This window comes from Homo sapiens, chromosome 13 (assembly GCF_000001405.40).
Source record: "Homo sapiens chromosome 13, GRCh38.p14 Primary Assembly".
Taxonomy (NCBI): Eukaryota; Metazoa; Chordata; class Mammalia; order Primates; family Hominidae; genus Homo; species Homo sapiens.
In genome coordinates, this window is record NC_000013.11 from 19,813,414 (window position 1) to 20,379,449 (window position 566,036).

A 566,036-nucleotide genomic window follows, 5' to 3' on the forward strand; every position below is an offset into this window, starting at 1 on the left:
AGTAAAGACGGGGTTTCACCATATTGGCCAGGCTGATCTCGAACTCCTGACCTTGTGATCCGCCCGCCTCGGCTTCCTGAAGTGCTGGGATTACAGGCATGAGTCACCACGCCCGGCTATTATTTTTGTATTTTTACTAGAGACGGGGTTTCATCATGTTGGTCAGGCTGGTCTCAAACTTCTGACCTCAGGTAATCCACCCACCTCGGCCTCCCAAAGTGCTGGGATTACAGGTGTGAGTCACCGCAGCCAGCCCCAGTTTTCTACTTGTTTATAGGGGGAGGAAAGCCCAATACCAGTTACTCTGACATAGCTGGTACATGTGTCTATTTTTTTTGTGTGTGTTTTAATTTTTATCCCAATCTTATGAAAATTTCAAACATTCAAAAAAGCTATATCAGAGATAAAGCCAGATACTAAAGAGGTAAGGGCAGATTTTAATCAGTAACATACTATTGCAATATGCAAAAGAGTCCAGTGAAAATTGAACTCAACTTCAATGTGGGCCTGGTGCAGTGGCTCACGCCTGTAATCCCAATACTTTTGGAGGCTGATGCGGGAAGATCACTTGAGACCAGGAATTCAACACCAGCCTGAGCAACATAAGGAAGTCCCATTGCTACAAAAAAAAAATTGCTGGGCATGTAGTAGTAGTCTCAGATACACAGGGAACTGAGAGATGGGAAGGAACCCTTGAGCCCAGGAGTTCAGGCTGCAGTGAGTTATAATCACACCACTGCACTCCAGCCTGGGTGACAGAGCAAGACTCTGTCTCAGAACAGATAAACAGTCCGGCTGCGGTGGCTCACGCCTGTAATCCCAGCACTCTAGGAGGCTGAGGCGGGCAGATCACCTGAGGTCAGGAGTTCGAGACCAGCCTGGCCAACATGGCAAAACCCCGTCTCCACTAAAAATGCAAAAATTAGGGCCTGGCACAGTGGCTCACACCAGGAATCTCAGCACTTTGGGAGGCTGGGCTGGGTGGATCACCTGAGGTTGGGAGTTCAAGACCAGCCTGACGAGCATGGAGAAACCCTGTCTCTACTAAAAATACAAAATTAGCCGGGTGTGGTAATGCATGCCTGTAATCCCAGCTACTCGGGAAGCTGAGGCAGGAGAATCGCTTGAACCCGGGAGGCGGAGGTTGCGGTGAACTGAGATCATGCCATTGCACTCCAGCCTGGACAACAAGAGTGACAGTCCGTCTCAAAAAAGAAAAAAAGAAAAAAAGAAAAAATTAGCCGGGCATGGTGGCACATGCCTGCAGTCCCAGTTACACAGGAGGCTGAGGCAAGAGAATCACTTGAACCCGGGAGGCAGAGGTTGCAGGGAGCCAAGATCATGCCACTGAACTCTAGCCTGGGCAACAGTGGAGACTCAGTCTCAAAAATAGCCAGGCGCGGTGGCTCACCCCTGTAATCCCAGCACTTTGGGAGGCCGAGGCGAGTGAATCACAAGGTCAGGAGTTCGAGACTAGCCTGGCCAACATGGTGAAACCCCGTCTCTACTAAAAATAAAAAAAATTAGGTGGGCGTGGTGGCGCGTGGCTATAATCCCAGCTACTTGGGAGGCTGAGACAGGAGAATTGTTTGAACCCAGGAGGCAGAGGTTGCAGTGAGCGAGATTGCACCACTGCACTCTAGCCTGGGAGCCCGGGTGACAGTGCAAGACTCCATCTCAAAAAAAATAAATAAATAAAATAAAAATAAACAAATGAAAACTTCGATGGGAATTAACTGGTTGTTTTAAAGGGAGAATGAGGGAGTAAGGAGGGGGTGAGCAGGGGCTCATTAGAGTCAGGGAAGTAAAAAACTCCAAAAAGTGGAAACTGGGGGAGTTGGTCCATGTGAAACCCAGTTGGGTTTGCCAACTGGTGCTTATTAAAATTAGGCTCCTACCCTCTTTCCCACAGAGGCTGGAAGATGGGGGTCCTAAGCCTGAGGTGTTTGCTGGAACAAACAGTAAATTCTTTAGGTGATCTTGAGTTTTCTCAGGCAAGCGTCTAGGGGTCATCCTATGGATGTGACCTTGAGCTGTTAAAAGTCATGTTGGGGTCGGGCCCGGTGGCTCATGCCTATAATCCCAGCACTTTGGGAGGCCAAGGTGGGTGGATCGCCTGAGGTCAGGAGATTGAGACCAGCCTGGCCAACATGGCAAAACTCTGTCTCTACTAAAACCACAAAAATTAGATGGGCATGGTGGTGGGCACCTGTAATCCCAGCTACTCGAGAGGCTGAGGCAGGAGAATCACTTGAACCTGGGAGGCGGAGGTTACAGTGAGCCAAGATCACGCCACTGCACTCCAGCCTGCGCGACACAGCATGATTGTCTCAAAAAATAAATAATTTAAATAAATAAATAAAATACAAAAATTAGGCAGGCATGGTGGTGTGCACCTATAATCCCAGCTATTAGGAAGGCTGAGACAGGAGAATTGCTTGAACCTATGAGGTGGAGGATGCAGTGAGCTGAGATTGTGCCACGGCACTCCAGTCTGGGTGACAGAGCAAGACTCTGTCTCAAAAAAAAAGTCAGGTTGGTGGCCAGGCACAGTGGCTCATGCTTGTAATCCCAGCACTTTGGGAGGCTGAGGCAGGAGGATCACTGGAGCCCTGGAGTTCAAAGCCAAACTGGGCAATATAGCAAGACCCCATCTCTACCAAAATAAAACAAAAAATTAGCCAGGCGTGGTGGTGCTCATCTGTAGTCCTAGCTACTCAGGAGGCTGAGGTGGGAGGATTGCTACAGCTCAGGAAGTTGAGGCTACAGTGAGCCATAATCATGCTACTGCACTCCAGCCTGGGTGACAGAGCAAGACCCTGTCTCTAAGAAAATAATAAAAATTAAAAAAAAATTAGAGTCAACATCCTTATAACCACTACTTACATCTACCATTAACATATTTCTTTTTTTATTTTATTTTATTTTTTTTTGAGACCTCGACTCACTGCAACCTCCGCTTCCTGGGTTCAAGCGATTCTCTTGCCTCAGCCTCCTGAGTAGCTGGGATTACAGGCATGCGCCACCATGCCAAGCTAATTTTTGTATTTTTAGTAGAGACGAGGTTTCACCATATTGGTCAGGCTGGTCTCAAACTCCTGACCTTGTGATCCACCCGCCTTGGCCTCCCAAAGTGCTGGGATTATAGGCGTGAACCACCGCGCCCGGCCTTGCTGTGCTTTTTAAATTGTCTTTTTGAGGGATTTGTCCATCAAATTTCTCAAATCCTTTTTCTTTTTCTTCTTTTGAGACAGAATTTCGCTGTTGCTGCCCAGGCTGGAGTGCAATGGTGCGATCTCGGCTCACCACAACCTCTGCCTCCTGGGTTCAAGCGATTCTCCTGCCTCAGCATCCCAAGTAGCTGGAACTACAGGCATGCGCCACCACGCCTGGCTAATTTTGTATTTTCAGTAGAGATGGGGTTTCTCCACGTAGGTCAGGCTGGTCTTGAACTCCCAACCTCAGGTGATCCACTCGCCTTGGCCTCCCAATGTGCTGGGATTAAGGCGTGAACCACCACGCCCAGCCTCTTTTTTTTTTTTTTTTTTTTGAGACTGAGTCTCGCTCTGTCGCCCAGGCTGGAGTGCAGTGGCCCGATCTCGGCTCACTGCAACCTCTGTCTCCCGGATGCAAGCAATTTTCTTGCCTCAGCCTCCTGAGTAGCTGGGATTACAGGCATGTGCCACCATGTCTGGCTATCTTAAATTCTTTGACCTAAATTGTTTATAATACCTTCTCAAGTCTCTTTGTTTTGTTTTGTTTCATTTTTGTCTCCCCCCGCCCCCACTCCAGAAATATCCATAAGTTCCTAATATGGCACTGACAGTCACAGCTCAATGGCGCCTTCACCCAACAAACCCTAGACTCTCTGCTGCCCCAACCACGGTGACCGACCTGAGAAGTGTGGCACCAAAGGGCGGTAGGGTGTGAGAGACTGCCACAGTTACTACTTGAGAGCGTCATTATGACAGTTACTACTGTTACTACTTGAGACCGTCATTACGAGACTGAACGGAGGACGAATGTAGAAATGAAAAATTAAAAGAAACTGTTTTAAAGAAAGGGCCAGGGGAAGAAGACAGGTCCCTGCTTCTAGTGAGCAAAGGCAGCTGCCTGAGCCTCTACAGCCCTTCCTATTTATTGGGTAGAAAGAGCAGGGAGCAGGAGGTAACGACTGGTCAAGCTGCTTAATTGATCACAGATTAACATTATTGCTAACAAGCTTCAGATGTGCCTAATTACAAGAAACACTTGTGTCTGGGGCGTCACGCCCTCAGCATTCCTTCTGGGTGGCAGACACAGTTTGTCAGTTTGCCAACATCCAGCTTTCATGAAGTTTGCTGTTTACTTATGTAGCCTCCAGTAGTATACTGAGTTGATCACGACCCTCACTCTTTTGGCCTTCAACAGTAGGGAGCCAGGGGAGGAAGCACCAGGAATGGCACACGGTCATAATGCTGGTGAGTAGGAAGGGCCATCAGCCCCAGGGGCAAAGGCCACTTGACAGACCTGGAGGTGGGGTGAATGCCAAAATGCTGTGGATTACTCAGAGAGTGGAGGTGGAGACAGGGCACCCCCTCCGCTCCCCTTCAAGTCTTGAGGACTGAGACGGCTCCAAGTGTCCTCAGAGTGGGGCAGAAAGGAATCTTAGGTCCACCTGGCATGTGGCAGAGGCAGGATCCATAGATTAAATGTTTTTGGTGGAGTGTGGTGAAGGAGGCTACTTGCCCCTCCAGGACAGGCTTCCTCTTGGTCCAGTGGGAGAAGATGCCTCCTTGGTGATGAAACGGTGGGTGATTTGGGGTAGATGACATTCATGACGCCAGCTCTTCTGGAAGTCATAGTAAGGCACCGAGGGGTGGCTCCTCTCCCTGCAGCGGCTGTCGCTTACCATCCTGTAGACCGTGACCTCCTCACACAGCGCCAGGACGAGGATCGCGGTGAGCCAGCAGGTGACTGCGATCCTGGAGCTGGTCGCAGCAGGCCATCCTGCACGCGGTGGAGGCGCCCCCTGCAGGCCGCAGCGCATCCCCAGCTTCTGGACGCACTGTGAGCGGTTATGCAGCAGCACGCTCATATGAGATGCCCCGCAGGGTGCTATGCAGGCCCACGTCCCCACAAAGCCCATGGCAGGCGCCCGGGTGCCGGAGCACGCACTTGGCCCCATGGATCTCTGTGCCCAGGGCTCAGCCAGGCATCTGGCCGCTAAAGGTTTACAATTTTATTAATTTGTAGGCACATATTATGAAAGGCTTTTTAATACCAACAGGAGTGAGGTGTTAAGTCTTATTTTCCAGGGGTTTCTCTGGCTTTATTTATCCTTAGAAGCAAACTGGATTAATATGCTCTTCACTCTAAATGTGATTTCCAGGATATTAGTTCAAAATAATCTACTGTCCACATTTAAAATTAACACCACTATATTCCCGAACTAATTTCACACCCTCTTAAAAACAAAGATTCTATTAATTGGCTCAAAATTTGCTTTCAAGTCTAGTTAAATTCTCTTTTTTTTTTTTTTTTTTTTGAGACAGAGTCTCATTCTGTCTGTCACCCAGGCTGGAGTGCAAGGTGTGATCTCGGCTCACTGCAACCTCCACCTCCCAGGTTCAAGCAATTCTCCTGCCTCAGCCTCCCGAGTAGCTGGGATTATAGGCTGCCCACCACCACGCCTGGCTAATTTTTGTATTTTTAGTAGAGACGGGGTTTCACCATGTTGGTCAGGCTGGTCTTGAACTCCTGACCTCAAGCAATCCACCCGCCTTGGCCTCCCAAAGTCCTGGGATTACAGGCGTGAGTCACTGAGCCCAGCACTTTTTTTTTTTTTTTTTTCAAAGTGAAGTAGTGAGAGGAGGGAGAGTTCAATTTGTAACTGACTGTGAACAATTGAGATAACTGACTTACTTTACTGGCTCACCTTGGACCAGCTTTTTTTTTTTTTTTTGACACTCTGTCCAGCCCAGGCTGGAGTGCAGTGGCTCGATCATGACTCACTGTAGCCTCAACCTCCAGGACTCAAGTGATCCTCCCACCTCAGCCTCCCAAGTACTTAGGATCACAGATGTGTGCCACCACACCTAGCTAATTTTTGTATATTTTGTAGAGACGGGATTTCACCATGTTGCTTAGGCTGATCTCAAACTCCTGGGCTCAAGGGATCCACCTGCCTTGGCCTCCCAAAGTGCTGGGATTACAGGCATGAGCCACCACACCCAGCCCAGCCTCAAATTCTTAATTTCAGCCTTAACATGGTCACACACTGTAAGTCAACCTTATAGAGCAGTGGTCCCCAACCTTTTTGACACCAGGGAAGACAGTTTCATGGAAGACAATTTTTCCATGGATGAAGGGGGTAGGGGTGGTTTCAGGATGAAACTGCTCCACCTCAGATCATCAGGCATTAGATTCTCACAGGGAGCCTGCAACCTCCATTCACAATAGGGTTCCCAGTCCTATGAAAATCGAATGCTAACCCTGATCTGACAGGAGGCGGAGCTCAGCAGTAATGCTCCTTCGCCAGTTGCTCACCTCCTGCTGTGTAGCTCAGTTCCTAACAGGCCACAGCCAGGGGTTTGGGGACCCCTGTTATACAGCACTATTCCAGCTCTAAAATTTTGTGCCTTCATATTGTCTTTGTCTATGCCTTTCCCTATTCATCTGCCACTGATGATTGCAGCTGCCTATGTTAAGATCTTATGTTGTGTCAACGAGTTGAGGAATTTTAAACTCCAAGTAATGGGGAACGTCAGAGCTTTGGAGACAAAAAGAGTGATGAGACCTAAAAAGATATAGTATTATTCTTTCCACTGAACTTGACTGAGATCTTCCATTCAATTATATTCATTTTTACTTTTTCTTTTTTTTCTGAGACAGTCTTGCTCTGTCACCCAAGCTGAAGTGCAGCAGCACAATCTTGGCTCACTGCAACCTTTGCCTCCCAGGTTCAAGCAATTCTCCCACCTCAGCCTCCTGAGTAGCTGGGATTTACAGACACATGCCACCATACCCGGCTTATTTTATTTTTTTATTATTATTATTATTTTTGAGATGGCGTTTCGCTCTTTTAGCCCGGGCTGGAGTGCAATGGCATGATCTTGGCTCACTGCAACCTCTGCCTCCAGGGCTTAAGCGATTCTCATGCCTCAGCCTCCAGAGTAACTAGGACTACAGGCTTGCACCACCACACCCAGCTAATTTTTTGTATTTTTAGTAGAGACAGGGTTTCACCACGTTGGCCAGGCTGGTCTTGAACTCCTCAGGTGATCCACCCGCCTCAGCCTCCCAAAGCGCTGGGATTACAGGCGTGAGCCACCACGCCCGGAATTTTTCTTGTATTTTTAGTAGAGATGGCTTTTCACCATGTTGACCAGGCTGGTCTCAAACTCCTGACCTCAAGTGATCTGCCTGCCTTGGCTTCCCAAAGTGCTGGGATTACAGCTGTGAGCCACTGAGCCTGGCCTCACTTTTACATTCTATGTAGCAAATTGTACATAGTATATATATAAAGTGGCTATTAGCAACTCTTACTGGCTCATGACACTAAGAGAGGACCAAAGAAATCACAAGAGGAAAATAGGTCAATGTAAGAATTTTAAAGATAGCAATTTTGAAAATCAGAAGTTTATGAGAACCATCTCACTTGTCCTCAGTGAGATGAGAAAACCAGTAAGTCAATATTAATTGGCATTGCCATTCTCTCCAAGACTATTTAGATTATCCTTTCTAATTTTTGATATAAAATTAGTAGTAGGAGATAATTTTTTTCTAATGACTTTTCCCAGTGAAGTAGTTAAAAAGATGAAAAGAAACCCTGGGTACAGTCCAGATCAGTGATGACAGTTCCTGCAGCTGGGGAGGTGAAGGATGGTAAATAGGACTTTCACATCTATGTTTTCTCCCTTCCTTCCTTATAGTGAGCACACAATAATTTTTTTTTTTGGAGACGGAGCCTTGCTCTGTCACCAGGCTGGAGTGTGATAGTGCAATCTCAGCTCATGCAACCTCCAACACCCTGGTTCAAGTGATTCTCCTGCCTCAGCCTCCCGAGTAGCTGGGACTACAGGCGTGCACTACCACACCCAGCTAATTTTTGTATTTTTAGTAGAGACGGGATTTCACCACGTTGGCCAGGATGGTCTTGATCTCCTGACCTCGTGATCTGCCCGCCTCGGCCTCCCAAAGTGCTAGCATTACAGGCGTGAGTCACTGTGGCCGACCACATTAATTTTACAATGTTAAAAAAATAAAAATTAGGCCGGGCATGGTGGCTCACGCCTGTAATCCCAGCACTCTGGGAGGCCGAGGCGGGCGGATCACCTGAGGTCAGGAGTTCGAGACCAGCCTGGCCAATATGGTGAAACCCCATCTCTACTAAAAATACAAAAAATTAGCCAGGCACGGTGGTGGGCACCTATAATCCCAGCTACTCGGGAGGCTAAGGCAGGAGAATTGCTTGAACCAGGGAGGCAAGATCGTGCCACTGCATTCCAGCCTGGGCAACAAGAGCAAAACTCTGCCTCAAAATAAATAAATAAATAAATATTAAAAATTAAAAACTAGAAAAGGAAAAAAATTTAATTATTCCCATATAGAGATACTTGCATTTTTATCTTCTCTTCTTAATTTAGTTGATTTTTTTTTTCTAAGGGTTGGGGTTTTATTACGTTGCCTCGTCTGGACTCCAACTCCTGGGCTCCAGGGATCCTCCCTCAGCCTACCAAGTAGTAGGGACTATGGGTATATGTCACTGAGCCCGGATCATCTAACACTGTATTATGAAAGATGTCAAACATAATGAAAATTTGAAAGCTATTTACAATGAACACAGGTCAATGAAACACCTATATCTTTTGAATTTTTTACCTTTAATTGCTATGTGTGGAATTGATGGTGCCTTCTAGGTGTGCAGTATGCTGATGAAATAAATGAATTTAAGGTGAGGATCTAATTTTATTTTTTAAATTGATAAATCTGATGGTTATGCCAAATTATCTTAAACAGCCACTGATTGATTTCAGTAGTTTGCTCAAATACAAAAGGGTCTAATTATACTATGAATCTGTGATTCAGTTGATTGGCAAGCTTTAATGAAATAATGAGTATATTTGTTTACTTATTTTAGAGACAGCGTCTCGCTCTGTCACCCAGGCTCTAGTGCAGTAGCATGTTCTCGGCTCACTGCAACCTCTGCCTCCTGGGTTTAAGCAATTCTCATGCCTCAGCCTCCCAAGCAGCTGGGATTACAGGCATGTGCCACCACGCCCTGCTAATTTTTGTACTTTAATAGAGATGGGGTTTCACTATGTTGGCCAGGCTGGTCTTGAATCCCTGACCTCAAGTGATCCACCCCACTCGGCCTCCCAAAGTGCTGGGATTACAAGCATGAGCCACTGTGCCCAGCCTGAAATAATAAGTACGCTGATAATTTGCAAACAAATTTCAAAACTTGTTCTACAGTCTCTAGAGTATTCTCTGGGCTTCTAGAGCAAACTGGATTTTTGGAAATGTCCCAAAGCCACATTCAGATCCATGTCTGAAAATACTAAATGATCTAGTTGTCAAAAACCAAAATGGTGGCTGGGCATAGTAGCTCAAGTCTGTAATTCCAGCACTTTGAGAGGCTGAGGTGGGAGAATCGCTTGAGACCAGGAGTTGAAGATCAGCTTGGACAACATAGTAGACCCCATCTTTATTTAAAACAAACAAACAAACAAACACTCAAAATGGTTAGAAGTTAATGAGGATTACTTTCACGGGTATTCCAAAAATATATACACTGGTATCATTGAGAGTCTGCAAGTATTCCTAGTGTCATCCCACAAGAACGCACCTTCTGTCCTAGTCACTGCTCATATGCCATTTTGTTTCACAGGAATAGTATATAAAAATTTAATATATTACAAAATTGACATCAGAAATCAGAAACAGAAGGGAGATTTACTAAATACACAGTGATGGGGCTGCTGACCATCTAAAATAACTTAAATCCTTAATTTTCATTGGTGTATCTCAAATTTCAAGCATGCCATCTCTTTTCACAGGGAGAAAAAAGCCCATAACACTTGAAGGTTAACTTAATATATACTTATTTTAATATTTTTTATATTTTTATCAACATAAAATAGGTAAATATAGTTCACATACAATAATAAATGCTAAAACATTTACAAATTAAAATAAACATAAAACCAATAAAATGGAAATTAACCATCATTAACATAACAAATAATGCTGTTTTGCTCAAACAAAGTAGATCACAAGTATTTGGTTTAATAGCAAAAAGCTGTAGTTTCAGATCCCATTCTGTAAACTGAGTAGTTTTACTTTAATAATAATGTTGAGAATGCTTGTTCACATAAGTATCTTATTCAAACTGGTATTGATCAATTCAAGCCTTTCTTTCCTCTTTCAAGGTAATTAGAACATAATATTTTTCTTTCTTTTGAGACTGACTCTCGCTCTGTTGCTCAGGCTGGACTGCAGTGGTGCAATCTCAGCTCACTGCAACCTCTGCCTCCTGGGTTCAAGCGATTCTCCTGCCTCAGCCTCCTGAGTAGCTGGGACTACAGGTGTGTGCCACCACACCTGGCTAATTTTTGTATTTTTAGTAAAGACGAGGTTTTGCCACGTTGGCCAGGCTGGTCTTGAACTTCTGACCTCAATTGATCTACCCGCCTGAGCCTCCCAAAGTTCTTGGATTACAGGCGTGAGCCATTGCGCCCGGCCAAGAACAGAATATTAACCAAACCCATCAAATGGCAGTCATTAAATGCCAATTTTTAAATAGGTGTAAATTGATAGATTTTGAAGATTAACAATTACCTATTGTTAATCTTCATTGCCTAATGAAGTCATTGCCTAATGATGATTGAATCTAATTAGTTTTAGATTTAGAATGGAAACATTCTTTGCTATTTATTTGCTATCATACTTATTGCTAAGGAACTGCTGCAAGTTACTCTGTAGAGGAGACTTACAACACAATAGTACTGACTATTGCAGGACAGATGTTTTCTGAGTAATGTAAGATTCTGATCATCATGCCAAAAAACAACTCAGGTATATTACGTGTACAACAACAGCACACCATCATTTTTCTCATTTTCATATAATCTGTGTTCTGCAGCATCAATAGCTTTATTTTTTTTCAGATCAGATTTTAATTTTGAGTACTTAACACTATTGTTGACGTGCATTTCACTTTCTTCATGTTTACTAAGAATATGTGATAAATGTTGCCAATCTTTGCACCCATTTTCATTTTTCAGTTGATTTTTTCCTTCCCCAAAGAGTTTGCAATATAGACAAAACACAGAATCTTTTGAGGTTGAATAAAGTAACCAGGATCTAGTGGTTTTTTCACCATTTGGAAGAATCCGTGTATAATAAGTTTCTGAAAACTTCCTCCCTGTATTATCTTTTGGAAAGTTAAAATTTCTTACTTGAGGCGGAACATTTTCAACAAGAGTGTCCCGTTGTTTAATATTCAAAATTCGGGGCCACGTACCTGGATCTGCGGAAAGCACAACTGGTACAATGGAGTCTTCAAAATTTTTCTCTTCCAGTTGCTCTTGAAATGTATCAGCTATGGTTGACGTGGAAGAAGGAGGTAAATTCACATTCTCTTGGATCAGTAATGTATCCGTGCCACATTCTACTGAAAGCTGTAGCTGTGAAGTCTTTTCCTTTTTTTCTGGGATTCCCTCTATTTTTTTCAAAAGTGTATTTGACGATCCATATAATTGTTTCTCATTTTCTTCTCTAAAAGCATTCCTTTTTCTATTTTCTGATGCTGTTAATTTTTTTGATTTTGTTTCCATCATCTGAGGACAAAGAGGATTATAATTTTATTTTAGGTTAAACTTTTAAAAATTAATGTATATTCAAATGCTCAATAAGCACATGCTCATCATTAGGCATCAAAGAAATGCCAATCAAAAAGACGACGACGGTCGGGTGCGGTGGTTCATGCCTGTAATCCCAGCACTTTGGGAGGCCAAGGTGGATGGATCATTTGAGGTCAGGAGTTCGAGAACAAGTCTGGCCAATATGGTGAAACCCTGTCTCTACTAAAAATACAAAAATTAGCCGGGCCACAGTGGCATGCGCCTGTAATCCCAGCTCCTCTGGAGGCTGAGGCAGGAGAATCGCCTGAACCCAGGAGGCAGAGGTTGAGCTGAGCTGAGATCGCGCCACTGCACTCCAGTCTGGGCGAAAGAGTGAGACCCTGTCCCAAAAGAAGAAGAAGAAGAAAAAAAAAAAGGTGACAAGTCCCAAAAGAAGAAGAAAAAAAAAGGTGACAACATACCACTTCATATCCAAGAGGATGACTATAATAGAGAATGAGGCTGGGTGTGGTGACACATGCCTATAATCCCAGCACTTTGGGAGGCCAAGGCGGGTGGATCAGTTGAGGTCAGGGGTTTGAAACCAGCGTGGCAAATATGGCGAAACCCCGTCTCTGCTAAAAATACAAAATTTAGCTGGGAGTGGTGGGGCAGGTACTGGTAATCCCAGCTACTCTGGAGATTGAGACACAAGAGACCTCACTTGAACCCTGGAGTCGGAGGTGGCAGTGAGCTGAGATCATGCCATTGTACTCCAGCCTGGGCAACAGAGCAAGACTCCATGCTTAAAAAAAAAAAAAAAAAAAGAGAGAACAAAAGTCTTGGCAAAGATGTGGAGAAACTGGAACCTCTCTAAGATCCTGGTGGGAAATGTAAAGTGGTGTAGCCACTTTTGAAAACTGTCTGGCTCAAAAAAACAAAAAACAAGAAACAAAAAAATAAATTAGATGGGTATGGTGGCAGGCGCCTGTAATTCAAACTACTCGGGAGGCTGAGGCAGGAGAATTGCTTGAACCTGGGAGGCGGAGGTTGCAGCCAGCTGAGATCATGCTACTGCACACCAGCCTGGGCAACAGTGCGAGACTCCGTCTCAAAAAACAAAAAACAAAAAAATGAAACTGGAAGTTTGTCAAAATTTAAACAGAGTTACCCTATGACCCAGCAATTCCACTCCAAGGTATATACCCAAAAGAAATAAAAATATATGGACACACAGGCCAGGCATGGTGGCGCACGCCTGTAATCTCAGCACTTTGGGAGGCCGAGGTGGGGGGATCACGAGGTCAGGAGTTCGAGACCGGCCTAACCAAGATGGTGAAAACCTGATTCTACTAAAAATACAAAAATTAGCTGGGCATGGTGGCGGGCACCTGTAATCCCAGCTACTCGGGAGGCTGAGGCAGAACACTGCTTGAACACGGGAGACAGAGGTTGCAGTGAGCCAAGATCTCGCCACTGCACTCCAGCCTGGGCGACAGGAGGGAGACTCCGTCTCGTTAAAAAAAAAAAAAAAAAACTGTGTCCACACAAAAACTTAGACCCAAATGTTCATGGTAATATTACTCATAATAGCCAAAAAGTAGAAACAACTCAAATGTCCCATCACAGATGAAAGAATAGATAAAAATACAGTATTATCCATGCAATGGATAAAAACAAATGAAGTTCTGATGTATGCTACAACATGGGAAAAAATTGAAAATAGTATGACACATGAATAAACTAGTTGCGAAGTACTTGTGTGATTCTATTTATGTGAAATGTTACAGAAGAGGCAAATTTATAGGCAGAAGATAGACTAACAGTTGCCTAGAACTTTGGAGGAGTTGGAGTTGAAAGGGGAACTGTTAATAAATAGGGGGTTTATTTTGGGGATGATGAAAATGTTCTAAGATTGGTGAATTTTAGGGCATGTTAATTACATCTCAATAAAGTGTTTATAAAAATTAATGTGAAAGTCACTAAAATTTAACAGCAATTAACTTTAATGGTGAAATTTTCATAAATAATTCCTTCAATACATGGGCCCAAACACACACAAATATGAAGAGAGAGCTCTAATTCAGGTATACATAATACTTTGTTCATCAATTATTAATGACAAGTGATTACTTTTTAAATAGGTCATAAATACTTAGGGATTTAAAGTGAGAACTAAGCATACTATTTTAATCCACTAATACAAAGAACATTTTTAAAATTTGATTTTAATTGAAACAATGTGCTTAAAAAGCAGCTCCTTGCTCAAAAACAGACCATTTAGATGTTGCTAGATTAACACTGTAAATTCAAAGTAGTATGTATGTTTATTAACATTGTTAGATGAGGTCACCATATCTGTCAGAAATTTAATTTTTATTTTGTTTTTGAACATTTTACTACCATTTACTGAAATATGTTGTAATAAAGACACATTACCTATTTTGGTGTCAATAAAATTATAATAAAAAAACTAAAAAGATTTAACATAATAAAGATGTATAAAATGTGGGCTGGGCACGGTGGCTCACGCCTGTAATCCCAGCACTTTGGGAGGCTGAGGCGGGCGGATCACGAGGTCAGGAGATCGAGACCATGGTGAAACCCCGTCTCTACTAAAAATACAGAAAGTTAGCCAGGCGTAGTGGTGGGCGCCTGTAGTCCCAGCTACTCGGGAGGCTGAGGCAAGAGAATGGCATGAACCCGGGAGGCGGAGATTGCAGTGAGCCGAGATTGCGCCACTGCACTCCAGCCTGGGCGACAGAGCGAGACTCCATCTCAAAAAAAAAAAAAAAAAAAAAAAGATGTATAAAATGTGAATGGCATCCTATTAGCTATACACAACACAACTTGAGTACCATATGCAATGCAGTGAAAGAAAATAAAAATGGACTTGTTCTGTTTCATTCTGAAAGTAATGTGGCAGCTTTAAAGTAAAAAATGCAGAGGTGTGGGCCAGGTGCGGTGGCTCACGCCTGTAATCCCAGGACTTTGAGAGGCCAAGGCGGGTGGATCACCTGAGGTCAGGAGTTCAAGACCAGCCTGGCCAACATGGTGAAACCCTGTTTCTACTAAAAATACAAAAATTAGCCAGGAGTGGTGGCGCGCACCTGTAATCCCAGCTACTCAGGAGGCTGAGGCAGGAGAATCGCTTGAACCTGGGAGGTGGAGGTTGCAGTGAGCTGAGATCGTGCCATTGCACTCCAGCCTGGGAGACAGAGTGAGACTCTGTCTCCAATCAATCAATCAATGCAGAGATGTGATATGATCCAATAAATAAATGCAGAGATGTGACATGATCAAATTTGTACTTTGGAAAGATTGCTCTAATTGTATTATGAATTCCCAACCTTATGTAAGGAAGGAAGAGGCACAGAGATCAGTCAAGAAACTATAGTAGTAATTCTGGCAAAAGATGATGTTAGCTATGTCTAGGATTATAGCAGTAGAGATAGGAGTTGAGAAGTGCTCAGGAAGTAGAATTTGGATTAGTTGGTAATTGATTGGCTCTAGGGGCTAAGGAAGAAAGAAGAGTAAACAATGACCCTAAGTTTCTGAATGGGCATTTGGGTGGATGGTGGCTTCATTTACTGATATGGGAAACAAAGGAAACCAGGTTTGGAGGTTCAGTTTTCAACACAATGAGTTTGACTTTCAATGATGGATGGCATATAAGGCGGTGGTCCCCTAAGAGTATAATGGAGCTGAAAAATTCCTATCACCTAGCCGAGTGTGGTGGCACATGCCTGCAGTCCCAGCTACTCAGGAGGCTAAGGTGGGAGGATCACTTGAGCTGGAAGTTGCAGTGAGCAGAGCTCAAGCCACTGCACAGCAGCCTGGGTGACAGAGGGAGAGACCCTGTCTCCAACAAACAAAACAAAACAAAAAAAACCAGATACATTTAGTATAAAACACCAACTAGTCATGCCAGGTTAATTAAAACAAATAGGAGTCCCTTACCACCTCTACCCATTTCCCCTTTACCAGAAGCTAACCACTTACAACCTTTTAAAATAAAAATAAAACAATTTTTTAAATATATACCATTAAAAAAAATAAATATATTTTGAGATAGTCTCGCTCTGTCATTCAGGCCGGAGTGCAGTGATGAAATCATGGTTCACTCACTCGCAGCCGTGACCTCCCAGGCTCAAGTGATCCTCCGAGCTCAGCCTCCCAAGTAGCTGGGACCACAGGGGCATGCCACGCCAGCTAATTTTTAAGTTTTTTTTGTAGAGACAGGGGTCTCACCATGTTGCTGAGGTTGGTCTTGAACTCCTGGGCTCAAGCAATCCTCTTGCCTCAGCTTCCCAAAGTGCTGGGATTACAGACATAAGCCATTACGCCTGGCAAACAATTTTTTTGAGACAAGGCCTTGCTTTGTTGCCCAGGAGGAGTACAGTGGCTATTCACAGGTATGATCCTAGTGCACTGTAGCCTCAAACGCCTGGGCTCAATTGACCCTCTCGCCTCAGTCTTTCTAGTAGCTAGTATTGTAGGTGCACACCACCATGCCCAGCACTTACATAACTTTTCTAGCTGATTCTTCGGTTATTTCCAAATCTCAAAGTTACTTGTTTGTATCACTATTTACTGACTTTTTTTTCCTCCCAGCTTTAGGTATCATCAATTGACTTCTCAATGAGGAAGATGAAAATTTTGCTTTCCTTCCTCTTACCATGCTCACCATACACACTCAACACCCATCCACTTATCTTTAGTTGCAGGATTTCTTGGACAAGATGATTATTTGTTGTGAGAACTGTGCTGTGCACTGCAGATGTTTAGCAGCACCTCTGGACTCTATCCACTAGAGTCCAGCAGCACCCCTCAGGTGTGAGTCACAGATGTTTCTAGACATTGCCAAATGTCCCCATGGGGACAAAAATCATCCCTGATTGAGAAGCACTGGCTTAGATCAAGATTCTGTCTACATTTTATGACGTGTATGTTATTCAGCAATAAGCTACTAAGTGCAAGATTTCAGTTTTTTTCTTATGTGTTGGCCTTTTCAGAAGGCTGTCACTTATCACTTGAAAATACTCATGTGTTTGGGGTGGAGTGGGGAAGCACATTTATAAAATGTAAAACATTCTGATTATACAGAAATATCATGCCTATATTTGGCAACTATTAATTAATTTATTATTTTTTGAGACAGGGTCTTACTCCGTTGCTCAGGTTGAAGTGCAGTGACGTGATCTCGGCTCACTGCAACCTCTGCCTCCTGGGCTCAAGTGATCCTCCCACCTCAGCTTTCCAAGTACCTGGGACTACTGGTATGAACCACCATGCCTGGCTAACATATAATTTTTGAGACAGTCTCACACTGTCACCCAGGCTGGAGTGCAGTGGCACCATCTTGGCTCACTGCAACCTCCGCCTCCCAGGTTCAAGCGATTCTCCTGCCTCAGCCGCCCAAGCAGCTGGGACTACAGGTATGTGTCACCACACCTGGCTAATTTTTTGTAGAGACAGGGGCTCACCATGTTGCCCAGGCTGGTCTCAAACTCCTGAGCTCAAGCGATCCACTCGCCTCAGCCTCCACAGGCATGAGACACCTCGCCCGGCCTTTGCCAACTGTTTATGAGTTACTTTTTCTTTTTTTTTTTTTTTTTTGAGACAGAGTCTCGCACTGTCCCCCAGGCTGGAGTGCAGTGGCATGATCTCGGCTCACTGCAAGCTCCGCCTCCCAAGTTCTCGCCATTCTCCTGTCTCAGCCTCCAGGGTAGTTGGGACTACAGGTGCCTGCCACCACGCCCGGCTAATTTTTTGTATGTTTAGTAGAGACAGGGTTTCACCGTGTTAGCCAGGATGGTCTTGATCTCCTGACCCGCCTTGGCCTTCCAAAGTGCTGGGATTACAGGCGTGAGCCACCACACCCAGCCTATTTTTTTTTTTTTTTTGAGACAAGGTCTTGCTCTGTCACCCAGGCTGGAGTGCAATGTCATAATCACAGCTCACTGCAGTCTTGACCTCCCAAGCTCAGGCCATCCTTTCACCTCAGGCTCCCAAACAGCTGGGACTACAGCCATGTGTCACCATGCCTGCTAATTTTTAATTTTTTGTAGAGATGGGGTCTCACTATGTTGCCCAGGCTGCTCTCCAACTCCTGGGCTCAAGCAATCCTCTTGCCTCTGCCTCCCAAAGTACTGGGGTTACAGGTGTGAGCCACTGTGCCCCACTGAGTTACTCTGTATTACTGAAATACACATGGTAGAATGAGCACTTTATTCTAGGGATCAGAATAGCAAGCAAGTTATTTAAGAAAATCTAGGCCAGGCGTGGTAGCTCACACCTGTATTCCCAACACTTTGGGAGCCGAGGCAGGCAGATTACCTGAAGTCAGGAGTTCAAGACCAGTCTGGCCAACATGGTGAAACCCCGTCCGTCTCTACCAAAAATACAAAAATTAGCAGGGCATGGTGATGCGCACCTGTAATCCCAGCTACTTGGGAGGCTGAGGCAGGAGAATCGCTTGAAGCGGGAGGTGGAGGTTATAGTGAGCTGAGATCGTCCAGCCTGGGTGACAGAGAGAGACTCTGTCTCAAAAAAAAAAAAAAAAAAAAAAAAAAACCATATGTATAGGTGTATGTCTGCCTAGTTTGACTATGCATATTTCTTCTTTTGTTTTTGAGATGGAGTCTTGCTCTGTCACCCAGGCTGGAGTACAGTGGCGTGATCTCGGCTCACTGCAACCTCCGCCTCCCAGGTTCAAGCGATTCTCTTGCCTCAGCCTCCTGAGTAGCTGGGATTACAGGTGTTCACCACCACGGCCTGGCTAACTTTTTGTATTTTTTGTAGAAACGGAGTTTCACCATGTTGGCCAGGCTGGTCTCGAACTTCTGACCTCAGGTGATCTGCCACCCTTGGCCTCCTAAAGTGCTGGGATTACAGGCGTGAGGCACCCTGCCTGGCTTATTTCTTCATTTTTACCTCCTCTTTTGGTGCCTATTTAGTAGTAAAAAATTTATAATCTACGTGTAATTCTTACGCTTTTTGGAGGATAAGCATTATGGTATTTCTCTGAAGCTTATGAGCTCACAACCTTTAACTTAGCAAGAACTCAGACACAGGTAAATCATCCTTTTTTTGTTGTTGTTGTTGAGACAGAGTCTTGCTCTGTTGCCCAGGCTGGAGTGCAGTGGCATGATCTCGGCCCACTGCAACCTCCACCTCCCAGGTTCAAGTGATTCTCTTTCCTCAGCCTCCCGAGTAGTTGGGATTACAGGCACACAACACCACGCCTGCCTAATTTTTGCCTTTTTAGTAGAGACAGGGTTTCACTATGTTGGCCAGGCTGGTCTCGAACTCCTGAACTCAAGTGATCCGCCCGCCTTGGCCTCCCAATGTCATGGATTACAGACATGAGCCACCACACCCAGCCTAAATCATCCATTTAAGAAATAAAAAAGGCTTGGAAAATATTAAGACTTAATATAGTTTTTATTTCCAAATTAGAAGGTCAGTAGGTTACTTTTGTCATGTAACTGTCTTTGAAAAGACAATTTAACAATATTAAGTCTTTTTAAATTTCGTTTTGTTAAAGATAGTCTCATTCTGTTGCCCAGGGTGGAGTGTAATGGTGCAATCATAGCTCACTCACCTCAGTCTCCTGAGGAGCTAGAACTACGAGTGTACAACCACCATATCTGGCTAATTAAAAAAATTGTTTTGTAGAGATGGGGTCTTACTATGTTGCCCACGTTGGTCTCCAACTCCTGGACTAGTGCCATCCTCCCATCTTGGCCTCCCAAAGTGCTAGGATTACAGGCACGTACCACCGTGCCTGGACCTTTCTATTTGTTAATGTTCATTGTGTTCTTCTATAAACCAAAAGCTTTCTTAAATATTAGGTGCAATATATGTAAAGAAAAAATAATTTAACATAAATAAGGTTTTCTTGCAAAAATAAACAGAAAAGTCAACTATGGGTATCCACTGTTTCTCCTGTTCGATAAAAGCCTAGCAATTCAGGGTTACTTTCCCTTGAAGCTAACCAATTAAATTCTCATCCAGTGAAATGGGGGTTAAGAATATTTCCAGTTTTACATTATGATCTATCTTAATTTTTGTGTATGCAATGAAAAGGGGTCAAGGCTCATTTATTTCCACACAAACAAAAAATTATTTCAGCATAATTTGTTAAAAAATCTTGTTTTTCCCATCAGAATAATTTGGTACCTTCTTGAAAAATCTACTATGTGGTTCTATTTCTGGACTATCTTCTATTTCACTGATCTCTGTTAGCCCATTTGTTTATATACCAAACCATACTGCCTTGATTATTGCAGCATTTTAATGTCTTAAAGTCAGGAAGTTGATAATTCTTTAACCCACATCTAACACCATATACAAAATTAATTCAAAATGAATCACAGGCCTAAAAAATAAAAGCTAAAACTGAAAAGATTCTAGAAGGAAATGTAGGAAAATATCTTTGTAATTTTGGTGGGCAAAGATTCCTTAAATACACAAAAACTATTAATCACAAGAGAAGCAAATAATAAATAGGACTTATAAAAATTAAAATCTTGTACTTTTCAAAAGTAATATTAGGAAAACAAAACAAAACATTAAGAAAATGAAAAGACAAATCAGTCTGAAAGAAAATCTTCCGGCCAGGCACAATGGCTCATGCCTATAATCCCAGTACTTTGGGAAGCTGAGGTGGGAGTACTGCTTGAACCCAGGAGTTCGAGACCAGCCTGGGCAACATATTGAGACCCACCTGTATTTCCTTTTTCTTTTTTTTGAGACAGAGCGTTGCTCTTGCTGCCCAGGCTGGAGCGCAATGGCGCAATCTCCGCTCACTGCAACCTCCACCTCCCAGGTTCAAGCGATTCTCCTGCCTCAGCCTCCAGAGTAGCTGGGATTACAGGTGCCAGCCACCATGCCCGGCTTATTTTTTTTGTATTTAGTAGAGACGGGGTTTCGCCACGTTGGTCAGGCTGGTCTCCAACTCCTGACCTTAGGTGATCCATCCGCCTTGGCCTCCCAAAGTGCTGGGATTACAGGCGTGAGCCACCACGTCCAGCCTATTTTTTCTTTTAAAAAAAAAACAGAAGAAAAAAAATTTTTTTCCAAATATATTTATTTTATAAAATACATGTATCCAGAATAATACCAAGGACTCCTACAACTCAGTAACAAAAAGAATTCAATAAAAAATGGGCTGAAGACCTGATAGACAAAACAGACAACTACCACATTTTAATTTTTTTTTTTTTGTAGAGACAGGGTCTGGCTATGTTGACCAGGCCGGTCTTGAACTCCTGGCCTCAGCTGATTCTCCCACCTGGGCCTCCCAAAGTGCAGGGATTACAGGCGTGAAGCACCTCACCTGGCTCCAAATTTTGGTCAGAATGTAGAGCAACTAGAATTATCAAGTGCTTAGTGGGAGTGCTAAATGGTACAGAAGAAAAATTAGTCTTTTAAATTCATCCAGGAGTAACCTTTTTCTTTTTTTTGAGACAGAGTCTTGCTCTGTCACCCCGGCTGGAATGCAGTGGCATGATCTCGGGTTTGCAACCTCTGCCTACCAGGTTCAAGTGATTCCTATGCCTCAGCTTCCCAAGTAGCTGGGATTACAGGCACACACCAACTCGCCTGGCTAATTTTTGTATTTTTAGTAGACAGGGGGTTTTGTCATGTTGCCCAGTCTGGTTTCAAAATCCTGGCCCCAAGTGATCTGCCTGCCTTGGCCAAAGTGCTGGGATTACAAGTGTTAGCCACTGTGCCTGATCATTTTCTTTCTTTTTTTTTTTTTTTGAGACAGGCTTTCGCTCTGTTGCCTAGTTGGAGTGCAGTGGTACAATCATAGTTCACTGTAGCCTCAATCTCCCAGGTTCAAGCAATACTTACACCTCAGCTTCCAAAGTAGCTGAGACTACAGGCACATGCCATCATGCCTGCGGCTAATTCTAAAAAATTTTTAGTAGAGATTACGTCTCACTATGCTGCCCAGGATGGTCTCAAGCTCCTGAGCTCAAGCAATCCTCCCACCTCAGCCTCCCAAAATGATGGAATTACACAAGTGAGTCACTGCACCCAGCCCAAAGAAAATTTTTAAAACAAGCTTACAACAATCTTAGACTTGAATATTTGAGATGGGACAAACCAATGACAGAATGGCAAAATGGAATTAAATGAGATTCTAAGATAAATCCGGTTCATGTAAGATGTAAGGGTGAAGCTACTATATATTTGATCATTTAAAGCTCATGAAAAAGAATTACCTGTTTATATTCGTTAATACAACTTTGGCAGCAAAATCTCTTCTGCTGACCTCCAATCACCAGGATGTTGTTTCCAGTACTCTTACTAGGCATGTACTCTCCACAGTGTTCACAGCAGTTCATTATTAGACCATTGGCCAATCTGTACTTATTAAAGCAATGGTTACTGCACAGTTTATGTGTTACATTATTTACGCTGACTTCATGGCGAATCTAAAAGAAAAACCAGAATTCATTAACTAAGATATATGAACCAGATTAGCATAGCAAGCAATGAGATAACTAGTTTCTGCAATAGAAGCAAAGAATCCCTAATCATATCTCAGAGGAAGATATACCCAGGGAAAAGATTTTTTTTTTTTTCTGAGATAGAGTCTCACTCTGTCACTCAGGCTGGAGTGCAGTGGCACAATCTCGGCTCACTGCAACCTCTGCCTCCCATGTTCAAGCGATTCTCCTGCCTCAGCCTCCCAAGTAGCTGGGATTACAGGCGCCCGCCACCACGCCCAGCTAATTTTTTTATTTTTAGTAGAGACGGGGTTTCACCACGTTGGCCAGGCTGGTATCGAACTCCTGACCTCAAGTGATCTGCCCGCCTTGGCCTCCCAACATGCTGGGATTACAGGCATGAGCCACCATGCCTAGCTGGGAAAAGATTTTTAAAAAGCATATTTTATTTTTTCCTTTATTTGTAAGATCACTTTGATTTCACAAAAGAGGACAAGATTCATAGGAAAGCAATAAAATCAATAATAACTTCCCTAAAGACATTTAATAACAACAGATAATGAACTTTTTTTTTTTTTTTGAGACAAGTTTTTGCTATGTTGCCCTGGGCTCGAATTCCTGGTCTCAAGCAAGCCCTCTACTCATGCCTCCTGAATAGCCCAGATTACAGGCTTGCAGCACCACACCTGACTTTGGTTTAGAAGATTTTGACATGACCCGCTTAAAGGAAATGGGTCAACAATCTTTTTTTTTCTTTTGATAGTGTCTCTTGCTTTATCACCCTGGCTGGAAAGCAGTGGTACAATCATAGCTCACTCCACCTCAAACTCCTGGACTCCAGTGATTGTCCTGTCTCAGCCTCCTAAGCAGTTGGGATTATATGTATGAGTCACTCATCAACAAGGATCAACAATTTTTAGATGGTATTGTAAGTAAAGTTCACTGCCCTAGAACATTTGTGGAGGGAGCTAAGGGAATCAATATTATCTGTATTCAGGATCGTGTCTGTATAACCAGAAGCAGGGTAGTTCTCACTGTGGTAACTGAGATAAAATCATGTTCTTGATATGCATGACTCAGGGGTAACCAACACCAAATTTAGTTACCAAAGACTTTTATAAAGTGAGGACTGCCTGCATGCATGTTTCTTCTCTTCTAGGAAATGGGAAGATTGCAATATCACTGAATGTTAAGCAAACAGCATACATTCACTCCACTTGTTCCATGTGTTCTTGTACCGGGATCTGCTGCTTTCTAATTTTAACTTTTAGATTCAGGGAATACATGTGCAGGTTTGTTAGATGGGTATGTTGTTTTTTGTTTTTTTTTTTTTCTTTCTTTTTTTGAGACAGAGTCTTGCTCTATCACCCAGGCTGGAGTACAGTGGCGCAATCTCAGCTCACTGCAGCCTCCGCCTCCCTGGTTCAAGCGATTCTCCTGCCTCAGCCTCCCAAGTAGCTTGCGCCACCACACCCAGCTAATTTTTGTATTTTTAGTAGAGATTGGGTTTCACCCTGTTGGCCAGGTTGGTCTCGAACTCCTGACTTCAAGATATCCACCTGCCTCGGCCTCCCAAAGTGCTGGGATTACAGATGTGAGCCACCACGTCCGGCCCCAAGGGGTAGTTTTCCAGCCCTTGACCCCCAACTCTTGAGACTACATTTTTATTTAATGTCATCAGTAATAACAAAATCCACCATAAAACAATTGCCTTGTTTATGAGCACAACAATTCCATAGAAACAGATGTGTACTTTCCATGCTATGCAAATGGAATTTTATTTATAAAATATCCCATAAGATAGTTCTAACATATCCTTATTCTTCCTTTCAGCTTCATGTTATACATCCAGAACACGTGCATTATGTAGATGAAAGAGTACATAATAGCACTTAAAAGTTAAAATTATCACTGTTAGCCTAAACAACAACTTAGGTATAAAAATCCAGACCTCTGCTAATTTACTACAAATTGTACATCTTGACTTATTAAAAACTCCTTTTTTAAGATTCCAGTTGTTTTCACAGGGAGACAAACAAGATGTACTATAAAATTCTTGGAAGGATTTGCTTGATTCTACTGGAAGAATGACATTAGCCTTCTTTGTAGATGCATCTCTGAAACAGAAGGGATAGACACATAATTTAAGAACACTGAATTTTAATACAAGTCAAATATATTAATAATAATTGCCATTTTTCATTTTCTTATGATTTAATACTAGAAATCAAGTATAACTTTTAGATGCAGCAAATCCACTTTTGGCTTTATTGCCAAGAGTTCTTAAATGATACAGAAAGAGAAGAGTCAGAGATAAAAATCTTTCGTAGCACAAGAACCTTGCCACAAGTTTTTAAGATTTTTAGATGCATTCAAAAATGCTGGTAATAGGCTGGGCACAGTAGCTCACACCTGTAATTCCAGCACTTTGGGAGGCTGAAGTGGGCAGATCACTTGAGGTCAGGAGTTCGAGACCAGCCTGGCCAAAATGATGAAACCCTGTCTCTACTAAAAATACAAAAAATTAGCTGGGCGTGGTGGCGCGCACCTGTAATCCCAGCTACTCGGGAGGCTGAGGCAGGAGAATCGCTTGAACCTGGGAGGTGGAAGTTGCAGTGAGTGGAAATCGTGCCACTGCACTCCAGCCTGGGCAACAGAGTGAGACTCCGTCTCAAAAACAAACCAACAAACCAAAATGCTGGTAATAAATTCATAGAACTAAGGTGTTAAGATGGGGGAGCAGGGGAGGCAAATGTAGTAGCAGGGAGAGGGGCAATTGATTTCCAAACCTATGTTCCATTTTTCTGCCGAGAGTAAATACAGCACATACGAGTCCACAGCTTGGATATATTCTAGGAGCTCAAGCTCAATAAACTTGAAGACACTCCTGCAACAATTCTACCCATAAATCTATCCAGCTCTGCAGTTATATTGAGTACTTATTTATACCATTAGTATTCAACTATGTGGAGAAATGTTGAAAGGTACTGCTTACTTTTTACATATTATGCTTCGTGTGTTTTGAGTACGTTTATGAGAGAAGGAAGAAAGGCAGGTGGTAGAGCAAAAGAGGTGAGCTGATCCTTTTCGTTGATAAGCTGTCTGTCCCTTCTGTAAAGGCTTTTTGCAATTTGCACAAGTGATTTTAGCTGGTTTAGTAAGTTGTTGTTGGGCTGTAGGCTGGAAATTCTGCTTACGAAGTAAGGCCACTGGTGATAAAGAATCCACCCCTGGCTGTTTCTGATTACTGGGAAATGAAGCTGACTGGGAGATCCAAGAATCTTAAAAATGAAACAAGAAAAAAATCATGGAACAAATCAAAATGTACATCAGAAAAATAACTTGCATTTTCATTTAAGAGTTTAAGAGACAAGTGGGGCAGGCGTATAAACATGTGGTTAAGGCCAAACACTCTTGATGCACAATCCCAGGGGGACTATCCACTTTGTATCTCAAGTGAATGATACTCCACTGTGCCAACAATAATAATAAAGTAAATGTTGGCGTCTGGAATTGTGTAATGTGGTAGCCATCGGCTCTTAAGTCAGACTCCAGGTTCAAAGATCTCCTGAATGTAATATTATACAAATATACTAATTGATGATACCTAACTCATCAGAGTGCTATGAAGAACACATGACATAAAAGTAATGCCTGGCACACAGGCACACTCAAAAAATATTAGCTACTTTTTTTTTTTTTGAGACAGAATCTCGCTCTTTCTCCCAGACCGGAGTGCAATGGCACAATCTCGGTTCACTGCTACCTCTGCCCCCCAGGTTCAAGCGATTTTCCTGCCTCAGCCTCCCGAGTAGCTGGGATTACCCAGCTAAATTTTTTTTTCTATTTTTAGTAGAGAGGGTGTTTCACTATGTTGGCCAGGCTGGTCACGGACTCCTGGCCTCAAGTAATCCACCTGCCTCAGCCTCCCAAAGTGCTGGCATTACAGGCGTGAGCCACCACTCCCAGCCTAATCACATCTTTCTGTCTACTCATACCACTAAACAATCAATCCATCTCTTTCTATGTATTTCAAGTAAATTGTAGACATTAGTACACTTACTTTCAAAATACTTTAGACGCAGTAGTTTAATATAAATCTATTATTATTTCCCAGCCTTCTAAAATATTACTTATCAGGCATTAATATAGATTGTGGATTACTCAGGAAAAACTCAGCTTTCCTAACCTTACATAGCAACTGCAGTATCATAAATTACTGTTAGCTTCAAAAGGTACAGTATTACTTATAGGCGAGATCCTTCTCAAACTTTATTGTGCATATTAAATCACTTGGGAATCTTGTTTAAATGGAGATTCTAAATTAGTAGGTCTGAGAAGAAATCTGATACTCTGCATTTCTAACCAACTCTCAGATGATGGTGAAGCTTTGAGAAACAAGGTTCTATGATAAAGAATTATTTTGTAATCTATCTTCAAAAACAGCTTTTGGACAGGTGAGGTGGCTCATGCCTATAATCCCAGCACTTTGGGAGGCTAAGGCGGGAGGATCACTTGAGGCCAGAGGTTTAAGACTCAGCCTAGGCAGGGTGCAATGGCTCATGCCTGTAATTCCAGCACTTTGGGACACTGGAAGCCAGTGAGTTTGAAACCAGCCTAGGTAACAAGGCAAAACCCCATCTCTACAAAAAATAAAATTAGCTGGGTGTGGTGGCGCTCGCTTGCAGTCCCAGCTTCTCACTCTGTTGCCCAGTCTGAAGTGCAGTGGCATGATCACAGCTTACTGCAGCCTTGAACTCCTGGGCTCAAGCGATCCTCCCATCTCAGCTTCTTGAGTAGCTGGGACAACAGGCACATGCCATCACACCTGGCTAATTTTTTTATTTTTTGTAGAGGCAAGGTCTCACTATGTTGCCCAGGCTGATCTTGAACTCCTGGACTCAAGCGATCTTCCTGCCTCGCTCTCCCAAAGTGCTAAAATTATAGGCATGAACCACCACACCTGGCCACTTTTTTTTTTTAATTTTTTGAGACGGAGTCTCGCTCTGTCGCCCAGGCTGGAGTGCAGTGGTGCGATCTCGGCTCACTGCAAGCTCCACCTCCTGGGTTCATGCCATTCTCCTACCTCAAGCCTCCTGAGTAGCTGGGACTACAAGCACCCGCCACCATGCCCGGCTAATTTTTTGTATTTTTAGTAGAGACGGGGTTTCACCGTATTAGCCAGGATGGTCTTGATCTCCTGACCTCATGATCCACCCGCCTTGGCCCCCCAAAGTGCTGGGATTACAGGCCTGAGCCACCGCGCCCGGCCCACCTGGCCACTTTTTACTTTTTTTTTTTTTTTTGAGACAGAGTCTTGCACTGGCACGCTCACTGCAACCTCCGCCTCCCAGGTTCAAGGGATTCTCCTTGCCTCAGGCTCCCAAGTAGCTGGGATTACAGGAGCACGCCACCACACCTGGCTAATTTTTGTATTTTTAGTAGAGATGGGGTTTCACCATGTTGGTCAGGCTGGTCTTGAACTCCTGACCTCGTGATCTGCCCGCCTCAGCCTCCAAAGTGCTGGGATTACAGGCGTGAGCCACTGGGCCTGACCTATTTTTATATGAAAAATTACAACAATCTGTGAGGCTCTGGATGATGTTAGCATTTTAATCCATAGGTTGGAAGGGGGTTTTTATCAGTACTCCTCTTTGCAGGTCCTCAGTGTCTACTGAAAACTCCATTTAGCTTCTCTGCAGCCTTTTCTGGAATTGAACACATATTCAATAGGGAAAAACAGCCCCAATTCTTCTCTCAGATCTTGGAACCTTAGTTTTTCCATTTGTTATTTGTAGCTCTTGATGTCTGATACTTTATACATTTTGTCATTTTTTCCCTAATTATTCTCAGCAAGAGGGATAGGAGTTACCTAGGTATCAGAAATGAAACTCCCTAGAGTCAGTATCATGGTCAGAAATGTTTATAATGCAACAAAAATACAAAAGATGTAAGAGCAAATTCTAAATTTAGGTATTTTCTCTCATGAGCTTTTTTTTTTTTGTACTGTTTATACAAAAGTATGTGGGAACTGGAGAACTTTCACTGAAACATAGTGTACCCTAAAAGTTAAAGAAAGAATTAAATGGTCCTTTCTAACAAATATAATCCTATTTTTTTTTTCTTTTTTGAGACAGAGTCTTGCTCTGCTGCCCAGGCTGGAGTGCAGGGGCGTGATCTCAGCTCACTGCAAGCTCTGCCTCCTGGGTTTGCACCATTCTCCTGCGTCAGCCTCCTGAGTAGCTGGGAATACAGGCGCCCACCACCACGCCCAGCTAATTTTTGTATTTTTAGTAGAGATGGGGTTTCACCATGTTAGCCAGGATGGTCTCGATCTCCTGACCTCGTGATCTGCTCGCCTTGGCCTTCCAAAGTGCTGGGATTACAGGCATGAGCCACTGCGCCTGGCCAATCCTATTTTCATAAAACGGAATGCAGTTTTACGTGTACTTTATGAAGAGCCAGTTGTATTGGTTTTCCTTTTGGTGCTGCCAGCTTCCTTCCACCAACCCACCTACCCCATGGGCTGGCCAGACCCTTTCCCGCAGGGGGCTGTCAAGAGCCAGTTTTATATGATGAAATTTAAACCCATAAGACCTAAATTTAAATACAATTCAACTCCAGAAATCCTTGCCCGTTTTTTCTCTTGTACTACAAAACCTTCAATTTATCTACATGGGAAATACACAGCAACTAAAGTAACACATTCTGGAGGAACTTTGACTTCAAACAACAACATAATAATATAATCAATGTCATCTTATTCTTAAAGCTTCCTGGTAAAACCTAATTTGTTGTACTAATGCTGACAGCAAGTAAAAAGAAAATTTAAGGTTAATACTAAAAACGGACTTCTTTTATCTATGCTATGTCAAGTTAAAGAGTAAAAATAGCAACAACTACAAAAAGACTATCCTTTTGACAGATGACTTAAGCTTTTTTTTTTTAATTAAAAAAAAAAAAAAGGTTTCTTGGCTGGGCGCAGTGGCTCACACCTGTAATCCCAACACTTTGGGAGGCCAAGGCAGGCAGATCACCTGAGGTCAGGAGTTCGAGGCCAGCCTGGCCAACATGGCGAAACCCCATCTCTACTAAAAGTACAAAAATTAGCTGGGCATGGTGGCAGGTGCCTGTAATCCCAGCTACTCGGGAGGCTGAGGCAGCAGAATCGCTTGAATCTGGGAGGCAGAGGTTGCAGTGAGCCAACATCATGCCACTGCACTCCGGCCTGGGAGACAAGAGCCAAACTCCATCTCAAAAAAAAAAAAAAAAAAAAAAAAAAGTTTTTTTACATGGACATGGAGTTTCGCTATGTTGCCCAGTCTGGTCTCAAATTTCTGGGATCAAGCAATCCTCCTGCATCGGCCTCCCAAAGTGCTGCAATTACAGGCGTGAGCCACTGCATCCAGCAGATTTAACAGTTTTTTTTTTTCTTTTTTGAGATAGAGTCTCACTCCGTCACCGAGGCTGGAGTGTGATCTTGGCTCACTGCAACCTCCACCTCCCAGGTTGAAGTGATTCTCGTGCCTCAGTCTCCCAAGTAGCTGGGATTACAGGCATGCGCCACCATGCCCAGCTAATTTTTGTATTTTTAGCAGAGACGGGGTAGAGGTAGAGCAGAGGTAGAGGTTGCAGTGAGCCGAGATTGCGCCACTGCACTCCAGCAAAAAAAAAAAAAAAAAAAAAAAAAAAGAATATATAGCAAGGCTTCTAGTTTCCATGAAAGAGCTTTTATTTATATAAGATGGAATTCATGCTTATATAAACATGAATGACATCTAAAACAAGCAATAAATATCTAAAATGTAAGAAAGTATTATAAAACAAATAAAGAGTGAAAGAAATAAACAGGCACAGTGTGGTGGCTCATGCCTATAATCCCAGCACTTGGGAGGCCAAAGCAGGTGGATGGCTTGAGCTCACAAGTTCGAGACCAGTCCGGGCAACATGGAGAAACCCTGTCTCTACAAAAAATACAAAAATTAGCTGGGCACAGTGGCACACGCCTGTAATCCCAGCTACTAGGGAGGCTGAGGTGGGAGAACGGCTTGAACCTGGGAGGCGGAGGTTGTAGTGAGCTGAGATTGCGCTATTGCACTCCGTCCTGGGTGACAGAGTGAGACTCTGTCTCAAAAAAAAAAAAAAGGGGGCCAGGTGCGGTGGCTCACGCCTGTAATCCCAGCACTTTGGGAGGCTGAGGCAGGTGGATCACAAGGTCAGGGGATCGGACCATCCTGGCTATAACATGGTGAAACCCTGTCTCTTCCAAAAAATACTTAAAAATTTAGGTGGACGTGGTGGCAGGCGCCTGTAGTCCCAGCTATTCGGGAGGCTGAGGCAGGAGAATGGCATGAACCCGGGAGGCAGAGCTTTCAGTGAGCCGAGATCGCCCCACTGCACTCCAGCCTGGGTGACAGAGTGAGACTCCGTCTCAAAAAAAAAAAAAAAAAAAAATTAGCTAGGTGTGGTGGTATGCATACCTGTAATCCTAGCTACTTGGGAGGCTAAGGTGGGTGGATGGCTTGAGCCCGGGAGGTGGAGGTTGCAGTGAGCCGAGAATGTGCCACTGCACTCCAGCCTGAGCGAAAGAGCCAGACCTTGTTTCAAAAAATAAATAAGTAAAAGTAGACTCAAAAGGATGATTTTCAATGGACATTATTTCAAAGTCTTTGACACCTTCATTGCTTTTAACACAACCTAGAGATTGCAAGAGTTCTATGTTGTCTCAGGTTTAACTATTAATAAGACATGTACATAGTAATAAATGGGTGACAGATGTGAATTTGAGAAAATTCATTAAAAATTTCAAATATATTTGTCAATGGTCAATGACATGCAAATTATGATGATACCACCTTTCAGTTTAGCAAGCTTTAAGTAATAACACCTACTGTTAAGGAGTGTTTACAGTACAGAAAAAGAACTCTTTCTTTTTGAGATGGAGTTTCGCTCTTGTTGCCAGGCTGGAGTGCAGTGGCGCAATATCGGCTCACTGCAATCTCTGCCTCCAGGGTTCAAGCAACCCTCCTGCTTCAGTCTCCTGAGCAGCTGGGATTACAGGTGGCCGTCACCACGCCAAGCAAATTTTTTATATTTTTAGCAGAGACGGGGTTTCATCATGTTGGCCAGGCTGGTCTGAAACTCCTGACCTCAAGTGATCCACCCGCTTCGGCCTCCCAAAGTGCTGGGATTATAGGCGTCAGCCATCGCACCCCGCTGAAACTCTTATGCTGCAAGAAAAGTAACACAATTTGGTGGTGGGGGAATTTTGTATTAACCATCACATGCTTTAAAAATATGTTGACATCTTGAATGCAAATCTACTTCTAAAAACTTTTCAAGAAAATAAGGGTGCCAAACTTAGAGATGTTTATGAGAAACAGTTTGTAATTGCAAACAGTAGAAACTACCCCAAATAACAAACTACTAAATGACATATAAACATTAACAGATAATTATATTTAATATGATCTAATAATATAATGATATGTCCAATGCTTCCCTGAGGTCAAGAACAAAATAAGGTTTTATAGTCTACTTGTATTCAGCCTTGTATTAGAAAAAGAAACAAAAGGGAATGTGTGAAGTCAACTATTTCCATAGTAATACCAAGATTTATTGCTTTTTGTATTATGTGGCATTTGCATTAATGATGGAAATGCAAAACCTCTGGCAATGGCACTAAACCGTACTAGCAGTTTTCACTAGTATGCATTTGGTCACCTTCACTTATGAATGTTATCCTAACACCAACTGGTATATATGGAAAACAATTCTGATGCTAATGTACTCAGAGTTAGCATGAGACCCCACAAGTTTAAAGGCCTGGTTCTCAGCAAGACTGCCCTCACTTCAGATACCAGCTGCACTTCTAATCAACTGGCCACAAATCTGGGAGGGGCTCCCAAGGTTGGATAATTTGTTAGAAAGACTCACAGAACTCTGGAAAAGCTCTATATTTACATTTAGTTGTTTGTTGTTTTTTTAAACAAAGGATACAAATCAGAAACAGCCAAATGAAGAAGCTCATAAGGCAAGGTCTGGGAGGGTCCCAAATGCAGAATTTCTGGGCCAGCTTTCAGTGGAAGCAGTAGCATCACCTGCCTGGCACACTGATGTGTTCACCAACCAAAAGGCTGCACTGAGCTTCAAAATCTAGAGTAGTTTTATTTGGGTTTCATTACGTAGGCATGACTCATTGGTCATATGACTGAACTCAGCTCCAGATCCCCTCCTCTCCCAGACTTTGGGCTGGCTCAAAGACCCAAGTTTCAATCCTATAGTTCATCTTTCTGGTGTTTAGACTCCACTGTGAGTCATCTCATCTCTTGGCGTAAATTCAGGTATGATCCAAGGAGCTTATGAATATAACAAAGATACTTGGAAATTTTAAGGATTTAGAGTCTCTCTTCCAGGAACCAGGGACAAAAATAATTTTTACTACAGATGTCTTTGGTGAAACAGTAAAAGTTATTAATAATTTCATTAAAGTTTAGCCTTTGACATCTTAATTTTCTGTATGACAAACTGGGTAGTATGCATAAAGTATTTGTTTCATACCAAAGTACAAAGGTTATCTTACTGAAAAGCAGAAAAGTGCTTGCACAGTTGCTGGACTATAAGCTGAACTAGCCATTTTTCATGGAATACCATTTTTACTTGAAAAAAATGACAAACTATGACTATTGGAGACATTTTCTTAAAAATAACTCAAAAGAGTTCATCACTTCAAGAAAACAGAGTATTTGTTGCTGATGAGAAAATATGAGCTTTCAAGTGAAAAATCAGAATTTTTGAAAACTTGGGGCACATGTTCTCAGGACCTCCTGAGGGCTGTGTCACTAGCCAAAAAAAAAAGGCGAATTTTTGGAAGCCTGTATCCACCACCATGAACTTGACAGCTTCCTAAAGTGTCAACATTTAGGATCTGAGTGAACCAATATTTTCCAAATAACCAATGCACAATGTTATTAATACAAAGGTTAAAAATCCATTCAAAATCAATAGATTTTAAACTAATAGACCAGTCTGTACCAAATACAGTCCCCCCCTTTTTTTTAAGGAAAAAAAAAACTAGCAGGGTGTTATGGCATGCACTTGTAGTCTCAGCTACTTAGGAGGCTGAGGTGGGAGGATAACTTGAGCCCAGAAGTTTGAGGCTGCAGTGAGCTATGATCATGGCACTGCACTCTAGTCTGGGAAACAGAGTGGGATGCTGACACATAAAAAAATTAAAAATAAACAGTATGAAAAAAATTTTTTTGAGACAGTCTCGCTCTGCTGCCCAGGCTGGAGTGCAATGGCATGATCTCAACTCACTGCAACCTAGGCCTCCCAGGTTCAAGTGATTCTTGTGTCTCAGCCTCCCCAGTAGCTAGGACTACAGGCATGCACAACCACACCCAGCTAATTTTTTGCATTTTTAATAGAGATGGGGTTTTGTCATGTTGGCCAGGCTGGTCTCGAACTCCCAGCCTCAAGTGATCCGCCTGCCTTGGCCTCAAAAAGTGCTGGGATTATAGGCATGAGCCACTGCGCCTGGTGATGAAAACTTAATTATACGGTTACAAATCCCACATTGTAACAACCTCGAAAACTACTAATTGTCAAGTTTTGGTGCTGCATCAAAAGAAAACTATCCACATCTAAAAAGACGTGGAAAATAGTCCTCCCTTCTCCAACCACCTATCTATGTGAGGCCAGATTTTCTTCTTATACTTCAAGCAAAACAAAATACTACAACAGACTCAATACAGAAATACATATGAGAAGCCAGATATACCTGTCTTCTATTAAGCCAGATTTTAAAGAGATTTGCAAAAATGTAAGACAATGTTACTTTTCACTAAATTTCTTTGAAAATAGTTATTTTTCATTACAAATGTTATTTATGTTATATAATGGGTAATTATTGTGAAATGAATAGTTTTAATTTTTCTTTTTTTTTTTTTTCTGTGAGATGGAGTCTCACTCTGTCGCCCATGCTGGAGTGCAGTGGCGTGATCTTGGCTCACTGCAACCTCCCGGGTTCAGGTCATTCTCCTGCCTCAGCCTCCCGAGTAGCTGGGACTACAGGCACCTGCCACCATGCCCGGCTAATTTTTTTTTTTTTTTTTTTTTTTTGTATTTTTAGTAGAGACGGGTTTCACTGTGTTAGCCAGAATGGTCTCGATCTCCTGACCTCGTGATCCGCCCACCTCGGCCTCCCAAAGTGCTGGGATTACAGGCGTGAGCCACTGCGCCCGGACTAGTTTTAATTTTTCTTAAGATTTTATCTTATTTTTTGAAACAAAAAAATTTCTGTCGCCCAGGCTGGAGTGCAGTGGCATGATCTCAGCTCACTGCAACCTCAGCATCCTGAGATCAAGCAATTCTCATGCCTCAGCCTCCCAAGTAGCTGTGACTGCAGGAGCATGCCACCATACCCAGCTAATTTTTTTTTGTTGTTTTTTGTATTTTTGTAAGAGACGGGGTTTCACCATGTTGGCCAGGCTGGTCTTGAACTCCTGACCTCAGGTGATCCGACAGCCTTGGCCTCTGAAAATGCTAGGATTACAGGTGAGAGCCACCACACCCAGGTAATTATTATTTTTTGAGACCGGGTCTCACTCTATTACCCAGGATGGAGTGTAGTGTTGTGATCATGGCTCACTGTAGCCTCAAACTCCTCGGCTCAAGTGATCCTCCTGCCTCAGCCTACGAAAAGTGCTGCAATTACAGATGTGAGCTACTACGTCCATCCATTATTATTATTTTTTAAAGACATTAGGTCTTGCTATGTTGCCCAGACTGGACTCAAACTCCTGGGCTCAGGTGACCCTCCCACCTCAGCCTCTTTGTTTTTTTTTGAGACAAGTCTCACTTTGTCGCCCAGGCTGGAGTGCAGTGGAGTGATCTGGGCTCACTGCAACCTCTGCCTCCCAGGTTCAAGTGATTTTCCTGCCTCAGCCTCCTGAGTAACTGGGGCTACAGGTACATGCCACCATGCCTGGCTACTTTTTAATTTTTTTAGTAGAGATGGGGTTTCACCACGTTGGCCAGGGTGGTCTCAAAATCCTGACTTCAAGTGATCCACCTGCCTTGGCCTCCCAAAGTGCTGGGATTACAGGTGTAAGCCACCATGCCCAGCCCCACCTCAGCCTCTTGAATAGCTGGGACTACAGGTGCACGCCACTATACCTGGCTAAAGCTTTAATTTTTAATATATCTAATAATAGAAATAAAAGAAACCTTTGGGGTCTTCATTTTAAGAGTGAATCTGAGACCAAAAAAATTGAGAATAAGTACCCTATGGAAAAAATAAAAAATGTAAACATACGTATTTATTGTAGCTTCAAAACAATGAAAAAGCATGTAAATGATGAAAAAAATACATAGGGGAATGAGTACTTCAGACAAATATTTTGTGGTTACTAAAACTTATATATACATATTTTTAGAGACAGAGTCCCACTCTGTTGCCTAGGCTGGAGTGCAGCGGTAGGATTAAAGCGCAATGTGACCCCAAACTCCAGGTCTCAACTGACCCATCGCAGCTTCCTTAAGTGCTGAGTTTACAGGTGCACATCATGGCGCCTGGCTAATTTTTTTTTACTTTTTATAGAGATGAGGTCTTCGCTACGTTACTGAGGCTGGGTTCAAACTCCTGGCCTCAAGTGATCCTTCTTCCTTGGCCTCACAAAGCGATGACATTACAGGGGTGTGCCACTGCACCCAGCCTATATTTTTATGATGACATAAAATATTAGCATTTAGATTAAGTAAATCAGCAGGATACAAAACAATATAAAAAGTGCTCTAAATTATATTTTTAAAAACCAAAGATTGAAAGCAAACAAACCAAATTCTTCACAGTGGTCACATTATTTCTAGTTACTGGGGTAAGGAGACATATTTTCTGATTTCTATGATTTTTTTCTAAATATTCTATAATAATCACATAGTATTTCGTAACCAGAAGATAAAATTAATTTTAAAAATAAGGAAAAAAGTTGGCCGGGCGCGGTGGCTCAGGCCTGTAATCCCAGCACTTTGGGAGGCTGAGGCGGGTGAATCACTTGAGGTCAGGAGTTTGAGACCAGCCTGGCCAACATAGTGAAACCCCATCTCTACTAAGAATACAAAAAATTAGCTAGGCGTGATGGCACACGCCTGCAATCCCAGCTACTCGGAAGGCTGAGGCCCGGGGATCACTTGAACCCAGGAGGCAGAGGTTGCAGTGAGCCGAGATCGTGCCACTGCATTCCAGCCTGGGTGACAGAGACTCTGTCTCAAAAAAAAAAAAGGGAAAAAGCACTATTTTCCTGAAGGCAACAACATGATTAGGTTCTCAGGTTCTCGTTACTTTTCAGTACTTTCCTAAAATTCAACAGGCTATAAACACTAAAATGGTCAAAAAAACAATACCAACTCTCCCCCAAACCCCTCACAAGTCACATAAAAGCAACAAAAAGGCATTGCTATTTAAAAAATCACTTGTTATGTTTTAATTATATCAGAATAGGACTATCTATATAAGTTCTAAAAATACAGTTCCTTGATTTAAAGGCAAGAAAGTTTTCCAACTTTCAGAATTAAGCGACTAATAAAACGCCGATTTAAAAACTAAAATCAGGCCAGTCGCAGTGGCTCACACCTGTAATCCCAGCACTTGGGGAGGCTGAGGTGGGCAGATCACCTGAGGTTAGGAGTTTGAGACCAGCCTGGCCAACATGGAGAAACCCTGTCTCTACTAAAAAGACAAAATTAGCCAGGCATGGAGACGGGCGTGCTTGTAATCCCAGCTACCTGGGAGGCTGAGGCAGGAGAATCAGTTGAACCCGGGAGGGAGGGGCTGCAGTGAGCCGAGATGACGCCATTGCACTCCAGCCTGGGCAAAAAGAGCAAAACTCTGTCTCAAATAAATAAATAAATAAATAAATAAAAACTAAAATCAGGGATAAAAACAGCCTAAAATTAAAAGCTTAAGCAAAAATTGAAATTTTAAATAATTATAAATAAAATAAAATCCAATCATTATATATTACTTTGTTCTTTCATTACACTGTATCTTTATCCTTTGATTTTTATATAAAGAAAGTAAAGAAGGTAAAGTATTTCAATTAAAATATTTTAGATGTAAATCTTACTGGATAAAATAGATTAAAATCCCAAAATTTCAGAGACCAAGTAGACCGTACAGTTTTATTAAGTAAAATATTCTATCTTAATATGAAAGTCAAAGGCCGGGAGTGGTGGCTCACGCCTGTAATTCCAACACTTTGGGAAGCCAAGACAGGTGGATCACTTGAGGTTAGGAGTTCGAGATCAGCTTGGTCAACATGGTGAAACCCTATCTCTACTAAAAACACAAAAACTAGCCGAGTGTGGTGGCAGGCGCCTGTAATCCCATCTACTCAGGAGGCTCAGGCAGGAAAAAAAAAATCGCTTGAACCTGGGAGGCGGAGGTTGCAATGAGCTGAGATTGCGCCATTGTACTCCAGCCAGCCTGGGTGAGAAGAGCGAAACTCGGTCTCCAAAAACAAACAAACAAACAAGCAAACAAAAAAAGCAAAGCCACAGAATGTGAATAAAATAGATATGAGCTTTACTAAAAAGAACAGCCAAAGGCTTATTTACTTGAGGTAGAAACAGTATCACTTACTGCTTACCAGGACTATGATGAGTTGCAAATTCTCCATTCTGAAATAAGTCTCCTGCCACATTCATTCTACCAGGGTTAAAAGGTCTTACTCCAGTCTTGGTCTGTGGAGTTAAAGATGGGGTGTACGTTTGTATATTAACACCAAAATTACTTGACTGAAGTCCTTTAGCGACATCTCCCAAGTTGGTATTCTATAGTGATGTTTTATATGTAATAATTATGTTCACATCTTGCCCAGCATTCACAGAGCTTATACCTGTTTCTAAGGTTGTAACATTAGTAATAATGTATTTCAGAGTCAATTCTGTAGTGATACCACTATTACCCATTCCTGCATTTACCTTACTTCTTGAAAGACTGGAAGTGGAGAAATCCAAATCGTTGGTTTTGTTTTTAGTTCCAGGAAGTCCCCATTCGATAAAACAGGAAGACTTTTTCTCTGCTCCTCCATTTGTTTCTATGTCCTCTTCATCATCAATAACAATTGTCTCACTTATATTTCCTTTCTGAGATGCCAAATCTCTTGAAGAAGGAGGAATTACAGAATAATTTCCTTGAGGCTTTTCATTTTTTGATGATGCAAATATGAAGTTTCTTTGATCAGCTATTGCTGGAGCAGAAATTGAAGGAGGTTGTATAGATTCAATAAACACAACATCATCATCATCATCATCATCTTCCACTGGTGAGTTCCTAGATCTACTGACTAAAGGACAAGCTGGATGACCAAATGAATCCCCTATGTCCATGAGACTAGTTGCCATGGCCATATTCCCTAATAAAGCAGGAGTCTGTTCAGTCAACTCTAATCCTCCCACTGAACATTTTTCCATGCCAATGAACCTGTAGAGACAGAAAAGAAAAAAAAAAGTTCTAGTATGTTATGGTTTTTGCATTTTACTACAATAAAATAGCACAAGCAAATTTTTCAAATTATTTTTTGTGATACCTGATATCCATTTTGTTTTTCCTCTACTGTTAACTAATGTTTACTTCAGAGCTTGATGGAAATTAATTATATAATTTTGGTAGTCCTTTAAAAAATTCTAATCAATTTATAGTACTCACTTTATTCACTCTTTATAGTGAAAAAATGCCTGCCTTCCTTTGAATTAGAAAATAGTAACAAAATAATTAAATTAAATACCAATAACTTAGGGTCCTAATATAATCACTTATATTCCATATGCTTTTACCTACTACAGCATTTATGATATGGCCCTATTTCCCAAGTGTCTCCTGCCATTGTTTTCTTTCCAAAATCACTTCTTCCAAAATAATTATGTAATTATCTTTATGCATCTTTTTTGTCCTTGTACAGAAAGCATTAAGTCCATTTATGCCAGATATTATGCAATGGGCTTTTTACAGAAAATAAAATTATCAAAACTCCATGATAGTAGCTATAATTTACTCTTATAGTTCAAGAAACTGAGGCCTAGGGAAGCTAACTAAATTGTTCCACATAACACTGGGAGTAAGACTTAAACTCAGGGCTCTAAAAATTCGTTTTCTTTTGAGAGAGGGTCTGGCTCTGTTGTCCAGGCTGGAGTGCAGTTGTGCCATCCTGGCTCACTGCAGCCTTAAATGCCTGGGTTCAAGCAATCCTCCCACCTCAGCCTCCCAAGTAGGTAGGACTACAGGCTCTTGCCATCACAGCCCAGCTAATGTTCCATAAAGTTCTTGGAGAGAGGAGGTCTCACTACATTGCCCAGGCTCATCTCAAACTCCTGGCCTCAAGCAATCCTCCTGCCTTGGCTCCCCAAAATGCTGGGATTACAGGCATGAGCCATGGTACTTGGCCTAGCCCCAAATTCTTAACTTGTTAACACTCAACCTTTTGTATACTTACTATGCACTAAGCTATGATGACAGAAATAATCTAGCAGAGACAATAGTTGAAAAATCTGGAAGTGAATAACTGATGAAACATGGGGGGCTCTTAAGCAGATGAGAGATAAGGACATGTGCACAGGTGGTAATGAAATTGATCACGTATAAGGATCACCTCTATCTCAACTGAAAGAAGGCAAAAGTAAGTATAATTGGAATGTTATGTAGGTATGCAGAAACAATACATGGGATTATACATGCTGGCCTCAATTTTCAATTTTTTTTTTCTTTTAGTAGATGTGAGGTCTCACTATGTTGCCCAGGCTGGTCTCGAACCCCTGAGCTCAAGTGATTCTCCCACCTGGACCTTTCAAAGTGCTGGGATTACAGGAATGAGCCACCACAACAGGCGTGGCCTCAGTTTTTTTTTTCTTTCTTTTTTTTTTTTGTCCTGTCTCACTCTGTCACTCAGGTACAGTGGCGCCATTTCAGCTCACTGCAACCCCCACCTCCCAGGCTCAAGTGATCCCCCGGCTTTAACTTCCTGAGTAGCATGCCTGGCTACTATTTTTTGTATTTTTGCTAGCGACAGGGTTTCGCCATGTTGCCCAGGGTGGTCTCGAACTTCTGAGCTCAGATGATCCGCCTGCCTCAGCCTCCCAAAGTGTTGGGATTATAGGTGTGAGCTACCAGGCCTGGCCTCTGGCCTCAATTTTCTGAGTAGAAACTTGAGAGTGAAAGGGGTGGGAATTTTACAGGTGTTGAATGATTAAGAAAACACACTTCATAAGGCAGTCATCACTCCATTTTATTTTAAACATCTCATATTGAAACATGCTTTTTTATTGGAGACAGAGTCTCACTCTATCGCCAGGCCAGAGTGCAGTGGTGCAACCTCGGCTCACTGCAACCTCCGCCTCCTGGGTTCCAGTGATTCTTCTGCCTCAGCCTCCCAAGTAGCTGGGAGTACAGGCGTGCGCCACCATGCCCAGCTAATTTTTGTATTTTTAGTAGATACGGGGTTTCACCAAGTTGGCCAGCATGGTCTTGATCTCTTGACCTCGTGATCCACCCACCTCGGCCTCCCAAAGTGCTGGGATAAGAGGTGTAAGCCACTGCGCCCGGCCAAAATATGCTAACATTTTTACTCTAAAAATTTCCCTGCTGGGCGTGGTGGCTCACACCTGTAATCCCAGTACTTTGAGAGGCTGAGGTGGGCAGATCACTTGAGGTCAGGAGTTTGAGATCAGCCTGGTCAACGTGGTGAAACCCCATCTCTACTAAAAATACAAAAATTAGTCAGTCGTGGTGGCAGGCGCCTGTAATCCCAGCTACTCAGGAGTCTGAGGCAAGAGAATCGCTTGAACCCGGGAGGCAGAGGAGGTTACAGTGAGCTGAGATTGTGCCACTGCACTCTAGCCTGGGCAACACAATAAGACTTCGTCTCAAAAAAAAAAAAAAAAAACCTCAATGTAATCTATAATCCATATAGTCATGAAATAGGTAACATTTATTCTTAATATGTATTATGCTATTATATATATTAACTCAGTTAATGATTACTTAAGTGAGGAAGGAACTATTACTTTTCCCATTTTGCCAATTAGGAAATTAAGAGCCAGGAGATAAGTAACCTGCCTAACTCACCATTGCTGAAAAAGGTAGTCAGGATTCAAATCCAAGAAATCTGACTCTAAAACCTATTTCTTAGCCAGTATATTATATGCAATGCATGTGGAAAACAATTGTTAAAAATTACTTATCTTTTATTAAGATGAGCCAATTCATTACAATAACAAAATTAACATTTACATAAGGCTGTTTCAAAGATAAATAACAAATTTAAGGAACCAGTTTAAAATAAGGTTTGTAAAGAAATGAAAAAGATTGGGGGCCAGGAATGTTGGCTCATGCCTGCTAATCCCAGCACTTTTGGGGGCCAAGTGGGAGAATTGCTTGAGCCCAGGAGTTTGAGACCAGCCTGGGCAACATGGTGAGATTCCATCTCTACTAAAAATGTTTAAAAATAATGATAAAAAAGGAAAATAATTTCTGGAAAAGAGTTATAACTGACTCCACAGTATCTTCTTTTTTTTTTTTAAGATGGAGTCTCGCTCTGTCGCCCAGGCTGGAGTGCAGTGGCACAATCTAGGCTTACTGCAAGCTCCGCCTGCCAGGTTCACGCCATTCTCCTTCCTCAGCCTCCCAAGTAGCTGGGACTACAGGTGCCTGTCACCACACCTGGCTAATTTTTTGTATTTTTAGTAGAGACGGGGTTTCACCGTGTTAGCCAGGATGGTCTCAATCTCCTGACTTTGTGATCCACCCGCCTGGGCCTCTCAAAGTGCTGGGATTACAGGCATGAGCCACCGCGCCCGGCCCACAGTATCTTCTTATGTCTGCTAGGTTCTATTTTACTTTTCTCACAGAAAATAATACACAGCATACTCTTTATACTCAGTTCACTGCAGTCATCTACCTTTAAAAAAAGATTAAGTATTCACTGATGCTTAAATCCCAGATTATAAATAAGTTAAAACACTACTAAAGGCCAGGTGCAGTGGCTCATGCCTGTAATCCCAGCACTTTGGGGGGCCAAGGTGGGTGGATCATGAGGTCAGGAGATTGAGACCATCCTGGCTAACACGGTGAAAACCCATCTCTACTAAAAAAATACAAAAAAAAATTAGCCGGGCATGGTGGCAGGAACCTGTAATCCCAGCTACTCGGGAGGCTGAGGCAGGAGAATGGTGTGAACCCAGGAGGCGGAGCTTGCAATGAGCAGAGATGGCGCCACTGCACACTCCAGCCTGGGAGACAGAGCGAGATTCCATCTCAAAAACAAAAAAAAAACAAAAAACAAACAAACAACAACAACAACAAAACTACTAAAAGCCATTGTGTTTATAACTTAACCATGAAAAACTTTAATTCTAAAAACACAAGACCATAAGAAAATTTTGAATATTTCTAAAATATTGTCTAAAAACAGAGAAAAAGATGCTGTATAGCCAATTAGCTATGTGGCAGTGGGCAAATTATGTCACCTGAGTTTTAGTTTCCTAAACTGTGAACAGGGATAACATATAGCTTTAAGCTTTTTAATGAGGTGAGTGGACATGCAAATCCCTGGCATATGGCCTGGTCCATATCAGAGAGTGCAAAAAACATCAAATTATGACCGGCCAGATGGCTCATGTCTGTAATCCCAGCACTTTGGGAGGCTGAGGCAGGTGGATCACCTGAGGTTGGGAGTTCGAGACCAGCCTGACCAACATGGAGAAACCCCACCTCTACTAAAAATACAAAATTAGCCAAGCGTGGTGATGCATGCCCGTAATCCCAGCTACTCAGGAGGCTGAGACAGGAGAATCGCCTGAACCCGGGAGGCAGAGGTTGAGGTGACCTGAGATCATGCCATTAAACTCCAGCCTGGGCAACAAGGGCGAAACTCTGTCTCAGAAGAAAAAAAAAAAAAATTGATTCACGCGTGGTGGCATGCACCTGGAGTCCCAGCCACTCAGGAGACTGAGGCAAGAGAATCGCTTGAACCCGGGAGGTAGAAGTTGCAGTGAGTTGAGACCATGCCACTGCACTCCAACCTGGGTAACAAAATGAGACTCTGTCTCGAAAACAAACAAAAAGGCCGGGCGCAGTGGCTCACGCCTGTAATCCCAGCACTTTGGGAGGCAGAGGCGGGCAGATCATGAGGTCAGGAGATCGAGACCAGCCTGGCTAACACAGTGAAACCCCGCCTCTACTAAAAATACAAAAAATTAGCCGGGTGTGGTGGTGGGCGCCTGTAGTCCCAGCTACTCGGGAGGCTGAGGCAGGAGAATGGCGTGAACCCGGGAGGCGGAGCTTGCAGTGAGCCGAGATCCCGCCACTGCACTCCAGCCTGGGCGACAGAGCGAGACTCCGTCTCAAAACGAAAACAAAAACAAAAACAAAAACAAAAAATCCCTTACCATAAAAAGGTATTTAGGCAAATACTATGCTACATTGCTACATGCTGGGATTTCAGCAACTGTCTAATTTTAAACATTTAACTAGTCTTCTTGTGGTATCTTATTCATACACAAATTATAACACTAGCAAAATGCTTACATGTAAACTATCTCTAGAGAATGGGAAACAACGTAAATTTAACGGGATATTTAGGTGTAAAGATAAGGGTTAACATAAAACAAAGAAATGAATAAATGTACTTTGACCTATTTAGCTCTTCTTGTAGACTACTTTCAGAGACACTTCACAGTTGAGTATATAAGCACACCTATTTAAAATCAGATATAAAGGTGTACCATGACTCTGAAGGTACTCACAAAAGTAATGAGATCAGAAAAAAGAAGAGTCAACTGAACTACTACCACAAATAGCAAGAGAATTACTGCAGGAACTAGGTACAAAATTACTATCTAAATTGGGCCTGGTGCCTCACACCTATAATCCTAACACTTAGGGAGGCCAAGGCAGGAGGATCACTTGAGGCCAGGAGTTCAAGACCAACTTGGGCAACAAACTGAGAACTCATCTCTACAAAAAAATAAAGGCCAGGTACAGTGGCTCATGCCTATAATCTGAGCACTTTGGGAGGCTGAATAAGATGGGAGGATAGCTTGAGCCCAGGAGTTCAAGACCAGCCTGGGCAATGCAGAGAGACCCCTCTCTACAAAAATTTAAAAAGTCCAACATGGTGGCATACGCCTGTAGTCGCTGCTACTTGGGAGGCTGAGGTGGAAGGATGGCTTGAGCCCAGGGGGTCAAAGTTGCAGTGAGCCATGATCACACCACTGCACTCCAGCCTGGGCAACAGAGCAAGACCCTGTCTCAAAAATAAAAAATAAATATAATAAAATAAAATAATTAGCTGGGCATGGTGGTGCACGCCTGTAATCCCCAGCTACTTGGGAGACTGAGGCAGGAGAATCACTTGAGCCCAGGAGTTCAGGGCTGCAGTGAGCTATGACCACACCACAGCACTAAAGTCTGGGCAACAGAGTTAGACCTGTCTCTAAAAATTAAAAAAAAAAAACAAAAAAACCACAAAGACAAAAAACAAACAGAAAAAACAACTCTGCCTAGAAATCACTAGCCCAGCAGGGATTAAGACAGTAAAGTGGGCCAGGTGCAGTATAATGCCCCTGTAATCCCAGCGCTTTGGGAGGCCTAGGCAGGTGGATCGCTTGAGTCCAGGAGTTCAAGACCAGCCTAGGCAACATGGCGAAACCTTGTCTCTACAAAAAATACAAAAATTAGCCAGGCATAGTGGCACATGGTTGTGGTCCCAGCTACTTGGGAAACTGAGGCAGGCAGCTTGTTTGAGCCTGGGAGATAGAGGCTGCAGTGAGCCGAGATGGGCCACTGCACTCCAGCCTGGGTGACAGACTGAGAGACGCTGTTTCAAAAAAAAAAAAAAAAAAAAAAAGATGGCCGATTGATCACATACAACTAACTTCGTTCCCTTCCAAAACTCCCCTAAACAGGACTACCACAAGGAAAGGAAGAATAAGAAACAAAAGCAATATGATTTTATAAGCCAAAGAACAGATGGATGAATGGTTAACTGCCAACCTGAGATAGCCAGAGTCTAAAACAGTGAATAAAAAGCCAAGAAACATTCTGATTTCCACTGTAGGCTCAGAAATCTGTAGCACCACATATCCCTGGAACAGAATGGGCAGATGCTAAGAAAAGAGGTTGAGAGATATCTTCCCTCCCATCAAGTTGATGGTGACAGGCCTTTCCCCATCCTAGCACAGATTCTAAAAATTTTTTCTTTGATAAGATAGAACATAAGATCTAAGTCTTGGGTTCACCAAGCACTGGGGAATGTTTCAATACCATGAAATATCTCCTCTCCATTGCTTGAACCCAGGAGGCAGAGGTTGCAGTGAGCCGAGATCACGCCACTGCATTCCAGCCTGGGCAACAAGAGCAAAACTCCATCTCAAAAAAAAAAATGTCCCCTCTCCTACTTGATTCCCAGAGAGCTGGCATCCAGACTTCTATTTTCCAGGCAGCAAACTCTTTTCTGGAGGCTTTCTTTCTGAGCAAGACTCTTCCCTGCGGAACTAAGAATCAGCAAAAAAGGAAAGTCCTAAAAATATTAACCTATGGGGTTCCCCATCAATTGGCCAGAAGATCACCCGCAAGCTTCAAGTTGGAAACCCCACTCTCACTCTTCCAATTTGCTTTTTAGTTCCCGTTTTTTGTTTGTTTGTTTGTTTGTTTGTTTTTGAGACGGAGTCTCGCTCTGTCACCCAGGCTGGAGTGCAGTGGCGCGATCTTGGCTCACTGCAAGCTCCACCTCCCAGGTTCACGCCATCCTCCTGCCTCAGCCTCCTGAGTAGCTGGGACTACAGGCACCTGCCACCATGCCCAGCTGATTTTTTTTTTTGTATTTTTTGTAAAGATGGGGTTTCACCGTGTTAGCCAGGATGGTCTCAATCTCCTGACCTCATGATCTGCCCACCTTGGCCTCCCAAAGTGCTGGGATTACAGGTGTGAGCTACTGTGCCCGGCCTTTAGTTCCCAATTCTTAATCATAAATAAAACAGTCAAGAATTATGCAATATATGTAACACCTACTATGTACCCACAAAAATTTTAAATAAAAATTTTTAAAAAACTAATTACACAGGCCGGGTGTGGTAGTGGGTGCCTATCATCCCAGCACTTTGGGAGGCCAAGGCGGGCGGATCACTTAGGTCAGGAGTTCGAGACCAGCCTGGCCAACATGGTCAGTCCCTTGTCTCTACTAAAAATACAACAATTAGCCAACGTGGTGGCATGTACCTATAGTCTCAGCTACTCAGGAGGCTGAGGCACAAGAATCGCTTGAGCCCAGGAGGCAGAGGTTGCAGTGAGCCTAGATCACGCCATTGCACTCCAGCCTGGGTGACAGGGCAAGACTGTCTCAAAAAAAAAAAAAAAAAAAAAAAGAGGAAAAAAAAAGAATTATAGATGGAGTCTCACTCTGTCGCCCAGGCTGGAGTGCAGTGGTGTGATCTTGGCTCACTGCAACCTCCGCCTCCTGGGTTCAAGTGATTCTCCTGGCTCAGCCTCCTGAGTAGTTGGAATGACAGGCACCCACCAGCACACCCGTTTAATTTTTTTTTTTTTTTTTGAGACAGAGTTTTGCTCTTGTTGCCCAGACTGGAGTGCAATGGCACAATCTCGGCTCACCATAACCTCTGCCTCTCAAGTAGCTGGTATTACAGGCATGTGCCACCAGGCCCGGCTAATTTTGTGTGTGTGTGTGTGTATGTGTGTGTGTGTGTGTGTGTGTATTTTTTTTTTTGTAGTGACAGGGTTTCTCCATGTTGGTCAGGCTGGTCTTGAACTCTCGACCTCAGGTGATCTGCCTGCCTTGGCCTCCCAAAGTACTGAGATTCCAGGTGTGAGTCACCATGCCCAGCCCATTTTTGTATTTTTAGTAGAGACGGGGTTTCACCATGTTGACCAGGCTAGTCTCGAACTTCTGACCTCAGGTGATCCACCCACCTCGGCCTCCCAAAGTGCTGGGATTACAGGTGTGAGCCACCATGCCCAGCCAACACTTCTAATATAAAAAGAACTGCTGGAAATTAAAAGCTTAGTGGCAAAAAGGAAAAATTCAGCAATAAGAATTGAAAGATAAAGCTGAGAAAAATCTCAAGAAATAAAGGAAAAAATAAAGAGGATAAGGATTATATCTCAGGTGGGGGGGGGGGAATTGTATCTCCCACTAACTATATGCATGTATATGCGCACGTGTGTGTGTGTGTGTGTGTGTGTGTGTCTCAAACCTTATGGACCAGGCTTTTTTTTTTTTCTTAAGACAGGGTATGGCTCTGTCGCCCAGCCTGGAATGCTATGGCACAAACACAGTTCACTGCAGACTCAACCCCCTGGGCTCAAACAATCCTCCCAGCTTGGCCTCTCAGAGTGCTGGGATTACAGGAGTGAGTCACAGTGCCCAGAGCCACTTTACCCATTTTTTTTGAGACAGACTCTCTCTTTGTTGCCCAGGCTGGAGTATAGTGGTGTGATCACTGCTCACTGCAGCTTCAACCTCCTGAACTCAAGCGATCCTCCCACCTCAGCTTTCTGAGTAGCTGGGACTACAGGCATGTGCCACCATGCTCAGCTAATTTTTGTATTTTTTGTAGAGAAAGAGTTTTGCCATGTTGTCCACACTGGAACTCCTGGGCTCAAGCTCTCAAGCTATCCACCCACCTCAGCCTCCCAAAGTGGTTGGATGACAGGCATGAGCCACTGTGCCCAGCCACTTTACCTACCTACCACATCCTGCCACAGTCCTAAGTTTAACTAATTAAAGAGATATGCTGTGAAATGTAAGAAAATAAGAGCAAATAAGTTAGTAGAAAGCAACTAGGGTAAAAGGAAGGCAGGAATACTACTATGGGAGATAAGCTAATCACAAGTTTGTTTTTGATGAGCAATGGAAAACTGTTTGATCAGGGTTGAAAGGACAAAATTGGCAAGAACTGAATCCCAGATAATAAAAATAGAAGTAAAGCTTGTTAAAGAAAAAAAAATCATTTTGTCACTCCTAATGAAATTATTCACACAAGGATTGGTGTTAAAAGCATTAAGTGAATAGCTGACAGAGAAAGGGCATTTGTACTGTACCAAAATGAACACATAGATCACTGTCTAGTAGCAAAAAAAAAAAACCCGAAAAAACAAAAACAAACATTAACTTCCTAACAGAGAGAGATCAGGCCACTCAGATTCGGTGGTCAATCTTAGAATTAGGAATAGTTTGACAACTAGTTTATGTTATCTCCTCGTGTGATGCTAGCTGGAGGACTGTCAGGGTACATAAATAACAGTCTTCCTCAAATACAAGGCAAATATCAACGTCAAAACAACAGATTATTCAGTAGTGTTTCTTTTTAATCCAACAGTAAAAAAGTTTTTCCAATCTACTGGAAAAGAAAAAATTGTTAAATTCAAGGCACTTAAAAGAGAGCTAACTTTAAATCTTGTTCTGGAACTTGAGAGAGTTCCAGTGGTATAAATGTCAGCACTCCCCGTGCCTTCCCAGGGACTACCATGGCTTGGCTCTGGGGACAGGGGCACCCAAGCAATTAGCTTGAAGGCCAAGGCCTTCAAGATAACACAAAGGCAAATCCCTCAGGAAGAACACCCTACTACTGCACTAATTATATTAGACAGCAAAGCGGGGTAAAAAAAAAAAAACAACTCACAATGGAGATATTTCCTTCTTAATTTCTGCCAAAGCCTCACGACATAGGCTTGAAGGTGATTCCTGGTCCTAGAATGAGAATTGAAAACCAATTTCGGTACAACCAATCTGGATGCACAACCAACTCAACACCGTGAGGTGGCAAAGGGGTAAGAGGCCAAGGAGTTCCTGGGCTCTGCTACCCTCCCCCACCCTAATGTTACCGAGAAACTAAGTTGAAAAAAAAGAACTATAGGAACCGCAACGACGAGACAAAGCTAAAAGTGCTTCGTCCAACTGCAGTACTGGGGATGCAGTGGGCTCGGGGATCCGAGGCCTGCTCCCAGGACGGGAGAGGGAAGGGTAAACGTCGTCTCGACGCCAGCAAGGGATTTGTATTCCCTCCTAAATTTGCCCACCCAGCGTCATCTCTGTCACTCCAAGCACCATTTCAGAGGTAACGGGCGGCGCGCATCACCTCTGGGCCCACAGTTGCCTCAAGAAGTTGCCCTGGGGCCCCAGCAGTCGACGACAGGGCCCCAGATCCGCCATTAAACTCGCCCAGATCAGCAGCAAAGAGTAAAAGCCGCGCAGCGCCTGGGAAAAGATGAGCGAAGGAGGGGACCCAGCGGGGCAGAGGCAGAAGCCCTCGCCCGAAAAACCTGGGGACCTCGGCTCCGGCGGCAGGGTGGCAGCGCGGTCCTGACAGCGAAGACCCGGCCGGGGCGCCCCTCCCTCGCCCAACCCGCCCCCCGCCACTATGCGGCAGGAGAGAAAGAAAAATGCCCCGCGACCTCCCCGGGCGGCCGGCAACCCGCCCCGCCACCCCGCCTCCCCGCCGGCCCCGCGACCTCCGCCGCTGGCGACCGCCTCACCCAACCCTCCCGGCCTCGCTCGCACTCTCCCAGCCCCTCAGGCCGGACGCAAAAGCGCCGGTGACAGGAGGGCAGCCCCGAGCTGCCCTCGAGGCCCCGAAGCGGCAACGGCGACGGCGGCCGCGCCGCGGGGTATTAATCCCGGGTCGGTGGGAGCCTCCGGAGGCTGCTCTCACCCATCTCCGCCTCCCCACTCACCTCGGCCTCCGCCTCCTCCTCCGGAGGCTGCGCTGCTCCCAGCCACCCCCACTCTCAGCGGCCCTGGACTGGAAAGACAGCGGGGATAAGCGTCACCCGGTTCTGGCTGCGGCTGCGCGGAACGAACAAGCCCACCCCGCTTCGGCGACAAGCACAACTCCGCGAGGTCCAGTCCCGGCTTTTCGCGCTGGTGAGGAGGCGGAGAAGCAGGGGACGGCGCAGCAGAGCCCGAGGAGGCCCCACCCTCCGTGCGCTCGTTGGCTGGCGAGGGAGACGAGCCTGGGCGCCTTGGGCACGCCCATTGGCTCCGACGGCCGTCCTTCAGGGCGCCCCCTCGGTGGGGTGGCCGAAGAGCTGTCCGTCAGGTGCGGGCCACACCCGCGGCCCTGCAGTTCCACTCCCGCCTGCCAGCCCTCAACTCCCGGTCGGGTTGTCTCCCCGCCGGTCTCCCGCCCCCAGCTACCGGGTCCGCCAGGGTCAGGAGCCCGAGATTCGCCGCCCGTCGTAGCGGCCCGCTTCGGCCCCTCGGGGCCCGGGGCTCTCCGGGACCTACACAGCCCGGGAGACTCCGGCGGGGCTGCCTGCCCTCGCCCGAGCCCGGGGGCCCAAGCTGCGGCAGCGGCTCCCAACGCCTCTGCTCGAGGAGAGCGGCGGCCTGGATGCCCCAGCGCCCTCCCTGTCCAGTTCCTTGAAGGCCCCCAAGAGGGGCGAGGCCGGGGAGGTGCTGGAGCGGGGCCAAGTGAGCTTTCGGGGCCGCGGTTGAACTGGAGTCTTGAGTGCGCTGCGGTCAGTGGAGGCCCTTCCACCCTCGCCGCGCCCCGTGGGGAATAGTCCCCCACCTCCCGCCATGGCTGCAGCAGGAGGAGACGACGTCCTCCATTTTGTCGGGACAACTGTGGGAACTTGGGACCCCTCAAAACCAAACCCCGTGGGGCCAGGACTTGTCCCGGAAGCCCCGACTGGGCTCTGCCATTCGGACAAGGGAACAGCCCCAGCTGCCGGCGTCTGCGTCCGCGGGGCAGTACTGGTCGGGCGCGACGGTGGAGACACCCAGACGCAGCTCCCCGCCTCCATCAACCAAGATGGAGGGAGCTGCAGGCTCCCTTGGAGCTGGGCTCTCGCGGGTTGGAGGGGCTGAGGCCTGCCCTGGGGCGTCCCTGGGCGCCGCCGTCCTGTGCTAGCAGCCCGGGGCGCTGGCCCTGCCTAGGCCTTTTTACTGCCTGCCACCGTCTCCTGGTCCGGAATGGTTGATGGAGACTCCATGGAGGCTCCCTCCACAGCCCGCTCTATCGCGGGGCGCACCCGCTGCGGCCCCTGCGGGGAGCAGAATCAGGGACAGATGGCGCCCGGTGAGGGCGGGCCCCACAGGCCACCTCCACGAGGGGTCTTCTCTTTTGTTCCTCGTCTACACCTACGTCTTCGGCGGATGTCATGGTGCTGAACCATTTCCCGGACTCCACGTAAAGATGGAAGCGATTCCGCTTTCGTCTCGCCCTGGCGGTTCTTAGTGGGATTACAATTGAGGATGTTAGTTTGGATGAAAGTTGGTGAAATACTTACCTTATGTCTGGAAATACAGATAATGTGATTTTTAAAAAACACATTGAGCCCCGTTTTACTTCTGTGGTATGGTAAAGGCACAGGTTTATTCAATGAAAATCAGACGTTAACCATCTAATGCAGGGGTGGCCAATCTTTTGGCTTCCCGGGGCCACATTGGAAGAATTGGCTTGGGCCACACATAAAATACGCTAACAGTAACAATAGCTGATGAGCTAAAACAAACGAAAAAACCAAAACGCCAAAAAAATCTCATAACGTTTTAAGAAAATTTACAAATATGTGTTGGGCTGCATTCAAAGCCGTCCTGGGCCGCATGCAACCCCCAAGGGCTGCAGGTTGGACAAGCTTGATCTAAGACAAAAGCATGTTCACGGATTGATGAGAGTTCTGTGTAAGCCTTTGCATATTGCATAGTGCTGTATGTCATGGATATGCCTAATATCACCTACATTTTTTAGGTCCTCAGTTACTCTTTGGAAATAAGTGAATTACATGTAATGTCATCATTTTAATGACTGCTGTAAATTACAAGCACTGACTACCCTGAGTTCGTGGAGAAGGGCTCCATAGAGAAAATTTGAAGGTCTGACAGAAACTTTAAATGGTAAGCTCAGTAGCCACTTGTCATCTATTTTCTGATTATCTTTTTCACAATTTTTTGGCATTGATACTGTTCAAAGATTAAAATTGGGTAACATTTCTTTTTCCTGATAGTGGCAGGAATGACAGGTTCATGTCCCAATGAAAACGCTCACCTCAGTATGCTGCCATGATTTCGAGGGTTGTCGAAAATTTAGGAAAAAAAAGTCTTCATTGTTCAACAAGATAGTGTCATTTATTGTAAATCTTTTGATAATTCAGGACTCCCGGCTAATACAAAGTCACAGCATTATGACCAAGTCTACACAAAGGGGCCAGATAGCCTGCCTTTGAATCGTACTTTATTACTAGTAGCTGTGTGATCATCTTAACAGATAAGTTACTTAAACTCAGCCTCACTTTTATCATTTAAAAAATGTAACAAATACTTAAGATTTTTTTTTTTTGAGAATTAAATGAATTGGCCGGGCACAATGGCCCACGCCTGTAATCCCAGCTATTTGGGAGGCTGAGGCAGGAGAATCACTTGAACCCAGGAGGTGGAGGTTGCAGTGAGCCGAGACTGCATCACTGCACTCCAGTCTGGGCAACACAGCAAGACTGTATCTCAAAAAAAGAAAAACAAAAAACAAGCAAAAAAAGAATTAAATAAATTATCACACATATGACACTTAGAATTGCACCTGGCACATTAATTAATAAAAGCTTGTAAATTTTGCCTGTCATTGTTAATTCCCAATCAGCACAGTGGTACACTAAAAAAAAAATTCTGGCCCGGTGCGGTGGCTCACACTTGTAATCCCAGCACTTTGGAAGGCCGAGACGGGCAGATCACCTGAGGTCAGGAGTTTGAGACCAGCTTGACCAACATGGCGAAACCCCGTCCCTACTAAAAGTACAAAAGTAGCCGGGCGTGGTGGCGCATGCCTGTAATTCCAGATACTCGGGAGGCTGAGGCAGGAGAATCACTTGTACCTGGGAGGTGGGGTTGCGGTGAGCCGAGATTGCACCATTGCACCCCAGACTGGGCAACAAGGGCGAAACTCCGTCTCAAAAACTAACTAAATAAATAGGAAAAAATTCTTCCAGCCTAGGTAACATAGTGGGACCCAGTCTCTACAAAAAATTTTAAAAATTAGCCAGAAGTGGTGCATGCCTGTAGTCCCAGCTACTCAGGAGGCCGAGGTGGGAGGATCACTTGAGCCCAGGAGGTCAAAGCTGCAGTGAGCCATGATTGTGCCACTGCACTCCAGCATCTGGGTGCAGAGTGAGACCCTGTCTCAAAAACAAAAAAAAAAGTTGTTTATAATAATTTAATGACTTATTAAAGTAACATCAGCACTTTCTTACTATTGTAATATGAAAATATTTAATTCTTGGAGTTAATATGTAAAATAAACCGTAGAGGAAATGTAATTGGAACCAAAATTTATTTATTCTTTGAAAGTGGCTTAGTACAGCCAGGCGCGGTGGCTCACGCCTGTAATCCCAGCACTTTGGGAAGCTGAGGCGGGTGGATCACCTGAGGTCGGGAGTTCGAGACCAGCCTGACCAACATGGAGAAACCCCGTCTCTGCTAAAAATACAAAAATTAGCCAGGCGTGGTGGCACATGCCTGTAATCCCAGCTACTTGGGAGGCTGAGGCAGAATTGCTTGAACTTGGGAGGCGGAGGTTGCCGTGAGCAGAGATCGCGCCATCGCACTCCAGCCTGGGCGACAAGAGCGAAACTCCATCTCAAAAAAAAAAAAAAAAGTGTTGTCTTACAATATTCTTAAATTGTCATCCCAAGTAATTCATAGGGATATTAGAAACATAGATCAAAAACAACTGGGGTGGGGAAGAGAGAAAAGAGACTGAGGGAATTAATGCTTATCTTGGACAAACCAGTGAAAAGCTATTTTAAGCAATAAATAATGAAAATTTATTAGAAGAGAAGGAACAGAATCTAAGATTGAAAAAGCATGAGATGACTGGTTGCTATATTTTTAAAAAGATCTCTAGAATCAGTAGGATGCTTTTTTTTTTCTTTGAGATGGAGTCTTGCTCTGTTGCCCAGGCTGGAGTGCAGTGGCGCAGTCTTGGATCACTGCAACCTCCGCCTCCCGGGTTCGAATGATTCTCCTGCCTCAGACTCTAGAGTAGCTGGCATTACAGGCATGCGCCACCACGTCCAGCTAATTTTTGTATTTTTAGTAGAGATGTGGTTTCACCATGTTGGCCAGGCTGGTCTCGAACTCCTGACCTCAAGTGATCTGCCCACCTCAGCCTCCCAGAGTACTGGGATTACAGGCGTAAGCCACTGCACCCAGCCTGAAACCAGTTTTATCTAAGACTGCTGAGATGGCTTGCTGCAACTTTAGGATTAATTTTGGCCACTGCCGTTGCTCACCATTTGGAGCTTGCCAGCTCCCCAGAACCTTACTAGTGCCAGAGAGCTTTCTCAACAAGCAATAGGTAACATTTCTCTTTTTCATAAAACCCCCAACCTTCTCTTTGTTCCTCAGACATGAAGAAAACCACCTGATCTGTGTATATGCCCCCAGCTGCAATTCTTTCTCTCCAAATAAAATGTTAGAGTTTCATCTCTACATTTTTATTTTTATATCAACAGTTGTTTTACAAATACCTTTCAAAGGGATCAATTATTTTACTATGATGAGCACAGTCAGAGATTAAAGCTTATGTAGTAGCTTTTGCTTTTAATCTATCCTAGGTATTCTATTGATAGTCATAGTGTTTCAACTTCGGTCATTTCAACTTTGCTTCTGAGCCCTTTTGATATGATCTGAGTCATCTTTCATATTTCCTTGCTTTCTGTTATAATGAGATGTTCCATCGTTGCCTACATTTCTTGACCCACACCTGAATCTGTCATTTTTTCAAACCATTGTTTTCTTTTAGTGGGACATAGTAGTTAAGGAGCAAAATCTAGAAGCTAGGAGTATTTATTGCTCTACGTGGTCATTGTTTATAGGCTTTTCAGGGAACAGAGCTAGGAATGAATATGTTATATTAGCATTATAACATGAATTCATACTGAAACACACGGTTTTTTCTGAAACTCACTGATCTTACATTTGCATTTCTTTTGTCTCATGCCAAATAGTCCAGTTCTCAAAAATAGAACCAAATTATTATTATTATTATTATTTTTGAGACAGAATCTTATTCTGTTGCCCAGGCTGGAGTGCAGTGGCACAATATCGGCTCACTGCAACTTCCACCTCCTGGGTTTCAGCTATTCTCAGGCCTCAGCCTCTGGAGTAGCTGGGATTACAGGCGCCTGCCACCATGCCTGGCTAATTTTTGTATTTTTAGTAGAGACGGGGTTTCACCACATTGCCCAGGCTGGTCTTGAACTCCTGACCTCAAGTGATCCACCCTCCTCAGCCTCCCTAAGTGCTGGGATTACAGGCGTGAGCCACCGCACCCGGCCCATAAATCTTATTTGCTTTATCCTACACAGATGCCACTATCACAGAATAAAAATACATACAAATACCACCCACAATACAATTAATAAAAATAATTTAAACTTAGTTTACAGTTACTTTTTTCCTTAGAGAAATTCCAACTTACTATGCACAGTAATTTGAAGTGTGTAAAGTCAGATGGTGTTTCTTGCTAGATGGTTATGCTGCCAACTGGATACACAAGTTTTACTTGTTTCATTTTACTTTCTATTTTTATTGATTTCTTTTTTTAACTTAAATTATGTTCTATAAGTATATGAAATATTAACATGGAGTATGGGAAAAAGAAATCAGTGTTAAGATATTCTGACGTTCTTATATTTTGTAAGAGAAGGGCATGTATGTAAATAGGTATTTTAAAATCAAATATATATTAGCTATATAAGCATAGCTACTAAAAGAATAAAAAATTAGTACTGGCTGGGCGTGGTGGCTCATGCCTATAATCCTAGCACTTTGGGAGGCCGAGGCAGGTGGATCACTTGAGCCCAAGAGTTTCAGACCAGCCTGGGCAACATGGCAAAATCCTGTCTCTACAAAAAAACAACAAAATTACCTGGGCTTGGTGGTACATGTCTGTATTCCCAGCTATTCAGGAGTGAGGGGCTGAGGATCGCTTGAGCCCGGAAGGTTGAGGCTGCAGTGGGCTGTCATTGTGCCACTGCATTCCAGCCTAGGCAACAAAGGGAGATGCTGTCTCAAACCAAAAAAATAAATAAATAAATAAAAAAGAATAATTAGTAGTGATGGGAAAAAGAAAACTTGAACAATCACACAGGAGGCAGGATAATAGTCTATTACTGCCTAACAAATTACCTAAAAACTTAGTGGGTTAAAATAACAAATACTTATCGTGTCTGTTATTGTAGGTCAAGAACTGGGAAGAAGCTCACCTGGGTGGCCCTGACTCAGGGTCTCTCATGAGGTTGCAGTCCACACGTAGGCCAGGGCTGCAGTCGTATGAAGGCCTGACAGGGGCTGATGGATCTGCTTATAAGCCCACTCATGTGGCTATTAGCACGAGGCTTCAGCTCTTCTCTAGTTGTCTCCAAAGTGGTACACTGCCTTTTTTATTTATTTATTTTCAAGACAGGGTCTTTCTCTGTCTCCCAGGCTGGAGTGCAGCAGTGCAGTCACAGCTCACTGCAACTTCCGCCTCCTGGGCTCCAGCAATCCTCTTGCCTCAGCCTCCCAAGTAGCTGAGACTACAGGTATGTACCACCATACCCAGCTAATTTTTGTATTTTTTGTAGTTGCCCAGGCTGGTCTCAAACTCCTGAGCTCAAGCAATCCACCTGCCTTGGCTTCCCAAAGTGCTGGGATTACAGGTGTGCACCACTGCGCCTGACCATACACTGTCATTTCTCTTTCTCTCTTCTTTCCTTCCTTCCTTCCCCTCCTTTCCCTTCCCTTCCCTCCCTCCCTCCCTCTTTCTCTCTTTCTTTCTTTCTCTTTCTTTCTTTCTTCCTTCCTTCCTTCCTTCCTTCTTTCCTTTCCTTCCTTCCTTCCTTTCTTTCTTTCTTTCCTTCTTTTTTGAGACAGAGTCTCGCTCTATTGCCCAGGCTGGTGTGCAGTGGCACAGTGCACAGATCACAGTAGTGCGATCTCGGCTCACTGCAGCCTCTGCCACCCGGGTTCAAGCGATTCTTGTGCCTCAGCCTCCCTAGTAGCTGGGATTACAGGCATGAGCCACCACACCTGGCTAATTTTTGTATTTTTAGTAGAGACGGGGTTTCACCATGTTGGCCAGGCTGGTCTCCGACTCCCGACCTCAGGTGATCCACCCACTTCGGCCTCCCAAAGCGCTGGGATTACAGGCTTGAACCACTGCGCCTGGCCTTACACTGTCATTTCTATTGAAGTCATTAGAAGCAAGTCACTAAGTGCTTCCCACAGTCAAGCAGAGGGGAATTGGGCAGTAAAAATTAAATGGAAAAGTACCAGAGAATATGTGGACATATGTTAAAACTGTCACAGGCAGAAAGGAGAAAAAAAATAAGCAAAACAAAAATAGAAAACAAAATAAAATGCTAAAAACGAATATGAATAGACATTATGCTTGCCTATTGAAAGAGAAATACTTGAAGATTGGATTTTTTAAAATGGTAGCAATGTATGGTTTATGATATGCTGCAAATTATAATAACACAGAAAGTAAAGAGATAAAAAATGTATACTAGAGAAATATTAAGCAAAAGAAAGTGAAACAACAATAATGTATAAAATAGACATTTTTGCAAAGTGCATTACTAGGCAAAAGAACGATTACTTATTGATAAAAAAAGAACAATTAACTAGAGAATTCTAAGGGTTTTGTTTTTATTTTATTTTTATTTTTATTTTCATTGATAGAGCATGGGGTCATGCTCTATCGCCCAGGCTGGAGTACAGTAGCCAACTCCTGTGCTCAAGCAGTCTTCCCACCTCAGCCTCCTGAGTAGCTGGGACTACAAGCACGTGCCACCATGCCCAGCTCAGTTTAGAAACTGCATGCACCTTACATATGGAATCATTCATAACTATATGGTGAAACTGAAAAATCCATAATTATGCTACACTTTCATAAAGTCATGCAGAAAAAAAATCTCTTTAGCACATATATGGCTCTAATTTATACTAAATGTAAAAAATTGATCTGCACCCAATAATGAGGAAATGACTAATTTTTCAATATGTGAAACATTTACACAAACTGAATACTAACTGGATCATAAGGGATTTCTCAACAAATATTAAAGAATGGATCATGTACACATGGCATTCCCTGACTGCAATGCACAAAGGAAAGTTAATAATAAAAAATCGGAAAGTAATATTTGGAGAAATTTTAAAATGCACATGTGTAGAAAATTTTAAGCAGACTCATGTATTTATTATTATTATTATTTTATTTTTATTTTTTGAGATGGTCTCACTCTGTTACCCTGGCTGGGGTGCAATGGTATAATCACAGCTCATTGCATCCTTGACCTCCTGGGTTCAGGTGATCCTCCCACCTCAGCTTCTAGAGTAGCTGGGATTACAGGTGTAAGCCACCATGTCTGGCTAAGTTCTTTTTTTTTTTTTTTAAATAAAAACGAGGTTTTGCCATGTTGCCCAGGCTGGCTGTGAACTCCTGAACTCAAGTGATCCACAGTGCCCATCCTCTGATTTGTTTATTAATTTTAAAAGTGGACTCTATGGCTAGGCACGGTGGCTCATGCCTGTAATCCCAGCACTTGGGAAGCTGAGGCGGGCAGATCAGTTGAGGCCAGGAGTTCAAGACCAGCCTGACCAACATGGTGAAACTCTGTCTCTACTGAAAATACAAAAATTAGCCAGGCATGGTGGTGGGTGCCTGTAATCCTAGGTACTTGGGAGGCTGAGGCAAGAGAATTCCTTGAACCCAGGAGGTGGAGGTTGCAGTGAGCCAAGATCGGGCCACTGCACTCCAGGCTGGGCAACAGAGTGAGACCCCATCTCAAAAATAAAAAATAAAAAAGTGGACTTCAAAACAATTCAAGGTCAAAGGAGAAATTTCAAACTTACAGAGTTGTATTTAAGACAATATGAATAATTATGTCTACGCTTTCATTCAGATTCTCTGATTGCTAACGTTTTGTTACATCTGCTTTAAAATCCCTTTTATAGACCAGGCGCGGTTGCTCATGACTGTAATCCCAGCACTTTGGGAGGCTGAGTCGGGTAGATCACTTGAGGCCAGGAGTTTGAGACCAGCCTGGGTAATATGACGAAACACCCCGTCTGCCTAAAATACAAAAATTAGCTGGGCATGGTGGTGCATGCCTGGAATCACAGTTATTTGGGAGGCTGAGGCATAAGAATCACTTGAACCCAGGAGGCCAGAGGTTGCAGTGAGCCAAGATCACGCCACTGCACTCCAGCCAGGGTGACAGAGTGAGACTCTACCCCAAAAAAAAATAAATAAATAAAATCCCTTTTATAGGCACATACTTAATTTTGGAGATAGTTTCAGGCATAATGTCTCTTTATCTTTAAATCCTCAGCATGTGTTAAAGAACAAGAGCATTGCAGCCATAATGACAGAGCAAGTATCACTCATACTGATAGAATAATATTATCTAGTACTCAGATTGTATCAATGGTCCCAATATTTTCCATTGTGGACGATCCTCCTCCCCTGACCAGGATCTGGTCCAGGAACAGGTGTTGCATTTACTTGCCGTGTCTCTTAGGTCTCCTTCAATCTGGAATGGCCCCTCGGCCTTTCCCTCTCTCATGACACTGACAGTTTTGAAGAGCCCAGGCCAGTGGTTTCCAGACAGAGTCAATTTTATTTATTTATTTATTTATTTATTTATTTATTTATTTATTTATTGAGGCAGAGTCTTGCTCTGTCGCCCAGGCTGGAGTGCAGTGGCGCGATCTTGGCTCACTGCAACCTCCGCCTCCCAGGTTCAAGTGATTCTCCTGCCTCAGCCTCCTGAATAGCTGTGATTACAGGCATGTGTCACCACGCCCAGCTAATTTTTGTATTTTTAGTAGAGACGGGGTTTTGCCATGTTGGTCAGGCTAGTCTCGAACTCCTGACCTTGTGATCCACCCACCTTGGCCTCCCAAAGTGTTGGGATTACAGGCGTGAGCCACCACGCCCAGCCCAGAGTCGATTTTAAACATGTTCCTCTGGTGATGCTGTTATTCTCTCCAGTTTGAGAACCACCACGTCAGAGGCGTCTTCCTGTCTGAACCATTCTTTCCTGCTGCTCTCAGGAAGGCAGAAAGGTACAGCTGGGCTCACCCCATACTCATCTGGGCCTCCCACACCCAACCCCATGCCTGGCACCCAATAGATACTCAATAAAAACTTGACTTGGTTGTTATATAGACCAGGTTTCCAGCCCATCTGTGCCACAGAGTGCGTTGGGCAAGGACTTCACCTTTCCAGGATCACTTCTCCCATCTGTGAATCTTGGTTTTTGGGTGGAGAGTGGGTGGAACTAGGTGATCTTTAAAGGCTCTTGCAGCTTTGGTTGTTGCCTCTCAAAAGGACCTCTTTCCTCCCACTCCAGGAGCTGGATTAACTGTCTTAGGTCTCCCAAGTCAGTGCCTCATTCATCAAATACTTATGAATCACCTATGAGGCGGAACCTGGGACTTGATTTTCTTTATTTCTTTTTCTTTTTCTTTTTGAGACAGAGTCTTGCTCTGTCGCCAAGGCTGGAGTGCAGTAGCGTGATCACAGCTCACTGCAACCTCAAACTCCTGAACTCAAGGGATCCTCCCACCTCAGTCTTCTAAGTGGCTGGGACTTCAGGTGTGCACCACCACACCCAGCTAATATTTATTTATGTATTTATTTATTTTTAGAGATGGAGGGTCTCGCTATGTTGCCCAGGCTGGTCTCTAACTCCTGGGCTCAGGAGATCCTCCCACTTCAGCTTTTCAAGTAGCTGGGATTAGAGATGTGATCCACATTGCCCGGCTCATTCCAATCTTCACTTCCATGGTCACATTGCTTTCTCCTCTTCTGGATGTCAAATCTCTCTTGGCATCCCTCTTGTAGGAATATATGTGATTGCTTTTAGAGCACATGCTGATTATTCCACACTTTCCCTAACTCATAATCCTTAATTTAATCATATTTGCCAATGTTTGCCATGTAAGAAAAGATATACAGATTTTAGGGAGTAGGACCTGATAGCTTTGGGGTCCATTATTAAGCCTACTACAGCTAGTGAGAGCTATTAAAGTTGGCTCCAAATAAACATATGAAAAAATACTCATCATCACTAATAATCAGAGAAACACAAATTAACATCATGATGAGATACCAGTCAGAATGGCTATTATTAAAAAGTCAAAATATAACAGATGTGGGTGAGGCTATGGAAAAAAGGGAACACTCATACACTGTTGGTGGGAATGTAAATTAGTTCAGCCCCTGTGGAAAGTAGTTTGGAGATTTCTCAAAGAACTAAAAATAGAATTGCCACCTGAGCCAGCAGTCCCATTACTGGGTATATACCCAAAGGAAAATAAATTGTTCTACCAAAAAGACGTCTGCACTAGTATGCTCATCACAGCAAAGTTATCAGCCTAGGTGCCCTCTACCAGCAGATTGGATAGAGACAATCTGGGATCCTTTTGGAGTTCATGAGTGTGAGAACTGGGTGTTCACCCGCATGTGTGAGATGTGCCACCCGCAAACCTTGTTATGACATCAGCACATTACTGAAAAAAAAAATCTGGTACATATGTACCATGGAATATTATGCAGCCATAAAAAATAATGACACTATTGCTGGGCGCAGCGGCTCACACCTGTAATCCCAGCACTTAGGGAGGCTGAGGCAGGCAGATCACGAGGTCAAGAGATGGAGACCATCCTGGCCAACATGGTGAAACCCTGTGTCTACTAAAAATACAAAAATTAGCTGGGTGTGGAGGTGCGCGCCTATAGTGCCAGCTATTCGGGAAGCTGAGGCAGGAGAATCGCTTGAACCCGGGAGGCGGAGCTTGCAGTGAGCCAAGATCACACCACTGCACTCCAGCCTGGCAACAGAGCAAGACTCCATCGCAAAAAAAAAAAAAAAAAAAAAAAAAATTATGTTATTGTTTCCTTTGCAGCAACATGGAAGCAGCTGGAGGCCATTATCCTAGGTGAATTAACACCAAAACAGAAAACCAAATACTGCGTGTTCTCCCTTATGAGAGCTAAACATTGAGTACACATGGATATAAAGATAGGAACAATAGACTCTGGGGACTCTAAAAAGCGGGGAGGAAAAGAGGGGAAAAGGGTTGAAAAACTACCTATTGAGTACTATGTTCACTATTTGGGTGACGTGAAGGTTCAATAGAAGCTCAAAACTTCAGCATCACACAAAATATCCTAAATGAAACAAACCTAAACATGTACCCACTGAATCTGAAATTAAAAATAAATAAATAAAATTGGCTCCAGTGTCCTTTGTTCTTAAATTTTTTTTTTTTTTGAGTCGGAGTCTTGCTCTTGTCACCCAGGCTGGAGTGCAATGGTGTGATCTTGGCTCACTGCAATCTCCACCTCCCGGGTTCACGCCATTCTCCTGCCTCAGCCTCCCGAGTAGCTGGGATTACAGGCACCCACCACCATGCCCCACTAATTTTTGTATTTTTAGTGGAGACGAGGTTTCACCATGTTGGCCAGGCTGGTCTCAAACTCCTGACCTCCGGTGATCCGCCCGCCTTTGGCCTCCCAAAGTGCTGGGATTACATGCGTGAGCCACTACGCCTGGCTCTTTTACTTTTTTGAGATGGAGTCTCCCTCTGTCACCCAGGCCGGAATGCAGTGGCACGATCTCGGCTCACTGCAACCTCCGCCTCCCAGGTTCAAGTGATTCTCCTGCCTCAACCTCCTGAGTAGCTGCGACTACAGGCACGTGCCACTACACTGGCTAAGTTTTTATATTTTTGGTAGAGACGGGGTTTCACCATTTTGGTCAGGCTGGTCCCAGACTCCTGACCTCAAGTGATCTGCCTGCCCTGACCTCCCAAAGTGCTAGGATTACAGGCGTGAGCCACCTCGCCTGGCCTAAAATTTTTCAAAAAGTATGATAAAATACATATAAAATTTACCCTATTAACTATTTTTAAGTGTACAGTTCGATGGTACTAACTTCATTCATATTGTTGTGTAACCATCACCATCACCCATTTTCAGAACTTTTCTTATCTTGCAAAAAGTGAAGCTCTGTACCTATTAGACAATAACTCCCCATTTCCCCTGACAACCAGCATTCTACTTTCTGTATGTATGAATTTGACTGCTCAAGGTACCTTATGTGTCTTAGTCTATTTTGTGTTGCTAAACAGAATACCTGAGACTGGATAATTTCTTTTAAAAAGAAGTTTATTGGCCAGGCGGTGGCTCACGCCTGTAATCCCAGCACTTTGGGAGGCCGAGGCGGGCGGATCACGAGGTCAGGAGATCGAGACCATGGTGAAACCCCGTCTCTACTAAAAATACAAAAAATTAGCTGGGCGCAGTGGCGGGCGCCTGTAATCCCAGCTACTCAGGAGGGTGAGTCAGGAGAATGGCGTGAACCCGGGAGGCGGAGCTTGCAGTAAGCCGAGATTGTGCCACTGCACTCCAGCCTGGGCGACAGAGCGAGACTCCGTCTCAAAAAAAAAAAAAAAAACAAAGAAGTTTATTTAGCTTATGGTTCTGCAAGCTGAGAAGTTGAAGGGGCATGGTGCCTGCATCTGCTTCACTTCTGGTGAGAACCTCATGCTGCACTCATGTCAGAAAGTGGAAAGGGAGTAGACATGTGTAAAGAGATCACAAAGAAAGAGAGAAAGCAAGAGAGAGAAAAACCCAATGAAGCCAGACTCCTTTTACCTACCTACTCTCATGGGAACCAACCCATTCCTGTGAGAGTAAGAACCTGCCTCCTTGGGAAGGCATTCAGCTATTCATGAGGGATCCATCCCCAAGCCCAGATACTTCCCACTAGGCTCTGTCTTTCAACACTACTACATTGGGGAACAGATTTCAACATGAGTTTTGGTGGAGACAATATCCAAACCATAGCATTATGTAAGTGGAATATTATGTATTTTTCATTTTGTGACTGCCTTATTTCACTTAATGTAATATCCTTAAGGTTCATCCATGTGGCAGCATATGTCCAAATTTCCTTCCTTTTTAAGACTAAACAATATTCCACTGTATGTATGTACCACATCTTGCTTATCCACTTCTGCCGATGGACACTAAGGTTGCTTCCACATTTTAGCTACTGTGAATGATGCTGCTATAAATGTGGGTATACAAAGATATCTTGAAGACCCTGTTTTCATTTTTTTGACTATATACACCGAAGTGAAATCACTGGATTATATAGTAATTACATTTTAAATTTTTGGCTGTTTTCCACAGCATCTGTACCATTTTACATTCCCACCAACAGTGCACAAGGGTTCCAATTTCTTCACATTCTTGCCAACACTGATTACTTTTTGATTACTTTTTTTTTTTTTTGAGATGGAGTCTTGCTCTGTTGCCCAGGCTGGAGTGCAATGGCATGATCTCAGCTCACTGCAACCTCAGCCTCCTGGGTTCAATCGATTCTCCTGCGTCAGCTGCCCGAGTAGCTGGGACTACAGGCGTGCACCACCACACCCAGCTAATTTTTGTATTTTTAGTAGATACAGGGTTTCACCATGTTGGCCAGGCTGGTCTCGAACTCCTGACCTCAAGTGATCTGCCTGCCTCAGCCTCCCAAGGTACTGGGATTACAGGCGCAAGCCACTACACCTGGCCGGTAGTAGCTTTTTGATAGTAGTTATTCTAATTGATGTAAGGTGGTATCCAATTGTGGTTCTGATTTGCATTTCTCTGATTATTAGAGATGTCGAGCATCTTTTCATGTGCTTACTGGCATTCATGTATCTTGTTTGGAGAAATGTCTATTCAATTCCTTTGCCCTTTTTTTTTTTTTTTTTTTTTGAGATGGAGTTTCGCTCTTGTCACTCAGGCTGGAGTACAGTGGCACCATCTCGGCTCACTGCAACCTCTGCCTCCCGGGTTCAAGTGATTCTCCTGCCTCAGCCTCCCAAGTAGCTGGGATTACAGGCACTCACCACCATGCCTGGCTAATTTTTATATTTTTAGTAGAGACGGGGTTTCACCATGTTGGTCAGGCTGGTCTTGAACTCCTGACATCGGGTGATCCACCTACCTCGGACTCCCAAAGTGCAGGCATGAGGCACTGTGCCCAGCCCTTTGCCCATTTTTGAATCAGGTTATTTGTTTCTTTGCTGTTGAATTTTAGGAGTTATATATATAGACTGGAAATCAATCTCTTATCAGATATGTGTTTTACAAATATTTTCTCCTATTCTGTGGGTTGCCTTTTTACTCTGCTGACAGCATCTTTCCATGCAAAAAAATTTTTAATTTTTGCAAAGTCCAATTTGTCAATTTTTTCTCCTGTTGACTGTACCTTTACTGTCAGAACTAAGAGATCATTACCAAATCCAATGTAATGAATGTTTTCTTTTGTTTTCTTCTAAGAGTTTTATAGCTTAGCACTTACATTTAAGTCTTTGATTCATTTTGAGTTAATTTTTGTGTGTATTATAAGGTAAGAGTCCCAACTTCATTCTTCTGCATGTGAATATCCAATTTTCCCAGTATCATTCGTTGAAAAGACTGTCCTTTCCTCTTTGAATGGTATAGTACTCTTGTTGAAAATCATTTGAGGGTGGGCATGGTGGCTCATGCTTGTAATCCCAACACTTTTGGAGGCTGAGGTGGGCAAATTGCTTGAACTCAGGAATTTGAGGCCAGTGTGGGCAACATGGCAAAACCATTTTGTATTTTTCTACAAAAAATACAGAATTTAAGAAAAAAGAAAATAATTTGACCATAGCCACAAACGTTTACTTGTGGGCTCTCTATTCTGTTCCATTGATCTATGTGTCTGTTATGTCAGTACCATACTTCTTTGATTATTGTAGCTCTATAGTAAGTTTGAAAGCAGGAAGCGAGTCTTTCCATTTTGTTCCTTTTAAAGATTGTTTTGGCTATTCAGCATCCCTTGAGATTTCATATAAATTTTAGAGTGGGCTTTTCTATTTCTACAAAAGACGTAATTGGGATTTTGAGAGACATTGCATAAAATCTGCAGATTCCTTTGGGTAGTATTGATATTGTGATGGCCAACTTTTTGTGCCACTTTGACTGGGCTGAAGGATGCCCAGATAGCTGGTAAAACATTATTTCCAGATGGGTCTTTGAGGGTCTTTCCAGAAGAGATTAGCATTTGAGTCAGGAGATTGAGTAAAGATTATCGGCCCTCACTAATGTGCGTAAGCATTCTGCAATCTGTTGGAGGCCTTAATAAAACAAAATGATTAAGGAAAGGCATATTTCCTCTCTTTCTTTTCCCTCCTGGGTCTGGGACAACCATCATCTCCTGCCCTTAGAAATTGGAGCTCTTGGTCTTGCGCCTTTAGACTCTAGGACCAGCAGGGTACCCTCTCCACCACCTCCAGTTCACAGGACTTCCTACCATGACTGAATTACACCATCAGCTTTCCTAGTTCCCCAGCTTTCAGACAGCATACTGTGGGACTTCTTGGCCCCCATAAGCAGGTGAGCTAATTCCTATAATAAAGACACTCATATATCCATGTATATCCTATTGGCTCTATTTCTCTGGCTAATACGGACATCTTGCAATATTAAGTCTTTCAGTTCATGAACACGGAATGTCTTTCCATTCGTGTTTTATTTCTTTCAGCAAGGTTTTTGTAGTTTTGATTGTACAAATATTCCACCTTCTTCGTTAATTTAATTCCTATATATTTATTCTTTTTGATTTTCTTGTAACTGAATTTTTTTTCTTTTTTTGAGATGGAGTCTCACTCTGTCACCCAGGCAGAAGTGCAGTGCCGCGATCTCGGCTCACCACAACCTCCGCCTCCTGGGTTCAAGCAATTCTTCTGCCTCAGCCTCCCAAGTAGCTGGGGTTACAGGTGCATGCCGCCACGCCCGGCTAATTTTTTGTATTTTAATAGAGATGGGGTTTCACCATGTTGCCCAGGCTGGTCTTGAACTCCTGAGCTCAGGCGATCCACCCGCCTTGGACTCCCAAAGTCCTGGGATTGCAGGCATGAGCCCCGCACCCAGCTGTTGGAATTGTTTTCTTAATTTTCTTTTTGGATTGTTCACTGTTAGTGTGTAGAAATGCAACTGACTTTTGCATGTTGACTTTTCGTCCGGCTTCTTTGCTGAATTTACTTATTAGTTCTAACAGTTTTTCAAGGAATCTTAAAGTTTTTTTGTTTTTGTTTTGTTTTTTGTTTTTTTTTTGAGACAGTCTCGCTTCATTACCCAGGCTGGAGTGCCATGGCATGATCTCTGCTCACTGCAACGTCCACCTCCCAGGTTCAAGCAATTCTCCTGCCTCAGCCTCCCTAGTAGCTGGGATTACAGGCACGTGCCACCACGCCCAGCTAATTTTTGTATTTTTAGTAGAGAGGGCATTTCACCATGTTGGTCAGGCTGGTCTCGAACTCCTGACCTCGTGATCTGCCCTCCTCAGCCTCCCAAAGTGCTGGGATTAAAGGCGTGAGCCACTGTGCCTGGCCAGGAATCTTAAAGTTTTGTACATATAAATTTTCATCTATGGAAAACGATAATTTATTTGTATCTTTACAACTTGAATGCCCTTTATTACTTTTTCTTGCTTAATTGCTCTGGCAAATTGGGGAAAAAAAATATCTTCAACAAATGGGGGAGGGGGCCTGGTGCGGTGGCTCACATCTGTAATCCCAGCACTCTGGGAGGCTGAGGTGGGCGGATCACTTGAGGTCAGGAGTTTGAGAACAGCCTAGCCAACATGGCAAAAACCCATCTCTATCAAAAATAAAAAAATTAGCTGGGTGTGGTGGCATGCGCCTGTAATCCCAGCTACTCGAGAGACTGAGGTGGCAGAATTCCTTGAACCCAGGAGGAGGAGGTTGCAGTGAGCTGAGATGTTGCCACTGCACTCCAGCCTGGGCAACAGAGTGAGACTCAGTCTCAATAAAAAATAAAAAATAAAAAATAAAATAAAACAAATGAGAGTAGGACAATGAATATCCAAGTAGAAAAAAATGAAATTTGGTCAGGCGCTGTGGCTCATGCCTGTAACCCCAGCACTTTGATGGCCGAGGCAGGTGGATCACTTTGAGATCAGGAGTTCAAGACCACACTGGCCACCACGGTGAAACCCCGTCTCTATTCTAAATAAAAAATCAGCTGGGTGTGGTTGCACGCCTGTAATCCCAGCTACTTGGGAGGCCGAGGCAAGAGAATCGCTTGAACTTGGGAGGCAGCAGCTGCAGTGAGCCAAGATTGCACCACTGCACCCCAGTCTGGGCAAGAGTGAGACTCTGTATCCAAAAAAAAAAAAAAAAAAAAAATTTGTATATTTTTACCAAAATTATATATACAAAAATGAACTCAAAGTCGATTAAGGACTTAGATATAAGAGCTAAAATCAATTCTTAGATGAAAACACAGAAGCAAATCTTCATGACCTTGGATGTGCCTATGTTTTCTTAGATACAAAAGCCGAGCAGTGAAATAATAAATCAGACTTCATCAATATTAAAAACTTTTGTGCATCCCAGGGAATTACTAAGAAAGTGAAAAGACAACCTTCATAATGGGAGAATATATTTGCAAATAATGTATCTGATAAAGTTTAGTATCCAGAATGTATAAAGAACTCTTACAACTCAATGACAAAAAGGCAAACAACTCAATTAAAAATGGATTAAGGACTTGAATAGACATGTCTCCAAAACATGGCCAACTAGCACATGAAAAGATGTTCAACTTCATTAGTCATTAGAAAAATGAGTATTAAAACCACAATTGGCTGGGCGTGGTGGTAGCTCACACCTGTAATCCTAGCATTTTGGGAGACTAAGGTGGGTGGATCACTTGAGCCCAGGAGTTTGAGACCAGCCTGGGCAACAAGGTGAGACCCAGTCTCTACCAAAAATACAAAAATTCGCAGGGCATGGTGTCATGCGCCTGTCATCCCAACTACTCAGGAGCCTGAGGTGGGAGGATCACCTGAGCCCAGTAGGTCAAAACTGTAGTGAGCTGTGATTGTACCACTGCATTCCAGCCTAAGCGACAGGGTAAGACCCTGTCTCAAAAACAAAAAAGAACACGAAAACCACAATGACGTGCGCCACTTCACATCCAAATTGCCAGTGGGAATATAAAATGGAGCAACTACTGTGGAAAACTAGTGGTTCTTCAAAAGATAAACATTAATTATCTTTTGACCCAGCAATTCATTCCTGGGTTTATGCTCAAAATAATTGAAAACAGATGTTCAAATAAATACTTATACATCAATTTTTATACAGTACTATTCACAGTAGACAAAAGATGGAAACAACCTGCATATCCATTAATGGACGAAAGGATAAACAAAATGTGGTCTATACATACAATGGAATATTATTGTTAAAAAGTAATGAAGTATTTATGTATGCTACAACATGAATGAACCTCAAAAATATGGTGAGTGAAAGAAGCCAGACACAATAGATCTTATACTGTATGGCTTCATTTATAGAAAGTATCTCAAATAAGTAAACCTATAGAGACAGGAACCAGATAGGTGGTTTCCAGGGGGTGGAAAAGTGAAGAATGGGTATTGACTATTTAATGGGTACTGGATTTTCTTTTGGGATGATGAAAATGTTTTATAACTTGATAAAGGTGGTGGTTGCACAAAATTGTGAATATACTAAATGTCACTGAATTGTACAACTTAGAAATGTCTAATTTTATGTGAATTTCACCTTAATTTTTTTAAAAAAGAATGAAGCACATCTTTGACGCGAAAACTTCGGGATATCTGACAGAGAATTAGACAACGTGTAAAATAAAAGGCTGAGCTTAGCACATTCATAGTTGTGAGATGATTATTTAATTGCCCCAGTAGTGAATTTTGGGCATTCTTAACAAATTCTAAGCCCAGGCTATGTTTATTTAGTTTGGGTTAAAACCAGCTTTAAAAATCTTTCCTTTTTGTCTTTTCAATTTCTGAGTGCTTTACTATGTGCTGAAGCAGTATATTAGGCCCTATGAATTAAACATGTGTAAGACAGACTCTTACTTCAAGATGTTTGTAATATTCTCATGGTATATATATATATATTTTTTTGAGCTGGAATCTTTTAATTCTGTTGCCCAGGCTGGAGCGCACGGGCACGATCTCGCCTCACGGCAACCCCCACCTCCCAAGTTTGAGTAACTCTCCTGCCTCCGCCTCCCGCGTAGCTGGGATTACAAGGGCCCACCCCCACATCTGGCTAATTTCTGTATTTTTAGTACAGACGGGGTTTCACCATGTTGCGCAGAATGGTCTCAAACTCTTCACCTCCAAGTGATCCGCCCGGTTTGACCTCCAAAAGCGCTGGGATCACAGGCATGAGCCCCCGGGCGTGGCCTATATATAAAATTCTTTAAAAGTTAAGTTTCTGCAGGGTAAACTGGCACAAGCCTGTAATCCTAGCACCTTGGAAGGCTGAGGCAGGATTGCTTGAGCTTATGAGTTTTACAACAGCCAGGAAACCATACCGAGATCCCCAGCTCTCAAAAAAATTTAAAAATTAGCCAAGCACAGTAGGGTTGTGTCCAGTATTTATCCCTTCTGGTAGGTTCTCGGTCTCGCTGACGCCAGTGGCGGGGTGCTGTGGCTGCCGCTTGTTATACCCCCGCACTTTGAAAGGCCCTGGCAGAAAAAGCACGACGTCAGTAGATCGAGACGGCCCGGGCTAACACAGTATAACCCCCATCTATGACTAACGATACAAAAAAATAAGCCAGACGTGGCGGCGGGCGGCCGTGGTCCCAGCTACTCGGGAGGCCGAGGCAGGAAAATAGCGTGAACCCGAAAGGCTTGCAGTGAGCCAAGATCGCGCCACTGCACTCCAGCCCGGGCAACAGAGAAGGAAACCTGTATCAAAAAGAAAAAAAAAGCCGTGGTCCTCACGGTGAGTATTACAGCTGTTAAAGGTGACACGTACTTAGTTTGGTCCTTCCGGTGTGCCATAGTTCTTAAAAGTAGCACGTCCGGACTTCGTTCCTTGCGGCGGATTCCTGGTCCAGAAAAAAAGACACAAACTCTCGCGATAAATGTTACAGCTCTTCAACATAGTGCCGACGCCCCCAAGACAGAAAAACAAAATCTTCAACAAGCCATACAACAAACATTCCAGCAGTAAAAGAAAACCTGAGCACATCACAATTGCGGGTGCGGGTGGCCGGCTTTTATTCCCTTATTTGGCCCGGCCCATGTCCTGCCGATTGGTCCATTTTACAGAGTGCTGATTGGCCCATTTTACAGAGTGCTGATTGGTATATTTTACAGAGTGCTGATTGGTCCATTTTTACAGAATGCTGATTGGTATATTTATAATCCTTTAGCTAGACACAGAGTGCTGATTGGTGCATATACAATCCTCTAGCTAGACGGAAAAGTTCTCCAAGTCCCCACCCGACCCAGAGGGCCCAGCTGGCTTCACCTGTCAGTGTGTATCTGTAGTCCCAGAAACTCAGAAGGCTGACGTGGGAGAATCGCTGCAGCCCAGGAGGTCCAGGCTGTAGTGAGCCATGATTGTGCCACTGCATTCCATCCTGGGCCACGGAGTGAGACCCTGTCTTAAAAAAAAGTTTAAAGAAACAAGTCTTTATTTGATGCCTGAAAAGTGCTTAAGCAGTGTTGCTTGTTTGGGTTTCTTAAGCTAGGATAAGAGGATCCATGCCATAGGATTGTGCACTGTCCCATCTTTCTTTACTGAAGATTGGTTCTAGTGTGCATTATTTTTCTCTCCATTACTGAGATAAGGAACTTAGCTGCTTAATTGCCATTCAGGATTACAACAGTGTTTACAGAAAGTGGGCTTTGAGTACTGTTTTATTTATTTGTCTTAAAAATATGTATTTTAGGCTGGGTGCAGTGGCTCACGCCTATAATCCCAGCACTTTGGGAGGCCGAGGCGGGTGGATCAATTGAGGTCAGGAGTTCGAAAGAGTCCTGGTCAACATGGTGAAACCCCTCTCTACTAAAAATACAAAATTTACAAAATTTAGCTGGACATGTTTTCGCTTGCTTTAATCCCAGCTACTCAGGAGGCTGAGGCAGGAGAATCTCTTGAACCCAGGAGGCAGAGGTTGCAGTGAGAAGAGATAGCAATACTGCACTCCAGCCTGGGCAACAAGAGTGAAACTCTGTCTCAAAAAAAAAAAAAAAATATATATATGTATATACACATATATATGTGTATACACATATATATGTATATACACATATATATGTGTATACACATATATATGTATATACACATATATATGTGTATACACATATATATGTATATACACATATATATGTGTATATATATAGTTTAGATTTAAAATACCGGCCTGGTATTTTTAATCTATAGGAATCTCTAGGTTCTATATCCATCTTTTATCTACCTTTGCAAAAGAAGCTGCATAATTTATGACCCTGTTCAAAAACTGCTAATACCTTCTTTTTTCTTTTCTTTCTTTCTTTTTTTTTTTTTTTTTTTGAGACAGAGTTTCACTCTTGTTGCCCAAGCTGGAGTGCGATGGCGCAATCTCGGCTCATCGCAACTTCCGCCTCCTGGGTTCAAGCGATTCTCCTGCCTCAGCCTCCCAAGTAGCTGGGATTACAGGCGTACACCACCACACCCGGCTAAGTTTGTATTTTTAGTAGAGGTGGGGTTTCTCCATGTTGGTCAGGCTGGTCTCAAACTCCCGACCTCGGTGATCTGCCTGCCTCGGCCTCCCAAAGTGCTGGGTTTACAGGTGTGAGCCACTGCGCCCAGCGAAAACGATTAATATTTTCAAGATAGTGACAGCAGAGCATTAAACATAGTACAGGTCTTCTAAGCGTGGAGCCCTGTACCACTGCCCTGTCATACACCCATGAAGCCAGCCTTGTTTTTCACGATTTATTGAAGAAGCTGGACAATTTGTCTATAGAATTTCACTCAGGTTTTTTTGTTGTTGTTGTTTTGTTTTGTTTGTTTTTGAGACAGGGTCTCATTCTGTCACCCAGGCTGGAGTTGCCCAGGTGAGATCTCAGCTCACTGCAACCTCTCCCTCCCAGGTTCAAGTGATTCTCCTGCCTCAGCCTCTTGAGTAGCTGGGATTACAGACATTCACCACCATGCCCGGTTAATTTTTTTTTTAATTTTTAATTTTTAATAGAGACGGGGTTTCACTGTGTTGACCATGGCTGGTCTCGGACTCTTGGCCTCATGTGATGTGCCCGCCTTCGCCTCCCAAAGTGATGGGATTACAGACATGAGCCACCATGCCCGGCCAAAATTTCACTCAGTTTTAATTTTGCTGACTGCATTCCCCTGGTGTAAATTAACATTTTCCTCTGTCCTCTGAATTTCCTGCAAATTGGTAATTGCATCTAGAGGTTTAATCATATTACGATGTAATTTAGGGGGAAGACTACTTAAAGAGTGGTGGCTTGTTTTTTCATTAAGTGGCATATAACATCAGATTGTCTTTCTTTTCTCATTATTAGTAGCCATTGCTAATGCTTAGATTCTTTATTCATTAGAGGCTGCAAAATGGTAATATTCAAATTATATCATAGCTGGGAGTGGTGGCTCACGTATGTAATCCCAGCACTTTGGGAGGCGGAGGCGGGTGGATCACCCAAGGTCAGGAGTTCCAGACCAGCCTGGCCAACATGGTGAAACCTCATCTCTATTAAAAATATAAAAATTAGCTGGGCGTGGTGGCGGGCGCCTGTAATCCCAGCTACATGGGAGGCTGAGGCAGGAGAATCATTCGAACCCAGGAGGCGGAGGTTGCAGTGAGCCGAGATAGTGCCACTGCACTCCAGCCTGGGAGACAGAATGAGACTTGGTATAAAAAAAAAAAAATACAATATAATATATATATCATTATTTTCTTCATTTATTTGTTGGAATACTTATTTAATAAGAAACCTCGTGATTTTTGATCTGGTTACTCAGTGGTAGAGTTGTTAGGAAAGGCAAGATAAATACACACATTTTTCTCTTTATTTAAGTTATTGAAATGAAGAGATTATTTTCTTGTTTTCACCAAAGGTGACCAATTCTTTTTGCAAGCAACATCATTTATTAGCTCATCGTTTTAAACATCTCTGATGTGTTTTAGTCTAATGCAATTATTTTCTTTATTTCTTGCTCGAACTGCCTCATCTTTATTTAGTGGGAAACTCTTCAATTGGCCTTCAAGTAATTTTTTTTTTTTTTTGAGATGGAGTCTCACTTTGTCACCCAGGCTGGAGAGCAGTGCTATGATCTCTAGCTCACTGCAACCTCCGCCTTCCGGGTTCAAGCGATTCTCCTGCCTCAGCCTCCCGAGTAGCTGGGACTACAGGTGTGCCACCGTGCTTGGCTAATTGTTGTCTTTTATGTAGAGACGGAATTTCTCCATGTTCCCAGCTTGGTCCCAAACTCCTGGGCTCAAGTGATCCTCCTAGCTTGACCTCCCAAAGTGCTGGGATTACAGGCATGCTCCATCGCGCCTGGCTAAATTATAGTTTTGGTTTTGTTTTTTTTGAGACAGTGTCTCACTCTGTTGCCCAAGCTGGAGTGCAGTGATGTGATCACAACTCACCGCAGTCTCGACCTCCTGGGCTCACGCAGTTCTCCCATGTCAGCCCCCAAGTAGCTAGGACTACAGGTATGCACCACCATGGCGGGCTAATTTTTAAAATTTCTGATAGAGACTGGGTCTTGCCATGTTGCCCAGGCTGGTCTCAAACTCCTAGGCTCAAATGATCCTCCTGCCTTGGCATCCCAAAGTGCTGGCAATACAGGCATGAGCCACCTTGCTCAGCTGTGCTTTTATTTTATATAGGAAACTGATCTGTTATTTTATTTTATTTTTCCTTTTAAAAACTATTAACTTTGTATGAGATTTAATGTGGATCCTCTTCATTTATTTATTTGTTTATTTATTTATTTTTGGGACAGAGTTTGCCTCTTGTTCCCCAGGCTGCAGTGTAATGGTGTGATTTCAGCTCATTGCAACCTCTGTCTCCTGATTTCAAGAGATTCTCCTGCCTTGGCCTCCTGAGTCGCTGGGATTACAGGTGCATGCCACCACACTCAGCTAATTTTGTGTTTTTAGTAGAGATGGGGTTTCAGCATTTTGGCCAGGCTGGTCTCAAACTCCTGACCTGGAGTGATCCACCCGCCACGGCCTCCCAAAGGCTGGGATTACAGGCGTGAGCCACTGTGCCTGGCCTATTATTTATTTTGACTTTAAATTAGGTTCTCAAACTTTTAAGAAGGAAGGAGTAATTTAATATTGTCCTTCTAATTTTACAGATCTATAGTGCCACCTTCTGTTGTTTTTATGAGGAGTTTAAATATAGGGCATCCTACTTTCTGAGATCCGACTGCATCTCTGTTGGCCCCTCTGTTTTATTGGAACCCTTATCTTTCCTTTGTGCCCTTTGTTCAAAAACTACTTAAATCCTCAACACTCCTGGGAAGAGATTTAGCTGGTTAGTTTTGAGAGCTTATGGGGAGATCTCTCCCAGCCTATTCATATCTTACTGGAGATACCTTGCGCCAAAACCCTTGGGGTTTCCGATATCATTTTCAAATTGGCCATCTGAGTGTCCCAGTGAGTGCCTATTGGTTGTTTTGGAATTTATTTTATTTTATTTTATTTTACTTTTAGACAGAGTTTCGTTCTTGTCGCCCAGGCTGGAGCCCAATGGCGCAATCTTGGCTCACTGCAACCTCTGCCTCCCGGGTTCAAGCGAATTCTCCTGCCTCAGCCTCCCAAGTAGCTGGGGTTACAGGCTCCCGCCACCACACCTGGCTAATTTTTGTATTTTTAGTAGAGACAGGGTTTCACCATGTTGGCCAGGTTGGTCTCAAACTCCTGACCTCAGGAGATCCGCCCGCCTCAGCCTCCCAAAGTGAGCCACTGTGCCCGGCCTCTTTTGGAATTTTTACGTCTGGTGCCCTGTTTCTTCCTTCTGCTTCCTCCTGCACAGATGCTGATACCATTTATCTCTTGTGCCTTTTAGTGCTTTGGTGGTACCTGCTGGTGTTTTGGAGTTCCAGGGATTGCTGTACCATCTAGTTTGGTTGTAGATATCATTCAAGGATTTTTGTTTTTTCCATCCTAGCTGTTCTGTATCAGTTTTGTTTTTTAACTGAAAAATAACATTTTTGAACCAATAAGTATTTTTTTTTTGTATTTAGCTATTGAGCAGTCATTGTCATTAAGTTTCTGGCATAAAATAACACTTCTCATCTTCTTATGGGATGCTGATAGCTCAAGCGTATTAGTATTTTCAATCTTGGTAGGATTGTTTTGACCTAACTAGATTGGAAATACACACAGGACTACACCTCAAACTGCCAAAACTCATAAAAGGGCATGTTAGATTAGAATATCTATTCCTTTGATTTAGATATCCCTGTTTTTGAGACTCCATCTTATAGGAATAGAAGCATTTGTATCGAGAAACGTATATCCAAAGAGTTGTTTCGTTTTGTTTTGTTCGTTTGTTTTTGAGACAGAGTCTTGCTCTGTTACCCAGGCTGGAATGCAGTGGTGTGAGCTCAGCTCATGCAGTCTCCACCTCCCAGGCTCAAGTGATCCTCCCACCTCAAGCTCTTGAGTAGCTGGGACTACTTGAGACCACCACGCCTGGCTAACTTTTTAAAAATTTTTTTATAGAGACAGGGTCTCACTTTTTTGCCCAGGCTGGTCTTGAACTCCTGGGCTCAAGCAATCCTCCTGCCTCGGCCTCCTAAAGTGTTAGGATTAAGGGCATGAGCCATAGTTCACTGCCCTAAGATATTAAAGCAACATTGTTTGTAGTGCTTTTGTAAAAAAAAAAAAAAAAAGTTGGGAAAAAACCCTGTCTGTTCGTAATTGGGGAACGATTAGATTATTTGTAGAACACGTATCTCTGGGTTGATTATGTAGTTACTAAAATGAATTAGACACTTTGGGAGGCTGAGGCGGGCAGATCACGAGGTCAGGAGATCAAGACCATCCTGGCTAATATGGTAAAACCCTGTCTCTACTAAAAATTAAAAAAAAATTAGCCAGGCATGGTGGCAGGTGCCTGTAGTCCCAGCTACTTGGGAGGCTGAGGCAGGAGAATGTCGTGAACCCGAGAGGCGGAGCTTGCGGTGAGCCGAGATTGTGCCATTGCACTCCAGCCTGGGCAACAGAGCAAGACTCCATTTCAAAAAAAAAAAAAAATTCAGCTACAGCATTTTTTAGTAAATTAGGCTGAAGGTCTTCTGGTTCTCTTGGGATTATAACTTGATTTACTGTTTATAAGTGGTTAGAGCCTAGGCATTTTACTACTTTGTAAAATTGGAGATTGAATTGTAGAAAACATGATGTAAGGTGTGCATTTATGGATTGTATCTCCCCCAAAATGTTTACGTTGAAGCCCTGACACCCAATGTGACTTTATACAGGGATGGGGCCTGCATAAGGAGGTAATTAAGGTTAAGTGAAGTCATAAGGGTGGTCTTCACTCTAATAGGACTAGACTAGGACTGGTGTCCTACTAAGAAGAGGAAGAGATATAAGAGAGCTTTCCCTTTCTTTGCATGCACATGGAGAAGAGGCCGCGTGAGGACACAGTGAGAGTGTGACCATCTGTAAACCACGAAGAATGGCCTCACCAGATATCAACCTTGATGGCACCTTGACCTTAAACTTCCCAGCTTCCAGAGCTATGAGAAAACGAATTTCTATTGTTAAAGCCACCCAGTCTGTGGTATTCTAATATGGCACCCAGAGCTAATACCGTGTGACAGTTTTTTTTTTTTTCCTCTTTAGAAAAGGATATAACCCTAACCAGGTATAGTGATGCATGCCTGTAATCCCAGCAGTTTGAGAGGCCAAGGGAGGAGGATCACTTGAGCCCAGGAGTTTGAGACCAGCCCGGGCAACAAAGCAAGATCACCTTTACAAAAAAAAAAAAAAAAAATTAGCTAGGCATGGTGGCATGTACCTGTACTCCTACCTGCTGGAGAGGCTGAGGTGGAGGTTCACTTGAGCCCAGGAGTTTGAGGCTGCAATGAGCTGTGATTGCACCACTGTACTCCAGCCTGGGCAACAGCTCAAGATCCTCCCTCTAAAAAAAATAAATAAATCAATAATATAACCCTAAGGTTATGATTTTATTTCCCTGTAGGACACTGACTGATTTTATATTTAAAATAGCAGGCTTATTACCATATTTATTTTATCACTTTGTATAAATCCAGGTTTCTCATATCCTATTGAATCACTGTTGTCATTCTGCTGGTTTCCTCATTAAGGCAGGGTCTCACTGTATCACTCAGGCTGGAGTGCAGTGGCATGATCATGGCTCACTGCAGCCTTGACCTCCCAGGCTCAAGCATCCTCCCACCTTAGCCTCCTGAGTTGCTGGGACCACAGGCGTGAGCTAGCACACCCAGCTAATTTTTAAATTTTTTTTGTAGAAATGAAGTCTCCCTGTGTTTCCCAGGCGGGTCTCAAACTCCTGGGCTCAAGTGATCCTCCCACCTCGGTTTCCCAAAGTGCTGGGATTACGAGTGTGAGCCACCACTCTCAGACTTCATTAATGATTTATTTATTTTTATTTATTTATTTATTTATTTTTTGAGACGGAGTCTCACTCTGTCGCCCAGGCTGGAGTGCAGTGGCGCAATCTCGGCTCACTGCAAGCTCCGCCTCCTGGGTTCACGCCATTCTCCTGCCTCAGCCTCCCAAGTAGCCGGGACTACAGGCGCCCACCGCCACGCCCAGCTAATTTTTTTTTTGTATTTTTAGTAGAGATGGGATTTCACCATGTTAGATAGGATGGTCTCCATCTCCTGACCTTGTGATCCGCCTGCCTTGGCCTTCCAAAATGCTGGGATTACAGGCATGAGCCACCGCGCCTGTCCCACTAATGATTTAAATAAAATTTTGACATGTGTTCTGGACTGTTTTTGTGGGAATTACATTTTTACCAATTTGAGAAGTAGAGGGATTTTTTGTCCTTTAAGAAATCATAGTAAAATATATTTAACATAAAAATTTTTTATTTTAACCTTTTTTTTTTTTGTCAGAATTTCGCTGTGTCACCCGGGCTGGGTTGCAGTGGTGTAATGTCAGCTCACTGCAACCTCCGTGTCCTGGGTTCAAGCGATTCTCCTGCCTCAGCCTCCTGAGTAGCTGGGACTACAGGCACGCGCCACCGCGCCCAGCTAATTTTTGTATTTTTAGTAGAGACGGGGTTTCACCATGTTGGCCAGGCTGGTCTTGAACTCATGACCTCGTGTTCCGCCCACCTCAGCCTCCCAAAGTGCTGGGATTACAGGTGTGAGCCACCATGCCTGGCCGGGAGTTATTTTTAAATGAGAATGAAGTTTCTGTTTGGGATAATAAAAATATTTATAGTTGTATAGTGTTTGTTTCTACATAATAATGTAGATGTAATTAATGCCACTGAACTGTACACTTAAAAATGGTTAAAATAGGGCTGCACATGGTGGCTCACGCCTGTAATCCCAGCACTTTGGGAGGCCGAGGTGGGCCGATCATGAGGTCAGGAGCTCTTGGTAACTTCTGCCTCTGAATTTGCCTGTTCTTGATAGCTTGTATCAGTAGACTAAGAAGAAACATAAACTAATTAAAAAAAAGAAAAGAGTGTTAGTAATTTGAAGACATGAAAATACAAAGTTCTCTGGTAGAGTTAAATATATGGACAAACATAAAAACTTGTATTACTGTCATTTGGGTTTATAACTTTAAATTCTTTTATAACATTTAACACACAAATATAGTCCAGGCACGGTGGCTCACGCCTGTAATCCTAACACTTTGGGAGGCCAAGGCGGGTGGATCACTTGAGGTCAGGAGTTAGAAATCAGCCGGGCCAGCATAGTGAAGCCCCATCTCTGCTAAAAATACAAAAACATTAGCCAGGCGTGGTGGCGGGTGCCTGTAATCCCAGCTACTTGGGAGGCTGAGGCAGGAGAATTGCTTGAACCTGGGAGACGGAGGTTGCAGTGAGTCAAGATGACACGACTGCAGTCTAGCCTGGGCGACAGAGTGAGACTCTGTCTCAAAAACTAAATAAGTAAAAAATAAATAAATAAATAAAACACAAAAGTATAAACATAATATAAATCTATGCTAATGGATACACAATAAAAATATATCTTTTTTAAAGAGATGAGGTCTTGCTATGCTGCCTACACTGGACTCCTGGGCTCAAGCTCTCCCAAGCAGCTGGTCCTACAGGCACACACCACCACGTTTGGCTTCAAGACATAATTTCTGAATTCAATAATATAATGTAGGGAGTGGTGGAGCTGTAGTGGAGTAGAGTTTCTATATGTGAGTAAAGTTAAATTGTTTCAGATTAAAATAAATTGTTGTAAATCAAAACCACAATAAGGTATAACCTCATGCCCATTAGGATGGAACACACATACACACACACACACTCAGATGCTTCTCAACTTACGATGGGGTTACGTCTTGATAAACCCATCATAAGATAAAAATATTGTAAGCTGAAAATGCATTTACTACACCAGTACACTTAACCTACTTAACATCATAGCTTTACCTAGCCTACTTTAAATATGCTCAGATTGTTTACATTAGCCTGAAGTTGGGCAAAATCATCTACTGCAAGGCCTATTTTATAATAAAATACTGGATATCTTGTTTTTTTTTTTTTTGAGACAGAGTTTCACTCTTGTTGCCAAGGCTGGAATGCAATGGCACAATCTCAGCTCACTGCAACTTCTGCCTCCCGGGTTCGAATGATTCTTCTGCCTCAACCTCCCAAGTAGCTGGAATTACAGGTGCCTGCCACCACGCCCAGCTAATTTTGTATTTTCAGTAGAGATGGGTTTTCACCATGTTAGTCAGGCTGGTCTTGAATTCCTGACCTCAAGTGATCCACCTGCCTTGGCCTCCCAAATCGTTGGACAGGCGTGAGCCACCTTGGCCCAGCCAAAGTACTGGATATATAATATAATTTATTAACTACTGTACTGAAAGTGAAAGACAGAATGGTTGTATGGGTATTCAAAAATATGGTTTCTATTGAATGTGTATTGCCTTTGCAGCATGATAAAGTTGACAAATTATAGTGTAATTTTTAATTGTATTAAAAATTTTAGGACGGACGCAGTGGCTCACGCCTGTAATCCTAGCACTTCGGGAGGCTGAGGTGGGTAGATCACTTGAGGTTAGGAGTTTTAGATCAGCCTGGCCAACATGGCAAAACCCTGTCTCTATAAAAATAAAAAATTAGCCAGGCATGGTCATGGGCGCCTACTCGGGAGGCTGAGGCAGGAGAATCACTTGATACCAAGGGGCGGAGGTTGCAGTGAGCCGAGATCTTGCCACTTCACTCCAGACTGGGCGAAAGAGCGAAACTCCATCTCAAAAAAAAAAAAAAAAAAAAAGAAAATTAACATATTCTAAAAATAGGGGACTGTCTGTATATATAAAACAGAAAATAACAAATGTTGATGTGCATGTGGAGAAACTGGAACTGTTGTGCCTTGATTGTAGGAATGTGAAATGATGCAGCAGCTATGGAAAACAGTATGTTAGTTCCTCCAAAAATTACAAATAAAATTACCATATCATCATATCATCCAGTAATTCCAGTTCTGGATATATTCCCTGTCTTAATCTGTTTTCTGTTGCTTATAACAGAATATCTTAAACTGGGTGATTTATAAAGAAAAGGAATTTACGGTAATTCATAAAGAAAAGAAATTTATTTATCATAATTATGGAGGTTGAGAAGTCCAAGGTAGAGGTAGGGGCATCTCATGAGGGCCTTCCCGCTGTGGGGACTCTCTGAAGTGTCTCAAGGTGATGCAGGGCATCACATGGTGAGGGAGCTAGCTCTGGTCTCTTTCTCTTCTTATAAAGCTGCCAGTTCCCTTCCCATGATAACCCGTTAATCCACTAACCCCTTATTCCAGTAATCCATGGATAGATGAATCCATTCATGAGGGCAGAGCCTACGTGATGCAATTACCCCTTAAAGGCCCCACCTCTCAATACTATCACATTAGGGATTAAATTTCAACCTGAATTTTGGAGGGTACATTCAAACCTCAGCATACCCAAAAGAATTAAAAGCAAGGACACAAAGGTATTTTTATAGTCATGTTTATTGCACATTACTATTCACAATAGCTAAAATGTGGGAACAATCCAAGTGTAAATTGATTAATTAATAAATATTGTAAATTAATGGACAATGAAACATTTTATTCAGCCTTAAAAGGAAGGAAATTCTAACTGATCTACAACATTAATGAACCTTGAAGATGTTATACTGAGTGAAATAAGCCAGTCACAAAAGGAAAAATATTCTGATTCCATTTTTTTTTTTGAGAGAGTCTTGCTTGGGTTGTTCCCACATTTTAGCTATTGTGAATAATAATGTGCAATCAACATGACTATAAAAATACCTTTGTGTCCTTGCTTTTAATTCTTTCGGGTATGTTGAAGTTTGAATGTCCCCTCTGTTGCCCAGGCTGGAGTGCAGTGGCACGATCTTGGCTCACTGCAAGCTCCGACCCCTGGGTTCAAGCAATTCTCCTGTCTCAGCCTCCTGAGTAGCTGGGACTACAATTGCATGCCATCACGCCTGGCTAATTTTTGTATTTTTAGTAGAGACGGGGTTTCACTATGTTGACCAGGCTGGTCTCGAACTCCTGACCTCAGGTGATCCGCCCGCCTCAGCCTCACAAAGTGTTGGGATTACAGGCGTGAGCCACTGCACCCAGCCTCTAAGTACTCCTTATAAGAATGGAATCCTTGGCTGAGCGTGGTGGCTCACGCCTGTAATCCCAGCACTTTGGGAGGCTGAGGTGGGCAGATCACAAGGTCAGGAGATCGAGACCATCCTGGCTAACACTGTGAAACCCCGTCTCTACTAAAAAATAGAAAAAATTAGCTGGGCGTGGTGGAGGGCGCCTGTAGTCCCAGCTACTCAGGAGGCTGAGGCAGGAGGATGGCGAGAACCTGGGAGGCAGAGCTTGCAGTGAGCCAAGATTGTGCCACTGCACTCCAGCCTGACAGAGTGACAGAGCAAGACTCCATCTCAAAAAAAAAAAAAAGAAAAAAAAAGAATGGAATCCACTGGGTGTTGTCTCATGCATATAATCCCAGCACTTGGGGAGGCCGAGGCGGGTGGATCACCTCATCAGGAGTTCGAGACCAGCCTGACCAACATGGTGAAACCACGTCTCTACTAAAAATACAAAAATTAGCTGGGCGTGGTGGCAGGCGCCTGTAATCCCAGCTACTCAGGAGGCTGAGGCAGGAGAATTGCTTGAACCTGGGAGGTGGAGGTTGCAGTGATCGGAGATCACACCATTGCACTCCAGCCTGGGCAACAGAGAGAGACTCTGCCTCAAAAAAAAAAAAAAAGTGCTTAGCATATTCATATTCATAGAGATAGGAAGTAGAATGATGATTGCTAGGGATTGGGGATAGGAGTAAATATGGAAAAATCAACTAAACACAGAAGTAGGAATGGGAAGAAATTAGAGACAAAAAAAGTTATAAAACACACAGAAAACAACAAAAGGCAATAGTACGTCCTTCTCTATTAGTAATTGCTTTAAATATAAATAGATTAAAGTCCCTAGTCTTTAATTTACACCCACTTCTAAAAAGAGATAGATTGGCAGAATTTACAAAAAATAAAGAGGATCCAAATATATCCTGATTACAGGAGACTCACTTTTGATATAAGGACATGCAGAGGATAAACGTGAAAGCATGTCCCTCGTGCCTGCTGGGCCCCTGGGCAGGCCAGGAGCAGGCAGCAACAGGCGGGTAAGTGGGCAGGCGCCGTGGCCTATGGTCAGGGCAGAAGCCCAGGTCGCACAATATTAAAAAAAAAAAGAAAAAGAAAAAGAAAGTAAAAGGATGGATGAAAAAATATATTTCATGCAAACAAGAATAAAAAGAGAGCAAGGGTGACTATACTAATACCGGACAAAATAGAGTTTAAGTCAAAAACTGTTACAAGAGACAAAAAAGAACATTATATATAAATATATAAAATGACCATATTTATGATATGTGTATATATTATATATGTAATTGACCATATAAAATCATCAACTTACCAACAAAATTATACCAATTATAAATATATATGCATCGAACATCAGACCTTATATGAAGTAAACTTAACAGAATTGAGGTGAGAAAAAGCTCAACAGTAATTGTAGGAAACTTCAATACTCCCCTTTCAACAATTGATAGAACAACGAATGAAAATCATTAGGGAAACAGAAGACTGAAACAACACTATGGAACAATCAGACCTAACAGATATTTACAGAACACTCTGCTCAACAACAGCAGAATACCCATTTTTCTCAGGTACACATGGGAAATTCTCCAAGGATAGGCAACATGTTAGTTCACAAAACATGTCTTGCTACATTTTAAAAGATAGAAATCATACAAAGTATTTTTTTCCAATCACAAAGAAATGGAAACAGAACTAGAAGAAAGAAAAGTAGAAAAGTAAAAAAATATATATATGGAATTAAAGAACACACTCTTTTTTTTTTTTTGAGACAGAGTCTCACTGTGTCGCCCAGGCTGGAGTGCAGTGGCACGATCTTGGCTCACTGCAAGCTCTGCCTCCTGGGTTCACACCATTCTCCTGCCTCAGCCTCCCGAGTAGCTGGGACTACAGGCGCCCGCCACCATGCCCAGCTAATTTTTTTGTATTTTTAGTAGAGACGGGGTTTCACTGTGTTAGCCAGGATGGTCTCGATCTCCTGACCTCGTGATCCACCCACCTCAGCCTCCCAAAGTGCTGGGATTACAGGCGTGAGCCACCGCACCCAGCCAAGAACACACCTTAAACAATCTGTGGGTCAAGGAAGAAAACACAGAGATATTATAAAATATATTGTAACAAATTAAACAAAAGCACACAGTACCAAAATTTATGGGATTCAGGCCAGGTGTGGTGGTTCAAGCTTGTAATCCCAGGACTTTGGGAGGCCAGCATGGGAGGATTATTTGAGCCCAGGAGTTTGAGACCAGTCTGGGCAACAAGGCAAGACCCTGTCTCTACAAAAATAAAAAAAAATTAGCCAGATGCAATGGTGTGTAACTGTAGTCCCAGCTATTCAGGATGCTGAGGCATCAGATTGCTTGATCCCAGGAATTTGAGGCTAGAGACTATAGTGAGCCATGATCACGCCACTGCTCTTTAGACTAGGTGACAGAGCAAGACCCCACTTCTTTTTTTTTTTTTTTTTTCCTTTTTAGACAGAGTCTCACTCTGTCGCCCAGGCTGGAGTGCAGTCCAGGCACAATCCTCGCTTGATCTCAGCTCACTGCAGCCTCCGCCTCCCGGGTTTAAGCAATTCTCTTGCCTCAGCCTCCCCAAGAGCTGGGATTACAGGCGCGTGCCACCACACGGGGGTAATTTTTGTATTTTTAGTAGAGACGGGTTTCATCATGTTGGCCAGGCTGGTCTCGAACTTCTGACCTTGTGATCTGCCTGCCTCTGCCTCCCAAAGTGCTGGGGATTACAAGCGTGAGCCACCACGCCTGGTGCAAGACCCCACTTCTGAAATAAATAAATAAATAAATAGATAAATAGATAAACAATTTTGTAAAACTTATGAAATTCAGTAAAAGCAGTGCTAAAAGAGAAATTTACAGCTGTAAAAGCTCCTTTTTTACAGTTAAAGAGAAGAAAGATCTCAAACCAATAATTAAACTTTACACATTAAGGAACTAGAAAAAGAACAACTAAAACCAAAGCTAGCAAAAGGAAGGAAATAATAAGGATTAGGATAGAGATAAACAAAATAAAGAATAGAAAAGCAGTAGAGGAAAGGCTGGGCTCGGTGACTCATGCCTATAATCCCAGCACTTTGGGAGGCTGAGGTGGGTGGATCACTAGGTCAGGAGTTTGTGACCAGCCTGGCCAACATGGGGAAACTCTGTCTCTACTAAAAATACAAAAAATTATCGGGGCATGGTGGCAGGCACCTGTAATCCCAGCTACTCGGGAGGCTGAGGCAGGAGAATCACTTGAACCCGGGAGGGAGAGGTTGCAGTGAGCCAAGATTGTGCCACTGCACTTCAGCCTGGGCGACAGACCAGGACTCTGACTCAAAAAAAAAAAAAAAAAAAAAAGGAAAACAGTAGAGGAAATCAATAAAACCAAGAATGAGTTCTTTGAAAAGATCAACAAAATTGATTAATCTTTAAGTACATTGACTCTGAAAAAAAAAGAAGACTCAAATAACTAAACTTAGAAATAAAGGAGAGGACATTACAGCCAAAAATAATTATAAGAGAGTATTATTAACAATTGTACAGGCCAGGTGAGATGGCTCACACCTGTAATGCCAGCACTTTGGGAGGCTGAGGTGGGCACATTGCTTGAGGCCAGGAGTTCGAGACCAGCCAACATGGCGAAACCCCATCTCTACTAAAAATACAAAAATTAGCCGGGTGTGGTGGTGTGAGTGTAATCCCAGCTACTCAGGAGGCTGAGGCATGAGAATCACTTGAACCCAGGAGGCGGAGGTTGCAGTGAGCCAAGATTGTGCCACTGCACTCCAGCCTGAGTGACAGAGCCAGTGAGACTGTCTCAAAAACAAAAACAGTTGTACAACAACAAAATAGATAACCGATATAAAATGGATAAATTACTAGAAACACTTAACCTACCAAGAATGAATCATAACAAAATAGCGTATCTGAACAGGCCTATTACTAGGAAGGAGATTGAATCAGTAATTTAAAACTTCAAAAAGCCTAGTACTAGATGGGTTCACGGGTAAATTCTACCAAACATTATATTTATCGAAGAATTAACAAATACCAATACTTGATAAACTCTTCCAAGGAATTAAAGAGGAGGGAGCACTTCTGAATTGATTTTATGGGGCCACCATTACTCTGATATCAGACAAAGGCAATGCAAGAAAACTATAGCTCAATATGCCTGATGAATATTGATACAAAAATCCTCAACTTGATGTAGTGTCACTGTGCTTGGTAAATAATAATAATAATAATAAAATCCCAACAAAGTACTACAAAACAGAATTCAACAACACATTAAAAGGACTATACGCTTTGGGAGGCCGAGGCGGGCAGATCACGAGGTCAGGAGATTGAGATCATCCTGGCTAACACGGTAAAACCCCGTCTCCACTAAAAATACAAAAAATTGTCAGGCGTGGTGGCGGGCGCCTGTAGTCCCAGCTACTCGTGAGGCTGAGGCATGGATTTCTTGAATGTGATATCAAAAGCACAGGCAATAAAACAAAACAGATAAATTGGTCTTGGTTTGCAGACAGCTATTCTCTTCTCAAAATGTCTTCATGTAGCCTTTCCTTGGTGCATTCATACAGAGAGACAGAAAGCAGGTGGCAGGGAGAGAGAGAGAGAAATTTCTTTCTCTCACTCTTATAAGGGCATCAATGCCACAAGAGGATTCCACCTCCCAAAGTTCCCACTTCAAATACCATTACATTGGGGACTAGAGCTTCAACATATGAACTTTGGGTAGACACAAACATTCAACCCATAACACCATATGACCCAGCAGTCCCACTTCTGGGTATATACCCAAAGGAATTGAAAGCAGTAACTCAAAGAGATATTAGTGCATTCATGTTCATAGCAGATTTTTCACAATAGTCAAAAGGTAGAAGCAACCCAAGCGTCCACTGATAGATGAATTGATAAGCAAAATGTGGTATATACATGCTGGAATCTAATTTAGCCAGAAAAGGAAGGAAGCACTGATGTGTGTATATGGATGACCTCTCCCCCACTAACTTTTCTTTTTTTTTTTTGAGATGGAGTCTGGCTCTGTCGCCCAGTGGCGCCATCTCAGCTCACTGCAACCTCCGCCTCCCAGGTTCAAGCAGTTCTCTGTCTCAGCCTCCCGAGTAGCGGGGATTACAGGCGTGGTGCCTGGCTAATTTTTGTATTTTTAGTAGAGACGGGGTTTCACCATCTTGGCCAGGCTGGTCTTGAACTCCTGACCTCGTGATCCACCCACCTCGGCCTCCCAAAGTGCTGGGATTACAGGCATGAGCTACCGCGCCTGGCCCAACTTTTTTTAAAAAAGGAGCTGGGGTCTCAATCTGCTCACTGTGCTCATTCTGTTACCCAGGCTGCAGTGCAGTGGTGTGATCATGGCTCACTGCAACCTCAAACTCCTAGCTCAAGTGATCCTCCCATCCTACCTCTCAAGTAGCTAGCACTATAGGCATGCACCATTATGCCTGGCTAACTTTAAAATTTTTTAGATAGAGGGTCTTGTTGTGTTGCCCAGGCTGGTCTCAAATGCCTTGCCTCAAGCGATCTTCCTGCCTCAGCCTCCCAAAGGTATTGGGATTACAGCCATGAGTCCTGGCACTGGCCTGAATGAACCTTAACAATAATATGCTAAGCGAAAGAAGCCAGTCACAAAAAGACAAATACTGTATGACTCCATGACTCCACCTATCCAAGGTATCTATAGGAGTGAAATTCATAGAGATAGAAAATAGAATGATGATTGCCAGTGATTAAGTAAAATGGGGAATGGGGAGTTTTGGTTTAATGGGCATAGCTTCCGTTTTTTGAAATGAAAACATTCTAGAGATCTGTTACAAAACAATGTGAATATGCTGGGCGCGGTGGCTCACGCCTGTAATCCCAGCACTTTGGGAGGCCAAGGTGGGCGGATCACCTGAAGTCGGGAGTTCGAGACCAGCCTGACCAACATGGAGAAACCCCATCTCTACTAAAAATACAAAATTAGTTGGGTGTGGTGACCCATGCCTGTAATCCCAGCTACTCGGGAGGCTGAGGCAGGAGAATTGCTTGAACCCGGGAGGCAGAGCTTGCAGTGAGCCGAGATCGTGCCATTGCACTCCAGCCTGGGCAACAAGAGGAAAACTCTGTCTCAAAAAAACAAACAAACAAACAATGTGAATATAGTTAACACTACTGAATTATACACTTAAAATGGTTAAAATATGAAGTTTTATATTATGTGTTTTTTTGCCACAATTAAAAATTAGCCAAATACGATGGGTGACACCCATAATCCCAGCACTTTGGGAGGCTGAGGTGTGAGGATCCCTTGAATCCATGAGTTTGAGACCAGCCTGGACAACAATAGGGAGACATCGTCTCTACAGAAAATAAAAATAAATTAGTCCAAGCCAGGCACGGTGGCTCACGCCTGTAATCCCAACACTTTGGGAGGCTGAGGTGGGTGGATCACTTGAGGTCAGGAGTTTGAGACCAGCCTGACCAACATGGTGAAACCCCATCTCTACTGAAAATACAAAATTAGCCAGGCATGGTGGTGCACGCCTGTAATTCCAGCTACTTGGGAGGCCGAGGCAGGATAATTGATTGAACCCAGGAGGTGGAGGTTGCAGTGAGCTGAGATGGTGTCATTGCACTCTAGCCTGGGCAACAAGAGTGAAACTCGGTCTCAACAATAATAATAAACAAATAAATAAATTAGCTGGGCATGGTGGCATGCACCTGTGTTCCCAACTGCTCAGGAGGCTGAGGTGGGAGGATTGAGCCCAGGAGGTCAAGGCTGCAGTGAGCCATGATTGCAACACTGCACTCCAGCCTAGGTGACAGAATGATACCTTGTCTCTAAATAAATAAATAAAAATAAAAAAATTTGGCTGGGCGCAGTGGCTCACGCCTGTAATTTCAGAACTTTGGGAGGCTGAGGCGGGCGGATCACGAGGTTAGGAGTTCGAGACCAGCCTGGCCAACATGGTGAAACCCCATCTCCACTAAAAATACAAAAAAAAAAAAAAAAAAAAAGAAAATTTAAGAACAATGAAAAACTTCCAATGGTAAATTTTATGTTATGTATATTTTAGCCCAATTAAAAACAAAAAAGAGGCCGAAGTGTGATGGCTCATACCTATAATCCTAGCACTTTGGGAGGCTGAGGCCAGTGTGGATCACTTGAGCTCAGGAGTTCAAGACTAGCCGGGCAACATGGGGAAACCATGTTAGCCAGGCATGATGGCTTGCTCCTGTGGTTCCCAGCTACTTGGGAGGCTGAGATGGGAGGATCACTTGAGCCCAGAAAGTCAAGGCTGCAGTGAGCCATGATCATGCCACTGCACTTCAGCCTGGGTGAGAGTGAGACCCTGTCTCAAAAAAAAAAATTAAGAAAATTAAATAATAATATTAATAAAAGAACAGTGTTTAGGGAGGTTTTTTGGGGGTGGTGTTGAACTTTCTGGGCTCTAGGAACTTTTTGTCTCTTTGTATGTGAGTCTTACCTACTGGTAGAATCATTCCTTAGGTTCTGGAAGCCTAGAGAAGACCTAGAGGACCCAAGAGAAGAACATATGTTTAACAGATCCCTGAACCCTTTGCCTTCCCATTAAAAAGGCTGATCCATACATTGAGGCCTAAAACTCATATCTGAGGATAAGAGATTGGAATTTATAGAATCATGGAATTTATCTCAGAGGTGGATTTATGTAGTTCAACACATTTTTTTTTTAATCATCTTTATGATATTACTGCCAAGTGAATATCAAACCTATGTCACTGGTTTTTTAAAAAATAATACTGTTGGCCGGGCGTGGTGGCTCATGCCTGTAATCCCAGCACTTTGGGAGGCCGAGGCGGGTGGATCACATGAGGTCCGGAGTTCGCGACCAGCCTGGCTAACATGGTGAAACTCCGTCTCTACTAAAAATACAAAACGTTAGCCGGGCGTGGTGGCAGGCACCTGTAATTCCAGCTACTTGGGGGGCTGAGGCAGGAGAATTGCTTGAATGCAGGAGGCGGAGGTTGCTGTGAGCTGAGATGGCGCCATTGCACTCCAGCCTGGGCAACAAGAGTGAAACTCCATCTCAAAAAAAATTTTTTTTAATAATAATAATATTGTTCTGTTAACAAATTGAGCAAACCAAAAGGTATAGCAACATTTGTAAAAATTACCTGTCATTCAACTAATCATATATGAGCATTGTCAACATTTTGGCAAACAAACATCTGGATATCTCTCTTTTCCTGGATATCTCTTTATATACACTCTTCCACATAAATTAGCTCAAATTATGCAAAGTGATATCATAAAATATTTGTCCTTTTGTGACTGGCTTATTTCACTAAACATAATGTTTTCAAGTCTCACCCATGTTGTATCATGTACAGAATTTAATTCCTTTTTAAGCAGAATAATATCCACCACAATTTGTTTATCCATTCATCTGTCAGTGGACGCTTGTGTTGGGTCCTACTTTTGGCCATAGTGAATAATGCTGTTATGAACAAATATCCATTTGAGTTCTTGCTTTCAATTTTTTTTTTTTTTTTTTTTGGTGAGACTGAGACTCACTCTGTCTCCCAGGCTGGAGTGCAGTGGCACGATCTCGGCTCACTGCAACCTTCGCCTCCCAGGTTCAGGTGATTCTCCTGTCTCAGCCTCCCAAGTAGCTGAGACTACAGTCATGCACCACCACGCTCCAGTTAATTTTTGTATTTTTAGTAGAGATGGGGTTTCACCAAGTTGCTGAGGCTGGTCTGGAACTCCTGACCTCAAGTGATCTGCCCAACTCGGCCTCCCAAAATATTGGGATTACAGGCGTGAGCCACTGCGCCTGGCCTATTTTTTTCTATTTCTGATGCTTTGCCATTGGGAGCCTTCCTGATCCTGGAGGCACAACCATCCAGGCACAACCATCCAGGTTAGGCAACGCCTAGAGATAGTGAAGAACTCACCTGGAAGTGTGCCTTGTATGTGGAAACCAACCAATCCAGAGCCCACACCCCAACCAACTTAATTATCAGGCTGTCACACTTCTCACTGCTCTTCCCCTGTCTTAACTCACTCCAGGGCCAGATACCGGAGCAGGAGAGACAGCCCTTGTGCCCCAGAGAGCCTGCTGAAATTATTCTCACTAGCCAACCCTAAACCTGCTTACCCTGCCTTGCCTGTTCCTTCCCTTGGAAACCACAGTGGAGGTTCTCACCCATGTTTTCCCCTCCTTCCCTCTGCCTTCTGACCTACCTTGCTGTTTCCCTGCGTGGCCTCTGTGTGGTGTGGCATTGTGTGCTCTGTCCTTTTGGGACTGTGAGTAACAAACTATCTTTTTTATTGCAATTGCCTCTTGATCCATTGGCCTCATGTACCTGAACAAGAATAAAACTTGGGCTGGGCATGGCGGCTCATGCCTGTAATCCCAGCACTTTGGGAGGCCACAGTGGGAGGATTGCCTCCCAGGAGTTTGAGACCAGCCTGGGCAACATGGCAAGACCCCATCTCTATTTTTTAATATAAAATAAATGGGCCGGGCGTGGTGGTGACACCTGTAATCCCAGCACTTTGGGAGGCTGAGGCAGTCGGATCACCTGAGGTCAGGAGTTGGAGACCAGCCTGACTAACATGGTGAAACCCTGTCTCTACTAAATACAAAAAATTAGCCGGGCGTGGTGGCACATGCCTGTAATACCAGCTATTTGGGAGGCTGAGGCAGGAGAATCGCTTGAACCTGGGAGGTGGAGGTTACAGGGAACAGAAATCGCACCATTGCACTCCAGTCTGGGCAACAAGTGTGAAACTCTGTCTCAAAAAAAAGTATATATATATATATATATATATATATATATATATATATGTTGTATGTATGTGTATATATATGTGTGTGTATATATATATGTATATATATATGTGTATATATATGTATGTGTGTATATATATATGCCGTTTGCTAGCTGTCTTTTAATTGGAGAATTTAAACTATTTACATTTGAAATAATTACTGATAATGAAGAACTAACGTCTACCATTTTGCTATTTGTTTTCTATATATCACACATATATATATATATATTTTTTTTGTTTTCTTTTTCTTTTTCTTAGACAGGGATTAAGATCTGTCTAAGAAATCATGCCACTCAACTGTGTTGCCCAGACTGTGGTGCAGTGGCATGATCACAGCTCACTGCAGCCTTGGCCTCCTGGGCTTAAGCGAGCCTTCTGCTTCAGCCTTCCAAGGCTGAACCATCATACCTAGCTAATTTTTAAATTTTTTTGTAGAGATGGGGTCTCACTATGTTGCCAAGGCTGGTCTTGAACTTGCAGGCTCAAGCAATCCTCCCACCTTCCCCTCCTAGTTTTGGGATTACAGGCTTGAGCTACTGTGAACAGCCCTAACTCTAGTTTTTATCTGTTTCTCTGCAATTTTGTATGTATGTTTTTAAGGGATGGGGTCTCATTATGTTGCCCAGGCTGGTCTCAAACTCCTGGCCTTAAACAATCTGACTGCCTTGGCATCCCAAAATGCTGGGATTACAGGCATGAGCCACCACACCTGGACTGCAATTTTGTTTCTTTTACCTCTTGTTCATAATGGCTTCTTCTTACTAATTTTAAATACCCACTTATTCATTTTAAGTAGGTAGAAACATCTATCTATTATCTCCCGAAGTAGTATTCCTTGATTACTTACATATTGAGTTGCATTTAAAAACTTATAAATTACTTTATTTTAATTTTGTCTTTTTATTCTAGTCATGGAATTATATTGCCTGTTTTTTAAAACTATGATTCTGGATCAATCATATATTCTATGAATCTTTTATCCGGACAATAAAAGAAATGTCAAAATGTTTGTATGAGATGATATGGCAGTATGGGTTCATCAGTTATAACAAATGTGCTGCTTTGATGTGTGATGTTGATACCAGAGAAGGCTGTGTCAGGGCAGGGAGTATATGGGAACTATCTGTACTTTCCACTCAAATTTACTGTGAACCAAAAACTGCTCTAAAAAGTAAAGTCTAGGCTAGGCCTGTAATCCTAGCACTTTGGGAGGCCAAGATAGGCAGATCACTTGAGGTCAGGAGTTTGAAACCAGCCTGGCCAACATGGTGAAACCCTGTCTCTACTAAAAATACAAAAAAATTAGCCAGGTGTGGTGGCAGGTGCCTGTAATCCCAGTTACTCGGGAGGCTGAGGCAGGAGAATTGCTTGAACCCGGGAATCGGAGGTTGCAGTGAGCCGAGATTGTGCCACTGCACTCCAGCCTGGGCAATGGAATGAGACTCTGTCTCAAAAAAAAAAAAAAAAAAAAAAAGGTAAAGTCTATTTTTAAGACTTTATACGAAAAGAGAACGAAAAAAAGGTAAAGTCTATTTTTAAGACTTTATACGAAAAGAGAACATTAGGTCTAATAGGGCTGAGAAGTTTACACATTGCATTTGCTTGTTTCATGGGTAAACTCCCTCTCTTTCTTCACACTTGATTTGTTACAGAAAACAGGACATTTTGCAGTATACTTTCTCTTAAGAATTTTGCAGCCAGCCGTGGTGGCTCACGCCAGTAATCCCAGCACTATGTGAGGCCAAGGCAGGTGGATCACTTGAGCTCAGGAGTTTGAGAGTAGCCTGGGCAACATGGCAAAACCCTGTCTCTGCAAAAAATACAAAAATTAGCCAGGTATGGTGGTGCATGCCTGTATTCCCAGCTACTCAAGAGGCTGAGGCAGGAGAATCTCTTGAACCCAGGAAGCGGAGGTTGCAGTGAGCCGAGATTGGACCACTGCACTCCAGCCTGGGTGACAAAGTGAGATTCTGTCTCAAACAAACAAACAAACAAAAACCATTATTTGATGGTTTCACGGTGAGCCAGGTGCAGTGGAGTCCCTCTTACTAGGGAGGCTGAAGCATTAGGAACTCAGGAGTTTGAGACCAGCCTGGGCAACATAAAGATACCCTGTCTCTAAAATAAATGAAGATTGCTTGGATGGTGGTATTTTGTACAAGAGGCACATCATGTTCAGTTGTTGCTCTGGCTGTGAAATTAAGATTGATCACTGCATTTAGGTATAGTCAGCCTGCTTCATCCATTGTAAAGTTCCCCGTCTGCTTTCCATCTAATGGCTTAGTATTACCTAATAGTTGCTGATCATTGCCTTTTATTATTTCACTAAGTGTTTATTGCCTGGATTTATTATTTCACTAAGTGCTATATTTCCCCAAACAAAAACAATTAGTGAGAAGAGTGGCATTAATTTACATTTTTGCAAGTCTCTTTAGGTCTGGCTCAATATAAGAAAGCTACATTTCATGGCTATTTCTGCATTAAATAGTTTGTGATACCACATGTCATGTAGCCTCTGAGTAACTGTGGCACTGACTACCCAGAGAGAATGTCAGTGAAAAGGCAAATAAAGTCTTACTGTTATTACAGAAAGCTTTGACCTTGAGGATCCCCAATGGAAGGGGATTCTCAAGGATTCTAGAACACATTGTGAGAACTATAAAGGCACAGGGTCTCAATTCATAAAGTATACTTTACTATTATCCCAGACAGCAGTATCTGATGTAAAGACTCAGTCAATGTTTACTGGTAATGATGATGGATTTTAACGTTCGTTTTTAATATGGAAAACTTCAGTGATCAATGTTGTCATTTCTGGATTTTATGTTTATATAATTTTTTTCCTAACATTTTAATTGCTTAATGTTTCTGTCTGAAAATTTACTCTATCCTTGTTTTATATGCATGAAAATATATGCATTAGGAGATGCTCAATCTATGTTAATTACTTAAAAATCTTTCCAATTGTTGGAAAAGACCTGCCACTGGAATTCAGTGATGACTTTCTCATGATTTTGTTTAATTGGAGGTATTACAAATAAAGAAAACCAGTAACTTTCCTTCTGGCTGTTGTCTGGTTGCCTACCCCTCCTCATTTTTTCTTCTTTCTCTGCCTTTTTCGTTTTTTTTTTTTTTTTTGAGACAAGAGTTTCACTCTTGTCGTGCAGGCTGGAGTGCAATGGAGCAGTCTTGGCTCACTGCAACCTCCACCTCCCAGTTTCAAGCGATTCTCCCGCCTCAGCCTCCTGAGTAGCCAGGATTACAGGCACGTGACACCACACCTGGCTAATTTTTGTAATTTTAGTAGAGACAAGGTTTCACCACTTTTCCCAGGCTGGTCTGGAACTCCTGACCTCAGGTGATCCGCCTGCCTTGGCCTCCCAAAGTGCTGGGATTACAGGCATGAGCCACCGTGCTCAGCTATTTCTCTGCCTTTTTCAGAACTTGCTGTTTCCAGTTTCCACAGACCTCTAAAGTGCAACCCAGGAGGAGGTGCACTACACTTCAAAATAACTTCTCGTGTTTCTAATTTATACAGACAAAAATCTGGGGAACATGTGTAGGAATGAATATGAAGGGCCTGAGAGAAGAGTGGAAGAAAACATAAAGTTGTACTAGGCCAAGGCCGGGCATGGTGGCTCACGCCTGTAATCCCAGCACTTTGGAAGGCCGAGGCGGGCGGATCACGAGGTCAGGAGATCGAGACCATCCTGGCCAACATGGTGAAACCCCCATCTCTAGTAAAAAAAAAAAAAAAATACAAAAAATTAGCTGAGCGTGGTGGCGGGTGCCTGTAGTCCCAGCTACTCGGGAGGCTGAGGCAGGAGAATGGCGTGAACCCGGGAGGCGGAGCTTGCAGTGAGCCGAGATTGCGCCACTGCACTCCAGCCTGGGCAATGGAGCGAAACTCTGTCTTAAAAAAAAAAAAGTTGTATTAGGCCAAATTTATTGTTATGAACCCATTAAGCAGAGATTCTGCATTTAGTGTTGCAGCTTTGGGAATTAGAAAGGGTTCTAACAGTTAGTTAGGTTGGTTGGCTGACACATGGACTATAAAGTGGCCCACAGTAAATGAACTTGAAATGCCAGACCTATCTCGGTTTACTGAAGGGAAAGGATTCAAAAGCTTAGAAAGATTGGAATGTTAGAGTGGATTTGTCATTCAAGACTTACTCATCCATCCTGGGAGGGCCCTGTGGACACACCTTTCTTTCTCTCTCTCTCTTTTTTTTTTTTTTGAGACAGTCTCGCTGTCACCCAGGCTGAGTGCAGTGGTGTGATCTTGGCTCACTGGAACTTCCTCCTCCCGGGCGTGAACCACCGTGCCCAGCCTAGGACACACCTTTCATCATGACTCTGAGAAAACAAATATCTGAGGGGAGCCCCAACCCTGCGATCACTCTTCTCTTTAGGCCAGAAATTATACTGGGAAATTACTGCCACTAAATTGGGAAACCTAAATACAATGAGAATAGTTGAACCCCAGGGTGGCAGGTGCAAGGTGGATGTGGTTACTGTAATGGACAGCAGAGTCAAAGTGGCAATCCAAGTAGTCTAACTCTGGGAGACCTGTGGTGTCGGCAAGTTAACCACAGTGTTCTAGGAGTGACATAGATAGGATGGTTACCAAATTTTGACTTGGTCTGTAGACGCAGAAAAGCTCTAAGTCAGATGAACACATGCCTAACCTGAATCATAAAAACAGAATCGTAGCCCTTTAGTCAGTTCCCAGTCTTTTTTTTTTTTTTTTTTTTTGAGACAGAGTCTCACTCTGTTGTCCAGCTAATTTTGGCTGGAGTGCAGTGGTGGGATCTCGGCTCACTGCAAACTCCACCTCCCAGGTTCAAGCAATTCTTGTGCCTCAGCCTCCCAAGTAGCTGAAAATATAGGCATGCACCACCATGCTTGGCTAATTTTTTTGTATTTTTAGTAGAGATGAGATTTCACCATGTTGGCCAGGTTGGTCTGGAACTCCTGACCTCAAGTGATCCACTGGCCTCAGCCTCCCAAAGTGCTGGGATTACAGGTGTGAGCCACCATCTTCGGCCCCAGTTCTCAGTCTTGACACAATTTACAAACCTAGAACCCTAGGAATGAAAGAAAGGTTGGGTCACCTTGAGGAAGAAACTTGGTACACTGTCAAACATTTATACAATTGTTACGCTTTCTTTTAGCCTTTCCCGAAGGGACCTTTAGCTTTTTATCGGGGTGACTATGTATTGGGGAAAAGGAAATAATCAGCCTTTTGGGGTTTACTGGACACTGACTGTCAAATCTCAGAAGACCCAAAAGGTCACTGTGGCCTGCCAGTCAAATTGTGGGCATTTGGTCAATAGAGTTTTAGCTGAAGTCCATCATCTCACAGTGGGCATAGGTTGTACCCAAACCCATTTGATGGTTCTTCCCCTAGTTCCAGCATGCATATTTGCAATAGACATACTCAGCATACTGGCAGAAGGCCCACATTGGTTCCCTGACCTGCGGAGTTAGGGCTATTCTGTGGGAAAGGCCAAGTAGAAGCCACTAGACCTGTCTCAATCTAGAAAAATCATAAAGCAAAAGCAAAAACACATTCCTGGAGTGACTGCAGGGATTAATATCACTGTCGAGACCTTGAAAGATGCAGGGGTGGTGATTCCCACCACACCTCCATTCAACTCATCTATTTGGCCCCTGTGCCAGAAGACAGAGGATCTTGGAGAATGACCATGGGTTGTCATTAGCTTAACCAGGTGATGACTCCAATTGCAACGTTGTACCAGATGTGGTTTCATTGCTTGAGCAAATTGACACATCTCCTGGTAACTGGTATGCAGCTATTGAGTTGGCAAATGCTTTCTTCTCCACACTGTCCGTAAGGTCCACCAGAAGTAGTTTGCTTCTAGCTGGCAAGGCCAGTAATACACTCTCACTGTGCTACATCAGAGATACATCAACCCTCCAGTCCTATGTTATAATTTTCACAGGGATCTGTTTTTTGGGTTTTTTTTTTTTTTTTTTTTTTGCTTTTGTTTTTGTTTTTTTTGTTTTTTGTTTTTTTGAGACAGGGTCTCACTCTGTCACCCAGGCTGGAGTGCAGTGGCCCAATCACAGCTCACTGCAGCCTCAACATCCTGGGCTCAGGTGATCCTCCCACCTCAGCCTCAAGAGTAGCTGGGACTACAGGTGTTCACCACCACATCCAGCTACTTTTTTGTATTTCTTGTAGACATGGAGTCTCACTAAGTTGTCCAGGCTGGTATTGAACTCCTGGGCTTAAGTGATCCACCCACCTTGACCTCCCAAAGGGCTGGGATTACAGGCATGAGCCACTGAGCCTGGCCCATCACAGGAATCTTGATCATCTTTCCCTTACAACAGGATATTACATTGGTCCATTACATTGATGGTACCATGTTGATTGGAACTAGAGAGCAAGAAGTTGAAACTACTTTAGAGTTACTGGTAAGCCACTTACATATTAGAGAATGGAAATAAATATGACAAAAACTCAGGGGGCTTCTATCTCAGTGTAATTTCTAGTTGTGTGGGGTATGTGGAGATATCTCTTCTAAGGTGAAGGATAAGTGTTACACCTGCCCCCAACTATAACCAAAATAGAGGCATAACACCTAGTGGATCTGTTTGGATTTTGGAGGCAATATCTTTTGCATTTGGGTGTACTACTCCAGACCATTAGTCAAGTGAACAAAAAAGTTGCTAGTATTGAGTGGCACCTAGAGCAAGAGACGGGTCTGTAACAGGTCAAAGCTGCCACTGGGCTGTGTGATCTAGCAGATCCAATGCTGCCTGAAGTGTCAGTGGAAGACAGGGATGTTATCTGGAGCCTTTGGCGGGCCCCTATAGGTGAATCGCAGAGCAAGCTCATAGGATTTTGAAGGAAAGCTCTGCCATGCTCAGCAGATAACTACTCTCTTTCTGAGAAAGACCTTCTGGGCTGCTACTGGGCCTTTCTTGAGACTGAATCCTTAACCACGGGCCACCAAGTTATCATTTGACTTGAGCTATCCATTATGAATTAGGTGTTCTCTGACCCACCAAGCCATAAAGTTGGGCGTGTACAGCAGCATTCCATCATCAAATGGAAATGGTGCTTACTAGATTAGGCCCTGAAACACAAGTAACTTACATTGGCCAGGCACAGTGGCTCACACGTGTAATCCCAGCACTTTGGGAGGCCAAGGTGGGCGGATCACTTGAGGCCAGAAGTTCAAGACCATCCTGGTCAACATGGTGAGACCCCGTCTCTACTAAAAATACAAAACCTAGCCAGGCATGGTGGTGGATGTCTGTAATCCCAGCTACTCAGGAGGCTGAGGCATGAGAATCACTTGAACCTGGGAGGCGGAGGCTGCAGTAAGCCAAGATCTCGCCACTGCATGCCAGCCTGGGCCTGGCCAACAGAATAAGACTCTGTCTCAAAAACAAAAACAAAAGCAACCACAACAAAAACCAAAAAACAAACAAACAAAAACACCAAGTAACTTACATGAAGCATTCGCCTGAATGCCCATGATAGCCATTCCTACTACATCGCCTTCTCTTTCCCTGCCTGCATCTATGTTGATAGAGGAAGGGAAGACTCAGGTCCATGATATGCAGACACCGCCTGGAAGTGAACAGTTGCAGTACTGCAGCCCTTTCTAGGACAGCCCTGAAGGACAGCAGTAAAGAACTTCCAGTGGGCAGAATTACCAGTAGGCAAAACTTGGGACAAGGAATAGGTTGTTCATTTTGTTAGAAGGAGAAATGGCCAGATGTATAATTATGTACCAATTCCTGGGCCGTGGCCAGTGGTTTGGCTGGATGGTAAGGGACTTGGAAGGAACATGATTGGAAAATTGGTGACAAGGAAGTCTGGGGAAGAGGCATGTGAATAGATCTCTGAATGGGCAAAAAATGTGAAGATATTTGTGTCTCATGTGAATGCTCACTAAAGAGTGACCTCCCAGCAGAGGAGTATTTTAATAATCAAGTGGATAAGATTACTCATTCTGTGGACACCAGTTTGCTTCTTTCTCAAGCTACTGCTGTTGTTGTCCATTGGGCTCATGAACTTAGTGGTCATGGTGGCAGGGATGGAGTTTAGGCATGAGCTCAGCAACATGAACTTCCACTCTCCAAGGCTGACTTGGCTAAGGCCACCACTGAGTGCCCAATCTGCCAGCAGCAGAGACCAACACTGAGTCCCTGATATGGCACCATTCCCCAGGGTGATCAGCCAACTACCTGAATGGATTCCTTTCACCATGGAAGCAGCATTGCTTTGTTCTTACTGGAATAGACACTTACTCTGGGTACAAATTGGTCTTCCTTGCAAGAAATGCTTCTGCCAAAACTACCATCTGTGCATTTACGTAGTGTCTTATCCACCACCATGGTATTCCACAAAGCATTGCTTCTGATCAAGGAACTCAATTTACAGCAGATGAAGAGTGGTGATGGGTCCCTAATCATGGAATTCACTGGTCTTATGGTGTTCTCTACCATCCTGAAGCAGGTGGCTTGATAGAACTGTGGAATGGCCTTTTGCAGACTCAGTTACAGTGTCATCTAAGTGGCGATACTTTCCAGCTGGGGCAAGGTTCCCCAAGAGGCTGTATATACTCTGAATCAGTGTCCAAATATAGGGTGCTATTTCTCCCATAGCCAGGATTTTTGGGTCCAAGTATCAAAGGGTGGAAATGGGAATGGCACCACTCACTATTACCCCTTGTGATCTACTACCAAAACTTTAGCCTCCCGGGTTCAAGTGATTCTTCTGCTTCAGCCTCCCGAGTAGCTGAGACTACAGGCATGTGCCACCATACCTGGCTAATTTTGTATTTTCAGTAGAGATGGGGTTTCTCCATGTTGGTCAGGCTGGTGTCGAACTCCCGACCTCAGGTGGTCCACCTGCCTCAGCCTCCCAAAGTGCTGGGATTACAGGCATGAGCCACCATGCCCAGGCTTTTAAAAAAATTTTAAAAGAGATAGATCTCACTATGTTGGCCAGGTTGGTCTTGAACACCTGGTCTCAAGCGATCTTTGCACCTCAGCCTCCCAAAGTGCTAGAATGACAGGCATGAGCCACCATGCCTGCATGCTTGGCTTGCTTGCTTGCTTTTTCTTTCTTTCTTTCTTTCTTTCTTCCTTTCTTTCTTTCTCTTACTTTCATGATGTTGGTATTCTTGCTTTTTTGCTCCAGTTCTACTTTCTTTTTTCTTTTTTTGAGATGGAGTTTTGTTCTTTCTCCGAGGCTGGAGTCAAATGGCATAATCTCAGCTCAAAGCAACATCCGCCCCCCGGGTTCAAGCAATTCTCCCTCCTCAACCTCCCTAGTAGCTGGGATTATAGGTGCCCACCACCACGCCCAGCTAATTTTTGTATTTTTAGTAGAGACAGAGTTTTGCCATGTTGGCCAGGCTGGTTTCGAACTCCTGACCTTAAGTGATCCAACCGCCTCGCCCTCCCAAAGTGCTAGGATTACAGGCATGAGCCACTGCACCTGGTCTGCTCCAGTTCTATTTTCTAATAGTATTTTATTATTGTCATATTATATTATGAAATGACACTTTTTTTTTTTTTGAGGTGGAGTCTCACTCTGTTGCCCAGGCTGGAGTACAGTGGCACGATCTCGGCTCACTGCAAGCTCCGCCTCCCGGGTTCACGCCATTCTCCTGCCTCAGCCTCCCGAGTAGCTGGGACTACAGGGGCCCGCCACCACACCCGGCTAATTTTTTCTATTTTTTTAGCAGAGATGAGGTTTCACCGTGTTAGCCAGGTTGGTCTCTATCTCCTGACCTCATGATGCGCCCACCTCAGCCTCCCAAATTGCTGGGATTACAGGTGTAAGCCACCGCACCCACCCGAGATAACACTTTTACGCCAGTTAGAATGGCGATCATTAAAAAGTCAGGAAACAGATGCTGGAGAGGATGTGGAGAAATAGGAACGCTTTTACACTGTTGGTGGGAGTGTAAATTAGTTCAACCATTGTGGAAGACAGTGTGGCGATTCCTCAAGGATCTAGAACTAGAAATACCATTTGACCCAGTGATCCCATTACTGGGTATATGCCCAAAGGATTATAAATCATGCTGCTATAAAGACACATGCACACGTATGTTTATTGCGGCATTATTCACAATAGCAAAGACTTGGAACCAACCCAAATGCCCATCAATGGTAGACTGGATTAAGAAAATGTGGCACATATACACAATGAAATACTATGCAACCATAGAAAAGGATGAGTTCATGTCCTTTGCAGGGACATGGATGAAGCTGGAAACCATCATTCTCAGCAAACTATCACAAGGACAGAAAACAAAACACTGCATGTTCTCACTCATAGGTGGGAATTAAACAATGAGACCACTTGGACACAGGGCAGGGAACATCACACACCGGGGCTTGTCGGGGGGTGGGGGGCTGGGGGAGGGATAGCATTCGGAGAAATACCTAATGTAAATGACGAGTTGATGGGTGCGGCAAACCAACAGGGCGCATGTATACATATGTAACAAACCTGCACGTTGTGCACATGTACCCTAGAACTTAAAGTATCATTAAAAAATATATAAAAATAACACTTTTAAAATTACCTTCATATTATTTGCTTGAATGCTTTACAAACATGCATTTTGCGATTTGAAGCCTAGAGTTTTATTTATTTATTTATTTATTTTGAGACGGAGTCTCGCTCTGTCGCCCAGGTTGGAGTCCAGTGGAGCGATCTCCGCTCGCTGCAAACTCTGCCTCCCGGGTTCACGCCATTCTCTTGCTTCAGTCTCCGGAGTAGCTGGGACTACAGGCGCCCGCCACGACGCCCGGCTAATTTTTTGTATTTTTAGTAGAGACAGGGTTTCACTGTGTTAGCCAGGATGGTCTCAATCTCCTGACCTCGTGATCCGCCCGCCTTGGCCTCCCAAAGTGCTGGGATTACAGGCATGAGCCACCACGCCCGGCTTGAAGGCTAGAATTAATAACAGGTGTCATAGAAGTTAGCTATCACGGCCGGGTGCAGTGGCTCACGCCTGTAATCCCTGCACTTTGAGGGGCAGAGGTGGGTGGATCACCTGAGGTCAGGAGTTCGAGACCAGCCTGGCCGATATGATGAAGCCCCATCTCTACCAAAAATACAAAAAATTAGCTGGGTGTGGTGGTGCACGCCTGTAATCCCAGCTACTTGGGAGGCTGAGGCAGGAGAATTGCTTGAACCCAGGAGGCAGAGGTTGCAGTGAGCCGAGATTGCACCACTGCACTCCAGCCTGAGCAACAAGAGCGAAACTCCATCTCAAATTTAAAAAAAAAAAAAAAAAAGAAGTTAGTTATCACAAAGTGATTGCTTATTACGTCAACTTTCCAATGTTATTTTTCAGCAGGATTAATGTGGTATTTAACTTAATACATATGGACCAGATAGTTGTCTCCACTGTGCTCTCCTAAGTCACTATTCATGAATATAGTATGAAAAATAACATTCTAGGCCAGATGTCTTGGCTCATGCCTGCCCTAGCACTTTTAGAGGCCGAGGCAGGTGGATAGCTTGAGTCTAGGAGTTTGAGACCAGCCTGGCCAATATAGTGAAATCCCATCTCCACAAAAAATACAAAGATTAGCTGGGCATGGTGGCTTGCCTGTAGTCCCAGCTACTCAGGAGGCTGAGGTGGGAGGATCACTTGAGTCCGGGAGATGGAAGTTGCAGTGAGTCAAGATCGTGCCACTGCACTCCAGCCTGGGCGTCAGAGGGAGACCCTGTCTCAAAAAACAAAAGAAAAAGAAAAAGAACATTCTAAATATAAAGGTGATAATATCTCCACACCCTGGAAATTTATATTTTCATTAATAAATTTTAAAACCTTTTTATTGGCCGCATGTAGTGGCTCACGCCTGTAATCCCAGCACTTTGGGAGGCCAAGGTGGGTGGATTACCTGAGGTCAGGAGTTCGAGACCAGCCGGGCCAACATGGTGAAACCCTGTCTCTACTAAAAATTCAAAAATTAGCTGGGCGTGATGGCAGGCGCCTATAGTCCCAGATACTTGGGAAGCTGAGGCAGGAGAATCGCTTGAGCCTGGGAGGTGGAGGCTCCAGTGAGCCGAGATCGCACCACTGCATTCCAGCCTGGGCAACAGAGCAAAACTCTGCCTCAAAAAACAAACAACCAAAAAAAAAATCCTTTCTTTTCTTTTTCTTTCTTTCTTTTTTTTTTTTTTTTTTTTTTGAGACGGAGCTTTTGCTCTTGTACATGCTGGAGTGCAGTGGCATGATCTTGGCTCACTGCAACCTCTGCCACCCGGGTTCAAGCGATTCTCCTGCCCCAGCCTCCTGAGTAGCTGGGATTACAGGCGCCTGCCACCACGCCCAGCTAATTTTTTGTATTTTTAGTAGAGACAGGTTTCATCATATAGGTCAGGCTGGTCTCGAACTCCTGACCTTGGGTGATACACCCACCTCGGCCTCCCAAAGTGCAGGGATTAGAGGCGTGAGCCACCACACCTGGCCAAAAACCTCTTATTTTCAAATAGTCATAGAACTAAAGGAGGCATTTTTTTCAAGTTTACTGCTGACCAGAAAATTGGTATCGGTACATTGTGCCTGCTTAGTTCTGTGTTATTTTGTCATATCTGCAGATTAATGTAACCAGTGCAGCAGCTGAAACATTGAACTGTTCTATCACCTCAAAGATGTCCCATGTGTTCCCTCTTTATAGTCACACTCACTCCTCTCTACCGCCTTTCCCTAATTCTTGGCAAATCTGTTTTCCACCTCTATAATTTTGTCATTTTGAGAATTCTATATAAATGGAATAATACAGTCTGTAACCTTTTGAGACTGGCTTTTTTTTTTTTTCACTTAGCATATGCCTTTGCGATCCATCCAAGTCGTGCATATGAAGAGTTTGTTCCTTTCTATTGCTGAGTTTCATTTCTGGATGCACCAGTTTAACCCTATTGAAGAAAATTTTTTTGTTTCCAGCTTTTGGCTTTTACAAATAAAGATATTACAATGGACCACTTGTACAGGTTTTTTGTAGACATAAGTTTTCATTTCTCTGGGATAAATGCCTGGGGTGCCATTGTTAAGTTGTATGGTAAGTGTATATTTAGTGTTTTAAGAAGCTGCCAAACTATTTTCCAGAGTGGCTGCACCCTTTTACATTCCCACCAGCAATAAATGAGAGATCTATTTTCTCTGCCTTCTCACCATCATAGGGTATTTTTACCATTTTTTTTAGTGGTTCTAATGCATGTGTATTGATATCTCATTGTGGTTTTAGTCTGCATTACTCTGATGGCTAGTGATGTTGAACACTTTTCATGTGCTTATTGCCATCCATGTATTTTCTTTGGTGAAATGTCTCTTTATATGTTTTTTTTCTTTTTCTTTTTTTTTTTTTTGAAATGGAGTTTTGCTCTTGTTGCCCAGGCTGAAGTGCAATGGTGCGATCTCAGCTCACTGCAACCTTCACCTCCCAGGTTCAAGCAGTTCTCCTGCCTCAGCCTCCTGAGTAGCTGGGATTACAGGCATGCACCACACCTGGCCGATTTTTGTATTTTTAGTAGAGACGGAGTTTCACCATGTTGGCCAGTCTGGTTTTGAACTCCTGACCTCGTGATCTGCCTGCCTCAGCCTCCCAAAGTGCTGGGAGTACAGGTGAGAGCCACTGCACCTGGCCAAATTATTTAATTCTTTGTAGGGACTGGATCCTGCTATGTTGTCCAGTCTGGTCTCGAACTCCTGGGCTCAAGCAATCCTCTAGCCTTGGTCTCCCAATGTGCTGGGATTACCATTGTGAGCCAGTGAAGCTGGCCAACGTATATTTTTAAAGTTATGTATCTATGTAGGCATCATGTATTTATGATCCCTAAATTAACCTTTTCAAGTACTAATCCTCTAGGACAGAGATGGACAAACTTTCTCTGTAAAGGGCCAGATAGTAAATATTGTAGGCTTGCAGGCCACATATGGTGTCTGTCAAAAAAAACATTTTTTTTTAAACAGCCTCTCTAAAAATGTAAAAACCATTTTTAGCTCTAAGGCAGTACAGAAACAAGTCTCAGACCCGATTTGGCTTGTGAGCGTTAGTTTGTCATCTCTTGCTCTGTGGAAAGATTGGTGCTATTTCTTCAAGGGAAGGCAGGTGTAAGCAGGCAGAGTTTTGTATCACTCAATTCAGAGTGAGGGTAAAAGGGAGGAAGGGAGAAGATGAGGGAAGGGGAGGGGAAAAAGAGAGACGGGAAGGAGAGGATGGGGAGGGGAGACTGTGAAGGAGGAGGTGATTAAGGGGAAAGAGGAGGAGAAGAACACTGAGGGGAGAGAAGGAGAGTCGGGAGGGGAGCAAAGAGAAAGGAAAAAGACCACATGCCTAGGGAAAGAGGAAGGGGCTGAGGAGGGGAGTTCATTAAAAAACTAGTGTATACATGTCCCTTCATTTATGTGTGTATGTATGTATGTATGTATGTATGTATGTATGTATGTATTTTTGAGACTGTGTCTCGCTCTGTCTCCAGGCTGGAGTGCAATGACATGATCTTGGCTCACTGCAGCCTCTACCTCCTGGATTCAAGCAATTCTCCTGCCTCAGCCTCCCGAGTAGCTGGGATTACAGGTGCATGCCACCATGCCCAGCTAATTTTTGTATTTTTTTTTTTTTAGGAGATATGGAGTTTCTCTGTGTTGGCCAGGATGGTCTCCATCCCTTGACCTCATGTTCCGCCCACTTTGGCCTCCCAAAGTGCTGGGATTACAGGCGTGAGCCACTGCACTCAGCCTTTCCCTTCCTTTAGTAAAAATACTGTGAACCATCTGAGATGTGTTCTTAGGTTAGATATTTATTTATTTATTTATTTAATTTTATTTTGAGACGGAGTCTTGCTCTATTGCCCAGGCTGGAGTGCAATGGCATAATCTCTGATCACTGCAACCTCCACCTCCCAGGTTCAAGCGATTCTCCTGCCTTGGCCACTGGAGTAGCTGGGGTTACAGACATGAGCCACCACACCCGGCTAATTTTTGTATTTTTGGTAGAAACAGGGTTTCACCATGTTGGTCAGGCTGGTCTTGAACTCCTGACCTCAAGTGATCTGCCTGCTTGGGCCTCCTAAAATGCTAGGATTATAGGCGTGAACCACGGCGCCCAAACTTGTTTTTCTTTTTGTTTTGTTTTGCTTTGCTTTTTCATTGGCTAGCCATTCCAGTACAATATTGATTAGAAACATTATTGGTGAGTCTTGTCTTGCTTATGAATATACTTAATATGCTTTTTAAATTTTGTCGTTAAGCTGTGATATTCGCTATTGATTAAAAAAATATGTATACACTTATTTTTTAAAAAAATTGTTCCCACCTCAAAATTATAAACATATTCTTCAATATCTCACTATGGTTCTTCAAATAACTTTAATGTTTTTCTTTTCAAATTTAGGTCTTTAACACAACTTGACCAAATTTTGTATGTGGTGTGAAATAGTTAATCTTGTTGACCTACAAGAAAGAAGCTGAGGCAAAATTAATATAAGTGGAGAGTTTATTTGGGCCAAGCTTGAGGACTGCAACCTGGAAGTATAAATTCAAGTTGCTTTCGACACACACGCTGATGAGCAGCAGTTACAAGTATTTTTTTTTTCCTTTTTTTGAGATGGAATCTCACTTTGTCGCCCAGGCTGGAGTGCAGTGGTGCGATCTCGGCTTACTGCAACCTCTGCCTCCCGGGTTCAAGTGTTTCTCCTGCCTCAGCCTCCTGAGTAACTGGGATCACAGGCACGCACCACCACGCTCACCTTATTTTTTGTATTTTTAGTAGAGACGAGGTTTCACTACGTTGGTCAGGCTGGTCTCAAACTCCTGACCTCAGGTGATCCGCCTGCCTCGGCCTCCCAAAGTGCTAGGATTATAGGCGTGAGCCACCAGGCCTGGCCACAGGTGGATTTTTAAAGGGGGAAAAAGGGGCAGGGAGTGGGCGGATACAAAGTTGCTTGTCAGGAATTCTCATTGGTTTACAAAAATAACATTGATTAATGATTGGCTCTACATGGTTAAGCTATAGGGTGAGAGTTATAGTGTCCTGCGCGGCATTATTTGGTTAATTTATAACTACTTGTGGCAATAGCAAGCAGTTTCAAAAGACGTCATACATGCTTCTAGGGGGAAGTGGAATGTGATTGCTGTCTCATTTTAACGTCTCTCTGGGATTCACATTCCTCAGATAAGAGCTCTTTTCTCAATCACTTTTGAATTTTTTTTCTCCATATGAAAAGCCAGTGGTTGGCCGGATGTCGTGGCTCACGCCTGTAATCCCAGCACTTTGGGAGGCCGAGGCGGGTGGATCACGAGGTCAGGAGATCGAGACCATCCTGGCTAACACGGTGAAACCCCGTCTCTACTAAAAATACAAAAAATTAGCCAGGCGTGGTGGTGGGCGCCTGTAGTCCCAGCTATTCGGGAGGCTGAGGCAGGAGAATGGCGAGAACCCGGGAGGCAGAGCTTACAGTGAGCCGAGATCCCACCACTGCACTCCAGCCTGGGAGACAGAGCGAGACTCCGTCTCAAAAAACAAAACAAAACAAAAATACAAAATTAGCTGAGCGAGGTGGCGCATGCCTGTAATCCTAGTTACTCGGGAGGCTGAAGCAGGAGAATCTCTGGAACCTGGGAGGTGGAGGTTGCAGTGAGCCAAGACTGTACCACTGCACTCCAGCCTAGGCAACAAGAGCGAGACTCCATCTCAAAAAAAAAAAAAAAAAGAAACAAAGAAAAGTCAGGGCCGGATGTGATGGCTCACGCCTGTAATCCCAGCACTTTGGGAGGCCGAGGCGGGGGGATCGCCTGAGGTCAGGAGTTCGAGAACAACTTGAACATGGCCAACATGGTGAAACCCCGTCTCTACTAAATATACAAAAAAAAAAAAAAAATTAACCAGGCCTGATGGCGGGCGCCTGTAGTCCCAGCTATTCGGGAGGCTGAGGCAGGAGAATCCCTTGAACCCAGGAGGTGGAGGTTGCAGTGAGCCGAGATCGCGCCACTGCACTCCAGCCTGGGCGACACAGCGAGACTCCGTCGCAAAAAAAAAAAAAAAAAAAAAAAAAAAGGAGAAAAAAAGTCAGTGGTCTCAGTGCTTTCCAGTGAATTGCTTATCCTTTATTCATTGATTTGTAATTCCTTTTCTACAATGTATCAAAGCTGCATATCTATATCTATATATATCTATATCTATTTGTATCTGTTTGGGGTCTTTTTTTTTTTATAAGAGACGGGGTTTCCCTATATCACCCAGCCTGGTCTCAAATTCCTGGGCTTAAGCGATCCTTACACCCCAACTTCCTAAGTAGTCAGGATTACAAGTGTGAACCACAATACCCTGTAGGGACTTTTTTTTTTTTTTTTTTTTTTTTTTTGATGGAGTCTCGCTCTGTTGCCCAGGCTGGAGTGCAGTGGCATGATCTTGGCTCACTTCAACCTCTGCCTCCCGGGTTTAAGCGATTCTCCTGCCTCAGCCTCCTGAGTAGCTGGGATTACAGGTAGGAGTCACCATGCCCAGCTAATTTTTGTATTTTTGGTATAGACAGGGTTTCGCCATGTTGGCCAGGCTGGTCTCAAACTCCTGACCTCAGGTGATCCACCCACCTCGGCCTCACAAAGTGATGGGATTACAGGAGTAAGCTACCGTGCCTGGCCATGGGACATTTTTATGGTGTGCCATTGACCTATCCCTGTGCCCGACCATGGGACCTTAATCATCTCTCTCTCTCTCACTTTGTAACTATCATAACATTTTCAGGTGTTCCATAAGGTTAACTATATTTATATTGTCGTATAGCAGATCTTTAGAACTTTTTAATCTTGCAAAACTGAAATTCTATGTTCATTGAACAACCCACATTTTCCCCTCCCTTCAGCTCCTGGTTATCACCACTCCACTTTCTCTTTCTATGAATTTGACTACATTAAATACTTCATATAAGTGGAATCATAGTAGTTGTCTTTTCCGGCCAGGCACGGTGGCTCACGCCTGTAATCCCAGCACGTTGGGAGCTGAAGCAGGTGGATCGCTTGAGCCCAGGAGTTCGACACCACTGTGGGGCAACATAGTGAGACCTCATCTTTACAAAAAAAAATCTAAAAATTAGCTGGGTGTGGTAGTGTGTGCCTGTAGTCTCAGCTACTTGGGAGGCTGAGGTGAAAGGATCGCTTGAGTGCAGGAGGCGGAGGCTGCAGTGAGCTCAGATAGCACCACTGCACTCCAGCCACTCCTCTCCAAAAAAAGGGTTTGTCTTTTTGTGACTGCTTTATTTCACTTAGCAGAATGTCCTCAAGGCTGCTCTATGTTGTAGCATATGTCAGAATTTCCTTCCCTTTCAAGGCTGAATACCATTCCATTGTACATATATCCTACATTTTATTTATCTGTTCGTCTATGGATGGAGATTTGGGTTGTGTCCACCTCTTGGCTATTGTGAATAACGCTTCTATGAAGATGAGTGTGCAAATATCTCTGTGATAACTGGGTTTCAATTCTTCTGGATATATACTCAGAAATGGAATTGCTGGATCATATAGTAATTTTATTTTTAATTTATTGAAACTTTTTTTTTTTTTTTTTGTTTTGAGATGGAGTTTTGCTCTTGTTGCACAGGTTGGAGTGCAATGGCCGTGATCTTGGCTCACTGCAACCTCGGCCTCCCAGGTTCAAGTGATTCTCCTGCCTCAGTCTCCTGAGTAGCTGGGATTACAGGCATGTGCCACCACACCAGGCTAATTTTGTATTTTCAGTAGAGACAGGGTTTCTCCATGTTGGTCAGGCTGGTCTCAAACTCCCAACCTCAGGTGATCTGCCTGCCTTGGCCTCCCAAAGTGCTGGGATTACAGGCATGAGCCACCGTGCCCGGCAATTTATTGAAACTTTCATACTGTTTTCTATAGTGGCTGTGCTGTTTTATATTCCCACCAACAGTGCTATTTGCTATAGCTTTTTAGTAAATTCCCTTTATTTGGTTAAAGGACTTCTTTTATAGCTTAGCTGCTAATCTTTTCTTTATCTGGGGTAGGTCTTAAATGTTATCAAGTGCTTCTTCCACATTTATTGAGATTATAGATTTTAATATGCTTTTTTCCCTTAAATGTATTATGTATTTAATTATAGTAATAGATTTTAAATATTAAACATTTTTTAATTTCTGAGGTAATCTCAAGTAGTTATGATATGTTTGTGTATTTTTAAAATATGTTGCTGTATTTGAAGTACTTTTTGTTTTTTATATTCTTCTCGTCCCATTTTTGTATCAAAGGTGTAATACTGGCCAGGTGCGGTGGCTCATGCCTGTAATCCCAGCACTTTAGGAGGATGAGGCGGGTGGATCACTTGAGGTCAGGAGTTCCAGACCGGCCTGGCCAATGTGGTGAAACCCCATCTACACTAAAATACAAAAATTAGCTGGGCATGTAGCACGCACCTGTATTCCCAGTTACTCGGGAGGCTGAGGCAGGAAAATTGCTTGAACCCGGGAGGCAGAGGTTGCAGTGAGCCGAGATTGTGCCTCTGCACTCCAACCCAGGCGACAGAGCAAGACTCCATCTCAAAAAAAAAAAAAAAAGTTATAATACTCTCATAACAGGGGTTGGGGATTTTATTCTCATCTATTTTCTGCACAAATTTGTAGAAGATGAAAATTATCTTTTTTTTTTTGAGACGGAGTCTTGCTCTGTCGCCCAGGCTAGAGTGTAGTGGAACAATCTTGGCTCACCACAACCTCGGCCTCCTGGGTTCAAGCAATTCTCCCCTCTCAGCCTCCCGAGTAGCTGGGATTACAGGTGCCCGTCACCAAGCCTGGCTAATTTTTTTATTTTTAGTAGAGATGGGGTTTCACCATGTTGGCCAGGCTGGTCTCGAACTCCTGACCTCAGGTGTTCCACCCACCTCGGCCTCCCAAAGTGCTGTGATTACAGGCATGAGTCACTGCGCCTGACCAAGGGTTATCATTTTTTAAAAGGGCTTCTCCAATTCGCTTCAAACAATAAAGGATGTATTGTTTTTTGCGGGGGTGAGTGGGTGGAGTTAGGACTACTTATTTTTTTTTTTTTTTTTTTTTTAGTAAGAGTCTCATTCTGTCGCCCAGGCTGGAGTTCAGTGGTGCCATCTCGGCTCACCGCAGCCCCCACCTTCAGGGTTCAAGTGATTCTCCTGCCTTAGCCTCCTGAGTAGCTGGGATTACGGGCATGGGCCCCCAAGCCCAACTAATTTTTGCATTTTTAGTAGAGAAGAGGTTTCTCCATGTCGGCCAGGCTGGTCTTGAACTCCTGTCCTCAAGTGATCCACCCACCTCGGCCTCCCAAAGCGCTGGGATTACAGGCGTGAGCCACTGCACCCAGTCTCTATTTTTATTTTTAGTTTTCAAGACAGGGTCCCACTCTTTCACACAGGCTGGAGTTCAGTGGCGCAATCCCTGCTCACTGCAATCTCTGCCTCCTGTGCTCAAGTGATCCTCCCATCTCAGCCTCCCAAACATCTGGGACCACAGGCACACATCACTACGCCTGGCTAATTTTTGTATTTTTTGTAGAGACAGGGTTTCACCATATTGGCCAGTCTGGTCTCAAACTCCTGAGCTCAAGCAATTTGCCTGCTTCAGTCTCCCAAAGTGCTTGGATTACAGGCGTGAGCCACCACTCCCAGCCAGGACTACTTATTCTATTTCTTTATTAAACTACTAAAATTTTCTATTTCTTCTTGAACTAGTTTTGATAACTTCTATTCTCTAGACAGTTCCTGTTTAAAATTTCAAATCCATTGGCAAAAGTGATATTCCCTTTCCTAAGACTTCTAGTATATTTGTAGTTATATCTTTTTCATGTATTTATTTAGTTTCTCTCTTTTTCTTGATAACATGTATTTGTTATTAAAAAAATTGTAACATAACAAATCCTTGTGATCCACCCTCTCAAATCAAGATCTAGACCATTGCCGATAACATGCATTTACCTGTATTTACTTTCCTTGTCCCATATCCCAATTTGCCCACTAGAGGTAGCCATTATCTTGAAATCTTAACAAATATACTTTAATCACAGAGACAACACACACACACGTAGTTGATTGCTTACTTTTATTAGCTATTGAATTCTAAAAAAGTTATGATACTCTATGTGGTCTTCTGAGACTTCCTATTTTCACTAAATATAATGCTTCCGTGATCCCTGCTGTGTTCATTTTCCAGTCTGTTGTGTGAATATACCACAATTATTTATCAGCTCTTTTGTTGATGGATGTTGGGTCATTTCCAGTTATTTGCTGTTAAGGATGTGGCTGCCTTGAATATTCTTGTAGTCTTTCCTTGTGTTCATAAATGCATGTGTTTCTCAAGTTTGTATTAGGAATGAGATTGCTTGGCTATAGATATGTGAACACTTAGCTTTGAGAGAATGCCAAATAATTTCCGATGTGGTTGGACTCATTTATACTTCAGGGAGCCATGTATAGATAGTCTCTCTGCTCCAAATCTTCTCCTAACATTTTATATTGTTGAATAACTTAAATTTCTCATCCTAATGGGATTAACATAATATTTCACTATAGTCTGAATTCACATTTTCCTGACTAGTAATAAAATTGAGCATCTTTTAAATATATTTAATATATTTATTGGCCATCTTCATGAACTCTGTTCATATTTTTGCCCCTTTGTCAGTTGGGGTGTGTGCCTTTTTCTTATTTATTTATTTATTCATGTTTTAGAGACAAGGTCTTGCTTTGTTGGCCAGGCTGGAGTGCAGTGGCAAGATCATGGCTCGCTGCAGCCTCGACTTTCCAGGCTCAAGCCATCCTCCCACCTCAGCTTCTCGTGTAGCTGGGACTACGGGCACTCACTACCATGCCCAGCTAATTTCCCTTTTATTTCTTTGTAGAGGCGAGGTCCACCATCTTGCCCACTGTCCTCCAACTCTTGGCTCAAGCGAGCCTCCCTCAGTCTCCCAAAGTGCTGGGATTATAGGCGTGAGCTAATGCACCTGACCTGCCTTTTTTTTATTGATTTGTAGGAATATTTAAAATGCATTCCTGTGTCAGGTAAGTGTGTCAAAAATATCTTCCATCAGATTGTGATTTGTGTTTTTGTTATTGAGTCTTTTCGCTAAGTGCAATTAAAAAAAAGAAACTAATAGAGTTGATGTTATCAATCTTTTTCTATCGTTATCATTCTTTGTGTCTTGTTTAAACAACCATACCAGGCTGGGTGCGGGGGCTCATGCCTGTAATCCTGGCACTTTGGGAGGTTGAGATGGGTGGATCACCTGGGGTCCCAAGTTTGAGACCAGCCTGGCCAACGTGGCAAAACCTTGTCTCTACTAAAAATATAAAAATTAGCTGGGCATGGTGGCACATGCCTGTAGTCCTAGCTACTTGGGAGGCTGAGGCAGGACAATGGCTTGAACCTGGGAGGCAGAGGTTGCAGTGAGCTATGATGAAGCCACTGCACTCCAGCCTGGGTGATAGAGTGAGACTCTGTCTCAAAAAAAAAAAAAACAAAAACCCGTCTTAGTAGAGACAGGGTTTCACCATGTTGGCCAGGTTGGTGTCGAACTCCTGACCTCAGGCGTTCCACCCACCTCGGCCTCCCAAAGTGGTGGGATTACAGGTGTGAGCCAGCAGGCCTAGCCTTTTGTTACATTTAATCTGGGCAATTTATAGCTTTGGTTGAGACTGTAAATGTCTTTAAAAATTATATCCAACTATTGCTAGTATATAAAAATGCGACTGATGTTTTATACTGATGTTATAGTCAGTCACTTTGTGAAATATTTTTGTTATTTATACTAATGTGCCTTTAGATTCTTCTAGGTATTCTAGGTAGATAATCATATATCTATAAATAATGATAGCTTTGTTTCTTTCTTTCCAATTTTTAATGTCTTTTATTTTTATTGTTCAGATAACATTATGTATTTTTTTCTCCTTTTCTCCTTTTTTTTGAGATGGAGGCTCACTCTGTCGCCCAGGTTGGAGTGCAGTGGTGCAATCTCGGCTCACTGCAAACTGCGCCTCCTGGGTTCACGCCATTCTCCTGCCTCAGCCTCCCGAGTAGCTGGGACTACAGGCGCCTGCCGCCACGCCAGGCTAATTTTTTGTATTTTTAGTAGAGATGGGGTTTCACCAAGTTAGCCAGGATGGTCTCGATCTCCTGACCTCTTGATCTGCCCGCCTCGACCTCCCAAAGTGCCGGGATTACATGCGTGAGCCACCGCGCCCAGCCTTCTCCTTTTATCCTTAATGTGGTGATTAATATTTAGAGATTTTTCCAGTCTTGAGCCATTCTAGGATTTCTGCACAAACCAAAATTTGGCATGGTACAATGTCTTTTTAAAAGTGTTTGGATTTATCATGCTCATGGGTGACTTTGGTCTTTTAATTTTCCATCTCAGACTTCTATTTTCTAATTTTACTATCAGTGGTTACTTGCCTCATAGAATGATGGTTTGGAGCATATTTATTTCTCTCCTATCCTCTGGAAGACTGTGTTTAAGATTAGGTTAATTTACTTGTAAACCGTATGAACCTGTAATATTTTCTATGGGAATATTTTATGTATTTCAATTTCTTGAATAGTTATAGATCTACTCAGTCTTCCTGGCCTCAAATTAGTTTTATAATCCATGTGTTGTTTTAATAATACACTGGCATAAAGCTTTTAAAGTCTGGGATGGTAGTTCATGCCTGTAATCATAGCACTTTGGGAGGCTAGGCAGGAGGATTGCCTGAGCCCAAGAGTTTGAGACCAACCTGGGCAACATGGCAAGACCTCATCTCTACAAAATAAATAAACAGTATTTTATTTGTCAGGCACGGTGGCTCACGCCTGTAATACCAGCACTTTGGGAGGCTGAGGCAGGAGGATCACCTGAGGTCAGGAGTTCAAGGCCAGCCTGGCCAACATGGTGAAACCCCATTTCTACTAAAAATACAAGAATTAGCCGGGCATGGTGGTGAACACCTGTAATCCCGGCTACTCAGGAGGCTGAGGCATTAGAATCGCTTGAACCCAGGAGGCGAAGGTTTCAGTGAGCTGAGATCACGCCACTGCACTCCAGCCTGGGCCACAGAGCAAGACTCCATCCTCCATCTCAAAAAATAAGTAAATAAATAATTTTAAACCTATTATTTTTAAAATTATCTTTACAATTTCTGAAGTACTTGTGGTTGTGCCCTGTTCTGTTTCTAATATTATTAATTTGTAAATGTTTGTCCCTCTTATTTATCTATTTATTTGTTTTGAGATGGAGTCTCACTCTGTGGCCCAGGCTGGAGTGCAGTGGCGCGATCTTGGCTCACTGCAGCCTCTGCCTCCCAGGTTCAAGAGATTCTCCTGCCTCAGCTTCCTGAGAATAGCTGGGATTACAGACGACCGCCACCAGGCCCTGCTAATTTATGTATTTTTAGTAGAGATGGGGTTTTCCATATTGGCCAGGCTGGTCTCGAACTCCTGACCTCAGGTGATCTGCCTGCCTCGGTTTTCCAAAGTGCTGGGATTACAGGTGTGAGCCACCTCACCTGGACCCTTTTATTAATAATTTAAGGCCGGGCGCGGTGGCTCATGCCTGTAATCCCAGCACTTTGGGAGGCCGAGGCGGGCAGATCAAGAGGTCAGGAGATCGAGACCATCCTGGCTAATATGGTGAAACCCCATCTCTACTAAAAATACAAAAAATTAGCCAGGCGCGGTGGCGGGCGCCTGTAGTCCTAGCTACTTGGGGGGCTGAGGCAGGAGAATGGCGTGAACCCAGGAGGCGGAGCTTGCAGTGAGCCGAGATGGCGCCACAGCACTCCGGCCTGGGTGAAAGAGCGAGACTCTCTCTCAAAAAAAAAAATAATAATAATAATAATAATAATTTAAACAAGGACATTTTAGTTTGTTAATATTCTCTATTGTGTGCTTTCTATTTTATTGATTTGGGCTCTTATTTTTTCCTTCCATTTTCTATGGCGTTTATTCAGTATTTTTCCCCCCATCATCTTCAGTTGAACATACAACTCATCCCTTCTTTCTAGCTAACTATTGTTCATATAGAGATATTATTGGTTTTTGAGAGTTTATCTCGCATCTAACAACCTTGTTGAACTTTCTAAATAATAATAGCTTAATTATTGATTTTGGATTTCACCGTCCTAAAAATTCTCCGTGTTTCACCTATCCGTCCCTCCCTCTCCCAACCCCTGGCAACCACGATCCTTTTACTGTCTTCATAGTTTTGCTCCTTTCCAGAATGTCATATAGTTGGAATCATACAGTATATTTCTTTTTCAGATTGGCTTCTTTCACTTAGCAATATGCACCAAAGTTTTCTTTTTTGTTTTCTTTAGAGACAAGGTCTTTCTCTGTTGCCCAGGCTGGAGTGCAGTCGTGCAATCATGGCTCACTGCAGCCTTGACTTCCCAGGCTCAAGTGATGCTCCCACCTCAGCCTACAAAGTAGTTGGGACTAGAGGCGCACGCCAAAATACCTGGCTAATTTTTAAAACATTTTTTTGTAGAGAAGGTCTCACTATGTTGCCCAGGCTGCTCCCAACTCCTGGGCTCAAGTGATCCTCCGGCCTTGGACTCCCAAAGTCCTGGGATTACAGTCGTAAGCCACTACACCCAGTTCCTTATTTCCTTTTTAACTCAAGGACTTAATATTTAATTTCCAAAAAGGTAGTACTTAAAAGTTATCCTTTATTGTTAATTTTTATTCTCATTACCTTAGGGCCAGATATTGCAAGTGATAACGTGTTGATTATTTAGACTCTATTAAGAATTCCTTAATGGTTTAATAACTCAGTCTATTTTTTGGAAATGTCCCATATGCTAGAAAAATTCTTTCTAAATATATTCAACAGTTTAAGCTTATATTTGTATAACTCATCTCTCTGATATCTTAGTGCTATGAACTGAATTGTGTTTCCCCCAAAATTCTATGTTAAAGCCCTAGCCCCAATGTGATGGTATTTGGCCATGGGGCTTTTGGGAGGTAATGAGGTTTAGAGGAAGTCAGGAGGGTGAGAAGCCCATGATCCGATTAGCGCACTTATAAGAATAGACACCAGAGGCCGGGCATGGTGGCTCATGCCTGTAATCCCAGCACTTTGGGAGGCTGTGGCAGGTGGAACATTTGAGGTCAGGAGTTCAAGACCAGCCTGGTCAATATGGTTAAACCTTGTCTCTACTAAAAATACAAAAATTAGCCAGGTGGTGGTGGTGCGCGCCTGTAATCCCAGCTACTCGGGAGGCTGAGGCAGAATTGCTTCAGCCTGGGAGGTGGAGGTTGCAGTGAGTCAAGATCATAGCATTGCACTCCAGCCTGGGTGACAGAGCGAGAATTCATCTCCAAAAAAAAAAAGAATAGACACCAGAGAGCTTGCTCACTCTTAGTCCCTCCCATGTGAACATGTGAAGATCCAGCAAGAAGGTGGCTGTCTACAAGTCAGGAAAAGAGTTCTCACCAGAAACTAAAACCATGCTGGCACCGTATCTTGACTTTATATCCTCTGGAACTGTAAGAAAATATTTTTGTTGTTTAAACCACCCAGTCATGGTGTTTTTGTTTGTTTGTTTGTTTGTATGTTTTGTTTGTTTGTTTTTCATGGCAGTCTGAGCTGACTAAGACACTCAGCTTCTTTTCTCTTTTTAAATTTAAATTTTTATTTTTAGAGACAGGTCTCATTCTGTCACCCAGACTGGAGTGCAGTGGTGCAATCATAGTTCACTGCAGCCTTGAACACCTGGGCTCAAGTGATCCTCCTGCCTCAGATTCCCAAATAATTGAGACTACAGGCATGCACCACCACTGTCAGCTAATTTATTTTTTATTTATTTTAGAGGTGGGGTCTCACTATGTTGCCCATGCTGGTCTTGAACTCCTGGGCTCAAGTGATCCTCCCACATTGGCCTCCAAAGTGCTGGGATTACAGGTGAGAACCAAAGTGCCCAGCCTGTTTTCTTTGATGTATCAGCTTCTGGGAATAAGGTCCAGAAATTTTTAAATATGATTTTTTGGTTATTTCTCCTTATAGTACTATCAGTGTTGTTGTTGTTGTAACTTATTTCAAGTCTATATTATTAGATACAAATATCTGTATATTAACTGTATGTCTTGTGTTTATTATTCTATTATTATATCACATCCTTACACCTCTTATAATTTTTTATTTTAGTTTAAGTTTTTTAATCAGATAAGATATCTAGCCTGACTGATTTTTGTTCATATTTGCTCAATTGTTGCCTGAGATAGAGATTGGCATGCAGAAAATTTATTAATTAGTATTTTGGGGATCAACACCTGTTAAGATGCAAAGGAAGCAAGAGTGATCAGAAGGAAATATTGCATCGCCAAGCAATAAACAGAGACCTCAGATGATCCTATGTAGAATTCTGGAGCTGTCCTGGCCCTTCAGAGTCATCCTTAATTGGGATGAGGGCACTGGGCCTTTATTGTCCGTCAATGACAGTTGTTAGATGTGGGCCACACATTATGGAAGGAATAAGGAGTTGTGACATTGAAGAAACTGACTCTCTTCAGACAGAGTAAGTTTCTGGAGAACTTTTGGTCTCCAAATTCCTAGCATCTGGGAGAGTCAGTGCTTCTGTTCTGGTCAGCAATCACAGTATCCACTATACTGAAAATCTTTATCAGTGCATTTAACCCATTTACAATTATTGTAATTACTTTCATATTAGGACTTTTTTCTCTATCACCACATTTTATTTTTTTATATTTATTGAATTTTCTTCCGTACCCCACTTTTCCCGCTTTCTATAGGACTTGTATTAGAAGGATTTAAATGTCATACATTTTACTTATTTTTTATGGTAGTTGTCTTTAGAATTCATACTCGTATTTTGTTTTAAATAATTTTTTTTTGAGACGTAGTCTCGATCTCTTGCCCAGGCTGGAGTGCAGTGGTGTGATCTCAGCTCACTGCAACCTCTGCCTCCTGGGTTCAAGCAATTCTCCTGCCTCAGCCTCCTGAGTAGCTGGGACTACAGGCATCCACCACCATGCCTGGCTAATTTTTGTATTTTTAGTAGAGACGGGGTTACCCATATTGGTCAGGCTGGTCTTGAACTCCTGACCTTGTGATTTGCCCACCTCGGCCTCCCAAAGTGCTGGGATTGCAAGCATGAGCCACCAAACCTGGCTTTAAATAATTTTCAATTTCTTAAATTCGTCAATTTGATATCTATATTCCTCATAATAATACAAGCTTGTTAGCATGTCTGTTTGTCTCTAGACTTAGCTCCATCCCTTTAAAATTTTTATCATTATCTATAATTTTAGTTTGGAGTTTTATGGATATATTTTCTCTTTTTCCTTCTTTTGGTGCTAGCTCTTCTTTTACCCAATAATGTTTACTAAGGTGTCAAATGACTCTTATTAGAATTCTTACAAGATTTCTCTCTCTCTTTATTTGAATACTCCTTCAAAGAGCATTTTCTTTTTTCTTTCTTTCTTTCTTTTTTTTTTTTTGAGATGGAGTCTCTCTCTGTTGCCCACGCTGGAGTCCAGTGGCACCATCTTGGCTCACTGCCATCTCCGCCTCCCAGGTTCAAGCGATTCTCCTGCCTCAGTCTCCTGAATAGCTGGGATTACAGGGGCTTAACACCACGCCTGGCTAATTTTTGTATTTTTAGTAGAGACGAGGTTTCACCATGTTGGCCAGGCTGGTCTCGAACTCCTGATCTCAAGTGATCTGCCCACCTCGGCCTCCCAAAGTGCTGGGATTACAGGTGCAAGCCACCATGCCCAGTCCAAAGAGCATTTTCAATGTGATTTTGTGTTTGGTAACATTTTGAAACTTGTATGTCTGATATTATTTTATTTATTTATTTATTTTTGAGACAGAGTTCCACTCTGTAGCCCAGGCTGGAGTGCAGTGGTGCTATTTTGGCTCACTGCAATACCTGCCTCCAGGTTCAAGAGATTCTCCTGCCCCAGCCTCCTGAGTGGCTGGGACTACTGGTGCATGCCACCACACCCAGATGATTTTTTTGTATTTTTAATAGAGACAGGGGTCTCACCATATTGGCCAGGCTGGTCTTGAACTCCTGACCTCAAGTGATCCGCCTGCCTCAGCCTCCCAAAGTGTTGGGATTACAGGCGTGAGCCACCACGCACAGCTGGTGTTTCATTTTTAATTTGTTGAGGAAACACCATGCTAGTTTCCAAGTAGTTGCACCATTTTACAATCACACCAATAGTGCAAAAGCGTTCCAATTTTTCCACATACTTGCTATCACTTGTCTTTTTTGTTTGTTTGTTTGTTTGTTTTTTGGATAGTAGCCATCCTAATGGGTCTGAGGTAGAATCTCAGTGTGGATTAATTTGCATTTTCCTTTTTTTTTTCTTTTGAGACAGGATTCCACTCTCACCCAGGGTGGGGTGCAGTGGCGAGATCTCAACTCATTGCAACCTCCGCCTCCTAGGTTCAAACAGTTCTCCTGCCTTTTCCCCTTATAGGATACAGAGTAATATCCTGGGAAGGGTTATCAAATAAGCCACAAGTCTCAATTATCTGTTCTAGGGTTTCTTTTTCTGGAAATAAATAATGACTCTCTTAGAGTGGATAAGCAAAAACCAATGAGCTGTGTGAACTGCAAGAGTTTTAACCTCTCTGTAAGCCTTTTCAGCTTCTATGCTAGTAATCAGAAAACGTTATGCTAGTAATCATAGGAGCGTTTCAAAACAGTCTTTAAAATTCTAACCATGACTTGCACTTGTTAGCTGGAATCACGGAATATCTAACTAGCAACAATAAAGGTTTTGAAAATCTTAGTCTCTCCTAGGCCTTTTAATTAATTTTCAAAGTTCAGCATGTAAATGGTATAATATGTGAACCTTTTCTATAATACTATTTTCTAAAGAGTAGACTTTGTCATGAAGAGGGTTCATTTCAGACTTTTCCAGAATTAAAGGTCTGTGTTATATGGTGATTTTTCCCATAAAATAATCTCATAGCATGGCCCTTAGAGACTGCATTTTGAGGCTTTGCTACATAAACTATTTTACTCCTGTCTGCTCACTTAGCCATGGATGGCATTATTTGTAAACATATTTTTAAAGATGAGGAAGCTTGTTTTTAGAGATTAGGAAGAGGTACGTAATTTTTTCAAAAGAAGAGAACAGGCCGGGCATGGTGGCTCTTGCCTGTAATCCCAGCACTATAGGAGACTGAGGCAGGCAGATTACTTGAGGTCAGGAGTTTGAGACCAGCCTGGACAACATGGCGAAACCCTGTCTCTACTAAAAATACAAAAATTAGCCGGGCCTGGTGGCAGGCACCTGTAATCCCAGCTACTCGAGAGGCTGAGGCAGGAGAATCACTTGAACCCAGGAGGCGGAGGTTGCAGTGAGCTGAGATCACACCACTGCACTCCAGCCTGGGCAAAGAGTGAAACTATGTCTCAAAAATAAATAAATAAATAAATATATACAAGAGAACAACACTTAAAAAAATCAATTAGTAGCCAATTAGGAGAGGTTTTCCTTCAGTTTCTTTCCTATTAACTACTAATTTCTACAATTTCATAGATTTACTAAAATATACCAAATGAGTTGATGAATGTCCTATTAGAAAATAGACTAATTCTGGATTTTAGTTTTCACACTATACTAGATTACAAGTGAACTGACTTAGAGTTTGATTTTCATTTGGAGAATGTTATTAACATTGTTAAGATTTTCTAATTTAAATGATTTTTCAAGTGTTTTAATAAGTTGCTATATTTTAAATTAGTACGCAGCTTCAGTAATATTAAATATAATTAAATTTAAAAAATCAACCTCTTAAAAAAAATTTTAAAAATATATGACATTAAATGACCTGTTAGTATTCTACTTTTTTTTTTTTCTTAAGATAGTTTTGTTCTTGTCGCCCAGGCTGGAGTGCAATGGCACTATCTTGGCCCACTACAACCTCCGCCTCCTTGGCTCAAGCCAAGTAGCAGCTGGGATTACAGGAGCACGCCAGCGCCACCATGCCCAGCTAATTTTTGTATTTTTTTTAGTAGAGAAGGGGTTTCACCATGTTGGTCAGGCTGGTCTTGAACTCCTGACCTCGTGATCCGCCCGCCTCAGCCTCCCAAAGTATTGGGATTACAGGCATGAGCCACTGCGCCCGGCCTACCGGCCTAGTATTCCTCTTTTTTTTTTTTTTTTTTTGAGACAGAGTCTCAGTCTCGTTATGTCGCTCAAGCTTGAGTGCAGTGGCGTGATCTCAGCTCACTGCAACCTCCACCTCCTGAGTTCAAGTGATTCTCCTGTATTCTGCTTTTTTTTTTTAGAAATATGGAATATTTATTTTTAAATTATTTTTTTTATATTTTATTTTATTATTATTATACTTTATGTTTTAAGGTACATGTGCACAACGTGCAGGTTTGTTACATAAGTATACATGTGCCATGTTGGTGTGCTGCACCCATTAACTCGTCATTTAGCATTAGGTATATCTCCTAGTGCTATCCCTCCCCCCGCCCCCCACCTCACAACAGTCCCTGGTGTGTGATGTTCCCCTTTCTGTGTCCACGTGTTCTCATTGTTCAATTCCCACCTATGAGTGAGAACATGTGGTGTTTGGTTTTTTGTCCTTGCGATAGTTTGCTGAGAATGATGGTTTCCAGTTTCATCCATGACCCTACAAAGGACATGAACTCATCATATTATTCCATGGTGTATATGTGCTGCATAGTATTCCATGGTGTATATGTGCCACATTTTCTTAATCCAGTCTATCGTTGTTGGACATTTGGGTTGGTTCCAAGTCTTTGCCATTGTGAATAGTGCTGCAATACACATATGTGTGCATGTGTCTTTATAGCAGCATGATTTATAATCCTTTGGGTATATACCCAGTAATGGGATGGCTGGGTCAAACGGTATTTCTAGTTCTAGATCCCTGAAATAAAGATGGCCAGGTGTGTTGGCTCACACCTATAATCCCAGCACTTTGGGAGGCTGAGGTGGGCGGATCACCTGAGGTCAGGAGTTTGAAACCAGCCTGGCCAACATGGTGAAACCCTGTCTCTACTAAAAATACAAAAAAATTAGCCGGGCGTGATGGTGCGCACCTAACACAGGAGGGTGAGGCAGGAGAATCACTTGAACCTGGGAGGCCAACGTTGCAGTGAGCCGAGATTGCACCACTGCACTCCAGCCTGGGCGACAGAGCAAGACTCCATTTCAATAAATAAATAAGTAAATAAGTATTTGGATTCACTTTGAAAAGTTTTCTTGTAATTTTTTAACTTAGTAGTGTTAAATAAAATTATGGAGGGGGCCATTATTTTGGATTGAGCTCCTGTACTAGGCTCTGATAGATAGACTAGACCAAGCAAAACAGTCACTCACACTAAATGCCACATGAAGAAACTGAAATGTTAGGGAAGCAGAGAGATCCCAAAATAGACCTTTTTTTTTTTTTCTGAAAACAGGAGATTCCAGCCTGAGTCAGCTTAATACAGGAGTTCCCTTTGCTTTAATCCTTACAAAAAGATAACCTGGAGTAACCTGATGTTAATCAATCAATTTTTTCATATTGTTTTTGTTTCCTTGTTCCTACCTTACAAATCCCACTGTTTTGCCATTGCCCAGTGGGAACTCTCATTCTTTTTTGTACAAAGGAAACTGCCTCAATTCATGAATCATGAATAAAAGCCAATTAGATCTCAAAAAAGCCAATTAGATGTATAACTAACTTTGTTGTAATTTTTTTTTTTTTTTTTTTTTGAGATGGAGTCTCGCTCTGTCACCCAGGGTGGAGTGCAATGGCGTGATCTCGGCTCACTGCAACCTCCGCCTCCTGGGTTCAAGTGATTCTCGTGCCTCAGGCTCCCGAGTAACTGGGATTACAGGTGCCTGCCACCACGCCCAGCTAATTTTTGTATTTTTAGTAGAGACAGGGTTTCACCATGTTGCCCAGGCTGGTCTTGAACTCCTGACCTCAAGTGATCCACCCACCTCGGCCTCCCAAAGTGCTGGGATTACAGGTGTGAGCCACCGCACCCAGCCGTAATTTTGTCTTTTGACAGTTCATAAAATCTAATACTTATCTAAATTTAAAAAAAAGTATAATATTATGTTATATATATGTTTCTGTATATTGGAGTTCTAATGTTGAATAATAGGCCATAGTATATGATTTACTTTTATATTTTAATAGATAATTCTACTAATTTATACTTCAACTGTCAATAAATGAAAGTAACCTATTTTGTGTTTCATCTGCATTGGTTGCTAACAACTTTTCCATTTTTGGCTATTTAATAAGTGTAACACACTTTAATTTTTGTTTTAGGATACTTATGTAGCTCAATTTGTGACAGCAAAAAATTGAAAATACTTTAAACATCAATACATATACAAATAATTACAAGTTAGGAAATATATCTATTGTGGAACATTTACTATTAGCCATGAAAAAGAATGAAATGAGGATATATTATTTCCCCAAGCTCTTATATAGTGCTTCCAATGTACCAGAACTATAGTAAGCACTTTACACATTTTAACACATTTTATTCTCATTACAGTCCTATGTGGTAGGTACTATTGTTTATATCTATCTTGCAAATAAAGGACTCAAGGCAGCATGATATGTCACTCTGTGGACTACTACACAACAGTGAAAAGGAATTAGGCGGTTCTAGTTGTACCGATCTGGAACAATGTCGATAACGTATTGTTAACCGAGAAATCAAAATGTGAGAATAACACAATACTATTCAATTTTATGTTTTTAAAATGCAGGTGTTTATGAAAACATATCTAAGTATAGAATCAAATATAGAATGATATTTCATTAATAGCCTGAAATTGGAAAAGTTATGAGGAAGGCTCCCATTGATGTCTAATACCTAATTTTAAAAGAAAGAAAGAAAAGGAAGCATGAAAAGAAAGTGGTAGAATAAAGAAATGAAATAGAGTTCTTCCTTAATGGTGAGCCAGAATATGGGGCTAGGGAATACATTAAGCAGTTCTTTTCTTCCACCCAGGGATGGAGGACAAAAGGGTTCTTAATCTGTTTGGAATGTGGAAGCATTCAATGCAAACTCTTTCCCATAGTTTACAGTTAATTCAGAGTCTATTTAAACAAAATCACTACATTTTCCCCAAATATCTTGATTACATGATATTTACTACACTACAAATTGGTAACTGCCACACAACTTCTTTTCCGTTCTCTACTTTCAGAGATTGCTATATTAGCCTTCAGGATTTTTCCTGAAAACAACAACAATGAAAAAGTTTGTTTCTTAAGTAAACTAGTCTCAAACAACTCTCTAAAATCTTTCATTTCCTTTCCCAGGGTTTCTGTAGGAGAGATCAAACTAAACCCACTAGACTGTATTTCAAATGGCGTTCAGCCATTTCCTTGACTACAATTCAATTTCTCTAGGTAGAACCAGACATTTTCTCAGTGCACTACGGGATGAAAATGTATATTTTTCTAAGGAAATGCTATAACCTATTCCTACTGTAAACTCTAGGACAGGAGGTACATAAGAAAAATTTTGTAAACTATGTAACAGAAATAAATTAGTAAATATATGCTGTACACCTATAGTTATGCCAGGCATGGGAATGCAAAGGTAAATAACACATTATTACTGCCCTCCAAGAGACTAGAGAGATAGAGCTATAAACAACTAAACTTGTATTATTTAAGCCTATATTACAATATTTTACATGCTGTAGTAGTTAAGACAAAAACTTGGCAGGGTGTGGTGGCTCACTCCTGTAATCCAGCACTTTAGGAGACTGAGGCAGGTGGATCACTTGAGGCCAGGAGTTCAAGACCAGCCTGGTTAACATGGTGAAACCCTGTCTCTATAAAAAATACAAAAATTAGCTGGGTGTTGTGGTTTGTGCCTGTGGTCCCAGCTACTTGGGAGGGTGAAGTAGAGAATCGCTTCAACCCAGGAGGCAGAGGTTGCAATGAGTGGAGATTGTGCCGCTGCACTCCAGCCTGGGTGACAGAGCGGAAAACAGAACAAACAAACAAAAAAACAAAAAAAAAAAAGAAAGCAAGAAAGAAAAGAAAAACTTTAGGCGAAATAAAGTTAACAGAGTTTATTTGAGCATTAAAGGATTCATTAATTGGGCAACACCCAAAACTGGAAGAGGTTCAGAGATCTCTATCCTAATAGTGTGAGCAGGGAGCTTTTATAGGCTGAAGATGGAAGCACAGTAAAGACATTACTTGATTGACTACAGCTAGGTGTTTTCCTTATTTGGGTATAGTTTGAGGTCCCTAATTTTATAACCAATTGGCTAGTTGGCTTTCTGTGATTGGTTAAAGCTCAATTCAAAATTAATCAGATGCAAGGAATGCCTCTAAGTTATGTTTTGATTTACTTGTATAAGGGTTCTGGGTACAGAAACAACTCCGGGCAAATGGCTTTCTGCTTTTTTTTTTTTTTTTTTTTTTTGGCAGAGGGCTGAGCGTGGGGGTGGGGACAGGATCTCACTCTGTCAATCAAGCTGCCATGTGGTGGCACCATAAGTGCTCACTACAGCCTTGACCTGGGCTAAGCCGATCCTCCCACCTCAGCCTTCTGAGTGGTTGGGACGCCAGGTGTGTGCCACCACACCTGGCTAATTTATTTATTTTTTGTAGAGATGGGATCTTGCCAGTTGCCCAGGCTGGTCTCAATCTCCTGAGCTCAAGTGATCCTGCTGCTTTAGCCTCCCAAAGTGCTGGATTACAGGCATTAGCCCCTGCACCTGGCCAAAAATTACTTTCTATATCATCAAGTGATATATTTCTATATAATTCTACTTTTCATAATTACCAAACCGAGTATATAATGCATTATGTTAATTCAATCAAATATTTAATATAAATAATAGCTTCATGTGTAAGAAATTTTCAACACAGCTTTATGGTCTAGAAAGTTACAAATTTTGAATTTTAATTTATTACATAATTTTACTGCAGAGTAATATAGTAGGATGATCACTAAAATTTTTAATTTTAGTATGTATTTATTATACATATTATACTAGGATACAATTCTATGGGGGAAGTGGAATGGAAATACAAATGTGAATGAGAAAAAGGAACCACATAAAATGTCCTATACTAAAGAATTTATCATCTGTGTACTTTTTAAAGGAATGATGGTAAGTGCCAAGTCAATAACATATTTTTACTGATGTGGGAGGATTGCTTGAGTACAGGAGTTTGAGATCAGCCTGGGCAACATAGGGAGATACCGTCTCTACAAAAAAAAAAAAAAAAGAAAATTAGCCTGGCATGGTGGCACATGACTGTAGTCCCAGCTACTTGGGAGGCTGAGGTGGGAGGATTTCCTGAGCCTGGGAGGTTGAAGCTGCAGTGGGCCATAATCCTGCCACTGCATCCCAGCCTGAGCTACAGGGAGAGATCTTGTCTCAAAAAAAAATCAATCAATAAAAAGTAATTTTTGAAATAGCTCATAATTTTTTAATGAAATTTTATTTTTGCTGAAATGGGACAGGTTTTATTACCCCCCTTTTCAGTTTTATGGATGTACGTGATGAGAAAACTGGTTAACAAATAAATAGACAAAAATCTAAGTTTTGTGTAATGCCATCTCAATTATTTTTAATTCTTGGGGAATTACATGCTAAAAGCTATATAGAAATTAGGTTCGTAGGGCTGCCATCACATTATACTGCAAACCGGGTGGCTTAAAACAGCACAGATTTATTCTTTTACTGCTCTGGAGGCTAGAAATCTGAAATCAAGGTGTTAGCTGGGCCATACCGACCGACAGCTCTAGAGGTGAACGGCTTCCTGCTCTTCTAGCTTTTGTTTTTTGCTGGCAATCCTTAGAGTTCCTTGGCTTGTAGATGCAACATTACAGTCATATGGCCGTCTTCTCCCCAAGTTTCTCAGGTTTTCTTCCCTCTGTATGTGTCTTGCCTCTGTGTCCAAATTTCTCCTTTTCATAAAGAGATCAGTCATATTGGATTAGGGCTCTTCCTAATGACAACATTTTAATTTGATTATCTCTATAAAGACTCCATTTCCAAATAAGATTACATTCCAAAGTACTGGGAAATAAGGACTTCAACATGTATTTTTGGGGGTGGGACACAATTAAACTCACAACACCAGGCATGTGTGTTTTATAAGATTAGCCGACATCCCAATTAGCTCTTCATTCAATTTTCTTGAAAATAAAGAATTGAAAACCACCTGATGTTCAAAAATAATCTGTCATCCAGTCATGAGAGTCATTTATTTACATTCAAATTTATACCAGTACTTCAAATTGTCCTCTCGCTGGGCATTTTGAAGTCTTTTTCACCAGGAGGCACCTCGCCTTAATGCAATTCTGGGGTGAGATACCTGCTTTTTGTTTTTCAGTGGGAGAAGGGTGGATGGGAATGGGGCAGATCTATTTTAGGTACGTGTACAACTGAATTTGAGGATCTGGAAATGGATTATTCTAAAACTGCTCTTGCCCCGTACGCAGTTGGTATATGTGCCCAAGTGTGAAATTTTCTGCCTTAAAGATGAAGTAGTTCACCAGACTGAGTGGAAGCCAGGTTTTTACTAGTTTGAGGAAATCGCACAAAGGCAGTCTGTTAAAAGCATGCAGAATTGTTGGGGTAGAGTAAATTATCCAATGTGTCTAGTGTGTAGGCTGTTTGAGGGGAATGAGAAGGGAGATGGGGCTGCATTGGTGGGAGTCATTGTAAAATATGCGGGGCTGTAGAAAGAACTCTAGAATTGATTCTTTAGGCAATGGGGGCCTAGTAGGCAGCCTTGGTAGACACAGACCTCTTTTAGCTACTTCTCTTTTGCTGTGCATATCTAGAAGGACTCTGTAGGTATTTAAAACAATATTAGGAAAGAAACAAGAACAATTGCCACAGAGACAGTTACTTAGCAATCAAAACATTACCCCTTGCTCAGGATAAAATAATTCTAAAAAGGTATTTTTGGGGACTTCAATTTTTAAAAGTAGCAGTTAATGTGAAAATAACCTCTTATTATGAGAATTAGATATTAAGGACAGGATAATGAAACGACTGAGGGTCACTGTAATCTGACTCTGTTAATGAGTAATACAGTTTAAATAAATTATAGTTCAATTGAATATTATACAGTCCTGAAAAAGAATGGGCTGTATCTATGCATGTTGATGTGAACTCAGCTTTAAGATACAATGTTGAATTAAAAAAAAAGTTGTAGAAAAAGAATACATACTTTTACATGAGAGATGTTTCTGGAAAATGTTAGAAGGAACTGGTAACAGTGGTTGTCTCTGGAGAGGCAGATAGGAAGGCTGGAGGCTACTTGAGCAGGTAGGGGGAGTCTTACTCCTCACTGTGAATTTCTTCTTCAATCACCTCTCCTTCCATGTCCTATTTATTTATTTAGAGATGGAGTCTCACTCTGTTGCCCAGGCTGGAGGGCAGTGGCGCGATCTCAGCTCACTTCAACCTCCGCCTCCCAGAATCAAGCAATTCTCCCTGCCTCAGCCTCCCATGTAGCTGGGATTACAGGCACCCACCACCACACCTGGCTAATTTTTGTACTTTTAGTAGAGATGGGGTTTTGCTATATTGGCCAGGCTGGTCTCAAACTCCTGACTTCAGGTGATCCTCCCACCTCAGCCTCCCAAAGTGCTGGGATTACAGGTGTGAACCACTGCGCCCGGCCCCTATTTTTTATTTTGAAGAAAACAAATTAAAAACACAAAACAAGGTCAAAATGAAAAAAAGAAAAACAAAACCAAAACCCAACACCTCTGAGACTATTATAAAGAACTACCATAGTATTATAGTGATATAATTTAAAAACAGAACTAAATTTGAAGTTGGTTACAAATCAATCGTTATTTATTTATATTCAACTATTTTTCCAAGTTTGTTGAAAAAGAAGTAAAAAGCAATAATAAGTAGAATACTCAGCAATGTTATACATTTTAGACTAATTTCATTTTTGGGGGTTTGGGCAGGGGGACAGAATCTCACTCTGTCACCCAGGCTGGACTGCAGTGTCACGATCTCGGCTCACTACAACCTCTGCCTCCCGGGTTCAAGCAATTATCGTGCCTTAGCCTCCCAAGTAGCTGGAACTACAGGTGTGCATTAACACTCCTGGCTAATTTTCCTATTTTTAGTAGAGACGGGGTTTCACCATGTTACCCTGGCTGGTCTTGAACTCCTGGCCTCAAGTGATCCACCTGCCTCAGCCTCCCAAAGTGCTGGGATTACAGGTGTGAACCACTGTAATTTTAGACTAATTTCTTTCAAAAATTCAGTCAATTCAAAGTAGTATTAATTTATTGGTCTACTTAGTATAACTCCTTTTAGCTATCATTCTTGAAGATTAGCTTCTACCTTTTGTGAAGCTTCTCATCTTTTGTTTGTACAAAATTTATCAGATTTGCTAAGAGTTTAATATTATTTAATAATTAGAAAAGTTTTTTCACCAGCCTGACCAACATGGAGAAACCCTGTCTCTACTAAAAAAAAATACAAAAAAATTAGCCGTGCATGGTTACGCATACCTGTAATCTCAGCTACTTGGGAGGCCGAGGCAGGAGAATTGCTTGAACTTGGGAGGCAGAGGTTGTGGTGAGCCAAGATCGTGCCATTGCACTCCAGCCTGGGCAACAAGAGAGAAACTCCGTCTCAGAAAAAAAAAAAAAAAAAAAAAAAGAGAAGTTTTTTGTGTCTGAATTTTAAATTAGTTCCCAAATTTTAGAAATGCCTCTCTGTACCCCACATCTTCCCATCATTAACTATCATCAACTCACTTCTTTTACCTGCATCGCCACCACCCTATTTGAGGCTACCAATGTCAATTCTTGCTCAGACAACTCAACAGCTTCCAAAATTCTACGCTTGCTACCCTACGACAATTCCCCACAAAGTGGCCAGGGTTATATGCTTAAGGTTTAACATTACATTGTGTCATTTTCCCACTGAAATCCTCTATTTATGGCTTTTCCATGCACTACAGTAACATCCTGTCTCCTTAGTGTGGCCTCCAAGGCCTTCCAGGGGCCACCCCGCCTGCTCTTGACTCTCCTTTCCCATGACTCTTCCCCACCCAACTGATTGTCTTCCATTTCTTAGGAGAAGTTTAATTCTTGATTTTCCTGCTGTTCAGAGCATTACTTCTCTGGTTCTTCTAAACAGTGGTTTAAATGTTACTTCTTCAGAAAAGTGTTCTATAATCATTAGCGATGGTCCTCATCGTTATTCTGTATAGCAGAACTCTGATTCCATCTAGCTCTCGATCGCACTTACTTTATTCATTTTGTTTACTTTCTGTTTATTGGCTGTCTGGTCTAGTAGAGAGTATACATCCCATGAGGGTAGGAACTACATCCGTGTGATTCACTGTTGTATCCCTAGCACTTACCCTACTGTTTGGCCTAACTTAGACTCCCAGTTAACATTTGTGGAATGAATGAACAACAAAGATCTTAGTAAAAGTTCCATAGTATGTTTATAATAATGACTAATTTTTGTTACCACCACAAAGTGTACATTTAAAGAATGATTATTAGATCCAAAATTAGTTTCTTACAATTAAACAATTATAGATGTGGTGTCTTAAAAGCATTTTATATCCCATCAAGTAATTAAAAAGTGTGTCTAATATCTTCATCTCCCTACCTGTTATCAGTGTGCTGCCTCTCTCAAGAATGTCACTTTTCCAGGGTTGGATCCTTAGCTTTGATTTGTTATCAATTTTTTATTTTATTTTTATTTTTATTTATTTATTTATTTATTTTGAGACAGAGTCTCGCTCTGTCGCCCAGGCTGGAGTGCAGTGGCGCGATCTCGGCTCACTGCAAGCTCCGCCTCCTGGGTTCACGCCATTCTCCTGCCTCCACGCTATTCTCCTGCCTCAGCCTCCTGAGTAGCTGGGACTAGAGGTGCCCGCCACCACGCCCGGCTAATTTTTTGTATTTTTAGTAAAGACGGGGTTTCACCGTATTAGCCAGGATGGTCTCGATCTTCTGACCTCATGATCTGTCAGCCTCAGCCTCCCAAAGTGCTGGGATTACAGGCGTGAGCCACCACGCCCAGCCCAATGTTTTAGGAATAGAAGGAAGCCAGAGTACAATTCTTGATGTAGGCACGTATTACTCCACAGGTTATGTATCGCTTCTTCTTCTTCGTCTTTTTTTTTTTTTTTCTTTTTTCCTTGAGACAGAGTCTTGCTCTTGTTGCCCAGGCTGGAGTGCAATGCATGATCTTGGCTCACTGCAACTTCCGCCTCTGGGTTCGAGCGATTCTCCTGCCTCAGCCTCGCGGGTAGCTGGGATTACAGGCACACGCCACCACGCCCAGCTAATTTTTGTATTTTTAGTAGAGACGGGGTTTCACCATGTTGGCTAGGCTAGGCTAGGCTAGGCTAGTCTCGAATTGTCTCGAATTGTCTCGAATTCCTAACTTCAGGTGATCCATCGGCCTCGGCTTCCCAGAGTGCTGGGATTACAGGTGTGAGCCACTGCGCCCGGCCGCTATGTATCTCTTTTAAAAATCCGTTTACCTATCCTACAACAGCAAAATGAAGATGACCGCTCTATTCTCAATGACAATTTCATTTTTCTAGATATCACCAGTTCTTTACAGCATCTCTTCTTCACTCTATGCCATGTAATAAAAAAAATTAGCAAGACCTAATTCTTGTGGGATGACAGAAATGTTTTTAAAACATCCTGTAAGTAAAAAAAAAAAAAAAAGTTACATCAACATGATTATAAAGAAAACAAAAATGAGATACCACTATATACCTATCAGAAGGTGAAAATCCCAAATACTGACAATACCAAATGCTAACAAAGATGTGGAACGACAGGAACTCTCATCCATTACTGGTGGGAATGTAAAATTCCACTCGAGAAGACAGTTGACAGTTTCTTACAAAACTAAACATACTCCTACCATATGATCCAGTTTACCGCTCTCCTTGGCATTTGCCCAAACGAGTTGAAAAGTTATGTCCACACAAAACCCTTGCACATGGGTATTTATAGAAGCATTATTCATAATTGTCAAAACTTGAATGCAACCAAGATATCCGTCAGTAGGTAAATGGATAAATGAACTGTGGTACATCCAGGCAACACAATATTATTCAGCGCTTAAAAAGAAATGAATGAACTACCAAGCCATGAAAGGACACGGAGGAAACTTAAAGGCATATTGCTAAGGGAAATAAGCTGATCTGAAAAGTCTGAATACTGTATGAGGCTAACTGTAAGACATTCTGGTAATGGCAAAATCATGGAGACAGCAGAAAGATCAATGGTTACTACGGGTTATAGGGCAGGGAGAGAGATAGGAAGGGATGAACAACACCAAGATGTAAAACCAAGGGTAAACTCTAATATATTAAACTATGGACTTTGAGTAATAATAATGTGTTCATATAGGTTCGTAAGTTGTAACAAAACGTACCACTCTGGTGGGGGAGTTGCTAGTGGGGAAGGCTATGCAGGTGTGGAATGGGGTGTGTGGGAACTCTCTGAATTTTCTGCTCAAATTTTCTGTGAACCTAAAACTGTTTTAAAAAATGAAGTCAATTAAGAATGTTAACAATTATCCTTACATGCAAGGGTTATTGGTCATTTTCCCCCCCTTCGTACTTTTCAGGTATTCCAAGTTGTGGTTTGTGTGTATGTGTTTTTGTTTTGTTTTGTTTTGTTTTTTAAATCACTGAGGGCAGGGCCAGTTCATAATCCCAGCTCTTTGGGAGGCCGAGGCAGGAGGATTGCTTGAGCTGAGTTCAAGACCAGCCTGGGTAACATGGCAAAACCTTATCTTCACAAAAAAAAAAACTACAAAAATTAAGGCTGGGCACTGTGGCTCACGCCTCTAATCCCAGCACTTTGGGAGGCCGAGGCGAATGAATCACCTGAGGTCAGGAGTTCGAGACCAGCCTGGTCAACATGGTGAAACCCCATCTCTGCTACATACAAAAATTAGCTGGGCATGGTGGGGCATGCCTGTAATCCTAGCTATTCCGGAGGCTGAGGCAGTAGCATTGCTTGAACCGGGACCTGGGAGGTGGAGGTTGCTGTGAGCCGAGATCACGCCACTGCACTTCAGCTTGGGCTACAGAGCGAGACTCTGTCTCAAAAACAAAAAACAAAAACAGAAAACAAAAATTAGCTGGATGTGGTGACAGGTACCTGTAGTCCTAGCAGTCGGGAAGCTGAGATAGGAGAATCGCTTCAGCCCAGGAGGTGGAGGCTGCAGTGAGCCATGATCATTCTACTGACTCCAGCCTAGGCAACAGAGTAAGACCCTGTTGAAAGAAAGAAAAAATAGGCTGGGCGAGGTGGCTCACTCCTGTAATCCCAGCACTTTGGGAGGCCAAGACGGGCAGATCATGAGATCAGGAGTTCGAGACCAGCCTGGCCAATATGGTGAAACGCCGTTTCTACTAAAAGTGCAAAAATTAGCTGGGCGTGGTGGCGGGTGCCTGTAGTCCCAGCTACTTGGGAGGCTGAGGCAGAAGACTCGCTTGAACCTGGGAGAACGAGATTGCAGCAAGTCGAGATCACGCCACTGCACTCAAGCCTGGGTGACAGAGCGAGACTTTGTCAAAAAAAAAAAAAAGAAAAGAAAAGGAAGGGAAGGAAGGAGCGAGAGAGAAAAAAAGAAGGAAGAAAGGAAGGAAAGAAAGAAGAGAAAGAAAGGAAGAAAAAGAAAGAAAGACGTGGCAGCTCACACCCGTAATTCCAACACTTTGGGAGATTTAGGTGGGAGGATTACTTAAACCCGGGAGTTGGAGACCAGCCTGGACTGTTAACATAGTGAGACCCCTTCTCTACAAAATAAACAATAACAAAATTCAGCTGGGTATGGTGGCACGTGCCTGTGGTCCCAGCTACTTAGGAGGCTGAAATAAATAAATAAATAATTTTTAAAAATTAAAAAAAAGTAAAATCATTGTGTATTTATTACCTTTGGAAGTAGGAAAAAGTATGAAAAACATAAGATGTAATGATTCACAACTTTCAGACCTGCTTAATTTTAGATTTTAATATTTTAGTGAATAGCTACTGGTAAATTAAGTTTAGCCGAAAACCACCTGCTTACATATTTTAAGTTTGGCCTAAAAGTTTCCCCTTACAGGGTGAACTGCAACCCAACTGGATATGTAAACAGAATGTAACCTATTTTTTGTACTAGTCACGGAGTTTTGGCCAGTCATAGGCGGCCAGCTCTTCAAACCATGTTCAAATAAGGCAAACGCTAAGCTCTAACCAATCAGGATGTTTCTGGGCCTCATTTCTGTTTTCTTTAACTTTACTTTTTCTACCCATAATCCTCTCTGACCACGTAGCAGCTGCAAAGTCGTTCTGAACCTCTTCTGGTTCCGGGTCCTGCCCAATTAGCAAATCATTCTTTGCTCAATTAAACTGTTAAATTTAATTTGTCTAAAGTTTTGGTTTTAACACTACTCAGTACAGAAATTCACTAAATAACGGTTGACAATATAAGGAGTCCTTTCAGCTTATTATTTTATAAAATCATAGAATTTATTGATGGGAAGGATCTTGGAAATAATCTAATCTTTCCCTTTAAAATTTGCTTCTGTTTTGCAGTGAGTACCTCTAAAGCAAGCTTGTCCAACCAGTGGCCAGGAGGTGGCATGTAGCCCAGAATGGCTTTGAATGCATGTGGTCCAACACAAATTTTGTAAACTTTCTTAAAACGTAAGATTTTTTTGTGTGTGATTTTTTAATTTATTTATTTTGGCTCGTCAGTTATCATTAGTGTATTTTATGTGTGGCCCAAGACAATAATTCTTCCAGTGTGGGCCAGGGAAGCCAAAAGATTGGACACCCACGCTCTAAAGCTTAGATGGAACTTGGTGGGCTATGATGCCTGGGAGATAAATGAATAACAAGAAAGCACAGGTACCAACAGCAAAAGCAGACAAATGAGATACATTAAAAAGCTTCTGTATCGTAAAGGAAACAATCAACAGAGTGAAGAGACAACCTATGAAATGAGAGACTTTATTTACAAACCATATGTCTGATAAGAGGTTACTATCCACAATAGGAACTCAAATAACTCAATAGGAAGAAAGCAACCTGATTTAAAAATAGGCAAACGGGCCAGATGCGGTGGCTTACTCCTGTAATCCCAGCGCTTTGGGAGGCTGAGGCAGGTGGATTAGTTGAAGTCAGGAGCTCGAGACCAGCCTGGTCAACACGGTGAAACCCCATCTCTACTAAAAAAAAAAAAAAAAAAAAAAAAATTTACCGGGGGTCGTGGTGTGCGCATGTAATTCCAGCTACTCAAGAGATTGAGGCAGGAGGATCGCTTGAACCTGGGAGGTGGGTGTTGCAGTGAGCTGAGATGGGGCCACTGCACACCAGCCTGGGTGACAGAGCTAGACTCTATCTCAAAAATAAAATACAATAAGACAGACAAAAGAATACACATGCTGTTAATGATGTGGAAGAAAGGGAACCCTTGCACACTGTTGCTAGGAATGTAAATTAATACAGCGATGATGGAAAACAGTATGATGGTTTCTCAAAAAATAAAAAAATTGACTACCATGTGATCCAGTAATCCCGCTAGTGAGTATATACCCAAAGGAAATGAAATCAGTTCCTTCAGGTGGTGCCTACACTCTCATGTTCATTGCAGTATTATTCACAATAGCCAGGATATGGAGTATATGTAAGTGTCCATCAACAGATGAATGGATAAAGAAAATGTGGCATATATACACAACGGAATATTATTCAGCCTTAAAAAGAAGAAAATCCTGTTGTTTGTGACAACATGGATGAACCTGAAGGACATTATGTTAAATGAAATAAGCCAGGCACAGAAAGACAAATACCACATAATCTCACATATGGAATCTTAAACAAGTTGAACTCATAGAAGCAGAGCATAGAATGGTGATTACCAGGGGCTGGGGTGGTGGCATGAGAGTTTGGTGGAATTTAGAGGATATGGGTCAAAAGATAGAAGTTTTAGCTACATAGGAGGAAGTTCAAGAGACTGTACACCATATTGTGCAACATGGTGTTTAAAATCAATAACAGTATATTGTATTATTGAAAATAGCCGAGAGTAGATTTTAAGTGTTTCTACCACAAAAAATAATAAGTATGTGAGGTTGTGCCTATATTATTTAGTCACTGCACAATGTATATATATTTCAAAACATCATGTTGTATACACTAAATATATTCAATTTTTTGCCAATTAAAATAAATACATTTGATTTAAAAAGAGAAACATGATGGGACCCTTATTCCAATGTGAACTGGTAAGGAAGAGTGAAGGGCAATCTTTGTTAAGACTATAGTTGCAAACACTTTTTATTACTCAATAATAAAGCCACAGGAACTCAGAGGAAAGGAATATTTACAATAAACTGGAAAAATGATATGGGGTTGGTTGGAGGCATTGGGATCCCAAAGGATGAGAAGATTATAAGGAGAGAAGAAGGGATTTTCCTTTAAGGGTCTAGGATGTACAATTCCCTCAGTTCACTGAAGAAACTGAGGCTCAAAAAGTGGAGGGTCACTACTATGGTTTGAATATTTGTCCCCTCCACAGCTCATGTTGAAATGTAATTGCTATTGTGATGGTATCAAGAAGTGAGACCTTTAAGAGATGTGAGCCCTCATGAATAGATTAATGTTATCATCAGGGAAGTAGGTTTCCTTATTGTAGGACTGGGCTTGTCCCTTCTTGCTCTTACTCTCATCCTCTCTCAGCCTTTCAGACATGTGATGCTTTCCTTGATGTTATGACATAGCAAGAAGGCCCATGACAGATGCCAGCACCTTGATATTGGACTTCCCTGCCTCCAGAATGGTGAGTCAGTAAATTTCTGTTATTGATAAATTACCCAGTCTTAGGTATTCTGTTGTAGAAGCACTAAATGAACTAAGACAGTCACAAAGCTAACAAGTAGTGGAATTAGCATTAACTTCACCTCTGCATACTTTTCCAGGCATTGTTAATAAGCTTCATTACTCTTTCATAAAGTGTAAAACATGTTGATAGGAAAGAATAAGTATTTCATATATTTAGAAAGAATGGCAACTTAAATCTCTATTTTTAAAATTTCAACCTATAGGCTGGGCACGGTGGCTCACGCCTGTAATCCGAGCACTTTGGGAGGCTGAGGCGGGTGGATCACGAGGTCAAGAGATCGAGACCATCCTGGCCAACATGGTGAAACCCTGTCTCTGCTAAAGAACACAAAAATTAGCTGGGCGTGGTGGCGCTTGCCTGTAGTCCCAGCTACTCAGGAGGCTGAGGCAGAAGAATTGCTTAAATCCAGGAGGCAGAGGTTGCAGTGAGCTGAGATTGCACCACTGCACTCCAGCCTGGCGACAGAGCAAGACTCTGTCTCAAAAAAAAAAAAAAAAAAAAAAAAATTCCACCTATGGTTCATTTGAGATTACTCTCAGTTTCTGATATCATCTTGTGTTTTTCCAGCTGATTTAGAACTTAAATTTGTCCATGACTTGCTTTCTCCAGAGTAATATTTTTCAAACCACAGTTTGTAAACCATGAAATGAACTTGGTGTGTTGCAACTATTATTTATTTATTTAAAAAGAAGGGCTAAAACTGTATAGACTAGATTTAAATATACTAGAATGGATAATATTAAAATGCATCTAAGACAGTGAAAGATAATTATTCCATGAATCCTGTGTTTCAGTTATATAGTCATGTACCTAGTAGGCGTTTGTACCGGGTGCTGATGTACAATGCATATCCCAGTGGTTGTCATGGTCAAAAAAAAGTTTATAAGCCACTGATCTAAAATGCATTATTTAGTGCTATGTTTAATTTTTTTTTTTTTTTTTTTTTAGACGGAGTCTCACTCTGTCGCCCAGGCTGGAGTGCGGTGGCACAATCTCGGCTCACTGCAAGCTCCGCCTTCCGGGTTCACGTCATCCTCCTGCCTCAGCCTCCCAAGTAGCTGGGACTACAGGCGCCCACCACCATGCCTGGCTAATTTTTTGTATTTTTAGTAGAGACGGGGTTTCACCGTGGTCTCGATCTCCTGACCTTGTGATCCGCCCGCCTCGGCCTCCCAAAGTGCTGGGATTACAGGCATGAGCCACCGCGCCTGGCCTGTTTAAAATTTTTTAAGATGACATGTTTAAGAGTTAAAATTTAAGAATGAAGAGAAAGCTATCTAGAGAGGCTGTATAATGAGGTGGTTAATAGCATGGATTCTGGAGCCAAGAATCCTAGGGCCAAGGAACTTCACCCTTTCTCCACAACAATAAAGCAAAATTATGGATTTTTGGTTGCTATAATACCAAACATCATTCAGTATAAGCAAATTATAAATGTCAACTTAAAACTAACAATTTTTATTTAAAATTCTTATTTTTGAATCCTATGAGAAGCATCCTACCCAGGAGTACTATGTTTATATATCAATAAGTAATATTAAACTTGTTTCAGTCTTTGTTCCTTCTTTCATAGAAAATTTTCTTCAGTGTTTCCATTGTTAAAATATTGTTGTTTTTTTTTTCTTTTTGAGACAGGGTCTCACTCTTTGCCCAGGCTGGAGTGCAGTGACACAATCTTAGCTCAATACAACCTCTGCCTGCCGGGTTCAAGCAACTCTCCCACCTTAGCCTCCTGAGTAGCTGGGACTACAAGCATGCACCACGCTGCCCGGCTAGTTTTTGTATTTTTTGGTAGAGATGGGGTTTTACCATGTTGGCCAGGATGGTCTCAAACTCCCGATCTCAAGTGATCCACCTGCCTTGGCCTCCCAAAGTGCTGGGATTACAGACATGAGCCACTGCGCCCGGCCCCAAGACTACTTGATTTAGTTACTGCAATTATTATTATTATTATTATTATTATTATTTGGATTATGCGGTAGCATAGTATTGGTGGTAGAGATATCAATATGGTCCTAGTAGAATATTATAATTTTTTTCTAATATTTCATTGAGTCAAGTATGAATGATAAAAACAACTAAAATTTACTGAGGTCTATATTAAGTGAGGTGCAAGGTGCAAGTTTTATACATGTATGCTCGTTTCACCCCCTAAAAAACTCTATGAAAGAGGAATTATTATCTACATTTCACACATGATGAAACGATCAGAGGCTTAGAGAAGCTTACACATGACTAAAAGCATCTAGCTAGTTGCTAGTTGTGGGTAATGCCAGAATTCAGATGGGGGCAGTCTGGCTCTTTAAGCTGTGCTCAGAGTCAGTTTTACTACATCTCAATTAACGGTGAGCTCTTGGTCTTCGAAATGCAATTAAACCTAACACTTTTATATCACTTTCACAGAAGTTACTTGGTCCTTATAACAACTCTTTTTTTTTGAGATGGAGTCTTGCTCTGTTGCCCAGGCTGGAGTGCAGTGGTGCGCTCTCGGCTCACTGCAACCTCCGCCTCCTGGGTTCAAGCGATTCTCCTGCCTCAGCCTCCTGAGTAGCTGGTACTACAGGCGGGTGCCACCATGCCCAGCCACAACAACTGTTTATTACTTTACTTTACAAATAAGGAAATGGACTCAGAGAGAAGGTAAGTTTCTGAGGTTTTGAGTGGCCAGATATTTGAAATACAAGTCTTTTGCTCACGTCTTGCAGCTGCCTCTTGGATGTCTGGTATGCTTTTTGACAGGTACAGAATAGATTAATACACACACACACAGTTTTAGTTGTGGATTTATTGAGATATAATTGACATATCATGCAATTCACACATTTAAGGTATGCTGTTCAGAGGTTTTTAGCACATTCACAGTTGTGCAATCATTTCAGTCAATTTTAGAACACTTGAGTCACTCCATTAAAAAACCTCGTAACTTTTAGCTACCATTTTCTACTCCCCACTTCTCCAGTTCTGGGCAACCAGTAATCTACTTTCTGTCTCTACAGATTTGCCTATTATAGACATTTCTCGTAAATGGAATAAAATATTCAGTGGTCTTTTGTGTCTTGTTTATTCACTTAGCATAATGTCTTTAAGGTTTGTCCATGTTGTAGTGTATATCAGAACTTCACTCCTCTTTAGGTCTGAATAATATTCCATTGTATGGATGTACCACATTTTGTTTATCCATTCATCAGTTGATGGACATTTCAGGGATGTTGGAAATTATGAATAATGCTGTTATGAACATTCAAACATTTATTTTTAAAATTACTTTTATGTAAAATTGTCTGCTTTTTAACATTATGACAAATACTTTCTTCCCAGTTCTAAATTCTCAACGAAAAATTCTCCCTGATATCAGACCAGCAAACCAATGAACAGTTGCATGGACAGATGTACCTGAATGAATTTAAAAAGTAAATAATAAATACTATAATTAGCACAGTTGCTCATTAGTTATATAAAACAGCAATAACACTAGGGAATTAGTAGCAGTATAGAGCTCCAACTGAACAGTACGTGGCAACCCAATCTATCATTTATCACAGAGCTTATTTGGAAGTATTAGTCTACTTTAGTCTTCTAAATGTAAATTCAATGAGCTGAAGCTACTTCAATAGGACCTGGCAGCAGAAAAGGAATGATGTAAGTTTTCACCAAATTATTACAATTTGGTAGTAGAGGATGTTTGTTTTGATGATAGTGGCTGTTTTTGTTGTGATGTTTCTGTTGTGATGATAGTTTTTCAGTCTAAACCAGTACTGTGTAATATGAAATCTTAAGAGGCTATTTTAGTGTATTTAAAACTAAAAAATTTTAGTTACAAAGTTTCCTAAAAATTAGTGATACTTTTTGAAAAGCTGGTTCAAGTACATTTTATTAATTTTTTTCAATAAAAGAGAACAGTGTATTCAAGGTATTTAGTACAAGGTGGAAAGCCTACTTGATTTATTTTTTTTAATGAGTGAATGAATTCAACTTCTACTAGATTATCCTCTGTAAGTTGCGTCTATTAGTTTACACATCAGTCTTTCACGGGTGATTAACCTCACTAAAAACTTCATGTTCATCAATATTGTGTTGAACTTGAAACTGTATTATCATATATGTTTATTAATAGGCAATGGTGTCAGATAATCGTGAAATTGAGAAGTCGCCCATCCATTTGGGTGGGAAAATAACCAACATCCTCAGTTGTAATCCCACTAAGAACCGCCAGGGCGAGACGAAAGCGACATCGCTTCCATCTTTACGTGAGTCTTGGAAATGGTTCAGCACCATGACGTCCGCCGAAGACGTAGGTGTAGACGAGGAACAAAAGAGAAGACCCCTCGTGGAGGTGGCCTGTGGGGCCCGCCCTCCTCGGGCGCCTGTCGTCGTCTGTCCCTGACTCCGCTCCCCCCGGCGGCCGCAGCGAGTGCGCCCCGCGATGCAGCGGGCTGTGGAGGGAGCCTCCATGGAGTCTCCATCAACCATTGAGGACCAGGAGACGGTGGCAGGCGGTAGAGAGGCCTGGGCAGGGCCAGCGCCCCGGGCTGCGGAGCACAGGACGGCGGCGCCCAAGGACGCCCCAGGGCAGGCCTCAGCCCCTCCAACCGGTGGGAGCCCAGCTCCAGGGGAGCCCGCAGCTCCCTCCATCTTGGTTGATGGAGGCGGGGAGCTGCGTCTGGGTCTCTCCACCGTCGTGCCCGTCCCCTGTGGCCCCGCGGACGCAGACGCCAGCAGCCGGGGTTGTTCCCTTGGCCGAATGGCAGAGTCCAGTTGGGGCTTCCCGAGGACAAGTTTCCCGGCCCCACGGGGTTTGGTTTTTAGGGGGTCCCAAGTTCCCACAGTCGTTCCGACAAAATGGAGGACGTCGTCTCCTCCTGCTGCAGCCATGGCGGGAGGTGGGGGACTATTCCCCACGGGGCGCGGCGAGGGTGGAAGGGCCTCCACTGCCCCCAGCGCGGTCGGGATTCCAGTTCACCCGCGGTCCCGAAAGCCCACTCGGACCCGCTCCAGCGCCTCCCCGGCCTCGCCCCTCGCAGGGGCCTTCAAGCAACTGGACAGGGAGGGCGTTGGGGCATCGAGGCCGCGGCTCTCCTCGGGCAGAGGCGTTGGGAGCCGCTGCCGCGGCCTGGGCGCCCGGGCTCGGGCGAGGGCAGGCGGCCCCGCCGGAGTCTCCCGGGCTGTGTAGGTCCCGGAGAGCCCCGGGCCCCGAGGAGCCGAAGCGGGTTCGGTACGGCGGGCAGCGAATCTCGGGCTCCTGACCCTGGCAGACCCGGTGGGTGGGGGCGGGGGACCGGCGGGGAGGGGACCCGGCCAGGAGTCGAGGGCCGGCGGAGGCGGGAGTGGAACGGCAGGGCCGGGGGAGTGGCCCGCACCTGACGGACAGCCCTTCGGACCACCCTACCGAGGGGGGGCCCTGAAGGACGGCCGTCGGAGCCAATGGGCGTGCCCGAAGCGCTCCGGCCAGCCTTCCCCGTCAGCCAATGAGCGCGCGGAGGGCGGGGCCTCCCCGGGCTCGGCCGCGCCGCCGCCTCCTCCGCCTCCTCCTCCTCACCAGCGCTAAAGCCGGGACTGGACCGAGCGGAGTTGTGCGTGTCGCCGAAGGGGGGTGGGCCGGGGGAGGGGAGGTTCGTTCCGCGGAGCCCCAGCCAGAACCGGGTGAGGCTTATCCCCGCTGTCTTTCCAGTCCAGGGCCGCCGAGAGTGGGGGTGGCTGGGAGCAGCGCAGCCTCCGGAGGAGGAGGCGGAGGCGGAGGCGACTAGGGAGGCGGAGATGGGTGAGGGCAGCCTCCGGAGCCTCCCACCGACCCGGGATTAATACCCCGCGGCGCGGCCGCCGTCGCCGCTGCCGCGTCGGGGCCTCGGGGGCAGCTCGGGGCTGCGCTCATGTCACAGGCGCCTTTGCGTGCGGCCCGAGGGGCTGGGAGAGTGCGGGCGAGGCCGGGAGGGCTGGGTGAGGCGGCCGCCAGCGGCGGGGGTCGCGGGGCCGGCGGGGCGGCGGGACGGCGGGACGGCGGGGCGGGGGTGCCGGCCGCCCGGGGAGGTCGCGGGGCATTTTCCTTTCTCTCCGGCGGGGGGCGGGGGAGGGGCGCCCCGGCTGGGTCTCCGCTCTCGGGGCAGCGCTCCCACCCTGTCCACCGGAGCCGAGGTCCCCAAGTTTTTCGGGGTGAGGGCTGCTGCCTCTGCTCCGCCGGGTCCCCTCCTTCGCTCTTCTTTTCCTCGGCGCTGCGCTGCGCGGCTCTTGCTCCGCACGTATTGTTTGGCTGGGTCTCTAATGGCGGACGGGGAGGCAGCGCTGCCGGTCGCCGACTGCAGGGGGGGGCAAACCTCAGGCCCAGGGCAACTGCTTGGGGCAAATGTGGGCGATATCGGCCCAGCAGTGACGTGAGCCGCCCCTTACCTCTGAATTGGTACTTGGAGTGACGGGGATGACGCTGGGTGGGCAAATTTAGGAGGGAATACAAATCCCTTGCTGGCGTCGAGGCAACGTTTTCCCTTCCCCCCTCCCTTCCCGGGAGCAGGCTCGGTGTCCTTAGGCCCCCTCCCTTCCAGATTTTGCCTTTCACATGGGTTTTGGCCCCAAATATGTATTTTGCGCTGTTTTGCCCCACTTACGCAGGAGGGGGCTGTTGTGCGCATGGTGGGGGTAATAATAGAAGGACCGAACCTCCTTGACCTCTTATTCCCTTCTCTGCCTCCTTCTGGCAGAAAGGGTTGGGTTCTCCCACCAGGTTGTGTGTTTTTGATACATTTTTCTTTTTTCCTCCTATCCCAGGACCAAGAATCGCCTTCAGCCCTGTCTGGTGCATCCTTGGCAGAAAGTGAGGAGGAAAACACCCCCATTGTGAGTCCTTTGCCCCTAATTTGTTGCTAATAGAGGACATTGTCAGGTTGTAGGGGTTAAGCTATGGGACCTGGCCCTCCCCGTTGTTTTGAGGGGGAGGAGCTTTCCCTTGGGTGGCAGCTGCCCCCAGGGCGAAGCCTGGGTAATGGCTGGTGAGGCAGCTGGGAGTGGGCGCTGCTGTTTCCACCGCTGCAGACATCGCTCCTGCTGCTGCAATACCAACCTCAGCAACCAGACGACGGGCTTCTGCAGCTGCTCACGTTACCCGGGAGGAGGGGTGGTGCGAAGGAGGGCATATTTCTGGTGCCCTCTAGAGTTCCAAAATGGGAATTAAAGTTATTTCTTGTTGAATGCTGTGCATGCAACCTGAACATTTTTTCTTCCTTAAACAATGGCTAATTGATTGAAGGAATTGGAAACATAGAAATAATCATTTATATTTTTGTTTATGTCTGCTGGAAACACATATTTTGACACTTATGGCTCATGAGTTGCTAGATCTTTTTCATGTATTTGCTTAGGAAAGGGAGTCAACTCCTCTAGTACTATCTTGTTCACCAAGTAGTATGCTGATCAGTCCAGTGTACTGATCTAGTTAATTTCTTCGTTCCCCATCTTCCATGTTGATCATCTTTAACTTAACGATCATTTTTGAATGTGTTACCAGAGAATTATTTAATTTGTTGGTTTTAAGGCAACTATGTAATGTGCTAGAGAGGAAGATGAAGATAGCCAGTCATATTTTCCTTCAGGCAATTGAAACTAAAAGTATCTGAAGTCAGCACTCTGGACACATTATGTCTCTGGAGCCCATTGACAGTTGATGTGGTAACTTGTAGATCTCTGTCAGAGTCAGAGATGAGTTATTTACGCTTAAGTATTCAGTCCACATGGTTCAAAAAATAGTGAATTGATAAGCATTTGCTGAATATACATTGTGAAGGATGATGTGAGAATAGTAACTTACATTAAATATACACCGTTCTAGGCACAGTCCAGGACACTTTCCTTTAATCTTAGCAAGTAGCCCACAGGGTAATACCTATGGCGTGTATTGAGCCCTTATTGTATGCTAGCCCAATTCTAAGGTTTTTTTTTTTTTTTTAAGTTTATTATGGAAACTTTAAATTTTACTAGTAAGAATAGTGTACTGAACCTCCATGTACCCATCATTCACATTCTAAAATTATCAATACGTGCCCACACTAGTTTTTAACATGTGTTAAGTAATTTAATTATCACGAAAACCCAGTGATGTTGATAACCACAGTTATCAATTAGATTTTTATACTGCCTTGTTTCAAAACTAACGGGCTGTTTGGATCAGAATTAACATAGTCTCTTTTTCAATATGTCTGTACAATTTACAGTCTGTAATTGTTTTCTAAATATTGCTAACTTGAATGAATATAACATCTCTAATGAGTTTGAAGTTCATCTCAGGCATCAGATCATTCAATAATGAATCAAGGGTTAGATCTTTCAAATAGATGGATGATGCTTATCGCCACATATTTTCACAAAAGATTTATCTTTCTAGGATTTTTTTTCTTTGTTCTTAGTTATGTTGATAGGGGAAGCTTGATAATTGGTTGTGTTTAGTAGATATTTGGAGATGAGGAACATAAAAAATGCAAAATCAGTACTTTTCTGTAATGTCAACATATGTATACTAACGGAAAGCAGTGCTGCTTTTACGTAATACCAGAATGGTTCTTGTTTTGCTTAACGATTTAGCTTAGAGTTGAACATTTCTTTACTTAAAAACAGCAACTAGTGATGCTGCTATGTGCTAGACAGTAAGATGAAGATAACCTGATGATTTTTAATTGGCCTTGACTAAATAAGTACTTTTATTATACAGTAGGAACATATGTAAATGCTTTTAGATCCATTTACAAAGTATTTTGACAGTTAAAAATACTTTGCATATTTATGGCATATTTCTTTAGTGCATCCTTTCTAATATCTGTTCCCTCCCACCTATCCTTTTAAATTGTTGGGAGGAAGATATAAAGTGGTCCCTACTTTTCCATGGGCTGGGCTTTTGTATCTCATGTGGTGAGACAATCCTGAATCACTCAAGTATGACATATATGCTGACATATGAACATTTTTAACTTCTGTGTGGATATAGAGCTTATATTATCTTTGAACAACAGTTTTTATTTTTTCAGTTTTATTGTATTTTGCCCTTGTTTGAGGTACAGAAGTGTACAAATTTAATATTAATGCATTTGAGACAAAGTGAATCTTTACCTTCAGTCAGATGCTCTGGTATTAATGTGATGGGAAGAATGGGTATGAAATGCTGAAACCCTGGTGTCAAAAGGCATGGTATAATTAGAATTGTTATATTTCCTGTCTCTCTAGCATTAATATGTCTCTATACCATTTGACAATATTATTAATATATATCATAATAAATGTCGTTGATTATGAGAAGACTGGGCTATTCAAATTGCATGGGATATATATATATATATATATTTTTTTTTTTTTTTTTTTTTTTTTTGAGATGGAGTTTCACTCTTGTTGCCCAGGCTGGAGTGCAGTGATGTGATCTTGGCTCACTGCAACCTCTGCCTCCTGGGTTCAAGTGATTCTCCTGCCTCAGCCTCCCAAGTAGTTGGGATTACAGGCATGCGCCACTGTGCCTGACCAATTTTGTATTTTTAGTAGAAACAGGATTTCACCATGTTGGTCAGGCTGATCTCGAACTCCTGGCCTCAAGTTATTCGCCTGCCTCAGCCTCCCAAAGTGCTGAGATTACAGGCGTAAGCCACCTTGCCCAGCCATTTTTTTTTTTTTTTTTTTGAGACAGAGTCTCTGTCATCCAGGCTGGAGTGCAGTGGCGTGATGTCTGCTCACTGCAGCCTCCGCCTCCAGGGTTCAAGCATTCTCCTGCCTCAGCTTCCCAAGTAGCTGGGACTACAGGCACGTGCCACTACACCTGGCTAGTTTTGTATTTTTAGTAGAGATGGGGATTTTTAGTAGAGACAAGGTTTCACCATGTTGGCCAGACTGGTCTCGAACTCCTGAGCTCCGGTGATCTGCCCGCCTCAACCTTCCAGAGTGCTGAGATTACAGGCGTGAGCCACCGTGCCGGCCTGCATGTGATTTTTTTAGCGAATGCAAGGAGAGCCCAAACTCAAGTGTTTTCTCTCATTGGATTCACAAATAGTATTTTATGTAGGGCATTTCAATTTAGGGAAGAAATAAATTGCTTTGACTCCCTGCGTTTTGCTCCTTTAAAAACACTTCAGTTGGTTAATTTTCTTATATTCCTGTCAAAGCATAGAAGTGAACAGGACTTTTGAAGTATTCAGATCAAAAAGTTCTAATGCAGGTCTCCAATATATAACACTTACAAAGTTGTCAATGAGAAAAATTGCTGTTGGATAAATCCATGAATTTGAGTGCAGCAATCTGAGTAACAGTTGCAGCTTATTTTCATATTTTATTTTGGTTGTATACCAGCAAGAATTTTTTTTTTTATGTAGTTGGAGTTGCACATTTTTATATTTACAACCTGGTTTTTTAAACAAATCACTTCGTAGTCTTTGATGTCTCTTACTAAAATAGACATATGAAAAGGGTCTTTATGGTCATCACCAAATGCTTGGCAACAAGATGAGTTGGTCATTTTAAAATGTGTTAAAATTTGGATTATAACACATTTGAACATATCTGTTGTTTTTGTGCATATTTAAGATATATTAATTTTTTTTGGATCAAGCTTTACACAATACTTGAAGCACTTCTGTGGAGCTGCAGAATGAATTTTCGTAAACATTTTTTAAACTCTTTTTAAGAGTTTAAAAAGATGTGCAGAGAGGTTAGCAAAATCACTTGATTAGTATGACTTTGGGATTTGTTCTTAGTCCTGTTTTATTTTTAACTTTATAACAGTCCATTGAAAATTAGAAGTAATAAATTTTAAGAAAAATCAATGCTCTTTAATTTGAAAGAAGGGTATAGCTGTTGGGTTTTAGTTTTACTGATTTGATTAATGTTCTGTAAATATTCATGTTTGCTATTTCAAGAAATGACATAAGAGTAAACTGGTTGGCCGGGCTCAGTGGCTCACGCCTGTAATCTTAGCTTTGGGAGACTGAGGCGGGTGGATCACCTGAGGTCAAGAGTTCGAGACCAGCCTGGCCAATGTGGTGAAACCCTGTCTCTACTAAAATACAAAGATTAGTCAGGCATGGTGGTAGGCACCCGTCATGCCAGCTACTCAGGAGGCTGAGGTAGGAGAATCACCTGAAACTGGGAGGTGGAGGTTGCAGTTAGCCAAGATTGCACCACTGCACTCCAGCCTGGGCAATAGAGTGAGAGACCGTCTCAAAAATAAAAAAAAAAATAAAGTGATTATTCACAGAAATAGATAATGCATGTTTAATAGGTCGGTTTTTTGTAGAGACAGGGACCCACTTTGTTGTCCACACTGCTCTCAAACTGCTGGACTCAAGCGATCTTCCCACCTTGGCCTCCCAAAGTGTTGGGATTTCAGGCGTGAGCCACCATGCCCAGCCAGTAGGTTGGGTTTTTAAAAACTTTTGCACGTTTATGTTTTATTAGTATAAGTTATCATCTTGTTTTTGTTTATTCTTAATTTAGACCGTTCTCTTTAATGTCAGTAGGCTGCCAAGGATTAGGTTTTTCTCTCTTTTTCAGAGGGTTCCAGATTTTTTTTTTTCTCTCTAAGTGTTCCTAGTGAATTTCAAGGTCAGATTAGTTTTTGTGAATTTATAAGTTAGTCTAAAGAGTTTTTAAAAATTTATCCATAAAAATGTTTTTTTATATTACAAGTTAATGTTAAATTGTAATCAGGATAAATTTGCTAGGAATATAACTAATTGTTGCAACTTCATATGCAAATGTTGGGAAAGATCTGTTAAAACTCTTGCATTAAACTTATTTGTCTCTAACCATGCATTTAGGTTGGATAAGAAAAATACTTAAGTTAGTGGGTGCAGCGCACCAGCATGGCACATGTATACATATGTAACTAACCTGCACAATGTGCACATGTACCCTAAAACTTAAAGTATAATAAAAAAAAAAAAAGAAAAATACTTACATAGCTATTCTAAGTAACATTGGGATGCACAGTTAGAAGTTGCAGACAGAATAATGTTTGTAAAATGTGACTATAATACAGTGAGACAAATTCTTTTTACTTTATAGCCATACATGTGTATATTACTCTCTGCCGTAGTCACCTGGATACCATCTCTGGACTTACTAGTGTAAGAATTGACAACTAAATTTTTGGGTTTTGTTACTTAACATTAAAAAATGACTTCTCTTCTAATACTGGAACAGTTTTATAATCATTCATTTCAAAGAGGTATGTCTTTTTCCTAGGAAGAATAGTGTTTCTTGGAATATCAAGTTGGACTAGACAGAGTGTTCAGGGTAATAATCAGGGGACTGATTTAACAAATTGGATATTACAACACCTGTTATATATTAGATAGTCATAAAATATGTGTTCTGTTAATTATGGGCTAGCAGTTTCTTTGGCTCTGCTTGGAAGAGCATTTCATCTAGACTTAGTGAATTGTGTTTCTAGTTCTATAGAACTAAGGAAAGGTTTGGGTGGAAGTGAAAATATAAGTTAAATGAAAATTTTATTTTATCCTCCTGTTTAGATTTGTACTTTTTTTCGTTCCAGGCTTGTCATATCTTATTTTAATCATTTTAATTATTTCTGGCCCTGATATGGTATCTGAATTCTTTTTTTTTTTTTTTTTTTTGAGACGGAGTCTTGCTGTGTTGCCTAGACCAGAGTGCAATGGCATGATCTCAGCTCACTGCAACCTCCGCCTCCTGGGTTCAACTTGAAGCAATTCTCCTGCCTCAGCCTCCTGTGTAGCTGGGATTACAAGTGTGCACCACCACACCTGGCTAATTTTTGTATTTTTAATAGAGACAGGGTTTCACCGTGTTGGCCAGCTGGTTTTGAACTCCTGAACTCAGGTGATCCACCTGCCTGGGCCTCCCAAAGTGCTGGGATTACAGGTGTGAGCCACCGCACCAGGCCTGAATTCTTATATATTTATAATTCTATATTTGCTTGTTTTTTTTTTTGTTTTTGTTTTGTTTTGTTTTGTTTTGAGACAGAGTTTCTCTCTTGTTGCCCAGGCTGGAGTGCAATGGTGCAATCTCGGCTCAACGCAACCTCCGCCTCCCGGGTTCAAGTGATTCTCCTGCCTCAGCCTCCTGAGTAGCTTGGATTGCAGGCATGAGCCGCCACGCCTGGCTAATTTTGTATTTTTAGTAGAGATGGGGTTTCTACATGTTGGTGAGGCTGGTCTTGAACTCCCGACCTCAGGTTATCTACCTGCCTAAGCCTCCCAAAGTGCTGGGATTACAGATGTGAACCACTGCACCAGGCCTGAATTCTTATATGTCTATAATTCTTTTTTTTTTTTTGGATACAGAGTTTTGCTCTTGTTGCCTAGGTTGGAGTGCAATGGTGTGATCAGGGCTCACCGCAGCCCCTACCTCCTGGTTTCAAGCGTTTCTCCTGCGTAGCTGGGATTACAGGCATGTGCCACCACGCCGGGCTGATTTTGTATTTTTAGTATAGACGGGGTTTCTCCATGTTGGTCAGCCTGGTCTTGAACTCCTGACCTCAGGTGATCTGCCTGCCTTGGCCTCCCAAAGTGCTGGGATTATGGTCGTGAGCCACCGCGCCCAGCCTGCTTGTTTTTTTACCTAAAGAAAAATTTGCACTTGTTTTAATTAGTTATAGGAAAATCATGATTATAAAATTTAACAAGTTTTAGCTTTATAACTTTACTATGAATATTGTCTCACTTTATTTTGATTTTTGTCTGTCTTATTATTGTATAGTCCTGTTTCTTAGCCAAATAAGTGTTAACTCCTGCCTAGGAAGTCATTCCATCCTATGTCTCTGTACGGTTTTACATTGCTTATGGAAGAGAAGCTTCTGTTCCAGTTAGTCTCTCTTCCATGACACAGACTCCTGACTTCTGTTATTTCATGTTTTCTTTATTTGTATATCACATTTTCCTTTTTCAAGGACCTTACTCTTCTGTTTTCATTCAGTCTTCCTCCTGGACTTACCTGTTCATTTGTCTTTCCTTTTCCTAACTCCTTTTGCTTTTTTTAAAAAAAGAGCACAGTATCTGTAATAGCATCCTATATAAAAGTCTGATTATACTGTCCTTTTAGGGGGTATGTTTCCAAATTACAGTAAACTCGTGAATTTGGTGAGATCATGATATGTGAGTATGGTTCTAGAGATATATGAGGGCCTCACATGGAAAGGGAACTAGTGAGTACTAAGAGAAGATTGGAAGGGTAACGACTTAATTTTGCAGATTTTCTGCCAAAAAAAGCCATTTTTCTCATTGTAGCATGACATGAGTTGGAGTCATACAGATTCAGGCTTAAATCTGCCCTGCTCATGAAGGGAGTTTTGGGGTGATAGAGTGTTATATAAAACTGGATTGTGGTGATTGTTGCAGAAGTATATACATTTAATACATTTATCAAATCTTTCACTTAAAATAAGTAAATTTTACTACACGTACATTATGCTTTAATATAACTATTAAAAACAATTTTGCTCCAGTATTTACCAGTTTGCGATATCAGGCAAGTCATGTAACATCTGAGCTGTAGTTCAGTCAGTTAACAAATGAGTATGGTAATGCCTGGTTTCCTGAGATTGTTGAGGTGAGGACTAAAAATAATACAGGGTATGCAGCTGGCCAATAGTAGGTGCTCAGTTAATAGCAGCTGCAATTCTTAAACTGTCTGTTTATATGGACCAAACATAATGAATTTGCTGCCACCACCTGGTATGGTAAACTTAGTGTGTGCTTATCTGGTAATGACTAGAAGAATTTCTATGTTTCTCTTCACCGACTTCCCTCTTCTGGCTTTTTCATTAGTCTGCAGTGCTTTATCCTCCATCGAGATAAAAATGCTTTATCCTCCAGAATCTCTGCATCTTTTTCTAACGATTTCTTCTTTTCCCTATACTTTTAGAAAGAAATCCACTGTCTGATCTGCACTGTCAACACTATAACAAATCTCTTCTGAGGTCGCTAGTGACCTAATTGCCAAATCTTTTAACTGCTTCTTTTTGTCTTAATTCTGTAACATTTAAAATTTTTGCTTCTGGGGCTTAATGTGGTCTCATAGTTATGACCACCTCCTTCACTTCCCCTCGCTAGACTTTCCTTTTTTTGAGCCAGAGTTTTGCTCTTCTTGCTCAAGCTGGAGCGCAATGGTGTGATCTCGGTCCACTGCAACCTCCGCCTCCCGGGTTCAAGCGATTCTCCTGCCTCAACCTCCCGAGTAGCTGGGACTACAGGTGCACTGGGATTACAGGTGCGCGCCACTGTCCCTGGCTAATTTTTTTGTATTTTTAGTAGAAATGGGGTTTAACCATGTTAGCTAGGCTGGTCTCGAACTCCTGACCTCAGGTGATCTGCCCACCTTGGCCTCCCAAAGTGCTGGGATTACAGGCGTGAGCCACCGCACCAGACCTCCCCTCACTAGACTAATGTTGAGACCTTTAAGTGTCCTTTACTGTCATCTTTAGCTCTTACTATGCTTTTAACTTTCACCTTAGTCTGTTAGAAAACGGAATTATTTACAAGGCAGTTTCTTCCTATTCTTGACTCCATTGTAGCCAGATTAATTTTTCCTAAAGCTCAGTCTGATGACATTGCTCATTTTGCAAAAACTTGAGAAATTTCTGTTGGCATGTGAAACAAAATAAAAATTAAGCCTGGACTTAAAAACCCTTTTAAAAAGAAAAAATCAAGTAGGAAGTGTGTTATGTGTGTTTTTCATGTAAGTTCTCACTGTTCAGTTCAGAGAGGTAGTCATATAAATGAGTAAATATAAACAAAGTGTAATAGGTAATAAACAGAAATGAATAATTATATGCATATCACAAAGGACACTTCTTAAAGAATATTTTGGTTATAAAAACAAAACATTCCCTTAATATCTTTATGCAGTAAGAAATATATGTGACATAGAAAATGAGAGTTCCTGCATAATTCCATTCCCCTTGAGACCCAGTGTTTAAACTTTAAAATGTATTCTTATGATTTTTCCACCTGGTCATCACACTAATAATTTGCATATATACTGTTACTATCAACAATGGACGTATTCATCGCAGTCTGACATCCTTATTTTCCGTTCCCTATCCTTATGTTGCAGAAGTCTTTAGCTGATTGTTTGAATTCTAGTGATCAGTTTATTAGGCCAGTTCACTAGTCTTAGTTCTAGCTGATGGGAAGATAATGTGGTATAATGAAAGGTATGTGGACTTTTTAGGTACAAACTTTGCATGTGCCACCTACAGCTGTGTGCCGTAGGAGATTTACTTGATTGTACAGAGTAATTTACTCAACTGCAAAGTGGGGTCGTAATATAGTATAAGGTCTTTTCAAGGAACTTGTGATGAGAGTGCTGTCAAGCATGTTTTTCATAATTGGTAGTTATTGTGTTAGATGTATGATGAAATTCAGAGGCAAAAGTATAACTCAAGATATGAAGGAAGGGATTGAATAAAAGAGATCAGCAAAATAAGACTTACTGAGGACTGCTTTCTTTAGTTAAGATTTATTGAGGGTTGCCTTCTTTGCTTCAGGCTCACTTTATTTACTAGATAATTTAAAAAATAAAAAGCTATTGAATTGTAAGTGATAAGATTTTTTATTTTCTGAAATTTGTCTAATAAGGAAATTCTGATACTCTATGCTCTGTATTCCTTTGACTTTTTTTTTTTCTTTTTTAAAGCAATCTGAAACATTTGAACATCTCAAGAAAAAAATGCTGGTTAAAAAAGAGTTTTGAGTCTTATGAAACAGAGGCAAGAGATTTTTACTTAGTAATAGTCTGTATTAGAGAAATAGATTCTTAGTACCTGAAGTCTACCTTATTGGATCTCTGGTCTCATTTGCTTATTGATGCAAGTATTGTTGTTTCTTTAGGTTAGATGAGGTCTTAATCATGGAACATTTGAAGTCACGTAAAGAAGGTAATGTTTTTTTAAAAGCCCTCTACTCCATCTGTTTAAACATTATGGAAAATTTGTTATCAAAAACAGTCATTACACTAGATCATAGATTTGGAACACCAACAAGTGGTCATAAGAATAAATGAATGTTTGATGATTTGTTTCCAAATTAACGTGTGTAGTTGAAGTTTATTTATGCTGTTGTAGTTTTTAAACTATGTTTGGAGAAGGAAGTATGGGTTTATTTACCTTCTTTGGTAAAGGGGATCACAGGGATAGGGTATGATAACCTTTCATTAGGGACTAAAATCAGGTCATGTTACTAACTGTAATTACGCAGATGAATATAGAAGTAAAAAAAATTAGGACCAAAGACAAAGGATAGAGATAAATTATATTTTAGCTTGTTTCATCTTTTGAGGAAGTTATTCTAATTTTCCATTTTTAACAGGGAAATGGGCTTGGGGGTGAAGTGATTGTCCTATGCACACAAGAAGAGAGAGAGCCAGAATTCAGTGTGGGTCAGGGAGGAGTGAAAAAACCCCAAACCAAAAAAAAAAAAAAAAAAAAAAGGGCATCCTCTCAGAAAGGTTATTTGTTAAAGAAAAATATTCATTCAGTAAATATTTATTGGCCAGGCTTTTATTAAGTTCAAGGTTATAGTAAGGCAATAAGAGCATAGGTCTTTTCCCTCATGGACCTTGCAGTCTTCTGGGGGTTACAGATTACAAATCAACAAACATAACTACAAATTGGATAAATGCAGCTGAGGAAATGAGTATGATCTGAGATTGTAGCAGGAGACACCTAGTTGAGACCAGCGATGGATTAGTGGAGTGTTTGATGCAGGAGGATCTTTTCTTTGAAAGAGAGACATTTAAGCAGAGAATAGACGGAAGCGTGAAAAGGAGTCTTTTCAGGCAGAGGAAGATCCTGAGATGAGGAGCTTGAACTCTTCCACAGCCTGAAAGAAGGCTTAGTTTAGTTTAGCTGAAGCTTAATGAGCAAGGTGGGGAAGAGTAGGGCTGAAAGTGAACCTAGATTGTAGGTAGGGATCAAAGCAGACGGAAATATTACATACAGGTAAGGGGAAGAATTGTAGGCTTTCTCCTAAGTATACTGAAAAGCCACGTAAGAAGTGAATGTTGTAGTCTGATTTCATTTTTAGTTTATATATATGTGTGTGTGTGTGTGTATATATATATATATATATTTTTTTTTTTTTTTTTTTTTCCTTGAGATGGAGTTTCACTCTTGTTGCCCAGGCTGGAGTACAGTGGTGTGATCTCGGCTCACCACCACCTCTGCCTCCGGGGTTGAAGCTAATCTCCTATCTCAGCCTCCCAAGTAGCTGGGATTACAGACATGTGCCACCACACCAGGTTAATTTTGTAGTTTTAGTAGAGACGGGGTTTCTCCATGTTGGTCAGGCTGGTCTCGAACTCCTGATCTCAGGTGATCCACCCGCCTCAGCCTCACAAGGTGTTGGGATTACAGGCATGAGTCACCATGCCCAGCCGATTCATTTTTAAGAAGTTCTTTAGATATTCTGGGGAATATAGTAAGTAATATCAGTATTCCAGCAGAAAAATGGTGGACTTCTCAGGCAAGAAGGATAGTAGTAGAGATGGGTAAAAGTGGACAATTTCGAGATTTATTTTGGAAGTAGGAAAAGCATTTGATGATTGCAGGCTGTAGGGGAAGAAAGGAGAAAAAATTAAGAATGATCTCCAGATTTCTATTATTGAGTCACTAGACATAAAACATCGTGAAATGGCAAAAACTGGAAGAGGTACAGATAAAAGGGGATAGAGCAAGTTAAAAAAAAAACTAGATGTAGAGAGTAGGCAGTTTGGCGTTTTGAAACATCTTGATTGAGATAAATTAAGGAGTTTAGGGGTATTAGGGTATTATTTTAAATCATGGGAATGGATGAGATCCCCAAAGAAAGTTAAAATTACTTGAAAGTACCTTGTAGTTAAATTTTGGTCCTATAGGAGAGAAGAAATTATTTCTTACCTCTAGAAATTCTACACCCTAGAGATCCCTGAATGAAATAATTGATTTATTCATGTATTTATTAGATCAAAGGGATTTTTGTTTAGACTCTGTCATAACCCTTGAATGGATTTTTAGTAGCTGAGTACATGAATTAAATGGTTCCTATCATTTTCTAAAGCCAGACTACCTTTGTTTTAGGTATCTAATAGAGATATGTTCAACAGATTTGTGGCTAAATTGTAAGCAATGTGAATACATAATTTATGTTATCTGTCTTTGGTTTTCTGGTCCCTGTCTCCATTCTGCAAAGGTTAAGAATATCACTTTAGTATGTATTACATTTACCCTTAAGAATTATCTAGTAATCTTGTGTATGCCTTTTAAAAACATGTATAGTATAAATATCTTTTTGCAATTTTTTTTTTCACTTAGTGGTATGTCTTAGCTGTCTTTAAGAGTTAATACAGAAAGATCTCCATTTTAACTGTCGTGAAGTATTTAATGGCATGGATATAATACAGCTTAGACATTCTTTTGATGGACAGTCTGTTTCCAATTTTTTGCTATTGTAGATAATGCTGCAAGGAATATACTTGCATTTTCTTCAGATTTATGAGTGTTTTCTATAGGGAAGATTCTGAGAATAGGAATTCCTGAGTCAGAGTATATGCATATTATATATTTTAATAGATAACTGCCAAATTGCCCTCCGTTATTCTTCTATACCAACTGCATTTCCACCACTTCTTCCACATTCTTCCCAACACTGTATATTATCAAATAGCTAAATTTAATGTGTTCCCTCTGAAGTACAAGTATCGATTTTTTGTTATAGCTGTTACAAATTATATATATACATATATAGATATATATATGTATATATGTTTTTTTGTTTTTTTTTTGAGATGGAGTCTCGCTCTTATCACCCAGGCTGGAGTGCAGTGGTGCGATCTCGGCTCACTGCAACCTCTACCTCCAGGGTTCAAGCGATTCTCCTGCCTCAGCCTCCCGAGTAGCTGGGATTACAGGTGCCCGCCACCAGGCTTGGCTAAGTTTTGTATTTTTAGTAGAGATGGGGTTTCACTGTGTTGGCCAGGCTAGTCTCAAACTCCTGACCTCAGGTGATCCGCCCACCTCAGCCTCCCAAAGTGCTGAGATTACAGGCATTAGCCACTGCGCCCAGCTACAAGTATATATATTTATGGTATCTTTGTTTGCTATATAAATTTTTTCATGTAATGGAGAAATCCATTTTATTCTTGTAAGAAATAGGAATAACTATAACAGGAAGTATGCAAGACTTTAATGAAGGAAACTATAAAACAGTACCATAGAGGGGCCGGGCGTGGTGGTTTCTGCCTGTAATCCCAGCACTTTGGGAGGCCAAGGCAGGTGGATCTCCTGAGGTCAAGAGTTCAAGACCAGCCTGGCCAACATGGTGAAACCCCGTTTCTACTGAAAGTACAAAAATTAGCAGGGCGTGGTGGTGTGCGCCTGTAGTCCCAGCTACTTGAGAGGCTGAGGCAGAAGAATTGCCTGAACCCGGGAGGCAGAGGTTGCAGTGATCCAAGATCATGCCACTGCACTCCAGGCTGGGTGACAGAGCGAAACTCCATCTCAAAAAAAAAAAAAAAAAAACACCAAAAAACAAAACAAAAAACAGAAAAAAAACCCAACACAATACCATAGGGCAAGCTTGTCCAATCCGCGGCCCGCAGGTCCCGTGCTGCCTAGGAGGTCTTTTGAGTGTGGCTCAACACAAATTTGTAAACCTTCTTAAAACATTGTGAGATTTTTTTTTTGGATTTTAGTTGTTGTTAGCTCATCAGTTATCATTAGTGTTAGTGTATTTTATGTGTGGCCCAAGACAGTTCTTTCAATATGGCCCAGGGAAGCCAAAAGGTTGGGTACCCTTACCATAGGGCATATAAGAAAACTTTAAATGGAAAGATGTGCCAGTGTCTGAATGGGAAGACTTCCATAATGTAAAAATGTTTAGTTTGTCTCCAGATTAATCTCTTAAATTCAGTGAAACCCTAATCAAATCCCAGTATATTTGCATATGATACCAACTTTAAAAGGTAGAAGAGGGTAAACAGTGAGAAGGAAAACTCACTCTTCTTCCTCTGATTCATCTACACAATTCTCTTCCCTAGAGGCAAACCACTGTTGTCATTTTCTTGGGCGTTTATCGAGAGATACTGTGTGTGGTGCGTTTATGCATTGTTTTATACCTTGCTGTTTACACTTAATTTATATTTGTGGTTGATCCTTATTAGCATGTAAGTCCATTTAGAGTTGCTTCATTGTTTTGAAGTGCTGCATGGTGTTTTGTTGTATGTCTTTGTCATCATTAATTTTATCCATTGTGTGTTGAGACATTTGGATTGTTTAAATCTTTTGATTTTACCATGAATATCCTTCTACTTTTTTTTTTTTTTTGAGACAGACTCTTGCTCTGTTGCCCAGGCTGGAGTGCAGTGGTGTGATCTCGGCTCTCTGCAGTCTCTTCCGGGTTCAAGCAATTCTCCTGCCTCAGCCTCCTGAGTAGCTAGGATTACAGGCACCCGCCACCACACCCGGCTGATTTTTGTATTTTTAGTAGAGATGGGGTTTCACCATGTGGGCCAGGCTGATCTCTAACTCCTGACCTCGTGATCCACCCACCTCAGCCTCCCGAAGTGCTGGGATTACAGGCGTGAGCCACTGTGCCTGGCCTGTTCTTTAAAATATGAGATAATATATCTGTTGGATGGATGCCTAAAAGTGGAATTGCTTGGTCAAAGAAATGTTTTTTTAGTTGCCCTCTATAGAGACTGTACCAATTAACAGAATAGGAGTCTTGCTGCATGGGATATTGTTAAGACTTGGTGGGCCTTTGTTAATATAAGAGAAAATTGGTGGCCTTTCAGAATTTAAGTAGTATTTTTGTAGATACATATTTAAGAGTGATTTTTGTGTGTGAACTGTTTATTTTTTGTCATTTATTCTATTTGATTGTGGTTTATCTCATTGATTGTAGGAGCTCTTTGCCTTCATTTTATTACGATATGACAAAAATTTTCTTTTCATAGGATATCATTGTTTTTGGTATTTTTTTCCCCCATATGGTGTCTTCTTTTCTTAAAAAAAAAAAAAAAAGTATAGTAACATAAGACCATTTTTTACCATTTTTAAGGGTACACAATTTTGTGACATTAAGTACATTCACAGTTTCTTGTAAAAATCAACATTATCCATTGCCAGAATGTTTTCATCATCCCAAATAGAAACCATACTCATTAGCATTCCTTGTCTCCCCTTCCTCAAGCCCCTGGTAACTTCTGTTCTACCTTCTGTATCGAACTACCTCATGAATGGAATCACAATATTTGTCCTTTTGTGTCTGGCCTACTTCACTTAGCATAATGTTTTCAAAGTTCATCTATGTTGTAGTATGTATCAGAGTTTTATTCATTGTTAAAGCTGTATAATATTCCCCTGTGTATGTTTACCAACATTTTATTTAGCCGTTCACTCTGTTGGACACTTAGGTTGTTTTCACCTTTTGGCCGTTGTGAAAATGCTTCTGTGATCATTGTTGTACAGGTATCTATTTGAGTCATTGCTTTCAGTTATTTTGGGTTTATATCTCACAATGAAATTGATGGGTCATAGATTAATATCCACATGTGACTTTGGGGAACCATTAAACTGTTTTCCACAGTGTGGTACCATTTTACATTTTTACCAGCAATACAGAAGAGTTCCAATTTCTGAAAGTCTTTATCAGCACTTTTCTTTTTTTAAAATTTTTCCTCCATTTTTAAAATGTATGTATGTATGTATGTATGTATGTATGTATGTATGTATGTAGAGCTGGAGTCTTGCTATGTTGCCCAGCCTGGTCTTGAACTCCTGGCCTCAATTGATTCTTTCACCTTGGCCTTCCAAAGCATTGGGATTACAGGTGTGAGCACCACCACGCCTGACCTCCTTTTTTAGAAAAACAGCAATCCTAGGCCGGGCACGGTAGCTCATGCCTGTAATCCCAGCACTTTGGGAGGCCGAAGCGGGCAGATCACGAGGTCAAGAAATCGAGACCATCCTGCCCAACGTGGTAAACATTTTTTGTAAAAATACAAAAATTAACTGGGTGTGCTGGCGCGTGCCTGTAGTCCCAGCTACTTGGGAGGCTGAGGCAGGAGAATCACTTGAACCTGGGAGGCAGAGGTTGCAGTGAGCCAGGATCATGCCACTGCACTCCAGCCTGGCGACAGAGTGAGACTGCACCTCAAAAAAAAAAAAAGAAAGAAAGAAAGAAAGAAAAATAGCAATCCTAGTGCGTGTGAAATGGTACTTTTTTTTTCTTTTTTATTTTAAATTGTAAAAAAACAACATAAAATTTACTATTTTTACGACTTTTAAGTGTTCAGCTCAATATTAGTCGGTATATTCACATTGTCACACAGGAGATCTCCAGACCTTTTTTATTTTATAAAACCAGAACTCTACGTATTAAACAACAGTTCCCCAATTATCTCTTCCTCCGGCCCCTGGTAACCACCATTTTACTTTCTGTTTATGAATTTGACTACTTTAGATACTTCACATAAGTGGAATCCTGCAGTATTTGTCTTTTTGTGACTGGCTGTTTTCAGGTAGCATGATGTCCTCATGGTTCTACGTTATAGCGTGTGTCAGAATTTTCTTCCTTTTAGAAGTCTATTGTATGTATATGTCTTTTAGGTCTGAGTAGTTTATAGTGTTGTTTAAGCCCCTTCCATTTCCTTACTGATTTTCCGTTTGGTCGTTCTATCCATTTTTGGAAGGGTATAATGAAGTCTTCAGCTATTATCATAGAGTTTTGTGTCTATCTCTCCTTTTAATTCTGGTAATTTTTGCTTTAATATATTTTGATGCTTAGTTGTTAAGTATCTGTATGTTTAGAACTGCTGTATCTTCTTGCTAGAACGAACCTTTCATCAATATATAATGTCCTTTGTCTCTTATAACCTTTTTTGATTTAAAGTTAATTTCTGATTAGTATAGCCACTCCAATTCTCATTTGGTTAATATTTGCATATATTAGGTTTTCTATCCTAACAGAAAATAGTACTCAGCTATTCTGTATCTTTGTATCTGAAGTGAATCTTTTTCTTTTTCTTTAAATTGAGATGGGATCTCACTTTGTTGCCTAGGTTGGTCTCAAACTCCTGGGCTCAGGTGATCCTGCTGCTTTCGGCTCCCAAAGTGTTGGGATTACAGGCATGAACCATGGTGCCCGGCCCTAAAGTGAATCTTTTGTAGACAGCATATAGATGGATCGTGTTTTAAAAAATTCAGTCTGCCAGTGTATCTTTTATTATAATTTAATCTATTTATGTCTAAGGTAAGTCTTCATAAGGATTTACCTCTGCCATTTTGCTGTTTTCTGCATGTCTTATGTTTTTTCCTTTCCATTTCTTTTTTTTTTTTTTGAGACGGAGTCTTTCTTTGTCACCCGGGCTGGAGTGCAGTGGCGCGATCTCGGCTCACTGCAAGCCCTGCCTCCCGGGTTCACGCCATTCTCCTGCCTCAGCCTCCTCAGTAGCTGGGACTACCGTCCGCCACCACGCCTGGCTAATTTTTTTGTATTCTTAGTAGAGACGGGGTTTCACTGTGTTAGCCAGGATGGTCTCGATCTCCTGACCTTGTGGTCCACCCACCTCAGCCTCCCAAAGTGCTGGGATTACAGTCATGAGCCACCGCGCCCAGCCAACCCTTTCCATTTCTTCTATTATTGCTTTTTATGTTAAATTTTTCTCTAGTGTACCATTTGATTCCCTTCTTTTCTATATATTTTAAAAGTTTTTTTTTTTTTTGAGACGGGGTCTTGCTGTGTCGCCCAGGCTGGAGTGCAGTGGCACAATCTCGGCTCACTGCAAGCCCCGCCTCCCGGGTTCATGCCATTATCCTGCCTCAGCCTCCTGAGCAGCTGTGACTACAGGTGCCCACCACCACGCCTGGCTAATGTTTTTGTATTTTTAGTAGAGACGGGGTTTCATCGAGTCAGGCAGGATGGTCTTGAACTCCTGACCTAGTGATCCTCCCACCTTGGCCTCCCAAAGTTCTGGGATTACAGGTGTGAGCCACTGCACCCAGCCTAAAAGTATTTTTTAAATGGTTACCTTGGGGATTAAAATAGCCATATACCCTTCCAAAAATGGATAGAACCACCAAACAGAAGACTAAATTTATAATAACATATTGCAAATAACTTGGTTTCAGAAGTATACAAACACTCTACTGCTGTACTTCTCTGTCCTCTTCCTTTGTAATATTATTGTCATAGATTACATCTGTATATATTGTGTGCTCATTAATATAAATTTAAAATTACTGTTTTTTGGGTTTTTTTTTTGAGACGAAGTTTTGCTCTTGTTGCCCAGGCTGGAGGGCAATGGTGCAATCTTGGCTCACCACAACGTCCGCCTCCTGGGTTCAAGTGATTCTCCTGCCTCAGCCTGCCGAGTAGCTGGGATTACAGGCATGTGCCACCACGCCAGCTAATTTTGTATTTTTAGTAGAGACGGGGTTTCTTCATGTTGGTCAGGCTGGTCTGAAACTCCCGACCTCAGGTGATCTGCCTTCCTTGGCCTCCCAAAGTGCTGGGATTACAGGTGTGAGCCACCGTTCCCAGCCTAAAATTACTGTTTTGTGCCTTTATCTTTTATATCATATAAAAAAATTAATTATAAACCTAAAGTACATTACCGCTGACTTTTCTGTTTTATCTCTTTAGTTACCTTCACTCATATGCTTTATTTCTTCTTACCATGTTGAGTTACTCTTCAGTGTTTTATCATTTTTGCTGGAAGAACTCTCTTCAGCATTTCATGTCGGGCAGGTCTGCAGGAAATGAACTTCTTTCTGCTTTTGCTTATTTGGAAATATCTTAGTTTCACCTTATTTTTGGAGGGATGTTTTGCTGCGTATAGAATTCTTGGCTGACAGATTTTTTTCCCCCCTCTTTCTGTTAGCACTTTAAATATGTCATCCCACTGACTTCTGGCTTCTATAGTTTCTGATGAAAAAATGCTGATAATGATAATCTAAATAATCTAATGAGGATTCCTTGAACCAGATGAGTCTCTTCTTTTTTGCTGCTTTCAAAATTTCTGCTCTCTTTGAGGTCCACAATGTGTCTTGACATGGATATCTTTGAGTTTATCCTGCTTTTGGAGTTTGTTGAGCTTCTTGGATATGTATATTTATCATCATCATATTAGGGCAGTTTTCAGCCATTGTTTCTTCAAATGTTTTGTTAACTTTGGAAATCTGATTCCCCCAGTCTTTATAGATCGCAGATTTTTTACTTGTTGAGGGATAGAGCTGTTCACGTGACTTTTTCTGCACTTTTTTTTTTTTTTTTTTGCCCAGTTTATGTTTCTTGTTTGTAGGCACTGGAGTTTCTCTTCCATTATCTGTGTGGTGAGGTACTGACCTGACAAAAATTTCCTTAAATGTCTGCAGAGAAAAGAGAAAATGGTCATGTCTCAGTAAATCTGTGATAGATGCTACAGGGAAAGCTGCTCCTGCCCAGAAGGCTGAAACCAAGGAAGTGTCTGCTCCAGACCAGCCCAAACACACAATCCCAAATTTTGGTAAAAGTTCCTATCAGCCCTGTGTACAGCCAGCTGTGCCAAGAACATAGTATGCTATTCCCAAAGCTGAGTTGGGATGAGGAATGAGGGATAGTGGCTGGTTTGTACTATTCACTTATGAATGATCACCAGCGTCTCCCTGGATTGCTCCTGTATTTGTTTTAGGTGTACAGTCAGGTTCTAGAGATCCAAAGTAGTTGGTTTCAATCATTTTTTCCCACTCAATGGTTGCTTGGGTGGAAGTACTTATACCTAGAACTTCTTGCCACACCATTTCGCCTAAAGTCTCTGTCTTCATCTGTATTTTTTCTTTTTTAAAAATTTGTTATTTCATCTGTTTTTTTTATGTCAGATTTACAAGGATCTTGTAACTTTAAAATTATAAAAATAAATGTTCGGTATTCTTGTAATTTATTTTTACATTAAATTTTTTATTAAATAATTTTTAAATTTAAGACTTTATCTTGTATTAACGTTTATGTATGATGAGGGGTAGGTGGCTCCCCAAATTTTTATTTTTATGTTGGAATTTCTTTCGGTGTGAGACAAGAATTCAAAGTAATATTTCTCAGTTGCTTCCCAGTTGTTTTATACTACTTTTCTGAAAAATTTATATACCCTATTGAAATTTCATTGTATACTAAATTCCTTGATATATTGGGTCTGTTTCAGACTTTTTTTGTCTGTTTGGTCCGTCTTTTCTTATTCCCTACCTCACTGTTTTATTTATTGTAGCTTCATAATATGCCAGTTTCTTCTGTTACTCATCTCTTTTTAGAATTTTCCTGTTCTTGGCTGGGCGTCATGGCTCACGCTTACAATCCCAGCACTTTGGGACGCCAAGGCAGGCAGATCACTTGAGGTCAGGAGTTGGAGACCAGCCTGGCCAACATGGTGAAACCCTGTCTCTACTAAAAATACAAAAAGTTAGCTGGGCATGGTGGCAGGCGCCTGTAATCCTAGCTACTTGGGAGGCTGAGGGACAAGAATCACTTGAACCCAGGAGGTGAAGTTTGCAGTGAGCCAAGATTGTGTCACTGCACTCCAGCCTGGGTGACAGAGCGAGACTCCATCTCAAAAAAAAAAAAAAAAAAAAAAAAGAATTTTCCTGTTCTTGCTTATTTTTTCATATAAATTTGAGATTCAGTTTATCTAATTAAAAATTCTGTTAGTATTTTTATTGAGATCAAAGTAAGTTTGCAGATAATTTAGGGAAAATTGATATCTTTATGTTATTGAATCTTGCTTTGGAATTAGGTTTGTTTTTGTTGGTATTAGTACCGTGATGAATTCACGGATTTAAGCATATTTGAGGCCGGGCATGGTGGCTCATGCCTGTAATCCCAGTGCTTTGAGAGGCTGAGGTGGGAAGATCACTTAGGGCCAGGAGTTCAAGACTAGCCTGAGCAACATAGGGAGACCTCATCTCTACAAGAAATAAAACAATTAGCTAGGCATGGCGGCACATTCCTGTAGCTCTAGCTTCTCAGGAGGCTGAGGTGGGAGAATCACTTGAGTCCAGATGTTCAAGGCTGCAGTGAGCTATGATGATGCCATTGCATTCCAGCCTAGGTTGCCAGTGAGACCCTGCCTCTAAAAAACAGAAAAAACAAAAAACAAACAAACAAAAAAAAAAACAAAAAACAAACCCCAAACCACATATTTGATGTGTTTTAATTAATTGCAGTGATTTTTATTCATGTTCAAATTGTCCTATCTTTGGCCAGTTGGAGCCTATTCATGTTGGCTCTGGAGTCCTTTTAACTCCATTAGTCTTCAGTAGCTTTCTTGCTATCTACTATAAGCAAGTGTTTTGGGCTAATCTTACACATTTCCTGCCTCTGACCTGCAATATACCATTTCTCCAAGGAGCCCTGGTTTCAGTAGGTGGGAAATGGTATTTTCATCTATTGGATTTTAAGTTTCTGCACTCATATTTTTAACATGGAGAAGTACCTTTTTCCTCCTGTAAATACGAATTTTTTCCTAGCATTCCGTTCATTTTTGTGGATATCTTTTCTTTTCTCTCTGAATATATTATTTTCTTAAAATGTTTTCTCCCCTTAGATAGTTACTGTTTCTACCAACTTGAGTTTTTCATCCCATTTGTTTTCATCATGAAGATATCTTTCATATCTTTACTCAGCTGTCAGGTAGTCCTTGGTTGTCTGTTCGTGGTGCATGTCTAAAAGCTGTGTGGACACTCTAAGCCGTTGAGGGTCACAGTACACTGTCGATGTCACATTTCATTAAGGGATGATCTGGGTGGATGTTTGTTGGGAAATCTCCATTCTTGGGTATCTTTTTATGAAATCATGTTTCCAGAAAGAGCCTTCCAATTTCCTGAATGGGGAGATGTGTGACTTGCAGTTTTAGGTGGAGGTTAGGTCTCAGCACCAGTCCTGAGTATGTATCAGTTTATTTTATACCTCAGATTCAACTGAAATAAAGAGCTTGCACCTGAACTGTGCCTTAAATCTTCCTGTCCAAAGTCAATCTTTTACTTTCTCCAAAGATTAAACTTGTGGATTTATTTGGATGGGAAAGGAAATGTAGGTTTCTAATTGCTTTTCAGTAGTTTTCACTGAGTTGTCTATTAGCTGTCTTTTTTTTTTTTTTTTTTTTTTTGGAGACAGAGTCTCGCTCTGTCACTTAGACTGGAGTGCAGTGGCCTGATCTTGGCTCACTGCTACCTCCGCCTCCCAGGTTCAGGTGATTCTTATGCCTCAGCCTCCTGAGTAGCCGAGATTACAGGTGTGCGCCACCATGCCTGGCTAATTCTTGTATTTTTAGTAGAGATGGGGTTTCACCATCTTGGCCAGGCTGGTCTCGAACTCCTGACCTGAAGTGATCTACCTGCCTCGGCCTCCCAAACATTAGCTGCCCTAAGTACGTCATCCCCTTTGGAGAAGAGATGCTGCTATTAGGTTGGTGCAAAAGTAATTGCAGTTTTTGCCATTACTTTCAGTGGTTCCTGAACCTGTTGAGTATTCTATTTTGAACTGTTGCCTCATTCCTCTGCAAATTGTTATGTTGATGAAGATAGTTCCTACCTTGACAAGTGAATGTTAACTGCAGTTTCATTTGTAATTTGTTCATTTCAAAACTTTGCTTCCTGTGGATTCAGTGTTTACCTTTTTCAGGCCTGCTAAGTCAGATACAACTAATCCATGCTTATCTGCCTTCCCTCTTCCAAAATTTTAGTGCACTTGAATTCTCTCCTATCTTCCCTTCCTTGTAGGTTTGTCGTTTTTTTTAAAAAAACCCTTACTGTAGGTTTAGTTGACCTTTGGATGGAAGCAAAATTTTATGGCCGTTCAGTTGACTGATTTCTACATATTAATTTGTTATGTAGATACAATTATTTTACTATATAAACTCACTGTCTATAATAGTTTTTCAGGTAAATCTTCCGGGTCTTTGGGGGTAAAGAATTGTATAATTTGTATATAATATTTTCCCCACTTTCACTTTTTTTTTTTTTTTGAGACGGAGTCTCATTCTGTTGCCCAGGTTGGAGTACAGTGGCACAATCTTGGCTCACTGCAACCTTTGCCTCCCACATTCAAGCAGTTCTCCTGCCTCAGCCTCCGGAGTAGCTGGAATTACAGGTGTGTGCCATCATGGCACGGCTAATTTTTGTATTTTTAGTAGAGATGGGGTTTTGCCGTGTTGGCCAGGCTGGTCTCAAACTCCTGACCTCAGATGATCCGCCTCCCTCGGCCTCCCAAAGTGCTGGGATTACAGGCATGAGCCACCGTGCCCGGCCTCACATTTTTATATTTCTTCATTTCTTTTTTGTGTAATCACATTGGCTGTTACTTCTATAACAGTGCTATATGGTAATAGTAGAAGAATGTTCTTGTCTTATTCTTGACTTTAATGATAATGCTTTTAATAATTCTTTCTTCCTATAATTCCTTCTTCCTATTTTATTAGGAATTTTTATTTTATTATTTTTTTCTTTTTTAAGATAGAGTCTCGCTCTCTTGCCCAGGCTAGTTTGCAGTGGTGCAATCTTAGCTCACTGCAGCCTCGACCTCCTGGGCTCAAGTGATCCTCCCGCCTCAGTCCCATAAGTAGCTGGGACCACAGGCGTGCATCACTATGCCCATCTAATTTTCCTATTTTTTGTAGAGTTGGGGTTTCTCCATGTTGCCCAGGCTGGTCTCCAACTGCGGGCTCAAGAGATCTGCCCGCCATGGCCTCCTAAAGTGCTGGGATTACAGGCGTGAGCCACTGTGCCTGGCCAGGAATTTTTATTCTTAACATTTTAAATCTATCATATTAACTCAGAACTATTATAAGTGCCATGAATACATACTGACTTATAATACTCTTTGCTGTAAAAAAGAGTTCACCTTAGCTTTCTTTGTAATTCTTTAACGATACTTAGAAAGCGTTTAGATAGGCTTATAAGGGAGAAGATGATGAATACTTTTGTTGAAGCACTTTGAAGTGCTTTCTTTGTGATTTTGTTTTTTGAAGGTTCAGCCTTTTTCAGCAAGCACTAATATTTTCTTGATACAAATATATGAATATTTATATTTTAACTATTACCTTTTCATTGTTTTTTCATGACAACATCAACTGTTGTGTTAATTAATTCTCACTGAATCAAAATAAAGACCAAATAGAACTGAAAGCATTTATGATTTATAATGTGGAGTATCACAAGGCAGCTTAAAAATTAATTGGAAACTTACTGAAATTCTGAGGTACAAGCACCAGTTGTCTGGTAATTGTTTAGGAGTTAGGTAAGTATTTAGGAGTGTGCTAAGTGGTTTTCACATCCAGTTATACCTTTGAATTAGAAGAAAAGCCATGTGAACTATTTTTATACCATTTACTGTAGTAAAATGGAAACTCAGATAAGTTATTTGTTTAGTCTTAAATAGTTAGAATTGACTGGAGGTAGAAGAGTGGCGGCTACATGGAGTAGATTTTACTTTGATAATGGAGAAGTGGTCAACTTCTAATTGGATTGTCTTTCTTTAAAGGACTAAGTAGATGTTTTCTGGTTGAAACATTATTTCTATGATATGTAGAAGTGACCAATATTATTTACAGTCTATGATTTTAAGATAGCTGTCATAGTTGAATGGTTATTCTGTTTCGAGAAGTAGATTGCTGCAGGGATCTAACTGTGGTAAAGAAAGACCTATTTTAGGCTACACTATTTTCTTCTAAGGAGATCGAATTGACACATAGCAGCCACCAGAGGGAACTGTGATATCAGTTCTAGCTTTTCTGCCCCAGAAGTGGTTTTCTTCTGTTTTAAGTATGCCAAAACAAAGGAGCCAAATAACTTATATATTAAAAGCCTACACATTTTATAACATCTGTAGATTTGGGCTGAGCTGTTATCTCATTTCTGTGAAAATCATTATGTTGATCAGGTACTTTCCTTATGACAAGTGAATGTTAACCGCAAATTCAGCTTCATTGTGTTTTTTGTTGTTGTTGAGACGGGGTTTCACTCTGTTGCCCAGGCTGGAGTGTAGTGGCATGATCTCTGCTTACAGCAACCTCTGCTTCCCTGGCTCAAGCGATCCTCCCACCTCAGCCCCCGAAGTAGCTGGGACTACAGATGTGCACCACCATGCCCAGCTAATTTTTGTATTTTTTGTAGAGTCAGGATTTCACTGAGTCACCAGGGCTGGTCTCTAACTCCTAGACACAAGTGATCTGCCTGCCTCTGTCTCCTAAAGTACTGGGATCACAGGTGTGAGCTACCATGCCTGGCCCCATTCATTGTTTTTTAAATCCCATTGTAGGTTGGTACTTTGGGCTTGCTGTTTCTTTTGAAGCTTGTGTATTTTGAATATTGATTTGGTTATTTTATTGAATGGTTGTGTTTTTTTTAAAAACAATAAGAGCTGTGGCCAGGCACAGTGGCGCCTGTAATCCCAGCTACTCAGGAGGCTGAGGCAGAGAATTGCTTGAATCCAGGAGACAGAGGTTGCAGTGAGCCGAGATCATGCCACGGCACTCCAGCCTGGGCAACAGGGCGAGACTTGGTCTCAAAAAGGAAAAAAAAAAAGAAAAATTTGGCCGGGCGTGGTGGCACGTGCCTGTAGTCCCAGCTACTCGGGAGGCTGAGGCACAAGAATTACTTGAACCCTGGAGGTGGAGGTTGCAGTGAACTGAGATTGCACCACTATACTACAGCCTGGGCAACAGAGTGAGACTCTGTCTCAAAAATAAATAAATAAATAAGTAAAAAAGCCGGGTGTGATAACGTGCGCCTATAAATCCCAGCTACTCAGGAGGTTGAGGCAGGCAGGTTGCTTGAGCTTGGGAGTTCGAGACCAGGTCAGGGCAACATGGCAAAACCCTGTCTCTGCAAAAAAATACAAAAAAATCAGCCTGGCGTGTGGCGTGTGCCTGTGGTCCCCGTTACTCAGGAGTCTGAGACAGGAGGATCCGTTGAGTCCAGGAGTTGGAGGTTGCAGTGTTGCAGTGAGCCTAGATCGCACCACTGCTCTCCAGCCTAGGCAATAGAGCCAGACTCTCTCAAAAAAACAAACAAACAAACAAAACAAACAAACAAAAAGAAGGGATAATTCTGTTTAAAAGCTTAACCTAGCACACACCTATAGTCCTAGCTACACAGGCAGGAGGAGCACTTGAGCCCAGGAGTCCAGCATGGGCAACATAGAAAGATCGCCATCTCAGAAAAAACAAACAAAAACAAAAAAAAAAAGAAGGGTGATTATTTACTTTACCCAAAGACCTATAAATTACTACTTCATATCCTAAGACATTTCAGAAATTAAAATATAAACATCATTACTCTAAGGCAGTTCCTTAATAAGGAAAGCTTGTTTATAGCAAAAATAAGATATACTAAGGAGAAAGTTTCAGATAAGTCCTTTAGTTACTTTTAAATAAATTTGAAAAAAAAATTTTTAACATTTCTATTACAGAAAGTTTTAAAAATTGAAATATACTGAATAACATTTTCATTCAAAATTGTCATAACTAATTCAATTAAAATTTTTTAAATACAAGTACTGTCATCAGTAATAACTAACATTCTTTTAATGGTTATTATGGACCAAATATTCATGTCAAACACTATAGCAGCCCCTTAAAGTAGAATCATTATTATATCAATTGCACAGATTAAAAAAAAATCCTCAGCGGGGCACGGTGGCTCACACCTGTAATCACAGCACTTTGGAAGGCCGAGGCAGGTGGATCACTTGAAGTCAGGAGTTCGAGACCAGTCTGGCCAACATGGTGAAACCCCGTCTCTACTAAAAATACAAAAAAATTAGCCGGTCATGGTGGCTCATGCCTGTAATCCCAGCTACTCAGGAGGCTGAGGCAGGAAAATTGCTTGAACCTGGGAGGTGGAGGTTGCAGTGAGCTGTGATCGTGCCACTGCACTCCAGCCTGCAGCCTGGGCAAGAGAGCAAGGCTCCGTCTCAAAAAAAAAAAAAAAAAAAAAAAAAAAAATTTCAGCAGTTAAGTAAGCTGCTTAAAACCACAGCAAGAAAATGGTAGAGGTCAGGATTTAAATATTCACAGCTATTAAGCAAAATGAAATTAAATATTAATAATGTAAATAAACAATGCAGCTCTTATTTTTTTTTTCTTGAGACAGAGTCTCTCACCGTCGCCCAGGCTGGAGTGCAGTGGCGCAATCTCGGCTCACGGCAGAATCCACCTCCTTGGTTCAAGCGATTCTCCTGCCTCAGCCTCCCGAGTAGCTGGGATTAAAGGCGCCTGTCACCACGCCTGGCTAATTTTTTGTATTTTTGGTAGAGATGGGGTTTCACTGTTTTGGCCAGGCTGGTCTCAAACTCATGACCTCGTGATCTGCCCACCTGGGCCTCCCAAAGTGCTGGGATTACAGGCGTGAGGCACCGCACCCGGGCGCCCCGCTACGTGTGTGTGTGTGTGTGTGTGTGTGTATAGGAAAGATGGGGTTTTGTCGTGTGTGTGTGTGTGTGTGTGTGTGTGTGTGTGTGTGTATAGGAAAGATGGGGTTTTGTCATGTTGGCCAGGCTGGTCTCGAACTCCTGAGCTCAGACAATCTGCCCGCCTCAGCCTCTCAAAGTGCTAGGGTTACAGGCGTGAGCCACCGTGCCCAGCCTAATTTTTGTATTTTAGTAGAGACAGGGTTTCACCATGTTGTCCAGGCTGGGCTTGAACTCCAGAGCTCAATCTTCTTGCCTCAGCCTCCCAAAGTGTTGGGATTACAGGCGTGAGCCACTGCCCTCAGCCCATTTTCTTTAAAGCAGTAATAAATGTATCTTTTGCGATTTTCCAGTCTCAGCATGTCTTTCATCTGACAGCAGATAGACACACAGCTCTTTCTCTGAGAGGAATAGAGACTGGTTTTGAAACCGAGCTCTGTGTATAGTGTTTGAATCCTTTACTGTCTTGGGACCTTGGGCAGTTTTAATTAATGTGTGAGCTGCTGTTTTATTATAGAAAAAAATTCTGTTTTCTTTTAACTCAAAGGGGTTGTCACAGTTATGTGAGAATAAAATAAGACCTTGGTATTCTGTAAAATACTGTATGTTTTTGAAAATATTTCATTTTCTTACTTTGTTGAGTGGTAGAACAGTGCTCTTCTGACACTAGAACTTGGTTTATGGTCAGAGAATAATACAGTATATATAAACTAAAGGGCTAGAGTGTATACTTGGATAATTAAATAATGCTGTTACTTAAAAATAACTTTGATAGTTAAAGTGAACATAATTGGCTTTGGTTTCTGATCTTTCCTCAAATATTTGGGACAATTGTCTACTCTGTGCTCAAGCATTGTGTTAGGTCTTAGAGATTCAGTGAAAAGACGAGTTACGGCCGGGCATGGTGGCTCACTCACGCCTGTAATTCCAGCACTTTGGGAGGCTGAGGCGGGTGGATCACGAGGTCAAGAGATCAAGACCATCCTGGCCAACGTGGTGAAACCCCGTCTCTACTGAAAACACAAAAAATTAGCTGGGCGTGGTGGCGCATGCCTATGGTCTCAGCTACTCAGGAGGCTGAGGCAGGAGAAGTGCTTGAACCCAGGAGGTGGAGGTTGCGGTGAGCAAGATCGATTGCGCCACTGCATTCCAGCCTGGGTGACAGAGACTCCATCTCAAAAAAAAAGAAAAGACAAATTAATGATTCATTAAAAAGTTAGTATACCCATATTTGATGTCTGTGAAAAGTGCTTATTCTGCATCTCTTTTTGTATCTGGAGATTGCATCTTTGACTAGAATTTTGTCAACTGTATATCATCTTCCGCTAAGATGACTCCTTTTCCTTCCTTTATTCAGTCAGATGCTTAGCTGCATGAAACTCTAGATTAAAGCAGAATCCAAAGTGCATCTGGTTGACCACTCACCCTCCCCTGCGTAAACTTCTGCCCTTCCTAGCAAACTACTTCTGTCAGTATGATGTGATTCTCTCAAGAGTTTTTTTCCCCCCATGAATTTATGTACAAATATATATACTTCAGGGAAAATATCGTATATATAGGTTTTTGGGATATGCATAACATCACAGTAGTAATTTTCTTTGTGTTCTCTAACTTTTTAATTTTTAATTTTTGTGGGTACTTTGTAGGTGTTTTTGTGGGTACACTGTAGGTGTATTTATGAGTTACATGAGATTGTTTTTGTTTTTGTTTTCTTTTTGAGACAGAGTCTCACCCCATCACCCAGGCTGGAGTGCAGTGGTGCAGTCTCTGCTCCCTGCAACCTCCATGTCCCAGGTTCAAGCGATTTTCGTGCCTCAGCCTCCTGAGTAGCTGGAATTACAGGTGCATGCTACCATGCCCAGCTAATTTTTGTATTTTTAGTAGAGATGGGGTTTCACCATGTAGGCCAGACTGGTCTCTAACTCCGGACCTCAAGTGATCTGCCTGCCTCAGCCTCTGCCCGTCTACATGAGATGTTCTGATACAGGCATGCATTGTGTGATAATCACATCATGGAGAATGGAATATCCCTTCAACTATTTATCCTTTGTGTTGCAAATAATCCAGTTATACTCTTATTTTAAAATGTACAATTAGATTATTATTGACTATAGTCACCCTGTTGTGCTATCAAATAATAGGTCTTATTCTGTTTTTCTGTGCCCATTAACCCCCACCTCGCCACTACCCTTCTCAGCCTTTGCTAAGCATCCTTCTACTCTATCTCCATGAGTGTTCTGTAACTTTTAAAAGTCATCAGTATACCTTGTAGATTTTTTTTCATGTCAGTAAGAGATCTTGCTTTTAAAATACCCTAATCTGTTCACTTTTTCTCATCTCCCATCACCACCCTTTTTCAGCCACTGTCATCTCTCACTTGGACCATTTCAATGGCCATCTAGTTTGTTTCTTTGCTTCCAGTTTTTCCCTCTTGTTCCCACATAGCAGCCACAGTGATCTATTTAAAACCTGAGATTGTATCACCTCTTTGCTGGAAACATGGCAGTGTTTCCTGTTCCAGTAAAATCCAAACTTTCACCTTTAGTTAGAATTAATGCTTTCTAAGCTTAGGCAGGGCTGTTTACCTGTTTTGATTACTGATTTTTGCCATGTGCCTAGAAAGTATCTTGTGCATACTAGGTGCTCTGTAAATCTGTTAAATGTAATTAATGAATTAGCTAGTTGGCCTTGATGTGTTATTCTCTGCCTGTTTATCTCATTTTATCCTCCTCTTTGCTTCTTACTTTGATCTGCCACATTGGCTTTATTCTGCTGCTTGGATTGGCCAACTTCATTCCCTCTAGGCTTTGCAGAAGCTGTTTTCTTTGCCTGGAATATCCTGTCCCCAGTTTTCTCACAGCTGAATCTTATCATTTCGTATTTCAGTGTAAATGTCACTTGCTTAAAGAGATGTTCTCTGATCACCAAACTAGTTATCTCTTCACCTTCTGTTATTCTGTTTAAAAGTTTTTAAATTTAGTTTAAAAAAAAGTGATAAATCACGTGGCCCAAAATTAAGAAAATGCTACAAGACGTACAGTGAAAAATGCCTCTACCACTGTCATCTGTAAATCAAAGCAATACATATTAGTCTCTTTTTTATCCTTTCAGAGGCTCTTTAAATGAAGTGTTTTTAAACCAGTCTTTAAGAACTATATAGCCAGTATCTCCTCATCTTTTCAGATAATACACTATGAAAATTAGGCCAAACCACTGTATATAAGCCACTTCAACTTCCCATTCATCCTATCTACAATTTAATCTATAGTCTATACTTGCCCTTCAGTTTTACCTCTTCTAGTTGGTTCCCCTTGCATTTTGCCCCCCAAGTTTGATCTGTGAGATCAAAATGGTTCTTGTTCAGAGTTAGTGATATTACCACCTGAGCCCATGATCTGTCTCATCTCCATTTGCTCAGTAACTTTGTCCTAGAAATTTTCTCTCTGTGTGTGTGTGTGTGTACGTATGTATTTTCTGTGTGTGTGTGTGTGTGTGTGTGTGTGTGTGTGTACGTATGTGTTTTCTTTTGAGACAGGGTTTGCTCTGTTGCCCAGGCTGGAATATAGTGGCACAATCGTAGCTCACTGCAACCTCGAACTCCTGGGCTCAAGTGATCTTCCTGCCTCAGCCTCCTAAGTAGCCAGGACTACAGATGTGCGCCACCATGACTGGCTGACTTTTAAATTTTAGTATTTAGTAGATTTGAGGTCTTGTTATGTTGCTCAGGCTGGTCTCGAACTCCTGGGCTCAAGCAGTCCTCCCACCTCAGCCTCCCAAAATGCTAGGATTACAGGTATGAGCCATTGTGTCTGGCCTGAGGTTATCTTCTTAACTCTGCTATTTTCTTTGACTTCAGCACAACCTGGCATATAGGAGGTGCTTAGAAAATATTAGTTGAATATAGCAGAATGATGAGTTTTGAACTCTTGAGTTTTAGAGACCTGGGTATTCAACCTAGCTGTGTGACTTGGGCAAGAGAGTTAGCATCTGTAAGCCAGAATTTCTTTTCTTTTCTTTTTCTTTTTTTTTTTTTTTTCCCATTTTGAGACAGGTTCTCACTCTGTAGCTCAGGCTGGAGTGCAAGGGCACAATCATGGCTGACATCAGCCTCAAACTCCCGGCCTCAGATGATTCTCCTCTTCAGTCTCCTGAGTAGTTGGGACTACAGGCATGTGCTAACATGCCCGGCTAATTTTTGTATTTTTTGTAGAGATGGGGTTTTGTCATGTTGCCCAGGCTGGTCTCAAACTCCTGGGCTCAAGTGATCTGCCCACCTCAGCCTCCCAATGGTCACACTGCCTTCTCTTTTACTTGTAGTCTCCCTCTGCATGTCTTTTATAAGGGTACTTGTGAGTACATTTGTGACCCACTCAGGTAATCCCATATAATCTCACTTGAAAATCCTTAACATTAATCATATCTGCAAAGTCCCTTTTTCCATGTAAGGTTAACATTTGTAGGTTCCAGGAATGGGGACCTGATATCTTTGGTGACCTTTATTCAGCCTGCTACTGGGATATAAAGCACACAGCATAGTGCCTGGCAAAAAAAACAATTTATGCTTTCTGGATAGGGTCAAAAAAGATTAAAATTTTCAGAAAGATTTAATTGTACAATTAATGGGAGCCAGAGAATATGAGAAAAGTGGGTTAAAAAAAGATGAGATGGCCAGGCACAATGGCCCATGCCTGTAATCCCAGCACTTTGGGAGGCTGAGGCCGAGTTCAGGGGATCTCTTGAGCCTAGGAATTTTGAGACCAGCCAGGGCAACATAGTGAGACCTCGTCTCTACCTAAATAAATAAATAAATAAATTAGCCAGGTGTGGTGGCGATGGCCTGTAGTCCCAGCTACTTGGAGGTGGGAGGATCGCCTTAACCTGGGAGGTCAAGGCTGTAGTGAGCCATGGTCACAACGCTGCACTCCAGCCTGGGTGACAGAACGAGACCCTGTCCTTCCCCACCCCCCAAAAAAGATGAGGTAAGGGAAAGGATTATAGCATGTGACTTTATATGATACAGTGAATAAATGGGATAAGTGTATAATGAAGTAATTATTTTTTGTCAGATTTTGATTTTTTTTTTTTCCTGTTCAGATGTGTGGGAGGATTTATCCATATTTTTAGTGATAAATTTTATGGAGTAAATAGTGTACCCCTGAAAGGAGGTGGTGGTGGTGGTAGGAATATATTGCATATGATTACCATGAATATATTGCATATGATTAATTATCCAATAAAAATTGGATAATTGCCTTCCTTGTTATCCTGCAAAAGTTAACATGTAAACTATATGAAATGATTAATGAATGGATATCACATATTTTCCTGAATGTTAGACAAGAATCACTTCATTTAGAATAAAAATAAAATAAAAGTACCCTTTAAATCAATGGTTTCAGTTAGAGTAACATAAAAAGTCATACTGACATTTTAATTCTTTTTTCTATCTTCCTAACAGGTTCTTTGGCATGGACACAAGTTCAGTGGGAGGATTAGAATTGACTGATCAGACTCCTGTTTTATTAGGGAGTACGGCCATGGCAACTAGTCTCACGAATGTAGGAAACTCATTTAGTGGTCCAGCTAATCCTTTAGTGTCTAGATCTAATAAGTTTCAGAACTCGTCAGTGGAAGATGATGATGATGTTGTTTTTATCGAACCTGTACAACCTCCCCCACCTTCTGTACCAGTGGTAGCTGATCAAAGAACCATAACATTTACATCATCAAAAAATGAAGAACTACAAGGAAATGATTCCAAAATTACTCCTTCCTCAAAAGAGTTGGCATCTCAGAAGGGAAGTGTAAGTGAGACAATTGTCATTGATGATGAAGAGGACATGGAAACAAATCAAGGGCAAGAGAAAAATTCCTCCAATTTTATTGAACGAAGACCTCCTGAGACTAAAAACAGAACCAATGATGTGGATTTCTCCACTTCCAGTTTTTCAAGAAGTAAGGTAAATGCAGGAATGGGTAATAGTGGTATCACCACAGAACCAGACTCTGAAATTCAGATTGCTAATGTTACAACTTTAGAAACAGGTGTAAGCTCTGTGAATGATGGCCAATTAGAAAATACTGACGGGCGAGATATGAACTTAATGATTACACATGTAACATCACTGCAGAATACCAACTTGGGAGATGTCTCTAACGGACTGCAGTCAAGTAATTTTGGTGTTAATATACAAACATACACCCCATCTTTAACTTCACAGACCAAGACTGGAGTAGGACCTTTTAATCCTGGTAGAATGAATGTGGCAGGAGACGTTTTTCAGAATGGAGAATCTGCAACTCATCATAATCCTGGTAAGCAGTAAGAGATACTCTACTTCATGTAAATGAATTTAAACTTTTGGCTGCTGCTTTTTTCATTGTAGTAACTGGTATTACCTTGTTTAGTTTCATCATGTGAAATATGTGAATTATATTGAATTTTATCTTAAGTTTGGTATTTTAATAAGAATTGTAAAACCATGTATAGTATTTTTCTGTGGATTACTAAAAAGTTAATCATAAAGTAGTTTTATATTTAAAGGATTTAAGAAAAAAATACTCTTTACATTCATCACCAAAGTCTGATAATTTGGCCGGGCACGGCGGCTCACACCTGTAATCCCAGCACTTTGGGAGGCCAAGGTGGGTGGATTGCTTGAGCCCAGGAGTTCGAGACCAGTCTAGGCCACATAGCGAGACGCCATCTCTAAATTTAAAAAGCAAAACAAACAAAAGAATGAAGTGTGATAATTTAATATCTTGTTTGTCATGCATTACTTTTTGCTAATAGAATTTTTACTAGTGTTTTAGTATATAAATTAGAGAACCAAAAGATTAATATAATAGCACACTTAAAGAACAGTGTAATATTGTACAGTAGTTGCATTTAGATTTTTTTTTGAGATGGAGTCTTGCTCTGTCACCCAGGCTGGAGTGCAGTGGCGCAATCTTGGCTCACTGCAATCTCCGCCTCCTGTGTTCAAGCGATTCTCCTCCCTCAGCCTTTCAAGCAGCTGGGATTATAGGCGTCCACCACCACGCATGGCTAATTTTTGTATTTTGTATGGGGTTTTATCATGTTGGCCAGGCCAGGCTGGTCTCAAACTCCTGACCTCAGGTGATCTGCCCACCTCAGCCTCCCAAAATGCTGGGATTACAGGCGTGAGTCACTGCACCTGGCCGCATTTAGATTTATTTCTACTTTCCCTGTGCTTATTTAATTTAATTAATTAGTTAATTTTTTGGGACAGGGTCTCTCTCTGTCGCCCAGAGTGGAGTAGAGTGGCACAATCTCAGCTCACTGCAACCTCGACTTCTTGAGCTCAGGTGATCCTTCCATCGCAGCCTCCAGAGTAGCTGGGACCACAGGTGTGAGCCACCATGCCTGGCTAAATTAAAAAAAAAAAAAAAAATTATTTGTAGAGACGGAGTCTTACTGTGTTGCCCAGGCTGGTCTTATACTCCTGGGCTCAAACATTCCTTCTGCCTTGGCCTCCTAAAGTACTGGGATTCTAGGTATGAGCCACCATGCCCAGCCATTTTATTTTTTATTAAGAGTTGGCTAAGGTTTTATTTTTCTCACATTTGAAGAAAGCCAAACATATCATCCTTTTTTTCTTTTCTAAAACTACTTTAAAGTTATGATTGACATGCAAAAGGCTGTATATATTTAATGTCTACAACTCGATAATGCCGTGTTTATTTTTGACCACGTATCTTTAGCTTTTAGTTAGCATTTTACTACTAAAAAATTTTTAAAAATTATTTTTATTTTTCAAGGGCATAAATAAGCAATACTTTTTTTTCTTATTTATTTGTTTATTGACAGAGTCTTGCTGTATCGCCCAGGCTGGAGTGCAGTGGTGCAATCTCGGCTGACTGCAGCCTCTGCCTCCCTAGTAGCTGGAATTATAAATGTGTGCCACCATACCCAGCTAATTTTTGTATTTTTAGTAGAGACGGGGTTTCACCATGTTGGCCAGATTGGTCTTGAACTCGTGGCCTCAAGTGATCCATCTGCCTTGGCCTCTCAAAGTTCTGGGATTACAGGTGTGAGCCACTGTACCCAGCCCCCCACCTTTTTTTTTGAAGGTTGATAGTTTTCTTGACTATTTGAAATTGTTTTCTGTGAGCAGCCTTGTTCTGTGAAAACTTTAAAATATGGAAGTGATAAGAACTCTGTGCCAGCCTGGACAACGTGGTGAAAAAATACAAAATACTGAAAATATGAAAAGTTAGCTAGGCATAGTGGTGCACACCTGTGGTCCCAGCTACTTGGGGGGCTGAGGTGGGAGGATTCCTTGAGCCCCATAGGCAGAGGTTGCAGTGAGCCAGGATTGCACCACTGTATTCCAGCCTGGGTGACAAAGTGAGACCCTGTCTCAAAAACAAAACAAACTCTGTGACTTTTTCATGACATGTCTGTGGATGTCTCTCTCTCTCTTTAACCTCTCCCCCAATTCCTCTGTGTGTGTGTGTCTATCGGCGTTTCTCTCTCACATGCCTCTCTCTGACCCATTCTGTCATCATTTTAGGCTCATTATCCTAGGGATTGTGGAGAATAATGTGAAGTAACTAAAATCTAGGCAATGTAGAATGCTATATGAATTGCTAGTTATTTTTCTTATTTGTCGAGTAATGTCTGATTATTGAAGACTGCTTAGAAAATCTATAATTTAAAACAAGAGCTGGTGCCAAGCATGGTGGCTCATGCCTGTCATCCCAGCACTTTGGGAGACCAAGGCAGGAGGATCACTTGAGCTCAGGAGTTTCAGACCAGCCTCTGGGCAACAGAGCAAGACCTTGTCTCTACTAAAGATAAAAAAAAAACTAGCCAGGGCTGGTTGCGGTGGCTCAAGCCTGTAATCTCAGCATTTTGGGAGGTCAAGGTGGACGGATCATCTGAGGTCAGGAGTTTGAGACCAGCCTGGCCAACATGGTGAAACCCCATCTCAACTAAAATACAAAAATTAGTGGGGCATGGTGGTGCATGCCAGCTGCTCGGGAGGCTGAGGCACGATAATTTGTTGAACCTGGGAGGCGGAGGTTGCAGTGAGCAGAGATTGCACCACTGCACTCCAGCCTGGGCGACAGACTGAGACTCTGTCTCAAAAAACAAAACAAAAAAAACTAGCCAGGCATGGTGGTGCACACCTGTAGCCTCAGCTACTTGGGAGGCTGAAGCTGGAAGGTTGTTTTAAGTCTGGGAGATCAAGGCTGCAGTGAGCTATGATTGTGCCACTACACTCTAGCCCAGGCAGCAGAGTGAGACATTGTCTAAAACAAATAAAGAAAGCTGAGCATGAAGGTGTGGGGTGTGGAGCTGTTGAGATATGAGGATCCCTTGAAGCTGGGAGTTGGAGACTGTAGTGCTCTGTGCTGGTGCGTGTTAATAGCCAGCACACAGCAGCCTGCGCAACACAGTGAGACCCAATCATAGTCCTCCTGAGTAAAGATGACCACTATCAATGCTTTGGGTGGTTGTCTTTTAGTCTTTTTTTGTATTTTGTTAACCTAGTGGAAATGCAGATCTGTGTAGTTTTGTTGTCTGTTTTTTCCTCCACTGCATTTTCTCATACCATTAACTATTTATATAAGTTTTAATGGCTACACAATGGGTATTGATGTAACATTCCCATATTTGGCTTTTGCATTGTTTCCCATATTTTGCTGTTGTAGGTCTATGATGAAATATTTGTTCACATTCCTGATTATTTCCTTAGAGTATATTCCTACAAGTGAAGTTACTGGGCTAAATATTATGATTACTCCCATGCCCCTAACGATTTTTGGTTTAAAAATACATACCTGGTATATAGTAGTGTTAAAATAAATATGCTCTTTTTTACTCAGTTTTGAAATTTCTTGTTACTTCTAAAACTCCTTGTAGGTAGGTAGAAGTGTGTGTATGTGTGTATGGGTGTATGTGTGTGTTTGTATGAGCATTTTTAACTTACAGAAATACATTGTAATAATGCTTTTTAGAAAGCTCTTAGCAATTTATACTGTCATGAACTGTATGTTAGTCTTTCATTGTAACCTTGCCGCTTAAATGTGCTCAAATTAGTTTTAAAATAGCTATTTTTTCTTTCTTATATGTAAAAATATAAAGAAAATAATGTTGTCTTACCGCTGAGAATCAATTAATTAATAGTACATGTAATTCTAACCTGAGATCATAGCATAGGTACAGTTTTGCAACCATTCCTGCCATTCCTTTTAATACCTAGCAGTAGATCTTGAAATTTTGTTCATGTCAATATATGCGTGTGAAATTTGTCTATTTTGTATTTAGCTTGGTTCCAGTTTTTCCTACTTAGATAATTATTTTTAAGAATATTCTTGTGTATACATCTTGGGATACTTACTTCTTTAGGAATATTGCTGGATCAAAGAGACCGTAACATAAGAATTGTGTTCCTGTTTACTCAAACTCTGTAAACTCGTCATCAGAAAAACTGTACACAAAGAGACATATGAATTGGGTCTTGCATTTATATGCTGATTTTATTTGTAATAGAGAATAATGGATGAAGAGCTATAAAATCTTGGCTATTTATATTGGTTCTTGGACTAATTGTTAATTGGGAAAATTTACCAGCTATCCTTTCATGAAATCCCTTGTATGAAATTGAAGGTTTAGACAAAATGATTAGGCCTTTTCTATTCCTAAAAAATTTTTTTGATGTTGGAGGAAATAAAAATGTAAAACTAGGGCAAATGTAAATTGAAAATAGAGAAGCACCATTTTTTTCAGTGTCAAGGCAATAGATGCCCTTAAGTTTTGATAGGCTCTTTTAACTATGTATTCAAGTGACAAGCCTACAAAATAGAACACCCCGAGGAGCCACTATTTGTGTGGGCAAGAGCTGTTTCTTTTAGATATGTTCAAGCATAATTTTTGATTGGAGGCCTTTTTTCCTTTCTTAAGATGGAATTACCAGTTCTTCTAGTGACTTTCTTTCTCGTTGATTAGATTTTTACCCATTTATTGAAACTGGTCAGTTACTGTGATGATAGTTAAATAACAGAATTCCAGAATGCACTCTTTATTCTAATAAGTTTGGTGTGTTCTTGTTTTTGTTTCTCCAACTAAGGGGTATGAATACAGTCAGGTAAGATCTGAATAGCCCCTCGAAACCATTAGGTTGATGGAATGGGTCAGAACCAAAAAATCATCCTTTTTAAAGTTTTGGTAGTAAAGAAGTTTTCCCAAGCTCTGGTTGTATTTTGTACCGCAAGGAAAATAATTTTTTTCCTGTGGAAGGGCAGCTTTTATGTATGGAAGTTCAAAATACGGAGAAACTAGAAAGGAAAAAGAAATTTATGAGAGACCAGAGTAGTAGAAATTAGAAGTGGTAACCTGAAAAGTTTCAAAATGAAGATAGGTTATGGTATTGGTAGTGCCATGGGAGGCCTGCAGAACAGCAACTAGTGCAGCAAACTGGAGACTTCTACTAAACACTAAAGAAGCTTAGCACAAAAGAGAAAATATGTCCTCTAGCATTAATAGTTACCACACCTCAGTACTGTGCTGTGCTGAACCTTTGCAGTGGTAGAGGAATTTGACATTGGATTGGTCAGTACAGGCATACCTCATTTTATAGTACTTTGTTTATTGCACTTCACAGATAATTGCATTTTACACAAATTGAAGGTTTGTGGCAACATTGAGCCGAGTAAGTCTTTTGGCGCCACACTTCCAACATCATGTGGTCACTTCGTGTCTCTGTTTCACATTTTGGTAATTCTCACAATATTTCAGGCCTTTTCATTGTTATTATATCTGTTACGGTGATCTGTGATCAGTGATCTTTGATGTTACTATTGTAATTGTTTTGGATGCCACAAACCATACCCATATGAGAGTGAACCTAATTGATAAATGTTGTGTGTGTTCTAACTCTCCCTCTCCTTGGACCTCCCTGTTCCTTGAGACACAGCAATATTTAAATTAGGTCAGTTAATAACCCTATAATGGTTGCTAAGTGTTCAAGTGAAAGAAAACCTTACATTTCTTGCTTTAAATCAAAAGTTAGACCTGTTTAGGCTTAGTGAGGAATGCATGTTGAAAAGCCTAGAAAGGCTGAGAGCTAGGCCTCTTGAACCAAACAGCCAAATTGTAAATGCAAAGGAAAAGTTCTTGAAGGAAATTAAAACTGCTACTCCAGTGAACACAGGAATGATAACAAAGTGAAATAGCCTTTTTTTGAGACAGAGTCTCACTCTTACCCAGTCTGGAGTGCAGTGGTTTGAACTTGGCTCACTGCAGCCTCTGCCTCACAGGCTCAAGAGATCCTCCCATCTCAGCCTCCCGAGTATCTAGGACCATAAGAATGTGCCACCATGCCTGGTTAATTTTTAAAAAATATTTTTTGTGGAGACAGGGTTTCGCTATGTTGCCCAGGCTGCTCTCAAACTGCTCAAGCAATCCACCTGCTTCAGACCCCCAAAGTGCTGGGATTACAAGTGTGAGCCACCGTGCCCAGCCACAAAACAGCCTTATTGCTGATGTGGAGAAAGTTTAAGTGGTCTGGATAGAAGATCAAACCAACTATGACATTTCCTTAAGCCAAAGCTTAATCCAGAGTTAGGCGCTAACTCTTTTTCAGTTTTATGAGAACTGAGAGAGATAAGGAAACAAAAGAAAAGTTTGAAGCTAGTAAAGGTTGGTTCATGAGGTTTAAGGAAATAAGTCATCTCCATAACATAAACGTGCAAGGTGAAGCTGCAAGTGCTGACGTAGAAGTTGTAGCAAGTTCTCCAGAAGATCTAAGATAATTGATGTAGGTGGCAACATGAAACAACGGATTTTCAGTGTAGACAAAACAACTGATGGCTCTCTTGTTAGAGGTTAATATACTTAGTGACTGTAAGTTGAAGCCAGTGCTCATTTACCATTCTGAAAATTGTAGGGTCCTTAAGAATGATGATAAATGTACTCTGCCTGTGCTTTATCAGTGGAACAACAAAGCCCCGATGACAGCATGTGTGTTTACAGCATGGTTTACTGAATAGTTTAAACTAGTGTTGAGACCTTTTGTTCAGCAGAAATGATTCCTTTTAAACTATTACTGCCCAGTACACCTGGTCATCCAAGAGCTCTGATGGAGATGTACAAGGAGATGAGTGTTGTTTTCATACCTGCTACCACAATATTCATTCTGTAGCCTGTGGATCAAGGAGTAATTTTGACTTTTAAGTCTTACTATTTAAGAAATACATTTTGTAAGGCTATAACTGCCATAGATAGTGATTCCTCTGATGGATCTAGGCAAAGTAAATTAAAAGCCTTCTGGAAAGGATTCGCCATTCTCAGTGCCCTTATGAACATTTGTAATTCATGGGAGAAGGTCAAAACAGCATTATTAACCAGAGTTTGGAAGAAGTTGATTTCAACCCTCATGAATGATGGTGAAGGGTTCAAGACTTTAGTGGAGGAAGTAATTGTAGATGTGGTGGAAATAGCATGAGAACTAGAATTAGTAGTGGAACCTGAATGAGGCTGGGCATGGAGGCTCATGCCTGTAATCCCAGCACTTTGGGTGACTGAGGCAAATGGATCGGTTGAGGCCAGGAGTTCAAGACCAGCCTGGCCAACATGGTGAAACCCTGTCTTTACTAAAAATATAAAAATCAGCTAGGTGTGGTGGCACACACCTGTAATCCCAGCTGCTTGGGAGACTGAGGCATGAGAATTGCTTGATCCCAGGAGGTAGAGGTTGCAGTGGGCTAAGACTGCTCCACTGCTCTCCAGCCTGGGCTACAGAGAGAGACTGTCTCAAAAGAAAAAAAAAAAAAAAAAAGTAGAGCCCGAAGATGAGATTGAATTGCTGCAATCTCGTGATAAAACTTGCACAGATGAGGAGTTGCTTTTTATGGTTGAGCAAATAGAGTGGTTTCTTGAGATGAATCTATTCCTGGTGAAGATACTGTGAATGTTGTTGAAATGACAACAAAGGATTTAGAGTATTACGTAAACTTAGTTGATAAAGGAGTTGCAGGGTTTGAGAAGATTGACTCTGATTTTGAAAGAAGCTCTAGTGTGGGTAAACTGCTGTCATACAGCAGAAGAGTTCATTGATGGGGTAAAGATCATTGTTATCTTATTTTAAGAAATTGCCACAGCCAATTGGCAGCCACCATCGTGATCAGTCAGCAGCTATCAGCATTGAGGCAGGGCCCTCCACCAGCAGAAAGATTACAGCTTGATGAAAGCTCACATGATTAGTGTTTTTTAGCAATAAAGTATTTTTAAATTAAGATGTAGATTTTAAAAAGATATAATACTATTGTACACTTAATAGACTACATTATAGTGTAAACATAACATTTTTTGTGAAACCAAAAAAATTCCCATGTCTTGCTTTATTGCAGTATTAGCTTTATTGCAGTGATCTGGAGCTGAACCAGAAATATTTCTGAGATATGCCTGTATACATTGGTTTAATTCCATCATTTCTGTGTAACACTCTTTCTATGAGATTATGTGTTACATTTAAAGGCCATGAAACTAAACATATATGGAAAAGCTGTTCTTAAAATATGTCTTGGAAATAATTATAAACTTTATTAGACTTGCATTACATTTGTCAAAGGTTCTAGTTAGGATTTTATTATTATTTAATGTTGATATATGTGTTCCTTGCCTAAAGTGATATTTTATAAATACGTGAATACTTCCTGCTTAATAACTAGTGACATTTTTTAATACTTCCTATATGCCAGTTATTATGCTTTATTATATGTCTTACCTCATTTAATGTTTACCATTAGCATGAGGTTGATACCATTTCAGGCGCTCTGAAGAGTAAGGCACAGTTTAAGTAGCTTCCCAATCTTGTAAGCGATGGAGCTAGAATGTGAACCATTCTTTTTTCTTTTAATTAATTTTTTAAAAAATTGACAAAACTTGTATATTTATTTATTGTGTACAACATGTTGCTTTGAAGTAGATATACATTGTGGGAATGGCTAGATTGAGCTCTGAGTTACCCGACATACCCTTTTTTTGTGCTGAGAACACTTAAAATCTAATGTTAACTATTTTAAAGAATGTAGTGCATTGTTACCGTGACATTCTTACTCCAAAACTTGTGCTATATACCTCTCTGCTATGTTGCTGTTCCATTAACATCTTAAAATTGTACAAAATGGGAAGTTAATATTTCTCTGATATAAATTTTAATATGTATAAACAAACACTTGTTTCATTATTCTTTCTTGTGCATTTTGTTTTTAAGATTCTTGGATCTCCCAGTCAGCTTCATTTCCCCGTAATCAGAAACAACCAGGGGTGGACTCTTTATCACCAGTGGCCTCACTTCCTAAACAGATTTTCCAGCCGTCTGTCCAACAGCAGCCTACTAAACCAGTTAAAGTCACTTGTGCAAACTGCAAAAAACCTTTACAGAAGGGCCAGACAGCTTATCAACGAAAAGGATCAGCTCACCTCTTTTGTTCTACCACCTGCCTTTCTTCCTTCTCCCACAAGCCTGCTCCAAAGAAACTCTGTGTTATGTGTAAAAAGTAAGGTTTACCTTTCAACATAATTACATATAGTTGAATTTTGGAGTTGTAAAATTTTAAGAAAAGTGAAACAGATTTGTAATACCTTTGGAAACTTCCCTATCAAGTCCAGGTGGCATATGGATAAAAGGCTTCCTGTTTGGATGGCATTGGAGTTGATTTAGATAGGTCCTTATAATTAATTTTGTCTGTAATCTCCATTGGACTCTTTGATTTTGTAACAATACATACTTATTTACATGATTAATGAGAAGAAATTAGTTCTTATAGCCAAATAAAAATGCTAAGCAGTTTATGCGTGATTCTGTGTTAAAATTGGTTAAATTTTACCCTGTCTTCAGATCAAGATTATAAAATTGGCAAGTCTTTGGATTTTATATGTGTTTGTTTTGAACATTAAGTCATTAGAAATAGTATTTCAAGACTCAGGTACCAATTTTTAGCCAGCCTTAGAAAGGCAGGATCCTCTCTTCTACTGTTTTTTTCTTTTTCTTTTTCTTTTCTTTTTTTTTTTTTAGGCAGAGTCTCATTCTGTAGCCCAGGCTGGAGTGCAATGGTGCGATCTCAGCTCACTGCAGCCTCCACCTCCTGGGTCCTCCACCTCCTGGGTTCAAGCAGTTATCCTGCCTCAGCCTCCCGAGTAGTTAGGATTACAGGCTTTCGCCACCATGCCCAGCTAATTTTTGTATTTTTAGTACAGATGAGGTTTCAGCATATTGTCCAGACTGGTCTTCAGCTCCTGACCTCAGGTGATCTGCCCACCTCAGCCTCCCAAAGTGCTGGGATTATAGGCGTGAGCCACCATGCCCAGCCCTCTTCTGCTGTTTTTTGATCTAGCTTCACTGGTTAAAAATAGCTGGAATATGGTATGTTATATGCAAGGTAAAGCCTGGTGGCCTTTCTGTACCATATCTTGGAGCAGCTCAATTCTCCGAAGCTATATTTAGATCTTGAATTTTACAAAGAGCTTAGTGTTCTCTACATGTTTAATAAATTCAAATACTGAAACAATTGTTACACAGATTGCTTTGCAGTAGTAAACTTAAATACTACAGTGTAGGATCTTGAAAATCAGAATAAAAGGAAAACTTCAAAGGTCATCAGTATTGTCAGTTTTGTTTTGTTTTGTTTTTTTTTGAGACGGATTCTCGCTCTGTCGCCCTGGCTGGAGTGCAGTGGCGCTGATCTCCGCTCACTGCAAGCTCCGTCTCCTGGGTTCATGCCGTTCTCCTGCCTCAGCCTCCTGAGTAGCTGGGACTACAGGTGCCTGCCACCATGCCTGGCTAATTTTTTGTGTTTTTAGTAGAGACGGGGTTTCACCATGTTAGCCAGGATGGTCTCGATCTCCTGACCTCGTGATCCACCCGCCTCAGCCTCCCAAAGTGCTGGGATTACAGGCGTGAGCCACTGCGCTCAGCAGTATTGTCATTTTCTAATATTTCTATTTACTGTTGGAGAGCCATGTTAATAGTGGGTGAGGTTATTTGGGGATGGGGTGTGTGGGTATATTTAAGTTCAGTTATCCCTCTAGAACGTATACCATATTCCCCATAACCCAGATACCTCTTACTTTCTACTTATCCAGGGGAGGGAATTGAACAGGTTATACCTCAGTAAATTAATCCTTAACATTAATTCCATATAACTAATAACAGCTTTTCTTTTTTTAGTTTTCCCAATATTTGAAATCCTTTTTAGTGAATTTAAAGATAAATTGAGTAGCGGCAAAGATTTAATAGTATAAAATATTTTTGCTTCTCAAAAGTCTTTATTTCCAAACATATTTTATTAGGAATGTCTAATAAAAATGATTTATTAGATCCAAGAATGATGTTTGATTTGCAGGACTTAGTCTATAGAAATGAAAAATGTCACTTATGACTCTTATATTTGATTTCTTTTAAAATGGAATTTTAATATGTACCACTTATTTTTCAGAGATATAACTACAATGAAAGGAACCATTGTTGCTCAAGTGGATTCAAGTGAGTCCTTCCAGGAATTCTGTAGTACATCTTGTTTATCTCTCTATGAAGACAAACAGAATCCTACTAAAGGAGCTCTAAATAAATCAAGATGTACAATCTGTGGTAAACTAACTGAGGTTTGTATTTTTTTTCTTTATCATTTAATTCTAACAAATAGGAATATTTTAAACTTCATTTAAGAACTATTAGATAATCTTTTATCAGTTCCTTAAAAATGAATATATATAAAGACTATCTTATAAATATCCTATTATGTAATCTGATTCTCCCATAGGATCTTATCTTATAAATATCCTTTTATATAATCTGATTCTCCCAGAGGATGATTTCGGAAAAATCATTGTGTTAATTGCCTTGTTTTTCCCTGAGGTTGGGAACACTCACAGACAAAACCATAGTGTTGAGGTTGATTTTTGTCTAGTAATATATTTATTTAAACAAGCAGGCAGACTACACAAGAAATACTACAAATAATTTTGCTGAGAAGTAGAACGATTGGAATATTTTTTGATAACCTCACATTATTAATATTGTGTTAAATAAAAAGTAATCTGTTTATATATAAGTCATTTGAATGATTTATAATGGTTCTCCCCTCCTCATTTTTCTAGAGAAATGTACTTTATTTATAGTTTTTAAAAATTGGTCTAAAGATTTTTACTCTATGAAGTTTAATATCACCACTACCCAAACTTGGTTTTCTGTCATCTTCTGATACCTCTAGAGAAGTTTGTAGTGATGTCACTGATGGGTTTTTTTCTTTTTTCAGTGCCATACATGTGTTCCTGTGTGTATAAAAACAATTTAAATAATTATGAAAATGGGGCCAGGCTCAGTAGCTCACACCTATATAATCCTAGCACTTTGGGAAGCCAAGGTGGGAGGATCACTTGAGGCCAGGAGTTTGAAATCAGCCTGGGAAGCATAGTGGGACCCTATCCCTACCTAAAAGAAAAAACATTAGTTAGGCGTGGTTGTGTGTGTCTATAGTCTCAGCTACTCGGGAGGCTGAGGTAGGAGGATTGCTTGAGCCCAGGGGATTGAGGCTGCAGTCAGCTTTGATGGTGCCACTGTACTTTAGCCTGGGTAATGAGTGAGACCCTGTCTTTAAAAAAAAAAAAAAAATTTTTTTTTTCCTTTTCTCCAAACAAGCCTTATTAGGACATCTTTATTTCTGTTCAGAATGCTTTATTATTTAGCTACTTGTCAGATTGATCTGTTTTGTAAGATTTTGTTTATTTTTCTTTTAGATTCGCCATGAAGTCAGCTTTAAAAATATGACTCATAAGCTGTGCAGTGACCACTGCTTTAATAGATATAGAATGGCCAATGGTTTAATAATGAATTGCTGTGAACAGTGTGGAGAGTACTTGCCCAGTAAAGGTGCTGGAAATAATGTTCTGGTGATTGATGGTCAACAGAAAAGATTTTGCTGTCAAAGTTGTGTCAGTGAATACAAACAGGTAATTCATGTTCTAATCAAAATTGGGCATTCTTTAGAATGTTCTTGAAAGTGTTGTAATACTTTTACTCTAACAGTGTTTATTAACTGGCTTTATCTTAGAATTTCATTTAATTCCATTATTGTTGTCATATCATGGAGCATACTGAATGCATAGTGCTTTGTACCATTAAAGCTGAACCATCGTAAGTCAGGGACCATCTGTATTTATTCATTTGAGGTAGGTCATTTCCGTGATATAATGATGGAGTTAAGTCTGGGTAAACCCGTTGTAAGTTGGAAATGTCTTAGAATGCACCTTTGACCTAGGTATTTTCAACTTAGAATGGGTTTATCAGGATGTAACTCCATTCTTAGGGAACATCTGTGTATGTAGATTATTGGCAGTAAATTTAAGATTTTACATATAATGGTAAATGCTATCAGAATGATTCCTCTTTTGAATTTATTTCCTCTTTGGGAGTTGGAGAGGGGCTGCAAATATTTCAAACTTTTAAACCTCGGCTTGAAGTGGTCGTATTGTTTATATTTAAATTTTAAGGTTAATGTTGTTATCATTTTTTTTTTGAGACGGAGTTTTGCTCTTGTTTCCCAAGCTGGAGTGCGTTGGCGTGATCTCAGCTCACTGCAACCTCCGCCTCCCAGGTTCAAGTGATTCTCCTGCCTCAGCCTCCCAAGTAGCTGGGATTACAGGCATGCGCCACCACACCCGGCTAATTTTTTGTATTTTTAGTAGAAACGGGGTTTCACCGTGTTAGCCAGGCTGGTCTCGAACTCCTGACCCCAGGTGATCCACCTGCCTCAGCCTCCCAAAGTGGTGGGATTACAGGCGTGAACCACTGCACCCGTCCAGGTTAATGTTATTTTAAGGACTTTTTGATTTCTAGTTTTATTCCATTGCTCATTGGAAAGGTAGTCTGTGTGATTTCAATCTTCATAAATTTATTTATTAAATGTTTTATCAGAAATTATTATTGCTTTAAAGATCTTTTTGTTGTCTGTGGAGAAGGTTATATGAACTTTCTCCCTCTTTAGTTTTTTTTTTTTTTTTTTAAAGACAAGTTTCGCTCTGTTGCCCAGGCTGGAGTGCATTGGCGTAATTTTGGCTCACTGCAACTTCCACCTCCTGGGTTCAAGTGATTCTCCTGCCTCAGCCTCCTGAGTAGCTGGGATTACAGGCGTGCACCACCACGCTGAGCTAATTTTTGTGTTTTTACTAGAGATGGGGATTCACCATGTTGGCCAGGCTGGTCTCACACTCCTGAGCTCAAGTGGTCTCCGTGCCTCGGCCTCCCAAAGTGCTGGGATTACAGGCATGAGCTACCACACCTGGCCTTAGATTTATTAAGGTGTGAGTTATATAGTAGTCCTTTCTCACGCAAAGTTTTGTTTTTTGTGGTTTCAATTACTCACAGTCAGCTGCAGTTTCCAAATAGGTGAGCAGACTACAATAAGATAATTTCAGAAAGTAATTAATTATAGGTGAGTAGACTACAATTAAGATAATTTGAGAGAGATTAATTATAACTAACTATAATTGTTGTTGTTTTTTGTTTTGTTTTGAGACAGGGTCTTGCTCTGTTGCCCAAGCTGGAGTGCAGTGGTGCAATCTCAGCTCACTGCAGTCTACTTTTCCTGGGTTCAAATGATTCTCCTTGCTTCAGCCTCCTGAGTGGCTGGGATTACAGGCACATGCCACCATGCCCGACTAATTTTTGTATTTTTGGTAGCGATTGGGTTTCACCATGTTGTCCATGCTGGTCTCAAACTCCTGACCTCAAGTGATTTGCCCACCTCGGCCTTCCAAAGTGCTGGGATTACAGGCGTGAGCCATCATTCCCGCCCAATTGTTGTTAATCTCTTGCTGTGGCTAATTAGAAATTAAACTTTATCATAGGTATGTGTCTATGGGAAACGACATAGTATCAAAGGTTTCAGGCATCCACTGGGAGCCTCAGAATGTATCTCTCAAGGATAAGAGGTGGCACTGCCATATTAGTAGATTTCCTAATCTATTGAGCCATCCTTGTATTCCTAGAATAAACTATGCCAGATAATTATTTTTTCAAAAATGTGCATACATTCTGATGGCTAATACTTTATTTGGTACTTTTGCATTGATATTTATAAGTAAGATTGGTCTGTAATGTCCTTTTTTTTTGTGCATTCTTTAAGGTATCAGTGTTACATTTGCTTTATAAAAATGTCCAGAGGAAAATTCATTTCCTCATATACTTAAAGCAGTAAAAATGAAAATAAATGAATTAAATAGTCAACTGAAAAACCTGGAAAAAGAAAAATAAACTGAAACAGAAGAAAGGAAATAAAGATAAAAGGATAAACTAATTAGGAATTTTAAAATAGTATTAACATTGTTCAGAATGTTGCCTCTTTGAAAAATCAGGTCTTCAAAAACCAGGGAAAAAATACCCAATTGTTAATCAGGAAAAGAGGTTTAAAAACAGAAATACGTAAAATAAGAAATGACAAGGTAGATATGAAGATCAAAACAAAAGAACTTGACAAAAATCAGTCATAAGAACCAGTTTATTTAGCCCTATATAAAAATGTTGAACCTAGATTAATTTCCTGTGAAAATATAATTTCCCCAACTGGACTTCAGCGCAGACAAAATTAAGTGGACAAATTTCTATAGATGAAATAGAGATAATTATTAAAGTACTACCCCACAACAAGGACTAGGCTCTGATGTTTTCATAGGGGAATTCCATCAAATTTAAACAAGAAAATCTCAGTGCTATTTAAACAATTCCAGAGCATAAAAAGGACGGAAAGTAACTCATAAGGTTTTTAAACATTGTGGTAGACTATATGTAACATAAAATTTGCAGTTTTAAGTATTTTTAAGTATATAAGTGAGTGGCATTAGTTACATTTACAGTGTTGTGCTACCGTTGACTCTATTTCTGAAACTTTTTCATCATGCCATACAAAAACTGACATTAGCCAATAACTCCCATTTTTTTCTATCCCAGTCCTTGGTAACTTAGTACTTTCTGTCTCTATGAATTCGTATATTCTAGATATTCATGTAAGTGAAATTATATAATATTTGTCTTTTTGCATCTGGGTTATTTTACCTGAAAGCTGAAACATAATGCTTTCAGTTTCATCCATAGTATAGCCACGATCAGAACATCATTACTTTTTATGGCTGAATAGTATTCATTATATGTATATGCCACATTCTGTTTATCGATTTGTTGTCCCTATGATAGATGTTGCTTTGTTGCCACCTTTGACTATTGTGAATAATGCTGCAGTGAATATTGGTGTATAAATTTGATATAAGTATCCTGGTTTTCCATTCTTTTGGATGAGTGTGGATTTGCTCAGTCATAGGGTAATTCTGTGTTTTACCTTTTGAAGAATTGTCAAACTATTTTACACAACCGTACCATTTTATGTTCTCAGCAGCAATGTACAAGGCTTCTGTTTTCTCTATATCTTTGCCAACACTTGTTATTTTCCATGTTTTAAGCTTTTGATTTTTCTTGTAGATATCTTAGTGCATGTGCGGTGGTATCTCATGGTTTTGATTTGCATTTCCCTAATGACTAATGACAATGAACAATTTTTCTTTGTTGTTGTTGTTTTTTTTATTTTTGAGACAGAGTCTCGCTCTGTTACCCAGGTTGGAGTGCAGGTGCACAATCTTGGCTCACTGCAACCTCTGCTTCCTGGGCTCAAGGGATTCTTCTGTCTCAGCCTCCCGAGTAGCTGGGACCACAGGCACGGGCCACTACGCCTGTCTAATTTTTTGTATTTTTTTGGAGACATAGGGTTTCATTCGCCATGTTGTTCAGGCCTGGTCTCGAACTCCTAAGCTCAAGCCATCTGCCTGCCTTGGCCTTCCAAAGTGCTAGGATTACAGTGTGAGCCACCGTACCTGGCCAGTGAGCAATTTTTCATTTGCTTGTTGGCCATTTGTGTATCATCTTTGGAGAAGTATCTATTCAAGTCCTGTCTCTGTTTTTGAATTGGGTTTTGTAGTTCAGTTCTTTTTTCTCTTTTTGTTTTTTGTTTGTCTGTTTGTTTGTTTGTTTGTTTTTGAGATGGAGTCTCCCTCTGTTGCCCAGGCTGGAGTGCAGCAGCGAGATCTTGGCTCACTGTAGCCTCTGCCTCCTGGGTTCAAGTGATTCTCCTGCCTCAGCCTCCTGAGTAGCTAGGAGTACAGGTGCGTGCCACCACACCTGGCTAATTTTTGTATTTTTAATAGAGACGGGGTTTCACCATGTTGGTGAGGCTGGTCTCAAACTCCTGACATCGTAATCTGCCCGCCTCGGCCTCCCCAAGTGCTGGGATTATAGGCATGAGCCACTGCGCCTGGCCCTCTTTTATTTTTAGTTGATATGTAATACTTGTATATACGTAGGGGATACAGAGTGATGTTTTTATACATGTATAAAATGTGGAATGTTCAAATCAGGGTAATTAGGATAGCCATCACCCCAAAATTATTTTTTTATGTTGGGAACATTCGAAATTCTCTCTTTTAGCCTTTTGAATCTATCCAATAATAATTGTTAACTGTATTCATTCTATAGTGCTATGGAACAATAGAACTTACTCCTCCTATATAGCTATAATTTTGTATCCCTTCGTACTTTTGTTCCGGAGTTGAAGAAGTTCTTTATATCTTGTACAGTTTGAGTATCCCTTATCTGAAATGCTTGGGACCCAAAGTGTTTCAGATTTTAGGTTTTTCAAACTTTAGAATATTTACATTATACTTACATTCAAACAATCCACATCTGAAAAATCCAAAATGCAAAATGCTTCAATGAGCATTTCCTTTGAGCATCATGTTGGTAATTGAAAAGTTTTGGGTTTTAGAGCATTTCAGATTTTTTGCATTTGCGTTGCTCATTCTGTATATGTTTTGCAAATACTGTCTTCCATTATGTACGTTTTTGTTTTACTTTCTCAATAATGTCCTTTGATGTGCAGAAGTTTTTATTTTTTTGTTTTATTTTTTTTTTTTTTGAGGGGTGAAGGAGTCTTGCTCTGTCACCCAGGCTGGAGTGCAATGGCACGATCTTGGCTCAGTGCAACCTCTGCCTCCTTGGTTCAAGCGATTCTCTTGCCTCAGCCTCCCAAGTAGCTGGGATTACAGGTGTGTGCCACCATGCCTAATTTTTGTTTTTTTTTTTTCTTTTTTGAGATGGAGTCTTGCTCTGTTGCTCAGGCTGGAGTGCGGTGGCACAGTCTCTGCTCATGCAACCTCCACCTCCCGCGTTCAAGCAATTATCCTGCCTCAGCCTCCCGAGTAGCTGGGATTACAGGCGCACACCACCATGCCCAGCTATTTTTTTGTATTTTTAGTAGAGACGGGGTTTCACCTTGATGGCCAAGCTGGTTTCAAACTCCTGATGTCAAGTGAGCCACCTGCCTCGACCTCCCAAAGTGCTAGGATTACAGGCGTGAGCCACAGCGCCTGGGCTAATACTTGTATTTTTAGTAGAGATGGGGTTCCACCATGTTGGCCAGGCTGGTCTCGAACTCCTGACCTTCAGTGATCCTCCTGCCTTGGCCTCCCAAAGTGTGAAATTACAGGCGTGAGCCTCCGCCCCTGGTCTTTTTTTTTTGAGATGGGTCTCGGTCTGTAGCCCAGGCTGGAGTGCGGTAGTGCGATCTCAGCTCACTGCAGCCTCCGCCTCCTGGGTCCAAGCGATTCTTCTGCGTCAGCCTCCCAAGTAGCTAGGACTATAGGCATAGGCCACCATGTCCCACTAATTTTTGTATTTTTTTTTAGTAGAGTTGGGGTTTCACCAGGTTGGCAAGGCTGACCTGAAACTCCTGACTTCAAGTGATCTGTCCTTCTCAGCCTCTCAAAGTGCTGGGATTACAGGTGTGAGCCACCACGCCCAGCTGGAAGTCTTAAATTTTGATTTACCCATTGTTTTCTTTTGGTCGTGCTTTCGGTGTCATTTAAGAATCTGTTGCCAAATGCCAGGTCATGGTTTTCCTCTACAGTTTCCTCTAAGAGTTGTATGAGTTTAGCTCTTAATTAGGTATTTGATCCATTTTAATTTACTTTTTGTTTATTATGTGAGGCAGGGGTCCAACTTCATTGTTTTGTACTGGAATTCCAGTTTTCCCACCACCACCACCTGTTGATGAAGGGATTATTCTTTCTCTGTGGAATGGACTTATCACACTTGTCAAATATTAATTGGCCAGAGATCATTTCTATGTTCCACTGATCTACATGTGTGATCTTATGTATGTGCTGCACTATTTTGATTACTGTATCTTTGTAGTAAGTTTTGAAATCAGGAAATGTGAGTTCTCCAACTTTGTTTTTTGTCAAGATTGTTTGAATATTCTGGACCCATTCTAATTTTATATGAATTTGAAGATTGGCTTTTCTATTTCTGCAGAAGAGTTTGTTGGAATTTTTATATAAATTGCATTGAATCTGTAGATTGCTTTGGGTAGTATTGACATCTTAGCAATAGTAAGTTATTCTGTCTGTGAAAATGGCATTTATTTATGAAGACATACCATTTATTTATGTCTTTAATTTCTTTCAGCAGTCTTTTGTGGTTTTTAGTGTACAAGTCTTCACCTCCTTTGCTGCATTTATTCCTGTTTATTCTTTTAATGCTATTTCTAGTGGATTTGCTTTATTAATTTCCTTTTCAGATTGTACATTACTAGTATATAGAAACATCTGATTTTTGTACATTGATCATGTACTGTGCAAGTTTACTGAATGTTAGCTCTACTAGCTTTATGAGTTTCTTGGTATTTTTCTCTTTATGAGTTTCATGTCATCTGTGAATAGAGATAGTTCTACTTTTTTCCAATTCGGATGCATTTTATTTCTTAACTAATGGTTGTGGCTATAATTTTCAATACTGTGTCAAATAGATGTGGTGAAAGTGGGCGTCCTTGTTGCTGATCTTAGAGGAAAATAATTTTTTTACCATTGAGTCTGATGTTAGAATGGGTTGTTCATATGCATGGCTTTTAGTATGTTGAAGTAGTTTCTTTGTATTACTTTTTTTATTCAGTTTTTTTAATCATAAAAAGGTGTTGAATTTTTCAAATGCTTTTTCTACATCCTTTGAGATGATCATGTGGTCTTTATCTTTGCTCTTATTTATGTGGTACGTTACATGGATTGATTTCTTTATGTTGAACCACACTTTTATTGGGATAAATCCCTACTTGATTATGGTGTATAATCCTTTTAATATATTGAATTCAGTTTAGTAGTACTTTGTTGAGGATCTTTGCATCTATATTCTTGTGGGATACTGGTCTCTGATTTTCTTTCTTTTGATGTCTTTATCTGTCTTTCAAATGAGGGTAATGCTGGCCTTATAGAATGGGGTGGGTGAGACATCTTGTATCTTCTGATTTTTGGAAGCGTGGGAATTGGTGTTAATTCTTTAAATGTTTGGTAGAATTTACCTGTGAAGTCATCTGATCTTGGCCTTCTCTTTTTTGGGACTTTTTGTTTGTTTGTTTGTTTGTGAGACAGAGTCTCACTGTGTCACCCAGGCTGGAGTGCAGTGGCGTGATCTTGGCTCACTGCAACCCCCGCCTCCCGGGTTCAAGCAATTCTCCTGCCTCAGCTTCCTGAGTAGCTGGGACTACAGGCGCCTGCCACCACGCCCAGCTAATTTTTGAATTTTTAGTAGAGATGGGGTTTCACCATGTTGGCCAGAATGGTCTCGATCTCCAGACCTCATGATCCACCCGCCTCAGCCTCCCAAAATGTTGGGATTATAGGCATGATCCACTGCACCCGGCCAGGACATTTTTGATGACTGAGTCTATTGTTACAGGTCTGTTCACGTTTTCTATGTCTTCTTGTGTCAGTTTTGGTGGTTTGTGTGTTTTTAGGAATTTGTGCATTTCATCTAGGCTGTGTAATTAGTTAATGTACTATTGTTCATAGCATTTTCTTGTACTACTTTTTACTTCAGGAATGCTGGTAGTAATGTCTCCTATATTTTATTCTTTGTGTCTATTCTCTTGGTATTTTAAAATGACCAACTTTTGGGTTTGTTTCTCTCACTTTTTCTGTTCTGTTTTATTTTTCCTGCTCTAATCTTTATTATTTCCTTTCTTCTGCTGGCTTTGGGTTTAGTGATCTCGTCTTTTTCCTCAAGGTGGTGAGAAGTTAGGTTATTTACTTTAGGTTTTTTTTTTTTTTTTTTTTGGGGACAAAGTCTCACTCTATTGCCCAGGCTGGAACGCAGTGGCATGATCTTAGCTCACTGCACCCTCACCTCCCAGGTTCAAGCGATTATCCTGCATCCGCCTCCTGAGTAGCCGGGATTACAGGCATGTGCCACCACACCTGGCTAATTTTTGTATTTTTAGTAGAGATGGGGTTTCACCGTGTTAGACTGGTCTTGAACTCCTGACCTCAGGTGATCTGCTCGCCTCAGCCTTCCAAAGTGCTGGGATTATAGGTGTGAGCCACCGTGCCTGGACTTACTTTCTTTCTTTTTAACATAAGCATTTAAAATTTTAAATAAATTTTTCTCTGATTAGTATTTAAGTTGCATCTCATAACTTTTGGTATTCTTTTAGTTTTGTTTTCACTCATCTCTAAGTATTTAAAAATTTCCTGTGATTTCTTCTTTGAGCCATGTTTAAGAGTGTGTAGTTTAATATCCCCATATTTGTGAATTTTCTAAGTGTTCCTTCTATTACTGATTTCTAGTTCTATTCCATTGCTCATTGGAAAGATACTCTGTGTGATTTCAGTCTTCAAAAATTTATTGAGACTTTTTTGTGGCCTAACATAGTTCATTCTGGAAATTGCTCCATGTGCATTTGAGAAGAATGTTTATTCTACTGTTGTTGGCAAGAATACTCAATATATGTTTGTTATTAATAACTCTAGTTTATATTGTTGTTCAAGATTTGTCTTTACTTAGTTGAAATTCTGTCTAGATGGTTTGTCCACTATTGTAAATGGTGTATTGATGTCTCCAGCTATTATTGTACAATTATCTGCTTCTACCTCAGTTATTGTCTATTTCTCCTTTTACGTCTGTTAATTTATTTAAGTGTATTTTGGGGGTTTTGATACTTGGTATGTATATGTTTATATTTGTTATATCTTCTTGGTAAGTAGACCCTTTGTTCAGTATGTATTTTTCTGTCTCTTGTGTCAGTTTTTCACATATAGGCTCTTTTTGCCTTATATTAATATGGCAACCCCAACTCTCTTAGTTACTGTTTATTTGTGTGGAGTATCTTTTTCCATCCTTTTACTTTTGACCTGTTTGTATCTTTGGATAAATAAATCCTTCCTTATCAGTAATTACATTAAATGTACATGGATCAAATTATCCGATCAAAAAGCAGAAATTGACAGAATAGGAAAAAAATGATGCCTTTTGATTGGATAATTTGATCCATGTACATTTAACATAATTACCAATAAGGAAGGATTTATTTCTGCCATTTTTCTATTTTTTTTCGGTATATTCTATACCTTTTTTTTGGTATCTCATTTCCTGCATTATGGCTTTTATGTTTAGTTGATTGTAGTGCACTGTTTTGATTTCCTTCTCATTGTCTTTGTATTGTTTTTAAATATATTATTTGTGGTTACTGTGGGGGAGGCTTTACATATAACATCCTATAATTCAATCTAATGTGAATTTATAACAAGTTAATCAGCTTTTAAAAATGCTGCTCCTATATATCTGTTCCCTCTTTTTGTTATAGATTACATTTTTAAGCATTGTATTCCCAGTAATATAGATTTACAATTTTGTGTGCATATTTGTCTTTAAAATCATGTAGGAAATAAAAAGTGGATTTATAAAGCAAAAATACAATTATACTTGTTTTGTATTCTCCCATATATTTACTAAAGATTGGGTCAAGTGTATTCCTTCCATTTCAATAAAAAGCTTTGACTCCTTTTAGCATTTGTTTTGTAGGGTAGATTTAGTGGCAACAAACTCCCTCCACCTTTTATCTGTGTGTCTTTATTTTTCCTTCAGTTTTGGATGATAGTTTTGCTGGACATAGTATTCTTGTTTGAAAGCTTTTTTTTCTCTATTATTTTAAATGTTATTCCACTGCCTTTTGGCCTCCATGGTTGTTTCTTTTGTGAAATTGATGGTTAATCTTATTGAGAATTTCTTGTGCTGAACCATTTCTGTTTTGCTTCTTTCCGTATTTTCTTTGTCTTTTAACGGTTTGATTATAAAGTGTCTTATTGTGTGTCTCTGAGTTTATCCTACATGTAATTTGTTGTGTTTATTAGATTTGTAGATTTGTGTCTGTTATCAAATATGGCAAGTTTTTAGCCATTAATTTTTCAGATAATCTTTTGCCCCTTTCTCTTCTTCTGAAACTCTCAGAAAGTTCATGTTGGTCTATTTGATCTTATTCCATGGGCCCCTTAGGCTTTTGCTTACTTTACTTCATTCTTTCCTTTACTGCTCCTCAGGTTCTGTTACATCAGTCTTGGCCTCTTTACTGCAAATTGTTGGTAAAAGCTCTGACTTTCTGCTGGGTCAGACCACCTCAGTTAGGGTAGAGGTGGTTAAGGTGTCTAATTACCACCCAGTGGGGTGGAAGTTCAAGTTTCCTACTTGGCCTTCTCTGACTTTACCATGGCTAGGGTGCTGGGGTGAGGCATCACATTGTAGCCCGGCCAGGGTGGAAGTCTAGGCTAATTGGCCTTTTCTTGTGTGAATGGGATTAGGGTCTGTGGAGTAGAGGAGCTGTTGTCTTACTGTTTCTCTAGGCTGCTATTTCAACTGTATTTCACCTACAGGTGTGTCATTTCTCTTGCCAGATTCAAGATTTTTTTCTTTGTCTTTGGTTTTCAGAAATTTGAATTTGGTGTATCTTGGTGTTTCTTTGGGTTTTATCCTTCCTAGTGTTTGCTAACCTTCTATCTGTAGATTTATGTCTTTTGCCAAATTTGAGACATTTCAAACAGTAGTGTTTTTGGAGGACTTTTCTAACTCTGTCCTCTTTTTCCTTTCCTTTTGGGACTCCAGTGACATGAATGTTACTTTTTTTTTTTTGTTACAAGCCTACAGATCCCTAAGGCTCTGTTTTACTTTTCCCCCCACCCAGTCTGTTTTTCGGGTTGGGTACTTTTTATTATTCTGTCTTCCAGTTCACTGATTCTTTCCATTTTATTCTTCTGTATATCTTCTATTTCTTTTCTAGAAGTTTCTGTGTTTTCATTTGTTTTTTAAGTGCATGTGTATTGGTTATTGGAGCACTTTTATGATGACTGCTTTAAAATCTTTGTCAGGTATTTCCAATATCTCTGTAATTTTGGTGTTGGCATCTGTTGATTGTCCTTTTCTATTTAAATTCTAGTTTTCCTGGTGTTTGGCATGATAAATGATTTTTTTATTTGAAACTTGAACATTTTGAGTACTATGGTATTGCCAAGTGGAGTTAAAAGGTCGGCCTCTCTACTTGGCCTCTCTACATCTGTGAGGGAGAAGCAGCTTCTTGTTATTGCTGAGTGGATATGGGAGTTCTGGCTCCTTTCTGGACATTAGCTGATACCACCCTGACTAGAGGAGTAGGAGTTCCTTATACTGTTCCCCACATAATCTCTACTGACACCAAATGATTCTTCTTCAGTGGATAGAGAAAATGTTCTTAGTACTATTATTACATAAATAAAAATTATTTAAAATAGTGTTTCTTTTATTCTTTAAAATTACTTGCATGTTTTGTAATTACATACTATATGTTCATAATTCATTAGTTAAATAAATAGGTGGGAGTCCATGCCTTACTATTTTACTGATAAAGAGACCCAATTGGATGTGTTTGGAGACAACTACATGAGATGCTATAGTGAATGTCTTCTTTCTCTGCAACCTGGGAGCTAAAATTGTATCATAATCCTTCCTTACTTTCCTCTCACCCCCTTTGTCCTTTGTCTGTTATATTTAACTTAGCTGCCTTTTGTTGTTTATCTGTGCTCTCATTGCTCACTTAGTTTCTGAAGTGTATTGATACACTTAGTTAATAATCTAGATCCTGGCAGTGGAGACTGTATAATGCTTGTCCTGTGCCTTTCAGTAGTTTTCCTTTTCTAGCATAGTATTTTGACTTTCATGGAAAGCAGGAAGCATATCTTTTAAAACTTTTGTGCAAGGAGTAAGGATATGTATTCGTATTATATGCTGGAAACTGTCATATGTGCTTTCAAAAGAATTTCTCAAACATGCCAGACACGGTGGCTCACGACTGTAATCGCAGCACTTTGGGAGGCCCAGGTGGGCCGATCACTTGAGGTCAGGAGTTGGAGACCAGCCTGGCCAACATGGTGAAACCCTGTCTCTACTAAAAATACAAAAACTAGCCAGGCGTAGTGGCAGGCGCCTGTAATCCCAGCTACTCAGGAGGTTGAGGTGGGAGAATCGCTTGAACCCAGGAGGTGGAGGTTGCAGTGAGCCAAAATCATGCCACTGCAATTCAGCGTGGGTGACAAAGCAAAAACTCCATCTCAAAAAAAAAAAAACAACAACAACAACAAAAAAAAACAATTTCTCAATCCATTTTGCATATGGTGGAAATTGTAGCTGTATAATCTCCAAATGACTTAATTTAGAAAGCTTCGAGTTTCATTATAAGTGTTAACAGTTTTTAAAGAGATCTTAGAACACTCCAAATTAGAAGTGATTTTACTCAGAAATTAGAGGTGAGTCAGATCTAAGTATCTATCTTTAATTCCTTAGCCCATTATTACTGTTTTATCATCATACCATTTTTTCTAAGATAAAATTATTTGATAATTCTTTAAGTTGGGCAACAGTAGTGGGGACAGGACAGGCAGACATTTTTAAAAGTTGGAATGAGTTTGTAAGTCACAAAATATAATTGAGAAGCAACTTTTACATAATGCTTATTTACCTTTCAATGTAGCAGCTATTCTTTATGTGTGTTTATAAAGTCTTTTAAAATCTTTTTTTAGGTAGGTAGCCATCCAAGCTTCCTGAAGGAGGTTCGAGATCACATGCAGGACTCTTTCTTAATGCAGCCTGAGGTAAGCAGGAATGTAAATGGAGTTCAAGGCCTTAACATTTTTGAGCACTGCTACTACTGTCATTAATATGTATCTGAAAAATCTTGTCCAATTTGAAATATATTAAAATTTCCAAACTTAAATTGTATCAAATGATGAATGTTTTATCTCTGAGACATAGATTTCTAATTTCACTAATTTTACATGTATTTTCTTGTGATATGCTCATTTGTCTTTAGTTATTTATGTTCTTAGGAAATTATTTTCAGATTTTTTTAGTGCACAATACCTTGTACACAGTAGGCATTTAATAAAGGGATATAAAAATCCTCTCTTTTGTGCCTACCTGAAAAGTTAAAAAAAAAACCCTTTCTTTCAAAAAAATTTCTAAGTCTGTGTTCCTGTTAATCCAGATAAATGAATTAGTAATGAGTAATAAGTGTTTAAAATTAGGAAGACTTTTAACTGTAGTACAGTTATCAAGATAATGAAATTTACATCAGTAAACTATTATTGTCAGGTTAGTCAATAGAGCGTATTCAAATTTTGTCTGTTAATGTCCCTTACAGCAAATGAAAAACAATTATTTCTTGTCTAGAATCCAGTACAGGATCATAGGCTATTATTATTCCTCTTCTTTTTTTTTTTTTTTTTGAGACAGAGTTTCGCTCTTGTTGCCCAGGCTGGAGTGCAACGGCACCATCTCGGCTCACCGCAACCTCCGCCCCCTGGGTTCAAGCGATTCTCCTGCCTCAGCCTCCCAAGTAGCTGGGATTACAGTCATGCACCACCACACCCGGCTAATTTTGTATTTTTTTAGTAGAGATAGGGTTTCTCCATGTCGGTCAGGCTCCTGACCTCAGGTGATCCACCTGCCTCGGCCTCCCAAGTGTTGGCGTTACAGGCGTGAGCCACCGCGCCCGGCCCATTATTTCTTTAAATATAGTTTTTAGGCCTTTTCCCAACTCTCTTCTTCTGAGACCCCAATTCCAGATAATTCCTGCCACTTTCCCACAGTCACTGAGGCTTGTTTTTTGTTTTTTGTTTTTTGGTATTGTTTTGTATTGTTTTTGTACTGTTTTGTATTTATTTTGCATTGTGGTTTGTATTTGTATTGTTTTTCCCTAGTCTTTTTTTCCTTCTGTACTCCATTTTGGAAAGTTTCTATTGCTGTATCTTTAAGTTTGCTGATCTTTTAAAATCACCTGTGAATACCATGCAGCATATTTTTTCAGATGTTATGTTTTTCGTCTCTAAAAGTTCCATTTGTCTCTTTTGTATCTTCTATTTCCTGCCTAATTATGTTCATGTTTTCCTCTACTAATATTTTAATATATTAGCATATTTATAATAGTTCTTTTAACATCTTTGCCTACTGTTTACTTTTTTTTTTTTTGAGATGGAGCCTTGCTCTGTCACCCAGGCTGGAGTGCAGTGGCGTGATCTCTGCTCACTGCAAGCTCTGCCTTCCAGGTTAACGCCATTCTCCTGCCTCAGCCTCCCTAGTAGCTGGGACTGCAGGTGCCCGCCACCATGCCCGGCTAATTTTTTGTATTTTTAGTAGAGGCGGGGTTTCACCGTGTTAGCCAGGATGGTCTCGATCTCCTGACCTCATGATCCGCCTGCCTCGGCCTCCCAAAGTGCTGGAATTACAGGCGTGAGCCACTGCGCCCGGCCTTACTGTTTTCATATCTGCCATTTCTAGATCTGTTTCTATAGTTTGATTTTCTTTTTTTTTCTTCTTCTGGGTAATGAGTCATGTTTTCCTGCTTTTTTTTTTTTTTTTGACAAAATGCCTGTCATTTTTAAGTTTGATTCAGAATATTGTGAATTTCACATTATTGGTTGCTGGATTTTGTTGTATTATTTTAAATGTTTTGTTGGACTTTGTTCTGGCATCCTGTCAAATTAACCTCGAATTATTTGGATCCTTTTGAGGCTTGCTTTTAAGTTTTTGAAAAGACTTTGGTAGAGCAAACTTTAGCCTGGGGCTATTTATTCATACTACCGCGGTGATACCTGGAGAGATCTGAATCATCCCCCGTATTACAAGGTCATCCTACTCTTGAACAGGTAGCAATACAGAGTACTCCTGGCCATGTGTGTTCTTTGGGAATTGTTAGCCTAATGCTTTCTTGTGGTTCTGGGGTTCTTTCTCTGGCCACAGGTGCTTTCTTCTCATGAATGCACAGATCAGTTTTCAGCCAAAATATGTCTGTAGATGTAGTTTTAAGATCACAGATCAGTTTTCAGCCAAAATACGTCGGTAGATGTATTTTTAAGATCAGAGCTTTTTTGTGCAGCTCCATCATCATCAGTACTCTGTTTCCCAAATTCTAGCTGCCTTGAAAGACTTGTGTTTCCTCAACTCAGTGAAACTAGTAAGTAGGCTCTGTTAACCTCCCCTTCCCCCAGCTACTTCTAGGCCTCAAGCTTTGGCAGCCACAGGACTCACTTGATTTGTTTCCCTTTTGTTAGGTATACAGTTCTGTGCTACCTTGTGTGTAGAGTTTGAAAACCATTGTTTTTTTGTGTGTGTGTCTAATTTTCTAGTTGTTAAAGGTGGGTGGGAGGTTTAAATCTAATTTCTGTTAGTTGGGAGTGGAAGTTACCTCTGCTTTAATCTAAATAGTTCCCTAGTTTTTGTTTGTCTTTTATGACTTGACATTTTGAATACCACTTTGGAGAGCATCCCTCAATTCGTGTTTGTTTGATAGTTCCTCAAGATTAGATTGAGGTAATGCATTTTTGGCATGAATACCTCATAAGCGGTGTTGTGTCCCTCTTCGTGCACATCAGGAAGCACATGATGTCTATGTTTTCCATTATTGTGTGTTAACTTGTTTAAGGGGATGTCTGTCAGGTTTCTCCAGGGTAAAGTTGCTATTTTTCCCTCTGTATCTGTTTAAGTTAAGCAAACTTTTCACCCACTATTTTTAGCATCTGTTGTCAATTAGAAAAAAATCCTTAAATTACAAAGTTAGAATAAGTCTGCTAAAAGAAAAATTGTAAATTAAACAGTAATAGAGAAAAGTAAAACATGATGGTATATACATTTTTAAACCGTTTTTTCTCTGCACAGACAAATCTTGCAATATGAAGAGATGATTTCCAGGTTTTATTGAATAAATGAATTGTAATTTTTACTTGAAATTATCTTATTTAGTATAATAAATATTACAATATTATGTCATTGTTTGAGTTTTATTGCCACTTCTTCTAATCAAGGTTCTTCACTATTTCAGTGCTTTGGATTCCTTTGGTAATAAGGACAGATTCATTCTCAGAATGTTATTAAATGCATAAAATACCTATGATTACAAAGACAACCAATTATATCAAAATACAGTTACCAAAATATTTTTTAAATTTTTGAAATGTGCTGCTTTATTTTAATGTATTTAGGAATAAAATCCAGTGGTTAATAACTATAATTTTGAAGTAAAGTTGAATGTAATTGATATATTAAGGGATACTAAGAATGATATAAAAATTGGGAATTTTTATTTTTGACAGTCATAGGCCCTATTAAACTAATGAAGTAAGTTTGTTGCCTCCAATCAGAGTGAAAGAGAATGTTAAATTTCAGTTAGAGGTTAGTAAATATAAAGGTAATTTCTTTACTGTGCGATGTCACAGACTAAAGTTTATATTGTATTTGAATGTGGCTAGGAAAGTAGATAATATGCAGCCTATATCTTGGGGCGCCATTTCCTAAATTAGATTTGCAGCAGCAGGTACATCAAGCCATTCTTTCTTGATTACCTTCCCATGTGGTCTACTTGATTGGTCCAAATGTACCAAATGAAATATACTTCCTATATGTAGAAGGAAAATTTGGGAGAAGTTGTAAAATCGTGACAGTTTTGACATTCACGTGAAATTGGTTAAAATTAAAATATAAGGTACATCTTTTAAATGAGTAGACTGAAAATGAGCCAGTTTGTCATAAACTTACCCATCATATCTACGTTTTACCTTATCCATATCTTGTTTCACTTGGTTCTATCTCATTCTTTTTCACTGAAATTATACGTAGGCTTATTTTTCCCCATGCCCAAAAAGGGAATATTTTAATTCTGAATTTATTCCACAAAACTTTACATCACTAAATGTGTGTTTATAGGACGCATATAAATTTGTATGAAATTTAAATATGATTATTTTGATTGCTTACATATAAAGCTGAGTAAACATGGCATAAAATTATATTTCCCTTTTGGCTAATGTTCTTTCATTAATTGGTTCTTTGAGGCAGCGGTAGCTGTGCAAGTGGCAGTATTGAAATATTCTCAGTGATTCTGTCATTCTGATAGTACTTTCTCATTTTCTTTTTCTTCTTCTTTTTTTTTTTTTGGAGGCAGTCTCACTCTGTTGCCCAGGCTGGAGTGTAGTGGCACGATCTTGGTTCACTGCAGCCTCTGCCTCCCAGGTTCAAGTGATTCTTGTGCCTCAGCCTCTTGAATAGCTGGGACTACAGGCATGCACCACCACGCCTGGCTAACTTTTGTATTTTTAGTAGAGACGGGGTTTTGCCATGTTGGCCAGGCTGGTCTCGAACTCCCAACCTCATGATCTGCCCACCTCAGCCTCCCAAAGTGCTGGGATTACAGGTGTGAGCCACTGCACCCGGCCTTCATTCTCTTTAGATAAAATTATTTGTCTGTATGAAACAGTTGCCTAACTCCATGTTTACTTGATGTCTTAAAACTGTTACTAATTATTTAATCATTCTGCCAATAAAATCAGCGTTGGGATCACAAATCCAAGGAATAGACTCACTCGGTCAGTTTGAAGAATGTTTCAAATAGAAATCAAATCCATGATTTGATTAGATGGTGGAACTTAATTTATATGAGTAAAAGAATTCTTTGTAGGTGCTGATACATGGAGGCCTTCTACAGACACCTAGTGGGAGCTGATTTTTCTGTCTTGCAAACTTGCAACATAGTGGCAGTTGTCCCGAATATTTTATAGCATTACTAATTTGTACTGTAGTTTCAAGTTTTAAACATTTTATATTCTGTTTCATTGATTTGCTTTGTTTTTGTCCCTTTTCCAGTATAGAAATTTAAGTCATCAAATAGACCTCAGGAAACAAACAAAAAAAAAAGCAGAGCATTCTCTTCTATTATATTTACACATCATAGTGAGATATAGTATGTTTGCAGCCATTTTTATTTTTTCCTTGTCACCATTCTTTTGCAGTTGACAAATATTTTTGAAGGAGGACCTATCATTAAAGAATGAGTTCATTTCCACTTTGAAAAGCAAAGTTGAGGGCTTCCTTTAGTTGATATTTCAGTAAATGAGGAAGTAGGCAGCGTAAGTGGTTTTAATAAGATGATAATGAACATGCATTCCTGGCACATAAACAGCTATGTTTTCTTATACTTTTTCTATTCGTTTCAAGCTGAAAGACCTTTTTCTTGATGTTGATTGTATTTTTTTATTTTTACCTTCCATTTATTACCTTCATTTTCTGAAACCCTGTGGTATTTGTGACATTTTTCCATGCAGTGTATTCATTTCAGTTGTTATTTTTGGCCTGATTGTTATCTATAACACCTATTATTTATGCTATCCATGGAACATTTCGAAGCCTTCTTATATTTTCATATTGTATAGATGCTCGTGGGTATGAAGACGGATTTAATTGCAACATGAGGTGGAAAATGGATACAATTATTTTGCAACGTGATTTGTGATATTTGATTTAACTTGACTATGACAGAGTTCTGCAACCACTCAGAGGATCAAAACAACTTGCACTTGAAGGCTAGCCTTTCGTTTTTATTTCTACCTTTTTTTTCTTTTTGTGGAAGATGGGGTCTTGCTGTGTTGCCCAGGCTGTTCTTGAACTCCTGGGCTCAAGCAGTTCTCTACAAAAAAAATACACCCCCACCAAAAAAAATAGCCAGGCAATTGCTTGAACCCAGGCTGGTCTCAAACTCCTGGGCTCAAGCATTCCACCTCCCTAGGCTTCCCGGTGTGCTGGGTTTACAGGTGTGAGCCACACCCTGCCCTCATATTCTTTATCTCCTTTTGTTGTTGTTGTTGTTGTTGGCACATATAGTCATTCATTGCTTAATGACAAGAATACGTTCTGAAAAATGCATCGTTAGACAAGTTTGTTTTGTGAACATCACAGAGTGTACTCAAACAAACCTAAATGGTATAGCTTATTGCTGCTAGGCTATAAGCCTGTACAGCATGTTACTGTAATGAATACTGCAGGCAGTTGTAACACAATGGTAAGTATTTGTGTATCTACATATATCTAAACATAGAAAAGGTACAGTAGAAATATGGCATTACAATCACTGAGTGAAACATCGTTATTTGGCACATTACTGTATTCACTTTTGGCAGGAGGATTAACTTTATTATTATCTATTGATGAATTATTTACTTCATTTTATAGCCAGAAGTCATTTTGAATGTGGTTTAAATTTTTTTAATTCAAAAAAATTTTTTTATTTTATTGTGGTTTAATGAGATTTCAAATGTAGTAGATAGGTGATAAATCATTTTTAAGAGAAGTTCCAAGAGTGCTTGGAACAATAGCAGCTCAGTGGGAAAAGGATTTAAAATCTTCAAATTCATTCTTCACCATACTTTTTATTATTAAGGCTTATATTTCATAGCTCCATTTAATTGATTTTGTCAAATGACAAAGAAGTATGTCCTCATTATAAACAAAAAGCACTGTGCCTTTCCTAAATTTTTCAGGTTTTACTTAACTCTATGTAGGGATTCTGTTAAACTAAATATAATAGAGAGAAAAACATTCTGTTTTTGAAGGCGACTTAGCTGATGATCATTGCTTTGTTTGGACCTTAGCAGTTGTTGCATAGTTAATAGTTTGTATGTAGATGAAGACTCATGACTCTAAACCTGTTTAGAGATTAACAGGATTGTTTTGCAGAGGCAAAAAGTGTAATGAAAAATTGGTAATTCTTTTCTAGTTAAGTTGTAGTCTTAAAAATTATCTTTTTATGTTTCAAATTTTAGAAATATGGAAAACTGACAACTTGTACTGGTTGCCGAACACAGTGCAGGTTTTTTGATATGACTCAGTGTATAGGTCCTAATGGATATATGGAGCCATATTGTTCAACTGCTTGTATGAACAGTCACAAGACAAAATATGCAAAATCACAAAGTAAGTTTCACATATTTGGACAGTTAAAAAAACTTTACAACGTAATTAATTTTTGCATAAATACTCATTTGATGTTTTTATGCTTGTTTTTAACAGCTTTTTATTTTATATTAATCTTTTTGAAAACTGTTCTAATTATTTTGATTATTCTGTACTACTTTTTTAGTTCTCTTCATGTCTATGTTCTTAACTAAAATTGTTACTCCATCTAAAAAATTACCCAAAACTGAGTTTTTTCTCTATATCTATGTATGTTTTAGTGGCATAATATCAGAGTCCGTTATGACAATATTTTAAAAGTGCACATAATCTTCAGTATTGAAGGTGCAAATAATAATAGTTTATTTTTTAACAGAAACTTCTATGATCTCAGTAGTTAAGATAAAAAAACTTTTTTATTACTTTATAAACAAATCAGATATGTACCTTTTCTTTCCTAGGTTTGGGAATTATTTGCCATTTTTGTAAGCGAAACTCTTTACCTCAATACCAAGCCACAATGCCTGATGGAAAACTGTACAACTTTTGCAATTCCAGTTGTGTGGCTAAATTTCAGGTTTGTCGTTTATTTTGCATAACCCATGCCCCCAATAAAATACACATAGAAAATAATCAGTGTAATATAATATGCTTTATTTTATCTTAATTTTTACGTAGCTTGTTGAGGGTCAAATTGGAAGGTGGATATCCTAGTCACAGAATATGTGGCTGTACCAGTTTTCTATTTTAGCCTGGATAGTCTAATTGAGATTATAATTATTACTCTGATACAGATTTTGAAGGAAAAGAAATTTTAATATAGTTCAGTGCTGATGTGTAGTTTTTTCTTATTAGATAGTTTGAATAAAATGTGAACCGTAAGGGGAACTGTTATGTGACAAACGGATAGAGGACCTAGATGTATTTAGCCTAGAAGTGATAAGAATACTTGCTTTCTTCATATGTTAGAAATGGACCATGTAAAGAGGGAATTAGATTTTTTACACTAGGCCTTAATTTAATACAAGATCAGTTTAGGGAGACATTTTTCATTTTGGTAAATGTAAAGAAAGACTTGCTAACATAGTTTTTCAAATTTGGAGTATGGATAGTCTCAGAAGATAGATTCTTGGAAGCGTTCAAACTTAACCTGGTTGACCACTAGGAAGGAATAGTTTAGAGGGAATTCAAGCATTAGTTAGGTGATACGATTAGGTTTACCTGTTGTGTGTGAAAATTTCAGGGTATTACCCAAAGGTTCAAACCCGTGCATAAAGCCATGCTTCATGAGTTAATTCATCCAACAATTCTGCTTTATTCCAGGTACTGTGCTCTATGTTAATTTATTTAAACTGCAAATATAGTTTCTTAAGTATAATAGTTACTATATCACTTATTAGTATTTAAATTGAGGTGTTTTTGAATTCAAATGAATGTCAGTTTTTGTTAATAGTAATATTCTCACTGAGCTTAGGTGATAAACCACGTTTAAGACTTAACTTGTTATTTCAGAAGTTGGGATCATGGCCATTGATACATCCTTACAGTGGTAGATATTGCTTTTGCCTTGTTGGCTTTTCTTAAACTAGAAATTAAGGAATAATTATTAATTAGAAGAGAGGAAGACAGTGTCTATAGCATGCTACTTGTCAGATCTTGAACTTTGTTTTTTGATATTGTTGGATAAACTAAACTGATAATTGAAAATGTTGTAACTACCCTTTTCATTTAATTGAAACTTGTATCACCCATGATTTGATAAGATCCTCTGTATATGTACATTGTATATTTTAAGATATACAGTTACCCCTTGATATCCATGGGCAAGTGGTACCAGGACCTCCTGCAGATATAAAATTCCAGGATGCCCAAATCCCTTATATAATATGGCATAGTATTTGCATGTAACCTACAGTGCAAGTCTTCCTGTGTACTTTAAATCACATCTAGATTACCCTTAATATCTAATGCCATGTAAATGCTATGTAAAGAGTTGTTATACTGTATTGTTTAGGCAATAATGACAAGAAGAAAATGACTGTACATGTCCATACACATGCAATCATCTTTTTTTTTTTTTTTAATTTTTGATCCTCTGTTGGTTGAATCCATGGATATGTAGGACCGACTGTACTTAATTTAGGCTCTTACTTTGAGGAATACATCCAGATAGGCCTACAGGCAGCTTCATCTCTCTGCATATAAATAATACAAAATTGACAGAAAAGCAACATTTTTCCCTTTATCATAAAGCAAACCATATATTTTGAACTTTATATCTTCATTAGATATTTTCCTTTTAAAAGTAAGATAACAGGATAGTATTCCCACTTAGTCCATTCAGACTGCTATTACAGAATACCTTAGACTGGTAGCTTATAAATAGAAGTTTGTTTCTCATAGTCCGGAGGTTAGTAAGTCCAAGATAAGGCACTGGCAATTTGTTGTCCGTTGAAGGTCTATTCCTCATAGATGGTACCTTCTTGCTGTGTCCTCACATGGTGAAGGTAGCGAATGAGCTCCCTCAGGCTTCTGTTATGAGAGTACTGACTGATTAGATCACGAGGGTGGAGCTCTAATGGTCTGATCACCTTTTCAAAGCCCCTACCTCTTCTAATACTGTCACCTTGGGGTTTAGGATTTCAGCCTATGAATTTGTGGGGGAACACCAACATTCAGACTGTAGCATATTCCATTTGTTTTGAAAGACTAGTTAACTTTAATGGGGCTCAAATTTTTTGGAAACGCTAAGAGTAATGTTGGCTTTTATTTTTTAAATTTATTCATCTCATAGTCTTAAATCTGTATATTTTATTTTTCACAAACTTAGTGTTGTACAGTGTATGCAGAAGTTTTAAAAATGGTAGTTTTTTCTCCTTCCGCTGTACATTGAATGGCTAATTTTTATTAACCGTTTCATGCATTAAGATTATATGTAATATATGAGTAATATGGTTTAAAAAATGATAATTAAATACCAGTGTCCTCACCATTCAGATTAGGAATTAGAAAAAATCTGTCAGTGTCCATGTATGCTTATATTGTGTCTTATTCTGTAAATTTTTTTTTTTTTGGAGACAGAATCTCACTCTGTTGCCCAGGCTGGGGTGCAGTGGCATGATCTCGGCTCGCTGCAATCTCTGCCTCCTGGGTTCAAGTGATTCTGCCTCAGCTTCCCAAGTAGCTGGGATTACAGGCACCTGCCACCATGCCTAGCTAATTTTTGTATTTTTAGTAGAGACGGACTTTCGCCACATTGGCCAGGCTGGTCTCGAACTCCTGACTTCCAGCGATCCGCCTGCCTCTGCCTCCCAAAGTACTGGGATTACAGGTGTGAGCTATGACGTCCAGTCTGTAAATTGTTTTAACTTTAAAAAAAAAGGAATAGTAAAATTCCTCTTATGAATACCAGTGTGTAAATCTTTTTTCTCCTAACTTTGAAGAAGAAGTGATCAATTTTTAAATGTAACATAGGCCGATTTCTTTTCCTCTTTTTTTTTTTTTTTCCAGATGGAGTCTCGCTCTGTCACCCAGGCTAGAGTGCAGTGGTGTGATCTCGGCTCACTGCAACCTCCGCCTCCTGGGTTCAAGTGATTTCCCCTGCCTCAGCCTCCCAAGTAGCTGGGATTACAGGCGTGCGCCACCATGCTCAGCTAATTTTTTTTTTTTTTTTTTGAGACGGAGTCTCGCTCTGTCGCCCAGGCTGGAGTGCAGTGGCGTGATCTCGGCTCACTGCAAGCTCCACCTCCTGGGTTCACGCCATTCTCCTGCCTCAACCTCCTGAGTAGCTGGTACTACAGGCACCTGCCACCACCCCCAGCTAATTTTTTGTATTTTTAGTAGAGACGGGGTTTTACCGTGTTAGCCAGGATGGTCTCGATCTCCTGACTTCGTGATCCGCCCGCCTTGGCCTCCCAAAGTGCCGGGATTACAGGCATGAGCCACCACGCCTGGCCTAATTTTTGTAGTTTTAGTAGAGACGGGGTTTTGCCATGTTGACCAGGCTGGTCTCGAACTCCTGACCTTGGGTGATCTGCCCGCCTTGACCTCCCAAAGTGCTAGAATTACAGATGTGAGCCACTGCGCCTGGCCAACATAGGCCTATTTCACTGGTAGACTTGGAATGAAAATTATAGTAGGGATGCAGTGGCACAAAACATTAGTAAATTAGATATTTGATGATTATTGGAGATAGCAATAAGAACTAGGTTTTTGTTCTTTTTGTTTTTTTAAACTTCTGTTAGTTCAGAACGTGGGCAACTTAACCTCACTATTATTTGCTTACTGTTACTTCCTTACATTTTCTTAAGTGAACAGATGATGATTGAATGTATGATTTTTTCTTATTTTAGGTAAATAATAATTCTGTGGTTAAAAATTAAATTTAATTTCAATTTTATAAAACTAACATATACTATAATTTTTAAGGACAAAATTTGGAAATGAGTTTTATGTGCTGAAAAGATATCTAAGCAAGATGTATATTACTTTCTGGACATCGTAGATATATGACAGTAATCACAAATAGAAATTCAAACATACATGTCAGGCTTAGTATCTTTTGTTCTTTGTTTTAGGCTCTAAGTATGCAGTCATCTCCAAATGGCCAGTTTGTAGCGCCAAGTGATATTCAGTTGAAATGCAACTACTGCAAAAATTCCTTTTGTTCAAAACCAGAAATCCTGGAATGGGAGGCAAGTTGTATTTTGTAATGTGTGTTATCTAATGCTAAAAAGAAAGTCTAGTAAAATAAGTGTTGTATTTCCATCTGGAAACCTATTTCTTGGTAGATAAAAATATGCTTTTCAGATTTTTTTTTATGATTGGATTATTTATTCTCATGTGGGAGTGGAAAACCAACAAAGGATCTATGTCTTTTTAGGTCCAAGAAAAATTACTGAAGTCATATTCCTGATATATTGTATAAGTTCATAATAGTGTACAGAATGTCACTTTGTTTAGCTACGTACCTAGAGCAATTGTCTTTCCTTTTTTTGTCCCATGTTTCTCCCTGTCCTGTATTATCTGAGAACGATATTTTCTATCACTCAGTACCTGTACATATTAGAATGTATCAGTCATATACCACATTGTCATTTATAAAATGATACAATTCTGTAATTGTTTTTTTTTTTTTTTTTCTTTTTTTCTCAGAGTCTTGCTGTGTTGCCCAGGCTGGAGTGCAGTGGCACGATCTCGGCTCACTGCAATCTCTGTCTCCTCAGTTGAGGTGATTCTCCTGCCTCAGCGTCCCAAGTAGCTGGGAATACGGGTGGGCACCACCATGCCCAGCTAATTTTTGTATTTTTAGTAGAGACGGGGTTTCACCATGTTGGCCAGGCTGGTCTCGATCTCCAGACCTCAACTGATCCGCCCACCTCAGCCTCCCAAAGTGCTGGGATTACAGGCATGAGCCACCATGCCCGGCCATAATTGTGTTTTAATAAAACAATAGTGGCCTATGAATCCCACTACAAGTTTATTTTCTTTTCCCTTTTTTCATTAGTTTACTGATTTGCTTTGACATGTCTCCATTAGCAATAACGCTGATGATTGACTTTTATTTCATAAGGGGGCAGTAATAGATGGATACATGGCCAAGACTGCCCAGGCTGCCCATTGCTTTCTTGAGCAATGCTTGCCTTTGGCCATTGTTTCTTTTCACTGCTTTAGGGGTGGGGCAGGGTGGGAGGTAGTGCATGGAGTATATGATAAAATGGTATACAAGATTTAGAAGATGTAGTATTAACACTGTTCTTGAGCCAAAATTTATTAGGAGCTGTTGGTGAGTCATTCAGTAACTAAGTCTTAAGTGAAAGGTGGTACCCAGAACTGGATTACATGATTTTTTTTCTGTCTTTTTTTTTTTTTTTTTTTTTTTTTTTGAGATGGAGTCTCGCTCTGTTGCCCAGGCTGGAGTACAATGGCGTGATCTTGGCTCACTTCAACCTCCACCTCCCAGGTTCAAGCGATTCTCCTGCCTCAGTTTCCCAAGTAGCTGGGATTACAGATGCCTGCCACCACGCCTGGCTAATTTTTGTATTTTTAGTAGAGATGGGGTTTCACCATGTTGGCCAGGCTGGTCTTGATCTCCTGGCCTCAGGCAATCCGCCCGCCTCAGCCTCCCAAAGTGCTGGGATCACAGGCGTGAGCCACCGCACCCAGCCTGGATTACATGATTTCTAAAGTACTTTGGAAACCTGAAATTTCATTTTAACAGTTTAATGACTGGAACATTTTTTAGTTTATTATTTGCTTTGGTGCTGTCTCCAGATCATTTAAACCAATCCCTATTTGAGACTGTTGTTGGCATCCAGTGATGATTTTTAGTGACTGATAACCTTTAAGTAACAGCAGTAAGAATGAAGGCCCAGTAAGAGGTAATAAAGGAGTGATGAGGGAATGAAGAAAGAAATCCATTAGCAAGCATACAGAATAATAGTGTCATATAGAAAATGAAGATCCTGCATACACTGAATTTTGATACTAGATCAAAATGAGGTCCTTTTCACTGCATTTATGTCAATGCTACTCCACTTCTGTAGTTGTTTTGGTGTATTGCTTTTATTTACATGGAGGTTAAGTGTTAGAAGCAGTTAAGAGACACTGCCACACTGAATGAGAGTTGAGCGTGTCCCCCTGGGAGATTGAGAATTCAGTGGTCTCTTTCTCCTCACTCCATGTGGCTTCTTTGTTGCCTTCCTCCTTCTATAAATTACATAGTCATAATGGGGCAACTTTCCACTAATGATTGCCTTACTACTTGAGTTGATTCCCAGACTCCCTCACCTTCCTTATTCTGGTCTTCACATGTCTTTGCTAACTGTAAAGTAAATGGTTTAGACTTAGTCTGTAGCCTGCTCAATAATGAGAGAAAAGCTGCCTCCCTGGAAGTTTTAACTTGTTCATACCTGCTTGGGTTAATATTTGAAAAGTAGCTCTGGCTATTGTGGGTTTGGGCCCAGGAGAAACAAATTATTACTAATCATGTTCCATTCAAGGGAAACAACTCAGTCTCAGGTTCAGCAGCACGCTGTGTGATGGCACCAAATTGAATACTTCATCCATGATACATCTGTTACTATTAAGGTGTGTGGTAGGAATGTGATGGAGCCTACTTGTTTATACTCAACAAAGAATTTTTCTTTTTGACTGAAAATATTATTAGTGCCATAATTTTTATCTTTCTTTAGTTTACCTATGCTGTATTTTCCATCATTTTCTTCCCATTTCTCCAATTATGTTAGCAACACCAGTCTATCATCTTATTTAGTGATACTTTTACTTCCATTAAGTAATTTTAGGGTAGCTAATGGCACTGAATTTTGTGGAGCTATGTTTAAATTTGGCAGTGAATTGGTTAAACTAGGCATCCATGGCCTGTAGGAAATCTATCCCCAAGGGTCTTAACATTAAATAGGTAAATGATTTAACTTTGCTTCTGTAAAAGTGGCGTGTTTATTTCTTAAGCTTGTCGTCATATACTTACCAAGGTTCCCATTGTGCATTTAGAACAAAGTGCATCAGTTCTGCAGCAAAACTTGTTCAGATGACTATAAGAAGTTGCATTGCATAGTTACATATTGCGAATACTGTCAAGAGGAGAAGACTCTTCATGAAACAGTAAATTTCTCTGGCGTTAAGAGACCTTTCTGTAGTGAAGGCAAGTTGCATATACAGTGTTGTTCATAACATTTATTGATATTTAATGTTTTTTGCCAAAATAATATATCCAGAGTGGCTGCACAATTTTAATGTAGCTGAACAAAAAAAATTGAGTTTACGTTTCTACTGACTTGTTTCGTTATTTTATATGTGTTTGTAGATCTGGGCTTCAAGATGGTTTTATCTCTAAAAATTTGGTAACCTCTTATTTCATTAAAGTTTTAGAATAAAATAAAAGCATTTTCATGCCATGTTATTTCTAAACCTACATGTTGTGGTCTGAAAGTTGGTTTTCCAAGTGGTTTAAAATTGTTTTCCATTAGCTCCATTTTCCCTGCCCAGCTTACTACCTAACCTGCAAAGGTTTTCAATATGTATACCAGAAAGAAAATCACATATGGCAGTACTAAAATGGGAAGATACTTTTAGGTATTCAATTTGGGGTGCCAGGGAGACACTGGGTTCTGTTTTAGTATGTTCAAGAATTCCCTTTCCTCTTATCTACACTTTTGCTGCTCTGGTGCCAGGCAGCAGATTATACAGATGAATTCAAATTCTAAATCTACTTATCCAGAGATAGGAACTAGGATTGTAGCTATGGGTTTTGGGGTTGTGTTATTCCTGTTCCCAATGTGACATTCTTGCTCTAAGCTGGCTTTCACTTTCTATCTTTCTTTGGTCCATGGCACTGAACTCCCAGCTTTCCTGTCTGCTATCTTCACCTATAATTTTTTAATGAGGAATATTTTTTTCTGGATCTGCTTTTTCTATGGATTCCTGACTGCTAGTTTGGAGTAAGAGAAAGGTGGGAAAATCCTAAATGTCAGCAGTAGAGAATGACAGCAAAATAAAAAGATTTATCAGTTCGTTCAACTAGTGCGTTCATTTACAGTCTTAACATGTAATGTAAAGTCATGTCCGTAAGAGGGTGCTGCTTGCTTATAAAACAAGGCATTCCTATTTAAATTTAATTTTGTACATTTCACCTGGAATGGAAAGTAACCATGTTTCGCTGTTATTTAAGAGTAAAGCTATAATGAAAAATGACAAATCTTACAATGTTTCATTGAAAAGATTGATTCTGAATTAGTCTTTTTACATTTGAGTTGTGCAATGACATTCTTACTGATTCATAAATCTGAACATGCTGATGTTGATTGCTCATATATGTCATTAATTGTCTACCATTTGGATTATATGGACTTTACTAAAATGAATAGACAATTAGCAGCAAATAGGTAATTGACATTCAAGAAGATAATTTTCAGTTGGAGGGATTTATACATTCAGATCGGTAATAGCATGTTGAAAAAGAATGTGTGGGTTTTTTTCCTGTTAAATGACATATTTTTTGCTTTCTCTTACTGCACCTAGTTCTCTGCTAGAACCTGTCAGAAATAACAAAACACATAATACCTAGTACGACCATCAAACTCTAGTTAGATAAAGCTAATAAAGGTAAATTTTAAAGAATATTTTAAAATATAGTTCAAGGTAACAGAAGTCATAGGATAGTACATAAATGATTGCTAAATAAATTTTATAGAAAACAATTGCAGTTCCTGTTTGCAGACAGGAAATGTCATTTTAAACTAGGTTGATCGTGGGCAGCATTTGTGGTAGGGGGATAATTTGAGGTCCTTATGAAAGGATGAATAGGATTTTAGTAGATAACATGTAAGTCATTCTACTTACATAGCACAGTATAAGTATAGAGTATTATGTGATCCTCGTAGAGGTGTTATAGGGAATAAATAAGGATATGTAAAAATACTTAATGCGTTTATGTAGTAGAAAAAAGACATACTTCGTTAAAGGACTAGATAACAAAAGTATTTTCTCTGGGCAAGTCAATAAATCTGTTTTTTTTTCTGAAGGTCCATGTAAGAGAGGTAAGCTTGAAAAATTAGCTAAAATGCCCACTTAAGTTGAATATCTCTATAAATTTACTCAGAGCCTCTCAGTAGTCTACATTGTTCCTTTTTCTAAAATGCCTATTTGTGGTATGCTTAGTTTGATACTTAAGATTCTATCTGTCTATTTCCCAGGCCCAAGCAAGATTCTGTTTAAATAGAACAAATAAAATAATTCTGAGACATTACTAGATTTTAATATCTTGAAACATTATTTTAACCCACATGTTAGATAATATGTTATCTAATAAAATATCCCATATTCTGTTCTAATTTTTATAGGTTGATATTGATTACAGTAGATTTTATAGTTTTGATCAGGAGAGGAAAAATCTTGACCAATTAAGATCTGTCTCTGCTCAATAATTAGTTTTCATGTGTTTTTTTGTTTTAATATATAAATCTTATATTTTTCAGGCTGCAAATTATTATACAAACAGGATTTTGCCAGACGTTTAGGATTGAGATGTGTTACTTGCAACTATTGTTCTCAGCTATGTAAGAAGGGAGCAACTAAAGAACTCGATGGTGTTGTGAGAGATTTCTGCAGTGAAGATTGCTGTAAAAAATTTCAGGATTGGTACTACAAGGCGAGTAACTCCTTTATTACAGCAGCTACTTTAACCAGTCTTAAAAAACGTTGTAGCTGTTACCATTACAAATCTGGCAACTCATTTATTTTAAAAATGTACACACTTAAGGCCCAGCCCTGATAATACTATTCATTAAAATTGTCTTGTCATTTCTGCTTGTTTGAAGTAGCATTTTTATCTCTTTTTTTAATAACTTAAGCATTACCAAAAGATTAGGATATACCTATATTTTCAGCATTGTAGTTTAACAAAATGGATTGTTTTTCTAAAATTTGTTGTGTCTTTATTTCACTAAGTAGAATTTTTTTTTTTTTTTTTTTTTTTTGAGATGAAATCTCTGTCGCCCAGGCTAGAGTGCAGTGGCACCATCTCGGCTCACTGCAGCCTCCACCTCCCAGGTTCAGGCAATTCTTGTGCCTCAGCCTCCCAAGTAGCTGGGATTACAGGCGCGTGCCACCACGCCCAGCTAATTTTTATTCTTTTAGTAGAGACAGGGTTTCACCGTGTTGGCCAGGTTGGTCTCGAACTCCTGACCTCAGGTGATCTGCCCGCCTCAGCCCCAAAGTGCTGAGATTACAGGCGTGAGCCACCAATGCCCAGCTAAATAGAAATACTTTCAACTATGTTATCAGTGTTGAATGTTAGCAGGTAATTGTTTTGGATACTTGAGATATATTTTAAAAACATCTTGCTCTTTTTTGGCTTTTTGCCTTTTTAATTGTGAGTTTTGGGGGACTTTAAAATTGAAAAGAACACTAAGTAGAGACCAGAAACATTTAATTTGAAACCATAAATGTGTGTATGTGTATGTGTCATACTAAACCCACTTTAAAAATTTAACTTTTAGGTTCAGGGGTACATGTGCAGGTTTTTTATATAGGTAAATTTAGGTCATGGTAAATGATGGGTAAATGACCAAACATGACCCAAATTTACCAAAGTAAAAATTTGGGTCATGTTGTACTGATTATTTTATCACCCAGATATTAAGCCTAGTACCCATTAGTTATTTTTCCTGATTCTTTCCCTCCTCCCACCCTCCACTCTTTCATAGGCCCCAGTGTCTGTTGTTCCCCTGTATGTGTTTGTGTTCTCATCATTTAGCTCCCACATATAAGTGAAAACATGCAGTATTTGCTTTTCTTTTCCTGTGTTAGTTTGCTAAGGATAATGGCCTCCAGTCCTATCCATGTTCCTGCAGGGTATATAATCTCTTTTTTATTGCTGCATAGTATTCCATGGTATATATGAACCACATTTTCTTTATCCACTCTACTATTGGTAGGCATTTAGGATGACTCTAGGTGTTTGCTGTTGTGAATAGTGCTGCAATGAACATATGTGTGCATGCTTTTTCTGTGCAGAAGCTCTTTAATTAAACCCCATTTGTCAGTTTTTGCTTTTGTTGCAGTTGCTTTTGGCATCTTAATCTTTGCTGGTTCCTATGTCCAGAATGGTATTGCCTAGGTTGGCTTCAGGGGTTTTTATAGTTTTGGGTTTTACATTTATTAATCCATCCTGAGTTAATTTTTGTATATGGTGTAAGGAAGGGGTCCAGTTTCAGTCTTCTCCATATGGTTAGCCAGTTATCCCAGCACCGTTGATTGAATAGGGAATCCTTTTCTCATTGCTTGTTTTTGTCAGGTTTGTTGAAGATCAGATAGTTGTAGGTGTGCGGCCTCATTTCTGGGCTCTCTATTCTGTTCCATTGGTCTATGTGTCTGCTTTTGTACCGGTACCATGCTGTTGTGGTTACTGTATCCCTGTAGTATAGTTTGAAGTCAGGTGGCATGATTCCTCCAGCTTTGTTCTTTTTGCATTTTGCTTAGGATGGCCTTGGCTATTTGGGCTCTTTTTTGGTTCCATAGGATTTTAAAAGTTTTTTTTTTTTTTGTTCTGTGAAGAATGTCATTGGTAGTTTAATGGGAATAGCATTGAATCTGTAAATGGCTTTGGGCAGTATGGCTATGTTAATGATATTGATTCTTTTTATCCATGAGCATGGAATGTTTTTCCATTTGTTTGTGTCATCTCTGATTTCTTTGAGCAGTATTTTGTAGTTCTTGTAGAGATTTTTCACCTCCCTGATTGGCTGTATTCCCAGGCATTTTATTCTTTTTGTGGCAATTTTCAATGAGATTGTGTATCTAATTTGGCCCTCAGCTTGATTGTTGTTGGCATACAGAAAAGCTAGTGATTTTTGTACATTGATTTTGTACCCTTTGCTGAAGTGGTTTATCAGCTGAGGGAACTTTTGGGCTGAGCCTATGGAGTTTTCTAGATATAGGATCATGTCATTTGTGAACAGGGAAAGTTTGACATCCTCTCTTCCTATTTGGATGCCCTTTATTTCTTTCTCTTTCGTGATTGCTCTGGCCAGGACTTCCAATACTGTGTTGAACAGGAGTGGTGAGAGAGGGCATCCTTGTCTTACACCAGTTTTCAAGGGGAATGCATGCTTCCAGCTTTTGCCTGTGCAGTATGATGTTCGCTGTGTGTTTGTCATAGATGACTCTTTATTATTTTGAGGTATATTTCTTCAATACCTAGTTTATTGAGAGTTTTTTTTTTTTTTTTTTGACATGGTGTCTCTCTCTGTTGCCCAGGCTGGAGTGCAGTGGCGCCATCTTGGCTCACTGCAAGCTCCGCCTCCCAGGTTCACGTCATTCTCCTGCCTCACCCTCCCGAGTAGCTGGGACTGCAGGCGCCCGCCACCATGCCCAGCTAATTTTTTTGTGTGTTTTTAGTAGAGATGGGATTTCACCATGTTAGCCAGGATGGTCTCGATTCCCTGATCTTGTGATCTGCCCATCTCAGCCTCCTAAAGTGCTGGGATTACAGGCGTGAGCCACCGTCCCCAGCCTATTGAGTTTTTAACATGAAGGATGTTGAATTTTATTGAAAGCCTTTTCTGCATCTATTGAGATAATCATGTGGTTTTTGTCTTTAGTTCTGTTTATGTGATGAATCACATTTATTGATTTGCGTATATTGAACCAAACTTGCCATCCCAGTGATAGAGCCTACTTGATCATGGTGAATAAGCCTTTTCGATGTGCTGCTGGATTTGGTTTGGCAGTATTTTGTTGAGGATTTTGGCGTTGATGTTCATTAAGGATATTGACTTGAAGTTTTCTTTTCTGGTTGTGTCTCTGCCAGGTTTTGGTATCAGGATGATGCTGGCCTCATAGAATGAGTTAGGGAGAAGTCCCCCCTCCTCAATTTTTTGGAATAGTTTCAGTAGGAATGATACCAGCTCTTCTTTGTACATCTGGTAGAATTGTGTTGTGAATCCATCTGGTCCTGGACTTTTTTTGGTTGGTAGGGTATTTATTACTGATTCAATTTCGGAGCTCATTGTTGGTTTGTTCAGGGCTTCAGTTTTTTCCTGGCTCAGTCTTGGGAGGGTGTATGTGTCCAGGAATTTGTCCATTTCTTCTAGATTTTCTAGTTCATGTGCACAGAGGTGTTCATTACAATCTCTGGTGGTTATTTGTATTTCTGTGAGGGTAGTGGTAATAATATCCCCTTTATTGTTTCTAATTGTGTTTATTTGGGTCTTCTCTCTTTTCTTTATTAGTCTAGCTAGCAGTCTGTCTATTAATCCCGCCCACCCCTGCACGCAAAAAAATAAAAAAACACTCCTGGATTTATTGATCTATTGAATGGTTTTTCATGTCTCAGTCTCCTTCAGTTCAGCTCTAATTTTGGTTATTTCTTGTCTTCTGCTAGCTTTGGGATTGGTTTTCTCTTGGTTCTCTAGTTCTTTTAGTTGTGATGTTAGGTTGTTAAATTGAGATCTTTCTAACTTTTTGATGTGGGCATTTAGTGCTATAAATTTCCCTCTCAACACTGCCTTAGCTGTGTACCAGAAATTCTGGTACGTTGTATCTTTGTTCTTATTGGTTTCAAAGAATTAACTGGTTTCTGCCTTAATCTCATTATTTACCCAAAAGTTGTTCAGAACAGGTTATTCAATTCCCATGTAATTGTAAGGTTTTGAATGGATTTCTTAGTCTTGACTTCTAATTTGATTGTACTGTGATCCAAGAGACTTTTGGTTATGATTTCAGTCCTTTTGCATTTACTGAGGAATGTTTTATATGTGATTATGTGATCAATTTTAAGAGTATGTGCCATGTGACAGTGAGAAGAATGTATATTCTGTTGTTTTGGGGTGTCCATTTGATTCTATGCTGAGTTCAGGTCCTGAATATCTTTATTAATTATCTGCTTTGATGATCTGTCTGATACTGTTATTGGAGCATTGTCTAGGAGTCTAAGTCTCTTTGTACATCTCTAAGAACTTCCTTTATGAATCTGGGTGCTCCTGTGTTGGGTGCATTTATATTTAGGATAGTTAGGTCTGATGGTTCAATTGAACCCTTTACCATTATGTAATGACCTTCTTTGTCTTTTTTGATCTTTGTTGGTTTAAAGTCTGTTTTGTCTGAGGCAACCCCTGCTTTTCTCTGGTTTCCATTTGCTTGGTAGATTTTTCTCCATCCCTTTATTTTGAGCCTATGTGTGTCATTGCATGTGAGATGAGTCTCTTGAAGATAGCATACCAATGGGTCTTGTTTCCTTATCCAAGCCACTGTGTACCTTTTAATTGGGGCATTTAGCCTGTTTACATTTAAGGTTAGTATTGATATGTGTGGGTTTGATCCTGTCATCATGATGTTAGCTGGTTATTTTGCAGACTTGTTTATGTGGTTGCTTTATAGTGTCACTTGTCTGTGTACTTAAGTGTGTTTTTGTAGTGGTTGTTAATGGTCTTTCCATATTTAGTGCTTCCTTCAAGAGCTCTTATAAAGCAGGTCTGGTGGTAACAAATACCTTCAGATTTTGCTTGTCTGAAAAGGATCTTATTTCTGCTTTACTTAATGATGCTTAGTTTGGTGGGATATGGAATTCTGGTTGGCAGGTGGCACTGGTGTTAAATTAAAAAAAAAGGGTTGAATATTGGCCCCCAATCTCTTCTGGCTTATAGGGTTTCTGCTGAGAGATCTGCTATTAGTCCGATGAGTTTCCGTTTGTAGGTGACCTGACCTTTCTCTCTAGCTGCCTTTTAACATTTTTTCTTTCATTTCAACCTTGGAGTATCTGATGATTATGTGCCTTGAGAATGATCTTTTTATGAAGTATCATACTGGGGTTCTCTACATTTCCTGAATTTGAATGTTGGCCTCTCTAGCTAGGTTGGGAAGTTCTCATGGATGATATCCAGAAATATGTTTTCCAAGTTGCTTATACTCTCCCCATCTCTTTCAGGGACACCAGTTGAGTTATAGATTTGGTCTCTTTACGTAATGCCATATTTCCTGGAGGTTTTGCTCGTTCCTTTTTATTCTTTTTCTCTGTATTCTTGTCTGTCTTATTTCACAAGGCCAGTCTACCAGCTCTGAGAGTCTTTCTTCCGCTTGGTCTATTTTGCTATTAATACTTATGATTGCCTTATGAAATTCTCGTAGTGTGTTTTTCAGCTCTATCAGGTCAGTTACATTCTTTTCTATACTGGGTATTTTGTCTGTAAGCTCCTGCTTACCTTGTTCCTTGGATTGAGTTTCAGTGTGCTCCTGCTTCTCAGTGATCTTCATGCCTTTCCATATTCTGAATTCTATTTCTGTTATTTCAGCCATCTCTGCCTGATTCAGAACCCTTACTGGAGAGGTAGTACAGTTATTTGGAAGAAAGAAGGCACTCTGGCTTTTTGAGTTGTCAGGGTTCTTGTGCGAGTTCTTTTTCATCTTTGTGGGCTTACATTCCTTCAACCTTTGAAGTTGCTGACCTTTGCTTTTTATTATTATTATTTTTTTTTATTTTTTTGAGATAGGGTCTTGCTATGTTGCCCAGACTGGAGTGCCGTGGCATGATCTTGGCTTACTGCAGCGTCCACCTGCCAGGTTCAAGTGATTGTCCTGCCTCAGCTTCCTGAGTAGTTGGGATTACAGGCACATGCCACAACACCCAGCTCATTTTTGTATTTCTAGTAGAGATGGGGTTTCACCATGTTGGCCAAACTGGTCTCGAACTCCTGACCTTAAGTGATCCACCTGCCTCTGCCTCCCAAAGTGCTGGAATTACAGACATGGACCACTGTGCCCAGCCAATTTTTTTTTCTTGTATCCTATATTTGATGACCTTGAGGGTTTAACTGTGGAATAAGGTGGATTCAGCCAAGTGACTGTGTTCTGGAAGGTTTTAAGGGACCGGTGCTAAGTTCCTAACTCCTGGACTGTGTGCTTTAACTCCGGGGTACTTATATCAGTCTCAACTTGATTCTGTCTCCTGGAGCGCAGGTATCCACTGTGCTGGGGAGACTGACGTGTTTGGGGCCGCTGATCACTACACTTGATGGATGGTGTCAGTCACAGCATTTGGTAGTGCGGTGACAGCAGGATCCATCCTCATTGGCATGTGCCAGCAGCAGTGCAGCGTGATGGGGTGCACACTTGTTGGCTGTGGTAGGGTGCTAGTTGGTGCTGGGGTGCCTGCCTCCCAGCCTGCACTTGCCACAGTGGTGGATGCAATGTGGCTAGGGGGTGGAGTGGGGAACCCCTGTTGGCTACTGTGCCTGTGGTTGCACTGGTGGTGGTGGTGGTGGCAGGGCGCTGGCAGGTGCAGGTCTTTGTGCATTCTCAGAGGGCTCTTGGTCGCTCAGGGAGGTGGAGTGTCCACTGTTCTGTGTGCCTAGTTTTGCTCTGGGCAGTGTTGCTGAAAGGGCCAGGTTGTGGTGGGGGCGGGGCTGACTGCTAAGGCTCCAACTGCAGTGTCGTTGGTGGGGCAAGGTGGGGGTGAAGTGCACTCCTGCTGCATGAGTGGCAGGGCAGGGTGCACACACACACGTGGGTGCTGGCTGGGTGAGGCAAGCAAAACCTGCCTGCACATGGCAAAGGGATGTGGGAAGTATCCATGGGCCCCAGGGGAAGCTGCAGTGTGGGGAGGGAATGGGTGGCACTGCTGCGTGTCTGTGGGGGCCACCCCACTGGGGGTCTCCAGTGGTCAAGTTCCGTCTGCCAGGGTAGAAGCTATGATGGGGGCTTCTAGGACACTCGAGGCTGACCTGAAAGCAGGTACTTTCACACTGGGACCCTGCAAGAGGCCAACAGATTAAGGGATGCTCAGGTCAGACTGGCCTCTTCTTATGGGCAAGACCTCCCCGCAGAGTTCAGATCTGACAGTTGCCCTAGGGTTAAAGTCTCCTATGGGAGCAAGTTGATTCTAGGTGGATGGTCATCCTTGGCTGTGCTCCACTACAGAGGCCCCTGCACCAAACCCTGTGGGCTCCAGATCAGCTGGCTTGCTGCCCCTACAACTTCTTTAAGCAGCTTTCCCTGCCAACTCAAGTGTCCCTGCTGGCTGAAGGGTTTCCTCCTGCTGAGATTCCAGAGGCCTGTGCCCAGAGCAGGTTGCTCTCTGCCAGTTCACCTAACTTGTGCCCTCAGCATATTAGGGGTCAAGAACAAGTCCCAGTGTGTGGTAGCCCCATGCAGCGTTCCCAGATTCCTTCTCCTTAAGCCAAGCTTCTCTCTGTCTTCCCTCCTCTACTCTTGGTGCTTTCCCTCTGAAGATCTCTTAGGAGTGCACCAGTACTCTCAGTCCCTCCGGGGCAGCTCTTCTACCTGGCTGCGTCTAGTCAGCCATCTTGCCCCAACATCTACTTTTATAAAGTCAGTCTCTTTTCACACATTGCATCAGTTTCTTCCTAGATAAGAAAATGAGTGTAAATTTGGACTTGTGGGTAGTCAGAAAGATTACAAGAAAAGAGCATTAATTCCTATGTTGATAACATGGAAAACCATCTCAATGCTGAAACTTCATTGTGGGTACAGTTGTAAAGCATGTGAAGACAGGCCAGGCGCGGCGGCTCACTCCTGTAATCCCAGCACTTTGGGAGGCCAAGGCGGGCAGATCACTTGAGGTCAGGAGTTCAAGACCAGCCTGGCCAACATGGTAAAACCCCGTCTCTACTAAAAATACAAAAATTAGCCATGCATGGTGGTGCATGCCTGTAATCTCAGCTACTCGGGAGGCTGAGGCAGGAAAATCACTTGAACCCGGGAGGCGGAGGTTGCAGTGAGGTAAGATGGCACCACTACACTCCAGCCCGGGCGACAGAGCAAGACTCTGTGTCAAAAAAAAAAAAAAAAAAAAAAAGCATGTGAAGACAGACATTATCATGACTTCAAATTTGTTAAGGCCTCTAAAGAAACAAATGAAATAGTCGAATATGGAGAACAGTATTTAGTTTACTTTATCAAGGTATTGGTATTAAAATGATACTACTAGGAGAATTGCAGGAGTTCTGGGGCAGTTCTTTAATATCTGCAATTCACCATGTTAACTAGCATATTGTAAATAAAAAAAGGAAGATGCTTTCCAAGTTAAGAGCTGTAAAGTAATTCCCAAGTTGTTAAGAGCTGTGAAGTAATTGAGACTAAGAGGTTTGATGTACTAAAAAAAGTTACTTCATTACTTTACTGTTGCTTCTATATGATGTAAACTTTAAAAATTAAGGCTCAAATTTTAGAAATACACAGAGGACAAACATACACTCTAAAACGTGTTTATTTCAGTCTAAACAAATGTTTTGTTTATGGATATTAGTGTTTTTGAGAAATCACTCAGAAAATGTTACTTCATGGCCTTGCAATGCTTGATGTTAGTTTAGCACATACAAGTGCACTTTTATACCCATTGTTTAGGAGGTTTTATTTTTAAAATTTTCTTTTGGATAATCTCAAAACAATAAAGGCATTTAGTGAGTACAAATTTGGAAATCCCATTTTATTTTTATATCTATTTTCATTGTTTATCTTATTGTTTGAGACAGAAATTGTTACCATGTGATGATGATTTCCCTGTTGTTTTACTGTACAAATATCTGCCTAATTGTAAAATTATGAATATAAAATTTTAATATTGTATAATAATCTTTCTTGGAGGATTTTTTTGTTGTTGTTCACAGCAGATACTGAATGTATTTCTCTGTTTGGCTTCTTTCTTTGAATGAATGATCTCCCAGCTTTAAAAAATATTACTGGGGCTGGGTGCAGTGGCTTATGCTTGTAATCCCAGCACTTTGGGAGTATGAGGTGGGAGAATCACTTGAGGCAAGAAGTTCAAGACCAGCCTGGGGAACATAGTGAGAGCCCATCTCTGCAAAAAAAAAAAAAAAAGTTAAAAATTAGCCAGGTGTGATTTCATACCCCTATAGTCCCAGATACTCAGCAGGCTGAGGCAAGAGAATTGCTTGAGCCCAGGAGTTCGAGGTGAGCTATGATTACACCACTGCACTTAAGCCTGGGTGACAGAGCAAGACCCTGTCTCAAAAAGGAAAACAAAAAATTACTGAGAGCGGTGGCTCACATCTTTAATCTCTGCCCTTTGGGAGGCTGAGGTGAGAGGGTTGTTTGAAGTTGGGAGTTCTAGTCCAGCCTGGGCAATACAGCAAGACCCCATCTCTACAAAAAATAAAAATAAAAAAAATTAGCCAGGCATGGTGGTGCATGCCTGTAGTCCTGGCTCCTTGGGAGGCTGAAGTGGAAGGATCACTTGAGTTCAGGTTTTTGAGGTGACAGTGAGCTCTGATCACACCACTGCACTCTGGCCTGGGGGACACAGTAAGACTTTGTCTCTAAAAAAAAAAATATATATATATATATATGTGTGTGTGTGTGTGTGTGTGTGTGTATATATATGTGTATATATATGTGTATATATATGTGTACATATGTATATGTGTGTATATATATGTGTGTATATATGTATATATGTGTGTGTGTGTATATATATATTAAAGAATAGGGAAGTTTGGGATTTGTTTCCCTTTTTTTGGGAAGCAAAGGTACGTTCTTTGACAAAAGACCATGTTATTGTAGATGTCGTGTGTTCCACCTTGCTATGTTTTTTAAAAGATAGTTATTTCTGTTTTCATTTATGCAGAATTCAGTGATGAGGATTTAATGAAGCAGTGCATTTCAGAATATACAAGAAATACTTTAGTCAAATACCGGGTTACAATCATCTAGTTATGTTTAATGTCAGTATTCTGTACCTTAAATACATTATATATTCATGCCTTATTTTAAACAGATCTTTGTATAATATACATAATAGGTTATATATTATACTAATCTGAGGAATAAAGGTAAGAATATTTTTGTTAGATGGTAGAAATTTATAAAGCAAGTAGCAATGCTGATGTTTCTGTACGATCAATATGCAGCACAATCTTTGAAGTGTGAAGAGTTGTCTCTCTTCATTCATCCTTGGTTTTGCTGCCTGCAGCCATTATTGTAATCAAATGGTAACTTTATTCTCTGTGCTTTCTACTTGAGTCAGACTGTATTTTCTTATACCCCCCCATGCATTCCTTCTATTCACTGTTGCCATGGTATCATCTTGAAAATGTGGTAAACTAATTATGGGGTCCCCCCCTTTTATGGTTTATCTTTTTTTATTTAAATACTCACAAGTTTATATATTAGTACATTAAAACCTATGACCCTTACAAATCATTCCGGCTTATCAGAAAAATAAGCTTCAAGCCAAAGGAAAAAAAGTGCTTCATCACAGAAACTTAAAAATCAACAGCTAGCCAATCTGGCTATTATTTCATGTTTAGCCATGAACATTTCTTAAATGGTAGTACACACACATTGTATTTTTACCTTCTCTTACCTTTGCACTTTAGATTGAGAGACAACTACCTATAGTATAAATAACTTCTACTTTTTTGTTTATTTAAATTTAGTTTTATGCTTTAAAAATTGTTTTACTTGACAAGACACTGAATGAGCTGTGTTTTCTGGTCTATATCATGGTTTGCTTCTAGATTTAAAATAGAGATTTATTAAATTCTTTCTCTTCTAAATTGGAATAAGAAATCTGTGACATCATGCAACCAAAAAATGCTGAAAATAAAATTAACGTATTTTTCTTCTCCCAGATACCTTTTTAGAAAGAAGTAGATTTTACTTTTCCTCAAGTAAATGTTTCCAGGCGTAATGAAAAACCTGATAGTTCTTTTGATCTTTGTAAGTTTAAAAGTTTTTAAGAAAAAGAATTTAGTATTGTAATACAATAATAGCTAGAAGGTGTTTGATAAATTGGTAAAGATAATATTTCAAAAGGTCCACTGTTTCCCAAGAGTATCTCTATTAAGACCTGAGCTTTTCTTAAACTGTATTACTTTTCGATTGCACAGTTTTTTAACACAGGCTTTGATTTGTTTTCCAAAGAAGTAATGAATGGTGGCAATATTAAATTCTTAATACAAATGCCCTCTAATAGTCTTAACAGTATGATTTATGGGCTTTAAATTAATAATATTAGACTTGTATAATTTTTCTTTATAAACAGCTATATCCATTTTTTTTAAAATTTTTTTGAAATTATTTTTAGGAAAATAATATTTAATATTCAAATATTGCCTTAAATATATATTTTTGGTCACCGGAGAATTCCTATGCTTTGCATAGTACCCAATCACCTTTTATCCCTGCATTCTTTTTTAAAAAAAATTTGTAGCGAATCACTCCATTGTGCTCAGAAAGCTGTATTGAGAAGTCATAAAGGATTTCTGCTTAAAATGTCTGTAAAATACCCCTATCTTTTTCGTATTCATGGTTCTCCCCTGGAAAATTAGGTTTGTTTGGTGAAATAGGGAGCAAATGGATAGGAAAGTTTAAAAAGATGTATATATCAGTCAAAAATGAAAAGTTGAAACTATCCAAGACATGAAAGGGACTGGGTCAGGATAGGCTGAATGACCTTTTGCCAGTTATTGAAAATGAAATTTCTGTTTAGCTGATAGGTTGGATTAAGGTTTTTGAGTCAGAGTTTAGTACCTGGCTGTTACTTAGATTTGTTTGAACCTGTGACTTGTTTTTTTTTTTTTTTCCCCCTCCCTCTTAGTTTGCTATCCTTGATTTCACAATGACAAGAAAACCACAAAATAGATGATGCAGTATTTTTAAAACCAGAGACTTGTGTCCCATTTATTTCATTTTTTATGATGTCTTAATAGTTCTTTTTTGCAAATGGCTAGGGAATGCGGCTTAGAGTGGAGTTGTGTTGGTGTTGGTAAGGAATGATGGTCATTAATGATCTTTTTAAATTGGCCACCATATTTTAGCTGAATTCCAAACACTTCACTAGGAGTTTGCATGAGTGGATGTCAAAGAAACAAAAGTTCACAACCTCCAAAATTTTGATTATGGCATTAAAGTTGGAATTATTAGTATTGAGTTCTCACTTACTGTTTTTTCATGCTGAAAAAATACATGCCTATTTTGTTTACATTTGTAAATTGGTATTAATCTTGCCCCTTTTTTCTTTGGGTAGAGGGAAATTATCTAAATTTGTTTTGAACCTTTAAAAGAAGAAGGGAGCTTCAAGTGTTGATTCTATAAAAACCAAGTGTCTAATTGTAGAACGATGAAGTGATTCCATTGTTCAAATTCTTGAGGTGGAATGTGTTTAATTTTATGCCCTTGATCTTCCAAATTATTGTATAAACGGAAATACTACTACTAAGAGTCAGCATAGTACATGTAATGATTTGAATTAATACAGATTTCTGTTTTAAATGTTAAATTGAGAATCTTCTTGTAGCATTTTATTTGTATTGTGTTAGGGTATTTATTCTCTGCTCATTTATAGTAACTCATTTTGTCTTTATTGCTTAGGGTACAGGCTAAAGCCTAGGTTTTGAATTGGTTGTCTGCCTTTTGAATCCTATCTCTGCATTTTTAATATTTGACCTTAGTCAAGTCATTTAATCTTTCTAGATCTTAGTTTGCAGTACCCATTTTGCAGGGCTGTTGTGAAGGTTTATAGAGAGTAGATACAATGGGTTTGGCTTTTATTTCAGGTTCTCAGTGAACAAGGTAGTCAGGCTGTAACTCTACTTTTGGTTCCTGCATTGTTCGGAATCAGTGAATAAAGTATTAAGCTTCCATTTCCTTCCTTTATGCTTTGTCTTTTCTTTGAGCATAAATTATAAAAAGGGAAAAAGAAACTGAAAGAAAGAAAAGAAACCCTGGAACAATTCTATGGTTATTTCGAAGAACAGTCTCGCTGGTGAGAATTTAACAAAGGGACTTTTTTATTATTGAGTGAAAATATGATCTTGGTTGATATTAAGTGCTATTGTTACTGAGATGATCACATAATACTATCAGCAGTATAAAATTTGGATTCACAAGTTTTTGGACAAGAGTTGTGATATTGCATCACTTAGTAGTCATAATTTATACTATAAATCTTCATTTAACATTTATTCAGCAGGAGAAATACCTGACCTGGAGAAAAAAAAAAGCCTGTGTTCTAACCTTGGGGTATGTTTGTTATGTAAGACCTGTTTGTCAACACAGTCATTTGTTAACATTCCTGACCAGGAATTTTGACATGGCATTTGTAGAATTCCTCTTGAAATACAACGTGAGAAATTTCAAAATCCACAGTGTAAAACTCTAGATTAGAGTAATAAAGGAAAAGCCATGGCCACAGTTACTACGAACTACAAAATACTTAACAGTTATTACTTTATCAGAATTTCTAAGCTGTTAAGCCAAAGGGTAATTGAAAAAAATAATAATAGTTCATTTCTAGATCAGAAACTTAAATTATGAAAAGAACTGTATTTGAAATTACATCGTTTTTCTGTATTTGAAGATACATCACTTATATTTTCGTTAAACTCATTGGTCAAGACGTTAAGAAATAGTGAAAATGGGCAAAATCTAGGGAAATTAGGATCTCTAAAAAAGAAAAATCTGTCTCAAGATTATTGATTCACCAAAATAAAGTACATTCTATGAATTTTAATTTGTTGTTCTTGTATCGTTTTTTGGTATTGCAAGTTAAGTTGTGGACCCATTGGGCTGATTGTTTTCCTAGATGTGGGTCAAATTGCTTGTCTTATAGATATTATTGGTTTTCAGAACATTTAAACATTGAGTGTTTTAGAACATAAAGTTGTTATTAAAATTAAATAAATGTATTTATTAAAGCTTTTCAAATTTATATTAAACTGTTGAAAAACTCAAAATTTTCAAGTTAACATCCATAAATTTCCCATCATAAGAGCTTGCTTCAAAATTACCTTTGTCTTGTACAACTAACCTGGGAAATCCGTTCATTACTCATAAATGTTCAATGTAATGATTGTAGGAGACAATTCTACCAGTACATTATATGGCCCTCAAAATTATTTAAAAACATTAAAATACATTCATTTGGTCTACCAATATATATTTAGTTATCCTACTTTTGTAATGCTGGTCTTTGACTTCTGGTAAGTATAGGATGGACTTTGTCAACTGTGAAATTGTATTTTTTTTTTTTTTTTTCATTTATTGTAGATTTTACTGTTTACAAATGATTTATATTATAGTTCTACTTTTTCTGTATCAGTCACGGTTTTATCACATTTGGCAATAATCACTGATAAACTTCTGGAAATCTTCAAAAATAATTTGCAATATCTGAAACCTTCCTTTTTAAATTAAGGCTGCAAGGTGTGACTGTTGTAAATCTCAAGGAACTCTTAAAGAGCGAGTTCAGTGGCGTGGGGAAATGAAACATTTCTGTGATCAACATTGCTTACTGCGTTTCTACTGTCAACAAAATGAGCCCAACATGACAACTCAGAAAGGACCTGAAAACTTACATTATGGTATGTAATGATTTAGGTGATAACTTGAAAACCCTGTACATCAGTCTTTACGTAGTTTTGAATCCAAAGCACTGATAATGAATAGTTGATTTTGGAGATAGCTTAACAGCAACTTAAATTCCGTAGATTCTCTGGGTCGAAGTACCCTTGTATGTTGTTTTTATAAATGTATTGCTTTTAGTTTTATTGTCTTTTTGAAATTTCATGCTAATTGAGAAAAGGCATAGTTGAGAGTGAGGAGAAGCTAAACAGTGCTATAACACAAATTTTAAAAAGAATAGACATCTAACTATCGTGTCATCTGCAATTTTAAATGAAAATTATTTTTAGCAAATCGTATTGCTAGGGAGTAGGTTGGGAGGAAGAACAAAAACCGTTTAGAAGCTGTAATTTTTTTAAAAAAAATATCATTTAAGATATAAATCTAAGAATATATAATAGTATTTCCCCGAAAGCAGTGTATACTTTCAGAGGGGACGAAAGGAGAAAAGGATTAATTTCATTTATTTACCTGTATATTTCTATACTTTATACAAATTTGAAATTCTTTCCTTAAAATAGTCTAAAATATTTTCTTTAGTCACATTTTAAATTGGTGAAATTTAATGAGAAATAGGGATTTAGAACATTCTGAAGAAAGAGTATTTGTCTTATTTTAAATTTTTTTGTGTTTTTTAGATCAGGGTTGTCAGACATCTCGAACCAAAATGACAGTAAGTATTGGTGAAATGGAGTGCTGAATTGTGATTTTTGTAATATGGGGTAAAAAATAATTAGGCCAATTTAATGTGATCATAATAGTAATTTTTTTGGTTTTTTTTTTGCTTTACTGAGACGGTGGAGTATTCAGCTGAATTATATTAATACCAGAGACTGTCATGCATGCTAAAGAATATAAAGGAGAATTAATTATAGCCTCTACTCACAATGGGGCGATAGACATAAGTGATATTTGAGTTGACGGATGTTTCCATAATAGATGCATCTTTAAGACAATGGCAATAGTATGTTTGAAATTAAGACAATGGCAATAGTATGTTTGAAATTAAGACAATGGCAATAGTATGTTTGAAATGACTGTATTTGTTCTGAAAGATACGAATAAGCTGACTGTAAACAGTTGAGTAGAAGATTGCCAGATAGGCATGAAAAGTAGGAGAATAATAAAGTACTAAGCACGTGTATTTGGCAGAACTACTTACTAGAGCCAAGCCTGAAGGGGATCTTTGGTGGAATAATGGAAAATGAGGCTGAAGGAATAGGCTGAGGCAGATTATTAATGGCTTTATGCATTTATTTTTCAAGTAGAGATCTGAAGATATATGTTGGTGGCTAGAATTTTTTGAGTTTAACAATTTGGGAAATACACAGTGTGTCCTGGATTTTTTTTCCTCCAATTTATTTTTCTTTTGGTGTAATACATCAAATTCTACACTTTTGTTAGCATTTTAAGAGTTTTATAGGTTGAAAGTGGCCATTGATGTTACTAATGACTACTAAAGATAAGAGGCAGTGCTTTTGCCACTGCCTGGCCTTGGCATGCTGCATCTTACAGCAGTCACCAGTGGTGGATCCTGCTATTTCTGGCATCCTTATCCGAGGGAAGCTCTTTGGGAGTCATTTATTGGCAATAAAGTCTCTGGGCTAGTTCTTGTTGTGTTACAAAAGAACAGATTAGTGGTTCCTAGCTCTGACTACTCATTAGAATCACCTGGCAACTTTTCAAAACCTTCCAGTGCCTGGGTTTCAACCCAAAAATTCTGTATTTTTAAAAAGTTCTGGCTGGGCACGATGGCTCACGCCTGTAATCCCTGCAACAAGGCAAGTGGATCACCTGAGGTCAGAAGTTCGAGACCAGCCTGGCCAACATGGTGAATCTCCATCTCTACTAAAAATACAAAAAATTAGCCGGGCGTGGTGGTGGGCACCTGTAATCCCAGCTACTCAGGAGGCTGAGGCAGGAGAATCGCTTGAACCCGGGAGGCAGAGGTTGCAGTGAGCCAAGATCGCGCCACTGCACTCCAGCCTGGGTAATAAGAGTGAAACTCCATCTCCATTAACAACAACAAAAAAAAGTTATTTAGGATGCTGATATGTAACCAGACATGAGAATCACTGATATAGATGAAAATTGGTATTTTTACATTTATTCTATTCAGTGTTTGTTTTTGATGTTAATAGTTGGACAGAATCCTAGAAAAGTAAGAATACTTTTTCCATACCCCCCCTTATGGAAATAACATTTTAAAATCAGATAATTTGGAAGTACGTAAAGTATTCACTTGAATTATCTGATTTTAATACCAGACACTTTTATCCATGCTGAGGGTATGAAAGATGACTACTCCCTATTTTATATTTATAAGGCAACTATTAGCACGATATTAAATATTTTTCTCCTCCTACAGCACTTGAACCAAACTATATGACAGAGGGATAGAGGGAGCATTATTAATAGGGAAGGATAAGTAAGGCTGCCATTGCAGCTGTTGCCTTTTGTCATATAAAGTCCTCTCCCATCTTTTCTTTGTAAGCTTTTGGAATCTTCTAATTCTCCACCCATAAACTTCAAAGGATAGGAGCTTAGCTGTATAATTTTGGGCAAGTTACTTCACTGTTCTTTTTGTGAGTTTCTTTATTTGTAAAATCAAGATGAATATAGTACCTACCTCATGTTGAATACTAAACGTGGTGTAACTGTTTTGTTCCAGACTTCATAGAGGCAGTATGTATAGTAAAGAACATAAACTTTGACATCAGATGAGTCTTACTTGAATCCTGATTTCAGAACTTTTAGCTCAGTGCCTGTTGCCAGGTTATATCACTTCTGAGCCTCAGTTTCCTCCTATGTAAAATGGGAGTGATAAAAAGTCCTACCTTTTGTGGTGGTAGGAGTATGCAATAAGATTTGGTGCTTTTCATAGTCCCTGGCATCTAGCAAATACTCAACAGATGGTGGCTTTTGTCATTATAATTTTTATTCTTTTGGGTCCTACTTCAGCATACACAGATAACTGTGTATCCTGCCTATTGACTAAAAAAGTAAAAAACATTCTAAAAAACAAGTTTGGTTCAAGTGTAGATTTTCACCAAGTGGCATAGTTAATTGACATAAAGTAGTATTTGCAGAATGGCAAGAAGTGCAACATTGAGCAATCCCAGGACATCTATGACTTTAGATCCTCTCTTCTGGGATTCCAGTTAAGAGCGAACTTTCCTAATGCCTGGTATGTAACAGATACTGTTTGCTAAGTTATTCTTTCCATTATGCAATGGTGGAAATTGAGGCATAAGAGATTGAGTGACTTGCCTGACGTCACACAGCAGTGGCTTTAAGTATAGTTGACCCTTGAACAACATGGATTTGAACTGCATTTGTCTACTTCCACATGGGGTTGTTTTTTTTTTTTTTTTCCCCCAACCAAACTTGGATGGAAAATAAAGGATTTGCAGGATGCGAGTTTGAGAGCATACTTTTCATATGGGTGAGTTCTATAAAGGCTGACTGTGGGAGTTGTGTATGCAGATTCTGGTATGAGGAGTAGGGGTAGGGGCATTGGTGGATGGTGGTGGTCCTAGAACCAGTCCTCCACATATACTGAGAGATAATTGTGCAGTCAGTCCTCATTCATGGATTTCAAATTTGCCTACCCACCAAAATTTATTTGTAACCCCTTAATCGATACTTAAGTGCTTTCACAGGCATTTGTAGATGTGCAGAGTGGTGAAAAATTTGAGTTATCCAATGTGCATGTTCCCAGTTGAAGTAGAACAAAGCAATGCTGTGCCTTTTTGTTTCAGCTCTCATACTGTAAACAAGTGTCCTTTTCTTAGTCTAATTAGTGTCAGGGTGTTTTGTTTTTGTTGTTTGCATTTTTGTGTTTTCTGTTGATGATTTTTGTTGTTTAGAAGGGCCAGCAAGTGTGGTGTTGAAGTGCTGTCTAGTGTCACTAAGAGCAAGAAAGCTGTGATGTACCTTATGGAGAAAATACTGTTAGAAAAGTTTCATTTAGGCATGAAGTTATAATGTTCTTGGTGTAAGTTCAGTATTAATGAATCAACATTATCGTACATCTAGAAAAAGGAAGAGGAAATTTGCCAGTCTACCCGAGTGCTATAGTAACATCTCTAGTTTGTGGTACAGCTAAGGAAAAGATACAATAATGACTAAACTTACGGATTCATGAGATTATGACCAATTTTTTTTTTTTAAAGCATACTGAACAGCTTTCAGCTCACAACAGGTTAATCGGGGTTAGGAAAATGTTAAAACGTTCTTGGCTATGTGAGAGCTAGCTGGCTTACACATTTTAAGGCAATGTGGTATGAAAAGTGTTGAAGTTGAGGCGAGTTTTGCAGATCAAGATACTATGGAAGAATACCTACGAAGTGTTATACAGGGAAAAGGTTATATGGAAGAGCTACTTTTCAACACTAATGGGACTGGCTTATTTTTACGAGGTCATTGGCATATGAACCTTTGAAATGCCCTTGGCCTTAATTCATCCAAAGAGTGTGCAAGCTTGTTATTGTATACCAATGCCAAGGGCACCTTTAAATGCAAACTCTTGATACACAGAGCTCAAAATTCTTGAGCACTTGCAGGGGAAAACCAGAAGTGTGTATCATTTCCATTGGAGGTGGGACAAAAAAGCATGGATGATACCCAAAATATTCTGGGATTGGTTTCATTGCTTCATCCTAGAAGTTGAACACTATCTTCAGGGTGAAAACTTAGCCTTCAAAGTTTTATTACTGGATAATGCCCCAGTTCATTGCTGTGAAGAACTTGGAAGTGCCCATCCCAATGTAGGAGTTCTTTTCATGCCCCCAAATACTAGTCTCTTCTCCAGCCCCTCAGACAGGGCATTTTAAAGGCTTTCACGGTGTACCACATGAGGGAGCTTTGTAACAAGGCTTGTGAGGCTCTCAATGCCGACAAGGAAACCACCATGGATAGACTCCTGGAAGCAGTCACAATATGCATCTTCTTGATTATGGCGACACAACCTGGGGGCAGTATAAAGCAGTCCATTGATAACTGTTGGGAAGATGTTTGATCAGACTGAAAAGGTGTTAAAGAAATTATAAAGAACAATGTTAAAAACATAATGTGCATCACACAGCAAATGAGCATAGAAGGCTTTGGCAACATGAAGGAAGGTGATATCAGAATGGAATTCTGTCTTGGGAAAAATTGTCAATAAAACAGAAAAATGTGGCCCTATGCTTGAGCACAGTCTCAATTTTAAGCGCTACTGAGAACATGCCTTGAGATGCTTAAAGGATCTGAGGTTAAAAGCTAAGCTGCCAAGGCTGACACAATTTTTGGAGCCACTTTGGGTAAGAAAATCACTGACACTGTCAACAAGGCACAAGAGCCAGTTCTACAACCTCGGTTTTCATGGGGCACATCAAAGGTTGAGAGGTCAGACCACACAGCGCAGTACCTCATCACACATTCTGCAGCTCCATCCACAGTGAAATTTTATTAATGTTTGTTTTGTTTTTGCTTTGTTCTTGAGACAAAGTCTAACTCTGTCATCCAGGCTAGAGTGCAGTGGCAATATCTTGGCTCATTGCAACCTCTGCCTCCCAGGGTCAAGAGATTCTCCTGCCTCAGCCTCTAGAGTAGCTGGGACTAGAGGTGGGCGCCACCATGTCCGGCTAATTATTTATTTATTTTTATTTTTATTTATTTATTTATTTTTGTATTTTTAGTAGAGATGGAGTTTCACCATGTTGGCCAGGCTGGTTTCGAACTCCTGACCTTAGGTGATCCGCCTGTCCCGGCCTCCCAGAGTTCTGGGATTACACATGTGAGCCAATGCCCCCGGCCAGCTTTTGTAAAACTTTGCTTAATTTTTGTTTAATATTTTTTAGGATTTTATATGCATAAGGGTACAGTAAACAGTATGTGTTCACAGTGTTGTTTACTCTATGTGATTACTGTACAATATGTGTGGAGTACTGTACAGTGTGCATGTGCTGTGTGAGTGCTGTACAGTATGCGTGTGCATTATATCTGTACTGTGAGTTGATTTCAGTACAGTAGTGTATTACACAAATATTCTCTAATGAAATATTGTTTTATTATTAAAAAATACTGTATGAAGTATCGTTAACAAAATTATGTATTTATCAGTTGATGAAAACATTGCGACCAGAGGCTCACAGGAACCTAATCTTGTATTTCCCATTGCAGCAGTGGTTCAGTAGTCATTGTTTGGGGCAACCGTATAGAACATAACTATTCCGAATTATGTACCTACATTTTCTCCGTATCAATAGATGATGTGGAGAGTACCTTATTTTTACTCCCTTACGCTCATATCTTCCACTTATTTCAGATTTTATTTATGTGGGGTTTTGTCTTGTTTGCAATGCAAATAATGCTGCAGTGAACTTAGTGTGAAATATCTGAGAGACTGCATCTGTAGAATAGGTTTCAGAAATTGCCATTGCTGGGCCGCAGGAAATACACAACTTAAAGTTTGAGGATATCTTTGGTAATTGTTTTCATTTTTCTTTTCAAATTTATAATCATATTTAAAGCCATTTATCCAGCAGAGGGAGTGAGAGTATCAGAGAGCCATAATAACTGTTGGATCTTCTTTTTCTGAAATAAATTTAAAAGTACCCAAGTATTTTCATAGTTCAGGTTTGCAACCTTGATTTTGTACTTAAAAGTTAGATTGTCTTTTTATATTTTTCTAAAATCATTCTGATGGTATCCTTTGAAGGTGATATAAATCTATAGAATGAATAATTGCTACCACTTTGCTAGTAGTTAGGATAGATTCATATTGATCCTTATAGATTAAGAGTATGGTGAACATAGGGATAATAGCATAATTTGGTTATCCTCTTCTGCTTTTGTGTGTTCCCTTCTTAGGACTGAAAATCCTTCATTGACACTAGGAAGTATTGAAAATTAGACATAAAAATAAAAATGTTTCTCTTTGCTTCTCCATAGGGTTCAGCACCACCCCCTTCTCCAACACCTAACAAAGAGATGAAGAACAAAGCAGTTCTTTGCAAACCTTTAACAATGACAAAAGCTACTTACTGTAAACCTCACATGCAGACCAAATCTTGTCAGACAGGTAACTTAGGACAATGTGACTTACATACTTCCCCATACCTTCATCTCACCTAATGAAATACATGCTTTTCTTGAATGACACCTCCAGGATAGATTCATTTGGTCAATTTGTCATTTTCTGTTGATTTTGCTTACGTAATTTTAGATATTACCTGGAGAATACAGCATCTCATTTTAAATCATTATGATCAATCTCTGATAAAGGCCTAGAATACAAATTATGTCAAAAGTGAAAAAATACTATCTCGAAAATTTCCTTGGGGATAAGACTACTAAAATTATAATGCTTCCTCTGAGAAAATCATCTCTTTGCATGTGGTTTGTAATGGTAACAGTTCTGTTTCCTTCCTGTCAGAATGAGGTGAAATTGTTCAAATATGTATTTTTTATGAAATTTACAGTGTTACCTGTGTATTCTAATTATTTGATTAAATAAGCCTTTGGGGAGGTTGTTGAGGAGAGTATGGTAGGGTATCTGGAACTACATAGTGTTTTTAAAGGATGTTTTCTTTCTTAAAAAAAAAAAATCCCTAAATTCTATTTGTATTTTCTGTAAGTTAGAACAGCTGCTGCTTTCTTTTTTGTCCTGTTCTTTTTAAGTTACCTAACTTAAAAAAACTGGGAATTAAAAAAAAAAAGGTACTGAGGTAGTTAAATTTTTCTTTATCAAATTATTTTAACATTGAGCACCTGTATATAAGTGTTAGTTAACATTGCTCCTTAAATATGTTTTGTGTTTTTAGATGATACTTGGAGGACAGAATATGTTCCAGTGCCTATCCCTGTGCCTGTGTATATCCCAGTTCCTATGCACATGTACAGTCAGAATATTCCTGTTCCTACTACAGTTCCTGTTCCTGTAAGTCACATTTTAAGTTCTTTCTCATTTTGAGATTTAGCAGACACAGTTGGGAAAACAGTGTACAGTTGACCCTTGAACAACAAGAGTTTGAACTCCATGCATCCACATATGTGGATGATTTTTTTTTTTCCCCAATAAATATGGGCGGCCCTCTATATTGGCAGGTTCCACATCCGTGACCAAACACAGACTGAAAATACAGTATTCTGCCTGTAATCCCAGCACTTTGGGAGGCTAAGGTAGGCGTATCTTCAGCCCAGGAGTTCAAGACCAGCCTGGGCAACATGGTGACACCCTGTCTCTACTAAAAATGTAAAAATTAGCCAGGCACAGTGGCATATACCTGTAATCCCAGCTACTTGGGAGGCTGAGGTAGGAAGATTGCTTGAGCTTGGGAGATGGAGGCTGCAATGAGCCGTGATTGCACCACTGCACTGCAGCCTGGTCTACAAAGCAAGTCCTTATCTCAAAAAAAATGAAAATAAAAAATTATTTGAGGATGTGAAATCTGTGTAGAAGGCTGACTGTAGGGGTGTGGAACTTGAGTATGCATAGACTTTGGTATCCATCCACAGGTGGTCCTGGAACCAATCCCCTAGAATACTGAGGATAACTCTAGTTGCAGTTACTAGTTTAATGAAGCTAATAAAACCATCTTTACCTTTCTTCGACAGTTAACTTAGATTTGGTTGAATCTCTGTTGTCATGATTGATTGCTTTGTGTATAGTATGTATATGTTCATCCTCGAGAGTGACATTTCGCGGATGTCTGTGCCTGCTCTGTGCATATTAAGTTTATATTTGGGTTCATTTTCAAAAGGAATATTTGTGGGCCATGTGCAGTGGCTCACGCCTGTAATCCCAGCACTTTAGGAGGCTGACATGGGCAGATCACCTGAGGTCAGGAGTTCAAGACCAGACTGGCCAACATGGTGAAACCCCCTCTCTACTAAAAATACAAAATTAGTTGGGCATGGTGGCACATGCCTGTAATCCCAGCTGCTGGGGAGGCTGAGGCAGGAGAATCGCTTGAACCCGGGAGGCGGAGGTTGCAGTGAACTGAGATAGCGCCATTGCACTCCAGCCTGGGCAACAAGAGTGAAATTCCATCTCAAAAAAAAAAAAGAAAAATATTTGTGAAGCCATAAGGTTTAGAACTGAAACATAGAATTTCATATAAAATATTATTTTATCCCAAATCACTTGCAGTACTTAGAAGAACACTGTGTCAGGGCTTGGCTATTATAGTCCCCTGGGGGACAGAAATACTTCAAAAATTCTTTTTCTTTAATTTGAATTCCAAAAAGTAGATGCTTGTATTCTAGGCTTTCTTATCACAGTTAACATCTTAGTTTTGTATGTGTTCTTTTCAAAGCTTTTATCCAGTGTGATATTACAAAGTAGATCATGTGTCAGAGTAATTTTTAATTTGGAAAAATACCTTTTAATGTTTAGTAAACCTAACTCAAAATGATTTGGTTAATTAGGTGCCAGTTCCTGTTTTTCTGCCTGCTCCATTGGACAGCAGTGAGAAGATTCCTGCAGCAATTGAGGAGCTAAAAAGCAAGGTTTCTTCAGATGCTCTTGATACAGAGTTGCTTACAATGACGGATATGATGAGTGAAGACGAGGGGAAAACAGAGACAACCAACATCAACAGTGAGCTACACTAAATTATACCTTGCGAATAAGTGTTAACATTGGTTATTTATAAGTATTGTTACAGTACTTTCCAGGGCATATCATTTTGTTTCAACTTATGTGGGGGTGAGGAAAGCATTGTAACAAAAATGTTTTTTATATTAAGAGATCTACACTGTATTTAGCCAGGTGCCCTCAGACAGATATCCGAAGCAGGAATTTGGTCTTTGGTCTCTGTTTTAAGCAGGATTTGACTTGTAAAATCAACTCAAAATTATTCTTGTTAATGGAGTAGTGCTGATGCAAAACTATAATAACTTGTAGTAGACTCTAATGATGATCAAAACTCTTATTTTGTAATAGTTATCCCTAGTTTTTTGTTTTGTTTTGTTTTTTTTTTTAGATGAACTCTTGCTCTGTTGCCCAGGGTGGAGTGTAGTAGCATGATCCCGGTTCACTGAGATCTCTGCCTCCTGGGTTCAAGCTATGCTTCTGCCTCAGCCTCCTGAGTAGCTGGAATTACAGGCACGTGCCACCACGCCCAGCCAATTTTTGTCTTTTTAGTAGAGACAGGGCTTCCCTATGTTGGCCAGGCTGATCTCAAACTCCTGACCTCAGGTGATCCACCTGCTTCCCAAAGTGCTGGTATTACAGGTGTGAGCTACCACACCCAGCCCCTAGTTTTCTTTTATTGCTTATACTAATAAAATAATTTGCATTATCTAAACCAGAGTTTATCTTAACCTCTGTTAGGGCAGTGCTTGCGCTACATGGTATAACGTGATGAGTGTGTTGTGGATGGTTCTAAGTCACTTAGAATATTTATTTTCCACCCTTAACCCTCTCTTGATACCCAAAGTCCTATTTCAACCTTGAGCTAATTCTTACCCTTACCCTAGAGGACAATCAAAATACTATAATTTTCTCTGGATTTAATAATGAGACAGTGTTTTTGAAGCACTGTGGTAAGGAGTTGTGAAATTAGTGGGTTGCAACCAGTGTTTTTGTTTAAGAAAAGAAAAAGCTAAGTGGAATAGGGTAAGAGAAATGACAGTGTGAATCCCTCATAGAAAGGGTAAGTATTATTTTGTGAAACCAGTGTGTATACAGATGTCTTTCTGTTCCCCACCATCACCTTGCAGTATGTGCTGGATAAAATGCATTTCTTGCCATGATTACAACACAAAAACACTTGAAAGCAACTGATCGAACCATTAAAAGGCAGTTGTTAATATGCATATATTGAACAATCTGAGAAACCTGGGTCAAAATTCAAAGAGTATTGAAAACTACAGTTGTCTACCCTCATTAGTTTATTTTTGACAAAAAGTTGCTTTTAGAAATACTTTACTTGTTGAAGTTGTTTTACTATCAAAGCATACCTATTAGCTTTTGAAGGGAGTCCTCCTGTAAAATTTATAGGATTAAAAGTTTTCATGTGCTTGTGACTAATTATGAGGTTTATAGTGGTTTACATTTTGAGATAGTTATATATATAATATGCCCTTTTCTTTTGTGACATTATACGTATTTTTTTATATTGCATTTAAAATTAAATGACTTGCTTTTGCCAGATTAAATACAGATACCATTGGGGTTTTCTGTTTTGATTCCTAATGATAATATGGATTGATTTCAGGTGTAATTATTGAAACAGATATAATTGGTTCAGACCTTTTGAAGAACTCTGACCCAGAGACACAGTCCAGCATGCCTGATGTACCATATGAACCAGATTTGGATATCGAAATAGATTTTCCCAGAGGTACTCAAAACCTTTATGACTATGGAATTTAGTTATGGAGTCAACTGTGGTTATGATCATTTACCATTTGATGTTTGTGTCATTGCCTTTTAGCAGTGTTCATATTTTTTATTCTTGTTATTTTTTAAACTCACCTTAAGAGTTAACTTCATATTTTGTTGTTGTTTTTTTTTAAAAACCCACCTTAACAGTTAACTTCTGGAATGAGATCACTTGAGTCCAGGAGTTCAAGACCAGCCTGGGCAATGTGGTGAAACACTGTCTCTACTAAAAATATAAAAATTAGCCAGGCGTGGTGGTGCATGCCTGTAATCCCAGCTACTCGGGAGGCTGAGGCAGGAGGATTGCTTGAGCCCAGGAGGTAGAGGTTGCAGTGAGCCGAGATTGTGCTACTGCACTCCAGCTTGGGCAGCAGAGTGAGACCCTGTCTTTAAAAAAAAAAAAAAAAAAAAAAATTCTAGAAGTAATTCATTATAGAAAGTTTAAAGAAGTGTTTGTGTCCTTTTTAATTTAAAAATGTTGTTAGCATCTGGGTGCGGTGGCTTATGCCTGTAATCCCAGCACTTTGGGAGGCCGAGGTGGGTGGATCACCTGAGGTCAGGAGTTTGAGACCAGCCTGGCCAACGTCGTGAAACCCCGTCTCTACTGAAAATACAAAAATTAGCTGGGCGTGGTGGTGAGTGCCTGTAATCCCAGCTACTGGGGAGGCTGAGGCAGAATTGCTTGAACTCAGGAGGCGGAGGTTGCAGTGAGCCAAGACTGCACCATTGCACTCCAACCTAGGCAACAAGAGCAAAACTCTGTCTCAAAAAATATATATATATAAAAAATATATAATATATATAATACATAAATATAATTTTATATATTATATACATCATGATGTATATAATATATAAATATATACAATATATAATATAAATATAATTTTATATATAATATATATTTTATATATATTATATAGTTTTTATATATATAATATATATAGTTAGCTTTTTTTTAAGATCCTTTGAAAATTAAGTTCACCTTCAAAGGAAAAATTATTTTCAGGTCTTTTGTAAAATAAGTGTGCCCCATTTTTCATTATTTTCTTAATCCATGGATGGCTAATGAGCACACTGAGTAGAATGTAAAACATTAGTTTTTGGAAAAAACATTTAATAGATTGAATCAGATTTGTACCAAGACCATTTAGATCTTGTAATTGGATTTCAGACTATAATAATTTTTCTGGTATCATACATTTTCATGAAAATTTTATGTTGATATTCATTTTATATATGTTTTTAGGAGTTTGAACAGTGTTTGTCAGAATTCACAAACCATGTTAGGTACAATGAGTCATTTACTCCCCAGCCCAGCCTAGATTGTCCCCATGTATGAATGCTGGTTTACATCCTGTGGTTAGTTCTTTGTTGGCTGTGTTTATGTAACCCTGTGCTATTTCATTTAAAATAAAAGTTCTGATTTGGTTGTCAGCTGCTGAGGAGCTTGATATGGAAAATGAATTTTTATTACCACCTGTTTTTGGCGAAGAATATGAGGAACAGCCCAGACCTCGATCTAAAAAAAAGGTACATTCACTTAATAGCCTATATAACAATATTTCTCTATAGGCAAACAAGGATACAGTGTTCTTTTAGTGTGCCTGAGAATATGGGAACATATTTTGTTTTCTAGGTTGGAAAATAATTTATTTTCTATTTATATAGAATATAGTAATAATATATTACTGCTATTTATTACTATTATTTATTACTATTTCTATTTGTATAGAAATAGTAATTATTACTATTTCTAGTAATAATAGTAGTAATAATTTATTTCTAGTAATAATTTATTACTGTTTCTAAGTAATAAAAATATCTCAGATTTAGTTGATACCTCAACTAAACTTGTATTGATACAAGGTCAAAATAGAAAACAGTTGCTAAAGTAGTAAGTTCAATTATTTGACAAAAATTTAGACTGTTTTCTAGGGAGCTGTTTTTTCCACGATTATTTCTGATGAGATGATCAGTGGGGTTGAAGTACACAGTTTATTATTTCTGGTCTCTTTTAGGCATACCAACACACATAGAAAGACATGCTGGACAGTTTGATCATTCAGGTAGACCAAATCTACATGCATTAACAAGTGTAATTGTTATAATATTCTGTCAACTTTCTGTGTTTCTGACTTCCAACATAAAGCAGGTTTTAAAAATACCTTAAGAAAGATAGCTTTCACAAATTGTCCCCAAAAGAAAGAAAAAAAACCGGAAAAGGGAGAGAATACTTGGAGTGGAATGAAGGTGGACTTCTGCTTGACACCAAACACAACAATTAACTCAAAATGAGCCATAGACCTAAATGTAAGAGCTAACAATATAAAACTCTTAGAAGAAAACATAGGCCTAAATCTTAATGGCCTTATGTTAGGCAGTTTCTTAGGTAAGATACCAAACGCACAGGGAAGAAAAGGAAAAATAAATAAATAAACTGGACTACATCAAAATTAAAAACTTTTGCATTGCAAACAGTGCCATCAGGAAAGTGAAAAGGGGGCCAGGCACAGTGGCACCTGTAATCCCAGCACTTACAGCACTCAGGAAGGCTGAGGCGGGAAGATTGGTGGAGCCCAAGAGTTTGAGACCAGCCTGGGCAACATAGTGAGACCTCTACAAAAACTAAAAAATAAAAACCAGCCAGGCATGGTGGCACGTGCCTGCAGTCCCAGCTACCCAGGAGGAGGATCGAGGCTGCAGTGAGCTATGATCGTGCCACTGCACTCCAGCTTGGGCAACAGAGCAAGACCTCTCCTCAAAACAGAACTCCAGCATGGATACTTACCTGGCAGGGGAGATACCGTGATTACAAAACTCTAGCATGGGTGACAGAGCAAGGCCCTGTCTTAAAAAAACAAAAATAAAACAATAAAATAAAAAAGTGAAAAGTACTTAAGTGTCACTCTCTATAAGGTGGAGTTGTTGAAAAGTTCTTCAGTTTCTGTTACAGTAATATTTAGATTATTAGTTTATTGTCTTATATTTATTTTCTCATCATTGGTGACTCTCACCACAGAATTTAATATGATTTTGTTGCACAAAGTGATTTATGTAGAAACATCACATTTCCTGGAATATTAATTGACTGTTGTCAGATTCAGGAATACCAGTCAGTTCAAAGCAAATACCTATATTTCATTTTTTCTTTTCTAATTTCATGACACATTAAACAAATAACTATATTTTTATGACAGATTAAACAGATAACTATATTTGTAATTACAGATGACCGTTGTACAATGCAGTGGTTGGGCTCTGATCCCCCCTGCACAGTCACAAATTTGTGTATAACTTTTGACTCCCTAAAAAGTTAAGTACTAGTAGCCTACTCTTCACTGAGCCCCCCTGCACAGTCAAAAATTCATGTATTACTTTTGACTCCCTAAAAAGCTAACTACTAGTAGCCTACTGTTGACTGGAAGCCTTGCTGATAACAGTTGATTAACACATATTTTATATGCTACATACTGTATTTTTATAATAAAGTTAGCTAGAGAAAATGTTATCAAGAGAATCATATGGGAGAGAAAATATATTTACGATTCATTAGGTGGAAATAGATCATCCTCATTGTCTTCAAGTTGAGTAGGCTGAGGAGGAAGAGGAGAGAGGTTGATCTTGCTGTCTCAGGTGGCACGATTGGAAGAGGTAGAAGGAGGTTGGAGAGGCAGGCACACAGAAAAACATACGTGTCCAAGTGGACCCCTGCAGTTCAAACCCATGTTGCTCAAGGGTCAATTGTAATTTGCCTTTGTTGAGAGATGGCTTGTATAAAGTAATGAAATAATGTAGGCTTTAAAAAAGATATTATTATGGTGTTTTTTACTAATAGGGAGCCAAGAGAAAGGCTGTATCAGGATACCAGTCTCATGATGATAGTTCTGACAATTCAGAATGCAGCTTTCCTTTCAAATATACGTATGGCGTAAATGCATGGAAACACTGGGTCAAAACTAGGCAACTTGATGAAGATCTTCTGGTATTAGATGAGTTAAAATCTTGTAAGTGTTTTAATTTTGTTTCTCCTAAGTCCTATTTAAAATCAAGATTTCTGTTATTGAGTACCTTTAAATTTAAAAAACATAAATGTAACTTAAAATACCTGTAAGAATGCATTTTATTTTACTTCAGAGCTCTTACAAAGAATAACGTCAGAAAGTTTCTTAACCTTAATAAGACGCTAAATAATAACAATTATTTTTTATTTTATGTATTTTTAGCTAAATCAGTAAAGTTAAAAGAGGATCTACTCTCTCACACCACAGCTGAGCTTAACTATGGGTTAGCTCATTTTGTCAATGAGATCCGACGGCCAAATGGAGAGAATTATGCACCTGACAGCATCTATTACCTTTGCCTTGGAATACAGGAGGTTAGTAATTTGATGGCTGCTTTCAAGTATAACATTAATAAGAAAAGTTGTGGTAGTTCTTGTTTCTGTAGCATTATGGAACCTTTATTGACTTACCAAGAAACACATCTACAAAGTTGTATGTTTGCTGCCATTTATATATAAATGATAATCAGGATGACATTCTTTCCTTACCCATTGCAGATAAGTGAATTCACATTATAAGGCATGATATGTAGCCACATCTGGCTATAGATCCATGCTGATCTACATGTAAACAGAAAAATGTCATAACTCTGTAAATAGGTCTGTTTCACTGTATGCTTCTGATGTGTTTCTAACTTGTTAAATAGTATAACTACTCATTAATTCTTTGGCTATTTCATAAAAAGAGATCATTCTTTAGGGGTAAAGATAAACTTCATCCACATGTCTATGAATTTGTTTTCTACAGTAAACATGGAGATCAACTTTAAATAATGACCTCTAGTTCTGAACAGATTCCACAGATTTGTGCCCAGAAGTCAGAAAGAATCTCCAACTTGACATTCTATGTATTTTGAAATATGGTAGATGACAGGGGAGATCTCTTCAGAGTTTTGTTTGTAGGCCTAAAAATTCATTTTATTCTGCTAACAGGTGTTAGATAATGAAGTAAATCACTGAAGAAAACTAGAATTGTCTTAATTTGTGTTTTTTTTACTTTTTCTTTAGGATAGAAATTTGCTTAAGATTCTGTAAGTGGTGGTGCAGATATATAGTGCATGGCTATAAATCACTGTATTCAAGGACCATCATATATCTTGCAGTAGCAACCTAAAAGATACGTGAATAGGTTTACTTTTTTCTTATTCTCGTTTTATAGGTTTACATGTACTTTGAGCCTCATGCTTAGATGATAATATAGGTCCACCATTCCACAAACCTCTGAAAAGCAGAATTTTTTTCATGAAAACACAGTAAACAGTAAAACCTAACTTAAAGGATTGTGAAGCTGTTGTTGTCTTTATTACTCTTGGTGTTAATATTCGTCCATAGAACATTAACCATAGAATTTACTATAGAATTGTTAATGTTTCTAAACAAGTACAGAGTGTTTACCCACACCACTCTAGGAATATTAATGTATTATAATTATGTACATGCCCTGTTTCCCCTGTAAAATCCAAACAATGATGAATTCCAAAACATGTGACTCCAGTGGTTCTGGCTGAGGGGTTGAAGATCCATGTGTGTATTTTCCCTCCTCTTCTTTTATTATACCTAGGAGGGAGGGGGAGACTAGGAGTAGCATTTATACTGTACCAGGTGTAGATGAAATTGTCTTGGTCCTCTAGTTTCAGAACAATTTATTTAAGGAGAACATTTATATTTTAGAAATAATTCTGTTATCTAGATCAATTATTTTTTAAAGTGCTGTAGAGAGCACTAGCGTTGTGCCATATCAACTCAGCAGGAAGAGAGTTTGAGTTCTAGGCTCCTCTTGTTTTAATTCATTCCTACTTTTGGGGGCTGTGTTTTGGGGTTATGTATGGAATTTCATTTAGAAATTTCATTTCTGGTAGAAACAAGGCTTAAAAACATATTTAGATAATAAAACTTTTAAAATCAATAAAAACAACAAAATAAGGGGTTCTCTGCCCCACTGATCTCTAGTCTACCTAGTTCCTCTCCCTAAGGACGTGCTTTTTGCTCTTTTAGCTATTTCCCCTGGCATTACTTGCAAAATATAACTGATTTTTATATATTCATCAGTTCACTATTCTAGTAGGTGGTCTTGTTTTGTTATTTTTTAAATATATCTTAGAATTTTCTATATACACAATCATGTCACCTATGAATAAGGACAGTTTTACCTCTTTCTGATCTTTCTTTGCTTTGCTTTACTACATTGCTTGAAACCTTCCCCCATTTTTCTCTCCTGCCACCCAAACCCTAGTCCTAGTACAGTGTTGAATGGAATTAGTGATAGCAGAAACTCTTGCCTAGTTCCTGATCTTAGAGGAAAGTATTTTGTCTTTGACCATTAAGTACGATGCACCCTTTAGGGTTTTTTTTTTGGTAGCTCCCTGTTACCAAGTTGAGGAACTTTTCTTCCATTCTTAGTTGACTGAGAATTTTTTCAACTTTTTATTTTGTTGCTGAGAGTTGTTTTTTTTTTAATTATAAATGCTTATTGAATTTTGTCAACGCCTTTTTCTGCATCTATTAAGATACGGATTTTTCTTCTCCTATTAATAATGGTATGAATATAAATTAATTTTCAGACATTAAACCAGCCTAGCATTCTTGGGATAGACTCCAATTGATAATGTTATCCTTTTTATATATTGCCAGATTAGATGTGCAGATATATTGGTGATGATTTTTGCAGATGTTCATAAGGATAAGTAGTTCAGAGTTTTCTTTTTTTAACGATAATTTATATTTATAAAGAACATTGTTCTATGAACAACAACAACAAAAACTCAGAAAAAAAAAAGTGATCAGAGTATTATTTATCACAAATAAGGCAACTAATGCCCTGGTATCTCAAAATCCTTTACAAAAGGAGATAGCTTCATAAGATCTAGTCAAGGGGTTTTTGGTATGTTACTTTTTTTTTCTTTTATGTTACTTTGTTTTTCTTTTCATCTGCTTCCATCTTAAGCATAATTTCTTCAGCTGTAAGACCTCCCACTTGCTTATTCTTTGCTTACTTAACTTTTTGTTTGATGCTGGCCACATGAATTTTAGTTTCAGTAGAAGCTTCCTTAGGTTTCACATCTGGTTTTTCTTTAGATGGAATTAAAGTTTTGCTTCTTTGCTCATCTCTTACCGAGGGCTTCTGCTTGTTTAGCCTTTATTGCTTCCATTTGCTGCTACTGCTTCTGATTTGCCTTCGAAAAGTATTCACCACTAGCCAGTTCGTTATCAATCTGACTTTCTGGCTGTGGTGGTGGGAATGGTGTATATTCTTTCTTAACATTTTTTTTTCTTTGGTTCCTTGCATTTATTCATATTTGTATGTTTGAATTGTGGCAAAAATCTCTCCCAACTTTGTGGTTGAAATTCAGAGTCTTTTGCCAACTCTTTTAGTCATTAAGGTTTTAATATTATAAATAGGATGCATATTCTTCATAGTATATAGGACTACTTTTCAAACCTTTTTTTTATTTTTTTGAGATGGAGTCTCGCTCTGTCACCAGGCTGGAGCCCAGTGGCGCGATGTTGGCTCACTGCAACCTCCGCCTCCCGGGTTCAAGCAATTCCTCTGCCTCAGTCCCAAGTAGCTGGGACTACAGGTGCACACCACCACGCCCGGCTAATTTTTTATATTTTAGTAGAGACGAGGTTTCACCATGTTGGCCAGGATGGTCTTGATCTCCCGACCTCGTGATCCACCCATCTCAGCCTCCCTAAGTGCTGGGATTACATGCGTGAGCCACTGCGCCCAGCCAGTTTCAAACCTCTTTTTTAAGTCACTAAAAGGTCCAGTGGCTGAAACTGTGTTTCCCTGCATCATAATGGAGCAAGTACATTAAGAGTTCTTCAGTGTAGATCCTTTGAGACCAATAAGCCATTGTCTTTTTACAAATCTCTTTATTTCTTACTAAATAACCTATTTTAATGATGTTACATGCAACATCATCTGGAAGAACTTGCACTGCCTGTTCAAATGAAACAGTCCTTGCTAACAGTTCTAGATCTCTGGTCCCAATGATCATATATGAATCAAAAGTCTTCTGGTTTTTTTTTGAGAGTCTTGCTCTGTCATCCAGGCTGGAGTGCAGTGGCACCATCTTGGCTCACTGCAACCTCTGCCTCCGGGTTCAAGCAATTCTCCTGAGGAGGCTGGCATTACAGGTGCCCACCATCATGCCCAGCTAATTTTTTGTATTTTTTAGTACAAGTCTTTGTACTTCTGTTAACGGAAGGAAAGTCTTGAGTGTTAATTGTCCAGGTTCTTGGCGTTTTGAACAAAGGATTGGACAAAATGCGTAAACAACAAAGGAACGAAGCAGCGAAAGCAGAAATTTGTTAAAGCAAGAAAGCACTGAATAGGGTGGGAATGGGCCTGAGCAAGTGGCTCTAGGGCTGAGTTACAAAGTCTTCTTGGTTTTAAGTACTCCTTTTGAGGTCCTTATTGGTTGCCCCTTATCTGGATGAAGGATTTGGTCTAATACTAATAAAAGGCTGAGGTGAATTGGCCCCCTGTGCAGATGAAGGGATGGTCCCTGCTTGGCCCGTGGCCAGTCCAGGGCACTCTCTCTTTCCACCTGAGACCTGGCAGAAGGGAGAGGATTGTAGGGAGAGTAGCCTTTGCTATGTGGGCATGGGGAGATGGGGTTTTCCTTTCTGGTTCAGCTTTAGGAAGTTGGCATTAATTGGCCTTAAGTTCCCTGCCCCCAGGTGTTTTCCCTTGATTCACCATGAATGACTTTAATTTCTCTGCCTCCAGACCCCATCTTTCTGCCTCAGTTCAAACAGTCATGCTGCCCTGGATCCAGTGCAGGGTTGCGTTAACATTGATGTTCGTTCAAGGCTTTCTGCACCAATGGCCAGCACTTTCTAGTAAGCTTCTCTGTATTTTGGGAACAAAGTTATATAATTGCTTTCCTTTAAGAGTCCTCTGGGATTGTCCTCTTTGGAAAGAGCTGTTTCCTTCCAACCATCAGGAACAGTAAGGAATTCCGATTCATCTTGGTCTCTTCAGCTTCCGCTTCTGGTTATGAAATTCACTGTTTCCAGCCCCCTTTCTGGCCGGTTCAGAGAGGAAGACACCATTTTCAAATTGCTTCTGGTGGAGCTGGAAATAAACTTGAAAGTTCTCTTGTCTTTACCTGGCTTTGGTTTGAGGGTAGTAGTGGCTTCATAAAATGAGTTGGGGCTGGGCACGAGGGTTCACGCCTGTAATCCCAACACTTTGGGAGGCCAAGGCAGGTGGATCGCCTGAGGTTCAGGAGTTCTAGACCAGCCTGGCCGACATGGTGAAATGCTGTCTCTACTAAAAATACAAAAATTAGCTGGGTGTAGTGGCGAGCACCTGTAGTCCCAGCTACTTGGGAGGCTGAGGCTGGAGAATTGCTTGAACCTGGGAGGCGGAGGTTGCAGTGAGCTGAGATCACGCCATTGCACTCCAGCCTGGGCAGCAAGAGCAAAACTCCATCTCAAAAATAAATAAATAAATAATAATTTTTAAAAAAGAGTTGGGAAATATTCCTTCCTCCTATTTTCTGAAAGAATTTGTGAGAATTGGCATTCTTCCTTAAATATGCAATAGAATTCACCAGTGAAGCCATATAGGCTTAGGATTACTTTTTGTGGTGGGGGTGGCAGGGTGTGGATGGGTGTGGTTTTTAATCACTTAATCAGTTCCTTTAGTTGATATCAACTGTTTAGATTTCCTGTTTCTTCTTGTACCACTTTTAGCAATTTTGTCTTTCAAGAAATGATGCATTTCATCAAAGTCGTCAAATTTGTTAGCCTAAGTTTGGTAATATTTTCTTATTATCCTTTCATTCCTGATACTGGTAATCTGTGCCTTCTTTTTGTTTCTTAGTTCTTTTTTTTTTTTGAGACAAAGTCTCACTTTGTCGCACAGGCTGGTGTGCAGTGGTGTGATTTTGGCTCACTGCAACCTCTGCCTCCCAGATTCAAGTGAATCCCTGCCTCAGCCTCCCAAGTAGCTGGGATTACAGGTGCCTGCCACCACATCTGGCTAATTTTTGTATTTTTAGTAGAGACAGGACTTCACCACGTTGGCCAGGCTGGTCTTGAATTCCAGACCTCAAGTGATCCGCCTGCCCCAGTTTTCCAAAGTGCTGGGATTACAGGTGTGAGCCACCATGCCCAGCCTCTTTTTGTATCTTGAACAATCCAGCTCAGGAATCAGCCAACTTTTTCGTAAAGGGCAAGATAGTAAATAATTTAGGCCTTGCAGACCAAGAGGTAAAAATTTAGACTGTAATATAGCTACTTATATATAACTGCTTTAAGTTGTAACCATTTATAAAAGAATAAAAAACAATCCTTAGCTCATAGGTTTGTGGGATTGGGCCCATGGAGCTAGCTAGGTCTGTATAGTTGGCCTAGACACTCATGTAGCTAAAGGTGTATCATTTTAATTTTTCTCTTGTATTGAGTCTGAGTTGTATTATTTCCTTTCTTAATTTGCTCTCTTTTTATCCAGTTTCTTAAGATGTAAGCTTAGATAATTGATTTTAGTGTTTCTTCTTTTTCAGGAAAGCATTTAAAACTAAAATTTTCTCTAAAACTAGTTTACTTACATCACGAATTTTTATATGTTGTGTTTTAATTTTCCTTGACTTAAGGAAAATGCTATCACAGGAAGTTGAATCTCTGGATTGCCTTTTATTAAATGATTATTTAAATAATTAGGACTTCAATACCGTTAAGAGGTTTTGAGAGCTAAGTGGATTGTGTAATAAATTATGAAGTATGTCTTAAATAGTTTTTTTTTCTCTCAGTTTTTGTTGTAGTAAAATATACATAACATAAAATTTACGGTTTTAAGCATTTTTAAGGGTGCGGTGCAGTGGCATTAAGTACATTCACATTGTTGTGCAACCAGCATCACCATCTATCTCTAGAACTCTTTTCATCTTGCAGAACTGAAACTCTGTACTCATTAAATAATAACTCTCCATTTCCTTCTCTACTGAGCCCTGTAAGCCACTTTTCTACTTTCTATCTCTATGATTTTGACTACCATAGGCACCTCATATAAGTGGAATCATGCAGTATTTGTCCTTTTTAGTCTGGCTTATTTCATGTAGCATAATATACTCAAGGTTCATCTGTGTTGTGTAGCATATGTCAGAATTTGTGTGTGTGTGTGTGTGTGTGTGTGTGTGTGTGTGTGTGTGAGAGAGACAGAGAGACAGGGTCTCACTCTGGCGCCCAGGCTGGAGTCCAGTGGCATGAACTTTGCTTAGTATACCCTCAACCTCCCAGGCTCAAGTGATCCTCCTGCCTCAGCCCTTTAGGTGGCTGGGAATGTGGGCACGTACCACCATACCTGGCTAACTAACTTCTCTATTTTTTGTAGAGATGGGGTTTCGCCATGTTGACCAGTCTGGTCTCGAACTCCTGGGCCCAAGCAATCCACCTTCCTCAGCCTCCCAAAGTGCTGGAATTAACAGGCATGAGCCACTGTGCCCGGCTTCCTTCCTTTTTTTTTTTTTGAGACGGAGTCTTACTCTGTCGCCCAGGCTGGAGTGCAGTGGCGCGATCTCAGCTCACTGCAAGCTCCGCCTCCTGGGTTCACGCCATTCTCCTGCCTCAGCCTCCCGAGTAGCTGGCACTACAGGCGCCTGCAACCACGCCCGGCTAATTTTTTGTATTTTTAGTAGAGACGAGGTTTCACCGTGTTAGCCGGGACGGTCTCGATCTCCTGACCTCGTGATCCGCCTGCCTTGGCCTCCCAAAGTGTTGGGATTACAGGTGTGAGCCACTGCGCCCGGCCTTCCTTCCTTTTTAAAATAGGTTCCTTATGTATTGATGAATGCTTTATCAAAAAGTTGTTTTACTACTAAACTGCACATTTAAAAATGGTTAAGATGGTAATTTTTTTGTTCTACAGTTTACCAAAATTTTTAAAAATTGTGGAATATCTATTTTTATTATTGGATACATTTTCACAGACTTGTTTTCAAAGACTGTGGTATTTATAAGCAGCTTTAAAAGTAATCCTGAAACTCAGTGTAAAGATAAGATAACTAAAGTAAACTTTCCAGAAATCAGTGCTGTTTAATATTAGTTCAAGATGTGTACAGAAATAGAAGCTATTTTTGGAAAAGTGTGCATATTTTTCTGTCTGTTGGATTCATTAGTTTTGCTCACAGCTGACAATAAAGATACAGTTGACAGGAAGTATGATTTTCTTCCGTATGTCTATGGAAGAAACAGTATCTTTTTTTGTAAGGACTAAGTCTTATGAATGTATACTGAAGTAAGTAGTCACTTCTGTTTTGTACATTGAAAAATTAAACATAATTGTAAATAGCTGGTACTGTATGAAAGGGGAGCTCGGCCTTATTTTTTCTTGTTTTGTTTGTTTGTTTGTTTTTCTTACTCTTTCTCAAAGTAACTGACTTTCCTCCACTGATTTTGTATAAGGAACGGTGGTTATTGTTAAATGTTCACATAATATGAAAATGTTTGAGGAAGAAGGAAAATGATAGGAAATCCTACGATAACCATCATTAACATTTCATGATCATTCTTTCATACACTGTTTTACATATGTGAACACATATCCGTCATACTAAATTTATTATGAATAGAACTATAGACACCTTTTTTTTTTTTTTTTTTTTTTTTTTTTTTTTGGAGACAGAGTCTCTATCGCCCAGGCTGGAGTGCAGTGGCGCCATCTCGGCTTAATGCAATCTCCGCTTCCTGGGTTTAAGCAATTCTTCTGCCTCAGCCTCCTCCCAAGTAGCTGGGATTACAGGAATGAGCCACCATTCCTGGCTAGTTGGGTTTTTTTTCCCCCCCATCCCGTAGAGACGAGGTTTCGCCATGTTGGCCAGGCTGGTCTCAAACGCCTGATCTCAGGTGATCCCCCCACCTCAGCCTCCCAAAGTTCTAGGATTACAGGCATGAGCCACCATGCCAGCCACTTTTTTTTCTTTAATCTCCCCACCTTATCACTGTTAGCTAGATGTGTATATTTCTGTTTTTCATGAATGTGATGAAAGAGATAGTTTTGTCAGCTAGGAACACTAGACCATATTATATACTTCTACATCTTACTTTCTCTTCATCTACTTCCCAGTAAATTGTGGCAGTCCCTCTAAGTCAGCAGGAACAGGCCTAACTATGTATGTATCTCATTGTGTGCTATATCACAATTAATTTAGTAATTTCCACAATGATGAGCATTCTCTTTGTTTTATGAAATTTTGCTGTTATAGACAGTGTATACTTTCCTTCCTCCTCTGCTCCCCTCCTGCCCCACACAAATCTTCTATAATTATCCTAAAGAACTGATGCATTTGTTTCTGAGATATGATTCCAGAAGGGGTATTATTGGATCTCAAGAAAAGTATATTTTTTATTTTTAAAGATATTAACAGATTTCTTTCCCAAAATGTTTGAGGATCTTTTTGTGTTTATTGACCATTTGCTTTTCTGTGAATTGCCCCATCGTTTATCTTTTTTAGTTTGTGAGTTTCTTGTTTATTATAGACAGTAAGTCTTTGTCATTTTTCCAAATTTTTCTCCAGAATTTTTATTTTTTACTTTCTACATGTTAAGTCTTTTATATGGAGGGATGTGTTTTTTAAGAAGAAAGAACTTTATTTACTAAATTAAAAAATATAGTAAACTCACAGTGTGGCTTGTTAATTTAATTTGTATGTAAATGGGTAGTTTTCAAATAATTAAATTCTATTAAAATACATAGAGGATTTCTAAGCTTATTTAATCCTTATTCAGAGGAATTTAAGATTTATTTTTTATTTTATTTTATTTTTTTTGAGACGGAGTTTCACTCTGTCACCCAGGCTGGAGTGCAGTGGTGCGATCTCGGCACACCGCATCTCCGCCTCCCAGGTTCAAGTGATTCTCCTGCCTCAGCCTCCCGAGTACCTGGGACTACAGGCCACCATGCCCAGCTAATTTTTGTGTTTTTAGTAGAGACAGGGTTTCACCGTGTTGGCCAGGTTTGTCTCGTTCTCTTGATTACAGGCGTGAGCCACCACGCCTGGCCTCTTTATTTTTTAATAGCAGTGATGAGGTTGATTCAGGCTATTTGAAACCTTCTTTCATTGGTTAATTTAGCAAACATTAAGTGCTGTTGTATGCTGGATACTGGACATTGGAGTAGGCTTTGGAGACTGAGATAAGCATGTTGACAACTTACATTTACTGACTGTTTACTGCTTTCCACATACTATGCTACGTGCTTGATGTGTCATTCAGTCCTCTCAACAACTTTACTATAATTATCAGCATTTTTTTATGAGGAAGTAAAGTTACTTGCCCAAGTTACACAGCTCATAAATTTTGAATCTGGTGAGCAGTTTGAATTAAAAGCCATTACAATATGTTCCACTGAAAGAGTTGAAATACACAGACAAATAATATTTAAATAATGTTATGCTCGTGTTGTATACAGACTTGGTAACACAGAATTGGGACTAATTAATTCTACCTAAGTATATACAATGAAAAAGTATAGGAATTTAGATGACATTGAGTTTTAAATTTTAAATTGAGTTTTGAAGTACATATAGAAATTTATTCAGCAAAGGGATGAGAGAGGGACAATGGCAGTACAAGGGCACAGTTTACCAGGAACTACTTAGCCTGGCTGGAATGTATAATGTGAAGTGGAGAAAGCTTTGGGGTATTGAGGCTGAGGGCTGCGGTAAGTAAGAGTCATACCACAAAGGCCTCTATTCCTTGATAAAATGTTTAGATTTCATCTTTATCCAGGGAGAAACATGAAAAGGTTTTAAGTTTTTTTCTTTTTTTTTTTTTGAGAGGGAGTCTTGCTCTGTCACCCAGGCTGGAGTGCAGTGGTGTGATCTGGGTTCACGCCATTCTCCTGCCTCAGCCTCCCGAATAGCTGGGACTACAGGCGCCCGCCACCACGCCCGGCTAATTTTTTGTATTTTTAGTAGAGACGGGGTTTCACTGTGTTAGCCAGGATGGTCTCGATCTCCTGACCTCATGATCCACCCGCCTCGGCCTCCCACAGTGCTGGGATTACAGACGTGAGCCCCACTGCACCTGGCCAGTTTTAAGTATTTTTAAAGATGATACTTGAAATTTTTTTTTTCTTGGGCGTAGCATCTGAAAGCTGGAATATTTTCATTGAAACACAAATTATTGTGCAGAACTACTGATTGATAGCTTAAATTAATGGTGGATTATTTTATATTATTATTAATGAAGCTTTATTCATATAACGTTTAATAAAACAACTGATTTGAGAGACTTAGAAGTAGAATCTATCTAATAGCCCTCAAATTATGAATGTCTTATATTCCCAATATTTAATTTTATAAATTGTTATGTATATTGTTTGCACACAGTGTTTCTTGCTTTAGCTAGCTCTCCGAAACATTTGACCATATGTTTGTCATATTAGTGACAATACTTGTCTGAACAAACATGCCAATAGTCTGAACATATCTAAAATACATGCTTTTCAACTCTCTGTTAGCTGTGTTTTATGAGATTTTCATTTTGCTTCTCAAGTACTAGTACCATAATTTCTGTTTAAGTAGATATCTGTCAACGTGCTGCTTTGCCCTACAAAGCATTTTTTATCCATAAGAAACAGGGCCTTTGAAATGTGGGTAGTCTGAAATGAGAAGTGTTCTGAGTATAAAATATATACAAGATTTCAAAGAATTGGTATTTTTAAAATGTTAAATATTTTTATATTATATGTTGGGATTACATGTTTTGGATATATTGGGTTAAGTAAAATATTATACTTTTTAACTTTTAAAATGTGGCTACTAGAATAAAGTTAAATGTATAACATGTTACATTTTTATCATTCAGTACTGCTCTTTACAGATGTTCCAAAATTATTTAGGGAACTCTAGTTTTCTCATGTATAGTCCCAAAGAAATCTAAGTGAAATGAGAGACCAGTAACTCTTAAAAAAGGAATTTATATTTAAAAAAAAAAAAGATACTTTTATTGGCTGGGCGCGGTGTCTCATGCCTGTAATCCCAGCACTTTGGGAGGCTGAGGCAGGCAGATCACAACGTCAAGAGATGGAGACCATCCTGGCCAACATAGTGAAACCCCGTCTCTACTAAAAATACAAAAATTAGCCGGGTGTGGTGGCACGTGCCTGTAATCTCAGCTACTCGGGAGGCTGAGGCAGGAGAATCGCTTGAACCCTGGAGGCAGAGGTTGCATGAGCCGGGATTGCGCCACTGCATTCCAGCCTGGCAACAGAGTAAGACTCTGTCTCAAAAAAAAAAAAAAAAAAAAAAAAAAAGGATACTTAATGAATTCAAATCCCATAATTGAAGACTTTCTGTGATGATTTTTTTTTAAGAAATCTACTCTTCAGACAGGCCTATTCTATCTATAAGTTGCTGCTCTTCTTCGCAGCTTCTCCTTTGCCTCTGTTCCTGAAACCACACACAGGATTTCTTCTGTAGATTCTCATTGGTTGCAAGGGCTTTGGTGCTAAGGGAGCCATATGTGTATAGATTAGATGTTTGTAAGTTGTGACTGCCTATGGTGGAAAATAACAGCAACAATAATATGGCATTGCTTCCCATACTACCACAATAAGTAATAAAACATTTTGTAATTCATTCTGTAACAAGAACAGCAGATCATTTATCATGGATTGCCTAGAGAAACCTTTTCAGGAGGATTAAGTGTTCGCACTTCATTTAGGAACTGCTTTTAGTAGAGCTGAGTTGGGAACTTAGTTTTTGGTTTATTATTGCTAAGGTTCTAAATGTTACATAGAAATTTTCTCTTTGTACTAGATTTACAGATGAAAATAATTATTTCAGAATCATTTCCCTCATTTTTTATTACACATGTTGCTTTATGATAAAAGCAAAAAATATAAATTGCTATTCTAAACTTGGGGATTTTACTTTAGTGATTGTTTTATGTAATACCCAACTAAGTTTGTATATTTAGAAATCCAGAAACAATGCAAAAGTTTATAGTCCCGTTAAATAGCTGGAATCATGATGTTATATTTTAAGCAATCACTGCTGTTCTCATTCATAACAATGAGGATCTCCAGGTAGTTTAGGAAATGCTATTTTTAGAGCATCAACCCTTTAACTAACCCAAAAGCAGGGGAGAAACCTAGCATTGTCACTTTCTTGATTTGCCAGGCTTTTATCAGTTGGTCTATCATTGTATTTGAAAGACATTAATTAGGAGTTTTTGTTCTACTATTTTAGAATTTTGCTGACTAATATTCCTTTGACTAGTTTGAATAACATTGGATCAACTCAGATGATGGCATTCTTATGTTTTGATTAGTGTATACATGGTGTACATTTTTTCTTTTACTTTTCACTTATCTGTTCTTTTATTTAAAATAGGCTTTTTGTAGACAGCATATTGTCGAACCTTGCCTTTAAAAAAATTGAATCCGACAATATCTGTCTCTTTTTTTTTTTTCCTTGAGACTGGGCCTCGGTCTGTCCCAGGCTAGAGTGCAGTGGTGTGATCTCATGGCTCACTGCAGCTTTGACCTCCCAGGCTCAAGTGATTCTCCTGCCTCAGCCCGTCAAGTCGCTGGAGCTACAGGCACATGCCACCACGCCTGGCTAATTTTTGTATTTTTTGTAGAGACGGGGTTTCACCATCTTGCCCAGGCTGGTCTTGAACTCCTGAGCTCAAGCTGTCTGCTTGGCTTGGCCTCCCAAAGTGCTGAGATTATAGGTGTGAGCCACCACTCCCACCCCAGTATCTGTCTTTTAATTGCTGTTTAGACCAGGGACCAACAGACTTTTTAAATAAAGGACCAAATGGTACATGGTTACAGGTCATGCTTGTATGTCATGCAGACATTCAACTATGCTGTAACATGAAAGCTGCTGTACAGTATGCAAATGAACCAGTATGTCTGTATTCCAAGAACACTTTATAAAAATAGGCATGGGCCAGATATGGCTCCAGGACTCTAGTTTCCTAACCTTGGCTTAGTGTAATATGATCACTGCTGTCATTGAATTAAAATCTGTTATCCTTCTGGTTGTTTTGTATTCTATCTGTTCTTTGTTTTTCCATCTTTTTCTGCCTTCCTTTGAATTAATATGTTTTGTGATTCCACTTTATTTCCACTATTGGTTTATTATTTGTACCTCTTAAGTTTTACTTGTTACCTTAGGTTTACAATCTGCATCTTTAATTAACATGTCTGCATTCAAATAATATTATATTACTTCACATGTAGTTTAAGAGCCTTAGAACAGTGTACTCCCAATTCTTGCCTTCCATTCTTTGTGCTGTTATCATATAATTTTATGTTATTTTCTCTTTAAGCCCCACTAATGTTTATACTTTAAATGATTCTGTAACCACCCTCACTGTTAAGATTTTTCTAGGTTTGTGACAGTAAGTTACAAGATTCATAAATTTGCACTGTTTTACAGGTGGAGAATTAGGAATATAGAGACAATAAGAAAAAAGCGTTAGCCTGACAAAGTCAGAGTGCTAGAAGAGAGCTTTCAATAGCTACAGATAACATTTCCTCTCATTCTTACCACTCAGTGTTTTTCTTTAGTCATTACCTTAATTATAACTCTTACTTTATAAGAAAAAAAACTAAAAAGAAAAAAACACTTTTATTTTAAAATTTACATTTTTCTTCATGCACTATATAATAAACACGGGAGTCAAATATTCTTTTTTTTTTCTGTCTGACAGACTGAAGATTGTCATCCAGTTTTTACATTCTTGATTCTGGGGTGTGTATTTCAGCTTTGAGTGTTTCAAGCAACAGATTTGTTGATAATTTATGATTCTTTATAATTTCTAGGTGCATACATAAAATCAGTCATGTTTTAGTATGCATTTCAAAGACATAAAGCTTTATTTTTTTCTTAAGAAATACGGAGTGTAATATGTTTACTATAATTAGCTGATTTTCTTTCAAGAAAGTTTGTGGGGCTTTTTTTTTTTTTATAGTATTTGTGTGGAAGTAATCGAAAAGACAACATATTTATTGATCCTGGATACCAAACATTTGAGCAAGAATTGAATAAAATACTGCGAAGCTGGCAACCAAGCATACTTCCAGATGGTAATGCTATTTTCACTAAAGGTGTTGCTCTCTTGATATTAGGATTGTTATTTTTACAGAGTATGTTTGAAAATATTATAATTAAGTCACTTAAATTAGATAACATTTTCTGAACACTTACTCGAGCTCATCTGCCTTTCATCTCTTGTTGAATTAGAAACAAATGTGGTCAATAACTAGTGTTTATGAAGAACTTTGTAAGAAATGTAATCTACTTTCTCTGGAGTACGAGACTGGATGTTCATGTCTTAAGCCTTCCAGTGGAGCTTCTGATGTAAATTTCTCTTAAACCACTGTTTTCAGTCCGTGAAGAAAATGTGTATGTATGTGGAGTCATCAATTTTTTTCAGGAATTTAAATTCCTGAATTTTAATTTTAAAAGGATTTACACTGTTTTCTGACCACTGTTTGCTTGTCCTACTGAAGAACAGAAGCAAACATCCAGTCCCTTATTCCATAGATAATAGTTCCATAGTAGCCTCTGTATTGTTAAAGAGCTGCATAGGTAATTCTAGAATTATTCTAGTTGATCTAATATGAAAGGAGAATTGGTATAGATTTGTCCTTAAATTAACTGTGTCTGCTTCTAGATGGTTAAATGAAAACTTTTATTTATTATAATTCTTTTAAAATAGTTCTCTCTATTTAAGGGTCAATATTCTCTCGAGTTGAAGAAGACTATCTCTGGAGGATAAAACAACTAGGATCACACTCTCCAGTAGCTCTTCTGAATACACTGTTCTACTTTAACACTAAGTATTTTGGCCTGAAAACAGTGGAACAACACTTAAGACTTTCCTTTGGCACTGTGTTTAGGCATTGGAAAAAAAATCCTTTAACGATGGAAAACAAAGCGTGTCTTCGATACCAAGTGTCTTCCTTGTGTGGAACAGATAATGAAGGTAGTGTAACAGATTTCTATTTTTATTTTTATTTTTAAATTTTTTTTGAGACAGAGTTTCACTCTTGTTGCCCAGGCTGGAGTGCAGTGGTGCAGTCTCGGCTCACCGCAACCTCTACCTCCTGGGTTCAAGCAATTCTCCTCCCTCAGCCTCCTGAGTGGCTGGGATTACAGGCAGGCGCCACCATGCCTGGCTAACTTTGTATTTTTAGTAGAGACAGGGTTTCTCCATGTTGGTGAGGCTGGTCTCGAACTCCCGACCTCAGGTGATCTGCCCACCTCAGCCTCCCAAAGTGCTGGGATTACAGGCGTGAGCCACCACGCATGGCCCAGATTTCTATTTTGGGATTGTCTATGGTAGGGATATCCAAACCTTGCCTTACTAAAGACCACCTGGGTCACTTGTTAAGAACCTAAGGACTGTCAGTTTTATAAAATAAGACAACCTATGTCTTAAGATGTCTCAGTTCCTTTTGTTTGAAAAATTGTACATTACCAGAAGCCATAACTTAAAACTCCAAGGGGCACCTGGTCCTATTCTTTGGTATAACAGACACTAGGAGTGATGTTTATATCTTTCTTCAAGATTAGTTTAGGAGGTTTATTTCACTTTTATTTTTTAAGATAAAATTACTACTGGAAAAAGAAAACATGAAGATGATGAGCCAGTATTTGAACAAATTGAAAACACAGCCAATCCTTCCAGATGTCCTGTGAAAATGTTTGAATGCTACTTGTCTAAAAGGTGAGTGTTAATGATACTTAACTTTTAAAAATGTTGGTAGAAGTTGGCTGGTTTAAATTTAACATTACCAAGAAGTGACTTTTTTAGATGGATTCTTTCTCAGATTTCTTCTCTCTCAGTTATACCCAAGTTCATTCAGTTATAATCTTTTATTTTGAAATACCCAGTTTATACATCATACTTAGAGTTTAAGCATGTGTTAAGAAATCTCTCTCTACTAATGAAATTTCTACTGCTGTCATTTTCTTTTGGAGATGGGGTCTTGCTCTCTCACCGAGGCTGGAGTACAGTGGCACGTGATCATAGCTCATTGCAACCTCAAACTCCTGGGCTTAAGCCATCCTCCCACCCTCTGCCTCCTGAGTTGCTGGGACTGCAGGCATGTGCCTCCATAGCTGGCTAATTTTTGTATTTTTTGTAGAGACAGGATCTCACTGTGTTGCCCAGGCTGGTCTTGAACTCCTGACCTCAAGCCATCCTCGTGCCTCAGCCTCCCAAAGTGCTGGAATTACAGGCATGAGCCATTGCGCCTGTCATTGTCTTTTAAATTACAGCAATTCCAATGACAGCAAAGCAAGGGACACAAACTTTTTCTTAAACGGTCAGATGGTAAATATTTTAGGCTTTTGGGCCTATGGAATCACTATTGTAACTAATCGGTTCTCTTGTGACTAGAAAGCAGCCATATACTATATATAAATTCATGGCATGTGGCTGTGTTATAATAAAACTTCACATAAGCAGGTGGCTGGCTGTAGTTTGCCAATGCCCGGTGTAAAGGTATGCTCAAAGGTAGTATAGATAGGTGGAAATGTAAGTGAAGTATTTACATTTAAGAGAAAACAGTCAAGCAGGTATGAAAAATGGAATCATGTTCTGGAATTTTTTTTCCCCTCAATCTCAGACCAACAGGCATTTTAAAAAGTTTAAGCCAATAAAACGTTTAGAGACCATAGATTATTTTATGCTTGCCTGTTGTTTTAAGTAAGCACTCTCTAATTTTCAGAAGGTCAGCATGAATTCAAAATGTACTTCCCTGTTTAAACAAATTTATAAATCACAGGTCCCCAGGATGGCCCTCAAGGACTTGTAAAAACAATAGTATCATGTATAGGATGATATTAGTACAAGTTGAATGCGCCTTATCCAAAATGCTTCTGACCAGAAGTGTTTTAGATTTCAGATTTTTTCGGATTTTGGAATATTTGCATATACATTATAAGATGTCTTAGGGCTGGGACCCAACTCTAAACATGAAATTCATTTATATTTCATATACACCTTATACATGTAGCCTGAAGATAATTTTATTTATGCATAGCCTGAAGGTGATTTTATTTTCCCCTTGGGGTTGCTGAATAACCTGTGTGTTATGTGCCTGTGTTTTGGGCGCGAACTCCTCACATGAGGTCAGGTGTGGAACTTTCCACTTTTGGTGTCATTTTGGCAAAGAGTTTCAGATTTTGGATTTTTGAATTAGGGATGCTCAGCCTGTATTTCTCACCATGGTTTAGGGTGGTCCTATTTGGCTGCAGTAGTGTCAGGGTCTTCAGTTGGTAGTAACTATTTGTTAGTAGGAAATTCCTATCTCACTATTACCTTGTTGGTATTTTAAAAATTGAGTTTCTATTATGTAGTGCTGTAAGAATTTTTTAATTTTATGTGCTGCCATACATATTTCATCAATTCTAAGACATTTTCACATTTCACTATTTCTGAAACTGGGATGCACAGTTTAAATTGTTGCATCTTGAAATCATAATTGGCAGTGTTTCACTTGCTTAATGGTAGCATTAAAATAATGAGTGGTGTGTCTATTGATAGTGTCTTGGATTTAGTGAAGTAGAATTAAAATTGTGGGAAATAATCTCTATCTCAGAAAATAACTTTGAGAATATTTTAATGACAGAATAATGGAGACAGTGGGGCATAGGGGGTCTGGTCATATAACGTGATTAATGGGGTCTGAATTATTCTTGAAAAAAGAAAAAGTTGTGGAAATTTTGTGAAATTGACTTTTTCTCTTTTTCCTCCCGCCTCCAAAGTCCACAGAATCTTAATCAGAGGATGGATGTTTTTTATTTGCAACCAGAATGCTCTAGTTCTACAGATAGCCCTGTCTGGTATACGTCTACTTCACTGGACCGAAACACCTTGGAAAATATGCTTGTACGGGTTCTTCTAGTAAAAGATATTTATGATAAAGACAATTATGAACTGGATGAAGACACAGACTAAAAAGGAACGTTGCAGAAGCAATCGGGATAAAACAGCATTAGATAGTCATGCTGCTAGATCTTTATTATGGAAAACATTTCAAGTTTACTCCTTCTGTTTTGAGTTTTGTAGCAGTGTACCCACGCTGGGTATTACCATGTAAATAATCTGTGAGTGAAAGTTGCCATTATTCTATGTAGTGGTTTTAGGATACTTAACAAATACATTCAAATTCTTTTTTTATTATTATTTATTTGATTAGGTATGTTTGTAACTTTTTACATTACAGAATATGAATGAGAATGTGCCATGTATAATTTTTTTCTTGTAGTAAGAAACATCCATATTGCACAACTCTACTGTTGCAAAGCTTCCTTGGAAGGGGGCTCTTTTACTGGGTTCTTAACCAGATGGTTGTGTATGGGTAGCACTACTAAAAGTTTAGAACTTGCAGTGTCTTTCGGAATTTTTAAAATAAACTGTAAACTAATAGGCTGGGGTTTTTGTTTTGTTTTGGGGTTTTGTTTTGTTTGGTTTTACATTTTAGTTACTGAAGCCTTACAAGGTTATGTAGAGAGATACCATCTTCTGTACCAAAAATAGACAAGAGAATGCTGTCAATATTGGTGTACTGTAATGTGAATCTATGCTGGTGAAAACAATTTTTTGTTCCCCTTATTAAAACCTTAGTGTCCTTTTCTCATTTGTGGCTTTCTGCATCACCCAATCAATAAAAAACAAATATATATATGTATATATATGTATGTATGTGTGTGTGTATATATATATATATATATATATATATAAATGATTGTAAGTTGAAAACAAGATCATCAAGACATTTCCTTTGTAAAAATGTCTGGTGAAAGTATAAAATTCTGTTTTCTTCTATGCCAGCCATAAGTATCTGAAATCCTCTTCATTTATAGAGGTTTGATTTTTATTTCTTTTTTTCCCTCTTAAGGATACAGATCATGCTGCAATGTTAGCTGTGTAGTACTCTAAAACTTAGCAATTTTATCAGAATTCTTGTGCCTGTTTACATTGGATAAAATTGTTTTTAGAAATTCCACTCCTGAAATAGTTACAGAAAGTCAAGCTATGTTAAATAAGATAGGATCACATTTTATAATGAAGATTACCAGTGTAGTAATTCTGATATTGCAAATGATTGAGGAACAAACAAAGAAACTAATAGAGAAAGTCAGTCTCAGAGGAAATCCCATTTAATGTTAGATTGTTTGGCTTTTGAAATTACTTCTTATAGAAGATTGCATTAAAAAAAAAAACAACTTTGTGCTTCTGCATAGCAATTTATCCATTCAGACCTTTTCTTTTAGAATAAGGAAACTTAAAATCTACTTTCTAAAGACTGAACAAAGTGCTAGCTGCAAATTATCTTGAAATCATTTGGCTCTTTTCTAGCATGTGTGTAATCATGTTTTCTTCTGATTCCTGAATGACCATGGTAGCATTAGTGTTTAGAAATTGTTCAGGGGAAAATTGAGCTATTTTCCATAGTGGCTAGCAATTGCTACACATCCTTAGATACTCCTCTCTCCCATAGGATAAATGTTACAGCACACAAAAGAAATTTTCTCAATTCTGATTTGGAAAATTTCACAGGTGTCATTATTGTATATCTAAGCAATAATTATCTGAATGTTTTGGCATAAAAAATTATAATGTTCTAACTTGTTTTATAAGTTGAATGACTTTTCAGTCCCTTGATTTTATATTGTTGAGTGATAATCAGACTGATAGTAGCAAATCTGATCATACATTACTAAAATAGATTGCTGATTGTCTATTTAACGAAGACAAGTGGGTAACATTTAAAATATATAATACAAAAATTTTCTCTAACTTACCTTTTTCCAGAACTACTTCTTTAAGCACTTTTCCTATTAATGCCTATTGTTGATTAAAAGGTGGTTAATTCTAACCATCTTTTAGTCTTCAAAGTGGTGCTATATTCCATCAAGAGCAATAAAGTTTTTCCCAGGTGTCACTTATTGTATATGTTACCAAATACCATGAATTTCTGCCATAGTACTACTATCAAGCACCTTGTCTTGCTATTTACAGTTTCTTCATTTGTATATTTTTAGCTTTTCTAAGTGGAAATGTCTACATAATTTTGATCTTGACATGATTGAGGATTTAGAGCTCTTGTCTTTGTCTTGATTGCAATCCAACGATAGATTAACTTGATTCTCAGGGGGAAAAGAAAAACTTATTTTATGAGAATTGTTTGTTCTGTGAAACTCACTTCACCTAGAACACATTTCATTGATTCTTGGATCTTAGTTTATGTGGTCATAGTTGACTGCTGAGAAAAGGACAATGAAATGATAGCAATTTCCTTTTGCTTCTAGGTGATCTCTGATTATAGATAGCATCCTGTAAATATAACTTTATTGTCTTGAAATGTTTATTGAAGATGCTATATTTTTCTGTTCTGTTTTCTGAAGATTTTGCCATTTAAAATGATCCAGTGAAAAATATTTATCCACATTGAAGAAAGTGGATTTCCCATGCAAATTGAATCTTCATTAACACATTTTAAAAGGCTTTACTGTATTAGGTAACATAGATATTAAAGGATTTTTCTAGGCAAGAAGCTCAACTTTTTTTTTCCATAAAAATAATTTTTGCTTAAATAGTAACTCATGGTTTTCTTTTATTAAATGGGGTTGTTGTCAGTATGTTAAACATTGAAGTAGGAGGAGGATGCATATTGTACTATGCATTCAAATTTATCACTGTTTTTTCTGACAGACTTTCCCTTTGTCCTTTCTAGTTATGACTTGGGAATGGGGTAACTTCTTTATGCATAGTATTAAGGGTTATAGTATGAAGAAATCATAAAATTGCAAGTTTTGGTTTGCATTACTCTAATGTGGGTTCATTTAATCTGAGATCTTAAATATCTTGCAGCCTTAAATCACTACAAACATTTGCATTTTTATTATGCCAGTTATTTCCAAAATGTATTGTTATACATGTCACTTATGTTTTTAAGCTAATATTGACTGTAGGATAATCTCCTTGTTCCCCTCAAAATAGTCATGAAAGTGTACATGAAAATATTTTTAAAGAATAAATTTCTTTAAATTACATACTTTTGGATTTCCCCCTTAATAAGCCCCTTACTCATGTTTAGAGAAGATTTTGAATTTCATTTATTCCATTCTACTGTGTTCTGAGGATTATATCAATTTAGAAGTTGATGTCCAGAACAGGTTATCTGTATCAGTTCTGAGAATAGAAACAACCTACAGTGCTGTCCCAATTTGTACTTTTTTTTCTTTACTCGGAAGTTAGATGTCAGAGGGACACCTCAAATAAGTGACTGTGATCCCCTGCCTTGTAATGAAGTGGAAAAGAGAGGGTCCCTAAAAATCTGGGCAAGTGGTGTCCTAATTAGTTACTGAGTTAAAACAAGTTCATGAATTTAGGCCTTTTGGGAAAGAAAGAGAATGTAAGATTTAACCTGTAAATGTTAAGAATAGAACCAAAGAGAGGGCCACAGACCATTAGTTGTTAAGAGGTATCAATCTTAACAGCATATTTTCTCTTGTGCAATGAAAAGAACAATCGTAGCTCTTTTGGGCATCTTAGGTCTTTTATTCTTTCTGGATGGCTTACATCGAATCCTTGTGATTTATTTAAAGACACATTTTTCCTGGAGAGGAGAAAGATCTTCTCTAAAATAGCCTTAACACTGAGAACATATTAGGCCTAATTTTAAAAGTCCAATTCAGATAACTCCTCAGAAGTAAATGCAGCACACTAAAATTCATTATCACAAAACTTAATATTTGTTAATATGTTTCCTCTGTGCTAAAAGGCTGCTGCTAACCATGGTAGTTAGGGAGGAAGAGAAAGTAAAAGACATTAGTGTTCAAAAACTTACATCTTTGGGGGTAAACAAGACATATAGTACATTTAACTCCTAGGGAACTTAGAATATTTATGGTAGGATAGAAAGAGATGATTGTGGACACACACAAGTACCCCAAAAGGCCATTATGGTCTAGAATAGGTTTCATAGAGAGGATTACTACCACCTGTGATTATATGGTATATGAAACATGAGATTTTGTAACCTGGACATTGCTTTTAGCTCTGTTGGAAATGGTCAGTAGAGCAATTTCTGAATATTTTGATGGTACGGTGTTGATGGCATCAGTCCTTTTCTGTGGCTTTCAGCCCAACTTAATACAAGAGGAGTTAAAAATAGCACCCAAAAGGGGTAGCTAGAGCACCCTCACCATGCACTAAAGATAAATCTAAAAGGTGTTCAAGTACATTGAATCAAGATGAGTAATCCAACTTCTATGTTATGTAGGATGGATGGAGCACACAAATTCTTGCAAACATTGTAGAGGTTTTTTTAAACTTCATCCACTAAGGATTTTTTTATAATAATTACTTTTGAAAATAAAATCTCAACTATTTTCCAAGTTATGAGTGTGCTGCTCTTAACCCTGTGAGATGAAATCTTCCCATTTGGATTACATATTTGTAGTTCTATATCGACATCAGCAGATGGCAATAGTATACAAATAGTATACAGCATGAGCCTTCCATTGCTTTTATTTCTTTGTTTATAAGTATACTATAATCCTTCATCTGAAACCCTTAGGGTTTTAGAATTCAGAATTTTCCCCTTTTCAGAGAGAATATATATAATGTAGATTACATAACACCCTCAATGGGGCCTGGGGCAACACCCCATAATCAAACATTAGTACATTCATAGTAACTGGGATTAACTATGTAAGGCAGTAAGCTACCTGCCTTACATAGTTTAGGTCAATTTTTGTCACAAACTTATGGAAAAACTAGGTTTTTAGAAATTTTTTGGATCTCAGAATTCGTGATTAGGGATTGCTGACCTCTGTAAGGAAACTGGTGTCAGGTCTAGAATTTTCCTTCTAATGAAATACGTAGTCATTTTCCCCCTTTTTAAATTGCTTAGCTTTGGTAGAGGTAACTGAAGGCTTTCTTTAGAATTCGTGTGTTAGATTTTAAGAAAAATGCATGAAATTGTTAGGACAGGCATAAATACAAATGGCAATTCTAGAGCCATTACGGAATTTTGAAACACTTAACAATTGCTTTCTTTTACTTTTCATCTTGCCTCAATACTTGTAGCATTACAAGTATTCCACGTAAATAAACGTTTATGAAGAGCTGCAGTCATGTCATGGAGCCAGGCATTTATTCATTCAACAAATAGGTTAGTCTTCCACACACAATTTCAGGTGCTGGGAACACAGAATTAAGACCCAGCCCTTCCTCTCAAGGACTTCGCGTAGTTTGGGAGAAACGGGAATGGGCTGGAATGTCAGAATAAGATGGGCACTTAGGCCTTATTGAGCATGATCACACTTGTATTTTGAAGTAAAATACCCTGATCAAGTAATTTACCAAGAAGCTACTTTTTGTGACACAGCTCCGTCTCCTGACCGCGGTTCCAGACTTCACCATTACACCAGTCTATTCCCATTCTGGAAAGGGAGAGGTATCAGCTCTTAGGGGGCAGAGATTAGCAAATTGAAAAATAGCAGTGAACCAGATGGAAGGCTCTCGATCTTTAGAGGTTATTAATCAGTGTTTGTTCGTTCAATTTTTAACCAGTCACCTTGCTGTTAAGAGCAGAACATAATTGGCTGGAATGTAATGTAGGGAATTTTTCCCTGTTGGATCCCTAGCACCTAGAAAAGTTCCTAGCACCTATTAGGTGTTAATAAATGATTGTTGAATGAATCAGTGATTACAAGTACTTTTAAGAATTTTGAAAATAAAGGAACCATTGGAAATACGACCTGTGATCAAGGAAGAAATACCTGTTTTTTGGTGTGTCTTTGAGCACTTCCCTTGCGTTTGTGTGTGGTCGTGTGTCTTTTCTGATTTGCTCAGCATACTAGTATCGCTTGAGTTCCTGTAACCTTCCATTTGTGAGAGCCAAGGAGATGAAGATGTAGGACTTGATGGTTTGTAGTACTGCTCAAAATAGTAACACTTAAAAATCACTTGTGAATTTCGTTAAACTGGAGGTTTCTGGTCTGCCCACTGGAGATGGGTTTAGTAAGTCTGGGTGCAAGTCTCCCAGAGAGTTGCATTTTAAACACCTTGGCTAAAAACCCAAAGACCTACAGTCTAAAAAGTGGTCCATCTACATTTTAAAAAATTAAATAGAATTGCATGGAATAGAACATAATAAAGGCATTTTCTTCATGCACTTTATTTTACACTCGTGTGCATTGGTTGGCAAATGTAAAACACTTCTATGGTTTTCAAAGTGTGAAAGCCTTCCCCTAGAAGACTTAACTAAGAGCAACTCCACACTACATACAGAAGGATTTGGTGTTAGTCTGCTCCTCCCATTTTGTTTTCGGATGTCAACGTTTATCTACACTGAACTCCAGAAAGTTGTGAACTGTGGGGACATTTGCTTTTCATTTCGTTGTAATAGGTAAGTGGCTAGTCAAAGGTAGTGTGGTGTAGTATTTGAAACATCCGTTTCTCTACTCGTTTGCCATAAGTTTGAGGCAAGACTTTTTTTTTCCTAGAGTTACTGTGAGAATAAAAGCAATAGTTCTTGGAGTGCTTTTCTGTGTGCCAACCCATGATGTATTGTTGGCATTATTATCCCCAGTTTAAAGATGAGCCAATGCCTAAGGTCACACAACTAGGAAGTGGCAGAGCTGTGATCCACATTAGGTCTTTGTGTCTAAAAGCCCACGTGTGCTCTAAACTACTTGGCCATTCATTTCTGTGACAGACTGAAATAGGTAGTTCTTCCAGGCTACCCCAATCATCCACGAACCTCTTCTCAACTGGTAGAGCAAATGTTTAGTAAGCATATGCCGAGACAAAAATAATAGGTGAGCCTGCAGCAAAATTGTGGAAGATAGCAGATGGATACATGGAAAGGAACTTAGCAGAGCCAGTCCCAGCCTTGCTCTGTACACTTGCCCTGCTTGCCCCAACTGCACATCGGCAGCTGAGTGCCGAGAGGAACACACCTGGCAGCTGGATTGCTGTCCCATACCTTTCCGGCCACACATGAACACTTCTCCATTCTTTACACTCAGGGGTTGGTCAGCTTTTTCTGTAAAGGCCCAGAGAGTCAGTATTTTAGGTCTTGGACACCAAGAGGCAGCATTGAGGATATTCTGTAAGTACTTAAAAGAGAGGAGTGTCCATATTATTTTTTAATTGACAAAATTTGAAATAATTGAGTACAACTTTTCTTAATGGAGTCTATTAATGAGAGGGATAGAATGCTTTTTAGGGGACTGTTTCACTTAATTGGAGTTCAAAGTAAGTAGTTGGCTATGATCAAAATTGATTGCAAATGTTCATCTGTTAGGTTTTAATGTATTTCATCTTTGAAAATGTCTTTTCAGGCCGGGCGCGGTGGCTGACGCCTGTAATCCCTGCATTTTGGGAGGCCGAGGTGGGCAGATCACGAGGTCAGAGCTAGACTCCGTCTCAAAAAAAAAAAAAAAAGGTCTTTTCAAGCAGTAGATACTGCCAAACACTGATATCAGTCCATGTGCGTATGATTTTAGTCAAACATATTCATCACTTAGAAAGCATTTGTACAATTCTACTAGATTGTTCTCTTGATACTTACCTTTCAGCATGTTACTGTGTTGCAGATTAATCACATTCAGTTAAAGGTTAGATGTGATCTCCTCAGTTTCACAATTAAATGGATTTTGTAGTACAGAAATTGCCTTCACACTTGCATTGAGCTCTGAAAAACACTGCTGGAACTCTAGTTTGAGACTGGCAGTGTGTCTGCTCTCAATGTGTGGGGATGGGAATGCCATTGCTTGTAACTTTTGACAGCATGAGAACTGCATAAGCAGCTTGATGTTACTTGTGATTCAAGCAACATTAGTTGTCATTATTCACTGAACCTTACTGCAGTATGTTTTGCATTTAAGCACTGTTTTGCCTTGTAATTTTAGGGTGAATTCATCAAGAAACATTATCAAGCTTGCAACAAAATAACTTCCAAAGCTATTCAGTGTTGAATAGTAGTGGTTGAGTGTGGTTTATCTCATTCAGAACAATTGCAGTCTTTGCCCTGAGCTCAAAACATCACAATAAAATTTGATTGCTGCTAAGCCGTTGACCTGCTGTGTGGTAGGGCAAGTCAGGATATTCAGCTGTGCTGTCTGACAGATGTTCACGGAATTGACGATGGTTAAATCCATGAAAGTGAATGAAGTTCGCCCTTGACACTACTGGTTCAGTAACACGTGATCAATTCACGTATTTACTGCAAAGCACTGCTGATAATACCATGAACAACTTTAGGCTTTAAATATTTACATTTCAACTAAGACTTTTTCTGCTTCATAATTTTGCCACCATTAGTTGCACTCAGCCAATTCTATTTTCAAGTTTTCTCCACTTTACCTACAGATCAACTCATAGATGCTAATAATTCTTCAGTCACTTCAAACTTGGAATGAGACACATTGAAAAGACACCTAAGCAGTGTCGGTAAAAAAAATCAAGAGCAAAGAAAAACACTTGAAAACATCTACCTTGTTTTCAAAATTTTAAATGACTCTTCAAGTTTTCAAGCAAGTCTTTTTGCCAAAAGGCCAGTATTCTTAAACAAGCTTATTTTCTCTGGATACATTTCTTTGGCTGCTGCAATCAAATGCAATTTAATTACTATTGGGAAGCGGTTTTCCTTGTTTGGCTAACAAATGAGCCGCTGGAAACTTACTTTGGTTGCAGCCTCATTTGAATTTTTTATTTTTTGAGGAAATTGTACTGGAATGAGAGGTTCTGTTTTAAATTTTCTAATTTTTCTGACCGCTGCTCTCCTGTGAGTTGGACATACCGTGAGGAGGGCTCAGTCTGGTCATGTTGATGGACACTGTTCTTTAGCATCGCTATCATGTCATTTCACAAGAAACACAAAACCAGCTAATTCAATAGCAGAATCCAACTCCACTGTGCATTAACAGTGGGACACCCAGAGAACACTTTAATTGCTTTGACATGGTGAGTTCGCACTGTGAAAATAAGTTGTTGGTGTGGCAATGTGCATGACACTGGAAACAGTGATGTGAAGCCCTCACTGCAGTGGGCTAAGCAGCAGCACAGAGGTGAGAGTGCCACAGGCTGCTCCGTCATAGCTCCTCAGCCTTGTCCTTGTAGCAAAATAGCCACCAAAGGCCATAAATAAGTGAAAAAGTGTGCCTGTGTTTTAATACAGCCTTATTCATGGAAATATTTGAATGTTACATGCCACAAAATATTTTTTAAAATGTCTCCATTAAAAAATGCATAAACCATCCTTAGCTAGTGTGCCTCGTAGAAATGGGTCGTAGGTAAGACTTGGTCTGCAGTCTGAAGCTTGCCAATTCCTACTTAAGTTGCTAACCTTGCTTTCTACTTCAATTTCTTTTAAATGCAATTTTATTTATTTATTTTTGAGACTGAGTCTTGCTCTGTCGCCCTGGTTGGGGTGTAGTGGCGCAATCTCGGCTCGCTGCAACTTCTGCCTCCGGGGTTCAAGCAATTCTCATGCCTCAGTGTCCTGAGTAGCTGGGATGACAGGCACGTGTCACCACGCCTGGCTAATTTTTGTATTTTTAGTAGAGACAGGGTTTCACCATGTTGGCCAGGCTGGTCTTGACCTCGTGACCTCAACTGATCGGCCTTCCTCGGCTTCCCAAAGTGCTGGGATTACAGGCGTGAGCCACCGTGCCCAGCCTAAGTACAATTTTAAAGCAATCAAAAGAGACTTCCATTGATCCCACCATCACTTCTACCCACCTGCAAGCATACTGATTGTTCGCTTTAGCACAAAAGCTGCTGTTGATCTGATCATCTTTAAAACAACCCTTTTTTAACTCTACTTCCCTCCACTTCATTTCTTTGCTTTCCTTTAGAGCAGAATTCCTCAAAAGTTGTCTAGCCTTATGGTAATTCCTGTTTTCTCTCAGATATCAAGAAGGTTTTTGTCCCAAATCCCACTGACTACTCTTACAAATGCCACTCATGACCTCCATGTTAAATCCAGTGGGTAATTCTTTTTTTGTTGTTTTTTGAGACAGTGTTTTGCTGTGTCACTCACCCAGGCTGGAGTGCAGTAGTGCGCAGCCTGGACCTCCGAGACTCAAGCGATCCTCCTGCCTCAGCCTTCTGAGTAGCTAGGACTAACAGGTGCACTCCACCATGCTTGGCTAATTTTTGTATTTTTTGTAGAAAAGGGGTTTCACCATGTTTCCCAGGCTGGTCTTGAACTCCTGAGCTCCAGCAATCCTCCTACCTCAGCCTCCCAAAGTGCTGGGCTTACAGGAGTGAACCACCATGCCCCGCCCCATAGGTAATTCTTAATCATCGTATTACTTAGCATTTTAAACTGCAGCGCATGACTTCCTTTATGAAACATATTTTTAAACTTAGTTGCCTGTATTCTATGGTCTCCTGATTTTTCTCCTACTTCATATGGCTCTTCTCAGTATTCTTTGCTAATACCATCCTTAGCCCCTAACCTTTTAAAGTCAGGATGTCCAGAGCTCAGTTCTTGAGCCTCTTATCTAACTTAAATCTTTGGGGTTCTTAGGTAGTCTCAACGGCTTTAAAAGCCACCAATACACTGAAAACTCTACTACATGTATTGACTGTATATCTCCAACTTCGGGAATAGATGAATAATGACCTTATTTTGTTCTAGTGTTTTAGCTGTATTAACTCAGTTAGTACAACTACCCTGTAAGCCAAAGGGCAGAAAACCTTTCTATTAAGGGCCAGAGAGTAACTATTTGAGGCTTTGTGAGCTTCCTAATGTGCCCCGAATTCCTTCTGGTGGGTTTTTGGTCTCGCTGACTTCAAGAATGAAGCCGCAGACCTCGTGGTTAGTGTTACAGCTCTTAAAGGTGGCGCATCCGAGTTTATGCCTTCAAATGTTCAGATGTGTCCGGAGTTTCTTCTTTCCGGTGAGTTCGCAGTCTCGCTGACTTCAGGAGTGAAGCCCTAGACCCTGGTGGTGCGTGTTACAGCTCATAAAGGTAGTAAGGACCCAAAGGGTAAGCACCAGTAAGATTTATTGTGAAGAGGAAAAGAACTATGATTCCACACCATGGAAATGGACCCGAGAAGTTGCGGCGGGTGGGGGTGGGGGTGGGGGGGCAGGCAGGTGGGCGGTGGGTGGGGGGGGGTGGCCAGCTTTTATTCCCTTATTTGGCTCTGCCCATGTCCTGCTGATTGGTCCATTTTACAGAGCACTGATTGGTCCATTTTGCAGAGTGCTGACTGGTCCACTTTACAGAGTGCTGATTGGTCCATTTTACAGACTGCTGATTGGTGCAGTTACAATCCTTTAGCTAGACACAGATGCTGATTGGTACATTTACAATCCTTCAGCTAGACACGAAAGTTCTCCAAGTCCCCACCCGACCCAGAAGCCCAGCTGGCTTCACCTCTTACTAACATTTTGTTGCATGTTCTTTTATGAGTTTTTTTGCATGCTTTACAACCGTTTAAAATGTGAAAACCATTCTTAGCTCATAGGCCATACATAAACAGGCCATGGGCCAGATTTGCACTGATGGCTGTGGTGTGCTGACCCCTGCCATAAGCTATTACAGAGTAGTGTGTTATTATCCCCGTTTTACATATGGAGACACTGAGGCACAGAGTTCAAATAACTTGCCCACACTCATCAGCTAGCAAATGAAACGAGGGTTCCAACAGGCAGTCTGGGCTCCAAGTCTGTGTGCCTAATCGCCACACTGCTTAGAAAGTCAAAATACGTTTCGGTAAAAAGGAAAGCTAACCAAAAGCTAGCAATTTATGCCCCAGAACGCCAAAAAGTCTTAGGAATTGGAAGCATCAGACACTCTAAAGATCAGATATAGGCGATTGTTTAAAAGTCTGCCAGAAAAACCATGTAGTCCTTTCCGAGATCCTCCCCCCAGCCTTAGCAGTCATTTCCCTACACCTAGGAGTTGAGGTTTAGTCTCTGGAAAAAGTGCGGTGGAGAAACCTGGGACTCAGAGAGGCCAGGCAAGACTGAGGCTGGCGGGTTGCATGCCAGTCTACAGCTGAAAGTGAGAGCCCTACTGCTTGGCACCCAGGATGCTTGAGGCCAGGCTTGCAGAAGATCTGACGATTCCTCTCTGGGGAGTTAAACCAGCCCAGGACAAATGACAGTGATACCCACAGCTGCTGACATCACGATTCTGCACAATGACCTTACAGTGAATGCCAGCTGTCAGAAAACCCTCCTCAGGTCCACAGAGCTCCCTTTCAGGGGTTTGCACTCTAAGTAAGCATGGACTACTTAGACATTTGAAGAAAGCTTTCAACATGAAAAAGAATCAAAACAAGAAGGAAATGGGGAAAAAAGTGCTACGATGTAGGAAGCAAAGGAAAACTTTAATTCGATTAAAAAAAAGATAAACATATCCAGGAAGTAAGAATCAGAGGCTATGTAAAAGGAATATTAAGAAAGACTTGGGAAAATTCAAAATATGATAGCAGAAATAAAATATTCAGTCAAAAGATTGGATAACAAATTTAAGAAAATCTCAAAGTGGAGCAGAAAGATAAAGAAGGGCAAAGTAAGAAAGAGAAAAGATTTTTTTAAAATCCTATAGATTTAACCCAGAAGGTCCACCATCAAACAACTACAACTTCCAGAGAGAGAGAGAGAATGGAGAAAGTGCAGGGGAAGAAAATGGCAAAGAGATAATATGGGAAAAGTTTCTAGAATGGGAAAACGAGATTATCCACGATGAAAGGGCACAGGGTGCCCAGGATAATTAATTTAAAAAGTCTCAGACCAAGACACATCATCGTGAAATTTCAAAAAATGGGATGTGAAGCAAAGATTCTAAAAGGTGCCACAGAGGGAGAAAAAAAATCCAAAAAGCAGATTACATACAAAATATCTGGAATCAGAAAATGATCTGACTTTTTAACAGCAGTGCTGGAAGTTTTAAAACAGTGCTATAAAGCCTTTAAAATTCTGAAGAGAAATTATTTCCAACCTGGAATTCTATGTCTAGCCAAGCTATCAGGTGGAGGAAGGGCATTTTCAGATAAGCAAGTTCTTAGAAAGTTTACCTCTTAGATGTGGTTGTCAAGAAGTGGTTCTGTTCCGCCGAAATGAGATTATGAATGAGGAGAGGGGATCCAGGAAACAGGAGCTGCAGCCCAGATGAGAGGCGCTGAAGGATGGTGACAAGCTTTCAGGCAACTATGTGACATATCATCGTGCCCCAGTTGTCACTTTATTGCCTCTTGGCTCTAAATCCACCCTTCTGCCGTTCTTTGTGCTACTGGAGCTGGACCCTGTAAGTATTTCCCCTTTGCCGGCCGTCGCAATGGCAAGCCTTGTCAGTAAAGGGCACGGGAAGACATTGCAAGAGGGAAGGGTTTTCTTGGGGCTCAGGCCTTGTTTTTCTTGTTTTCGTGGAGAGGCTGCCAGCAGAACCCCAGGGGGCAGTTTTCCTGTGAGTTTCATTGGCAGATCAGTGGTGACTTCCGCCCATCGGCCCAGCCTCAGCACCTCATTGACTCTACCACCACCCCATAGGCCACAGCCTCAGCCTTGGTCTTGCCTTAGTGCCCTCCCTCCATCCTAGCGGCAGCAGCTGCCCTGTACGCCTGCTGTTCCTGCATTCTCTAGTGTTCACTTCATGCTTCTCAGAAGTTCATTCCTTACTTACTAGTTAATAATTCTTTATGTTAAATTTTCCCTGTTAGTATTACTGGTGTGGATTCTGTCTCCAGACAATCCCGACTGATATACATAGTACTATAAACACTGAAACATTATTCTATCAAGATGTATGCTGTGGTGGCCTTGGGATGATGGAAAGGGGACATAGGTATGGATGGATATGTGAGGGGTTATGTATGTAGAAGAGCCAGCTCTTCTTGGTGAGAAGTCAGCAGATTACATGAAAATTTAAAAACTAAAACAAAAGCATGCACTGAAGTATGTTTAGAAATATGGCTGCAGTGACCAGGAGAAAGAGCACAGTGTTAGGAAAGGTGCTGCCTTTGGAGAGCAACAGGAGAGGAATCTGGAGAGGGCAGGGCGCTGCTGGTTTTTATTATATGTCTCTCAATGCTATAGCAGCCCCCCTTCTCCTCGGGGGATATGGTTCAAGACCCCCCAGTGGATGTCAGAAACCACGGATAGCACCAAACCCTATATATACTATGTTTTGGTCTGATAATCTAGATGGCTACTAAGTGACTGACAGGTGGGCAGCAAGTACAGTGTGGAGACACTGGTCAAAGGGATGACTTGCGTCAAAGGGTGAGACGGCTTGGGACGGCACAGGACTTCATCACGCCACTAAAAAGGCGGCTGTGCACTCTTACCTCAGATAATTGTTTATCTCCAGAATTTTCCATTTACTATTTTGAGGCTCCAGAAAGCAAAACAGCCAATAGGGGGGATGACTTCTTTACTTTTAAATTGTTTAATGTATTACTTCATCTTTTAATTTAGTTTATTCATGAGAGCTAAAATATGGAAACAGCTCAAATGTCCATCAACAGATGAATGGATGAGCAAAATGTGGCCTATCCATATAATGGAATATTTTTCAACCTTAAAAAGGAGGGAAATCCTGTCACATGCTATAACATGGATGAACCTTGAAAACATTATGCTAAGTGAAATGAGCCAGTCACAAAAGGATAAATATTGTATGATTTCACTTATAAGAGGTACTAGGGGCGGGGCATGGTGGCTTACACCTGTAAGCCCAGCACTTTGGGAGGCTGAGGCGGGAGGATCACTTGAGGTCAGGAGTTCCAGATCAGCCTGGCCAACAGGGTGAAACCTCATCTCTACTAAAAGTACAAAAATGAGGCAGGCGTGGTGGTGGGCGCATGTAGTCCTAGCAACTCAGAAGGCTAAGTCAGGAGAATTGCTCAAACCCGGGAGGCAGAGGTTGCAGTGAGCTGAGATCCTGCCACTGCACTCCAGCCTGGGTGACAGAGTGAGACTCTGTGGCAAAAAAAGAAAAAAAAAAGAGGTACTAGGGTAGGTAAATTCATAGAGGCAGAAACCACAGCGGTGGTTGCAGGAGCTGGAGAGCGGAAGATGCGGAATGACTGTTGAATGGGTGCAGAATTTCAGTTTGGGAAGATAAAAAAATCTGCAGATGGATAGTGGTGATGGTTGCACGACAATGTGAATATACTTAATATCACTGAGCTGTACACTTAAAAATGGTTAAAATGTTGAATTTTATGTTTGTTTTACCACAGTAAGGAAAGTTGAATTTAATAAAATCAGTGCATTGGAAATACAGGTCTCAGCTACAAAGAACATTAATTCATGCCTGATACTTGCAGTATTATCATCTGTAAAGTAAGCATTAGCTTGAAAAAGGTATTTTGGGAATTTCATTCTATTTATTATTTAATTTAATTTATTCCTCTCTAACTTTGCCTTATGTAGTAAATGGCCACTACCTTGCCTCCATTATTTCAAGCATTATTTATACCAGAGAAAAATACTTGAGCATCAAAGAGTAGTTTTCAATATGACATTCATTGACTTGCTGAAAGGAGGTGTCAGATTTCATTCAGAGAGGATTTGAGGACCTACTACATGTCAGCCCTGTGAGGCACAGGGTAAACAGAGACAAATAATATTTCCTTAAAGTATCTCCCACAATATAATAGGAGAGACAGGAAGGAAGAAAGGGCCTGTGATCTCATGGCATCCAAGGTGAGCAAACAGTGGGCAGAGGACACAACAGGATGAGGAGAGCACCTCTCAGCTTGGTAGAGAGGAGCTTGGGGCCAGCACTACAGAGCGCGGGGATGAGGTCTTCAAAGGCGAGTGACGGTTTGTCGTACAGCCACAGGAACCAGGGTGAAGCTGAGGCTGCCCACCATCCTTTGAACACCTGCCCCATATTCCTGCTTCCATATCTGTCGTTACTGCAGATTAGTTGCTCTCCAAATTGCATTTCCATGCTGTGCTGTGTGATTTGGATTAATAGGGACTGCATTAAATGCTTTCTCTGAGGATCTTTCCCGTACTGGAGGCTGGAGGAAGCACTCAGTGTCTCGGGACATTTTCAAGGCACTCAGTCTCACTGGGGTGACAGATCTTATCAGCAAAGACTTTTTACCCAAGAGGACAAAGTGTCCAAATGGGTGCTTGTGGGAATGTACTGGGGGTTGGGCAGTGTTTCATTCTGTTTTGTGCTGCTATAATAGAATACCACAGACTGGCTAGCTTATAAAGAAAATAAATGTATTGCTCACACTTCTGGAGGCTGGGAAATCCAATATCAAGGGGTCGGCATCTGGAGATGGCTCATCCGGCAACGGGAGGCAGAAGGGCACGGGAGTGCCTCCAGAGAGCCAGAGAGCAAAGGGGCTGCACTCCCTTTACACCAAATGCACTCTGCAATCATGGTATTGATCCTGCACTTGAAGGGAAAAAATTCTATAACAGAAGTAGTATTTGTTGTCTCCTGAGCCCATCTGGATCTACCTGAACTTGCTCCTTTTGGTAAGAAGGCAGCGTTTTGACTTAAGTGGGTGAGGAAGTCTAGCAGCCTCAGGTCCCCACATGGAATGCCTGTGTATACTTGTCAGCATCAGTTACAACTCCTTTAATCCTCAGCGTGTGAAGGAGGGAGAGGATTTTTCTCTTTGGCAGTGTCTGACAGATTCTCCTGTTTGAGGAACGTTGCTGGCTAGTGACATGGAGGAGCACTCACCAAGAGAGAAGGGGTTGATTTTATCACTGAAAGCCCAGCTCTGTGGTACATTCTAGAAGCTCTCAACATCTAAGTGAGTTTTACTCAAAGACTTTTCTGGGAAAAAGGAAACCTTCTGAAATGAGAGATTGTTGTTTAAATTCTCATTCTTCTTTCCCCTTCTCTCCCCAAGTCTGATGGTGCGCACCAGAAGCTTCTCCGTCCTATTGAATCTAATGAGAACATCACGTGGGCAAGCGTTCAGTTAACACCCAAAAAGAGCTGCAGCCACAGACTGGCACTGCATCAGGAAAGGCAGACGGGAACACATTCTAGTGAAATGCAGGAAGTTAGAGACACGAGGCAAAAAAGATGTTAAAGAGTTTTGTGTCAGAGATAGCAGAAACTCCTTAATTACTTTTTGGAGTTTGGATTTCTAAATCACAGCTTTCTGGAAAATTCAGATTCTTATCAGTAAAAGATCCTGCTTTAGGTTATTTAATATTTGGAGTCTTATTATCATTATTTGTACTTTATCGCACAGGTTGGAGTGCAGTGGTGCAATCTCGGCTCTCAGCAACCTCTGCCCCCGGGTTAAAGTGATTCTTGTGCCTCAGCCTCCCAAGTAGCTGGTATTACAGGCACTCACCACCGCACCTGGCTAATTTTTGTATTTTTAGTATAGACAGTGTTTCACCATGTTGGCCAGGCTGGTCCCAAACTCCTGACCTCAAATGATCTGCCCACCTCAGCTTCCTAAAATGCTGGGATTACAGACGTGAGCCACTGTGCCTGGCCTGGAGTCATATTATTTTGTAAAAGCAGTAAAGAATATAAAATGGTAACCATAAAGAGGAAATATTTTAATACAGCAAATATATCTGAAATTTGACCCCCTAAGCATATCAGTATTCCCCCCATCTAGTCCTCTATATATCCATATTATTTGTACGTAAACAAAAGCATTTTTATCTTCCACCTTTCCTCTGGTATATCGGAAGTGTTTTACACACTTCCTCTGAGGAGTTTTGATTATATTAAATATTATATGAAATATTTCTACACTTTACTATCATGCCCTTTAAAACATTTTTAAAGCCTAAAGGAAGGTACTGCCATTCTATTTCCCTCCCTTTGTTAAAGTCACCAAGATTAATTTGATATTGGTTGACTGAGACGGTCTTACTCACCCAGGCTGGAGTACAGTGGCTTGATCATAACTCACTGCTGTGACCTCCAACTCCTGGGCTTAAGCGATCTTCAGGCCTCAATGTCCTGAGTAACTGGGACTACAAGTGTGTGCCACCGTGCCCAGCAAATTTTTAAAAATATTTTTTAGAGACAGGGGTCTCACTATGTTGCCCTTGCTGGTCTTGAACTCCTGGGCTCAAGTGATCCTCCCTCCTCTGCCTCCCAAAGTGCTGGGAATACAGGTGTGAGCCACTGCACCTGGCCTAATTTAATGTTTATTAAGAACCACCAATGAAATACATGTTGTTGCTAATCTGTGGAATGGGTTAAAGGGTACAAAAAAAGCAACACCAAGACAAACAGGCTTTTGTGGATTTTTTTCTCCAGAAACGGGGAAAACAATATCCTTCGTTCATTCATACTTAACAATATCCTTCATTCATTCATACTTATTCACTGGATCAAATGTTACTTGGATACCTACAGTGGGTGAGGTGTATCCTCAAGGTGTACCCTACAAGGGATACCATAGGGACACTCAGTGCCTGCCCAGGGAGCTCACTGTCCACCAGGAAGACGGCTCCCACATACAGCATCAGGCGACGTGGCGGGAGGGACACAGACTAAGTTCCACAGGGTACAGAGGACAAAGAATCGAGTTCAGCCACGGTGACCTGGGAAAATATTGTGCAGGGACTTTAAATTGGAGTTGGGGAACAGATAGAGAAAAAGAAGGCATTTTATTGTCAGGGATGAAAGAAGTGAAGTCACCGAGGAAGGGAACCACTGGGCATGTGGGAAGAACAGTGAGCAGCCCCCCACAGGCTGGCTGCAGAGTAAGGGGTGGCCAGGCAATGGGGCAGGCCCGCTGCTCAAAGCCCTTCATGGAAGGCCTCGCAACTTTGCTTAAGCAGGAACTCACAGGTGGCTTTCAATTAGGTGAGTGACTTCAAGAGGGGGCTTTAAAGCATGAGTCTGAGCAGTTGTGTTCAAGATAGGCTGAGTGGGGGCCAGCCTGCCCAGAGAGTGCAGGGGACAGCCCAGGGAGCCGGTGGCAGAAACTGAAAGGAAGGGCCACTGGAGGAGGTGCTAGGATGGAAGAACAAAGGGATTTGGGACAGCAGACAAGGGAGAAGTGCACGGGTTATTCTGGGGTTTTGAGTTTGGGGTGATGAAATATCCCACAAATGGAAGGAGCATGGTCAGGAGCAGGCCCAGGGTGTGGCCCGTCCTCAGTCCAGCTGCTCACCGTGGCTGGGGTCCAGGTGGACCCAGGTGCAATGCAGAGCTCATGGGAAGGAGGGAAGAGGCTGGAGTTGATCACAAAGAGACGCGGACCCAGAGGTGGACAGGATCTCTGAAGGACGATGCCTAAAGGGGAAAGAACAAAGGACAGAACTTCTGGGAGTGCCCACACTGAAGGAGAAGCAAAAGAGGAAGAGACAAAGAAGGCACTGCCAGGGCCTGGAGGTCGGTAAATGCACTGCCGTGAGGTCGGGGGACAATGAGGGGGTGCCTGTGTCAGGTGCACTGGGGCCAACCTTGACGCTGAGTTCAAAACACAGACCAGGAGCTCGAGGAAGAAACGGTGCCCCCTTCTGAGAACTTTGCTGGTGAAAGGGAGAAGAGTGGTGACAACTCGATTTCCCTTTTGAGGCTGTCCTAGAAGCTGGCACTTCAGTTGTCACAGGGCAGTTCATTTGGACCCATATTTCTTCCAAAATAGTCTGTGGAGGGGTCACTGGCGCCCAGCCCTTTGCGCTTCCCCACGGTGCTGTTCTTCCAGGCAGGGTGGGTCCATCAGCTGCCTCTCCTCACCACACAACGCAGATTCCATGCATCTGTAGAACTGGAAGACTCCCCCGCAGTTATAGACATTTAACAGGAATTGAGTCAGAAAAAGCTCAGATGTTAACGCCTAAGGCAAAAGAGAAAAGGACACAACCCTGAGTCCAGCCTCCTCCAGCTGGGGCTGGCCACTGCGCTGGTCCTGTTTGCCTCTGGGTGTTAGCGGAACCTCCTTCCCCTCCACTGCCATCCCTAACATCAGCCAACATTGAGCAACTTAAATCCAAAATGCCACACACCCCAAAGGTAACAGATTGAAAGAATCCCAGAGTTGGAAGGAGTCTTAGAGGTAACTTAGATTATATAACAGGGATTGCCAAAACTACTGCCTGCAGGCCATCCCGCCACTGCCCTTTTTGGGTAAAGAAGTACCGGTGGCTGGGTGTGGTGGCTCACACCTGTAATCCCAGCACTTTGGGAGGCCGAGGTGGGCAGATCACCTGAGGTCAGGAGTTCCAGCCCAGCCTGGTTAACATGGTGAAACCCTTTCTCTACTAAAAATAGAAAAATCAGCCAGGTGTGGTGGTGAACACCTGTAATTCCAGCTACTCAGGAGACTGAGGCACGAGAATTGCTTGAACCCGGGAGGCAGAGGTTTCAGTGAGCCGAGATCACGCCACTGCACTCCAGCCTGGGCCACAGAGCGAGACTCTGTCTCAAAAAAAAAAAAAAAGTGCTAGTACACAGCCACACCCATGGGTCCACTTAATAACCGTGGCTGCTTTTGTGTGACAGTTGTCAAATTTAGCAGTAGCATCGGACACTATTTGTCTCACAATATCCAAAATATTTACTATCCAGCCCTTTACAGAAAGGGTTTGCAGAGTTCTGGATCATACGCTGGCTCGCTAACTAGCTGTGCCTTTACTGTGAACAAACAGGCCTTTTTCTTTCAACCTGGGCAAATTACAGTGTTTTTAAAAAGCACCAAGAATACTTTTTGGAAGTCGGAGTTTTCTGTCAAGTGGCTTTGGCTATACTCCAGATCTTTTTGATTCATTTGGCTGTAGAGCTGGATGGGCACATGGTATAAAAACAGTTCTCAGACCTCACTCTTGTTTCTGCTCAATCCCTGTCCTTTTAACCAGCACAATGAAAGTGCCTCAGTCAGCAGAGTCAAGTAGGATAACCAGAGCAAAATGTGAAAACGAGATTAGAGCTGTGATTAGAGGCTGGGACGTGTGCTGAATTCCCTCTAATCACGTGATATGAGCTAAGGCCACCATTTATCATAAAACAAACTGTCCAGCTTTGGGAGACATGGAATGGATGACAACTGCATTTTAAAACGTGTTCAAGTAAATGAAGCATAGTCATTTTGGAAAACAAGGAAGCAAAGCTTAATAGCTGAAAGGGTTTTCAAGTTTTCACATGTGTATGTTCCTAAGGGATTTTCGTTACTTTTGTTCTGAAGTGAGATGTGAAGTGGTTTCCTTTTTATTAGCATATGAATAGCAGGGCCATTTGATTTGGGAGAGATGCACAAATGAAAGTCAATTAACATTTGGGGGGTGAGTCCACCAACCTATCATGAATTTACCTGAGTAAAGTTAGGTGAGAAGTCCTCCTGCGTGGGGAAAGGTGCACCTGTGAGCTGCCGATCGGGGAGGAATCATCACGGGCTTTTTGGAAAGTGGTTTGGCAATATGCATCAAAACCCTTAACAGAGTTCATATCCTTCACCCAGCCATCCCGCTCCTAGGAGTCCACCCTAAAGAAATAACCAGAGATGTGGAGAACAGTTATGTACAACAAGCATTATTTAACATAGCCCCAAAGTGGAAATAACTTAAGTGTCCAACAGTGTTCAACAACTGGGTTCTGCTTAAACAAAATGTCATGCATATATAGGGTGGAATGTCATGAAGCCTTTAAAACCATGATTTTGAAGAAAACAATGTGGAGAAATTTTCATAATATATTAAGTTTTAAAAATCAGGATAAATATACAGCATGATCCAAATTTCATATAAGCATACACTTAGAAAATACCTCAAATAAAAGAAATCAAAATGTTAGCAGAGGTGTGTGCAGTCAGATGCAAATCCGTAGAACTCATCTTCATGTTTCAGTGTCTAATGTGTCTTGACTTGGTGGTTTTTTTTTTTTCCTTGACTTGAGATTTCTTGGACTTCTGAATCTATGGATAGGATCTTTTGTCAATTCTCACAAATTCTCAGCTATACTCTTTTCAGATATTGTCTTTGCTCCCTCTCTGTCTCCTTTACTTCTAATATGTTGATTAGACACATGTGAGACCTCTCGCCATTCTTCATGTCTCTGAATCTCTTTTTCATACCTGTCATTTCTTTGACTCTCCATGCTGCATTCTGGATAATTTCTTCGTGTGTGTGTGTGTGTGTTTGTGTGTGTGTGTGTGTGTGTGTGTGTATATATAATTTATTTACTTATTTTTTGAGATGGAGTCTCTCTCTATCACCCAGGCTGGTATGTAGTGGTGCAATCTCGGCTCACTGCAACCTCTGCCTCCTGGGTTCAAGTGATTCTCGTGCCCCAGCCTCCCCAGTAGCTGGGATTACAGGTACCTGCCACCATGCCCAGCTAATTTTTGTATTTTTAGTAGAGACAGGGTTTCACCAGGTTGGCCAGGTTGGTTCTTGAACTCCTGACCTCAGGTGATCCGTCTGCCTCAGCCTCCCAAAGTGCTGGGATTACAGCCATGAGCCACCACACCTGGCCTCTTTAGCTATATTTTTTAGTTCACCTATTCTTTCTTCAGCTATGTGTTAAATCCATCCGTTGAGTTTTAAATTTCAATTATTATTACTATTTTTTAATTTCTAGAACTTCTATTTGGTCATTATTTATTTCTTATTTACCTCACATATTTCTAATCTTGATTTTTTTGTTCTTTAAATGTTTACATTCTGTGTCTGATAATTCTAAAATCTGAAGTCTTTGTAGGTCTATTTCCACTGACTCTTGTTTCTGTTTATTCTCTCTCATAGGGCCTCATTGCTTTGTGCATGTAATGAGTTTTTATCTGTAAGCTGTGTAAGGGAACATTTTAAAAATGACTTTTTTCTTGCTGCAAAAAGGGAAAAAGACCATTACTCCTTCAATAGCTACTCACTGGAAGATCTTGTGGGGCTTCTTTGAGACATAGGATGGAGATGATTCCTCCCAGGAGGATTGGCAGGTGCTTCTCCCAGGTTGGAGACACCTTAAACCCAGCTGTCACCTTGAAGGGATTTTGTCCAACTAGTTCTGTGAGCTCAGACTAAAAATATGCCTGGGAACTAGCTTATGGTTATAAGTTATCTGGGGCAGGATGACCCCTTTCCACTGAATACCATGGATTAAACAGGCAAAGTTTCTTGCAGTCTTAGAAGGGAGTGATTACTAATTCTTTTCTTTTTTTCTCTAATTTTTAAGCCGAGTACACAGTCTTCTGGGATGTCAACTTTTGCCTAGTAGACTCTTTGGGTAAACCCTGGACTTTACCCTTGACCACTGTGTCTCACAGGGCCATGAAAACTGAAGCTCAAATTCATCCTCAACTCCTTTCTTTTTCTCCATGTTGCACCGTGACCATGACAGGATATCCTACAGGCCCCATCTTCCATTTATATCCAGCTTTTGACCCCTTCACACCACCTCAACTGCCACCTCAACTGCTACCTGCATGCTGGGCCACCACTATGCCCAGCCTAGATGGCTGTGCCAGCCTCCTAAGCAGCCTCCATGCTCCTTCCCTGCCCTCTCATAGTCTGCCCTCAGCACAGCAGCAAGAGTGGCCCTTTCATAAATCAGATGATACCACTTCTCTGCCCAAATCCCTGGGAGCTTCCTCATTTCACTTAAGGCAAACACAAAGTTTTACAGAGTGACCTGTGAGCAGGGCCCCCCCACCACCTCCCCTCTCCAGCCTTGGTAGCCCCCACTGTCCCTCGCTCACGTGTGCATGCTGGGTCACCTCCTGATGTCTCCTGGGCCATGCAGGCCTCACTCTTCACCACATATACCTCACCTCCTTCAAGGCTTTCCTCCAATGTTGCTTTCACAGTGAGGCCTACTCAGCTGGGGTCTTCTTTTCTTTCCTTTTTTTTTTTGAGACGGAGTGTCGCTCTGTCGCCCAGGCTGGACAGATCTGCAGTGGTGCCATCTCGGCTCACTGCAACCTCCGCCTCCTGGGTACAAGCAGTTCTCTGCCTCAGCCTCCTGAGTGGCTGGGATTACAAGCACCCACCACCACACCCAGCTAATTTTTGTATTTTTAGTACAGACAGGGTTTCACCATCTTGGCCAGGCTGGTCTTGAACTCCTGACCTCGCGATCCACCCACCTCAGCCTCCCAAAGTGCTGAGATTGCAGGTGTGAGCCACCATGCCTGGCCTCCTTTTTTTTTTTTGTTTTTTTCTTAAAAGAGGCAGGGTCTTGTTTTGTCACCCAGTCTGGAGTGCCATAGTGTGATCACGGCTCACTGCAGCCTTGGACTCCTGGATTCAAGCGATCCTCCTGCCTCAGCCTCCTGAGTAGTTGGGACCACAGATGTGTACCACACACCCAGCTAATTTTTTATTTTTTGCATAGATGGGGTCTTGCTATGTTTCCCAGGCTGGTCTGGAACTCCTGGGCTCAAGCCATCTGTCTACCTCAGCCTCCCAAAATGTTGGGATTACAGGTGAGAGCCACTGTGCGAAGCTCGGATTTTATTTTCAATAAAAATATTTATCTTCCACATTTATTTGTTTGCCAAGAATTAGGCAGTTCTACCTGAAACTCTCCTACTCTGCTGATGGGAGTGTAAAACGGTACAACCCCGTCTGGCAAACAGTTTACAGTTTACTTAAAAAGTTACATATGCACTTGCCATACAGCTCAATCACTGCACTCTTAGACCTGACAACATGCGTCTCCACAGTCTTGTAAAAATGCTCACGCTGGTCCAAATTGTGATGGCCAATGTTATGTGTCAACTCAACTGGGCCAAGGGGTGCCCAGACATTTGTTGGAACCTGATCCTGGGTGTGTGTGTGGGTGTCTCTGGATGAGATGAACATTTGGATCTGAGGTCAGGTGTGTGAAGCAGACGGCCTCCCTGACGTGACCCCACCCTGCCAGTCAGCTGAAGGCCTGAAGAGATCGAAGGCTGGCCTGGCCTTCCTGCCAGCAAGAGGAAATTCCTCCAGCCTGACTGCCTTCAAGCAGGGACAGTGGTTTTTTCCCTGATTTCAGATTCCAGCTGAAATATCAGGTCTTCCTGGGTTTGAAGCCTACCGGCCTTCGGACTAGAATGACAACATTGGCTCTCCTGGGTCTCCAGCCTCCATAATCACATGAGCCACTTCCTTAGAATAAATCTCCGTCTAGCCACCTACCCAGCTGCATCCTATTAATCCTGTTCTCTGGAGAGCCCTGAGTAATGTACTACCCAAAAGCTCGTGAGCAGGTGAATGTGCACACAATGGGACTCCCAGCAATGAAAAGGGACACAGGACTGCAGCCTGCGGCGGCAGAGATAAATCTTGGAAACATGAGTTGAGTGAAAAAGGCAGCCACAGAGGAGTCCATACAGTATAGTCCCACTTACATGAGGTTCCAAAAAGGTGATAGTGCCCAAAAGCAGGTCAGTGATTGCCTGGGCCTGACAGTGAAGGAGAATTGACAAGGAGCACAGGGAAACTTTCGGGGTGACAGAAATGTTCTTGATTTGATTGTGGTAATGACTACATACACATTTGGCATACAAATGTGGGAAAAGTAAAAAAAAAAAAAAAAAGAGAGAGAGAGAAGAAAAGAAAAAGAAAAACAAGAAGCCAAGCACAGGGGCTCACACCAAGTAATCCCAAAACTTGGGAGGCCAAGGTGGGAGGATCACTTAAAACCAGGAATTCAGGACACACGCCTGTAGTCCCAACTACTTGAGAGTTCCAGGCAGGAGGATTGTTTTTGCCCAGGAGGTCAAGGCTGCAGTGATCGTGCCGCTGCAATCCAGCCTGGGTGACAGAGAGAGACCTTGTCTCTTAAAAAAAAAAAAAAAAAATGGCCGTGTACGGTGGCTCACACCTGTAATCCCAGCACTTTGGGAGTCCATGGTGGGTGGATCGCTTGAGCTCAGGAGTTTGAGACAAGCTTGGGCAACATGGCAAACCTCATCTCTACCAAAAATACGAAAAATTAGCCGGGCACGGTGGCACGCACCTGTGGTATCAGCTACTCGGGAGGCTGAGGTGGGGGGATCCGTTGAGCCCGGGAGGTTGCAGTGAGCCATGGTAGCACCACTGCAGTCCAGCCTGGATGACAGAGTGAGACCCTGGCTCATAAATAAATAAATAAATAAAAAATAATTAAAAAAAAAACAGAATTCTCCAGCCCTGGCAAAGGACTAAACTTTTCTCTGATGCTCCAATCTGTGTCAGATGAAGTTTCAGCCAGAATCCAATGTTTCATTCATTCATTCATTCATGCATTTGATCACCATTAAGTGCCTACTGCATGGTAAGCCGTGGTCCAGGCAGATTCAGTCCCAGCCTACCTGGAGCACAGATGGGCATGGAGGTCTTCGCTAGGTCCCCTTTCCACCTGTAGGCAGTAAAGCCAACATTCCCCGTCCTCCCAATCCCCACCATTTATGGAAATGAGATCCTGCCATGTGAAGTGGCTGACTCTGAAAATAACATGGCAAGTCAGAAGAGGCACTGGTGTTAGAACTTGGGAAATTCTTGGTGGTTGTTGTTGTTGTTGTTGTTGTTTGTTTGTTTTTTGAGACAGAGTTTCGCTCTTGTTGCCCAGGCTGGAGTGCGATGGCGCGATCTCCGCTTACCACAACCTCTGCCTCCCAGGTTCAAGCGATTCTCCTTCCTCAGCCTCCCGAGTAGCTGGGATTACAGACACCTGCCACTACACCCAACTAATTTTTGTATTTTTAGTACAGACAGGGTTTTGCTGTGTTGGCCAGGCTGGTCTCGAACTCCTGACCTCAAGTGATCCGTCTGCCTTGGCCTCCCAAAGTGCTGGGATTACAGGTGTGAGCCACTGTGTCTGGCTAAACCTGAAACTATATCTTGTCTGTGCATTTTTGATTTGTATCATTTGTATTTTTTATAATTTGTGTTTGTATTTTATATAATTTGTATCACCATTTTGCATGTTTTCTGAGTACCAATCTCACCACACCGTCATGAAGTATGAAACTCTAGTTGACAGCTGAAGGAAGGGAAACACAGAACTTTTCAATGTCACGTCCAAGTCCACACACTGAGTAAGCGGAGAGCCAGGATGGAGGGGGCCCTTAAACATGAGGCGGCTCTGCCCCCACCTTCGCAGGTGTTGGGGCATTTGGTTCCCGTGACACCCCAGCAGGTGCGGTTATTATCCCTGTGCATTTTATGAGGAAAAAACAAAACCTGGAGACGTTAGATCACGTCCAAGAGCTCGAATTCAAATGTGGGGCTTTCAGGTCCGAAGCCCATGTTCCTGGACTCTACCGCACTGCATCTCAACTCTGATGATGGGAGCAGAAGAGTTGACAGAAAGCTAGGAACAGGAGAAGGGAAGGAAGAGGGAGAGACAGAGGCAGGGAGAGAGGACACAGGAGCAGCAAGGCCTCTACCTGCACAGCCCCTGGGCCCACCCTGGAGAAAACACTGTTCTTGGAAGACCTGAGCGGCTGGTGAGGGGGGACAATGGAATGCACATCTGTATTCTAAATCAGCCTAGAAAGCAGATCAGAGCATGAGAAAGGGCCCAACATCTGTATTACTAATAATAGTGCTTCCTACACCTGCCGTCCAGGGATCCAGAACAGAGAGGAGGGCCAAACAGCAGCTGAGCAAAGCGAAGCAGGGAGCCAGCTTTCTGGGAAGAGCCGGTGTAGTTTGGGGGCTGTAGAAATTAAGGCGGCCTCCCTTGCGCTTTTGTGGGCCTTTGCTTTGGTTCTTTGGATGCTGGGGTAGGCAGAATAATGTCCCCCCAAAAATGTCTACGACCTAACCCCCAGAACCTGTGGCTATGTTAGGTTACTTGGCAAACTGGGGATTAAGTTGCATATGGAATTAAGTTCTCTGACCAGCTGACTTTAAGATGGGGAGATTCTCCGTGTGGGCCCAACGGGATCACAAGTGTTCTTAAAAGTGGACGAGAGAGGCAGGAATGCAGGTCACATGATGCCACAAGCCCAGCGATACTCATTTTGGACATCTAACCTCTAGAACTGTAGGCGAATTGGCTCGTGTTGTTTGACGCCGCTGCATTGGCAGTGACTTGTTACAACAGCACAGACAACTCACAGAGATGGCAAAGGGAGGGACAGTTTTCAGGACCTCTGCCTTTCATCTTCCCTTACTCCGTGTCAGGAGCATCGTCAAGCAACCACTGGATTCCACTCACTGCTTTCCACCTCTGCCAACCGTGTGTTCTCAGAGTCCAAGCAGCTCTAGACTGAGTCCTGGTGCGGAGGCTCCTCTGCCATGCAGCAGACCCAGAGGAGCTCTGCTCTGCCCAGACCCAAGGCCAGCTCAGAGCAACCTACAGAGGCGGCAGTGGCACCGGTTGGGGGCGTGGGGGAGAGCCTGGTTTTGTGAGGCCTGAAGCTCTTGAAGGGAAAAAATGCACAAGTACAAATATCGAGTTAGGTATGAATGTAAATATTGATTCAGAATTGAATGCAGAGACTTCCCTCTGGTACTCCATCTACAGAAAGGGGAATGCACTGAGACTGAGTGGCAGGGGACTCAAGTTGGGCCGAGGGCTGTGAGGTACTTCGCTCTTGCAAATTTTCCAGAAACACCTGACCAACCCCTTGGAAGGCCTTGGAAGGCCTTGGAAGGAGCCCAGGCAAGTGAGAGGCCTGATGCACATGCCTCACAGGTTCAAATTCAACCCTTCTGTGGGAGGTGGAAGGGAGTGGGTGGGAGGGAGACAGTGGTCCCATGCAGACTGCCCATGACAACAGATAGAGAAGAAAACAGGACCAGGCACTGTTGCTCATGCCTGTAATCCCAGCCCTTTGGGAGGCCGAGGTGGGCAGATCACCTGAGGTCAGGAGTTCAAGACCAGCCTGGCCAACATGGAAAAACCACATCTCTACCAAAAATACAAAAAACAAAATTAGCTGGGCATGGTGGCAGGTGCCTGTAGTCCCAGCTACTCGGGAGGCTGGGGTAGGAGAATCACTTGAACCTGGGAGGTGGAGGTTGTAGTGGGCTGAGATGGCACCACTGCACTCCAGCCTGGGCAACAGAGCAAGACTCCATCTCAAAAAAAAAAAAAAAGAAAACGGAGAAGAAAATTATCTCATATATATATGTATATTAATATATACATATACACATACATATATACGTACATATATATATATTCAGGAAAACAGGCTTCCTAAAGAAAGCAAATTGTAGGCAGGAGAATTGCAGTGTTAGAAGTTTATGGATATGCAAAGCATCTTTTCTCCAATGGGCCCACAGCACTGTAGCTGACTTGCTTAACAAGCAGCATTTATGGTCCGTTAACCACCCACTTCTCCTGAAAACAGAAAAATCATTACTGGATGGTGCTGGGGTTACAGTCCTATTTAGGTTATTGTGACAATGTCCCTACACTAGCATTGCATCCTCGTCTCACAAGACACTCCCTCTGGGGCTACTCCTGGCCTTATTTTTTTATTTTTTATTTTTATTTTTTTGAGATGGAATCTTGCTCTATTGCCCAGGCTGGAGTGCAGTGGCGTGATCTCAGCTCACTGCAGCCTCTGCCTCCTGGGTTCCAGCGATTCTCCTGCCTCAGCCTCCTGGGTAGCTGGGATTACAGGCGCTCACCACCACACCTGGCTAATTTTTGTATTTTTAGTAGGGATGGTGTTTTGCCATGTTGGCCAGGGTGGTCTTGAACTCTTGATCTCAGATGATCCACCTGCCTTGGCCTCCCAAAGTGCTGGGATTACAGGCATGAACCACTGCGCCCGGCCTCATTTTTAATTATAAATATGTATACTATTAATGGCATTTGCCCCTTTATATCGGGTATGGTTATAAAAAAATAGTGCATTATAGAGACCATAGAAAATAAAATAAAGGACTAAGAACTGTGGCTCATGTCTGTAATCCCAGCACTTTGGGAAGTCAAGGCAGGAGGATAGCTTGAGGTCAGGAGGTCAAGAGCAGCCTGGGCAACATAGCGAGATCCCATCTCTACAAAAAAAAAAATAGTCCCAGCTACTCTGGAGGCTGAGGTGGGAGGATGGCTTGAACCCAGGAGGTCAAGGCTGTAGTGAACTATGATGGGGCCACTGCACTCCAGCCTGGATGACAGAGAGAGACTTTGTCTCTTTAAAAAAAAAAAAAAGAAGGTAAAATAAATAAGAATCATCTGTAATTCCAGAAATAATCATTGTCACTTCATTCTAGTCTTTCTTTAGGATCTATAACCATGTTGTCCCTACCTGTCTGGCTTTTCACATCAACCCTGTGAAATCTGCTTGGGGAACTAGCAGCAAGGACAACACTCCACCTTTGAATAACTGAAGCAGAGCTTAATGAAGAGATTACTCACCGGTCATCTAGAGACCACAGGGACAGTGCAGGGACTGTCAGAAGGGGGGACAGAGTGGGCAGCTCCCTTTGCTCCCTGCCAGGGCTCCTGGGGTGGGTAGGGCCGCCACAGTTCAGGCGGATAGTGGAGCCCCTAGTGGTGTCGGAGGACTGTCCTGTATTTTGGTAACTAAGTCAACAAGGCCCGAGAAAGTCCCCTGAGGCTGGATTTGGCCCATGAGCCTTCAGTTTGAGACTTTTGTGGGGTACTTTTTCTTCTTCCTTTTTAGAGACAAGATCTTGCTCTGTTACACAGGCTGAAGTGCAGTGTGGCATGATCGTAGCTCACTGCAGCCTCAACCTCCTGGGCTCTAGTGATCCTCCCTCCTCAGCCTCCCCAAGTAGCTGGAACTACAGGTGTACACAATGACAACTGGTTTGTTTTTTGAGTAAACTTTTTATTGACATGTAATCCATACACACAAATCTAATAAAGCCATTAAAAACTCCCATTTTTCTATTTTTTAAATGTGACCTGAAAAATTTCTTAGAGTTGAAGTTAATTTTAAAAATGAAAATAACTTTTATAAAAATTATGAAAACAACATAAACTCACTTTAGAAAAATCAGAAAATAGAGATGAGTATAAAGAAGATAGTTGAAATCAAAGTAACCTTTAAGTTAGTGATGTCCAAAGGGTTTAGACTGTAAAGGACCAAATAAAGAAGGTAGGGGCTTGAAGCCCCATAGAGTAACTCTACATTTGGTTTAAAGAATCAGGAAAGTTCTTAAGTTAAAGTTTCCTGCATTAGTTAATTTCAGGCATTAGTTAAAATTCCAGGATGAAGTGTTTGGGGGGACTTTTGAATAATTTTGATGTTTGTAACCATCGGTGGATATAATCTGTTTTGCGTAAAGCTTAATTCTTTAATTAAATGAGTTTTTAAGAAACTCTTTCTTTTGAGGACTATTGTTTTTAACTTCATAAAAAGAAATTATTAAATACACTATTTAATTTTAATAGATATGGTGTATGCTCACATCTGTAATCTCAGCACTTTGGGAGGCTGAAGCGGAGGATTGCATAAGCCCAGGAGTTCAAGACCAGCCTGGGCAACATAGTGAGACCTTGTCTCTACAAAAAATTATAAAATAAAATAAAATAATAAAATAAATTGCCAAGCACAGTGGTGCTTGCCTGTAGTCCCAGTTAGTAGGGAGGCTGATGTGGGGGAGGCTGAGATGGGAGAATGGTTTGAGCTTGGGAGGCTGAGGCTGCAGTGAGCTGTGACTGCTTCACTCACTCCAGCCTGGGTAACACAGCAAGACCTTCTCAAAAAAATAAATACACTACAGTAAAAATTTCTCCAATAGACTTATGTTATTGTCAAATATGGTAAAAAAAAAAAACAAAAAAAAAACCAGACACTTTCTAACATCAGGAGGAGCAGCATTTAAAATATGATAGTCTTGCAAATAAATGAATAAATGATATAATTCTTTGTTATGACTATTACTAGCTGTGGTGGTTTTAAAATATGCCCACATATTCTTTTTTTTTTTTTTTTTGAGGCAGAGTTGCACTCTGTCACCCAGGCTGGAGTGCAGTGGCACCATCACCATCTCACCTCACTGCAACCTCTGCTTCCCGGGTTCAAGCGATTCTCCTGCCCCAGCCTCCTGAGTAGCTGGGATTACAGGCAACCGCCATCACGCCCGGCTACTTTTTGTATTTTTATTAGAGACGGGGTTTCACCTTGTTGGGGTTTCACCTTGTTGGCGAGGCTGGTCTCGAACTCCTGACCTCAAGCGATCCACCCACCTCGGCCTCCCAAAAGTGCTGGGATTACAGGCGTGAGCCACTGCGCCTGGCCACATTTTCTTTTGAACTACCAGTGAAAATAGCTCTATTGAATCGGGGGTGAGGAGTATCAATTTTCCTACAACTTCTGTGTCCTGCTTTATTGACCAGCCGAGCATCAGTGACATAAATGGGGGGCCTTTCCGTTCCAAAGCAGATATTCTGGGCTATCTGACCTAACTCAGAGGAGGCAGCCTCACCATCCCACACCTGTCATCCTAGCGCTCAGGCCAGGCCCCTGGCGGGGAGCCTCCAAGGGATGACAGCGTGGCCCGCCCGAGGCCACAGGGAGGTGGGCGAGCTGTCACCTTCGATGGGACAGCCCGGGCTGCGTCCTGAGCACCCGGCCTGCCCAGGTGGCCTGGATCCTCGGCGGGGTCCCCATCCCTCTGCTCCGAGTGCGCCGAGGGCCGCGTGGAGCCCGGAGCGCCAGGGAGGGAGCCTGGAGGGCCGCCTGTCTTTTCGAGCTGCGCTTCCAGGGACTTCGCGTTTGTGCCTGGCGGGCTGCGGTTGGAAGAAAAGTGCCAACATGGCAGCTCCAGGGTCAGGCCCCTTCTTCCAGGAGGCGTTTCTCAGCCACACCAACGCGGCACTTCTTTTCCCTTTTGGCACAGAAGTGAGGAAGAGCAGCTGAGCTGGTCTCGGTCTCCCAGCTCCTGCAGTCTGAGGACCCCGGGATGCTCCAGCCAGGGCAGACCCGCGCGGGGGGTGCCCTTCCCCCACCCCCTTCCCTGCGGGATGCCCCCTTCCCTCGCCTCCCCCGCGGGGTGCCCCTTCGCTTCCCTCCCCACCCCTTCCCCGCGGGGTGCCCCTCCTCCCGGTGTCGCCTCCTTTCAGGTGCCTGCCCCTCCCCCATGTGTCTCCGCCCACGTCCGCCCCACCCCCACGCGTGTCGCCCCCGCCCCGTGTCCTCCCCCGCCCCTGTGGAAGGGAGGCTGGGGCTCCCGGGACCAGCAGGGAAGCAGCTGGCAGAGAACGTTGAGTGTTCTCTCTGCCAGGGCCTTCACCACCCTTTTCGGGGCCCTCACCCCGACCCACACCGCTTCCATTCTTGGGTGCAAAGGGCCTTCCTTAACAGTCGGCGGCAGCTCTGGGGCCGGCGCATTTTTTTCTGTGGGGGACACCCGGCACAAGAAGGGTGGAGGAATGGGGCTGCGCGTCACTCCCACAGCTTCTTAGAGAGCCGTTCGCAAGGAGGACCGAGTGTCACGTGAGTGAGCTGGAGGAGGTCACGTTACCTTCCTCCTGTGAGAGGCTCAAACACAGCTCAGGATTTTACCAGTATGGAGAGAAGAAACCTTCAGGCGGGGCGCGGTGGCGCTCCTGTGGCCCCAGCTACTCTGGAGGCCGAAACAGGAGGATTGCTTGTGCCCGAGTCGAGGCTGCAGTGAAGCCGATTGTTTCACTTTACTCCAGCCTGGGCAACAGAGCAAGACCCTGCCCCGACCCCCAAACACACACACACACACACACACACACACACACACACACACACAGAGAGAGAAAGAAAAAGAAACTTTCGGGAACCGGACAGCTTTTCTGTGCACTGGAAGGCACTCACCCCCCTGGCCTGGTAGACTCCTACCCATGAATCTGATGTCAGCTCAGACGTCTTCCTCCAGCTGCCTGTAGGACGCCTAGACCAGAAAGGGCGCCTCTAGATGCCCTCCTAGTTCTCAGGCCTTTTTCTTCATAGCACGTGTCACCGTTTGTGAGAACAAGTGATTTCTATGATTGAGAACTGTCTCCCCTTCTCGTCTGTGAGCCCTGTCAGTTCGGGGTGTCTGATTCTGCTCCCATGCTCAGTACCCAGAGGCTGATACATAGTATGCACTCGATAAAAAAAGGTTTTTGAGTGAATGAATCAATGTATCTGATCCCAGCTCTGCCTTTTACTAGCTCTGTGACACACTCAGATACTTAGCGTCTCTGAGTTTTACCTTCCACATGTGCACAGTGGTGCTAAGTGTTAAATAAGATTTATGGGAGGCCATTGAATTGGGCTGAGCTCCTGCACTAGGCCCCAGTAGGCCAGACCAAAATGGAATCACTTGTGCTAAGTGCCACGTAATCAAACTGAAACTTAAACAAAACAGGAAAATCCCCCACCAGGGCCAGTTTTCCTGAAAAAATAGGAGACTACCAGCAACCAGTCAAAAGGGGGCCAGTCCACTTGAGCCTGCATAAGAGAGGTTTCCTCCGCTTAAACTCATACAAGGAAATGTGGAGGGGTCCAGGTTGTTGGCGTTTTGAGCAAAGAATTGAACAAAACGCACAAACAAAGCAAGGAAAGAAGGAAGCAACAAAAGGAGAGATTTATCGAAAATGAAAGTACGCTCCACAGGGTGGGAGCCGCTGGAGCATAGGGGCTCTTTTTACAGAATTTTCTGGGGTTTAAATACCTTCTAGAGGTTTCCCATTGGTTACCTGGTGTACACTCTATGTAAATGAAGTAGTGACCTGCAACCAGAGGCTGAGGTGAAGTTACAAAGGTTACACCCGATGCAAGCCTCTGTTTGCAAAGTGAAGTTACAAAGTTACAGTTCTATGCAAAGGAAGACTTGGCCCACAATCAAGCTGATTGGTTGTGGGAAGCGACCAATCAGAGGCTGAAGTGAAGTTACAAAGTTACAATCCTATGTAAACGTCTGATTGGCTGCCCTCAGAGACACTTTCAATTTTCCATCTGCCAGGCAGAAAAGGGTGGGGGTTTGCAAAGGGAGTAGCCTCCGGTTTTTTGTTTGTTTTTTCTTTTTTGAGACGGAGTTTCACTCTTGTCGCTCAGGCTACAGTGCAACGGCGCGATCTCCGCTCACTGCAACCTACGCCGCCCGGGTTCAAGCGATTCTCCTGCCTCAGTCTCCCGAGTAGCTGGGGTTACAGGCGCCCGCCAACACGCCAGACTAATTTTTGTATTTTTAGTGGAGACGGGGTTTCACCACGTTGGCCAGGCTGGGCTGAAACTCCTGACCTCAGGTGATCCGCCCACCTCGACCTCCCAAAGTGCTGGGATTACAGGCGTGAGCCACCATGCCCGGCTACCTCCGGTTTTTTTGTTACTTAGGTGTGAAAAGTTGGGGTTTTCCTTTTGATTTAGTTCTAGGAAGTCAGCGTGAAATCGGCCTTAGGTTCCCTGCCTCCAGACCCTATTCTCCGCCTCAGAAAGTCACCCAATGATAACCAATGCACTTTTCTCACCACACGATTTCCTCATTCCTGCTTGAGCTGCCTTACCAAAGCCGATTGTTCTGCAACACCCAGCCGAGTGCCTTCTGTTTTGTAGTCTGGAGGCTGCCTGTTTCATACATTGCTAATAAGAGTCAATTAAATCTTTAAAACTCAATTTGTCAAAATGTTGTTCTTTGGTGTCAGAGACCAATACTGTAGGGAATTTGTGTTCATTGACTGAGCTCAAGTACATAGAACAGCTGGAGGGAAGAGACGCGCAGGGCAAGGTATGAGGTGGGGGCTGCAGGTGCACCACATTCCCACAACTTGGAAACTCTTCCAACCTGCTTGTTCAAGAGCTTTTTTAGAGCTTGATTTCTAGTCCCCTCCCCTTCTCACAGGTCTAGGGGTGAGGCTGAAGGATCCAACCTCCTACTTACCTGGTCTTTCCGGTGACCAACCCCATCCTGAAGCTATCTAAGGGTTCACCCTAAGTCACCTCAGTAGCATAAACTCAGATGTGATCAATAGGTGCTTCATTATGAATAACAAAAGACACTACTATCACTCAGGAAATTCTAAGGGCTTTAGCGGCTCTGTGCTAGGAACCAGGGACAAAGACCAAATATATTTCTCTAAATGTACCCTATCATCCTAATGGGCTCAAGGTGGTATCTTATTGTGGTTTCGATTTGCCCTTTCCCCAGTGATTACTGACATTCAGCATCTTTGGTGCTTATTAGCAATTTGTATGTATTCTTTGGAGAACTGTTTATTCATGTCCTTTGCCCATTTTAAAATTGGGTTGTTTGGGTTGTGCGTGGTGGCTCCTGCCTGTAATCCCAGCATTTTAGGAGGCCGAGGTGGGCAGATCACCTGAGGTCAGGAGTTCAAGACCAGCCTGGCCAACATGGTGAAACCCCGTCTCTACTAAAATTACAAAAATTAGCAGGGCATGGTGGCAGACGCCTGTAATCCCAGCACTTTGGGAGGCTGGGGTGGGGGAATCACGAGGTCAAGAGATCGAAACCATCCTGACCAACATGGTGAAACTCCGTCTCTACTAAAAATATGAAAATTAGCTGGGCATGGTGGCACGTGCCTGTAATCCCAGCTACTCGGGAGGCTGAGGCTCGAGAATTGCTTGAACCTGGGAGGCAGAGGTTGCAGTGAGCCGAGACTGTGCCACTGCACTCCAGCCCCAGTGACAAGAGTGAAACTCAGTCTCAAAAAAGAAAAAAACCAAAAAAACAAAAATTGGGTTGTTTATTTTTTTGTCATTGAGTTTAGGAGTTTTTTGTTTTTTGTAGTTGAGGGTTTGTTGTTGTTGTTGAGTTGCTTATATAGTCTGAATATTAAACCCTTATCAGATATATGATTTACAAACATTTTCTCTCATTCTGTGGGCTGCCCTCTGTTGATAATGTCCTTCGATACACAACAGTTTTTACTTTTGATTGATTTGTCTATTTTTCTTGTTGTTTGTGCTTTTGGTGTTGTAGCCAGGAAACCACTGATGCTAAATCCAGTGTCATAAAGCTTTCCCCTTGTTTTATTCTAAGAGTTTTACAGTTTTAGCTTCTACATTTAGGCCTTTAATTTTTTTTTTTTTTTTTGAGACAGATCCTCCCTCTGTCGCCCAGGTTGGAATGCAGTGGTGCCATCTCGGCTCACTGCAATCTCTGCCTCCCAGGTTCAACAGATTCCTCTGCCTCAGCCTCCCAGGCACCTGCCACCATGCCCAGCTAATTTTTGTATTTTTAGTAGAGCCAGGGTTTCACCATGTTGGCCAGGCTGGTCTCGAACTCTTGACTTCAAATGATCCACCCACAGCCTTCCAAAGTGCTGGGATTACAGGCGTGAGCCACCGCGCCCGGCCTGATCCATTTTGAGTTAATTTTTGCATATAGTATGAGGCATCCACATTCTTTTGTGTGTGGATATCCAGTTTCCTAACACTATTTGTTGAAAAGACTGTCCTTTCCCCAGGGACTTTGTTTTGTTCACTCCTGTATCTGCAGTGCCAGAAGAGTGCCTAGCACATAGAGTCTTCATAAGTGTTTGTTTAGTTACAAATAGATAAAATGAGATGTGCTCTTTCCAGGCCTCTGCTGTCCCTGTTCCACAAAATAAGACCACTAGATGAGGCCAGCTCCAAGGCTCCTTCCAGCTCCTCTGTGACTCTTAACTCATGAAATGCTTTCCAGACTGGAAGGGAGCATTTGCCGAACACACTTGGGGTGGAGGAGAATGGAGACACCCAAATTTATTTTCAATACATTCTGTGTTGGAAGAGGGACATTGTAGGACATTTTCCCTCTTATCCTATTCTCAGTAGTGTTATTCAGCCCAGATCCACAGGAAGGTCTCACAACTTGAAACTGTGTATCCAGGGCATCCCCAGACAGGAGGGTTTTTAAAGAGAACATTAGGAAAGCACACAATTTAATCTTTGTATTTTCAGGGGTTTTATACAGGGCCACATTGGAAAACCAAAAGGAGGCTCATAGTTATAAGTTTAAGCTCTTTTTTTTTTTTTTTTTTTTGAGACAGAGACTTACTCTGTTGCCCAGGCTGGAGAGCAGTGGCATGATCTTGGCTCACTGCAACTTCTGCCTCCTGGGCTCAAGCGATTCCCCTGCCTCAGCCTCAGCCTCCTGAGTACCTGGGATTACAGGCACCCGCCACCATGCCCGGCTAATTTTTTTTTTTTTTTTTTGTATTTCTTTGTAGAGACAGGGTTTTACCATGTTGGCCAGGCTGGTCTCGAACTCCTGACCTTAAGTGATCCACCTGCCTCAGCCTCCCAAAGTGCTGGGATTACAAGCCACTGCACCAAGCCTGTACTTATTCTTTTCTCTGTGATTGCTGTTGTGTTGATTTTGTTATTTATTTATTTACCCATTTAACTTTACTTCAAGGAAAAGCCATTTGGTACAGCCTGAGATGTTTCATCAGAAGAAATAATGATGTTCAAGAGGAAGAAAATAGAAAAACTAAATGGAATGTAAAGTCTTGTGTAGGCAAAGCCCTTATTTCCAAACAGACATTTAATATGTGTTGGCTAGCCCCAGGACTAGACATGATAATTTTTAGTGTTTCCAATCTAAGGATCTCAAAAATATTTTATACATGTGAAAATGTGTGATTCATTCATTCATTTATTCAATGCATGCTTATTGAGTGACTACTATGTGCTGGGCATGTGCCACTCCATGGTGTCGGGGAGAGGACAGTGAAAAAAACAGCTCAAGGTTCCTGCCCTTGTCTTATACATAAGGTCTATTTAAAGACAGGAATCAAAATGAACCAGATCTGTAGTGTGCTAGATGATGCCACATGCTGTAGGGGAAAGGGCACTGGGAAGAGGAGGACAAGGTGGGGAGGAGCTGCAAGTTAAAACTGTGGGGTTGGCTGGGGGCAGTGGCTCATGCCTGTAATCATAGCACTTTGGGAGGCTGAGGCAGGTGGATCACCCGAGGTCAAGAGTTTGAGGCCAGCCTGGCCAAAATGGTGAAATCCTGTTTCTACTAAAATACAAAAAATTAGCCAGGTGTGGTGGTGAGTGCCTGTAATCTGAGCTACTCAGGAGGCTGAGGCAGGAGAATTGCTTGAACCTGGGAGGCAGAGGTTGCAGTGAGCTGAGATTGCGCCACTGCACTGCAGCCTGGGCAACAGTGTGAGACTCCATCTCAAAAAAAAAAAAAAAAAAAAAAAAAAAAAAAAAAAAAAAGAAATAAAAAACAAACCTGTGCTTTTAAACCTCTTACCTTCTATGTTTTACAGTCATTCACTCATTTGTTCATTCATCCATTCATTTGTTACTTCAACACATATTTATTGAACACCTACTGTTCACCAGGCACACAGTAGGCTACAATTGCTCTGATGTTGTAAGATAATGCACTTATTTTCTATATGAAGGATAGTGATATATGCATATTTTCAAAGAGATTTTTGTTTCATTTATCACATGGTAGCCAGTACAGTTGCCAGAGAAAGTAACTGAAGACAAACAATTCTGCCGTTGTTAGGAATTTATTGTCAGTCACAGAGCATGTGATCTGGCTAAATATAGACTTCAGAATTTCTAAGAAACAATACATGTAAGATAATTCATTAACTCCCTACTACTCGTTTTCTTTATCTCTTTGGGTAGTCCAGTTAATAGTAAAGTGTTATTGAAAATAAAAATTTACAGGTTTTTAGCTCTGTCCTGTTCAATATTTTTACCAATGACTTGAATAATGACAGAGAAAGTCCATGTACTTCATTTTCCAGTGACGCCAAGTTAATACAGTAAATGACTCAACTAGTTGGGCTGGCACCCAATTAACAAGATGATTCAGCGAGGACAGTGTTGGATGTTCCACTGAGGCTGGATGAAAAATGCCCATTGCAGGGGTCCCAGAATGCAGAGGCTTTTCTGGGCAGCTGTTCATGTGAGGAAATCAAATGAGATAGTGTAAGTGAGAGCAGTTTGTAAACTGTGCATTTACAAATGTTAGATATTTTATCAGTAAAAGTCCTGGGATTTCGTTGTCTACAAGCCCATAGTGAGCCCACATGGAGACAGAGGCAGCTGAGAAGGAGTGGTCCGGTGAGCAGACACAGAAGGAAAGAGAGCAACAGAAAAGCAGCCGTGGGCAAAGCCCCCAGGAAAAATGCTGTGGGCAAGAGCAACTGATGGATGCTAAAACCCAGGGGGAAATTGTGAGGAGACAGGCTTTGCATAATCTCAGAGTATTTCCCCAAGTTGTTAGCTTTATAGTAGAGAAACTGGGAAGATGCCCCGTAACCAAACAGCCAAGGTGTGCTTAACAAAGTCACTATGGTATCATGCACCCCTTGGTGTGATGCACTGAGAAGGGCACACTTCATTTCTGTGGTCATCTTGCCAAAAATGTCAGACGACCAACCACCTAAAAAGGAAGCAGTTAAGTAACTTTGGGAATTATCTAGGTTGCAGGTATATTCGTGCCTGTCTTTGCCTTGTAAATAATGGACATTATTGGCTGTCATTTTTGTTTGTTTGTTTGTTTGTTTGAGATGGAGTCTCCCTCTGCTACCCAGGCTGGAGTGCAGTGGCACGAGCTCAGCTCACTGCAACCTCTGCCTCCCAGGTTCAAGTGATTCTCCTGCCTCAGCCTCCCATGTAGCTGGGATTACAGGCACCTGCCACTACTCCCAGCTAATTTTTTTTTTTTTTTTTTGTATTTTTAGTAGAGATGGGGTTTCACCATGTTAGCCAGGCTGGTCTCAAACTCCTGACCTCACATGATCCATCCGCCTCGTCCTCCCAAAGTGCTGGGGTTACAGGCGTGAGCCACTGTGCCTGGCCCCAGGAATCTATTTTTAACAAGGCCTCCAAGTGACTCTTGGGTAAGCTAAAATTAGAGAAGCAGTAGGCTACTATGAAACGGAGCCTCTAGTTTTAGGAAGTGCTCAGCTCACACAAACGTGGGTAGCATCGTTGCTCAGCGTCATCTCTTTGGACTGCAATCCCCTCCCAGTGATCCTGGATTTCTGGATGCGGCTGTTTTCAAAGCGCAGGGTATTTTCAGCAGGATCTCACCATAGTGGGCCCCACCATGCCCAGGCTGAGAGCTCTGCCTGCTCTGTTAGTGAGGAGGTAGGGGTGCCGACCCGCCTTTCTGACCCTACCCCCTCCCTTCTCTCCTCTCACCCCCCTCCTCTACCTCTCACCACACCCAAACCTCCTTTCTTGATGGCAAGCATCGCTTCTGTACCCCTGCGGCTCCCTTGGCTCTAGTGTTAGTCACAGCTTAGTGGAGGAGCTGTGGGCTTGCATCTGAGGACCTGGGCTTCAGCTGGGGGTCTGCCATTTACCAACCGTGCTTATTAACCCACAGTCCTTCCCGGAGCCACTGCTTATGTTTTCTGCATCCTGGTGTGACCTCAAGCAAGTCTTTAGGCCACGTTTTTTCCTTCAGACCAAAGCTTTTTTTATTTTTTATTTATTTTCTTTCTTTCTTTTTTTTTTTTTTTTTTTAGACAGGGTCTCCTTCTGTTGCCCAGGCTGGAGTGCAGTGGCGCCATCATAGCTCACTGCAGCCTCCACACCCCCCACCCTCCTCACCCTCACTAGTAGTTGGGACTACCTACAGGCGTTGCATCACCATGCCCGGCTAATTTTTTTTTAAACTTGTTTTGGAGGCGGGGTCTCACTGTGTTTCTCAGGCTGATCTTGAACTTTTGCACTCAAGTGATCCTAACACTTCGGCCTCCCAAAGTGCTGGGATTATAGGCGTGAGCCATGTGCAGGACCTGGACCAAGTCTTGATTCTCTCTGGTTCCTCCCAACTGAAACATCAGGATGCCGCCCCGGGTGTCCATGGGGCTGGGGAAGTTGCTGAGCAACCTTGCCCTGCGAGAGCGAAGGCGGGCGTGTCCCTCGGGGGCGTACCCCGAGTGGGCAGCAGGGCCAGCCCGCGCGTCCCTCAGGGTCAATGCTGGGGCCCTGAGGGTGAGGTCAGCTGTGAGGTGAGGTCTGGTGGCCGAGGGGAGGTGCCCAGCGTGCGCGTCCGCATCCGGCGGGCGACAGAGCAGCCCCGGAACAGGAGCTTCCCGGCACCGGCCGTGGCGTGGCGCCCTCCGCTGGGCCGTTCTCCCCCGCAGCCGCTAAGTCAGCATCGCCTACTTTCCCACTCTCGAGTTTGCCCCTCTTTGCTGCCCGGCAGCTGGGTGTCCCATGTCCCCTGCCCGCCAGTGTGCGACCGCGGCCTCCCGCGGGGCGGTGACGGCCCCTCTCCTTCAGCCTGACCGCCGCCAGCTCCCTCGGCGTGTCCGGGGTGGCCAGGCCTTGTTTAGAGTAGCTCCAGCGTTTGAATCGCGCAGGCACAAGAAGGCCGTCTCCTCACCGCGGGCCAGCGGGGCCGGCCAGGGCCCGGGCGGAGGGGGAGCCCGGGTTCCGCGGTCGGGTTGTGGGGCCGGCGCTGACCTCACCGCATGGGCCCCTGCGGCCGCCGTGGCTTCTCACGCGGCCTGACTTTGGACTCGAGTGCAGGCTCTTAGCTGAATCTCTGTGTAGACAGGGTGGGTGGGACTCCGCCCTGGGGTGGCGCTGGGGGCTCGGGTCTCCCGCCGCAGGCCTGTCAGCGGGGCGCTTCCCGTCGATTCCAGGAGCGCCCGCGTCTCTGCTCAGCGCCACGAGTCCAAGCGTGGGGGAGGACGAGACTTTCAAGGCGGGGGGTGACAGTGCCATCCAGCCCAGAATACCCACCCCCAGTGGCGGGCTGCCGTGCCCAGGCCCTGATCCCTGCCCCTGCAAACATCACTTTCTATCGCCCACGGGGCTCTGCAGATGTGGCCAGGCTAAGGGTCCAGAGTTAGGGAGATTGTCCTGGATGATCCGGGCGGACCCTAAATGTCATCAAAGTGTCCTCGTAGGAGAGGGAGAGGAGGCGACCGTGGGGGCAGAGGCTGGAGGACCGCGGCGCCCGGGACCTGCCCGCACCTGACTGCAGCCAGGTGGCGCCGATTCCGGACGCCCAGAACTCTGTGGGAATGCAGCTGTACTGTGCGGCGTGTAAACCACCGCATCTGTGGGATTTTGTTAAAGCAGCCACGGGACCACTCCACCCCCTCCAGCTGTGGTCCTTTACCCGGCGGCGGCCACCTGGCAGCAGCCCGGTTCCCCATCCTGCGGGGTTCCTCCCGCCCGCAGACCGGCTCGGCCATAAAAACCTTGCTGAGAATCAAAGAGAGAGAAATATATGGAACGGAAGAGTCGACGATTTTGTGTAAAGTTTAGGGTTTGTATTCATCGATATATATTTACATATATGCACACGCAAATATGTATGTTTCCTTTGAACTCAACTTTATTGGCACAAAATTTACATATAACAATATAGATTTATTTTAATGATGCAGTTTAGTGAATTTTGAAAAACCTCCATACCTGTGCAGCCGCCACCATCGCGGTGGTGAGGACGGAGGCGGCTCTGGAGCTTACCCCTGGAGTGCGTGTGGTTAGAGAAGCCTTGAGACTCGGGCTCCCATCGGTGATGCTAAGTTTTCATTTTTCTTAAGAAAAATGTTCTTCCGGCCGGGCGCGGTGGCTCATACCTGTAATCCCAGCACTTTGGGAGGCCGAGGCTGGCGGGTCACGAGGTCAGGAGTTCGAGACCAGTCTGACCAACATGGTGAAACCCCGTCTCTACTAAAAATACAAAAATTAGCCGGGTGTGGTGGCGGGCGCCTGTAATCCCAGCTACTCTGGAGGCTGAGGCAGGAGAATCGCTTGAACCCGGGAGGCAGAGGTTGCAGTGAGCCGAGATTGCGCCATTGCACTCCAGTCTGGGGGACAAGAGCGAGACTCCGTCTCAAAAAACAAACAAACAAACAAAAAACAAACAAAAGTTCTTCATTTCCAGACCACGCTGCCATTCTGTGGTTTCGTATCTTCCTCATGTTTTGTCTGGCTTGAGCCCCAAATATTTTAAGAGCAAATCTGAGAGTACAATGAGAAGGAACAGAGTGTGTACACAAATACACCCACACACATTCACACACACACACATATATGTACACACACACACATACACTCGACTCCCCCCCACACTCATACATTTAAACACCTATACTCACATACTAACACTCATACCCCCCATATACACTCATACACTTACACACGGATACACTAACATCCTCACAGACACCCACTCACATACACAGGCTCACACACATTCACAGATACACTCACACACACATACACTCAGATACAGACACAATCAACATACACAGACACACATTCACATGTACAGACATAGAGATACACACACATACACATTCACAGACACATAGACACACACACAGACACACTCATACAGATACATTCACCCTCATACTCAGAGATATACTAACACACTCACAGACAAACCCATTCACACACACACTCAGACACAGATTCACACTCATACACCCACACCCACATACAGACACTCACATGTATACTCACAGTCATACAGATACACTAACATACACCCAGACACACTGTATTAGTCTATTTTCATGCTGCTGATACATACCTGAGACTGGGTAACTTATAAATAAAAAGGTTTAACGGACTCACAGTTCCACGTGGCTGGGGAGGTCTCACAATCATGGCAGAAGGCAAAAGGCACATCTTACATGGCAGCAGGAAAAGAGGGAAAATGAGAGCCAAGCGAAAGGGGAAACCCCTGATAAAACCATCAGATCTCATGAAACTTATTCACTACCAGGAGAACAGTATGGGGCAAACCACCCCCATGATTCAATTATCTCTCACCAGGCCCCTCTCACACACAACACGTGGGAATTATGAGAGCTACAATTCAAGACGAGATTTGGGTGGGGACACAGCCAAACCATATCACATACCCACTCACATACACATAGACACACACAGATACAAACACACACAGATACACACATAGACACACACACACACATTTACACTCACACACACATTGACAGTCACACACACTGACATACACTGACACACAGATACACCCACTCACATACACATACAGACACAGATACACTCAGACATACACTCATATAGACACACACGTAAACACATACACCGACACATACAGAAACATTCAAACACACACATATACATACACACAGACACATGCTTACACTCACACATACAAACACACACACACATGGACACATACAGACACAGATACACACACTTACATATACATACAGGCACTCACACACACATGAGGTAAATGCTAAAATGCAGGTGGGATGTGCTTTCTGATTACTGCACTTTCTGTATGGTTTTCGAAGACCCTGAAAGTGAAAATTTGTAGCTCAGGGCTGCTTTTAAGACCACTCTGTTCAGTTCTGCCACAAGTGACCCGCTGTGCATGTATATAGTTCCTCAGCACCCTCAGCCCACAGGCGCCACTGGGGAAGTGGGGGAGGCCAGGCCCATTAAGGCTGCGGCTGGGGGACCTGGGGGCTGTGCCTCAGCTCCCTCTCCACTCTCACCCCTCTGCCAGCCTCCTCCAGGCGCCAGGAATGTACCTGTCTACTCAGGCTGTAGCCAGGATTAAGAGCTTTCTCACGGCTTGCTGAGCTCATGCTTGAGAATAACTGACTTTTGAGGGTTATTCTCCCCTCCCCTCTTTAATTTGCTTTGAACTTTCAAGAAAAATCGTAAGGAAGGGCACCTCCTATATTCTGTAAAAGTCTCTATTTCCTTATTTGGTATTTGGAGCCCAGTGAAGCCCTTTGAGGCTGCAGGTCCTCTCCCCCAGCCCATTACTGGACAACATAATCCGCAGTTCTGTGGGAAGCAGGAAGCGTCAGGTCCACTTCTGTGTGCATCGCACCCATGAATGCTGCACAAAGGTAGATGAACAAGTACCAACTTTTCTGGAGAAAGGTCAGCTCATTGGCGCCTGTGTCTGTTGAGTGAATTATCAGCCCTATCAGAACCTAGTAGAGCAGAGGTTGCAAGTGTGTGATTTGGTGGCCTGGATGTGACTGTCTGACTCCCACAGTGTTTAACCAGGTAGGCATTCATTCATTCATTCATTCAGCACATATTTATCGAGAACCTACTCCGTGCCAGCATTGTGCCTAGAGTTCGACCCAGGCAAACACAAAAGCCACAAAGCTAGAGCGGGGAAGCAGACGATCAACAGAACAGGTTGTGAGAAAGTGATCCATACTTTCTCTAGAGGAAGGGGGTGCGGAGTGTTTTGGGGATGGCCTTGCTGACAAGGCTTGGAAAAATTCCTTCTCTGATGTAAAACCTTACAGAAGTTGCTACTCACGCAACTCCTGAGAGCTTACTGGGAAGCTGTGATCACCAGTTTCCGGTGTTTCTGTTTATTGGGAGACTGCCTTTCCCTGGCACTGGCTGTGACCAGTTATTATTTTAGAGAGAGTGTGACAACTGCCTGACCATCACCTGATGGTCGCCTGACATTCCTGGTGGGGTCGGGGGAGACCTCTCCTGCCATGCTCAAGCCTGACTAGCCACCTCCTGCAGCGTACCTCATGTGGCTACAAAAGCTGCCCTCAGCAAGCCTCTAATCCAGAGCTCATTCCAAGCATTGGGTACAATTTCTTACTGCCCCTATGAGGTGTTCTACAGAATCCACAGAGAGGGAATCCCGGCAGGGCTGCCAAGGAGGTGAGCTGCAGTGATGAGACAATAGTGAGCGGGCCCGCTGTGTAGCCAGCCTGAAAAACGAGCGTCTTCAGTCCACACAACAGAGAAACAATTTCTCCCTGAACTGGGAAAGTAGTACATACAGCAAAACAACCAGCCAAGCTGACAAAAAAAATAAGAGTTATTATGTCCTAAGTGCCTCCAAGGTAGCACAAACATAGTAGCATGGCAGCCTCATTCCCACTGGCTCTGAGGTGCAAAGAAACTGTAGCTCATTTCCTTTTTTTTTTTTTTTAAACAATTTCTATTTTTATTTAAAAAATTTTTGATTGTGGTAAACAGAATCAAAACATATAACATAAAATTTGCCAACATTAAGTGCATTCACACTGTTGAGCAGCCATCATCACCATCCATCTCCAGAACTCTTCCATCTCCCCAGCCTGAAACTCTGCCCCCGTTAAACACTCCCCCACCCTGCCCCTCCACCCAGCCCCTGGCAACCACCATTCTGCTTTCTGTTCTATGATTTTGACCCCTCCAGATACTTCATGAATGGGAACCATATAGTCTCTGTCCTTTTGTGCCTGGCTTATTTCACTTAGTAACATGTCTTCAAGGCTCATCGATGTGGCATGTGTCAGAATTTCCTTCCTTTTTAAGGCTGAATCTATTTATTGTATGGACAGATCACATGTTGTTTCTCCACTCATCTGTGGATGGACATTGGGTCGCTTCCACCTTTTTGCTGTTGTGAATAGCCCTTCAGTAACTATGGGTGATGCTCCTTGTTTTTTTTCACAGATTGGGTCCCCTTCATGAGCCTGGCCCACTGGGAGTGTGTGGGGACAAACTATGAGTCACTGACGTCCCCAACGTGAAAGGAGCTGAGGGGAGTCTGGGGCCCCCTCCCCCTTGGACTGATCTTGGAATAATATCAATTTGATTCTGACATCATGAAGTATTCTTACCCCTTACAGTGACTGGGGTGTCATCTCCATTTCACCAAGGGGAAACTGAGGCCCAAAGAGGGAAACTGTCTAGAAGTCACTCAACTAGTATGTGACAGACCTGGGTCGACACCTTACTGGTTCCAAAGTGTGGGACTCCCTTAATATTCATGACACTACGCTTTTTTTGTAATTTTATGGTGTTTAATGGTGATTTTTATGATTGGATATGTCTTAACATCTGAGAATGCAGTGAACACATTACCATCCTCCCTTCAGGCAACCCTGTGACACGATTTTTAGTTCCATTAGGTGGCAGTGACTGAGAGTGACAAACAGGTGCCCTAGGTTCTGCCCTGGTGCCACCTCTAGCACCCACAGATGTGTTGTCTGTTGGCCTAGAAACTAGGAAAAGTGGGCACATACTTTCTTTGGGGAAATGAAAGAAAGCATTATTGTTTTTTCTTTTTCCTAGCAAACACATTAACCTCTGGAAGTGGACACCCAGCTGAGTGTGGGGCCTTCCAGGGTGGACCCCAGAGGGGCAGCCACCCCTCCAAGCCCAGGGACCTGCATGGCTTTTTGTGATGAAACTGCTTTCCAAGACTAAAGCAATTTATTTTGAAAAATCCATAGAAACTGCCTTTGGGAGAGATTTTTGTTTTTATTTATTTATTATTTATTTATTTATTTTTGAGATGGAATCTGGCTCTGTCACACAGGCTGGAGTGCAATGGCACAATCTCAGCTCACTGCAGCCTCCCTCTCCCAGGGTCAAGCGATTCTCCTGCCTCAGCCTCCAGAGTAGCTGGGACTACAGGCATGCGCCACCACGCCCAGCTAAGTTTTGTATTTTTAGTAGAGACAGGGTTTCACCATTTTGGCCAGGATGGTTTCGATCTCTGACCTTGTGATCCACCTGCCTTGGCCTCCCAAAGTGTTGGGATTACAGGCGTGAGCCACTGCGCCTGGCCTTTTTTTAAATTTTGAGACAGGGTATCACTTTGTCGCCCAGGCTGGAGTGCAGTGACATGAAAATGGCTCACTGCAGCCTTGACCTCCAGGGCTCAAATCAATCCTCCTGCCTCAGCCACCAAGTAGCTGGGACTACAGGCATGCCCCATGATGCCCAGCTAATTTTTGTATTTTTTGTAGAGATGGGGTTTCGCCATGTTGCCCAGGTTGGTCTTGAACTCCTGAGCTCAAGCGATCTGCCTACCTCAGCCTCCCAAAGTGCTGGAATTATAGGCGTGAGCCACCGCACCCGGCCTAGATTTTTTTTTTTTTTTTTAAAGAACTATAAACCTTTTGTTTTTCTCACTAGAAATGTAATGAAAACTCATAAAATGGTTCAAAGAAGATTCACGTCGGGGCCAATAACAGTATTCTGTGTTGAGTTCAGGGCTTGTCGAACTGACACAGGACCAAGCGCCAGGATGAGGACAGCCGAGGGTGACTGTACCCAGGCCATTTGCCTTCTTCTGCACCTGCCCTCCCACACCTGCCCTTCGAACCCCTCCACCCCCATAACTCCCATCCCAAAGGCCTGCTGCTTTTCCCTGAGGAATTTTAGTGTGAATAATGACAAGAGAAAGGGTGGGCGGTTGTGACATAAACAGGGGACAAAGAGGGCAGCTTTGGGGAGGAAGCCATTTTCTGTCTCTTGCTCTAGGTATGTTCAGGTCCACTAAGCTGTATGCGTAGGCATGCACCATTTTCCTTATATATTTTAGTTCAATTTGAAATGGGATTCTTATGGGCTTCTTGAATCTATATATTTTAAAATTCTAATTGTGGTAAAATACACATAACACGAAATTTGCCGTTTTAACCATTTTTAGGTGTACAGTTCTGGGTCATGGAACACATTCGCACTGTTGTGCAACCATCACCACCATCCTTTTCCAGAAGTTTTCCATCTTCCCAAACTGAAACTGTCCCCAGGAAGCAACTCTCCCTTCCCCTCCCCACAGCCCCTAGTGGCTTTCACTCTAGTTTCTGTCTTTATGAGTGTGACCACTCTAGGGATCTTGTACAGGTGGAATTGTATCGTGTTTGCTCTTTTGTGTCTGGCTTATTTCACTCAGCATAAAGTCCTCAAATTTCATCCATGTTGTAGCATGTGTCAGAATTTCCTTCCTTTTTAAAGCTGTATAATATTCTATTGTATATATAAATTTTTTTTTTTTTCTCTGTCGCCCAGGCTGGAGTGCAGTGGCACAATCACAGCTCACTACAGCCTTGAATTCCTGGGCTCAAGCAGTGCTCCTGCCTCAGCTTTCCGAGCAGCTGGGACCACATGTGAGTGCCACTATGCCCAACTAATTTTTATTTATTTATTTATTTTTAAATTTTTTATTTTTTTGAGACAGAGTTTCGTTCTTGTTGCCCAGGCTGGAGTGCAGTGGCACGATCTTGGCTCACTGCAACCTCTGCCTCCTTGGTTCAAGCAATTCTCCTGCTTCAGTCTCTCAAGTAGCTGGGATTACAGGCACCCACCACCACGTCCGGCTAATTTTTTGTATTTTTAATAGAGACGGGATTTCATCATGTTGGTCAGGCTGGTCTGGAACTCTTGACCTCAGGTGATCCACCCACCTCGGCCTCCCAAAGTGCCGGGATTACAGGCATGAGCCACTGCGCCCGGCCCTTACTTATTTTTTTTGAGACAGAGTTTCGCTCTTGTCACCCAGGCTGGGTGCAGTGGTGCGATCTTGGCTCACTGCAACCTCTGCCTCCCGGGTTCAAGCAATTCTCCTGCCTCAGCCTCCAGAGTAGCTGGGATTACAGGCGCCTGCCACCACGCCCGGCTAACTTTTGTATTTTTAATAGAAACGGGGTTTCACCATGTTGGCCAGGCTGGTCTTGAACTCTTGACTTCAGGTGACCCACCTGCCTCGGCATCCCAAAGTGCTGGGATTACAGGCGTGAGCCACTGCGCCTGGCCTGCCGGGCTAATTTTAATTTAATTTAATTATTATTATTATTATTATTTGTAGAGAGGGGTGTCTGTGTTGTCCAGACTGGTCTCAAACGCCAGGCCTCAAGCAACACTCCTTCCTCAGCCTCCCAAAGTGTTGAGATTATGGGCGTGAGCCAATTGGCCTAAAACTGTTTTGTTTTGAAATAAAGGTAAACCATAAAAATGGGTAGGCAGATGAAAATTTTGGTCAGCCCGCGGATTATTTTTATTTACCCTGAGGCTTGCGTTTATTAAGCATCACTATGGGTTAAGGACTAGGCAAAGCATTTTAAGTTCATTCTTATTTACTCCTTGCAACTTTACTTCAATTTTTCAGACAAGAAAACTCATCATCTATAAAGTCAAAGGCGTTAGATAACTTTCCCAAAGTCATGCTGTGGGAGAAGAGAGGTGCAGGATTCAGCCACTTGTCCATGACCACAACGGCTCACCTGGACTCGGGCGTGGAACTGTCCACCGTACAGGATCGTTACGGGTTCCTGGTGAGGAGACTCCCTTCTAATGGATAGGACCGTGCAGACGATAAAGCCCACAGAAAGCGTCTCTTTCTACGCTCGGCCAGCCTGGGTTTTGTGGCGCCAGCAGCAGGCGCTGTGGTTCCCCGGCGTCCCTCCGGGGCCTCCCGCCGCGATTTGCGGAGCGCACTTGTTCCCAGGTGTGCCAGCGCCCTGCGCAGCGGCCCAGCCAACCCAGGCTCAGACTCAGGTCTGCGCCGTTTCCTCGCCACGCTCCCCCGAGGGAAACGGTCCTGATGCGTGTGTCCAGGCTTTTTTTTTTTTTTTTTAAGACTTTAAACGGTCCTGATCCGTGTGTCCACGCTTTTTTTTTTTTTAAGACCCTGGACGACAGGGTCTTGCTCTGTCGTCCAGGCTGGAGTGCAGTGGCGCCATCATGGCTCACTGCAGCCTGGAACTCCCAGGCTCAAGCGACCCTCCCACTCAGCCTCCCAAGTAGCTGGGATTGCAGGCGAGGGCCACCGTGCCCGGCCTATTTTTTTTTTTTTTTTTTTTTTTTTTTTGAAGAGAGGAGATCTCCTTGTGTTGCCCAGGCTGCACTCGTGCCTTCTTACCACGGCCCGTCTCGTCTCGTCAGTGCCACCCGCGCACTGTCCCCAGGGTCCGGGCCGCCCTGGCCCGCAGTGAGCAAGGGACCCATAGGCTGCGGCCCGGGACTGTTTAACATTTCCCTCCACAGGCCGCGACTGTCTTCCCCAAACTGTCCATCAGGACAGGTGTTTGCACTTGTCGGCAATATGGGAAACTCCCACCAATTTGTGTTTGGAAGAGCTGAGTTTTGAGTTTTGGGTGTGGAGCTTTGAGAGCTTTCCAAGGCCCCAGGCCGGCTGCTTTGTGTTATACTGTGTCCCTGGAAATCATCTCACACCTGGGTTCATAAAGCAGGAACGCTGCAGGTGGGAAATGCGTTCCTTATCAAGCGCTGAAAATCAGAGGCATTCCAGTGTTGCCAACAGTGTCACAGAGGTAGATACATCGGGCCCCTTACGTAGAATTCCATGCGGGACAGCTTCCCAAGAACCACAGACTCCAACCTCCTAAAGCAAAGATCTCTCTCTCTTCTGAAGCCCCATGAAGCTTAAGAGAACGCTGCTCAAGGGGGGACTTAATGAGACAGGAAGAAGGTGAACTTTTATATTATTTCTTCAGAAGAACTCACTGCAGGCATCAGCAATGCTTGAACCCTGGGAGAATGTGTGTTTTTGCTCTGGGGAAAGCCTGTGAGAGAGGGGACAGCCCCTGCAGTGACTTCTCAAATTGCTTCTGTTAGGAAAAAAGGTCTTCCTCCTTATGATATCTAAGACAACAAAAAGTGTGATTTTGAATACCTGCTTAGGGAGTCTGCCAATGAAAATAACCAACTGCAGAACTAGTGGTTTAAACTTAAGGGCACTTTTATTATTTTAGAAAATGCTTACTTCCAGTTACAATGTAATCCAGGAAAGACACTGTTATGGCACAAAAATTAAGTTTTAGTAAGAGTTTTGTAAATACATGAGCTAAATGAACATTTACACACCAAACAGCTTCAAATATGGTACTTTCTGGAAACAGTTTGTTGCTTTGAGTGTTATTCAAATCCCTAACTTGTTTGCCTTATTATAATGTTCTGTAACGTAAAGGGGAAAAAATATTTTGGGCAGTCAGAAACCTTAAAGTGAGTCAACCCAAGATTTGCACTGTAATATAAAATTAGGAAGAAAAGTGCCTTCCCTGACCTTAAATGTACAATGTCCATATGCTATATTAAAGGTTATTTAGGATATCCTCAATTTGTAGGGGTGGCGGGTGGTGATGGTGGCAGGACTCTATTCATCTTTGGAAAACACATTTACTCTCTTAAATCATGCAATACTCTCTATAAGTATTTATTTTGGTGGAGATTCATGAATTAGTGTTACAAATATCAGAAGTTCAAAAAATTCAGAAAAAAGGAGTTTATTCAGTAATACAAAATAAAGAAAGTGTTAATAATACTTTTTAAAAAGCCTAACGTGAAAGGAGACCTAAACCCTATTGGATTAATTTTTTGTAAAGTGATGTTTAAATTATATTCATAGTTATTAGTCCAGGTATTCTTGTGTAGGAATTCTATGACCTATCCACTTACTTGTCCAGAGCCGAAGAAATCCAGGATAAATGAGAAAGATGCTGGCTTGCTATTTTTCTTTTGTAAATTTAAGGATTTATTCGTGTCAATTTTATTAAAAAATACAAGAATAACCATTAAAAGTTTAAAAAGGAGAAAGTGAGTGATAATATAAGTAATAGTTTTAGAATTTAAAAAATGATTTTTGGTACTGTAACTATAGTGATGTTTAACATTTTATAAAAACAGGGATATAAGAAGTAATTGTATACAGCAGCTTAAAAACCATGTATGTAAATATAATACTCAAATGCTATAGGTATAGCATTTGAGTTTTAAAATAGGCTTAGAGATTTTTTAAAACTTTCTAATGAATCAAGAACAAAATAGTTTCAGTGAAATTTCCAGGCTAGAAAAAAATAGGTCTGGAATCTTGCCCACAGAGAGAGGCAATTTCTATTTTTATTGCATGTTTCAATGTCTTAAAGGACTAGTTGAGTAGAGAACAATTCCACACTGCCTGAGAGAGAAGGACCCAGCCTTTAGAATCATGGATACCTCAAAGAGCAAAAGGATGTGAAACATGCGTTCATTTCTTACATGAACTGAAATCAGTATGCTAACCTGAAAAAACACCACAGGCACTGTTCTATTGCAAAACCTCACTTCTTTATAGATTAGTGATTTTCAAGTAGGTGAATCTAATTCTACACTCCTATCCACTCTAAATGGACCCACTAGACTATGGTCAATGGTACAATACTGGCATTTCCATAAACATATTGTGACTAAATTCAATTTTAAAATGTAAAAACTAGATACAATTTGAGTTCTCATGCTCATCTCCAACCCCACTCAAAATCAAATTGTGGGTAAATAAGAAGCTTGTTACTGTTATGAACATTTATTATGGTAGAACTTAAAGAACCAAGTATTGACATCCACTTGTACTTGAGCTGTACTTGTGCTCTTGGATGATTGCTATTGCATTTTCTAAAATGGCCAAAGCTTTTTATCGGAATGCTTCTCACACTAGGATCTTCTAGCAGCCCTTATCACTCACAAGAACTAAGTCCTGCTGCCCTAGGCCTATGGCATACACTGCATGTAATGAGTGAACTTCGGAGAGAAGTTATGCATCTAGAATGGCTGTAGTTATGCACCAGCCTGGAGAGGAGTGAGAAAGTCACTCACAGTTTTCCAAAGGGCTAATTTCTCTCTTGTCAATCTGGTTGAGAAAGTCTCTGAGGAGACGTATGGAAAAGTTAGCATTTTTCAAGCCTAGGAGCCTGTCCAGTGCATCCTACAGCAAGCAGAATGTACTAACAAATTCTTTGTGTTTGACTGACATGAAAAACTAGTTGCATGCAAGAATCTGAGACTTGGAAATTGCATTCCTTTCATCAGATTGTTAGTGGAGCACCCTTTATGATAGAAAACAGAAAGTATGTTTGGAGTGTGGTCCCAAATGCATCATCGAGAAGTTAATTTATAAAAAGAAATGTATTACATTGGTCTCGCTGAACAAGGGCTAATGATACTCAGTAGAAGTTGGAGGTGAAAAGTGTGAGTAGAAACAGGCTCAACATGACCATCGTTCATTTTATAAACAAATGGTGACCAAGATACTACAGCTGTGTGTGCAGGACAGAAAATTCTGCCGTCTTCCAGCCATGCCCACACACATAAATAGCCTTCCCTGTCAGGACAGCTCTGGTGTGGAGGCAGAATGGGGCATACAGCCTGCATGAGCACGCGCCCTCCCCCAGGCAGGGATCCCCAGACACTTATATTATTTACACTGGAGAAAGCAAACAGGCTGCCCACAAAGAATGATTAGGAAGCTTGAAGTGTTTTATTCTGTACTTTTTAAAAGTGTAGATTGTCATAGATTCATCTGTATAAATAATTTTCCTGGCAACAGTAGTTCACTTTTCACTTCCCATTCAAAATCTTCAGAACTTCTATTTGAATGCACTTAAAACTTTCCCCTGCTTTTGTTTTATATAATACATTCTCATTATAATTAGGTGACTCATGAAATTAAAGAATTTCTTTTACAAGAAAGTTCAAAATCTTTAGTAAAGATGCTAGTAGCATGCATTAGGGCAAATTAGCACTGTCTTGGTCAGCAATCATTCTAACAGTATTTAAAGAAAGAAAAACACTATTTTTCTTTCATTTTTCCTGAAAGAAAGTGGGAGAAAATAGGCATAGCTGCACCATTCAAAGCACAAAATAATCATTTAGAAAATAAATACCTACGGCATACCCGACACACTTTTATGTCAATTTCCTCAACTGTTTAAAAATGGCCTCAGGCGTGGCTGCGTTTCCACCTGCCTTCTGCCAGCAACCTCTGGGGCCCTTGCCCACTGAGCCTGCCTCTGGAGGGCAACTGCTCTTTGTCACTTGTCATGAGGCCTGAAGCTTGATATCCTGGGCTTCACATGCAATTTCGGAAACTCAAATGACACTACATAGACTTGCTGTAAATCTTTTTTTAGTGCAGTTTGGCAAATATCCCAAATGAAATTCAACTCTAAGTTAAAAGTATCAAAGAGATAGAGCTAAGTGCTCTGGCCCAGAGCTAAGACCCTCTGGGCCGCCCAGAGGCTCTGGAGAGCTTAGGAATAGCAAACCCAATTGCCCAGGAGCTAAAGGGACTGCAGGATACCTGTTGCTTTACCACTACAGAACAGTTACCCCCAGAGACAGCCCTCAGCGACCAGATTTCTGGGCTGCTGTGAAGATCTTAAAGGCCCACAACCCTTGTCCCCGCCACCCCCAAACTCAGAAAGTGGGAGTTATCCCCACTGTAACTCACAGTGCTAAGAACAGCAAGCATTGAACACGGAAACCTGATCTCTCCTCCATCGTCCACCTCCTGGGACTCCAGTCGCTCCCACCTCCTGGGACTTTCAGGTTCTATCTGCTGGTGGGAAGTGCACTTTGGTTTTGGTTTCTAAGAAAAAGATCACTACACAGCTGTCTGGAGGCAGGCACCCGGGCACTAGATGGCCAAGTCCTCCGGTCTGGCCCGCCCGCTGCTGGCCCTGCTGGCCTTGCTGGCCCGACCTGGGTCTCCGAGGGGCAAGGGCGGCTGGTGCATCTGGGCCGCGGTGGTCACGGCCTGCTCCTCCTCCTCGGGGGTCCCTGCCAGGGCGCTCCCCTCCAGACTGCTGCCGCTCCCATCCAGCAGCAGGGGCGCCGCGCCCGCCTCAGCCTCGTGCGCGAGTGGCGGGGAGCTGCTGCCGACGGGGCTGGGGGCTGCAGGCGTGGACGCTGCCGGGTAAGCCTTGAGCGCCGGGGGCTGCCGCTCGGCCGCCTGGTTGGCCCAGTTCTGCTCAGTCATCAGCAGGTGGTGGTGGCCGTTGTAGAGCTTGGCGGACTGGCCCTTTCCGCGCGCCTCGGTCAGGGCTAGCAGTTTGAAGTCCGCGGCTGGTGGCGGGGCCCCGGGGTAGCCCACGGCGCGGGCCTGTCCCAGGGGCGCAGCGGTGTGCGCATAGTAGGGTGGGAACCCGATGGCAACGGCGGGCGGCCGGGAGCTGGGGGGCAGGGGCGGGGGATCGGCTGTCCCCAGCGGGGCCTCGGAGGCGTCCGGGCCGAGGCGGCTGGTCACGCCCTGCTTGAGCTTCTTCCAGCCCAGGTGGTAGATCTCCAGCATGTTGAGCAGCAGGGACGCGCAGGCCACCGCCAGCATGAAGATGATGAAGATGGTCTTCTCCGTGGGCCTGGAGATGAAGCAGTCCACCGTGTTGGGGCAGGGCCAGCGGTCGCAGCGGTAGAGCGGCTTCAGCTCGAAGCCGTACAGAAAGTACTGGCCGGCGATGAAGCCCACCTCGAACAGCGTCTTGAAGATGATGTTGAAGACGTAGGTCCGCAGCAGCGCCCCGGCCATGCGCACCCTGCCGCGGTCGTCCCGCGACGAGGGATTGTCCTGCGGTGGCTCCTTGGGGCTGGGGCTCTCTCTCTTCAGCTGCTCCTCCTCCTCCCTCTCTTTCTTCTTCTCTTCCATGCGCACGATGTGCAGCACGTGGCCCAGGTAGATGAGGGTGGGCGTGGACACGAAGATGATCTGCAGCGCCCAGAAGCGGATGTGGGAGATGGGGAAGGCCCTGTCGTAGCAGACGTTCTCGCAGCCCGGCTGCTGGGTGTTGCAGGTGAAGTCTGACTGCTCATCGCCCCACACGTCCTCCGCCGCGGCCCCCAGCACCAAGATGCGGAAGATGAACAGCACGGTCAGCCAAACCTTGCCGATGACCGTGGAGTGCTCCTGTGCATTTTCTAAGAGTCTTCCCAGAAAGCTCCAGTCGCCCATTGCTTCAGATTCCTAACCTGTAAGAGGAAAATGCTCATGAACACCGGGCTGCAACGGCTGAGTGCCGGGTCCGCACCCATGGGCGGCGGCAGCGGCCTGGATGGTACTGGGATGGGGCTGATGGGCAGCTTCTCCACAGGACAGGCATCGCAGCTCCCCAGGACCTGGACGAGCAGGCACTACACAAGTGCAAGCGTCCATGAGGAACCACAGGTTAAACTCTTCATTTCAGAGAGGAGGAAGCCAGAGCCAGAAGAGAAAATGCCCTCCTCTGGCCTCCAGACTGCTCAAGCCCTCTCCCTGAGGCTGACCCTACAGGAGCTCTGGGGCTCTGCGGCCCCTTAGGCCACTTCTGAATCATGACCTTTCTGTTCAGGTGGGATTAGAGCAACCTCTTCCCAAATTGCTGCCATCCCCATGCCCATGCCACCTTCAGAACTTCTGCCATGTTAATCTGATACCTCTTCTACTATTTGCTTTTTCTGTCTTCACATCAACTCTTTATGCTTAAATTTATCTCAACTAGGAAAGTTTACATTACTACTGTCAATGGAAAATCGGCACTAATACCTTCAATGGATGGTAGCTTTAAGAGTAAATATATTCCAACTCAGCCAGCTTTATTTTGGAAGTAAGGAAATAAAGACTTACTCCCCTTTTTTAAAAAAGAATAAATTCCTTGATGACAATGAAGTTGATACAGTCTATGGGATATTGCTTGCCAAAAGCTCTGGATGTAAGCTCTCTTGTTACAAAGAGGAAGATGAGGAGTATTGGAGAGGTGTTAAACAAACTAGTATCAAACCAAGCCCCTCTCCAAGGCCACTATTAGGATAGAAACAGAATTGATAAAGGAATGATCTTCTCACACATGATTCAGCATCCACTGACGACCACCTGAAATCACCTCACCTGACCGAATGCCCACACTGGATTCTAGGCAGAGCTGAAGGGGTGCTGGATGGGGGCAGAGGAAGCACTTGGGGTGAACCGAGCTTGAGGATCCTGTGAGGACCAGGGGCCAGCTCAGCAGAGCCGGGCCTTCAGTGGCCGTCACTCAACAGCACTCGTGGGTACCCAGATGTCTGAGGGTAGAAACAGCACGCCCAGACTCAGTCAGGGTGCAAGTGAGTGGAGCCCAACCAGTGTGGGAGATAGCATGGATCCTCTGGGTCAGAGTGCCCATGGGTGTTGGGCAGGGCTCACCAGCCCTACCTGCCCCAGAAGTGTGACTCCGAAGAAGGCAGCCCAAGGAGGGGGTGGTACCAGCTGCAGGCCCACCCCCAGGCCCAATTCAGCAAGTGTTAGGTAAACATCCCCAGGCAGGCAGCTTCCTCTCTCAGCCTGTGTACAACAGGGACCACGGTCATACACAGGGATGGAGGGAGGTGAGACTGCCAGCCTGCTAAGAAAGCAGCAGTGCCCACAGACACGGGATGAAGATGAGATGGCATCCCGTGTCGCTGCTGCCCCAACAGGCTGGATGCTGGGAATGGGAACAGAAAAACAGCTCCATGCTTTGCAGTGAGGAAAGCAGTCTCAGCTGTGAGGACACAGTCTCCAGTGGAACCAAAGAAAACACTTGTCATTTTCAATTTTAAAATATTTCAGGCTGGGCGCGGTGGCTCACGCCTGTAATCCCAGCACTTTGGGAGGCTAAGGCGGAAGGATCACTTGAGGTCAGGAGTTCAAGAATAGCCTGGCCCACATGGTGAAACCTCATCTCTACTAATAATACATAAGTTAGCCAGGCATGGTGGAGGGTGCCTGTAGTCCCAGCTACTTGGGAGGCTGAGGGCAGGAGAATTGCTTGAACCTGGAAGGCAGAGGCTGCAGTGGGCTGAGATCATGCCACTGTACTCCAGCCTGGATGACAGAGCAACAGTCCATCTCAAAAAAATTTTTTTTTAAATATTAATTTTTATGAATTGGTTCAAAGGCAAATCAACAAAAGAAAACTCTACTCATTAACAATCTAAAGAAACAGACGAATGTTAACTCTCCCTTAGAACAAACTCCCAACATTCTGCTTGGACCCCTGGAGCTCTTAGAGAAAGCGGACTACTCACGCATCCTCCCAGCCTCTCATCTCCTATTGTGGCTGGCATCTTTTCTTGTGTTCTAAGGAGGTAGGATGTTTTACTTTAGAAACTTAATTACTGCACTTGAAACCACCCAGTCACCCCCAGGAGGGATGTCTGGGAACAATTTGGGGTCACTTCCTGCTTCTCCTCCAAGTGTCCCTCTGGGCTGGGACCAGGCCCCCAATGGCATCTATGCCCCTACCTGCCCAGGCGTCTGGGCAGACACTGCACAGGACAAAACCATGATAGCATGCAAGACCCATCAGCACCTGGGCCCAGCCACGCTGAAGCCTGAAACTCCACCTTTAGGCCTCTGTACATGCTGTTTCTCCAACCTAAAGCCCCGCTCCGTCCGGCCACTGCCTGCTGACCTGCCCCTTGCCTACACAGTCCCCTCAGGGGTGGCCATCTCAGGCCTACACCGGTGCCCTGGGTTCTCTCTCCCCCTTGCCATGCCCTGGTTTAATGGCTGTCACCTCTTCCCAACATCCCCCTCCCCATCCCGCTCCAGCAGGCTCCCTCCATCCTCCCACAGCCCCACCTGCCAAGCTTTCCCGGGCAAGAGCAGCCTCTGGGCTCTAGAGTACACCTGCTCCCTGTGCCTTTCCCCTAGGCCTGGCTCTGAGGACGGGGCAGGCATGGGCATCCTTTCCTGTTCCCTGTCTACCGGCAGAGTAGCTGGGTAATGTGCTTTCCAGAGGCTTCCGAGGAAAGGCCGCTGTGGGTAGTTCATACCCCTTCCAGCAGCCTCATACTTGCTCCAGCAGTTCTTGCTAAAAGGCAGTCTACACGAGGTGCTGGGACAGGGGCCTGGCTGGCTCCCCACACACGGCTGATGGCACAGAGCACCATGAGGGAGGGGTCTGCTGCCCGTCACAGACTGGACAATGCCACTGGCGTTTCCCTGTGGGGCCAGTGGAGGCAAAATGTTCTGCCGTGTTTGGGGTGACCTCATGGGAAAGAACTGTCCCACCCCAAATGCCTATCGTGCACCTGTTGAGAAACATGGGGCCAAATAACTACTTATTCAACTGGTAAACCAGATGATAGGATGGGGAAGCTGACCACAGCAGCTGAGCCTGCTCCAGATCCTTTAGGCCCAGGGGCTGCAAAACACTGGAATATATGCCCTTGGAAGAGCCTTGCGACCTCTGAGTGCAACCTACAAGAATGATGACCAGCCACCAGCCAGACCCTTGCTTGTGCCCCATCAGGGGCCAAGGCTGTGTCCCAGAGACAGGATGACACAGTGTTTCCTGAACAGGAGCATCCAGCATTCAGGCACTGTGTGTTGTAGCACACCAGGGATCTGTGTGGATCTTTCTGGAAAAGAATGAGAGACATGAATCCAACAATACCTTTGACCTCTAATTCTACTTCCAGGACATCCTACTAAGGAAATAATCAGAGACTTGGGTAAATGTGTGTGCATGGCATATTGTGATGTTACCCATAAGGAATGACTGGAAACAGAAATGTCTGGTAGAGGATGAACAGTTCCCTGAGCAGTGCTGGCTGGCCGTGGCTGACACCGTGCTCTGGCCAACCCAGCTCCTACTACCATCCTTCTCTCCCTTGCCTGACTCTAATGTGACTGGGAAGGGAAATGTTTGCTTCTTCATCCTCCCTTGTGGCTGGAGGTGAATAGAAAAGGCAGTTCTGTCCAGTGAGTTGTAAGATGTCTGCTGGGGAATGTCTGGGAAAGCTTTGGTTTTCTAAGAAAAGGGCAGGTGGTACTTGTGCTGTCCTTTCCCTTTCTTTTCCACGTACAGTACAGATGTGATGCTGGAGCTGGGCAGCCACCTGGCAAGCATGAATCAATAAGCACAGGGGATTGGTTAAGAGAGTCGTAGGTCACCTGCTGTGAACTGTGGAAATGCCGAATCAGCCCCATCAGCCACTTCCAGATTTCTTATGTGAGGGGAGAACCTTATTTGTTCAAATTAGGTTTCCTGTTGCTTGCAAGTGAAAAAGAATCCCTAACTGATACACTATCTTAAATGCCTTATGAAATAAAGTCTGGTAAAAATGAAAAGCTATGGTTCATTTATAACCACTAAAATATAAAGTAGCCATTAGATGTAATTTTTCAGAACATTAATGACGTGAAAAATTACTGATGCTATGATAAATGACAAGAACTTAGGACAACACAACAGTCTGATACCAGCTATTTTATACACTCTCTTACGTGGACACAGAAAAAGGAAGAATGATACTGAAATGTTAACAGTGGTGCTTCTGAGAATGGGGTGATTTTTCTTTTCACAGTTCTCTGCATTTTCTATGACAACATATCACACTGCTCATCATAAAAGATAGATGACCATAGCTTTCATTTTTCGCAGTTGTAGCTTTTGAAAAAATCAGCTGACTCCTTTTTCATTGTTCCTTCATTGTGGTTTCTACTCTGTTCATTGCTTTAATCATGTCTGTAGTAAGCACACAAACAGATACAATACACTTTGCACGCTTAGCCCAATGTCAGAGGATAATGACTGTGGGATCACCGAGAGTTTAGAGTGGATTCCATCTTCCTGCCTGGCAATCTCCCGTATCAGGCGCAGTGTTTGGAGAAAGCAGTTTCCCCAACAGACTCTAAGTGAGCAAGGGCAAGGGTGTCTGTGTCCCCATCACTCATCTGAGCCTCACGACTACACTTCACAGTTTGGGTTTTGTTTTGTAAAACACATGCATGAATAAATGAAAATTTAACCAGAACACAGACAATCTATCTGGGAGACTGACAACTGGATCCTGATCAGACCTGCGTGGAAGCCTCCCCAGCAGATGCGGTATCCACCTCCCTTCGCCGTCAGACTTTAGTTGGCTCTGGATGACATGCAGAGGCTCTGGGGGCATTTTACCAATACTATGGTTCTTTTTTTTTTTTTTTTTTTTTTGAGACAGAGTCTCATTCTGTCGCTCAGGCTAAGGTGCAGTGGCACGGATCATAGCTCACTGCAGCCTCAAATTCCCAGAGCTCCGGTGATTCTCCCACCTCAGCCTACCAAGTAGCTGGGACTACAGGTATGCACCATCATGCAGGGCTAATTTTCATGTTTTTGTAGAGACGAGGTCTTGTGATGTTGCCCAGGCTGGTCTGGAACTCCTGGCCTCAAGTGATCCACCTACCTTGGCCTCCTACAGTGCTGGGATTACAGGTGTGAGCCACCGCGCCCAGCCTGATATCACTTTGTAATCATATTCCTAATATCACTAGATAGTGAAATCAGCAGAGAGTTGCACATGTGTCGCAGAAAGACTCTTCTGTGCTAAGTACAGGCAGAGGATGAGAGAAGGTATGCCAGGACTGACAGAGGCTGAGGTCAGGCAAGGCGCTGCTGAACCATGTGTCCTGAGTACCGCTGGGCAGAGGAAAAGACGGGCTTTCGCTCATCACCCACGGGGAGGCCCCCGGTGTGATCGCTTAACCTTGCAAGGTGCACGCGACCTAATGACAGAATACCACAGCCCATGTTGTTGAAACCTTTTTAGAGAACTGACCTAAAAACTGTGGGGGTTACACAGCACTGTGTGGCAGGGTGTTTATGATCTCCCATGAGATGGCCCTTAATCTTTTTGGTTCTGCCTCAGTGAAAACCTTGATTCTTAGTCGTCTGAATAACAAACAGGTCTTATGTTTCAAAATTTATGACGCTGCTTTCATAGTCTTTGAAAAGTTACGTTTTCCTTTCAACGGTAAATTGTTTCCCCCTTGGCCTTCAAGATCCATTGCATTTTCCCTCAGACAAATCAATGGCTATTTCCTCAGTGACAGTCTTGCTCTCAATTCTGGGCCACAGGTTTTGATGGCCACACAAGAAGTTTAAGGAATGATCTCGGTGCAGTAGCTCACACCTGTAATCTCTGCACTTTGGGAGGCCAAGCAGGAGGATCTCTTGAGCCCAGGAGTTCAGGGGCAGCCTGGGCAACATAGCGAGACTTCCTCTGTACAAAAAATTAGCTAAGTGTGGTGGTGCATGCCTATAGTACCAGCTACGTGGGGGGCTGTGGTGGGAGGATCAATTGAGCCAGGGAAGTTGAGGCTGTAGTGAGCCATGATTGTGCCACTGCGTTCCAGTCTGGGTGACAGAGCAGGACCCTGTCTCTTAAAAAAAAGAGAAAGAAATAGTTTAAGGAATAGTCTCTATCTTAAAAATCTATTTGTGGAGGTGGAAAAATTCAGCAAATTAGGGAGCTACATAATATATACATGCAAGGGGATTTCAGAGAAAAGGGATATTCGTATCATACTAAAATGGGCAGTTGGGGAAAAGTGGGATTTCAGCTGGGATTAGGAGTTGCAGTTTTGGATAAGAGGTGGGAGAAGGGAATGCATTTCCAGAAGAGAGCAATGTTTCCATGAAGGTGGGAACAGGGGTTGTGGGTTGGAAGCAGTGATTTTAAAAGGTGGCTTCTGCACAGCAGAGCCAGGCTGTGGCCATACTCTGCACATAGCAGACGTTCAATAAACACTTGCAGGACAGATGAATGAAAGAGTGGGAGCCCCTCAACAATGCTGAGAGGGAGCAACAGGCTGGAAGTGCTCTTCACGAATGAGGCAGGGCCTCAGGAACAGCGTGGTAATCTCGGAGTGAGTGTCCAAGGCCTGGGCTGGGTGACAGGCAGACGAATGGAAAAAAGAAGGGACAGCAAGGAGACACATTCTGAAGACAAAAATAAAGCAGAACGCAGCGTCTGACTAGAGTCAGGGAATAAAAAAGCTATGAACCAGAGGCTAACCCTGGTGACCGGGAAAATGATGGCACCGTTTAAAGAGGAAGAAGTTGGGGCAAGTGCTGACCTGAGCTGGAAGAAAGGTGAGGGGGTGGCTGTGAAAGCAGTGGTGGAGACAGGAACGAAGACAATCAGGAGGCAGCTGGCGGCATGGGGCTGGAGGGGTCAGGAGGAGGGTCTGCACTGCAGCTTCCCCTTTCAGGCAGGACCACGGAGCAAAGAACAGAGATGAAGAGGGAGGCAGGAGACCACTGCTCCTGGTGTGTGTGTGTGTGTGTGTGTGTGTGTGAAGGTGGTCTGGCAGTGTGGGGACTAAGACTGGGCCGGGAGGACCGCGTCCTGCACAGCGTGGGGGAAGGCACCCTCGGTCTGTGCCTGACGAGCATCCCCAGAGAAGGCCACAGGCTTAGATTGTGTTAGGTTTTTGGAAGGTGTGCTTTGAAGTTGTTTTATCCTTTTAACTCTGTTCTGTTTTCCCTTAGTCTTCTGAGAAAGTTCATTTAGAAAATTCTGACCTCGGGAATACAGGCAGTGACCTCCCACCTCTCAAGACAATGTGGGACCCTCGATGCGATCCCAGGCGGGGCTGGAGGGCGAAGGCCCCCTGAGGCCCCGCAGAGCCTGGCACAGCTGTGACAGCCACTTGCCTCCGATGGGTGAGGCTGGAGAGCCAGGGCCCGTGGTGCTCAGCTGGGGCCTCTGAGGCAGGGGTGACTCTGCGTCAGTGCCCTTTAGAGGGCCCAAAGGATGGAGTAGGGAAAGGCCTGTCCACCTCACAGGAAGGCAGGAGACCACTGTGGTCCTCAAGTGTCCTGTCCTGGGGGAGGGGTCAATGCAGTGCAGATGGGTAGTGCCATCGGCTTCCATCTGTTCTCAGTACATCAAGAACGTCAGGAAAGGAGAGAGCATGGGCAAAAGTGGGGCCCGGGGCCCAGCAGAGGTACCCCAGATGGGGTGGTGTGGGTGGTGGACATCAGAGAGGAAGGAGGGTGTTGGAGGGAGGGTGGGGCGGGAGCAAGGTGGCTCCTTCCGGCCAGGAGGCAGTCAGTGAGGGCAGGCGTGGGCAGAAGGTCTCCAGAGTGCTGACAAGACTCTTGTCAGTGGGGTCAAAGAGGAGGTCACCTCCTCAGGCAAGAGCAGGACTCAGCCCTCCAGGAGATAAGGAAGCTTGATAGCAAGGACTGGAGAGGATGTGGAAGAGATCAGCTCCTGCCCCCCAACCCCACAACCCATTCCTCTGCACGTACAGGAGATGCAGGCAGTCAACAAGGGTTGCTGAGGCGTGCTCCCCAAAGGGGTGCCTCCAGCCCCAGGACGGCGTAGAACAAAACACAGGGTCTCCTGTCCCAGTGCAGCCCCCATGCTGGCGGGAAGTCACACAACACGAGAGAAGTTCCATGTGTCAGACTCCCGATACCCCGGAGAAGTGGAAAGCCGCGGAGGAGCATCAGTGGGGGTGCACAGGCCAGAGCAGACCGGGGCTCCAGGACATGGGAGCCTCAGGTATGAGGGCAGAGTGATCCAGGCCAGAAGGGGCTCTCAGTTAGGGGCATCCCTCGTGGGCTCAAGGGACGGCGAGGATGGATTACTTGAGCTCAGCAAGCTGAGGCGGGGGAGGCAGACAGGCCACAGCAGATGGGAAGAGAACCCGGGCTCTCACTTCAGTGTGCTGGGAAAGTACTGGAGGGATGGAACAGAAGAGTAGCCACGCTCACAGGGCCACCCTAGGACAGTCTATGGGGGCAGGGGCAAACGCACAGCCTCCAGGAAGGAGGCTGGACCACAATCCAGAGAAATGATGTGAGCAGTCGAGGTGTGAGAAAAGGCCCGGCATGCCCCTGGGCTGGTGTCGGGAGGGCACCAGCACTGGTGCTCAGAACGGGAGTAATGGAACTGCCTTTTACCAAGATGGGGAGACCAGAGGAGGTCCAGGTTTGGGGAAGAAAATGGCGATCATGAATTGTCTGGGACATGCTAAGTTTAAAATGCCTGAGACGTGTGAGTGTGGAAGCTGGAGGTGCACATCTGGGAGTTGTCACCAAGTGGCCCTGGATTTAGATCATTGAAGGGCAGGGGAGGAGGAAACGGGGGCGACAGTAAAGCCCAGGGGTCTAACAGCATCCAGAGGGTGAGCACAGATGGGCCGGGCACCTGCAGAGGAGCTGATCACCACCAAGTGCAAGTTTTAGTTAAGTCTCTGGAACGAGTCACAGCCAAAAGGTATAATTTGTACCACACTTGATTCCCTCTCATAATATCATATTGACAATTAAAAAGAAATTTTTTTTTTGAGACAGGGTCTCCCTCTGTTGCCCAGGCTGGAGTGCAGTGGTACAATCTCGGCTCACTGCAACCTCTGTCTTGTGGGTTCAGGCGATTCTTGTGCCTCAGCCTCATGAGTAGCTGGGATTACAGGCACCCACCACCACACCTGGCTAATTTTTGTATTTTTAGTAGAGACAGGGTTTTGGCTGTTGACCAGGCTGGTCTGGAACTCCTGACCTCAGGTGATTTGCCTGCCTTGGTCTCCCAAAGTGCTGTACAGATGAGAGCTACCACGCCTAGTCTATACTGACAATTTACAACACTGTTACTTGGTTTACAAATTAGAGGTAATATAATATGGAGTAAAGCTAGGTAAATTAATTTTGTATTAAGTGTTTGTGATTGCCTGGAACACTCATGAGTAGGATTTTGAGGGTCACAAGTAGGCTTACCCAGAAAGAGTTCTATGTTTAACTATTAATGTCTGTGAGGGTTTGGTACAGGGCAATGGTGGTTCAGATGCTCATTTTTGCATTCCTGGTTTAAGCACATTTCTACGAGGGCATGGTGAGCTGTCACAAATATTAAGTCACAAATATTATATGATGAAAATGGGCTTATCTAGTTAGTCATCTTTTCAGCCACCGGCAAGACTGTCTTCCATTAGCCTCTTTCATTCCTTGCCTATTTCAAGCTTTTGCACCTAAAGACTGTAATTTCCAGATACCACAAGACCTAGCCTATGGTGTTTGGTACATCGTCCCACCCTTTTCATAGTTCTCATCTGACTTTTTAAAAAATACAGAATTCAAAACAAACCTGTCAAAATAACAAAAGGAACAAAAGACCTTTTCTTGTACTCTATATGGCTGACTTCAACATTTAGCACTGTTCAAGCAAGAGGAAAAGCAGGTCTTTAGATTATAAATCATGCTGCCATAAAGACACAAGCACATGTATGTTTACTGCAGCACTATTCACAATAGCAAAGACTTGGAACCAACCCAAATGTCCATCAATGATAGACTGGATTAAGAAAATGTGGCACATATACACCATGGAATACTATGCAGCCATAAAAAAGGATGAGTTCATGTCCTTTGTAGGGACATGGATGAAGCTAGAAACCATCATTCTGAGCAAACCATCGCAAGGACAGAAAACCAAACACCACATGTTCTCACTCATAGGTGAGAAGTGAAAAATGAGAACACTTGGACACAGGGTGGGGAACATCACACACTGGGGCCTGTTGTGGGGTGCGGGGAGGGGGAAGGGATAGTATTAGGAGATATACCTAATGTAAATGACAAGTTAACAGGTGCAGCACACCAACGTGGCACATGTATACATATGTAACAAACCTGCACATTGTGCACATGTACCCTAGAACTTAAAGTATAATAATAATAAAAAATTAAATTAAAAAAAAAAAAGAAAAGCAGGCCTTTAAAAGCTGGTTTAGAGTCACTTATAATTTAGTGCCACAGTTCAATTACACAGACCAGCATGAAAGAGGAAAATCCTGAATCTCTGAAGTTTCACACTGACAGAACATATTAGTTTTCGTCTCCGGAAGAAAATGACAGAAGGCTACCCCTGTTACCCACACCAGCAGGACACCCAATGGCAACAGTTCTAGATATACAGCACTTGGTATCTGGTAGGACAAGTCCCCCAACCTTGTTCTCCAAATGTGTCTTTCGACAATTTTTGGCTTTTTACTTCTAACACAGGAAACTTAGGTATAGTTTTCCAAGACCCACAAAAATCCAAGATAGGGTTTGGATTGGAAATGCAGTAAGTTTAGAGATGAATCAGATTTACTTCTGTACACTCATTTCCCACTAGCAAGTGCAATGGCTTCACTGCTGCGACACTTCTTTAATGCCCTGAGCCTTAGGATGCTGTCCCTGAAGTTCTCACACATCTATTAGATTTATCCCTCCATACTTCTTTACAGTTGTTCTGAAGAGTTTTTAAAATTTTCTGCTTGATTGTTATTAGTACTTAGGAACATTCCTTTTGTATGTTGATATTGTATCCAGCAACCTGTTACAAAGGCTTTTCTAGTTCTAATAGATTCTTTTGGATTTTCTGTGTAGACATAGAAATAATCTACTCTTAAGGATAAATTTGTCTCTTCCTTTCCTAAGTCTAATACCTGTTATTTCTTTTTCTTGTTTTCCCTTTGCTGGCCAGGACTTCTAGCATAATACGGTGTGGTAACATATTTTCTTGTTTCTGACTTTAATATGAATGCTTTTAAAGTTTTATCATTGAGCACGATGTTTTAATTTTTATCAGACTAAAGACATTTCCTTCCAGTCTTTCTTTGCTAAAAAGTTTGTTCTGTTTTCAATTTTTTAAACTATGAATGACTACTGGTTTTAATGCAACACTTTTTTCCTCCATCTATTGTGATTTTTTAGATGTTAATCACTAAAGAGGGTAAGTCCTCTTTGTTATGATTTAATTACCTTATTTTTTTGAGACAAGGCCTTGCTCTGTCACTCAGGATGGAATACAGTGGCATGATTACAGCTCACTGTAACTTTGAACTACTGGGCTCAAGCAATCCTCCTGCCTCAGCTTCCCAACTAGCTGAGACTACAGGCACACACCACCACAGCCGATTAATTTTTATTTTCATTTTTATTTTGTGAAGATGGGGTCTCACTATATTGCCAGGGTTGGTCTCAAACTCCTGGCCTCAAGCCATCCTCCTGCCTCAGACTCCCAAAGTGCTGGGATTACAAGTGTGAGCCACCACGCCTATCAATGATTTTATTTTTAATATCCTAGCACATTCAATTTGCTACTACTTTATTTTCGATTCTTATATGTTCATATTTAAGACTGGTTTCAGCTTTTCTGTCCTATCATCAGATTTTGGTATGAAAGTTATTTTAACATGAAAATTTTAAAATTATCTGAATAAGCTCATATAAGAATCTCCTATAGAAGAGTTTGGGACTAATGTCTTTTTTTTTAGGGGGGTAGGAGGGAAGACTTAATTACAAATTTAATTTCATTAACTGTTACTAACATACGTAGGTTTACTGTTTACTAAGTCAAATTTGGTCACTTACATTTTTTAGAAAATTTTCCACTTTATGTTTCAAATTTGTTGGCATAAAATTATTCATGGCATTTTCTTATGATTTTGAAACGCTATGGTGTTTGTAGTCAAATTCCTTTGGTTCCAAATATTGTTTATTTGGGGATTTAAAATATTAGTCTTGCTAGTTTATCTTTTGTTAATGAACCAACTTTGACATGCTTTTAAAAATGACAGGTTATTTTATTTTCTCCCTTGTCCTATTTTGTATGCCATATTCATAATATATAGAATAAATCTATAGGAGTCCTATAGATCTTTTCAATAGATAATGAAGATTTTAGTATTTGTTGGCATTACTATAAAATACACATATACAGTTTAAGAGTATCCTTGATCTCAAAGTTATGTGGTTATTGTATAGTTCCAGGGGTTTCCATTTCTAATTTACATGCAGAGATATGTGGGTTCTATTCTTGATGTTTCAATAATCTAATGCTGTTGCAGGAAACATTACTCTCATCCAGAGCCAACTGATTTAGGAATATTATAAATTTAATTTTCAACTTCTTTAATAGTTCTAAGTCATTGCTAGGATTATACATTTTTATATTTTAAATGTACTTATGAAATAAGAATGTATGGAAAGCATGTACGACAGTGTCTGCCATCTATGTATTATTATTATTTCTTTTATTTTCTTTTTCATGTGGGGATTTCAATCTTTTATGCATACCTGAAAAGTCATATGCTCTTAAATCTTTATTTGGCTAAAGTAAATATGGTGAACAGTTTTCATCTCTAGTCAAAGGGAGGAACTAATCTTTTTTTACCTTTTATAACTTAAAATCTTAGTGAGGGCATTTTATTTTATTTTATTTTATTTTATGACAGAATCTCACTGCACTCCCAGGCTGGAGTGGAGTGGCATGATCTTGGCTCACTGCAACCTCTGCCTCCCAGGTTCAAGCAATTCTCGGGCCTCATCCTCCCAAGTAGCTGGGATTACAGGCGTGTGTCACCACACCTACCCAATTTTTGGTAGAAAATACAAAAATATTTCTGGTTTCACCATGTTGGCCAGGCTGGTCTTGAACTCCTGACCTCAGGTGATCTGTGCACCCTGGCCTCCCAAAGTGTTGGGATCATAGGCATGAGCCACCAAGCCTGGCCATAGTGAGAGCTAATTTTAAACTGGAAGTAATTAAAACAGCTGTGTTAATTTAAAAAATTGTCTTCAATATTTTATACTCGAGAATGGCAAAATTTAAAATATACTATTTATCTACAGTCTTTCTTCTTGAAATACTTGAATAAATATTCCCTCTAGAAATCAGCACTAAAGCACCATTTCCACAGGGAGTTCTAACATTAAGCTAGAAAATTAACAGCTGGTTTAGTTTCAATTCAATTGACAGGAAAATGTAAAGAGTTGCAGCGTAATTAGAAACAACTGCCTGCCAAGACGCCCCACTGGGGTTCCTTTCAACCCTCCAGAGACCTCCCAGCTCCATCTCCCAGTGGAGCCCTCTGGTTTCTTCTGCCAATTATTAAAGGGCATTGTAAGTTTTAATAACTTCTGTGAACCACTTAAGAATTCCACTGAAATTATTTACTTATCCAAACATTTATTCAGACATTTTAGTGATGTGTTAATGTATTTCCTTCAATGTTTTAGTCCTCAAAGTTTTAAAAATTGAATAATGAAAAAAAGTGACTTCCTTAAGGTAAAATTGAACTTAGCAGTACCCCACTTTCTGAGGGGTGGCTTGGGGCAAGGGTAAGTAATAGAGAAAATTACAGGGGTGCTTCAGCATAGCAGCGATCAGAACAGGCTTTTGTCATGTCTAAAACACAAGTCATGATGTCTGAACAGATGACCAAACACTGACCTCATAAACACAGTGCAGTCAGTTAAAAGGCAATTTCCTCATATAAATCCAAATGACATCCTTCAGGAACCTTACTCATTATCGACAGAAGAAATATGGAATCTTAGCATTTTGGCAAGGGATGAACCTTAGAAGTGGTCTAGTTTATGCTCCTTATTTTACAAACTGGGAAATGGCAGCTCAGAGAGGGTCCTGAGACTTGCCTAAAGTTGCACAGCCCACAGTGCTGACACCAGCACAGAAGTGCCCAACCTCCAACTCCTGGCCCAACTTCCCTTCCCCTCCCACACCACTTCATGGGCGATGCAGCAGGCAGACTGTTCAGCTTATGACACTATGTATTACATGCCTTTTGCATTTTATTATATTCTAACATACTGGAATACATATGTTTAGAAATGTGGGCTGGAGTACATGTTAAGCTTTCACTTTTTTTTTCCAGTCCAGACTGTCTCAAGGGGGGTATTTTTATCTTTTATAAAAATGGTTAAATATTACTGATATGCTAAGGACAGCCCAATTACTTCATCACAAATTTGAATTATCTTTTTTTTTTTTTCTGTCACACTTATGGCTTACTGCAGCCTCAATCTCTTGGGCTCAAATGATCCTCCTGCCTCAGCCTCCTGAGTAGCTGGGACTATAGGTTTGTACCACCACACTGGGCTAATTTTATAAAAAATATTTTGAAGTGACTGTATCTCACTATATTGCCTGGGCTGGTCTCAAACTCCTGGGCTCAAGAGATCCTCCTGCCTCAGCCTCCCAAAAAGTGCTGGGATTACATGCATGAGCCACCACACCCAGTCAGAATTATCTTTTTAAAGTAAATTCAGATATTTTTACTCTTGCTTAGTGAACAAAATCCCACAACCTGATAATTATGGTATTTTATTATTCCACTGATATTACTGATAAAAATTACATCTGTCAAAATATTTTCTATTTTTTTGCAGAAATAATTTCTATAGTATTAGTATGATTTCACTTTTCTTACTCAAATCTACTTCTATTGCTGTGTAACCAGAAATTGCTTCTATGTTCTAGAATAAAAGATTTATTTTAAAATCAACAGGAAATGGAGTTTCAGGAATAAATAAGCAATAATCCATGGAGATAATCAGGAGGTCTAAATGTAAAAAGCTAATTAATTTTTATATCTAGTATCATTAGTTTGTTAACAGTAAATTTAAAGCAAACCAATTCTTCAAATTAAATAAGACACATAAGAGTGTGGAAACTATTCACATCAACCATTACTTTTGGAGATGTACAGGAGTTTTAAAAAAGCAAGCAGTAGGCTGGGCGCGGTGGCTCACGCCTGTAATTCCAGCACTTTGGGAGGCTGAGGTGGGTGGATCACCTGAGGTCAGGAGTTTGAGACCAGCCTGTCCAACATGGTGAAACTGTGTCTCTACTAAAAATACAAAAATTAGCCAGGCGTGGTGGCGCATGCCTGTAATCCCAGCTACAAGGGAGGCTGAGGCAGGAGAATCGCTTTAACTGGGAGGCAGAAGTCGCAATGAGCCAAGACTGTGCCACTGTGCCATTGCACTCCAGCCTGGACAAGAGCAAAACTCTCAAAAAAAAAAAAAAAAAAAAAAAAGAAAAAGAAAAAGAAAAAAAGCAAGCAGTAGAGTACTAACCTAGTTATCATGAGGAATTTTCCACCACTGTAGGAATGAAAATTAAGATGAAACTTTATTATTTTTATTGCCTTTAAGCATTATACAGAAATTGCAGAAACATACTGTTTTTTAGAGACATATATGCTGTTGTCACATATATTGGATTTTTTCCCTCCTCAATTCAGTAAACATTTATTATTATTATAAAACATTATTACCTATTGTGTGTGGCACTGTGCCACACACTGAGGACAGCAAAACAATTAAGATCCAGTCCTCACTCTCAGGAGATTCATTTGCAATCTATGAGAGAGGCAGAGTGGCAAAAAACAGATCAAAATGTAAGTACTACATAGTACTGGGAATAGCTACCATCCAGCGGAGGGAGGAAGAAGGCATGGTGGTAGACGCCTGTAGTCCCAGCTACTCGGGAGGTTGCAGTGAGCCGAGATCGCACCACTGCACTCCAGCCTGGGTGACAGAGCGAGACTCCATCTCAAAAAAAAAAAAAAAAAAAAAAAAAAAAAAGGCTGCGATAAACGTAATTTTTCGTTTCAAATGTAGTGTGTACACGTTATTTTAGCTAAGAGAAATGAATATAATAAGTTAAAATGTGAGTAACATTCAAGAAAACTGGGTCAAAAATATTTTCCTTATTGGCAAAAAATTTTGTTACCCGCCATTCTTTTAAGACAGCTTTCAGCCAGTTAACGGTTCCTGGTTAAGAAACAGTACTGTCTGATTTGTTAGAGTAGTACCGTTTCGTGAATTACTTTCCACTACAGCAACACATGCATTGCCCTTATGAGATGCTTATCTCGATATGAACCAAACTGCTGAGCAGGTGGAATCTGTGCCAAACTAGCTGATGTTTACTTTGAACACACTGATATTCGGAAAATAAATCCCTCTTTTTTCCTCTTTAATCTTTTAATGTTTGTCTTGCACATGGATGGACCGCCAGTGAAGTGATGCGCACATCATAAATCACCATGGTTTTTAATTCCTGGGTGATGAGACCCATAATTCGCTTGTCAGCTGTTTGTATAGAATCATTTTTAAATGGCATGTTTTGGAGACATCTTGATAAAATAAAAACTGGAGTTCTAAAGTTGCAGTCACATATTCACGAACCGAGAACTCTACATGGTAGGATGAATTTTGCTCACTAGTGTGGAGTCGGCAACAAAGCAAATGCAGCCGCGTCACTGCCGTTTGTTTTCTCAAGTCTCCTACGGGAAGGGGCTCGGACAGTGCTTTTCCACTCCTCTGCAAATTCCTTATAGTTGAACACATCATAACAAACATACAGGTCGAGAAATCTGGTCGTGGCATTAATAGCTACAGTGTTTCTTAAAAATAAAAAGTTTTAAAAAGTTTCTGAAAAAAATGTAGGCGAGCCAACCTTGTTTCTAAACAATCCCAACAGGACTTTTAGGAGCACGGCGATGCTGAATGCCCGTGGACGGCTGGGTGCGCGCCGTTAGCTGGCGCGGTGACATCTGCTTAGAGTTTTCAAGCATTTCAGCATCGCTAGGAGCCCTACAGCCTGACGGTCCGGGACAGCCCGGCTTCCTCCACCCGAGGGGGAAAACAACCCCAGGAAAACAACTTAAACTCGGCCTTGGACTGTCCATCAAGGGAAGCCAAACGAGGCGCTGCTCTCCAGACCTCCAGGAGCAAAGGAGGAAGATCAATTATTCCAAAAGTTTCTCACAAATTTCCCGAGCTCCCCACAACTTTTTGAAGAATCCTGAAAGAATCCTAGGGGGCTGGGAGCCGCACACGTGCCGGGGCTCGGCTTCCCAGCTCGGCAGTCTCAGCCCGCTGGGCTCGCCCGGCAGCTCCGCTGCGCCGCCGACCCGCCCGTCCCCGCCCCGCGCTGCCCTCGGCCCCTGTGCCTGGCCTCCGGGGCGCCCGGCCCGCCTTACCCCGCTCTGCCGCGGCGGCGACCCGGGTGCGTTCCTCCGGAGCAGGGCTCCCGGCCGCTCTGAAAAGAATTCCTTTCACACGTGCGGTGCTGCTTCACGCGTGCGCCCCGCGCCAGGGCCCGACCTCCCCGCCCTGATCGCCATCCCTGCAGCCCCAGTGTGCGCTGCGCCCGACGCCCCCAAGCTGCAGCTCAGGACGCCGCGCCACGCCCCCGCCGCCTCCGAACAGCCCCGCCCCGCGCGCTTCCCAGCACGCACACCTACCGCCCCCGCATCCCTACCCTGTACGCGCAGCCACAGCACTCGCCCGCGTCCGCATTCCACACCCTACCCCGCGCGCACGTCCATGCCTAGCGCCTGCATCCCCATCCCGCACCTGCGCGGGCCCTGGGGATGTGGACGCGGGGGCTCTTCCCTGCCGCCTACGCACTCCGGGGCATGCCCGCGCGGGACGTGAGAGGAGAGCCGAGGGCTGTTGGGGCGGGCCCGACCCGCTTGCGGGGCGCCCACCGCACGCAGATGCGCCAGCCCGCGCCCCGCTCGCGCCTGTCCTGGGCTTCGCAGGCCCGGCGAGGTAGCTGCTCTCCGGGCGCTCCCACGGTCGGAGGCGCGTGGGCGTCGGGCACCTAGGTCTCGCCCGCCTGCAGCCGCCTGGGGACGCGGGTTCCGGACGGCTGGCGCGGGGCGGGGCGGGGACCACCGAGCAGGAAGTCCCCGCGGAAGCGCCGCCGGGCACAGCGTGGGTGCTGTCGAGGAGTGGCGCCCGGGCGGGGCGGGAGGTTATAAATAGCGGCCGCCATCCTGCTTCTCTTCAGACACACTTAATTTAGCCGGCAGGCACACGGATGCTTATTTTTAAAAAAAGAACTTGTTTTATTGCGCTCGAGGTGACCGGGAAGGTGTCCCCGCGGGTCACTCGCTCCATCTGGTCCTGGAGACGAGATGCCAGGGCGAGGCCTAACCTGCCTGCTGGCGCCCAACGAAGATTTTAACGTTTTCTGTTCCCTTCGGGGTGGTTTTACCACGCTTGAGAGGGACGCCTACCGCGGAAGGCCGCGGACCGAGGGCGGCATCGCGTCCTTGTCTGCTGTCTGGGCACAGCCTAGAGAGGCCGCGGGTCCCCTCCCCGTCCCCCAAGGTCTGGAGTGGGGTTTGACCAGCCTGGGATATTAACAAATATCGGTGGACTGCATTTCGGTGATCATTCCACAAGCTGAAATGGCTTCAAAATCACCTTTATGAGTAATAAGTTTATTCCAGGAATGTGGCAAAATGCAAGTCTGATAGTTTTCGTGTCTTCATGGAGCAGCTTCCGTCGGCTGCCTTCGTTAGCGTTTAGATCTACTCGGATTAGCAGTTGGCTTGCCCTGAAAAATGCGTTTGTTCTGCTGAGATCTGAATTTAAAGTTATCCCAAGGAGGAAAAACTAAGCTCCTAAAGGCGCATCTAAAATATCTTCTCCCTTTGGGAACTTTGCGGTGTATGTATGGAGTAGGTAGTAGTTACGGAGACTTAGTTTTTAATTTTTAATTGAAAAATGCTACCTTTGAAGGTCTTAAAATACTTGAATATTTTTCTCATTTAAAACATTTTCTCTGAGAAGCACAGGAATAGTTTTTTTTTTTTTGTTGATCACAAAAGCACTAGGAATTGTTAATATTTGTAGTCTGTTTGCCAAATGCTATTATTGGTATTCTGAGGATAAAAATGGAAATATAATATTGTAATAATTTTAAAATTTTTATTAAAATATAGATTTTAAATTATATTATGTAATTCGAACAAATATTTTACATATATGTTCATACAAGCATTATTTACTATAGCCAAAAGGTGTCCATCAATGGATGAATGGATAAACAAAATGTATTGCATACCTACAGTGGAATATTATTCAGCCTTAAAAAGGGAGAGCCCCATCACATGCTACAACGTGGACGAACCTTGAGTACATTATGCTAAATGAAATAAGCCAGTCACAAAAGTCACAAATACTGTATGATTCCATTTACATGAGGTACCTACAGCAGTCAAAATCATAGAGACGGAAAGTAGAAGTGTGGTTACCAGCAGCTGGGGCAGTGGGAAACGGGAAGATAGAGTTTCATAGGTACGGAGTTTTAGTTTGGGAAGATAGAAATAGTTTTGGAAGCAGATGATGGTAATGGTTGCATAACAATGTGAATGTACTTAATGCCACAGAACTGTACACATTAAGAAAGGTTAAATGGTAAATTAAAGGTTATGTATATTTTACTACCATAAAACAATTTTTAAAGTGGTATTGTGTAAAGACCAGCACAACTAAGAAGCTAGCAGTTTCTTTACACTTGTCATACTGTACAATTTCTAGGTAGACAACTAAGATGTTCATCTTATGGTTTAATGTTTAGTTGTAAAGGTTGTTTGCTTCTCATTTGGTTCCAAGAAAGAGTATTTAGGCCAATTTCAGGGAGAAATATGTGTATAGATATATTCATATGTCAAACTGATTAGTGCTGAATGTCACATTTCCATATTCTAATAACATTTCTAGCAAAGAAGAGGACACAGTGAAGAGAGAATTGCCCGCATTGTCATTGTCTCTTTCTGAGCCTAGAACGCCTAACACTTGGGTGTGGAGAGACTCAGCCTCAATTCACTTTCTAGCAGCCACTGAGATGTGCTTGCCTGGGGTGCCCCCTGGCAGGCAGGGCTGGAACTGCTTTCCAGTACCCACACGGACTGTGAACGAATCTTTCTTTGTGCTTTGTGTACAGAATGGAAGTTCAACAAATATTTGTTGAATGTGTATGTCCTTCCAATACGCAGCAGCCCAGAGCAAACGTGGTAATCTTGTGTGTGTTCATGTGAAAGCAGAATTTAATGGTGCTTTTAAGCACCAAAGTTTAAGATGCACGAGAAAACTGTATCTCCATTTTTTCCTTTTCGTTTACAATTACTTGTATAAGCCAGGCACGGTGGTGGCTCACGCCTGTAATCCCAGCACTTTGGGAGGCCGAGGCGGGCGGATCACATGAGGTCGGGAGCTTGATACCAGCCTGGCCAACGTGGTGAAACCCCGTTGCTACTAAAAATACAAAAATTAGCCGTGTGTGGCGGCACCTGCCTGTAATCCCAACTACTCAGGAGGCTGAGGCAGGAGAATCACTTGAACCGGGGAAGCGGAGGTTGCAGTGAGCTGAGACTGCACCACTGTACTCCAGCCTGGGTGACAGAGCAAGACTCCATCTCAAAACAAAAACAAAAAAACAAAAACAAAATTACTTGTATAGACCGTCACTATTCCTTACTTACTATGCTGATTGACAATGTATAGTATTTCAGTTACTCTGCGGGCTATAAATAGCTCTAATAGCACTTAAAAAAATGAATCCAGCTGGGTGTGGTAGCTCATGCCTGTAATCCCAGCACTTTAGGAGGCCGAGGCGGGTGGATCACCCGAGGTCGGGAGTTTGAGACCAGCTTGGCCAACATGATGAAACTCTGTTTCTACTAAAAATACAAAAAATTAGCCGGGCATGGTGGGGTGGTGCGCACCTGTAATCCCAGCTACTCGGGAGGCAGAGGCAGGAGAATTGCTTGAACCTGGGAGGTGGAGGTTGCAGTGAGCTGAGATCGTGCCACTGCGCTCCAGCCTGGGCAACAAGAGCAAAACTCCATCTCAAAAAAAAAAAAAAAAAAAAAAAAAAAAACGAATTCCAGCAATCCAACTTTTATTTATTGAACTTCTCCTCATACAAGGCCTTGGGCTGGGTGTTGACGGATGGGAAGGTTCCACTTTCTCTACTCAGAGAATTCATTGCGCCCAGCTCTGTGCCAATTTTTGTCCACAGGAGGATTTTACAATCTGTTGTTTCTGAATCACAAAGTATTAATTAACAAACAGTTAGCGGGTGTGGTGGATCATGCCTGTAATTCCAGCACTTTTAGAGGCCAAGGCAGGAGGATTGCTTGAGCCCAGGAGTTCGAGACTAGCCTGGGCAATACAGTGAGATGCTCCCCTACCCCAACCCCCCATCCAGTCTCCACAAAAATATTAAAAAATTAACCTGGCAAGGTGGCTCGTGCCTTTAGTCCCAGCTACTCAGGAGGCTGAAGTGGAAGGATTGCTTGAGCCTGGGAGGTCGAGGCTGCAGTGAGCCATGCCCCTCCACTCCAGCCTGAGTGACAGAGCAAGGCCCTGTCTCTAAAATAAAATAAAATAAAAATAAATAAAATAAAATAAAATCCATGGGATAATTTCTATGAAGTGATTGCAACTTGGAGAAAAATATAAACAAGCAGTGTTTATTTCTTATCTCGCATGTGGAAAAATGAGATTTGCATGTCTCATATGGGCTCTGCAGGCCTTGGAAATGTCCCCTGTGGAAATTTTCTGGGCTGTGCAGTTAATACAACCTGTATCCAACTCTCGTCGGATAATTTATTTAATTCCAGAAAATTGGGTAGTCAGAATGGAGGGTGGCAGAGATATCAGTGCAAGTAGTCAGAAGTACAGACTTTCTAGAACTACTAGGCTGAATAGAGGATTACACTGAGATAGGGTTTTCATAGAAATTTTAAGTTGCAAAAAATTTCAAACCAGAATGCTAGGATGAGAACATTTATTTAGCAATGTGGTATGCATTATAAAGAATATTTTCTCTTTCTTGCAGAGAGTTAAATCCAGTAATTTGAGATTCCATCTCCCGTGGGAGTTTGCTTTGAAAACATAATGACTGTAAGGTAAATAAATCAGAGTTGATTAATCATGTTACGGCAGCATACAATTTCATGAATACTTTAAGAATTGCATTATTCTTGCACAAATGATTATATCCAACTGATAGGAGCATTTAGAGCGTATTAACTAAATCCTCTTTGGTGAAAGTTGTGTGTTGTATCCAGACATTTCAGGTTAATCTGCTGGAAAGTCCCTTTGATGCTGTTCTTCCTTTCTTTTGATGTATGTTTTCTAAGTATCCATAAATCCTTGCTTGGCTAGTCAGAAGGGCTGGGAAGACCAAACTGGAAAAACTGCCCAGAGAAGGCAGGAGGAGCAGGGTGCTATGGAGAAAGAGTAGCCATGGTGCTGGGGCTCAGGAACTGTGCATTGACACGAATGAGGACAGCAGGGTGGAGGGTGAGAAAGAGCACTTGAGACTGGGCGTGGTGGCTCACACCTGTAATCCCAGCAATTTAGGAGACTGCTTGAGCTCAGGAGTTTAAGACCAGCCTGGGCAACATGGAAAAACCCCGAGTCTACAAAAAATACAAAAATTAGCCGGGCATGGTGGCGCATGTCTGTAGTCCCAGCTACTCAGGAAGCTGAGGTGAGAGGATCGCTTGAGCCTGGGAGGTGGAGGTTGCAGTGAGCCGAGATCGTGCCACTGTACTCCAGCCAGAACGAGACCTTCTCCGAAAAAAACAAAAACAAAAACAAAAACAAAAACCAAAAAAGCACTTGGGCAGCAGCCGAATTAGAAAATTAGATCTCCTCATGTGGAAGAGGGTCAGTGTGATTCCTAAAGCAGGTAGGAGAACCACTGATAAACCATAGACAAGCAAGAGTGTCAGAGTCCTTGTCTGCTCAGTTATTGTCAGTTATCATCAGGTAGAACAAGCCTTGTCCTGGTATTTCACGTACTTCAGAAATAAAGACAGCCTTGGCTGAGAACAGACTTGTTTCTGATAATAATAATATAACCCTTCACCACTGCTTGGTGTTTTAACGTTTTCAAAGTGCTTGATCTTATTTGAGCTTCAAAACAAACGTGTGAGGAAGGAAGGGCAGGGATCATTTCCCATTTCACAGAGGAATACGTTGAGAGATGGGGAGGTGAAATGGTTTGCAGACATGTGTCACTGCTGGTAAATAGCTTATGGGAGTATGGGCTCTGACCTTGCAGGTATCAACCTAGTTCTTTCTGTGTAGCACTGTGAGACTTCTGAGGTTGACTAGGAAAAGAACTTAGTCATCCATAAATCAGTAAAAGTCGTGGTAACATCTAGAAAGGGCTAACATCAGTGATGTGAAGTCGTCAGCCTGTGGTTCTGAGGGAATGGGCCACGGTCCTGGAGGATCCCCATGCCTGCGCCCAGCCCGACTGGGCAAGATGATCCACTCCTCACCACCCCTAGGTACAAGAAGAGCTCCTCGCCTCCTGGTGAGCCTCACAGGGTCTGAGAATTTGCCTTGCCTGAGGATCTCAAATGACAGAATTTAAATTTGGTGGTGTTCACAAGCTGAAGGAGTTTATTTTCATGAAAATTGGGAGGGAAAAGGTGGTGCTTTATCATTTCTTCTGGGGAAGTAATCTTCCGGGGAAGTGTTAACACTATTACCCTCATTTTAAAAATTAAGAAAACAGGTAGAGTGTGGTGGTGCATGCCTGTAATCCCAGCGCTTCGAGAGGTGGAGGCAGGAGGATTGCTTGAGGCCAGGAGTTTGAGACCAGCCTGGACAACAAAGCAAGACCCTGTCTCTACAAAAAATAAAAAAAGTTAGCTGAAGGCAGTAACATGTGCCATAGCCCCAGCTGCTGGGGAGGCTGAGGTGGGAGGATTGCTTTGAGCCTAGGATTTTGAGGCTGCAGTGACCTATGATCCTGCCACTGCACTCCAGCCTAGGTGACAGAGTGAGACCCTGTCTTACAAAAAGAAAATAAACAAAAATTAAAGAAACCAAGTAGAGAAAGGATATGTGACTTATTCAAGAGCATGGTCTACTTTGGTGGAAGGTGGTCAATGTGTCTCAGGCTGAAGTTGTAAAGTGAGAAGAACAGGAGGGCGACCTGAACGATTAAGGCAAAACTTCGAAATGTGCCCCAGCAGAGATTTATTTTTCAGGGGGTGTTTTGCATTCCAGCCCCTCTGCCTTCCTGGCGTTTAGTGCGATTTGTTTAGCCATGTGCTCCCTGGTGTGTGTTTTTGAATGTGTGTGAGATGGGTTGTCTCTCGGGACCTGGCAGGTGCGGCCACCAGGTCAGGGCTGCCCCCCAACCCTGTGCCTCCTTCCTCCTAGACTCTGGCCCCCTCAGTGCTGAGGGTGATACAGAGCACTTTTCAAGCTGGATTTGGAATGTGGCCTCTCCCCTCCAAACTCCTGGAGATCATGCAAAGGCCTTTGGAGCCAGCCAGTCACCTGGAAGGTGACATTCCCACCAGCTGAGGCCTCACCTTCAGCGGGGGCTGGGCAGCTTTGGAGCCTGGGGCCAGCCAAGCTCACTCTGCCCATATCCCTGCCACGTGTGGCCCAGCGGATGATCACCTGTCTTCATCTGCGTACTGGGCCACATCCCTCCTGCCGTCCCCCACTTCCCTGATGACACCTACAGCAAGCCCCTACCCAAGTGTTCTGTGATCCCCTGTAAATGTGGCCTCCCTAGCTACTTGCTTTTATGAAACCAACAATCCTGGGGACACAGTTTTCGGCTGTCTCAAGACGGGGCAACCACTCTTTTCCCCAGGCCTGTGGGTCCCAGGCCTGGAGCTAGGGTTGGCATTCTTGCCTGAATTCTCCACTCTATCCCAACCCCTGAGGCCGCCTGAGGAGGCTCAGACTGTGTCAGGCTAGGAGGACAGTCAAACCACAAAAACATGCCTTTTAAGAAGTATAAGCACAAATCCCTCTTTGATGTTATATAAAAGCTCAGTGTCACTGATTAGGAATCCAGCAGCCCAGGTCCCTGTGTGGACATGACGGTGTTGAGGGAAGCGGATTGACCGCTGGCGGTTGTGTCCACAGCGAGGAGGTGGCTCTCCACTGTTGCTGTGCCAGCCACGTTTCCAGGAGTGTGTTTAGTTTTGGACAGAGTCCAGTGAAAAATCCAATCTATTTAAACAATGGAACATCACCCATTTAAAAGGTGACTGGCCCATTTAAAAGGATACAGAGAGGACTGAAAAACCACAAACTATAAAGAGGGGTTGAAGGGAGTGGGAATATTTCCCTAAGAGAAAGGACTCAGAGAAGACCCCTGTCCATTTAATGAGTACTGGTTACATGCCAGACACTGGGCCAAGACACTTACATATATTAGCTCACTTAATCCTCACAGCAGCCCAGTGAGGGTCATATGAAGAAACGGAGGCTCAGGAAGGTTAATTAACTTGCCGAAGGCCACACAGCTAGAATGGGGCAGGGTCAGGATGTTAATATGAATCTGCGGCCCCAAGCCCTTGCTCTTAACCAGCTGTGTGTGTGTGTGTGTAAACACAGTCATATGTGTATGTATGTGTGTGTATATATTTGTGTGTGTCAAAAAGTTTAGGCTGGCTTTGTATGTCCACCAAAAGGACAACCATGACCTGTGGGCAGAAGTTCCTGGAGAACAGCTTTTGCTTAAACCCATTACATATACCCAACTAGAGTTGTCAAGAAGTGGCTTCAGGATGTGGTGGTTTCCAAAGGTAGTGGGTGGGATGTCTGTGGAGTGTGTCTCTGAGAAGGTGGCCAGGAAATGCATCTATGAGGTGATGGGAAGTAACTTCCTGGAAGGGAAGAAGAGTTCAGATTAAATTAAGGCTGGATGTTAGAAGTGTTAGATAAAACCCTTTGGAGGACCTGGTGGATGCTGGAAATTTGTTAAGCGAGCCATCCATGTAAAGTGCAGCAGGGAAGGGTGCGTCTTGGAGTCAGCTGGTGGGCGACACTGTGAGGCGACTAGCCCTGCGAACTCTTGGGAGGCTGGGACTGAAGAAGACTGAGGAGGAACAGATGTGCCCTGGGCTCCCTTCTCCAGCTCCTTAAAATACCTGTGTCCTACAGGGAGGACAGACGGAGAGATGGTGCCACAGAACCCAGGAACTGAGCCTGGGAGGCTTTGCTGCTTTTGGTGTTGGTTGAACAGGATTTGTTCATGGATTACTTTTTTTTTTTTTTTCCACGCAGGCTGGAGTGCAATGGTGCCAACACAGCTCACTGCAGTCTCAACCTCCGAGGCTCAAGTGATCCTCCTGCCCCAGCCTCTCAAGTAGCTGTGACCACAGGCGTGCACCACCACACCTGGCTAATTGTTAAATTTTTCATAGAAATGGGCATGTTGGCCAGGCTGGTCTTGAATTCTGGCCTCAAGTGATCCTCCTGCCTTGGCCTCCCAAAGTGCTGGGATTACAGGCGTGAGGCACCATGCCTAGCCATGGATTACCTTTTTGATTCCTCCTTTGCTCTTTTCTTTCTTGGCTTCTACTGGCTACATTTTCTTCTCACTTGTCTTTCCTATCCTTTCCTTTTAATTTCACTTTTGCCTAATGCAGTCATAAAGACATTTCTGTCAATGATGAACTGCATATCCAACGGTGGTACCATAAGATTATAATGCCATATTTTTACCATACCTTTGGTATGTTTAGATATGCAAATTCTTACCATTATGTTACAGTTGCCTTCAGTAATCAGTACAGTCACATGCTGTACAGGTTTGTGGCCTCGGAGCGATAGGCTACACCACACAGCTTAGGTGTGCAGTAGGCTATTCCATTGGTTTGTGTGGGTACACCCTATGATGTTCCCACAATAACAAAATTGGCTAATGACACAATTCTCAGAACGTACCTCTGTCATTAATCGAGTGACTGGGTATCATTTCTTCTTTCCCTCCCCTCAGTCCCCATCGCTGATGGCTCTTCTCCATCAGTAACCAGCCCCCACCACCACAGTGTCCTTTTTACTCTTCCTTCCTCCCCACCCTTACCCCTTGTGATGGGAGGAATGAGCAGAGATGGTGCAGGACCAGCCAGTTCCTGCCAGCAGACTCCCTGCCACCAGCAGCCGTTGCTAGATAAGTAGAATACACCTATTTCTTCAGGACAATTGAGAGAAAGTCTGAGTTTCCATCACTGGTCTGCCCTTATTAGCTCTCTGCCCTGGGGTAAGTGGCTTGCCCACACTGCCCCCGTTTCATGAGCTTATGTACATGGAGATTACGTAGGATTGTTACGAAGATGAATCAACATGACCCAGTGTATGAAGTAGCCTAAACCAGTGCTGGTGCATAGTTGGTGCTCAAAAAATGGCACCCGTTATTATTACTTAGAAACTTGTATAGCAGTTTGCCATTGCTGTGACATTTATATTGTAATTTACACAGGTTTTGATCCTCAAGAGATTAGGGAAAAAATCTTTCACTACTAATGTCATTATTTCCCCTTCTTTGCAAAAGCTACTTACTACGAATAGAAACATTTACATAACGAGTGAATTTCTCAAATGGTGCAAGAATCAACCGCAAAATAGGCCTCCTCTTTTGAGTTTGGGAGAGAATAAACAAACAGAAATGAAACAACCTGGTTCCTATGAAGCCTCTTCTTGCTTCTTTTTGCCTCCCTGCGGGCCCCTTTGTCAGCACAGGGCAGGTGCTGAAGAACTTGTGCTCATCTGGCCCAAGCGCCTCCTCCATGTTTTCATCCTTGACAAGCCCAGACCAGGAACTCAGTGTCCCCTCACAAGAGGACAAATTTAATTTCCTGCTTATCCAAGATTTGTTTTATTTGATATGTAGGGACAATGTGTTTATAAATGGTTAGCAGCTATTAAGAGTGTAGAAATGTGTCATTTTCTTAACAGATAGGATCACCAACCCTCTTGAAAAAAAGTTGACATCACTTTCTAATATGGCCCCTGTGTAATGTCCCCAAGGCACTGTGTGATGCCACAAAAGCAAAATAAAATATTTGAAGTGTGTAGATTTCAGTTTACAAAGGCCAGGCCTATTGTTTGCCAAGGAAAAGAAAGCAGGAACCACTGGGTTCTCCGACAGTACTTACTTGGCTTTCTTCCTCTAAAAGAATGAGGCATTATTAATCCTTTTATTTCTACCAGAGAGCACAGAGCAGCTGAGTGATAGATGTTATCTAGCTTAAATATGCACTGGGTAAGCATCTGAGTGCAGGTAGCACTGTTCTAGGAATTATGGGGCTCCTGGGAAAGCGTAATGTGTTTAGTAGCTTATAATCCATCAATATGAGTTGATGTTGATAAGTTCATTAATATGATTGATGAACTTATAATTCATCAACCCATCAAATGGCTGACAAGCACATGAACTATGCCAAAGGCGCTGGGGTGTGATGGTGAGCTGAGTTGGGGGTCTATTCTCTCTCAACTTACAATCAACAAGATGAGCATTAAACAGGTAAATGCACAAGAAAACATGTACTGTGTTTCACTGCATCTAAAGTACGGTTGATCATAAGACATATCACCATGTATGTACCACTGAAGTAAAAGCCTGACTGTCATTGTTGGATGTCGCCAATTGTAAAGCACGGCTCTCTATTTCACAGGTGTTAGAATGGGAAAGAATTGTGTGTCTTAGAATCTGTGTGTGTAAGAATTAACTTATAAGTAAATTAATTACTAATCACGGTGAGTTCTTTATAGAAAAGATGTTACAAGAAAGCCCAACAGAGAGCCCTGCTTTAGGATGAGTGACATTTCAGCTGAGGCTTGAAGGGTAAGGACAGGGGAGAAGAGTTGGTGGGATGCTGTCTCCAATGGGTGGTGCAGGAGATAGGTGAACAGCGGCGCAGGGGAGGGAGATCAATATGGTGGGGATAGTCAGGGAAATATTGGAGGTGGGAATTGAGCTGCATTTTGAATGATTTGAGGTGGAAAAGGAAGGCCCAAACAAGGGACATAACACTAGCTAAGGCCAAAAGCAAAAGATAATGGGTGAAAAATCCATTTTATAATTCAAGTGGAATCCCAAGAGACTCCAAATAGCCAAAACAGTCTTGAAAAGGAGGAACAAAATTAAAGACTCACTCTTCCTGATTTCAAAACATACTACAAAGTGATAGTAATCAACACAGTTTAGTACTGGCATAAAGACAGACATATAGACCAATGGAATACAACACAGAGGCCAGAAATAAACACTTACATGTATGGTCATCTTCCACAAGGGTGCCAAGACCATTCAATGAGGAAAGGACAGTTTTTCAGCATATAGTGGGGGAAGCTGGATATCCACATGCAAAACAATCAAGTTGGACCCTAATCTTCCACCATATACAAAAATAAACTCAAAATGAGTAAAAAACCTCAATGTTAGACCCAAAATAATTCAACTTGTGGAAGAAAACAAAGGGCAAAACTTCACAAACTTGGATTTGGCAAATGATTTCCTGGTTATGGCACCAAAGCCACAGGCAATAAAAGAAAAAATAGACAAATGGATTTTATGAAAATCAAAAACTTTTATGCTTCAAAGGACACTAAAGAGAGTGAGAAAGCAATCCACAGAATGGGAGAAAATATTTGCAAATCACATATCTGATAAGGAATTAATATCTGGAATATATAGCGAACTGCTAAAACTGAACAATAACAGTATCAACAGAAAACAAGCTGATTCAAAAGTGGGCAAAAGACTTCAGTAGACATTTCTCCAAAGATAGACAAATGACTCATAGGCACATGAAGAAATGCCCAATATCACTAATCCTTTGGGAAATGCAAATCAAAACCGCTATGACAGCCCACCTTACACCCATCAAGATGGCTATTATCAAATAAACCAAAAATAACAAGTGCTGATGAGGATGTAGAGAAACTGGAGGCTTTGTGTACTGTTAGTGGAAATGTAAAATGGTATAGTTGCAGTGGAGTACTGTATGGTCCTAGCACTTTCTGGGAAGATGAGTTAATTCTCTCTTCATTTCAGGGCCCATGTGCGTGGGTGGTGGGCTGGGAAACTTCTGTTGCTTCTGGGCTTCCTCCCCCATGGCTGCCGCGAGTCTCAACACTCACTTGCACCCTGGCTCCCGCCTGGCATCCTCAGCCTGCCCTGCTGCCTGCTCAGCGAATTCTACTCGTCCTCACCCAGTGTCCCTCAAGGCTTCCTTCAAATGTCCTCTCCACCAAGGAGCTTTCCCCGCCACCTGAGGCAGAGGAAACCACTCCTTTCTTGATTCTGCAGATGCAGATTCAACAGACACCTGGCACTGATGGGCACCGAGATGTCCTGTGTGTTCATGGAGTTTATGTTGGGGTTTGGTTGGGGGCACCCCCGAGCTCCCCTCCACAGTTCAGAATGAAACAAGAAATAAGACAGGACAGGCAGATAAAAATGTCAGCTTCAAAAGCCAGGATAAAGTGACTTGATACCCCTTTCTAAACTAGACAGAATCAACTACCTGCTCACAGCTGCTGGCCTCTTTCTTGGTGGCACAACCTGCCCCAGGCAGCTTCGGCTGCAGCCAAGGGTGAACCAGGACACCCCACCACCCCCAGGCCTTCAGGCAGTGCCACACTGGAGAGGAGGGCAGAGGGCATTGGCCCTCAAAGGGCCAATTCCATCCCCCAGACTCATGGATGAATTATGTCTCTACTCCCCTAGAGAGGAGGAAACGATGGAGTGAATGAGAGAGAGAAAGAGAGGGCACACTGAGGTGGAATTCGACCAGGGGGCATCCTCATAGAAATATGAGAACAGGGGTGGGATACCCCCTCCCGGGGCACACCTTACATTGCACAATGGTTGTTTTTCTGTCTCTTTTTTATCTGAATGTACACTTTTGCCAGCAGTAAAAATTGCCATATTTGCTTTTGTGCTCCAGCATTTAAGAGGGGCTCAGAAAGTTCTTGGGAGGTGTTGTTTGCTTAAGTGGAATGGGAAGGGGACAGGACATCTCTTTCCAAAACTTAGGTTTGGTGACTCCTGGATTTCACACTCTCTGACTGCTTGGGTGAGGGTGGAATGGAGGGCTGTCCCCCACCCTCGCACCTGCACGGTGGCATGCTTTCCTCCTACTCCAGGGAATTCCTCGTGGCCTCATGGCCTGGGCTGTTTCTGGCTTCAAGCTCCACGTGGCCTGGCCCCAGCGGTCTGGTCCACCTTGTACTCGGTGCCCCCGCTGCCCCCTGGCCTCAGCTGGAGTGACGCACCTCATCCATGCGGGCCTGGCGTCTGGAAGGTGGCTGGGTCTCTCGGGCTTGAGCACCATCATCTTAGCTCCAACATGTCATTATTCCTTCCTCACTGAGGACTTTTCTGCTTCCTAATTGGTTGTTGAAGATGAGGCCCCCATGCTCTTTTAAGAAAACCTGTTGTGCCCCAGGCTTGGCTGTGATGGGCACTGACTCATACAGAAGTAGAAAGGCCTGCTGAGTCATCAACACTCGTGCGACGCCCTCGCATTTTCATTAATGATGGCCTCCCTGCCACACGTGAATCACTCCAGCCCGAGATCTGAAACCAGGACACACCCCAGGGGCGAGGTGACGCTGAGTGAGCCCAGCTGTGTCCCTTTCATGAGAACTCAGAGCACAGGGCTCTGTGTGCATGGCCGTCCCCTCCAGAGAGGAGGAAGTAAATGCCGGGATTAGTGGAAGATCATTTCCTTCTATTTGCCTTGGCTTACGTCTTTCAGAATTCAAACACGTGCACTGTTGACCCTGCAATGGTGGAGTTTTTGGATTTTCCTTCAGTCCGATTGCTAAAATACTTCCCTCTCATGTGAGCTGTTGTGAAAGTCATCAGCCAGATACCATTCTAAAAACAAAGAATGTGCTTCTCGTATGTTGCATGCTGGTTACTGAAATATTAGGGAATTACATAAAGGTTTTCTGGGGCACATATTCAAGCTGAATGATAAAATTGAAGGTCACACAAAGCTAAGGTCTTTCAAATCCTGACCCAATTAGCTCTCTGTTAGCTCTCTGACTTTGGACAAGCTGTCTGGTCCTCTGAAGCATACTTTGTTCGCCCTGGGTAGGGGCCCTCTGTTTTAACAGCGTTTGGCAGATGAAAACATTTGCAAAGCCAAAGGACAATGAAATCTACGGAAGCCTACCATATGCCAATGACTCCACCAAATGTTTTCTCTTCTTGGGATCTTCTAAAATTCATCTGAATACTTATAAGTTATGCAAATTTTGGTTATTAATCTAGGTTGTATTACCTTGGGGGAAGTCAGTTAATCTCTTTGAACTCAGTTTCTTTATCTGTGAACCTGAAAGAACACCTTCAAACTCCAAGGGTGGCTGTCAGAATTAACTATAGAGGTGCAGGTATCAGATGAAAGCTATAAAACAGTTTACAGATCTTAGATATTATGATGGATGGCTATGATACGTTTCTCGAATCACTGCTTGCCAATGAGCTGTACAATCTTCCTGAAGGGGTCTGCCTTTCCAATCTGGGCAGCAACAGTTAATGACGGTGTGCCAGGATATCTGTGTCTCCTTTTATCTGCTCCAGACTTTAAACACACCCTCTGATTACATCACACTATCAATTTGAAAAAGGGCTCAGAGCCAAAATCACCACTGTTAGCGAGTTCTCCAGGGCTGCCTCCTATCCTCTGGAGGTGGGGCTCTCGTCTGCAGAAATAGGCATAAGGGTTTTCTATGGTTTTTGTTTGTTTTAAAGACGAAACATGTTTTGGGATCTTTTAAGAATCCTAATCGTTGTGAAAGAAACTGAAGTAAGTTACTGTTCAAGTGACTCTCATTCTGCTGTGAATAGTTTCTCCCACGTGAAGTCAGCTCAAGAGACTGTGAATTGCTTCAGCCTACCTGAGACCTGGTACACAGGGAGGCTTCCTAGCCACGGAAGAGGAGAGCGTTTGCAGGAGGAGAAGGAGGAGAGAGGGCCCACGCAGGTGACATTCTGGAAAGGGAATGCTGGTGCGAAACTGCCTCACCTACTTTGCTCCTTGGATGTTCAGGAAAAGCCAGCCCCATCCGCCCCAGTCCGAGGGCCTCACTCATGGAACAAATGAAGCTGAGAAGAGGAGCTTCCTGTTTTCCAGCTGCTGGGGTCATCATTATCTTCAGGAAGGACCCCGAAAAGCATCGTGTGTTGTTGCAAAGGCCTGCCTTATCCTGGCCCCCAGGTCCCTCTCCGCTGGCCCTGTCTACTGGATAAGCTGAGGTTGCACGAAGTAGGTCCAGGCCTAATGTGACAGTGAATAATATGGTGTTTGGCCACACAGAGATGTGTGTAGGTACAAAAACCACCATGCTTTTGGCGGCAAAGTAAAAAATGAAGATGTCGTCAAACGATCTGAACTCTGATGGAGACTGAGCGAGAGACCCTGGCCCAAAACAATCACTCCATGGCGGATGCGCTCTGGGGTAGACAGCTACTGCTCTCAGAGCAGCTGTTTTCAGGCCACAAGGCCGGACCATTGTTCAGTTACCTGGCTTTTGTCTGGTTCAAGCACCTGACAGGGATCTGGGAAGGTCTTGTCATGTTTCCAGTCCTTTGAGAAACTGCTGCTCAGGGTTCAGGAAAGACGCTGAGCGGGCGGGCACGCGCCCCATGGGGAAGCCTGGCTGAGACGGGAGGTCTCGGGAGCCTCCGTCTTACTTGCCACCTGGTTGCCGCCCTCCCCTCGGAGACCCCCTGTCTGGAGACACGCCCCAATGTGGCCCCCTCTCGCGGGCACGTGCCGGAAGCAGAGACACATCTTGGAGCCGTGGAGGACGGTGCCGGCGGCAAAGTCCCAGGCTGGAAGAGCCGGGGGAGAGCGAGAGCCCCGGCCCGGCCCAGAGAACAGTGGGCGCCGCGCCGCCTCCCGCAGGGGCGCAGACGGGACCCTGGCGCCGAGCACAGCCGGGCGGTGAGGAGGGACCGCCGCCTGCCACCCGTGCGCCGCGCCTCCCCAGTCCTCCCTCTCTTCTGGTGCTCCCCGTTTCTTTTCGCCCCGCGGCCACCGCGCCGCCTCCCTCACTCGCGCCCCGATTCTACGGCACCTCCCTGGTGATCCCAGGTCCTAACAGGGCGGCTGTGCCTCCTCCTCAGCTGCACTTTTGATTTCATCCCTTGTGCGGCAGAAGCTGCCAAGCTCTGTCCGAAACACCCCAAGGCCCGGTGACCGGTGCCCAGGCCTCGCTGCCCAGCAGCGCCTGCCCTTCCGTGGGGCTGCGCCTTTGAGCCTGGTCGGCCCTGCCAGCCCGGGCCTGACGACACGGCCGCGCCCTGCGCTCCAGCTAGGATGGGCACATGAGTGACCACCCTGGCACATAAGGCCTCCCTGCGAGCTTCCCTGCAGGACGGAGCCACTGTAGCTGGCTTCATGAGGCCCCCTTATCCGAGACCTCCCTCGCCTGGATCGTCCCTGCTCCCTGCCAGTGCTCACTGCATCTTCCACCAAGTTGCTGGCACGCAGGCATGCAGTTCTGCCCAGGTCTACATCTGTGGCCTTTCCCTGACTCCTCATGGGCGAATCCTCCTCTCTGCTCCTTTGAGGCCCTCCCTGCTCCTCGACCCTGGCACCCTGGAAGGTCTTCCATGCCGGCTCTCCCCCTGCTCCTTCCCTGGAGTACTTTGCCTCCTCTGGTGACCTCAGCCATCAGGGATGCAAGGACATAGCCCACACGAATATTTCTAGCCTGCGTTTGGCATGAGTTTTAGACAAGCCTTTCTAGCCTGCTTCATTTTCCCACCTTGCAAGTGCCTCCCGCCTCCTACTCAGCAAGTTTTAAATCAGACTATTGTCTCCCCTCATGACACAGATGCGTTGCCCTGGGGCTTATTTTTTTTTTTTTAGAGAGTTTCACTCTGCCACCCAGGCTGGAGTGCAGTGGCGCAATCATGGCTCACTGCATCCTCAATCTCAATCTCCCTGGGCTCAGGTGATCCTCCCACCTCAGCCTCCTGAGTAGCTGGGACTACAGGCATGAGACATCATGTCTGACTGATTTCTGGACCCATTTTTGTAGAGCTGGAGTTTCGCTATATTGCCCAGGCTGGTCTCAAATTCCTAGGCTCGAGTGATTCCCCCACCTCAGCCTCCCAAAGTACTGAGATTACAGGCATGAGCCATGGTGCCCGGTCTGGAGACTTACTTGTTTTTATTTCCCACTGCACAGATATAAAAATATAGTCACCTTGGAGTCTTTCCTCTCTCTCTCTCACCCTTTTTTACTTATCTATTGACAAGTCATGATTTTTTTTGTATTTAGTTTTTGTTTCATAATCATAAACTTAACTCTTCAATCTGGCTAGAAGTGGAGGAGAATTAAAAAAAGGAAGCTCCAAAAACTTCAGCAAGAGCATGAAAATTATAGGATATTATGAACAAATGGGTGGAAGTGTGCTCTCCTGAGCTACAGAAGGAATGCTCTGGTGATTAAGAGAAACACAAATCAAATTTATTGGAGTTGTCCACATTTGGCAATGGTGATCTTGCTGGTCTTGCTCTTCCTGGACCCAAAGCGCTCCATGGCTTCCATGATATTCATGCCTCCTTGCACCTTGCAAAGACCACCTGGCTGCTGGCCCACCACTCAGTTTTGGCAGTACAGATGAAAACCTGGGAACCATTTGTGTCGGGTCCAGCATTTGCCATGCACAAGATGCCAGGACCTGAATGCTTCAGGATGAAGTTCTCACCATCAAATTTCTGCCCATAGATGGACTTGCTGCCAGTGTCATGATGGCGTGTGAAGTCACCACCCTGGCACATAAGCCCTGGAATAATTCTGTGAAAGCAGGAGCCCTTATGGCCAAATCCATTCTCTCCAGACCTCACAGCATGAATGTTTCCTGCTATGTTTGGAACTTTGTCTGCAGCTAGCTCAGAAGAGATGTGGCTTAAGGGCTCAGCAATGTCATAAAACATGGCAGAATTGACCATGGCTGGTGGCAGGGGATCCTGGGGGCATTGGCAGCTACAAAGCCCATGATTGTTATTAAGATATTTAATATGTATTTTTCCATTTCTGCCACCAAATTTATTTGGCTACATGCTACTGTACTGCCTCAGGGTTATGTTTCTGGAGCGCAGCTCTGACTGTGTGGATTTCCAGCTGCGAAACACTCCAGGGCTTCTCATTATCCAGCAAGCAAACTCTGTCCTCTCTCTTTCTGCTTAGGGGCCTTCCTTGCTCCACCCCCAGTAAGTGAGACTTCTCTCCCTTTCAAGAGTGTGCCCTTCGCTCACTCTCGTCAATGTGAGCTATCTTACCTTCCTTTGCTGTCCTCTCCTGCAAGGTCTGAGAGCCCAGAACCGAGTTCCAGAGGACTTTATAACTCCCCTTGAGCCTCGCTGGACTGAGTTCGTGAGTCTGGAATTATGTGGTGTTCTTTCAGTTAGGCCATCCTTGAATTCACCTGAGTTTTCTCATAAACCTTCTGGCCTTTCCTGTGCTATTCTCTGGATGAACAAAATTAAGTCATTTTACAAAATTCTGACCACACATAACTAACACATAGAGTCAAAGTGCTGGACATTTGTAATTTCTAGCCTTTCCTTCTCCTTTGTGACCACATCTTCACTCCCCCAGGCCCATAAACATAGCTATTTTCCCATTCAGAATGAGCAGAGTAAGCCAAGAAGAAATCACTAAAACAGTAACAGCAACAAGGTGTTTCCCATAAGGACTGATTTTGCTTGCTGCTTCCTAGAGCATTGGAGTATGTTTTTGGGAACCCAAAGGTTGTCAAAGGCTCTGGAGGATGAAAATCCTATGAAAATATTCTCTCTTTGTGACTTTGAATTTTTCCTACCATTTCTACAACTAGAAGTTTGCTGGCTGGGGAGAACAAATTCTTCCAAGTTCTTATGTGCTTCTGGACATAGATGATGAGTATTATTAAAACTTCTACTTCTGTTTGGAATACGGATGAAAACTCCTAGACTAGATTACTAAATGAATTATAATTCATACCAGCTTTGGGAAATAAGTTGCCAAGGGGCTTAACGACACAGAGATTTAGATTTAGAGAAATATGAGATTTTCAAAGCTTGACATGGGTGCCTCTTCCTTTTATTACCATTCCTGAGAATACATTTTTTTTTTCTTGAGACAGAGTCTCACTCTGTCTCCCACACTGGAGTCCAGTGGTGCGATCACCAGTCACTGCAGCCTTGACCTCCCCCCGCTCAGGTGATGCTCCCATCTCAGCCTCCTGAGTAGCTAGGACTACAGGTGTGTTCCACCACACCCAGCTAATTTTTCTGGAGAATAACTTTAATGCATAATATTCTACCTAGTATGGGCTATAGAGAGTACTATAAATTTTTTTTTAAGATTAGGAAAGGGCAGTTCTAGCATGCCATTTGAATTTGAGGCAGAATAATTTTCTGGTCCTTCTCCCCTAAATAACTTGACCAGACTTGAATGTGATTGTTTTTCACAAGGAAGGGCAAGGCCCAGCTGTGTGCTCAGACCTGTCCTCTTAGTTTAATGTTTATGGTTAATGTGCATGGGCTTAGGAGTTTATTTCAGTGCATTATAGTGCTAATAAAATAGGATAGAGACATTAACAGGGTTTGATGTGTGTCTGAGTTCAGAACGCATCTTAACATGCTTGATCGCAATCAATGTCTTTCAATGCAGCCCATCCATTGTCTCTTGTGTTAAAAGATCTTTTTTCACTTTTTTCATTAAAAATTGTAGTAAATGCACATGTGCACACACACATAACATAAAATTTACCATCTTAACTATTTTTAGGTGCACAGTTCAGTGGCATTAAGTACATTCACACTGCTGTGCAACCATTACCACCAAGCGTCTCCGGGAACATTTCCAACTTCCCAAATAGAAACGCTGTACTCATTAGACAACTCCCAATCCCCTCTCCTCCCAGCCCCTGGCAACCACTCCATTCTCTTCCTCTATGAATTGGACTGCTGTGAGTATCTAAGTGGAATTATACATATTTGTCCTTTGTGTCTGGCTTATTTAACTTAGCATGATGTCCTCAAGGTTCATCCATGTTGTAGCATGTGTCAGAAATTCCTTCCTTTTTAAGGCTGAATAACATTCCATTGCATGCATAGACTACATTTTGCTTCTCTGTCCATTCGCTGATGGGCACTTGGGCTCCTTCCACCTCTTGGCTGTTGTGAACAGAGCTGCAATGAACATGGATGTACAAATATCTGTTCACATTGAGATCTCTCTCCTTTGGAAAAGGCAGGGCAAATGTGAAAAAAAAATCATACTTTCCTGATTTATTGTGACTCAAAATTTCCCAAACCTACTTCTTATTTTTGAAAAGTAGATGTCACAATTAGTAAAAATCCTGAAAATTTTGAGTGAAATATGTTAGGTGATTTCCCTTCGTAAGAATATAAAAGAAGTAAAATAAAATGATGCTGAATCTTTAGAGAGCTTCCATGTTTACATTAGATGTTGATTTAAACATTTTTCTAAATAAGAGATTTTCCCCTCGTGGATGAGTGTCAAGAAATAATCCGACGTCATAGCATTTATAGTCCTAGATAGTAAAATTTCAAAATCCAAGGATCAGAATAGTTAGAGAAACCTGAGAAAAACCTAAATAAGGACCTGTAAAAAGCTACTAACTACAACCACGAGATTATAGATGTTTGCTGATATTGTTCTCAGTTTGGTTATTGTGTTGTTTATGAATGAAAGTAGTGTATGTTTGTGTGAATTTTTGTTTTTAATTTTTTATGAGTGCCCTAACAAAGATTACAAATTGGGAATACAAACTCCAGAGCAATGGAGACAGTGACACTTTTGTGGAGGGGTACATGTGGCTGTTCGGGTGGTTATTAACACAGGCTGCTGCCCCTGCCCTGCAATGGGAATCCCCAGGGCATTGGAGGATTCAACCTCTTGCAGTTACCTCTTGTAAGACAGCAGATGGCAGCAGAGAGAGGCTTTGCACATCCCTGCAGGTTCTAGTTTGCACAAAGGGCTTCTGAGAGACCTATCAACCAATTATAACATCAAGTGGCAAAAAGAGTCCTTGATAAGTTATTTCGCTTCTCAAAGAAACCGAAAACGCCAAACTAATCACTAGTCTTGTTTTTTTTTTTCCTGGCAAAAGCCTGCTATCTTTCATGATTTAGCTTTCATGAAATTGTTCCTGAAGACCCCCAAAAGAAACAATTTCATGCCCCGAACTCTGTTCAGAGACTTTGCTGTGCCTGTCATGTCCAGCTTGCCATATCCTGTTTTGTAAAGTAGCCACCTTATATACACACCTGCTGTCTGCACTGTGACCTCCTTTCAAAATCATCTTTGGTTCTTCAGAGGCCTGGAATAATGCTCTGCCCAGATGAAGATCTCCGTAAATGTGTTTTTGAAATGGCTAATCAAATAATGGATACCCTTAGGTATTTTTGCAGAAACACTTGACAGCCTTCCATAATATCCCTACTATGAAATGGAAACTTGTGAATGAGATGTGGCTAAGTACTTTATCCATAAAACTCCAAACTTGAATCATGTTGGTAAGTGAACTGATGTTAAGCTAGCAGGAAATTGTTGGTGGCATTCCTTATTCAACATTTTTATTGGCTTAAGTGACCATAGAGAAAGCACGCTCATGAAACTGACAGATGACATAAAGTTGGAATGAATTGCTAATAAACTGAAGACAGGGTTCAAAAAGATCTGGATGGACCAGAAGGATGAGCCCAAACCAGCAAGATGAAATGTAACAGGGACAATGCAAAGCCCTGAATTTAGGTTAGAAAAATGGGGGTGGGGGGGCGGCACCTGGGCCACAGAGCAAGACTCCATCTCAAAAAAAAAGAAAGAAAAATGGGGGGAAGGGTAGACTTTGTGAAAAATGGGAGACAATGCTACTATCACTTAACAAGGAGATGGTTCAGTAACATTCGATGGGACATTGTACATTGTTAAAAGAACAAATTTCTATACATGGTGACATGAAAGGATTTCCTTTTTGTTTTTGTTTGTGGGTTTTTTTGTTTGTTGTGTTTTTTTGAGATGGAGTCTCCCGCTGTTGCTCAGGCTGGAGTGCAATGGTGCAGTCTTGGCTGACTGCAACCTCCACGTCCTGGATTCAAGAGATTCTCCTGCCTCAGTCTCCCAAGTAGCTGGGACCACAGGCATGCACCACCATGCCTGGCTAACTTTTGTATTTTTTTAGTAGAGAAGGGGTTTCACCATGTTGGCCAGGCTGGTCTCAAACCCCTAACCTCAAGTGATCCATCCACCTCGGCCTCCCAAAATGCTGGGATTACAGGCGTGAGCCACCACACCTGGCCAGACCTAGAAGGATTTCTAAGACATATTACTAAATGGGAAACAATCATAGAAAAAATGATGTAAGAAATGCAAACCAACATGGTCACGTATGTGTTGTGTGTCTATGTATATAAGTATGAGTATATTCAATTGCACAGGGGAAAAGTCTGGAAGGATATAATCCAGATGTTAACACTGAAACTTCCAAGCAGGGGAGTGAAATGAGACTTTCACTTTTGACTTCGTATACTCCTGTATTATTTAAGTGAAAATGTATTTATATATTCTATAATTACAAAAATCACATTGGTTGCCTTTTCATTTTGAAATGAGCAAAAGTGACAGGGCTGTTAAAAAGCTAAGTCACTTGAGCAATAACGTGATGTCCAGAACAGTGGTTCCATGGCTCAGCCATGTCGGGGGCTGCACTGAGGACAGGGGGCCATCTGCCTTCTAGGAGGACACTGTGGACTGGAATATTGTTCCTGCCTTGAGGAGGAGTCTCCCAGCACAGTTACTGCTGCTTGACTGTCAGAGCATGCGTTTTCTTAGGGAAGTTGAAGGCAGCCTGTATCTAGTAAGGTGGTATGCAGTAGTTGCTTAATGCTGAATGTGTGAAGGAATGTGGGGCTGTGGAGCAGGAGGATAAAGTCTGAACTTGGACCTGTTGTTCTCAGCTATTCGAAGCTTTCTCAAGTGGAAAATAGACTGACTTTGGGTCCATCAGAGGGCAGAACAAATGCTGGAGAGCAGATGCTAGAATTCCGTCTTAAAACCATGAATCCTTACAGCGGCCTGCGTGGCCTGCGCCATCTGTCCCAGCCACGCCCTCCTTGGCCCCATCTCCCCCTTTCTCGCCCTGACTCTTTGGCATCCTGGCCTTTCCGTCTCACTGGGATGCTTCCCTAAGAGACTCGTGTGGTTTGCTGCCCTGTATCCTCCGGATCTCCTGACCACCCTATGTTAGTTACATTGCAATTTCCCGTTTCCCTCATGACGTCTTATTTTCCTCCATTTAAATTACCTGCAGCAGGTACCACCTACAGGGATCTGTTGAGAGTCGGCCTCCTTCAATGTGAAGCCTGATGTTTTGTTCTGTTCACAGCTATGCCCCCAGCCCCTAACAGTTGGTGGCAGTCAGTAAATATTGCCTGGGAAAACGAATCATTAGCCATGTGCAGAAATGGAACAGCGTCTCACCAAGTTGGGGTTGCCCCTGGACCCTGTGAACACTGGGGCAGCTGGGGTGTTCCTACTGTGCTTGTTACCGGCTTCAGGAATCAAATGCACTAGAGAATTGTAGAAGTGCGGTCCACATCCTCTGTGTGGTAGGACCAGCTGCTGTTGGCCTCTGAGCAGGATCTCTTACCTCTCTGAGCAGTGCCTTCCTGTTGCCCTCAGCAAGAATAACACTAACAGCCTAGGACTTCAGAGCACTGCTGCGAGGTGCAAATGAGGTGATATGGGAAAAGCATTTGGTGAGATGTATGGAAAGTGTAGAGACCCTGACCAGATGAGTCAATGGCCTTCTTCGTTACTCTGTTGACCTTTCTTTAATTACAGAGTCGCATAGCTGTCACCACCTTATCCTTTTTTGCTGCTATATTTGCCCCCAGCCATTCCTCTCCCGGCTTATGTGGCTAGACTCACCTGCCTGTGCTGCAGTTACTCCAGGCTTTGTGTAAATGTGCATTTTTTTCCAGCCCCCAGTTTATCAAGCTTTGCTTGAGTCACTTGTATCTGAAATACCATCTGTCACTCTTCCAGGTTGGGATCTGTCTAGTGGAAAACAGATGACAGTCATATGTTACTTAGTGCTTTACTATGTGGAGAACGTTTACATAAATTATCTTATTTCATTGCCACTAAGCCGGGGAAAGATTCAGGAAACCCATTTTAAGATGAGGACACTGAGGTCAGGGTAAGTGAGTGAGCTTTTACCCACCTCTCAGCTGCTCTCTAGTTGTCAAAGACCAACCCGTGGGGGTGGCTCAGGCCCGACCCCTGCAGCATATTCCTTGGGGCCTCCCAAGTGGGCCCGATCTGCTCACCCCAGCTGTGACTGTCTTTTGACAGGAGGAGGGAGCAGCGAGGCTGCACCCACTGCTCATAAAAAGCAGAGCTTGTCCACGCCGAGGGCTCGGCTGGGTGGGAGGCCGCTTCCACAAGGCTTTTTCTTGCTCCATACAAAGTGCAGACTGATGCTTTGAGATATAGTCAGGATTATCATTTTCAGAGCTCAAGCTCTAATTTCCAGGCATGTGACCAGACCTCTCTATCCATTCCTACAAGTGGTCGAGAGTAGCCCATAATTATTTTGGCTTGGTCTTTTAATAGCTTGAGAGTAATAATCTACATAGCTTGTAGAAGTGAATGTACTTATTTTAAAAGTTCTGTGTTTTTTGATGTTGTTGTTGTTTGGGACAGGATCTTGCTGTCGCCTAGGCTGGAGTGCAGTGGCACAATCTCAGCTCACTGCAGCATGGACCTCCCAGGTTCAAGCAATCTTCCCACCTCAGCCTCCTGAGTAGCTGAGACTACAGGCACATGTTACCACGCCTGCCTGGCTAACATTTTTATTTTTTATAGAAACAATGTCTCCCTATATTGCCCAGGCTGGTTTTGAACTCCTGGGCTCAAGTGATCCTCTCGTCTCAGCCTCCCAAAGTGTTGGGATTATAGGTATAAGCCTCTGCACCCAGCTTAAAAAATCCTATTTTCACAGTCTATGTGCAGAGCATTTTGGAAGTCAGGTAGAAACCATTTCCCATTTTCTATTACCTGGGTGATAGTTGACTGGTTTTTGTTCTTTGAAATCCATTTTAAAAGTGTATGGTCCTCTATGAAAATACTTCTAATTATTGATGTGTGAAATGCTTTGAAATCCTTGGATGGAAATCTTGTACCATGAAAGAACAGAACTGTTGGTGGTGTCTCTGGGAGAGGCTCACGAGGGCCGGGCAAGCCTGTGGGGGTAGCAGGCAGTCACTCCCATGGGGACAGGCTGACCTGGCAGGCTTATTTCCCATGGAAGTGGGCACTGAGGAATAAAAAGCAGTTTCAGGCCAGGTGCGGTGGCCCATGCCTGTAATCCTTGCACTTTAGGAGACTGAGGCAGGGGGATCCCTTCAGCCCAGGAGTTCGAGACCAGACTGGGCAATATAGTGGGACCTCGTTTCTACAAAAAATGAAAAAATTAGTGGAGTGTGGTGGCACACTCCAGTGGTCCCAGCTACTTGGGACGCTGAGGTGGGAGGATCGCTTGAGCCTGGGAGGCAGAGGTTGCAGTGAGCCAAGGTCATGCTATGAGTAACATTTTGAAGGTCCACTTCTGGGATTCATCCAGGAGCTAAACGGGTCATGTCCAGCCAACTCAGCATTCACCAAGGTACGTTTCCAGACCAAACACCACATTGTCCATAGACTGATATGCCTCAAAAACCTGGTAGAGGTGGGCACGGGGTTAGGTAGAAATCATCTTCCTCCCTTCCTTCCCCACCAAACTTTCTGGTGACAGAAGCTTTTCTGTAACTGGGGCAGAATGGGGTCAGACACTCTGGCAACTTACCCATTGGTGTTATGAAATATAAAACATTAATGTATTTATATAAAAAGTGATAGATGAAATTAAAATTTGCTGTTCTATTAAAACCATATTAGATTTTAAATTATTATAGAGATTATATTTTAATGTTTTAAATGTATTTGATACATTACAAAATTATTTTAGTTACAAGCATATCATTAAAGCTATTCTTTATTATTACAAAATGCTTTTACAATGCTATTCTTGACAACAGGAAAATACTTACCCTCACTGAAATATGTGGAGTACCATTTTTTGGAAACCATGTCAAGCATAATGGCAATATTCAGGTTCAATCTTCCTATAGATCTGCTCAATATTTATCTAAACCTTAGCTTCTATTCTTTTCACATGTTATTAGCTATATTTTCACTTAAAAAATTGGAGGCTGAAGGGGTAAGCAAACAAACTTTTGAAGTAGACAAAGCTCATCTTTAATCAACAGACTTTAGAGTCCAGTCTTTCCAAATCTGTTTTTAACGACAGAAACTTCTCCCTCCCCTGCCCCATTTTGTCCTCCCCATTAAATGGTACTGTGTCAATAAAATTCCCAAGCGACCTCTTTAAATCAGCGTTCTTTCCGATGCTGGCTACCACAGTCATGGAAAAGGGAGATGTGTTGGACAGGCCTGTCATTACAGGTAGTAGTTGGTGGTACATCCAGTCTGTATTTCTTACACAAAATTACATCTAAATATTTGACATGAGGCCATTTGCTATCATAAGCCATCACTAGGAACTTCTAGTCTGTCTCACTCGATTGAGGCTACAATGTTGTTAGGTGCTATGACCACAATGAATACAACAGACAGCCTCTCAGCTGTGCTGCAAAGTATTCATAACCAAAAGACCATATTTCAAATTAAATCATAGTAGCGAATGACATACCATTTACATATTACAATCTGAGCCTCTGAAACAGGGGGAACATATAATGGTATCCAGAACATCTTTACATCAAAATAACCTATCATACTACAAAGTTTTCACTTCCAAAAAGTGTAACAGAGTTTAAGGCACTGGTAACTTTGTCCACTGTTAGAGATTAAAACTTCCAAAGCAAATGAAAGAACCAATGTTCACCTTTAACGTGGGGAAAGTTGGCAAAAAGAACCCCAGGAGGACACCCAAACCTTCTCTGTGTCCTCTGTGGAACCTGGCTTTTTTCTCTTGTCCTCAGAGAAAGAAACAAATGCCGATATCCTCTGTTTAAAATATGAAAGTACCTTACACCAATAACCCCTAACAGCCTGGGGTCTCAGTGGAACTAACTTAAGTGAAAGAAAATTAAGACAGGCATAGAATTAGGCCTTTGTTTTGAGGCTTTAGGGGAGCAGAGCTCCATTGTGGCATCTGGAGTTTCACCTGAGGCCTACAGGGGTTTCAAATGGTTGCATTTAAGGTCAGAATCTTTGTGTTGGGAAATGCTAGCGACTGAGCCTTGACAGCTGAGCACGGGTTGCCTCATCCCTCTCATGCTGTCTATTTCTTAATCTAACAACTGGGCAATGCGTTAAACTGGCTTTTTTGACTTCCCAGAACAATATCTAATTAGCAAATAACACAATTCAGTGACATTCAGCAGGATGCAAATTCCAGACACTGCAATCATGAACACTGTGAAGACAGTCTTCTCCGTGGGCCGGGACACAAAGCAGTCCACAGTGTTGGGACAAGGCCAGGCGTTGCACTTCACCAGCCGCTGCATGGAGAAGCCGTCGTACATGACATAGAAGACGTACATGAAGGCGGCTTCGAAGATGACCCGGAAGAAGATGCTGCTTGTGTAGGTCCACCACAGGGAGCCTTCGATGCGGACCTTCTGGGTTTTGATCTCCTCGATGTCCTTAAATTCACTCTTTATCTCCCCCTTGATGAACTTCCTCTTCTTCTCATGTCTCCGGTAGGCCACGTGCATGGCCACTAGGAGCGCTGGCGTGGACACGAAGATCAGCTGCAGGGCCCATAGCCGGATGTGGGAGATGGGGAAGTAGTGATCGTAGCACACGTTCTTGCAGCCTGGCTGCAGGGTGTTGCAGACAAAGTCGGCCTGCTCATCTCCCCACACCTCCTTTGCAGCCACAACGAGGATCATAATGCGAAAAATGAAGAGGACGGTGAGCCAGATCTTTCCAATGCTGGTGGAGTGTTTGTTCACACCCCCCAGGATCGTCTGCAGCGTGCCCCAATCCATCTTCTACTCTGGGCGGTTTGCTCTGGAAAAGACGAATGCACACAACACAGGAATCACTAGCTAGGACAGAACAGGGAGACTTCTCTGAGTCTGGGTAAGCAAGCATGCTTAAATCTCTTCCTGAGCAAACACCAACTCTTACACAACCTCACCAAAACAGGTGAAGACAGAACCAACTTAGTTTGTCATAGGATTAAATGTATAGTTCCCAAACCCTCTTGAACGTGTTTTTAGGTGTTCTCTGATAAAAAGTAGCTTGTTCACCTGAGTAATTCACCCAATCTTTAAACACATCATAAAAATTTGCTGTGCTGGGGAGTGTCATAAAGTCCTCGTTAGCTGAAAGGCACTCAGGGGTTCTGACCGTACCCCTGCATCCTCTGCAGAGCTTCCTTGGGTCTTCCTGACTCTGCAGAAGTTACTCAGCGTTCAACAGCTGCATCCATTTGCAGTCTCAAGTTTTGGCTGTACCACTGGGGCCGATACTAGCTTGGGCCAACCTTGCTCAAAGGCTGAGAGGCCAAGTACAGGAGAACCGTGAGGATAAGATGTCTAGTCTCTCTGCTGAGCCACTTTCCTTAATGTCTTGAATGAATTTTCACAGACGTGGCATGTAGCAGTGAAACTGTTGTTACCAGTGGTTAAGTTTACATTTGAGGCACCCCGAGTTAAAATTTTACAAAGGACCTTGCTTCCTCCTACGTGAAAGGAAGAGGTTAGGAATGCCCTCTTCATGGAGAAAAGCCACTGTGAGCACAGACTTTCGTGTAGGCTTTGTGGATGGCTTGGTGGCCTCACTGTCAGGCTGGCACTGATGGCTCAGTTAGCATATCTGTTTTGATAAGTGCTGCAACAGTGCATTATAATTGTGGGCTGTGGTTTTAATTTCAAAGTGTTTCTTAAAAGACACATTATTTTAAAATGACAGAAAATTCAACTCCCTCGGTTACTGGCCCAGCTAAGCGACGTCACTGCATTGCAGTTCAGCGCTGAAGCTTGGGAGAGTCCCACACTCCTTACTGCAAGCGGATGTGGAGAGGCCAGTGGATAATCTCCTGTGAGCCCATGGCCTTCTTTTCATCCCAGGATGTGAATTGTCTTCACTGATTCATAGTTACACCCTGCCTGCCACAACCAACGCTCTCCTAAACAAGATTCCACCCTCTCCACAATCCGGATGAATCATCTCTTTTCCACCCTTCAGAGCTGGTAGTGAATCCTCCTTCTTCTTTTTCTTAAAAGCATCCTCCTCTCCTCATTTTAGGCAAGTTGCATCCCGTTTTCTGATGGACTCCAGAAGCAGGCTCGTAGTGAATGTCTTTCATGACCCACAGTCGCTGCCACGGGGCACCAAGGTCAGGCAGAAACCATCCAGTGCCACCTTGGTCAGAGGCTAACAGGAGAGAGGTGGCCACGAAAGTTACATCAGATTGACATAGGCCTGTGAAACATTTAGCTTCACTGAGCTTGGGAAAGACAACATCATTGGAAAAAACAATATTTTAGCCCAGGTTCAGCACTGACCCATTGATAATCCAGACTGGGAGGCCCTTAGGTGAGCTGGTTGTCCTGCTACAGCACCCACAGCTCAGGCCAGTCCCGTCCCAACAGCAGAACCACCGAGGACAGCAACATTCCGATTTTAACAAAAGCATCTTATGGAATTAGACATTCTTCATTGGCCCTCACTGAGTGGAAAACAGGATACTCCCCGAAGTAAACTCTCTCCTGGTTTACAACAATACACCTGGCCAAGAATATGGGGCTGCAGGAGGAGGGGTTTATCCTTTGCCCTCTTCCACCTGCCAAACCCAGGTCATACACCCTTCTACAGACCTGTCCAGTTACCATCAGCTGAGAAAAATACAGTTCCGAGAAACCCTATATTGTTATTTTATAAAGCTTGAGTTGAAGCTACCTGTTTTAAAGATCCTTTTTCAGGAAGAGGAGTAAATTAAGATTTACTCCCCAATGGGCTAGGGGGTCATGGGTTAAGAGGGGCTCAGAAGCAGGACGAAGTTGTTTTCAATATTCAAGTCAGAGGAGGAGCTGCCCTCCTGGCCTCCCGACCCTGGGCGGTTACATGCAGCTTCCTACCGGGCCCACGCCATCCTGCACCGCCTGGAGGGCTGCCAGAGGCCAGCGGAGGAGTTGGTTCAGTTCCTTAGGGAAGACACTAGGTGAATCACCAGGATCCAGAAAAGGCAAAAGGGACTCTTCACCCCTTAAATTTCTCCACCCTTAGGTGATGGGTGGTCGACCTTGCCTGGCTGTCCCCAGAGGGTTCCTCCACCCTTCTCACCAGTGTCTGAAATTGTGACCGACTGTGCACAGCAGTTTCGAAAGGGACTCTAAGGTCACATGGGGACACGGCCGTACCACGCTTCTCAAGGCAGTCCCAGGTGCATGGCCACGGAACCCAGCTCTCAGCAGCTGTTAGTTAGGTGAGCGCTGTTCGGGCTGCCTTCCTCCTCCAGTGGGGCAGGATCGAGGCACTGATGGAACCGTCCTGAGGACGCGGGTCTCAGCCGCACACCACCTCTTCGCGAACAAGGGTCCTAAAAATTTTCCTTCTAGGCGGGGAGCACAGCCCGGAAACAGACCCTCGTGAAGTGTTTAGGAAAAAGGGAAGCCACTGAAATCTTGGCCCCGGGGTAGGCCGGGATCGGCTGGCTCCGCGTTAGTTCTAGGCAAACTCCGCCCAAATCTCTGCCCGGGGATTTTTCTGCAGAAGCCGCTCCAAGAGGTAAAGGTCAGTTCCTGCAGCGAAGGCTTCCTGCTTCACCGGCGAAACGGAGCTTTGCTTCGAAGCTAAGCTTTCGGTGAATTTAAAACGTTTGGTGGCAGTGGGTCAAGTAGCCAGGCGGCTGCGCTAGAGTACCCCGAAGGGACATCGGCGACACCACAAACCTCGCGCTGGCGGCTCGCCCGCGCCTTTTTCCCCTCCCGCGCGCGCCCGGCCCCACTCGCACCCCGGGCGGTGCCATCGCGTCCACTTCCCCGGCCGCCCCATTCCAGCTCCGGAGCTCGGCCGCAGAAACGCCCGCTCCAGAAGGCGGCCCCCGCCCCCCGGCCCAAGGACGTGTGTTGGTCCAGCCCCCCGGTTCCCCGAGACCCACGCGGCCGGGCAACCGCTCTGGGTCTCGCGGTCCCTCCCCGCGCCAGGTTCCTGGCCGGGCAGTCCGGGGCCGGCGGGCTCACCTGCGTCGGGAGGAAGCGCGGCGGGGCCGGGGCGGGGGTCTCGGCGTTGGGGTCTCTGCGCTGGGGCTCCTGCGCTCCTAGGCGGGTCCTGGGCCGGGCGCCGCCGAGGGGCTCCGAGTCGGGGAGAGGAGCGCGCGGGCGCTGCGGGGCCGCAACACCTGTCTCCCGCCGTGGCGCCTTTTAACCGCACCCCACACCCCGCCTCTTCCCTCGGAGACTGGGAAAGTTACGGAGGGGGCGGCGCCGCGGGCGGAGCGCGCCCGGCCTCTGGGTCCTCAGAGCTTCCCGGGTCCGCGAACCCCCGACCGCCCCCGAAAGCCCCGAACCCCCCAAGTCCCCTTCGAGGTCCCGATCTCCTAGTTCCTTTGAGCCCCCATGAGTTCCCCAAGTGCCCCCAGCGCCCTGAGTCTCCCCCGGTTACCCCGAGCGCCGCCTCCCCCAGCCCCTTGGCGGCCCGGGTGAAGCGGGGGCGGCTGAGAGTCGGGACCCCCCAGGAAGCGGCGCCCCAGACCCCGGCTCCGGCGCTGTGCCGTGGGCGGGGTTCAGGGATGGCTGTGGTCGTTGTCCTCTGTACTCCGCATAGTGCGAGAGGACTTGGCATTTATGAGCGCTTCTTTAATTTTTTATTGTTAGAGAAACAGGCATTCCTCCAAGGACTGAAGATCTGTTCGAGTCGCGGAGGCTGCGCGGGCCCGCGAGGCTCTCGCAGGGGGACCTAGGCTGGGTGGCGGGGCAGTGCCCTCTGGAATGGGGGTTAACGGTGGCCGAGGAGGGGGCGCCGCTGGTGCCGGCGAAGTCCCCGCTTCTTTCTCCCCTCAAAATCTCACCAATCCGAACGAACGCCTTCTCGAATTTCCGATTTTATTCAATTACTTTCAACAATGTGCCAAGGACTAAGGTTGGGGGCGGTGGGAGAGACAAGCCTCGTTTTTGCCATGGCCGGCAGGGGGGTCCCGCCATCTGCGGAGGGTGCCCCCCGCGGCCCCCGGCCCAGCCAACTTCCTCCTCTTTTCGCAACTGGGGAACTGCAAGGAGGTGACTCCTTTCGGGGTGAGGAGGCCCAGACTTTTCAGAAAGGAAAGAGGGCAGGTAAAACCTGCCAAGCCCCTTCCTGCTCGATGCACACAGCACGAAAGGGGGAAACTGATAGGATTCTGCGGAAGACCGCTGGGGGGCTGGCTCTGCACTGCACACCTGCTGGGGGCTTTCTGGATACCGTGAAACTTTGTCTCAGATTATGAGGTCTCAGTATTTGCATTTGGTTGGGGATTTTGATGTCTTGCGATACAAATGACAGAAGACAGATTTGCACAGCGCAAGCGGATGAGGGACTAAGATGTGCAGAGCAGGCTGGGTGGGGACTCCCGGGGAGGTCTCCCCCAACCCCCGCCCCACCTCGGGCACCCACTTCGCGATTTTTGCAGAGGGGAGCCAGGTCAGAGGTGCAGCCTGGTCCCCTCGCGCTCACGTTTTTACCCAGGTCAGTTCGAAGTTAAGTGGAAATGATGATTAATCCTGACAAGTCAGATCTGGCCTCAGAATGGATTTCCCGTGATTGCCACCATTATTAGCATTGACTTTTCCTTGAAAAATTGGCGCCCCGTGGCCATGGGCCGACCTAGGCAGTTTCTGCAGGGACGAGCGTGAGTTTTGTACCGCGGTTACCACCTACTTTCCAGCTCCAGGTCTTAGTCTAAGAGGGAGTGTCTGCTCATGAAGAGGCAAAGCCCCAGGAGCTGCGAAAAGCCTTGCATGGCCCATCTGAGAGATGTGCTGAGTCGGCTTGTTAAAAATGACAGGCAAAGCCTGTGGGGTGGGGCAGCTTTCTTGGCCTGAGCGCATCTTGGTTGAGCCAGAGGTGACTTGGGGTGGGGAGTGGGGCGCCGGTTGGTGGGTTCTCCCTTTAATTTCTCAAAGGCTGTGGTGTTTATGAGTCTGTTGGAATCCTGGTTGGGTTGGAATGAAGGAAGGTTCTAGAACCATTGTGGGAAGCTCGCTAGTAAAGATGGTTTGGAGATCGGAAGTTGACTGACTTTCCCCCATTGAAAAATGTCACCTGAGATTTTAGTGCCTGTATCACGATTATAGGCTCAACTTTCTTTTCCTTGTTTTCTTTGATTTAGTTCTCCTTATGTGCAAAATTACTGTGTGATGTTGGCTAGTCGTATTATCACAGCCACTCCGTGTTTTCAGGATTTGTAGCTGGAAGTCCTATAGCACTTAAGTCTTCACTTACAGATCAGCGCTTGCTTTTATTCTGTTTTGTGTGATTTCTGCTGTTTTCCTGTGAGTTGGTGTTTTCTTCCCAAGTAGGCTCAGGACTCCTCTAGGGCAGGACATTATATGCATGTACATAGTGTCCTCCAGTGTAGGGGAGGAGAAGGAGGAGAGGTGAGGTGGGAAAAGGGTGAGGGAAGGCTTGGATATTTGAAGTTATTTACAAATGAGCTTAGACGTAAATCCAGTTAACAGATGACACCACAAATTAATGATTAAAGAAATCCTGAAATTATTTTGTAAATTACACACTTATATTGCTGCATTTTTTTTCTGTTGAAAGCATTACTTTTAACAGAAATGGAAACATTGGAAATAAACCATGTTTTTCTCACCTTTTATGTCTTCATCTCTTAATGTACCAGTCCCTAGAGAAGCTGAAGCCCAATCCTGTGTTCCTCCACCCCAGCCACCCAGCCCCATGGTGAGGACACAGGGAGCTTAGGATAGTACTGCTGCGTGCAGCATACACCTTTGTCTCATTGACGTGCAGAGACTGACCAGATAGAGAAGGTTTTTTGATGGAAAACTCACTGTGGTGTCTGCCTGGTTGATCTTGAATGATGGCAAGTGGGCACTTTTCAGGTAACTATTGATGATTAACTGACAAAGATCTGTGAAGGCTACACTTTGTCACTTCAGAGTGCCAGAGATACCCATCAGTAATATTTTTACATATATGCTTAGTACCATGCAGGTAAATCCCAGGTGATTGTCATCGAGCTGAACTTTTACTCAGATGTTTAAAGTGATGCACTTGTAAGGTTATAAGGTGAAAATGCTAATGTTTAAAGCTATTTGGCATTTTAATTTGACAGTTGTTTTATAAATGAACCAAAAAGAAAGAAGTTGCTGTTTTGCAATAAATCAGTGTGACACAAATCATATTTCTTAATATTTCAAGTGACTGCTTGCCAACTGCCTGATGGAATGGCACCGTGAATTCCCGCCGGGAAGAATGCTCTAAATATACATTAAACATGTCTTGGTTGAATTTCCGACTCACGAATCACACGTAGGTGATGGCAGAAAATGATGCAAGACGCGAAGAGACTGTCCTACCACTTGGCAGTTTTAGGGCAAGTTGGATTCATTGAGTGTCTTTTCAAGAGCCATTAGTTAATGGACCACATTCCCTTTTCTTGCCTTGCTGTTGAAATATTAATAATAATAATAACTGGCAAAAAAAGAGAAACTTTAGCTCTCCTCAAAATAGCAGTTGGAAACTGACAAGCTCCTGGCATCTCTGGTTAATTAATAATAACTTACATATGATACTGTAATTTTAATGCAGGAGTGGCTCCACTGTGCTCCTTTGTGGGTAATTATTACAGGGAACACTATTTCACTACAATTTCTCTCTGTGTAATTGAACCACACCCTGACTTATGTTTTCTGAAAATTGTTAAAGTCAAATCTTTTGGGGAAAATCTGTTGTTCCATTCAAAGAGTTAAAAAAAAATTCCAGCCTTCAATAATTTAATTGTTCTTTGCTTCCAAATTAAAGACATCTCATAAAATTCTAATTGCCAAGTTGTGACTGAAATTATTATATAGGCTTTTAAATTTTCCTCATTCTATTCTTATTTTCACACATACAATCTTTTGGGGGAAATTCAAACTGCTAGATGTGTCTCCGTTTCAAGGCAATGGTAGAATTAGTTGATCTCCTTGGTTTTGCTGAATGGACACGTGCTCTTACTCACAAATATATCCATGCAGTTCTTTTATGATTATCTAGGCAGACTGTGGATAAATTACAAAGACATTTCCAATTGTATTTGTGTCAAAAAGCACATTTTGGTCAGAAATGAATCCAGAGCTATAACTCCTTAAATAGGTAAATTTTTTTTACTTCTATTGAATATAAAAAGTAAATTCTGTAAATTATGGTGGCTTGCCAACATGGAAATTCTGGATCATTCACAAGGAAGCCAAAAAGAGCTCTACATTCTAGCTCTGGCTACAAAAATATTGTGCTATCTATCATCTTGAAGGGCTTCTGGAACAAGTTAGAATAGAGTCAACACTCATGAACTGCTGTAGCAAAAAAAACTATAGATGTAGGATTGACAAGGGCAATAGAGCGATGACTCCCTGGCTGTGTTGTATTTGATGGACGGCAGTAGCTTTTCACAAAATGCTCATTTGGATGTTTCAAATTAAAACGTTTCACTTTCTAGAACCAATTACGTGGTCAGTTTAGCTCCTGAGGTCCCAGTCAGAGGGGTATTCTGTAGCTTGCAAAGCCTCTCTTTGGGGACTGGACATGGAGTCTGTGGTCTTAGAATTCAGAACCGGGAGAATGTGTTAGCCACTCATCTAAGCTATTCCTTAAACGCTTTCAGAGCCATCTCCACTGTGGGGAAAGAAGTTCTTTGTGTTCTCTGACTTAGTCTCATTCTAAAAAAAAAAAAAAAAAAAAAAAAAAAGCAATTGCAATACCCAGAGCGCACAGTAGATGGCACTGAGACTTGTCGGAAAGCTGGACGCACTCAAGAGGTGGCAGAAAAATCTATAGGTAAGCTTTTCTTCTAGTCTGGTGTTGCTGCTCCTGACCTTATTAATGGGCTGAGAAATAGATTTCTTTCCTTTCCTTTTCTTTTTTATATGAAATTAAATGAAGTATAAAAGAATATGAGAATGTGTTGCTATTAGCAAGGATAAGTAATGCTTTAGGAAACGTTTGGTTCATGTGTGTGTTTTCAGACTGATGTGTGTCCTGGATCCAGTGTAAAATGTACTTCTGTCTGTAGGTCTCTGCCACAGAAAAGTTGGAAAGCCATTGTTGTATTCCATTTCCAGGGCAACAAAAGATACCACTGTCACTTCATGTGAAATGGTGTTGTTACTAAGAGGAGAGACAGCAGGGCCTTAAGAGCAGCCCCAGCTCTGCTGTGCCTTAAGTTCACAGTCCGTTGATCCCAGAAACCCCAGGTTGGTGAGATTTATTTGTGGATGGGCTGCTTAGGACCATCATTTCAGCTTGGAAAAGGACGTCCCAGGGCTCCTCTTTGTGATCTGAGAAGCAATAGCAACATTTAGTTAGGTCTTTTACTAGTTTAATACAATTATTTGTCTAAAAAAGGATAGGAATAATACTTTGATATGTAGTATGCTCAGAAATCAGGGATCAGTCATTTTAATGGGTTACATATTTAAAGAGCCAGATAGAGACTTTTAATGCCAAACGTATGCATTGAACAATTATGCTTTGGAAAAGAGGAGGCAGTAAACATAATGGTTTATATTGTCTCTTTATTGGCTTTGAAATGAATCAATGATGGCGGGGAATTTAGCGTATTAGACTATTGCTATTAGTGATATGGGGCTCTAGTACACATAGCTTTCATGGGTGAAGATGGTATTGGTCATCTCAGTCACCATCTGATGGGAAACATTCACTTATTCTTACAGGCTACGTGATATTGCATGTAGGTAATTAGGTGGCTGGGCTTTAGAAAGACACAGCCTCTGCTTACAATTTATGGTAGTTCCCCATTATCCATGAGGGGTACATTCCAAGCCCCCAGTGATGCCTGAAACCTCAGATGGTACTGAACCCTCTATATAATCTGTTTTTTCCTATACATACAAACCTACCATAAGGCTTAATGGTAAGAGATTAACAATAAAGAATAATAAAACAACACTTATAACAATGTATAACAATATATTGTAATATAAGTTTTTGGATGCAGTCTCTCTCTCAAAATGCTATCATATTTTCCAACTGTGGTTGACTACAGGTAACTGGAACCACAAAAATGAAACAGTGGATAAGAGGGCGACTCCTGTACCAAAGAAAAAAATAGAGTGTTGCAGCTGTAACATAGTTGAATGACTGAGTTAGACTGCATAACTGACACACAAAACCACATAAATATAAATGAAGGAATCTCTGGGTGTAATCTGGTGCAAAGGTGACTGTGTTAATCATTAATCCACAAGTTGCTATCCTGAAGTGTGCCAAATGCTTTATGTTTATTTCATCACATAGCTCTATAAAGAAAGGATTTGTAATTCCTTTCTACAGAAGTGGAAAGTAAGTCTTAAGACTCAAAAAACTTTAAAAACTACAATGAAGTAACAACTTTTATTAATTTATTTTGTGTCTTTCCAGAATTTCTATATATATAGGAATGTGATATGAATCTATATGTGAATTGAATCTACATGAATATTGATGACTTTTATTTCCCCTTTTGCACATAAGATAGAATATTTTACCTACTATTCCACACTTTGCTTTTCTTAACATATCATGGGATCTTTTTATATAAGTGAACAAAGAGTTTCTTCATTCTTTCACACAGTTTCATAGTATTCCTTTATATGATTATGTAATCATTTAATTAAAAACCCTTTTTTGATGGGTGTTTGGATTATTTCTAATATTTCGCTGTTACTAACAATAATATGGCTTCTGCTTCCAATTAAAATATAGAATGCAAAATACCATTATTCGTATGATAACAATAACAAAAAACCCTGATAAAATGAAAATCATACTTTTTTTGTGGCAATTACCAAAGAACAGTGGAGAGGGTAAGCTTTGATGAGCTGAATTACTGAGCGTGATGGTGAGCAGAGAGCCCACAGCTTCTTTCTTACTTGAGGGAAAGTACCTGATTTCTGTGTGGGAAGGTGGAGAAGCAGGCCTCTATCAATGAAGAGACTTTGTACCTTTAAGAAAAATCTGCCAAAAGATTTGGAGATGGTTTAGAATTTAGAAGTCCACCAAATGCAAAAATAGTTTGGCTCAACAGTCACCCCCTGTCCCTGATTTTACTGCAAAAGTGGCAGTGGAGGCAAGGCTGGAAAACAAACAATTTCATAGTGCTTGAATTTTGGAGCCATGTTAGATGCAAGGTAAGCCAAATGATATGAAATCTATGTCTCAACCTGCTTCCAGTTTGAACAGTAGTAAAACCAAAGAAACTAGCCATTATACAGTGGCGGCATAGGAAATTCAGGTTAGGCTGAGGAGCAAAGTAAAACGTCCTTGTTTCCATTAGATATCAGTGGTGCACTCAATTTAGTGAACACTACAGCTCAGTCTCAGCTCAACCTGACTCTTGATGAAATCTGATCAGATTCTCATTCCAGCCAGCTGGCAGAGAGAAAAGGACTTGCACTCACTAGAAAAAACAAAAACAAAACACTCCTGGAGAGTCTTTTATATGCAATGTCTAACCTTCAGTAAAAAAATCACAAGACGTGAGGAAATAGGAAAATGAGATCCATAATCAGGAGGAAAAAAAAAAACAGTCAATAGAAGTAGATACACTACATATTGAAAATAAAAGTATGGGAAAATGTACATACACAATGCAAACTTAAATTATAGGGAAGCTGGGGTGGCTTTACTGTACAAAATATACTTCAAAACAAGGAAACTAACAGAGTTAAAAAGACATCTCAAATGGTAAAAGGGTCTTTTCATCAAGAAGACATCAATCTTGGCCAGGTGCAGTGGCTCACACCAGTAATCCCTGCACTTTGGGAGGCCCAGGCAGGCGGATTGCCTGAGGTCAGGAGTTCAAGACCAGCCTGGCTAACATGGCAAAACCCCATCTATACTAAAAATACAAAAAATTAGCTGGGCGTGGTGGTGGGCGTCAGCAATCCCAGCTAGACGGGGAGATTCATTTGAACCCAGTGGGCGGAGGTTGCAGTGAGCTGAGTTCGCACCATGCACTCCAGTCTGGGCAACTGGGCGAGACTCCATTTCAAAAAAAAAAAAAAAAGAAGAAGACATCACTCTTAAATGTGTATTCCCTAAGTAACAGAGATCCAAAATACACAAAGCAATATTAAGAACACCAAAGGGAAAAATGACAAATCCATATTCATAGTTATAATAACTGAGTAATTGACAGAACATGTATATAATAAAAATCAGTAAGGATATAGAAGATCTAAGGAATACTATCAGCTAATTTGGCCTCACTTACATTTATAGAACACCAGGTTTAGCAACTGCATAATACACATCGTTTTCAAGTGCATGTGAAATGTTTGTTGAGAAAAGACATGCTGAACTATGAAATGTCTCAATAAATTCCAAGGAATAGAAATCTCACAGAATATATTCTCTGACTGTTGCAGAATTAAACTAGATATATGAATATCTAGAAAATACCAAACATTTGGAAATTAAATAACAAATAACCCATGAGTAAAAGAAGGAATTTTGAGACATTTGAAATGTTTAAAATCAATGAAAATGAAAACATAAATATTAAAATTTGGGGTATGTACCTGAAGCAGTGCTAACAGAGAAATTTTTGCCTTAAATATTAAAAATAAATATTAGAAAAAGAAGAAAAATTTAGAATTGACTATTACATTTCCACCTTAAGAAGTGTGAAAAAAGAACAAATGAAACTCATTGTATGTACAGAAAGGAAATAACAAATATAAAAAAATCAATTAAGTAGAAGGCAACTAATAGAGAAAATCAAACAAAGCCAAAGTTTAATACTTTGAAAATATTAATAAAATTGATAAACTCTTTGTCTTAGCTTGGGCTGCCATAACAAAATACCATAGACTGGGTAGCTTAAACAACAGAAACTTATTTTGTCATGGTTCTGGAGGCTGGAAGTCCAAGATCAGGATGCCAGTATGCTTGGGTTCTGGTGAGGGCTTTCTTCCTGGCTTGCAGATGGTAGCCTTCTTGCTGTGTGCTCACATGGCAGAGAGAGAGAGAGGTGCAAGCTCTCTGGTGTCTCTTTTTATAAGGGCGCTCATCCCATCATGAGGGCCACACCCTCATAACCTCATCTCAACCTAGCTATCTCCCAAAGGCTCAGTCTCCAAACACCATCACACTGCACAGTAGTGCTTTGATGTATGATTGTTGGAGGGACACAATTCTGTCCATAACATTCCAAGCAACAGTAATTAAGGAAAAAAGAGAAAAAACATAAACTATGTCATCAGGAATGAAAGAGGGGAAATCACAACAGATCCTACAGACACTAAAAAAGTTAATAATAAAATGTAGGAACAATTTTCTTCCAATAAATTCAATAACTTGATTGAAGTGAACAAATTTAAATTCCTTGAAAAATACAACTTATCAAAATGGGCACAAACAGAAATGAAAAAATGTATCTATTAAGAAAATTGAATTTGTAACAAAAACCTTTCCCACAAATAAAACTCCAGGCCCAGATAGCTTCACTGGTGAATTCTACTAACATTTAAGTAATAAATAATACAAATTGTACTCTAATTATTTGTCATGTACATATGTCATTATATATTTATGCAAGTACTTCTGGAGGATAATGTCCTCAAACTAGATGTGATGGGTCAAAATGTACATGCATTTGTTATTTTGATGGATATAGCCAAATTGCCTTCCATGGGGATTGAACCAATTTTCATTCCATCAGCAATGAGAAGACCTGTTTTTCTACACCTTTGCCAACAGATTTATACTAGTTTAAAAAATTTAAACCAGTTTAAAATTTTTCACTGATAGTTATTAAACACGTTGATGTGAAATGAGTGATAGAGGATTCTTCTCATTGACCAATTACTGGAGCTTTTATTTTCAGAAAATGTGTGTCTTCTTCTTATTTCTTTGATTTTTCTCACTGACCAATTACTAGAGCTTTTATTTTCAGAAAATGTGTGTCTTCTTATTATTCCTTCATATATTTTGTTTTTTTTCTTGTTAATTACTGGAGCAAAAATTTAAATTAAGGTGGCATAACAGGGTGGGTGTGTGAGGTCCTTGGAAAGAAGTATGTGGGTGAAGTTTCTTGAGCCCTGCATTCGAGATCAGTACCAATCTCTTCCTCCAGAAGATGTTTTATGAAACCTTCTAACAAGTAGAAAAGCTGTAGTTTTGAGTTTTATTTCACCTATAGGAATATTAAGAAATAGTAATAGAGAAGCAGGAAAGAAGAGAGAAAAAGATGTACTTCATAACCATCTTTTCAATACTCACGAAAAACTTTTTTTTTTTTTTTCTGAGACAGAGTCTCACTCTGTCGCCCAGGCTGGAGTGCAGTGGTGCTATCTCGGCTCACTGCAACCTCTGCCTCCCGGGTTCAAGCAATTCTTGTGCCTCAGCCTCCTGAGTAGCTGGAATTACAGGTGTGTGCCACCATGCCCAGCTAATTTTTTTGTATTTTTAGTAGACATGGGGTTTCACCATGTTGGCCAGGCTGGTCTCAAACTCCTGACCACAGGTGATCTTCCCGCCTCGGCCTCCCAAACGGCGTGAGCCACCGCACCTGGCCAGGAAAAACTGTTGAAGACTATATGTATGTCTTTAATTTAAAGAGATTTGGAAACCGAGTTAGAAGATTCATTTAGGTGACTTCGACTTCCTGCAACATGTCAGTAGGACCTGTCCAAGAAGTTTCTCTTCCCACATTAAATATAATAATTCTCAATAAAATATCACATAAAAACCTTGACAAATAACTAAGTGAAAGAAATAAAGAAAGGCAGGTCTCGAAGTGCCAGAAATAAAGATAGAACTCAAGGTTGGCACTGTTGAGTAGAGAGTGGCTCTATGGTGGCCAACAGGAGAATGAGTCTGAATGCAGCACATAGAGGCCCAGGCTGATGCTAACTTCTTCCCAGCAGGATTTATTTTTGCTTCTGGAAGGCAGTTGGGGTAGGGAAAGTACTATTAATCCAGCCAAAGATTAAGCGAATTCAAAGCTTGGCTTTAGTCTTGGTGAGCGTCAGCCAATTTCCAGGTGAGTCCTTCTCCCAGCTATCCCTTTCAATGTCTGAACTGAAAGCCTGGGGTATCTATTTAGGGTTTTTGTTTGCTTGTTTATTCCTTGTTTTGCAAATCGGCAACTGTCTTATCCCTTTGCTTTTTCTTTCTTTCTGGGATCTTCAAGCCCTTGCTACTTTGGCAGCCCTCTGATGCTTTCAAACAGATGTTTTGTCTACATTGCTCCACTTCTCTTTTTCTCAGCAGTAGCATTTGTTTTGGATAAACTAACTCACCATTATTTCAACCAGAAACAACCTGCTCGATTACTTAAAATTATATAGTAGATAATGTTAAAATTTCTTATTTTACTTACTAAATGTTTTTAAATTTCCCTTATAAATGATATTTTTATTATTTCAGATGACCTATTATGTGAAACTTATTTAGGATAGACTTTTAAGTTTTTATTCATTCATGGGTATAAGTTTTCATTTATTGAGTTGTGAGCTTTAATAGAAGTAATTACTATTTTGATAAAATGTATGTATGTTCAGCTTTTAATAATAGGACTTTTGAGCATCATTTTTATCCAGTGGTTATGTTACTAGCAACAATAAGCCGCTACTTTTGTTGAAACAATAAAACTGCATTTTATTTCTGAAATACAAACTATTACTGATTCTTACACAATGTCAAAAATGTTCTAGGCTATTCTGCTTTTGTTTAGACTATCAAGAGATACTCTAGGCTATAATTCACTTTTTTTTTCTCCTACAGATTCTGAAGATTGCTGTTTTTGATATTCAAAAGGAATATTAAAAATTATCCAAAGTCTGTTTCCTATTTCTGAGGTTTTATTTTTAATATTTTATTCTAGGTTTCTGAATTTATAACTATAAAATACTGCTCCCTTACTACTCACAGAAGAATGACAACTTATTAATCATTAGTCAAAAGTAACAATGACATAATTTGAGGATAACATTAGCCTGGTGATTCTCTACAGTGTGCGGGGCTGCCCGACATTGCATGTAGCAGCCACGCTGTCCTGTGAGATGGGGGCTGAGCTGGCAGGGACACCTGTGGGGGCGTCTCAGGTGTCTCGGGCTCTCCCTCGAGGCCCATTTGTCAATGGGCTGTATGATATCTTAGGACAATTAGCTGGATCTGTGAGTTTATGATAGCATTCACCATACATTATTAATTCAGTTTACTTCTTTCTTGTTGTAGTCTCTATCATATTATTTCCAACTAGTATGGAAGCAATTTGATAATTCCACAAGTAGAATGGCTATACCTGCAGCTGAGAAAACCTATTTACTGATGAAATACTTCAATACAAAGAAAATTTCTTTTAAGGGTAAATTAATTCTCATTTATAATTTTTGAAATAAGTAATATATAATCAGCAAAAATTAAGAAACTACAGAATTAGGGCCGGGCATGATGGCTCACACCTGTAATCCCAGTACTTTGGGAGGCCGAGTCAGGCAGATCACCTGAGGTAAGGAGTTCGGGCCCAGCCTGGCCAACATGGCAAAACCCCATGTTTCTACTAAAAATGCAAAAAACTAGCTGGGCTTGGTGGCACACGCCTGTATTCCCAGCTACTCAGGAGGCTGAGGCATGAGAATCGTTTGAACCTAGGAGGCGGAGGTTGCAGTGAGCAGATATGGCGATGCAGCCTGGGCAACAGAGAGAGACTCTGTCTCAAAAAACAAGAAGAAGAAGAAGAAAAGAAACTACAGAATTAGGTAGAATAAAAACTAAAAGAATAAAAAGTAAAAGTCATCCCTGTTCCCTCCCCATGAACAGTTTGGTGTATGATTGTTCATTCTTCTTCTGTACACACACACACACACACACACACGGAGGTTTGTGGCCACAGCCCATGTTTTTCAGTTCTGTCAGTGTGCAGAGATCTACCTTGTTCTGTTCCATAGCTCCACTATAATTTATTTAACCTTTTCCTTACTAACTGTGAGAAAATTCTGATGATGGAAACATGGTAGACAAGGCTTCACTGAGGGGCATGAATGGAAGGACATTAGCGATGTTGCCTGGAGACAGCCTGACTAGTGCACCCCACAGTGAAACTCTCAAAGTTTTTGAACAATACAAAAAACCAAAACTCACTGTTCTCATGATGTTCATGTTTTCCCCTCTGCCTTCCCTTCCCTTTCTTTCATAAATTCTGTCTTTGCTCCCCTCCCCCATTTACAACAGTTTAACAGCTATTCTTTACATAAATGAGTAAATGTTTTCCAGATACTAACTAATGCTTCTGGGTTATTCTTTAATAAGGGATATATATGTCATTTCCATTTTTATACTATTATACATAATTTTGCAAAATCATCCTTATTTTTTTTTGCACTTGAATATTTCTGCAGGGTAAATTCCTAAAAGTGGGATTACTGCATCAAAAAGGATCTCTGTTTACGATTTTGGTAAGGCCTGTGGGAATGAATTTCTGGTGCTAGATGAGGAGACAGATGGCAGCTAGGTGGGGCAGACGCACTACACCAGGCAGGAGGCCTTTGGGGTCCTCCCTGTCATATGCAGTTCACAGGTGTCTTCCCACCTTGCCCTGTGCGCTCTCCTGAGTCTGTGTGATTGAGGGAGAACCTAAGAGAGCACTTGGGAAGAGCCCCCGAGGGCAGCCGGGGCTTGCCGCCTCACCCTTTTGGTTTCACATCCCAGAAATCAGTAAGGCAGGAATTGGAGGCTGCTTCTTGCCTTAGCAACTCGGTGACCTTAGGCAGAACAGTTCAGCCTTCTGAGTGTCCTTCCTCTTCTGTAAGGGGAGCGTAAACCGTCCTCCATGCAGAACGTGTACTGTGCCTGGCACAGCACTGGGGCATTAGGATCTCCAAATTAAAGGCTCACTCTGCGGGATGGAGGCAGCCACAGCTGGAAGAAGGAACATTTGGGGCCAGAAGTCCCCCTACCTCCGTCCTAAGAGAGAAGATGGGAATAACGACCCTCGCTGAAATGATTGCTCTCTGGCCAGCTCGCCTCGCATCCACATCCAAATCTGGGAGGCACAGAGCGCATCAGGACATCGGGTTCTGTCAGTGTAATGGGCGTGGCTCCTGACCTTCTGTCTGTATCAGAGAAGATAAGGGAGAACATTTGAAAGAAAGGAGAAAGAAGATAGCCACTGGAGAACAGAGCAAAGGAGCCAGCAGAAAAAGACGAGACGGCTGTAGCCCCACAGGAAGCAGAAACCGATAGGCTAAGTAGGATACACACAAAGAAAAGTAGATCCCGAGAGGCATTTCCCCGAGGGCTTTCATGTGGTTTCTCGTGAGGAGAAGCTGACTGCAGGGTGTTTGAAAGAACGACTTATGCAGCCATAAAAAATGATGAGTTCATGTCCTTTGTAGGGACATGGATGAAATTGGAAATCATCATTCTCAGTAAACTATCACAAGGACAAAAAAGCCAAACACCGCATGTTCTCACTCATAGATGGGAATTGAACAATGAGAACACATGGACATAGGAAGGGGAACATCACACTCTGAGGACTGTTGTGGGGTGCGGGGAGGGGGGAGGAATAGCATTAGGAGATATACCTAATGCTAAATGACGAGTTAATGGGTGCAGCACACCAGCATGGCACATGTATACATATGTAACAAACCTGCACATTGTGCACATGTACCCTAAAACTTAAAGTATAATAATAATAAAAAAAAGAAAAAAGAAAAAAAAAGATTAAATTTCCTAGAAAATCTTTGTTCCAAAAAAAAAAGAAAGAACGACTTATCGTTCTTTCGATCTCTTACGGCTGGATATCTAAGGGCCCATCCAATGCCTAGAGATGGAGGCTGGAGAAGTCCTCGCTGGGGAGATGCGCAGGGCAGGCAGGGAGGGCAGCAGCTGGTGACACGGTGGCCCTCCCAGGGCGGGGACTGCCTGACCCCTCCAACCCCATCCCCGCGTGGAACAGGTTGCTGAAAAACAAACTCATGTTTTCAGTCCATAGGGCTGAAAAGGGTCTGTCTATAGTGATTACACACCAATGACTGAATGCAGCCCACATTTCACAGCCGCAGGTCCAGAGTGGAACTGTTTCAGAGAGGCACAGCTATTTCTACGGGCCGCTCGAAATGGCATGTGTCTGGGAGCGTTTCTGAAGACCAGCATGAGATGAGGATGACCTGAGGGACTTATCAAAATGCAGATTCTGGAGCCCATCCCGGGCTGACTGAATTCGACCTTCTGAAGGTGGGTGCTGGGATGGACATTTTAAGCAACCCCACCGGGTAATTCTTAGGCACACTGAAATGGGACCATTTTGCTGCTCCTTGCAACCTGGACTAAGCCTGGTTGATTAAAAATCAACCCCTGGCTGGGCGTGGTGGCTCACGTCTGTAATCCCAGCACTTTGGGAATCCAAGGCAGGTGGATCACCAGAGGTCAGGAGTTCGAGACCAGCCTGGCCAAGATGGTGAAACCCCGTCTCTACTAAAAATATAAAAAATTAGCCGGGCGTGGTGTTGGGCGCCTGTAATCCCAGGTACTCTGGAGGCTGAGGCAGGAGAATCGCTTGAACCCAGGAGGTGGAAGTTGTGATGAGCCAAGGTTGTGCCATTGCACTCCAGCCTGGGGAGCAAGAGTGAAACTCTGTCTCAAAAAATAAAATAAAATAAAATAAATAAATAAAAATAAAAATAAAATAAATAAAAATAAAAAATAAATCAACTCCTAAGTTTATTAAAAATACAGATTTCTGGCCAGGCGTGGTGGCTCACGCCTGTAATCCCAGCACTTTGGGAGGCCGAGGCGGGTGGATAACGAGGTCAGGAGATCGAGACCATCCTGGCTAATGCGGTGAAATCCCGTCTCTGCTAAAAATACAAAAAATTAGCCGGGTGTGGTGGCGGGCGCCTGTAGTCCCAGCTGCTTGGGAGGCTGAGGCAGGAGAATGGTGTGAACCCGGGAGGCAGAGCTTGCAGTGAGCCAAGATTGTCCCACTGCACTCCAGCCTGGGTGACAGAGCGAGACTCCGTCTAAAAAAAATAAAAAATAAAAAATAAAAATACAGATTTCTGGGTTGTGGGACCAGAAGTTCTGATCCAGTAAATTTGGGAAGCCATGGGCTATAGTCTGTACTTATTTGGTTCTTATGATCTTATAGCTGGACTTAGCACTTGTTATGGATTGAATGTTTGTATCCTCCCTGAAATTCCTGTGTTGAAATCCTAACCCCCAATTAGGAGGTGGGGTCTTGCGGAGGTGAAGGGGAATAGAATTAGTGCCCTTATGAAAGAGATCCCAGAGAGCCCCCTTGCCCCTTCAGCCACAGGAGGGCACGGTGAGAAGGCCGTGTCTGTGAACTAGGAGGCAGTCCTCACCAGACATCAAATCTGGTGATGTCTGATTTTGGACTTTCAGCCTCCAGAATGGTGAAAAATAAATTTCTGTGGTTTATAAGCCACCCAGTCTATGGTATTCTCTTATAGCGGCCTGAACTGATTAGGACAGCCCTATTTTGACGAACATACTTCTGGGGAAACTTAAGATCTTGAGCCCATTGACATTAGCTCCAACTGAAGGGTGTCTGTCTTCAGCACGTAGAAATGTGGTGTATGGGGAGGAAACACACAGTGTTAAATTTCAAATCCCACACCTCTTTTAAGGAGGTTAGAGCCTGTGTCACACTTTCAGCCAAGAGTCTCTCTCTGATATTAATTCTGAACTTAAATAGTAATTTTTGACAAGTGCCAGGCATACCCCTTCATGAGCAGAATCTAGAAGACCACTCACAGGTCTCTCTTTGAGCTGAAGTTCAGCCAGAAACAGTCAATTCCCCTCTGGATTTATGCCTTCTCTTCAGTGAACATTGAAGAGTTGAATAGATACTGGCTACCATTGGGAAGAGACTGTTTCATGTTGTATTAATATATTTCAAATAGAGAACTAATGTCTAAGTTAATAAGAGATGAATAAAAGTAAATGGTATACAAAGAAATAATTATTTACAGCTTACTGCTAACCACAATTTAAAATACCACATTAATCCTGAATCTATAAACTTAAAAGTTTGGTTAGGAAAAAGCTAGAAATCAATTATACCTAGAAATAATTTAGGTTGACAAGCACCTTCACATTTCTGAGGCTGATTAATGATAGAGTCTCTGCTGTCTGTAATATTATCTTTAAAGAGATTCTTGGCTGTAGTTTCACAGTTAATTTAATTCCTCATCTTGGTGAGATTTTCCCACTGCACTCTGCCATCTGAATGGTTTCAAGGCCTTCTGTTACTTCACCAACTTTTTCCCTATTAAAATGGCCTGAAAAGGCCTTGGCCAGCCTGCTCTGTTCTTCCATCAGCATTCACCTAAGTACTCCTCATGGGTGGGAGAAACCATGGCAACAGCAGTTCTGGCGCATAGGGAGGTTATTCACAGGGCTTCAGAAAACTACTGGCAGGTCCCTCACAGTAAGGAAGCCAATGAGCCTTCTTCCCCTCCCAACAGCCATGCCACAAAGTCAGGAGAAAAAGGATTGGTATTTCAGATGCTGATTAGTTCAACATCCACTTATTGGTACTCAGTATGTGAAGAATCATGTTGAGGCAGGAGCAAAGGGAATGAGATCAGCTCTTCTCTGTTCAGGAGCCCCTGCCCTAGTAGAGAAGCAGAGAGAACTTAGCAAAGCAGAAACACTCTCAGAGCACCCTGGGGAGGAGGGTCGGGAGAGATGATGCTGCCTGGAGGGAGGCAGGAGAATCCTCAAGAAGAAGACTTTGAGCTGGTCTAGAAGGACAGGGTGGAGGAAGGGACAGGCAGGCAGGCCATTCCGGGTAGAAGAGAGCTTGTGTAATGCCCAGAGGTGGGGATAAGAAAATGACCCTTGAGAAACAGCAAGTGCCCTCGGGAAGGTTGAAAATGGAGAGCATGGAGACTCCCCATCACTCTCTCACAGACTGAGAGATTAACTGGAAAACTAAGGCTGGACTGTGGTTGGAGGGGTTGGGAAGACAGTGGCCCAAAACACAGATGGGTGTCAACAAAAACAAAACAAACTCAAAGACAAGCCAGGAAAAGCCTTCTGTCTCCAGTCTAAGGGTCAGTAAAGGGGAAGCCTAGCAAGACATAAAAATTTTAGGCCGGGCGCGCTGGCTCACGCCTGTAATCCCAGCACTTTGGGAGGCCGAGGCGGGCGGATCACTAGGTCAGGAGATCAAGACCATCCTGGCCAACACGGTGAAACCCCGTCTCTACTAAAATACAAAAAATTAGCCAGGCGTGGTGGCACACGCCTGTAGTCCCAGCTTTTCAGGAGGCTGAGACAGGAGAATTGCTGGAACCCAGGAGGCAGAGGTTGCAGTGAGCCAAGATCGTGCCATTGCACTCCAGCCTGGCGACAGAGCAAGACTGAATCTCAAAAAAAAAAAAATTTTTTTTAGACAATAACCAGTCTACTTCAGCCAAATATCGCAGAAAAAACTGTGTCCCTGCTACCACTCACCCATGCCAGCAAAGGCCAAACAGGTTGCTCAGGCTTCTGCCCTAGCAAGGCTGTAATAGGGTGCCCCAACATCCCCACTGGGACAGTGTCAGAAAAAGCAAAGTAGGGAGCTTGGACTTTTGTCCCAGCAGGTAACAAGACCCTCCTGCCACATGATGTTAGTGGCGGCCATATTGGGAATCTGGACCCCATCCCACCTAGCAGTAATGAGGCACCACTGCCCCTCCCCCAGGTGGTGTCAAAGAAGGTCTAGTGGAGAGTCAGGACTTTCATCAGTGCCTACTAGAAATGAGGCCACCCCCACCATGGTGTTGGTGGAGATTACACTGAGAGCTGGAACTGCCAACCCTGCCCCACAAGGAGCCTCTCCTCACCTTGGGTGTCAATGGAGGTCAAATGGAAAAGCTGGACTTCTACCTCCACCTGACAGCATGAGGTGGCACCCATTCCCTTCTGGAGGGGTGACAGAGAAAGCCAGTTAAAACAGAGATTTTAAAGGAGATCCAGTCTTATGACATAACACCCAGAGTGTCCAGGTTTTTGTTGTTGTTGTTGTTTTTTGAGGCAGAGTTTTGCTGTTGTTGCCCAGGCTGGAGTACAGTGGTACAATCTCGACTCACTGCAACCTCCGCCTCCTGGGTTCAAGCAATTCTCCTGCCTCAGCCTATCGAGTCGCTGGGATTACAGGTGCCCATGACCACAACCCACTGATGTTTTGTATTTTTTTTAGTAGAGATGGGGTTTCACCATGTTGGCCAGGCTGGTCTCAAACTCCTGACTTCAGGCAATCCACCCGCCTCAGCCTCCCAAAGTTCTGGGATTACAGGTGTGAGCCACCACGCCTGGCCAGACTGTCCAGGTTTCAACTGAAAATCCCTTGTCATACCAAGAACCAAGACCTCAACCTGAATAATCAAAACAATACGAAGATGGCAGGGATGTTAGAATAATCTGACAAAGGTCTAAGGCAGTCATGATAAAAAGGCTTCAATGAACAAATACAAACATGTTTGAAACAGAAATAGAAAATGTCAGTGAAGAAATAGATGATATAGAGAAGAACCAAATGGAAATTCTAGAACCGTAAAATACAATAACTAAAATAAAAATACAAAAACTAAAAATAGAAAGAATTAGTGGACCAAAACAATAGAAACTACTCAATCTAAACAACAGAGAGAATAGAGACTGAAAAAAAAATGAGCAGAATTCTGGGTACCTGAGTTATTACAACAAAAGCCTTGACATTTGAGCCATCAGAATCCCAGAAGTTGAAGAGAAAGAGGGCAGGACTAAAAAAGGACTTGAAAAAATAATGGCTGAAAACTTTCCAAATTTTGTAAGAGATCTATATCCACAAATTCAAGAAGTGAACCCTAAACAAAATAAACCCAAAGAAATCATGCCGAGACACATCATAATTAAATTTCGGAAAACTGAAGACAAAGGAACAATCTTAAAAGTAGCCAGAGAAAAACATTGCCTATAGGGAAAAACCATTCAAATTTCTCCTTAGAAATTATGGAGGCCAGGCTGGGTGTGGTGGCTGATGCCTGTAATCCCAGCACTTTGGGAGGCTGAGGCAGGCAGATTGCTTGAGGCCAGGAGTTTGAGATCAGCCTGGCCAACAGGCGAAATCAGGGCTCTACTAAAAATACAAAAAAAAAAGAAAAAAAAAATTAGCCAGTGGTGGTGGTGTGCACCTGTAATCCAAGCTACTCAGAAGGCTGAGGTGGGAAGATTGCTTGAGCCCAGGAGGTGGAGGTTGCAGTGAGCTGAGATTGCACCACCGCAAGAAATCATGGAGGCTGTGGCACAATATTTTTCAGGTCAACTCAAAATTCTATTCCAGGCATAAATATCCTTCATGAGTGAGGAGGTAATAAAAACTTTCTCAAATAAAAGAAAGCAAAAAATTTATCACCAAGAGACCAATCATAAAAGAATAGCCAACAGAAGTTCTATATTCAGAAAGGAAATGATAAAAGAAGGAATCTTAGAACATCAGAAAGAACATGTTAAGCAACAGTATGGGTAAATACAATAGATTTTCCTTCTTCTCTTGTGTTTTCTAAATTATATTTAGCAGTTGAAAGAAAAATTACAACACTGACTGATGTGGTTCTAAATATATGTAGAGGAAATATCTAAGACAATTATAAATGGAGGAGGGTTAAGGGACATAATGGGAAATAAGGTTTCTCTATGTCACTCAAATTGGTAAAGTGACAACATTAGGAGGCTGTGATAAGTTGTGTAAATACAATATAATACCTAGGGCAACCACTAAAAATGTTACAGAAAGATACACACAAAAATAATAGATACATAAAAATAGAACTCTAAAAAACATTTAAGCAAACTACAGAAAGGGACGAGGGAAAGAAAACGGAAATAAAAAACAGACATAACAAACAGAAAACAAAAAATAAATGGCAGATCTAAGCCTTAAAACATCAACAATTACATTAAATATAATTGGTCTAAATACATCCATTAAAAGACAGATTAACAAAATGGACTAAAACACATTACTGAACTATGTGCTGTCTATAAGAAACTCAATTCAAATTTAAGGATATAGGCAGGTCAAAAGCAAAAGGATGGAAAAAGGTATACCATGTAAACTTCAGAGCAAAGAAAATTATGAGCCAGAGACAGACGTCATATAATGCTAAAAGTGTTAATTCACTAAGAAGGCATAGCAATCCTGAATGTGTATGCACCAAATAACAAAGCTGAAAAATAAGTGATGCAAAAACTGATGAAACTGAAAGGAGAAATAGACATATCCACAAATATAGATGAATACTTGAACACCCTCTCTCAATAACTGATAGAAAAACTAGGCAGAAAACCAGCAAGGACATAAAAGAACTCAATGACACCATCAACCAAAAGGCTCTAGTTGGGATTTGCCAAGCACTTCACCCAACAACACTGAAATATACATTCTTTTCTAGTCCAACAAATGTGTACCAAGATAGGCCACATTTTATTTAAAAATATCACACCTGTTTTAATCAGGTGTGATAAGAAATGCAGGCATGGAAATGACTGTCATGAAGGAAGAGGTTTTTACTTAGAGTGCTCTAGAAATAGGGGGCAAACACACCTTGCAGAGCCACATGGAAAAGTACCAGAGTCAGTCAGGAGGCAGAGGGTGTCAGGGGGAAATGTGGGCAAGAGCCATTAATGTGGTTACTCTGGGAAAGGCAAGGCAGAGTAAACAGGCTTAGCAGACTTGGGATTGGCTAGTGTGAAACTTTCAGGGGGCTCTGAGGCATAGGGGCTATCCCCATTGGTCTGATATCTGGCCCTGGACTGATTGGGGCAGGTAGACAGTGGCCTAGAATGTGAAATCTCTGTGAGCGACTGATGAAGGGGGTGGTTAGGGTCTAGGTTTGGAATGGTTGGTTTGCATATGATTGGTGCACTCACAGGGAGTTATTTGCCATCTCTAGGAATTAGCTGGCTCTGGGAGGGACAGTCTCCCCAAGGTTAGTAAGGCCACGAACATTATTCTGATATCAAAACAGAAGAGTAAAAAGACATGCTTAATACATAAGCCATAAAACAAACCTCAATACATTTCAAAGAATAAAATAATAGTGTGTTCTCTGGCCATAATAAAATCAAACTAGAAATAAATAGCAGAAAGATAATAGGAAAATTTCCAAACACTTGGAAACTAAAACACACTTCTAAATACATTGTACCAAATGAAATTTAAAAATAAAACATATCAAAATTTGTTAGCATAGCTAAAGGAGTGCTGATAGGGAAATGTATATCACTGAATGCATACTGCAGGAAAGAAGAAAAGACTGAGATCTAAGTTCCTACTCGAAGAACCTAGAAAAAGAAGAGCAAAATAAACCAAAAGCAAAAAGGAAGAAAATAATAAAGATAAGAGCAGAAATCAATTATCCTGAAAACAGAAAAAGAAAAGAGGATATTGATGAAACAGAGAGTTGGTTCTTTGAAAAGATCAACAAAATTTAAAATTTACAAACCTCTAGGAAGGCTGACAAAGGAAAAAAAAGAGAGAAGACATAAATTACCAATATCAGGAATGAAACAGGATATATCGCTACAGACCCTGTGGACATCAAAGCAATAATAAGGGAATCTTGTGAGCAACTCTACACATACACTTTGCAACTTAGACAAAATGGACCATTTCCTCAAAACCCACAAACTACCATAGCTCAACCAATATAACATAGATGATATGAGCTGTATAACTATTAAGGAAGTTTAATTTATAATTAAAAATCTCTCAGAAAAGAATTGTTCAAGGCTCAGATAGTTTCACTGGAGAACTCTACCAAATGTTTGAAGAAGGATTACCACCAATTCTACATTTTTTCCAGAAAATAAAAAAAGAGGGAACACTTCCCAGTACATTTTGCGACGCCAGTGTCATACTGATCCTAAAACCAGACAAGTACAGCATACAAAAAAAGAAAACTACAGACTAATATCCTCCATTAATATAGAGGCAAAAATTCTTAATAAAATAGTAACAAATGGAGTTTGGTACTGTATAAAAAGAATTACACACCATGAGAAAGTGAGGTTCATTCCAGGGATGCAAGGCTGGTTTAATGCTAAAACAATAGTCAATATAATCTACCGTATTAACAGGCTAAAGAAGAAAAATCATATGATTAATCAATTCATGGAAAAACTTTTTTTTGGCCAAAATTCAAAAGGCATTCATGATTTTAACAACTCTCAGAAGAATGAGAATAGAGATGAACTTCCTGAATTTGTTAAAGAGCGTCTACAGAAAAACCTGTAGTTAAGATTATACTTAATGGTGAAAGATTGAGTCCTTAATGCTCCCCTTAAAATCAGGAACAAGGAAAGGATTTTTGCCTTTACCATTCCTATTCAGTGTAGTGCTGGAATGTCTAGCCAGTGCAATTTGACAAGAAAAGAAATTAAAAGGCATGTGGACAGGAAAGGAAGAAATAAAATTCTTCATATCTACAGATGATATGATTGTCTACATATGATTGTCTACATAGACTCCTAAGAAATCTACAAAAATCTAGAACTAATAAATGAATTCAGCAAGATTGGAGGACTCAAACAAATAAGCAAACGAAACCCAAATGTATTTCTATAAACTAGCAATGAACATGGGAACATTGAAATTAAAATATAATACTATATTCAATCAATCAAAGAAAATGAAATATTTAAAATCTAAATCTAACAGAACATTTACATGACTTGTATGCCGAAAACCACACAATACCAATGAAAGAAATTAAAGAGGATATAAATAAATAGATAAACTGTGTTTGAGCCTAGGATGATCAAACATAGTAAAGATGTAAATTCTTCCCAAACTGATGTACAGGTTTAATGCCATTTCTATCAAAATCCCGGCAAAAGTTTTTGTATACAGAGATGAGATTATTCTAAAATAATCCTTATAATGGATCCATTCATATAATAGAAAGGCAAAGGAACTAGAATAGCTAAAACAATTTGACAAAAAAGAATCAAGTGGGAGGAATTACTCTTGCAGATTTCAAGATTTATTATGTATCTGCAATAATTAAGACTGTTTGATATTCGCAGAAGGATAGACCCAATGGTCAAAGGATCAGAACAGAGAACCCAGAACTAGACCCATACAAACATGCCCAACCGGTTTTTGATAAAGATGCAAAAGAAACTCAAATGGAGAAGAGATTGCCTTCTTATCAAATGGTGCCAGAGCCATTGGACATCTACATGCAAAAAAATGAACCCCAACTTAAGTCTCAGACCTTATCTAAAATTTAACTCAAAATGGGTCACAGACTTAAATATACGGTGTAAAACTATAAAACTTTTAGAAAAACATAGGAGAAAGTCTTCAGGATCAAGGGCTAGGCAAAGAGTTCTGAGACTTGACACCAAAAACACAATCCATAAAAGAGAAAAGTGATAAATTGTGCTTCATTAAAGTGAAAAACTTTTGTTCTTCAATGACCTTGTTAAGAAGATGAAAATAAAAGCTACAGAGATGTGTTTAATTTGTTTTAAAGCCACGAAGTGAAAAAATATTTGCAAACCACTTATCTGTCCAAACCAGTGCCCAGAATACATAAAGAACTATCAAAACTCAACAGTAGGAAGACAAACAATCCATTTAGAACAAGGACTAAAGACAGGAAGAGGATACAGAGATGGCAAATAAGCACATGAAAAGATGTTCAACTTCGGCTAATGCAACTAGGGAAATGCGAGCTAAGCACACCAGTCAGAATGTATAAAATAAAAAATAGTGACAGTACCAAATGCTGGTGAGGATGAGGAAAAACTAGATTGCTCTTCCATTGCTGGTGGGATTGTAAAATGGGGCAGCTACTCTGGAGAACCGTTTGGCGGTTTGTTAAAAGCAAACAATGCAGCTATCATATGGCCTAGCAATTGGACGTCTGGGCATTTATCACAGAGAATGAAAACTTTCATTCACAGAATAATCTTTACAGGAACAATTCATATTATTCATATATGTAAAAAACCAGAAACAGTCAACATGTAACCAATCTCAGAAGGTTACATACTGCTTGATTCCTTGTATATAACATTCTTTAAATGACACATTATAGAAATAATGAGCAGATGAGTGGTTGCCAGGACTTAAGAAGGGGATGGTAGGTGGGACGGGAAGGAGTTGGGTGCGGGTATAAAAGGCCGCATGAGGGGTCCTTATGGTGATGGAAATGTTTTGTATCTTGACAGTATCAGTGTCAGTTTCCTGGTTGGGATCTTACACTACAGTTTTGCAAAAATTACCACCAGGGAAACTGCAAACAGCACATGGGATCTCTGCATTGTTTCTTATACCTGCACGTAAATCTACAGTTATCTCCAAATAATAATTTTAATTAAAAAAAGAATGAAACACTTATAGGACAGTCAGAGAACACTGGCTGTAGTTTTTAGTGTGATGGTGACATTGAGCTTTTTCGAAAGATTAGTCTGTATTCTTAAAAGATCCATACTGAAATATTTCAGATGACATTCTGTCTGGTATTTGCTTCAGAATAATCCAGAGCGAGGGAGAAACAGGTGAGGTCCACCAGGAGAGTGAATGGCTGTAAGCAGGGCATTGTGGAGCTGGGTAGTGGGTATGTGGGTGTCTTTACATTAGACACTACATGTGATTCTAGTGCCTGGGGCAGGGCAACATGGTGGGGAGGCCATTGGCTTTAGACAGGGTCAGACCGGCTGTGAATCTTGGCTCTGCTACTTATTAGCTGTGTGACCTCGCTCAATCTACTCAGACTTTCTTTCCTCTTTCTTTCATTCCTTCTTTCTATCCTTCTTTCTTTCCTTCTTTCCTTCTTTCTTTCTTTCTTTCTTTCTCTTTCTTTCTTTCTTTCTTTCTATTTCTTTTCCTTTCTTTCTCTTTCTTTTTTTTTTTTTGAGACTGAGTCTCACTCTGTCACCCAGGCTGCAGTGCAATAGCGTGATCTCGGCTCACTGCAACCTCTGCCTCCCGGGTTCAAGCAATTCTTGTGCCTCAGCCTCCCGAGTAGCTGGAACTACAGGTGGGTGCCACCACGCCCAGCTAATTTTTGTATTTTTAGTAGAGACGGGGTTTCACCATGTTGGCCAGGCTGTTCTCAAACACCTGACCTCAGTGATCTGCCCGCCTGGGCCTCCCAAAGTGCTGGGATTACAGGCATGAGCCACCACGCCCAGCCTCTATTCAACCTTTCTGACCTCAGTGTCTTTGTCTGTAAAATGAGGCTAATATCTCATAGGGTAATTGGGAAGATAAACAAGATTGCTGAGGAAGAGTGCAGGGTGAGTAATAAAAGGTTCTTGGGGTAATTTTACCTGAGGACGGAGAGAGGAAGAGAAGCCAGTGCAGGAGATTGATGGGCAGGTGGAGGTGGGGCAGGAGAACCATGGTTAGGTTGGGCAGTGTGTGGGAATCTAGTAAAATATTAGTTTTATTTAATTTTTAATTTTTTTGTGATAAGGTCTTGTTCTATCACCCAGGCTGGAGTGCAGGGGCGTGATCATAGATCACTGTAGCCTCAATCTCCTGGTCTCAAGCGATCCTCCCACCTCAGCTTCCTGAGTAGCTGGGATTACAAGTTTTTTTTGTTTGTTTGTTTTTGTTTTTTTTTGTAGAGACTGGGACTTGCTGTACAAAAGAATCCAAGCTGGTCTCAAACTCTTGGCCTTAAACGATCCTCCTGTCTTGGCCTCATGAAACGTTGGGATTATAGGCGCAAACCGCCCTGCCCAGCCAGTAAAAGATTTTTAAAAGAATTGTTGGAAGAAGACACCTGAGAAGAAGCCATCAGATGTGGCATTCAGAAAGTCATTGGTGTTGATAATGGCTTCAGTTCAGTGGTGAAGGTGGACCCAGATTCATTGCTGTGGAATAGTTGGGGAAAGAGGAAGTAAGTGCCTGCCATTCTCAGAATCTTGATGGCAGGGTATGGAGAGACCAGGCTGTAGCTCAAGAGGGAAGGAGCTTTTAGAGAGGTTAAAGAGCAGAAAGAAACTAAAAATGAAGAGATTGAAAGTGAAAGAGAGAGGAGGGTTGTTTCCATATCCTGTCCATTGTGAATCATGCTGCAATGAACACAGGTGTGCAAGTATTTCTTTGAGATCCTGGTTTTAACTCTTTTGAGCATATACCCAAAAGTGCAATTCTGGATCATTTGGCCATTTTACTTTTAATATTTTAAGGAGCCTCCATTCTGCTTTCCATAATGCTGCGCTCTTCTACATTCCTAACACTGCATGAGAGCTGCATTTTCCCCACATCGTCACCAACACTCATCCTTTGTTTCTGTTTTGTTTTTTGATAATAGCCATCCTAACAGGTGTAAGGTGATATCTTATGGTAGTTTTGACAGATAAATGAAGACAGAAAGTATGGTATATCCATACAATGGAATATTATTCGACCTTAAAAAGGAAGAAAATCCTGCCATCTGCGGCAACATGGATGAACCCAGAGGACATTATGTTAAGTGAAATAAGCCCGGCACAGAAAGGTAAATATTCCTGATCGTACTGATGTGAGCGTCTAAAACAGTCAAACTCTGAGTAGCAAAGAATCCAACGGCAGTTTCCAGGGCTGGGGAGGGGTGTGGATTTAAGGAAATGGGGAATTATTATTCAATGGATATAATTCAGTTATGCTAGAAGAATATGTTCTAGAGATCTTCTGCACAGCATCCTGCCCGTAGTGAACAATATGTATTGCACACTTCAAAATACGTTAAGAGGACAGTTCTCATGTTAAATGTTCTTACTGCAAAAAACAATGCAACACAGGGGCCTTTTGGAGGTGATGGGTATGTTTATTACCCTGATTGTTGTGCTGGGTATCCCGGGTGTTTCCATAGGTCCAAACCCATCAAATTAGGCACTTTAAATATGTGCAGTTCTGTGTATATCCATTTTACCTCAGTTTGTTGTTTAAAAAAGGAGAGAGAGAATGGAGTGGCCAACTGCAGCAGTCCTGGGGGAGAGGTGGGGAGAAGATGCCTCCTCCATTCATACTGGGATTATTGCCAAGGCTGTGTTATTTGCCCCTTATCTTCCCCACTTCCTGTGGGCTTCATGCAATACCCGTACAACCAGCGATTTAAAAGGAAAGGAACAGGGCTGGACGCGGTGGCTCACGCTTTTAATCTCAGCACCTTGGGAGGCCGAGGAGGGCGGATCACTTGAGGCCAGGAGTTGGAGGCTAGCCTGACCAACATGGTGAAAGCTCATCTTTACTAAAAATATAAAAATTAGCCGGGCATGGTGGCACACGCCTGTAATCCCAGCTACTTGGGAAGCTGAGGCATGAGAATCGCTTGAACCTGGGAGGCAGAGGTTGCAGTGAGCCAAGATTGTGCCACTACACTCCAGCCTGGGCTACAGAGTGAGGCTCTGTTTCAAAAAATAAAAATAAAAATAAATAAATAAAATAAAAAGAAAGGAACATCCCAGGAAAAGCAGGGATTATGAATGCCAACTTGGTTGGTTTAGTGTGATGATGAAATTGTGATTTTGCTTTAAAAGCTTAGTCCTTGGTTTTTATAGATTGGTACTAAAATATTATGGCTGAAATATTTTGGGGTTTGCTTTAGACTAAAGAAAATGAGAAGAGTATTTTTGTTTCTCTGGAGCAAGTTTTTGAAGGAGGTCCTGGAGGAATCAGCATGCCACACCAAGCCCACATCTGTGTTCACCGTTCACTGGATGTCCCCATGGGTGGTGTATCATGCTATGTCTCTTTAGGAGTGAGATCATGGGTGTGCCATTGCTCCCAGCAGTGATCAGTCTGCACCTGCCTCACCCACACCCATACTAATGGCATCTGTGTCCCATCTGGAAATCCTTGGGGGGAAAGAGGTTTCCCACCTCTGGGTGCTAAACTGTGGGTGCTTTTCTCAGTCACATGGGATGAAGGCTTAAGACTTCCCTAACCTCCTCTCTTTCTGGGATGAACTGACCCTGAGGACATCATCCTAGTGTCGTACAAGTGGCCCCCTCCAAGCTGAGTGCTCTGTAGGCTGCTAAACTTAGCCTCTGCCCATTTGCAGGGAGGGTGCAAGTATCGCTGTTGAAGTTCCAGGCCCCTCCACCCACAGTAACTGGTGGCCTTCCCAGCAAAAGCACCCAACCCACTCATCATACCACGAGGGTTGGCAGCAAGCTGCCCAGATGCAACAGAAACCACAAGGCATGTGAAGGCTTAAGCAATGGGGACGAGCTTTATTGAGGCAATCACATCCACATTTCAGTTGTTTGCAATGATTGGCAAACGGATGAGTTAAAAAAGCCTTCTGCTTCCACACTGTTCCGTCTACATTCAGAAAGCAGTAAAAATATATTGTGCAATGAACACTTTCCACCTTAAGCGTATCATGACAGTTCACAAATTTGCCAACAGACAATGCAAAACAATATTTACAAGATAGACCCTTTGTAAGTTCCAAATTTAGATACTTGTGGTGTAATTCTAAAACTAACATCGCATGTTTTTCCAGGTAAGGAAGACCAGTCATTATAAAAATACTTTATATAAATTCAAAGTCAGAACTAAAAACATCCAAGCCTATAAAAATATCTTTTCCTAATAAACGTATCAATTCCTGGATAAATGTTCCTTATCAACAACAGTTATATAAATTTTCAGAAAGTACCCACTTTGTCAGAGAGTCCACTTAAAAGGAACCTGTCAAAGTGACTGCAATGCTCCTTTGTCAAGCAGTCTCTTGTTTTCAGAGATGGACCACATATTTGATTACGTTGTGTATGAATGGAGCAAGTATCCTACAAAAAGTTAACTCAAGTGTCTATTTATTATGAAAGTCATTTACAAACTCTTCAGGCTACAGAAGGAACTTTCAGGTTGGTATTGCCTTCTGGAGAAGACAGAAGTCTCCTTATGACGCAGCTACATTTTACCTTGAAATGTTTAGCTTGGGAAACCTGTGATTGCATTTTGACCACTATCTGAAATCAGCTCATTCATTTCATTCTGCTTACTCTCCTTTAGGGCATGATTGGGGTGATTTTTTTGCGTCTGTGCTCTCTTTGATCTCCTAAAACACACTTTCAGCAGCAGGTAGCACAACTCTGCCACGTTAAGCAGCATGCAAATCACAGACGCAGAAATCATAAAAATGGTAAACACGGTCTTCTCTGTTGGCCTAGAAATAAAGCAGTCAACAAGGTTGGGGCAGGGGTCAATCCCACATTTCAACACCCAGGGCAGGTGGTACCCATTGTAAAGGAAGTAAAACACATACATAAAGGCTGCTTCAAAGATGATTCGGAAAAAGATGCTGCTGGTGTACGTCCACCACAGCGACCCCTCTATCCGAACCTTCTGCTTTTTAATGTCCTCTATGTCTTTGAAATCATTCCTCTTCTCTCCTCGCCTGAACTTGCGAGTGGTTTCGTGCCTGTAGTAGGCCACATGCATGGCCACCAGCAGCGCTGGGGTGGAGACGAAGATCAGCTGGAGGGCCCACAGCCGGATGTGGGACACCGGGAAAAAGTGGTCATAGCACACATTTTTGCATCCCGGTTGCAGTGTGTTGCAGACGAAGTCCTCTTGCTCGTCACCCCACACTTCCTGGGCAGCCACCACGAGGATCATGACTCGGAAAATAAAGATGACTGTGATCCACACCTTCCCGATGCTGGTGGAGTGTTTGTTGACACCCCCGATGAAAGTGTGCAGCGTCCCCCAATCCATTGCGCTGGTTTATCCCTAAACAGACAAAAGTGGGCAAAGGTTTATTAGTGGAAGAGGCCTTGGGAAAGTGACACGGTGATATTACAGACTGAAGCCAACTTTATTTTAAGGTAGGCTGTGATACTTTACAACTTCAACTCCCTGCCCTGCTAGTCTGAGGTTTTCTGAAAAGGAATGCCCACCCTGAAAGCATTCTCATGTTTGGCCAGGTGTGGTGGCTCACGCCTGGAAACCCAGCACTTTGGGAGGCAGAGGCGGGCAGATCATGAGGTCAGGAGATCGAGACCATCCTGGCTAACAAGGTAAAACCCCATCTCTACTAACAATACGAAAAAAAAATTAGCCTGGCGTGGTGGCGGGCACCTGTAGTCCCAGCTACTTGGGAGGCTGAGGCAGGAGAATGGCGTGAACCAGGGAGGTGGAGCTTGCAGTGAGCCGAGATTGCACCACTGCACCCCAGCCTGGGTGACAGAGCGAGACTCTGTCTCGAAAAAAAAAAAATTATCATGTTTTTGGTCAGAAACAACTTTTTGGAAGAGGGGTTAGGATCATCTTGATTCAACTAAATTCAGATCATATATTAGATTGCTGTTTGCATTAATCCAGGAACACAGGTAAACAAATTCATTTCCAAGCTCCCTTTTAATCACTGTCTGATCCATTACACCAGATTGGCTTTCTCCTAGGGCTCACCTAGCTTCCACAGTAGATTTTATTCATTAAATAGCTTATTCAGGGGGAAAAAAAACTTTCATTGGAATGACATATTCTAGTTTACCCAACAGACTAAGAAGGGAAAAAACAAAATACTTATTAGCTTACTTTATACAATATATTTATACTTAATTCTAGCTTGAATAACATCATCTGCCATACTCATGTGTTCTTAGGAAATCTAATATTGTCAACTACTGAGAAAGCCTCTTCTAAAAGAGATTCACAATCTTTTATAAAGATTGCTCCATTGTTCTCCAATATATCTGCAGTATAACCAAGCCCACGTTGGCTTTGCCTCCCCAGCGGGTCCTGTTTGCGCCAGGGGCAGCCGAGGAGGGGATCTGCTGCCCTTGCCACCCAGTGCCTCCTTCCCTGTTAATGCACTGATTCTCTATCCCGAGAGAAAAAGGACTTCTTTACAGCTATGGACACTTTTGCTATAATTCAAACAGCTGCCTTCTTAGCCTATACTGCCACAGAAGACTATAGAATTGGTCAGCATTCTCCTTTGAAAAATAAAAGGAGGTATCATGGACCCTTTGAAAATTTTCAGAAAGTAAAAGACCTCTCCCCAGAGTAATTCACTCAGGCATTTTTTTTACAGGCTGTCGGGGCATGAGGGAGTCACCAAAGTCCTTCTCTTCACCGGTCTTAGACTTTCTTATCCCTGAGTGGGTGAGGGACACCTGTCAGCCTCCCCTTCTCAGGCCAGCCCCCTGGACCTCACGCTCTGGCCCACACACCTGCCCCTCTGCATTACGCTGGCTGCTCTTGGAAGCAGTGGGGTAAATGGAGGCAGCCTCTCCCCACCCAGGAGTGCCTTGGCCTCAGAGTGGGGTGCTACTGTGTGCCCCAAGGCAACATCTTTTGTAGACTTAGAAAGTCAGCAGACCTGTTGGAAAAGTCCGACTCCTAGTTCCGTTGGCTTTCTGAGAAATTGTTTTTTTTGCCCTTGGTTGGGTATTAATATTAAGCAACAATTCTCCATTCCCCCCTCCCCAGCCCCTAGCAACCACCATTCTACTTTCTGCATCTATGATTTTGACTGCTCTACAGTCCTCATATAAGTAGAAATCCACGGCACTTGTCTTTCTGGAACTGGCTTATTTCACTCAGCATAATGTCCTCGAGGTTCATCCATGTTGCTGCGTGTGACAGGATTTCCTTATTTTGGAGGCTGAATACTATTCCACCGTATGGATGCTCCCCATTTTGTTTACCCATTCATCTATCAATGGACACTGGGTTGCTTCCAGCTTTTGGCTGTTGTAACACTACTGTGAGTGAGGGTATACTACTATTTTTTCAAGACCCTGCTTTCAAGTCTCTTAGGTATCTAGATGTGGGATTGCTGGATCTCATGGTTATTCTATGTTCAATTCTTTAAGCATTTCCACAGGAGAGCAGAATATTATTATTCAGAATGAAAAGAGGGGCCCAATTCCTGGAGAAGGGCAAATATCTTGATTTTTAAAATAAGAGAAAACGTATATGTGTGAACTGGGGGACTTTCTGTTGAGCCCCCAGCAACATTCTAAAACAGTGTCACTAAACTTCTTGTTAAGAGTTCCGTGATAGCAACTATGACAACGGCAATGGCACCGAGTCTTGGAATCACAATGGTCTTTGTTGCCGCCTCTGCTATCGTTGGGAGGTTGTATTTTCATGATTCCTTCAATAACTGCAGCCTAGCATTTTACTTCAGGAATATCAGTATTCCTTAGGAGGAACATCCTTATCAGCGGGACATCAGCGCCACAGCACAAGGTTGCGAAAAAGAGACTGAGGCTCAGGCTGTGTGAAGGGAACAGAGTGCTGGGCTCCCCGGGCAGCCCACATTGGAAGGGTGGGCTCTTTCCATGTTTCAGGAAAGACCTGGCCCTCGGGGGCGCATCAACAGGTGTGTGGACAGATGGAAGAGGCTGGAGGTTACCTCACAGCCGAGAGAACAGAACAAACACTAGCTTGAGGAAGACGCTGAGGCACAGGGCGGTGACCCTGGAATGTGAAACAGAGGATTCAATGCCTGCGTGGATCTAGGACTAAGAACTGGATCTGACACTCAGCATTAACAGAAAGCCAGGTTTTTCTTAAAAAAAAAAAAAAAAGAAAATTGAAATGGGCTACCCTTCACACCATGTTTTCTCATCCCTTGAAGCATTTCATCAGAGGCTGTGTGAGTGTCTGCTGGGGTAATGCACAGGGGACTCCTCTGGAAGCCCTGGTCCCAGCGTTCCATAATTAAAGTGTATGTACTAATGCCTCCCTTTCATATACAACATATTTCACAGCCAAAAGAGATGGCCAATGTCCACAGTAAATGCAGCTCCATTTAAAAAGCTCATGTTAAATGATATGATTTGTAAAATTAATTTTATTCTCAGATGAAAGACATAATACATTTTCCTAACTGTTGATGTTCTATCTCAAAAGCATTTCAAAATGTGACCAGTGAGGAGCAAGAAATTTGTACGTCTTGATGTGTAAACATATTTTACAGCAGCTGTTCACCTATGGGGTCAGTCCTGTTTATTTATAAAATGAAGATGTTTTCTTATTAACCAAGAAACACCTCCCATTGAAATTTGGTCAACAAAATGCCCAATCAGCAAGAGTTTGATTTATCAAAAAATGGTTCACATTTTCTCCAACACTTCAAAGTCCATAGAATTTAACCTCCCCAGCAGGTGAGACAGCTGTGTTCTCTCGGTTCTCTAGCCCGTGGCCTGCCTGAACAACGGCACCCCGTGGTCCCCTGTGGTCCAACCTTCTAGGAAGTAAACAGATCAGGGAGCCAGAGGGGGACATGGCCTGGATGATTCTGAGAGGCTAAAGTCACAGAAAAGGTCAAGAGGTCACAACTCCCCCCCAGGAACACTGGTCCACGCTTTCTAGAAGCAGGGTCCCTGACCTCTGCAGCTTTGGGCTTCTCCCTGTTTTTTTTTTCTAAAAACAGGGACAATTATAAGGGCAGTAGCTTTTTAAATTTCTTTGGATTTTTCTGGGTCCCCAAGCCACACGGTCTGAGGGTGTTCTATCAACATAGCAAAACTGAACAGAATATAATCTGTTTCACAATGCGCGCTTCTCGATACCGGTACTAAAAATTGGCAATCCACCTATGCCTTTAAAGGAAGAAAAGTAAAGGAGATGCCGAGCTTGCTGAGAAAAATGAGGTTAAATCCAATACAAGTGTGTCTAACTCCCCGGTCACTCAGGACAGTCTCCTGGTTCAGAGTGTCCTCCTGCAAGAGCCACAAAGGCCCTGTTATTCCTAACAGCAGAAGTGATCCAAGGGAGAAGCTGTGTCCTCTCTCCGAACCTGCCCGGTCCTGAGTGGGCTGCCCCTGGGTGCTCAGTGACCCTGAGCTGGTGTTTCCCAACTGAGACAGTGAGACAGTGGCTCTTTCCATTCTTTTCCAGGTTGTGTCACACCTGAGGGGCTCACCAACCAGCTCCGGGGATCTGCCGTGCGTATCATTCTCTGCAGGCCAACAGCCAGGGAGAAGAGAGCTCCCCTCGCAAGTGTCAAGAGATAGGCCAGGGTGATGGGTCAGCTGCGGGTTATCAAGCCCCCAAATTTCCAGCACATTGCTGCCATTACTGGCCAGGCCTGGCTGCCCCAGGAGACGCTCCCATTCAAGGAGCGGTGGGAGGATGGCAGTAAACGCAGGAGACTCAGCAAGTTTTAAGGAGGACTCAACTCCACTGACTGCTCCTGTCCTGACTTTGGTGGGTGGACAGGGTGGGTGGACAGACTGCAGAGGGGCCCAGAGGAAGGATGTTGTGGGTTGGGGGTGGCAAAGAAAGCGCCCAGCCCCCAGGTTCTCCCTTGTAAAAACACATAACCACAGGGCATAATCTTTCACAAACCCTCTTGGTTGGAGAAGATTTGAAGGCTATTTCAATTTGTGAAGTCGTCACTAATTTCAAATTACTTTCCAAAATCATCGCATCCACTGGGACCCTTTGCAACTGTAGTAAACAAAGTACCTCTTTCCTCTCCTGCTTCTGGAGGGCTGGAGCCAATGGGAGGAGCTTTTTCAATACAAAGTGAAATATTAACTCTTTCTTCGGAAACCAGAGAGGTTCATTTTAACTGATGCCTCTCTGGCTGTCTTTTAAGGAAAGAATAGATACGCTTAGCTTCTGCAGTCTTCAACTTCTAAGAATGTGATTACATTTAAACTTAAAAAGGTAAACTGTGTTCGGTTTTGTAGTAAATGTAATCATAGTGAAGAACTCGATGCTGTTTTTTCTTGTTTGTTTGTTTTTGTTTTTTGTTTTTGTTTTTTGTTTTTTTTGAGATGGAGTCTAGCTCTGTTGCCCAAGCTGGAGTACCGTGGCACGATCTCGGCTCACTGCAAGCTCCGCCTCCCGGGTTCACGCCGTTCTCCCGCCTCAGCCTCTCTGAGCAGCTGGGACTACAGGCGCCTGCCACCAAGCCCGGCTAATTTTTTGTATTTTTAGTAGAGACGGGGTTTCACCGTGTTAGCCAGGATGGTCTCGATCTCCTGACCTCATGATCCGCCCCCCTTGGCCTCCCAAAGTGCTGGGATTACAAGCATGAGCCACCGCGCCCGGCCCATGCTATATTCTTGATACTAAAGCTCCAGTCTGAAATATCTAGCTCTAAAAATAAGTAAACCATGGACTTTACTTTTGAGGATCCACACAGCATTGTGAAGATAGGTTGTTCTTTCCTTTTACAATTCAAATAATTTAGATCTATTGGCATTTGACTGCACTAATGAAATTTCTTGATTGTTTTAAAACTTCTTAGGAAATTAATCACAACTAGCTTATTTATCTATGCCATTATAATTTCACTAATGACAGAACCAAAACTAAAGCCCCCAAAGTTAGAGTGTAACCCCTCAGCATATTTTTCTAGATAGCTCTGTTCCCCTTTCAATGTCATTTAGCAAAAAAAAAAAAAAAAAAAAAAAAAAATTTTTTTTTTTTTTTTTAGACAGAGTCTTGCCCTGTTGCCCAGGGTGGAGTGCAATGGTGCAATCTCAGCTCACTGCAACATCTGCCTCCCCGGTTCTAGTGATTCTTGTGCTTCAGCCTCCTGAATAGCTGGGACTACAGGCATATGCCACCATACCTGGTTAATTTTTTTTTTTTTTTTTTTTTTTTTTTTTTTAGTAGTGACAGGGTTTTGCCACCTTGGTCAGGCTGGTCTTGAACTCCTGACCTCAGCCTCGGCCTCCCAAAGTGTTGGGATTACAGGCATGAGCCATCGCGCCTGGCCATCTAGGGAGTAGTTGATAGATCTGAGAACAGGAACATGTGCCTCCCAATTTCGAAGTTAGCTTTGGATAGTCGGGGAGTCTGCATAGATAAAAGGAAAACAATATCAAAGCAAAACAAGCAAACCTGAGTCCTGTTTCCAACGACTGCCAGTGTTTCAGACCCAAAGAATGAGGGCAAGATCCCTCTGCGAGGGTTTCAGACCTCCTTCTCCTACCCCACTGGAGTGCCTAGAAGCCAATGGTGCACAGTGATGATACGAATGTCAATCTTTGCTCGGTCAGTGAGGATGTCGCCTGTTGAGGGAAAAATAGTAGCTGTTGCCATATTCCTTTAACTCCCCCCCCCCCCGCCCCCCGCAATATGTCCCCTGAATAAACTTTGTGGGTAGTTTTTCTTCATTCCCAGAACTGTTATGAGGTAAGTTCAGAAATTGCCAGCTTCCTGATGCTCTATGCTTTGAACACACAAAATAATCAAAGGTGCTCTTTAGTAGGATCCTTTCCCTATCAAAATAACAGTAACACCCAATCTGAGGCCTCAAGCCCACTCCTTGAGCAAAACAAAAAGGGACAGGGGAGAGTTTGAGACACTGGCTACACCCTGATCCCCAAATCAGTGGTTTAAAAAAAATCTCAGACTCTTTCTTCAATCAGGAAGAATAGATTTCTTTTGTCTCTAGAAATCTCAGGTCATCCAAGGGACAACCTGATAGTTGATTTTTAAATTTAGTGACAAAAAACTTCAGCAACTGTCCTGATAGAGTAACAGCTAGTGATAACAATGGGTCAGGGATTCATATATTTCAAAATTAACTCAATAAAAATGAAACGTTTCTGTCTGTGGAGTCTAGATGTAAAAATGGAAAACTCATGCAATTACGTATGTTTCTTACATCATTTAAGAATTCAAAGAGTTAAAAATTAATTTCCATTAAGTTAAACTTTCCTTCTCTGGGTCTTGTTAGCAATATATGTTTGTTCATTCAAGCAAACCTGTGTCCTTTCCAAACATTTAAGCTCAACTAGATTTAAATGACCCTGGGAATAAAAATGGAGCAGGCCCTCTGGGGTTCCAGGTCTATGCTCATGCACTAAGCAACTAAAACAGAAATCATAACCTATGGCAGGTGGCCATTAGAAGGTTATGCCCTCACAGACCAAGAAGCTTGGGTCAGAAATCACTTTCCCACAATTTTATCCCATTTAACATTTAAACTAATATATGCAAACTGCTCACAGCACCTGGAATATTCAAATTGAATTAAAGATGCATGAAGAGGGCGTACAAGTTAGAATTTTTCTTTCGCCATACAGAAATTGTTTAGCCAGATCTTCTGTACTTCTTTTCCTTCCTAACACTCAGAATTCAGAAGAGAAGACATAAGAAAAAAAGCATAAAGTCATCATTACCTGTATCAGAATTTGTTTAAAAAACAACCAGTGGGGCAGGTGAACTGACCAGCGTCTTCCCAGCTTTAGTCACTGCAGTGGCAATGAGGCGCTCTCCACACCCCCAGTTATGTGACAGGCTAGAGCCCTGGTGTTCTCTCTTCAGAACCCCCCTCTCCTCCTTGGCAAGCTTCAAGCAACACCCCCAAAGACGCTGCTGGATCCAAACAACAGACAAAGCTCTCCACAGGAGCAGTTCTGAGCAGCACCCTGCAATTCTAAGGAGACTGCATGGGGGCAGGACATTTTCTTCTAGAACACTGGTTAGATTCTGCTAGAACTGGGGCAAGAAAATAGCTGTATGGCATAAAGTCTACTTGAGGGAAAAGAACAACCCGGCACGGTTACGTTCAATCAGACACTAAACAGAGTGCACGCCCACCCAGGGGACACTGAGGTCGCTGGGCCAGTGTCCCCGCCTGGTTGCAGGTCCCTAACCCCTCCGGGAGTGCAGAGCTGCGGGCAGGCCACACTCACCCTGACCCTTCCTGCTCCCCAGGAAGGGAGGTCAGCCCCGTTTGCAAAACACAGGATGCCCGTGACACCGGAGACAGGTCTTCTTCACCGACAGGAAGTGCCTTCTGGTGCCTGCACGTTTTAACTAAGATGTGTCGCCAATTACTTTTAATTACTGTCGTCCACGCTATTGTCATCAGCATTTCACAAGTTTCTCGGAAGCCCATCACGCAGCCCATACCCTGCGGTTCTCCGGGGACTTATGCATCGGCCCAAGTTGAGGGTTTGTCTGAACTGAAACCCGCATCCTAGACCTGGCTTTCTTCTCCCCAAATCCAAGGGGACACCCCGGTGACCCACAAAAGCTTAGAAAATCCAACACGCAGCAAATGAAACGGGGGAAAGGGGCACCGGCCCTCACTCTGGCCTCTTAGACACACGATATGAAACCTTCATAAAACCTGTTGTACAAGTCAAAGGGGACCACGCTGGGGTAAAAGTCAAACCAGTCCATCCTCGTTCCTCTGCGTACAGAGAGAGGGTCCAGCGCGGGCGGCGCCCACTGCCATCGGGCCGGGGCCGGGGCGCGTGGACAGGAGGGTGCGGATAGAGGCAGATCGGGGGCCCGGTCGCCCCACGTGCGGCCAGACACCCATCCCGGCCGCGCTCTGCCGGCTCTGATCCGGTGCCAGACAGGAGCGACAGGGGCGAGGTGGGGACCAGCCGCCGACCTCACCTGTTTTGTTTTCTTGGAGGAAATTCCTCCGCTGGGGGGCCGAGGTGGCACCGCCCGCTCGCCCCCCGCAAGACCCAGCCGGTCCGCGCCCGCTTACCTGCTCTGCGGCCGGCGGCCCTGGCGCGGGCTCTGCGCGGGGCGGCGCCCTTCGCTCCGGCTGGGCAGGCAGGTCGGGCTCGGGCGCCGCCGGCTGTCGGGCTCTCGTCGGGTTTCGGGTGAAGGCCCCGGCTCCCACCTGCTGCGCCTTTTAACCGCGCCCCACCCCGCCTCTGCCCTGACGCGGCTCGGGCGGGCTGCGGGAGGCGAGCGCTGTCACTCGACGAGCCCCCCGCCCCCACCTACCCGGGGCGCACTAGCCGCTGGGCGCGGACCGTCCCCCTGAGGAGCAAGGAGTGCAGGACCGGGGCTGTCCCTCCGGGGCCGGATGCGCAGAGCGGGGACCTTTTTCCCGTGGCGGGGGCGCAGGGTGGGGGACCCCTAAGAAGTGCACAGTGCGCGGGGCCCTCTTTCCGGCCCTTGGAGGGAACGGGGTACCGGGGATGCAGGGGGTAGGGCTCTCCCTCGGGAGCGCAGAGGGCGGGCCCAGCCCCCTCTGCACGGGTGCAGGTGTGGGGCGCCTGCTCAGGCCCTCGAGGGAACTCTTCCTCCCTAGTGCACCCGTGGGGAGCAGTGTGAGGGGCAGGCTGTGTTTTTGCCAGGACACATCCTCAGTCTTTCTGGGTGATCCAGCCTTCTCATAGCCCGCGGGGTGCACAGACCTCTCCTATAGGAGCCTGGAGGTTCTTTATTAATTAATGACCACTTAGAGGAGGTACAGGGGTTGTTTTTATTAATTACCTCCATCCTTTGAAGACTCCTCCGGGGAAGCGGAGCAGGCCTTCCTCGGGACAGTGCACCAGGAGAGACCACATTGCCTCCCCGCTTTTCAGTCAAGACTAGAAAGCTCAGGGCCAGTACAGGGAGTGGTGCAAGGGCTGGTGGGGTGGAAACGTTGGAAGCTATTTAGGCACCTGGCTTTACAGGTTCAAACCTGTCACGCATCGGACAAAAGATGTGTGACTTGCTTATTCTACAAAACTGTTCGGTAATTAAACGTCCCCACCTAAACCATATGCCACTTGTTGGGTCATATTCTCCCACGAAACAATTAAGATGTCTGTTAAAGGTCATGGAATTTGAGCCAAGACTTCATAAAAATCCGCTTTCCAAAATATTTTATTTGAGGAGAACAAGGTTCTTAAAGAATTTGCCCAAGTCAAGTTTTAAAAACTTTGGGGAGGCCCCTGAAATGGCCTTGAACTTGGAGAGTGGAGAGACACAGAAATCTCTAGGCTTTTTAAATTTATTTATTTATTTATTTATTTATTTATTTATTTATTTATTTTGACTAAGTCTGGCTCTGTTGCCCAGGCTGGAGTGTGGTGGTGTGATCTCAGCTCATTGCAACCTCTGCCTCCCGGGTTCAAGTGATTCTCCTGCCTCAGCTTCCCGAGTCGCTGGGATTACAGGCCCGCACCACCATGCCTGGCTAGGTTTTGTATTTTTAGTAGAGCTGGGTTTCACCATGTTGGCCAGGCTGGTCTGGAGCTCCTGACCTCAGGTGATCCACCTGCCTCAGCCTCCCAAAGTGCTGGGATTACAGGCGTGAGCCACCGCGCCGAGCATCTCTAGGCTTTTTTGTTAGACATCCTCACACTGCCCAGATGTGCCCTATGCGGTAAATCTTGGGTGCTCTGTCCTGCCCCACACAATCTAACTGTGGACTTCCCAGTCTTCTCTCCATTCCTCTCCCAAACAGATGCTTCAGCCAGGCTCAGCTGTTTGCATAGTAAAATAATTTTTCTAAGCAGATTGTAAACTTCTTTGGGGATTATAAACAGTTTAAGCTTTTCTTCCTCTTCTTCTTCTTTTGCATTTCTACAATACTAAGTACTTTGCTCATAGTATGTGCTGCTCCATGAGTATTTGAATATTGCTTGGCAAAGCTGAACCAGCATAGCAGATAGTCCTGGAAATAGCTTTTGCTTTTTCTAAAGCATGCCCTGTTCTCAATCCTGCACCTGATTCCATGCAGTACTGTGTCTGAGCATTGACATCCTGGACCAGTGGAAATTGTTCTAGGACTGGTGCAGGATAGAACTTTCAAACCAAAGTTGTCACAGAGAATGTGTTGCATTTGCTCATGTGTGCAAAAATGAAACCATCTCATCACTGTGTAAAATATCTCTTTTTCTGTTCAGGTTATCTATATTAGTCTGCATGGCCTTAACATTGAACACTGTCCTTCAGTTTTTGCTACTCATCAGACAGTCTTGTTGCAGCAGAAATTAAATGTGGACTGTATAAAACTTAAGGACTTGATGGGATGCGCATTTGAAAACTGAAAATTAGTTGTCTTAGTCCATTTGTGTTGCTATAACAGAATACCATAGACTGGGTAACTGATAAAGAAAAGAAATTTATTTTTCAGAATTCTAGAGGCTGGGAAGTCTGATATCAAGATGCTCGCATCTGGCGAGGGTTTTCTTGCTGTGTCTTCCCATGGCAGAGGTGGAGGGGCAAAAGAATGAGAAGATAGGGAAAGAAAAGAGAGAGAGGTGGGGGTGGAGAGAGAGGAAGGGGTTCAAACTCATTGTTTTTTCAGGAACCCACTCTCAAGATAACTAACCCACTCTAGAGATCACAGCATTAATCCATTCATGAGGGCAAAGCCATCATACCTCCTCACCTCTTAAAAGTCCCTCCCATCTTTCAACACTGTTTCATTGGGGATTAAGTTTCCAACACATGGACTTTAGGGGACACATTCAAACCATAGCATTCTGTCTTAGCCCCCCAAATTCATGCCTTTCTCACATGTGAAATACATTCATTCCATCCCAATAGTCCCCAAAGGCTTAACTCTTCCAGCACCAACTGAAAAGTTCAAATCCAGAGTCCCATCTAAATCAGATAAAGCTAAGACTCCAAGGCAGGCATAGCTGGCCTGAGGCAGACTCCTTTCCAGCTGTGAACCTGTGAAATCAAAACAGGCTATCTACTCCCAAAAGACAATGGTGGGGCAGGCATAGGAGAGATATTTTCATTCCAAAAGGGAGAGAGAGGCAGGAAGAAAGGGGTAACTGGTTCCAGCTACATCTAGAACCCAACATGCATGTGTTAGGCTGTTTTTGCATTGCCACAAATAAATACCCGAGGCTGGGTAATTTATAAAGAAAAGACAGGCCGGTGTGGTGGCTCACGCCTGTAATCCCAGCACTTTGGGAGGCTGAGGCAGGAGGATTGCTTGAGCTCAGGAGTTTAAGACCATCCTGGGCAATATAGTGAGACCTCATCTCTACTAAAAAAAAAAAAAAAAAAAAAAATTAGCTGGGTGTGATGGTGTGTGCCTGTAGTCCCTGTTACTCAGGAGGCTGAGGCAGGAGGATCACTTGAGCCTGGGTGATGGAGGCTGCAGTGAGCTATGATCTTGCCACTGTGCTCCAGCCTGAGCAACACAGTGAGACCGGTCTCAAAAAAAGAAAAGAAAAGAAATTTAATTCACTCATGGTTCTGCAGACAGTGCAAGAAACATGGTGCTAGCATCTGCTTCTGGTGAGGGCCTCAGCAAGTTTCCAATCACGTTGGAAGGACAAGGGAGAGCAAATGTCTCACATGGTGAGAGTGCGAGCAAGAGAAAAAGCAGGGAGGTGCCCTATACTTTTAAATAACCAGATCGCAAGTGAACTCATTGGTCACCAAGGGGATGGCACTAAGCCATTCATTAGGGATCCACCCCCATGATTCAAACACCTCCCACTAGGCCTCGCCTCCAACATTGGAGATTACACTTCAACATGAGATTTGGAGGGGACAAATACCCAAACTATATCAATGGAAAAAAAACATTAAGTCTTAAAACTGGTGAATAATCTCCTCTGACTCCCTGTCCTGCGATCTGGGCACACTGGAGTGGGGCTTGGACCCCTCAAGACCTCAGGCAGCCCCTCCCCTATGGCTTTGCTGGGATCAGTCCACCCAGCAGCTCTCAGAGGTTGGAGTCTCATGCCTGCAGCTTTCCCAGGTTGGAGTTGCACACTAGTGACCCTACAGTTCTGGGGGATCGGGGCTCCCCGGCTCCCATGCCTCACCTCTGTGACAAGTGTCTGCCTGAGCCCCTAGCCGGTCCAAGTCATCCTTTGAAATCTAGGTGGAGGCCACCATGGCCCCACAGCTTGTACATTCTGCATGTCTGCAGAGTCAGCACTACATGCATGCCACCAAGGTTTGCAGCTTATACCTTCCAGAATGGTGGGTCAAACTGTGGGGTGCTGTGCCAGAATTTGGGGAGCAGAGTCCCAGGGCAATGTAGGGCAGTGTATGCTGAAGTCCCACAGGCACCTCTCTGGGAACCTTGCCCTCAAAGTCTTAGCTTACCTTGAAGATCTCCGGGTAATGACCCTTCAGGGTCATTGTCTAATTGTCTTGGTGAATAGAAAGAACCTGGTTTCCTTCTATCCATCATCTCTTTAGCAGTGTCTTGGCCACCCTCAATAGTCTGTCGTGAACATGTTTTTTATTCTTACATGGCCAGGCTGAGAGTTTTCCAAATATTTCTGTTCCATTTCCCCTTTATTTATAAGTTCTGTCTTTATTTTACTTTTTGAGATGGAGTCTCGCTCTGTCACCCAGGCTGGAGCGCAGTGGCGCGATCTCGACTCACTGCAAGCTCCGCCTCCCGGGTTCACGCCATTCTGCTGCCTCAGCTTCCTGAGTAGCTGGGACTACAGGCACCCGCCACCATGCCCAGCTAATTTTTTTGTATTTTTAGTAGCGATGGGGTTTCACTGTGTTAGCCAGGATGGTCTCGATCTCCTGACCTCATGATCTGCCCGTCTCGGCCTCCCAAAGTGCTGGGATTACAGGCGTGAGCCACCGACCACACCAGGCCTAAATTCTGTCTTCAAATTGTTTCTCTCTTTTGTCATTATACTGTAAGCAGCCCAAAGAAGCCACACAGCACCTTGAACACTTTGTTGCTTAGCTATTTCTTCTGCCAGATATCCTAGTTTGTTGCTCTCAAATTCTGCCTTCCATAAAGCCCTTGGGCATAGCCAGAGTTCAGCTAAGTTATTTGCCACTTTATAACAAATATGACCTTTACTTCAGTTTCCAAAACTTTTCTCATTTCCATCTGAGACCTCATCAGAATGGGCTTCACTGCCCGTATCTCCATAACATTCTGGTCACAACCACATAACATTCTGGTCACAACCACTTAAGCAATCTCTGAGAAGATCCAGACTTTCCTTACAGCTCTCTTCTTCTTTCTGAGTTCTCACCAGAATTGCCCTGAATGCTCCATTCACAGCAACCTAGGCTTTTTCTAGCCTGCCTTCCAAATTCTTCCAGCCTCTAAGCATTACCCAGTTCCAAGGCTGCTTCCACATTTTCAGATGTTTGTTATAGCAGCAGCCCCACTACTTGGTACCAAGCTCTTGTCTTCATCCATGTCCCTCACACTGGGTTTGTCTGAAGTTTTTCTCATGATCAGATGGGCTTGTGTGTTTTGGGAGGAGGACCACAGAGGTAAAGAGCCATTTCTGTCACATTACACTGAAGGCACAGATGACAGTCAACCGCATTTGTCACTGCTGATGCTCAGCTTGGACCCCTTGCTGAGGTGGTGTGGCTTGGGTCTCTCCACTGTCAGGGGCCTCTTTCCCCTTTCCACGCTGTGTTCCTTGGGAGAAGTCACCCCTGCTCTGGGGGGGGAGAGGCACCCCGCCTTCCTGAGGAGTGGCCACATCGTCACCTGCTATTCTTCTGCACGGAAGGTTTGTCCCTTCCCCCAATTTATTCATGTGTCCAATCATTCATTGATATCAGCATGGACTCATGGATATTTATTTTAGACTTTGGATTATTATTCTTTATTTTGTTCTTTCATTTGGCTCCTATTTCCCTTTTGACGCACACCCATCTTTGTGTGTGTGTGTGTGTGTGTAGCATTTTCTTTCTTGCACTCTAAGATGCTCTGGACCACGTGGTACACTCCGGCCCCAGCCCTAGCATCAGCCATTTCTCTGAGGCATCGTGGTGCACTGTTTGTGATGTGCACTGGCTCATTCGCTGTCTGCCCTCCCACTCAACCAGGGACTCCTGGCAGCAGGAACCATGGCTGGCTTCATGGTCCAGCTCTTTGTGCTCCTGTGCAAGCACTAGTGCCATGCTTGATGCATTCTGGGGGCTCAGGAAGTGTTTGTTGAATGAATGAGTACATTTGAGAAGTAGCTGTTGAATGGACTCCTTGCAAATATTCAGAGAAGGGTCTGGTAGGTGAAAATATGAAGAAAAGAGTAGTTCCCAGATAACTTATAATTAGTCAGATGCCTTGTACTTCAGAGAGGGAAGCTCTAGGGTAAGGATGGGACATTGTGCTGACCCCCCAGATAGTTGGGCTCTAACTGGGAGGTGTGACACCTGCTGTTATAGGGACGGGGCTGTTAAATATGAAGGTGTCCCCTATCCAGCCAGTGGTCACAGGCATTCTCAGTGAGGTACAGAGTGCAGCGTTCTGATCCTTATCTCCACATCCCAGAAACAATATTGTGGTCATCAAAGCCACAACAGTCTGGATCCAAAGCCACAGTGCCAATGTGACTGTTTTCTCTGGGAGATGCCTCTGGCCTGGGATGCGCTTGGTGGGAAGGCCCAGAGCCCAGTCTCCTCTCACATGGCTTCTGCCAAGCCTAGAATTAGATCAGAAAGAGTGGGTGCTTTACAGGGTTATTTCTCTGTCCAGTATCTGGTCTACCATCCAGAGCCAGGCTTACTTCCCAAAAAAGCGCTAGACTCCTGGCCCTTGACTCCTTGCTCTCTGACTCCACACAGAGCACAGCCCTTGTTTGCATACCTTCACTTCCCACACCCGGCTCGGTGTACACCTACTTAGGCTGTAACTTTTTCCTGTTGATACAAATATCTGGCCTGTTTTTCTTCTTTTGCTTTGTTTTTAGATGAACTTTAGTATTTCCAGCGTTTCTTTAGTAACATATCAGTAATTTCTGAGAGTAAGATACTTCTGCAGCACTCATTTTTTTGGGTGGCATTTCCATGACATTAAATCCACATCCTGGGGTGACTTACTATAATCCTGTTAGCTCTGGCCACAGAAGAGTGTATTATATAATAATGTCTCACAGAATATTGTTTCACAACACGAGACATATGAAAGGCAAATGCTGTTCTGCAGGGAATCAGGAGAGAACTCAGTGAGAATGAGGATCTGGGAGAAGCTTCAGAGCCTGGACAGAGAGGAGATAATGGCTGGAGGGTCGGGGGGCCAGCATGTGGCTGCTGGCAGGAGTGTGGCGAGGAGATGAGCTGGCCTGGCTGCATGGGAGGCTTGTGCAGGGGAACAGGAGGACATGACAAGGACAAAGTCGGGGGAGGGTTGTCACCCCCAGGACCATCTCCTCATGCTCAAACCTGCCCGTGCTCCTGAGTTCCAGAATAATCGAATCAGTCCACAGTGGCTGGGTGGAAGGGTGAGTTGTCTAAGAAGGACTTGGGTGGGAGAGAAGGTAGAGCTCCAAAGCTGAGCCTTGCAGGAAGGCAACTGGGGAGCCAGCCATGGTGGGAGGCAGGAGGAATTAAGGGGGAGGAGGCCAGGCCAGAGAGGGGCCAGCGTGGCTGTGTGCTGACTGCTGACAGGTGGGGACAATTTCCAGAAGGATGGTGTGTTAACGGGGGCACTCCAGAGAAGAACCCAGAGGATGTGTGTGTGTGTGTATGTGAAAATACACACACACACCACACACACACAGAGATTGATTTTAAGGAATTGGCTGTCGCCATGTGGGGCTGGTGAGTACAAAGTCTGCAGGGCTGGCTGGAGGCCCAGGTGAGAGCTGAGGATTCCTCCTGGAGTCGGAAGGCAGTGTGAGGAGGACTTCTTCCTCAGGGGTCCTCAGTCTTCTCGCTTATGACTGTCCCCTGATTGATTGAGGCCCACCCCCAAGGTGGAGGGGCATCTGCTTTGCTCAAGTCTACCGATTTATGTTAATCTCACCTAAAAGTACCTTCACGGCCACATCTAGACTGTTGCTTGGCCAAATATCTGGGCTCCACAGACTAGCCCAGCTGACAACCACAGGTGAGTTCATTCTTCCTCCCAGCAGAGGCTTCGGAGTCCTGCCACACTGAAAGTTCTAGGGCCACCGCAGCCCACAGGGCTGCTCCTTCCAGGGGCCGATGGTTGAGCAGGGCAGCCAGTAAACCAGAAGGTGCAGGCCCATAGGGAGGGCTGCCGAGAGGGCGCCAGGGCAGCAGGTGCCAAGACAGGTCGAGAACAGGAGAGCAAAGGAAGCACATAGAATAAAAAGGCTTATTCAGACCCTATGTGTATGTGTGAGGCTGACAAAAAGGAACCACCACAGATGGTAACAATTATGATACCTGCTATAGGTGATCTCACAAGTCATGGTAACAGTTATGATACCTGCTATAGGTGATCTCAAAAGTCATCTTAATTTGTTATGTTTTTCCCACAGTGACTGTGTAATACATTTATTGTAAGAAAAAAGATTAAAAAATAAACTAGAAGAGACAAGGGATATTTAAGAGTATCATTCTCTTATCCTTTCTTTAAAAATAATGAAGACTGTATTGGAAATGTAATGGAAATTGCTCTTTGGAAATGAAATGATCACCTGCTGATAAGCATCCCATTCATTAACTACAAATGCAGCCTTTACGGCCATGAGCTTCTGAGATGGCTTTTTGTTGTTGTTGTTGTTGTTGTTTACTTTTTTTCCTGGACCAGTTTCCAGAATACAAGTCTTATGGTACGGGAGTCTTAGCCCAGGCATATTACCAAAGACAGTTATCTGGCTAGGGCTTGAGCTGAACAGAGCCATTGCGATTTTGTTGGGGGCCTGAGATAAGAATTAAGGCATTTAGCGTAGACTATTGGGATGCCCCATGAGTCCATTGGCATTACTTGTGTCAGTAAATGAAAAAGGTGATTAAAGTCTACGCCTGACTTTCCCGTTAGTTTCCAGGTGGCCTTTGGGGTAACTTTTTTCCTACTGTCTCTTAACAGTAATGAAGCATGTTCAGTTGTCCAGGTCCCAGTCCTTCCCAGTGAAAGTTGCTTTACCGCAGCCTTTCCACAGTCCACAGAGGCTCAGCTCATTTGGGGGAAGCGGTCCTTGGGTTTGGGGTCCCTAACTCGACTTGCAGCAAGTCTGAAACCACATTGTCAGCTGATCTGGGTGTTGTTTCCATGTGCTGGGTGAGATTAAAGGAAACCTAAGGGGCTAGAAAAGAAGGCCCCGCCCTAGGGAGAGAGCAGGGAGGAGCTAATGGCTGCAGAGCCCCCCCCTCCCCACCTTAAATGCCACCTTAAAATCTCCCGTAACAGGAATGCCTTCCCTCTCCGGGCTTCCTAGCGGAACTCAACCATCCTCTAAGGATGGGATTATAATTGTCTTTACCACTTATTAATAAATGGTATGGGTTAGGCATTAGCTCTACCTTCCAGCAGTCCTACAACAGCGGTCATATTGTCCCTGTTTTACAAGTGGGCCATTGTGACTTCAAGAGGCCTCCCAGCTAGTAGGTGCCAGAGCCTAATCAGGCTGTGTTTAGTGCAATTCCTAACTCTATGACCTTTCTCTGCCTGGCACCACCTTTGACTCCTGTCTCCTGGAAGCTGATTCACTCAGCCTGCACACCTCTGCTCTCCTCCCATCTCGTGGGACATTTCACTCAATGCTGCCTCAGCTCCTGCTCAGTGCATGGCTGTGGCACACCTGTCAGCTGCTTAGCCAAGATTCTGAGTGCTTTCTGGATGGTGCCAGGTTTGGAGGACTTACCTGCAGCCATGGCCCAGCTCTTGTTAATGACAGACCCCAGACAAGTCAGCTTGCTGCCTTAAATGCTCACCAAGGAAAGTTCCTGGAAATACCTGCACCCCAGCAGGTGCTCCCTGAAGCTCATCTCTCGCTTTCCTTCTTTCTTCTTTGCTGTTCTGTCCTCTTATTCCTTTCTCCCCAGTGTCCTCCTTGGTCCAGTGGGGATATTTAAGCACCTCACAGAATTATTGGAGTCTTATACCAGACCTTGTGTCTGAAAGACCAGCTACAGTGTCTGGAATACAGTAGTCTCCATCTTTACTCCTCTCTATTCCTATATGACATTTCCCACTCAGTGAAAAGCCTTCAGCTGCTGACAGTCTCATTTGTATCATGTTTCCTATCCATGGCCCTTCCTCTCTTGTCTTGCCAGGTTATAATTTGATGGTGTCACTGCAGTGTGAGTTCGGGTCTAATCTCAGCGTGGATGGTGTCGTGCAGAGGCCGGGTGGCTCCTTTGTTCCTGGGATCCCCATTGCATCGCTCAGTGCCCAGGCTTCTTGGTGACATCTTGCTGGATGACTTCAGCCTCCTGCACACTCTCAGGTGTGCCCAGGTTGTCTGTACTTGAAGACTTCCCAGGGAGATGTCACAATGTCCCCAGCTGAACCCTCGGCTGAACCCAGCATCATAGAGTGTTCAGCCAAGGCGATCAGTCCAGGCCTTGAGGCCCAAAGCTGCCCCCTGGGTCTCTTTTGCCTTCACCTATTGAAACGTATGTTCAGAATAGCTCTTTACTCCTTTGGGTTCTTTAGAGTTGGCTGACTTTAAACAGCATATCTATCAGTTTAAAGATTTAGATTTTGGGAGCAAAGGCGACTCAATGGAGACTGGAGAGTCTTTTCAATAAATGGTGCTGGAACAACTGAATATCCAAATACACACATACACAAAAGAATCTAGACACAGCATTTACACCTTTTACGAAAATTAACTTGAAATGGATCACAGACCTAAATGTAAAATGCAAAACTTTAAACCTTCTAGAAGATAACAGATGAGATAATCTAGGTGACGTTGGGTTTGGGGGTGACTTTTTAGATACAACACTGAAAGCACGATCCATGAAAGAAGAAATCAGTAAGTTGGACTTCATTCATGGTAAAACCTTCTGCTCTGTGAAAGTCATGGAGCACTAAGGAAATCAGATGACAAGTCACAAAGTGGGAGAAAATCATTGTAAAGCACATATTTAATAAAGGACTGGTATTCAAAATACACAAAGGACTCTTAAAGCTTAACAATAAGAAAACCAACAACCCAATTAAAAAACAGGCCTGGTGGAACCAAGATGGCCAAATAGGAAGAGCTCCAGTCTACAGCTCCCAGCATGAGCGACGCAGAAGATGGGTGATTTCTGCATTTCCAACTGAGGTACTGGGTTCATCTCACTGGGGAGTGTTGGAAAGTGGGTGCAGGACAGTGGGTGCAGTGCACTGAGCGTGAGCTGAAGCAGGGTGAGGCATTGCCTCACCCAGGAAGCACAAGGGGTCAGGGAATTCCCTTTCCTAGTCAAAGAAAGGGGTGACAGACGGCACCTGGAAAATCGGGTCACTCCCACCCTAATACTGTGCTTTTCCAGTGGTCTTAGCAAATGGCACACCAGGAGAATATGTCCCGTGCCTGGCTCGGAGGGTCCTACTCCCACGGAGCCTCGCTCATTGCTAGCACAGCAGTCTGAGATCAAACTGCAAGGCAGCAGTGAGGCTGGGGGAGGGGCACCCGCCATTGCTGAGGCTTGAGTAGGTAAACAAAGCGGCCAGGAAGCTCCAACTGGGTGGAGCCCACCACAGCTCAAGGAGGCCTACCTGCCTCTGTAGACTCCACCTCTGGGGGCAGGGCATAGCCAAACAAAAGGCAGCAGAATCGTCTGCAGACTTAAATGTCCCTGTCTGACAGCTTCGAAGAGAGCAGTGGTTCTCCCAGCACGTAGCTGGAGATCTGGAGATCTGAGAACGGACAGACTGCCTCCTCAAGTGGGTCCCTGACCCCCGAGTAGCCTAACTGGAAGGCACCCCCCATTAGGGGCAGACTGACACCTCACACGGCCAGGTTCTCCTCTCAGACAAAACTTCCAGAGGAATGATCAGGCAGCAACAGTTGCTGTTCACCAATATCCGCTGTTCTGCAGCCTCCGCTGCTGATACCCAGGCAAAAAGGGTCTGGAGTGGACCTCCAGCAAACTCCAACAGACCTGCAGCTGAGGGTCCTGACTGTTAGAAGGAAAACTAACAAACAGAAAGGACATCCACACCAAAACCCCATCTGTATGGCACCATCATCAAAGACCAAAGGTGTGGGGAAAAAACAGAGCAGAAAAACTGGGAACTCTAAAAATCAGAGCACCTCTCCTCCTCCAAAGGAACGCAGCTCCTCACTAGCAACGGAACAAAGCTGGACGGAGAATGACTTTGACGATTTGAAAGAAGAAGGCTTCAGATGATCAAACTACTCTGAGCTAAAGGAGGAAGTTCGAGTCCATGGCAAAGAAGTTAAAAACCTTGAAAAAAATTAGATGAATGGCTAACTAGAATAACCAATGCAGGGAAGTCCTTAAAGGACCTGATGGAGCTGAAAACCAAGGCACGAGAACTACATGACGAATGCACAAGCCTCAGTAGCCGAATCGATCAACTGGAAGAAAGGGTATCAGTGATGGAAGATCAAATGAATGAAATGAAGTGAGAAGAGAAGTTTAGAGAAAAAAGAATAAAAAGAAATGAACAAAGCGTCCAAGAAATACGGGATTATGTGAAAAGACCAAATCTTCGTCTGATTGGTGTACCTGAAAGTGACGGGGAGAATGGAACCAAGTTGGAAAATACTCTGCAGGATATTATCTAGGAGAACTTCCCCAATCTAGCAAGGCAGGCCAACATTCAAATTCAGGAAATACAGAGAACACCACAAGATACTTCTCGAGAAGAGCAACTCCAAGACACATAATTGTCAGATTCACCAAAGTTGAAATGAAGGAAAAAATGTTAAGGGCATCCAGAGAGAAAGGTTGGGTTACCCACAAAGGGAACCCCATCAGACTAACGGCGGATCTCTCGGCAGAAACTCTACAAGCCAGAAGAGAGTGGGGGCCAATATTCAACATTCTTAAAGAAAACAATTTTCAACCCAGAATTTCATATCCAGCCAAACTAAGCTTCATAAGTGAAGGAGAAATAAAATACTTTACAGACAAGCAAATGCTGAGAGATTTTGTCACCACCAGGCCTGCCCTACAAGAGCTCCTGAAGGAAGCACTAAACATGGAAAGGAACAACTGGTACCAGCCACTGCAAAAACATGCCAAATTGTAAAGACCATCAAGGCTAGGAAGAAACTGCAACTAATGAGCAAAATAACCAGCTAACATCATAATGACAGGATCAAATTCACACATAACAATATTAACCTTAAATGTAAATGGGCTAAATGCTCCAATTAAAAGACACAGACTGGCAAATTGGATAAAGAGTCAAGACTCATCAGTGTGCTGTAGTCAGGAAACCCATCTCACTTGCAGAGACACACATAGGCTCAAAATAAAGGGATGGAGGAAGATCTACCAAGCAAATGGAAAACAAAAAAAGGCAGGAGTTGCAATCCTAGTCTCTGATAAAACAGACTTTAAACCAACAAAGATCAAAAGAGACAAAGAAGGCCATTGCATAATGGTAAAGGGATCAATTCAACAAGAAGAGCTAACTATCCTAAATATATATGCACCCAATACAGGAGCACCCAGATTCATAAAGCAAGTCTTTAGAGACCTACAAAGAGACTTAGACTCCCACACAATAATAATGGGAGACTTTAACACCCCACTGTCAACATTAGACAGATCAACAAGACAGAAAGTTAACAAGGATGTCCAGGAATTGAACTCAGCTCTGCACCAAGTGGACCTAATAGATATCTACAGAACTCTCCACCCTAAATCAACAGAATATACATTCTTTTCAGCACCAAAAATTGACTACATAGTTGGAAGTAAAGCACTCCTCAGCAAATGTAAAAGAACAGAAATTACAACAAACTGTCTCTCAGACCACAGTGCAATCAAACTAGAACTCAGGTCAGTATTGGCACCAGCACCTAGGACCCAACATTAGTACTGGCACCGAACACTAGCACAAGCATCCAGCCTCCAGTAAAATATCTTGTATGATGCAGTGTTTCTGTGAATGTTTGTTAAATTGTATTAACACTCACTTTTGTAATTCAATTAATAACTCTGAAGAAGATTTTTCCCATACTAAGAAATCATCATTGCAGAGTTACAACTCTGTGGGTATGAGATTGCTGTAAATGTTTTTGCATGTCATTAAAAATTAATACCCTATAATTGCTAACACCTAAGTGCGTGTAATTTAATATGATGTAAGGAGTGACAGTGAGATATTTCCTAAACTTGGCTGAGTGAACAGGGGTAAGCCCTACAGAGCTACTGCAGATGGAATTAAGAAGATGGAGTTGAAAAGCAAACCCACAAAGCTCCATTCTGTAAGCAAAAATAACACTAAGGCAAAGAATCATTTGCACTGAGCCCAGTTCTCCACTGCGGCTGGGATGGACTGGCCCTCACCCCAGCCCCGCTGCAGAAGGATGTGGGTGGCTAGTCTCCAGGCCTAGTCTCGGGAGGCACATTTCCCATGGTACTCACTAATGAAAGGAGGAGGTGTTATTAATGTTGGCTTACTGTTAATTGTTCAGTGCCCTACAGTTTATGAAGAGTTTTTACATGATTTCACTTGAAAACAATTTTCAGTGGATGAGGTAGGTATTGTTTTCATTTTACAGAGCAAGAAGCCACAGGTTCAGGATGGTTCATTTATTTCTTCATTTAACAACTATTTATTGGCCGTGGCTGTTCCAGACACACACAAGTGAGGAACTCGCCCCAGTGTGTGAGCAGGCAGGGACGGTGCCTAAGTCCCCACATGACTGCAGCGGAGTGCAGTGGATGCTAAACGTGGGAGCTGGCAGGAGTGCCTGCCTCCGTGCCTCGGAGCTGTTGGAGTGAGCATCTGGGATGCATGTTATACCTTGCCTCTTCACTCAGATGGAAAGTTGAGCTTCAAATAAAGAGGCCAACTCTATGCCTCTTAAGATTCTTGGGAACTCATAGCGCCCATTGGATCTTCAGCACGATCCCATGGGGGTATTTCCGAGTTGAACTTTTCACTTTCTGTCCATTCGGGCTCAGCTACCTGGTGAAGCTACTTGAGATCTTTGTTAGCTGTGTTTGGTCTGTGTTTTCTGGACAATTACTTTTTAGTTTTTAAATGGGTAGACTACTTAGAAACCACCAAGAGCTGTTACTTGTGTGTTCCTTCAGATATAAGCTGGATAATTTACCGCTGTGATATAAGACGTTTTCCCCTACAGTACTCACCAGAGTGTCCTCAGAGCCAAGTAAGCCCTCAGGTTCCCACTGGCAGTCTCGGCCTCGCTACTCTGCAGAGCGCAGGGCAGCAGCCAGGCCAGTGCCACACCTTCCTGCAGGTGTCTGCAGGTCTGCCAACCCCATCAGGGGCTGGACTCTCTGCGTGAGGTGAGTGGCTCGGGTACAAAGAGACGACGTCATTGGCAGGTGTGGGGGCTGCCCTGAAGCCCTGCTCCCCATAGGAGCCGTTGACGCAGCTTCCAGGGTCCCCAGTCCCCACGTGGGGCGTGACTGTCATGCCCGTAGAAATGACTTCCCGGCAGTGTTCATTCCAGGGGCAGGTTATCAATCAGGCTGTTTCTACTATTGGGACGTTGCCTGGTGACATAATTACACATTCCATCTTTGTCTGTTTCCAGGAGAACAGAGTCCAGAAGTTAACTGCAAGGTAACTTGTCAGGCAGAAGGGGAAATATTTTGTTCATGCTTTGCCCATATCCCCATCAAGACCTGGATAATAATATCAGCTTTTCTTCACAGGGGCATACGAAGGTCATTGAAATGTTTGACAGGAAAATAATTTCCTTTAGGATAATGTTCTGATTTTACTACCCAGCACTGGCTTAAGTTAGAGCGAGGGGGTATCGTCTGCATCCCCAGCATTGCGAGTTGGCCTTGTTTTCTTCAGGATGATGTAGGCTTGGTGACACAGAGATGATGTGTCATGATGCAGAGTGATCTGCTGTGATTTCACCCAGAGAGGTGTCAGTCATTCCCGAGCAGCCTGCCATTCCTGTAAGCCTGGGTGGCAAGAGTGCACAGGGAGCTCTGCAGAGTCAGCAGGGAATACCGATTGGCTGACCGGTGCAGGATGGCATGGCTGGGTCAGAGGGGCACACCCAGCACACGGCCCCTCGTTCTGAGCTACCTGGCAAAGGGTGCTGCTCGCCTGTTCCCACTTAAGATGAGCACCCAGGTAGGGGCCGCAAACCCTGATCAGGTCCACCCTAGCAATGTCTGAATATAACCCAAGTCTCTGTAAGGAGCAGTGGGATGGAAACCTGTGGTTTCTTAGGCAGTTCCCTTAGGCATCATGCACACTGACAATCACAAATCACGCATGGCAGTTCTAGTGTGTTCTTCCCAGTAGGACAGAGGTGGAGTCCTCAGGCGGAAGTGGTGGATAGGCTGGATCAGTGGATCTGGCCATGATGTCAGGCACCTAAGGTCGTGCCTGGGGCTCCACAGAGCTGCCTTCTCCACTTCTGCATCCCTTGCAAGCCTGCATTCACCTGTTTGCTTCTTGGAAGGATGCGTTGCCCATCTCCTGACTGTGGTTCCTTGTGTCCCACGACCAACCATCACCTTCACTTCAGGTAAGTGAGAGAGAAGTGACAGAGAAGAGGAGGCCTTGACGGTGGGGCCGTCCGGGGCCTGTGGAGTCAATATCAGCAACAGCTGTTAGTTCTGTATGGCAGCCTTTTCAGGGACTTCCAGGAGTTTCCAGACGGCCGCAGTGGGGTGTGCAGAGCTTGGTTTCCGGTTACCACATTCTTCCTAAGCAGAGTCCAGAAATGGTTGCACCACCCCCCAGGAGGTGTCTCATCAGAGGGGAGAATCATGGGAGAGGCAGCGACACCTGGGCACCCTAGCTTTGTGCGGCAGACAACAGCCACACTGCGTTTTCATGTGGAGTGCCCCCTTCAATCCCCTTCCACGGGTTCCGTGCAGTGCGGACACCATAGCATTGCGCTTGTCTTTCTGGCAACATTCTGACATCCTCTCCTGTTTATCCACTATATTCTGGTCCTCAGGAACAGACACTTTTTTAGATTTATCATTTAACATTAATAGTAGTATTAGAATCAAGGTCATTCGTAATGTTTTTGTTTACTAATTGTGTTGAGTTTACTTCCAAGGCTTTTGTCACTACTCAGAAGTTTTATTTTTATTTTTATTTTTATTTATTTATTTTTTTAAAAGACAGGGTCTTGCTGTATCATCCAGGCTGGAATGCAGTGGTGTGATCTCGGCTCACTGCAGCCTCGACCTCCAGGCTCAGGTGATACTCCCACCTCAGCCTCCTGAGTAGCTGGAACTACAGGCGCGTACCACCACGCCTGGCTAATTTTTAATTTTTTTCGTAGAGGCAGGGTCTTGCTATGTTGCCAGGCTAGTCTCAAACTCCTGGCCTCAGGTGGTCCTCCTTCCTTGCCCTCCCAAAGTGCTGGGATTACAGGCGTGAGCCACCCTTCCCGGCCTCCATCTTTGACATCCATCCTTCCGCCTTTGCAGCTTTGCTCTATTCAGGGACCCTTAACCTGTGCTCCATCACAACCGGATCTCCCTCAGGCTGCAACTCACCCCTTTGTTTTAAGAAGTGATGACATAAAAGCTCAAGGTGCTGCTTCTTTGAGCTGTTTAAGTTGAAAGGATTCTCTCGTAACATTTTCAGGTGTTCTGAACGCTGCTGAAGGAGATATCTTAAAGCAGAGAACTCTGTTGTGTATTTCCAGTTCCTAAGACTGATCCAGGCGGCCGTGGTGGTGTGGGCGCGTGGATGGAGGGGCTGTGGTGTGTGTCATTTTTTAAGCATCTTACTTTCTTGTATGCACACTTACAACTATGAATTTTGAACTCTACGTATTGTTATAGTTGCATCCCACAACTTTGATCTTGTATTTTCACTATTATTAGGTTAAAAATATTAAAAGTATTTAAATAAAAAATACTAATTAATATTAATTAAAAATATTTAATATTTTAAATTTAAAAAGTTAAAAATCGGTTAAATAGTTTGTTTATCTGGCAATGTCTTCTTTGACTCATGATTTAAGTGTTTACTTAATTTACATATATTTGGCACTTTTCTACAAATCTTAATTGATTTCTAATTTAATCCCATTTTGGTCAGAGAAGATACTCTGTAAGACTTTAATCTTTCAAAATTTATTGAGATGTGTTTTAAGTCCCAACATACAGTCAATCTTGGTGAATAGTTCAGGAGCTCTTGAATATAATGTGTATTTCACAGTTTTTGGATGGATGTTGTGTTCTGTGAATGTCAACTAGGTCCAGGTGGTGAATGGCGCCATTCAGATTTTCTACTTCCTCATTGATTTTTTTTGTCTAGTTGCTCTGTCTATTAATCAGAGGGGATCTGACTATAACTTGTTAGATATGGCTATGTCTATTTTTCTCTTTAGTTCTTTTTTTTTTTGATAGAGTTTCACTCTGTTGCCCAGGCTGGAGTGCAGTGGCATGATCTCAGCTCATTGCAACCTCCACCTCCCAGGTTCAAGCGATTCTCATGCCTCAGCCTCCTGAGTAACTGGGATTACAGGCGTGTGCCACCATGCCTGGAAAATTTTTTTTTTTTTTTTTATAGAAACAGGGTTTCATCATATTTGGTCTTGAACTCCTGATCTCAAGTGATCCACCTGCCTCAGCCTCCCAAAGTGACGGGATTACAGGTGTAAGGCACCGCAACTTGCCTATTTTTCTCTTTAGTTCTGTTAGTTTTTGCTTCATGCATTTTCAAGCTTTATTATTAGGTACACACACATATAATTGTTATGTATTTGTGATGCATTGGCCTTTTGATCATTATAAAATATATCTCTTTATCTCTGATAGACTCCTTATCTTGAAGTCTATTTGATCACAGAGTAAGATAGTCACTCCAGCTTTTATATAATTAGCATTTGCATGAAATATCTTTCTCCATCCTTTTACTTTCAATCTGTTTACATCTTTTTTCTTAAACTAAGTCTTTTGTAAGTAGAATATACTTTGGTCTGGCTTCTTTTTTTTCCTCCAGTCTGCTAATTTTTGCCTTCAGTTAAAGCTTTTAGTCCACTTGCATTTAGTGAAATTATTGGTATGATTGAATTTAATTTTGCCATTTTATGATTTGTTTTCTACTTCTTTTCCCTCTCTCTTTTTTCCCTCTCTGTTCCTCCTTTCTTGATTTCTTTGGAGTCCATTGAATATTTTCTAGTATTCCAGTGTAACTATTCATTCTATTGGCTTTTTTGTTATATATTTTTCCATCATATTTTAATAGCTTGCTCTGGGGAAGTGGCTTTCACACTTTATGTGCATCAGAATCATCTGGAGGGCTTATTAAAACACAGACTGTTGGGCCCCACCCCCAGAGCTTCTGATTCAGGAGGTCTCATTTCCAACAAGTTCTCAGATGCTGCTGCTGCTGCTGCTGCTGCTGGTCAGGGGAACACCCTTTGAGAACCACCACTTGGGAATCAACTCTGCATCTTTAACTTTTTAATTTTTTTCTATTTTTTTTTTTTTTTGAGACGGAGTCTTGCACTGTCTCCCAGGCTGGGGTGCAGTAGTGTGATCTCAGCTTACTGCAACCTCCACCTCCTGGGTTCAAGCAATTCTCCTGCCTCAGCCTCCCAAGTAGTTGGAATTACGGGCGCCTGCCACCACATCCAGGTAATTTTTTATATTTTTAGTAGACACAGGGTTTTGCCATGTTGGCCAGGCTGGTCTCCAAGTCCTGGCCTCAGGTGAGCCGCCTGACTCGGCCTCCCAAAGTGCTGGGATTACAGGCATGAGCCACCATGCCCGGCCTTCATCTTTAACTTTTTACAGTTAATTTGTCCTACCTTATATAAAATACAACATATAGTTTCATTTACCTCCCACCTGATCATTGGTGCTGTTGTTGTCATATATATCACATCTGTATATTTTAGAAACCCACAACATATTGTTTTACTTTTTGTACTAAATTGTCATATGCCTTTTAGTGAAATTAAGAGAAAAAAGAAAAAATATAGTTTTTTTTATTTTTAATTTAACCACACTTTCCCATGTCCTGTGATGTTCATCCTCCCTGGAGATTGAATCTATGATCTGGTGTTGTTTCCCTTTAGCCTGAAGAAGTCCCCTTAGCATTTCTATTTTTTAAATATGCATTTATTTATTTAATATCTATTTTTTGAGACTGAGTCTCGCTCTATGGCTCAGGCTGGAGTGCAGTGGCCCGATCTTGGCTCATTGCAACCTCTGCCTCCCAGGTTCAAGCGATTCTCCTGCCTCAGACTCCTAAGTAGCTGGGATTACAGGCACCTGCCATCACGCCCAGCTAATTTTTGTATTTTTAGTAGAGACGGGGTTTCACCATGTTGGCCAGGCTGGTCTCGAACCCCTGACCCCAAGTGATTCACCTGCCTTGGCCTCCCAAAGTGCTGGGATTACAGGTGTGAGCCACTGCACCCAGCCTCCCCTTAGCATTTCTTGAGGAGATTGCCTGTTCACAATAAGTCCTTTCAGTTTTTGTTTGCCTCAAAATGCTTTTACTCTGCCTTCAGTTTTAAAGGATATTTTTCTAGATGTGGAATCCTGGATTGATGGAGTTTTTCATTTTTCTGGTATTAAGACTCAGAAGTCTTCATTTTTAGCAAGCATGCCTGGTCATTCTCATGCCGAATGGCTGTGGAAAGCTGTGGGAAGCACACTGTTCATGTTCTCAATGTAATGAGGAGACCACTGAAGGCCTTGAGGATAAGAGTTTCAGTATGAAGTGGGGGCGAAGGGGTTTGAAGAGCAGGTGAGGTGATAGAGATAGAGGCAGAGAGTGTAGACAGTGCTCCATCTCGATCAAGCTACTTATTTCTGATTGACTTTCTTTCCTCCTAAAACACATTAGATTACATTGGCGTTACAGTCTGTTGACCTACCTTCTTCACATAAATGTGCTGGAGCCTCGATTAGACCTATCCAAACTGCACTTCACCTAATCTATGAGATCCCCCATCACATTAGGCCATTCTTGTGTTTTTATAAAGAAATACTTGAGACTGGGTAACTTATAAAGTAAAGAGGTTTAATTGGCTCGTGGTTCTGCAGGCTGTACAGGAAGCCTGGTGCCAGCATTTGCTCAGCTTCTAGGGAGGCCTCGGGAAGCTTACAATCATGGCGGAAGGTGAAGGAGGAGCAGGCGTCTCATATAGTGAGAGCAAAAGCAAGAGCGAGAGGAAGCGGGGAGGTGCCGCACACTTTTAAAGAGCCAGATCTTGACAGAACTCACTCCCTAGCATAAGAACAGCACCAAGCCGTGAGGGATTTGCCCTCATGACCCAAACCTCTCCCACCAGGCCCCACCTCCAACACTGGGGATTACCATTCAACATGCGATTTAGAAGGGACAACATCCAAATGATATTGCCCATCATTCTGTTCTCACACGCTGGCTTGAAATGGGTCTGCAGGTCTGGACATCGTGGTCTCACTGCTGGTGCCAGTGAGAGTCAGTAAGAGTCAGCACTGGCCTGATGGACGTGTGCAGGGGACAGATGTAGATGTGACAGCCACAAGTTGCGTGGTTGACACTTAGATGGAGAGGCAGTGAGCCCCCAGGACTCAGACCTTTAAGCAGGTGGAGGTGTCTGTGGACGATCTTTCTCTGTGTTTTCAGACCTCTGGGGAAACATGCTGTGCATTGGCCCTCTGGAGGGAAGAATCCTGTTGGGGAGGAAGGGGTGGGACAGAAGAGGGGGGTAACAGACCCATGATAATAATACATCGCAGAGAATGATAAATGTCAACAGGGAGATGCAAAAGAAAAAATACTGCAGGGCTTCAAAAGAAGAGTATATGATAAACACACTATGACAAGCAGGCTTAGAGGCAGAATAGAATAGGCAGAAGTGAGAAGTGAAGACTGCTTTGAAACTAACCAATTATAGGGCTATTTTGTGGACACAGAGGATAGTCTGATGGGCCCCCCAGAGTTAAGAGGTTCTTTCCTCATGCCACCTTGGTTTTATCAATTTAGTTTCTTCTTCAGTCCTTAGTGATGTAAACACACAAACGACTGTGTTGTGGTTTGGAGCTCTTTATGGCCAATTGAGCTTGTTTGTTCTGGGGCTGGTCTCTTATGACTTCAGTGTGATTCAGATCTTCAAGCTTTTTGAGGTGAGAGCAGCTAGTTGCACTGGAGTAGCTTCTTATGTAACTATAAATTATAACAGTTGGAGATAAGATCCTACGGGCCCCAGTCGATATGGAGATGGTCTGCCCCCGCCACTGGACACAATGCTTGGGGGTATGTGTTAAAGCTTAAACACAGGTTCCACCTTCAAGAACATTACATTTTAATTTGGGACACCAGGAATATTAAAATATTCAATGCACACATCAGCAGAAGTCATTAGATGGAATGCAATGGCATGATGCTATCTGAGGATATGGGGTAAACAGTAGTTATGGCTTCCTGAAGGAGAAGAAATGTAAAATAAAGCAAAAATGTGATGCAACAAATTGAAGGTAAGAGAGGGATTTTACGTGGGATGAAGGGAAGGACACAGTGATGGCCACAAGTCTGGCTGCCATTGTGCAAAAGCCCCTATGAGATATCCTACCCCTATGAGCTTAGCCCCTTTTCTCCAGTTTTTCACAAAATCAGGTTATCTTTCTTGTTGGTCAAGCTCTTAACAATATTATTTCATTTCACCATCACAGCCAAGAGTCCCCCAAAGGGGGCAAGGGCCACCTACTCCCTTCTATTTCTGCTCTTTGCAACCATCCCAGCAGAATTGAAGTGAGCTGCTGAGGTGGTGCCCTAGACCCAGTTCTCCCAGGTATGATGTTAGTCTCCATTTGATTGATCTATAGATGTTATGTCCTGTGTTTAATAGTGACTGTTAGAAATATGGTCTAGACTCCATTAGCTGCAATCAATGCCTACTTACAACTCATAGACACATTTCAGCTGTATATTCAGCCATGACTTTTACATTCATTTGTGTGCAGATAATGTTCTGTCAGACGTATCTTCTCCATTTGATTTTCAGCTTCACAACAATCCTTGAAATACAAGTGTTGTGATCCCTGTTCTACAGTTGAGGTGACCAAAGTACATTCGTTAGGTGACATGCCCAAGATGCAGAACTAGCACACACGGAGCTGGGTAGGACTGGAGCCCCATCTTCCCCTTACTTGAGTCATCATGCAAGCAATTCTTGATCTGGAATCCATGGTCTGGCAGTGAAGGCTCAAGGATGGACTTCTTACTCATGAGCTCCATGAAATTGTTTATAAAAGTCTATGTCAGGTCGGGCATGGTGGCTCACGCCTGTAATCCCATCACTTTGGGAGGCCAAGGTGGGTGGATCACCTGAGGTCAGGAGTTCAATACCAGCCTGGTCAACATGGTGAAACCCCCATCTCTACTAAAAATACAAAAATTAGCCAGGCATGATGGCGCACGCCTGTAGTCCCAGCTACCCGTGAGGCTGAGGCAGGAGAATTGCTTGAACCTGGGAGGCAGAGGTTGCAGTGAGCCAAGATCACGCCACTGTACTCCAGCCTGGGTGACAGAGCAAGATTCCACCTCAAAAAAAAAAAAAAAATACAGTCTGTGTCTCTATGCTCATATGCATTTTTCTTTTCTGTTTTCTTTCTTTCTTTTTTTTTTCTCAAGATGGATTCTCACTCTGTTGCCCAGGTTGGAGTGCAGTGGCACAATCTTGGCTCACTGAAACCTCCTTCTCCTGGGTTCAAGTGATTCTCCTGCCTCAGCCTCCTGAGTAGGTGGGATTACAGGTGCCTGTCACCACGCCTGGCTAATTTTTGTATTTTTAAAAATTATTATTTTTTTCGAGATGGGATCTCATTCTGTCGCCCAGGCTGGAGTATGGTGGCCCGATCTCAGCTCACTGAAACCTCCACCTCTTGGGTTCAAGCGATTCCCCTGCCTCAGCCTCTGGAGTAGCTGGGACTACAGGGGCCCACCACCACACCCGGCTAATTTTTGTATTTTTGGTAGAGATGGGGTTTCACCATGTTGGCCAGGCTGTTCTCAAACTCTTGACCTCAGGTGATCTGCCCGTCTAGGCCTCTCAAAGTGCTGGGATTACAGGCATGAGCCACTGTGCCCAGACCTCATATCCATTTTTTTAAGTGATCATGTCTGTAGCATTAATTAGATTCACCAAGGGATCCACAGCTCTGGAGAGATGAAGCAGTGTATGGTGACACTCACCAAATCTCACTTCTACTTGAGGCTACCCGGTTGTTCTTAATGAACTCTCTAGAGAAGATCAACTCTTCCTGATATAAATGTCTGGCCTTTTTACCACATCTGAAATGCAGTGTCAGGTTCCACTTACCATTTGTGACTAATTCTGTCCCCAAAATTCACATCTATGATGCTGATTACAAAGTGTTTCTAATCTTGGATCTTTTTGGTCTCTTATCTGTGATGTAGTGTGGACCCAGGTATGGATGGAGGGAGCAAAATTTTAAGAATAAGGATCGTCATCAAAAAAGACTATCTCCTGGGGAATTTCTATACCTGGAAATAGTAACTCCTCTGTTTAGACAGCTGGCACTTTTTTATACATCCTAAAATGTACAAAGCAGTGAGAGGGCAGCCTGCCTCCAAACTCAGTCTCCTTAGGGTGTTTCTTATTAGCAGCCATCCTTCCCTCTTGTTACTCACCTTGTTCTGCTCACTGTGAACCAGCTCCATCTTGCTCCTGTCTGGGCAACTAGAGCTTGACCAGCATCCTGACATTCTATCACACACATATAATTTCCTTAGCATCTCATCAGCAGGACTGTGCATGGCAGATGGTGTCAGGAGCTGACCGCTCAAGATGGGTGGAGAACACAAGGTGGGTGGCCAAGTGCAGAAGAACAGCAGGTACTTGGGAAGTCTGAGGATGACAGAACCAAGCAGCAGACCCATTCTAAGCCAGGTTGTAATACAGGCGGAGTGTGATGGCGGCTCTGGGGAGAGCAAGGAGAAATGGCATCTGGCATGAGAAGTCTTTGGCTTCTTTGGAGTTAACAGGCTTAGTTCAAATCTCCAGGACTATTCTCCATTCTCTTCTATAGTAAGCTGAGTAACTATTTCAGTGAATGCCCATATGAGCAAAGCATAATATTAATAAAAAATAGACGATAGCAAAAATCTTAGTTTGCATTTGTAAGGAGTCAAATGTTTGTGGAGCTTGGGATGAGGACTGGGAAAAGTGACTTAAGTTGGTAGATCTGAGCAATCCCAGTGCCCAGTGGGTACTTTCCTTCCTTCTTTTCTTTCCTTCCTTCTTCCGACCAGTAAAACAACAATACTGATTGGTTCATCCACATACACCAAAGGAGTCGTTATACAATAGAATGATGATTGTCCTATTCAGAACCTCCCATGAAAAAGGTACAGAGTTTGTCTGCAATGGAGATTGTTTTAGAACTTTTATTTTAGAGTCATTGTTTAAGTTATCTGCTGCTGTATAACAAGTATTTCAAAACTTATTGGTTTAAAAAGCCATAATTTATTATTTCTCGTGATTCTGTGGGTTTGTGGGGCTCAGCTGGGTGGTTTCTGCTGCTCTTACATGAGGTGTCTTGTTCAACTCAGCTGGAAGCTGGACTGGGCTGGACTTCAGGGTGCCTTCTCTTCGTTCTGGGTCAACTCTTCATGGCCTCCCAGCACTTGGTGGTTTAGCCTGAGTTTCTTACATGGCAGCTGGATCCCAAGGCAGAGGTTCAGAGCTGCCTCTGTGGTGGCTTTGCTGCAGTCCATTGACACAAGCGGGTCATGAGGATAGCAGGCATTCAAGCAGTGGGGCCATGCCTCTATTTTTAGTTGCCCTCTTTAGGCGCACATAACATCACAGTTATCTATTTTCAGAACACATGCTAATGTGTGTTTAGAGTGTTTAGAGCATGTTCACACAATTATTTAATGTGATCTGCAGAGCACTTATAACCCTTACACCTAAGAAAGGCACATCTCAGAGCAGGAAAGTGATTCACCCTAGGTCCTATCCATAGTAAGAAATGGAGCCAGAACTTATAGGGTCTCCTGACTCCTGGCTCCATGGGCTACAGAAGCTGCTCTTGAAGGAAGCTTCTCCCAGTGGGAGTGGATTTGATCCTTGGAAACACCTGAACATCATTCTGCATTAGGTTTGGTTAACAAAATAAAGTGATTGGCTGAGCTGGGTAAACAGTGGTTTTGGTCAAACATGGAATGAGACCGTGCCACGTATTTCCGGTGTGGCTCTTCAATGACTCCTGAGCGTGTGTGGAATATGAGCGTGGTCTCCCAGGATACTTCAAAGGTGTACGAGTCCCTTTGTCAGTGCCACGCGTCCCTGCTCATGGGTATAACATGCCTGGGGATTTGCACAGGCAGCTTTCAGGGTTGTCAAGGAGCCAGGTGACCCAGAACAGGAGGCTGGGCTGGCGGATCTCTGAACGTCATTTCTAGCTCTGCGTCAGTGAACTCCGTGCCGCTGTATTGGTTTGCAGTTATTTTGCTTTCTTTTCAAACTCTACTTCAGAAAAATGCTGGGAAAGAGGGAAGCTTTGAAATGAACACCTTTTATCTGTTTTCATTTTTCTTCCTAAACAAATCCCTTCGGTTTTTGTTTCATTTCCCTCTTGGCCCCAGTGCCTGGCTCTCCTAAATTGCTCTCTGTAATCTCTACAACAGAACAGCAGCGTTCCCTTATATGTTGTCTATTTATTAATGATTTCCATTTCTCTTGCTTCCATGGGGTTGCAATGTTATTTTAACCTTATGTTGCTCATTATTTTCCTTCTTTTTATTTCATGCAAATAGTTTTGCAGTTTTTCTTATAATAACGATTTTTTTTTTTGAGAGAGGAGAGAGAGAGAGAGAGAGTCTCACTCTGTTGCCCAGGCTGGAGTGCAGTGGCTTGAGTGATCACGGTTCACTGTAACCTTGACCTCCTGGACTCAAGCCATCCTCCCACCTCCGCATCCTAAGTAGCTGGGACTACAGGCACACACCACCGTGTAGAGGTGGGGGTCTCACTACATTACCCAGGCTGCTCTCAAATTCCTGGGCTCAAGCAATTCTCCCACCTTGGCATCCCAAAGTGCTGAGATTACAGGTGTGAGCCACCATGCCTAGCCTATAATGATTCTTTCACGTGGCTGATTTCAGCCTCTCACTTTCATAAGATCAGTTATTATTTTATTTTATCTTATTTTTATTTTTGATTCTTCAACTCCACATCCAGGGTTAGCACCACTCTACAGTTTATAATCTGTCTTTATTGTCTCATCCAATGTCCCTTAGATCTTATTTATTTACGAATTATGTGCTTCCTTGAATTCCCATATTAGTTTCACTGTTCAATGTCTGACAGCATTGCTGATTCCAGAAGTGGTTGATATTAAATTGTCATGGATTGTGTGCAAGTGTGTATATTTATGCAAATGATTCTTTTTTTATTAATATATAATAGATGTAAATATTTTGGGGGTACATGTTAATACACTCATTTAATTTGTAAAGATCAAATTGGGGTAATTAGGATATCCATCACCTTAAATATTCATCTTCTCTTCATGCTAGAAACATTTGAATTATTCTCTTCTAACTATTTTTGAAATATACAATAAATGATTGTAAACTATAGTCACCCTACTGATTTATCAAACACTATGTCTTATTTCTTCTAGCAAACTGTATATTTGTACTCATTAATCAACCTGTCTTCGTGCTCCCCACTCCTGCTCTTCCTAGCCTCTGGTAATCAGCAATTTACTCTCTATTTTCATGGGATCCCACATCTGAGTAAGAACATACAATATTTGTCTTTCTGTGCTTGGCTTATTTCATTTAACATGATGACTTCCAGTTCCCTCTATGTTGCTGCAAATGACAGGACTTTCTTCTTTTTTATGGCTGAGTAATATGCCATTATGTATACACCACATTTTCCTTAACCATTTATTAATGGGCACTTAGGTTGATTCCATATTTTGGCTGTTGTGAATAGTGCTGCAGTAAACATGAAAATGCAGACGTCTCTTCAATATATTGATTTCCTTTCTTTTGGATAAATGTCCAGTAGTGAGATTTCTGGATCATATTGCAGTTCTATTTTTAGTTTTGTTAGGAACCACCATATTGTTCACCATAGTGGTTGTACTAATTTACATTCCCACCAACAGTATATGAGGGCTCTGCTTTCTCCAAATACTTGCCAACCTTCGTTATTGCCTGTCTTTTTTTTTTTTTTTTTTTGAGATGGAGTCTTGCTCTGTCATCATGCTGGAGTGCAGTGGCAGGATCTCGGCTCACTGCAAGCTCCGCCTCCTGGGTTCACTCCATTCTCCTGCCTCAGCCTCCCGAGTAGCTGGGACTACAGGCACGTGCCACCATGCCTGGCTAATTTTTTGTACTTTTAGTAGAGACGGGGTTTCACCGTGTTAGCCAGGATGGTCTCCATCTCCTGACCTCGTGATCTGCCCGCCTTGGCCTCCCAAAGTGCTGGGATTACAGGCGTGAGCCACCGCGCCCGGCCTATTCCCTGTGTTTTTTATAAAAGTCATTATAACTGGGGTGAGATGAAATCTCACTGCAGTTTTGATTTGCATTTCTCTGATGATTAGTGACATTGAGCACTTTTTCATATACCTGTAGGCCATTTGTATGTCTTCTTTTGAAAAATGTCTATTCAGATCTTTTGCTCATTTTTTAATCTGATTAAGATCAGCTTTTTTAAAATGTTTGCTTGAAGCCCCAAATTGTTCTATGCATTTTTCAAGGCATAGAATTTATTATATGATTAGACAGTTTGTTGTTTGTTACTTCTTGTGGAAAAATTTTTAATAAGTGTGCTGACAGCCATTCATTTACCCACTCAACAAAGGTTTGTCAGGTTTCTACTATGTCCAGTGACTGTCCTAAGCACAGAGGTTATGGTGGAGAATAAGGCAGATGCAGCCCCACGGAATTTGGTATTTTGTGTTATGAAATGGCAAATAGCCATAGCCTGAAATCTCACGGTTTCTCAGAGTTTCATGACATTAGTGAAGGCATGGGCAGCAGCTGCTGTTCATGTTGCTTTAAACTGGTGTTAGGAGCCACTGCCAGAAGCAAAACAATTGTAGGCAACCAAATGAGGTGATGTGCAGTGTATGGGAAGGCCAGGGCGGGGTTGTTGAAGGACCAGCAGGGTTGAGACTCAGCCGTGCAGTTAAGTGACACTGTTTTAAGTGAACACGAAATGCACACTTTATTATGGCCCCTACTTAAATCTGGATGTTCTCTTTTGTAGTTGTACAACAGATTGATGACATGGTGATGTCAGGCCAGGAAACAGAGAGGGGACAATCTATCCCAGTAAGGGCACTGGAGTCCTAGCTCTGTCTTGGAACCAGCACCCAGTGGGAGCTGATGGCCAGTCTACTCGCTCCAGCAGACCATCTTCTCTCCCCTCCAGCTCCTACAGTGTTTTATGTTATTCATAAGGCACTGGTCTCAAACTGCCTGCTCTGTAGTGAGTTTGATACTTTTATGTATCCTTAACTGGATGCTAAGTTCCTTAGGGACAAGAATTCTTCCTTCTACCACTCTTTCCTCTCGATGCCGATAACCACATCCAACTGGGTTTCATTTGATCGAGCATTTTATCAGACCCTGGGAAATGTACTATTGAAGTTTCTTTCTTTTATTTTTTTTCTTTTTCTTTTCTTTTCTTTCTTTCTTTTTTTTTTTTTCTTGAGATGGAGTTCGCTCTTGTCGCCGAGACTGGAGTGCAGTGGTACGATCTTGGATCACTGCAACTTCTGTCTCCCGGGTTCAAGCGATTCTCCTGCCTCAGCCTCCCGAGCAGCTGGGACTACAGGCGCATGCCGCCACGCCTGGCTAATTTTTGTATTTTTAGTAGAGACGGGGTTTCACCATGTTGGCCGGGCTGGTCTCGAACTCCTGACCTCAGGTGATCTGCCCGTCTCAGCCTCCCAAATGGCTGGGATTACAGGCGTGAGCCACCATGCCCAGCCTACTGTAGAATTTTCTTATACAATCAAAATTGCTCATAAATGCGGTCCTTTTGGGTCCTTCATTATAACCATATGCTCTTTCTTGGGTGGGATCAAAGTCTTAAACCTCATTCAATTCTAGTTGACTGTGGAACTCAATATGTTAAAAAATAAAGAAGATGAATATTGTTACTGTCTTTGTAGCAATCTTGGGGTACTTGATTGTCCTAATTTTATAAATGAAGAAAACTTAGTATAGAAACTGTAGTAACTTTCCCAAAGCCACATGCTTTATTTAATTTTATTTTAAATTTAAAAAAATTTTTTATTTTTTGTAGAGATGGGGTCTCACTATCTTTCCCAGGCTGGTCTCAAATTCCTAGGCTCAAGCGATCCTCCCACCTCAGCCTCCCAAAGTGCTGAGATTACAGGCATGAGCCACTGTGCCCAGCCATCACATGCTTTAAAAGTGAGCAAACAGCTTGAACCAATCTAAACAGCTTATTTATTTGAGGTAATAAACTTTTCCTTCTTCCTGAGTTTTCCTAAATTCTTCTCTATCATGAAAATAGCATTAATAGCTAAAATTTTAAGTGTTTAGAGGTTTTGCCTTTCAAATCCAGTAAGTCTCCAGAGTCAACAGGTGCTACAAGATGCTACTGGCAGTAACAGTGCTTCTCCAGGATTGTGGTAGGTGGTGTCTAAGGGTCTTTTCAGCTTGAAGGTTCTGTTTCCCAGTTCTGTCTCACTTAAGATCAGATCTTGGTGAGTATATTGGCAAACCATTTCATTATTTAAATTTGTAAAATACAGGCTTTAGGCCGGGCGCGGTGGCTCACACCTGTAATCCCAGCACTTTGGGAGGCCCAGGCGGGCAGATCACCTGAGGTTGGGAGTTTGAGACCAGCCTGACCAACATGGTGAAACTACGTCTCTACTGAAAATACAAACTTAGCCAGGCTTGGTGGCACATGCCTGTAATCCCAGCTACTCGAGAGGCTGAGGCAGGAGAATCGCTTGAACCCGAGAGGCGGAGGTTGCTGTGAGCTAAGATTGTGCCATTGCACTCCAGCTTGGGCAACAAGAATGAAACTCCATCTCAAAAAAAAAAAAACAACAACAACAACAAAAACAGGCTTTAATTGTATTTCATACTCTTTAACTAACTAGATATTAACTATAAAATATTAACAATTTCAAATTTTTGTTAAAGGAATACATTTACACAGCTTAAAAATTCAAGTGGAACTAAAAGGTTTACAAGGCAATATTTCAGTCCTCTGCCCCATTCTCTGCTCCTCCCACCCTGTATGCTGTCCCAGAGGCAACCAACGCCTTTCATTTTTTAGAGCTCTTCTGACGTTTACCTTTATGTTTCCAAATAATGTGCTTATTATGCCATTTACTGATTGCTGGACTTTAGACCTGTTGACTTTTTCTGCTATGGTAGTGGAGGCTTTAGCTCTGACCTGAGCCCCACTGCTCCTGCTCCACCCACACCTCTTCCCTCACCCTCATGACATGATCATGGCTCATACTCTGGTCAAATACATATTGTTATTTATATTATTTTGACTGCGAGCATAATGACGTCTGGACCAAGTTGTATTCTATGTTACATTTTCTTTTGGTTGCAATTGCCTCCCTTCCCTGAGAGTGAACCATGACTGGGGTTTTCATTTGCTTGGCTTTCTATGTGTCTATTGTTCGGCTTTTCCTACTCTTCCAACAAATCTGTCATATGCCCGGAAACAATTTTTTCAAGTTCCCAGACATGGTTCCGCACAGTCCATCTATTCCATCTGTTTCTTTCCCTTTTCCCGGGGGCTGTGGTCTGGGCAGGGTGCTCTGGCCCTCTGCCCAGTGGTCCCCTGGGCTCCCCTTGCCTTTCCCCTGGGCCAGAGCTTGTGCTTTCTGGAGTCCGTGTCTTCCTGTCTTGGTCTCTACCTTCATTTTGCTGAAGCACACACCTTCCAGGAACTTCCTCAGGAGGGGAATGTGGAACTAAACTTCTATGCACATAAAGTCTTCATATCACCCTCAAACCCGATCTGTCTCCCCGCCTCCAATGTACTTTCCTTTCCTCTCTTATTTTCTCTGTTTTTATGAACTTACACCTTTTTTCTTCACTATTGTGTAATTGGCATTTAAGATGGGAGTAGAGATAAATGCACCTGTGTAGGCTCATACTAACCACACGCCTCAGTGCATGGGTGTTTATCAGACTTCTCTCAATCAAGAGCTGCGCTGAGTACTTGTGAAGGCCCTGCAGGGCTGGTGCTGAGTAAGTTCAGGATTGGGCACCTCTGAGGGGTGAGGAAATGGAGGTTCAGAGACGAGAAGGAACTTCCCCAAGGCCACATGGTTAATGATTGGAAGATCTGAGATTCTAAACCAAACCTGAGTCGATCACTTCCCTTTCTGTCCACTGCACTGATAACTGAAGCCCAAGGGCTGAGGCCACACCTCAGCGTGTGAGGATCAGCAGAGGAGACCCTGCTGGCTGCGGGATGTGGATAGGCTTTGAGGAAGAGGAAAAGCACAGGCAAAATGTCAAAGATAAGTGGGAATGAGGTTCCCTGGAGCATGAGTCGCAGGTGCTCAGGAAGGTGCTGGCAGCTCTAGAGAAGGCCAGAGAGAAGCACCCAGTGGTGGGAGCCACAGCCCCAAGACACAGGCTAAAGCCCCAGCCCAGGGTGGGTGAGCTCCACCCTGTCACCTATGGGGTTGCATGCAAGTGGTTCCTCTAAGCATTGGCTTCATCTGGGAGGCGGGGGTGACATCGCTTCTTTGAGCCTTATTTGGAGGACTAAACAACACATGCATTTTGTCATTAGGCTGGTGCAAAAGTAATTGTGGTTTTTTTCTATTACTTTTAATGGTAAAAACCGCAATTAGTTTTGCAGCAACATACTAACTTTAAAGTTCTTAATACATATGAGATATTATTTCTATCAGCTTAGAAGGATCCATTATGATTGTAGAAGACCTGGGATGCCAGTCTGAGGAACTCTTCTTTTCTTAAGCAAAGGAGAAACAAAATAATTCTGATGGGGGAGTGACTGACCCCAGTCTGGCTCACCGGCGGCTGTGAAGTCCTGAGTGTCCTCTGGCAGCTGCCTTTGAAAGCGCAGTGGTGTCCGGGGCTCGCCACTGAATAGCGTTTGTTCTCAGAAGGGAGCCCGGTGGAAAATTTGAAGCTGCAGTTAGGAACTGTGTGTATGGCCTTGGAAACTGAAGATGTTCCTTTAAAAGAAAAATCACAGTGTTTTTAAAACTCAGATGACAGCTTTGACCATTATCTGCTTTCCTCTCCTGCCAGCTCTAGAGTTTTCTTGGGATGTTATCAAGGATGATATCACAACAATGCCCACTTCTGTTTTGTTTTTAACCTGAATGACAAATTACCAATCAGCAGATGTAGGCCATCCAGGGAAGTTTCTTTTAAATGCTGGACTTTTGCAAAAATGTAGAGCCTTGGTGGCAATTGTGATTCTTTTTTTTTTCTTTTCTTTTCCCCAATGAAGGTACTTTTTTTTATGTCCAGTTTTGGAAGGCTCCTGAAGATTGTTTGAGAACTTGACTGCTGTGTCAGGGCAGTGCTGACACTCTCTGTTGCCAACTGTTATTCATTATTCCAAAAAATCAGAGAAGCAAAAACGACCCCTCCAAACAACTCCAAGACAAACTCCAAGCAAAACAACAACACACACACAAACCCACAATTTTCCTTTGGTTGCTTCTGAGAAGGAGTTTTAATGGTATAGTAAATACAGCATTTATCGGATGATTTTTGCTGCCATTGATATGTTTCTCTTCTTGAAAGAGGAATTCAAATGACAATGAACATTTTTGGGGTCCTCTTTTATGGAGTTTGATTTTCAGGGGATTGTCAGGCATGTCGTCTCCGGGTTCCCATGCTGCACAGTCCCAGCACTCTCTGTGGCTCAGCCTTCCCGTCCCTTGCCCTCTGAATACCTTGCCGTTGACTGAATGGTCATCGTTAGCACAGGTCATCACAATACATGACTCCTGGGCAGGAGGAACAGAGGAGCGGAGGTTGTGCCATGCATTTAAAACCCAGTTAGCATCCCAGTGGGTCTTCCAAGGCCGAAGATGGCAAAACGTTTTTATTTTACTTTGTTGAAATCATCTGTTTCCCTCCAAATGGTGGGCTGTTTGGGCACAAGGTCATGTTGTCTTCAATTTCATAGCCCCGGTACCCAGCAAGGATGGCTGCCCATAGGCTCTATTAAGATGCCGAGTGCATCCGTGGCACGGCCAGGAGGAGTGTGCTGTGGTCAGCCTTCCAGAAGGAATCAATCTCCTGGGAGAAGTGGAGAAGTTGGCCTGCAGCAGGGGCCTCGAGAATGGCGGGTCTCATCCACCACCAGCAGGCTCGTCTGTTGCCCAGCAGTGTGATCCTAGCTGAGGTTTATTCTCTTTCCCTCATTAGACTGCAGTCTCCTGAAAGGCAGGGTGTGCACCTGACTTGTCTTTTTGTCCCTTCATCCTGCGCCCTGCACGGTTTGATCAGTAAATGGTGGCTGAGAGACAAGGGAGTGGGAAGGAAGGAGGTCAGGAGGGGAGAGAGGTCTGAGTGCTTGAAAGAGTCCCTCCTCTGCTTCAGGGGCTTGTTCTGGGGTTTTCTGGATCTTCAGTACTTGCGGGTAGGATCTGAGCTCTCCCGGCCCCTGGTGGTTGTTGGCCAGGCCTGGCCAGCTTCCAGCAGCACAGGTCATCATAATATATGACTCCTGGACAGGAGGAACAGAGGAGCGGAGGTCGTGCCATGCATTTAAAACCCAGTTAGCATCCCACTGGGTCTTCCAAGGCGGAAGATGGCAAAACGTTTTTATTTTACTTTGTTGAAATGCAGGTTGTTCCTTTTTTTTTAACCAACTTTTATGTTCCAAGGCTAAAACATAGCATAAAACAATTTGAAAAAGTCGGTTTCAATGTTTCCCATTGTTCACTGAGAGAGGGTCACACAGGGTGCAAGGCAACAGAGGACACCATTGCTTACGTAGTACCTCGTGAGCTGCACTGCGAGAGGCCTTTCAAAGGAAGGTTTTATTTAGGAAGCAAGGAATGATTAAAAACTGATGGCTCTAATCAAATGAGATTTAAAATTTTCCATTAAACCTTCATAGTTAGGCTGCATGCAGTGGCTCATGCTTGTAACTCCAGCACTTTGGGAGGCTGAGATGGGAGGATCACTTGAGGCCAGGAGGTTGAGGCTGCAGTGAGCTGTGACTGGGGCACTGCACTTCAGTCTGAGTGACAGAGGGAGACTGTATCTCAAAAAATAAAAAAAATTAAAAATTAAAAGAAATAAACCTTTAACATTGGGTGTAATTTTACTTTCCATCTACTCCTTCTTCCTCACCTGCAACGTTCAAGAGCAGGAGGGAAGATGTGAACACACATTTGTGTGTGTGTGTAAACATGCTCATGTGTTTCTAAATTATCAAGTCAGGATAAGAACTTCTACTGTGAAATACAGATATACAACAATATGTCCCAAGCTATGTTTAATGCACTTTTATTATCCTGCTAGTTCTTCTAAATATGATCATTATACAATAGTTCTTTTTTTTTTTTTTTTTGAGATGGAGTCTTGCTCTGTCACCTAGGCTGGAGTGCAGTAGCGCAATCTCGGCTCACTGCAACCTCCGCCCCCCAGATTCAAGCAATTATCCTGACTCAGCCTCCCGAGTAGCTGGGACTACAGGCGCGTGCCACCACACCCAGCTAATTTTTGTATTTTTAGTAGAGACGGGGGTCTTGCCTCGTGGGCCAGTTTGGTCTCGAACTCCTGACCTCAGGTGATCCACCCACCTTGGCCTCCCAAAGTGCTAGGATTACAGGTGTGAGCCACTGTGCCCGGCCCATTATACAATAGTTCTACAAAGAAAATTTAAGAGCAAGCTCTGGCTTAGTCTTTGAAAAACAAGTTTGGAATTTCCTATACGAGTGGATAAAATGTCAGCTCTTGGTATTGTCCTTAAGACACAGTACATGGTATTTACTCTCTTTTTATAGGGTAAAGATAGATAAATCCCCAAAGGCCTTGGCATTTAGGAAACAATCATGCTTTATCTATTAACTTACTCTTTAAGCTCTGTCATTTTTTGCGTCTGAGTGAGACACTCTATTTACTGAGCCACAGACCACCTGCTAGATAAGCAGAGACTCTTCCAGGGCACACAGCCTGGAGAAAAAACGCCTGAATGCACAACTAGAAGTATTAGCAAGTCTGGTTTAACTGTCCCCAAATGTCTAACTAAGAATATTAGTGGGCCAGGCGCAGTGGCTCACGCCTGTAATCCCAGCACTTTGGGAGGCCGAGGCGGGCGGATCATGAGGTCAGGAGATCGAGACCATCCTGGCTAACACAGTGAAACCCCATCTCTACTGAAAATACAAAAAAATTAGCTGGACATGGTGGCAGCCACCTGCTCTAGTCCCAGCTACTCGGGAGGCTGAGGCAGGAGAATGGCATGAACCCGGGAGGCGGAGCTTGCAGTGAGCCGAGCCCGCGCCACTGCACTCCAGCCTGGGCGATAGAGCGAGACTCTGCCTCAAAAAAAAAAAAAGAATATTAGTGAATGATTAGTATATGGGAAACACCTCCGGACCACCCTACATTATTATTAGTCTTCACTTTGTGGTGGGTAAAGATAAAATAAAAGTAGCTACCGTTTATTGAATGTTTACCATGTGTGGATGAAAACCATGTTAATCATTGTCTTCTTTAATCCTCACAGCAACCTAATGAAGTAGGTACTATAATTTTGCAGATAGCCACATTGAGGGTGAGTGAGGTTAAACAACTTGCTCATATGACTCAAAAGTTTGGAAGCCATTTTCAAATCAGATGTGGACAAAGTGTGCCTTTTTAACCATTGTATTATTCAGTCTTCCTATGAAGACACGCCTCTATTTGGGGCATTTACTTCCTATATAACTTGATGAAAAAAAACCCAGCATTTTCATTGCTTGCCTATAAAAACTCTAAAGGTGTTTCTGTGGGAGGGTGTGTTATTCCACTCAGCTATTGATAAATATAGTCCTGTCTTAATGTTTAATGTGGATCTTTTTTCTGTTTCATGCTTTTCTGAATTTTTGAGTGACCATGTCACTCAGAAAAGCTTTGAATCAGCAACATTTCCAGTGGACTGTAGGGAAAGCCTGTTGTTTTGGTGGAAAGTAGAGAGTCACAGATCCCCAACCTTCATCTGAGCCGTGGTTCTGCATCAGTACAGACAGGAAACCAACTATTAGGAGCCACTACATGAAATAGTATTTCCTCAGGTGAGCAAAAAATTCTTTTGCTTTTGTAGATTGGCCCTGTCTATACGTGGTAGCCACTAGTCACATGTGGCTTTTGACGTTTGCATTTTAATTAATTAAAGTGAAACACAATTTAAAGTTCAGTCACCCCTGCCACACTATAAGTGCCCAGTATTCAATACAACTGCCCAGTGGCTGCCATGCTGGGCGGCGCAAACGTAGAGCACTTCTGTCCTGGCTGAAAATTCTACTAGACAGAGCCATCCAGGAATTTGGACTAGCAAGCACCAAGTTCACAGTTAGAGAACACAGTTGCAGGCCAGGCGCGGTGGCTCACGCCTGTAATCCCAGCACTTTGGGAGGCCAAGGCGGATGGATCACGAAATCAGGAGTTTGAGACCAGCCTGGCCAGCACGGTGAAACCCCATCTCTACTAAAAATACAAAAAATTAGCCAGGCATGGTGGTGCTCACCTGTAATCCCAGCTACTCGGGAGGCTGAGGCAGAAGAATCACTTGAACCCAGGAGGCGGAGGTTGCAGTGAGCTGAGATTGCGTCACTGCACTCCAGCCTGGGCAATAGAGCAAGACTCTGTCTCAAAAAAAAAAAAAAAAAAAAAAAAAAGGAAAGAAAAAGAAAAAAGAGAAGACAGCTGCTTTACAAAGCAAGAGGGCTTCAAGAATCTGGAAACCAAAGGAGCAATGTCCTTTGAGTTTCTACAAATTTGGGCCACACTGATTGGGCCTTTCCACAGCCAATTCCATTTGCCTTCATTATGGAAAGTAAACAGTTTAACTTCCTACTGACATGCTCTGCAGTGCAGACAGTAAACAGTAGCTCACCGCTGCTTCTGCCAGCTGCTCTCGGGTGTTCTACTTGGGTGGGGAACAGCAGCACTGGCACTGGCACTGGCCCCGGTGGCCCCACAGAGCATGGCTCCATCAGGCTGGGTGCTACAGAGGGATGCCAAGAACATTTGGGCATTGAATGCCTCTCTCTCTCTCTCTCTCTGAAATGAAAACCCTCATCAATTCAACAATAGTTTCTCTAATAGAACATATAGTGATTTGTTTCATCTCAACTGTTCCCATACAATAATAGAAAGGAGGGAGTCTGTGCCTGAGAGTGCCTGCAAACCCCAGGGCACACCAGCCCCGTGGAGCCATAACAGTTGCTCACAGAGACAGCCCCTCACAGCAGCCCCCGGCACAGTGACTCGTGTAATGAAAGCTGGAAAATTGCCCAGGAAAACCTGAAGATGCATTCCTGAAGCTCCCACACTCCAACGCACGCACACACAGACTTCTCTCCTGGCTTTAGGAACATGAATTTACCTTGAATCTTTAAACTTAATTGAAAATCTTGCAAAATAACGAGCTTTCCTTTGAATCTTCATGGCACTTTGTAATAAAATGTCTAAAAGGGGGCCATTCCATGAAATCATTTAATTGGCATTAATAGTACACTATTACTTCATATAAAATCATAATCATATAAATGTACTTATATAACTCCATGTAAATTAATTTATATAAATGCAAATCAGATATGGTCTTTTTTCAGAGTATAGAATTGAATAGAAAGTTAAGATGTATAAAATAACTGTAGCACAGAGTGATAGTCATTAATCACCATAACAGGAGGATGAGGGTTCAGTTTTTAAATTTATTCTCTAAACTGTATTTAATAAATTTTATTAACTTATTTAGGAGGGTCAGTTTTTTTAATTGCTTCATTTTGTGAGTTGTATAAACAACTGATTACATTTTATAGTTCAAATGCAGATTACAGCTTTTCTCTGGGTCTGGTGTTTATGCTAAAGAAAACATATCCTAGAAGAAACACAGAAGAGTGACCAGGTTTGGACATGAAGAAAGCCTTGGCTTGTGAAACGTGGCAAGAGGTTTCAAGTCATCAAGCCTGGTCTCTCCCACTTTACTGGAGTCAGGGCCCAAGTACCCTCTGTCTGCTCCCATGTGCATGGGACCCGGAGCCCCAAAGATGCTGGAGAGGCCCTGACTCAAATCCCAAATGTTGCACAGGCAGGCCATGTGGAGGTCTGTCAGCAGAGTAGGACAGGACTGACAGCATCTTTTGGTCCTTGCATTCTTGGGATGGATGCATTTCTCCTCTCTAGCTTAGTGATGAATGAACTTCAGAGGCAGTGGGGCGGAGACAGAGACTCAGCTGTCAGACCCAACCTGTGGTGGATGGTGGGTGAGTGGACGGGCTGGACAGAGGGTATTAGGGGGAAGGCACTGAATTCCCACTGTGACCCCTCGCCCTGGATCAGATCTTTTAAAGACTATCCATCCAATATTCATTCCATCCTAAAGCCAGACTGAAAAAATAAGGCTGGTGCCTTATTTTTAGGCAGCTAAAGATATCAACTCTTCTGAATGACTGCACTAAGAATCACAATGAGGGCTTCCTTCCCAACTCACCCACGGGAACTTCCTGAGCTTGGCAAACTCCCCTTGCACCTGGAACAGCAGCTTCCAGAAGAGAGCCAGAAAAAGGTGGTTCTATTTACCTGTAAACCTTGGGCAGCAATGGCATGCTCTTATATCAGAATTGGCTCCCATCTCTGTGCTGGAGATGGCAGGCTTCCCATTAGCCACCATGCCCTTCTTCCTTAGTGACAGAACCCTGATTTTAGCCTGGACAATTGCCACCTTGAATAAAAAATGAGTTTTCCTAGCCTTCCTTGCCACTGGGTGTAGTGGCTAAATTCTGGCCAAAAGGATGAAAGGAACGTGTTGAGTGGGGCTTCCTGGAAGGCCCCTCAAAGAGGGCTGATTCAGCTGGGAGGTTATAGCCTTTTGTCTCTTTCCTTCTTCCTTTGTACTGCTGCTTGAAACATGGATGTGATGGCTGGTGCACAGCAACCATCTTAAATCATGAGGGGACCTTGAGAAGAGAGGCCACGTGCTGGGATGGTCCAGCAGAAAACAGGTGGCTGCCTACAGAGCTACAAGAGGATGACAAAGTACCTTCCCCCAAACTTCCTTTAAGTGAGAAAAAAGTGTTATTTGGGGATTTTCTGTTACATGCAGCTGAAATGAATGCATTCAGGCTCTGAGGCCAACTCATCAGACCTCTGTTAAATTTGTATATTCCATTTCCTGAACGTATCCCTCATCTCCCTTCACTCCCAGAACTCCACTGGTCTCCTTCTCCACTCCTTCGTTTTCTCCCAGTCCCATGGCCCCACTAACCTCCTTTTCTTCCCACATCCCAGCTCCTGCAGGCTGCGTTTTTCGTTTGTTTGTTTTTTGAGTCTCGCTCTGTCGCCCAGGCCAAGTGCAGTGGCTCACTGTGGTGGCTGCGTTTTGACAGATCTCTCTGACCAGCACTGGCCCCTCCTCCACCCCACTGTTCTCCTTGTTGCCCCTCCCCTTACAAACTTTTGCCCAGGGTCGATTTAGCCATCTCTCATTTCTCATTCCACCCACAGGCTGCTGAGGACCACAGGAGAAAACTTCCAGAAGACCTTCAGGTCTCCATATTCGTGCTCTTCCCGTGCGCCCCGTTGGCTCCCCGCTCCAGCCTTTCCCGGGACCTCCCGCATCCAGCGGTTGTTGGGCTGCCTCCCACCCAGCCGGGCCTGCTGAAGGAGGGGCCTCTCCTCAGCCACTCTGCCAGCTTTTCCCTCCAGCTGTCTTCTCCTCTGTTGGAACCCCCCTTAACCCCATATCCATCTCCTGTGGTCACCCCGCCTCTTTTCTCTCAGGGTCTTGCTTCTGGAAAGCCTTTGCATTCATTTTCTTCTTGCTTCTCACTTAACTCTTTGACGCATTGCAATCTGACATCCACCCCATAGCTCTAGGGAGCCGCTCCGCCTGAATGCTAAAGGCAGTGGATACTCTTGCCGCCCTCAATTTTTCACCGATCTCTGGCATTTGACTTGGTTGGTCATTTCCTTTGCAGAGAGCATTCCTCTCGGCTTGGATGATAGCACTGTCCCAGCACCAGTCCCTCCTCCTAGAGTACCTTCGCCCCTTTCTCCAGGCTGACTCCTCCTTTGCAAGCCCTATCCTGCAACCCTGATTGTCGCTGAGCTAGGGTCGCCCTATGATGGACCTGTGGGTGTGGAGGTCCTGTGGGTGTGGAGCCCACACACACACAGCTCCCAAGCTCTGACTCCAGCAGTCTCCTCACCCCAGCCAGTCTTCTCTCTGTTATTCCCAATCTGCACAGCCCTACCCAGCCCACAGATGTTCATGGCCCACTGCCACCCCTCCACCCTAACCTGTGCCATGGTTTTTTCCCCTTATTGTTTAAGGGAAGAACAGATTTGTAAGTATCCCAAAAAGGCTTATTTCCTAAAGGACAAAGGTTTATTTTTTTGTTTCACAGAGGTGGAATTTTCAAAAGATAACGTTTACAATAGTTTACAAAATATCAAATAGTCAATTCTCAGTAGTTGTAATAGTTATTTCTATAAAATTGCCACACACTCTGAAAGAGCTAATACTGAACCACTGCTTCTAGGAGAAATACAAGTTTAGATTGCTGCAAGCCTGTGGTCACAACATTTTCATCAATAGATAGATATATAAACTTGTGTTATGTGTGTTTCTGTTTGAAGACACCCAATCTAATATCTATTGTTGATTCATTAAGATTGTATTCACGGCCATTGGCACTGTAGCTTGTGCCTGAAGGAAGTTTCTCTAACACGCGTGTTTGCTCTGTAAGGCACATCTCAGCCCTCTTGATGCCCAATATAACCCAATACCATCCCAATCGATTTTTTTAAATGGAAATTGAAAAGCTGATTCTAAAATGCATATTTATAGGGAATGGGAGAAATGGGAAGATGTTGGTCAAAGGGTACAAACTTGCAGTTGTAAAATGAGCAGGTCCTGGTGACCTAATGTACAGTATGGTGGACTATAGTTAATAATAATGTATTGGATACTTGAATCTGCTGAGAGAGTAGATTTTAAGTGCTCTACACACACACACACACACACACACACACACACACACACACACAATAGTAACCTATGTGAGGTGATGCATAGTTATTTAGTTTGATTGCGGTAATCATTTCAAGATGTATACATATGTCAAAACATCAAATTGTATACTCTGAGTATACATAATTTTCATCTGTCAATTATACCTCAGTAGAGCTGAAAAACTTTCTGTGGAATGCAAAGGGACAAGAATTAACAAGACATTCTTGAAGAAGTTAACCTGAGAGAACTTGCTCGACCAGTTACCGCACTGGCACGAGGGCAGGTAAATTGCCCAATAGAATAGAATATAGCCAGAAAGAGATCTGGGCATATGTGGATGCTAGACTTATGGCCAAGGTGGCATTGCAAAATTGCAATTTTTATTTAAAAGAAGATAATCAATTAACTATCCATGTGGAAAAAATGAACCTTGATCTTTAGTTCTCACCATTAGCAAAAATCATTCCAGGTAAGCTGTAGTTATAAATGTGAAAGGCAAGAGGACACAAAAGAGATGAACCATAAAGAAAGACATGATAAATTGAACTATTTTAATATTTAATTAAGTATTTACCTAAGACTTAAGTTACTTAATGTAAGTCATTTACTTATTTTAATCCTAAATTAAGACTTAATTCAGTTCATCAAAAGACACCAATGCAGCCAGGCGCGGTGGCTCACGCCTGTAATCCCAGCACTTTGGGAGGCTGAGAAGAGCGGATCACGAGGTCAGTAGATCGAGACCATCCTGGCTAACACGGTGGAACCCCGTCTCTACTAAAAATACAAAGAAAATTAGCCGGGCGCGGTGGCAGGTGCCCGTAGTCCCAGCTACTCGGGAGGCTGAGGCAGGATAATGGCGTGAACCCAGGAGGCAGAGTTTGCAGTGAGCCGAGATTGCGCTGCTGCACTCCAGCCTGAGCGACAGAGCGAGACTCCATCTCAAAAAAAAAAAAAAAAAAAAAAAAAGACACCAATGCCCTGTTAAGAGAGTGAAAAATCATGTCACAGAGTGGGAGAAGATATTTGCCACACCTGTAATTTAAAAAGAACTCCAAGGCTGAGCGCGGTAGCACACACCTGTAATCCCAGCACTTTGGGAGGCTGAGGTGGGCAGAATCGCTTGAACTCGGGAGGCGGAGGTTGCAGTGAGCCAAGATCATGCCACTGCACTTCAGTCTGGACAACAGAGCAAGACTCTGTAAAAAAAAGAAAAAGAAAAAAAAAAGAACTCATATTCAGAATATATGTTTAAAAATAAAGAAAAACTTATGACTAAATGAGAAAAAAAAATAAACAGCCCAATTATGTCTTTGTGTATCCAATCTGTTCTTCTTATAAGGATACCAGTCAGATTAGAATAGGGCCCACCCCAACAATGGCTTCGTTTCGTTTTAATTAAATACTTCTCTACGTATTTCAGCTGAAGGCCTTATCTTCCAGCATAGTGACATTTCGAGGTATAGGGGCTTAGGGCTTCAATTATAAATTTTTGGGGGACGCAATTCAGTCCGTAATGTTTCATTCTCTCAATCACCAGATTCATATCCTTCTCATATGGAAAATATATTTACCCCCATCCCAATGGCCCAAAAGTCTTAACCTGTTCCAGCATCCATTTCAAGTCTAAAGTCTTACCTAAAGACCATCTAAATTAGGTATGGGTGAGACTCAAAGTATGATTCATCCCAAGGTAAAATTTATCTCCACTAAGAATCTGTGATACCGGACAAGTTATATGCTTTCTAAAATACAATGGTGGTTATATATTTTAAAAAGTCATTTGCACTCATATGTTCATTGCAGCACTATTCACAATAGCAGTCACAAAATCAACCCAAGTGTCCATCAGTGGATGATTGGATAAAGAAAATTTGGTACATATACACCATATAATACTACATAGCCGTAAAAAATAATGAAATCATGTCTTTCATAGCAACACGGATGGAGCTGAAGGTCATTATCCTAAGTGACATAACTAAAAACCAGAAAATCAAGTACTATATATTCTCGCTTATAAGTGGGAGTTGGACAATGGGTACTCATGGACATAAAGATGGAAATAATAGACACTGGGGACTCCAGAAGTGGAGAGGGTGGGAATGGGGTAAAGACTGAGAAATTACCTATAGGATACAAGTTTCACTATTTGGGTGATGGGTATGCTAACAGCCCAAACCTCACCATTACAAAGCATATCCATGTAACAAACCTGGACATGAACCCCCTGAATCTATAATAATAATTTTTAAAAAATACAGTCGTGGGACAGGCATAGATTAGATATTCCCATTCCAAAAGGGAGAAATGGAAAAGAAGTAAGAAGTGAGGGGTTTCACACTGGGGTGCCAGCCCTGCCATCTGGGCCCAGTAGAGTGGTGGCATCATGCCCTTGGCCCTCGGCAACATCCGCCCCTGATGCCCTGCAGCTGTGCAGCTTTGGTTTATGTACTTTTCTGTACATATTTCATATATTTTACATTTTCTAAAGGATAAAAAAGTCGGCTAGGCGTGGTAGCTCATGCCTGTAATCTGAACACTTTGGGAGCCAAGACGGGAGGATCATCTGAGGTCAGGAGTTTAAGACCAGCCTGGCCAACATGGTGAAACACTGTCTCTACTAAAAAAATACAAAAATTACCTGGGTGTGGTGGCACATGCCTGTAATCTCAGGTACTCTGGAGGCTGAGGCAGGATAATTGCTTGAACCAGGAGGTGGAGGTCACAGTGAGTCAAGATTGCACCACTGCGCTCCAGCCTGGGTGACAGAGTGAGACTCCGTCTCAAAAGAAACAAACAACAACAAAGAGTCAAGAACAGTCTTTCCAGAATATTTCTAGAACTGGAGTTATGCAAGTTATGCCTTTCTTTTCCTTGTTTCTAGTCTTAAGGGAAATGATTCTGTATTAAAAATAAGATTGACTATTTATTTGGAAGAAAAATGAAGCTAGACTTTCCACTTATACCATGTACTAGAACAAATTTTAGATGTATTAATGCTCCAAATATAAAAACCCAAACCGTAAAATTATTAGTAAAAAAATAGGAATATATTTTTATAACTTCGGGGTTTAAAATAGCTTTGTTAGCAATCCTAAGCAAAAAGAACAAAGCCAGAGGCATCACATTACCAGACTTCAAACTATGCTATAAGGCTACGGTAACCAAAACAACATAGTACTGGTATAAAAACAGATACATAGATCAATTGAACAGAATAGAGAACTCAGAAATAAAGCTGCACACCTACAGTTATCTAATATTTGACAAAATTGAGAAAAACAAACAATGGGGAAAGGACTCCCTATTTAGTAAATGGTACTGGGATAGCTGGCTAGTCAAATGCAGAAGATTAGAACTGGACCATAATCAAATACCATCTCACACCAGTCAGAATGGCCATTATTAAAAAGTCAAAAAACAACAGATGTTGGTGAGACTGCAGGGAAAAGAGAACACTTTTACACAATGTTGGTTGGAAAGTAAATTAGTTCAGCCACTGTGGAAAGCGGTCTGGAGATTTCTGAAAGAACTTAAAACAGAGCTACTATTCAACCCAGCAATCCCATTACTGGATATATACCCAAAAGAAAATAAATTATTCTACCAAAAAGACACATGAACTTGCATGTTCATTGCAGCATTATCAACAACAGCAAAAACATGAACCAACTTAGGTACCCATCAACAGTGGACTGAATAAAGAAAACGTAGTACATATATACCATGGAATACTATGCAGCCATAAAAAATGCAATCATGTCCTTTGCAGCAACATAGATGCAGCTACAGGCCATTATCCTCAGCAGGAACAGAAAACCAAATATTGCATATTCTCACTTATAAGTGGGAGCTAAACATTGGGTACTCATGGACATAAAGGTGGGAACTAACTTTTGGGTACTATACTCAATACTCTGGTGATGGGATCATTTGTACCCAAGTGATCCGCCGAGGTGGGCGGGTCACTTGAGGTCAGGAGTTTGAGACCAGCCTGGCCAACATGATGAAACCCTGTCTCAGCATCATGCAACATACCCAGGTGAAAAACCTCCACTTGTACCTTCTGAATCTAAAGTAAAAGTTGCAAAAGAAAAAAAAATAAAATTTAAAAAATTAAAGAAAATATACCTAAAAATATAAAAAATAAAAATATAAGCAGCTTTGTTAGCCTGACACCAAGCCCAAAAACTGCTAAAGGAAAACATAGACAGACTTGATTGTATTAAAGTGTAAAACTTCTGGATGAAAAAAAGCAGACCAGCATATATAAACTCAGATGCACTTGGGGCAAAGTAAAACAATTTGTTCCATATAGGTCAGTTAACACCTTTAATATATAAAGAACTTCTATGAATCAAAAAAAAAAAGAACAATAAAAAGTAATAAAGGACACTAATAGACAATACAAATGGTCAATAAACACTTGGTAAGGGGCAATCTCATTAAAAATACAAACTAAAACACAATATTGTTTTTCATCTATTATTTTAGCCTGGATAAAAAGCTAATAATAATAACCAGGTTAAGGGAAGGTCTAGGAAAAAGAGGTAAAATGATCAGTTTAGAGGAGGATCTGAGGAAATAGAAAATTAGTATTACTATTCAGGAGAACAATTTATTTATTTATTTATTTATTTATTTATTTTAAGATGGAGTCTCGCCCTGTCACCCAGGCTGGAGTGTGGAGGTCCAGTCTTGGCTCACTGCAACCTCCGCCTCCTGACTTCAAGTGATTCTCGTGCCTCAGCCTCCTGAGCAGCTGGGACCACAGGCCTGAGCCACTATGCCCAGCTAATTTTTGTATTTTTAGTAGAGACGGGTTACACCATGTTGGCCAGGCCACTCGCAAACCCCTGACCTCAAGTGATCCACACACCTCGGCGTCTCAAAGTGTTGTGATTACAGGTGTGAGCCATCGCGCCAGGCCTTCAGGAGAACAATTTAAATTATTCATCAGTTTTTCCACTTCTAGACATTCCACAGAAATAGAAATTCTTACAAAACTTTGGGAGGATATATATGTATGTGTGTGTTTGGATAGTTATTGATGCATTGGAAAAAATTAGAAACAACTTAGATGCTTATTCATATGGAATTATTTCTAAAAATGTCATTTATGTAATGGTGAGTTACATAGCCATAAAAAGAATGAGGTGGCTCCACATACAGTAGTGTGGAAAATGATAATAATCTAGCATGTAATCAAGTAAGTTATAGTAAGTACAGTCAGTACAATGCAATACCAGTAGTAAACACACACAGACACACACACAAGAAAAAACAGACCAGTAGATGGCCAGAAAAACATTTTCAAAGGAAATGTACCAGTTAAGTATGGTTATCTTTTGGGGGTTGAGATAGTAGAGGACATTCACTTTTCAGTTTATTGTTATAAAAGTTTGCTTAATTTTAACATAATGTTTGTACATTATTTCATAGAAATATTTTCCAAAATAACAATTTTAAACAAAAATGCCCATGCTTCATAATTATTTTTAAAGTTTAAATAAAGAAAAAAAGTCAAAGTAGTAACATAATTTGGGTATTGAAACCATATAAGGGAGTATTGGTAAAGAGCAGATGGAAGTAGACTGCTCAGAGATGGAGGAAGTTCACTATTTCAGGCACCTGAATCACAGCTGCACACCCAAGTATACGGTAAGACACGCAACTGAGGTTGAATCAAGGACAATCACTGATGGGAAACAAGAGGAAAATTTAAAAGCAAAAATAAGGAAGCCAGATTAATCATTCAAGAATATTTTTCCCAACTGAAACGGTAACAGCAAGAAATTTTTAAGGAGATAGAATTTTCCCTCAGGAGCATCCTCAAAGAACCTCCAAAAACTTGATTGTCAAATTTTTAACCCATGAAGACAAAGACAGGCTCTTACAAGCTCTTGAGATGAGAAGAGTGGCCGCAGTAAAAGTGCTGTGTTGAGAAAGATTTCAGACCTTACCTTCAGGACACAGCACTGCAAGCTCAGCCAAGCTGGTCTTCTTTTAAGTCAGGATGAAACAGTTTTAAGGCGGAGACCCTAAAATGATTTTTCCACAAAATCCTACAGCTGCAAAAGGCAACAGAGATCTAAGAACAGGTGATTCATTTTAAAAGGCAAATGGTTTAAGACAGTTGCATGAAGAAAATGAGACCTTGTGAGTTAAGCAAAACACTGTGAGAAATGCAAAGTTGACATTAAATGTCATAAACGCTGCTGTAAAAAAAAAATAAAAAAAAAAAGAAGTGCACTGGTGTTTGGGAAAAAAGAGCTAAACTTAACGATATCCTTAGATGAAAATAGTTGGGTTAAAATATACTGACGTTAGGCCGGGTGCGGTGGCTCACGCCTGTAATCCCAGCACTTTGGGAGGCCGAGGCAAGTGGGTCACTTGAGGTAAGGAGTCTGAGACCAGCCTGGCCAACATGGTGAAACCCTGTCTCTACTAAAAATAAAAATTAGCCTGGTATAGTGGTGCATGCCTGTAGTCCCAGCTACTTGGGAGGCTGAGGCAGGAGAATCACTTGAATCCAGGAGGTGGAGGTTGCAGTGAGCCAAGATTGTGCCATTGCACTCCAGCCTGGGCAACAAGAGCAAAACTCCGTCATATATATATATATATATATATATATATATATATATATATATACACATACATATATATATATATCAGTGTGTATATATATATATATCAGTGTGTATATATATATATCAGTGTGTATATATATCAGTGTGTATATATATCTGTGTATATATATATCAGTGTGTGTATATATATATCTGTGTGTATATATATGTATATTTGATGTTACAAACAGAAAAATGTCAATAGGCTGAAATCGTCTTTAGTATCATCTAAAGCAACGGTGCTTAGCTAGGCCGATGTTAGAATCACCTGAGAAGCTTTCAAAAGTATATCACTGCCCTTCTCTACCCTGGTCAATTAATTTAGAGTTTGGAACAAAAGCTTCAAGTTGAGGACAGAAACTACTAAAACAAAAGATTTTTAAAAAAATAGCTGCTACAAGATTAATATACCAAATGATGGGGAGTATTAGACATATCATTTATAACAATAATCAGAATGGATGAAAAAAACTACAAGAATAAAATAAAAATAAATGACAGCTAGAATGTTTATAATATATATTAAAAGGTGTTGATATTATTAATTTGTGAAAATCTTACACCCCATTTTGCAGACTTAAAAATTGGCAAAGGATATCAACAGCAATTTGCAAAAGGACATAGTACATGCTCAGTAAAAATGGGAAGGAAAAAAAGTGTAGCTCATGATAAGAAAAGCTAGCTAAAATGAGTTACCATTTTCATCTTTTAAACTCGCAAGTTTTTTTTAGAATTATAATTCTCTTTTTTGTATTTAACTTATTTTAAGTTAAGGGGTACAAGTGCAGGCTTGTTACATAGGTAAACCTGTGTCATTGGGGTTTGTTCAGATTATTTACAGATTATTTCATCACCCAGGTATTAAGCCTAGTACTCATTAGTTATTTTTCTTGATTTCTACCCCCTTCCACCCTTCACTGTCCAATAGGCCCCAGTGTGGGTTATTCCCCTCTTTGTGTCCATGTGTTATCATGTAGCTCCCACTTATAAGTGAGAACATAAGATATTTGGTTTTCTGTTCCTGTGTTAATTTGCTTGGAATAATGGCCTCCAGCTGCATCTATGGTGCTGCAAAGGATATTATTTCACTCTTTTTTGTGGTTGCATCATATTCTATGGTGTATATGTACCACATTTTTCTTTATTCAGTCCACCATCAATGGGGACCTAAGTTGATTCTGATGGCAGTGGCTGCTGCCATCATGCCGGCTGCCTCAAGGAGCGCATGTGGGGCTGCACACTCTATGGAGCTGGTGGGAGCCCTGCCCTCCTGGGTGTTGTGGATGTGAGCTGCAGTTGTGGATGTGAGCCTCCCTGTGCTCTTAGGGGAGCCAGGAACAGGCAGGATCTGCCCTCCCGGTTGCAGTTGCAGCTGCTGGACCCACTGCTGCAGACCTGGGCCTCCCACTCCAGGAAGCAGGCAGGATCCGGGGACAAGTGGGAGCCCTGCCTCTTCCAAGATGGCGGGACGGGAGCTTCCAGGCGCAGCTGCGGCTGCTCTCTCAGGCACAGGACCCAGGTGTCTCTGCAGTCTGCACCCTTGGGGGACCCAAGAAGGATCCCCCCCTCGCCCCCCCCCCACCATCCCTGCAGGTTTGGTGGTGTCTGCTTCCTCTCTCTGCTCCTGGCACCTGCTCTGATCTTGGAGTAGGGGTTGGGGCCAAGGCCCGGGGTTATGAATGGCAGCTGGAGGCAGATTAATTCCTGGGTGGAAAAGGGTGGGTCCCCAGTAAGGCCCCTCCTTGAGGCCAGGAGGGGCCTGAAGACTGGGGGTCGGGCTGCCAGTCCTGCAGACCTGAGTGGGGACTCATGGTGTCTCTTCCAGGCCTGCCCATGCCTGCCCCTGGGCCAATCTGCACACACTTTCTTCCCTCTGAGGTCCATAAGAACCCTGGGCTCAGCCAGAGGATGAAGAGGGCAGAGAGAGATGATGGGACAGGATCACCAGCTGCAGAGAGCAGTACCCTATCAGCTGAGAGCTGCATAGATGACTGACTGGCAGAGAGGAGTGACCCTCTCTATTGAGAGCTTCAGAGACCTGCAGAGACATCCGAATGACTTGGCTGCAGAAAAGAGCCACCCTCTTCAGGGCCTCCTCTCTGCTAAGAGCTATCCACTCCTCTGAGCTGTTCTAACACTAAATAAAACTCTACTTCTTCACCCTTTACTTGTTTGCATACCTCATTCTTCCTGGATGCAGGACAAGAACCTGGGGCAAAGGTGTGGTGGCCACAGAGGTTTCCAGCCAGAAAAATCAACACCCCAGAGATCCCGTAACACTTTGGGGGCTCATCTAGGATCTGCAGAAGGGTGAATAAAAGTGAATCTGCTTTCTGTCCTTTTTTTCGGAGTCTCTATACTCCGTAATAGTCAAAATGAAAGAAAAATACCGGGCCTCTGTCAGCCAGTTGAAAGCGACTAGCGTGGTTGCCAGACTTAAGACACAGAAGACAGGCTTGCTGAGGAGGACACTGTCAATCTCCCATCACCTTTGGGTGTTGGGAATGTTGGCTTTGTTCCAACCCAGTTTCCCTTCACAGAGGTCTAGCTATTGTGTGGGACTGGAAGGAGGTCCTGGGGCAACTGAAGGTATCTGGCCAAGGCCACACCTCTGTGTTATCCAAAGGCCCCTGGACTAACTCCAGTCCCCAACTGCCCATTAGGGTGTTGACACTAGGACCTCCGTCCGTTTGCGCTAGGACCTCCAGTCTTTCCTATTGTTTCTTTCTTGCTTTCTTTCCCAGCTGTCATGGTTCCTAGTTATTTTATATACAATGTTAAATGTTAAGGATGTTGTTGCAAACCAGAGGTATTATTGGGTAAAATAAGCATTTGGCTTAGTCATCAAAAGTATAAATTAGAAGATCAAGTGTAGCACAGATGGGGCAAAGTGTACTTTGGTATCTGTAGGTAAATTTGTGGCAAAAATGTTCTTGTCATTTCCAATTTAGTGCCAAGCACCTTGAGGCACAGAAAGGTCCCAGGTCCCATATGTACAGGCCTTCTTTGCCTTTCAGGGTAGCCCAGACCTTTGCCAACATTGAGGATTGATTCAGCCCTCTTAGTGGCCATCTCAGGAGAGGCTGCAAGGGGCAATCTCAGGGAAATAGGGAAGGAAACCCCAAAGTTACCTCCAGGAGGGGAATCAACCCCCTCTGCTCCTTCCTATCCAGATTCTCTCTCAAGCTTACCCCAGCCTAGGAATCCTGGTTTTAGGCAGGTCCCAGTCTCAACAGCCCCTACAATGGATGCCTGGTGAATATGGCCCCATTAAGGTCGAGGTCCCCTTTCTCTTCAGGGCTTATGTCAAATTAAGGGGATCTTGGTAAGTTTTCAGATGACCCTGATAGGTATATAGAGGCTTTCCAGTACTTATACGAGTTGTGAACTCTCCTGGAAGGATGTCATGTTACTTTTGAATTAAACTGACCATCTCTGAAAAGCAGACCATTTTCAGCAAGTGGCAAAGAATTTTGGGGATGAACTTTACATCTTATCTACATAAGGGAAGAGGAGGAAACTTATTTAGTTGGAAGAATAGAAGTACCATTGGAGGACACTAAATGGGACCCCAATGATAAAATGAGATGATGGAAGAAGTTATCCATGGTAGATCAGGGATCGGATGGGAGTCCCACTGCCTTCTTGAAAAGGATAAGGGTCTTAGTAAAACACATCCCTCTGTCTCCTGATTCAATAAAGTGACAGCTAGTTCTAGGGGATGAGCTTATTACTCAGTTAGCTCCTTATATCAGGAGGAAGCTGCAGAAACAGGCCATATAACCAGGTAGTACTTTAGAGGACCTCATAAAAGTGGCCACCTAGGTCTTTTACAATAAGAATCAGGAGGCCCAAGAGAGGGAAAGGAGACAAAGAAAAAGGCAGAGGCTCTAATAGCCACCTTACAGGCTCACAAACCCCAGAGTTTCTAAGACGCACCTGTTGACTGCTGCAAATGTGGACCACTGGAGGGTGGACTGCTCCCAAGACACAGGTCGCTGGTTCCAGGGCTGGTCTTTCAAATGGTGCAACAGGGCTGGTGGGTCCCAGGGTTCCTTTCCCTGGCTTTGGTGATCCAGACTGCTATTGTTATCCAGGAGCGCTGGGTGATTCTGGGGATCGAGGGAAGGAGGATGGACCTCCTCCTGGACTTGAGTGGACCTTTCAGTTCTCCTTTCCAACCTAGGCCCCCCTCTCTTAGCACAACCATGAGGGGCTCAGGAAAAGCTCAACCTCTTCATTGTCACCTTCTTAGGCCAGGGCCTTAATTCCTGGAACTCCCTTTATCTCCCTTGTTTGAGGAGGCCCTGGCCCCACAGCTTCACCTGCTTGTGATAGGAAGGTGATGGAGGAGTGGTCCTTGCCAGTTGCTAGATGCAATTTGTCAAGGGCTATCTGGGACTAATTTTAAGGGTTCATACACCCTCCTGAGGTACCTTTTTATCCAAAGCTTTGGTTTAAACCCTGGAATGGAACACTAGACCTGAGGCAGATGACAGTGGGAGTTGAGGGGCACAGCTCAGGAGAGCATGACTAATTCCTGCTGATTAGGCCCTCCTGCTTCATGGATGGAGGTCATGCTTGCATCCATGGTATAGATAAGGTCTAGGGAACTCAAAGGTTACCAATGGTGGGAGGCTTAGGCTTTGTTCAGATGAGTGTGAATATGCCTGTCAGTTATGCTGCCTGCTTCATGGGTGAAGGTCGCACTTGCACCCATGGTTGGCACCTGCACAGGTCGCCAGGACTCAGGAATATAAGGTTGGAAGAAGAAAGAGGGATGCCTTTTCTCCTTTCTGTCATGTACCCTGGGTATTTGCTGGGAAGAAAGAGGAACAAAGGGATGCCCTTTTCCCCTTTTCCCAGATGAGTAAGCAACCAATCATTTTCAGCCTGCACTCCTTGAGTGCATCCTAAATCACTGGACAGGACTCCAGAGTCCTTGGCTCAGGCGAAAGGAACCCAGAAGCCTGACATGCCAGCAAAAAGGTAAAGATTCTTGCCAGTTGGACTTCTGGCTTCTCTCTGTGCAAACTGGTTGCAGGAATAAAAATCACTGTATTGAGTGCAAAAGCCAGAAGTATTAACCATTTGGCATCGCTAAGGTGAGGTAATAGTTTTAAAAGAACTTAAAAAAGGAGCACTGTGATTAAAAGTTAGCTTAGTTAAAGTAGATGTTCATGGATATCCAAGCTATAGCTATATTTAAAAGGCCTTTGTCTTTTCTCTTGTTTGATCTTGTTTTTCTGGAAAAAGATTTTTTCTTGTCAATCAACTTAATTATCTTTCTTCATTTTTGTCTTGCCACTCTTGATGCACACATGAGGGGACCCCAAGATAATCTCTGGCCTCTTGGGAAAACAGAGGAGGTGCCATTGACCCATTTGGGGAAAAAACCTCCATTTTCCTCATGGAGCCCCAGGGATTAGAGGTGGATGTATCCCTCTCAAAATCTGTTTTTGTCTTCCAGCTATGCCTGCTTATTAGGCCATAGAAACTGCATGTTTTCTTGGCCCTGGTTCTTGAAGGGCTCCACCCCAGGGCCAGCAATGAAATTAGATCAGCACATGAAACATCTTACAACTACTGGATCTTCATCTCTTTGTCTGTGTAGATATGTATGTGTCATGTGTATCATATTTATATAAAAGAGCTCTAACTGATTGGCTTAAAGAAAATAAGTGCTTAAATATTTTGAAAGATGAGTAAAGCTGTAATACCTTTTAGTTCATAGCTATCACTCTGGTGGAATGGGAAGCAAGGGAACACATGGGCTTAAAGCTCATAGTAGGGAAAACATAAAGTGACACCAGTGCCCATCTAAGGCCAGAGTAAGATTAGATCCCAAAGGGGATCCTTCGGACCCCCAACTCTCCAAAGGGGGTGCCCTTGGCAGAAGTTCTGAGGTCTAGTACTAAACCTTCCTTAGAATTTTCTCTCGCAGTTGCAATACTGTTTGGCCCCAATATTGTATGGAATCTGGAGTTTATTGTTGAATGCGTAAGTGGAGTGGCATCGCATGTATCCAGGCTTTTGTGCTGCTGTTCTAAGCAGGGGGCCAGGTTAATGGGGTGATGTTCTCCTTTGGTGCTGTTTGGCCCCAGTGTCCTTTGGAGTCTGGGAAGGTTTGGCCTTTAAAAATCAAACTGCCATGGAAACTGCTTTACCTGAAATTTTGGTTCATAGTCTTCATTGGATTATCTATCGGGGCAAACAAAGTAAAACTGGTGAGCTTGTATTTCTATCTCATGGTTAGGGTTCCAAGCTATTGGATCTTAGTGTGTGTGTGTGTGTGTGTGTGTGTGTGTGTGTGTGTGTATACATCTCTAGATGTGTTTATTTGTACATTTATTGTTGTATGTTGTGTTGACCAAAGTGGTTTATAAGTAAAAGAGTGCTCATAAATTGAAGAAGTCCTTCAGAATTTTTAGTATACATTTTTGTCTGGATTGTATATTTTTCTACCATTGTGACATGTAAATAAGTCTACTGAAAATAGATTTACATGCAAGATGTGTAAAGAGAGTAAAATGTGTCTTTAGTAAAAGAATATAAGAAGGCATGGTATGTAAATTTTTACCTAGTTCAGAGGGTTCAAGGATTGTTTTAAATTAGATAAGAAAGCTAAAGGCTCAAACAAGTTATGGAAGTTTTATAAAAATTAATCTTGTAAAAGGAATCCTGTGTGTGAACATATTAACTAAATTCAAAAAATCTATATTTGGTTTTCCACAAATTCAACACTGGAATAAAAGCACAACAAGGTTTTCTTGAGGATTAGTCTGTAAGGTTTTATTTTTTTAAAAAAACTGGGGTGAAATTTGGCTTTCTCTTGAACAAGATTTTTGTGCAATGAAAGATTTGTGTTTGCCTTGTGAGTAAACTACTAACAAAAGGGAAGGACGAAAAAACAGATTATTTGGAAAACTAGGTCTTCCCTCTTAATGAGTAAATGCTTTTGCTTTTTAAAATAAATTTGAGTGATCATTGGCTAAATGAATGTCTTATGGTGACCTGAAATTCTATTAAGGGTTTTGAGCCTTTACAGATTCAAAATTGTCTTTCCTAACCCCTAACTTTTGGATTCTACAGAGGGCCCCTGGAGTGTCCACAGGAAAGGTAAACAGGATTATTTGACATGTTTAGTTAAATAGGATTGTTGAAATAAGGTAGTGTTTGATCTTCAGGTTATATTTTAATGAAAAATGCTAATGTGTGTTCCAAAATTGTACAGGATTTCTAGAGTTCGTTCTGCTATCTGAGTTTGTGGTATCAATCATAATTAGGATTATTGTGTTAGGTTATTGTAAATCACAGAGGTGACCAAATTCCTTTGTCAATTGTGTTTTTGACTGTGACTACCCTAGGACATTTTGACATTCATAGACAATTGTCTTGTTTTGATCCTCTTCATAGGATGGATTATAACCCTCAAGTGCAGGTTTCTGATAACTTTGAAGATTGTGAACAGGAATGGACTGGGTGAACTGAGCTACTGGAAGACGAATCTTTTTTGACTTTTTGCTATTTGCTTTTTCTTGGAACATTGCTAATCCCTATGTTCTGTTTTTCAGAATCAAGGAAGTCTTTCTTTTGAGCTATTTGTAGCTTTTAACAATTGTAGGGTGAACCACCAGTGATCTCAGACTGCAACTCAGAGGAAACAAGGGATGTGGGCCATCAAACTCCAAATGGTCATGAAAATGGAGCCTCAGACAATGGCTCCTTTGTACTGGGGACCCTTAGATAGGCCTCTGAGAGAGAGAGACATTACTCTCGTTTTGCCAAAATAATGCCCCTTGTCAGCATGAAGCAGTTAAGAGCAGTCATCATCTCTATCCTAACAGCAGTTAGGTGTACCTCTTCAGAGGGGGGAATGATGGCACTGACATTATGCCAGCTGCAGCACGGAGGCTCGACTGGGGCTGCATACTTCATGGAGCTCCTGGATGGGGCTACAGCTGGCCAAACTGCAGCTGTGGATCCAAGCTTCCCTGTGCTCTTGGGGGAGCTGGGAACAGTCAGGATCTGCTCTCCCAGGTGCAGCTGCAGCTGCCGAACCTGCCACTGCAGACCTGGGCCTCCCCCTCCAGGAAGCAGGCAGGAGACAGGGACAAGCGGGAGCCCTGCCTCTTTCGAGTTCCAATTCCATGTCTTTGCTGTTATGAGTAGTGCTGCAATGACCATTTGCATGCATGTGTCTTTGACAGAACATGTCTTTGATAGATTTATATTCCTTTGGGTATATACCCAGTACTGGGATTACTGGGTGGAATGGTAGTTCTGTTTTTAGGTCTTTGAAGAATCGCCACACTGTCTTCCACAATGGTTGAACAAATTTACACTCCTACCAAAGGGGCATAAGTGTTCCTTTTTCTCCACAACCTCGCCAACATCTGTTATTTTTTGACTTATTAATAATAGCCATTCTGACTGGTGTGAGATGGTATCTCATGGTGGTTTTGATTTGCATTTCTCTAATGATCAGTGATGTTGAGCTGTTTTTCATATGCTTGTTGGCTGCATGTATGTCTTCTTTTGAAAAGTGTTCACGTCCTTTGCCCACTTTTTAATGGGGTTGTTTGGTTTTTTCTTGTAAATTTATTTAAGTTCCTTATGGATGCTGGCTATTAGGTCTTTGTCAGATGCATAGTTTACAAAAATTTTCTCCCATTCTGTAGGTTGTCTGTTCAGTCTGTTGATAGTTTCTTTTGCTGGGCAGAAGCTCTTTAGTTTAATTAGATCCCATTTGTCAATTTTTGCTTTTGTGGCAATTGCTTTTGGTGTCTTCATCATGAAATCTTTGCCCGTTCCTATGTCCAGAAAGGTATTGCCTAAGTTGTGTTCCAGGGTTTTTATAGTTTTGGGTTTTACATTTAAGTCTGTAACCCATCTTGGGTTAATTTTTGTATATGGTGTAAGGAAGGGGTACAGTTTCAATCTTCTGCATATGGCTAGCCAGTTATCTCAGCACCATTTATTGAGTAGGGAGGCTTTTCCTCATTGCTTGTTTTTGTCAGCTTTGCCAAAGATCAGATGGCTGTAGGTGTGTGGCCTTGTATCTGGGTTCTCTATTCTGTTCCATTGGTCTATGTGTCTGTTTTTTGTACCAGTGCCATGCTGTTTTGTTAGAATTATAATTCTCAGGGTTGACAAAGAATTAATCCAATAGAAATTTTTCAACATATAACAAAAGTCATAAAAATAATCTCTGTTGACCTGGCAAATCTGCTTGTAGATTTCTACACTAGAGAAATAGAGATGTACATAAATATGTACCAGGAAAATCACCACAGTTACTTAGAACAGCAAGATACTGAACACATTTGAGATGCTTCAAAATACAGGAATGGTTAAACAAATTGTGTTCCATTTATCAAACTGGATACCATTCAGCCCCTAAAACTTATATTTTGTTTTATGGATAAGTTATTATTCTATCTAGAGCTCAGTTTCTTTCTACATATGTATAATAGGAAGAACAGTTTTCTTGAAAGTATAAAATGAGAGACTATATATAAAGCAACTTATAATGCCTTACACAGTTGTGGCTCTAAGTCATGCACTTAAAATAATAATAGCAGTTGACATTTATGAAATGCCAGGTTCAGACTCTGTGTTTGCATGTATTGTTCCATTTAATCTTCAAAACCACCTTATAAAGTTAGGAATGACAATCTCCATTTCACAGAAACTGAAGGGCAGAGAAATTAAAGGAACAAGGCCAAGTTCAACTAAATGCATAACAAAAACTAGTGGAGACATGGAAGATGCAGAGATGAAATTGTACTTGCAGACTTCAATGTTATACTATCAGGTTTCAGGGGCTTTTGAAGACCCACTGAGCACAGTAGACTGCTAGGTTGTGGTCTCAACCCCCACAAAAGACCTTGCCCAGTGCTTACCTTTCTTATATTTAAAAATATTATATTATATTGCAAGCCCAAGCCCAGGGCGTCTGTTTCCTTCCCTCCTCCCTGCCTCTCCTCTTTATGCACACACATACGTGTGTGCATGTGTGTGTGTGTGCGCACATGCACCTGTGTATGTTAGCCATTCCAATGTTAACATTTTTTTCTTAATTAGTAGCTAATATTTTTAAAGTTAGGGGATTCCACCTGTAAACGTGGTGTTCTGGGGCCCCACTGCTGTGGCACGTGGCTTGCAGCTGGGCAGCAGCTGTGGATGGGCGTGGCCCTCCACTGTGCTTCCTTGAGCTGTACTTTGCTGTCGGGTGGCTGCTAGGCCCCTGCAGGTGTTTAATTTCTGATACAAATGACAATCCCTCAGGTCCCATTTAGCTCTGACATTTTGTGGTTCTGAGGTGAGACTAACTAACCTATAAAGAAAACGTGCCCAAAAGAAAAGGCAATAGATTTGTTCTCTAAGGAACTGCTATTAAGACCCAAGGGTAATTAATCCCAATTGTCTCACCAAAGAATTTTTCTGAGTTATTAATTTTTGTTGTGATAAAAAACACATAACATAAACTTTGCTATCTTAACTGTTTTTGAGTTTACAGCTCAGTGGCATCAATTCCATCACATTGCCATGCATATCACAGTCCCTCTCCTGAACTTCTTCATCTTGCAGATCTGAAACTCTGTACCCATGAACAATAACTCCCTGTTCTCCCCCGCCCCAGCCCCTGGTAACCACCATTCTACTTTCTGTCTGTATGAATATCCCTACTCTTGGTACCTCGTATAAGTGGAATCACACAGTATTTGTCCTTTTGTGACTGACTTATTTCACTTAGCATAATGTCCTTAAAGTTCTTCCATGTGGTACCACGTGACAGGATTTACTTCCTTTTTAAAGTTTCCCTTGTATGTATACACTACATTTTTGTTATCTATTCATCTGTTGATGGACATGTGGGTTGCTTCAGCCTCTAGGCTATTGTGAATAGAGCTGATATGAACATGTGCATATTTGCACACGATGTGTAACTATCTCTTGAGATTCTGCTTTCAGTGCTTTTGGACAGATATCCAGAAGTGGAGCTGCTCGGCCATGTGGTGATTCCATTTTTAATGTTTTTAGGAACTGCCATACTGTTTTCCATAGCAGTCGCAACATTTTACAGTTTCACCAACAGTGTGCAAGGGTTTTCAGAGTTTTTGAAGGATGGAAATTTCATGTTATATAAACCGTTTCAAAGTATATAAACAGACGGTATTGAGAGGTGACAGCGTGCTGGCAGTCCTTGCAGCCCTCGTTCGCTCTCGGCGCCTCCTCTGCCTGGATTCCCACTTTGGCGGCACTTGAGGAGCCCTTCAGCCCACCGCTGCACTGTGGGAGCCCCTTTCTGGGCTGGCCAAGGCCGGAGCCGGCTCCTTCAGCTTGCAGGGAGGTGTGAAGGGAGAGGCGCGAGCGGGAACCAGGCTGCGCGCGGCGCTTGCCGGGCCAGCTGGAGTTCCGGGTGAGTGTGGGCTTGCCGGGCCCCGCACTCGGAGCGGCCGGCCAGCCCTGCCGGCCCCGGGGAATGAGGGGCTTAGCACCCGGGCCAGCGGCTGCGGAGGGTATGCTGGGTCCCCCAGCAGTGCCAGCCCACCGGCGCTGCGGTAGATTTCTCGCAGGGCCTTAGCTGCCTCCCTGCCGGGCAGGGCTCGGGACCTGCAGCCCGCCATGCCTGAGCCTCCCCACTCCCCGTGGCGGGGGGGGGTTCTATTTTTCAGGGTTCTAGAAATGCTGTGAAGCTGTTTTTAATTTACAAATAATTTTTTCTTATTACTCTATTTTTTTCTTATTACTTGTGTATTAAGTATGTGACCTTCCTACCTGGGCCTTAGTTTTCTTCACCTTATTGTTTGAGCGATTACACAGACAACACATGAATGCATTCTACCAAAAATGTCAAATAATGGAGAATTATATAAGTAATAAATAATGGAAGTTCCCTGGTGAGCCATCCCATGCCCCATCCCTCTTTCCTCCACAGGGGTAACCCCTGTTTTGGTGGCTTTTTTTTGTTTTTTGTGCACTGACATACGTATTGTCTGTGGACACATCTAAATTTAAAAGAATGTTATTAGGATCACAACATGCGTATCATTCTGCAGTGGGCCATGGTTTTCTTATTAAAGCACTAAATTAATTGAGCCCTAAGATATGCATTTCTTTTGTTCCTAGGTAAATGAATATTCAGGCATTTGGTGTTATTGTTGTTTTCAATCATCCCATAAAGAGAATTTCACTGTGTTTTCTTAGGACCAGTAGGAACACAGTGTTTATAGTTTTCCCTGGTGTAGCCATTCCCTCTGAATACATTCATTACTTCTTGTATATTTTTGGTTGATGCCCTTGGAGTTTCTTTCTATACAGTCATGTAATACACAAGTAATGTGAAAAAGTCTATTGCGATTATTGATAAAGTTATATACGTTTAAGCTATTTAAATTAAAAATTTTTTTTTGAAATGATCAAATAGTAAATCTGATCTTTTGGGGGGTCATACAGTTCTGTGGATTTTAGCACATGAATAGATTTATGTCTCCACCACTGAACACCAGGTAGGATGCAGAGCTCTTCAGTCACCCCAATAAGCTCCCTTGTGCTAGCCCACGGCAGTCCCTCGGGCCCTCAACCCGCAGTCACTCATCTGTTCTCCATTTCTGCGGTTTTGTCTGTTGGAGGAGGTCATATACATGCGAGATAATAAAGCACAAAGTTTTTCACAATCTGGACTTCACCCATCTCTCCAGTGAATCATTTGGTTTTAGCTTAATCCCACTTATCCTTCAAAACTCATGTCGAATGTCATCTCTCTGTCACCTGTCCCGGGACCTCTGTACTCTGCCGGTAAGTTGATTCAGGCGCCCTTTCTCTGGGCTCCCATGATATCCTGCACGTGCTTCTAATCTAGTGCTTTTCACATGCCAGGTATTATTATGTCTCCTGTTAGACTCCATGCTTTGTGGAGGCCGAGATTATGCCTTATTCAAATTAGTTTCTCAATTGCTTATATATACATATATTTACATATGTTAGTTTGTAACATGTAAATTAACAAATTAGTTTCTCAATTGCATACATATATTTACATATGTATATACATATGAGAATTGTATATATACATATATTTACAGTATATACAGTATATATATATACTGTGTATACATATGTAAATAGTAATTGTTTACTAAATATATAATGAATAGATAAATAATTAAGGGAGATACTGAAGATGGTGGCTCCCAACTGTGAGTGTGTGGGTGCCAAAGCTAAGAGCAAATAAAAGCAACAGTATCTGGAAACTTGCAAAATACAAGAATTTGAGGTTTCTTAGGAAAAAAATCACAAATAGAAAGGCGTGCCCAGATTCAACCATTTACTAGATATTATAAGTCCACACACATAGATAGCTCAATACAAATATTCTAGTAAATATTTATACCCAATAGCTAGTTTCAGTAGTAGCCAACAGTGTTGGGTTAGGAGTCGTGAATTTTCCAGCCAGCTCTCATCTCTGTGGCTGTAAGGGAGGAGTTCTGGAACCACCTCTAGACTCAGTGGGATGGGGTGAGGGGGCTCTAGATCCCTGACCTCAGCTTTAATCAGAGTCCTGCTTTTGTTTGTTTTCAACTTGAAGAAAGAGTTCCACTGCTTAAAAAAAATACAAGTGTGAGCGCCACCACTGGAGGCCTGTGGCACATGCAGTCCACATCCATCCTTGATGTGCCAACTTCCTCCCGATTCACTTTCCCTGGGGTATTCTTCAATTCCACCATTGTCTTTGGCATTTGATTCTATTCACTGTTAGAATCCACTCTTACCCTGCTCTTGTGAATTTCAGCCACGTTGTGGAAACTGCCATGAGTTTGGATGTTCTCTGGGGTCTGTCATGGGAATGTGGTCTGCAGCCATCTCCTAAAACTCCTCCACTAACCACGAGGCACTCAAACTGCCCCTTTCAGAGCCCTTTGCCATGAAAACTCTTCTTGATGGATAATTATGTTAGCTATGAATAATCTTTTCTCTTATTTATGCTGTTCATTTTTTGTTATTTGTTTATTACTTTTTTTTTTTTTTTTTAGGGACAGGATGTTGCTCTGTTGCCCAAGCTGGAGTGCAGTGGTGCAATCATGGCTCAATGCAGTCTTGAATTCCTGGGCTCAAGAGATCCTTATGCCTCAGCCTCCCTAGCAGCTGGGATTGCTTTTAGGCTTAGCTTTTTGTTTGTTTGTTGTAGAGATGGGATCTCACTATGTTGTCCAGGCTAGTCTCAAACTCCTGGCTTCAAGTGATCCTCCACCCTTGGCCGGCCTCCCAAAGAGCTGGGATTACAGCTGTAAGCCACCTTGCCCAGCCCATTTTTCACTTATTTATAGTGTTCATTATGTAGCACAAAAGTATGAGACTTATAAATAACAGGACCAGTATCATCTGAATTCCAAAGTCAAATGTAACTCTCAACTATTGTAATTTGAATGTGATGATGATACACTCATAGTATCTTCAACCCACAGTGCCTAATTCTGAGTGGGAAGGAGGAGAGGCCAATGATCACCTTCAAAGGAGGGTGACAAGGGAGCAGGAGGACAGGGAGGGGCTAGACACAGGTGATGAGGAGGAAAGCAGCTTCAGCAAATGTGCGAGTGTGGGAGGACAGAAGTCAAGGAAGTTCCCGTCCAGAGAGGTATCTCCCGGCAGGGACATCCTGGGGGGCAGAACAGGTCGAAGCCATGACAAGGAACAAGATGTGATACTTCTGGTGGCTGGTGGAGGAGTCGGGTGCAGGTCAGTGGAATTGAGGAGGTCAGGGCGTGAGGCTGCTGGCCAGGGGGACTGGCAGTGTGGGGTTTGTGGCCAAGCAGCCTCCTAACACCCTCAGTCAAGTCTCTCAGTGCTATTGAAGTTGCTTAAAAGCAAAACTGCCTTTCTTAATAAAAAGTGTCCTTTTATTTATATTTATAAAAAGTTTTTATTTTATTTATAAAAAGTAAAAAACTTTCCACTACACCGTGTTTCAGCTTCTGTGGCTGACCCAGCTCCAGGAGGAGGCCTGCTTGATTAGAGACTAGGATAAAGAAAGGCCCTGGGCAATGAAGCAGCTGGGCTCCCCAGCGGTGGGCCTGTGGGAGACTTGCCTCGGAGGGAACCTCAGCTCCCCGAGGCGCGGGGGCACAAACTGAGCAGACCCAGGAGCCAGTCCTGAGTGAGGGCTCCGGGAAGATGGAGAACAGGTGCTGCAGAGACTGTGGCTGGAGATTAGCAAGGAATGAAGAAAAAAGACTCCTTTACAGCAGGAAGGGCCCTGCCGATATATGACTGATACTGTGTTTAATTGCCACAATTTGGCACTTTCTTCAAGGGAGTTTTCTGCGGGTCTGTGTGGTGACAAAACCCATGGTGTACTCTGCTGATGAGTGAAGGTGGAGGTCCGTGGAGTTGAGGAGCCAGGCTGCGGCGAGTTGTGTGTCCGTGGTTATCAACAGGGATGTTTTGGCCAATTAGGAGCGAGGCCAGTTGGACAGTTGATAATTGAGAGTTATTCAGGTGTGAACATTCTTATTTAAAAGGGTAAGCGTATCAGCAGCCCAGGGCTGCTATAACAAGGTCCCACAAACTGTGTGGCTTAAAACAGCAGGAATTAATTTTCTCACACATCTGGAGGCCAGGAGCCTGAGATCCAGGTGTTGGCAGAGCCACCAGTCCCCTGAGACTCTGGGCTGAGTCCTGTGCCTGTCCCTAGCTCCTGGTGGTGGCCATCCGTCCCTGAAGTTCCCTGCTTGGAGCGGCATCACTCTATTATCTGCCTTTTTTTTTTTGGTATGGCATTTTAATTTTTTTCCTAGAATAATTCTTGTCCTTTCTGTGTTTGCTGGCTGGCTTAGTTTTTTTTTTTGTTTTTTGTTGTTTGTTTGTTTGTTTGTTTTAATGTACCCTTCACTAATCCAGCCCCATACATTCAAACAGACTATAAAACTCCTCTCAGTGGTCCAATACTTCAGATAAGCTACCACTCCATTTTTTTTCTGGCAGTACCGCCCTCTGTCTCCCTGTCCTCCTCTCCCTCTAGGCCACTTCCATAGCCGTCTTCCTGTCACTGTCATCCTGGAAACCTCCCTTGCCTCTCACCTCTGTTGGATACCGTGATTCGAGAACCCATGTCTTCCTGTCTCCGGGTGACTCCCCCGTTTTGGTGGAGAATATACTCCAAGAAGTTCCTGAGAAAAGGTGCATGAAAGATCCATTTTTTTTTGAGACCCTTTAGGTACAAAAGTACCTTTAAAGTCACTCTTGATTGATGGTTGAAGGCAGCAATCATCCTCCAGATCATACTATGACTGTTGAGAAGTCTAATGTCTTTCTGGAACCTCTCATCAAGTTCACTGAGTCATTCCTCAGCTCGTGTTCAGGCTAGCAATTCATCCACTGAAAGAATTATTTGATTTGATATCATGTTTCTAAATTTCTAGCTTTTTCATTAGATTCTTTCTTACGGTTTCCATCTCTGCTGAAATTCCTCATCCCTTCATGCCTGTTGTCTACCTTTTCTACTGGATCTTTTAACAACTTAATCATAGTCTGTATTTATTTACTTGTTTATTTTTGAGACAGGGTCCTGTTCTGTCACCCAGGCTGGAGTGCGCTGGTGTGATCATAGTGCTCTGCAGCCTCAAACTCCTGGGCTGAAATGATCCTCCCACCTCCATCTCCCAAAGTGCTGAGATTATGGGCATGAGCCATTGCACCAGCCTTCGTCTGTATTTTAAAGTCTGTGTGTGATAGTTACCGAGTTGGAGTTTTGTTGTTCCTGTCATTACCTTCAGTGCACCGTGGGTTTCAGATACCCCTGTGACAGGCTGCTGTCATGCCTGGTGCTTAGAGAGGGACTCAGGAGCCAGAGGGTTTTCTCAGTGTTCTTGCTTGCTCCCTTTCAGCGTTCGGCCATCCCTATACCACAGCACACAGGGGGCTCTCTCTGCTCTTGGCCCTCCCAGAGCAGTAGATTGCTGTCGTTTGTTACTCAGAGCTGGACTTGCGGTGGGGGCTTGGCGGGGCTCTCTGTTGTCCTGTTTCAACCTCGGTCTTAGGCAGGCCCTATGCACCTGGGCCTCAGGGACGGAGCTTGTTAAGCATTCCTTCGCCTTCTCCCCTTGGCCACCATGCTGCTTGTATCTGCATTTGGATTTGGGTGGGAGTTTTCTCCCCCACCTCCATCACCTGCAGACCTCTTCCTGTTGTAAATGTAGGATCCTGAACCCCAAATATGTTCTCCCGGTCCCCCAGTGGTATAGGGTTTTTGCTTCCACCATCCCCCAGCAGTGACCCAGCCCTTTGTCTGCATCCTGGGAGGGGCTGTCTCACCTCTCTCCTTGAAGCAGATGGGTCTGGCCTCTACTCTTTCCCCAGAAGCAACAGGCAAGAGGGTCTACAGTCCCTGCACCAGTAGCTTTTACGTCTCAGCAGGGAAGCATCCAAGGAAGTGGGAGGGGGTACCTGCTCCTCAGCCTTGCCGCAGCCTCTGTGCTCCTGCCCTCTTCCTGTGGTCTGGGTGTTTGTAAGGATTCACTGTGGAGCCCATGGAAATGAGCTCACCAGTAAGCACAGACTCTCCTTGCACCACAGGCACTGCATGTGCTTGCCCCCACTTGGCCTTTAAAAACGTGTTAAAATTTTAGCCAATTTCTTCTTACCCAATCGGCAACAATCTCTCTCTTTGTCCTCTGCTCCACCAAAGGTTTGTGTGTCCATCTCTCGTTGGAGGGGCTGATGCCTCTTTGAAATCCAGTTTACTTGGTTGCCTTATGAACTTAGTTCTCTTAGGGGCTCAAGAAACGTTTATTTTCTCATCTTTACAGTAGGGAAGACACCAGTGCTGCTTTCTACATCCTAGGCAGACGTGACTTCTTCCAGTGCTATTTCAACTCCATGTCCTTTGTGTCTGACCTCATTTGTCCTTGCTGAAAGCATTTAGGATCTTCTCTGGAATGATGATGTTCTAAAGTTTCAACACAATTTTTCATGGTGTCAGTCAGTCTGTTTTTATTTATTGGGAAATTTTTCTTACCTCCATTTTTTCCTTAAGTCTGCTCTACCTAGAACTCTAATTTTGGACTTCCTGGATTTCTTATTCGATTTTTAAAAATATTTTTTCTCCTATATCTCAGAGCTCATTTATCTTTTTTGTTCTGCTTTCTGGGAGATCATTCTTATCTTATCATCCTATCTAAACAGAGAGAGAGATTTCCTTAAATGCCTGAAGCCAAAAGAGAGGCGGAAAACGTCCTTCTCGGATTTTGCCGCTTGATTCAGAGTAGGGCACTCCTTCGGTGCTAGCCAGGCCACCTGTGACTTTACTGTGGCCTTCACATCCTGCTTTGTAGACTTCCCCCCTACACTCCAGATCCACCAGACTGTATTAGTCCCTGGCACCAGCAAGCTGCACCAGGAATGTGGCCACCATCCCCAAAGCCACTACCACTAGGGGATGGGACCGTAGTCAGGTAGGGGAACGGGCCACATTGCTGTTTTATTGAAATCCAGCTGCCTTTTCTTCATTTTTCAGTGCCTTGGTTGCTACAAATTTCAGATTAGATTCCAGAGTCCCCCAAAAGCTGATACCAACAGTCTTTGGCAGCTATGGCTGTTTCAGTGGAGGGACTTTTTCTTTCGGTGCCCGAGTCTTCCTTGACTGTGATGTCATGCCTCTATTTATTTTGTACATTTCTGCTCTCATACTTTTAACTTCTCAGAGCTTATCTTGTTTTCTAAATGTTCTATTTTCATAACATTTCTTTCTTAGTTCATGAAAATGATACCCATCTTTGAGGATATTAATTATAGTGGAAGGTTTGGGGATATTTTATTTTCTTGCTTCCTGAATTGTTTTTTTCCTCTGATTTATTTTTTTCAGTTTGTTTTATCTTTTCCTTTAAGAGCATTCTTGGAGAATGCAGTTGACTGTTAATACTGAGAAGTCACATAGTAAAATGTTGCTTGGAGTCTCTGTGCGTGGCAGGGCTTTGGCTGGTGTCTCTACAGCGGGGTGACTGGCGGAAGTCTCATAGGAGGGCTAGACTTTTCCCTGGTCAGCACCTACACAGTCACGGAAGCCCTTGTTTTCAGGATGGCTGCTCCCTGTCTTCAGCAGTTCCTGGTGTCCCTGAGTCCAGAGCCTTTCAGGTTCAACCTCACTGGAGAACCAGCTACCATTCCCTTCAGAAGGGGAGGGCAGTTTCCTGGCTAGGGGGACACCGCTGCTCCGCGTATGGCCCTCCAGGGGGGCCCCTCTCAGCTCACTCCATCCCTCTGCCTTCGAGGCCCTGTCCCCACAGCGACTCTGCAGCAGGCACGGGAGGAACTCACCTGCAGGCAGTGAAGGTGCGATTTCTGCCGCCCTGCTGAGGTGGCCACCACCAGCACCCGTTTCCACTTTCCACATTTCGTTGCACTCTTGTCATCTGCTGTTGCCTCTTCACCTGGTCTCTATCCTTGGGGATTTACACACTTTAAAAAATAATTTATGATCATTTTAATGAGGCTTGGGGAAAAGCAGAGATTAAAAGAAGTTATGTTTAATCTGCCATATGTCCACTATTTCTTTAATATCATTAAGAAGGAAAGCTGATGATACTAATAAGTCAGGCGAAACAGGAATTTATCAGTGATTTGATAAAATAGAGTGACTGTGGCATTGCCGCAGGGTGTGGCTATTCACCCCTTCTTGTTATGTGATTGATCTTTTGTTTTCAAAATAAAGTGTAAAGAATTAAGAGTGACAGAATAAATGTCATAGAAAAGCTATCTGAGCCTAGTAGTCAACAAAGAAGTGAAATGACTTTGATTACAGCTCATTCCTTTTTTTGATGTAAACCCTAGTATTTACCAAAAAACTATATTGTAGATGTATGTATAGTGGGCATAATCTTCCTTCCTCTTCACTGTTATTTAATAGCTTAATACCTAAACTCTTGCTATGATTAATATAACGGACATTAATTATTAGACAATTAAGATACCAAAACCGAAATCCTCTGATGCTCAGCTCAGTATAAGCTCAATTTTCACTACGTATAAATTGGATCATCAGCTAGACAGTCTCAGGAGAATTTATTTAGTCTAAGCATTGTACACATACGTGACTAGATGCTGTTTCAGCTCTTCCTACCTATCAAACAAATACAGTGAGCCTGGAGGTTGCTGGGAGTTGTAAGAGTGGGGTTGAGATCACATTCCCCTTTGCATAGTGAAATATCCCGTTTAATGAAGTTGTTTCTTTTGGAGAAATGTCCATTGAACTGCTGCAGACTCTGGGTTTGCATTGGTGAAAAAAGGTGAAGGAACTCTTCCTTGGCGCCCTTGGGAGCCTAGAGTTAGCGGAGGAGGCGGGGGTCCAGCCAGGTTTCAGGGCGGCCTGGTGTGTTTCCCCGGGAAGCATTCACGGGAGCAGGCCCAGGGCTCATCCCGCGGGGGCTGGTCCGATTGCGCCGGCTGCGCAGCGCTTCCCAGAAACCGCGCTTGGTGATGTTGGAGGCCTGGATCGGGCTCTGGTGGAGGGTGTTTACCACCAGGCCCCACGCCCTGGGTCTTGCCCTCTGGAACGGCAGCAGGCGCGCTCCCGGCGAATCTGCCTGAATCGCCGTGAATGCGGTGGGGTGCAGGGCAGGGGCTGGTTTTCTCAGCCGGTCTTGGCTTTTCTCTTTCTCTCCTGCTCCACCAGCAGCCCCTCCGCGGGTCCCATGGGCTCCGCGCTCAGAACAGCCCGGAACCAGGCGCCGCTCGCCGCTCGCTGGGGGCCACCCGCCTCTCCCCGGAACAGCCTCCCGCGGGCCTCTTGGCCTCGCACTGGCGCCCTCACCCACACATCGTCCCTTTATCCGCTCAGACGCTGCAAAGGGCCTTCTGTCTCCGGGGGTAGGACCGCAGACCCTCTGGTGGCCTGCCCGCCGCTGACCCGGCCTCACTCGGCCTCCCGCTGCACTTCTCCTGGGCTTCCGCGCTTCCCCGCTGCCGAGACCTTTCCCCAGCCGTTCCTCACTCATCCCTTCACCTCTGTCGCGCCCTAGGGTCTCGGGGCCTTACCTGACTCCCACCCTTCCCCTGAGCCCTCCGGCCCCTCCATCCTGTCTCCTGCTTCCCGCCTCTGCACAGCACTTAGCGCCGTGGGTGTACTGTGGATTTCACCCACTTGCTTTTTCTCTGACCTCTCCCACCAGGATATGCATTCCAAAAGGGCAGGGTTTTGTCTTTTCTGTTTGTTGAGACATCCCTAGAACAGTGAATGGTGCATTGGAAGAGCAGAGGAAAGCGTGGAGGCCTAGAGGTGACCCCAGCTCCCAGGACAGGAAGGACCCGGGAGGGCTCCTCCTGGGCCTGGTCACATGCGCTCACCCCAGGGAGGCATCCACTAACACGCTCAAGACTGCTTAATACTTCGTTGAGGACGGCTTGCCAGAGGCTGACGGCACAGTTGCCAGGAGGGAAGGCAGGAGAGATGGACAGATGGATACTGACTGTCCTTCGTGTGCCACCCTGAAGGGTGCAGAGCGTGATGTCCACATCAACTCCCCTGTGCTTTTAACACCACTGTGGCACAGGCGGGGTAGATAGTATTATATCTATTTATAGGTGGAGAAATGAGGCTTGAGAGAGGCTAAATGATACTTCCAAAGTCATGGAACCAGTGGGAACAGAAAGCCAAACCCCAGAGTCCTTTCTGGCACCCCATTCTACCAAAGGGAGAACTGCGCCATTGAAAACGGTCTTGTGCGTTACCTTTAGCGTGTATGATACAGGCTGCCCGCTCCTCATTAGAGAGAAGGTAGTGGGGAGTAGTCACCCCTCTTTTGGTTCACCCCCCTAATCTAACCCAGTATTAAAATAGGCTAAAAAGGTCATGATCTCAGAGATAGCATGAAATCCCAGGGGTGTTATTTTGAGTGCCAAGTATGTGCCAGACATTGTTCCAGGCACCTTACACTCCAAGCCTCAAAATAACCATGCAGAGTAGGTGGTGTCACGCCCATTTTATAGACGAAGAGACTGAGGCTCAGCGGGGTTGGATTCACTGTTTAAGTCTCCACTGCAGGGTGGAGCCAGGTGAACTCAGATATGCCTGGCTCCCAAGCCCATGTTCTTTCTGCTCACCAAGCTGTCCCCTTAAAACAACAGCAGGATTTCCAAATCAGGGTATTGTGCCTTTAGCACCCGTCACCTCTTGCTGGGTGTATTAATGTTCAAGAAACACAAGAGAAGGGTGTTTCCAGTGTGGTTAAGAAATAGACCCTCCTCAAGGCTTCAGCCAGGCTATAATTATTCTCAAGCACAAAATGTGGGGCTCTCCTGCTTGTCAAGTTTGGTTGTTTTTTGTCTTCTCACCCCATATTTTATTTTGGATTCTGTTTATATTTGATGTGTCAAACGGAAATGTCCCTTTTAAAGAAGAATCCTATCATTATCAGGGGACTGGATGCTCCTGAGAAGAAAATTAAAAGTCATCCTTTAAGATGGGTAGTGATAGTAGAGAATATTGATCCTCAAGGCTTTTGAGAGGACACACTGCAAGTGGGTGGTTTGTTTTCGGTGCTGCTGCAGTCCGGGAGATCTTGCTGGGACCTACCCAACAATGTGATTTCTAACATTAGGTTGCTTTTTCTAGTTCTTCTGATGAGCTTTATGGCAGAGAACGTCCTTGTATACATTTTGGAATGAGCAGTTCACTATCATGAGGCTTCTGCACATATTGTTAAGTAATCCTCGGAAGCAATTTGGCCCATAGTAGTCATTTGCCTGCAGTGTTTTCGCTGGCCCCGGGCAGTCTGTCCTGCCTCAGTTACAGGGGAGAGCACACACAGCGGGTGGCAGCCAACACAGTTTACTGTCACCACAGGAATGCAGATTTCTAGCAAGAAATATAAAATGGAATGTGCGTGTTTAAGTGTCCTTCAGGCATAGGCATGTTGCCTCATTAAAAAAAAACTTTCTTAACTGATGAGTTTACTAATAGCTACATAGACAACTACATATTTTAAATGCCTCTCATCCAAAATTTTAGAACCATGTTTGTTCATTCATTTACTCAACAACCATTTTTAATCTACACATGCCAGGTACTGTGCTAGGCACTATATATACAGTGCAGAATATGATAGACATGTTCCTCACTTCCTAATGCTCACCATCTAGCAGGTAAGACAGATTTCATGAAAGTAGTCATTTAGGCCGGATGCGGTGGCTCACACCTGTTATCCCACCACTTTGGGAGGCTGAGGCAGGCGGATCATCTGTGGTCAGGAGTTCAAGACCAGCCTGGCCAACATGACCAAACCCCATCTCTACTAAAAATAAAAAATTAGCCGGGTGAGGTGGTGGGCATCTGTAATCCCAGCTACTCAGGAGGCTGAGGCAGGAGAATCACTTGAGCCTGGGAGGTGGAGGTTGCAGTGAGCCCAGATCATGCCACTGTACTCCAGCCTGGGCGACAGAGCAAGACTCCATCTTAAAAAAAAAAAAAGAAAGAAAGAAAAAGAAATTAGTCATTTTAATTACAGTTATGAAAGATGAGCTAAAAGACAAGGACAGGGTCCCATGAGAATGTGTGACATGGAAGAATCTAACTTCCTGACTTTACAGATCAGGAAATGGAGGGATACAAAAGTAAGGGATAGAAAGGTCTGTCTGTTCTCATTCCATCTAAATCTCTCTATTATGCAATGAAGTATTATATTCAACCAAATTACACAATTTTTAATTGCACAGAATCTAAGAAATTTATTCATTTCTTCAAATGGTAAATAATAGAACTTGAATACAATGCATAGGAAGCAATTCACACCAAGATTCAGATGTTCTGCTCATATTCTTTAGGAGAGCTATGAACTTAAATGTATACAAAAGCACCCATTCACACAAACACATATGCACACATCCATGTATATTACAGGTTGTTATGGAGTGATCTCTAAGATACTATGAAGTGGAGAGGACCAGGCAGAAGCTGTATTTCTTTGAATGTGCCTCCTTTTGTAGACTGGACTGTGGAACCATATAAATACTTTACTTAATTATAAAACAAATTTTAAACGTTAAAATCAATCCCTAAAAATGGAAAAGAAAAAGAAACAAATGCATCTGAGTATTCAGATGGTGACAGAACCCCACATCAGAACCATCTAAAGCAACATTAAACCACAGTAATTTGACTATGGGATTTACATGAAGGGTAACATGAACTTCAAAAAACAACCAAGAAAACTTGTGTTTTCAGTAATGATATTGTTTATGCTAATGTTGGTATTGTCATTCTGAGATTGTTGTGTGATGTGAGACAAAGCAAAGAAGTAATCACTTTGGTTGTTAAGAACCAGGATTTTTGTATGGAGAGAGGTAAGATCAATGAGGTTCAGTAAGAAAAGCCACCACCCTGAATGAAAACAGAAAGCACCAGGATGAACTCATGATTCATTTTATCCTAAAAAAAAAAAAAATCTAGATCTACCCTAAAAATGATGATCCATCCAGTAGAAACAAGGTGTCTTGGTGCTTGGAGAGTGGGCTCTAAATAGCATTTCCCAGCAAAATGAAACAGGGCTTCCCAGAGAAATGGCTGAGTCCCAGCCTGGGGCAGGACATGTGCAAGAAGGACCCTCAACATCTTGTCACACCAGAAAGCAAGGAAGTCATTAGAGACAGCTAGGGCTGTGTTAGGACTCAGGAGTCAACTTCTGAGACCCCCACTGGTCAAGGATGGCACAACGTGAGTATCAAAAAGGTGCTGACTGCAACAGATAGAAACATACCAAATGGGTCTGATCTATGAGTTCCTAGTGATACTGGAAGATCATTGATTACCTTTGGGAGACACTAGGGGGCCAATTCATTATTTTGAAAACTCATAAATAAAGGGAAAGAGTCAAACGCCTATCCTGCCTCTCCTACATAAAGAGAAAACTCAGACATATGTGCCCAGCTGTTTCATCCTGCCAAACCTGTGGCTGGAGTCACCCCAAAAGTGCTGGCAGGGGAGTTCCTACAAGGGAGAGCCCCAAACCATCCTAAGGTGGAGTTGGTTGGGATTCCAAAGAAAGAAGCACTAGACGCCAGGGTGATCAGTCCACAGCATTTATTAGGGGAACTCACAGAGTAGGCTACAACGTATCCTTGTGAAGGACAGCGAGAGGGAAGAAGCATTCTACCTAGGGAGGGCCAGGGCATGGAGTTTATGTGAGGGTTTAGGGAATTTGGCTCAGGGCCAGGGCCAGTTTCTCTCAGTACTTTGGACAACAACGCAGATATCTTATTTGGTGCCTGCAAATGTTCAAGGGCCCAGTTTGGGTTCAAGCCTGCAGGGGAAAACCTGCAGCTAAGAGGGTCATAGAGCTGTCAAGACGTTCTGTGATTTTTGGTCAGGACATGGAAAGAAAGTTGCGGGTGGTGGGGAGTAGGGAACTGGGGAACCCTAGGCCAACAAAAGAACCAACACCACCTGTGAAATAACCCTGCCAAATATGTGAGCCTGATCCCAGTTAGGCATCTTGATCTATACCAGTTTACAGGAAATACAGATAACAGAGGAACGTGTTAAGTGACACCACAGGTCTACAACTGGGGAAGTGATCAGCAAAGCACAGACTATGGGAAGCTCTGAAAGTTAGAAGGAAAAACAAGGAAACACATTGGCAGGAAACTATAGATTCAAAGAGACATGAGAGGCTTATTAGCAAATCACAGGACAGGGGCCTTATAAGAACCTCGTTCAAATAAATAAAGGGTTAAAAATTATAGCACAATTAGGGAAATGTGAACACTCACTGGATATTTAGTGATGCTGAGGAAATATTAAGGTGAGATTACATTGTGCTTTTATTTAAAAGAGGGAGTCTGTGTCTTTAGAAATATGTATGGATAAAATAGTCTGTTGTTTGGGACTTGCCTCAGAGCCATCTAGGGAGAGGCGCTGGGGGCACCAAGCATATGAGATTGTTCATAAGTTGATAGTTGTTAAAGCAAATTGATGGAAACATGGGAGGTCATTATTCTCCACGTCTGTATATATGTATTTGAATTTTTCCACATTGAAAAGTTCGTTTGTGCAATTTCAAGAATGTACTGCAAAGAATATAATGTCTCAGTATAAATTATGTTTGTGACAATCATCATGATCAATAGAGGTAAGAAACCAGAGACATTTGAGGTTTCCATTTCCAAACAGCTAACTACCTCTTGCACTACAAAGCTTTGCATTGGTTGGTAAAAAATTTTCCCAGCTCCCAGAAGCATTTTCTTCCAAGTACAACATTTTAAAGATGGGAAATTATGCTTTCATTTCTGGCCATGGCGGGATCACTGGTGGAGGACCAGCCGTCCTGCCAAAGGCAATTATAAAACAGGAGAAACCGCAGAACTGTGACCTTGAGAAACAGGGACATGCGAGGCGGCCCTCAGAGCCTTGGCTTTCTATGTGGAGGGACTTTTCTGCCACAGCATCAGAGAGTGGAGTCCAAGTGAATGGTGGTCTCACTGAGCTGAACAGGCAGAAACTGGAGCTTGGGGTGGGTGAGGCAGCTGGAATGTGTGGGCAGGTGCTAAAGAACAGGGAGCTAAAATAATGGGGAGTGGCTGCTCAGGAGTCTATGTGGAGATTCACTGTTTCCTGGCTGATGGCCGGTCTGTGCAGGATGAGATTCCATAGGCCTAGCAAAGATGGCTTACTCTGCAGATGAGCCATGAGCAATGATACGAGAGGCTGTGCAGTGTTGGCAGATGTTTGGAGATCTGCTCCAGCCTAAGTGGAGACGCCTTACTGACCTGTGTTTTCAGTTGAGACCCCAGAAAGGTCATTCCTTAGGAGAAAGACTACATCCCAGAGCAATGGAAACACCCTATGATTAAGTTCAGAGCCAAAATAGACCCAACCTAACAAAGAATAAAACCACACCTGGCAGAATCAAAAAGATATGCTGCCAGGAAAATCCTCAATACCCATTAATAAAAGATGGCATAATACATGTTCCCTACAAAATAGCATCCACAACACTTAACATATGATATAAAATTACCAGACTTGTGATAAAGTAGGAAACTGTGACCCATAATCAAGAAAAACAGCAGTCAATAGAAACAGACCTCAAGATGATTACATGTTGGAATAAGCAAACAAAAACTTTAAAAAAATATGGAAAAGTTTAAGGAAAGATAGAACTGGAAAATTTAACATCTAAGATAAAAACATTCGCTGGAGGGGTGTGGAACCCATGAGATTGCACCTTGCTTGCCTCCTTCCCCAGATGATATAATTGAGTGTTGGCCCCAACTGCTGCACTTTGATGCTCACCCCTGAATTTGCACAGAAGCTGTGCCTCTCACTGGATGCTCCCTGTCCACGGAATCACACTTTTTAAATGCTGAAGGGACAAACCCTGCCAATCTGGACTTCCATATTCAGTGAAAAATCATTCAAAACTGAGAATAAAATAAAGATGTTTTAAAAAAGGTTGATAGTATTCATCACAAGAAGACCTAGCCTACGAGAAGTGCTAAAGAAAATTCTTCAGGTTAAAGAGAAATCAGAACAGATGGAAACCTGAATTCTCAAAAAGGAATAAGAAAACACCAGAAAGAATAAATATGTGTGCAAAAATAAAAGAATATATTTTTTCTCCTAATTTTGTTTTGAAAAAAACTGCTTATAGCAAAATAATAACTTTATATTCCAGGATTTTTCTTTTACATAGATGTAAAATATGTGATAAGAAGAGCACAAGAGATGGAGGTTAATGCGGTTTTACTGTTGTAAGATTCTTATGTTTTATGTAAAATGGTACAATATTAATTCTAAATAGATTCTCTAGAGTAAACACTAAAACAATACAATTGAAGAATTAAAATAGAATATTAGAAAGCATTTGATTAGCCCAAAAGAAGGCAAGGAAGGAAGAATCAAGGATCAAAACCAGATGGGAAAACAAGAAAACACATAACAAAATGGTCAACTTAAACCCAACGATGTGAAAATTACATTAATGTAAGTGAACTAAACACCCTAATTAAAAGGCAGAGATTGTTAAACTATTTAAAAGAAATACTCAAATATATATTGTCTAGAAAATATGTACTTTAAGTACAAAGACAGAGCCAGGTGGACAGAAAAGGGAAAGGAAAATATATACAATAAAAACAGTGATTACACAGCATCTGATGTGGCCATTCTAATGTAAGAAAAAGTAGCCTTCAAGAAAGGAGTATTAACAAAGATAGTGACATTTCATCAGGAAGATATAACAATCCCAACCGTGCATATGCTTCAAAACAGAGCTTCAAAAACATGAAACAAAACCTGGCAGAATTAAAGGAGGGGATAGATAAATCCACAGTCATGGCTGGAGATTTTAAATGGCTTTCTGTAAATGGCAGAACAACTAAGCAAAAGTATCTGAAAGGGTCTAGATGATAACAATCACACATCAGCCACCTGAACGAATTGGCGTTTATAAAGCATAGCAGCACCAAAGAAAGAGTGCACCGTCTGTTCAGGTGTACACGGACCACTCATCAAGATAGACAACGTGTTTTGCAATAAAATAAGTATCAACAAAATTCAAAAGATTGAAAATCTTACAGAATATGTCCTTTGACTACAATTAAATTAGAAGTCAGTAACAATAAGTTTCTTTTCTTTTCTTTTTTTGTTTTTTTGAGACAAAGTCTGGTTGTGTCACCCAGGCTGGAGTGCAGTGGCACAATCTTGGCTCACTGTAACTTCTGCCTCCTGGTTTCGAGCGATTCTTCCTCCTCAGCCTCCCAAGTAGTTGGGACTACAGTCGTGTGCCACCACACCTGGCTAATTTTTTAAATAGTTTTAGTAGAGACGGGGTTTTGCCATGTTGGCCAGGCTGGTCTTGAATTCATAAACTCAAGCAATTTGCCTCCTCAGCCTCCCAAAGTGCTGGGATTACAGGCCTGAGCCACCACGCCCAGCCCAAAAAATAATTTCTAAATAACCCATAGGTCAGGAAGAAATCACAAGGGAATCTATAAAATACCTCAAGCCAAGTGGTAATTAAAACTCAACATATGAAAATTAATAAGATACAGCTAAAACAATGCTTAGAGGGAAGTTAGAGCTTTAATACTTGTAACAGAAAAGAGGAGAGAATTAAAATAATGATCTAAATTTATTTCTTAAGAAGTTGGAAAAAGAAGAGCAAATTAAACCCAGTGTGTGTAAAAGGGAGGAAATGATTAAAATAAGAGAAAAAATAAATGAACTATAGAATAGCAAACTTTAGAGAACTGATAAATCTCTAGCAAGACTAATCACGTAAAAAGAGAGAGAGAGAGAAAAAAACTACTGGTAACAAGAATGAAAAATGGGATATCATCACAGTTCTTACAGACATTTACAGAATAATAAGGCAATAATATTCAGACAACTTTATGCCAATATAGTTGACAATTTATATTAAATGTGTAAATAACAAAAAATTTAAAATTTCAAAAATTGTAACAAAGAGAAATGGAAAATCTGAATGGTCCTCTATCTATGAAAGAAATTAAATTTGTATCATAGACTTAAGGAAGAAATATTACCATCCTAACACAAACTCTTTAAGAAAATAAAAGAAAATAAAAGAGGGCCGGGCGTGGTGGCTTACACCTGTAATCCCAGCACTTTGGGAGGCTGAGGCAGGCATATAACATACGGTCAGGAGTTCAAGGCCAGCATGGGAAACCCCATCTCTACTAAAAATACAAAAAAATTAGCCAGGCGTGGTGGCATGCGCCTGTGGTCCCAGCTACTTTGGGGGGTGAGGCATGAGAATTGCTTGAACCTGGGAGGCGGAGGTTGCAGTGAGCTGAGATAGCACCACTGCACTCCAGCCTGGGTGACAGGGTGAGACTCCATCTCAAAAAAAAAAAAAAAAAAAGAGGAGGGAACAATTACCAAATTGTTCTTTCATCTTTGATGTCAGCATTATCTTGATACCGAAACCAGATAAAAATATTACAGGAAAAGAAAATTATAGACCACCGTGTTCCTCATGAACATAGTGGCAAAAATCCTTACTAAATATTGGCAAATTGAACCAAACAATATACAAAATGAGTAAATCTTGATGCTAATATTTTTAATAAAGTAAGTCTCAGGAGTTGTTGGATCAATAGCAATATTATTTTAATATATTAAAATATATGAAATAAATATATTAATCAATATATTAAATTATATATTAATATATCACATTGTATGTATTTTAATGTATTAAAATAGTCTATATTTTAAAATATAATCGACACATGACTATTGTCTGTAAGCAAGAAAAATTGGAAAGTTTTACCTAAATCATCTCAGTAAAGTGAAACTCAAGTCTGAAATGCAAGGCTTTTGAAATCCTACTCCTGCATCTTTGGGAAAACTCTGTAAGCCTGTGCCCTGGCTCTAACATCTTGGAATTGAGAGACGGGAAGCAACTTCATAGATGATATACAGAATGTACTTTGTCATTGTTGGAAACAAAGACAGGTGATAGCCATTGATGGGCCTGAGTGAAAATAGGAAGTACTCTTCATATTCCTCCCAGAGCTCAACATTTCTCACACTAGCTCACTCAAAACAATACTTTAAAAATATGGTGAGTCTTGTTTAAATTAAAAAAAAATAAATTTAGAATTGAGATTCTTTGGGAAGCTGTTTTCCCACTATCTGGCCAACCTGCCACTTTTTATAGTTGCCACAGGACTGTTTTCGTGGATCCCTGTACACAACAAAACACAGCTGGTGATTGCAACACCTCCCCCTCCTCCCTTAGAAATGGAAGCATGACTGGCTTAGTCTTTATATTCGTATCCATAATAACAGAACAGAGAAGCATTCTTACATTGGGTTTCTTCTTTCTCCTCCTTCTTCTTCTTTTCTTTCCAATTTTCCCATAATTTGCATAGCTAAATTTCTGAGTCCCTCTTGTTACTAAAAGGGCTATTTTTAATGGTATTCCTCCCCTTGCTGCTATTAATCTGCAAGCAAATCTATCAGAAATAAGGTAGGAGTGGTTTTACCATTCTCTCTATTAATCAGTGCCCAATGCCTTTCCATAATGAACCAAGGATACGTGACTCAGAGTCTAATAGCATTTATTGAGCACCTATCTCTGCAGCAATGTCTTAGGTATTCCCAGATGGTGGGGGCATACTGAAGAAGCATCAGATGTGGTACCTGATTCGAGGAGTTTGGGGAGATAAAACACACAATTGAGGTAAAAGTAGTGAAGTTCCAGATGACGCAGGTATTGATTCTGGGTGCAGTATGAATTCGCAGAATGAAGAGATGCATGTGGGCCCATGGCATTAAACCAGGTGTGGGTACTATGGTAATGCCCTTTGCAGATCTTCAACTGCAAGCACGTTCTTGATGGAGAGCCCAAGCAGCTGGGCTCTGAAATCCAGAGCAGTGTTTGTCCCAAGGCCAAAGCTGCCCTCTGGCTGCTCTGAGCCAGTGACTGAGTGAACACTGTCTAGGACATTTCCACTCGAACTGCCTTCCCTGTCTCCTTCACTCAGGGTCAGACTTGCAGATGCTCCCAGCCTTCTCTGGCTCCATCCTCATTTCCTGTCAAAGATATTTTCCCTAATAAAATCCTGGCCTGCGTAATCCCATCTTGGTGTCTGCTTCTTGGAAGACCCGGATGAACAAACAAAGCTTTAGGTAATGAGCCAGACTGAGATCTCACCTGGACAGATGGGCAGGGAGTGGTTCCAGGGCAGGACATGTGAGAGAACTGAACCAAATCATAGAGGTGGGCTATGGCCATGTGTCTATGACAGACAGAGAGGAGCCATGTTGGAGGCTCAGAGGGTACCCATCGGGAGCTTTGGGAAATGAGCACGTGGACCAGACCATGGGGTAGGGGGTTCATGGTCTGGTGTCGAGATTGGACTGTATGACACTTGGGGTTCTTGGAGAAGAAAATCATTGTACTAAAGTAGCACGTTTGGAAGGATAGCTGGAAAGCAGTAGACAGTATGGATTACAGTAGAGTGCCATGGGAATCAGAGTCATCAGCTAGAAGGCCGATTTCATGATCTGCGCCTGAAGGCACAAAAGGCTTAGTTAGGCAAGGTTGGTGCGGTGAAGAGAAAGGAGAGAGATTTTAGAAGTGGAACCAACAGGACTTGGGGCCTGAGTGGGATGAGGGATGAAGGATCCTAGGTTTAAGGTGAAGAGGAAACATGAATTCAAAATTGGGTTCCCAGGATTCTAGCCTGAAGGAATGGAGGACTCATAGCTCTGTTGACCAAGATGAGAAAATGGGTATGGAAGAGGAAACTGCTTCTATGGGGGAAAGAGAATGAAGAGTTCTGTTGTGCATATGTAGTGCTTGATGGAACAGCAATACGTATAAGCAGAAATGTCTGGTAGATGTTGGGAAATTCAGAGTGCTTGCTAGACTGCAAATATACTTTTGGGAATCACCAGAATTAAGATGAAACTGTAAGGATGGCACAGATGGAAAAGGGTAGCAGTCCCAGAAACAAAATAGAAAGATTTGGGGAAAAAGATGAAACCACCTCCCTTTTGGTAACAACCGCTTGGAAGCCTTCCCTGTCCCTGTCTCCCCATGCTTGCCTGCTGTCAGGCTGCAGAGTGCAGGTGACCTGGGCAGGGAGGACGATACCTCCCTCAGATCCGTGGCCACAGTCACATTTGCCACTTACGTGGCCAAATCACAGGGAGGGACGCTGACCTCCCTGTTCTTCATGTTCCTCTGCCTCAGGTTGAGCCATCACTCACTGAGCCTCTTTACATACATGAGATTCTCTTCCTGTCTGGTCTCTTGGACAGCCATGGAACCCTAAGAGTCTGCACTGCTCCTTTCTAGAAAACTAACCCTCACCATCTGCTCTTACACCAACCTCTATCCCTTCTGTCATTGTCAAGTCCTAGCCTTGCCTATGTCCTTGTCTTCTGCCAGTCACAGCCAGGTGTTTACACTCTGTTCCCCTCTGATGCCCCATGAAATATTTATTACCAGCTGTTAATACTCCTAGAAGGATCTAGTTTGGCGAAGACCATGATTGGGAAAATGCAGGTATTGCAAGAGGCGTTTGCGTGACTCAGTAAGTGGGGTGATGCCTTCTGTCACTCTTCAACCCAGAGTTCATGCGGCATGCAAAGCTATGTGGCTTCCTAAAGGACCTCATCTTTTTTCCAGCAACTCTGATGTATACTGTATCTCCCAGGCAAATACCATGTGCTTCTGCTTACCACACACAGCACCGTCAAGACAATGGGTTCACATTAAATGGGTCATTCTATCAGATAAAACTTAAATCACTTGAATATTTTGGGAAATCGTTAAGAAATTTATTTAACATGTTTTCATTCAGAGCACAATGCTAGGAGCTATGGGATGATACAAACCTTTACAGGGTTTAGTTTAGGACATGCAGGATACAGACATACATATACACACTTGGACTATGTGACAATATGCTTTCAATCAGAGCAGTTCTTTCTTCTCCCTGTAATTACAACACTGTCAAAAAGATTCTCCCTCGTATTCATTTTCCTGGGGAGAAAAAAAAAATCAATGTCCACAGTGACAAATCCAGCAAACTAACGTTGAGTGTGTGCTCACAGGAGCTAGTTTTCTCCATACTTACTTAACTTTTCTGGGAGATATTTTGATTTATTTATACAACCCCCAAAATCTGACCCTTTCAGTATTCCTTGGGATCAAGGACAAGCCTGTGGTATTTGGATCAGTGCAGTCTCTTTGCATGGCTGCTGGCAGTCAGGTCATGCATCAGCTGTGGCAACCACTGAGGGGCCAGGCTGGGACCTCCTAGGGTCACTGGAGGAGCAGCCTTCCCCTTTGTTTGAGGAGAACTTCAGAGAGATACATGGGTTAAGAGTGAAACAGGGACATGGGTTGGAGTTTCTGGAGTCCTTTTCCTTGCTCTTTTACAAACACATGGATAAATTCCTAAGTCAGCTCAGTAAACCTTGAGGTACAGTAGACCCCACCATTCAAACTAGTGAATAGATTGCCTCAACCCCCAAGAACACAGTCATCTACAGGGAAGAGGAAGCAGGGAGAGAAGCTGAGCTGCTGGGAGCCCATGCGCTCTAATCCAGAGGAAAGGGCTGACCCATCTCCAAGCCCTCAGCTGGGAGCCTACTGATTTTGAGTTATATGTAAAAGTAAGCTGATGAATTTAACATGAGCTATTGTATCTATAGAGCCCAATGGAGAGACTGTCAGAAGCTGAGGGGGTGTTGGTAGAATTTGACAGGTGAACTGAAAAGAAGTGGTAAAATTAGCAGACTGACCACCTCTAATTCTGGGGCGTGAGTGGAGAGGTGGATGGCCTAGGCTGCCGGGGAGACCCCCAAGGGCCTCATGCCTGCAGTGCAGCCCAGGAATTGGGATCCATAATGGTGGCCCCGTGCCATCAGAGGGGGGATTATGTCTGGAGTTATCTGTTTGAAACTCCAACAATTCATATATGTTGGAAATATTTTTAACAATATGAACCTAATTATTTTCATTATACTTAGAGATAAACATGAATTCTCTTGAAAATGTGCTCAGGTAAAACAGCTCATTCTTTAGTGAGGCCAGCTGTATGGACAGGGCCCCATCATGAAGGCCATCGTATGCTGTGGTGAGGAGGTTATGTTATCTTGTTAGCCAGGAGGAGTTGTTGAAGAATTTTGAGCTTGGGAAATGAGGTGACCAGATCTTTTTTGGGGGGTGGAGGGTGGGGGGGGTGGTGGTATGGGGGGGAGTTTTTCAGAGAAAGGAAGAAGATAGTGAGGTCTAGAGCTCTGGAGGCCAATAAGGAGGTTTTGTAATATTCCAGGAGAGAGGGTGAGCTCTTGAGCTAAGGTAGTGGAGCGGGAACGTGGAGGAGGATGTAGATTTATTTGGGTGTTGTTGGAACAGAACCTGATGACCAATTAGATGTGAGATAACAGAAGTATGATTCAGGCTGTTTTGGGCAACTGAGGAAATAGTAGTGAGATCTAAGATAGAGACGAAGATGGAGAGGCTGGGCCATGGTGGCTCATGCCTGTAATTCCAGCACTTGGGAAGCTGAGGTGGGTGGATCACTTGAGGTCAGAAGTTCGAGACTAGCTTGGCCAACATGATGAGACCCCATCTCTACTAAAAAAAAACGAAACAGGACACCAGGGAGAGGATGATGAATTTGGTCCTGGGGTACTGAGTCGGGTGAACCTGTGAAACATCTGGTTGGGATATAAGTGTAGGCTGGATCTAGAACACTGAATTCCCCCCCAGAAGAAATCATATTACTATTACATATAATGTAATAGGTTTGGAAGGTAGTAGTTTATGGCTGGTTGATAATTTCATGTGCATGGACAAGAAGTTCCAGGAGAGCTAATACAGAACTGAAAAAGGAGGAATTTGTCAGAGGCCTGGGAAAATATTTAATAACTCAGGTCCTTGGATTAGCAATGTAAGTAAAATTCCCTATAGATCCAAGTTCCCTGGAACCAATGAATTATCTCCCCTCACCCTTGCAAATGGTTATCTCAATTTCAATGGTTAACTGCCTTTCCCTATACCTTTTAACGTTTTACGTTACACCAAATGCTTTTTGTAAGTAAGTGAGGTATAAATTTTGAACTATAAGTAAAAATGTCCGTTTCTTGACTCTGGTAGTTTTTAGGGCTTTGTTTCTAAATTTTATGACTAGAAGTGGCTTATGCTGATTTCCTGTTATAATGATTTTTTATTTGTAAAAGTTTTAATACCCTCCATTTAGCTTACGCCTTAAAAGGTTATCAAACATGATTTTTCTAAGAAGCAGATGCAAGCAACACTATGTAATAAATATCTTGGTTTTCCAGTTCCTTTCATATTTCCATTCCGGGGTTTTCAAAACTAACAAAATTCAGCAAAACTTCTTCTTTATATGTATTTTTAATCCTAGTGTGATTATCACATTCATGATGCTGTTGACCAACAAAAATATTTTCCCACTGTATTTGCATTACTTTAGGGTGCCCTCCCCTCCTTTCCCCTCCCCTTCTCTTCCCTTTCTTGACAGAGTCTTGCTCTGTCACCCAGGCTGGAGTGCAGTAGTGTGACCTCGGAACTGCAACCTCCGCCTCCTGGGTTCAAGTGATTCTCATGCCTCAGCCTCCCAAGTAGCTGGGATTACACGTGTGCACAACCACACCCAGCTAATTTTTGTATTTTTACTAGAGACAGGGTTTTGCCATGTTGTCCAGGCTGGTCTCAAACTCCTGACCTCAAGTGATCCACCCACCTCAGCCTCCCAAAGTGCTGGGATTACAGGTGCAAGCCACTGTGCTGGGCCTTTCGCTTTTCTTTCTATGTAGTTTTAGATACAGCTGATGGCCATTCTGTTGGTCTGAAGTCTCATAATTGTATGTAATAGTAATACAATTTCCTCTGGGGAGGAATTCAGTGTTCTAGATCTACAATGAAATGGGTCTTGATAATTACCCACTGAATTGTTGAAGGTGTAAAACCCCCACCCAGCTAAGGATGATGTGCTGGTCTGTCTGATGCAGAATCCAGTCCTGTGGCAGATGCTCCAGTAATGTGAAGTTCCCAGGTCTTGAATTCCCTGTGATGGTTAACATTGAGTATTATACCTGGTTGTTCACTTTGGAAGGAGAAATGGCCAGATGTGTAATTATATACCATTTCCTGGGCCGTGGCCAATGGAAGGTCAAGGACTTGGAAGGAACACGATTGGAAAATTGGTGACAAGAAAGTCTGGGGAAGAGGTACATGGATAGACTTCTCTGAGTGGGCAAAAAATTTGAAGATATATGTGTCCCCTGTGAATGTTCACCAAATGGTGACCTCAGTAGAGGAGGATTTTAACAACCAGTTGGGCAGAACGACCCATTCTGTGGATACCAGCCAGCCTCTCCCCAGCTACTTATGTTATCACCCAAAGGGCTTACAAACAAAGTGGCCATGGTGGTAGAGATGGAGCTTAGGCATGAGCTCAGAAACATGGATTTCCACTCACCAAGACTGACCTGGCTACAGACACCACTGAGTGCCCCATCTGCCAGCAGCAGGGACTAATATTGAGTTGCACTCCTTGGGGTGATCAGCCAGCTACCTGGGGGCAGATTGATCATATTGGACCCCTTCCATCATGGAAGGGGCTTTCTTTTGTTCTTACTGGAATAAACACTTATTCTGGGTATGGATTTGTCTTCTCTGCATGCAATGCTGCTACCAGAACTACCATCCATGGACTCACGGAATGAATGCCTTACCCACCCACCGTCATACTATTCCACACAGCATTCTGACTGAGGAACTCACTTCACAGCAAATGAAGTACAGCAATGGGCCCCTGCTCATGGAATTCACTGGTCTTACCGTGTTCCCCACCATCCTAAAGTAATCGGCTTGAGACAACAGTGGGATGACCTTTTGAAGACTCGGTTGTAGCACCAGCTAGGTGGCAATACCTCACTCACATGGCTAGGGCAAGGTTCCCCAGAAGGCTGCATGTGCCTCGAGTCAGTGTCCTGTATATGGTGCGGTGTCTCCCAGCATGGACAGGTCCAGGAATCAAGGGGTGGAAATGGGAAATAGACCAATCACTATTACCTTTGGAAGCCTATTAGCAAAAAATGTGCCTCCTGTTTCTACAACCTTCTGGTCTGAATGACTCAAACCATTCAGGAATGACAATTTAGGTCACCCTTCCAGGTCAAACACTACGCCCAGCTGAGGAGCTTGCTGAGGGAAATGGTAATAGAGAATGGGCAGTGGAAGAAAGTAGCTATAAATACCAGCGACACCATGGGACCAGTACAGAAACAAGGACTGTCACTGTCATGAGTATTTCCTCCCTATTTTGTTATGAATATGTTTGCATATATATATTAGGCAAATTATTTGTTTTTGTCCCTCTCTTATCACTTTAACACATAACATAATATTGTTAATAGTGTTGATTTTATACTATAGTATTGAAGTATTAACTTTTCATCATAGTGTTTAAGTTATGGGCTATCAAGGAGAAGAGTAAACATCCCCAAGGACCTTGCATCCTCTTCTGGGAAAGAGTTGGTGTATTTTTGGGTGTATGCAGGATAGCTCTATCATGTGAGGCTGAAGCATGACCTTGTTATTGTCTTTATTCGGAGGTTAAGCAAGGTTTAAGGAGATGGGCTGGATGCCAAGTTGACAAGGGGTGGGCTTGTGAGGGTTAATTTTAGGTGTCCACTTGTTGGGCCACCGTGCCAAGATATTTGGTCAGACGTTCTTCTGGATGTTTCTGTGAGGGTGTTTTTGGATGAGATTAACATTTAAATTGGTGGACTTTCAGTGAAGCAGATTTCCATGATTTGAGTAGGTCTCAGCAAGATAGAATTCTGCAGCAGTCTGCCTTCAAACTTAAACTGCAACACCAGCTCCTCACTGGGTCTCCAGCCTGCTGACCTGCTGTGAAGGCTTTGGACTCCCCAGCATCCATAATAATCACGTGGACCAATTCCTAAAAAATCAGTCTCCTTCTAATTCTGTCTCTTTCCCTATTGATTCTGTTTCTCTGAAGAATGCTGATTAACACATTTCCCTAAACTATCTCCTGGAGAATGTCACCTTATTTCATTTAAGTAATTCTTATTCAGTCCTACATCCCCAAATGCTTCAGAAGCACCCTGATTTTTGTTTGTTTGTTTGTTTTTGAGATGGAGTCTCGCTCTGTCACCCAGGCTGGAGTGGAGTGGCACGATCTCAGCTCACTACAAGCTCCGCCTCCTGGGTTCATGCCATTCTCCTGCCTCAGCCTCCTGAGTAGCTGGGACTACAGGTGCCCGCCACCGTGCCTGGCTAATTTTTTTGTATTTTTAGTAGAGACGGGGTTTCACTGCATTAGCCAGGATGGTCTCGATCTCCTGACCTCGTGATCTGCCCGCCTTGGCCTCCCAAAGTGCTGGGATTACAGGTGTGAGCCACCGTGCCCAGCCCAGAAGCACCCTGATTTTTAGTGTACATAATTATGAGGAATTAGCTTAGTTCCATAAAATTTAAACAAGATTAGAATGATTAGGTGATTGAAACCTCAGCGCAAATGCTGTCTGCACTCAGCTTGAAGACAGGCATGTCTCTGAGACAGGGAACAATCCAGTTGTAATCCCTGGGCACAATTCACAGAAGAGAGTAATTGAATCAGTGTATCATGCTCATCATCCACCCCAAGGGAAGCCTCAGCATCACAGTATCCAAAGGAACCCAAAGGTAAGAAAAGAAGGAAAAGCCGAAGTGACTGCGCCTCTCACAGCAAACAAGAACACCACATTCTGCAGCTGTATTAACTGTGGATACCATTTGTGTACATGCTTCCTGTAATCCCAAATAGCAGGTGCCAACCTGTTTTCTTGGGTTGGAAATATTAGCCCCTGAAGCCAGTTGTGTGTGGTCATGGTTATGAGCGTGATTTCTGCAGTTGGATGCACCACATCCATATTCAGTGCTGCAGGGATCACCATCTATGCATGGAAGAGACTGGGTACCTGGTGGCACTTGGATAATAAGCACACATGCTATAGAGACAGCAGCAAGTGCATTTCAAAGCACTTTTGTATCTATTATTTAAAAAGTGGTGGACTTGTTTGTTGCATATATGCTGAGGAATGTTTACATGTACATTTCAAACCCAGTTTTCTAATTGTGCAGTCTTAATTTCCTAGTTAATTTCACTTTACAGATAAGAAGCTCTGGAGACATGGCCTTTCCGGTTAAAGACACAGAGCCCAGGCACTGCCCACGGCTTCCTCCACACTCATGCTGCTTTCCCTTAGGTAAGACAAACCTCACCAAAGCTGAGACTGGCTCAAGAAACGGGGAAGCCTAATGCTTGTAAACATTCCCTTAATTGGAAGCATTAGGCACCAAAATTCTTCCTAAAAAATATGTAAGCCCCAAGAATGAAAGGGCCATGGTTAGCACAAACCGCACCTCCTGAGCCCAGCAAAACCCAACAGGCACAGTGCAGCACAGCCTGGGCGGTCTCTCAGGTGAGTCTCTGCCTCGCTCTTGCCCTGTCTGTCACCTCATCTCTGCCAAGTCTGAAAATCCTGAGCTCCAGGGACTGTGGGAACTTCACTAGACATGTGTGAACAACTCTACATTCTGATCCGTAGCGTCTCCCTAATGATGCACATCTAGGAAGGAGAGGGAGGGAGAGGGAGCGTGTGCATTCCTTGGAGCAACGAGGACAGCCTAGTGATTTGCAAACTCTTTGCGGCCTCCTGGTGGGCTTCAGAATCAATTTGTGAGTCCCAACCAGAATTTTCTACATAATTAGAATAAAACAGAGTTAAGATATGAGTGCATCGTATGTTGCAAGATACTGTTTTGTAAACGTTGTTTCAGATATTTGTGAGTGCACATGTGTGTGTGCAGTAATGGGTCACAAAATATATTTACTCTGGGTCATGTTTTAAGAGGGCTAGAAGGCAACACTAACATAGGATGGTTGGAAGATGGTCAGGCTCAGAACATCAGATTTTGCCTCCTTCCAGGGTACCACTTTTATCAAGTCACACATTCCTTCCCGCTCTGCTTTTGTGTTTCTCAATCGCTATCCAAATTTGCGCAGAAGTCAGGAATCACGTGGGTAAAGATTTAAGCTGTACTTCTGTGTTAATTAAGCACGTTGAAGAAGAGGTGCTCTGGGGGAACGTGGAGAAGGTGGGTAGCGAGGGCTCCAGGGGCTCAGAAGGTGGCCTCGAGGGGCTCTCATCTGCCATCCTTGTGAGGGAGAAAGTCCTAAACCAGTCGTAACATTGCCAGAACAAGGGGTCCCAATCCAGACCTCCAAAGAGGGTGCTTGGATCTCTCATGGGAAGGAATTCAAGGTGAGTCACAAAGTGCTGTGAGAAGAGAGAGTTTTTTGGAAGTTACGCAGATACAGAGTAGGGTGTCCTCAGAAAGCAAGAGGAGGAACTGCCTCGTCTTTAAGTTTTTCTTACATAGGAGTCCTCTCTATGTAAAGACAGAGCTAAGCTGTGTCTCTATGTGGGTGGGCTGACAGCGTGACAAAATTTATTATTCTGTTGATTTAAAGAAAACTATACTCAATATTTTAATGTGTAAGTACATCAAGTCATAATTATAATTATCTTGAAAGCATATATTGTTATGGGTATTGGGACCTCTGGACTTTTCGTTGTCATATGATTGTATCCTTGCAGGTATCTTTAGGCTGTTTCTTCAACTGTAAATATCTTATGACTGTGGGTCGTGACCGGCAAGGAATGGAGTTGGTTTTTAAAATGGTGTCACCCTGGCTCTTCTATGCTCCTGTTTCCCTAACAGTAATAGCCCAGCCATTCTCTCCCATGTTCTCCTCTGCCCTCAACTTCAGAATGAAGTCAATTTTTATTTCAGCCAAAATAGGAGGATTCTATTCTGTCTGTTGAGGTCTGCTGTGGTCTAATGATGTTAATAACCAGTGGCTGGGCATGATTACACGACGAGGATTCTAAATCCTGTTTCATGTTTCCCTCTGGGCCCACTGGCTATATGACCCCTTAAATGTTTACCGTGATTGCAGGAGGCCCTGGCTAACATAGGGTCGTTAGTGTCAGAACTGAATTAAATTGTAGGACATGCAGGTGGTGACTGCAGAGAATTGGAGCATTGCTTGGAGTGAAAACCAAGCCCACATATTTGGTGTCAAAAGTGTTATACAAGTAGAAAAACAGGTTCTCTTTAATGGAATATTATTCAGCCGTATTAAGGAATGAGGTTCAGACCCATACTACAGCACATATGAATCTCCAAAATATTGTGTTTAGTGAAATAATATAGACACAAAGGACAAATACTGTATAATTGCACTTACATGAGGTGCCTGGAATAGGCAAATCCATAGAGACAGGCAGTAGAATCATGGTTGCCAGGGGCTGGGCGGGAGGGAGAATGGAGAGTTAGTGCTTAATGGGTACAGAGTTTCTGTTTAGAGGTGATGAAAACAGTTTGGAAATAGTGGTGATGATTGTACTATATTGTGAATGTATGTAATGCCACTCACCGAACACTCTAAAGTGTTTGAAATAGCAAATTTCTATTATACGTATTTTACCATAGTTTTTAAGTTAATTACCATAGTTTTTAAAAGTTAATAGGATAATATTCCCTGAACCACTATACACTTTAGATTGGTACACTGTGTGGCATGTGCATTATATCTCAATGAAGTTGTTAAAAACAAGATTTAAAAGCAGAGATTGGGTAAAGTAAAGGTTTGCTCTGTGCTGAGCTGTGTGGCATGTGGACCTGTTTTCCCAGGAGGGAGCACTCCTGGGGTTTTGGCCGCAGCTGCACATCAGCCCCCTGTGCAGAGGAGGTATGGTGTGTGATCTGGAGATTAGCTGTTTCTAGTGCAGTATTTACATTTAAAGACATTGCTGAGTTAGGCAGAATTTTCTATATCCATTTGTATTTTGCTTGGCATTCACTTTCTTACAAAAATGGACAATCAAGACAAAGAAAACAAAAGGTCCAATTACTACTCTTCATTTCACCCCAAAGCAAAACAATATTAGTTTTCAATTTTTTTTTCCCATAGAAAGCAATAACAGTCCCATACTACCTCCTCTTCCATGAAAGTAGTGCTTGAGATGCCCCAAGGAAAAACCATTCTTTCCAAAGATGAAAGACTTTGTACCTGTCAGGTGAAGAGATGGAATAAATGCCACTCCTAGTGGGTGTGGGACTTGTGCAGCCCCTGGTCCCCAGTTATCTGCTTATCAGAATGTGGTTTGCATATCACCTTTAGCGGAATTCCTTGGGATGCTTGTAATTCTGGGGGAGATGTCTGGAGTCTGCATTTTTAGCCAGTACTCCTATGACTTAGGCACAGTAGGGAACCACTGGTGCCATTCCTTCCTTCCTTTCTTCCTTCCTTCCTTCCTTCCTTCTTTCCTTCCTTCCTTCCTTCCTCCCTCCCTCCGTCCTTCCCTCCCTCCTTCTTTCTCTCTTTCTTTCTTTCTTCGGAGTCTCACTCTGTCACCCAAGCTGGATTGCAATGGTGTGATCTTGGCTCACTGCAACCTCTGTCTTCTGGGTTCAAGTGATTCTCCTGCCTCAGCCTGCTCAGTAGCTGGTATTATAGGTGTGCACCACCACACCCAGCTAATTTTTTTGGATTTTAGTGGAGGGGTTTCACCACGTTGAGCAGGCTGATCTTGAACTCCTGGCTTCAAATGATCCACCCGCCTCAGCCTCCCAAAGTACTTGGATTACAGGCGTGAACCACTGCGCCCTGCTGCAATGCTTTTGCTTTCCGTATACAAGGAGGGGTTGCAGGCTTGACTCTAAAATGATTGACTTTATGGAGGACCGTCTCATGTCTGGATGGTAAGTGATAGGGGAGGGGGCAACCCTAAATGGGATCCCAATGACTTGATGAAAGACTGGAAGATGAGACACTTTCAGGTGTGCATAATGGAAGACTTACGTAGGACTAGGACCAAGCCTCTCAATTATACTAAGTTGTCCATGATTGACCAGGGATTTGATGAAAATCCCACTGCCTTCCTAGAAAGGTTAAGAGAGGCCTTGGTAAAGCACACCTCTCTATCTCCTGATTCAGTCAAGGGACAGCTAATCCTAAAGGATGAATTTGGCTGGGCATGGTGGCTCATGCGTGTAATCCCAGCACTTTGGGAGGCTGAGGTGGGAGGATCACCTGAGGTCAAGAGTTTGAGACCAGCCTTGTCAACGTGGTGAAACCCTGTCTCTACTAAAAATACAAAAAAAATTAGCTGGGTGTGGTGGCAGGTGCCTGTAATCTCAGCTACTCGGGAGGTGGAGGCAGGAGAATTGTTTGAATCTGGGAGGCAGAGGTTTGCAGGGAACCTAGATCGCACCATTGCACTCCAACCTGGGTGACAAGCAAAACTCCATCTCAAAAAAATAAAAGGGATAAATTTATTACTCAAGCTGCCCGATATCAGGAGGAAGTTGCAGAAAGGGGCCCTGGGTCCAGAAAGTACATTAGAGGACCTCCTGAAAATGGCCACCTTGGTCTTTTATGATTGAGACAGGGAGGCCTGGGAAAGAGAGAGGAGATACAGGTATTCCAGGGTGCACCTGTTAACTTCTAAAGATATGGCAAGAACAGTTCTCTCTCTTCTAAAGTTTATCTGCCCCCGTACAAGGTTTAATTTCTTTCACCAGGGTGAAACAGCTTGGAGTACAATGTTGTTGTTAGTATATTTCACTTATCTCTGTTGGCACTAAATTCTTTCCTTGTATAATACACATGTTTAACTTATGCATACTTGACCTTATAAAACTTGTTTTTTTCTCTCATGCCTAGAAGCCATCAAACTCCAAATGGTCAGGCAACTGGAGCCTCAGATGATAGCTCCCCTTTGCTAGGAACCCTTAAATAGACCTCTGGGAGGACTCTGACTGCCATTTTCTCCAAAACAACACCCCTTGTCAGCAGGAAGCAGCAAGACTGGTCATCAACCATATTCTAACGGCAGTATTCCTATGATTTAGCCAGTGGGCCGTGACCGGCAAGGAATGTGCCTTGTTAGTTTCAAGATGGAGTTGATTTTTAAAATCATGTCACCCTGGCTCTTCTATGCTCCTGTTCCCCTAACAGTAATAGCCCAGCCATTCTCTGCCATGTTTTCCTCTGCCCCCAGCTTCCGAATGAAGTCAATTTTTATTTCTTCAACGTACCTCTTCAGAGGGGAAATTATACAGGAGGGGGGCAGGGAAGTGCTGGGTAGAGAAAGGTGGATCCCCAGCTAGGGTTCCACCCCCACAGACCTAGGTGAGGAAAGGCACTTCTGGCTTCACACCCAAATGTTGCATTTTCGAAGACCAACCTGGCCTGCCATGCCCCCATTCTGGGCCTATAAAAACCCACCACCCTAGCGGACAGACACACAGGTGGCCAGACGTCAAGAACAGCACATCAGCAGTTGAAGACACAAAAGGGTGGACGACAAGAAGGCATCACAAGAGAACGTCAAGGGAGCACGCCGATGGAAGAACCTGCTGGCAGGCTATCCACTGTTGGCATGAGGGGGAGTTTGGCTGGGGCAGTCAGAGAAGAGCCCGGCTGCATAGCGGCCCAATTCCAGGGGAAAACCATCTCTCTTTTGGCTCCCCCGGCAGAGAGCTACTTCTGCTCAATAAAACTTGGCTTTTATTCACCAAGCCCAGGTGTGATCCGATTCTTCCGGTACACCAAAGCAAGAATCCCTCTGTCCTTGTGACAAGGTAGAGGGTCTAATTGAGCTGGTTAATACAAGCCACCTATAGAGAGCAAACTAAGAAAGCACCCTGTAACACAGGCCCACTGGGGCTTCAGGAGCTGTAAACATTCACCCCTAGACACTGCCGTGGGGTCGGAGCCCCCCAGCCTGCCTATCTGTATGCTCCCCTAGAGGTTTGTGCAGTGAGGCACTGAGGAAGTGAGCCATACTCCCATCCACGCCCTACAAAGGGGATAAGGGAATCTTTCCTGTTTCATAAGTAGCAATCTCTGTGGTAACAGCCCCTGTGGTGATGCCGTCTCTCTCGGTTCTGCCCTCTCTATGCTCAGAGGCCCTGGTTGCTGATTGCATCTCATCCGAACACCTTGTCGGGGGCTGAAGCCCACTGTGCCCAGGTCTTCCTAGGCTGGGCCAGGCTGCGTTTTGACCTGACCTTGCCCTGCAAACCATTCCAGCCTCAGCATAGACCCTCCGCTGCTCCTGCCCAGGCCTCGCCTATTCCCAGTAAGGCTGCCTGGAGCAAGTTGTTTCCAAACATTGACCTGAGGTTGAGCAGGAGTTAAAACCAAACTCCTGCACCCCCGTGAATGCCCAGCCCTGGGACACTCACATTATTTAAGCAGCATTGCTGAGGATTTGGTTCAGCTCAGTACTCCCGGGGTGGGTTCTCAAAACACCAGACTGGGGCTGGACACAGCACAGCCTGGCCTGAGCACTGCCCTGTGGATCAAGGTCCACTCTGACACTTTCTAGCTGCTGGTGGCTGTGTTTTTTTTCTCCCACCCTGGACCTGAGCTGTCTATTTAGAGGGGAATGTGTCCTTGTGCATGCCATCCCTTTCCCAGGCCCCGTTGTATGACCTTCCTGAAATGGTACTTAATCATTTTTTACAAGAAGGGTATATTCCTAATGTGTGCTGAAAGAGCCACTTTGCTAGAAATCAGAAATCAGAGCTGCCAGAAGTTGTTAGGTGTGGCTACTATTTGGTATGAAGCCCCCCCGCTCCCTGCTTAACCATAATTCCACTTTAACAGAAATGTCTGATTTAAAGAACAGGAGCGTCAGAAACAGAAACTTGAAATGGGCCTGAATCCTGGCCCTTGCAACTTTCCATAAACCTCTTCAGATCTTCTGTGGGTGCTCTGTCCCCCAACAGAAGTTACTCTGCAATGTTAATTTATAGATCATCTAGCTGCCTCCTGACTCTTGGCAATTTCATTTTGATGAATGTCATTTAAAAACTCATTTATTCAACAAACGTGTGATGCTCTCCCGTACCAGGTACCTAGCTATGTACTCAGTATTCCACGGCCAACAATACATACCTGCACCCTGCCCTTGAGAAACCATATCATCCACGTGCAGTAGGTCCAAAGGTTCATGGCAGGTACTAACAGAGTCCTCAGGTGGGGAGGAGCATGCAAAATGCCTTGAAATAACTGCTGGAGAGAGTGACATCTAGGTTGTCATCTGAAGGCTGGGTCAGATTTTAATCACAAAATGACCTTCGACCTGACCCATTCCCCCAAACAGGAGTTTACTGAGCTCAACGTTCTTCATCTACCTGCATTTCCCTCTGAGACATGAGGCTTTTCTAAGTAGTTCACTAAGTGAGAAAGCCAATAGAAGGAACTCAAATTGGCTTACTCAGATTGGTTAATGAAAAATATTTGATTGTCCATCAACGGAATATACATACTTCTTAGCACTGCATAGCATTTATTATAAAATTGACCACATAATTGGAAGTAAAAGACTCCTCAGCAAATGCAAAAAAAAAAGGAAACGGAAATCATAACAAACAGTCTCTCAGACCACGGTACAATCAAATTAGAACTCAAGATTAAGAAACTCACTGAAAACCACAAAACTACATGGAAACTGAACAACCTGCTCCTGAATGACTACTGGGTAAATAATGAAATTAAGGCAGAAATAAATAAGTTCTTTGAAACCAGTGAGAACAAAGACACAGTGTACCAGAATCTCTGGGACACAGCTAAAGCAGTGTTTAGAGGGAGATTTATAGCACTAAATGCCCACATCAGAAAGTGAGAAAGATCTAAAATTGACACCCTACCATCACAATTAAAAGAACTAGAGAAGCAAGAGCAAACAAATTCAAAAGCTAGCAGAAGACAAGAAATAACTAAGATCAGAGCAGAACTGAAGGAGATAGAGACACGAAAAACCCTTCAAAAAAATCAATGAATCCAAAAGCTGGTGTTTTGAAAAGACTGACAAACTAGATAGACCACTAGTCAGACTAATAAAGAAGAAAAGAGAGAAGAATCAAATAGACACAACAAAAAATGATAAAGTGGATGTCACCACTGATCCCACAGAAATACAAACTACCATCAGAGAATACTATAAACACCTCTATGCAAATAAACCAGAAAATCTAGATGAAATGGATAAATTCCTGGACACGTACACCCTCCCAAGACTAAACCAGGAAGAAGTCGAATCCAGGAAGAAGTCGAATCCCTGAATAGACCAATAACAAGTTCTGAAATTGAGGCAGTAATTAATAGCCTACCAACCAAAAAAAAGCCCAGGACCAGATGGATTCACAGCCGAATTCTACCAGAGGTACAAAGAGGAGCTGGTACAATTCCTTGGGAAACTATTTCAAACAATAGAAAAAGAGGGACTCCTCCCTAACTCATTTTATGAGGACAGCATCATCCTGATACCAAAACCTGGCAGAGACACACAAAGAAAGAAAATTTCAGGCCACTATCCCTGATGAATATCGATGTGAAAATTCTCAATAAAATACTGGCAAACCGAATCCAGCAGCACACCAAAAAGCTTATCCAGCACGATCAAGTAGGCTTCATCCCTGGGATGCAAGGCTGGTTCAACATATGCAGATCAATAAACGTAATCCATCACATAAACAGAACCAATGACAAAAACCACATGATTATCTCAATAGATGCAGAAAAGGCCTTCGATAAAATTCAACACCCTTCATGCTAAAAACACTCAATAAACCAGAGCTATTTATGACAAACCTATAGCCAATATTATACTGAATGGGCAAAAGCTGGAAGCATTCCCTTTGAAAACCAGCACAAGACAAGGATGCCCTCTCTTACCACTCCTATTCAACATAGTATTTAGAAGTACTGACCAGGGCAATCAGGCAAAAGAAAGAAAGAAAGGTATTCAAATAGGAAGAGAGGAAGTCAAATTGTCTCTCTTTGCAGATGACATGATTGTATATTTAGAAAACCCCATCGTCTCAGCCAAAAAACTCCTTAAACTGATAAGCAACTTCAGCAAATTCTCAGGATACAAAATCAATGTGAAAAATCACAAGTATTTCTATACACCAATAATAGACAAACAGAGAGCCAAATCATGAGTGAACCCCCATTCAAAATTGTTACAAAGAGAATAAAATACCTAGGAATCCAACTTACAAGGGATGTGAAAGACCTCTTCAAGAACTACAAACCACTGCTCAAGGAAATAAGAGAGGATACACGGAAATGGAAAAACATCCCATGCTCATGGATAGGAAGAATCAATATTGTGAAAATGGCCATACTGCCTAAAGTAATTTATAGATTCAATGCTATTCCCAACAAGCTATCATTGACTTTCTTCGCAGAATTAGAAAAAACTACTTTAAATTTCGTATGACACCAAAAACAAGCCCATATAGCCAAGACAATCCTAAGCAAAAAGAACAAAGATCATGCTATCAGACTTCAAACTATATAATCAAAACAATGTGGTACTGGCACTGAAACAAATATATAGACCAATGGAACGGAACAGAGGCCTCAGAAATAACACCACACATCTACAACCACCTGATCTTTGACAAACCTGACAAAAACAAGGAATAGGAAAAGGATTCCCTATTTAATAAATGGTGCTGGGAAAACTGACTAGCCATATGCCAAAAACTGAAACTGGACCCCTTCCTTACACCTTATACAAAAATTAACTCAAGATGGATTAAAGACTTAAACTTAAGACCTAAAACCATAAAAGCCTTAGAAGAAAACCTAGGCAATACCATTCAGGACATAGGCATGGGCAAAGACCTCAAGACTGAAACACCAAAAGCAATTGCAACAAAAGCCAAAATTGACAAATGGGATCTAATTAAACTAATGAGTTTCTGCACAGCAAAGAAACTATCATCAGAGTGAACAGGCAACTTACAGAATGGGAGAAAATTTTTGCAATCTATCCATCTGACAAAGGGCTAATATCCAGAATCCACAAGGAACTTAAACAAATTTACAAGAAGAAAACAAACAACCCCATCAAAAATTGGGCAAAGGATATGAACAGACACTTCTCAAAAGAAGACATTTATGTGGCCAACAAACATATGAAAAGCAGCTCATCATCACTGGTCATCAGAGAAATACAAATCAAAACCACAATAAGATACCATCTCACGGCAGTTAGAATGGCAGTCATTAAAAAGTCAGGAAACAACAGATGCTGGAGAGGATGTGGAGAAATAGGAACGCTTTTACACTGTTGGTGGGAGTGCAAATTAGTTCAACCATTGTGGAAACATTATGGTGATTCCTCAAGGATCTAGAACCAGAAATACCATTTGACCCAGCAATCCCATTACTGGGTATATACCCAAATGATTATAAATAATTCTACCATAAAGACACATGCACATGCTTGCTTATTGCAGCACTATTTACAATAGCAAAGACTTGGAACCAACCCAATGCCCATCAATGATAGACTGGTTAAAGAAAATGTGGCACAGACACACCATGGAATACTATGCAGCCATAAAAATGAATGAGTTCATGTCCTTTACTGGGACACGGATGAAGCTGGCAACCATCATTCTTAGCAAACTAACACAGGAACAGAAAACCAAACACCGCATGTTTTCACTCATAAGTGGGAGTTGAACAATGAGAATACGTGGACCCAGGGAGGGGAACATCACACACTGGGGCTTGTCAGGGGGTGGGGAGCAAGGGGAGGGACAGCATTAGAAGAAATACCTAATGCATTCAGGGCTTAAAACCGAGATGATGGGTTGATGGGTGCAGCACACCATCATGGCACATGTATACCTATGTAACAAACCTGCACATTCTGCACATGTATCCTAGAACTTAAAGTATAATTTTAAAAAAGTTTTAAAAAATATTTGATTGTCAAAGGATTCTAACTCTGAATGTCGTTTATTACCCCAAAGAGTAGGACCATCTCCCTTCTCGGTGCTGTCATTTTCATCATCTTTTAAAGAGTTCATAGGGTTGTCCTTACAGTAATGAGTTTGTTGTAATGTTTTAGGGGAAATAATTAGCCCTTTTAGGACATTAGATTATCCCCTAGTGGTGACATTACATCTCTGGGGAACATTTTATATCCTCCAGAAAAGGGATCTCATTAAGTCAAGTGTGTTAAAGACACATTCAAAGTCACTGTCACAGGAGTTCATTATTTCTGAAGGAAATGTAAGCAGCAATTTCACAGTTGAGTCTGCAATTATTAAAAAAAAAAAAAAGTCCAAAGACCCTCAGTTCTTCTGACATAGCCACTCTGTAATTCATTTTTTAATTCAAAATATGCATTATAAAGTACTAAACCAAAAAATGTTAAAAACGAAGAAAGAAACAACAACAGCAAAAACACGTCGGAGAGTAAGCTAACGGTCCCCTGCGGAGCAGCAAGTCACTGTTTCTCCCACGCTCCATACTTCAGAATGCAAATGGGCTAAGTTCATGCTCATTCATTAATATCCATGACTGTTGTCACAGTTTTTTCTTTCTCAGCATCATTCTATGAAGAATAAATGACTTAGTTACCACAAACCAATGATGAGTTTTTCAAGTGGAAAAGACAAACACTTGAGCCCCATTTTACACGAATGACCATAAAAACTGAAAACCATGAAAATGTTGAGTCAACATCCCCAGTAACACCCGGGGAGCTTCGTAGAACTATTCAACGATGTAGATTTGGCCACACCCTGGATCAAATCACGACCCCAAAAGAAATACAGAAAAAATTTAGACAGTAGTCTTCTGACTGAACCCCAAGATTTCAGTGATAATCCATTCAAAAATATTTATAAGGCAAAAATCCATTTGGCAATCAAGAACTTAAGTCAACATGTTCTTATTAATCATGCAGTTAGTCGCATGTGGTGTTTCCACTTGTGCAATCTTCCTAAATTAGCTTAACTGGAAATGGAGAGCCTCAACTTTGGAAGGCTCTTCTGGAAACAGGCACTGCTTCCTGGGCAGCTCTGCCGAAGAGAGATCATAATCTCACAGCAGCTGACAGTCTAGCACTGACTTTGTCTGGCATTTCTGAGCCCCTGTAGTGCACCTCTCATCGAATGCTTTGGGAATTCTGAGGGAGCTGCTGCATCCTCATCTTTCACACGCAGGAGGGACTCATATTCAGAGGTTAGGAGGTGGAGGGGGCATTTAAGCCCAGGTCTGTCTCACTTTGGAGCCTGCGCTCCTGACCACCTGCGTGGTTGTTTCTCCAGGAGGTTGTTTGTTAGACTGGGTGGAAGCAGGTCTCTTCCTCTGCGGGTCCTGATGTCAGTCCCTCCTCTTGCTGACAGCTCTTCAGACTTGTGACAGCAGCCAGCATTCTGTGAATTCTCCTCTTCTCCAGGCTAAATGTTCCCAGGACTTCCAAGATTCCTCAGACATCAGAAAGAGCCAGTCCCTCCATCATCCTGTCTGCCTGAACACACAGAGGTCAGGGGGAGACAGTGTGGGGCACAGTCATTGTCTTGATTCAAATGGAGTTTACTGAAAACAAATGAAAGGTTTTCCTCTGACATGCTGTGCTCCATACTTGCACAGCTTGTTTTGTGAACTTAAACCTAAGAACTTACATTTTGTCTTTAATAAATTGCATCCTGATAGACTGAGCACAATGTTCTAATTTATCTTTGTATTTTCTAAAATTCAGTTTTGGTACTCAGTATATCTTCCACACTTTCGGCTCTGTTGTCTATGCAGCATTACCTAGAGGAAAGAACATAGTTTAAGGTCATATTAACTTGGATTCAAATTCTGGGTGTGACACTTACGAGCTGTGCAACCTTGGGCAACCATGGTACCGAACCCTGCGACCTTCTTGTAATACATGGAGTGTTGTTTAGATGTAAGCTGTTCTTGAAGAGCTAAATGAGAGGAAACACACACCCCCTGGGGTTGGCCCCAGGAGTCTGAAGGAGGCGCTACAGTGGGATTGTAATTTAGGAAGCAAAACCTAAGCAACTTGAGAGTAACCTGTGCAGAGAGTGAATGTGTGCCTGGAACAGATGGTTCAGTGCAGACCACAGAAAAAGGAAGCCAGAAGCTATCTATTTTAGGGAGAGAAACACTGTATCCTAGACAACAGAACCTTCTGGAACAGGCCTCACTGTGGCCTGAATAAAATAGCCCTCACCCTAATAGGAGCTGTCATACTAGGCTCCTATTGACTTCAATAAGGATAGCACCATGTTCAAGAGGCCCAAGAAGAGACCCAGAGCCAGCAAATGAGACACAGTGTTTACTGGGGGAACTTACATTCAGGGATGGTCCAGTGGCAGCAGGCTTGACAGGGGAACCATTACCTCTCATAAAAGGCATGCAGTTCATGTAGCATTTTCACTTAGCACCCTCCCCCAGCAACCTGCCACAGGATGGGCCAGGGGCTCAGATGTTCCTCATAGGTAAGAAATGGACCTCCTAGTTGGCCACTCCTGGACTGCTTAGCTGAGAACTCTGAACAGACACTCTTCTTAGACCATGGAGTCATTCTCAGGGTATGCTTGAGTTCTCATTGTCAGGTGCATCTGCCATACAGGGGCCACCAATCAGCCAGGCGTCAGAACGGAGCAACACACTGACCTCTCAGGAGTGCTGATGGGAGTCGTGAGCATCTGGTCACTGGAAAGGAACGTCCCCCAGTGGACACAATAACTGGCGCCCGGTACACACACTGCATCTCGTATGTTTAACTGCACACATACCCCTGACTCACACCACTCTGGAACAGGGACAGGGGTCTCCACACTCACCCCTGTGGGGCCTGCTGAGGGCACATTCTGCCTTCCTGTGTTGACATCCTGATCTCACCTTCATCTCTTTTTTGACCTGCAACTCGCTGCCATTTTCTAATCTGTAACAAAGGAGCACAACACCCTCTGTGTAGCTTCATCACAATGAGCGAGTAAACAACGTGCCTACAGTGACTATCCTGGTGCCTGCAACATCCCAGGCTCTTACCCCTACTGTCCCACACGCCCACCTCCCACTGCCACCACTGTTGCCCAAACTGAACAGGAACGAGCTGAGGGCCTCAGAGGGCACCAATCCAGTCCCCTTCCTAATGACAACAGCCCTCTACCCATGGTCCTGTGAACACGGTCTTTTTAGGCAGTCATTAACCCCCCTGTCTGCATTATTCCCTGGCCTGCATGGTGCTCAAGGGCACCAGGTTGAAGTCCCGATGAAGAGCATCTACACATTTCTCTGATTTTTCTAGCAAGCCTATCAAAAGTAAAAACTGGTTTAGATCGGCATGACTTTTTTTTTAATTTAAAGTGTATTTGCAAAACATCTCATTAAAAATCCATTACAGAATCTTTCCAGGATGAATGTCAACTCATAGAGTATGTAGAGTATGGCTTAAAAAGTCCTTTTTCTCCCTCTTTGAAAATTAGATCCATGTTTTTCAAAATCTGGCCTTTTCAGCCCTTTCTTATTTTCTGTGACCTTTCTTCAAAAATTCATATCGGTTCAGTTATCTCAACTAGATATTCCAGCCTGTGACTCCTCAGGCTGAAATTTGTCAAAGTCAGGAGATTTTAACTGTTTTAGAGCAGCTATGAACTCTACTAGAATCTTCTTAAAACTCCTTTTTTAATGATAAAGGAAAAAAGATAAAGCCCCTAATATTCCATATTCCCACCAGATTTAACCACTATTAACATCTTGGCATATTTGGCTTCCAGGTTTTTTTTTTTTTTTTTGTAAGAAAAATCACTACATTGCTTTTTATAAAAGTGATATATGTATAATAATATCAAGTACAAAAAAATGTAGTAAGTAGAAAGGTAACAGTTTTTAATCACACCAATTCCACACTCAGAAATTGCTATTGTTACCATTAGGTGAACATGGTCTCAGACAGCTCCCTGTGCATAAAAATAGAAGGCACTTAGAAACACTTCCATAAAAATGTAATCGGCCAGGCTAGGTGGCTCACCCCTGTAATCCCAGCACTTTGGGAGGCCGAGGCGGGCAGATCACAAGGTCAGGAGGAGTTCGAGACAAGCCTGACCAACATGGTGAAACCCCATCTCTACTAAAAAAAAAAAAATACAAAAATTAGCCGGGCCTGGTGGTGTGCACCTGTAATCCCAGCTACTCAGGAGGCTGAGGCAGGAGAATCGACCGGGGAGGCGGAGGTTGCAGTGAGCGGAGATCGCGCCACTGCACTCCAGCCTGGGCGACAGAGCGAGATTCCGTCTCAAAAAAAAAAAAAAGTAATCAGGCTGAAACATCATAATTATTATATAGTAGCAAATGTATTTTCCTTGAATTTAATAAAGTAAAATTAAACTGAAGGCATTTTTGAAACTCAAATAAAACTTCCTCTGTGGCAAGAGATACGATTTCCTAAAAATCACTCTCGGTTTAAACAAAGAAATCGCGACAAACATTCAGATAGGTTAGGGTCATTACTGTTGGTTTCTCAAAGTCTATTTGCATGTCTGACAGCGTGTGTTGACTCTTGGCTTTTAAAGGCGACATCGAGTCCTTTCGTCTTTCTGCCTTGTCTCCTGCCTGTGGCTCCTTATTTTTGTTAATCATACTCTTATTTTACTCAGTGCAGGTTTGTGACGTTCATATTTATTGGTGACCACAGTGTTCTGTATTAGCTCACGGCAGCCTTTAATCGTAGTGCCTGCCCCCTGACGTGTCTGCAGATGGCTGCCTTGGTGCCTTTCTTCCCACCCTCGTGACTGCTGTAGTGCCCCGGGCTGAGCTTCCTTAGAACTCCCCCCCGGCACTGCTCCATTGCCTTCCAGCACTGAGTGCTGCTGTAGGGACACTGGAGATCAGATTTATTTATTTATTTATTGCCCTTGTAGATGTTTTGGTTTTTCTGCCTGGTGTCTTGAGAATTTGTTTGAGCATTTGTTCTTTTGTTCTTTATTATTTTATGTATTTATTTTTGAGAGGGAGTCTCACTCTGTTGCCCAGAGTGGAGTACAATGGTGTGATCTTGGCTCACTGCAACCCCCGCATCCCAGGTTCAAGTGATTCTCCTGCCTCAGCCTCCCGAGTAGCTGAGATTACAGGCATGAGCCCCCATGACCAGCTACTTTTTGTATTTTTGGTAGAGACAGGGTTTCACCATGTTGGCCAAGCTGGTCTCAAACTCCTGGCCTCAAGAGATCCACCTGCCTTGGCTTCCCAAAGTGCTGGGATTACAGGCATCAGGCACCACACTCAGCTGAGAATTTGTTCTTTATCCTTGAAATTCAATAGCTTAACTATTGCTTGAGGCTTCTGATTCAAAATTTCCTAAAATATGGCATGTTCTTTTGATACAAAGATGCTGTTCTTCTTCCTTTTCAGGAAAATTCTCTTGTGCTGTATCTCTGAATGGCTCCTCAGTTCCATCTGTGAGTTCTCTATCTCTATCCCTATGTGGATTGTCTTTGTCACCAGTATCGGTTATGTCGTCATTCTAGTTTAATTTTCTTGTCTTTTTCAGTGGTTTTCTCTAGGATCATGCCTGACCTCTCCACGTTGCAGGCAGTTCAGTTTCCGTCAGTGTCTAGTTCTGTCCTTTGCTTTCCTGTTTGTTAATTAACAGTGAGGTTTTGATCCCCAGTTTGTTGCCTATGTCTGCAGTCTCTCTTTTTCTTACTGTGTATATTGTTTTCACTTATGACTATTTTGTTGACTTCCTATTCTTATTAAGTGATTTTCTTCAGAGTGAAGCAATGGTAAGGAATTTACTTCTCAAGTTATGTTTTCTCTCGGGTTAATTTCTGGTCTCTTCCTTCACTCTGCTCCCCTTCTTTTTTCTTGTTTGCCGAAATGAGTTTGCAGGGCTGATCTGTTGGTCCTTCCTGTCTAATTCACACCTGCACCCTGACACAGTGTGAGTGGCTTCCTTACTCTCCTCCGGGTGCCTTTAAGTCCTTCTGATCTAGAAGGCCAGGCTTTTAGGCCTTTTGTGTTCTCTCCAGTTGAGGGAATGGGAAGGTAGGAAGCACTCAGCTGATACACTGCATAGTTTTCTAAGAATCCCTGAGCTCTCCTTTTTCTTCTGAGATTTTGTGAAATCTCTACTAATCACTTTACTGACATAAAATTTCATTTTTTCTTATTTATGTTTTTTCTATTCTTTTTAGTCTAAAAATGTTTCTCCTTAACAAAAATGACAGATTCAAGTTAGAAGATAATGAGTGTAACTTTATATTTGTTTTCTATTAGTATCCTGCTCCCAGCCACAAGCAGTAGACTTTTCTCTTTATTGTCCCTTGTATTGCCTGATGACTTGTATTTATAGCCATACTTTTAGATTTTGCCTATTTGATCTATTCTTACAACTTCACATCACCACAACCTTTAAAATCTGACTTCACCCGAGAGCGTTTTGCATAGTTCTGTTTAGTTCTTCAGATGCACTCTCCTTTTTATCCTCAGTAATAGAAATTGCAATTGCAGCAGGAACCATGTGTCTTGGTATTTTTACGCCACTTTGTAATGTCTCATCTTTTAGTATCTTAGGTAATGCACGCTGCCTTTCTAACATCTAGGGCAGAAGTGAAAGCAGGAACTTAAACAGATATTTGTACACCCATGTTCATAGATAGCAGCACTATTCACAACAGCCAAGAAGTGGAAGTAACCCAACTGTCCAACCAATGACTAGATGAACAAAATGTGGTATATATCTACAGTGGAGTAGTGTTCAGCTTTAAAAAGGAAGGAAATTATGACAGGTGACAGCACTGCTGCACCTTGAAGACATTATACTAAATAATGTCATTATACTGAATAAGCGAGTCACAAAAGAACAAATATTGTATGATTCCTCTGCTATGAGGCTCCTAGAGCAGTCAAAAGAGAAAGGAAGTAGAATGCAGTCATAGATACATATGCATATGTGTTAAATGCAGTGGATGCATGGAATGTAGTAGAAAGTGGTCACAGAGAAAGGAGAACAGTTGTTCCCAGAGTCTGGGAGGTAGGGGAATGGAGAGTTATTGTTTAATGAGTAGAGCTTCAGTTTTGCAAGATGAAAAGGGTTCTGGAGATGGATGGTGATGATGGCTGAATAACAATGTAAATGTATTTAATGCCAGTGAAATGTACACTTAAAAAACGATTAAAGTGGGCCTGGTGCAATGGCTCACACCTGTAATCCCAGCATTTTGGGAGGCCGAGGTGGGTGGATCACCTGAGGTCAGGAGTTCAAGACTAGCCTGGCCAACATTGTGAAACCCCGTCTCTACTAAAAAAAATACAAAACTTAGCCAGGTGTGGTGGCTCACGCCTGTAATCCCGGCTACCAGGGAGGCTGAGGCAGGAGAATCACTGGAACCCAGGAGTCAGAGGCTGCAGTGAGCCGAGATCACGCCACTGCACTCCAGCCTGGGTGACAGAGCAAGACTCCGTCTCAAAAAAAAAAAATAAAATAAAATAAAAAAAAAAGGAAAGAAGAAAACTTCAGCACAGCCCCGTGAGTGCTCAGGGTGAACACTCCCTGTGGGCAACTGGGGGGCAGCTGCTCTCTCCAGCTCGGGAACTTCCCCAGGCCTAGAGCTTCTCTGATCTGGGCTGGGGCATCTGCAACAAGCTCTGGCTGGTGCTGCTCGGTGGACCACACTTTGAGTAGCCAGAGTCTAGGCTCTGCGTTCAGCTTCTTTGTTCACTGGACTTCCCTGGGGCCCATAGCTTGCCTTGTACCTGGACTCTCCCTCCTAGCCAGCCCTGCTCTGTGGATGACTCAGTTGGACAGACTTTCCGGCTTTGATTTTATTTTCTCCCCCAAGATGCTGTCTGTTAATCACTTCCTTGAGCAACACGCTGCAGCCATGAGCAAGCAGTGGCCGCCCCTGTCCTACCCAGGGTCCCGCCCCTCCTCCCACCTACACACTTGTCTGGGAGGGGCAGTGCCAGAGCAGGGGCTCACACAGGTACCATGGGATCATGCACTACAGGGGACTGGCCAGCCTGAAGGGCCTACGTCTGCTTCCTGGAGGAAGTGCCCTCCTGCCTAAGTGCTGCACTGGGTCAGTGCCAGCCTGGGGAAGAACAGAGACAGCCCCAGAAACAGTCAGAGGGACAGGAGGTGGCACGCACTGTGGAGTGCCTATAGCACTGTGTGTAGGCAGAATGCAAAGGGGACAGTGTGGGTGGGGACAGTGTTGGTGTAGAAATGGCGGGGAGGTTAGATTGCAGGCACAGAGGGCCTCAGCCATCTCGAGAGCCCAGACTTCCTCCCTGAGGTGATGGCACTTGGGGAAGTCAGTCATGGAAGGATTTTAAGAAAGATGTGAAAGGGGCAGGTTTCTATTTTCAGAAAACCATTCTGGGCCAGTGGAAGATGGAGTACACAGGACCACACCTTGGTGAAGGGAGATTGTAGGAGCCTGGGCTTGGTGGCGGGGGACAGTGGAGAGAACAGCCTGGGATGTATGAACATGGCAAGTCTCCCTTCCTGGACAGTGGGGTTTGCCTATGGTGGACAGAAGGTGAGATCATCCTTTGAAAAATGCCACTTCATAGTGTTTCCCCAGCTGTGGGCCTTCACTCATTGGAGGGTCAAATAATCAATGTATTAGGTTGCAACCAGCATTTCATTTACATGAAATAGAATCAGCCAGGAAATCTCAAAGTACACCACAAGCAATAAGGGTGAGTATTGCTTTTTGTTTTACATTCACATAAACATGTGTTTAGAAGTTTGCAAGCCGCTGCATTCAGGGTCATACTACCGCTGATGGAGCCGAGCATGGAGAAGACGCCCTATGGGCGGCTGTGGCAGCCACCTGCCCTCCAGCCCCTGGGAGGTGGTGTGTGCCCCGGGACTTCTGTACACACAGGAGAGGAGCGTCCAGGCAAGAATGGAGTCACTGCTTGGGGTGCAGACACTCAGAGGGTGAGGGAAATGGTGATGTTTGTGTATGTGTTTGTGTGTGTATGTCAGGGCTGTGCTTTTTGGAGGAAAACAATGAAGGACACACACAGGAGACAGTGACCAACACAGTAGAGCAGTAAAGCAGGCAGAGCCAGAAGAGGCCGACCCTGTAAGAGCAGCAGAGACCTCTCACTGAAAACATCCTGTCCTAATTTCCGCACCCAGAAAACCTGCCAAGAGCCACGCAGATATTTCCAAGTTCCTGGGAGTTGCCTAGAGAGTGAGAGCAGCCCCGTGCACCCATGATCCCCACCCGGGCATCTGTGGAAGGCACAGGAGCCACCCACAACCCGCCTCAGCAGCGCAGCACCAGGAAACGGAGGGAACGCCTCCCGCAGGGGGAGGCTCTGCCCCACACCAGCACTTTCTGGCTGGGCACCTCCAGCAGGTTGCATCACTCCTCGGAGCCATGGGTTCTCATCTCTAATTGGAGTAATTATAAATGGGTTGTTGTGAAAGAGCGTTGCAAATGTTGCAAAGCACAATAGTCTTGGAGTTGTTATTATTATTATCAATCCTAATAACAGCCTTGCCAGGCAGGCAGGGCACGTAGTCATTCGCATTTTAAAACAAGGAGAGAGACTCAGCAATATTGGAGTGATTCATTTGGTATTACAAGCTGCCTGGGGAGTAGCAAACCAGAACCCCGGTCTTCCCACCCACAGCCTGGTGCTGTTTTCCCTGTAACACAACCAGGGGAAGCTGGTTGATAATTTAAATGTAACCAAAAGCTATGATGATTAGATCTTTTCTTCTATCCAAAACCTTGATATAAGACTTGGAGCAATGTGCTCAATTTCCTTCCGTGATGGTTTTCCCATTGAAACTATATAGCCACATTCTTTTTTTTTTTTTTTTTTTGAGATGGAGTCTCGCTCTGTCGCCCAGGCTGGAGTGCAGTGGCGGGATCTCGGCTCACTGCAAGCTCCGCCTCCCGGGTTCACGCCATTCTCCTGCCTCAGCCTCCCGAGTAGCTGGGACTACAGGCGCCCGCCACTACGCCCGGCTAATTTTTTGTATTTTTTTTTAGTAGAGACGGGGTTTCACCGTTTTAGCCGGGATGGTCTCGATCTCCTGACCTCGTGATCCGCCCGCCTCGGCCTCCCAAAGTGCTGGGATTACAGGCATGAGCCACCGCGCCCGGCCTATATAGCCACATTCTACTATAGGTTCCTATAGCACAATGCCTGGGAAGACCAAAGAGGAAATTGAAGATAATACACAAACAAGTCTGCTCCTGGTGGATAGCATCACTCACTATTATTATTAACTTTGTAAACTTCTTTTTCAGAGATATTTCTAAGTCCTTGGACTAAGTGATGTCATAATTATATATATATATATTTATAACAATATAATTTTATATACAAATTATATTTATAATATTTATAACATAATTTGTATATATAAATTATATTTATAATAATATTTATAATAGTATAATTTATATATATAAATTGTATTTATATTATATATCATAAAATAATATATTCTTATATTTATATGTATTATACTTATATATATATTTACTTATACTTGAATTTTGCTCCAGCTCCTACAGAGTGAAAGGACTATGTTTTATGAAATTCCTTTCTAGCTGAGTGAAGTAGGGGCAGTCACTTATCTGGGCATAATGCTGGGTACACAGCAGGTGCTCAATAATATTTATTGAGTAAATAAATAAAATGAGGAATTTAGTACAGCTGGGTCTTGTTAGCTTTATATTTATTTATTTATGAGATGGGGACTTGCTTTGTCATGCAGGCTGGAGTGCAGTGCCATGATCAGAGCTCACTGCAGCCTTGACCTCCTGGGCTCAAGTGATCCTCCTGCCTCAGTTTCCCAAGTAGCTAGGACTACGGGTGCATGCTGCCACGCCTGGCTGATTCTTTTAAAATTCATTTTGTAGAGAGGGAATCTTGCTGTATTAGGATATGGATATGAAGCTGGAAGTCATAAGATCTAGATTCTATCAGTGGCCTCCCACTAGTTGTACAATCCCTATTTCTTCATTGAAACTCTGTGGGCTTCTGGAGGTTTGCCTATAAATGAAAGGGTTGGACCAGGTCAGGGACAGCCAGTAGGGTTCCACTCAAATGCCAGCTGCAGTCAGCTGGCATGGCTGGTGGAGGAGCACTGTGGGCTGTGCTCAGCCTCCAAGGATGAGACCTGGAGGGAATAATGCTGTCCACCTGCTAACTGGCCCCGGGGGTGGAAGGTTACCCTCTAGACACTTGCATTGCTGGACTGAGTCATCTCTAAATCCTTTTCATTTTATGAACCTATAACCAAGAAGGGTTCTTGGATCAGGCAAAACTTAATTTTAGAATGAACTTGGGTAGCTCTGTGCAATTTCTGTGTTTTATGTCAGAAAGCTTTTTTTCCTGTGATCCTGGGACACAAGAAATAAGAAATTAAAGAACTGTATGTTGGGTGTAACCAACATTAGTTTATGGGTTGAGAAATAAATCTCTCTGGAAGTTCTCCTAGCATCTCTAGGAAGATTACTTAGTGCAATATTATTTCTCCCATTTTGTAGAGAGAGGATTTGAGTCATAACAGGTAGAATTATCTGCCTTAGGTCATTTGTAGGGCTAGACATATAATTTAGGTTACTTAACTCGCTTGTGTTTTCTTTCCCAGCAAAAGGAGCCACGGCTCATCCAGTGCATTTCTGAGGTCAGCCTTCACGCCTCGCCCTGTCCGTCCTCCTCACTCTCCCTGTGGGCCTCCATCCTGGCCGAGGTCGTGGATGTGCTGTCACTGGCAAACATTCATGGTAACCTGGCCCCCAGGAAGGGCTTAGTTTAGTCCATGTCACCACCCCATGACTCTCACCCCATTGAAACTTGTTTCCATTTAGAAGCATTAGCTGATCTAACCCAGCAACCTCCTAACTCCATGTTCCTTCATGCAGCCATCCTGGTGAAACAGGCAACTTGTGAGCAAATGTCTATTAAATGGGCTAAGTTCCATTTCCCCGGCCACTTTACATGTGAAACTGATGCTGTGGTCCCTGGGGAGTGATTTGTCACCCAGAACAGTCACCCTCTAAAATGTGCAAATGCTGGTCAGGTGCAGTGGCTCCCACCTGTAATCCTAGCATTCTGGGAGGCCAAGGTGGGTGGATTGCATGAGGCCAGGAGTTTGAGACCAGCCAGGACAACGTGGTGAAACCCCATCTCTACTAAAAATACAAAAATTAGCTAGGCATGGTGGCGCACAGCTGTATTCCCAGCCACTGTGAGAGGTGAAGCCAGCTGGACTTCCTGGGTCGAGAGGGGACTTGGAGAACTTTTCTGTCTTACAAGAGGATTGTAAAACACACCAGTCAGCGCTCTGTAGCTAGCAAGAGGTTTGTAAAATGCACCAATAAGCACTCTGTAAAAATGCACCAATCAGTGCTCTGTAGCTAGCAAGCGGTCTGTAAAATGCACCAATCAGCACTCTTTAAAATGGCCCAAACAGCACTCTGTAAAATGGACCAATCAGCACTCTGTAAAATGGACCAATCAGTGGGACTCTAAAAGTAACCACTCGTGGGGGATTGGGAAAAGGGCATTCTGATAGGACAGAAACAGGACATGGGAGGGGACAAATAAAGGAATAAAAGCTGGCCACCCCAGCCAGCAGTGACAACCCGCTCAGGTCCCCTTCTCCGCTGTGTGACGTTTGTTCTTTTGCTCTTTACAATAAATCTTGCTCCAGCTGGCTCTTTGGTTCCGTGCCATCTTTAAGCACTGTAACACTCACCGGGAAGGTCCGTGGCTCCATTTTGAAGTCAGCGAGGCCAGGAACCCTCCACGAACCCACTGGCAGGAACTAACCCTGGACACAACTGGAGAGGCTGAGGCACGAGAATCACTTGAACCCAGGAGGCAGAGGTTGCAGTGAGCTGAGATGGTGCCACTGCACTCCAGCCTGGGTAACAGAACGTTACACTCTCTCCAAAAAAAAAAAGGCGGGGGCCAAAGGCCCGAAGATAACAACCCTAGAAGCTGCAATGCCACACAGAGGTAAGGATGCAGGCCTGGAGTTGGATCTGGACTTCAGCCGTGTTTTTGCTGTTTATTGGCCTTATGACTTGGTTTCCTTGTGAGTAAAATGGGTACAATAAGGATGGTTGCAAGGAATAAAGGACAGAAGGCTCAGAAAGTACTTGTTATAATGCCTGTGCTATTATAGGGAGCCAAGAAGTATTTGTTTTCTCCCCCATTAAGAAAAAATGGCACAAAATAAAAACGTCACAATGTCATAAACCAAAACTTCCCAAGGTTAAAAATACTGGAGCACTCATGTTTTGTGTTTGTGTGTGTGTGTAAATTGTTTAGCATCACACAGAGGCCTCCAGAGTCCTTCAGAGCTGGTCAAGAAACTGGGTGACAGGGCCCAAAGGGAACTGTCACTGAGGAAAAGCCTTTTTAATAAACCACCCTAAATCCAAATCAGTATGTTAAACAAGAGGTAAACAGTGTTAAGCCAGGAGTGGTGCTAGAAATTCTTTTAATTGTTTAAACGCTCCACTTAGATGTAATTAATGGAAAGCAGGAAATGTCGCAACCTGAACAGGGAGACAGGATCCTGCTCTTGCCTGGGACGGACATCTGAGCCCGGTGCAGAGAAAAGTTCTGAAGAGTCCGGCGGCCCTTCTGCTGCGCTCCTACCTGTCCCGGGACAGGGATGAGGGCCAGCTGTCCTAAGAGGTGGTCTAGGTGGCCTGAGCAGTGTGACCCCTGGGATGAGGGGGTGAATATGGCAGCCCAGGGCCCCTGTCTGAGGACTGGCAATAGGAAGCCCAGAGCTCCTGGCTGAGGCCAAGCCCCTGTGAGGGTGGATGGAAAGAATCCGGGCCAGGAGGAGAGTGGTCCAGGCCAGGCTGCACCCCTGACTCATGGTCACCTTATGGCTCTGCTGTTTCCTCCTCTGTAACAGGAAGGCTTGGGATTAGGTGGACTTTAAGAATGCTCTGCATGAAGATTTTGTGGGGTTTCCATAGCCGCCAACCTTCCCAGTGACCAAGTTTTGTAGAGAGAATCGGGGGGTCCTCTGTGTCCCTGCCAGTGGCCTCTGCCCTCATTTTTGCAGAGGAGTCCAGATCTGTTCTACTTTAGCCCTCATCTGACAGGGCAGCAGCAGATTCATCTCATCAGTTAGAACATGCCCTATCCTGAACTCTCTCTCGTGAGCGTGGTGGGGGCAGGCGGGGTGGTCACAAAAGTAATTTTGGTGCAAAAGGAATTGCAGTTTTTGCCATCAAAAGTAATGGCAAAAGCCTCAATTAAGTAAGTGCTTCAACCTAATACCTCTTTTGAAGATGAAAAACTGAGGCTTGGAGTTTTTCCAATTATACAAGCTTTGCATTTAATGAGTTCTCAATAACAGTTGACCTTCTAACTGAAAGAAATGGAACTCTGCAGGTGAACAGACAAAAATCATGTCTTCGTCGAAATGTATTGGAGGAGCTGAAGAAAGGCTGCCATGAATGATCATGCCTGCTAGGCTGCTCTAAGCAGCTGCAGTCACAACTTGATGCTGAAAATTAGGTTGGTGTGCTCTGGAGAGCAATTTGATATGTGTATCAAGAGCCTTAAGCCTTTGACTTGGTAATTCCACTTTCTGAATCTACCATAGGAAATAATGGAACTTCTGACAGATTTCATAGAAAGCTCATTGCGGTAGCATTGTTTTCTAGGGTACATCAGCAGATCCCATCAGAAGGACCCTGTGCCCTGAATCCTGAGAGGTCTGAGAGGACCAAGCGCCCCAGTGCCCTGGTCTTTGCCTACAACCTCAGGGAGAAGGGGACTCACAGTGACACCAGACAGGCCCTGAACCCTGGGGGAGGAAGCTCTAGGGCCTCAGTGACCTTCCTGCCTCTACTGCCCTCGGCAATAGACAACTATCAGGACAGAGAATGCTTTAACTGATCAGATGAATCTGCTGCTGCCTTGTCAGATGGGGGCTAAAATAGAAATAAGTGTGATAAGAAAAGGAAAGTTCTATTTCTCACTTTCCTAAGCTGTAGACTGCAATTCACATTGCTACGCTTGAGATATGATGTTGCATGGAAAAAGAAAAGCCTGAGAACTTAACGTGATATGAGTTCAATGTGTAAACAACATACACATACATACTTAGGACAAAGATGGAAGAAAATTCATTTTTTCATTCAACATGTATTTGTTCCACATGTACCAGAATGTTGCCTGCAGTTATCACTGGTGGCAGGATTATGTGAGACTTATTATCTTTTCTTATCTTTATCTTTTTAATATTTTCTAACCTGAAGATATATTACTTATGTAATTACAAAAAATTCAAATCGTTTAAACATTTTAGTAATGTTAGTTTTTTCTCAGCTATGTGTGGTTGATTTCTTAAACCCATATAAAATTTGTTTTATGAGAGACAGAATGTATCTTATTTTTCTCAAATATTTTCATGTAGAAAACTTACATAAAACAAGACCAAATGCCAGAGGTTTCAAACTTCTAATCATATTTGTGGTGCTAATGTGGGGCTATACTTCTAATCATATTTGTGGGGCTGATGGATACCGAAAGTAATAATTACATTATTTCAAATACACTGTTATTCCTTTGTTGACATGGGTCATTACAGCCTGAAAGTTGGTGTCCCTCCAAAATTCATATGTTGGTATGTAAACCCCAAAGTTATGGTATTAAGAGATGAAGCTTTTGGAAGGTAATTAGGTCATAAGGGCTCTGCCCCCATGGATGAGTTTAACTCCCTTTAAAAAGGGCTTTTCTTCTGCCCTTTTTCTTCTGCCATGCGAGGACACAGTGAGAAGGTGCCTGCATATTGGAAGGAGAGAGGAGCCCTCACTAAACACCAATCTGTGAGCACCTTGATGTTAGACCTCCCAGCCTCCAGAACTGTGGGAAATAAATTTCTATTACTTATAAATTACCCAGTCTAAGGTATTCTTGTTATAGCAGCCCAAACAGACTAAGACATGGATCAGTAATGACTGATTTATTCTAGCAGCAATGCTTCCGCTGAAAAAGAAACGTATTTCAGAGTCAGTCACTTGAGTTTGAATCACAATGTTTTCATTTACAACCATGAGATCTGTCACCTCATCTCATTTTTATCAATCAGGCTTAGTTCGCTCACTGGTCACGTAAGAAAAAAATAACCATGTAAATTACTGTGCAAATTCTTAGTTATTTTCTCTACATCTTCTATTCAAAATTTCCACTAAGATTATATTATACATATACTTCTATAATAGATCCATAACATCCAGGAAAAATGTGGACACTTTAGTCAGAAGGTTGTAAATATTTACATTATTATTATTTGTGCTTATTGAGTGAGCAAAAGTTTCACTAGGATTCTAGCATAGACCTAGCATGGCTTCAGGGATGGCCAAGAAAATGAAGGAGAAGTGGGACGTCGACTTCTCAGCTCAGACATGCATCACTTGTGACCTGCCATAAAGGGCAGCTATCTAAGAGTTGTGTGCCTCCGAGGCCCAAACGATACCATGAAGAGGTTCAAATGCCATTTATTCCTTCAGCGAGAATTTAGTGCATCCTCTGTGGAAGGCACATGGAATGATGGGGACAGGGAGTTGAACACTAGCTGGTCTCTGCTCTCACCCAGCTTCAGGATCAGTGGGAGAACTAGTAGGCACCCCGGTGACTCCCTGCGTGTTCTGCCGCCTGACGGTGGGAACGCAGCAGAGGCGCCTGCCCAGGCTGTTTCCCAAATGATTAGTCAGCTATTTTGCCACCATGTATTTGGTGTTTTAAATGCCGTCATAATAACCGAATTATGATATGTACCTTAATTTGTTTCCTGAATTTCTTATTCTGATCTGTCGTGCGTCATCTGTTTCATTATGGCAGCTGTACATGATAAAATAGTATTCTTTATTAAAATATTGGCTTGAATATTCTTATATTTACTAGTACAATTACAATTTAAATCTAGAATCACATTACAAAATCATTCATCCCATTGAACTTTTTATTGGAACCACATTAAAAAAGTATAGTTTAACTGGGAAGGTTTCTATCTTTGCAAAATCAAGCTTTTTCACCTAGGAAGGCGGAATATGTCCACTTGTTCAAGTCTTCTTAAGGTTGATCAAGGTAGACATGACTTTTTATAATCTAGTGGGAAGACTGTACAAAATAACTTTAATAAAGTGTGATGTGCTGATAGGGGAAGTGTTAAAATGTCCATTGGACTTTGCAGATCATGAAATCATTTGTATAATCACAAATGTATCACTAAACACACTCATGCTCATACACACTCACATGATCACATACTCATGCTCACACATGCACATATTCACATGCTCACACTCATGCTCACACAGGCACACACTCATGTTCACACACTCACATGCTCACACATGCACATACATGCTCACGCACTCAAGCTCACACACACACATATATACACACTCATGCTCATTCATGCACACACACACGGTCACTCATGCTCACATACTGATGTTCCCACATGCACACGTGTACACACATGCTCACTAATGTTCACACGTGCTCACACGCTCACATACTCAGTGCTCACATGCACACACACTCATGCTCACACACATTTGCAAACAGTCATGCTCACACACGGTCACACACTCATGCTCACACATGCTCACATATTCATATTCATGCTCATGCACACTTTCTCACACATGCTCATACATCCATGCTCACACACACATGCTAAACACATACACACTAACATGCTACACACATGCACACACATTCATGCTCATACACATGCACATACACTCATGATCACACATGTGCACACATGCTCACACACTCGTGTCACACACGTTTACACACATGATCACATTCTTACAGGCTCTCATGTTCACATCACACATTAATGGTCACACATGCTCACACACATGTTCACACACATGCTCTCACACACAAATGCTCTCACACACTTGCTCACATACTTGCTCACATACATTCATGCTCACACACACACCACACCATTGCATGCTTCAGCCGTTGCCCGTGCTATTTCCTCCCTTGGAAAGCCCTCTACTGTGAGGCCCTCACCTCTCAACCCTCTCCCTGGCCCCCATGTTGTCTATGTGATTTCTTGCCATTTAAAAATCTACCCAGGTGTCAGCGCTTGGGCAGTTTCCTCACACCTCTCACCCAGTTCATCCTCCCTTGCTTGGTGCTATTTCTGCCCTTGTCCATATCCCCACCACAGCATGCACTTTGGATTCCAGGCACGCTCCTTGAGTGTGACCCCGAGGCCCTCTGTGGGCTCTTGGAGCAGGGCAAAGCTGGGTGTGCTGGGGCGCAGCACGGGCCTGATGCCCTGAGGTTGTTTGTTGTGCTGGGCTGGAGGCGTTCGAAGAAACGTCCAAGGAGGCTGCTAGACTCAGTTCTTTCTTTCTGTTTTCCCTCCACCTCCTCTGCTAGTGGAAGCTCCATGTCTCCCAGGCTCGTGAGCTGGCAAACACCCCGCTTGCATGGTTCAGTGTTGTCGTTGGCGGCAGGCGTACGTGGAAGGCCAGTTACAGAGGGTCTCTAGGGCTAATGCATTTCACAACACACCGCCCTCTGACACTCCACGCTCTGCTTTTCCTCCAGAACCACTCCCTTTGCAAAACTCTGTTTCAAACAAAAAGAGCACAAAGAGGCTGACCGTGCCTTCCTCCAACCAAGCTCCCCTCTCCACAGGTGCACAGCAAGAGCCCTTTGTCTGTGATGGGACAGGCCTGGGCTCCAGTGAGCAAGACAGGCACTGTGGGCCCATCCAAATATTAACTGTGGACACTTTCCTACTTTGAAAACATGAGACTTTGTACTCAGAGCCCTGCCCTCCAGAGAACACAATTACTTCTGTTTTTCTTTTCCTAGTGGAAGGAGGCTTGACACTGGTGATGGCCTTGCCTTTACAATGCTCAGGGTTTGGGAAAGTCAGGGCCTAGGGCTGCTGATCTCCAGGCACTGTCTGCTTTCCATCTATCCTCTCTGCTTGGTCCCTGAAAAGCAGGAGGGAGACAGGAGGAATGGGAGCATGAATGCCCTCAGGGTCCACGGGGGATCCCGGAAGGCCTAGAACACCAGGGGTCTGGGCTCCACCCATGATGGATCATGCCTTTGGGGGAAGATTGGCCTACACTCATGTCAAGTAATAAGTTTTACTTCCTGCACCTGGTGTTAGGTTGGTTCTAAGATGCAGCTGTAACCTGTGACTAAGATCAATATTTTTCATGTCACTATCTGATCATACAATGGTCAATTTATCGATTTAGAAAATTGTTGCACAACGAGGCAACACCGAGTCATGACTTAAAAAAAAAAAAAGTGGATCTAACCGAAGCTAGATTGTGGCTTATCACCTTTGATTGTCAGTTTCTTGGGTCAAATCTTAATGCCACATTGACCACTGTGTCAAGAGAGGCCAGGTTCCAACTCAGCTCCGTGTATAGTGTTCATGGAATCTCAATGCTCATCAGGCGCTGCTGGGGCTGGGCCTCGGGGAGGGGCAGGCTCCTGTCAGCACAAGTCACCAGCACAGGTTTTAACCAGCCAGTCTGGGCTACTTTTACCACTGAAGCAGTGGGGCGAGAAACTCTATTTTACAGTGTTTCTAAAACCTCTGTGAGCTAAAAGTAGAAGCAACTCAAATGCCCCTCACCTGATGAATAAACAAACACAGTGTGGCATCCTCGTACAATGGAGTATTATTCAGCCATAGAAAGGGAGGAAATAGTTGTGCTCGATACAGTATGGATGAGGCTTGGAGACATGATGATAAGTGAAAAGAAGCCAATCACAAAAGGACAAATAATGTATGATTCCATTTATAAGAAATGTGTGGAATAGGCACAGCCATTGAGACAGAAAGTAGGTCGGTGGGGGATGGGGAAAAGGGGAGAATGGGAAGTGGCTGCTCGCAGTTATGAAGTTTCTTTGTGGAGTGAGAAAAATGCTTTAAAATTGGTTGTGGTTATGGTTGCACAATTCCGCAAATATCCTAAGAACCACTACACTGCAGACTTTGAAGAGGTGAATTGTATGGTATGTGAATCATATCTCAGTGAAGTGTTTCTTTGAAAAACCCACATAGGTTTTATTGCATATACAGACCCATTTAAAACAATTAATGTAATCCCATTTAATGTAATCAAGGGATGCCTTTTTAAATGAACGCTTTTATGTTTAGTTTGTGAGAAAGTAAATTTCTTCCCATTACATCTTAGATTCACCCACTTGGTCAGAAGTGGGCTGGTAGACATGGTTAAGGGTGTGAGATCCCAGGACTTTAAACCACAGTAACTGTTTCCTCAGAGGGCCAAAGTGGGTAAGAGAGAACAGCCACGGCCTCACCCCCAGCACAGGCACCTGCCTTGGTTCTCATGTCACAGGCAGGAGACTTTCTGGATGGTAACAGGCCCTGGAGTGCCCACAGCCAGGATTCCTCAGAAAAGCCAGTGGACCACACACAGCGATGCTTCTCCAACACCTGGCAATGTGGAGGAAGCACAGAGAACTTGAAGTTCTTGCTGAGAGTCACTACAGACCACTGTCATTGCCCACTTGACAAGTTCCCATGCCAGCCCTGCTCTTTCCTCACACTCTGAGACCTCTGCCCATCCTTACTCTCTGCTGTTGACCTGAACCCACATCTGTTGACTGGAATCCCTGTTTCCCCACCTCCCGTCTGTCCACCGTGCTGCGTTTCCCCTGCTCTCCATCCTCCTGTACAGTGGGTGTGTGGCATATCCTGGCTCCTGTCAGAAAGCCCCTCTCGCCACCTCTTTAAGGAACTGCACCTGCAGGAAGCCCACCCCCCTCCCTCTCCTGCACTGTAAGACTCTGTGTGCTTGGGACTATTGGGAATAATGTATAATGTGCTCCAGTACATGGCACCTGCTATGTCTTTAAACTCCCCATTGATCCCAATCTTCTACCTCCCTTACTATATCTCTGTCCCCCCACCTTGAGAGATAGTCCCAAAAGAACTGCTTGTAATCACTGCCTCCACTTCTTCCTCTCTTGTTCCTGCCACATCCCATCATCACTTCTCCATCCTCATTTTATTTGACCTCTTGGCACAGTTAGCAGTTGGCACAATCAGCCACTGTCTCTTTCTTGACCCACTCCTTTCTCTTTGTTTCTGCGACACCATACCCTCCTGGTTTTCTTTTCCCCCTACTTACCGCTGCTTCCTGGCCTCTTTACTCCCTCTCCTCCCCGAGCCTGGCCTCTAAATGCTGGAGTACCCAGGCTGGTCCTGGGCCTTCCCTAAGGCTTCGCAGTTTACACTCTTACTGCTCACCTGGTTTCTGGTAATCGGGGCCTTCAGTTTTCATATCTGTATGAGGACAGGCTAGGAGGTAGTGGCCCAAATAAGATAGAATGGTGAACCTTTTTGTGGGCAAACCTGAGAATGTTCAAAGAATGGCATCCTCTGTGAAAAGCAGGGCTAGAAGAATACACAAAGGAAGATGACAAAGCTTTCTTGGCCTGAGAGTCTAGAAGACTTCAAAATAAATGTATTTTAAATGATTAAGAGTATAATGAAAGGAAATAAAACTGAAACAAATTACTAAATCTCTACCTCCAATAAAAAGAGTAGATTTGAAAAATACTCAACTAGGACTTCTAGAAATTAAAAACATAATTATTAAGATGAAAAACTCTTTAATGAATTTAAACAATGGATTAGTACAGTTGAAGAGCCAATTTTGAACTGGAAGATAAATAAAAGGAAATTACTTCAAAATTAGCACTGAGAGATAAAAAGAAGAAAAATTAGGAAAGAGGGGTTAAGAAACATGGAGGGTAGAATAAGAAGGTCCCACATATGTTGAGAAGGAGAAAACAGAAAAGAAGAATATTTAAAGAGCAAGTAAACGAGAATTTTCTAAAAGCGAGGAAAGATGTAAATTCTCAGATTCCAAGGTCACAAGTCTGAAGTAGGATAAAAATAAATAAATCCACACTGGACACATCACAGTGAAACTGCAGAACACCAAAGAGACACACATGATCATAAAAGCAGCCATAGGGCCTTGCACAGTGGCACACCCCTGTAATCCCAGCACGTTGGGAGGCTGAGGTGGGTAGGTCATGAGGTCAAGAGTTTGAGACCAGCCTGGCCAACATGATGAAACCCCATCTCTATTAAAAATACAAAAATTAGCCGGACGTGGTGGTGTGCACCTGTAATCCCAGCTACTCGGGAGGCTGAGGCGGGAGAATCACTTGAAACCAGAAAGTGGAGGTAGCAGTGAGCAGAGATCGCACCACTGCACTCCAGCCTGGGCAACAAGAGCTAAACTCCATCTCAAAAAAAAAAAAAAAAAAAAAAAAAGCAGCCACAGAAAAAATGTGCACAATCTACAAAGAAATTACAGTTATACTGACTTCTTAAAAAGCAACAAGAGAAGCCAGAAGGCTATAGAAAAATAGCTTCAATGAACTGAGAGAAAATAATTGTCAACCTGGTATTGCACATTCAGTTTAAATATCATCCAAGAGTAAGGACTTCTATATCCGGGTTCCTACTTCACAGCACCCTATTATTTGAAAGAATAATAGGGATCTCAGACTTGACATGGTCAAAATAAGAAGTCTTATTTTTTTCCTCCAAATATGATCCTTAATTTACTTCTACCTCAGTCTTCCTCATCTCAGTAAATACTTTCACCATCCACTAGGTTGCTCAAGCCAAAAATGAGTCATCTTTGGTTCTTCTCATTTTTTCATTATTTCTCCACATCTAGCTCATCAGCAAGTCCTATGATTTTATCTACAAAATGCCTTGTGAACCTGTCTGTTTCTCTCCATCCCCATTGCTACCATCCAAGTCCAAGCCCTCCGTAGTTTCTCTACCTGACCTTTCCTGCAGATATCATCTCTCTTATACCTCTATAAACTATTCCCTACACAGAAGATAGAGGATCTTTTAAATTATAAAATATTCTATATTATTAACATTACATACATTATATTTTATAGTTTGCAAAGCATAATAATAAAATAACACTTGTGAACTCACCCCACAACTGAAGAGTTAGCAGAATGTTCCTGAAAAAATTAAATCTGAGTGTGTTACTCCCCTGCTTACAACCTCTAATGGCTTACGTTACCCTTGAAACACAATCCTAACTCCTCACTTTACCAGACTCCTTCTCTCCCTGCCTCTCTATGTTCTCATCATATCAACTCTTCTATTTCTAGAATATGCCCAGGGCCTTTGCACTTGCTGACACCTTTGCCCTAGACCTTCAGCGGGATGGCTGTTTGTGTCATTCAGGTCTCACGTCAAATATCACCTTCCCAGTGAGGCCTGCCCTGACCATCTTTCCACATGATTCATGTTTCATTTTCTTCACAGTAGGTATTACCATCCAAAGGTATCAAACTCATTTTGTGGTTTGTTTCCTGTCTCCCTCTTATAAGCTCCATGAGAACAGACACCTTGTCTGTCTTGTTTTTCCCAGGTTTACCCTTAATGCCTAAAACAAAGTCGGTTCTCAATAAACAGTTGTTGAGTAAATAGGCAAGCCAGCACAGCTGAACTAAGTTGTAAATAGTGAATTGTGGTCAACACTCCCTTGTTATTAGACTCTTCTTTGAGCTCTTTGTTGTAGAGCTCATGTTATTCTTCTATGAAAATTTCATCACAGTGGTTGCTCCCAGAATCTTTAGAAACCTTACAGCCGGCATATTATTCCAGCGTCCCTAAATCTACCTTGGTTTGGAGCATTGGAGAAAACTTCAGATTTGCAACCGAAACCTCATCTCACTCTGGAGAGAGCTAAGCCCTTGGGCTGTATTCTCCTTAAAAAGTGACTGCTGGGGACGTGACCCAGCACTATTTTTCCCTGATTCCTCTAATGAATTTAGCCAGATTATAAGGTTCTAGATCATTTTGTGTGTTTCCCCATGGGTTCTTAATAAAGCACACATGACCTTTCTACTTACCTGCTTGCTTAAACTATAGGTAATTTTAGATCATGAGAAAATCTCATGTTGCCCAACCACTTCTAAGAATCCTGTGCAATGGCCTGGGGTTCCATGCCTCTTCCATAAATTCATTTCTGTATTGAGCATCTACCACATGCAAACACTGGGGCTATATGCTGGGAATAATACTTCAGTGGTTCTTAGACATCAACCTGCATGCCAGCTACCTGTGGTGTTGATTAAACATGCAGACTTCTGTGCTCTAGCTTCACTTTGGTAAGTTTCAGGTAGGACCCAAGATTTGTGCTTTTTCACTCATATCTCATCTAACACAGGAGGTCTGCCAAGCACACTCACACGAACACCTGAGGGGAATTGGCTGGCATTTGTAAATGTATGGGAAACACAGCCCAATTCTCATGTCGTATATGAGTACCCATGATCACCTCCAAAGCAAAACTCTCATAAAACACTGGGGCTCCAAGTTTGCCCAAATGGTGGGCGTCAGTTCTCTTTTCCCAGCACCACTGCTTATGAAAAATTCCACTCTACATAGCCAATCATTCTTAAAAAATTAGATTGCTACAGAGGTAACAAATGGCCAAAGTGCTTTTTTTAAATTATTAGAGATAGATAGATAGATAGATAGATAGACAGACAGACAGATAGATAGATAGATGATAGAACCATTTGAGCAGAAAGTACAGAGAGCTCTCTTGTGCCCCAGCCTTCCCGTTTCCCCTGTGATTAACATCTCACATTAATTAGTATGGTACCTCTGCTAAAGTTAATGAACCAATATGGATGCCTTATTATCAACTAACAGCCATGGTTTGCAGGCGGGTCACTCTTAATGTTGTACGTACTAGGAGCTTTGACAAACGCATAATGTCTTGCATCCACCTTAACAACATCACACAGAATGGTTTCACTGGCTGGACAATCTCCTGTGCCCTGTGGCCTAGATCCCTCCTTCCCTGCCTCCAAACAGTACATTTAATTTTAACAGATGCTCTCAAAGGATCAAAACTAGCTTCATTATTCATTTTCTTGTTTTTATAAATATTATTAGTCTTGAAGTATGAATTTGGATTAGTCTTTGAACTTCATATAATCCACTTCTTATCGTATTGCTATCACTACTGCATCAGTATAAACAGCACCTGGAAGTCATTTCCAGGAGCCCTTGGCTGTCAGCTGGCTACATTCCAGAGCTGCTCCAGCCCCGCGCTGTGTGCCTTCCCTGAAATGCCTCCGGTCCTCACATCCATCATAGTCAGGCTCCGGGCTGCGATCCCCCATTAATACCCAAGAAGGGGGGTGTTCCATGGTGCTGGAGTTTTATTAAAGTTCACATCAGGGCCAGGTACGATGGCTTATGACTATAATCCCAGCACTTTGGGAGGCTGAGGTGTGAGGATCACTTGAGGTCAGGAGTTCAAGACTAGCCTGGGCAACATAGTGTCTACAAAACTTTTTTCTTTTATTTTTAATTAGCCAGGTCTGGTGGCACATGCCTGTAGTCTCAGCTACTCAGGAGGCTGAGGCTGGAGGACTGCTTGAGCCCAGGAGTTTGAGGCTGTAGTGAGCTATAATTACACCACTGCACTCCAGCCTGGGAAAAAGAGCCAGACTCTGCCTCAAAAAAATAAAATAAAATAATAAAGTTTATGTTGACCCACAGCCTAGGCAAGTCTTTCTTACAGAACATATGCTCAAAGAATTGTATAACTAGCTGTGGTCTAAGGCTCAAGTTTAGGGGGTAACCACACCCTCTCCAGACACCTGGCTGCAGGGAGGGAGGAAGAAGATCCCAGCCTAAGTGGGTGTGGCTGGGAGGACAGTGGCCCTGAAAGGCCTTGGCAGACATGTTCCTGAAGGACCTTGCAGGGGACTTTATTTGCTATACTGACCCACTACACATGGTATTGGGTTTGGCTTCTGGTCATCCCCAAGAGGTGATCTGCAGGGGGCCCTACCCTCCCGTCTCCTCCGACTCCTGTTTATCATGAAAACTGTAATGGACAGAGAAGTTTTCTATGCCTCTAGGTGGTGAAAATGACCAGATTTGGTTGTGGGGTCATAGTGGACACTAAAGATCAGCAAGGGAAAAAAGATGTGACTATAAACTTTCCATTCTCACAGTTGTTTTGAGACCCGAGTGTACGTTTAATGTTTTCAACAGAAGAGGCTGCATGAAGAAGAGTAAGTTAACCGCGGGGAGGCTGTGAGAATTTTTCTGCGCGGACAATGGAGCTCAGTGTCTGTTTCAGTGTTTGTGCTCTCTATAGATACCTGGATGATTCTTGGGCCTCAGTGTGTTCTCGCTCCCTCCCTGCCGAGACTCAAAGGGATGATGCACGCTGCCCAGCCAAAACCAGGACAGAACGTCTTTTTCCCCGTGGGAATGCGCTCCCGGCGCCAATTCCAAGGCCTGCCTGGGTCCTATTCAGGCAGTGCTGGGGTGAGCAGCAGGCTCGGGCCCAGCTGACACGGCCAGAGATCCCCAGTGACTACTTTCCTGACATGGCAGAGATGGCAGATGGAGAATCCATAAGCCCCAGTTACACCCGGGAGCTCACACTGTGGCTTCAGTCTCCAAGGAGAGTGGGGAGAGCCCTGGCCCTCCGTGAAGGATTGCTTCCGCCCAAGGGGGGCCAGTGAACCCGAATCACTCTGCTGGATGGTGCTGGGGGGCTGATGCAATCTGCATTCCTTCCCCTCGCACCCCTTACCCCTCGCTACCTCCCCCTTCTCATCCTCCCCACTCGCACCTCTCCTTCTCCCACACCTGGCTGACACCCACTCTTGAGTCACTGTCAGCTCCAAGACAGAACCGGCATCCTGGGTGCTTGGCAGGAGCCAAAGGAGCATGTTACAGGATCTCTGGCTTCACAGATGGGGAGAGAGCAGTTCAGAGAATTGCGGGTTCCACATTTGCTTGAAGTCACTCATCAGCCTTTATGTTACATTACAACAAAGCAGCCCAGGGGACATGGACTCATAGGGTACCTGGTGTTTCCCCAACTGTAGGGGGGATTCCGGGACAAATAAAGTTTGCCACTGGGACCCTCCCCCGAACTGTGCCCTGTCCCACTCCTGTGACACACTCTCTGCCCACAAGAGAGTGGCCAACAGTGGAGGCTGAGAGTGACCACCTGCCTGCCCTCAGTTATTAAAGGCTACTGGAGAACAAGCCTTGAGTGCGTGCTGAGAACACATGCCCCTAGCTGCCATCAAAGAGAATCACTTCATATGATTTTGACCATAAGCAAACTCTTCCACCTTCATTTTTTAAAATAACGGCTTTATTGAGATATGCATCACTTACCATGAAACTCACTCTTTTAAAGTGTACAACCCAGGGTTTTCAGTGTATTCACGGAATTGTGCAACCATCACCCATCACCCCTAATTTCAGGACATTTTTATCACTCCAAAAAGAAACTTTGCACACATCATTCTTCTCTCCCCACAGCCTCTGACAACTGCTGATCTATTTTGTCTCTATGGATTTAGCAGTCATGGACATTTCATATACATGGAATCATACACTATATGTCCTTTCATGACTGACATCTGTCACTTAGCATGATTTTATGAGATTCATCATGTTGGAGCATGCACCCATGCTTCCATCCTTTCTTTTTTTTTTTTCACAGTCTTGCTCTGTCGTGCAGGCTGAAGTGCAATGGCACGATTTTGGCTCACTGCAACCTCTGCCTCCCAGGTTCAAGCCATTCTCCTGCCTCAGCCTCCCAGGTAGCTGGGACTACAGGTATGTGCCACTATGCCTGGCTAATTTTTTTGTATTTTTAGTAGAGATGGAGTTTCACCATGCTGGCCAGGCTGGTCTCAAACTCCTGACCTCAAGTGATCTGCCCGCTTCGGCCTCCCAAAGTGCTGGGATTACAGACGTGAGCCACCACATCCTTTCTAAGGCTGAATAGTATTGCACTGTATGGATAGACCACATTTAGTTTATCTGCCTGCTGGCTTATGGACAATGAGTCACTCCACTTTTTGGCTACTATGAATCATGCTGTTGTGAGCACTTGTGTACATGTCTTTATATGGATGTCTGTTTTCCCTTCCATTGGGTTTGCTTGGGGGTGGAATTGCTGGGCCACCTTCTTTCTCCATGAGTGGAGCATGCCTATGCGCCCATCCCCGCATCTCCCATGTGTGGAGGCACTGCCCAAGCTCGTCTGTACTCTGAGTCACAGGGCTGTGCACCATTACCGATCACCATCTATGGGTCAGGGACTTATCAATGAGCAAGACATAGCCCCTGCCATCACTAACTCACATTCTGCATCGTCCTGTGCCATCCCCACCACCCCACCTTGGTCAGGCCCAGTGTCCAGGTGTCTTCAACTGCTCACCTTCCCCCTATTTTGTTGCCCTGAAGTTCATCCAGACATCAGGGTGCCCTATTGAAAATGCTAGTTAATATGACCTCTCTGCTCTAACCCCAATGTTGGAGTCTTGTCATCAGTGGGATAGAGCTGGTGTGACTGCACCAGACCAGTCAGGTTCAACTTTTATGAAAGGAAGTTGTGAGTTGCTTTCAGTTGCCATGGACCCCAAGTCGTAGGTCATGTAAGCTGAGCATGCCCAAACGGACCAAGCATGCAACCATGGGCAGAACCTGAGTGCTCAGACTGAGGAGCAGGGGCTGAATTAAGAAGCAGAGCATACATGGCAGGATCCAGGATCCAGGAGCCAATCAGACTGAGTTTGGCATCACTCCATGGCAGGATCCAATCAGATCACACCTCCCTGCAGCACCTCATTGCAAGATCCAATCAGACCACACCTCATTACCCTAGGCTTATAAAATCCAGGCCAGCCGCTAGCTTGGGGAGGCAGATTTGAGTGTTTTTTTTTTTCTGTCTCCTTGCCAGACTACCAGCAAAAAAGGTTTTCTTTTCTCAAAAGCCGGTGTCATGGTATTGGCCTCTGTGCACATTGGGCAGTGAGCCCACTGATTGCTCAGTAACATGGGCACACTCTGGGGCCCACACAAGCCAGGAATGATGTGGCCTTTACCTGCTGCTCCAGCTGCATCTGAGCCCAGTATCCCCTGAACACAAACCCCCACCTGCATGGAGCTGCATGCGGTTCTCGGGTACCTCCTGGCTATGTTCAGCTCCTGTAGATTCCTTCAGATCCACTCCTTCCCATTTCCTCATCCAACTGCCCAGCAGAGTGCCTACTATGCGCCACACACTGGGATTCAGCAGTAAACGACACAAACATGATCCCCACCCTTATCCTTCTCCCAGGACTCTTATTAATCTAAGGCTCACCTCCCTTCTTGTAACTTCCATGAACTCATATGCTCCCTCTCAGCTCAGGGACGTTGCTGGAGGAAGCAAGAGAGCAGCAGATGAACCCTTATGTTCAGGAGGCAGATGGAGCTCATTCAAAGCCCACCTTGGCCTCTTCTTAACCCGAAGATTTTAGCAAGTCATATAACCTTTGAACTGCAACTCCCTGGATTGTGGAATGCCCAAAGTGTGCTGAGCGTGAAGTAAATAATGCAAGTGTAAAGTGTGCGGCATGGTCCTGGTTCATCTCAGGAGGCCGTTAGGAAACTAGCACTTATTTTTGCCAGGGCTTGAGCATAGAACATACTAATTTCCCCAATGGCATTATCACATTGTATTACTTTTTATTTACATGTTCTTTCTCCCCTACCAATCTCAGAGAATCTCAAGGGCAGCAATGATTAATTATTAATTTTGGAATCCTTGGTTCCTGGCACATTCCTTGAAAATAAATCATTGGCTTACTTTCCACTGATTCTCTTAATTACCCCTGAGAGGCAGAGATTGGAATTATACTATGCTGAGCAGCTCAATGTTTTCCCAGTAACAGCAGGAAAATCCCAATGCACAGAGAAGGAACCTGAATGACTTAGGTGGGACACACCAGGACAGACACCCGTGGTGATGACATTCTGTGCCCTTCATCCCACAGAGTGGTCTGTCTTCACAGTGGTCTCCCCTCACCACACTGAGCCCTCAAACTTCCTCTTTCCGCTGACCAAAGTGCACCCAGGCCTGCTTGTCCATTCAGACAGATGCCAGGGCCCTCTGCACTCCATCTGACCTCTGCAATATGCCGGTTCCTAATAAGGGAGCAGGATCCAGGTCCAGTTGTTCACACTTCTAATTTCATACCGGCAGCCTCAGTAAAGTTCTGCCATCAGGCTAAGGCCCCACTGATCGTCGACCTTTTCTGCATAAAGATTCACCTCCAGGGCTCTTAGAAAATACTGCTGCCTGGCTACCACCCCATCCTTAGTGTGACATAGGGTTTTTTTTTCTTCTTCTTCTGTTTTTTGTTTTTTTTAGAATAATTAGGCAGCTCTGTTGCCCAGGCTGGAGTGCAGTGGCATGATCTCAGCTCACTGCAACCTCTGCCTCCTGGTTCAAGCAATTCTCCTACCTCAGCCTCTTGAGTACCTAGGACTATAGGCACACGCCACCATGCCCGGCTAATTTTTTGTATTTTTAGTAGAGACGGGGTTTCACCAGGTTAGCCAGGATGGTCTCAATCTCCTGACCTTGTGATCCGCCCACCTCAGCCTCCCAAAGTGCTGGGATTACAGACGTGAGGCACCACACCTGGCCTGCCCCGGGTTGTTTTTTTTTTTAAAGCTCCCCAGGGATTTGTAAGTGCATACCAAAGACTGGGAACCCCTGGCTTAGCTCACAGAGCAAAGAGCCTTTTGAGGGTTCCCCTCGACAGTTGCTCCCTCACCTCCAGCTGTGGGGCCACACAGAGCGCTGGGCCATTGTGGTGTTAGAGACCAGAGTTAAAGGGACTCCATCTGTAATATCCAGGACAAATGGGCTGGCAGGTGCTGCTCAAACCCTTACACACAGATAGTATTTGGGGAGGTGAGGTCAATTCCCCCATTATGGAACGCTGCGGTTTTAAAAGCAAGCAAACAAACAAAAACAGGAAAAAAGTGAGCTTTTTAAAACTAAGGTAAAATTTGTCCTCAACTTCCTGGCCTTGATTGGGCTCTGCTACTAGAGCGGCAGAAGCAACTCACTTCCCTGCTTCCACGGACCTGTTTCATGTAATGCATTTTGCAGAGATTTGAAGACAGGGTCCTTGACTTGGGCAGCTAACAGCCTGAGGCTAGAGGCAGCCACCCCTGAACAGTGAACAATTCTGCAAGGCGCCTGGCAATAGTACTATGCGGGGAGGGGGTAGGAACAAGGTGCTGCAGGGCGGGGTGGAGGAGGAAATGAATTCTGCCTGGGAGAAGCGGGAGTGCGTATTTGAGTGGGGTCTGGAGCAGGTGCATGCAAAGAAGCACCTCAAAGGCACGGGCAGGTGTGTGCAGGCGTGGGCAGGCGTGGGCAGGCGTGGGAAGGCGTGGGCAGGCGTGGGCAGGTGTGGGCAGGCGTGGGCAGGCGTGGGCAGGCGTGGGCAGGTGTGGGCAGGTGTGGGCAGGCATGTGGGCACGGCACAGGGCTTGTCCAGGCCAGATGCCATTAAGCACAGGTATCTGTGGTGGGCAGGGGACACAGTGGAAGCAGATAGAGAAGGTTTGCTGGGGTCCCATGGAGGGGCGCCTTGTAGGCCATGGTCACTCTAGGCTGATGCAAGGTGCTCAAGGTTGAAGGCAGAGGTGACTGACCTGTGCTTGAGAGAGGGTAGGGAAGAGAAGCTGCCGGACTTGAGGGGCTGAAATTGTCCTGTAATAGTCCAGGTCAGGAGTGTTAATGATGCCCCAGCTCGGGCAGTGACTACGGCAAGGAGAGTTTAACATGTGGTTCAGTTCAGCAGACATGGGGAACTCACTATGTGTGAAGCAGGACACATCACGGAGGCAGCCCTCAAATGCTTGAAGACAGTAATCCTGCCCCTGTGCTGTGGCGGGTTCTTTAAGGGGTGTGACTTCCTCATCAGACCCATTGCTCTCACACCTAATGATGCTGCCATGTGGCAGGGCTGTGGGCAGAGCCATGCCCTAGCAGGGGAAGTGGAGGACAGCGGCGGGGAGGGAGTGTGGGCAGGGCTTTCCTGCCCTCTGGGTCCTCTCCTCTCTTTCGTGGCAGGGCCTTGAGGTCCATTCGCTGGGCTGCACAGAAGGAGGACTCCAGAGCCCCCCTTGGGTTCAGGATTTTATACACGCAGCATTCCAGACAGATGGACCCGTGTATTGACAATGAAAGCATGGGAGAACTGTATTTCTTTGGTGATTAAAGTAAATGCAAAAGTTATGATGCATTATCAGGAGATCCTGCTTCCCTCTCTCCTAGGAGAGTGCCTTCTGGGAATCATAGAGTTGTCTTGGCACAGAACCAATCATGAGAGACCAATCGTGAGAGACAATAGGAGGATATTGTGCTGACTCCACAGGGGGCCCTGGTTGGCACCGAGAGGCCGTCTGGGTATGCTGTGGTCTGGTCAAGCATTGTCAGAGCTCGGCTCCCGCACTGACTTCAGCTAGAAGCTAGCGTAATACAAATGGCTTCTCCTTTCTGAGGAGAGCAATGTGCTGCATGGAAGCCTTTGTTCATCCTCACTGGCTGAAGATGTGCACTGTGGGCTCACAGCGTATGAGACAGTGTAAGACCATATCACTGGGGTGGCTCCACTGCAGAGAACGAATCTATTCTAGGTAAGTCACAGCAGAGAGAGGTTTGTTACAGATTATTTCAGAGCTGACAGTTTTATGCGAGAGCTGGAAGACAGATTCCCAGTTCAGAAATTACTCCCATACCACACCACAGGACTAGCCACTGCAGATGCTGCCTCCCCCAGGCTCTGGAAACTTCCAGCCCCAGAACTACCTCACCTCTGCCTCCATCTGGCCCAGAAGCCACAAATTCTCCCCTGACTCCAGAACCAAATCATACCTGTTGCCATCTGCAGCAGCAAATGGATGCCCTAGAACCCACCCCTCAACTTCCTCCTAGCTATGGCTCGCCTGGAACCTCTGCTGAACAAACGCCTGCACACCTGTGCCAGCCCGAGCAGCAGGAACGCAGCCTCCAAGTCACTTAGGCCTGCCAGGTCTCGCGGAGTGTGCTGACCAGCTGAACGCGAATCCTATTCTAGTCTCTAACTGCAGAGGGCCTGGAGATGGACAGCTTCAAGTTTGGTTTCTACACAGGAGGGAGAGTGAAATGATGCTGGAGACCAGGTGTCATCTCCACCCATGGGACCTTGAGAGTTGGGGAGGGCACAGGGACCCTCAGACCCGTTGTCAGCCTTAGGAACCAAAGAAATTCTGTCTCCCCATGACTCCTCCTCTGACATCTGGCCTGGCAGGCTGGTCTCTCTATCCTACACATGCCCTACCATGGGGTGTCTGTATCCACTCCAATTCCACGTGCACCCACTCTGCACCCCGCCCATGCTCTCTACTCCTAAGAGTCTTTCCCAGCCTTCAAAATACAGCTTGAGGCTTCAATGAGGGCTTCTTCAACTGTTCTGTCCTGGCGAATCCTCTGTCTCCTTGAGCACTTACCATCTCTACAAACCCCTTGGTGTGTGTGTAACCACAGCTTGGAAGGCCACTGATGGTCCTCTGATGACTTTCTATGTAATCACCATGAAGCTCCAGTTAGATCAAGAGCACCTATAGAAGGAACTGGGACCAGGTCTGTTGTTCTTGAATTCCTGACAGTTCTGTAGCTCAGTGCTGAAAACAGCAAAGCCACTCAGCCCCCATCTTTGGGAAAACTGGCTTCCTCTGTGCTGAAGGGGGATAACAGTGCCAGCCCTGCTTCTGTGTGTGTGTGTGTGTGTGTGTGTGTGTGTGTGTGTGTGTGTTGTTGTTGTTGTTGTTGTTGTTGTTGTTGGGCTCTAGATCAAAAGAGTTAATACAGGCTGGACGCAGTGGCTCATGCCTGTAATCCCAGCACTTTGGGAGGCTGAAGCAGGCAGATTACCTGAGGTCAGGAGTTCGAGACCAGCCTGGCCAACATGTTGAAACTCCATCTCTACTAAAAAATACAAAAATTACCCAGGCATGGTGGCAGGTGCCTGTAATCCCAGCACTTTGGGAGGCTGAAGCAGGCAGATTACCTGAGGTCAGGAGTTCGAGACCAGCCTGGCCAACATGTTGAAACTCCATCTCTACTAAAAAATACAAAAATTACCCAGGCATGGTGGCAGGTGCCTGTAATCCCAGCACTTTGGGAGGCTGAAGCAGGCAGATTACCTGAGGTCAGGAGTTCGAGACCAGCCTGGCCAACATGTTGAAACTCCATCTCTACTAAAAAATACAAAAATTACCCAGGCATGGTGGCAGGTGCCTGTAATCCCAGCTACTCGGGAGGCTGAAGCAGAAGAATTGCTTGAGCTTGGGAGGCAGAGGTTGCAATGAGCCAAGATTGTGCCACTGCACTCCAGCCTGGGCAACAGAGCGAGACTCCATCTCAAAAAAAAAAAAAAAAGAGCTACTATGCAGGAAAAGGCACTATGATCTTTACTCAAACTCCTGTTGAGCAACAGCTGCTCCTATTCCCAAGTCACCCTGCAAATGAGCCGGCAAACTTGCCCATCCAGCCTGGGCCTGGGGTCTTACATGCAGGGCTCCCTCTGCTCTGTGGAGACATGACCAGGAAGCATCTCTCAGGTAAATGGCTGAAGAGAAGCAAGTGCAGCATGAAGCATGAAGACGGGAGACGAGCCCCTAGCATGCGGCTTGGGCTTCACTGCAGGAATTAATGACCGTTGGCACAGATGCAGACCTCTTGTTTCCATGCTTCTCTGGAGCAAACAGCATTGGGTAACAGGGCCATGCCCCAAAACCTGGAAGCCAGGTTCTCCTTTTCTTCCTCTTGGTGGACACAGTCTTAACCGCCCACAAAAGCTAGACCTGAGGCACCTTGGCCTGCTCAGTTATTTCCAGGATGGTTGTGCAGACACCGCAGTCACACATGAGGAGGGCTGACCGGTGAGTTCAGGCGCAAGACAGCAGAAACCCTTGGGAGGTGTTTAGCAGTTTCCCTAGGTCACTCTCCTCACCCCTGGGAAAAGGAAGAGAAGGTAAGACAATTTTCTATGTGTTTTGGATATCTATCTCTAACATAAACCCAAATTCACTCAAAATCAAAATCAAAATCAAAATTTTCATCAGAAAATATTTTCCCTAGGAAAGTTGATGTGGTGTTGCTTAAAAGCATAATTGGCTGGGTGCAGCGGCTCACGCCTGTAATACCAGCACTTTGGGAGGCTGAGGCAGGTGGATCACCTGATGTCAGGAGTTTGAGACCAGCCTGACCAATGGAGAAACCCTGTCTCTACTAAAAATACAAAATTAGCCTGGTGTGGTGGTGCATACCTGTAAACCTAGCTACTTGGGAGGCTGAGGCAGGAGAATCGCTTGAACCGGGGAAGTGGAGGTTGTGGTGAGCCAAGATCACGCTGTTGCACTCCAGCCCAGGCAACAAGAGTGAAACTCCATCTCAAAAAAAAAAAAAAAGAAAAGAAAAAGAAAAAGAAAAAGAAAGAACAATTGAAATGTGCACAGTAAGAATTCAAAGTAAAGGCCAGGCACAGTTTCTCACGCCTGTAATCCCAGCACTTTGGGAGGCTGAGGCAGGTGGATCATTTGAGGCCAGGAGTTCAAGACCAGCCGGGCCAATGTGGCGAAACACCATCTCTACTAAAAATACAAAAATTACCCAGGCGTGGTTGTGCACGCCTGTAATCCCAGCTACTCAGGAGGCTGAGGCATGAGAATCGCTTGAACAGAGGAGACTGCAGTGAGCTGAGATCATGCCACTGCACTCCAGCCTGGGCGACAGAGTGAGACTCTGTCTCAAAAACAACAACAACAACAAAAAAAAAAAAAAAAAAAAAAAAGAAAGAAAGAAAGAAATATGAAGGCCCATGTCAATGCCATGAATAAATCTTATTTTATTTAATATTTATTTAAAAGAATTCGCAATAAAAACACATCTTCATTGGTTTAGCGTTGTTGTAAAGGAATACCAGGGATGGGTTATTTATAAATAAAAAAGGTTTATTTGGCTCATGATTGTGATGTCGACAAAAGTTTGAGTTTGGGCGTCATCTGGCAAGGGCCGCAGGCTGCTTCCACTCGTGGCAGAAGGTGAACAGGCGCAGGTGTGTGTGGAGATTACATGGAGAGACAGGGAAAGAGAGGGAGAGAGAGGGAGGGAGAGGGAGCCAGTGCCAGGCTGTTTTTAGCAACCAACTCGCATGGGAACTAACAGAGCAAGAACTCACTCATTACCTTAAGGAGGGCGCCAAGCCATTCGTGAAGGACGCGCCCCCAGGACCCAAGCACCTCCCACCAGTTCCCACCTCCAACACTGGGGCTCAAGCTTCAACATGAGGTTTGGGGGACAAACAACCAAACTATAGCAAACACATTGAGAGCATGTCCAATAAGACGACTGAAGTTTGGGATAATGCTGCACCTTGGTCTGGGTTCTTAGTGCAGACTCTAATACAAGTGAGGTTCTAAAATTCACACACCCTCTGTCCATCCATCCCATCGCTGGGATATTCACTAGGATAAAATTGTGATTTATCATGAGCTTGAGCTAGAACAGCCAACACCTAGATTTCCTTAAATCTGTTTCTATTTCTTGCTCATTCCTCCTTTTCCATGCAAATTCTTATTTGTAGTAAGTAGCGCCACTCTTTTCCAGACCCCAGGTGTAATTAACTGTAGCAAAATGTGGTAAAAGACCGTATTTGTGGCTCTGAATATTAAAATCCAAAGGTGACCAGAAAATAATTGTTAACAGTTCTGGGTGGTTGTGCCAGAAAAATGACTCTGGCTCAGGAGGTGACATTTTTCAGACAGTGGTAAGGGAGGCTCGGTGATCCATTTGGTTCTGATGTTTAGGATAGGAGAGTGATCCTGGAGACTACATAGGATTTGGTTTTTTTTTTTTTTTTTTTTTTTAAAGTTCCATACCAAAATGTAGGCCTGTGGATGCTGATGGAACTCCAGGTAACACAGTGCCCAAAGTAGGCGTTTGTGTGCTTAGGTTACCACTGGGTCATAAAACAGCCACGTGGCAACTCCAGCCTTGGCTCGGGAGTTTGGTATAAGAGGAAAGTTGGTGGCTTTGCATTGGGTGCATGTTCATGTTTCGCCTGGATCATATCATTGTTCATCTTCCCCATTGAAGGCCCACCCCACAGGTAGTTTTTGCACTTTTTGATCTTGGCACCAGCAAAGCTGTTGCACGTGAGACACAAGCTTTAAGGTGGGAACCTGACGTAGGTCTTCAGTGGCCCAAATCAGGAAAGGAGTCGCTTCCCTGACCCGGGCACAGTTAAATAGATCCACAGCCCAGTGTGGACAACTTACTCTAGTTGACAACATGTGGTGGAGAAAAGGCCAAGGTTTCCTGAACAGCATATCTCTTCTAGAAAGAGCAATACTTCCTAAAAGTGCTGAGGTTGCCACAGTTGAAAAGTTCAGAAAAATGAAATTCAAGTGTAAATTTGTATGAAAGAGAGGGAGAAGGGTTCTTCCAGGAACCATTCAGAAAATGATGAGATAAATCACAGACTGAGAGAAAGTAGTTGCAGGACACATAATCTTCCAAGGACTTCTATCCAAAATATTTCAGAACTCTTACAAATCTCATAAACAAGCAAGCCATTAAAAATGGAAATTCAGAGGCTGAAGAGAGACAATCACTTGAAGACAGGAGTTAGAGACCAGCTTGGGCAACATAGTGAGACTCTATCTCTAAAAAAAGTTTTAAATAAAAGTTTAAAACAATTTTAATTTAAAAAATTGGAATCAGAAAATAGAAGAAGATATACATATGGCCAAAAAGCACATGAAAAGATCCTCAACATCATCATCAGAAAATGTTAATTACCATGTTAGGGTATCTTCATATCCACTAGAATGGCTAAAATTGAGAAGATCAGTGTATTAAGTGCTGACAAAGATATGGAGCAACTGAAACTCTTTTTTTTTTTCCAGACAGGGTCTCGCTCTGTTGCCCAGGCTACAGTGCAATGGCACAATCATGGATCACTGCAGTCTCAACCTCCTAGGCTCAAGCAATCTTCCCACATCAGCCTCCTGAGTAGCTGGGACCACAGGTGCGCACCACCAGACCCCACTGATTTTATTATTTTTACTTTTACGGAATCAGGGTCTCTGTATGTTGCCAGGACTGGCTAAAACTCTTACATCTTGCTGGTAGGAATAGAAAATGGTACCCCCATATTGAAAAACAGATTGGCCACTTCTTATAAACATAGACTTACAATACCGTTCATGTGTTCCATTTCTAGACATAGTAATAAAAACATGTTTGCATAAAAAGACTTGTATGCAAATATTCACAGAAGCTTAATTCACAAAAACCAACACTTGGGGGTTAAAAATAAAATTGCCCAGATGTCCATCAACAGGTGAATGGAAAAACCGTGGAATGTTCATACAATAGAAACTCTACCGCTCAGCCGTAAAAAAATGAACTTGACACACACCCACATATGATGACTCTCAGAAACATCACTCTGAGGGCAAAATAAGCTGGACACAAAAGAATTCATGCCGTATGACAACATTGACATGAAGTTCTAGAGTTGGCGGAACTAATCTCTGGTGATAGAAATCAGATAAGTCGTTGCCTGGGGCAGGGGTTTGGAGGGAAAATTGCAAAGAGCACAGGAGAACCTTATGTGGAAATGTTCCATGTCTTGATTGGCATGGTGGTTACGCGGTTGTACATATTAGTCAAAATTCACTGAAGCATACACTTAAAATGTGTGCATTTTATTGCATGTAGCTATACCTCCACAAAGACGGTTAACTCACACACAAAGAACTTCTTCAGAATTAGTCACCTGTGGACTACTCTGTCACGCATTGGCAGGTCTTCATGTGGCTGTCACAGAAATCGGTTCCAAGATTTAGCAACCACACAACCATAATAACACTGAACAGGACTCATTTTTATTGGGTTTTGATATACTCATCTTGGAAGTCAGGAAGTTACTTTGAATTTTCAACAGATTCTGAATTTAACCTCAAAAATACTTTTAAGCGTAACTTTGTATTTTCCATGCAGTGGTGCTATGCCTTGGAGAAACTACTGATTTGGTGTCAGTTCCCCAGAAAAGAGCATTTTAAAAAGAGAAAGACAGCCTGATCAACATAGTGAGACCCCATCTCTACAAAATATTTTTTTAAAATTAGCTGGGCATGGTAGTTCACGTCTATAATCTCAGCTACCAGGGAGTCTGAGGCAGGAGAATCTTTTCATCCCAGGAATTTGAGGCTGCACTGAGCTACAACAGTGCCACTGCACTCCAGCCTAGCGACAGAGCAAGACTGTCTCAAAAAAAAAAAATCAGTAAAAACAAAAGAAGAAAAATGTAAGGTATTGCATTACAGAGCTGTGCATGATCAACTTTTTGCTTCAGTTTACATAGCATTTTCTATTTGAAACAATGCTTTGAAAATATCTACAAATGCCAGGTTATCAGTCTGTCATAATTTTTTTTAAAAAAGAAAGAGCTAAGAACACTCAATTCTCTTGATCATGATCCAGCCAAATCAGGCTCACACATATCCTGCCGTGTGTTCAACTTCCTTCTGTTCCTGCCCTTTCACCACCAAACAAGAAGGTAGTCAATCCAGAAAGGGTGTATCATGTTTTTTAGGAATCTCATCTTATTTTTTCACCAACCCTCACAAATCACTCCAAAGGTAAATATGACAGGGAATTACAGAAAGGTAGTTGTGAAAAGGTAAGTATGGCCAGGAAATTCCAAGGTGGCCTGAGAGACAACTGGGCTGTGGCTGTGACTCAGCTCCAGTTGCAGAAGTACCTGTTTTACTCTGTGGAGGATGTGTCTGTGCTGTGTGAACAGTGCCATCCCCCTTCCCTTCTCTTCTAGGCACTACCCCCACCAGGAAGCCCATCAGACAATGGCCCAAGCACATTCCGATGGACAAGTTTGAGGCTCAACAAATTCATTGTCAACAACTAGGAAGATGGAATAAAAATCAGATGTCCAAGTCTAGATTGGCGAGTTGAAATAAAAACAATCCTATTACACATCACCCAATGAAAAAAAATTACCCAAGCCATGGTCTACCCAGCATTTTTGTTCATTGTGCGAGGTGTTTGGCAAAGTGTACCAAGATTTTTAAAAATTCCTATCAATTTACCAACTACTTCCTCTTCTAGTAATTTATCCTAAGTAAATCAGTAGAGATTTACTTAGGTTCATGTACAAAATATCCTATGCAGAATATTGTCTATTGACAGTATCCCAACTATCCGACAATATGGATAATTGTAAAATAAATTATACCAATAAGATAAAATACTATTCATGCAAAACTAAATGTGTGGTCTTCCCCTCTGAACCTGTCCTCCCCAATGCATGGCAATAAAGTATAGTGCGTACACTGTAGTTCTGAAGTTAGACTGACTACACGCAAATCCTGGCTTTGGAACATTCTAACTGTGTGACACTGGACATTTACTTAACTTACCTAAGCCTCGGTTTTCTCTTGTGAAAATAATAAGGCTACCAGAGAATTCAGTAAAATAATTAATGAAAAATGCTGACACATAATAAAGGCTCAATAAATGTTCCATGGTGAACAGCTCTATGAAAACCTATTTCCAAAGTCCAAAGAAGCTGAGGGGACAAAGAAAAAGGCTGACACATCCGATTTCTCAGTAAGAAATGTTTAACAGGGACTTGCAAACAGAAGCCCTGTCCCCAGAGGCTGTGGGATGAGTTGGTGGATTTCTGAGCCATTACCCTGCAGACCCAGAGCTTATGTACCACAGGTGAGGAATGTGTAAGACAGGCGAAGTGGACCCCTGAGAGACAGGTAAGAATTCTATTTGAATCTGCCTAAAGGCAGGATTTCTGATCAAGATCATTTTGACCTAAGAGCAGGATTTACAGTAACAGTAAAGTAGAGATCTCAGAGGCATTCCCAGAACACAGGTTAATCGGAAGTCCACATAGCTGATTCGCATCCAAGATGGAGTAGCTTTAGCCTCCACAGAGTTGCTGCTGGTAACTTTGGTTACACACAGAAATCACCTGGGATACTTTAAAAATACTGCTGCTTGGCTTCCATACCCAGAAATTCTGATGTAACTTGTCTGAGATGGAGACTCAGCATCCAGATCTGTCAAAGCTCCTCTAGTAGGTTCTGATTCTAGTCATGAGAGAGTCACTCACTTGTACTGAACATTAGTCCTGCTAACAGCAATTACAAACTCTTCTCAGAATATAATCAGCAACCGTTTGAAGACACAAGAAACCAACCCAAAGCAGGCACAAACCTCATCCTTGACAGAAAAGGAGCACATTAACCAGCTCCACATTTAACCGGCTTTCCCTGGAGGACGCTATCCAGCAAGGCAAAATAGGCAGTCAAGCAGGAAGTAGTGATGTTATTGGGCTAAACAGACACGGATTGAAGTTCAGAGCTGCCATCCCATCTGGAAATTGAACAGCAAAATCCCAGAAAGCAGGAAGAAAGAAGGAAACCACCAAACTAGTGTAAAATTCCCCTAGGTCCTTGGCTGACTTATGAACTGTGCAGAGTACATGAGGAGACACCCAGGAGCCCAGCAGAAAGCAGCAACTTGGAAGCCAAAAAGCTGGATCTCAGCAGGTACCTAGTGCTTAGAGTTCTGGGTTCGAGTCCCACTTAGTTAGACAGGCTTTGACAAACACTACAGGCTCTCCCTGAAAAACTAGCAGGACCACACCTTAGGAGTAAGAACCACATCCCAAGACTAAAGGCTATGACCCAGGATCATGACAAACCCAAAGAACAAACCCTAAATCCAAGCTTTCACAAGAGCTACAGAACCTGCCAGCAATGTAAGTGCCTGCCGGAACAAAACAGCACATTGTAAAGGAAGGTAATGTAATTCAGTCTCCACAACAAATCCACGGTTCCCAAAACAATAATAACTTTCTAAAAAGACACTAGACAAGCACAAAAACAGAAAATGTGACCCATAATCAGGATAAAAGAAACAGACCTGTAGATCACCTAGATGTTGAATTTAGCAGACGAGCAATTTAAAGCAGCTATTATAAATATGTCAGCAGCTATTTATTATAAATATGTCAGGTGGCCGGGCTCGGTGGCTCATGCCTGTAATCCCAGCACTTTGGAAGGCCAAGGTGGGCAGATCACCTGAGGTCAGGAGTTTGAGACCAGCCTGGCCAACATGGTAAAACCCCATCTCTACTAAAAATACAAGAATTGGCCGGGCGTGGTGGCACCCACCTGTAGTTCCAGCTACTCAGGAGGCTGAGGCAGGAGAATCGCTTGAACCTGGGAGGCAGAGGTTGCAGTGAGCCAAGATCGTGCCATTGCACTCCAGCCTGGGCAACAGAGAGAGACTCTGTCTCAATCAATCAATCCATCAATAAGTAAGGGGGGTTACAAAGAAGAGTGAAAAGAAGGGCAAAGACAGAGAATCTTAGCAGAGAAATAGAAACATTAAAAAGGAAACAGATGGAAATTCTAGAAATGAAAAATATGGCTTCACTAGAGACTCCACACAGCAGAAGAAAGGATTATGAACTTGAACACAGGCCAGTACAAGTTATCCACTTTCCAAAGCACAAAAGGAAAAAGAAATTTCAAAAAACTGAACAGCAACATCTGAGTCCTGTGGGACAATAGCAAATGGTTGTCTCATATATTAATATATGCAATTGGAGGCCCAGAAGGAGAGGACAGAGGGAGTGGAGTAAAAGAAATATTTAATGAGACAATGGCCATCTTTCTTTCCAAAATTGACATAAGAACCCACAGATTCAAGAAGCTCAGCAACCACTGAGTATGATAAATAAAAAGAACACATCATAGCCAAACTTTTGAAAAATATAAAAAAGGAAAAACATCTCTAAAAAGGAAAAAAAAAAAACTGGCCAGGAAAAAGACACATTACATTCAAGGGAATGACAAAAATAGTGATGCCTGACATCTCAACAGAAGGAACAGAAGCTAAACAACAACTGAAAAACATCTTTAAAGTGTGGAAAAAGAAAAGAATCTAGAATTCTATGCAGAGAAATAATATTCTTTGAAAATGTAGGCAAAATAACTGAGACAAACAAAACTGAGAGAATTAATTGCTCATAAATCCTCAGGACACACGATGCTAGAGAAAATTATTCAGGCTGGGGGGAAATTATCCCACAAGTAAATCTAAATCCATAAGAAAGACTGAAGATCACACAAATGGTAAGTCTACGGGTTTTATTAAAGGCTATTTTTCTCAAATTCTTTAAAAGTATATGATCTTTAAAATGCAAAATAATACAATAAAATGTGTTTGTTGTATGATTTATACATAAGTAGAAGTAAAATGTGTGATAACAATAGCATAAAAGGCTAGAGTGGGAGATGGAATTATAAAGTTCAAGGTTCTTACATTATATGTGAAGGGGCATAATGCCATTTTAAGTTCATGATAACTTGAGGATGTATAGTCCAATCTCTACAGCAACCACTAAAATAGGTTAAGCAAAGAGATCGAAAGCCAGTCAAGGAGCTAGAATATGTGAACGTTGTCAGAATAAATATGAAGTCACTAATGTTGAGAGAACCATGACAAGCAGAGCCAGGGAGGCCATGAAGACAGGGTTCTCATGCTTGTAGGTCTGATGACAAAAACTATCACAAAAGACTGCAAAACCGTACAAAAGCCATCACAACCTTACAGAAAAGAAAATACTTCTACAGGAACATCTGCCCAGCTATTGCCTGTCCAACCTCAGACTGGCATCAACCTCGTTATTGATCTTTGTAACCAAGACAATTAATTTTTATTAATTTTGTAAATCAAGACAATTAATTATATAATCCTCCGCATATTTCCTTTAAAAACCTTGTCTTCCTTTACCTCCCTAAATATGCATATAATTTACTATGACAGTCCCATTGCAACACTTTATTCCAAATAAATATTTGTTCTTTAGAGAGTGTCTCTCTGTTATTTACGTCGACAGATACTATAAATTACTTGAATAAACTAAAAGAAGATGGGAAAGGAAGAACAAACAAGACAAATAGAGAACAAGTAGAAGGTAGATTAAATTCAACCCACCGCTAATTATACTAGTTGAAAATGAATTGAACTTCTGTTTCCACTATGATGAAATAACTTTTCCAACTGGCCCTTTTGGCCTGAACAATGAGAAGACTGGACAAATCATTTAACAACTGTTTTTACACATTGAATGAGAGGCAGCAAAGACTGTGACCTCCAAGGGAAAAGAGACAAACAAGGTTGACGCCGCTTTCTGTCTGGAAATACATTTGGCAGAGTGGTGCAGGAAGGGGTCCTCAGGAAGAGTGTGGTGGTCTTGCTAACTGGGAAGACAGAGATTGGGGTTCCAGGAGGGTGGGGCAGCTGTAAGTTGCAGGGCGGCATGTCAGAGATGGGGGAGGTCACTCAGAGAAAAGCCCTGGACATTGGCACACAGGGAACCTTGAGTACTGGGCTGAACTCTACACTGGATGTGTATAGGGTGACGCTCCACGGGGTAGACAGAGAGGAAAGACCAGAGAAAGAACCAACAGGGAACTGTCCTCTGAACAGTTCTCAGACCTCATGTGGGCTGGCCGGGACAGTCAGGTTCTGGCCACCTGAGAGAGACCTTCATGCACTGGAATATCATCTTTAAAAATGCCTTTCGGCTGGGCGAGGTGGCTCACACCCATAATCCCAACACTTTGGGAGGCCAAGGCAGGTGGATCTCTTGAGCTCAGGAGTTCAAAACCAGCCTGGGCAACACAGTGAAACTCCATCTCTATAAAAAATACAAAAATGAGCTGCATGTGGCGGCATGCACCTGTAGTCCCAGCTACTTAGGAGGCTAAGGTGGGAGGATCGTTTGAGCCCAGGAGGTCTAAGTCGCAATGAGCCAAGATTGTGCCACTGCATTCCAGGCTGGGCGGCAGAAGGAGACCCTGTCTCAAAATAAAATAAATAAAACTAAATAAAATATGCCATTCACCATAGGAAACTAAAAAAAGAAAAACAGGTTAAACCCAGAGTAAGTGAAAGGAAAGAAAAAAATAGAACTCAGACTGGTAATCAAAAACATTTAAAAAAATAGAAAAACTATAGGAAAAAAATCAGTGAAACCAAAAGCTGGTTATTTAATAAAAATGATGAACCTTTAGCCAAAATGAGGCAGAAAAAAAGAGCCAAGATACAAATTATAATAGCAGGAATTACAGAGATGATATTACTATGGATTCTATAGCTTTTTCTAGAATTAATTAGGGAATATATTTATTCATGCCAATAAATTAGATAACTTAATTGAAATAGATAATTCCCTTGAAAGATGCAAACTATCAAAGCAAACTAGAGAAGAAATAAGTAATGTGAATAGCCATTTTTCTACTAAAGAAATGAAATTTTTTATTCAAAACATTTTCACAAGCAAAACCCCAGGCCTATGTGGTGTCGCTGGTGAATTCTACCAAACATTCAAGTAAAAAATACGACCAATCCTACCCCAACCCTTGCAGAACATTGAAGAGGGGCACTATTTCCCAAATCATTCTATGAGGCCAGCATTACCCTGACACCAAAAGTGACAAAGACATTACAAGAAAGAAAGCAAAACAACCATGCACCATTATCTCTCATGAACGTAAGTGCAATAATTCTTTTAAAAAGTTACAGCAAATCAAATTCAATAGTATGTAAAAGGATAATACAGATGTAACCATAGATGCAGAAAAAGCATTTAACAAAATCCAACATCCATTCTTGATTAAACTCTTAGCACACTAGGAGTACAAACGAACTTTCACAACCTGATAAAGGGCAACCACAAAAACCCTACAATGAACGTCATACTTCGTGGGGAAAGATGGGATGCTTTTCCCCTAAGATCAGGAACAAGACAAAGATGATGGATAATGTATTTTTATGTTTGTGTGAATCTTCAAGAACATGTAAAATTAATCTATAGGGAAAAAAATCATAACAATGTTTGCATGCAGGTGAGAACGTGGTATTCACTGGGAAGGGCCGCGTGGGAATCTTCAGGAGCGAAATGGAAATGTTCTATACAGAAATATATAGACATATTCTATATCTTGATTTGGCCTACAGTTAGAAAGCTGTATATATTTTTCAAAACTTATCCAACTGAACACTTACGATCTGTGTCTTTTAGTGTATATATGATACATCTCAATTTATAAAAAGAAAATAAAAGAGGAGTTAACATCTCTATCATGATGGACTATTTAGTTAGTTTAGACGAACTCAGAAATATGCAGCCCAACTCTGACTATACCTCTGATCAGTGGCAGAACAGAAATTTGAATCCACTACTCTCAGCAGACACCTGGAAGTCATCTCTGACATCTCCCTCTCCCCCAAGTCCACCACCAAGTCCTATTAATTACTCCCCTAAGGACATTCTTGATCTTTACACTTCTCTCGTCCCCACCCCACCCTGCGTCCAAGCCACCATCTGCTGTCTCCTGGACCCTGCGCTGGAATCTTTCCCAGGCTCCCTGCTTCCATCATCCTGGCTCAGCTCTCACCAATCTCTCTGGGCCCTGGTGGACAAAGTGAACGATGAAAGTGTAAGTCTGACCTTGGCCGACGGCTGTCCACCAGATCCCACTGTCCTTAGGTTAAAGTCTCCACCCTTAGCCTGGCCACAACATCTTGCCTGTGTGCAATTTGTCTCCCCTTAGGTCTTGGGGGGCACCTCCTCCCTTCCCCACTCACTGTTGGGCTTTGTTTCATTCTCTGAACCAGCTCTACTCCCTCCCACCACAGCCATCACTAAACTGTTTCTTGTGCCTGGCCCCTTCCCCTTCCACCTCATCACACAGCTTACTTATTTGCAAGCTTTTTGCTCTTCGGGGAAGTCTTTCCTGAGTCCCCCAGATTAGGTGAGTCCCCCACTGTGTGCTGTCTCAGGCCCTGTCCTCGTCTGTCCCAGCACTTCTCCATTTGTCATTGTGTATTTGTTCCTATGATCACTTGATTGATATCTGTTGCCAATCCTGCAGTGTGCGCTCCAGGAGGGCAGGAGTCATGTCCCTTTTCTTATCCTGCACACCCCAGCACACTGCCTGGCGCAAAGCAGGCCCTTAGTAAATACGTATTTGAATTAATGAACATGTAGTGAAGATCACAAATGCAGATGTGCAAAGAAAATGCAAAGTGTTTTGTCTGCAATGGAGCTGGGCTTCCTCACAAGACCCTCCGTGCTAGAAAACTGTGGGAGGAGTCATTTGGAGAGAGGCTTTTATTTTCCTCCCTCTGGTAATGAACCAGCCTCAACCCCGTCATTTATGCCATCTCTTTAGAGAATTCAGTCTCTGCTTGCATAGCTCAGGTGAGTGCATCCATCTGTTGATTCTTGCTCCTCTCTAAGTGTGCTGTGGGGCACGCAGTAGGGCCTGACACGCCCATGTCCCAGTGGGGAACGTGGCTCTGGGCTTGTGCTGTCCCAGGGTGTGGCTGGCCTGGTCCCCGGCCAGGGCATCTGTGGCATCTCCTGCTGATGTCTGAGGTTGGCAAGCGGCAGCCTCCAGTTTATCCACTGGTTTGGAGCTCTCTCCCCACTACCAGGGCCCCTCTCAAGCTCTTTCTAGTGCCCACCTGCCTCTGAGTCTCTGCAGAGAAGCTCTAGACAAGAAGAGACATGCCACATTCACTTGCTGAATAAATAAATGATTGAATGACTGAGTGAGAAAGACAAAGAATACGTTCAAATGTAACACTGGTCCAGAAAGAAAATAAAAATAAAAATTTTACATACTGCTTATTTTAGTTTCTAAAGGTAAAAATACACATGTATTTGTGTATATTATATACACACACAAAGACCAGAAAGAAACGTACCATATAAACACTAGCTATTTGGGGTGGTGAGATTATAAGTGATTCCTTTTTCCTTTTCTCTTTCCCTTATACTTCTCATACTTGTATGAAAAAAATTTCCAAAGTTTCTATAATGAACATGTAGGACAGACTCAGAAAAAAAC

At 42.6% G+C, this 566,036-nt stretch overlaps 5 protein-coding genes, 5 long non-coding RNA genes, 1 other non-coding gene and 3 pseudogenes across 72 annotated transcripts, besides 35 other annotated features; 5 read left to right on the forward strand and 9 right to left on the reverse strand.

Annotated features, from left to right (window-relative positions):
• Nucleotides 4,518-5,045: an enhancer, noted in NCBI's record as "H3K4me1 hESC enhancer chr13:20392071-20392598 (GRCh37/hg19 assembly coordinates)". NCBI's record gives its function as "activates a minimal SCP1, AML or CMV promoter by ChIP-STARR-seq in primed H9 embryonic stem cells {active_cell/tissue: H9 hESC(primed)}" and the evidence as "EXISTENCE:reporter gene assay evidence [ECO:0000049][PMID:30033119]".
• Nucleotides 4,769-5,198, reverse strand: ST6GALNAC4P1 (ST6 N-acetylgalactosaminide alpha-2,6-sialyltransferase 4 pseudogene 1; annotated as a pseudogene).
• On the reverse strand, nucleotides 10,069-50,236 carry ZMYM5 (zinc finger MYM-type containing 5). 15 transcript variants are annotated; one of them, NM_001142684.2, is made up of 8 exons: nucleotides 50,037-50,236; nucleotides 48,986-49,053; nucleotides 38,276-38,777; nucleotides 37,942-38,035; nucleotides 25,287-25,572; nucleotides 24,243-24,408; nucleotides 22,064-22,276; nucleotides 10,069-11,822 (listed from the first exon to the last, which is right to left on the reverse strand). In NM_001142684.2, exons 3-8 carry the CDS (start codon nucleotides 38,765-38,767, stop codon nucleotides 11,064-11,066), a joined length of 2,010 nt encoding a protein of 669 aa, NP_001136156.1. In that variant the 5' UTR covers nucleotides 38,768-38,777; nucleotides 48,986-49,053; nucleotides 50,037-50,236; the 3' UTR covers nucleotides 10,069-11,063. The 15 variants fall into 15 exon arrangements, with proteins under 15 accessions (NP_001136156.1, XP_006719957.1, XP_011533611.1 ...); XM_006719894.4 differs by lacking the exon at nucleotides 50,037-50,236 and adding an exon at nucleotides 49,442-49,956; XM_011535309.3 differs by lacking the exon at nucleotides 50,037-50,236 and adding an exon at nucleotides 49,411-49,956.
• Nucleotides 49,173-49,422: an enhancer, noted in NCBI's record as "active region_7410". NCBI's record gives its function as "activates an Ori minimal core promoter by ATAC-STARR-seq in GM12878 lymphoblastoid cells {active_cell/tissue: GM12878}" and the evidence as "EXISTENCE:reporter gene assay evidence [ECO:0000049][PMID:35858748]".
• Nucleotides 49,643-49,822: a silencer, noted in NCBI's record as "silent region_5140". NCBI's record gives its function as "represses an Ori minimal core promoter by ATAC-STARR-seq in GM12878 lymphoblastoid cells {active_cell/tissue: GM12878}" and the evidence as "EXISTENCE:reporter gene assay evidence [ECO:0000049][PMID:35858748]".
• Nucleotides 50,183-50,672: a silencer, noted in NCBI's record as "silent region_5141". NCBI's record gives its function as "represses an Ori minimal core promoter by ATAC-STARR-seq in GM12878 lymphoblastoid cells {active_cell/tissue: GM12878}" and the evidence as "EXISTENCE:reporter gene assay evidence [ECO:0000049][PMID:35858748]".
• Nucleotides 50,183-51,070: a biological region, named in NCBI's record as "NANOG-H3K27ac-H3K4me1 hESC enhancer GRCh37_chr13:20437895-20438623".
• Nucleotides 50,342-51,070: an enhancer, noted in NCBI's record as "NANOG-H3K27ac-H3K4me1 hESC enhancer chr13:20437895-20438623 (GRCh37/hg19 assembly coordinates)". NCBI's record gives its function as "activates a minimal SCP1, AML or CMV promoter by ChIP-STARR-seq in naive H9 embryonic stem cells {active_cell/tissue: H9 hESC(naive)}" and the evidence as "EXISTENCE:reporter gene assay evidence [ECO:0000049][PMID:30033119]".
• Nucleotides 50,427-275,702, forward strand: ZMYM2 (zinc finger MYM-type containing 2). 38 transcript variants are annotated; one of them, XM_047430584.1, is made up of 29 exons: nucleotides 50,427-52,203; nucleotides 137,478-137,588; nucleotides 139,626-139,725; nucleotides 143,903-144,079; nucleotides 146,545-146,613; nucleotides 151,807-151,868; nucleotides 179,650-180,506; nucleotides 189,437-189,722; nucleotides 191,661-191,826; nucleotides 192,961-193,173; nucleotides 206,134-206,205; nucleotides 213,199-213,349; nucleotides 213,790-213,905; nucleotides 217,906-218,022; nucleotides 220,841-220,991; nucleotides 223,324-223,496; nucleotides 238,020-238,185; nucleotides 238,864-238,898; nucleotides 245,162-245,291; nucleotides 246,034-246,149; nucleotides 247,640-247,811; nucleotides 249,433-249,558; nucleotides 251,038-251,132; nucleotides 253,438-253,606; nucleotides 253,826-253,977; nucleotides 268,603-268,717; nucleotides 269,368-269,619; nucleotides 270,243-270,363; nucleotides 272,409-275,702. In XM_047430584.1, exons 3-29 carry the CDS (start codon nucleotides 139,678-139,680, stop codon nucleotides 272,599-272,601), a joined length of 4,500 nt encoding a protein of 1,499 aa, XP_047286540.1. In that variant the 5' UTR covers nucleotides 50,427-52,203; nucleotides 137,478-137,588; nucleotides 139,626-139,677; the 3' UTR covers nucleotides 272,602-275,702. The 38 variants fall into 38 exon arrangements, 37 of the variants coding, with proteins under 37 accessions (XP_047286540.1, XP_047286541.1, NP_001340092.1 ...); XM_047430585.1 differs by lacking the exon at nucleotides 137,478-137,588; XM_047430594.1 differs by lacking the exons at nucleotides 50,427-52,203; nucleotides 137,478-137,588; nucleotides 139,626-139,725; nucleotides 143,903-144,079 and adding an exon at nucleotides 145,314-145,546 and having other exon boundaries at nucleotides 179,650-180,151; nucleotides 180,413-180,506.
• Nucleotides 50,843-51,062: an enhancer, noted in NCBI's record as "active region_7411". NCBI's record gives its function as "activates an Ori minimal core promoter by ATAC-STARR-seq in GM12878 lymphoblastoid cells {active_cell/tissue: GM12878}" and the evidence as "EXISTENCE:reporter gene assay evidence [ECO:0000049][PMID:35858748]".
• Nucleotides 51,073-51,132: an enhancer, noted in NCBI's record as "active region_7412". NCBI's record gives its function as "activates an Ori minimal core promoter by ATAC-STARR-seq in GM12878 lymphoblastoid cells {active_cell/tissue: GM12878}" and the evidence as "EXISTENCE:reporter gene assay evidence [ECO:0000049][PMID:35858748]".
• Nucleotides 51,513-51,632: an enhancer, noted in NCBI's record as "active region_7413". NCBI's record gives its function as "activates an Ori minimal core promoter by ATAC-STARR-seq in GM12878 lymphoblastoid cells {active_cell/tissue: GM12878}" and the evidence as "EXISTENCE:reporter gene assay evidence [ECO:0000049][PMID:35858748]".
• Nucleotides 54,930-55,009: a silencer, noted in NCBI's record as "silent region_5142". NCBI's record gives its function as "represses an Ori minimal core promoter by ATAC-STARR-seq in GM12878 lymphoblastoid cells {active_cell/tissue: GM12878}" and the evidence as "EXISTENCE:reporter gene assay evidence [ECO:0000049][PMID:35858748]".
• On the forward strand, nucleotides 61,774-61,872 carry LOC124903265 (small nucleolar RNA U13). The gene has a single exon (XR_007063964.1). It is a non-coding gene; the product is annotated as a small nucleolar RNA U13 (small nucleolar RNA).
• Nucleotides 143,993-144,535: an enhancer, noted in NCBI's record as "NANOG-H3K27ac-H3K4me1 hESC enhancer chr13:20531546-20532088 (GRCh37/hg19 assembly coordinates)". NCBI's record gives its function as "activates a minimal SCP1, AML or CMV promoter by ChIP-STARR-seq in primed H9 embryonic stem cells {active_cell/tissue: H9 hESC(primed)}" and the evidence as "EXISTENCE:reporter gene assay evidence [ECO:0000049][PMID:30033119]".
• Nucleotides 144,113-144,402: a silencer, noted in NCBI's record as "silent region_5143". NCBI's record gives its function as "represses an Ori minimal core promoter by ATAC-STARR-seq in GM12878 lymphoblastoid cells {active_cell/tissue: GM12878}" and the evidence as "EXISTENCE:reporter gene assay evidence [ECO:0000049][PMID:35858748]".
• Nucleotides 144,536-145,077: an enhancer, noted in NCBI's record as "NANOG-H3K27ac-H3K4me1 hESC enhancer chr13:20532089-20532630 (GRCh37/hg19 assembly coordinates)". NCBI's record gives its function as "activates a minimal SCP1, AML or CMV promoter by ChIP-STARR-seq in primed H9 embryonic stem cells {active_cell/tissue: H9 hESC(primed)}" and the evidence as "EXISTENCE:reporter gene assay evidence [ECO:0000049][PMID:30033119]".
• Nucleotides 144,536-145,622: a biological region, named in NCBI's record as "NANOG-H3K27ac-H3K4me1 hESC enhancer GRCh37_chr13:20532089-20532630".
• Nucleotides 144,773-145,622: a silencer, noted in NCBI's record as "silent region_5144". NCBI's record gives its function as "represses an Ori minimal core promoter by ATAC-STARR-seq in GM12878 lymphoblastoid cells {active_cell/tissue: GM12878}" and the evidence as "EXISTENCE:reporter gene assay evidence [ECO:0000049][PMID:35858748]".
• Nucleotides 145,803-145,862: a silencer, noted in NCBI's record as "silent region_5145". NCBI's record gives its function as "represses an Ori minimal core promoter by ATAC-STARR-seq in GM12878 lymphoblastoid cells {active_cell/tissue: GM12878}" and the evidence as "EXISTENCE:reporter gene assay evidence [ECO:0000049][PMID:35858748]".
• Nucleotides 145,873-145,962: a silencer, noted in NCBI's record as "silent region_5146". NCBI's record gives its function as "represses an Ori minimal core promoter by ATAC-STARR-seq in GM12878 lymphoblastoid cells {active_cell/tissue: GM12878}" and the evidence as "EXISTENCE:reporter gene assay evidence [ECO:0000049][PMID:35858748]".
• Nucleotides 146,060-146,830: an enhancer, noted in NCBI's record as "NANOG-H3K27ac-H3K4me1 hESC enhancer chr13:20533613-20534383 (GRCh37/hg19 assembly coordinates)". NCBI's record gives its function as "activates a minimal SCP1, AML or CMV promoter by ChIP-STARR-seq in naive H9 embryonic stem cells {active_cell/tissue: H9 hESC(naive)}" and the evidence as "EXISTENCE:reporter gene assay evidence [ECO:0000049][PMID:30033119]".
• Nucleotides 146,523-146,772: an enhancer, noted in NCBI's record as "active region_7414". NCBI's record gives its function as "activates an Ori minimal core promoter by ATAC-STARR-seq in GM12878 lymphoblastoid cells {active_cell/tissue: GM12878}" and the evidence as "EXISTENCE:reporter gene assay evidence [ECO:0000049][PMID:35858748]".
• Nucleotides 154,393-154,462: a silencer, noted in NCBI's record as "silent region_5147". NCBI's record gives its function as "represses an Ori minimal core promoter by ATAC-STARR-seq in GM12878 lymphoblastoid cells {active_cell/tissue: GM12878}" and the evidence as "EXISTENCE:reporter gene assay evidence [ECO:0000049][PMID:35858748]".
• Nucleotides 256,370-258,735, reverse strand: KRR1P1 (KRR1 pseudogene 1; annotated as a pseudogene).
• Nucleotides 289,288-289,817, forward strand: LINC01072 (long intergenic non-protein coding RNA 1072). Its single transcript, NR_126380.1, has 2 exons — nucleotides 289,288-289,413; nucleotides 289,513-289,817. It is a non-coding gene; the product is annotated as a long intergenic non-protein coding RNA 1072 (long non-coding RNA).
• A 2,097-nt stretch (nucleotides 289,818-291,914) lies between these two features.
• Nucleotides 291,915-306,376, reverse strand: LOC105370101 (uncharacterized). Its single transcript, XR_941719.3, has 3 exons — nucleotides 306,292-306,376; nucleotides 293,899-294,069; nucleotides 291,915-292,428 (listed from the first exon to the last, which is right to left on the reverse strand). It is a non-coding gene; the product is annotated as an uncharacterized LOC105370101 (long non-coding RNA).
• Nucleotides 304,856-304,905: an enhancer, noted in NCBI's record as "active region_7415". NCBI's record gives its function as "activates an Ori minimal core promoter by ATAC-STARR-seq in GM12878 lymphoblastoid cells {active_cell/tissue: GM12878}" and the evidence as "EXISTENCE:reporter gene assay evidence [ECO:0000049][PMID:35858748]".
• Nucleotides 305,076-305,135: a silencer, noted in NCBI's record as "silent region_5148". NCBI's record gives its function as "represses an Ori minimal core promoter by ATAC-STARR-seq in GM12878 lymphoblastoid cells {active_cell/tissue: GM12878}" and the evidence as "EXISTENCE:reporter gene assay evidence [ECO:0000049][PMID:35858748]".
• Nucleotides 314,212-314,261: an enhancer, noted in NCBI's record as "active region_7416". NCBI's record gives its function as "activates an Ori minimal core promoter by ATAC-STARR-seq in GM12878 lymphoblastoid cells {active_cell/tissue: GM12878}" and the evidence as "EXISTENCE:reporter gene assay evidence [ECO:0000049][PMID:35858748]".
• Nucleotides 314,712-314,931: a silencer, noted in NCBI's record as "silent region_5149". NCBI's record gives its function as "represses an Ori minimal core promoter by ATAC-STARR-seq in GM12878 lymphoblastoid cells {active_cell/tissue: GM12878}" and the evidence as "EXISTENCE:reporter gene assay evidence [ECO:0000049][PMID:35858748]".
• LOC124903128 (uncharacterized) lies at nucleotides 322,171-324,979 on the forward strand. Its single transcript, XR_007063710.1, has 2 exons — nucleotides 322,171-322,268; nucleotides 323,267-324,979. It is a non-coding gene; the product is annotated as an uncharacterized LOC124903128 (long non-coding RNA).
• Nucleotides 323,166-323,666: an enhancer, noted in NCBI's record as "H3K4me1 hESC enhancer chr13:20710718-20711218 (GRCh37/hg19 assembly coordinates)". NCBI's record gives its function as "activates a minimal SCP1, AML or CMV promoter by ChIP-STARR-seq in naive H9 embryonic stem cells {active_cell/tissue: H9 hESC(naive)}" and the evidence as "EXISTENCE:reporter gene assay evidence [ECO:0000049][PMID:30033119]".
• Nucleotides 324,842-348,152, reverse strand: GJA3 (gap junction protein alpha 3). 2 transcript variants are annotated; one of them, XM_011535048.3, is made up of 2 exons: nucleotides 347,853-348,152; nucleotides 324,842-329,892 (listed from the first exon to the last, which is right to left on the reverse strand). In XM_011535048.3, exon 2 carries the CDS (start codon nucleotides 329,873-329,875, stop codon nucleotides 328,568-328,570), a length of 1,308 nt encoding a protein of 435 aa, XP_011533350.1. In that variant the 5' UTR covers nucleotides 329,876-329,892; nucleotides 347,853-348,152; the 3' UTR covers nucleotides 324,842-328,567. The 2 variants fall into 2 exon arrangements, with proteins under 2 accessions (XP_011533350.1, NP_068773.2); NM_021954.4 differs by lacking the exon at nucleotides 347,853-348,152 and adding an exon at nucleotides 347,477-347,639.
• Nucleotides 328,147-328,648: an enhancer, noted in NCBI's record as "H3K4me1 hESC enhancer chr13:20715699-20716200 (GRCh37/hg19 assembly coordinates)". NCBI's record gives its function as "activates a minimal SCP1, AML or CMV promoter by ChIP-STARR-seq in naive H9 embryonic stem cells {active_cell/tissue: H9 hESC(naive)}" and the evidence as "EXISTENCE:reporter gene assay evidence [ECO:0000049][PMID:30033119]".
• Nucleotides 338,165-338,664: an enhancer, noted in NCBI's record as "H3K4me1 hESC enhancer chr13:20725717-20726216 (GRCh37/hg19 assembly coordinates)". NCBI's record gives its function as "activates a minimal SCP1, AML or CMV promoter by ChIP-STARR-seq in naive H9 embryonic stem cells {active_cell/tissue: H9 hESC(naive)}" and the evidence as "EXISTENCE:reporter gene assay evidence [ECO:0000049][PMID:30033119]".
• Nucleotides 347,370-347,459: a silencer, noted in NCBI's record as "silent region_5150". NCBI's record gives its function as "represses an Ori minimal core promoter by ATAC-STARR-seq in GM12878 lymphoblastoid cells {active_cell/tissue: GM12878}" and the evidence as "EXISTENCE:reporter gene assay evidence [ECO:0000049][PMID:35858748]".
• Nucleotides 347,620-347,699: a silencer, noted in NCBI's record as "silent region_5151". NCBI's record gives its function as "represses an Ori minimal core promoter by ATAC-STARR-seq in GM12878 lymphoblastoid cells {active_cell/tissue: GM12878}" and the evidence as "EXISTENCE:reporter gene assay evidence [ECO:0000049][PMID:35858748]".
• Nucleotides 347,930-348,289: a silencer, noted in NCBI's record as "silent region_5152". NCBI's record gives its function as "represses an Ori minimal core promoter by ATAC-STARR-seq in GM12878 lymphoblastoid cells {active_cell/tissue: GM12878}" and the evidence as "EXISTENCE:reporter gene assay evidence [ECO:0000049][PMID:35858748]".
• Nucleotides 361,034-362,233: an enhancer, noted in NCBI's record as "P300/CBP strongly-dependent group 1 enhancer chr13:20748586-20749785 (GRCh37/hg19 assembly coordinates)". NCBI's record gives its function as "activates an origin of replication core promoter dependent on BRD2, BRD4, P300/CBP, MED14 and CDK7 cofactors, with strong dependence on P300/CBP, by STARR-seq in HCT116 cells {active_cell/tissue: HCT116}" and the evidence as "EXISTENCE:reporter gene assay evidence [ECO:0000049][PMID:35650434]".
• Nucleotides 361,335-361,878: an enhancer, noted in NCBI's record as "H3K4me1 hESC enhancer chr13:20748887-20749430 (GRCh37/hg19 assembly coordinates)". NCBI's record gives its function as "activates a minimal SCP1, AML or CMV promoter by ChIP-STARR-seq in naive H9 embryonic stem cells {active_cell/tissue: H9 hESC(naive)}" and the evidence as "EXISTENCE:reporter gene assay evidence [ECO:0000049][PMID:30033119]".
• LOC107984553 (uncharacterized) lies at nucleotides 365,543-372,778 on the reverse strand. The gene is made up of 3 exons (XR_001749956.2): nucleotides 372,039-372,778; nucleotides 366,380-366,568; nucleotides 365,543-365,725 (listed from the first exon to the last, which is right to left on the reverse strand). It is a non-coding gene; the product is annotated as an uncharacterized LOC107984553 (long non-coding RNA).
• On the reverse strand, nucleotides 365,651-366,049 carry PPIAP28 (peptidylprolyl isomerase A pseudogene 28; annotated as a pseudogene).
• GJB2 (gap junction protein beta 2) lies at nucleotides 374,057-379,525 on the reverse strand. 2 transcript variants are annotated; one of them, NM_004004.6, is made up of 2 exons: nucleotides 379,370-379,525; nucleotides 374,057-376,190 (listed from the first exon to the last, which is right to left on the reverse strand). In NM_004004.6, exon 2 carries the CDS (start codon nucleotides 376,166-376,168, stop codon nucleotides 375,488-375,490), a length of 681 nt encoding a protein of 226 aa, NP_003995.2. In that variant the 5' UTR covers nucleotides 376,169-376,190; nucleotides 379,370-379,525; the 3' UTR covers nucleotides 374,057-375,487. The 2 variants fall into 2 exon arrangements, with proteins under 2 accessions (NP_003995.2, XP_011533351.1); XM_011535049.3 differs by having other exon boundaries at nucleotides 378,548-379,525.
• Nucleotides 406,159-406,338: an enhancer, noted in NCBI's record as "active region_7417". NCBI's record gives its function as "activates an Ori minimal core promoter by ATAC-STARR-seq in GM12878 lymphoblastoid cells {active_cell/tissue: GM12878}" and the evidence as "EXISTENCE:reporter gene assay evidence [ECO:0000049][PMID:35858748]".
• GJB6 (gap junction protein beta 6) lies at nucleotides 408,549-418,906 on the reverse strand. Of its 9 annotated transcripts, none has more exons than NM_001110219.3 (5): nucleotides 418,781-418,906; nucleotides 417,969-418,092; nucleotides 417,285-417,394; nucleotides 416,167-416,336; nucleotides 408,549-410,082 (listed from the first exon to the last, which is right to left on the reverse strand). In NM_001110219.3, exon 5 carries the CDS (start codon nucleotides 410,065-410,067, stop codon nucleotides 409,282-409,284), a length of 786 nt encoding a protein of 261 aa, NP_001103689.1. In that variant the 5' UTR covers nucleotides 410,068-410,082; nucleotides 416,167-416,336; nucleotides 417,285-417,394; nucleotides 417,969-418,092; nucleotides 418,781-418,906; the 3' UTR covers nucleotides 408,549-409,281. The 9 variants fall into 9 exon arrangements, with proteins under 9 accessions (NP_001103689.1, NP_001357019.1, NP_001357021.1 ...); NM_001370090.1 differs by having other exon boundaries at nucleotides 417,285-417,400; NM_001370092.1 differs by having other exon boundaries at nucleotides 418,684-418,906.
• Nucleotides 459,965-460,134: an enhancer, noted in NCBI's record as "experimental_32461 CRE fragment used in MPRA reporter constructs". NCBI's record gives its function as "activates a minimal promoter by MPRAs in K562 erythroleukemia cells, with activity observed for both the introgressed and non-introgressed 13:20847602 variant alleles {active_cell/tissue: K562}" and the evidence as "EXISTENCE:reporter gene assay evidence [ECO:0000049][PMID:34662402]".
• Nucleotides 482,275-512,808, forward strand: LOC105370102 (uncharacterized). The gene is made up of 3 exons (XR_941720.2): nucleotides 482,275-482,380; nucleotides 507,329-507,422; nucleotides 511,952-512,808. It is a non-coding gene; the product is annotated as an uncharacterized LOC105370102 (long non-coding RNA).
• Nucleotides 536,489-537,011: an enhancer, noted in NCBI's record as "NANOG-H3K4me1 hESC enhancer chr13:20924041-20924563 (GRCh37/hg19 assembly coordinates)". NCBI's record gives its function as "activates a minimal SCP1, AML or CMV promoter by ChIP-STARR-seq in naive H9 embryonic stem cells {active_cell/tissue: H9 hESC(naive)}" and the evidence as "EXISTENCE:reporter gene assay evidence [ECO:0000049][PMID:30033119]".

Bases quoted from the DNA above. Each gene is read 5' to 3' on its own strand.
- ZMYM5 (XM_011535309.3), bottom strand. The intron at 24,409-25,286 runs GTAAGCAGTACC...CTTCTGTTTCAG, and splicing joins CGAAGCATAATATGTAAAAA to AGATGCATCTACAAAGAAGG. The intron at 22,277-24,242 runs GTCTGGATTTTT...TTTTTCTTTTAG, and splicing joins TTTGTAGTAAATTAGCAGAG to ATTCGCCATGAAGTCAGCGT.
- ZMYM2 (XM_047430584.1), top strand. From the start codon at position 139,678: ATGACAGATGCCAGCACCTTGATATTGGACTTCCCTGCCTCCAGAATG. The intron at 180,507-189,436 runs GTAAGCAGTAAG...TTTGTTTTTAAG, and splicing joins TGCAACTCATCATAATCCTG to ATTCTTGGATCTCCCAGTCA. The intron at 269,620-270,242 runs GTAGTGTAACAG...TTATTTTTTAAG, and splicing joins GTGTGGAACAGATAATGAAG to ATAAAATTACTACTGGAAAA.
- GJA3 (XM_011535048.3), bottom strand. From the start codon at position 329,875: ATGGGCGACTGGAGCTTTCTGGGAAGACTCTTAGAAAATGCACAGGAG.
- GJB2 (NM_004004.6), bottom strand. From the start codon at position 376,168: ATGGATTGGGGCACGCTGCAGACGATCCTGGGGGGTGTGAACAAACAC.
- GJB6 (NM_001110221.3), bottom strand. From the start codon at position 410,067: ATGGATTGGGGGACGCTGCACACTTTCATCGGGGGTGTCAACAAACAC.